Source organism: Apus apus, chromosome 16 (genome assembly GCF_020740795.1).
Source record: "Apus apus isolate bApuApu2 chromosome 16, bApuApu2.pri.cur, whole genome shotgun sequence".
NCBI lineage: Eukaryota > Metazoa > Chordata > Aves > Apodiformes > Apodidae > Apus > Apus apus.
This window is the reverse complement of record NC_067297.1, coordinates 13,285,828-13,808,539: the sequence shown is the minus strand read 5'-3', so window position 1 is coordinate 13,808,539 and position 522,712 is coordinate 13,285,828. Positions and strand designations below refer to the sequence as shown.

The following is a 522,712-nucleotide window of genomic DNA, read 5'->3' as shown; positions in this document are numbered from 1 at the left end:
GGCTGGCCCCGCCCCCTCCCGCCTGCCCCCCGCGCCCCGGGGACGCGGGGCTGGTGCGGGGACGCGGGGCTGGGTGCGGGGACGCGGGGCTGGGTGCGGGAACGCGGGGCTGGGTGCGGGGACACGGGGCTGGGTGCGGGGACGCGGGGCTGGGTGCGGGGACGCGGGGCTGGGTGCGGGCTCCGGTCGGAACTGCTCGTCCCCCCGCACCGGCCGCTCGCCGGGCCGAGGCCGCGCCCCTCCCTCCCCCCCGCAGGACGGCTCAGCCCTGCCCCCCCGCGCAGCCCCGCAGCCCCCCGGGCCTCCCGTCACCCCCGGCCGGGCTGGGTGAGGGGCTGCCTGGGCAGGCGTGGCCCTTCCGGGGGGGCTCGCTGCCACGGCGGGCCGGGCTCTCGCTTGGGGCGGCAGGGAGGGACCCCGAGAGCCCCCCGCCCCTCCTGCCCGGCAGCGGCCGCAGCCCTTGCCGGGCGCTCCCGGAGGTGCAGGAGCCCGCTCCGGGGAGCACATCTCAGGGAACATTTGTGCTCAGACCAGGGAGCGTTTTTCCTCGGGCCGGCGCCCCTCCCGAGTCCCTTCGCCTGCCCGCAGGCAGCTCGGTGGCCCCTCCAGGGCCGCGCGACGGTTGTCGCTGTTGAAATGCTCCCAGTGCTGCTTTTTGTCGTTACAAAGGTGTGGTTTGGTGCGACGGAGGAGTCCAAAGTCGGCTCCCGAGGCAGGGCAGCGGGGCTGGTGACTCAGGGCGGGCAGGAGCGGGCAGCTCCACAGCCTCCTCCCAGCTCCCAAGCGGACCTGGAAAGGTCAGGCAGCAGGTCCCGTGTCCCTGGGGAACACTTACTAATCTGCCATGAACCAGCCCTCAAGGGAGGGAATTGAAATCTCGCCTCCTCTGCAGGCGCCGGGGGTCCTGAGCAAAGCGGGGGGACGGGTCTCTGTGTGACCAGGGAGGTGACACGTCCTTGTCGTGCCGGAGCTGTCGGGGCGCGCAGCAGCAGCAGGTGCATGGATGGGGGCCAGCAGGGAGGTTTCAGCAGCAGAAGCATCCCGCTCTGCAACAGCTGCGGGAGTAAAAAGAGCGCTGCCCACCTCCTCCGGCCCCACCCTGCTGTGCACGCCCACATCCCATTCAAATTAAGATCCCTTTCCCACAGACCCCCTTGCTCCCCAAATCAGGATAATGTATGTTTTCCCTTAGCAATCCTTTTATCTTCACCACACAGGCAAACACAAAGGGAACCAAATATTCCATGCCTCATTTGCCTTTCTCTTTTCCAGACACCCAGACGTAACCCAGTCCCTCACCCACCTATGCCCCCCAGCACCCCTCCCTGGCAGCCTGGCAGCACTCCCCTCCCTGCCAGCACCCACCCAGCTGCTCAGGTTGTTGCTGGCAACTGATACCTTCCTGTATGGAAGATGATGATCCACAGCTCAGACCAGCACCTCTGCAAATAGGGTGTTACTGCTTCTTACATCTCTTTGAAGTGGTTCTGATTCCACCCATGGCTCGGGAACCCCTGCTCTAGCACATGGGGCTTTCAGCAACTAATGTGAAACAGTGAAATCATCTGATCAGTTATTCAGGTGCCACTGTAATGACAGCACCCTCCACAAAAACACCTGCGTGTGTCAACACAGCCAGAGAACTGGCCACACCAGGCTCCCCAGGCTCCCTGCCCTCGGGAGGCTGCATTCAAATGGACGAGTTCAAGAAGAGCAGACGAGTTCCCAAGAAGCTGCTGCCATTTCCCACTGTCTGAGGAGGAACCTCAGTGTGTGCCTTTGCAAATGCCCGGGGAGATGAGACCTGGGAGCTTCAAAGCAGCCCCGAAAGCTCGGGACGCTTCAAGCCCCAGCAGGCCAGGGGCGGCAGCTGCGCCCGCGGGGCCTGAGCTGCGGGGCGGGTCTCAACGAGCTCCTGCTGCAAAGCTCCAGGCCATATCCTCACCTTCACTCAGCCCTTGCTGCCCTGGGGACATCCCGACCGTGTGGGAAAGGGAATGGCTGCAATGCAGGCCCGGCACAGAGCTGGGAACCGTGGGACCTGCAGCGGGTACCTTCCCGACCATCACACTCAGCCCTTGCACCCCAGCTCTGGCCCTGGGCAGGAGAGCCACCACCCATCACCATCCCACCACGGCAGCTCCCCTGGGAAAGCACAGGACCCAACACGCAGCATGCAGCCCTGGCTCCAGGAATGATTTCTTCCCCTGTGCTCTCTCCTGAGACCCTGTGTGAACCTTCCTCCCACTGTGTTTATCAGCAAGTGTTGGACCAGAGTTAACTGCAATCTAGGGGCAGAGTTAAGTGCAGAGTCCTGTCCTATCACCCCTTGTATATAAATTAGAGCTGTAATTCCACCCTGCGGTGTGGATGGCAATAGCAAACAGACACTACCAGACCCAGCTCACACAGACATTTGAGCTTTGAACCTTTGGTTTATGATTTCACCACAACTATCAGCGTGATGATATGCAGGCACTATACAGTGGAGGAGTGCTGGTACTTGGAAAAAAATACAGGCTCCTTGTCCATGAGAAATTCCCATTTTAAAATCAGAAACATTCTTGGCCATCAAACCAACACAAGGCTCTGCCAGGCTGATGCACCAGTTTGACATCAGCTTCACTTGTTGGGTGGGTAATGCCACTCTTGCTCCTCTCTACAATTAACTTCCAGGGTGGGACCTTTCCAGAATTAAATTAAGAATTGCATAAACCAGTGACTAACAGCAAACGTTGCTCATACCAGCGGTGCTGCTCTGGTGATCTGGTTCCTCTCACAGTCTGTCAGTGCCCTATAGTGGAGAAATGGGTTAATTGCATATGCCACCTGCAGTGGCTGCCAGACCCGCTGCCTTCCGCTCCTGCAAACCCCGGGTCAGGCCACAGAAGCTGGTGGGGACATCCCAGGCAAACACCACTGCTGGCCTGCTGCCTCCGTGGGGACAAACTTCTGCTCCCACGTCACCTCTGCCCAACAAGTGCTCCCGTGGAAGCCAAAACTATTGGTGAAGGTTCAAGATCAGGCCCCAGGAGAAAGCGGCCAGGAGCTCCTCACACACCTCAGACACTAAGGACTGCAGGAAGGGGCTCCACTGCTGACTGCAGATAAGCTGCAAAAAGGAAAGCAGAAAAATGGTCCTCCTCCCCATCACAGGGGTCCTTAAAAGCTCCTCTCTGACCTCCTCGTGTTCATCCACCATAAAAATCAGTGCAGAGCTCCACAGAGAGCATCAAGTGCCTGGCTCAGAGTGCAGCAGAGGCTGCAGCCCCAGCACAGCCTTCCTGACAAAAGCCCACCTATCACTTCCTATCCCACTCCCAAGTTCCACTCCTGATTTGAATGGGAGGAGGGCTGGGAGAAGGAACACAGAAAAGAGAAGCCTGATGTAAGAGTCTGTAAACCACACAGTCCAATTTCAGCCAGCTCCTTTTGGCCATCATTGGTGCCTTTGCCAAGGCTGAGCTCTGCCAGGGCACCGAGCAGCTGCTGGAAAGGGCATCACCCCTCCAACGGGTGCTCAGTGCCAGCAGGATTATACCTTCATAATAAAACACTTCTTCCTCCAGAAAGGAGAAATTCAGCAAGGCACAGGTTGTGAGGCCTCAGCTGCTGAAAGCTGCAATAGCCAGAAATCCTTGACAAAAAAACAAGGATAATTGAGCATCAAATTTGTATGTATAATGCTCTCCAGTAGGAAGGAGTTGTTAGCTTGCACTGTACTGGAGGTTTTGTTGCATCAGAGTGAAAAATCAGTGGGTGTGGAATTTTTGTCAATTATATAATCTCTGGTGGTTTTGCCTTTGCTGTTTTGGGCGAAGACCCAGGATCCATCCCAGTTGGGGGGCCCACCCTGCACTATCAGCAACCCACACATGGTCAGACATGGGGGGGACTGTGGTGAGAACAAAGGAAAGCAGATTTCCTGGGAGTCTGTTTTTGTTTTCCCAAGCAGAAGAGTGACTCAGATTTCAGCTCGCACTCCTGTAACTCAGCCAACAACAACACATTCTTAGTCAAAGTGATAAAGGCGAATGTCTTTGTTCCATTTGCTGAACTAATAAAAGCTCAAATAAAGTTACCCACGCAAGAGCCAGGTCAGTCACTGAACCAGAGACCACGTGCTGAACCCCAAGCCCCAATCACAGTGACAACAGCATCTTGCTCCCAAACAGCCTCATTGAACTCCTGGAAGCTTCTTGGAAAACACATTTCTGCCTAAAGCAGCACAGATTATCTCAGTTTGTGCATTATCACAGCTGAGAGCTTTCTGATGTCATGAACACTTACACGTCATTCTACGCAGCTGCTCAGTGCTGCAGAGATGCCTTCACTTTCTGAGAAATCCTCCAGGAAAAGGCATTCTACTTCCTTGTGCTTAAGAACCAGCTTAAGACATGCCTGCTCTTTTGTCTCCTGCATCTGAGCTGGTTTTTCATGGCTGTGAGGCACAGCCACAGATCTTTGGAAATAGAACAGCACAGTGCACAAATCTAGCAAAAGGAGCCTCTGAACCCCAGGCTGGCAAAGCCCACAGAGCTCTGGCTCTCTGTGCTGCTGGGCTGGGCAGGGCCCCAAGGCTGCCAGCATGGTGCGTGCTGGTGCACCTCACCCTGGTGTCTGGGAAGGTTCATGGCTCCAGTGCAAACCGTGCTGAACTGGTGCGAAAGGGGGCTCCCCAAAGGCCTTGCCTGGTGCTGCAGCAGCGGGCTGAGCGAGCCCTTGGGCACTGCCTTGATCTGCCCCAGCACAGGGCACCGCGGGAATACGTGCTAGGGCACCTCTAGTGTAGCCAGAGGTGTTCCCAGGACAGGCCAGCCCTTGGCAGAAGCAGATGTTTAGACCAGAAGTACTTTCTTTGTGCTGAGATTTGACATGTTCGCTCATGCACGCTAACCAGGTGCTATAAATACACCTGGTCTCTCCCCGCCGCCGCGGCTGCCTTCGAGGTGCGGGCGCCGGGTGCCACAGGGACGGGGTGCTGGGACAAGTGCTGGCAGCACTGGGCTCACCAGGGCAGCCCCCCAGCTGTCCCCTGGGCCCCAGCAGACACAGACACCACCCGGGGCTGCCCTGGGTACCAGTCCCTCAGGACCGGTTTGTCAGCCGCAGTTGCTGCACGCACTGGCAGCCCCCGGGCTCAGGCTGCAGAGCGGCAAAACGCAGCAGGGAAAACCCACTGGGGCTGCCACCGCCTCTCCTGCCTCCCAGCACCGCAGGATGGAGGAGCAGCTCCCGCCGTGCCCTGTGTGCAGCCCGGGGCTCACCCTCGGAACGGCCCTTCCTCCTGCGGGGGCAGAAAGTTGCCACGTTCGGGAGCTGCGTTGCCCTTGTCCCCCCCCGCGCGGAGGTGGCGACCCTGCTGGAAGAGTCAGTGGCTGTACCGACAAGTGCGCTTCAAAGCACAGCCTCAGGGGATCTGCTTTTGTGAGGAGCTATCCCGAGTTAAAAATTAATGCAACTCACTTTTAGGATCATTTCCTCTCCTCCATCTCAGCAGCAGGATTTCTGCCAGTCTCTCTGCACCGAGAACGCAGAGCGTTTCTGCTTTAGTGCTTTGGGGACCTGGCCTCTAGCGATCAGATTGCTAATTAGTATCAGATAATTAACACATTCACCAGGGCTGGTTGAATCCCACCCTGATTTTGCAAACTATGTGTGTTTGGGGAGTGTCTTAGCCTTTTGAAGTTCTTAACCCTGGCAATCAATTCGCCTGCACTAGGAACTGGTTCTGTGCCATTAGAGCAAACATGCCCCAAGAAGCAAACGTATTAAGGATTAATTAAATATCAGGTTTTATTTAATTAAGCCTCTTCTCTTAAGTACGTAGAGGCAGGAATCTGGAGCTAGCATCCAATCTTGCTTTCACTCCTAACCCGTTTTTAGAAATGCATTTAAACTTGGTTGGTGCTGTTTAAAACATGACAGGCAGGCTGATGCAAATCTGCTCTGCCTCCCCAGGGCGAGTGCAGGAACCACAAGCACGACGTGTGAGAAGGTGGCTGGTGGCACCAAGCACCCCCAGGATCAGGTTCACTTCTTCCCCTCTCCCACGCATGACACCATTCCCTGCTGGAAGCCCCCACGAGCACCCAAAGACCTTGTGGAGTCTACAGGGGCGATGAGTGCCAGCCCTGAACCTGCCAGCAGCTCGTCCTCCGCCCTCCTCACATTTCTTCAGGAAACCTCACCACTCCCGTTGTCACCGTTTGATGCAGAAGGAAGCAGAAATCTGTCCCCAAAACAAGGATAAAAACAGCTGAGCATCCATCCCACTGTTCCCCCAGAGATGAAGCATTTCTGGGAGCAGCAGAGTTGCCTCCCAGTGCTGGCAGGGGAACATTGCTGAAGTGCTGCCTTTTTGGGGTGCTTCATGTTCACCCTCTGACCAGGGCCTGGGTGGCCTCAAAGAACAACTGAGATTTTTTTGATTTGAAAACACATTAACCATAGAGAATAGAGCTTTAATTTCTCTTTCTGAACAACAATAAGGAACAGTTTACATAAAAAACAAAAGCATGGATAAAACAATATAAAACAGATATTATACCACAGTGTGGAATTCAAATAATCTAAGAACATTAGCAGCACTTCTACAAATATATTAAAAGCTATAGTGCTCATTAAGCTCAGATAGAGCAACTCCCAGAGACCAAAATGGCATCCAACAAAGGAAAGCAGCAATTCAGTGTAGGGCAACATAAAAGTCTAATGTCAGGACATCAGATACATTCACAACCCCACTCTTGAGAGGTAATCCCTCATTCCACAGAGCCTTGGATGCTGTCATCTCCAAGATGGCTGCAGCAGGGTGGCAGCCCAGTGTCACCCTGCCACGCTCTCCAGAACACACCTTGGCACTAGGGAAGTGACAATCACGAGTCTAAGGTTACATCTGAGTTGGATTTTCAACACAGGTTTTCATTAATTCCGTACATGAAAAACAGCTCTCTCCTTCCCTGGCTGCAGGGAGTTACTCTCCAAGGAGAGACTGAATTTCTGAAGATTTAATTAGATCTTCTTACGTAGTTATGAAAGTGAAATTTTTAACAGCTCAGTCTCCAGTATTAGGATTTTCAATTCTTTATCTTCCCTAGCAGTGAAGCCACCCCAATTCCTAAAGCTTCCACCTGCTTTTTGAGATCTTGTGCATAGTTTAAATTCTAGCATTGATTTATTTAAAATAAATAATTTGTTTAAAAAGATAAATGGTGCTTTTTACGCTTTCCAAAAAACCTGATGAAAAGGGTCCTTCCTCCCACCACCTCCCACTTCAGCAGCACCCAGTGCCCATCCCTGAGCTCCTCAGCAGCTCTCACTCCCACCCACACTGAGGGCATGAGAAAAGGGGGGGCTTCTGTGGGGACCCCAGAGCCTCAGCAGACCCATCTGGTGGGGCAGAGGCTGGGACACAGCCCCCCTACTCCAGACACAGCTGTGCTCAGCTGCTGGAGCCCCGGGAGCAGGCAGAGCCCATGGGCCACAGATCCGCCATGTCCCAGCAGCTCCAGAGCCCTCACACCCAGCCCTGGAGCAGAGACTGTCACCTGAAACTAGAGACTTATCACTTGCAGCTCCACCTGTGGGCTCCCCACTCCGTCTCCATGTGCAAAATCAGTTTGAAAAAGGAAGTTATTAAACTACTGAACGGGAATTTACGGATCTAAAATCAGACACACATTACAAGACTGCTATGGCTGTTGCAACAAGGTACATTCTCCAGGAAAATTCAAGACTTGGACAAAGTTTATAGTGGAAATCCAAACACTCCAGGCTGTAGAAATGCACAGCTATGGCATCAAAACAACTGCAGGCAGCTGGGGACAATGACCTCGAGACATTGCCTGAAATAGCAGGCACCACTAAGTGGCATTTTATCTACTTCAGACTTCCTGAAAACTTTAATAAGAATTTCTGAAAACTGATTCTAGTCAGAATTACAAACCTTCCCCACTGCTAGAAAATTGTCACTTCATCTGTGAGTTGTGCTCTTTCACCATCAGTTTGTGCTCACGTGACAGTAAAATGCTGAAAATGTGCCAAGAACTGCCCAGTACTTGTGAAAATTCCCAAATGGAGAAAAAAAATATTTGACAGATAATTTGATGAAATGACAATAATTTTGGCCTCCTTGATGAATGGGCTCAGAGGTGACCATGAGCTGGACAGGAATGCCACAGTAGAAAGCAGCAATTTAAGATATTCTAACATATTTTTTAAAGCAAACTTACATGATGAGAATCTTGAAACTTGTCCCATACCTATTTTGAGGACACTTTGCCACAGTGGCTCCCAGGGCAGAGAATTCTCTAGCTACTCAAAGTAAACAGGAAAAGAAAGGAAAAATAGCCAGCCAGATTAAAATTAGTAAACAAATAAATAAAGAAGAAAGAATAAGATTAATGTCATCCTATAAATTGCTACTGGCCACAAGGCTTGTGTCTCCAAGGAGGGATTTAAGGATGGGCTCAGCCTGCCTGTGGGTGGGTTCCCAGCAGAACCACAATTCCAAGCTACCACATCAAGAACAGTCACTTCTTTTGATCCATTTGCTCAGTGACAATGGTTGCTGACACCTGCCCTCCCACTGCTGGCTCTAGGCACTATGAAAGGTGTATCTGGATGTGTTAAGGGATGTTCAAAACCTCAGAGGCTGGATGAGAGCAGAGCAGAGCAGCAGCAAGAACTTTTTCCCGTGCAAAAAGTCCTCTCAGCCTTCATGAAAGTGTTAATAGCTAAGCAGTTCAGAGACTCAATGCAGTAGGAGAGAAACTCCTACCAAAATCTCACATTCAGGAACAAAGACAATTTCTAAAAGTGTTTACATGAGTAGCACTAAAAGAGGTGGGTGCCCAGAGTTGTTTGGCAGGTGGCATCATCAGAAAGCTCAGATGCAGAACGAGAATCCTTCAGGAACTCCCTCGGGGCGCAGGGGCCAGGGCACCATCACTGGATGGAAACACGGGGAGCTGACCTGCGGGCTGAGCAGGGACACCCCCGGCCCCGGGGGGGCTCGGGGGGCGGTGGGAGCTGCACGGCTGGACCCTGCAGCCCGTCCTTCCCTCTGGAGGGGGAGCCAGGAGGGACGCAGCCCCCGCGGGCAGGAGCAGCCGGAGGCTGAGGATCCCCCCGGCTTCTGGAGCCAGTGCTCGGGATGGACTTCAGCTGCTGGGGTGAGACATTCCTCCCCCGCCAGGAGCGGGACGAGATGACTGTACATGGGCAAGTGTTCCCCCCGCGCGGCGCGGAGGCTGCGCAGCCCGGAGCGGGGCCGCCCGCGGGGACTCCCTGGGGCGGCCCCAGGATCCCGCGCTGATCTCAGGGCTGGGAAGGAGAAACCCAGGCAGGAGAAGGCCTACGGACAGCTAGACAACGCCAGCCTGTGCTTAAACTCTAGTCAAGAGTTTTAACCCTCCCACGGATCTCCAGCCCCAGCTCTGCAACTGCCCTTGCCCAAGATAATCCCAGGATGGGCACGAATCCCTGCACAGCTCCAGCAGAGCTCTGCTCCTGTGGGATCTGCTCAGCTCCAGATCTGCAACAAAGCTTATTTTGTTATTATTTTTTCCCCTTTTTTTTTTCCCCCCTTCTTTTCCAGTGTTACAGTCAGAACTGAAGCCAAGGCAAGCTGAGGTCCTGATGATGGTTCTGCTCTGAGCTTCCCCTTGCTGCCCCTGAGCAGCTCACACAGGGACAGTGACAGATTGGCACATCATGGAACAGGTGCTATAGAAACCACACAGTCCTTAGAAGCAAAAGATTTCTTCTTCCCTCCCTCAAAAAATAACCCACTTAATTAACATATTTCCTCTCTAGACTGCATATATATATATATTATATATAGACACAATTTTCTGGTAAACATTTACAAGATATTGTAAAGAACATTGAAAAGGTATAACTCCATTTGCATAACAACACACACTCACACACTTCAGTCTACAAGGACACACAGTAATGTACAGTCAATAAATAAATACTTTTCCCCCCAGAAGTTTTTCAAAAGCACTGCTAGCGAGCGGCCCAAAGACACTCTCAGTTAATGCAGACAGCAAATATTGTGCAGGATTTCTTGGCTGTTTTTGTTTAAAAAAAAACCAAGAAAAGAAAAACAGAAGCTTGAAAGATAAAGTGTCAGTGTTGTTGCTTGATAAGACCATGTTTAAGCTGATCTATTGGTACTTGTCCCTCAGAAAGGGGCACACAGAGCACTTCCCCTTTGGAGGAGCTGATACAGGTGGATTATTACCTGTCCCAGGACCTAGAGGGAACAGGAACAGCCTGGCAGGGAGGGCACAAGCTTCCCACTCTGCTTTGTGGAGCAATGAAAGATTCATATGTGAACTGTCAGATTTGAAGCTCAAATGCCTTTTTTTTCCCCGTGTTACTGCAGACCAAGCACACCTTGGAGACTTAACGCCAAAAAACACTTCAGAGAATTGCCTGGATTGTTGCTGCACATTTCCTTACTGGGATTATGAGCAATGAAAGGCCCCCCACTGCTCCCCTCTGCTGCAGCCCTCCTCCCCAAAGGGCTCAGGACACACCACTGGTCCCTGGCCTGTCCTGCTGCAGCCTCCTCTGTGTCCCAGCACTGCAGGAAAATGGGCTGATTTGCTCAGGAACTGCAAATGGCTTCACCACACTCTGCAGAACTTCCAAAGCAGCCCTCTTCTGCAGATTTACATCTGTCTTTTTTTCCCACAAGCAACATCTGACACATGCCACAAGTTAATACAACACAGAGTCAACACAGACAGATGTTCCACAGAAGAAGGGAAGGGCCCTTTTTCCCTTCTGGTGAGCAGCTCTCCAACAGCAAGAGAAGAGCAGAGCCTTCTCTGGCAGAGGGGAGGAGGAGGACACACACACAGCACACGTCACATGGAGGGGGAACACAAATTTTTGCAGCAAAACTCGAGAGAAATTACCCTCACAGAGAGCTACAACCCAGTGTCCTCCCTGCTGCTGAAAGCAGACATTCCTGGCAGCCTCCTGTGGCCATGACAAAGCCCTCCCTGGCTGAATGAGGCCTACCAACAACCTTCTCCTCCCCTTTGCCTTTATTGTTTTTACCTGAGTTGAAAAATGAACCCAAGCCCTGGGTAGTGCAGCCTTTGGGAGCCACAGCAGCCCAGCCCTCTGGCACTGCTGGAGAGGCACTTCATGCAGGGTGCTCCAGGGGCTGGAGAGCCACTGCAGGAGAAGCAGCCACAGAAGTGCATCTCCCAAAAGCAAAGACCACTCAGGGACCACAGGCTACTTTCCCCTTCACAGGCAGGTGAAAGAAGCTCACCAAGACCTAACTGGAGGCTTTCAGTGGGCTCAGGGGGCTTTGCAGCCAGCCCCAGAAGCACACAGGAAACCTGCAGGCACTGAGGGGGTTGTTTGCACTGCCTAGCTTTGAGCAGCTGGTCTTTAAGAAAAAAAGAGACTGGCACCTTCAGAGGGCAAGTCCCCAAAACTGAGAACTCTGACTTGCCTCCCAGGGAGCTCTCCCCTGACTGGGGTTGCAGAGGAAGGATGGGGAGACCAGACTCCTAACACATGCAGCTAGAATAAGGCAGGTATGGAAACCTCAAGCTAGAGTTCCCAGAGAGGTTAGGACCAGATTTTCCATTGTTCAGAGAGCATTACAGAGGCTGGACTTTGAAAGAAAAATCCAATGCTGAATTTAGAGCTCTTCTGAAAATCCACCCAGAGTTGAAACTCTTGTGTGCTCAGATATCGTAGTAGCAAAGAAAGCAAAATCCCAGGGAGAGAACAGAGCCCTAAGAAACAAAATACTACAGGGGATCTATGCATCGAGGGACAAGATCAAAAGAAGAGGAATTTCTGTGATCAAAGTCTCTCTCTGTTACTGGCAGAACCTCCCAACGTTACTGAGCAGCTGAGTGCTGGCAGCACCCCTGCCTTGCCCAGGCTTGCAGGGCTGGCTGCCTTCCTGTGCCACGGGGCAGCAGCTCCCCAAAGAAGCAGCTTCATTTCCTTGTCACAAAGGCTGCGTGGGCCCCAGGGAGGGCTGGCAGCTCCCCCAGGCCCCACCTCTGACCTGGGATGCTGGCCACTGCCCTGGCAGTTGTGGTGGTAACCACACGTGCCGCAGCAAGGCAAGGAAGAGACTGCCTGGGTCCTGCTCCCAAAGCGAGTCCTTAGGGGTGAAATGCAATTGTACAGATCTTTGGTCAAGTCACTGAAGAAGGCTGTGAAGATCTGAGCCAGGCCCCCTGGAGCTAACACTGAACACAGCACTTGGAGAGCTAAGGGGACTTCCAGTCTGGACAGCAGCATGTGTCCAACTACCTTGTTTCCATGGTGTGGCACTTTGAGAAGAGGAGGAAGGGGAGGAAGCATGAAAGGGGAGTCCCGGCTCTTTGTCTGGATGCCTCGTTTTTCCCATGTCCTTCATTTGTTCTCGATCAGAGTCTGGACTTTGTAGACAAGGTCCCGAGCCAGCTTCAGGATCTGTTTGGTGTTGTGCCTCTCAGCCATTTCTGGAACACAGAAGGAAGGCACAAGACAGGCTAGACCTGAGTAGCCCAGGTCTCCAGGAGCCCCCAGCCCCACAGCTCTGCTGCTCAGCCGAGCTCCAGGCAGGACCTGAAGCTGCAAATTCCTGCCCAAGTCCTCAGGCACCAGCCATCCCTCTAAGAGACACCTGACTCTGAAGAGCCATCATTAACCCGCTCTTTACCATCCTGTTCCAGTACCAGCATGGCACAACCACCCACTGCTCTGTTTGTTCTACACGTTCACCAGCACAGCCCAGACACGCCTGCCCGCAGACAGTGCTGCCTGCACCCCAACAGCTGCCACAGGTGGAGCCCAACAGAACCCGAGCTGTACCGTTGAAAAACTTGATGATGTCTGTAAAATCCATGTTGTTCTCCAAGATGATGTCCCGGTACATTTCCACCAAGGCCAGGGCTATGAAGAGCACATAGTGTGCAGAGGAGACATGTGCAGCTGCCCAGATGGTCTCCCAGACGGCGAACACGTCATCGTACACCAGCTCTGGTGAAAGAGGAGGAAGCCCAGAAGTTACTGCACCAGCCACGGGTTTACAGCCCTCCTGACTCACAGAGCTCACCACAGCACTGGGAAGACACGCTGGTGGTTCCTTCCCACAAGAACCTGTTCCAGTTGGAAGCAATAAGTCAGTCATTTGTAAAGACAAATATTCTGGCCTGCAGCAGGTAGCACAGGCTGCAGGACACAAATCTGGTGGGTAACCACCAGCAGCTCTGGAACAACAGGTCCTGCATCGAGACAGAAAAGTCAGCCACAAATGCACCAGAGGAAAGCATAACAGGAACACATGGGGAAAGTGCAGATGAGTGAAGCTGCAGAGTGTACTGGAAAGTGTGGAAGCACAGCACAGCACACATTCCCTCCCTCCCCGTTTGCTGGGCTCAGCTGCCTCCCTCCCAGCACACACCTCTCTTGAAGTCCAGGAGAAACCATCGGTAGCAGAAGTAGAAATGAGTGTAATCACCGTTCTGGTGCATCAGCTCAAAGAGCTCGGAGTCCAGAATCTGCCAAGAAGAGCAAAAGGACACTGAGCAGTGCACACCAGAGGCACCAGACATTCCTCTGCCTGCCTTCCTCCCTTCCCACTGCTCTCCGACCACACCATCTTCCACCCAGCCTCTCCCTCCTTTGCAGTCCTGACACACGTTACTCCAGGCTGTCTTTACAGCCCCCTGCTCTCCCTCCTGCTTCCCACTACTGAAAACTCCTCTCAGCCCCTCTGACACCCCCATCCCAGGCTTTCCCCCTCTGGTTTGAGAGGCTGCCAGCCCCTGTGCCAGGACCGTCCTACCTGGATCAGAGATCTCATGTTGGCAAAGTGGGTGTCCATGGCTCCCCCATGGGGGAAGTTCTGGTTCATCCTCTTCATCAGCTCGGTGAAACAGCTGAAAGCCAGAGCTTCTGTGCAGGGAACAGAGACAGTCACTGCTGCACCACAGCTGCACCTGCAGCAGGAACTCCCTAGGAACATCCTACCACCACCCCTCCAAGCATGGGACCTTCCAACTGCAAAGGGCCACCCCCAGCCCAGCAGATCCCTCCACACACTCCCACAAAGGTATGGGGACCAATAGACCAGAGCCACCCACTCACCATCATCCAGGATGACCAGGAGAGGAGCCAGAAGGTCACACATCCCCTGCACATACCCAATCTCAATGTGCTGCCAGATGTAGCTGCAGGAGAAGGAAGGAAAATGCAGCCCATGGGCCTTTCCTGTGCCACACAGGAGGAAGTGAATGCATGGCACAGCCCTGGATCAACACCCTGCCATGGCCATGACCGAGGCTGTGCCATGGCAGGGTGAGGGGTTGATCAATTTATCATCCTCTTGGCTCTCTCTGCCTGCTTCTCCTGCCTGGACCCAGTGTCCCAAGATGCAACCAGCCCTGCAGAGGTATCTTCCCATATTTGGTAGCAAGTGAAGAAACGTGTTCCAAAAGGACTTGGAACCACTGCTGGCATGAGGGAAGAATCTTTTCCATCCTACCCACTAGTTTTCCAAAATCTGCTGCGTTGTAGGTCATATCTCAGCAGAGATCTCCAGCTCTGGCTGTCAGATCAAGTGGCAGCTCTAACGAAACAGCAGCTTCTTCTCATATTTGCAAGATGGGTAATAATATTTTAGCTTTTGCTGCCCCTGAGGCAGCTGCAGCTGCTGAGCTGGAGCTGGTTTGAGTTGGTGAATGTCACACAGCAACCTCTTAGTCACAGGGACAGAGCCAAGAGGATCAGAAATGCCCCCAGGTGCTGCTGTCTCCTGGGCAGGCACTGAGCACCTCCGGCATTTCCTCATTAGTGCCACAGCTCTGCAGGCTCATCCTCATTAAAACATTTTTTCCTGGCATATTCCAGAGAGCAGGTGAGATGTGCTGGGTTCAGACCACAAGCCCTCTGCTCCAGCCAACAGCCCAGACACTCCCAGTCATGGGGCAGAGCAGCACAAGGCAGCACAGGGTCCACCAGGGACCAGGAGGTCCTTGGAGCTGTGGCCTCAGGTCTGGGATGAGGAGGGGATTTGGGGGAGGAAGGCAGTGGAACTCAGCAACCAGAGCAAAGTTTGAGGCTCCAGCCTTAGGGTGAATGGAGCACAGGCTGAGAGAGCTGGGATTGTTCAGCTCGGAGAGGAGGAGGCTCTGGGGAGCCCATATAGTGGCCTTCCAGTGCCTGAAGGGGCTCCAGGAAAGCTGGGGAGGGTCTGTTCACAAGGGCAGGGAGCGAGAGGAGGAGGGACAATGGTCTTGAACAAGAGCAGGGGAGATTTAGATTGGACATTAGGAGGAATTTCTTTACAATGAGGGTGGTGAAACACAGGAACAGGTTGCCCAGAGAGCTGGTGGAGGCCCCATCCCTGGAGACATTCAAGGTCAGGCTTGACCAGGCTCTGAGCAACCTAATCTAGTTAAAAATGTCCCTGTGACTGCAGGGGGCTGGGCTAGATCCCTTCCCAACCCCATACATTCTATGATGCTATGATTTAGGGAAACCAGCCACCAGCCTGAGGAGCCTGCTCCCGTGGCAGGGAGGGCTGGAACCCCCCTCTAGACCCCCGACCCCTCCCAGCCCCCCACCTGCACATGATGTTGCGGAGTTTCTCCAGGTTGGCTGGGGTGAAGTACCAGTAGTTGCGGTCACAGCGCTGCACGTCCTTCTCAATGCGGTGCAGGTTCACCGTGTACATGTCCAGGAGCTCTGGCTGCCCAAAACCAAAAATAGCAACGTTGGTTTGTTTTCAAGTAAAAATAAATCAATAAAAAAAGACCCCAAAGTTGCTAGGAAGTGACAGGGCAGGGGTGGGGGAGAAGGCAGGGGGCCCTGCACCCACAACTGCAGGATCAGCGGAGGGCAAAGGCTGAAAAACAGTGAGATACCCAGGAAGGAAGCAGTACAGGTTAGGGGGTGACCTGCTGGAAAGCAGCTCTGTGGAAAAAGACCTGGCAGTCCTGGTGGACAAGAAGCCACATGAGCTAACTAGCTTGGCTTGAGGCCAAGAGGGCCAGTGCTAGCCTGGGAGGCATTAAGAACAGGGTGGCGAGTAGGTCAGGGAGTTTCTTCTCCCCCTCTGCTGTGCCCTGGTGAGGCCTCATGTGGGGCATTGGGTGAAGTTCTGGGCTCCCCAGTTCAAGAAAGACTAGGAGCTACCGGAGAGAGCCCAACACAGGCCACTAAGATGATGAGGGACTGGAGCATCTGCCTGTGAGGAAAGGCTGGGAGAGCTGGGGCTGTTCAGCTCGAGCAAAGGAGGCTGAGGGGGGATCTGATCAATGCTGATCAATATCTACAGGGGGTGTCAGGAGGATGGGGCCAGACTCTGCTCAGGGGTGTCCAGGGACAGGACAAGGGGCAATGGGCACAAACTGGTACACAGGAAGTTCAGTCTGAAGATGAGAAAATACTTCTTTACTCTGAGGGTCCCAGAGCCCTGGGACAGACTGCCCAGAGAGGTGGTGGAGTCTCCTTCACTGGAGAGATCCCAAAGCCCTCCAGATGTGTTCCTGTGTAATCTGATCTAGGGGATCCTGCTCTAGCAGGTGGTTGGACTAGGTGATCTACAGAGGCCCCTTCCAACCCCCACCATTCTGTGATTCTGTGGAGAAACCAACCCAGCAACCAAGTACATACTTACAGAGTAGGTGACACCCGTTGAGGAGACAGCAGAGGCTCCACTGTTGGCCAGATCAGCTACAGCCAGAGAACCCAGCTGTGGGTACAAACTCTCCATCTCTGGCTCCTCAGAGAGGTTGTCTTCACTCTCCACCAAGCTTTGCTTTTCAGCCTCACTGTCTGCCCAGCTCTCTATCACAGTCAGGGCCACAGAGTCACCATCTTGCAGGGCTCCTGCCACACTCTCACCCATGGGAACAAAGTCCACGCTTCCATTGGTGGGAAATTCACCCTCCAAGCTGTCTTGGTCCTGCAGCTTCTCCTCCTGCCGGGCACTATCCAGGTCCTGTGGGGCTGACCCATCAGACCCACCAGCTTTTCCCTGAGAGCTTCCCGAGGATTTGTTGGTATCCAGGGCACTGTCCTCATTGCTGAAGCTGCGCTCTGAGAATCCTGATGTGATGGAGAAGTTCTGGGAAGAGGGGTGGCCAGAATCAGGGGAACACGTGCCGTTGGGGACCGTCCCATTAGGGATCTTGCTTTGCTTGCCATCTCCCAGCTGAGCATCTGCCTCAGTCTGTTCCACTTCATCAACAGACTCAAATACCTGCAAAGCATGAGTGGAGACACATCAGAGGGAGCCAAGGTGTGAAGGCCACAGGGGGGTTTGGTCCTCTGAGCCTGGGCAGAGTAGACTGAACATCAACCCAACCAAGCAGAGCCCAGTTCCAGCCTTAGTGGCTTCACAGGCAGGTTTGTGAGTCATTTACCTTTCCCAGCACCTTTTTGCCAGAAATGATGATGGTTATCAACCAGCCATCAGGTGCCTGAAAGCCACGTGCTGCTGGGTGGCCAGTGTCTGAACGAGCAAGAGGGCACCAAGCCCTGCCACCCACCTGCGTGCTGGAGCTGGAGTCGCTCTGCAGCCGGGCGTGATTCTGACGGCCAGAGCTGCAGCTCTGGGAGGACTGCAAAGAGAGAGGGAAAAGGGCAGTGAAAAGACAAAGAGCAGGGTGTGTGGAGCAGCCTCACCCCAGGCTGTCAGAGGTGGGTGCATCTGCCTGTGAGGAACAAGCAGAAAACGCATCCAATACATTGTCGTGTTGGACCCATGAGAGATGTTCACGTTGCACCAACTCTGCTGTGCAGATTTGTCACACCCCACAGCACCCTGCCTCAGCCCACCCCTGGCAGCTGCTGCTGGAGAGGATGACAAAAAACAAAGTCCCAGGCCAGCCCAGTTGTTCAAGCACTGCGTGTTTGGGTCTGGAAGGAACTGCTTTCCTCTGGCCCGTGGAGAGGTCACGCTGCCTCCCTGGATTGCAGATTTCTACAAATCTCTGCCCTAATTTGGCAGCAATGTGGCTCTCCCCGTCTCAGTTTACATAAACGATGAAGTCACAGGCTATAAAACAATCCCTCCAAGTATAATAATGGTTTTGCCTTTTCTTAAAGGCCAAATATCGATGTTTTAAGCCAGGCTCAGTCGAGGCAGCCCCTTGAAAAAAAAAACAACAAAACAACACAAAACCAAAAACATAAAAATCAACAGCACCCTTTTCAGGCTCCCAGCTGAGGTGCAGAGGGAAGCTTCAGGCTTTGCAGCCACCAGCCCAGTGCTCTGCCCCGGGGATTCCCTCTGGACAACCAACCCTCCCGACGGCCGAGTCCCCCGGGCCCGTCCCCGCGCCGGGAGCGGGATGCGGGAGCAATGAGCGCCCCGGGGGGTGAGGAGAACGGCCCTTGCAGAGCGGCAGCAGGAGCTGTCCCCACCCAGCGCCGCGGGTGTTCGCCGGGCAGGGCTCTGAGGGGGAGAGGAAGGGCGACAGTTTTCCTCCATTACCATGGGAACGTTTTATAACAGGAAATTTCAGGGTGAGATGGGAAAAGGGTGAACCTTTGCGTGTATTGACTCTGCCAGCTCCCCTCCCAAGGCAGGCAGATGTGGATATAAGGAAAGAAACCCAGCAGAGATGCTGTGGGGATGGGAATGACCCCCGGGGCTGCAGCAGCACCAGCTGCTGTCTCACCCTGCTCCTGCGCACAGACCCTGGGCAGAGCTCCCCACATCTCTCCCTCCCTGCAGCTCAGAGGACACCGGGGAAGCCTCCAGCTCTGCACCCACCAGGCCCTTTTTGGCTCAGCCTCCGCTTGCCCAGCTCTGATAGCCCAGCCCAGCCCTGCTCTGCCCTGCTGGGCTGCTCCCCTCCAAGGACCAAGCCCACGCGGAAATGCTCCTTGTTCTCTGTTCCCAGGACTCCCTTTCCTTTAAAAGGCTTTTCTCTCCCCACCCTTTGGCTTGGGCAGCTGATGGAAAAGGGAGACAAGAAACCCACTGACCTGTCTCACAGCCCCTCTGCCAGAAACATGGTCCTTCTTCTTCACCCTACTTCAGCACCAACTTCCACCGGGCTAATCCTGGTGGGCACCCAGAGTGCAAACCAGGTAATTGGGTCTCTCTTTTTCGCCAGAAATAGCCACAAGGAACATTTCACAGGACTGGGGAGAATGTCTGAATTTGGACACATGGCTCCACAAATGAGTTCTGGGGTCCCAGCTGACCTGCTGCCCTCTGTCAGGACCCCCTGCCCCCTCCCTGGCTCTCGGGCCCCCTGTGCCAGCATCCCCTGCAGGGTCACGGATGCAGAGCTGCTCAGTGTCCCTGCAGATACTGTGGCTGCAAGAACCAAAGCAAATTTGTAAGACCTCCAAATTATCACCAAAACCTCTCAGCCAGGGCAGTACCACACAGTACAGAAACTGGGGTCATGCTGCAGGGAGTGTCTGCTCCTCCTGCTGAACACTGGAGGAGCAGATGAAAGAAAACAGGTGCAAAAGCTCCAACCTGCAAAAAACACAGCGAGCGACAAGGCACAGAAGCAGGCAGAGGTCAGGGAAGGCGGGTGAGCAAGAACTGTGCTCCATCCCTGCCTGCAGCACACGGAGCCCCCTGACCTCATTGCTGATGGTCGAGTCCCTGTGCATCATCCTCTGGAGGTGGGAATCCAGGCTGGCCCCCGAGGAGCACTTGGCCAGAGCTGCCGCGTGCGACTCCTTCTCCCGCTGCCGGACGATGGCCTCGCAGCCCAGCCACTCTGCCATCGTGTGCTCGTAGCAGGAGCGGGTCTGCTCGTCAGCCTGCAGAGGTGAGGGACAGAGGGTCTTGGACACTGCCCCTGGGACAGCCCTCCTGCATCCCACAGACAGCCCTGCGCAGAGAAGTGCTCGTGTTAGCTACGGCTGGACGGGACATAAAGATGCTGGTCTCCCGCACAGCACCAGGCAGAACCTTGCAAAAATTAGGACAGAAAAACGAGCAACCATCTCCTTCCTGCCTTCCTGAGGTGTGCAGGGCACTGAATAGCAGCGGCTGCAGAGGGGAGTGCCCAGCTGGGTCCTATAAATTCCTGCTTATCTGAGTCTTTCTCCCACTTCCCGCCTACAGCCACAGTACAAAGGGGACACAACATCAGGGGCTCACAGGGTGGACAAGCTGTGAAGTACCCAGGCCACAGCAATGCCACACACCAGCACACCAACACCAACCTCCTTCCTTTCTGCCTCCGTCATCCCAAACTGATAATGGCCCAACAGGAAGGGCCAGACAGCCTTCCTGATCTCGTGCTGGATCCCACCGTAGTAGATCAGCCTCAGCAGCTCCTGGTCCTCGTAACTCTGTGGGAAGAGCTGGGAGTCAGGGCACACACAGCCCAGTGGGTGGCAGATGCAGCCCCAGCTTGGCTGTGCCACCTCCCAGCACCCCGGGTGCTGGGGACACCCAAGGGATGATCAGCACCAACTCCTGCCTGTCCACTGCAGTTGCTCTCTCTGGTCTCTGCTTGGGCTTAAGGACACCCCTGTGAGTGGACATTTTGGGAAAGACTGGACAGCCACAGCCAGGAAGTGCCCCACCAAATCACTCAAGGTCACTGCTGTGCCTCTGAGCTCTGCAGTAGGTCAGGAATATGGCACTGGTGGCAGCTCTCCTGCCCTGGCAGCGTGCTGGGACCCCCCTCAAGGACACAGTGCTCGGGGGGACAGACCATGCTGCAGGCAGCTTGGAACAGAAGCACACTCAGGAGAGCAGCCTTTATTCCCTGGCTTCCAGGAGTGCAGGATTAGGAGCCCTGGGCTCTGTGCAGCCTGGGGCAGGCTGCCTGACTTCTCTTCTGAGGGAACTTCTCAGTGTGCTTCACCTTACCGTGCCATAACTGCTTAAGCCGTGCTGCCCTGGACATCCCAAGCCCACCACAACTGGCGTGTCCCTACCGTGCTGTCCTGCAGGTATCTCTGCCATATGTCCACAGTCAGCCCCGAGCTGGCACTGCAGGGCACGTCGGGAGACACGATGTTGTGGTTGACCAGCGCAGAGAGGTGGGTGCGCACCGTGGAGAGGTGTCTGCAATAGGCCAGCCCTGTGCCAGGAGCAAACACTCAGCTGGGGAACTCGGGGAGACACGAGGGTGAAGAGCAGAAGAAAGCTCTGAGGAGTCTGGTCCCTGAAGGAGACTGTCTGAAGCCAAAAAAGCAGCCAAGCAGGGAGTCTGCTGGGACAGGTCAGTATCTCAGCACCACCACCAGCACTGCTGCTTGCTGGGCTGAAGTCCGAGGATCAGAGTTTGGATATTTGCTCCCAACCCCGAGCACATGCACGTGGGGTCCTGCTTGCAACACACTGGTCCCAGTACTCTTGGCCACTGCTACTGCCCCGCTGCCTCAGCACCACTCCTAGCCCCCAGCCCAGGACCTTCTCCCTTGCCCACCACACATCAAGGCATCATGGACGTGACAAGTACTCACAGCCATAGAAGGCCCGGGAGAGGATCTGGTACTTCATGTTGTCACACAGCAGCTTCAGTGGAGCCCTGACAACAAACACATGGGACATGAGGAGAGGAAACACCCCCAAGCTGCCCTCAGCCCCTGCTGTAATCTGACTACCCCAGCTCTGCCTTCAGAGGTGAACCACAGGACCTCTGCTCAGCTCGAGAGCAGCAGCTCTTGCTGCCAGGACGTGGCCACAGAGCAGCTGAGATGTCCCACAGCAGGGGACAAGCCTCACTTCAGCCTGGAGATGTCCCATTGGCCCCTGTGCAAATGCTCCATGGGCAACCAAGCCAAGTGTGAGGCTGGAGACACCATTGGGCTGTCACCTCTCAGCTGTGTTTTCCTCTCCCTGCAGCTCTCCAAGCAAGCAGCAGCAGGGCCCTCTTACCTCTCGTGGCTGCAGCCGTTGGGAGGCCCACTGTCAGAGGAGCCACTCTGAGAGCAGGAGGAGCAGGAGGACTTGCGGGTGCTGGGCTGCCACATGGGAGGCAGGCCAGGACCTGGCGTGTCCATCAGGTCCTGGGGCACTGCAAGAGGGTGGGGAGAGGAGCATCAGTGACTGCCTGGCACTGCCTGGAGCTGGGAGAGCCACAGGAGGCCACCAGAGAGGAGAGGTTTGATTAGCAGCATCCCACAGTCTTCCCAAGGAGACTCCAGCAGCCAAGTAGGACTCACACCAGGCAACCACAGCACCAGCACTGAGGAGCTCAGGAGAAAGGAAAGGAAACAAAGAGCATTGATGAGAGAGAGTGAGAGAAAACCATCTGCTAATTAATGACAGCACCTTCAGCAAGCTCATCTGCAACTGGTGATTGAGGCAGAAAACAAACACCCAACCCAGAGAGACCTGAGAAAAGGGGCTGCAACAGACTGTTCCACAGATGAGAAAAAACATGATTGGAATCAACTGTTGTCCCAGGACAAGTGGATCACTGGAAGGGAAAAGTTCCCAAGCACTAGGATCCCATCCAAGATTGAGGGAAAGGCAGGAGCATCCAAATCACAAGACAGGAGATAAAGGCTTGGAGGAAGATGTTGAGAGGGACAGCAGAAGCAAGTAGCTCTTCATGTTGTCACTTGCTAAATCCCTGCTTCAGCTCCCAAGGGCTGCTGCAAAGGCCTCAGGTCCTGCTCAGGAGCTGCCCTGCAGACCCAGCAGGGGCAGAGCCAGCCCAAGGGACATGCAGCCCCAGCCCAGCTGTCCCCAGACTGAGAGTGGGGCTGCTGGCCTGGAGCAGCCCCTGCCCCTCAGCCTTGGAAAAGATCATCATGATGGAGGTAACTGTGGGATGCAGAACAGGATTCATGAAAAGTAATCCCCTTTGCTCTTCCCTGGAAATTAAACTGTGGGAGGAATTCCAGGTTCCAGCTGGGAAAAGGCCTCCTCCCTTGCCCATGGCCACGCTGCCTCTCCCTGCTTGTGATACTGAATAACTGCTGCTAGCAAGAGAAAGGTGGAACTGTTCCTGTTTCCCTGGTGTTGAGCAGGTGCTGACGGGTCAGTGATGGTCAGCAGGGCCAGGGGACACCTCTGCAGGAACTGCCAAGTGACAACACAGGCGAGCAGAGGTACAGACACAGCAACAGCTGCGTGACACTGACACCGAGAGGCCCCCAGAGCAGCGAGGGGCGGTCGGGACGTGATAGGGAGACCTGGAAACCATTTAGGGATCACCACGATCTTGCTTGCAGCTGGAGGCCTCGGGGTCTTCCCTCTCACAGCAGGGATGGAGATCACAGACGCAAGGAACGGGTGAAAATTACCATTAATGGTAACTAGAGCACAGAGAGAGGACAAGGCCACAAATGAAAGGGGAGAAGGGAAGAATCTGTAGGGAAGAAAGAACTGGTGCAGTTCCACCCTCTCTGGGAAGGTCCACAGGAACCACACAGACTTTGATGATGCCATCTGAGGAGACCGCAGCAATTCCTTTCAGAGGAAATCTGCCCCCCAGCACAGAGTTTTAAGGGGTAGATCAAATGGAAGCTACAGAAAGGAGGGTCCCTCTCTGCTATTTTAGCCTATATTAGGTTCTTATCTGACTCACTGGGCTGTGTTAGTCACCTAAAGGCAGGGAGAGGGAAGTATCATCCTAACTGATGTTACAAAGGAGTCACAGGAGGTGGGATTACCCCCTTCCAGCCTCAGAAATAGAGAACTGAGGTTCTGATCACATTTCATGGCTCTTTAAAAACACTGCACAAGTCTTCTACTACACACTAAGTTTTCCCCCTTGTAAAGTCATTTGCCATGTTCCCAGAAATCAAAGAAATTGTTCTTGGTATCCTGCAGAAGAGGAAAGACAAACGTAGAGTCACTTCCAAGCACAATGTTCAGATGATTCACAACCAGACATTGAAGAGAGATTTCTGTTTTGGCGAATCCAGCAGCATCTTTCTGCCTGGCCCTGGGAGCCAGAAGGGGGCACAGGTGGGTGAGGGCAGGCAGCACAGGGCTGGGTGCTGCAGCCTCTCCTCTGCGCTGCAGCAGCAGCAGCACTGGAGGAACAGAGGAGCAGAGCTGGATTTAATGCAGCCCTCACTGGCTTGGTCTGGTGACAGCAAGAGAAGAATCAGTCCTGGAGGCCTGGGATGGTGAGAAGTGACCCCGGGGAACACCACCAAAGTGAACCTTGCTACCGGAATTACGTGCAAGAATTTGTTCTCCAACCATTCAGGCCACCACAGCCCATTGTGCAGCTGCAGAAACGAAGGTCTCAGGAGCAAGTGAGAGGTTAGAACAAAAAAAAAGACCTCCCCAACCCGTGCTTGATGTGGAATAAAGGGCAGCCCTGTCCTAAGCCAAGCCTGTTCCCCTGGAAGCGCTTCCTGGCAGGCGCTGCCGTGTGCCTGTGGGTGTGTGTGTCCCCTGCTCACACACCCCTGCACATCCACCCACCCAAGCACCCTCTGCCACCACACTCACCCAGCTCAGACTGGGCCCCGGGGTAGATGATCCTGAAAACATAATCTGTGGCTTCGTCATCTTCCTTGTCAGACGCAGACTCGGAGGAGCCCTGAGGACTTCTCTTCCTCAGCTTGGGGAACACCTTTCCCTGGGTGAACAAAACCTGCTCTCCAGGAGCTGCCCCACACCTGCTGCCAACCTCCTGCCCACCCAGAGCCCCTGCTTGGCCAGCCCAGGTGATGTTTTCTCCTTCTCCGGCTAGAGCAGCCCCTGGATTGAGCTTCCAACCCCACGGTGAAGACACAACCCTGTTTGTACACAGAGTGTGTGTGACCCGCAAAGCATGGCCAGGCCCAGGAGAACCAAACCCACCACCCCTCGTGGCCAGCACCCCCAAACCACCTCCCTTCAGAAGCTGATCAAGGCCATGAGCTAAACCACACTGCTGTATTTCAAGCCCACTTTCTTTCTTGGTTTTGGGAAGGGGGCTGTTGAAAATGCAGCAGCCCCTGACGTGAGGCAGAGATCTCCCCCTCTGAGACACTCCAGGGGGGAACACCAGCAGCAGCCCCCAGTGCCCTGGGCTCAGGAGCAAGCCCTGTTTTGGGGTCCCTACCTTTCCCCGCTGTGACCAGAGGGGTGGGTCCAGCTGCCCGTGGGGCAGGAGGCCGTTCTCCAGGCAGGACAGGAACTGCAGTAAGTGTCCTCCTCTGGGGAACCGCAGCGGGGGCCTCTGAATCCCATCCTGGCTCACCAAGACAACTGTTCCACCACTGTCTACTATTAGCAACAGTGACAGCAGAAAGAAGACACGGACATGAACAAGGGAAACACTGCCAGTCAAGAATGCAGAAAACAGGCAAGAAAGCTCAGGGAATTGTCTTTCTGGTATGGAAAAGAAATAATTAATTTCTTGTTTGGATTCCTAAAGTCCATGACGAGCCTGGAGCACCACCCAGAGCTCTGGACATCTGCCCTGGAGCTGGATCAAAACATCCCCACATAGGCACTCCTCAAAGATCTAATGATGCAAGTGTCAGGGCAGTCCCAGCCCCCAGCAGCCCCCTCTGGCCTTACCTTGCTGGTGACAGTGCAAGTAGACAATCTCCTCCAGGCGGATGGTCATGGCATAGTCCCAGTACACGCTGGAACAGAGGAACAGGAACTTGTGAGCTTCTGGGATGCAAGAGGCTCTGCTTCTGTTCACACCAGCTCCAGATCCTGCTGTGCTGGCACCAGGAGAAGCTACAGAAAGGATGAGGTCCCAGCAGCAGCGTGACTGCCACAAAGCCAGCCTGAGTGGGTGACAACACCCCTCCAGAACCAGTGACTGTCCCTGCCACTACAGCTCCACCAGGGCAAGCCCAGTCCCACCTACCTTGGGCTGTTTCTCTACCCTCACATCACTCCCAGACACAGACAACGTGCCCAGGGATCCTGGCAGTCACAGGGAGGGATGTGGAGCCCTGAAGAGCTGAGGACCCTCCTCTGGCCACCCTAGAAAGGACTTAGTGCCCTGCTGTGGTGCTGGGAGAACCCCAGGAACCTGCCAAGAGCATCCCCAGAGCCACAGGGGAAGGTGCGAGTGCAGTCTGAGCATGGGCTGCTGCTCTGCTGAGCTCCTGTCCCCAGGGCAGGGACAAACCAACCCTACCAATCAGTGGGGTTTTTTGAAGCCGAGAGTAGATTTGGTGCCCGTTGCTTCTGTTGGGGAGCTGCACTCCTTCAGCACAGGCACCTCCAGGTGACACCACGTCCAGAAAATGCTGCAGAGCTGCTGGTCCCCAGGCAGGGCAGAGCCAGAGAGACCAGGGGGAGCTGGGGAAGGGGATGTCTCCAGGAGACATGTGGCCTCAGGCAGGGTTTCACTTCTGTGGAGACCCCAGGAAGAGCTCTCTGAGGGTGTCAGCACCCAACAACATCTGCTCCTTTGTGACAGGAGCAAATTTCCAGATTCTGAGCAGCATTATCTGCCACTTCACAAAACCAGCACTTAAAATAAAGCCATTCTAAAATGGCTCATGAAGGCAGATGAGGACAGGAAGGGGTGAGGAGGAGTCTCTTCTTGTAGATTCATACTTACTTTGTCATCTGACTCCTCTCTTCCTTGGTCAAGTCTTGACACTGGGAATTTTTAGAGCTTAGGCTGATGCCCAAGTCAAGAACTCAGAAAAGTAGTGCAGAGACGAAAACAGCATTTTAGGAGCAGGGAACCAGGCATAACAGAATGGCCCAGGGGCCAAGAAGAGAGAGGAGATGGAAAGAATACAGGGAAACAAAACCAAAAAGCTACAATTGAGAATAAACAAAACTGAGAATAAGTTTTGCAGAAGTTGTTCATTAGCCCAGCTCAAAGAATCAGTGCCCTGAACACTCCAGCTCTCCTGGAGCATTTGCTGGTGGAAAGTGATTTTGTTTGCTGTGTTTTGTTTCTCGGGTTAATTGGGACCTGGCAGGATTGATTCTACAGCTCCTGCCCTGCTGTGGCTCTGTGACTGTGCAGTTTGCAAGGCTTGCAGCTTTCAGGAGAAATGCCACAGCCCGAAAGGCAGCCCCAGGGCACGGCAGACACCCCGGTGAGCAAACCCAGCAGACCTCAGCCCCCCTGGAGGACCAAGCTCCAGGGACCCCTCCAAGGGCCTTTGGATCCCTGCAGGCAGCAGCAGCTGCAGGCTGAGCCGGGCAGCGCCGCGAGGTGCCGCGCGCTGCTCCCGAGGGGCCGCTCCCTGCGAGCTGCTCCTGCTCCCTCTCTCGGCAGATGCTAAAACAACCACAATGAACCTGCAAGCACTGGGAAGTGCACGGAGAGGCCATTCTCCTGAGGAAATCCCTGAGGGCAAGAAAGGAAACCACTTGGTCTCTTCCAGAGCAAGCGTTCCCAGTTCCCTTGCTAAACACTTCCCAGCAGAGACGGACACCACTCCCCAGAGCTCACCTCTCCCACCACCTCAGGCCTTTTCCCTGTCCCTTCCCCTGTTCCAGACCCAAGGATGGGTGTTTTGCTCTGCAGTCAGTGGGAAAACTCACTGGTGGCCTTGGACACCAGATCCAACCTGCGAACCTGGGGGACATTTCCCTCCCCGCTGCCCGCGCCGGGGCGCCCTGGGAGCGTCACCTCTTCTCGTAGTCCAGGTCCCCCACAGAACCATTCATCAGCTGGTTGGGAGTCCACTTCAGAGCCATGATGTCAGCTGTCTGGTGAAGGGACAGATACCCTGGGATGGCCTCCATATCATCTCGCTTGAGAAAAGAAACAAAGGAGGAGAGGGAGCTGGTGAGAGCAGGCTGGAAGACACCAGAAGCATGAAGCACTACTCAGACAGCAGAGCTGCTCCATTCCATTGGGAGAATCCATATCACAAACACAGTCCAGTCACTGCCTTCCCTGATTAAAAATGAGCCTGTGCCTTTCTCCATCCAAGAGCAATTTGGGACAGAACTACCTAGCAGGGAGCAGAGCAGAATTTTACAGCCCCGATGCCCCAGGGGACTTACGGGCTGCACCAGGACGTTGTTCTTGCCGTAGAGGAGCGTGGCCCGGGAATTCTGGTGCAGGGACTCCACGTAGTCCCTGGCAGACAGCGATGGCCGGTCGTCCATACTGCCACTGGAATGCCTCTTCTGAATCTGGAAGAAATCCACCTTCACACGTGAGGTGAGCACAGAAGCCTCTTGCTTTCAAAAAGCTTTTCATGAAAGCCCACTGGCACACTTAAGTAAGTTACTATTAGAAATCTTTCCCTTTGTGTCCTCTAAGAGGATTCCTGGCTCTGGCCAAGCTCAATTCTGTACTTAGAGAAGCCCCGGGAGTGTGCTTGGTTTGCAAGAAACAGAGCAGACCTCAGCTGCCTTTGCTTTTCCCTCATACCCCACATTCCCAAGGGGCAGAGACCTCACACTGCAGCGCCGCCTTGGCCCAGCATGACCCCTGTTCCCAACACAACCCCTCTTCCCAGCACTTCTGCCTTGGAGACTTCAAGCAACTGCACTTTCCTACCTTCTCTCATCAGCGAGAGGTAAAACCAGAGGGAGCAATCCCAGAGCCCCCTGGGAGTGTCCCACCCCCCCGGGCCACCCCCACTCACGCAGAGCGCCGGGCGCTTGGTGGGCGAGTCCTGGCGGCAGTGGGAGCTGTGGATCCGGTGCCTCTGGACCAGCTCGTCAGCTGAGGGGTCTGTCCAGAAGTGGTCAGCAGTCTTCATCTTCGTGTACTCCAGAGCACAGGGCCCCACTGCACAGAGAACAACCTTAAGGCAGTTGGTGGTGTTCCAATGTCACGGTCACCTCTCAGAGCCCCCGAGCCCGGCACCTCCGCGCAGGGGCGGTGGGATGGCAGGCACCAAGTGCTCAGCACACGTTGCTGCATTGTGTAACAGCAGCCAGGAATTCAGAGGGGTCAGATGGCCCTGGCAGCCAACAAGGACCTGCTGCCTGAGTGGCCAGGTCCCTGCTGAGCCCGGTGCTGCAGGATGGAGCTGCTGCCCAGAGCCCAGCGCGGCAGCCTGGGCAAAGAAAGGAAGCCCCCAAGCTCAGCCTTGCATCTCCCATCTCTGTGCACTGCTCAGCAGCTCTGCATCCTGTGGTCCTCCTGAGTGCTCCACAGGGCTACCTGTCCCAGGCTATCCAGTTTTCTGAAGTTCTTGCTAGAAAACAACTGCATTTCACACCCCAGATGGCAGAACTGGGAACAAAGGGTTGGAAAGCAAGCTGTCACAGTAGGGTAAGAGGAAAGTGTTACCCAATAAAGATGCAAGAATTGGCCCATCCACAGGATCCATCAGGAGAGCTTCTTTCTCATAGTACTTACTAGAAGAAATGAGAGAGAGCAGAATGCTGTAGCATTTCAGCCCCCTGGGACTGCAAAATTACAGACTGTTGTTTTTAATCACTGTCATGCCCTTCTCTTTCTGCATCCCCCCTGATGGTGAGAGGGCAAGAAGCCCCTAACAGGCTGTTTCTGCTGGTCCTGAAATTCCTGGGGAACAGCCACCCTCCTGCACCACATCATGGGCATCACCACCTCCTAGAAACCCCCCCCCAGGACTGGAGCTGACACCTTCCAGGACAGGACACCACAGCATGCAGTTTGCAGAGGACAAGGACGACACTGTTTCCAAAAACCCAGCTGTCAGCAGAGCTGTCTTTATTACAGGGAGTGGACGGTGGCCACCAGCAGCAGGATCAGAGTCCCCATGCTGGGCAAAGAGCAAAACAACTGGCCTGCCTCATCCAGGGACTTCTCTGAGCCACATGCACACAGCTGAGCCAGCAACACCTCCAGCACCATGGGAAGGGGCAGCTGCTGGCGGTGGGTTGGGGTGGGCAGTTGGTTGGCCTGTGCCAGCACTCACCTGCTGTTTTCTACCAAGTAATGCACGATTTTATCCAAGACCTTTTCGAAGAGGGCCGTGCGGATCCAGAGGTGCTTGATGGCTTGAGGAGACAGGCTGGGCAGCTTCGGCATCTTGCGCACATTCTCGGGGATGCCCTGGACTTGATTTCGTCTTTAGCGGCACAAGGCAAAAGACAACAAGGTCACTGGCTCATCACTGAGCACTGCAGGAGCCCAAGGCACCCCAGGAACCTCGTGGGGCTGGGGGCTCCATGGGGCTGGCTGGGGGATGCCCAGGGTGGGGACAGGGCTCTAGAGACTGCTCCCTTCATCCCTTCCATCCTCTACTCCAGAAGGCCCACATCTGCATTTGAAAACTGACTTCATTAAATGTGTTTCCCACTGTAAAGTCACCCCAGGAACAAGCCTCTGCCTCAGCTCAGTCCTCCAACCCACACACCTTCTCCTCTGGTGCCCAAGGAGGGCAGTTCACAAGCAGAGCAGCTTATCTTAGGAGAGTGCAAAGATTCCTGCCCCCAGGTAGCTGCTCCATCCATCTCCCAGGTTCCTGTCCAGGGATGAGTAAGCCAGTCTCAAACAGCAGGTGAATTACTGCAGGCTCAAGCCCTGCAGATGGAGGCAGACCAAATTTGGTTCCAGCTGGCCAAGTGCACCATAAACCGTGGCAGTTCAGGAGCAAACATGCTCAGCTGTCCCTGATGCGTGAGACAAGGGGCAGAGGGAGCAAGAAGCTGGTCATTCTAGCTGAAACCACCACTCACAGCCTCCTGGAAGCACAACCAGTTTGCTCATTATACCAAGAGCCCAGGACAGGACTCAGCTCCACTGAGAAGAGAAGCTCCTCCTGCAGCAGCTCCAGCTGTGACCCACAGCCACCCCCAACCCACGCGGAAACACGAGTGACCTGTGGGACAGCAGCCAGGCTGCTGGTGCCTTACGCGTTCTCGATGAGCTGCTCCAGGTCTTGCACCTTCTTGCACAGCTCCTCTGCCAGGGGGAAGCTCTTGCCCACCTTCATGAAGAGAGCTGCTATCTTGTTGCTGCGCAGGAATCCCGCCGCCCGCCGCTTCAGGCCGAACAGGACACAGGCTTCCACGGCAGCTGCAAAAACCCTCAATGTTCACAAAACATTTGCCTGAAAAAAACCTGAAGGTACCAGACAACCTGGGGCTAAACTAGAAGTTTAATAAACCACAGGTGCTACCGGCCTGGCTTTGGAGACCCTCCCAGCTTGGTGATGGCTCCATTGGCTCTTGCAGCAGGTACAGGCAGCGAGGTCCTGGTGCAAAGCATTGCTGAACTCCCTGCAACAGGTTGTGGCTCTCACCAGGTCACAGAGAGAGCCCAGAGAGCCCCAGCTTTCTGCCCTCTCCTGCCAGGCTCCCTGCCTGGGAACTGGCCCTGCTGGTGAGGAGACAGCAATGACTCCACAGAAAGATGCACACTTGTACAGGATCCACCAGCAATCTGTTTGCCAGAGTCCCCTGGGAGGGCTCAGGATGGATGGCTTGTGTCAAACACAGACTTATTAAACAGGCTGATCAAAGCACTGGAAAATTACACAGACCCACAGTTCTGCAGGCTATTGATCTGGGCCTGACAAGCAGCTTTCTGGCCCACCAGCACCTCTCCTTCCCCAGGAACCCATCACTGCAGAGCCAGGGCCAGCCATGCTGAGCCTTCCCTGGGGCAGATGCTGCTTTGCCTCTTGTTTGGAAAGGCAGTTTTTCCTACAGCTGAACAACTCTGGAGACGTTTAAAAAGGCACTTGATGCAGACCTCTCAAGATCAGCTCCCAGGGCTGAGAGACGTGCTGATGATCTCTGCTCAGTGCTGTGCCCAGCTCAGGGCCAGGCAGGCAGGGCAGGCAGGGCAGGCAGCATCCAGGCACTGCCAGACACCTCCCGTGCTGCCAGCAGCAAAGCAGCACATTTGGACCAGCCAGCTCCTGCCCACCCAACGTCAGCCATTCAGAGCCACTGCTTGGATGCCTCGTTTCATGAACAAAGCCCTGCACAAACCCTCCTGAAGGCCTGACACGCTGCCATTAGCACAGTCCATGCACAGATGGGTCTTCCTACCTGTCCCAGAGGACTGTCAGCACAGATGGCTCTGTGGCTGTGGGACCCAATGCCAGAGCCAGCCCTCCCTCACACAGACTCACATCACCCCAGATCCCTTCCCAGGGACATGGGGCAGGGAGTCTGTGCAGCTGCACCCAGGCAAGGGGGAAATTTTGATCCTCAGCAAGAGACCACAGGTATTCCTGAGATCCTGAGCTCTGCCCTGGCCAATTCAAGCCACCCTGGAGCTGAGCACAAAGGCAGCCTCAGCACTGATGCGGACCAGCAGCCCCTCAGCTCACGCAGCCCCCAGCCCTCCATCACCCTCCCAGGGCAGCGTGAATTGACAGGTGCCAACTCGTGTTTGTCCACTTCAAACCCTTCCCTTGCAGGCACAACAGGGCAGGTGGGGGCAGCTGCCCTTTCCTGCCAGACCACTGGTTTCATCAGGGGGTTTGCGGTACACTGGTTACCAGAGGATGAGGAAGGCTTGATGAGGAGGGCTCTGCAAGGACAGCAGCTCTCCCCAGAGGAAAGGGCAGCTCTGCCTCAGCAGAGCCAGGCTTGCAGCACGCTCTGCTTGTCAGGGAAAGAGGTTATTTTTATAAGCTCACCCAGCTCATGGGGAGCCTCGACACTGAGGAAGGTGCACAGACCATTCAAATGAGAGAGCAGCAGCAGACAGACCAGAAGGTGTAGACAACAGAAGCCACTGAAAGTGCAGCAGCATCATTAAGCCAGAAGGAACCAAGGAGCCCTTCGTGCCTCACTCTGTGTTGCAGGAGGCTATAAATAATTCCAGGCTGCCTCGTGCTGCACAGAAAAGCAGAGAATGAGTCACACCTTGAAGTCTGTTCTGCTCTTTCGATGCCATTCGCTCCACAGCAGATAAAGGCACATGGACCTGAAACCAGCATCTACCAGGTCTTTTGTGTGAGGCCCTAGGAGGAAAGGAAGAAGGCAAAGCAGAAAAGGAGACCTCGCAGCTCCCTCCTCTTTCCATTTTTGTGCCCATGTCTGTGGATGCCACAGACTCATTCCATGGTGACAGCGCTGCACGAGCCTCCTCAGAGCAACCTCTTCAAAAGCTGGTTGTCATCAACTCTATTTCCCCCCAGCCTCCAAATTAGCAAGCTGACCTTCAGCTGTTTGTACCTGGAGGAGCTGCTGCCCCTGACACGCTGCCTGCAGCCCTGGAGGTGCAGCTGATGGCACCACAGCCACCAGCACGGGGGGCACTGCCTGCCCCCTTACCTGGGAGCTGGCTGCTGAGACCTGGCCCCAAACTCCTGACACATACCACCCGGATGTGTCTCCTGCTCCACCACTACCTCTGAGATACACAAACCTCCTCCTCTCCTTGGGATCTGGGCTCCATGGGCCTTGCCCTGAGCCCCCTGGCACGTATTGCAGCCAAAAGCCAACAGCTCTTCAGGGAGGTTTTTAGAAAATGCTTTGCCAACATTTTGACGGGTACACACTGAAACACGTCCACATCTACCAGGTTGTCACACCAGTAGAGAAAACAACAGAAGAAAAGAGCAGGTTAAATGAAAAGCACAGCTGCCAGAAAAGAAACCCCAAACCCACAGAGTGTCAGAGCATAAACTCCAGCCCCAGCCCATGTCAGCAGAGACTCACCACAGAAGGAGATGATGTGGCTGCTGTCCTCATGCACAAACTTCCTCGTCACCGCCTCCTCCATGATCTGCTTCACCTGTTGAACAGAGGGACAGGTAGAGAAAACACTGGATTTCAGCCACAGACCAGGGACAGGAGACCTGTGGTGGAGGGAGATGCTCTGCTTGCTTCATGTCTGTGAGGAAACCTTCTCTGCTCTCTGACTTTTCTAATCTCCTCTGACAGCACAGGAGGTCTCAGGGAGAAGGAAGGCAGCTTTGCCTGCTGAGCATCACCAGCTATTTCAAAAAGTCAGGTATAAAAACAAGGGCTGTTTCTGTTTTGAGGAACTTCAAAGTAGGAAAACCATGGGCAGAGGATTCAGTGCAGGAATCGAGCACCATTTCAATAGAAGCCACCTCAGCAAGGACAAACCAAATCTCACACTTACAGCTTTTGCAGTGCTGTTGTGCTCCTTCCTTTTGTGGGGATTTGACAAATTTTGTGTGCCACGGCTGTCCCAAATGACTGCAACTATCCCTCAGTGCTGGACTCGGGGACCACCAGTCCCCAGGGGTGGCCAGGAATGCTGTCTGCCCAGCAATGCCACCAGTGCTGTCCTGACACCACTTGACACTCACTTCAGGGCAATTAATCCAGGGGAAGCTGTTCTGTGGGTTGCACGTCAGGGGCGTGACTGAGGGAAGAAAATAAACAGCAACTCACATAAATGAGGAGCATCATTTCAGCAGCCAGAAGACAGGAGGTCCGAGCTGCCAGGCAGCTCCTGCAGCTCCTGCATCCCAGCTGTGCTCAGAGCAGCCACTCCAGGTGCAGGAACAGCCCCAGCTCAGGGGGCTCCACTTGCAGACACCTCCAGAAGAGCTCCCTCTGCTACCTCAGGGCTTTGTTGTGGCAAGTGGCCAAAACCTGCTGCTGTCCCTTGCTGGGACACCCTCTGCTGAGGCCAGGGGGGTCAGCAAGCCCTTCATTTCATTACGCTCCACTTACAGGTTTGTTTTCTGATTAAATTAGGAGTGTATTCAAATTAAAGCAGCACAGCCCAGTATTTCTCAGCCACCTTTCTGGCTGCTCTGATGCCAGCCCCACAGACACACCTACCCCAGGACAGCCATCGGTGGGGCAGGGTCCCTCTGGTCATCCTGTGAAGCCACCAGCACAGTGGGACACGGCTCTGGCTGGTCGTTGTGGTGCCAGCACCACACAAAAACCTGTGTTCTCCAGGCACAGAAAAAAACCTTCCAAGAGATGCAGTTTAGTGGAAAATTCCTCATTTAAAAAAAAAAAATGCACTGTATTGACCGAGGTTATCACACTAAACAGAATAAATCAAGGATATCTAAGGCAAGAGGAGAGGAAGGGCGTTGCAGCAAGGGCACTCACCTGAGAGGGGCTGGAGCAGAAGGGAGCAGCTGCACGACAAGCACAGAGCCCCAAGAGGCAGACGTGGTCTCGCAGCAGAAAACAAGTGTTAGACCCAGAGCTTTCAATCAAAACAATCTTCCATTCGCCCATGAAAGGACACAGCTGGCATCTGCAGGACAGCTCCAGAGAACCCCAAAACTCTTGGCAGGCCTCCTGTGCTGCTGTCTGCAGATCCCAAAGGACTCTCCCACCCAGATCCCAGCCCCTCCAGAACCAGCTGGGATCACCCAGGGCACAGCAGCCCCTGCCATGTGCCACGGTGCTGCCGGGTCCCCTCCTGTGGCACTGGGGGACAGAGAAGCCAGCGAAGCCCCTGCTTGGCTCAGTGCACAGAGGAGCCTTGAACGGCCTCTAACTCTGCTTCATTCCAGCATTTTAATGCTAATTGCCACATTGTAGCCAGAACAATCTCAACAAATGAAGCTGCCCACTCTTTACGGAAAGGCAGTCTGTGGAAAATGAGCTGTTTGCTCTTCTTTTCTTAGAAAGGAAATTAAAACAGCAACTAATAATTTAGCTGTAGGTAAACTTGAGAGCAATATGAAGTATTCCACAGCAATTCCTCCTGGCTCCAGCTGGGAGAACAGGACAAGTCACCCCCTGCTCAGGGAACAGGGGGGTCATGGGGACACCCCACAATAAGGTGTCCATGCAAACTCAACAGCATTAATTGCAGTTCCAATAATACAGCTCTACTCTCTGCATTACCATCTGAATCTCTGACTCATGAACTGGTGAGCTGGTCCCTCTGTGCCTCACGTGTCTGTCTGGATTACAAGGAAAACATTATTTTTCCCTCCTTGCTCCCTCTCCAAAACCAAGATCCAAGAGCCACAGGCACTGGGAAGGGACCCTGGGCTGTGGCATTCATCAGGGGCAGCAGGAATCCCAGCACAGCCACCTCAGGCCAGGAGTGTGAGCTTGCACCCCCAGACCTCCAGGGAGGCTCCTGGTCCCAGAGGTCTCAGCCTCTCCTCTGGTTCCCTGGGCCTGTCCAGCTCCATCACAGCTGGAACCTTGCTGCTGAAATGGAAACAAACGCTTCCCAACAGCTCCCAGGCCTCAGTGAGGGATGCAGGCTTAGTTCTCTCTTTTACAAAATTCCCAGGGTTATGCTTCATCCCAAAGCCCAGCTTTCCCACAACAGAGCTTCAGAAACCATTCCCAGTCCCAGTTGTCATTTACACTGGTGGAGCAAGCCAAATATTACAAACCAAATAACCACCATGACCAGGAGCAAACCAATAGCTCTGGGTTTAATTAGTTTAAGGCAATATTGACTCAAAACTCATTTTAACCAGCTGGATTTCTCCAGGCAAGTCACTGTACCATCTGTACTCTGGATTATTCCCTATGTTTACAGTCACACCTTTCCCTGCCAAGCTCCTTGCAGAGCTTTCTGCTGGTTATCAAGGCATGTGTGTTGAAGCACAGCATCTCCCACACCTTTGGCCATGCTCAGAACTCTGTGGAGCTGTTCAGGGCAAGCCAGATGCAAAGAGAGTCCCTGGCTTGGTCCTTTTCCTGTTCCCAGGTGACCCAGGGCACTGAGCTCTGGGCAAGGCTGTGGCCACGTTCCTTGTCTGCTGGACCCAACTGACAGGTCCTGGAGACAGGATCCTGGTGGCCTCTGGTGTGGAGCCACATGGACAACTGAGCAGCAAGACTCATGGAAACGTGCAGGGAAGCAAAGAGCACCCCAAGGAGCACCCAGCACAGCAGTGCTCAGGATCTGCAGCTGCTGCTTGTCCTTCCAGCCCCTTCACTAAATCTCAATGCATTTCTTCTCCTTGGACGTGTTTAATCTGCTCTTCTGTGTGTTTAAAAAAAAAAAAAAACAACAACAAAAAAAACCCAACACCTAAAAAACGTAACAGTGAAAAACCCAACAAAAAAAAACCAAAACAAACAAAAGCAATAAAAATAAAAATAAATAATAATAATTAAAAAAAAAAACCCACCAAACAGAATTTATAACACAGGCTTTAAACTCCATCTACTTTCATATGTTCACTTTTCAAGCTCTTTTATGAGCTGGTGTTTTCTCACCCTCATTGCAGCCTTTAAGTGCTGCTTTGATTATGTCTTTGGAAGTTAATTCTAGCACTTAAAAATCCCATTTTACTTGTCAGTTTTGGTGCTACAAGTCCACGTGGGCATTCCTTGATACACTCTGAGCATTTCTTTAATTGCTTTTCCAAAGGAAGGTCTCTCTCCAGGAACAAGCTCTGGTTAAGCTCCTCAAGAAACCCGTTCCCATTCGCTGTGCAGGACTTGTCCATGCAGCTCTATGGTGTCATCACTTCTCAGGTATTATAAAAAGCTAAAGGATCACTTAATTATTGTTTATAAACTTCACACTATCAAACTCAGTGTTGCAAGATACAGTTTCTTTTCTTTACAGCAACAAAACCCTGGTTATTCCAAAAGCAGGTACCAGACTTTTCCAGCACTACCATAAGTTGCAGCCAAGCTCTGTCACTTACCTAAGAGTTTACTCGCTGACCATTAAATAATTCCAATTAATTGTGCTTCAATCAGTTAAAATACTGCCAGCTTCAGGCTACATGCACTGTTTCCAGCCAGAGGCTTCAAGGACTCTGGCCAGACATTTTGATGGCCCACCAGAGAGCACAGAGCCCTCGTCCCACGGGAGGACAGCGCGGGGACAGCTCTACTGGCACCAGAACCTTTACATGCGCTTGCCCTTAAAGCTGCTTGGCAGCTGCATATTCCTGCTGCCAGAGAAACATTGATCACAGTCCTACCAACTGAGACCTTTGGCTTGTCTAAAAGTCTTACTTAATTATTTATCACCACTTACTAAATAAACCACAGCACTTTCTGCAGCCGGGGTATCACCCACGTGCTACACGTGGGATTTTCCAGCCAGGCAGCAGAGCCTCCCCAGGAACCACAGGTACCCACAGTGGGGAAGTGGGCTGAGCCTCCTTGGGGGGTAAGGAGGAGGAAGGTGTTAATGCACATTAACTCTGGATATTGGGTCAGTTTGCTGGAAAAGAAATCAAAAACACATTAAACGAGGGGTCCGTAATGCAGCGCTGCCTTCTGGGGGCAACAGGAGTGATCCCAGCAATACTGGCAGTGTTTTGCACCAGACTTGCTTCCTAGGACAGCAACTTTTGGCCCCAAATCCATCCATCCAACACTAATTTAAGATCACTTAGGATCACGTTATAGCTGGTTCTATTCCTGTAGTGCTTGTCAAACACAAATCCCTGTGCCATCTGCTGCCTCTGCTCTGAGATGCTCAATAAAGACGCTGCAACATTTTGGGAGAAACTTTAGTCATTTCTCTGTTTCCAATGCCTGATCTCCAAGCTTCACCCTGTTTTGTTCTGCACCCCTCACACCACAAAATCTTCTGTATTCCAAGGTGCTGAACATGATGCTGACAAGCGTTTTGGATTCAGTCAGCAAATGTGGCCGAGACTGACACTATTTGTATTGACACCAGGTACAACTTCCAGGCCTGAATTGCTCTGAAGTCCTGAATCCCTGCAAAAGCTGGGGTTTCCATGGCAATGGTCAGGACGCCACAAGTAGAAGAGGATGACATTTTGGCAGCAAGAGAGGAGAGGCTGGGAGGGAAGGAAGGAGGCTCCTCTGTCACACAGATCTTGTCTTCCTGAATGCAGAGAAGGGAGATGAAGCAAAGAGGAAAGCAGCACAAAACCTGTTCTGGGCATGAAAGATCAAGCCAGGGTTTCTGGAGTATGAGAGCACTTCTGCACACCACTGCTTTTATCTTCAAAAGGAGAGAAAATGGTCCCCAGTGATTAGTAATACTCTCTTCAGAGGAGATCGATGCAGGCAATTGAGAAATGCTGCATTAAAGCCATCTGTTTGCTTTTGATGCAGGAACATTTAAAAAAGGCTGACCTGGGTGCTTGAGAGACATCAGAAGGTCCCTCTGCAAACAGCAGCTTTCATTACAAACCTGCAGCTTATCATCCTCATCTTCATTTTGCCAGAACAGTTTTGACAGCTGCATCAAGGCCATTCCTCCCCCACCCCAAATTGGCCTTGAGAACATTCAAAGCCATCAACATTAATTTTTCAAATCCTAATAACAGCAAATTAATTTACAATTTTCTCCCAATCCAGAATGAAGAGCTGGTGTTGACACCCACGAGCTGATATTTTGGAACTACAGGCACACACAGAAAAACAAACCCAAGCTGCAAAAATGTTGTTGTTACCAGTCCCTCTGTTACTTAGGCACAAAGCAGACAACGTGGCTGTGGAGCAGGGGCACTTGGAGTGAGGGGTGGGAGGAGGAGAGAAGACTGACTGCTGTTCCTATGACATGATGGAATTAGTCAACAGCTACACAGTAACAAACATCCATGCTGTTAAAAAATTAACAATATATCTGATGGGAGCCTGTGGGACATCAGCAAGAGGAGGCTGAGGCCAATCCACAGCAGCTTTAAAGAAGATGTCTCAGAACAGGCAGCAAAATGTTCGCTCCAGGCACAGCAGTTGTCAATATTGACTAGTAAAAGACTTAAAGCTACTTGCTGAGTGGCAAGTTAAATATATACTAAGTTGCTGCAGAAGAATAAGCAAGACAACTGTTTGCCTTCCTATTCCATTCAGCTTTTCACACAACTCGTTTCTCAGGCACAGCACAGCCTGTATGTCACGGGCAACACCTGCCTCCCCACCTATTCCTGTATGCAGGGCAATTACCTGGAGATTGCCAAGACACACCACAGGACTCTCCTCTATTGAAAAATGAAACTTGCAGCAGCAGAAGAGAAGCATGGGTTGCACAAATAATATTTGTAGTCGAGAATCAAACACCCTTTTAAACGTGGATATTTCAGGCTCTGGATTTTCAAAGAAACATCATTGTATCTGATTAAAGCCCTTAAAAATCACAGAGGATTTGGTTGTTTCTTATCCTGCAGAACAGGAAATAGGATTCCTCAGAAAGTCATACTTCCACAGCCTGCTGACAAAAAGTCAATTTTGCAGCTTTCAGGATTAGTTTGATTTATTAAGACCATATGGGGGGAGGGGGGGGGGGGGGGGGGGGGGAAGAGATGGTGACAGCACAACTCATTTCAACCTGCAAATCTGCTGCAGAGCAGGACTTCTTATAAATAAAAATGCATTCCCCATGGCAACAACCAAATGTCGAAGTCCATTTGCTCACCGCTGTGCTTGGGGTAATTTCCATGGACTGTTTATCTACCTTCTCTAGTCAGATCTTGTCTTCCCAATATTTGATTCCTTCAGTTACGGCACTAGGGCAACAGATGTGTTGTGGCTTCCCCAGTGTGATCCATGGCTGTTCCCAGGCCCAGTGGATCTCACCTGCGCTCAAGGACCTTGGCAGGATACACAGAGCCACAGCTGAAGCAAAACCAGGCAGGGTCTAATGAAATTAGTGTATGCAGGTTTGTGAAAGGTAAAAATTCCAGGAGGGGGGGTCGAAAGGGATATTCTTGCATTTGGCCCTTTCTACTATTCCTTGCACAAGCCCCTGACTTTTCCTGAAGCCAGAGAGGAAATAAAAATGAAAGCATGATCAAAACAGGCCTAATGAGCAGGGAGCAGCAGGAAAAAGAATATTGCACCAGCTCCAGATTTCAGGGGTGTTGCTAGATAGTGAACTGCCTTACCTATGGGCTCGTTTCCCCAAGTTTTTTAAGCCCTAAGAGAGCAAAGCCCAGGTGGGGGGAGCACAGAGTGGAACTCCCCTCCCTGTGGCTGTGCAGCCAGCCCCACCTCCCCAGAGCACGGCCCCACAGGCACCGAGCTGGGAGAAACGTGCAACCACCTGGTTCCTAGGAGGCCAAGGATCCCACATCCACACCAACAGCCCAAGACACAGCCCAGAGCGATGGGTCCACCAGGAAAAAAAAAAAAAATCTCTGCTCTGCATCTGCCCTTTGCAAAGGGCTGCTGGAGAGATGCCCAAAGCACCCAGCACACTGTGACGTGCTGGCTGGTGGCATTTCACCAGGGCAGAAGGACTTGCCCCGTACACCACTCCTCTCCCTCAACGCACTCTTGATCTTCACTTGCATCCACCCAAACCCCCGTTCATCTCGCCCACGAGCCAGCGCAGGGGCAGGTCACAGCCCAGCTCCCCGCCCGCCGGCACACGCTGCTCGCCAGGCGCACAGCCCGGGGGGAAGAGCAGAGGGAGGGCAGCTGGATCCTGGAGGCCGGCACGGAAGATGCTCGTGCGCAGGGACAGCCCGCGGAGGCCAGGCCGGTCTCCGGCAGGAAGCTCCGGCCGCCCGAGCGCAGCCCCGGCTGCTGCCTCGCCTCTCGCCACCCGGGAGACCCGCAGGCAGGCGGTAGTAATGAGATGTCAGCTTCACCCCACCAGGCTAAATAAATGCCATGCCCTTTTTTCCTGGTGTAATAGCTGTTGCCAAGGCAACAAGTAGTATTCCTTACCACCACACCCGGCACAGGATTAAAGGTGGGAAGTGGTCTGGATGAACAGCCCAGCACACCGCCCTGTCACCCTCCCCAGGTCTGCCACCCGTGGGTCTCGTTCACCCTACATGCAGCAGGGATGTTCCACTTTCCAGAGCCCATAAGCTGGATATCAAGATGCTCGTAAGCCCAGCAACAAAATATCACACGTCACACACTTCAAAATCCCAGGGGAGGTGACCTGCGCGGACAGAGCACAGGCAGGAGATGACCCCAGCTCCTGGGTCCCATGACATTCAGCCTGGGTAGCCAGGGACAGGGGGGCTCGGATGGCCACGCTGGCCCACACAGTCCACCCCCACGCACCACCAACACAAACTACGTGGCAGAGCTGTTGGACTTTCAGCTCCCTGCCTAGATCTACCCTGTTAACGCTGCGAACCTCACAAACACTAAACTCCGCACAGACAGAAGGAGCTTGAGGCAGCTCAGCATCAAACAGTATAAAGTAACAGACAGTTAAAGATGCTCGAGAAAAGAAACCAGAGCAAGCCGGTGCAAGACGCCGGCGCCTGGCACTGGACACAGAAACACGTTCCCGTGTTCCTGCCGCACAGCCCCGCCGGTGCCGGGGTCTCCATCCCCCGCTGCTCCCCGCCCTGCCGAGGGGCTGACACGGCAGGGGGGAAGGTCGCCCCATCCCCAGGTGAGGAGCAGCAGCCGGAGCCCCCCCTTCTCCCCCCAAACCTTCTCCGCCACCCGTTTGCGGAAAATTACAACTCGTGAGAGCGGCTCCGCCACCAGCAAAAAGCGGTTTTGCTAATGATACCGGACGGGGGAGGACAAAATTCCGCGGTGCTGCAGAGACGTTCCCCCGGGGACCGGCAGCCACGCTCCGGCCGTCACCCTGCTCGGGGCTGGGGGGCGGTTTGGGGAGGAAACTGTTAAATTGGCTGCAGCGGCGGCAGCAGGAGCCGGAGGGATGCTGCGGGCTGGGGAGGCCGGGGCCGGTTCCGTCGCAGACGGGACAGGGGAGCGAGGAACGCGGGGCTGCTTCCGCGGGGACCCTCACCCACCTCCTTCTTGACGGTTCGCAGCAGCCGCTGCCGGGTCTCCAACTCTGTGAGGAGAAGGGGGAGAGGCCCGTTAGCGCGGCCCGGCCCGGCCCGGCCCCGCCGCCCTCCCTCCCTCCCGCCCGCCCTACCCGCCGGGGCCGCCGCCATGGCCGCGCTCCTGGGCTCCGCAGCGCCGGGGACTGGCGGGGCCGGGCCGATCCGATCCGCTCGGCTGCGGGGGCCGGGCCGGGCCAACCGGCCGCGCCCGCCGGGGTGGGGCCGCCGCCGCCGCCGCCAATCCGCGAGTCACCGGTACCCCCGGCAACGGGCGGGCCTCGGGGGGCGACCGGCAGAGGGCCCCGGCCCCGCGGCGGGGGGACCCCAGCTCCCCGGGGCTCACCCCCACCAGCCCCCCCCCCCGGCTGGGCCCCCCCCTCAAGGAGGCACCAGCACCCCCAGAGCTGGAGCTGAGGTGTCCCGAGGTGCGCGGGGACTCGGTGACACGGGGACGGGAAGAGCCCCCGCTGTGTCCCCGTGCTGGGGTGGGGACAGCGAGCGGTGCCCGGGGGTTTGGGAGCTCCGGGAGTTCCAGGGAGGTGCAAAGGGACAACGTCCTGGCAGCTCCCGGCCGCGATCCGTGGGCGCTGGGAAGGTGACAACGAGCCGAGAAGCCATTGACGGGAGCCCGCGGTGTCAAGATCCCACCCGCTCGGTCAAAGCCCTGCCCAGCAGCTCCCATTCACGGATCTGGTGTTTTTCTCTTCCCTCTGGTTTGCTGTTCCAGGACATTTCCATAGAAACAGGATCCCGGCTCCTCCGCACTCCAGTTTCCAATAACTACAAACCGCATTAAGCCCGGAGCCAGCGGCGCCGGCCGCGCTGCCGGCGTGGCCCTGGCTACCGGCAGGTGGCCCTGGCTACCGGTACGTGGCCTTGGCTACCGGTGCCTCCCCCGGCTGCGGGCGCTGGGGAAGGGACTCGGTCCCGCACGGAGGGCAGGGAAGGTGCTCCCAGCCCCGCAGCCCTCGGCGCGGCTCCTCCCCAGCACCCGCAGCCGGGCTGCGTCCTGCGCAGCAGCTCCTTGCTCGGTGCTGGAGCTCCGTGGCCCTGAAGATGGCAGGAACCAGCCGATGCCTCCTCTCTGCCACTCGGGCTGGGCGTTCGTCTGCCGGGAGAACAGGAGGGAGCTCTGGACTCAGGATTAGTCAGAATTCGGCCCCTTCTGTGATTTACCGCTAGCAGAGGGTGGCTGTGCCACAGTTGCTGAAGGGAAAACCTATTTCCTTGTACATTATTTGCTTTTCACTGTTTGTTTGCTAACTACCCTGCTAACAGACGTGGTGGCAGCACAAATGTTACTGAACTGCAGCAAGAGGTCTGGCTTGCGCGGGGGTCTGTGGCTGCTGATCCACATGCATTGCAAAACGACTGGGATCCTTGGGAAACCAGTTCCAGGTGCCACTGGTGAGGGTCCCAGCTCCCATCTGCAGTCATGGAATGTTGGCTGGATCCTCAAGATTCCAGCCTCAGCCTAGGGAGTCTCCCCTGCTTCAGGTTGGGCCCCCTGAGGGTGGCACAGGACATGCTGTGCCACCTCGGGGGGCTTGTGCCTGGTTTGTCCCTACAGCTGCAGCTCTGGCCCTGCTCCCTGTGACCACCCTCTGTGGACCCCTGGGGGCTGCCCAGCCTCACCAGCCAGAACTGCTGCATCCCTCTGGCCCAGAGGGGGGGTCTGCCCACCGAGAGCCCCGAGAGTGGGATCCCCGTCCCCCAAAAGGGGTGTGGGGTGAGAAGGGCAGCTGAGCCCCGCACAGCCGGTCAGCACGGGGCTGTGCTCCTGCCAGCCCACACAGCTCACACCCAGCTCTGCACACCCCCTGCCTGCCACTGACTGGCACCACGGGCCTGCAGTCCCAAACAGGCAATTAGAACAAGCTATTAAGCACTCATCATGAAGGCATCGCAGCCTCAGAAAACACGGTAGGAGCACCCTCAAATATCAACAGTGAATCCAGTTACCAAGGGCAGGGACAACCTCCTGGCTCCCCTGGGCTGTCCTGGGAGTGTTGAGCTGTGACGCCATGTACCTGTGGATGCTGGAAAAGAGCAGGTGCTGGGATCCCAAGGAGGAGGGCACAGCACAGACACGTCACCCACAGCACCTTGCACAGCTCTGGTCTCTGTAAAGTTTCTCCAGCCCAGGATGAGATTGTCTGACTTAAACCAACAGCATCTGACATCCAGAAGAGCCTGGGCTGCCTGACAGGGCTTTGAACTTAGCCTCAGACAAGCAGGCGAGTTTCTCCTGCCTGTTTCTCACTTTTGCTGTTTCTCCTGCCTGTTTCTCACTTTTGCTATTGGGAAAATAATGTTGGAGACACTGACCTGCCTCTGGGTTGGCAGGAACATCAGGAATTGTTTCGTTTAGCACCTCAATCAGGAAAACAAGCCTGTCGAAGCTGAGACAAAACAACTTCTAGGACTTCTCCCTGTAAACAAACTCTCCCACCCACCCCCTTATTTTAAGGGCCAAGATGAGCCTGAGCAATTTTTACAACACCCAGAACACCCTGGCAGTTCTGCTGGAGCGTTTGTGCTCTGGACAAGAGCTGCCTGGCTCCCCCCGTGCCAGTGCCAGCAGGATGTGGTTGAGGAGGGGATGCTGGGGATGCTGAGGCTGCCCAGGCTGCCACTGGGCTCTGCCGAGGGGCCACGAGCACCCGGGGGGCTCAGCTCAAGCTCACAGCAGAGGGAAGCCAGGAGAGCAGGAAGATGATTCCGATTCCTGCTAACAGAGCGTGCTGAGCTGTACAATCTCCAGTCCTGTCAATCTCTGCCGCGCTCCAGGCTGGGCAGGGGGTGGGCAGCGCCTGCACACCCAGCCCTCCCGGGGGGGCTCAGGGGGCTGGGGGCGCCAGCGCTCCCGTGGGACCCCATACCCAGTAAGGCAACACTTAGGGCACTTGAGAGGGACAAAAAGTGGTTTTCCTGGCTTCTTTATCCCCAGGAACAGCAGTGCTGTGCAGGGGTGGGAGCTGTTACTAAACTGTTACCCTTCGTTGGGGAGAAAGAAGCTGAAACAAGTGCAGCTCCCCGGAAGCCTTGCCAATTCCTTTTCCTTGGGAAATTCTGCTTCTCCTGGGTCGCAGGTAGGTGGGAGACAATTGGCCACTGTTTTTTGAAGTCTGGAGAGCTTAAATGAGAGCAGGTTGATCTATACTTAATGTGATTAAGTTACATCTGTGAGTATCATGCTAATTAAATTAAACTTCCCACTGCTGTCTCTGCAGCTTAAACAGGACAGTTGTTTTAGGACCACAATTCACTCCTCTGCATTTCATTGCACGGATGAGCAGGTAGGATAAAAGCAACCTGCTAATCAAATAATCATGCTGGTTAGAAACAGCTTCTAACTCGATGGACATTCACATGTAGATCCGATTTGAGCCAGATTTAAACTCTATATTTTAAGTCTAAGCTGATTTGTGCATTGAGTAAGGAAAGTAACAGGGAAGAAGCAAAAGCAAACTGATGAAGGGAGAGAACAGAGTACATCTGACTGTGATGTTGGAGGTATTTAGACAGCACCATGGCTGATGTGCAGAGATTGGACACTTTTGGAGTGTGGGTGGGAGTGAGAAAAAGCAGAGACCCCCCTGGCAGCTGCCCCTGCCCCTTCCCCATCACAGTCCACCATGAACACTCTCATTCAGCACCCCTGACTTCAGCCACGTGTTGCTTCAAATGCAGCACAGCCTCCACAAACCTCCTCTCTGAACTGCCTCTAATTGATGGACAAAACTGTGAGATAATAGACAAAAATAGTGGGCTGCAATTGACAAAAATAAAACATTTTACCCAGAAAACTCCCCCAACTGGTGTGTCAGTGATGAGCCCCCACCCCGCAACTGATGGTCTGTTGGGGCTGGGAGTCACTTAGAGTCCATCTGCTGAGGCTTTCTGAGCAGGGAGCAGGAAAGGGGTGCAGGAGGGTCCCCACACCCAGCACACTGAGCCATTGCAGGGAACCTACCTGGAGAACAGAGGGTCAGCTGCAGAGAAAGAGCAATTGTCTTTTTACAGTTGCTATGGAACCAGCTGTCTCTGTTTGGTCATTTAACTACTTAAGATGGTACTTGGTCTTGGGGATTAGACCCTCCTCCCCCCAACATGCTCCTCAGATGGATCACACCACCCAAGGGGATTTCTCAGCTCCACCCCTAAGCACAGGATCAGGGCAGCCCCTGCAGCTGAGCCCAGCCTTGCCTTTAATTCCCGAGGGCTGCGCCCACACCGGTGCTGGGGGAACTGCTCGTTAAAGTCACAGCTTTGCTGAGTCCCAGGAGTGACACAAATCCCGTAAAAAGCCACAGGAGATTAATTGTCCCTTACCTGAGTGCTGGGCCTTGGCTTGGGGCAGAGCTGCACCAGCAAAGCTGGGCAGGGCCACATGCAGGTGGGCTCACAGAAGGGGGCTCTGCCTGGCCACCATGGGACCTCCCAACCTCTGCTTGCTCCCACCCAGGGCAGGGACCCTTGACACTTTCCACACTGCTCTGAGGTGACAGCCTGGCAGCCAGTGCCAGGCACACACACACAAAAATCACATATGCTTTTCACTGGACATTTCTAACGAATCTCCACCATGTGCCTGAAGGATTAACAGTGTCCAGAGGTTTCCCATGGCGGGCAGACGCCGGGCGGCTGCATCACGTCGTCACAGCAACCTGCTAACCAAACCACCCCTCCTGGTTTGATCTTTTCTGTAGTTTGTTTTAATTACAGATGAGGGTGGCTGGAAAAGCTGGTGCTGGAGCACCCTGGGGCCCTGGGAACAGCTGGTGGCCCTGGCCGAAGTCTTGCTTGGCGACTGCCCCTGTGTCATGGCCAGGGATGAGCTGCAGGGACCTGCCTGGGCTGTAAAGCTCCACAGGAACAGCTCCTTTGCAATAAAATTTGCTGCTAAACTGTCAAACTGAAGACATCGATGGCTTTTGGTACCCTGCCACCCCCTCTCTGATTGCATCTGAGCTGCAAAAGTTATTTCACCTTTGAAAGAGAAATTTAAAGCAGTTTATTTTCAATAACTCCTGAGTGATAGAAAGACCCAGCAAGTCCAGGAGGACACCCAGGATGGCTCAAACCAGGCGGCTCCAGGTAAGTGGAACTGGCTCCAGCAGAACCTACAGCTGCCCCAGACCACTGGGGTCCAGTGGTCAAGGTGGTGCCCTGTGCTTGTCTCCTGGCCTGGGGACATTTCCAGGTCCCAATTGCTCTGCTGAGTTTACCGTACTAGAACAAGGAGGCATCTCCTTTGGTGGGTCTGGTGTCACCAAGCACAGAGCAGTAACTGCAAAATTCACCAAGGAGAAAGAAATAACTGTCAAGAGGAAGGAGAACCACCTCGGGGTGCAAACACGGCTTCATTTCACCTGCCCCACCCCAACCCCAAAATGCTCCTGCCCGGTGCAAGACAGGGAGCAGAGGGAACAGAAATCAGGCAGTGAGGCTGGTCCCAAACCCAGGGAATGAGGGTTTCTGAGCTCAGAAAGCTGCTCCCCCCCCTCCTGCCTTTGATCAGAGGATGGGTTTCTCCACCGGCTGCTCCGTGGGTTTCCAGCGGGAGGTGGGGAAGCACAGTCAGCCTGACCCTCCCCTCCTCAGATCTGTCATCAGCAACAGCAAGTTGCTCCAAGTTGCTCAGCCTGAATCCTGCAGGATTTGCCAGGGCAGCAGGATGGCAGAGCAGCCCTGCCCAGCCCCCTGCCCATGTTCCCTGGGGCCCCAAACCCACCCCAGGGACAAGTGGAGCAAAAAAATGGATTTTCTCCTCTCGGTCGTGGGATTCGCCGTCGATCTGGGCAACGTCTGGCGGTTCCCTTACATCTGCTACCAAAACGGAGGGGGTAAGGACACCACTGGGATTATTTAAGTTTTATTTTGGAGAAAATAAATCTGGTTTTCATCTTCCTGGTGCTGAAAAACTCACTCTTTCTTTTCCTTCTTTGTCTCTAGCAGCTTCTCTCTGGACAGGGAGGTTTAGAGACCAATACAACTTTCCCTGACATCTGTTTTTTGCTGTTTTGTGTCTTTCTTCCTTCATAATCCTTCTCCATTCCCTCCTGCTCGGTGTCATCCCCTCCCTCCCTGGCATGGTTAGATGTGTGTGAGCAACTCTAGGGTCACAAAGAGAAGTCTAGTGGGGTCCAAATGGCATCAAAGCATTAAACATCTGCAAATGTGGGGTGGGAGGTTTGTACCTTTTGTGATCCTGTGGATTTGTGAAAAGAACCCCTTCTGGTGGGTTGTGTTTTAAAATAATCCTCTTGAGCATCCCAACCACCCCCCACAGATCCTGGCTGTGCAGCCAGGACCCCAAGGAGCAGCTCTGGCTCCCCAGCACCAGGAGCTCGGGGGGGGGGGGTGAACAGAAAGTGAAGATACAAGAGCTTCATGAAGGAAAAAACCTGGAGTAAATGACACCTGAACAGACTGCTTTAAATAGAGCAGGGCAGAAAACCCCCTTGCATAGAAATTAAAAATGAGGAGTGAAAATGTTGTGCTGCTTGCAAGAGCAGAGTGGATTTAATTGCCAAAGTCGGCATCGGGTAACGTCACACTGGTAACATTCTACTGCTTGGGAAAACGAGCAGGAGATAATTAGTACCATACTCAAGGCTAAAGTGTGGATCCCAGGTGCCCACACTGAAGCAGAGTTACTCGTGATTTACTCCTACGGGAATGGAAGCAAATTTCAGCCACTCTTCCTTGCTGTGGTTCCTCACCCTGCCACCACACCGGAGGGTGAGGAGCCTCAACAGCAGCTCTGGGAAAGGAGAACTGTGGTCCTGGCAGAGCAGGAGCTGGTGGTGGGCTTACCTGTCTGCTGGGGATGTTCCTGGAAGAGAAATCCTCGAGGGGCTGAGGGAGAGCTCTTGGAGAGAGGAGCCGTGGGGGTTAAATTAACTAAACCCAACAGGGCTGCTCTGATGAGCACAGGGAGCCCCTTCACTTCCAGAACCTCCATGGGGTAGAAACACAGCCCTGCTAAAGATGACATTGTTATTAATAATGCAGATTACAGCATTAATTACTTGTCTCTTGGGGTGACCATACACATTTGGTGGGATTTTCTGCAAGGCTCTTCTAAAGCTGAGGGGTGCTTGGTGCCCCATCCTCAGTGCCCTGATGGGTTTTGTTGCTCTTTGTGCCATCCTGGCCAAATGACCCCTCCCTGGTGAAGGCTGAGACACCAGCGAGGACTGACACAGCAGCCCGGGGAGCTGGGGCACCAAACAGGATCGTCACATCCATCAGCTCCTCTGAACAGATAATTTCCAGAGCACCTAACAAACATGTGCCCAAACCCCTCAGCCGTGCTCCTCGTTGACCCATCCCTGCAGCCCTGGCAGGGGTGGTGATGCTGGTTCTCCACCTGTGCTGGCTGGCTGGTGGTCACCACCGCTCTGCTCCTTGCCCTGCAGGAGCCTTTCTCATTCCCTACACACTGATGGCTGTTTTTGGAGGGGTGCCCCTCTTCTACATGGAGCTGGCCCTGGGGCAGTTCCACAGGACAGGAGCCATTCCCATCTGGAAGCGCATCTGCCCCATCTTTAAAGGTAAGAGTTGGTGACCAGGGCCATGCAGGTCCCCACAGCAGCATCCTGGGAATGGGGAGAGGGCTGGACTGGCCCAGGCTCCTGACCCTGTGTCCCCCTTCCCCAGGCATTGGCTTTGCCATCTGCATCATCGGCCTCTACGTCTCATTCTACTACAACACCATCATTGCCTGGGCTCTCTATTACTTCTACTCGTCCTTCTCCAGCACGTTGCCCTGGGCAAGCTGTGACAACCCCTGGAACACACCCCACTGCACCAACTACTTTGGGAGGAACAATGTCACCTGGACCAACTTCTCCAGGTCCCCCACTGAAGAGTTTTATACGTAAGTGCATGTACATGGACAGTGTGTTTGAGCTGGGGCACATCCCCAAAGGAGGCACTTAGGTCTGGGTCCCTGGGAGCAGGTATGGCCCATGGTCTTCACGTGGGGATGATCCTGGGGAGCTCATGCCATGCTTCAGGGCAGAGGTTGAGCGTGGCCACAGTGCTGAGCTGAGACATCCTTTCTGGCCACAGGAGGAAGGTCCTGGAGATCCAGAAGTCCAGGGGTCTGTATGATGTGGGGGGGATCCGCTGGCAGCTGCTCTTCTGCCTCTTCCTCATCTTCACCATAGTCTACTTCAGCCTGTGGAAAGGGGTGAAAACCTCTGGGAAGGTAAGAGAGGGCTCTGACATCAGGCCTGCTCTGGTACAGATGTGACGGGGCCCTGGGCACACCAGGGCTCCCACCCAAGCACACAGTATCTCCCACATATCCAGGGTGAGGCAGGAGGGACCAAGCCCTGGTGTGGTCTTGCAGCCCACCTGGCTGCTTAAACCTGGGATATTGCTCCTCTCTGCACCCCTACCCCTCAGCCACCCTCCTCCCTGCACCCCCTGCCCACCCCAGGCAGCCTCAATGGAGCCTTGTGCCCAGCACGGGGGTCTGGGTGCGGGGTGGGGCAGCCCTGCTGGTGCTGCCAGCTGATGGCTGCCTCTCCCCAGGTGGTTTGGGTGACAGCCACACTGCCCTACATTGTCCTCCTCATCCTGCTGGTCCGGGGGGCCACCCTGCCCGGTGCCTGGAGAGGGGTTGTCTTCTACCTGCGCCCAGACTGGAGCAAGCTCCTGAGCACCACGGTGAGTGTGTGGTGGGACTCACTGCCCCCAGCTCTGGCTGCCCCCACCCAGATAACAGCACCCAGATACTCTCCCCAGGATGGCAGCACCCAGATGCCCTCTCTGGGACACACACACACCCCTGCCAGACCTTGTTCCCACAGAAACAAGATGCCCTGGACATGCTCTTGGAAGTGCAAATCTATAATTGAGTCACCCATCTCATTGCTGCTGGGTTTTGTTTGTGCCCTGTTCTCCCTCTGGCCTCACAATAGGCTTCCCATGGGTAATTACCAGGCAGCACTTGAGAATTCTCATTAAAGGTAATCTGGGCTGTGCTGCCTGCATTAAACCTGTCCAGGCAGGAGTGGGCACAGGGGTCTCGGGGCTCCCCTCAACTATGCCCCCCCTCCAGGCATGGGGGAGCACAGGTGCTGTTGCCTAATTCTGCTGCTGCAGGACCCCAGGGTGGAACTGAGCTCCCTCCATCCTGCAGCAGTTCCCTGGCTCCTGGGATATGTCATGGAGAAAACGGGCAGGCAAGAGGGGAGGACTGGCAGGAAGGATCCATCCCTGTTCCATGATGGGGCACCTCCTGTCCTGGTCCTGGGAACCCCCTGCCCATTCTCCATCCTGCCTGTTGCTTCTCCTGCCAGGTTTGGGTTGATGCTGCTGCGCAGATTTTCTTCTCCTTGGGCCCTGGCTTTGGTGTCCTCCTTGCCCTGGCCAGTTACAACCATTTCCACAACAACTGCTACCGGTGAGCTCCCGCTGTGGGATGTGGCCCAGGGTCCCTCGGGCATGGCTGCAGTGGAGCCACATCCCAGCAGCTCCTGTACCCCGTGGCCAGGGGCTGAGCAGCTTTTCCCCACTTCACTGATGGGTTTGGTGGGGGGGGCCGGGAGGGGGACCCGGCGGGGGTGCTCAGAGCTGGGCGAGAGGAGGGAGGTTTGTGCCTCGGGACTCATCTCTTCTTTCTGCTTCCCAGGGACGCGCTGGTCACCAGCACAGTGAACTGCCTCACCAGCTTCCTCTCGGGCTTTGTCATCTTCACCGTGCTGGGCTACATGGCTGAGATGAGGGACGTGGAGGTGGAGGATGTCGCTAGAGATAAAGGTTCACTTCCCTCCAGTGCGACTGCCCCGGCCCGGCCCCGCCATGCCCAGCAGCTCTGGCTGGGGGGATCTTCCCCACATCCATTCCCACCATGGCCAGCACCCAGGGCTGTGTCAGAGCAGTCAGGGAGCAGCAAACAGATCCTGTGTCCCCTCCTAGGGCCAAGCCTCCTTTTCATCACCTACCCTGAAGCCATTGCCAACATGGTGGGATCCACCTTCTTCGCCATCATCTTCTTCCTGATGATGATAACGCTGGGGCTGGACAGCACGGTAGGGATCTGCACCAAGAGGGACAGCACAGCTGGGGGCCATGTCCCCAGACCAGAGATGGCAGTGTCCCACGGAGAATTGCAGGGGGACAAGGAGAGCTATGGCTTGAGAAGGGAGAAACTGCCTGTCCAAGCCCTCTGAGCACATCCAGCATGGGGACAGAGGGAGGGGGCAGGGTGAGATGTCCCCACTCTGCTCACGGGCAGAGGGGGCCATGGGGGGAGCAAGTTTTTTCCAAGAATGGGACTGTCCCCACATCTCATTCTTCCACCCCACACTGGCACTACCTTTGCAGTTTGGGGGCTTGGAGGCCGTGATCACGGCCGTGATGGACGAGTACCCCCAGGTCCTGGCTGGGCGACGGGAGCTCTTCGTCCTCGGCCTCATCACGGTCTGTTTCCTGGGCTCCCTGAGCACCCTCACCTATGTGAGTACCGTGTCCCCTCCATGCACCTCCTTGCTTCTCCAACCAGTCCTGGTGCAGAACTTTGCTGCAGAGCTGCTGGGCACACCACATGGTCTGCAGCCGCCCTCCCTTGCACTGTTGCAGGGGGGAGCTTACGTGGTGAAGCTGCTGGAGGAGTTTGGTGCTGGCTGCTCCATCCTGGCTGTGGTGCTGCTGGAGACAATTGCTGTCTCCTGGTTTTATGGTAAGAAACTGTCCCCGATTCGAACCCCATCCTGCAGGCACCTGCACCTTCATGTTGAACCTTACACATGTGAGTAGATGCCAGGGGTTTGGGGGCAGAGGCTTGTGTGTGACTCCTGGCAGGGCTGGAATGGGGCACAAAGGGCATCGTGCCCATGTCCCAGTACCCACACCCTGGTACCCACATCCTCCACGGATCTCCAGAGCCATGACAGCTCTTCCCTTCGGCAGGAATCCAGCGGTTCTCCCACGATGTGAAAGCCATGCTGGGCTTCACCCCAGGGGTGTTCTGGAAGCTGTGCTGGGTGGCCATCAGCCCTGCCTTGCTGGCGGTGAGTGTCTGTGCCCAGAGCCAAAGAGCAGATGGTCTGGACACCCCACAGGAGAGCTGCTCTTCCCCTTGCTGGCTGGTGCTGCTGCCCAGCTCCTCGGGCATCCCTGCTCCTGGTTGTTCCCCTCTTGCTCCCATAGCGTGAACAAGCTGCTGGGAGGGTGGATCAGGGCCCTGGCGGGGGCTACAGGACACGGTGCCAGCCCTCCCTGTCCGGTCCCCAGGCTGCTGCTCAGGTCGCTGCCAATGACGAGCTGCCTGCAGCACCTGGGACAGCGGGTTTCGCCGGGAAAGGGAGCTGGGAGTGCATTTTCCAGCCTTTTCTGCAGCTCCTGGGCAAAGCTGGGAGTCGGCAGCTGGGTGCTCACACGGGTGGGAGTGCCACCTCGTTTCATCCCCCTGGTCCGTGGCATCCCGCGCAGGTGCTGGCATGGCCACGGCACTGCGGCGCTGTGCCCCGCGCCGGATCTGTCCCCTTTGGAATGGCAGCTCCCCCGGCACTTCAAAGGCTGTGGGAGACAGAGGGGTCTGATCTCACCGGATCTGCAGGAGAATAGGCCTTGTGAGGATTAATTAAAGCTCTAAGTTCTTTGCCCAGGTAGTTAAGAGAAGTATAACAATCAAAGCAGACAGCAAGTTATTTCATTTCAGCACAGGGATGTGCAGCACAGGCTGCAGCCTCAGTGGGGTTTGTTAGACAAAGACCTTCCAGCCCACCCCTAGCAAGGGGTGGCCCTCTGGGCAATGTCACTGCAACATCTGTCTGCACTGGCCTTTCCCAGGGAGGGGAGCAGCTCTGGCAGCAGGACATGGGAGGTGTTAACCCCTGGGATAAGCCAGGGCCAGGGGTATGTCACAGCTGCTCTGTGGGCAGCCAACAGGGCTCATTGCTGGGGATGCCTGGCCCTTCAAAAAGAGCTTTTCTGGTGGCCCTTGTGTGCTGCTTGTGACTAGCATGTCCTGCCATGGGCTGGCCCATCAGCAGCCTTCCCTAAGGATTGCTGCTCCCTTCATTCCAGTTCATAGTTATCAGCTCCCTCCTGGACCAGCCACCTCTGATGCTCTTTGACTACCAGTACCCTGAGTGGAGCATCTCAGTGGGATCCCTCATCGGAGCATCGTCCTTCATCTGCATCCCCTTCTACATGGTGTACAGGCTCGTCTGGACGCCGGGGTCTCTCAAGCAGGTGAGGAGCAGGGTGGGCAGTCCAGGAGGCTGGGGCAGGCAGGAACCCCAGCTCAGGACGGCCTGAGACTGGATCTGAGCAGAAGGGCTGGTGCCTCCTTAGTATCTTTGTACATGTGGCACCTAAATCCTGCCTGGAATAGTGCTTGGAAAATGGCTCAGAGGAGCCTGGCTCCCTGGCCTGATCATTTAAAATCACATTTTGGAAGCTGTGATTTTGGCTGGGCCAGAAGGCAGTGAGGCTACACCAGCACGGCCCTGGAGGCAGGGGATTGTCCCCAGTTGTGACCCCTCCTCTTAGCCCATTTTTGGGACACCTCCTGCCCACTGCTGTCTGCTGCAGGCTGGCGCAGCCCCAGCCCTGCAGTGAGCGAGATCCTAGGAAGGACAGCTTTAGCATCTCAGGGCCAGCTCTGACATCTCAGGGCTGGCTGTGGCACCTCAGGGCCAGCAGCCCTGCTCATGTCTCCCCAATGCGGGAAGGAAACCCAGGGCTGTGTCTCTTTCCCTGCTCACACCCTCCAGCGTCTCGCCCTCTGCATTCGGCCGGAGAAAACCACACGAGACCCCCAGGCAGACACAGTGCCCATGTCACCTGTCCTGTAGCCCTTCCCCAAAGGGCTGGAAGCCAAGGGCCAGACTCCTGCGGCTGGGAGGTGAACTGGAGTCCTGGTGGAGGCAGAGGCAGAGCTGGGAATGCTGCTGCCCAGAGGCTGCCACGATGAAACCAGCCGTGACGGCACCTTGCTCAGAGGTGCTCCCACCTTGTGTGCAAACCTGCTGGGCGTGAGCTGCACATGCCTTCAGCTGTGCCCTGGATGACCTGGAAAATAAAGCTGGTGTCAATTGTCAGGAGATCTGACAGGGAGAGGAGCTGGAGCTCGCCGTGCCAGGCTGGGGGACGTGGGGGGCAGCTGCTGTCCTGGTACCCAAATACCCCCTTCTGCTGCAAGGAGCAAAAGGTGGGTGGAGGGACTCCGTGGCCCCTTGGGTCACAGGAGGGTCGGCTGCGAGAGGAGGGGTGGCCTCCAGCATCTGAAGAAGAAAAGACCTTAATACATCTCGTTTTAAAAACAAACATTGAAGTCAGAGTGAAGCAGCCCTGGCGCTGGTGTGAACCAGCCACCTGCCTCTGGTCACCTCACCTCCAAGGCAGCCTCCCCGGCTCTCAGCAGTCACTGGGCCCCTTAAACGCTGCCCAGCACCCACGGTCACCACGGGAGGGGCGAGGCAGCCGCTCCCCACCGGCATCTCAGCGGCTCCAACGCGGTGATCCCCCCCCGTCCCCTCCCAGCAGCTCCCACTCTCCGTCGGGGTGACACAGAGCAGGGCACCGCAGCTCGGAGCTGGGGGTGGGCATGGGGCTGGGGGGCATGTGGGGCTGGGGGCGTCGTGGGGCTGCGGGGGATGCATGGGGGGTACAGGCACCCCCGGGGCGGGCACTCGGGTCCCCTCCGCGGACGGCGGGACGCGGCGGGCAGAGCACAACCCGGACCGGTCCCCGACCCGGTCCTGGCCCCGGTGCCCCCGGAAGGCCGGTCCCGGTGCCCGGCGGGGCGGGCCCTGCCCGGGGCGGGGCGGCAGGAAGAGGAAGGGCCGGGCCGGGCACACAAAGGCCGGTGTGTCGGTGGGGCTGGGCTGTCGGTGGGGCCGGCGATGGGGCTGGAGGCCGTGCGGGGCTGGGCACTGGCCGTGCTGGCCCTGCTGGCCCCGGGCGACCGCAGCCGGCCCTACGCCGTGCTGCAGAAACAGAACCCGGGTAAGCGGCGGGCGGGAAGGGGCGGGCTACACACGCACATTTTTTAAATTAAGCTAATTCTGGGGAGTGCCGGGGGGGGGGATATATGTGCATTCAAATCCTAACCCCTTGTCTTCCCTGCAGTGCTGCTGGGCAGCATCCTCAGCGCCCTGCTGCTCGCCATCATCCTCATGGCCATCTGCGTCTACAAGCCGGTCCGGCGGCGGTAGCGGAGCGGGGCCGGCCCGGGAAAACGCTGCCGGGGCCGCCCGGGTCTCCCGCCGCCTCTCCTGCCAGCGACAAGGGATGCCCTGATGCCGCGTGTGCTGCCCTTGGCCGCGCAGCATCATCGGGCCTTCACCCGCGCAGCATCGTTGTCCCTGGGCCCACGCAGCCTCGCGTGGCTCCGTCGTGACGCCCGGTGCTGGATCGCACCCCAGCCCCCGCCAACGGGCGGGGGAACACGATGTGCTCCAGAGCACCCCCGGCTGCCGGGGGCGTCCCGGGGGGCTGCGGGGGGCGCTACCGGCCACGGGTCGGTGCCAGGAACCGTCCGGGCTGGCACCAGAGCCTGGCCAGACCAACAGCGCTGACCACAGGCCCGTGCATTGGGTTACACCACAGCTTGTTTGACTTTCTGGTTCATTCCGTCCCTTGCTTGAACGCTAAGTCCTGGGGGTTTGCAGCGCAGCCTTCCAAACCGGTCCCAAAGCAGCCCGGCCGCTGCCTCCGAGCGGGAGCAGCCCCTGCTGTGACCCCGCAGCGACAGGCTCCTCCTGCCCGGCCTGATTTGCTCTAACTCCCCGCTGAAGACCCGCGGCAGCCGCGCTGAGCCCGGTACCGAGTGGGCAAAGGGTTCCAGCCCGTGCGGAACACTCGCCTCCTCCCGGGTGCGTTTGTGCTCCTGAGCAGGTCACTGGCCCGGAAAGTGGAGCTTCCGGAGGGCTGGAAGGCAGGCAGATGCTCCAGACTGCCGGGCTCTGCCTTGGAGCTCTGGCCAGACCTGTTCTAGGCATTTTTCAGTAATAAATTCAAGCGTTTACACTGAAATCCCACTTGCATATCAATGCTGCTACTGTGTGTTGCACTGCTGAGATAGTAACTGGATTTTGCTTATCAAGTATTACTTCGGTATTTAACACAGAAGTGGTTGGGCTAATAATTTATTTAGTGTTTTAAAACTTAACTTCCAGAATAATTTTGTTGGCCTCTTCCCTGAAGCCTTGTGCTGCACCCAATATGTCTTCTGTTCAGTCAGTTTTGGGGGGCACTGAGCACCCGGTGCACTTGGGGAGCTGCTTTGCTGCTGCTGTTAGTAAAGCTAGAATAGAGGCTGCCCTGGAGCAGATCTAGTTACTCATCTAAGACAAACACAAGTGAGGAAGCAAGGTAACACTGGGCTGCTGCTTTCTGATTGTTTTGTTGGTTGTTTTTTTTATCACCAAAGCCTGTGCCACTGATTTTTCTCAGTCCTTCATCTGGTGTAGAACTTGGCCTGTAGCTGGGTGCTGTTGGGGGGGTGGATGGCAGAGCTTGCAGCTACAACTCTGAGTTCCTGGGAGCAGCATTCTTGTTTGTGTTCATTCTTCACTCCCTGCTCTGTTTCTTTGTACAAATAAAGAGGCTAAGTAAACAATCCAGGACTTTTTTCTTTATTCATGGATGTTCTGTTTGCTATTAACTAGGCCATGTCTGTACCAAGGGAGGAGCAGTTCCCTTCCCAGCCCAATCATCTCCCAGTTCTTACCTTTCCAGGGGCAAGGGAACAGGCAGCAGTGACACCAGCAGCTGGGAGCAGCACCTGTTTTCAGGGATGTTTGTCAGCAAGGAAGTGTAAATGGGAGACTGAAAAGCTCGTCCTGTAAGGGTAGTGCAGTTACCTGCAGACATTGACAGGGAACGTCCAGGTAAAGGACTGGAAGCCACAGGCCAGCCCGAACTGCACAGAAAGGAGTTCCAAATAAAACACTTCATGAGTTCTTGTCCATTGAAACAAGAGTCCAAAAGCACCACAAAGTGTATACTCAACACTGCAGTTCCACCACCTCCCTGGCTTTCCTTGCCCTGGCACTGTACTGAGCTGTTTCCAAAACAGGAAGACCAAAACTTGGCTGAAAATGACAGAAAACAGTTTCCAGGGAGTTTGTGTCTGTTTCAGACTGAACCACAACTTCCTAGATGCCAGTGTCAACTGTAACTTACACAAAAGCAACAACAAGGCAGGTGAAGGCAATTAAGACAGACTTCACTTTACCATGTTAGAAAAAAACACTTGTGCAGTATCTTTGGTTTTTCTTCCAGCACTCACAGAGGCCTGGAGGATACTTTAAACCCAGACAGTGAGAGTTGTAAGCTGGGGTTTAAGAAAAGCAGCTCCTGTTGCAGGGAAGCAAGGCCTTCTGCTTCAGATGGAATGATGCAAGTGTCACAGAAAACAAACATACACTTTCTTTTTTTTACAAGCAGGAGCATAACAAAACTTGAACCAAAACAGCTCTGTATTCTTTAGCTTATAAGACAAAAAGCAGAGGTAAGTCAGCTTGAAAAAAATATATTCTCCCCCCTTGAAACCTTTGAAATGCTCAACAGAAACAAAGCCATGTCAGGCAGATGGTTTATCAAGGCAACAGCACTCTTTATTTCCACTGGAGGAAACAAACCAGTCTCATCTTCCACCTCCCAACTTGGCCAAGAGCTCAATGCAAGGCTTAGTCCCTTTTTTGCAGCTGTGAAAGTCACAGCAGTCCCCTTTTCAAAGAAAGATGCAATCCCAACACTGCCACTATGCAAGACAGCTGACATTCCTGCCAACCCCAGGGAAGCTGTTTGGGGCTGCAAGCTGTGTCACTTCACAGGAACAGTGCAGCTCTACCAGCTCTAGTGCACACTGAAGGAATTTTAATTATTTGCTATGTAAAACAATGGATTATTGGTTTAAAATAGGGTTCCAAGTTACCAGCCATCTCACTGGTTATGATCAAGTCCATTTTATAGTGATTTCACACTGGTTAACAGTTGGTCACATAGAACCACCCTGTTTTGCCCAAGGAACAAGTGCAGGATTAGGTAAGCAAGACCAGACCTCATGTACCATAGGTTCTGCACACTTCTGTCAGCCAGAACAGAGGAATACTGCTCACATTAAACTCCTGTAAGGCTTTCCTGGGGATGTACATCATGTACTTGTGGAGTGCACTTGAGAGTCACAGTGCAAGTACTGTAAACACTGGCAGAAGTGCAGATAAAACAGCTACAAATACATTGTATGACGAAAGACCTGAGGAAAGCTGGTTAAAAAAAACATACTTGTGAATTCTTACAATACCATTTTTATGAGTGTAGTCCTATTGGCTTGTTTTAAAATCAATAAAAATATTCAGATAAAAAAATATATGTACCCACGTGAAGGCTGAGCACTTGAATTTTAAAAAGCAACACACGATTCCCTTTCAGATGACAGAAATAAAACTCTTCCAATAAGTACACAGTAAAATTTCACCTGAATCCTCTTCTGTTTCAGTTTAGCACCCACACGCAGGCACACACTCATGCACACACACCAAGTGATGGCAAGAAGCACCTGTGACTATCACTCATTTTCTTGCTGCCCTCAGACTACTGGAACAAGCTGGTTTGGAATCACTGCAGAAACTGCCACTGTACTGGACAGATGGTCCCATTTTAGGATCTAAAATTTTACTGGCTACTTGTTTTGTCCTTTTTCAGAAAGCACTAGTTTAATCTTTAGCTTGGATTAGCTGTTCAAGTATAAAATTATCTCTCTTAAGCAGGAGCATGTGATAAAATCTCAGTAACTAGAGAAAATATAACAACATATAAGCAAAACTAAGAGAAAGCATCTGCCAGCATGAACAACTACCATACGTGTGATGGGGTGTGTATGCATCTAGACACTCCTCCTTGTCACAACTGGAAGAAACAGACAATGGCTTGGAATTACCTAGAAAAGACGAGTATTTCTTTGGTAAGTATGAAGTTTCCCTCCTGAACTCCCCCATAAATCAAGTTTTCTAGCTTTGCTGCAATCCTACATCCTGATGCTAAGCAAAATTTCCATCTGCTCCTCAATAAATATGTTTAGGTAAAGACTCTTCCTTCCAAACTAAGACTGTGTGGCTGGGGAGCCCAAAGCAGAGTCCTGTGATTTGAAACTCCTTTGAACAAAAATAAAGCAGCTTTTTGCAGCTCATGATGACAACTTAGAAAGCAGGTGAAATGTTTACTTAAGCAATCCAGGAGTGGTCTTCAGACTGAGAGCCCTGAAAACCTTCAGTTTAATGCAGATTTGGTCATCCTTGTTTCAGGAGATCACCCAGGAGTTACTTTTCCACAAGAGAGAGCTGCAAGGCCTGCTGAAGCTCTGCATCTTCCTCATCTTGCCGCTGCTTCTCCCGTTGCTCCTGCTCCCGGACAGACAACTCCATGGCCAGCTGCAGGTCCTTTTCAAAGCTGGAAGGTTCACTATGGGTGCTGCAGTGGGAGTTACCTGAGCTTGTTAGATAGCTCTCCTGCAGTGCCCTGAAAGAGAACTTCAAGTAGTAAGAGAGACAGAGCCTCTTTCACATTTTCTGCAATGATCCTCCCTAGCAACTGTTTTCTAACTGCAAACCTGAAAAATCTATCCCCAGAGGGCAAGAAACAGTGATCAGGATAACAGAGCAGTTGTTTTAACTTCCACAGAATTCCCAATGCAAAACCTGTTCTTTGAAGGTTCCTCAGAATCTTTCACACATACTATCAGTTCAGTTTTCAATCGGTTTCTAAAAGCATTCTCACTTAGTTTACAGGTGACACGATTTTCCATGTACTGAAGAGACAGGAGGATGCAATTCTGTGTGCACAAAGATTTCTTGGCACTTGGCTGCAGAAAGGCCCCACAGACACCGGAGAGGATTCTCAATGGTCCATTAAAGAAATGTTGCTAAGTTGTCAAGGGTTACATTATGATTTTGCAAAGCAAGAAGAGCTACCCTGGAGTGTGCAGCATCTAAAAAACAAACATTCAACCCAGGGGGACCAAATTCACAGTTTTAAGAGCAGAACTGAAGGACTGTTAATTTGTTGGGTGAAGAATCAATTATGTGCACAGGCCAGTTCCACAGCTGAGCTGAAGAGCTATCATAGAATCATAGAATCATAGAATCCTAGGGGTTGGAAGGGACCTCGAAAGATCATCTATGCTACATAAGCCAGGCAGGCCCAAGTCTGGAGTCCCTGCTTCTTGGAAATGTAAGTTAAAAGAAGCACAAGAAAGAGAGACCTTGAGTTCTGTGCATCCACTACTTACATACACAAAAAACTGCAAAATTGCTACATGCTACTGATAGAAGTGTTTTTACATGTTTTTACTCTGTTGCTGCATGGCTTGACATGAAAAAAAAATTAGTTACCTCTGATACTGGATATTGAAGTCCTGTGAATATGCAACTGCTCCATTGGAATGCACCCCCACTTCCTAGAAAGAGGGGAGGAAAGACAGTTCCACAGCAGTTAACAGACCTGCAGTACAACTCACTGGAAGGTAACTCTTAAATCACTCTTACTTCTTCTTTGTAGCACATCATTATATTTTTCTCTTGCAGGGTTCTCAAAAAAATAGGCCCCGAGTTGGTTTAATTTAGAGATGCAGCCATGGTGGCACAGTCCTTGTCAAACCTGCAGCTCTGCACTGCTCAGATGACAGCACACTTACTTTATTGCCACTGGATTCCAGCAAACTCTGCTGAATAGCAAACTGCATGATCTCATTATCTTCATCCTGCACATGGAGGTTCCTGCCATCATCCTGGACATGGTAAGATTTGGGGATCTCAAACACTGACTGGTCAACCTCGAAATTAGCACCTGTAGAAGCCAAACAGAGTTACAGACATAGCAGAGTATATATTTTACAAGTTGTGTCTTAAAAAAATTGATGAACACTTATGCATCATTAAGTTAACTACAAAAATTCAGATAAATCACCTGGCTAAATACACCAAGAGACTTTGAGAGACATCTGTGGCAAACAAGCACAGCAGAACACTGAGTCCTTCCTTAGGATGCTGGCAAGTCATACAAATAAAACCAGCATGCAGCAGAGAGCTAAGGTGGCTGAACTCTGACAGAACCAGAAAAAAACAGGTAGCAAAAGATAAACACTGCAGAGGCTCTTCTGAGGCTGTTCCTGACAAATGGCTCTGCAGCAGCTCTTTGGACAGAGTATCCCTGGATATGTGCAGTCAGGAGCATCCTACTCAAGTGTAATCCATTCTCTTCTGGAAGAGCACACAGACTGAGCTGCTGCTGACAGCAATTTTGTGTTCCACTTCCCCCAGCAGTAGCTTGCAATAGAATTTGGACCTCAGAACACTTGGAAAAGCTTGCTAGAGCTCAGCTCAGTCAGTTTGGCAGGCGTGGAAGGGCAGAATGGGGCAGTATGAACAGTACCACAGGCCCCAGGTCAGCTGTAAAGTGTTGCAGCTTCCTCTCACCTGTGGATCTTTCATTCTCTGCAGTTAACTCATCTCTCCTCTGTGCATTCCACTGACAGAAATGTAAGAAGATGTGATGGCTGCATCTTTCTACTTCTTACCTGGATCACACTGTGCACCTCCAACCATCTGTGATGATGTTTTGTCAGCTGTCCTGCAGCCATTGACATTTTCAAATGTAATTCGGGCATTCAGCACATGAAACAAGGGGATTTCTGTAAGAAAGCACACAGGATTTCTGTCAAAAGCAGAACTCTCTCATTCACTTCCACACGTGAAGCCCCATCAAAGACTTACATGTTTATTGAATATATTCCACAAGCAGCCTCCCATAATGACAGCATAAAGTAACTCACCTCATCAAGAAGTTGCCCTTAGTCATGCTCACTCTGTATCTAAATTTCTTATTTTACAATAAAATTTGCCAAATCTAAGGCATTGAAGCTAAGAGGAAAGGGCTTAGCAATGGCTACTTCTTACTGAAATACAATGTCTTTAATTCTACTTCTGTACTGGTCATTCAGAACTTGGATGCAGTGACGAACCTGACACTGTATGTCTAGTAAAAAACTAACACGGGTTTTCTAAATATATGCAGCAAAACCAATAGAAGGAATGGAAACAAAGAAGATGCTACAATAAAAGTTGCTAATTACCAATTTTTACAGGAAATCCTGGCGGAAATTCCAGAGTGATGAAATCCTTAAGTCTGGCAAAATGTGCACTAGTTCTGGCCATCAGATCGATGATCGGAGTGACTTGTTCCATGAGAGACAAGGGAAACTCTTCACTCATCCACAGGGTGGCTTTAAATCTGAAAGTTGCAAAAAAATATCCTAAGTTTATAGTTTAGGAAGAGATACAAAGCAAAATACACAGCATTGCCAGCTGCTCCACACATTTCAGAGTCAGAACAGTTCCTGCTCTGAGGAACTGAACCACATTCCCAGTCAGACCAGAGGCAAAGCACAAGAGGTTACTAACAAGTTGCAGCACTAGTGCAAATCTTTGACTTACTGGAAGAAGAATTAGACTAGAGCTGAATACTTCAAGGTCTCTCTTTTTGATTAATTTTGAAAGCTGGGGGATTTTTCTAAAAATGGTTCCCAGAGATGAGATGGCTGGGAAGAGACAAAGTAGAAATAGCTAAAACCTCGTTTCTCACTTCTGCGTTCGAATGGTCACTTCCTTCGGCCGTCCTACGTCCCTGCCCTTCAAATCAAACTCAGGGTCAAAGTATTCCTCCAGAGTAATAGCAGTAGGATTGTTACTTGCAGCATACTCTGTTGTCTTGGTCGTGCTCTGTAAGGAAAGAGAGAAGGGAAAAAAACAAACATAGAAGTATAGAACAAAAAGGCAGTGGTGACATAAAAATGTTAAGTTCTCCCTTGTGAAGTAACTCGTTGTCTCTATCAGGCACCAGGGACACAGAACCACAAAGCACACATGTTTAGACTGATTTCTACTGAGGTTAAAATCTCTAAGCATTTTAGAGGCAGGAAAATCTACTTAACTTCTTTAAAGCTAGAAACCTACCAGAAAAGCACACAAAAGCTCCAGTATTTCTAGGCTCCAAATCCTTTATTCAAGACATTCAAATATCTGATGGGATATTTTAAAGAAAAATCTCTAAACCCACTGAAGCTTTGCAACACCATCTTGACGGAGCCAGCAGCTGGCAAATCTATCATCTACTGTACACAAGCATTTACAGAAGCAAGGGGGTTTCTAAAGCCACACTGAAATCATTATCAGCACACTTCAGAAGAGCTCCTGCAGAGCACTGTGCCAGAATGTCACTGATCCCCTCATCCCACTGTTGCCTGATGATCCCCATGCTAGCACTGTGTCCCACCTGAGGCTCCTGCAGCAGCTTTGTGGACACATCTTCCCAGATGACTGGTGTGTGGCTGCTAAGATCTGTGCTTGCTCACATCACTGCCACTGCTCACCCCCCAGCTCTCGCTGTGCTAACGGACTCTTTTTCATAGGACTGTTCAGAAGGAGGTACCTGCTATTCATGCACAACATTTGAGGGCTTAAAACAAACAAAAACATCCTCAGGGAAAATGTAAAGCTCATGGTCTAAACTGCTGACAAACTAAGGAAACAAGAGGTGATCCCACACACCCAGAATTCCTATGGGCACAGATCTCTCTGCTGCAGGGACCTGTTGTGATGCCAGAGACACTCACCTGAGCACCATACTCATGCTCCACTGTGCCCAGAAATGATTCTAGGGGGTTCCTGTCAGCTTCAGAGAACAGGAGGGAAAAACAACAAAATCGATTAATTAGCAGTAAAATTTACATACACACCATGCTAACAAGCAAGGTTTTTAATTCAAAGTGAAGTAAACCATTCACATGCCCTGTAAGCTTTCCAGGCAAGCCAGGACCTAAAGCTGACAGGATTAAATGAGCACAACACCCAGGACAGGGGCAAAGATTTTCAGTTGTTTCTGTCTTTAGCAGATTCACAGTGTCTCCTCTCCTGGGCTCCAAGGTGGGCCAGTGAAGGGCAGTGTTTCCACAAAAGGTTACTGGTTGGTCACCCTTTACTAGTTTAAAAGCTAGAATAAATTAGTGGACCAAACCAAAAAGTCCAAGCAAACAAAGCCTACATGACTCTTAAAATCATGGCCAAAGCAAAGGAAAAGCATGAACACATTCCAGATCAGGAAAAAGCATGGAAAAAGGCACCCTCTTAAAATTTTAAATAAACTTTCAAAAGTTTTGAAGGGCTCTTCTCTCCTCTAAATACAACTAGGATAAGTCCTGGTTCATTTGTAGGTTAGCAGTCAAGTATCAAGACACCCAACTTGTCAAATTAATGCAGGGCAACATCACAAATAAAAGAATTTCCCTTGTTTATCTGCCCAGTTCTTCTGCCATCACACAGCGGACGCATCAGAGAGCCAAAAGGCTGTGCTTCCTTCCAGTTATCCTACAGGAAAACTACCTTTATATCTTTTCTTCTCCTCTTCTGTTAAGTGTTCCGTTCGGATTCTTGTGACCACATGCACATTGTTTGCTGTGTACACCTTTAAAAAACAGGAAGTACAAGGACAAAAAGCATCACAGGTTAAAAAAAAAAAAAGAAGAGTTGTCTCTAGTAAAACACCTGGCACACACATCTAAAGACAGAGTATAACAGCACGGATCTGTGTCTCATTGACAAGGATCTTAATCTGTAATGTACAGGTGATAAAAGGAAATGCTGCCCTGCGGTGTTTCTGTTGGCCTCTGTACGAAGGCAAGGGAGCACCACAGGAGGCACTGCAGACAGAGCCACCCCCAGGCTGACAGAACATGCCACCTGCTGGGCAAGCTGATAAAATCGGAAACCCTGCAAATCACACACCACAGCATCTCCAGACACCACTAGTCCTGCACACACCCTGTGCCCACAGAACAGCAAAGGAGTTTGGCTGTTGACTTCAATGGCAACAGAAGCCAACCTTTCCACCGAGCTCCTGGAAAGAAGATTGATGCACTTTCAAATATGCTTTTGTAACTAACTAAACCAACCCGAAAACTGGGCAGGCATTGCCAAGCTTGCAGGAAAGAATCCCCACCTGGGCAGAGATTCAGAGAGAGGAGGGAAGGAAAGTTCTGTTTCTAAACAGAGGTCAGTCATCAGACCTTCCAGATGAAAACTACTCATTGTTTAATTCTGCAAGAACACTAATGAATCCCAGTGTCCAACTGAACAGTCCTGCAGTCTTAGGAGAAAAACCTTAATGTAAATGTAGATTTACAAGTTATTCAGCATTTATCCCTTTGTTAAGTGAAATTACAAAACTTTACAAATTCCAAAACCTGGAAGAAAGTGCTGCTAGTGCTGCTAGGGAACACTCCAGGCACTTCACCAGCCTCACCTCATCTTTTAAGCAGTGAAATGACAACATTCAAGAATTAGTTCAATTCCAGTTTTTGGATGGAAGGGACCTCTAGTAGTTATGAAGAATCTTTTGCTCTTTTTTTCCTGAAATGCTTTGATCCTCCCACCCTCCTAAAGCCCCTGCTGATATTCCTGCATCCAGACGCCATCCCTCCTGCAAGCCTGGCAGCCTTGAAGTTCCTCACTCCTGCTGGCAATACAATAAAGCTCTTGATGGGAAGTTTTGGACCTGAAACATTCAGGAAATAAAGGCAAAACACAATCACACTTCAGGTAGCTGTAAGACCTCTTAATGATACAGGACGGGCTTTACCTTTGCTTCATAACCATTTACACCTTCTGCTTTTTCTGTCCTCCATACCCAGAATCCGGATGTGGTTCTGACAAAAAATTAAACACCACAAGTGTCTACAAAGTTGCATTTCTATGCAATCCCCAGCTCCTTTTTCTACAATTGATTTTAAGCACTGGATAGGCTATTTGATTATTAACCTCAGACAAAAGCTCAGGCCAGTCAGTCCTCACACACACATCCCAAGAGAGCTGGGAAGTCATGCTGTTCCTGTTCTCATCCAGCCCATGGCCAAAGCAGAAAGGCTCAGACAGATTACAGACTGAGACATGGATACCTGGAGCCACAGAGCAGGAGGACAGCCTAAGAACTTACTGAATCATTTTGTCTGACTCCAAAAGGACCTTCATAAAAAGGACTGAACTAAACTGGATAAACGTGTCATGAACAAGACAGACAAATGTGTGCCTGTGGAAATACACATGTATTTTTATTTAAAGTACTGATGTGAGATTTGACTGGCTCAGTTACCAGAGGCAGACTCTTGCCCATCACTTCCAGCACTATGTACATGGATTTGGGTGAAGTATTTGGAATGAGACATCAACACTGATCTCACTAGGGATAAACCAGAAGCTTTCTGCCCATCAGCTCTTTCAACTGGGAGCTTTTTGCCAAGCAACAGCAGCAAGCTGACCAAGCCCAATTTCTGTATCTAACGCTATGTGAAGTTCGAAGTAATTTCACATCTAGCCTCAGAAGTTTTTATGGAAAGCTTTGAACCTTACCTTTCAAAAGCAATGTTTTTTGTGTCAAGGCACGTGTTGATGATGGGAGATGTAAGGCGTCTTTCCACATCTTTTCTTTTTGGTGTCATAGATTCCAATGTCAAATGCTCCATATGTTGGGAAATCTCAAAACGCTCCGTTGTAACAAACTTCTCGTCATGATTTATCTCAATTAGTTCTGCCCAGCCTCCAGTATCTGTTGGAAATGGCACACCCCAACCAAAAAGCTCAGTATTCCACAGTGAAAGATCTAGATACTGAATCTCAAATCAGGGTAGATGCTCATTCACAGGATTTTGCACTTGGCTGAGATCCCACTTGGAGCAGTATCTAAAATATTTTTTTATTTTGGGGGCAGGAAAAAGTAAGGAAAAGACTGAAATAAAAATTCAGTTACCAAATTTTGACCTCAGATTTACAAGAAAGAAATTAAGCCATTATGTTAAACCACAAAACAGTATCTCTATGAGTCACTCACAGAATAAATGTATAAAACTTTTTTTAAAATTCCATATTTAGCCTCAGCAGCTCCTTTTGAGCAAAACTGGGGTTTCTCATGGTAGCTGACACAGCATGTGCAGAGACACTAAGGTATTTACCTTCTCCCCTGAAAATTAAGCTTCTCCTTCCTCTCTCCCAGCTCATATTCTCAAAGCCCAGCAGGGTGATGTCCACTCGCAGCTTGGCGCCGCTCTTCCAGATGCGGCAGACATCGCTTGGGCAGACTCTGGAAACCAGAGGGACTAGAAAGGAAAACCAGGAAAATGTAAGTAGAAAATACCCAGGAGACAAAGTACACAGAAGCCTGAACTCGGAAGCTATATCCCTGACACAGGATTGCTCAGTCCTGTACCATTATTCCAGAGGAGGTAAGATACTGATCCTCTTTAGCTGTGAAAACAATCAGCTTGGGGACAAAATCCATCAACTTTAAAGATGAACATGGAAAGGAAAATACATCAGTTCAGACTAAAAGATGTGAAATAAACCCCTATCAATCTCATCATTTGGCAAATTAAGTCAAAAGCCCAGTGCTCATTCCTTTAAAGGAAAAGCAGGTACTTCCCAAGTAGTCTGTGCCTCTCTATGAGACAAGTATCACTGTCTTAATCCTTGGTAGCCACAGGGAAGTAAACAAAACCCTGAGAAAAGTCTTCAGCAACTCTAACAATGGCTAAAGTCTCCATTCAAAACAAAACAAAAAAAAAACCAACAAACCATCCACATAAACAGAGAACAAAGAATAATTGTGCAACAAAAATACAAGAGATTATTGAGAAGTGAAAAGATAAATATTCTGGAGAGCAGACACTTCTCTGCAAATCTGTGATGCTTGTACATAAGCAAGTCCCTGGCTACAGATGAGAAGAGGTAACAATGACCAAGACTCTTACCCCAGCTAGTGAACTCCCATTTCATTTCCACGTAAAAGTCAGGGGTCTGCAAAGGGAAAATACTTCATGAGTACTTCAAGAAATAGTTTTAATCTAAAATGCAGTACAATATTTCTCATGAATGTTTTAGATAAAGGAAAACAGAACTCAAGATATGATAAATTAACATTAAAACCAATGAAATTGAAACTAACAAACATAAAAGACATTGCCTGGCCACTGAGGATGAGCTATTCTCTTCCTTATTTCACTATAGGAGCACTAACACCTTCAAGATTTAGGCTCTAATGCTGGAGTTCATGACTAAGGATTTCAAAGCAAAGTTAAGGGGAAAACCTCCATCTCCCACAGACTATGGAACATGCAAGTTGAAACAAAGAACACGATTGCCCATCTGGTAGGTCAGTTTACTTAACTTGAGTGAGAATTACAGTCTGGAGTAAGAGGTTGAAACTAAACAATTACCTCATTAATCTTTTGGAGTAGTTCAGGCACCCCTCCAAGTGTCATCGAGGCCTGCTGGTAGTCCCGGTGCTGCAGGATCATTTGGACCATCTCTGGGTCTCCTGTGCTGACAGCCTCGTGTAACACTGAAAGAAAACCCAGACCCCAGCTAGTTTGTTTGCTTTCTGAGCAGAATACACGGCCTAAAAACAGCCAAAATACAACTGAAAAGTAGTAACATACAACTTCTGTTTTCCAGGTCATCTTTACCTGTCCATCCCTGTGCATTCTCTTTGGTGACATCTGCCTTGTGCTGAAGGAGGACCTTGGCAGACTCTAAATAACCCAAGGAAACAGCCAGATGCAGCGGGGTCCGGCCTCGTGGGTCACGTTGATCAACATCCTGTTGAGTAGCCGAGAGAAAAACAATGCTGGAGCTGTCCTACCAAACACAACTAACCAGAGCACACTGAGAAGAGTTTATATGTAAAGAAAGCTTCTAAGTAGTAATCCAGGTGTCAATAGTCCCTAGTTATTCCCACGGATCAGCCTGTGGTGCACAGCCCTTCTGCACCCCGTACAGCCCAGTCTGACTTCCTCACTGAAACAAAGAGAAGCAGAAGCAGGCTGAGAGAGCCCACATAGTCAGAGCTGGTATCACTGCAAGACACGACTGAGTTCCTGTTGATGCTTCTCATTTCTTTCCCTGTCATTATTTCCCCTTCAGAAGGGGTCTCTTTGATGAGCAGACAGTTCTAATCTGTGTGCATTACACCATGGACAGTTAACAGCCTGAGCCCGACAGAGGGTTTAACTTTATACAACAGGAGCAGGGGAAAAGAAGAAAAAAAAACAAAACAAAACAGGGCATATAACACAAATTTTGTACAGTACTTTTTGAAAGTATCGAAGCAAATGGGATTTTACAAAGCATCCATTTGACTGACACACACAGCACAATGAAGGGCGAGTGCATTTTATACAAGTCACTAAACACAAAATTAAAAAAAAAAATCACACAGGCATGAATACCCAAAACATGCAAGCACAACATACTCATACCTTACATATTTTTCACTATTAGCTTAGAGATTTGAAACAGAAGAGCATCTATAACTAAAGGAAAAGGGGAAAGTCAATAGCAGAATAAGAAAGAAAAGTCATTATGCAAGTTAACACGGTTATCTGACAGCATTGAGTTGGAAGGATCACACACAGAGTAGGGAAAGCTTCATTTTAAAGCATTCTCTTTTCACTTCTGTGGTGAAATACTAATTAATTTGCTTCCCCGCTTCCTCCAATGCCCACTGCACTGACAGGCAAAGGACTCTAAGGTGTCCCACCCCATTTTTTCTACTGCTGTTAACTGGTAACCACACATCCTACTCGTTGGTTTGTTGTACCAAGTGCAGCTGGCAAGTGTCTTTTGATTCCTCACGTGCCCCTCCAACAGCAAGCTTAACCCAAGGAAGCAGGAGGAAACATATCTTTGGAACACTTAAATAAAAGAAGTAATTTACAAGCAGATAAAGGAAGTAAGAGACAAACATACTGCATCTGAACAAGTTGCTGGTTTCCTCACAGTGTGAAGTGTTGCAGGTAGACAGCAGCACCTCAGGTGTGGGGGTCACCCAGCTGCAGTCTCAGACTAACAAGCAGCAGAATGATCCTTATTTAATTACAGACTTTCTCAGGCAAGAACATTATTGAAACAGAAATATGCAGAAGCAAGTAAGCCTGAAGATGTTGTTAAGGAGTAATATTACACAAATTGGATACAAAAGTAACTGCATTCCAAAGATTCTCCTAAAGAGCAGGACAGGAGCATGCTCTGAGCAAGCATTAGTAAATTGTGGTGTTCTGTTAGAATTGCAGATGATAACCACTAGTCAGGAGGTGGCACAGCTGATCTTTGGCTCATCTGCTTGTGGTGTCAGGTAAAATGGAACTAACATGCTCTGCTTCTGGAAACTGTACTCCAAACTAGCTAATGTCAGAGCTTTCACAGCGCATCTCAGCAGGACGGATGTTTGCTGCTCCAGCTCTGCTGCAGCTTTTCAGGCCATTTCCTTACGTCATTACCATTTCTCTCTTAGGCCTCCCAGAGAGGGAACAGCTTTGTATTTTTCTGCTTTACAACATGACACAATGATCTTTTTTTTTTTTTTTTCTTTTTTTTTACCAGAGATGTTGAAAACATTCCAGCCAGTATAAAAACACTGCCCCCACTCTTGGCCAGCAATGAAGCCGTAAGAACTGCTGGTCCTCAGCAAACTAGAGGTTGGTTTAATCAGCAGTAGCAGCCACCTTTGCTGCATGTTGACTATCCATTAAGGTAAGCAGTATTCATTGCTTTTCTGGCACAAAAAATAAATATATGTATATATCATAGAATCATTAAGGTTGGAAGGGACCTTAAAGATCATCAAGTTCCAACCCCTCTGCCATGAACAGGGAATACATATATATATTTATACATATATATATATATATCTCCATCGTATCTGCTCTTCCTGATCAGTTTCAGTGTATCCTAATCCTTTCTATAGAGCTAATCTGCAAACTGTGCTCAAAGGCTCTGAACATAGCTGTTCAGGTATCAAGTCAACATTTCATATCTTATATAGCAAAAAGTACATTCCTACACTTTCTTACTTAATTTCCTCATCCATAAATAGGTAAAGAAGAAGCAGCACAGCAATCCCACAAGCCCAGCACACACACCTGGCAGTACCATTAAGGTTATTGCTCCCTAGAACGGCAGGAAGCAAGAGGCACCGGTCCCTACACCATGGCACAAGCTCTTTTGGGGCCACCAGCCCCAAAGCAGCCCCTCCACTGCCCAGGTGTCCTGGTTACCTTGTTATGCAGCTCCTTGTCCAGCTGCCTGTAGTCATTATTCCAGACCAGGACGTGCAGGGGAAACGTGCTGCTGGCCCTGCCAGGGGAACTCATCACGCCACGCACCTGCAGAGCGGGGGAAGCAGGGTGCCCACCCTCACTCTTCCCCTCCTCTTTGCTTTGGAGACCCCAGATCACTCAAGCCCAGATCCCTGAAGCTTCTCCTCTCTCCTGGCACTCACCTGCCCCAGGTGGTGGGGGGAAACACTGGGCCACAACCCCCTACGAGCCCTTCACCCACTCTAAGGGGTTCTCCATGCGAAACCCCGCTCCTTGTGGCCCTCAGCACCCGGGCACTCAGCCCCACCCTGCAGGGGGTCTCGCAGTCCTGGGGGCCTCCTGCTCCCCTCAGCCCCCCACCCCTGAGGGCCTCACCCGCTCCTCAGCCCACCCCCAGCTCCCCACGCACGGATGTTCCCTGCTCCCCTCAGCCCCACGCTCCTGCTCCCCCCACACCCGGCCGCCCCTCACCCCCGCGTCCCTCCTTCCCGTATCTCCAGGGCAGCGGCCGGGACACACCACAGCGCGGCCGCGGCGGGGAAGGTTCCCCTCGGTTCCCCTCGGTTCCCCTGGGCCCGCAGCCGCCGGCGAGCTGACGGAAGGAGGAACTTCCTGCTCCCGCCCACCGCAGCCCCTCCCGCGGGCAGGCGGGGGCAGGGCCCCGTGGCGGGGGCCGCCCCACCGCGCCACGCGGGGCGGGCGCTCCCGCAGCCGCTCCGAGCCGGCGGCTCCGTCCCCGTCCCAGCCTTGGTTTCACCCGCCCGCCCTGCCGCCATCTTGGGTGAGGGCAGGGCCGCCCGGGGAGCAGCCCGCCCCGCCAGCCCCGGCTGCCGAAACCTCGTGTGCCCCCCCCCCCTCCGCCTCTGCCCTAGTTGGGAGGGAGCAGCGAGCAGACTGGCTCAGCCCCTCACAGAAAGTCTCTAGGCTTCCCCGCGAAAGCCCAACGCCTCTGTGGAGCAGGGGTCTGCCAGGAACGAAGGCGCCGGGCTGCGCCGCGGCCCCAGCTGGTTTACCGCCCTCCTGCCCGGCGCCAACATGGCGGCGCGGAGCCGCCCCCGCTGGCCGCCGTTGGCCGGCAGGGCAGGCGGGCGGGCAGACGGGCGGGCGGGCCGGCAGCAGGCAGCGGGCACGCAGGCGGCGGGCGGGCACGCAGGCGGCGGGCGGGCCGGCAGCGCAGCCCGCTGGTGAAGAGCGCCGGGCGGCGGAGCGGGCGGGACCGCCGTGCGCCTGCGCGCTGCCGCCTCGGCTGGGCCGCCTGGCGGGGGCTGGCGCGGGGACCCGTTAGCGCGGCGGGAAGCGGGCGGCCCCGCCGCCGCCCCGCGCCATGGCCAAGCGCCTGAGGAGCAGCGAGGTCTGCGCCGACTGCAGCGCCCCGGGTAGGCAGCGGGGGCGGCCGGGGGCGCGGCGGAGGCGTCTCGGCGGCGGGGCGAGCCCATCCCCCTCTCCTCACAGCGGTGTTTCCCCGCTGCGGGCGCCGGGGGGGCCGGTGGCGGCCGTGAGGGGCGGGCAGCGCGGGGCTCGGCCGGGCCGGGCAGCGCGGGGCTCCTGCCGGAGCGGGGCGGGCGCTGCTCCCGGCGCTGCCCCGGGGGTGTCCCCGCCTCGCGGCGGCCGCGGGGTCTGCCGGCTTGGGGCGCGTTTCCAGCCGTTTTGTCCGTTGCCTGAAGGAGCCGTTCTCGTCCCGAGCGACGGGGCGCTGGGCTCGGCTCTCCTCAGGTGGCCGTGAGGGGAGTTCCCCAGCCCGCAGGTCGCGCTGTCACCCTCCGGCGGGCCGGGGCTGCCGAGAGGGGCCGGACCGCCGGGCTGGCCGGTGGAGAGCGGCCGGTGATCAGCGGCTCGGGAACTGCTCAGCTTCGAAAGGAGGAAGCTTGACCGAAAGGAGCCTTCCTTCCCGTCACGGAGCTAAAGGGCAGGAGGACGGCGTAGGTTTGTGTCACTGCAACAGCCGCTGAAAAGTGGCCAGTCCGGGGGGTGAAGATGCCTTTGGAGACATCCTGCTTCCGAGGGCCAGGGGGGAGGAAAACACGGGCTTGTTAAGTACGTAGGATGCCCCACGGCCAGAACTGAGTGTGAGTGTCCCAGACGCCCAAGGAAAGGGTGTTCTGAGGTGTCTGGTGGAGTCGGATTGGAGGTGTTCCATCAGTAACGAGCACTCTGTGTTGGCACCCACATAATCTTTACATTGCACACAAGTTTGGGACCTTACAGAAGCAAATCTTGTTTTTAAAAAGTCAGTTGCATCTCTGTTTCTCACCATCTGTAGTTTTGCTTTTCTAATATGTAAACTGTCCAGTTTATGGGGTTTTTTTAGCAACTGTGTATATCTGTTTTCATTCCTTCTCAGAGTTCTGCAGTTGTTTGTGTTCTGTGCTGGTTCTTACAAGATAGTTACTTATGTACATACTGAAATTAATTAAAGCTGTGTGATGCAGACAACATTTGACTGGCCAGAAGGTATGATGTGGGAGAGGGGCTAACAACTTTTGTTAAATGAGACTTCTGTTTAAGAACAATAAAATAATACAAATCCCAGATTAACTCCCAGGGAGTTACTCTTAATGGAATTTTGTTTTCACGATAAATAGAGGTTGCATCTCTGATGTAGGCAGCTGTCCCTACCTCATGCAAGGTATCATATCTAAGCTTTTAAACATCAGTGGTGTTAGGACACCGAGATAAAGTTGTTTTACAGTGTTTGTGTTTGTTAAGCTCGTCAGGACTATGCAGTCAGAATCACTACCAGGGTAATCCTATAAGCCAGCCTTTTGTTTTGTTGTGTTGTGACATTAGAGCCTTGTCAGATAGTTACTTGGTCTTGGTGAAGGATTTTGCTGTCTTATCCATATATACATGAAAAAATTGTAACTTAATCCTTTAAAAAAAAAAAATCAAACCCATCTTTTACTTAAATCAGAGGGAATTTGTCAGCAGGGTGTTTGGGAGCTGCTCCAGGTGTAGCTGTCAGGAGACCTGGGCACTGCAGCCCTCTCACCCGGGCCAGGTGGAGCAGGGGCAGGGTGCCTGACTGCTGCAGGGATTGGTACTTGCCCCTTGGACCTCACTGATGCTCTTTGTGAGGTATGACCAGCTCTATCACAGGAGGTGATTTGACGTGCACTTTTCTGGTGCACTTCCTACTCTCAGGCAGGAGTTTGCTGTTCACACTTGCAGCTCAGGCTTCTCTTCATCACATGCTTCCTGTTTTGAGTCAATGCTGAGTTCCTGAAAACAGACCTGACCTACCTTTCTACCTTCTCCCCTGATGTATTTTGGTATTGTCTTTGGCATAGTTTGACTGTGTCCATCATTTGATCTCTTCTAAAAGTGATTCAAATAAATTCCAGCAAAGACACTTCATTAAATTCAATTTAAACCTGAAATACCGTTTTTTTTCATAACCTGACAACTGTGTCTTCAGACCATGTAACACTGTTACTTCTCCATTTTCCATCCCATAGGATGGAAAACATGGACTCTTTCATCAATGGTATTCCTTTTAAGTAGCATGTATAAGCTGAAACTACAAGCAAGGCCTCAGGTTTTTTTCTTCAGAAGATTTTTAAAGCCCTGTTTCTGCTACAAAACACCCAAATAAACAACAGCTGACTTTATCATGGCTAAACAGTTGTTGTTTGGAGCTGGTTGAGTTAGAGATTGAGGTGGAGATAAAGAAAAAAACCTGCTGGTGACTGTTAGTCAAAGCAGTGAGACTCACCAGCAGCCTTTGACCAGTGACTGAAACAAGAAGGGTGGTGGCTTCCAGAAAAGCTCATTAGGCTATGAATGAGTGTGGAGAGGGTGTCAGTAATGAGAAGGGCTCATTAATCTGGAAGGATGCCTCTTAGGTTGTCAGGTTAGCACTAATCATGCACCTCCTTTCATTGTTAGTTTTTTTCATTCTTAGAAAGTAAAGTTGTTAAAATAATGGAATAATTAATAAGCAGGCTGCGTGCTTGTTATTCATTTGCTTTTGAAATTAGGTTAGAGTTTTTTTTGAAAACAAATGCTCTAATTTGTCTCTGGGCTGTGATGGGTGTCATCTGTGAAGAGATGCTCCCATCCCTCATGGCTTGGACAAGTTTGCCCATGTTGCCTCCAGCACACACACAACATCATCTCTGCTTAAAGACCACTACTGTGATCAGATCGCATGTTTCAGGGATTCAGTGACTTCATTGCATGGGTCAGAGAAGACTTTTTTATGATGGACAATTGCTTAGATGTATTCTGACAGGATGCTGAAGGTCTCTCAGAGACGAGGCTTGTGTTGCACTCAGTTATTTAGCCTCCAGTTCATCTCTGGATTTGAAATTAAGGATTTTCCGAAGTAGAAGAGATCTTGAGTTCCTTTTTCTTTCTCCTGGGATGTGCTGGATCTGAAGTCCTGTCTTGCTACTCAGTTACTACAGAGTTCTGGGTACACTGAGTTTCACATGTTACTGCCAGAAAACGAGTTTCTTCTGAAGACTGAGCCAAGAGCAGCAGCGGGACCTCCCTTCAATGTGCATATATTCAGTTTCAATCTAATGTAACATTCCTACTCATTTTTATACTTTTTGATGTGTGAAGATACGTAATGGCCAGTATATATTATTTATTACTTCTTCACCTTCCCTGAGCTGTCTTTCTGGTTTGCTTGTAAGGTGGCTTCAATTTGGGTCTGATCAGAGTTAATTTGCTTGACATTTTTTTACTTTACTGAGTCTTTAACTTGACGTGTATCCTGCTCTTTTTTTTTTTTTTTTTTTTTTTTTACTGTGACACTTTTGAATGTTTTTACTATTTAATGTGGAAACTAAAAATCGTTGTAATAATACAGAACTGAAGACTAGGTTGCTGTTACTTCCCCACCTGTACAAGCTCATTTGATGGCTGAGCAGCAATGCTAAGGTTAGGGAAAGGACTCCCCATTGGAGACTCTGAAGTATGAGGTCATGTTGCCTTTTGTGTTGTAACTCAGGAATTCTTTTCCAGATCCCTGTTGGGCGTCTATAAACCGTGGGATCCTGATCTGTGACGAGTGCTGCAGCGTCCACCGGAGCCTGGGCCGTCACATCTCTCAAGTGAGACATCTCAAGCACACACCATGGCCTCCAACACTGCTGCAGGTGAAACAGAGAGCTGTCTCTCCCATCATTAAAATGTGATATATTCATTTTTAAAACATGTTAAATTAAATTTCCATCACAAAGCCTTTGTTTGAGAGGGGCTGTCCTTTTAAGCTTTCTTTTTCTAAGTTAGTTTCCTTTTATTTCTCCTGTTTCACCATGATGGGCCACCAACATCAGAACTGTCTATGCCTTTTTAATTGGGTATCTTTGTTTTGGAAGGTCACCTTCAGCTTTTCTTTCAGACTTCTGCAATGCATCTGCCACAAACACAACAAATCTCTCTCTTCAGCAGGGCTGCAGTTTGGAAGCCTAGAGAATTTTGAGGGGGTTCTTATTACATTCCACATAAAAACCTCCTAGGTTTAGGCATGTGCCTGGTCCTGATAGCCCGGTGGGTTATGGATGCTGGCACACAGAACATGAATCTCTGTTGCCCTGCTGTCTGCTTGAAAATAATGATTAGTCAATAGTTAGATAACAATTAGAAAATAATGATTATTTGGTTAGTCAGTCTGTGCAGGTAGTAGCAACATTTCTTTACTGCCTCTTTGTGTATGGTTTGGATTTCAGATGGTTGAAACTCTGTACAATAATGGTGCTAACTCTATATGGGAACATTCCTTGCTGGACCCTGCCTCTGTTATGAGTGGAAGGCGCAAGGCGAGCCCACAGGATAAAGTGCAGTAAGTGGGAAATTACAGAGCTTTTATTCTTGTACAAGTGTGGTTATTTTATTCAGAAGTGACAGAGGCAGCAAAGTATCCGTGGGAACCTGTGGATATTTTGTTGCTGGAGGAGAACAGGAGGAAACTAGTTATTTGTTCACTCATTTTTATTTTACTTTTTAGTTGTCCAATGACTGATTTCAAAAAAATATGCAGAAATGGAAATGCATTGCTTGAATTCTCTGAACTATTGACTCCTGACCACTAGCTTAGAATAGTGAGGATCTTGTACTTGAATCAAAACACTTTTTGTTCTCATGCCATGGGCTTCAGTTAACTGAGTGGTGCTAATGAGCTTGGGTTTGGTTGATGAATTAAAAAAAACCTGAGAGATTTCTGTCACTCAATATGGTGCTTCATTAAAAAATGTTAATCACTGCATATTGCCAGTGTCAGTCTTAAGTTGGACTAATTTTAAATTCAATGTTTACTTCTAAGAAATACACACTACGCCCTAGAGTCTGCAGATATTTTAGTGGTTAACAAAAGCAGTTAGACAATCTGCACTGGGTTGTTTTTTTTCTTTAGTGAAAATATTTTTCTACTAGTAGCATGCAAAGATCTCATGCAGTCATCACTTGTCAATTTTCCTTTTTCTGGAGCATCTGTATTATTGTGAAAGCACTAATATTTATTTTCTATCCCTTCTGTTGCCTGGGTTTCTCTTTACAGCCCCAATAAGGCAGAATTCATTAGAGCTAAATACCAGATGTTGGCGTTTGTGCATCGCCTGCCGTGCCGTGAGGATGACAGTGTTACTGCCAAAGACCTCAGCAAGGTCAGTCTGCAGGGGCTGCATCTTGTGTGAGGCTGAAGTCAAACAGTTGCTTTTGGCTGGAGAGAACCGTTGCTGTTCTTCAGCACTGTGATGTAAAGGAGCACAGCCTGACTTCATCTTGAAGCCGCTTTTTTTTGGCAAAGGGTATGGGTGATGGGGGTGACCAGGGGGCATCAGTTCAGGTTGAGCTGGAGAAAGATGTTTACACAAAAGAGCTGTAGCAAGAATTCTTGCTTATCTGTTTCTAAAAGCATGGCTGAAAAACACCACGTGCTGAATCACAGTTATTGCTGCTGTATTTAGGACAATTCTGCTTCTTTTTCAGCAACTCCATTCCAGTGTCAGGACGGGGAACCTGGAGACCTGCCTGCGGCTGCTCTCCTTGGGAGCTCAGGCCAACTTCTTCCATCCCGTACGAGCACTTCTTTCCTTATTTTGATATACAGCCAGTCCTTACAGTTAGTAACATGCTGATTTCAGTGACACACATGGTATTTCAGTTTTCTGCTCTGGCCTGTTGATGGAGTAGCTGTTTTTCTCCATGACTTGCAGGAGAAAGGGAACACCCCACTCCACGTTGCTGCCAAGGCGGGACAGACTTTACAGGCGGAATTACTGGCGGTTTATGGTGCAGATCCTGGCACGCAGGATTCCAATGGGAAAACTCCAGTTGACTATGCAAGGTAGGAGACTGACATAAGTGATGCTCTTATATATTAACTGAAAATAATTTGCTGTTAAATACTATGAAGTACTTTTTTCCAGAAAGAGCGAGTGCAGAAAGAGGGTGAATAAGCATTGTCATCATTCCATAGCCTGTGTTCTCCCAGATGTTTGAGAGAGAGATTCTCATCCCAATGAAACAGGCTGTGCTGATCTAGCAGCTCAGGGAGAAGTCATCTGAGGAGAAGAGTTTCTGCAAGTTCAGCAAGCTGAGTAGACTCCAGGAGTGTGGATTAACTAGGGAATTGCTGTAGGAAAGGACTGCACAGATGGGTCTGGGATCAGGGGGTGCAGCCAGGCTTTTCCGTGACAGTGAACTGTTGGGAGCATCCAGTGCAGGGCTGCACCCTCAGGAAGGCCTGCCTTTAGAAAGGCTGCAGGCTTCCCAAGGGCAGACACTGCTTATGTCAAGAGAGATTAAACATGGATGTCTCTGCTGATCACTTGGGCAGTAGTGAGGCACTGCGAGACTTGCAGCACAGCGCTGAAGGTTTTCTTGGGTGTTTCTATGCAAAATGGGACATTAGTGGACAACTGGAAGCTGCACATATGTAAATAAAACACCCTCATTGCTTTGATGGCTTTTTGGGTGAGGCCATTCATGGAATCTGAAAACTGAGTAAGTTCACTTGGTTGCAGAGCACAACATACCAGAATATTTCTATTTCTCAATGCTATTAATCAAAGGTGAAGGTCAGTGAGTTTGTTGCATGAGCTCAGGAAATTGTTAAGAAAGTATTCCAAGTCACCTATAGAATCTGGGCTTTTTTCTACAGCAGAGGCAGGCAAAGGTTCAGAGTTTTCACTGACTCATTTTGGGGAGTTCATGCAAGTTTATCTATAGTTTTTGCCCACTGGAACGTATTGTTGAAAGTCCTGCTGTGAGTCTGTGCTCTGTTGATACACTCAGACGTGCAGTGTTGAACAGTAGTTTGTTCTAAATCTGTTTCTCTGGCCATTTCTTAATTTTTGTATGTCTCAAAATGAGTTACTAATGTAAGTGTGTGTGTGTCTGACCCAGACAAGGTGGGCACCATGAGCTGGCAGAGCGCCTGGTGGAAATTCAGTATGAACTCACAGACAGGCTGGCTTTCTATCTCTGTGGCAGGAAACCAGGTGAGTAGGACAAACCCATGCTCTGAGATCTTTCACTGTAACTGTAGGATGTTTCAATGTTTGGTCAGTGTCACTACACCTTTTATATGCATTTCAGATAGTTAACATTACATGAATCATCCAGGAAGAACTAAAGAGAGTATAAAATGGAAGATTAGCAATAACACATTTAAAATTCAGATAAAACTGCAGGATTTGAAGTATACCTGAATTAGCAATGAATTTCCTTTCTGTTTTTCCGCAAATATGTGTGGAAATGCCAGAAAGTGGGGAGAAACCTACATATAAGATAGCTGAGTATGGTTTAACTTCAGAGGGTGAATTGCAGGGACAATGCTGATCTTGTGAGTGTTGAATAGTCTGCAGGAGGTATTGTAGAAATTCTTGTAAGAAGTTTCTTCTCATTGAAATGCTAAAGCAGGGGAGTTTTCAATGAAGTGGGGACCTTTGGAACACAAGTACACTTTAAAATGTGTAGTCATTAGGTTTCATAAAGGCACCTCTGTTATAACTTAATTTTTTTAAATTGAGTTTTAATTTTAAATGGAAATTTAATTGGAACCTTTAATAACTGCAGGAAGTTGTGGGAGGAACCTTCTTTTAAGACTTACTATTTTCCTGTAATTGGAAATTGAGTAATTACATGCGAGATAAATTATTCTGTTTGCCTGTTGCATGTACTCTTGGGTTTCTCATTATTGTGTATTTTAGTAAGGCTGAACACCAGCTTTAAATCCTGACAGGGTTGAAAACCATAGTCAAGTAATAACCTACTAAAGTGCAGTTTGTTTTCAACTCTAGAGCATAAGAATGGGCAGCACTTTGTTATACCTCAGATGGCAGACAGGTAAGTTGCTGGTTCCATGGTATGTCTGAGAACATCAAAATAAAACCCTCTAATTATTAAGTTCACTTTCCTTTCTGTAACAGCTTTTGCACTTGTTGCAATTCTAACTTTTGAATGTGGGCCTTTGTTGATCTTGGAAGCTTTTTCTATTTTCTAGAAGAGATATTGACACTTAAAGTCAGAAAATGATAGAAGATTCCTCTATTTGTTGAAATGCAGGGGGAAGGTGAGACAGTCACATTGGGGGAACACAAGTGGGGATTCCTGGGAAACAGATTTTGTAAATAATGCTAGGACCTATTAAGTTAGTTTCCTGATGCAGCATTTTGAAACTAATATTTGCAAGAAAGCAACCTTTTTCTCTGAAAATATGTACTCTTTGGATGATGTGAGTGTTGTTAACTTTTGGTGACAACCCGTGAAATGGTATTTGTCTAAACCAGATCAAGTATTAATCATAAGTTCCTGTTTTTCTCTTGCTGCTCTACAATTGGGAATAAGACGGCTGTGAGTAAACTGTTGTTAACTTACTGCTTGCAAAATTCTATGGAAAACTAATACAAATTACAGAAACTATGTTGTTGTTGGTAAAATACTCAGTGTTAGCATTGGTAATGTTTTCAGACATGCTACGTGTAGCTTTTGGATAGAGGGCTGGTTGCACTACAGCTTGACTGCTCCTTGAGCTGAGCAAATGTGGGTATTCACATTCCAAAGAATTGTTGTGATTATTTTGTTTTAAATTCACTAGTGTTTAGAAAAGTTTAAGAGTGTAGCAATTGGTATATTAGCAATGTTAGTAAGATCAACGTGTTAAAAACTATATTAAAAATACTAAAATGTTAAGGAGTTTCAAATAAAAGTGACATTTTAATAATCAAATTATTAAAATGTAGAATTTGTGTTTAAACAAGCTATTAAATGCTGTAGATGTAATGATCACTTTTTTGTTTTCTTAGCAGTCTAGATATATCAGAACTTGCAAAAGCAGCTAAGAAGAAGCTTCAGTCTGTAAGTAAAATTTCCAGTGTGCTGTGTGGCACATCTTTGTCTGGATGAGGCAAACTCTGCACTTCATCTTTCAGGCTGGTTTCAGCTGCTGTTAATGCCTGCATAAATAAATGTCACCTCTGTAGCAAGTTAGAAGTCTGGGGAAAAACATGAAAATAGGCAGAAGTGGAGGAGCAGAGAAGGTGACAAACCCATGAGGGAGAAGAAATATTTGCTGGGGTTTTTTGGGGTGGTATCTCTAGGTCAGTCTCCCCAGTTCAGGTCCTTAAAATCCTGGGCTCTTGTGTTTCTGTGCTATAGAGGTCTTAGTAGTTTCGTGTGTTCTTAAGCGGTGATTTTCCTCTTCCTCCCTTAGCTGAGCAACCACTTGTTTGAAGAACTTGCCATGGATGTTTATGATGAAGTTGACAGAAGGGAAACAGATGCAGGTGAATGAGGCTTTCTGGAATCTGGATAAAATAAATTTGAGTTGTGACATTACACACAAGAGGCTCCTGCAAGCAGATGTTCTATTTAAAGTACTTTTGTCTTCAGTAATGACTGATAATGGTGGTTTCTTTGTCTGGAGGTGACGCTAATTGCAAAAATCTTGTAGTTTTTTCAAAGTAGAGAATCCTCTAGGGAAAGAAGCCTTCCTTTGAATGGATTGTGTTTGTCTTGGAAATTGTGGTCTTTTATTTTTTGACAAGAAACACTGTCAAGCAGTGTAAGAAGGTTATTCACTCTTTTTTTTTTCTTCCTTGATCAGTTTGGCTTGCTACTCAGAATCACAGCACACTGGTGACAGAGACCACAGTGGTCCCTTTTCTTCCTGTAAATCCTGAATATTCCTCAACCAGGAATCAGGTATGCAATCTCCTTAATACTGTACCACTATTTTTATTTAATAGGCCAGGTAATATTGCTTTACTGTTCTTCATTGCTGGAGGAGAGCTGCCTCCGCTTGTAAAGAGGTTAAAATAGTGTCACATTTTCGTTGCCCTGGAGTGTGAAGCTGGATAATTTAAATAATGCTTTTTGCAATAAATGTAATTGAACAATCAGCTTGCTGTAAGTGCTGTAGTTTTGCCTGGGAGCTCTGCTGTTCATCTGCATTATTCTGTAATTTAGGGAAGGCAGAAACTGGCTCGATTTAATGCCCATGAGTTCGCTACGCTCGTTATAGACATTTTAAGTGATGCCAAACGAAGACAACAGGGGAATCCTCTTGCTGGCTCAAAAGGTGAGTGTGCTTCTGGTTGTCAGCTCTTCTAGATGCAATTCTTCAGTAGTAACTTGATTACATTTTCCAGAATAGTGCAGTCCAGCTTCAGAGGCATGCTTGTTTTGATTGGCAGCTGAGATAACGGCAGTGGGTTAGATGCTGGCTCTCCTGGCTGCTCTGTACCTGCAGGGTTCTGCTGTGATTTAGATGCTCTTGAGATTATTGTCAATTTGACCTAAAATATTTGCTTTCTGTATTTCTTTAGCATCATAGGTAGCAAAGAATACAAACACCTCTGCCAACAACCATAGTTCTAACCATGATGGTATGAGACAACTGAACACTAGTTGTCCCTCTAGGAGAATACAAAAAATCTTTTGTAACTTCTATTTTTTGCCTTTATTTTTCATTTGAATGTTGACATCCATTTTTTTCAATGCAGTCTGTTTAGGGGGTTTTCCCTCATGTGAATACCATTAAGCTGCTAAAACATGAGTCTCCCCACTTACCTTAACTTACAAGAAACTAAAAGATAAAACCATAAAACTTTGATGTTTTGAACAGCAGTAATCTGTGTCTGTTGGGTGGATCTAAATTCAGTGTTTTGAACTGGTCAACTCAAAAGACACCTCATTATGGCAGGATGTGTATTGTCCCTTTGCACATCTTTTCTGATCTTTTTACAATTTAAATATGCTTTTCCATGTCTTCTCCAAACTTCTTAGTATGATCTTAAATGGTGTGTGTTGATCTACAGAAAATGTGGAACTGATACTCAAATCAATCAGCAATCAACATAGTAGTGAAAGTCAGGATAATGACCAGCCTGATTATGATAGTGTTGCTTCAGATGAAGATACAGATCTGGAAGCAATTGCAGCTAAATCAAACAGACAGAAGGTAGGTTTGAAATACTTAAATACACACAACATTTTATTCATAAAGGTGATTTGTAGTGGATCTTTCCCATCATGAGGGGGTTTAACAAGCATAAATTATCAGAAAAGGAATATTTTAATTAATTTTCAAATTCATTTCAGAATCATGCCTGTAAATAAAATGCACCTCTAGAAAAGTTTGTGCCCCTGTGCATGTCTAGAGTTAAGATCTAGATCTAGTTGCACAGATGAAATAATGGAATGTACCAAAACACTCTTGATCCATGATTCTGTGGTATTTCACAAACATTTAGTGCTTCCTACTGAAGAAATATTTACAGCAGACCAATAGTCACAGAGTGTTTTAATCCATTCCTGAAAATAATGGTAAAAAAGGGGCCATAAGCCTAGTAGTTGTAGTTTAATCCTCCCTCGTAACACATGCTCTGGATATTTATTATGTTTTTCCAGTTCTTTATTGGATATTATAAAAAAAATTCCATGTGGAGGTGTATTGTGTGACCAAAATGCTGAGATAAGTGGTTTTGTGCATAGAAGAGCTAGGAGTTGATTGACAGCATACTTCTTTTGTATTGTACTACATTTTTTTTAATGAATGGATCTTACTAATTTGAACCACAGTTCCTTTAAAGTAAGTACATGAAAAGCTGTCACAGTCTCTCTGTCTGGTTTGGCAGTCTGTTTCTCAGGGCTGCAAGTGTTGTTCTCTTGCTGTTTATAGAGCCTGGATTCAGACTTGTCAGATGGACCAGTGACAGCCCAAGAATATATGCAAGTTAAAAATGCCCTGGTGGCTTCTGAGGTAAAGATCCAGCAGTTAATGAAGGTGAACGTCAACCTGAGCGACGAGCTGAGGATCATGCAGAAAAAGGTAACAGGCACAAGAGTGAGACCTCCTCATTTCTTGATATGTTTTAAGTTGACCAGAATAAAACTGCTGAAACTGAAGATGAAATAACCCAATATTAGGATAGTAAGAAATCATATTTTAAAAGGGAGCTGCTTTGGAATCGGATGAGACTATTTTGTAAAATCCTGAATTTGAAGCTCCAAAACTCCAGTTTGGAAGCCAGACCTTTTAATTCTTATATAGACAAATAAACAATTTGCTGAATGCTTTGCCAGTGGTCTGGTAAATAGAGATTTTTGTGGGGTAAAGGAGAATTTGTATCTGTATGGAGTTCACTCTCCTGTCTGTCATGCTAGCCTAGAAAGGACTGGGTGCTTCCTCAAATTAATTCCTTTGACTAGTGTTAAAAATCCTGTTTTCCAAGGAATGACAGTGCTGCAAGGCTGGGAGCACGTACTGCAGGAAGGTCTCCCTGTAGAGAAGGGTATTCCAGCTATGCTCCTGCAGGGGGTAACTTGTGCCAAGAGCTTCTTCCCTGCTGTTTTGGGGCAAAGAGGCTGATGCTTTGGAGAGTGGTGGTAACTGTTGAGCCCTTTGCATCTGAGGCCAAACTGATTGAGCAGATACAGATATCTTTGTGTGCTCAGTTCCATCCTTCTGTCACAGCTGTCTTCAGCCTTTCATATCTGTTGGAACAGTGAATACTGAGAGGAACCTGAAAGATCTTGGGATGTTTCCTTGGTCTTCTAACAGCTTCTGCTGGTTAAGCATTTTTCTGCATCAATTGACTTGACTTTTCCTCTTATATTGAGTTTCTTTAAATAGATATAGTCTATTTAGGGTTAAAAAAATCTTTAGGCCTTATGAATTAATGAAGCTTCAGTATATTTATGTGGTGAAGAAGGAGAGAGATGGTGGCTATACTGCAATTGGACTTGTTTTGAAAGGTGGCATAGGCAGGGCTTGCTCCTTGGGGGAGGAGTTGCACTAACCTTGTGTCCTGAGGATGTATTTAGCTGAGGGGCTGCTTAAACTCAGTGCTCAGTGGCTCTGGGCTGGGGAGCAGTTCATACAGCTGTGGCACTGCAGAGTACAGAGGGGAGCAGGGGGCACCTGCTGTCCTAGCTCTGAGCCACTGGGAACATCAGGACAAGATGGGAATTCTCTGCTGGGTTATTTGGGGCAAGACACCACCAGATTCATGCTATTCCAGCAGTTCTCAAGCAAGAGTTGTCATTCAAGAGATCTTCTTTTATTGTTTGTTTCTTTTTGTTTGTTTTCTAAGCAAGGGCTTAGAATGTCATAAACAAATCAATCTGCTTTATTTATCACCTTGTTAGCCAGCTGTGTAGCTAATCTTTTGCATGGCAATTACTAAGCAAAAGATACTAATTAAAGATGAGGCAAAGCTGCATGTGATGAATGAGTAGATTCTTCCTGAATGAAAATAGTTCTGTTACTTTAAGGGGCATTCTAAAGGAAAAAAGTTATTTTTTATGCTTGTAGAATTTATTAGGTGTTTATAGGTGCTCATGAGTTTGGTCTGAGTTGTCATGAGCTGTGGATTAAAACTGCACCAAAGGCACATTTATAAGCTGTGGAATAAGTTGGGAAGAGAGAGGCTCTAAGTTGACCTATTTAATTGCCTCTAATGTCAAACTGTAAAGGTGTAGCTGGGCTCCTGGGTGATCAGCAGATCTTAAGACTCGATGCATCTTGCTGCAGAGAACACAGCATAAATGATCTTCATAGAAGTCTGCACATTCAATTTAGGGTTCTGGGAAGTGCTCCAGGCTGTTTTTTTCATAATGTTCTTGCAGGTTCCTATGATGCAAGTAGTAAATAAGCAATTTCTTGTTTAACAGGCCATCAGCTGTTTGAAATATTATACTCAATTATTATTAGAGAATTGCTGACATTGCGGTTTTTATATCTTTTCTTTATGATGTGTTAATATAGCAAACTTACTGCAAGTAACTCCACACAAAAAAAAAAAATCAGTCATTGCATTTTTACTCTCCATCAAACACATAATAATAAAAAGCTTTAAAATAATTTCTTGTTGGCTTCTTAGAAAGCAGTAGCTGATACTTGATTTTCACAAGCTAAACTCTCTCCTTGCTTTGCAGAGCAAGCTCTAGTTTCCTTTGCATTGCCTCTGGTGTCTGTGCTGTAGTTTTGGCATTTTCAGCACTCACAGGCCATAGGTTAAAATCCTCTTTCAAGGTCTCATATTGACTGCTGGAATGGGTGACACTGCCTGAAAACCTGTGTTGTTGGCAGTCCTCCCCCCACAGCCTCGCTCCAGTGCATGATCCATGTGCCAGCACAGCCAGGCTGGAAGAAAGGGATTGTGTGTTTGTGCCCACGGCCAATTTGAAGCTCTAATGTAGCTTCTGGCCCAGCAGACAGTCAAGAAACTGGCACATGAATATTTCCAGACCTGAAACATTGATGTTTTTATGCTTATACTAAGCAAGTCAAGTAGATTTGGAAAAGAAATCAACCCCCAGCTACTAGTAACTGGATTGGCTAGTATGGCTGACAAGCCTGTGATGTGCAGTCAGTTTGGTTTTGACACTTGCTGTTAGAAAAAAAAAAAAAGTCCCACTGCTAAACATTTCTTTCAGCTTCAAACGCTGCAGAGTGAAAATACCAACCTCAGAAGACAGGCCACAACCAATCTGTATCAGGTCCAAAGTGGTTCTGAATACACAGACCCTGCCAACAATTCTTCTTTAAAGCGGCGACCATCTGCACGGGGTAGCAGACCCATGTCCATGTATGAGACTGGATCAGGGCAGAAGCCCTACCTCCCCCTGGGAGAGGTCACATATCCAGAAGAAAGCATAACCAGGCTGCAGCCTTTCCCTGCACATGTAAGTAAAACTGCTGATGCTTCTGCTTTTCTTCTTGAGTTCAGCTTTTCTGTCTGTTCCCACTATGCTCATTTATCCAAGCTGCTCCACTCTCTGCTGCAGAGGGAATTGGAACTGAGAGAACTGTTCATGTTTGCTGTATTAACATGTCTGCAGGAGCTGGGTGTTTGGAAAAGTAAAAGCTACAACAACTTTGGAATATGTAAATTGGAGCTTTTGGCTTCCGCTCAGCTGTTTCTTTTAACCACAGTGTAAATACCAAGTATCAATGTATGGCTGTTTGAAAAATAGAAGGGGGGGGGGAAATAGTGTTCCAAGAAGGTAGGTAAAGTTCATGAATTTCTGTCTAGGCATGTGCCAGTTTGTGGAACTTCAGAACCACCCTTCAAAAATAAAATAAAATTGAAGGTAACTTTTTCATTAGGCCACCGGTTTCTTATTTCAGTTTGGAACTGGAGGCTGAAGATGGTTTAGATGTGTTAGTTGAACAAATTATTCATATTTAGTATTTTCCTGTAGGATGTGCTAGCAGGAGAGGCACTCCTGTGTTACCCACAAGGATTCTGCATGGATGTGTTCACACTTTAGATAAGTGACCCAACACACTCTAGTGCTTATTGAAGTAAACCAAAATCTTTTTAGATTGCCCTGTGGGCAGGAATACAGGGCAGTACTTTTTAGGTACATATTTAACATCTGTGGATTTGTTTCAATGTGTTTGCCTCCTGGTCCCACTACCTCATATTTTCTTCCAGGTAAACAGTTAAGTTCTTTAAAACATATTTGGAAGTTAATGTGTTTGGGGTTTTTTTTGCCTGGCATGAGGCAGGACAAATGTTCCATGCCCATTTCAAAGTAGACAGTTGAGTGCATTGGGAATCAGTGCAGAAATTTGAATTCTGGGTTTTTCTCTCACTTGAATTAAATCAATAAGAACTTCAGGCTATGAAGTCTGAATCATTTTCAGTTATATTGACATATGGACATACAGACAGTTCTGGCATTAAGAAATGTCAGAAATCTTTTGTACATAGTTGGCAAAATGTGACAGTGCTTTGGATAGATCCTTTGGTCGTTTGGCTTGAAGTTTGGGTAGAAGCAGCAGTTCTCAGGCATTAATCTGTTATATGGAGTTAATTTGGTGTGATGGTGAATGTATTTTGTTCTCTGTGGAATTTAGCACCTCTGCAATATCCATATTACAATTAACATGAAGTCAATTATATTTTGAGATAATTAAGTCCACTCAGGCCTAGTGAAATTCTCAAAATCATTCTTGCTTTATGTCATCTCCATGGTTTTAAGAATGTTCCTTTATTTCATTTAAGAATTTGTGTTTTGTTTTTTTTTGTTTTCCCGAGTGTTTTTCTCTTTCCCATTTTTAGATCGGGAGGAGTGCGTTTGTGACCTCCTCTTCATCTCTACCTTCCTTCCCCTCCACGCTTTCCTGGTCAAGGGATGAAAGCACACGAAGGGTTAAGTACCTTCCCACTTGGTCTTTTACCCAGAGGAGGTGGCCATCTCCCTGGAAGCCACTCTGCCTCTCTCTGCCCCCCCTCTGTGCTGATTCGCCTCATGCCTGCATGGAGCAGTATTCCATCACTCCGTCTCTTCTGCCACTTGCTGTGGATCCTTCCCTCTCTCTAACTTCACAACAGCTGGAATCTTTAGCATTTAACCCCATGCACAGTTACTCCAGATCACTTGTTCCACCTCCTAACACTGGGAACAGCCAGCAGACGAGTTGGTTGCTGTTTGGAAAGTAATTTGGCAGGAACTGGCTGATGTTTCCCAAGTCAATATATAACTCTTCCTACTGACTAAACGCACTGCATGAGGCCTGTGATGCTCACTGGTCCTGGCTTTTCAAGCCTGCTTTCTTTGGGGGCTGCCAGCTTGCACCAATCCACAGTGGTACTGATTGACCTGGTATCTTACAGATGTCCACGAGTTGGTTTGAAGGGGATTCTCTAGGACGCAAACAGGTAGCTGTGGCACCCCAGTACACCTCATGTCAGCTAGCCTGCTTTCTGCTGGCCCTGACAGACCAGAGATGGAATGGGCACAGGAATTGCTTTTAGCAAGAGGCCTTTCAGGGCAAGATTAAAGACACTGAAGGTGTATAAAGGAAGCTTAAACTGGTGATCCATCAGGAACTATAAAACTTTGTTCTCAGGGTTTTTGTTAGCTATAGTTCTGACTCCAGGAAAAAAAATGTGATAAGAAACATTAAATGGTTATACTCTGGCCTCTTATTGCCAGGATAAAGAACCTGCTTTTTAAATTCTTCTGTCCCCATTTTATTTGGCTGTACAGTGTTTGGACATATCAACTGAGAAAGTACTAGATTTGCAAGCAGAGCTGGATGATAAAACTTACAAGGGAAGACAGTGCTTAGTCCAAGGCAAATCTGGGTTTGCTGCAGCTGAAATCAGTTCTGTGTAGTACTAGAAACTTGCAGAGTTTTTGTTTGTTTTTTTATTTGACACTGATTCTGCTACTGTATTGTATTTCTGATTCCGTAATATCCTACCCTTGTAATTAATTATTGTCATTTGTGTATCTGATCATAGTGCAGAGCTTTGCCACTAATTGCACTGCTCTCCTGAGGGCAAAGGTCAGACCCTACATGTAACAGCTTAATATCTTCAAAATGTGTCACTTTTAGAATTGATCTTTACTCCCTATCCTGAGAGATAAGTGTTTTTTTTTTAAATGCTTGTTTTTCTTTCTGTGCAGAGTAACTTTGAAATGGCTGGGCAATATTCCTACTCAAGGGGCTTCAGCAGGAAGAGCTATTGGGTTGAGCATGAGATGAGTGCTTAACACACATACTGGTTTTAGTCAGTGGCAATGAATTCTTAGTCACATTTTTGGTCTGTTCTTGAGGTAGAAATAATATTTGCTAAGTGTATGGGTCAGGGATGGAAATCAAAGGTGCCCCTTACAGTCTGATACTTGAGAATCCCTCATCTTGATTTCAGAGCCTCCGTGAAGCTCCAAGGCTGGTTTGTCACTGGGGATTGCGAAGGACCCTGTGACATGAGTGGTGTCTGTGGCTGAGGCAGGAGCTGATGCAGAGGATGATCTGTATCCAGAGTGACACTGATGGACGTGCTGCAGGAGGCACTTGTGATGAGCTTTGCCATTTTTCAGACTAGATCAGGCGATGTGTGGTGATCCTGGGGCCTTGCTGAGGATGGGAATCTGCCTCAGGGGCTTCAGACTGCAAATTCATGTGCACCGCAGAGATTGGCCTGACAGCAGGTATCCATGGCATAAACCCCAGGGTGTTGAACTGCCTGGGCATAAGCTATCCAAGAAGGCTAAACCAGGTCAGAGAAGCAAGCTGAGCTCTCTTATCTCAAAGCCTGCTTTGAAACTTGCTGGCAGAGGGTACTGTAGGGAGAGCACTCTGGAGCTGTCATGGAACAAGTATGCTCACTTGTGCCTGCAGTCCTCCGAGAGGGGGGAAGAAATACTGAAAATCATCCTCACCTGTGGATTGGGTGCTTTACTGGGAGGTGCAGAACTGGTCTGTATGGGAGCAGAAAGTGGTGAGTGTTCTGCCATGGCACCTGGGAGGAAGCACCTGTGCTTGGAGGCAGGGAACAGGTGGCACTGCAGCTCCTGTTATTGACCTCACCTTCCTTGTGTGCCTCCCAACCTAGGCTTGGCCTCCTGCTCTGTGGTGGGCCTCCATCCTGAGGTCAGAGTCACAGGCTCAGTTCCTCCTCTGCTCCACTGAGTACCTCCCACTCAGCTGAAGGCCTTCACTCTGAGTTCAGCTTCTGCTGTGCATTTGGCATCCAAGCTCACGTTGGTATCCCACTCTTCGTTCATCCTTTACTCTGGGTTCAGCATCCCAGTTGCATCAGCCTCCTACTTCCCAGTGGGTCTCCCATGATTTGTCTAGTCTCTACTTTTTGTATCCTTACAACACTTGGTCCAGCCTCTACTTCCTTCTGTGCCCACAATACTTACACTGGCCTTCATTTCCCTGTGTGCCTCCTGCCCTCATTTCTGCCTCCACTTTGGAGCTGACCTCCCACCTTCCTTTTGACACCCCTTCTTCAGAGCCCTGCTACTCCTGGTGGTGAGGCCTCCCACCCTCGTTTCATCCCAGGCTCTGCTAGAGCCCACAACTCTCACTTATTTGGCCTCCTGACCTTGCATGGGTCTCAAGTGTTCAGTGGGCCTCAACTCTCCTTATTTTGGTCTCCCACCCCCAGTTCAGCCTCCAGCCTGCAATGGGCTCCAGGTCTTGTCAGCTCATCTTCACTATGTGCGCTTTGGTCTCCCACCGCCAGTTTGGCCTCTGCTGCACCGTGGGCCTCCCACCATCATTTCCATCTCTTGATTTTGACTTTCCTCAGCCTTTGTTTAGGTCTCCCACTCTGTGGTGGGCTTCCCACGCCTGGCTCAGCCTCTGCCCTGTGGTCAGACCCTCGTGCTTGATCTGGCCTCTGCTCTATCACGGGCCTCCCTCACTTGGTTCTCCCTCCCACGGTGCACGGGTGTGCTCGAGAACAAGCCCGTGTGTGGGAGGGATGTGGCACTGGCACAGCTTGGGGCTCTTCTTTCCTGCACAGCTTTGAAATAAATCTGGATTCATTGCAGGCCTCGAAGCTGGAGAAGCAGAGCAGCGTGTCCGAGAGTGACTACGATAACCCCACCACCCCCCTGGAGCTGGAGGAGACGGGGTAGGTGCCGTGAGCAGCACGGGGGGTGTGTGAGCAGCTGGTGCTGTCCCACAGGGCCAACCTCTGGCTTGTTCCTTCACAGGTCAGGCAGGAAGGGCAGGCAGAGGAGTGTCATTTGGCAGGGGGAGGGATCCATCCCTGAAGATGGTGACACAGCCCCCAGCTCCAGTTTGCCCAGTACGGAAGACGTCATCCGGAAAACTGAGCAGATCACCAAGAACATTCAGGAGCTGCTGCGAGCAGCACAAGAGAACAAGCATGACAGGTAAGATGTGAGTGCTGGAAAAGCTGTGGGGTTTGGGAGAAAACAAAGACACAATCCTTCAGGTGTTTGCAGAAGGACAGCCACCACCTCCCCCTGGGTCAAGACCTACCAAACATGTTGGTCCGTGGTGTTTCCTGGTGAGCGGGGATGTGTGACCCTGCCTGCCCTGCCCACAGCTGGCACACAGCAGTGGCAAGTCCTGCTGCACAAGGAGCATGGTTTCAGATGAACATCAGATGTGTGGGGCAGCTTAGCCTAAGTTTATCTTGGGTCTTCAGAGCTCCATGTCCTTTGGCAAGGACACCCTGCAGAAGTGTGACAGTGACACCGAGGCTGTTTTCAGGAAAAAATTGCAAAGGCAGGGAGAATTTGGCTTTCCTGCTGAAATATTAGTATAGAAAATGTACCAGCAAAAGCTATTTTGAACTCTTGGGTTTAGAGACAGACGTAGCTGAGCAGGCAGGGTCCTGTTCATCAGCACGTCAGGCAGTGCACAGCGTCAGCTCCCTCGGGGAACCTCTGCCCCAGCTGAACAATTAATTTTCAGAACAGCTGTGAGTGAATAGAAGTGATACTGCCCTTGACTGATCATCAGGTGGTGCTCCTGCACAGCTCTGCTGCAGACTGTAAACAGGAGTTACATCTTCCCGGGTAGGAACAGGTTTTTGGCTGGAACAGCTTTGCTCTCCAGCAAATCTGAGCTTGCAGACTGGCAGGGCCCTGGTTCTGCCTCCCATCCCGAGGTGTGTGCCCGTCTCTGCCTGTGAGGAGCAGCTGGTGATGTGTGCTAAGCCCTGGCTTCCTGCCTCGCTGAGAGAGGCACACAACAATGGGGCCACTTTTGTTCTGTGTTTTTTCCTTCTTGTACTTTTCTATTTTTAGAAGGGACAGCGTGTGGCTGCTCCTCTGGCTGAATGGCGGGTTCTCGCGTGTTTGCGCTGAGCTCGGCGCCCTTCTCTGTAACCTTTTCCACTGCAATCCCTTGTTGCTTGTTTCTCACTGAGAAGCAACAGTAAGAGAAAATTTAAATGAGTTTGGGTTTTATGTATATCATAGTTTACAGTATTTAAATTATAATATTTTTTTTAATTACTCGAAGACACAAGGTTTCATAGCTAGCTTTTGCTGTTCAATTGAGTATTTAAAGAACCTGTTATGTTCTTTTTTTGTTTTCTCTTCTGTACCATGCATGAGGTGGGGTGTTTGCCAGTACTTATCTTGCAAAACACTGACCTGTGAAGCTGCAGTTCTTTGTTTTCCTGTTCTTTGGCTTTGTCTCAGCTGGCTGAGAACAGCACAGCCCGGGGCACCCAGGAGGTGTGGAGGCTTGTTCCACCACTCTCTTCGTGCAGCAGGGGGATGATGCTTCCTTAGCAAAGTGTCAGGGATGTAATAATACATCTTCCAAGCTAGTGCTGGGAACGCTGTAGATCACACGCTGCATAGATAATCAGAGAGTAATTAAATGATGCAAGAATATAATATATTAATGAAACACCTTCTTCCTTTTTTTTTTTCCCCTCGCTGACTTCCGTTCCTCTCCTGCCCTCTCCTGGCCGAGCAGAGCGTTAGGGCCTGCGGGCTCGCTGGGGCTCGGGCACAGCCTGGGCTGCTTCAGCACGATGGCTCCCCTGCAGCCTCTGACCGTCCAGCAGCCTGGCCCTGCCTCCTGGTACTCTCGCCTCTGTCCCTGCCTCCCAGGCACAGTGTCCTTTCTCTTTCGCATTCTCTCTGCTGCCTCTTTCCCTCACACACCATCTGCACAGGGGTCGTTGAAGGCTCTGCATGAAATGCCTCAGATCAGAACTGCAGATAGAAGGAACCTGGGACTCTGCCCGCTCAGTCAAAGCTCCCAGTGTTGATTTCATAGGGAACAGAATCACAGCCTGGAACTCTCTCTAGTTTAAGAGATCCTCCTGTCTGTTCTGGTTATTGTCCATCCAGATAAATCATCACAACTAACAGCACAACATGTGGTCGCTGCTTCTGTGCTCTGGTGCACAAGTAGCAGGAGTTTCACAGTTCCTGACATACAACATCCACATCTGACATTCCAGGCCCTCCCCTGTTGATAGAGCTGGCTTGACAAGTGGGGCCATTTGTGACTTGAATCCATGAAAAAAATGTATGTTTATGTAGTATCTTCCAACCAGACCAAAATACTGTTTATTAATGACCTAAAACAAAAATAAAATGTGACCGAGGTGTTCTTTAAAGCAGCCATTCCCAAGTTCTAACCCCAAGTGTTACTGCCAGTGACAAATACCAGGGCTGGAGGGAGAGTTCCTGAGGGATTCTTTTTTCCAAGATGTCACCTCTGGAGTATCTTCCTGAGATCTCACTGCAGTGTGTGCAAACTCAACAAATGTGTCAGGGGGTCCCCGAGCTTACAGAGGTTATAAAATCAAGCTATTCCTCCAAGACACACTGCACACTTTGCAGCCAACTTAGAGAACATGCTATGAAGTGTGTGTCATTAGTCTTGGTCTTTTTCATACAAGTAATTCTTAGGGCTTTCTCCTTTTGTTAGTGAAGGGTTTAATCAGCAAACTGGCTTATTAATGAGATAAGGTGCTGTTCAGTGTGGCCTGCAGGGAGCAAATTAATTGTTAACTCAATAGCGGAGTGGGAATTACAGTGAGCTTGGAAGACTTTCCTCCACTTTTAGTTTATTTGGAAGAACTCATGTGACTAGAGACACACAGCAATACTCTTTTTAAAGCAACTTTCCTGCATTGCCAAAATGACCCCAGTGTGTTGCTTCTTTCTCAGTGCATTTGCAAGTGACCTGGTTTTGCACCTTTGGTATTTATTGCAAGGTGACTGCATAAATAATGACTGGGGAGTGGGGTTTTCTTGTCTGGTTTTGCTTGAAAGAGCCACAATCTACCATAATCTACAGATGCTGAGTTTTTTTTCTTGAATGCTGTTGCTCTATGATTTTGAGATTCTCCTGCTAAAGACTGAACCAGGTTGACTAACAACTCACACTGAAATTGAGTCCTTGAAGGATAAGTCTTTTGAAATTAGATTTTTGACAGACCACACTAACAGCACTTCAGAGCAGCTGATGGTAAATAGTTTTAAGGTCTATTTTGAACAGACCAGTTTTCATTTGGTAAATGAATCAGAAGTGAGATCTGTGAGGACTAGTGGAATCTGCCTTTGTTTTATCAGCTAACTCAATGGAATTACTGAGTATTTAGCCTAAAACTCACACATGGTGAAAGCAGTTGATAGGCTGGAGATGCATGTATCTGTAAGCTGCTGGTTGAAAATTGTGCCTTGTCTGTTGTGTGTGAATTAATCCAAGAAGGCATCTTGGCTTTCTGAAGTGACCTTTGTGTGATGTTTCACCTTTAGTTAAACTTGACCGAGAGAGCAAGGTAGGAATTCTGCACTGGAAGTTGGGCATATTCCCTTCTCTGGTGTCAAACCTCCCCGTTTGTGAAACAAAAAAGGGAGATAAGTGCCTAGTGCTGCACTCCTGGCTTAAGCTGATAATGAACTGATACAAGGAGGGAAATAAATCTGCTGGAATCAAGGTGTGTCCTCAGGTTGTGCCCGTGCAGCCTCCAGCCTGGCTGCTGGCCCAGAGCAGCATGTCTGTCTTTCTGAGGCTGCTCAGAGTAGCTGAGAACTGCAGGGTTAAGAGCTTATGGAGGTCAGGATTCAGGTCTCGCTGCCAAGGGTTTGAATAGTTCTTAAGGGATAACTCTGCTTTGGTAACTTCGGTACAAAGTGCTTTTTTAAAGGCTTCTACTTTGTAACTTACATGGAAAAGAAGCACAGGAAAATTGTTTTAGAGCTGATAGACAAAACAGTCCTATAAATATCAACACTTGACTGTTACAGTATTTCTAAGAGCTTGGATGGCCAGAATTCAAGTCTGAAACATAGAAACACCTTTGTTTTTATTTTTCTCCAGGGATTACTGGATATTTTGAGCTGCTTAGATCCTTAGTAGTTGTAACACTTTTCTTTTAGTAGGCTGGTTTGACAGTCCCTTGTGCAGAAAGAGCTCTTGCAAAACACAGAGATAGAGATTTCCCTAAAATGGCAGCAAGTTAAACTTACTGTGATCATCAACACTGCACTGAGGAGAAAAGTTCCTGTTTTCCAAAAGCACCAAGGTCTCACCAGATTGTATTTAAATATTTTCAGGCTGCAGAATCTTACTTGACTTTGTTGCTGAGTTACACAAACTAGTTTGCTTGGACATGTTCTTCTACATGTAACAACAGGATGTTGTGCTCATCCCAAACAGAACAAGCTGAGCAATTTTCTGTACCATTTGGAGACAAGTTCCAACATCTGAGTAGTTGGGTGGGGTGGGACTAAAACTGCAGGATGTGAATTAATGTGCAATTAATATTCATATACGTTTCCATAATTGCACACAAATTGAGACTTTTTCTGACAATGTTTGCTAGAATAGGCGTGGACAGTTATTCCTTTAATCAAACTGTGATCAAGGAGTAAGGAAAACTGAAGAAATAATTTTGAACTATTGGTTAAGTTCTTGTTTTTCCTGAAGGCCTGTAGTTATATACCAGCTTGTGCTGCAGGAGCACTGAGGAGACACGAAGTCACCATGTTGGGTGTTGCACACCCTACTTCACTTGCCTTCAGTGCAGCCTACAAAGATATTTTGAGAATACATAGAGGGGTTTTGCTACTCAGCTGCTTTTAGAATAATAGCCACTGGCCAGTGAAACTGAAGAGGAAAGGGAGTCTTTACAGCATGAGTAACACATGGCATCTTTTTGCAGCTATATACCATGCTCCGAGAGAATCCATGTGGCTGTAACGGAAATGGCAGCGCTGTTCCCAAAAGTAAGTACCTTTCAGCACTGCAGTGTTTTACTCTCATTCCTCATTGTTAGATTTCCCCTCAGTAAAAATGAAAACCAAAGACCAAAGGTAGGGAGAAGTGGCTTAGTTGTGAATCCAAGCCTTTAATTTTAGCCTTGAACTTACAACTCCAAGAATTGCCCACAGTTGCTCCAAAGCTGGAGGCTGTTTGCATCTGGCTTGAGGAGTCATGTGGCTATACAGGAATTTTGCTAGACTGCCCCTCCTCCCCTCAAGGTTCCAGTTGAATGCTGCTGCCTGGATTTCTTACTTGCAGGTATGTTTAGATCTGTTATCCATCTACCAAAATGATCTGTTTCTTCATAGCAAATTTCAGGGAGGGAGATCTCCATGATTAAGTTTTTGTAAAGTCTTTCCTACCTCTATAAAACTGCCAGGAATGGTGCTGTTGTGTGTGCCTGACTGGACAGTCTTGTACAGGCTGTACCCTCCTGCCAGACCGGGGAGCAGTGAACAGGCACTAGAAGGTGTGTATAAGTTCCTAAACCAGAAGATGAAGCAGTGCTCCCTGCCTGCTGCCTGGCAGCCCTTCAAAATGTCCCTGAGCTGAGAGAGGAGAAATTCTGGGAACTTGTTTCATCTGCCCCGAGCCCACCCTCTGCAGCAGGCAGGTTTTATAACCTCTCCTGCAGCACAGAGGAGTCCATGCAGAAAGCAGGGCCCTAGCAGCAGATGCCCTGCATCAAAGAGCACTTGTGAACCACGAGCAGCTAATTAAAAGTGATCCCGAAAGGCTTTTGTCCTTCTGTCAAGCTCAACTTGTGCTTTCCTTTCCCAGAAACCCAAATCTGAACTGGTCAGGACTTCTTTGCGCCTGCTGACCTCTAGTGCCTACAGACTCCAGTCCGAGTGCACAAAAGCCCTTCCCGTGGAGACCTGCCCCACCACAGACATCCAGCTGGTCACCCAGCAGGTCATCCAGTGCGCCTACGACATCGCCAAGGCTGCCAAGCAGCTGGTCACCATCACCACCAAAGAGAACAACAACTGAGTCACACTCGGCTTTTTAGTCTTGTTTTTTTGAAGGTTGGATTTCAAATAAAGGTGTGGAACTGTTCAAATTTTTATGAGAAAAACTAAAGGGGCAAGAAACTTTTTTTTTTAACTCAGTATTATTTTTGCATGTTTTCTAACAACTTTATGATTAATTTAACCCACTGCCTTATTTTGTGCCTGTGTTGCCAGTGTAGTTACAGATAATAGCATGTTGCAAATAGCTGTCGAGCCAGTATCCAGCTCTTGCTGGATGTTTCCCTGGGGCCACCTTCTGCTTTCAGATTTTGCTTGCAAACCTGCCCCTGAAGCCAGCAGCAGGGAGCAGAGGGCAGGGTCTGGCCTCTGCTCTCCCTGTCCTGGAGCCTCACGTGCTGTGATGCTGCTGGCTGGGAAACCTCCAGCAAAAGAGGCTCCCAGGGCTCCGGGACCAGAACTGCTCCCCAGCAGGAGGAAGGCTGTGATCCCAAGAACGGGGTACACACCCAGTGTTATCTGTTCCCATATCAACTGTTGTGCAATACTATGTTTTTAGTCTGCTAAAACAATAGTAGTTGTGGACATCCCAGCTTATTACATGTAACTATACAAGGTCTTTGTCACTTTATCCATTTTGGAAGGAATTTGAATCTTAATAGTTACTTCTTTTAGTTGTCACTATGCCATTAATATATATGTTTGATGTTACTTTAGGGCATTAGTGGTTAAAATATTATCCTTTGTTTCTGATTTAATAATTCATTCTTAAGTTTCCTGCAGAATTTTACTGTCACCTCCAAGGCACCATCTTGTTTGCAGCAGCTCAGAACCATCTTGTTTGCAGCTCAGAAACTCAAGATGCAATTTCACTCAAGATTTCTGTGATAATTAAAACAAACAAAAAAGGAAGTTAGAAGAGTGCCAGTGCAACTGCAGCTGTGTCTGCCATAGCACATAACCTCTGTACCTCAACATATCCAAATGTGAAATGATTTCTGATCTCTAGTAAGTTTTCTGCAAATCTTTCAAAGTTTTGTAAGTTCCATAGGGAGTAACCCATGCCAGGCTGCCTGTCAGAAGGTGGGTGGGTGACAAATGTCTGTCTGTGTTTCAGTTTTTGTCATTCATAACAGTTCACAAAACTTCTGAAAATGTGTCAGTCCATAGTTTCAAAAATGAGAGGGTTGGGAGAGTCTAAATTCTGTGGACGTAAAAAAAAAAAAAAATCCCTGATTTTTGCCTCTGCCTGGGTCCCATCTGGCATGTTGTCATTTTGAAGGAGCTGGCTGTGGTGTTTAATGTGTCATTAAGGGCAAGGGTTGTCACTGCAGAGCCTGTCACCAGGCACCAGCTGATGGGAACGTGGAGACAGTTTTCACAGAAACCCCTGAGTCAGGAATGATGATCTGTTCTTCCACAGCAGGGCTGCAGCATGTGGGCTGCCCAAACCACGAACTCTTCAAGGCTTTCTGGTGAAAATCTGCCATATTTAGGTGAACAAAAAAAGAACTAGAGTTCAGTGGCTGGTTCATTTTCAAATCAGAGTGTTTGTCTGTATATATGAACACCAAGTGCCATAATGTTGGATTCTTGTAGGTTGTCATTAGATCCCTTTTTAAAGCAGTGCAAGGTTGAAGGAGTAGATGACAACCCAGTATGTTAAATTAATGTTCTTCAGTGTGTTGGTTTTTTTTTTATTTCCTTTCTGCTCTTCTGACTTCCAGCACTGTCTCCAGGCTCACAAGAATGCAGGCAGGCTGGGATTAGAACTGCAAAGGACTTTTGTAAAACCTACTTGAGAATTATACTAGAACAGAGAACTGGCAATTAAATACATTGATCATCATCTAGGAACTTTTCCTTCGCTTGGATCACAGCAAGGCAGAAGATGGTATTTTTAAACCTCTCGGGACCCCATTGTGTGCATTTCTTTTACATATCCTGCCTGATCCCCAGGGTAACCCCCAGTTATGTGTCAGTTACCAGTTGTTTCAACTTGCCTCTGTGCCAGAACAGACACTTTGGTAACTGCAAACCCTTGGCCCAGTTACCTGAGCTCCAGATCCTCAAAAATCAATGATTTTACTGTAAAAACGTGGCCAAGCCACAACAGCTTTCCTGTTCTGTCACTGGAACAGTTACTGGCCAGTTCCCCCACCTCCCAACAAACGTTTGTTGCAGGTTGGTTGTGGTCACGCGGTGGCTGCGATGGAGGCCGGGCAGTTTGCTGACCCAGGGTGGAACTAAAGAGCAGCACCCAGACCAGCCCTCAGATCAGACAGCACTGCAGGCAGGAGAGCTCTAGTACCTGACATTACACAGGTAGCTGTTTGTTTTTTTTTTCCTTTTATGACTAGATCTCCTCTTTTTCCCCTCAAAACAAACTCGCTCTCTACAAAATGCTGCACAGGAAATGAACAGATTTTTTTTTGCTGTTTTCCAAAACTTGTATTTATCAGTGTCATTCTGTCTGTACAATATTTCAAATTAATCTTTTGTTTACAGTATTACTATAAAATGCTAAAACCCTTTCAGTGTGAGAAGTTATTTGGGCTGACAGGATCTGAACACACAGACTGGTTTTAAGCTGCGATTGGCAACACTAACATCAAGGAGTCAAGTGCAATAATCCACTAAAATTCCCTTCCTCTTGCAGCAGTTCGTTAAGGTAAAGAAACAAATGGTTGTTCAGGTTGCAATTACTCATTATTTATGAAATAAGTTTTAAAAAAAAAAAACCACAACCAAAAGCACTTAATGAAGTCTTTCAGCACCTTCTGGAGAGGAACTGGACACATTAAGGATTGCTGCTACAGCACATGGTATCTCTCCTACTGGTTTGCAGTGGGTTATGAACTAAAAGCTAGTTGGCCTCTGGGCAGGTCCTGCTTCTCCAAGGTAGGAGCAGGACACCTCGGCAGCAAACACAGCACGTTGTGGTTACAGTTCCTGCTCCATGGGAGGCACAGAGTCTCAGGGTGTGGATCCAAAGGGTCTGGTTATTTGCTGTGTTGCCCCAGTGCAGCGTGTACTTAAATACATCATCTGATGTATTTTACAGCTCTGAACTGGGAGCACTGAAGCAGTTCAGTCCTCCAGGGATGCTCACCCCCTCTGCCTTCAAAGGCAGTAGAAATTGGTTCTTGTGTTCAGCTGGGCCACAGCTCAGTGTTTTGAGCTGTACTGAGCCTCAGTGTCATTGTAGGCCATTCCAAAGCCACCACTATTCCAGGAGTTCTTTGATTCTTCCAAGTTTTCTTTCTGTAGTCTGCAGCTGCATGTAGTGCTTGTTCCTCAGGTGTGAAGGACAGAAACATTCAGGTCCAGGCTGCTCTGGGGTAACTGTAGAGCTAATGGTCAAAACAAACATAGTAACTATGGGCTCTAGAATCACCTTCCACAAACACATTGCTCAGTGTGCTGGGAAGGAGCTTCTGAAAGCACAGAATATCCTCCAAGAAAAGGCATCAGTAACGTTTTAAAGTTGATACTTTAAGCAGCAACCTCGTCTCTGACTTTAGTGGCTACTGTCCAATAAATGCCAGAGAGGAGTGACTCCAGACTAGCTCACAGTTCCAAATGAAGACTGTCTGCTGGGCAGGTGGTTTAGGCTGCCTTACTCAAATTGGGGTAGTTTTTAGAGCTAGGCAAAGCAGGACAGACATGGAAAGGCACTGAGCAGCTGAGATGCACAGTACCCACTGCCCTAGGTGGCTAATAATGCTGAAAATTACTAGAAAAAAGTTCTAGCAGCAGCAACAAGTCTGACTCAAAAACTGTTTTTCAAATTGGGACCTAAAGCATGGGTATCAGCAAGAGCCAAGCAGTTTGTAAGAACTATAGACCTCGGTTAGAAATAGCCCGGTGTCCGGGCTGTCCTACCCTGCCGCGCTGTCCCTGCCGCGCCAGCAGCGCCGCCTCCTGCCGCACCCGCGCGTCCCTGCGCTGCCGCGCCCCGCGCTCCGCCGCCTCCTCCTCCCGCCGCCGCTGCTGCTCCTCCCGCCGCCGCTCCCGGCGCTCCGTCAGCTGGGCACAGGGAAGACCGGGGTGTTACTGGAGATGGGACCCGGCTGGGCGCACCTCTGGGCTGGGTGCTGTACCTGCGCCTCCAGCTCCTGCCTGCGGGCTGCCTTCAGCTCCTCCTCCTGCTGCTTCTCCCGCCTCCTCAGTTCCTTTGCCTCTTCGAGCTCTTTAATCAGCTGCTCTCGGTACTTTATAGACTCCTCTTGGGCTCGTCTGTTTAACTCCATCTTCTCTTGGATCTGGCGCTGCCTGCCTGCAAGGACCTATGTGAAGTGAGAGGATGAAGGGAGATGAGCCAAGAAAGGGGGCTGGCTTAGAAGAGCTGGGGAAATCACAGTGCAGATGGTTACACAGTTCTCAGAAAATGTATCAGATAAGCAGAACACTTCTGCCTTGTAACCCTCTGAGGATGGTCATGGCTGACAAATGGCTTCGTTACACCACAACAGACACCTCATCCAAAAAGCTTGTCACCTCAGTCATCAGGCAATCTCTGGCCGCCTTCTCTCTTTCCCATTCTTCTTCTCTCTTCTCCCACACTTTTTTAGCTTCTTCTCTAAAGAAGAGAGGAAGAATTATCTCTAAGGTCACTACTTACAGTTAAACCCCTCCTCTATACTCCACAAGCATAGACTCTGTAGCAGGACTCCTTGGATGTGCCCACCTGCCCCAGGGACAGAGGCCTAGGGAGGCAGTTTGCCTCTGAATGAGGACACTGCCTCACACAGGGGGTGGGTAGCTGAAGCAGCTTTTATCTACAAGGTCTGAGATACAAAAGGAAACAAAATGCAGGTCTTTGGGGTCACTTAGACTAAACTCCTCTGACAAAGGGTCAGAGCTCACTTCTACTCCAGAGCTTCCAGAACGGCAAAGCCAACCGGACACCGCTTCCTAACGCCCACTTTCCAAGCTTACTTGACAAACATGAATTCCAGGCAGGCAGGAGCATTCAGCGCACACGGTCTTGAGAAATGATGCTCAGAGGTGGGCAGACTCACCTAAAAATAGTCTGCAGCTCAGCCTCCCTCTCCTTTTCTAACTGGAGCTGTTCCTCAATGACACGTTTCATCCAGGCGACGTCGGCGACGGCTCGTTCCCGCCGCGCGGACCGGAGGCTCTGATCCTCCTCCTCTTCCTCCAGGAGAGCTGACAGGATTTTCCGGTCTGCCTCCTTGGGAAAAAACACAGGATTAACAGCAAGCCTGCAGCCTATGCACAGGGCTACTCTCTACAAATTGCTGCTGACAGCCAAGGGTGTGCTCAGGGAGATGCTCAGTCTGCTGCCTTCCCCAGGGTTCTTCAGCAGCTGGAAGGGGCTTCCTAACTAATTATCTGTAGGCATCAGAGCCAGACACATAAACCAAACACAAAGAGCAAGTTTCTTCAGCACAGTGTCTGTAACATTTAAATCAAGGGGTACTTTCTCTCACCAGCTCCTCCTGTATCTGCTGGGCTCGTCTCTGCAGCTGGACATCACACTGATGCCTCAAAATGCGACTGAAGGAGAAAAAAAAACAGAAAATATTCAAACTGCCTCCAACCCCCCATGTCCCTGCACAGCAGCACTCACGAAGGTGCATCTGTGGCAACCTCACTGACAGGCAGCAGAGGGACCTGCTGCTGCTAACATGAACAAAAAGAACAACTGCATCAAATGCTCATTGGCTGTTCTGGGCACTTCCATCAAAAACCACACATGTACAACCCACCACTGCTCTCTGAAATATCTCCTCATGCCAGACACAGGAACAGATTCTATCCAAGCCCTGCTGAAACAAGCTACACTCCAGCTCATACCCAAGCTCTTTCTTCTTCCGTTGCTCTTCCATTTGTTTTCTTTCTTCCTCCAAGTTTTCCAGCTCCCACTGCTGCTTTAATAAATTCTCTTGTTCTTTTTTCAGCTTTGTTGCCTAAAAGGGAAAAACAACCACCAAGGAAGAGTAAACCAAGAGCTAGGACACCTCAGAAAGAGCCTTTGTACCCAAGTTTGTGCCCTGCTCTGCCCCTCTGCAAGCAGTCATAATCTTCACTGCAGCAAATACAGCACATCAATTTGTGGCTCGGTGGCTCACAGCTCAAGAGACACTGTGAGGAGCCCCAGCTGGCAAAGCTTTTGACCTGAACTTGTCACAAGCTTCTACAAACCTTTTTCTCATCTGATGCAGCACAAAGAAGTGCTCATATTTCAAGAAGAGCAAACAAAAGCTACTGGAATGCAGTTAATGTGCCAGTGTCCAGGGGAGAGGTCTACACTGCTGACAGAAATTCTGTCACAGGTAACTTTGTTTCAGACTTAATCTAGGGGAAAAGCCTGGAGGGGAGAGCTCAGGTCAGCCTTGCTGCATTCCCCAGTGAAACCAGGAATTTCCTTCTCAAATGAGGAGAAACTGAAGATTACCTCTGCCTCCTGTAATTTCAGTTCTTCTATTTGCTGAAGCAACACCTCTGCTTGCTTCTTCTCTTCCAGCCGGCGCTGCTCTTCCTCCTGCCTCATCCTTTCCAGCCCTTCCCTCCGGGCCACTTCAGACTCCTTTTCGTAACATTGTTTCTCTTCGAGTTCAGCTGCTTCTTGCTTTCCGAGCCAAAAGAAAACATAGCATTTGAGGTTAGGCTGAGGCAAAGAAACAGGCTTGGGAAGCCCACAAATCAAACTCCTGCAGGCTGACACGTACTGAGAAAATATGGTACAAATTCTGCTAGGAAAGAACAGGAGGACAAAGCCAACCTCCCTGGCCAGCAGGCTGAGAGCAGCCCTGTCTGCAGACATCCCCCCAGGACCCTGCACTGCCCTGAGGCACAGCACAAGTGGCCTCACAAGCACACTCAGATACAGGCTGGGTGAATAATGGATTGAAAACAGCCCAGAGAAGAAGGACATCAAAAGCACTGCATACCAGAGCTGCCCCAGCATACCTTGGCTTTTTGCAGTATCTGGTCACCCCAAGCCTCCACCACATGCTTCCTGTGCAGCTCTGACTCCACCTGTAGGCAACAACAGATGCCATCAGTGCCAGAGGCTGTCCTGCCCCCCAGGATCTACTGGATTCTCTAGAGCTCCAGCTCGCCCAGTTGTAGCCCTGAAGTCCCCTTTGCAGAGGTGGGCTCGTCTGGGTGTCCTCAGTGCCCACCAGGTCCCACACCAAGCATCAATGCCACGTGCCAGCTCAGGGAAACCCTACAGTGACACTGACCCCAGGGCTGCACCGGCCAGAACAGCAGCTCCGTGGGATAAAGAACAGGGAAGTGCCCTGGACACGGCAGGGAGAGCTTTAAAAAGCACCTGAGATATTTACATCCCAGGCACTGAAAATCTGCTCTGAGAACAGATTTCTGACTGGTTTTGAAAAAAATACCATCTCTGAGGGGAGTTGTACAGCGAAGCCATTTCACTTCTTTGCCTTTTGCTGATCAGAAGGCAGGACCTGCCGTGACTCAGGGCGAATGACAACAGCAGATACACCACGTGGAGCTAAAGGCTGGTGCAGGGCAGCAGGGACTCAAGAAGGTGACATCACCTCCCGCAGCTCAGGGGTGTTTCTCCTCCAGCGCTCGTACAGCAGCTGCTCCGCTACCTGGAAACGGGAGAGGCGGGTTATGTCGCGACACAGAAGGGTCCGGCCTTCCCAGGGCAGCCGTCAGTGAAGAGCCCCGCGGCCGTTCCCTCACCTTCCTCCTCCGCTCCTCCCGCCCGGCTCGAAGCTCCTCGCTCCGCTGCCGCATCCCGGCCAGCTCGGCCCCGCCGTCCCGCCGCAGCTCCCGCAGCTCCCGCAGCTCCGCCGCCAGCGCCTCCCGCTCCTCGCCCAGCAGCCGCCGCAGCCGCGCCCGCCGCTCCTCCAGCCGCGCCGCCGCCTCCTCCCGCCGCACGGCCGCGGGGCTGCCACACACCCGCTGCGTCAGGGGCAGCGGCCACCGCACCCCGGGCCCTTCCACCCGCATCCCCGCGCGGCCTTCCCACCCTGACCCCGGGGCCCGGCCCCTACCTGGGCCTCGGGAGGGCTCTGGGCTCGCTCCACCGCGCCTGCTGGGAGCAGCAAATGGCGTCCCGGGCGAAGGAGCGGCTGACCCGCTCCCACTGCTGCCGGCTGCGCGCCTCCAGCTCCCGCCGCCGCTCCGCGGCCCAGCGCTCCGGGGCCCAGCCCCGCGCCATCGCCCGCTGCCACGGCAACGCGACGGGCGCCGCCGAGGGACACGCCGCGCAGAGCTCCGCGCGACGGGAGGGGCGGGCTGGGCCGGGGTGAGCGCAGGCGCCGGGCGGGCCGGGTCATCGCTCCGGTGGTTGTTGCGCTGTCTCGGGCAGCTGCTGGGTCCTGCTTCCTGCCCGACCCGGCCGGGCGGGCACCGGCAGCCGGGGGGACACGGAGCCCCCGCCAGGGACACGGAGCCCCCGCCAGGGACACGGAGCCCCCGCCAGGGACACGCAGCCCCCGCCAGGGACACGCAGCCCCCGGCACGCTCGGCCGAGCCAGCGATCGGTATCGGCCCACGACCTGTTTTTCCAGAATAGCCAGTAAAAACACTGAGTTTGGGTCCCGCCCGAACGGGGCTGCTCCTCCCCCCGCTCCCTCTCCCCGGGCTGAGCTGACCCCGCGCCGTGTCACGTTCCCACCCTAGCCCCTTCCCACAGCTGCTAATTAATTGCTCCCGCCTCGGGGTTCAGGCCGCTTCATTTTCCTAGCCGAGGCAGCGAGGGACACGCCAACCCAACCAGCTGCTCCCTATCAAAAATTAATCTACCCTAAATAATTAACAACCACCGTCCAGGAACACCGCACGGGGGGGGTGCCCGGCGCCGCGGGGCCCGGGCGGCGCAAACAGCCGCGGCGGGGACGCTCCGGTGTCCTCCTGCTGCCGGGCCGCGGCGGGGGGTGCGCGGCAGGGCAGGGCCGGGCCGGGCCGGGCCGGGGTCCCGCGGCGCCCAGAGAAGCGCGGCCGGGCGGGGGAACCGGCCCCGGGGCTGCGGGGGCGCTGAGGGCCGCTGGCCCCGCCCCCGGGCCCGCCCCCACGCCCGCCTCCGCACTCCGATTGGCTGGCAGGCTGTGAGCGCTGCGCGGCCATTGGTGGGAGCGCGGGGGGGGCGGGGCGCGGGGGCCGCGCGCTGCCGGGTCGAGCCGCGGGGCAGTCCCGGTGCCGGGACCGGAGAGGAGCGGGCCGGGCCGGGCCGGGCCATGGCGCTGCTGCTGGAGCATGAGTTCAAGCCGCTGCCGGCGGACAAGCAGATCGAGACGCTGCCCTTCCTGGAGGCCGTGGCTCACCTGCCGCCCTTTTTCGGTGAGACCGGGTCGGACGTCGGCGGGGGCGGGAGCTGCGGCAGGGCCCGGCACGGAACCGGAACCGGCCCCGGCGTTGCGCCGGCTCTGGCCGTCTACGGACAGAGTGCCGGTCCAAATAACGCCTCCTCGGTCGCCCCTCCCCAAGTCCTGAGCGCTCGCTCCTGGGACTCCCCCGGTTCTGGGTCGTGCCCCCGGCGGGTGCCCACTCCCGGGCCCGGTTGTTCCTCGCCCCGAAGCCCCACGGGGAAGCAGCTTAGCAGGGCCGGGTTGCATCACGGTCCTGTCAAACCCGCTGAGCAGCTCCATTGGGAAACCTGCTGCCGTCCCCGGCGCCCACGCCCCGGCACAGCCGCCGCGGCCCGGGCGGAGGCGTCGGTCGGGGCAGGCAGCCCCGGCTGGCCCGGGGACTCACCCGCCGCCTCTTGCCACCCGTCGGGGCCGTGGGTGGGTGTCGGCATGGCCGCCCGCGTGTCACCGCAACCCACACTGTCCCACCACAATGTCGGCCTTTGTGTGACAGCCCCGCGGCCGGCACCGGCTGCTGCCGTGTGCGCCGGGCGCTGCTGGCGGGCAGGAAACCTCTTGGTTTCCTCTCAGGAGCTTGGGGTGTCTCTTGTGTCCCCTCTGCTTAACCATCCTCCCTCCGTGTTCCCACAGATTGCCTGGGGACTCCCATTGTCTACTCACCGGTCAAGGCAGACCTGAGTGGAAATATCAAGGTAGGAAGGGGTGCAGGAGGGCTCGGGGGGTGAACCCTCAGGCAGAGACACTGGGGTTGGAGAGAAAAGGCTGGAGCTGTTTAAAAGGGCTTTTCTCCCCCTGGGAGCTTTGGGACTGAGCAGTGGCTCCTCTCTGGTGCCCTCTGCCCGATGGCCCCCGGGAGCCAACCCCCCTTCTCTGCCCTCCCAGAAAATTCGGGCGGTTTATGACTCCAACCCCACCAAGTTCAAAACCCTGCAGAACATCCTGGAGGTGGAGAAGGAGATGCACGGCTCAGCTTGGCCCAAGACGGGCGCGACGCTGGCGCTGATGTGGCTGAAAAGGTGATTGATGGTGCTGGGGGGCTGCTCCAGGCTTGTCCCGGGACACAGGGAGACCAGGCCCTGGCTAGAGTTTGCTGCTGGAGTGATGGGTTTTGGTTGAGCCTGGATGTACCAGGTTCTGGGGGTGAGCCTGGAAAGCAGCCTCCCCTTCCCCACCCTGACATCTCTGCTGTCCTCACAGGGGCCTGAAGTTCATGCTGGTGTTGCTGCAGAGCATCTCCGACGGCGAGCGGGACGAGGAGCATCCCAACCTCATCCGGGTGAACGCCGTGAAGGCTTATGAGATTGCCCTGAAGAAGTACCACGGCTGGATGCTTCAGAAGCTCTTCATGGTGAGAGTTCCCATCTCTGGGGGTCCAGCCACCATCCTCCAGGGGACTCTGCTGGGTCTCCAGACACTGGCAGGCCCCCAGGAACAACCCAAACTGGGAACCTGCTTGTGGGAATTGGGTTTATGGGAGTCTCACGGTTTCTCTTCCTGTTTCATAGGGCTCAGTTTATGCTCTTCCCTACAAGTCAGACTTGCTGAAGGCATTAGAGAAGGGTAAAGAAGTCAAAGAGGAGGAGAGCCTAGAGAAGATTCATCAGTTTCTCTTGAAGGCCACCCCCATCCTGGATGCAATTTATGAGATGTACACAAAGATGAACGCTGAGCTGAGCTACAAAGCCTAAAGCTCACAGGGGACTAGCAGGGCTTAAAATAAGGTGTGACAGGTGCTACTGGCCTCTTCACCACTGAGGCAGCTCCTGGCTTCTGTCAGGTGGTGTTTGCTTCTCGGCTGGATCTGCAGTGGATAACCTGTTTTCTAAAAAAAGAACAAAACCAAACCCAGATAATAATAATTTTCTATTGAGAATTATGGCAATAAAACACTTGTACCCCACGTCATCGTAGGGTTGCCCAAGCTTTTGTACTAAAGAGGAAAAACAAGTGTTTCTAGTCCTAACCTCCTGGCTCCCGTGGCTCAGAGAATGAAGCGTGGCCGGTGGCGACGCTGCCCCGGCCCTGCCGTGACTCCTGGACCTCGGCTGCCCCCGGTGTCCACCCGGTGTCCCTTCACCCCGGCTGAGAAACCTCCCGAATGATGCCGGCGGTTCCTCCGGTGACTTCCCTGGGTGACCCCAATTCCTCCCGTGCCTGCGTGGGAACGAGCCCCCTCGGCCGGGGGGGCAGGAGCCGGGGGATTGTCCCGGTGCAGCCCTTGCGGGAGCAGGAGTTGCCTTTTGAACCGACTGCCTTACGGAGCTGCCGAGCCCTGCGGGGCGGGGAAGCGAACTTGAATAAAAACTCACGGTAACCTCAGCCTGGGTGGCAGCTTCATGGCTTGTTCGGGGGGGGATGTTTTGGGGAGGGTGTTTCGAGGCTTGTTCCTCAGGGGGAGGCTGATTCGGGAAGACTTTTGGGGGCTCTTTCTTGAGGCTGTTTCAGGGAAGTTTTTTCGGGGGGGCTTGTTTTGGGGAACGTGTTTTGGGGCTTGTTGCTGAGGTGGGAGCTGTTTTCAGGAGGGAGGCTCGAGGGGCTTTTCCTGAGGGGAGGCTGTTTTGGGGAGAGCTTTTGAAGCTGCTTCTTGTGGGGGCTGTTTCAGGGAGGTTGTTCTGGGGGGCCTGTTTTGGGGATTGTTTTTGGGGGGGTTCTTTCAAGGAGAGTGTTTTGGGGCTTGTTCCTGGAAGGGCTGTTTTGGGGAGGAAGACTTTGGGGCCTTTCTGGGAGAGGGATGCTGTTCTTGGAGCTGTTCCTTGTGGGGGCTGTATATGGGAGGTTGTTCTGGGAATTGCTGGGAGGAGGGAGAGCTGTTTCGGGGCTGTTCCTGGTAGGGGGCAGTTCGGGGGACGGTGTTTCTGGGCTGTTCCAGAGGGTGTTTTGGGAGGTAGTTCCTGGGGGCTCTTTTCGGGAAGGGTATTTTGGGGCTTAGTTTTGGAGGTTGTTCCGGGGGTGGGGTGGCTGTTTCGGGTGGGTGTTTCGGGGCGCTGTTCCTGGGGCTTCTGATTCTGGGGCTTGTCCTGGGGCTTCCCGCACCGTGTCGGTCCCGGCAGCAGCGGGTGGCGGGCGGAGACCTCTGGGCGGGCGGGTCCCGGGGCCGGGGAGGGGCCGCGCTCCGGGACCGGCCCCGCGGCGACTCGGTGGCGCCGGAGCTTGCGGGACCGTCTGCGGGACCTTCTGCGGGACGAGCCGTGGTACGGGCCGGGAGCGGGGCCGGGGGGGAGGCAGCGGGGTCCGGCAAGAACTGGGGGCGGCACGACCGTGGCGGTGGCCGGACCTGGAGGCAGGTACGGGGGTAGGACACGGGGACCGGGGCAGGAGATGGAGCTCCCGGACAGGACACAGGTACCGGAGCAGACGATGGAGCCCCTGGGCAGGATGCGGGGACCGTTGCAGGGTGCAGCCCCCGGGGTGAGGACAGGGCTGCGGGATGTGCTGGCACGGCAGGGCTCAGCCCCGCGGACTCCCCGAGCACTGTGGGATCCTGACCTGCTCAGACAGTTCGGGGGTTCAGCACTCCAAGGGTGAGGTGCCAGGTGTGTTCCCATGGGGTGCTTTGGGAAAGGGGTTACCAACGGCTTTGAAGCTCATCTGTTGGACCATGTCAGGTTTATGGCTCTCACCCAGGTGAGCCCAAGCCTGCAGGTGTGGTTTCTTTTGGAATCTGGCTGGCTCCCTCCGGATGAACGTTTCCACCTGAGCGTGATGTGGTTTCAGTGATTCACTCCTAACCAGAGCCCTTTCATGTGGCATGCTCCTGCGTGTGTCCCTGTGATGGGCTGGAGTTGGGGACTAGCCGAGGATTCTGGTCTGGCTGGGAGGTAACTTGTTGGAAAGCTGAGGAGAGGTGGGAGCGCAGGTGGGGGAGCGGGCGGGGGGGGTTTGTATTGGATGTGAGGGCTGGGGCTGTGCTGGCGCGCCTGGGCACAGAGAGCTGTGCCCTGACTCATTCCTTCCGTGGGGTGAGGAAGTCTGAAAAATAAAAAACCAAATAACTTAACGAGCCAAATAAAGCCCCGTTGACAGCACCTTTCCTGGCAGCAGCCGTGCCCATGGGAGCACTGGGGCTGACGGCACCGGCCGGCAAACCCATCGTTTCCGACATGAGCTTCCTGTCCTGCTTGCTGGGGGCAGCACTAGCTCCCTGCTCCACTTGTCCCCTCGCTTCTGCCCCACGTTTCCCTGGGCTTATGAGCATCCCTGGGGCCATCTGTCACCCAGCTGAGTCCCCAGCTACTTCCTGTAGGGAACAGTGTCCTGTGCCAGTGGCTCCCTGGCTCTGTCCTGGGCTCTGTGTGTGACAGCCCTGTGCCATGTCTGGGCTTTTCCCTAAAGCTGGACTTATCCCAGTACCACTGAGGAGTTGGGTACTCCATCCCTGTTCCCAGCCTGTGAGGTTTACATGCGTGACAACCCCCTCTACTCTGTTGCCCAAGGACAGATGGGCTGGGCAGGGGCCTGTGTTTGCCTGGGGGCAGAATGTGAGACCTGTGGGCTTTGGCAGGTGCTTGTGGAATTTCTTGCAGAGAGGGTGATGGCAGGAAAATCAGCAAGGGAGAGAAACCATGTTGGCTCTGCAGCTCACCCCACATCTCCCGGGGCTGCACTGTCCCTGCTGGGTGTCCCCAAAGGCAGCGAGGGGAAGGGACCACTGACCAAGGTCCCCTCCAATGAAGCAGGATTTGGGGGCTGTTTGCAGCCCTCGTCCCCTGTGTCAGTGGGAGCACCGTGGGCCCCCACTGTGGGACTGCCATGGGTGGCTGTGGGACACGCTGCCTGATTAGAAGCATGTTACCCAGCTGAGATCCTTGCCTGCCCCAGCAGGGCCCAGCCTGCCATTGTGGCTTGTACAAAGCTGCAGCCCAGCAGAAAATGATATGTTTCCCGGCTGCTTTTTCTGTCCTGGGACCCGCAGGGAGGGCTGGTTATCCCTGGGGGCAGGAGCTGGGCTGAGCTTTCATGTTGACGTGTCTCACGGGTGTGTTTTTGTGGAAAAGGAGGCTGAGGGACAACCCGGGGTGACTCACCTGCCTGCCCTGCCCACCCATGCCCCTGCCAGCGCTGCCTGCCTGGGTGGCTTGGCAGGCAGGGCACGGTGGTGCCTGTGGCATTGCTCAGTGCTTTGCTCTCCACGCTGGTAGCACAGCAATTCTGCAGCCCCATCTCTCTCTGGGCAACCTAAACCTGTAATTTCTTGTCCCAACCGCTGCTCCTGCCCTCCTGCGGGATGTCACCCCCCCGGTGCCGTGGCCCCCCCACTCCCAGTGCCCAGTGTGGCCATGCTGGCACCTCAGGCACCCAGTGCTAGATCCCACGAAGACCCCAGGGCTGGGGGAGTGGTGAGCACCAGTGACCAGCCCCAGTCCTGCTCCCAGCCCCGCTGCCGTGGCAGCTTCCCAGCGTTTCCCTGGGCGTGGGGTGTATCCCAGGAATGTTTTCTTTCCTTGGGCGGCAGATCGGAGTGCACAGGGTCTGCTCTGTGCCCTGTCCTGGGCTGCACCCAGGCTGACCACAGCAGGGAGAGGCAGTGGGGATGGGCTCATCCTCCCCTTTACTGACTTTGAAGCCAGTAACGCTGCAGCCCAGAGGGTCTCTGCAGAGGTGAGAGGTGGTGGGTGGCAAGGAGACCTGGGGCCGTGGAGGTCCTGCTGGCCCCAGCCACTGCTGGGCTCAGCACAGGACCTGCTGCCCCACAGGGACACATGCCCCAGTGAGAGAGGATTAGGGTCACAGAGGATTTTAGGGGCTGACTCTTGGTTTTCCTCTTCTAGGTCTGTACTGGGAAGGACCTGAGGGTCTCACCCACCCCTCTGGCTGGGACCATGGCAGACAATGAAGACCCCCTGTGTGGCGATGCCGGGGAGGGTCCAGGGGATGATGGGTCCCTCCAGAATGACTCCTTCCCACTCTCCTCTCTGGCCAACCTCTTTGAGAGCGAAGACACCTCGTCCCCTGCCGAGGCAGCCCGAGGTCCCCCTGGGGCAGGGGATGGAAAGCAAAACCTTCGCATGAAATTCCACGGGGCCTTCCGGAAAGGTGCTCCAAAGCCCATGGAGCTGCTGGAATCCACTATCTACGAGTCACCCGTGGTCCCCGCGCCCAAGAAAGCCCCCATGGATTCTCTCTTCGACTACGGCACCTACCGCCACCACCCCAGCGAGAACAAGCGCTGGCGCAGGAGGGTCGTGGAGTGAGTCCTGCCGAGCCCCCCGGTGCTGGTGGGGAGTGAGGGGCTGGGGGACACCTCGGGCGTGCTGGGTACAGCACTGTGGGTATGGGGGACACTAAGGGTATGGGGGTGCCGGGCAGCTGGGGATGGGGACAGGACATAGCTCTGCGAGTGGCACTTTGGGGGGCTTCGGGTGGGGGGTGCCCTGCCGTGGTGGGGGTCTGCGGTGCCACGGGGCCGGGAGCGTGGCCCCCCCTTCCCCCTTGCCGGCGGTGAAAGAGGCTCTGTGCGCCCGGCCGCTCCCCTGGCCGCGGCGGGCGTCTGGCTCCCGGCATGAAAGAGCTTTTCAGGACGGCCTCCGCCCTCCTCGCCAGGAAACCGGAGCCGGGGGGGCGCAGCCCACGGCCAGGCACACAATGCCCCTCTGTGCCGGACACCTGCGGTGGCCGCCGTGGCCCCCAGCCACTGTCCCCACCCGGGGGTGCAACCTGCAGCGGGGTCCCCTGGGTGGGCAGGGATGGGTGTGGGTGGAGGGAGCCGGGTGCTCTGTGTGCCCAGACATCCCTGGCAGGGGCAGCCACCGTCCCCCCTCCTCCCGGTGCCCGGAGCTGGCCGGTTGTCCCCAGCCTGTCCCGCTTCGGCGACTGCTCCGACCGGTCTGGCTTCACCCGTGGCGCTGGAGCATGACTGCGCCACTGGGGGCACGGCTGGCATCCCAAAATGCTGCAGCACCCAGCTGGGAGCTGGCAGGGCACCCACCAGCCTGTGGGCCATACTGGGAGGGGGGTGCTGGAAGCACTGGACAAGGCTGCCTCAGTCCCGTGAGTGACCCCAGCTGGGGGGTGCCCCCAGGTGCCCTTCAACAGCAGCTGAGCATCCTCCAGCTCAGTGCACAGGTGGGAAACTAAGGCAGTGGCTCCGGTCCCCAGTGTTGGTATTTCTCCCACAGGAAGCAGGCACCAGGTGTGAAGGGACCTGCTCCCAACCCGCCCCCTGTCCTCAAGGTCTTCAACAGACCCATCCTCTTCGACATTGTCTCCCGGGGGTCTCCAGCTGGCCTGGATGGGCTCCTCTCCTTCCTCCTTGCCCACAAGAAGCGTCTCACAGATGAGGAGTTTCGAGGTGAGCGCCACGGCTGCCTGCCCTGGGACCCCTTGTGGTACTGGGGCTGTGCTGGGCCAGTGGTGGTCCCCATGTCCTCACGGGGGTGGTGATGCACAGCCCCAGCGTGGGGGTCTGCACCATGTGGCACCCAGGAGGAGCTGAGGATTCAGCCATTGCAGGGGTGCAGGGCTGGGCTCCCTGATAGCCCCGGGGGCTCGCTCCAGCCCCCCTCAGCCCCTTCCACATCCAGAGCCCTCCACGGGGAAGACCTGCCTGCCCAAGGCGCTGCTCAACCTCAGCGGGGGCAGGAACGACACCATCCCCCTGCTCCTTGACATCGCTGAGAAAACGGGCAACATGAGGGAGTTCATCAACTCACCCTTCAGGGACGTCTACTACCGAGGTAGGGGGGCACGGGGGACCCTTGGGAGGTTTGGGGACCGGAGCAGCTATGACCTTGGGAAGGATGGAGGACCCTGGAAGGGTTTGGGGACCGGAGCAACGGGGACCCTGGGGAGGCTGGGGCTGCAAGGGACGTTGCGGGGTGAGGCAGGGGCTGAGTGGTGGCTGCGGCACAGGTCAGACAGCCCTGCACATCGCCATCGAGCGGCGCTGCAAGCACTACGTGGAGCTGCTGGTGGAGAAGGGAGCAGACGTGCACGCCCAGGCCCGCGGCCGCTTCTTCCAGCCGAAGGACGAGGGCGGCTACTTCTACTTCGGTAAGCGGGGAAGGTGCGGGGGGGGACACCTTGCTGCACCCTGGGGATGTCCCTGTGGTGTGATGAGGGTGATGAGGGCCCTGACATCGTGCTGTCCTGGCAGGAGAGCTGCCCCTGTCTCTGGCCGCCTGCACCAACCAGCCCCACATGGTGCACTACCTGACGGAGAACGGGCACAAGCAGGCGGACCTGCGGCGCCAGGACTCCCGCGGCAACACGGTGCTGCACGCCCTGGTCGCCATCGCCGACAACACCCGCGAGAACACCAAGTTTGTCACCAAGATGTACGACCTGCTCCTCGTCAAGTGCGCCAAGCTCTTCCCCGACACCAACCTGGAGGCCCTGCTCAACAACGACGGCCTCTCCCCCCTCATGATGGCGGCCAAGACTGGCAAGATCGGGGTACGGTGACCCCCCTTTCCCTAATTAACCCAGGCTCCCAGCACATCCCGTCCTGTCCCCTGAGTCGCCCTTGTCCTCGGGTGGTGTGGGCAGGGGAGTCTTTCACAATGCAAAAGCTGCAGCATCCTGGGGGCTGCCTGCTGCAGCAGTGTCCCTGCACCCCGGGGTGCCGGGGGGTTGGGATGTGTGGTGGCAGATGGGGATCTGCCTGGGGATCCTGGGAGGTGAGTGGGGTGTCCCGAGCAGGGAGGGGCCAGGTGCGGATCTGCCCCAGGTGAGCAGTCCTCCCTCTGGCAGATCTTCCAGCACATCATCCGGCGGGAGATCGTGGACGAGGACGCCCGGCACCTCTCGCGGAAGTTCAAGGATTGGGCGTATGGTCCTGTCTACTCCTCCCTCTATGACCTCTCCTCGCTGGACACCTGTGGGGAGGAGGTGTCTGTGCTGGAGATCCTCGTCTACAACAGCAAGATTGAGGTGCGCAGGGATTGGGGGGAACCAGGGGGCCCACAGGGTTGTGTCCCTGCTGATGGCACCCATGTCCCACCAGAACCGCCACGAGATGCTGGCTGTGGAGCCCATCAACGAGCTGCTGCGTGACAAGTGGCGCAAGTTCGGGGCCGTCTCCTTCTACATCAGCGTGGTCTCCTACCTTTGTGCCATGGTCATCTTCACCCTCGTCGCCTACTACCGCCCCATGGAAGGCCCGGTGAGTCCCATGGCACCACGGCACAGCCCTGGCTGGGGGGTTTGCTGGGTCTCTGGCCCAAGCAGCCCTGCCTGCCCTGGGGTGGTGAAGCAGCTCAGCTCTTTCCCTGCAGCCCCCCTACCCGTACACCTCCACCCTGGACTACCTGCGCCTGGCCGGGGAGATCATCACCCTTCTCACTGGTGTCCTCTTCTTCTTCACAAATGTCAGTACAGTGGAGGGTGGGGGTGGGGGGGGGGGGGGGCGGGTTCCTCCAGTGGGACAGCCAAGACCTTGGGGTCTCCACACAAGGAGCAACTTGAGGGTGACAGCCCCATGTCCTAGAGGCATCAGCTCCTGCCAGGATGACCTCTGGACACTGGGACCCTGCCAAGCAGGGCTTTGCTTCCCTGAGCCCCGCAGCCTCTCCCTTTCTTCCCTAGATCAAAGACCTGTTCATGAAGAAGTGCCCAGGGGTGAACTCCTTCTTCATAGATGGCTCCTTCCAGTTGCTCTAGTACGTGGGGGACCCCTGGGGTTGGAGCTGCAGTGGCTGGTGGTGACTGCTGGGGCATGGTCTGACACTGGTTCTCCTCCAGCTTCATCTACTCGGTGCTGGTGATCGTCACGGCGGGGCTGTACCTGGGTGGTGTTGAGGCTTACCTGGCTGTCATGGTCTTTGCACTGGTGCTGGGCTGGATGAATGCTCTGTACTTCACCCGGGGGCTCAAGCTGACGGGCACCTACAGCATCATGATCCAGAAGGTCTGATGGGGTTCAGGGGTCTTCTTCCCCAGCAGGGCTGGTCCTCCTATGCATTGCAACCCCAAAGGAGCGTCCTCTGTGCTTTCTTCCGGGTTTTTGTGGCTCACCAATGCCCTGCACTGGGCCCTGCTGCCCTTGTGACATGGCTTGGTGATGGTCACCCAGCACACAGCCAGGCACTGTGGTCCAGCACTTCTCACTCCCCTCTCCATCACTTGCAGATCCTCTTCAAAGACCTTTTCCGCTTCCTCCTGGTCTACTTGCTCTTCATGATTGGTTATGCATCAGGTAGGTGCCTGGCACGGGGAAGGACAAGCCCTGTGTCACGGCGTGGTAGACTCACCAGCCTTGTCCCTCCTCCCCCAGCGCTGGTGTCCCTCCTCAACCCATGTCCCAGCAGCGAGTCCTGCAGTGAGGAGCAGTCTAACTGCACCGTGCCCACCTACCCTTCCTGCCGGGACAGCCAGACCTTCAGCACCTTCCTGCTTGACCTCTTCAAGCTCACCATTGGCATGGGTGACCTGGAGATGCTCGAGAGCGCCAAGTACCCTGGTGTCTTCATCATCCTCCTCGTCACCTACATCATCCTCACCTTTGTGCTCCTCCTCAACATGCTTATTGCTCTGATGGGTGAGACCGTGGGCCAAGTCTCCAAGGAGAGCAAGCACATCTGGAAGCTGCAGGTACCACCCCGGGAGCTGCACTGCAGCACCCCAAGCTCCATCAAAGCAGCACCACCTGGGTGAAGGACCCTAAGCCCCTGTCCCCAAGTGGCTGAGGGTCCCTGTTGTCCCTGGCAGTGGGCCACCACCATCCTGGACATCGAGCGCTCCTTTCCTGTGTTCCTGCGGAGAGCCTTCCGCTCGGGGGAGATGGTCACCGTGGGGAAGGGCACTGATGGGACCCCCGACCGCCGCTGGTGCTTCAGGTAGAGGGGGATTCCCTTGGGACCCCTGGGGAGCTGGGGCCCGGGAGCAGCATTCCAGGGCACCGGCAGCGTGTGTGTTTGCTGGGTAGTTTGTGCTAATCTGGACCCGGGTTGGTGTTGCTGGTGGCAGGATGGTTCAGGGATGCAGGAGCTGCCACCTTGGCTCCCAGCCAGGTCTAATCTTCCCTGCAGGGTGGATGAGGTGAACTGGTCCCACTGGAACCAGAACCTGGGCATCATCAGCGAGGACCCAGGCAAGAGCGACACGTACCAGTACTACGGCTTCTCCCACACCGTGGGGCGGCTGCGGAGAGGTGAGGATGTCACCACGGGCTGGGAGCATCCCTTGGGATGCTGCTCACAGCCTCTGGTGTACCCCAGAACAGATCTGTGGGGCTGAGCGGGGAGTGGGGAGCAGCCCAAGGCTCCCTCCCAGCTCTGACAGGCTCCCACCATCCCCACAGATCGCTGGTCCACGGTGGTGCCACGTGTGGTGGAGCTGAACAAGAGCGGGCAGCCAGAGGAGGTGGTGGTGCCACTGGGGACCGCAGGGACAGCGCAGGAGAGGGTCGGGAGCTCCCCAGTCTAGCACGGCGGAGCCAGAGCTCAGGGACTCTGCCCCAGCACAGACAGTGGAATTGTGGACTGGGCTGGACGGTGCTTGTCTGCTCCTCAGGGATTTACGCAGCCCCTGTCCCTCCAGCAGCCGCTGTCCTGGCGTGTGTCCAGCCCGGACAGAGGGTCCTGGCCCTGTCCCACCGGTGCTGGGGTCTCCAGCTGGCACAGATGAGCTGCAGCGTCGCTGCTTCGCTTTGCCGAGCCGGAGCCACCGGCTGCCCCGTGCCGGGGAGCTCTGCGCGGGCAGGGGCGGGAGCACAGCCCTCCGAGCCCGCCGAGCCCGGGGGTTGTTGCCACATGTTTTTGCACAAGATTTATACGTCTATTTATTTAGTAATAAAGACTGACCTGCCGCCGCCTCCGCGCTTTGATTCCAGCCGGGAGAGCGTGGCTGCAGTGGGGATGGGGAAGGGAGGCATGAGCGACAGGGCACAGGGGATGGCCGCAGTACCTGGTGTGGCACGGTGGGGGGTTTATGACGGTGGTGCGGGGATGCGGTGCTCGGTGCTGGTGCGGGGATGCGGGGCCGGGCCGGGCCGCTCCTTCCCTGGACGGCTGCAGCCCCACCGGGGGGCAGCACAGCCCGCACGATGCCGGCTCCGGCAGCGGCAGCAGGACGAGCCGGGCGAGGGAGGGTGGGCAGCCCCGATGACCCGGTGACCCGGTGGCGAAGACCCTGCCCAGGACCCCGGAGGCGGCCCAGCTCGGTAAGCAAGTGAGGGAGCTGAAAAGCGGGCACTGGCGTTAGCTCTAACCGCGCTGCCCCCGGTTTTCTGGGATTTACAGCTATCGCTCCTGGTGTGGCTGGAGCGTTTTCCCGGGGAGGGAAGAAAAGGAATAAGGTTCATTATCAGCACTTGGGAGCAGCCGAGGATCCAGCTCCCGGCTCCCACCTGCTACCGGGATGAGGAGCCGGCTCAGCTCCTCCCGGCTGCTACTTAAAAATGATGAACTTGGCCTTGACCCAGCCGGGCCCACCAGGGTGGGGGGGATTTTCCAGAATAATTGGAAAGAAACCAATTTTTTTTGCCACCTCAAGCAAATCTTATGTCCTCAAGCTGAGGGACCACGTGCGAAGTGGGTGCAAAGCAGCAGGGATGCAGGAGGGGTGGATGTCACCATATCCCAGCACTCTGGGACACCACGATGGCTTGGTGGGGACGGGGACACCATGGCCATGAGGGTGACATCCTGGCACGGGATCCCTCTGCCACCATCAGGGCTGCAGGACTTGCCTCTTGGGCTCTTTCACCCCCCACAAAGCAAAGTCCCCTCCTGCCCCACCCCCCCGTGCCTCCCTGCCAGCAATGACAAACCCCACAGAGGGAAGAGAAAAGCACTTGTCAGCCAAGAATGTGGAGCGAGGAAGCAAATTTATTTTTAGATAAATCTAAAGCTTAATTTGTGAAGCTAATATCAATCAAAATGAGAGATGGGTTTTTTTTTAAGTCCTTCTGCAGCCATGCAGTTTATACTGCCTGTCTCTTCTCTTCACTCTCAAACAGCAAAGGCAGACAGTTGAATATCAGCCTCGTGCACTATTATTATTATTGTTACTGTTATTTTTATTGTTGTTGTTTTAACAGGAAGATACTTGCAGACCAGAAGCAGCATTGTTTCCCCTCATTGCTCCTGGGGTGCTGTGTCCCACTGGGAGGACTGAACTATGGGTGATGGTGTCTTCACCCTGGGTGCCAGGACACATCTTGGTGGGGGCCCTGCTCCATCTCCAGCTGGTATCCACACTCATTTCAGGTCTCCATGGACTCACCAGCTCCAGCTCCAGCAGCCCTGGCAGGAGGCAGGTGCCAGCCATTTATTTTCTTACAGGTTTGACGTCTCCTTGTGTGCGGTGACATCCCTCCCTGAGACGGAGCTCTGAGAGGAGACTTAACCTGCTCAATAATAAACCTCCCCAGCACCTCCTAATTAAATGGAATTACTCCAGCACCTGCAAGATGGATCTCGCTGTCGCTCCAGCAGCTCACCTGGATTGATGGCCACGTGGGAAAAGTGATGGATGCAGTGCCGAAGAATCCCCCTTCAGAGAGGAACAGGTAAGGGAACAAAGTTTCTCCTGGGCCCTTTCTGCCCCCCACAAAACCCCCTGGTGGGGCTCTGTGCAGCAGGGAGTCCTGGCCTGGGTAGGGCCCCCCTTTGGTAGGCCCCAGTGCCCATGGGCCAGCTGGCACAGAGGGACCCACCCCTTCAGCCCCACATTTCTTTCCATGTGGCACCAGTACAACGACAAAGATCTAAGGAAATATTTTGCTCCAGCTGGTCTAATTTTAACACGCAGGCAGGTGACTGCACCCTCCCCACGCCCCCCACTCCCCACTCCCCCCCTCCCAGTAACATTAACCTGTGTGAAAAATCCCTTTTGTCCCAATTTCTCTTTGTTCCCTGGCTCTGCTGTCACGCCGCTCGCTGCCGATGACGGAGCAGTCCCCTCCCGGCAGAGCCAGGCGCCCCGCAAAGGAGCAAAGGAGACAAATGGAACCGGTGCAGCCGTGGGCAGGGGGTGGCTCCGGGCAGGTGGCTGCCTGGCCTTGTCCCTGTTCCCATCGTCATCCCATCCCAAGCCCCATCCCCGTCCCCATCCCTGGCAGGGCTGAGGAAAGCAGCACCGGGCCCAAAAAATAAGATGGCCATGGGCAAGTTTGGGCAGGAAGTATTTTTAAAAAATTACCCCAATTCCACAGGTGGATAAGTGTGGAAATGAAAGCGCCCGCCCGCAGCCCCCTCCCCAGCCAGGATGACAACCTGCCATATGTCACCGCCGCGGGACGTGGGGACCGGGGAGATGTGCCGACAGCTATTTGGGATTTAATACTATTACCTTAATGCAACCTGCTTGTTGTTGGGGCTGGGAAGCTGCTGCTGGGGCAGGGCAGGGGGGTGGGCTGGGTTAGGGGAGAGCAGCCCCCCCCCTTAACATCCCACCCGGTTCCAGGAACCTTCTTGTTGGGACAGGAATTCGGTGGCAAGCCTGCCAGAGATGAGGGATGGCAGAGCAGAAGTGGCACTGCTGCAGATCCTGGGATAGGGATATGGTACCTGAGCCCCCCACGCCCATTACCCGGCCCTCAGGGCTGTGAGGGGCAGAGGACCCCGCAGGTGCACGTGGGGCTGCAGCCCCTAATCCCCCAGGATTTGGCCCACGTGCTCCCCCCTCTCGCAGCCATCCCTGGGGTGTGAGGAGGAGGCTGTGCCGGGGCTGGATTAATGGCTCAGGGTCGTTAACAGGTTATTTATAGGTGCTCCTCCCTGCCTTAAAAATCTGGGGGAGGAAAGGGGGGGTGGGACAGGGGGGGTCGCAGCTCAGGGGGAGGGAGGCCACAGCAAAGCAAAGAGACTCCAGAGCCCACATCCAGTGATATCCTGGTTTTACTTTGGGAAAAACACCATCCGGACACACAGCTTGAAGGTTTTGTGTTGGTTTTCTTTTTTTTTTTTTTTTTTTTTTTCTTTTTTTTTTTTCCTTTTTTTCCTTTTTTCCATTTGTTTTCTCTCATTTTTAAAACAATATAGTGCAGCCAGCACTTCTCACAGTAGAATATAATGGTCGATTTTAGTATAAAAAAAAAGAAAAACATTCTCAGAGATTTGTAAATGCACTTAGTGCTTGAACAGGCCTTTCAGGGATACAGTACCTCTTTTCTGAGCACAATCACCTTGGGTTTCATCAGGGTATTTTTCTTTTTTTTTTCCTTAAAACATCAAAACACTTTGTATTTTGTGTGTGAGCCGTTTTAAATGAATAAATCTATTAAACACATAATTACACGTAGTGAAGAATGGACCAGAATGGGCATTTTGGAACTGGTTTAAAAAAAAAAAAAAAAAGAGAAAAAAGGAGTTATGTGAGCACCCCAAGTACTGTGGGTGCCACTAACCCAGAACCAAGGTAGAACTGATAGGAAAGAGGGGGGGAAAAAAAAACAAACAGCCTGGAAATGTGAGAGCCAGGGGGTCCCTGGGGGGGGCTGGAGAGGGGCTGGGGGAGGTCCCAGCTCCCAGATGAGTGGGAATAGGAGCCAGTGGCCCATGCGGGGTGCTGGGTAAGAGGAGGAGGAGGAGGATGAGGAGGGAGAAGGAGACTCTGTAGCAGCCAACACGGAGATGTACAGCCTAGTAACTAAAAGAGAAAATAAAAATTAAAAAAGCCAAACCAAACGAAACAAAACAAACAAACAAAAAATCTGTTCAAGTTTTCAAGTGTTTTAAATAGCCTCCAGACTGTCCCCAATTATTAGCTTTAATCAAAGCAGTGCAAGTTACGGACTTCAGCTACAGGTCAGGCACAAGCTCCCTGCGCCCGTCCCGGCTCCGCGCCCCCGGCCGGGCCCGGGCTCTGCCCGCGCGGAGCCTCCTCGCCCTGGATAGCAGCAACTCGTAGCGATTCCCTGTTCACATTCGTGGAGATAAAAATGATTTCTGAGCTATATAGACAAGCAGTCCCTTCGTCCTCAGCTTCTGAGTGTATCCAGTCTGGGGACCCTGGGGAAATGCCAGTTGTCCCGGGAGCTGACCCCGTGTCCCCCTCCCCAGCCCCTCACTGCCACGGTCCGGTACCCGCGCGGTGCCGGAGGGGAGCACGAAAGTCCTCGCCTTGGGAAAAGCAGCATCGGTTCCTTATCTGTAGACGGGCAGGCGGATGTGGGCGTGCTGGTGGTCCAAGAGCCTTGGCACAGAGACGGTCTCGTAGCCCTTGCCTAGCATCTGCTCCTTGATGCAGGGCGGGTGGATGTCGTTGATGAGATACTCCAGGGACTGGAGGCTGCTGCTGAGGATGGAGGTATTGCAGAGGGTCTTGCTGGGCAGCCCCTCGGCTGGGGGCACCCCCAGCTCTCGGGCACCGGTCCCCAGCTCTGGTGGGTTGTAACAGTCACTGTTGGGGGTCACCAAGATGCTGTTCCAAGGAGGGGCGAAGTACTGCCCCACCGAGAAGTTGCCGTGCATGCAGTTCAAGGGGGACGAGCTCACCTTCTCGGCCGCCCCGGCCAGCCCGTAGGGACGCGAGGCGCCCGCGCAGGTCTCGGGGGACTTGCTGAGGGCCCCCCCGCCAGCGCTGCCCCCGCTGTACATTCGCAGGTGCTGCTGCTGCTGCTTCTGCTGCCACACCAGGTAGTCCATGCCCTCGGGGTAGACACTTGCCTTGGGTGCCAGGCCCGCCGCCGGGTTGGAGCCCAGCGCCAGCTCGGCGCCCTTGCGGCACTCCGGCAGGACGGTGCTGGCGTAGGCGGTGGTGCTGGGGAAGGCGCCGTGCTTGGCCGGGCTGGGGTCGGTGGCCACCACGGCCTGGCCACCCGGGGCCTGGCACTGCTGATTGATCTGGTAGATGATGCTCTGGATGGAGGGCAGGTTGGAGGGCGGCAGGGCCAGGCTCCGTCCCGCCAGCGGCAGCACCGAAGCAGCCACCGTCACGTTGGGGGGCACCGGACCCTCCAGCTGCTTCTGGCCGCCGTGGTAGCTCAGCTGCCCGGCACAGGAGGGACCTTGAGCTAAAGTGCTTGAGGCGGGGTAGGGAGCGGCACCGACCTGGGCAGGAGAGAGCTTAGTCCGCTTCCCCTCCGAGTTCTTCACCACGCTTTTGCCGGAGGCTTTGACGATGGCCAGGAGACCCTGGTAGCCGCTGGCGTGCAGGGGGTAGGGGCTGTAGCGCTGCCCCGTGGTGTCGTAGCCATTGACCGTCCGGTTAAGGTGCTTGTGCTGGGGGACCCTGATGTTGGTGGGGAAGATCTTGATGGTCAACGGGCTGTTGGCCACCTTCTGTGCGTAGGCGTCCAGCTCGGCGGGGCTGGGGTAGCGCGGGGAATGCATGGGTGCCACCGCCTCACCTGCGGGAAGAGAGCGAGGGGTGAATCCAGTGTCACCAGGAGATCAGGGACCCCATCACCCCATCATCACTCCCCCCCACACCCACCACCCGGCTCCCACCCACTCCCGGCAGAAACCAGGTCACGGCACCAACCTGTCCCCTCCCGCTGATGGAGTCACTTGTAAGTGGCCTAAAATAAACTCGGTGTGGAGAATGGAAATGTCACTTTACCCAACGGGGGAATCTTTCTCCGAGATTGGATTTAAACTACATTATACAAGCAATTTCATGGGTGCTTTGCGCTGCTACGAGAACCTCACCAAAAATGGAAAAGCACTGCATTTACCAGCCATAAATCAGCACTTCCTATAATGAGCACAAAAATGTCACTTTTATGCAATTTTACAGATGAACAAAACTGGTGAAATTAACTGTGGTAACCTACTGGAGTCAGCAAAAGCCACTGCAGAAAAAAAAAAATTATATATGTATATATTTTTGTTCCTTTCAAACACTTTCCTGAGGAAGTTTCTGCCATTCTGGTGTAAAAACTCATTTGTCGTACCCATTATACTTTCATTTGGAGTTTATCTTGAGTATCCAATGAGCCACCAACTGTGAAAATGATTAAATCTACAAAATCTATCTAATAGATGGAATAAATTAGGTGTTTAAAATCCCCACACACTCACACGCAGGTACACGCTGCCACACACGGGATCATGTTTGCTCCTGAATTGGTCCCAAACCCCCTCCCCGGCAGCATCCTGGGAATGCTGGACTCAGCACCTGCCTGCAGCTGTTTTTTTTGGAGCCATGCTCCAAATCCAGGCTCCAGGGGCAGGTTGGGGCAGTGGCTGCTGCGGGACCCCCTGTTCTTCCCTTTGACAGGGACGGCCAGGGAGCTGGAGCTGCAGGGCTGAAGCTGTGGCTGCTCTCCAGCCTCTCCAGCAGAGCAGAGCAGCAAGGATGTCCTGGGTAGGGTGAGTGGCGGAGCAGTTCCTCCTGCCCAGCTGCTGTCACGAGCTTTTCACAGGTGCCTGAAGCAGGCATTGTTATTAACGAGGATATTAAGCCAATTAAAACCGGCTTCTTTGAGGAGGATTTAAAGCAGCTGCCTGCAGACAGCAGGCATGGCACCAGCAGCTCCTGATGGCAGGACAGGTGCCGGCACGTGGTGTCACGAGCTGTGCCACCAGCACATCCAGCCTCCAGAAGGCTCCTGATCCCAGACACTGGACACCAGCAGCGGCCACGGGTGGCACAGGGGACACAGGCAGCCTGCAAGCTGGTGGGTGCAGGGGCTGTCAGCAGGACCTCATCTGCCCAGTGGCACAGGCATGGCACAGCACACTGCCCAGCATTGCCAGCCACGCACATCTGCATTCCCCTTCATGCCAGCACCGCTGTCCTTGGAGGTGGCAGCATCGTGAATACTCAATTAACATGACACTAATTAGCTCGTGACACTTGCGGAATCCCTAATGAGCTCGTTCCACCAAAATGCTCCTTTCCAAGCAAAAATACTGTAAGAAAAAAAAAGAGGCCATTGCTGGAGGGAGGGAGGCGGCATCGCCAGCGGGCACTGCGGCATCTTGCTGAGAGTCACCAAAACCCCGTCCCCAAGCGCCAGCTCTGCAGGTGACACCTTTGGGACGGCCCCACATAGCTCCCCTGGAGCTGCTCTCTGCTGGGGTGAGCCCAGCGTGGCCGAGGACACCCCAGGGGCCAGCCCGGCACGTGCCGGGGAGCACCGCAGCCGCCCACGGGGGAGCCGCCTCTGTTGCCTCCTCGCCCCAGCAGGGCTGGATGTGACAAGCCACCAATGGGGTGTGTTGTCACATATCAGGGTGACGTCCCGAACCCCCACCGGGAAAATGACAAGAGCGACCGATTTCGCGGCGGCTCCCGGCGCGCTGGCGGCTCCCGCGCTCCCCCTCGCCACGGTAATTACTGCTTTCTAACGGGCTGTAATTACTGCGAGATGCAAACTCTCCCAGCCACCGCCGTCACCCGTCAGGCGCAGGCAGCCCTGGCACTTGAACTTCAACTTCAACCATCAGAGCTGTCACACCAGGGGCCGGTGGGACGCGCCGTGGACCTCAGCCAGCCTGGTTTCCCTCTGCCGGGCTCCCTGCCACCAGCAGCCCCGGCTCTTCCCAGCCCAAAGCCAGACAACCAGCACCCATCAACAGCTGCTCCTCCCAGAAGATGCTTCACCAGCTCCCTCTCTGCATCCCACAGGATGCAGCCAACACAGCTCCAGCTCCGGGCTCCCCCTCCCTCCCTGACCTGCTCTATTTTTTCCAGCCTGCACTCAATAACAGCTAAATAATTGAATCTGCTCAGCAGCCAAAGATTTGTTTTGAATTTTATTGGAATTTTAAATTGTTTTGTTTCTTCAGTATTTTATTACTGTAAATGGAAAATGCATCGCCCGCAGTAATAATCCGATGGCTTTTCATATTACTCCCAGCTTCTGCTCAAAGCATTATTGGAAAGCTGGGCAGAAAGGAGAAGCCATTAGAATGGCAGCACCGGCTTATAAGATTACGCCTCCAGCTAAACAACTTTTTACTTTAGCAAATTGGCCACCAAACCTGGTTCCAGACACAGATGTAAAGCCCAGACCCCACCGGTGCCGCGACCCGGAATAAATCTTGGTTTCTGGGTCGGGGGAGCTCCGGCCCCACCGTGCCTGGAGCAGCCAGATCTGTGCAAAGTGTCCAACGGAGATAGGGGGGCAGGGGACAGGGGTGTCCCTCAGAAACCCCCCAGAAGTCTCCCCCAGCTTGTGGACCTGCTGCCAGCATCCTGCATATCCAGCCACCCCTCCTGCATCCCCCCACATCCCCACCTCTTGCATCCCATGCATCCCTCACTCCCCATCCCCATATCCCCCCCCATCCCTCACATTCCCAGTGTCCCCAGCATCCCTGGGGTCCCTCACACTGAGCCTGGCTGCAGCCACAGCCTGCAAGAGTCGGGGAAGAAGGAAAGATCAGGAGAAAGGAGGGGAGGGAATCCAGCCAAAGCCACCCCTGCAGCAGGAGAGACCAAGGCAAACCAAAGGCTGATGATCCAGGGCTTGTGCCGTGGCACAAACCCACAACAATCCCCAATTACCCCCGGCCCCAGCCCCGGCTCTGCTGGGACACAATGGGCCCTCCCAAGCCCAGCTGCCGGGCCCCTAATTAACCCCAATTTTAACTGCACACTTTTAAAGGCACTAAAGCAGTTACAAAGTGGAGAACAAGGCAGGGTTAATAGCGCAGACTTAAATTGCAGGCCCGCGGGGCCCGGGCCCCAGAGAAATAATAGACCTGTCTGGGCTGCTCAGCTGTCAGTCAGGGAACAATTCAGCACCCGAGGAGCTCGGTGACGGGCACGGGAGCGGCGGCACCGGGGCCCTGGCAATCACTGTCTGCTGGATTAAAGCAGCCGTGAGATCAAAACGGTGCCGGGAGAGATGCTCAGCAACCCAGCAAGGATGCTTGGTAATGGGAAGGATGCTCAGCACTGGGAAGGATGCTCGGTACTAGGAAAGATGTTCAGGACCAGCAAGGATGCTGGGGACCAGGAAGGATGCTCCATGTTGCTCCCACAGCCCAGCTGCCCCCCCAGGGTGTCCCCTGGGCCGCTGCCAGCAGCAGCAGCAGCCCTGGCTGGGCCACCTCCCCCCTGCAGGAGGGCGAGATCACGCCCTGGCAATTTATGGCTTTAATTTTCAGGGCACGACACGGCAGCACAGGCTGAGCTCCCCAGGCACCTGCCTGGCTCTGGCAGTCAAGGGGGGCGTGGGGGTGCACGGGGGGACATCCTGGGGATCAGCACCAGCAGAACCACAGTCCAGAGTGGGGTACAAACCCAGCAGGGACACAGCAGCAGCTCACAGCTCCTAACCAGTTAACGGCGGCATGGGAAACAGGCACTGCCTGCCAGAGCTCCCTCCCTGCCTCCATCCTCTGCCAGACAAGACGGGACAAACCTTATTTTGACACATCGAAAGCACTAAAATATTTTGCAACAAATGAAAGAAGTAATCGCGGCTGTAAATCTTCATAAAGCTGCTGAAAGCAAAGCTGTGGCTGGAAGGTCCCTGGCGTCTCACTCAGGCCTCACTTAACTGTGGCCATGTCCCTTAATCATGGGCATGTCCCTTAATCATGGGCACATCCTGGCTGCTCTGCTGTGGAGGGCAACCAGCAGACAGACCCCCAGTCCCAGGGATGACCCCATCCCCAGGAGGGTGAGGTGATGAGAGCCACCTAGGGGGACCAGCCTGGCTCTGGGGACACAGCCTGGCCATGCCAAGACCTTCAGAGCCTCATCCTCCCTCTCCATCCCCACCCTTTCTCCCCATCCTCACCCTCCCAGTCCTGCTCTGCCCCTGTTACAGGAAAGCACTGGTGTTCCCAGCACTGAGCTGGTGTTGTGTTTTAAAGGCAGGAATTTGGCTGGATATTTAATTTGCACAGGGGCAGGAGGGGGTGGGAAGGGGAGTGATGCTGTGAGCACCAGGCAGAGGCAGGAGGAGACGCTGGGGACTGGAGTGATTGACGTGCCAATGACTGATATTAAAAAATAGTAGTGCTGCAGCCTCCAAATGAATTAAACCCTGCAAGAGCTGAGCTCATCCCTCAGCTTTGGGACCAGGCTCCCTGTTCACCTCAGAGCTAGGAGATGTCAGTGTGTTCAAAGCTCCAAAAAGCATTAAAAAATTCCCCTTTTTTCTCTGCCTGCCACACAGAGAGCAGATTTGGAAGCACTAAAACCTAAATATTTGCAAAACACTTGGAAGAAACATCAATATTTGGAAAACACTGGAAGAAAACAAACAAAACCTGGTGTACTTTACAAATCAGTAAAGTCCTGGAAGTTTCAGATGGAGCCGCAGGTGCCAAAGTGTCCTGGGCAGGAACCCCTGTGGGGCTGAGGGCAGAGCTGGGGCCAGGGAGTGGGTGCTGGAGCTGGTGACCCCCTGCCAAAGCTCTGGCAAATCTCTGGGGGTCATGAGAGGATCCTGCCCAGACCCAGCATGATCCCTGGGTGGGACTGTGCAACCCCCAGCCCCTGGGAAAGCGGCTGCAGGAGTCAGCACGGGTCCCATGGGTGCCCTGAGTGTTTCAGGGTACAGAGGGGGCTGTGGGCAGTGTCCCCCCTTGCTCAGCACCAGGGCTGCTGTCACACTGCTCTGCTTCCCCAGCTGCCAAAGTGTGGCAGTTCCTGTGGTGACAGTGTCCCCAGGAGGGGTGGCACGGATGCGACGGGGGGCCCGTGGCGCCCCCAGCAGAGGGACAGCAGCCACCCAGCCCCAGCCCCCTCAGCTTCACCACGACCAGCCCCTCACAAGGCTGTGCTACCCCCCGCACAGCCCCCCGGGGTGAAGCTGGGCCAAGAGCACCCTCGGGCAGAGCATCCCAGAGCCCAGCAACCCCCCAGGCTCCAGAAATCCATCGGAACACAGGGAGGTGCCCAACCCCACCCAGCAGGAGCCGAAATCTGCAAAGACAACAAAATCCATGACAAAGCACAAAGGCAAGCGGCGGGCTCTGCCGCTCCCCAGATATTCATCCGTTAACACGTCCCCTTTTTAGGCTGACATGTCATTTCAGCCCGGCCTGTTTTCCCCCTGGCCCCCCCCCCCCCGGGCAGCTCTGCCGAGGCGGCAGCAGAATTGGATCACCCCGGGGCCAGCACTTTATTATCTGCAGTCAAAGCGTCACCGCAAATACCCGTCTACACACACACGTGTCACTTCCCATTTGTCTCCCCCAGCACGAGGTATCAGCACTGCCGCCGTGCACGGTGTCACCAGACTGTGTCAGTGCACTGTCATGCCACGGTGCCACCACACAGTGTCACCACACAGTGTCACCACACAGTGTCACCACGCACACGGGAGGGCAGCATCATGGCCATGGGGGATGGATGTCCCAGTGCCACCCTGATACCATCCCACCATGGGAGACCCTGGGACCAGGAGGGACCCCACCACAGCCAGCAGCCCAGCCCTTCCATTTGGTCATTGTCAATAAATTAATACTTGATTAATATTATGACACGGGCTTTGCACCCGCAGCACCAGGGGGAGCAGGATGGGCATCCCTGGGGCTGGTTGCATCCCTGGGTCTGCAGCCCTCCCCCCCCAGCCCCACCAGCACCCAGGAACCTGCTGCACAGCCCCTCTCCCAGAGCAATCCTGGCAAGTTTGGGACCCGCAGCCCCCTCCATGGCCTCGCTGGTTCTCAAGAACCTGCTCCACATCCCCTGGGAGGTTGACCACAAACCCACTGCCCTGTCCCAGGGTGCTCCCAGCAAAGCCCACCCAGGGCTCTGAGCTGGTGGGAGATGGTCCCAGGACGAGGCAGTTGGGCACCCAGCAGCCCCCTCACTCATCCATCTCCCCATCACCCACGTGACCGATCGAAAAGTGTTTTTGCAGTGTTTCCTGGCAGGGAAAGTGCAAGTCAACAGCACATTTTGGGCCCAGCAGTTAATTGAACTCCTTTTTATGGCACGTATATAAATACACAGAACCATCATTAACCGACCCCTTCCAGAAACTGAAAATGAAAGAATTAATCTTATTTCACTCATGTGTAACCCCTCATGAAATTAAAATGATATTTTATGGGTGTGTACAAAAGAAGAGCCTGGCTGCAGCTCTTTTAATGAAAATGCCCTTGGAATCAGTAGAATTGGGGAATGAGGAGCCATTAAACGGGGCTTTATCCCATCTGCAATTAAACAGTTTTATCACTGGTGAGAGTCCCCACGGGCAAGTGGGTGACCCTGCAGTTGGGTCCCCAATGCTCTGCTGCTCTCTGAGCCTCAGCCATCACCTCTAATTAGTGTTTTAATAACCCAGCCAGAGCCAACACAGCCTCACTCCACCCCCTAAGACCCATTTCTTACATCATCCCTGCCGGGTCCAGGTCCCCCAGGACCCCTGGGAAGAGGCCAGGCTCCAGCTCCGTGGTGAGAGCTGGTGGGTGATGCTGGCACAGTGAATCATGCTGTTGGCAGGGTGGGAGCTCAGGAAGCTCCCCAGAACTCCCAGCTCCATATGGATCCCACCTCCCAACAGGAGCACACACCCCCAGGCCCTCGTCCAAAGGAGGGCACACAGGAGGGAACAGTTAATTAAATATGAGCCTCTGCTACATTACTGCAGAGAGCCAGAGCAGCAAAGAGTTTGGCCGAGCCCAGAGTGGTATTATTTGATTTATAATTTAAATAAAGCTCAGGATTCCTGTAATGTGCTCAGAATAAAATCAAAAGGGACCAGGCTGCCGGAGTTAATTGGATGTGATATTTTCCTGAGGAAGCTGCTTCTCCACAGGCTCCTGCTCCTCGGCTGGAGATGGGCAGGTGCAGGCAGGGCTCTGGGTACCCTTCTGCCTCCTCCTCTAGGATGTAACTGCCCACGGCACAGCCCTGGAATTACTGGGAATGGCAAAATCACCTACAGCACCACCCGGGATAGATTTCATGGGATGCTGGGAGGCAGATCCAATGGTGCGTGGGGCATCAAGACAGGGGGACAATAATTAGCAGCAGAGAGAGTCATGGGGCAGAACTAGGGGGTGAAAGCACTGGGGCTGTCATCTCCCAGCACGGGCAGGAAAATTAGTCAGCTCACCTTTTACGTGAAATTAATACAAAAATTAATCAGCGGCGCGGGCGGGATAATAGGATTTCACAGCGGTGCCGGGCCAGACGGCCAACGCGCCGAGAGCCAGACTCATTTAGTATCGACAGAAACAATGCCAGAGGACAGAAATCAGACCCATAAAGATAATTACTGAGATACTCAGGAGCAAATTAAGTAATCAGAGGCACTTCTAAATCACGCCTGGTTTTAAGAGAACACGATCTTTGCCCATGACCCACGCAGGCGCTCGGGAGGCTCAGCCCCACGTCCCAGCTCCACACCAGTGCTTACCCCTGCTGCCATAAATAAAGAAGGGAAAATCATATCCCAAAGCCAACATGTGATCCTGGATATCAACCACGCGGGCAGGGATGATCTAAATAGCCCATGGCAACAAGGTGTGCCAGTCGCTGGGCCCCTGAACCAGCACAGGGCTGCTCAGGGGTGATGGGTTTGGAATCATTTTAAAAGAGTAACATCCATTTTCCTTCCCAACACTAATAAGAAAGGGGATCCAAGTGGCACCACGGGCTCCAGTGCACTGCAAGGACACGGGGACCACGGCACGTGCCTGGTCCCTCTGCACACTTGGTGAGACTCCCAAGAGCTGACCCCTCCGACGGGTGCTGAGGGGTAAATAATACCTCAGTGGGTGCTGGGAGGCAAACAGACCCCCAAGAGCTGGCACCCCAATGGTGTTTGAGGGTCAAACAGCCCCCTGAAAGTCAACACCCCAATGAGGTTTAGGTCAGCTGCGTCAGGGCACTCAGGCAAAAGGGAAAAAAAAACAAAACACATCCAGGAAAATAGAGATGATTAAACAAATGCCTGGGGGCTGTCCCAGAGTAACAAGCAGAGCTTCAGCAGCTGATTTGTCTTCAGCCTGCAATGTTGAAAAATCCAACCGAGACCAGCAGAAAAATATCCCCTCCCCTCTTTAAAACACACATTCATCACTTGAGAATCTTAATGCGCCTTTCCCAGCCGGGGAGGTCAAACACGCCTGCCTAAAGCAGGCTCATTAAATATACATTTAATCATGGTTCGGATTGGGAGACAAAGGCTGGGAGAGACAGGTGCTTTACTGGAGTGACCTTTTGGATCCCATTTTAATGTAACTAGTTTACAGCTTATCTGAAAGGGCAGCTCCTGGGGAAGGCAAGCCACAGCCAAACCAGGAAAGTAATTAGGGGGGAAAGGGCTGGGGAGGTTTGAGGGGCTGGGGAGCAGGCGATGGAGCGTCCTCCACTGCCGCCACACTTCCCAGACAGCTCTGCAACATTTCCTGAAGTTCCACTTATCAACCAGAGCAACTCAATTTAATTTGCTTATCTTGCCTCCTTCCTCCCCACCCCCACTCCTCCCTGTTTCTCCTGCTCTTTTTAATTATCGGTTAAATAAATGTCTTTTTCAATAAGTGAAGCAGCATCAAAGAGGGCGCGTGTGTCATTGCCCCCCCATGCTCCCCAGTCCCCCTGAGCACTTACACTTGCGTGGCTCCAGTGCCTTGGTGGGGCAGGGGAGGTGCTGGGCTGGGGGGTTCTGGGTCCTCTGCAGACAGGCCAGCATGGTCTGGGCTTCCTGGCGGGCAGCACCGCGCCTGCCACCCACCTGCGTCCTGCCAAGAAAGGGACACCGGGTCAGGAGAGCGGACCTGCCCACCCTGCTGCCCCCACCTCCCTCCGACCCGCTCCCCCAGGCACGCTGCTTGGGAGAGAAACAACTCTGAAAGCTTTAAACAAACAGAAATGTATGTAAAATAAAGATGAAGGTCTGTCTCTTTGCTTCCTACAAACCTTTCCGCCCTTCCTGCCAGGAACGGGGCAGAGCTGGAGCATCCAGCCTGGCACAGCACAATCCTGCCAGCTCTGGCCAGGGCTGGGGAAAGCCAGTGCTAAAATCCCACTTGGGGTCCTGGGATCTGTCACTTGCTCCCAGCTAGCATCAAAATCTGCTCAACAAAAGCTGGGCGAGTCAGGCCAAAGTCATCATCACCGCCACTCTGCTCACTGTACATCCCCTGAGCCGCTGTCGTCACCTGCCCCTGCTGACAGACACGTCCCCCTGCCCTGGCTGTTGGGCAGCAATATTCCCACTCGGAGAGGGCAGGAGCGGCAGGAAAGCAGGCAGCAGCGTCTGGCCTCCAGTGTTGCAGCTTGGCAGCCATCATTCTCCAGACTGAAGGTTCACTGATGGCTGGTGGCACAGCTGGTGGCATGGCTGGGGGTCACAGATGGGTGGCGTGGCTGGAGTCACATCTGGATGGCACAGCTGGCAGTTATGGATGAGTGTCACATCTGGGTGGCATGGCTGAGGGTCATGGCTGGGTTCCACAGCCAAGTGACATGCCTGGGTACATCACTTCTTGTGGGAGAACCATCTCCTCCTGCAGCCCTCTGGCAGTCAGGACATCTCCAACACACCATGGCATTGCCAAGCCGTGCTGGGGCAGAGCCTCTAATCATCAACCTCTGGGCAGCAGAGCATGGACTGTTGCTCCTGAGCTGTGCTTGGGGCTCTCCCAGCTCAAATATCACCCTTGGAAACACCTTCACAGCCACTACAGGTGCTCAGACAACCATCAGTACCCACACATTCCTGCCCCACATCCCCAACCTGGCACTGGGCTCCATCATGCTGCAGACCCAGGGAAGGATGAGACACAACAGGGAAAGGTGTGAAGAACAAGATGGGAAAAGGAAGACATCTAATACCAAGCAGGTGTCTGGAGAACCCAAATTGGGCTGTTTTCTCCTAATAATGAAGCATTCATGAGTAAAAGCCTTTTTCACTACTTTCTTAAGATACTAATTTCACAACAAGCGCCTTGTTACCATGCAATTATTCCAATCGTGCATTTCTCCCAGATTCCATCTGTCCTCGTGCTCTCTAAATGAAAGACAATCATGTAACCACCTTTCATTATTCACTATTTCACTCGCAGCAAAGGTACCCTGAAAGAAATGATTTCCTCTGAAAGGGACTTTTATTCAGTTTCAAAACCAATTTTCTCCTATTACTGTCTTAAAAAAAAAAAAAATAGGGGAAAAAAAAAAGAGGAGGGGGCAGGGAGGTGTTTTTATTTCATGCAGTATGTATCCTTTGTTAACGCAGCTCGCGGTAAAAGCAGCCGTATCCATTTTCTGGCTTCGATTTCTGGTAATTTTAAAATATGCCATTACAATCAGGCAGAAATTATACAGTTTGAAAAGAGAATGAAGTGCTGCTTATTCAGGGGCTGAGCGCGTGTGACTGCCAGGGAGCTCCTCTCTCCCCGCCAGGACTCGGGGTTTGCTCTGCAGCCCCGTTCCCACCGAACCTCAGCAGCAGGAGGCTGCACCCATGCACAGGGAGCTGCTGGGGACAGGGCTGGGGTGGCCCCGGGTTAGGGTGGCCCCAGGTCAGGACACCCACAGCCCCGCAGGGGATGGGTGCAGCAGCTCCTGCCCTACCTGAGCCTCACCCACGCAGTGACCCGGGGCCGGTGTCCCACCCGCTGTCACCATCTGGCCGATTAGCGGGCGGACGTCACCTCCTCCCCTGCCGCGAGGACAGCTCCTCGCCGGGATACTGCCCCGTGTCCCTGTCCCCACACCTGGGGCATGGATACTGCCCCGTGTCCCTGTGCCACACCTGGGGCATGGATGCTGCCCCGTGTCCCTGCCCACACACCCCTGGCACGGACACTGCTCCACTCCAGGGCTGAGCCCTCTGGAATGCGGGGATATTTTGGTGGTCAGAGCTGTGGTACACAGCTGGGAGTCGCTGGGGACACCCCCATGATGGCACAGGTGCTCTTCCCACCACACACAGCCCACCCCAGAGACATCCCCACCTCAGCCACGCAGTGCAGGCACATCAGCAGGGAAAGATGCCGGAGACACGTGCCAAAACCTCAGTGAAGCCACCGATCCGTCCAGCCCCCCCAGCTCTGTCACCAGCTCCCAGCATCATCCAGTGGGGATGACTGGCCCAACAGCCACGCTGTGCCTCACCCACCACTCCTGCCACCAACCACGAGGACCCCAGTGCTGCACGTGCCGTGACCCAGTCCCTCCATCCCCCCCTCAGCCCCCCTAAAACACCCATGGGCGAGCGGGTGGGTGGCCTGGCACAATGGGCATCTGTGCCGTGGTGGCATTTCGCTAATGCCGCTCAGAAAAGCCCCTGAATCAGCTGATGGGAATTGGGTGCTGGGCTGGCCCAACGCTCAGCACCGGCTTAGTTACCTCCATCTGCATTGGCACTAATTCCAATCAGCAGGATCCGATTTAGTTCAAGCCGTTCTGGCTCCTTCATGGCAGGGAAGGCAACAAACACTCAGCAGTTTTGCCAAACCACCCCAAGTCCTCAGCCCAGCCCGCCCTGACCCCACACAGCTGTCCCTCAGGGATGCCACGGGTGGGGTCCCTCAGGGATCCCCAGGGTGGGGACCCCTCAGGGATGCCAGGAGCGAGATCCCTCAGGGATGCCAAGAGCAGTGTCCACTGGGGACACCAGGAACAGGATCCCTCAGGGATGCCAGAAGCAGGATCCTGTGGGGACACCCAGCACAGGCTGCATTGGGGACACTCAAAACAGAGGTCCCCAGGAGCCCCAATCCCCTGGCACTGCTCCCCAACCCCATCATCATCCCTTTCCATCCTTCCCCAGGCCCTCTCCAACCGCTGCCCTTGGCCCTGGGCTGGCTCATTTCAAAGCCCCGTCCCTCCATCGCCCTGTTCATAAGCCCAAGGTCTTTGTGACTTTAATAAAGAAAAAGCCCATCCCCATTCTCTGCCTAAAGCCCCCATGACGGGAGGGTTTGGCACCTCCTCTGACATCAGCAGCTGATAAGTCGGGCTTATCTCCTCCAAGAGCCCCGCGAAGGTCCCTCCGGCGAGATAAGGCCGGCGCAGCTGTCGATAGAGGCTTTTGCAGGCAAGGATTTAGATAAAAGAAAATGTGACGGGAGGGAGGAAGAGAGGGAGAATGGGAGGGAGGGGTGAAAAAAGAAAAAAAAAAAAAGAAGGGAACTTTTAAAGTCTCAGCCTGACCTGGGTAGGTGTCCCTCCAGTTGGGCAGAAGCAGCTGCAAGCAAGGGCCAAGGTCTCAGTCACCGGTCGTGCTCCAGTGACATGTGAGCATCCTCCCCAGGGACTGTCATGGCTGCAAGCCCAGAAAATGGGAGGTTTTGGGGTCGGGAGAGGAAGGGGGGCAGGAAGGGGGATTCTGAGAAGCTGTTTGAGTCACCTTCCCTGGCTGTGAAAAGACAGTGCTGGGCTGGGCACAAGGACAGGAGGTGACTTTGTCACCCTGGGTAGGTAGGAGAGGCACAGGAGGCATCTGACAGCACCAGACAGCGTGGGAGCCAGGCCAAGGCTGCACCAGCCTGCACAAGGCACCAGCACTGATACATTGAGCAGAAGTTCAAAAGGTTCCTAGTCTTCCCAGTGTCACTCACTGCAGTGCCAGGGCTACCTGCCATGAGCAGGGATGTTCCCGACCCTCAGCACTGGGACGGAGGAGAAACCTCCCACCCCACTGCAGACCTTCCCCGGGGACATCTGTGTGACCTCCTGCAGCGCCAGCATGGCCAATGCCACCATCCCTGGTCCCCACAGACACCAGTTCCTCATCATTTGGCCTCCCTCCGGGGAGGGCAAGGAGGTGGGGGGGAGGAAGGCACAGGGGTGCCCATCCAACCCCTGGCGAGTGGGATCCCGGCTGGCACTGCAGCGCTGCCGTGCCACCTCGTGCCCGTCTCCACCCTGCAGCAGATTTACAGTCCCCTGGCTGAGTCGGTGGAGGGGACACAGAGCTCAGCAGCTCGGTCCTGGAAAGGTCACCCCACCATAAATCACGGGGAACACCCGATAAAATACAGCAGGGCAGTTCCCAGCGGCGCGGGGCCGCGGGCTGCAGCAAAGCACGGCGCTGCCGCCTCCCCCGCGCCCGGCCAGCGCTCCATCCCGCCCGGATAATCCGCTCCCCTCCGCCTGCTCCAGCCCCGGGCCTTTCAGGGGGCCCTGTTAATAATTAAATGTTAATTTAAAAAGCAATTTTAGCTGCAGTGCCGCAGATCTGGTTAGAGATTACATTAGCATGTAAGAGTCAAGGGTAATTTTCTCTAACCCCTCTTGTGATCTTTAAAACCCACGGATCTTAAAGCAACACCAGTTCCTCTGATTAAAATTGGAAGCCGGGTTTGCAACGGATAATGATGCTGGAAGTGATTATTTGGCTGCTCAGGATCTGGCTGGGGGAGCGGGGAGCAGCGGGGGGCTGGGGACCAAGCCATGCTGGCTGAGCTCAAAGGTCCAACCCCGGTGGCTGGACCCTGCTCTCAGCTGCACATCTAGGGGGTCCCTCACCCCCTAACTTCTCCATCACCCCCCAAGCTGGGAGATGGAGCTTGCAGGGAGAACCCCAGAGAGGAGAAGGTGCCCACCACCAAACCTCTCACATGTGCACCTTGCATGGGGACCAGACAGTCCTGTCCAGCACAGGGACAGCAGGAGGGACAAGGGCACACCGGAGGGACACGGGGAGGGATACAGTAGTGCCTGGCACTACCTGCACCCCCACCTCGTTACCCAGCTTGGGGGGTGGCTGCTGCTCCAACAGGCCAAGCATCCCTTCCCCACTGCCCAGAGCCTGCCTTCATTTACACAGGGAACATCTCGCTGCCCCACCACTAGTGGGACGGTGCATTTCTGGGGTGCTGCGACTCCAGGCCAACATGGAACCCCCCAGCACAGCACCAGGAAAGGCCCAGCACCCATGCAAGGCCCACACCAGCACCCAGACAGACCATCCCCTCATCACCAGTATCCTTCAACTAGGAAAGGTCTCTCCCAACCCACCCAGTGCCAAGTTTTCTGCTCACGGGATAGGTCTGAGGAGAAACCCCTGAAAATTCAGAAAATCAACATCAAAAATCCCACAAAATGCCCTTTCCCTGCCAGCAGAGCTGGGACAGGTGGAAAAGGGGCATGGCCACCACTGCCTGGAGCAGTGGACACAACAGATTGCTCCTGACTGGTCCAAACCACCTGATGGAAGAAATAAGGTATCAGATGTGTCTGTTAACGATGGAAGTAAAAAAACTGGATGGGAGTGGTGCTGAGCATTTGCAGACACCCTCGTGCAGGGCTCGGGCAGCCTGGGGAAATTTATGTGTCAGCTTTAAGGAGGCCTCTCATCAAATGAGCTATTTTGGGCAGAGATTAAAGATCTATTTTAGCTGCAAGCGGGAACAGCTCTCGAACAGGTTAATAATGATTCTGGAAACCCAAGTGCCTCCAGGGAAAGTCTCCAGGGCAGGTTAGCCAGAGCTCTGGGTCCCTGTCGGTCCCCAAGGTGAGAGACCCTGATGCACAGGGCCCCCCACACACCTGCTGCCATCCTGCCAGGGAGGAGGGGACCCCAGCGGGGCAGCAGGTGAGGAGGGGCTGCGGTGCTGGGCAGGGGAATTGGAAGTGGCAGAGGCTGGCACACCACTGCCACAGTCATTCCCTGGGACTGGGAATGGAATGTCAGGAGCCAGCAGGGGGGGAGCAGCTCCTCCCTAGCAAAGGTCAGGGCCCTGCTTGGGTCCCTTTGGTATTTTGGCAGAGCCTGGCCCTGGCTGCCTGTACCAGGGTCCCAGCAGGATCTGCTGAGGCAAATGGATCCCCTCTAATTTGGGGAGGGCATGCCCAGTGGTGGGAAGCAGAGACAAGCTACCCCGGGGGGCTTTACCAAGCCCCCCAAGCCCCCCAAGGCCAAACCTCACTCATCCAGCATGGTCATGCCCTGCCTCCATCCTGCATATGGATGGGGGGGCAAGAGGGGCTTGGGCAAAGGATGAGCCCCCCCAGTGCAGCCCACTGCCCCCAGCAGCAAGAGCAGGGTGCTCGGGGTGCTCACAGGCTTTTGGTCCCAGCCAGAGATCCACATCCCATAGCTACAAGATCAAACCAGCAGAAAAAAGCTGAGTGGCTCTAGGGAGACCTCCTGAGCAACAAATAAAAAACCCTGGACCCCGAGCTGGGAGCCCAGCACAGGCACCCTCTCCCTGGGCAGATGCAGCACCCATGTCCCCGCTGAGACCAGACAGACTCAACACTGCTGTGACCAAAGCTCTCCAGAGCCCTGCACAGCTCCTCCTGCCCCAGCCCGGGGGGTGATGGTGACCGGGGGCTCCCAGGGCTGGCACAGCAGCACAGTGGGGCCAGGGCCAGCCCGTTGCCCATCGGGCAGAGCCGTGCAGGGTGACCAGGCGCGCGCCGCGCCAGCAGTACAGCCCCCAGCACTGGAGCTGTGAAAGAATCTGATGAAGGAATCCAGGGTAGATCGCGCTGCTGAAATTACTATAATCAAAGGCTTTCACAAAGGCTTCGAATGCAACCAATTACCCTGAAAGGCGAGGCAAGAAAGAAAACAAATTACCGTGTTTGCACAGAGCCTCGGCAGCAGCGCACACATTGCCCCGGGCCACCCTCCACCCTGCTTGGCCACTGCTCCCCACCCTGCTACATGCCAATCCCCATCCCTGCATCCCACTCCTCATCCCTATTGTCACTCCCCATCTCTTCTTCCCATCCCAAAATCCTTCTCCCCATCCCTGCACGCCACTCTCCATCCCTGTATACCACTCCCCATCCCTTCTCCCCGTTCCTGCAACCCTTCCACATCCCCGACTACCACTCCCCATCCCCATCTCTTCTCACACACCCTGCTCTCTGCCCAGCTCCATCACCACTGCCCGGGCTGGCCTCGAGGTGCAGCTGCACACAAAGGGGCTCTGTGCCCATCGTCTCTCACCCCACGTGCGGGGCCGCTGCCCTGCTGGCAGACAAAAGCCCTGCCTGTGCCTGCAGCAGGGCCAGCGCAGGCTCCAGGGCTTGCCAGGGTGGCCCGGGAAAACCTCCCTCCCTCCTTCCTTCCTCCCACAGTTCTGGCTAGGGTCCTCAAAAGCACCCACTGAGCACAGCCCCGCATTGCCCCCCAGGCAGATGGGGAAGCTGTTCAGCAGTCGGGGGGGGGGGGGGAGGAAGGGCCAAAAAAAAAAAAAATCAACTAATTTCTTTTAATATTTAACGAGAGTCCATCACCCTAAGTCTATTTTGTAATACAAAGCTCAGGAGATTTAAACCCTTCTCACCCGGAGAGATGGAAATGAATGGTGCTCTTTAATGAGCTGGTTCAGCAGAAAAGATAGATTTCTAAGATTACTGTAGGAATTCTTATAATTGATGTGTACTTTTGTAACAAGGATTATACCACCATCCGGTCAAGCAATTCCAGCTCTTCCCCCCCCTCCTTCTCCTGAGCTGCCCTTCCTTTTGGGGTTCCCCAGGGGCACCTGCATGCCCGGGGGGAGAAAGCAACACGGGGGGGGGTGGAGGAGAAAGAAAGGGCAAAGAAAAATTACACAGGATTTTCCTACTTAGCCACAGACAACCTAACCCAGCCACCGGGTGGGAAAATCTCTCTCGAGATTGATATATTTCACAGAGCCCAACTTGCCCCCACCGGGGCCGGACGAGCCGCGAATGCCGAGCAATTAGAGGGAGCGGAGAACAATACCCGCGCGCGCCGAAGGACGCGGAGTTTCCCTGCGCACGGCGGTGCCATGGAAATGTGGGAGCCGGGATGGCAGGAGCCGCCGGCGGAGCAGCCGAGAGCGCGAGCCGGCTGCCTCCCCCGCCTGATTGGCATTAATTGTGCGCGTTTGCAAAGCAGAACGGAAAGTCTGACATTAGCTGCGAGCCAACACTTCTTTCTAATAGTCTTAATGATTACGACGAGAGCTGATGATCGTTGTGGGGCGTTAATAGTCCGGAGAGCGGCTCTGCGGCTGCTCCCGGGGGGGATGGGAGCAGGGATGTCCCCACCCCTGTCCCCATCAGCCCTGATGCTCCCCAGGGTGAGCTGGGGATAGAGTCGAGTGGTCCCATGTGCCCCTCTCGGGGCGGGGGGAACACTGCCCATCAACCTGTCAAACTCTGGCAAAAGCACATGAAGGACAGGGGAGGGGACAGCAGCCCCATGAGAAGGGTGGCTTCAGGGGGAGACAACAGGAAGGAGATTGTCCCCCAGCCTCAGACCCGTGCCCTGAGGGAAGGACTAGGCCATCCTGCTCCCACGGGTGCCCCAAATGCAGGCAGGTCCCCACCAGTTTCCACAGCCACATCCTCCCCAGGATGCCACAGGAGGAGCTGGCAGAGCTGCCCAGAGCAGGGAGAGCAGCCTGGAAACGACCCACCAAACCAGCAGACCCCATTATTAAAAGCTGATTAATGAAACCTGAGTTTTTGAGATTTTTACCAAGCCGATTTTTGTTGATGTCCTTGAGCTTCACCACTTGCACAGAGGTTGGAGGAAGGGTGGGTGGCTGGCTGCAGAGCACAGGATGCTCCAACCGTGGCTGAGCTGGAGCCAGACATGCACAAAAACCCTCACAGCCCCAACCCGTCCAGGTTTACAGGGGAGGAAAAATCAATGGCCATCGATCTGTGCTACAAACAGGAGCAGGGCGCTGGCAGGCAGCAGGCAGCTGCCATCTGACCCGTGCCGTGCAGGGGACACGGCTGGGGTCACCTCACTGGGGACCAGTCTGCCTGCTGGGGGGACAGGGCTCAGGGTCACCGGCATACCTGCCTGGGGACGTGGCTCAGGGTCACCTAGCTGGGGGACAGGGCTTGGGGCACAGCCAGGCTGCTGGCCACGCAGATCCACGTGCCACAAACCCTGGCGGCAGCCGTCAGGACACATCCACGGCGCGTGGGTGGCCCTTGGCTGTGTCCTTGCCAGCACCTGCTCAGCCTCCCTGCAGCCTGCCAGGACAGACAGACAGACAGACGCCCTCAGCCCAGCTCTGGGCTGTTTCAGCTTTTCATTTTTTATCATCTGTATTTACCAACATCTCACTCAGCTTTGGGCTTTCTCAGCTCACTAAGAACTGTTCCTGGATGAAAAGAAATAAAGACTCAGCCCTTCTCCTCCTTACCCCCCCTCTCCAAAAAAGAATCGGTAAAAGAGAGCTATAAAAACGGCTTGTTATCTCACCTAGCGAGGCTCAGGCTGTATGTTACTGCTAATTGGGTATAACATCCTTGTCTTGTTCTGCTCTCTGAAGCTAAATCAAGAAAGCACCACTGCTGCGAACTAATTATATCTCCGGACTGCAGACTCCAGCTTGTCTTCCCCTTTATTGAGTTAAAAAATGGTCACTAACCTTCATCTCTAATATTCCCAAGCATTAGGGCTGCTGAAAAACCACCACTTCCACCCGTATCTCAGCCTATACTGAGGAAGATGGAGCACATGGCCCAGCAAAGGCTTTGTGCTGCTCCAGGATGGTCCCACTAATGCCGGTGCTCCGGTTACCGGAGCAGCACGGCTGTTTGCCATGGCTTTGCTTCCATGGCATGGATCCCAGCAGCAGGACATCGTGGAAAGAGGAAGGATAACTGGAGCCCTGAAGGGCACTGAGAGGGGTGGTGGGGCTTCAGCACTGCAGCTGGTTGTGCAGGGTGGTCCCATCCCTCCCCATCCCAGCACTTCCCTCTGCACCAGCCACACGGAGTGAGACATCCCAGCAGAAACACAAGGCTGGGGTCAGAAACCAAAGAGCAGTGTCACTGAGCCCAGCTCTGTCCCCTGCCCCGGCACCTGCACAGATGGTGTTACTTTCCAAAGGGAAAGTCAAGCTTCAGTTCTCCTCACCAGCCAAGAGCATCCCTTAAAAAAATTGATACTTCTCTGACTATTAATTAACCTGAACTACTTAAAACCGCCTTCAATTTGTCAGGTTTAACTGCCAGCTCTCCTCAGTAAATCAAGCGTGGCGCAGACGGAGGCTCAGGGAGCCGCGGGGCACCCTGCACCCTCCTGCCCCCCGAGAGCCCCAGCAGCGACAGGCACACCCCACAATTAGCCAGGGCAAAACATTAAACACGACTGTAGGCAGAGCAGGCAGGAACAGAGGGGCTGTAAATCACCCCAGACCACAGAATTCTCATCTCCCCCATGTCACCTTTGGGCAACCAAGGCTGAATTCAAAAGCTCTGAGAACACTATCTCTGGCAGTGCAGTCTGGCTGCTGCAGGGCACCAGTGACACTCCGCCAGCTCGACTCCAGCCAGAAGCACAGCAGACCACCTACATGAGGCAGAGTGAAAGCTCTGGAGAGCCCTGAAGCCAGGATGTCCCTGGCTGGGGCAAGGAGGGAGCTGCATGCCCTGGTCCCACGCAGGGTGATGAGGAGAGGAGGTCAAGAGCTGGGTGTTCCCCCCCAAGCCTACCCTCCAACCCCTCCAAAACACCCCCACTACCACCTTGGGGCTGTCCCTCAGTCCCCCTGTGCTGCACAGCTCACTATTTTGGGTTAAAACGCCAATGTAATCTCTCTTTAGCAAAAGGAGTCCCAGGGGCTATAAAAATTCCCAGCAGGCTCCCGTCAGTCTCAGGTCATTAACTTTCTTTCATTGGGAGTTTGTTTACAGCCAGCCATAAATAACAGCGCCGGATGGGACGGGATGGGGCTGCCTGAGCAGGAGGGTGCAGCACCCCAGGGTGGGGGGGTGTAGGGCAGGAGGTCCATCACTTGCCCCCACTATATCAACTTTCCCCACGTCCCACATTTCCCACTTGCCTGACATGGCACAGCACAGTGCTGCCATTTTGCCAGCAAACCACCTCAGCCCAGCAAATTAATGGGGTCACCTCGCTTGTAGCTCAGCTGTGGTTTTTCCCAGAGGAGGAAGAAGGTGGTGGCAGCTGGCCCAAGATGCCCACAGTGTAACCTGTCCCCAGGACCTGCTCAGCACCCTTGCCCAGCCCAGCACTCTGCACCCATCACAAACACTAGCCTTGCATCAGCACCTTGTGTTTGGGAGATATCCCAGTCCTGGCACACGGAGGCCCGGGAGGGACCACAACACCCCTCATCTCACCACACCATCCACCCTGGCAATCCCTAGGACACCACGATGATTTACCAGCAGAGGTGGAAAACAGGCCAGCCAAGCACACCACCAGCACTGCACCGCGCTCCTGTCCGGCTGCTTTGCACACCCAGGATGGTCTCAGAGCACCTGCACCCCACTGCACACCCCAGAGATGCATCCCCCCCCCAGCACTGCTGATGTGCCCAACAGCAGGAGCACACCCCAAGGCCCATTCCCACCTTGGCAGGCTCTGATATGGCTCCGGTCGGGATCCTGCCGACTGCAGGTGCCCAGGGAGTCCGCAGGGCATCAGGAGCTTTATTTGCCATAAGCCAATGTGGTAGCTCCACGTGAACCCACCAGCTGCAGCTCCACAACAGCCAAAGGATCCAAGGACTCCCTGGAACCAAGGCTTGCCAGGAGCACTGGACACCAGTGGAACATTTACCCACCAGCCTAGTGAAGTACCCAGCACTCTTTGCACAGGGGGACAGCAGAGCCCCCCACCCCCCATCAAGCCCACGCTGGCACGGATGCCCAGAGCAGAGGCTTGGTGTCATGCTCCCCCCAAGCCCATCCCAGGCTGGGGAGGGTTGATCCTGGGGCCAAACAGCTGCAGCCAGGAGCCCACCTCTGGTTGTATTGTTGGGATGGCGACAGGCCCAGCTGAGCACGCCTAGGCTGGGAGATTAAAGCCCAAACTCACGCAGGGTGACTTCTGCTCTTCCACCAGTCCCTGGGAGAGACGGGACTGGCCAAAACCCCACAGCCTTGTCCCTCCTGCTCCCCCACGTCTAGGGAAATATCTGTATTTTAAACCATATACTCACACAACCTGTAATCAGAGCAACACAAATAGCCCCTACTTCCCATGGAAATTAAAAACACCCATTAGGCAGATTTCAAAAGATGTCAGTAGGCTTATAATTATACACGACATCCTTCCGAGATAAAAGCGATTACCGGGGATGCAAATCACTTAGCAACCAATCAGTGCCCCCAGAGTGCAAAGCACTGACCAGCCATCCATTTTCGCCTCGTCCTTTTATTCCCTGCATCGAGCAAATACAAACACAGATAAAGAGAGGCACAATAGCTCTTGACACGCAAATAGGTTAACATAATAAAGCCAGCTTTAGCCGGCTCACTCGAGGGAGAAAAGCAATTCTCAGGCAAGCAGGAGGTAATAAAACAGGGCTTTTGTGTTCCTGGCTCCCATTCTCACCCCTGCGCCAGCTTTGCTGCATTAGCTGATAGGCATCGCGGTTTGATTGAATTACCTTTCATGAATATTAGCTTTTTGAGGAATGCGCAGGCAGAAGAGAAAGAAGAAATGTCTTATTTTTGCATGCAGGCGCCCACTGCAGAGGGGGATGCGGCGGCTGGGAGCGGGGTCCCGGCAGGTGCAGCCCCCAGCCCACCCCGCCAGCTGCAGCAACCCACCCATGGGGGGGAGGGGGTCCCCCACTCCCAAGACCAGACACCACCAGCAAAGGACCTTATCCTGCCAGGAAGGGATATCCTGCCTCGTTCCCAGAAGGAGTCGCGGGGCCACGAGGCTCCTGCCACCAGCCCCGGCACCCACCACGCTCCGCGGTGGGACCCCCATCCCTGCCCTCGGTACCCCGAGAGCGGCGGGGGGCAAGGGCACAGGCTCCTGGTCCTGCAGGTGGCCCATGATCCGGCCGGAGAGGGGAGCGGGGCTCTCCGGCTTCACTGCAGCTTTTCCCTGCACAAGTTCAGGCTACACAAGGAAACCCGATTCAGGCAAATACTCCCTCAGCCGCCTGGCAGGGATGCAAACGCCCGGCACTGATCCCACAGGCACGGCGGGCACCGAGCCCCGGGCGCGGGGTGGACCCATCGCCTTGGGGTCGTGGGACCCGGGAGACCCTCGGCCCCGGGAGCCGCAGCCCTTCCCTGGCAAGGCAGCTGCCGGCGATGAAAAACCAGGAGGGAACCAGGCTCCTCCGCAGCCTGCTCAAGGAGAGGCACGTTTTTGAGGCTCAGATAACCAAAGGGGCTTAAATAATCAGGTGCTGTGGCCCCGCCGGAGGGGCTCAGCCACCCCATCTCCTCCCTCCCTGGGCTTCTCTGCTCCAGCCTGGGGGTAAATATTCACAGCGAGGTATTTAATTTTTAAGGATACGATAAGATGAAACGGGCCCACCTCGCCGCCGGCACAGAGAACGTGCCCCACCGGTACCGACACACCCAGCCAGAAGCAGAACCATTCCTAGAAGCTGGGAAAACAAGCCAGGCTCCCGCAGGCAGGGAGCAGCTTTAGCTTTCTCTCCCCCCTGCTCTGCACGCAAGGTCAGACGGCGGCAGCGCAGCCGTTCCCTCTCCTGCCACCACAGCTTCGAGGCAGCCTGACCCACGGCACCTGAAAAACCCAAGTTTTATGGATCCTTAGTAAGAAAAACCCCTTCCGAGGGGCCGGGACGCCGGGTGTCCTGTCCTAGGAATGTTTCCCACCACAGCCCCCAGTACCGGAGCCCACGTGCCGAGGCTTTTCCAGCCGGAGTGCTGCAGGCGTGCGTGGCCACCGGGCCAGCCGGCAGCGGCACATGCCCCGCACACCGGAGGGTAAAACCCCGCCGCCGCGGCACGGCAAGGGATAAAACTGCCAAATTCCACAAAATCATCCCGAGCGAGACGCAGGACGCTCCTTACCGAGAGAGGGCCCCCACGGCTCTGCCCCCCAGGGCCAGGCGTCCTTTAGCATTCTGCCCTCCACCGAAGCACGCTGCCCACCCAGGCGAGCTGCCCGCAGCCTCCGCACGGCAGCAGCCCCGGCGGGAGGATGCACACGCACACACGTATCTATGTATTAAAGAAACGCCTTACAGAGGCACCAGACGGAGCCGGGCGAGCCCCAGATGCCCGATGCCAAGCTAACACATCCCTCGGCAAACACCCAGCACGGCTGTAAAACTTTGCCGCTGCCCCTCCCGGGGAATAAACCCGCAGCGCCGGGGCCGAGCCGCGGTTTCCCCGCCGGTGCAGCCGTTCCCCCCCGCAGCGAGCCGTGCCGAGCCGTGTCGAGCCGAGCCGCCGGCTCCCTGCTCCCGACTCCCCAGCGTCCAGGCCCTGCCTCTCCAGCCATTACATGCCCACGGTCTCACCACGGCTCTTCCCGGAGCTGGATTCTCGGGCTGAGCCACCGGCACCGGGAATATCTTATTTTCCGCTGGGGACCGAGCCGGAGGGCTGGCACAAGCCGCTTGTCCCCACGGAGCTGTTGGCAGCCTCCTCAGCCGTCCTGCCCGGTGGCTTTTGGGGACCACGATGCCTCATCCCCCGCTGAATCGTATTCCCAGCCACGGTCCAGCCGATGCCACAGGGATGCTCCCTCCGCAGCACAGCGCTCCGGGAGGCGCGTTTCTCCGGCAGAGCCCCCGACACGGCGGGGATGGGCATTCAATAAACCATCGCCGGGTGGTTCCTTCTCTCCTTTGTGGTTATCCAGAGCAGCGCGGGGGCCATGGCGGGTGTCCTGCCTCTGCCACCATTCGCTCCGCCGTCCCCGCGGGGCTTCCCCGTCGCCTCCGCAGGAGAAAAAAAACCACGTTTGTTTGTTGTTTGGTTTTTTTTTCAGGCAAAAAGGAGCAGCGGGGAACCGGCTGAAAAAGCACCGGCGGCTGTTGAACGGCTGACGCTGGAAGTGTCTCAGTTTTCCTTCTGGAGGCACCCGGGGAGGTTTTATTTCCAATGACGAGTCAGGCGACCCAAAAAGCCATTAAAAATTATACACAAAAAATAAAGAAAAATTAAAAAAAGTTCCTCCGATTCTGCTCCGGTTCCTCTCGGTACGACGGGTGAGCCGGCCCTCAGCCGGCGGCTCCGCGCCTGCCGTGCCCTCCCGCAGCTGCGGAGAGCCGGGCGCTGCCGCCGGTGCTGCGGGGAGCCCCCCATTCCCCGCGGTGTGTCCCCCCGCGCCGGTAACCGCCCCCGCCACCCTCCCCGGTGCCCGTCACCGCTGCCATCTGCCCCCCCCGCCCCAGCCCCCCTCGTTACCGTCAGAGCTGGGTCCGAGCCGGCTCCGATGCGGGGCTCCCCGGGCCGTCCCCGCCGGGCCGCGCAGCAGCAGCGGCGGCGCCCGCCCGGCCCCGCGCCCCGCCGGCGGCCCGTTCCGCCCCGTGCGCGGCCAGCGTGCGGCGGCCCCCGGCGCTCTGCCCCGGGCCGGGCCCGGAGGGGGGAGGGGGGGACGGGGAGAGAGAGAGAGAGAAGGGAGGAAAAAGAAAAAAAAAAAAAAAATCCGGGGACAAAAAATAATTAAAACACCCCCCCCCCCCCGCGGGGATGGGCTCGGGGGCATCACACCGGGAGGCGCTCCGGTTCCTTTGTGCGGCGGCGCTCGGTGCCCGCTGGCCGGGAGCGCGGCGGGCGGGGGCGGCCGCGGCTCAGCGCTCCATGGCGGCGGGGCCGGGGGCACCGGGGGTCTCGGGGGTCTCGGGGCGCTGCTCCCGCCCGGCGCGCGGCGGCGGCGACACTGAAGTGCCCGGCGCGAGGCCCCGCCGGCCGCACGCGCGGCGCCGGCCCCGCCCCCCGGCGCGTTACCATGGCGACGCCGCCGCGCGTCCTGTGCGCGGGGGTGGGGCTCGGGGGGGGGGGGGGCTCGGGGCGGGGCCTCCCGGCACGCGCGCCCCGGCCGCGGGAAAATTTGGAAGAGGGCGGGCGGCGCGGAGCATGCTGGGAGTTGTAGTCCCGCCCCCCCCCCCCCCCCGGAGGGTCGGGGCGGCGGGAGGGGCCCGTTCACTCTTGCCCCTAATGATGCCGCTGAGCCACACAAACACGCAGCTCCCCGCCACCCGCCACCCCTGAAGCAGCCCGGCCTCTGCCCCCGCGGTTCCTGCCGTCCCACCCCCCTCCTCCCCTGATCCTGCCCTGCTGAGCTTTGAGGAGTTTCGGGGTGGTTTGGCTTCTTCTCAGCGCCTTTCCAGCTCCTCTGCCCCGGGCAGGCCCTGCGGCTCCCCCTCCACCCGGGGCCTCCGGTGTGTGGGAGCAGAGCTGCACCCCGGGACCCGTGCCGAGAGGCCGGGTACCCCCGGGCAGGGGCGGATGCTCCAGTCACCACAGCTGATCCAGAGAACACTGAAGGTTGAGAAATTAAAATAACAGCTAAATGTGCTTTCAGGAGAGCGATTCCTCTGCGTAATTACAATCTGTATTCTCATCCCTATGAAAATACATTATATTGAATAAATTCCCTCTTTGAGCAGGACTATTCACACTATTCATTTGGTTCAGTTCAAACATTTCTAGCTCATCTCTCTGGCAGGTTCTTGTGCAGGTTTGTGCCCTCCCTGCAGCTTATTTATCTGCTTTCTGTGCCGCAGTGGAGGCCGGCGATAAGAATAAACCCGTTATAGGTTTGTGAACAGCACTTAGATTTTTCAAAGATAATTTAATCAAGAGCTATTAGTACGTCAGGAAGAGAGATTGCTTTTTATTCGGCACACACACACACACACAAAAAGTGAAAGGAGCCCTCATTCTTCTCAGAAAATGTTTTAACCACCTGAAGTCGCTCTTACAAGGACTTGAAAGGGTGACAAGGTTTGTGCTGGGGAAAAGATCCGTCTTGAAAGATCCAACTTCAAAAGGTGGGTGTTTCGGCACTGCCTTCACAAGACGCTGTTAAGCAGCTCTGACCTCCCCATTCACACCCTTCTTCTTTTTTTTCTTTTAAGACTTTACAGAGGAGAAACACTTTTTTGTGATTCAGGGAACCCGTGAATACTTTGCTGGAACATAAATTTCACCCAGCAATGTTGGGAACACAAGGAGAGCCTTAATCTGCTAATGAATGAGCCCTGCAAAGTGAGACCAGCTCCGCTTCCACTTCCAGGGGGATTGAATTGCAAAAAGGAAGCGGGCAGCCCTCGCTGCGGCAGGGGAGAGAGGGGGGTTCTGAAAAGTCTTTCTGCTCTAGCACAAATAAATAATACATGGGTCAGATCCGGGGTGGCAGCAGGGAAATCCTTCCTCTGCAGCACCCGGGAGCCCACCCAAAAGTTTTCCAGCCCGGCTGCGGAGCTAGAGGGGCTGGGAACTGCTGCTCTTCCAGGCGACGGTGTCCCTTTAATTTAATATCATTATTTCTGAGCGGCGCGGGCAATCCGGAGCGCTGAGCGTTCCCATCTCTCATCCTGACAAATGCACGCCGTAATTCTTTGACCAAAATGTCAGTCTGCTCTGGCAATGACTGCCCCTCCGAATGAGAAAGATTTCCAGGGGATTAAAAACCGGGCCATTACTCTCCACTTTAAATGCATTCAAGGCTCTGAAAGCCGGAGCCGCTTTCGTTCCTTTTGTATGGAAAGTTATTGACTTATCAAGGTTAAAATACATTCCGTGTGGCCCAATAAAACAGGGATATCTCCGCATTCCTGCTGTCATTTGCAGGTCCGTTTTCATGGCAACAGGGCTCTTTTCTGCACATTAAACGGTTCAGTTGTGCAAAGTTCAGACGTTACATAAACAGAGAGGTAACAACCACCAAAAAAAAAGAAAAAAGGGGGGGAAAAAAATCGATGAGCTCATAGGCATGGAAAAAGGAGATAGCATTGATCACGGCTGGCATCGATAGCTGGGATCCCTGCCTCCTGCCCCTGCTCCTGGCCACCCGTGTCAGCAATGGGGACACAAAGAGATGCTGAAGGACAGGGTGGGTGACAGCACCTTTGTCCCACCCCAGCTCCTGCCGTCATTAATATGACTGGGGGCAAGGGGTGGAGGAGCTGCCCACCCCCAGGCTGGGGGTTTGTTGGTGTTAGGAAGGTTGGAGTGAACAGGTTTTTGCCTGATGACCCCTTTCCTCTTCCCATGGTAAATCTTGGAAGGTTTTCCCAGCTCCAAATGTGGAACCACTGGGATGGGAGTATGGAAAGGTGGCTCTTGGCAGGCAAGGACAGGGCACATGGGGGACAGGGACAGCACCAAGGGCTGTGACAATGCTCCTGGCACTTCCCTGGGGTACAGGATATTGGGGCGAGCAGCTCCAATGCCGATGGGAGGTGTTGAGCTTTTGGCTTCCCAGCCAAGGGGATGAGCAAGATCTCAGTGCTAAACACTCCTTAAAGGAGAGACACCAACATCTGTGGGGAAGGCAAATGGATAGCAGGAGCTGAGACAGCCCTGGGCAGCCAGGCATGAAGTGGGGGGAGGAGGAGGAAGAAGGGCAGGAGCAGGAGTCTATCCAAGTTGCTGCTGTGGCACAAAGGATCCACTGCCTCTCACCCACGACTGGACTTAGCTCTGGAACCCAAATCTCCCTATGGTGAGAGCAGAGTTTGCCCAGTGGGAATCCCAGGGTGTCAAACTTGTCCTGTATGGTCCCTTGCTGGGGTCCCCTGGGCCAGAAATGCCCCAAGTGCCCTGAGCTGGACGGGGAGACCCCAGAGCTGGGGGCACAGAGAGGGCTCCCGTGCTCCATGGCTGCTTGTTTTCTCCCCCCAGTTTATTTATAGATGCAGCAAGTTATTCAGCTGAAACAAATCTCAGTTGCAGTCAGGTCCTGCATTGTCTCCCAGGCAGCCACACATCAGGCAGCAGGATTTCCATGGGGACATCAGTGGCCCAGGACAAACAGCCCAGTGGCTGCAGGCTGAGAGAGTGTGCTGGGACAGGGAGAGGGACCCAGGGCACAGGTGGGGACATCCTAAACATGAGCTGGGACACAGCATCCATGCTGGGGGGAGAAGGGTGCAGGGCTCAGGGTGGGCTTGTGAGGGGTTGGGGACACTGTGCCCCCCAGCACAGCCCCCAGCCCCCCTGGCACTGATGCCAGCAGCGAGTGCTTGCTGTCAGCCCCAGTCTATTTTTATTCCCAGCTTAAAAATATCCCAGTCCGGGTCACTGGCACATGATGGATCATCACTCCTGCAACTTCCCCCGGGGTCTTCCCAGCTCTGAGAGGAGGAGCAGAGCCAGGTTTCTCATGAGAGCCCCCTGCCTCCCTGTGTCTGCCCTCTCTGCTGTCCCTGCACCCTGCCCCCTGCCAGTGATGGAGCAGATCCCGTTGCCTTTTTCTTTCCTCCCCATTTGTATTTTGTAGAAAAATTCAACCTTGGGCTGAAGCCCTTGTGAGCAGGGACAGGAGGGCAGGGAAGGGCAGGTTCCAGCCTGCGGTGCATTTTCCAACCCTATTAGTCACGAGTCTCTGATGCAGTGAGAGATACAGGCCTGAGTGACAGGTGATTTGGTTTTATCTCACCTGGGAATGTTTAATATCCTGCACGGGGCCGTTTTGCTGCCTCTTTGTGTGGGAGTGCTCAGCAGCATTGCCAGGCTAAGAGGGGGGGTCCCCACAGCTCCAGGCAGCACCCCAGCCATGGCAGAGAGGGACTGGCAGTCACAGCCACCTCCAGCTGGGTACTGTCCCCTCCTCCCACGGGCATCGTCTCTGCCCTGGTGGTTCCCAGGGCATCTTTCAGCCAGTAGCAAGCCCAGGGTGCCTCCACCTTTAAGATGGGGCTCAGGGCTCCATCACCAGCGATTCAGCAGCTCCTTGGCTGAAACCTTTTGGTTTTGTGAGCGACTGGTCCCTGGAAACGGGAGGTGATTTGGGTTGGGTGTGATGATGGGTCTGGGTTCAGTCCTGCCCCATCCCTCCCCTGCAATTTTCCATACCTCTTTCCTGCACCTAGTTTTTATTTTCTTCTCCCCCAAATGACTGCATTACACTCCTTAATTACATGTGCAGAAGGTGCTGGGCGGTGCTCCAAGCTTGGATTGCAGGCTGCTCTCTTCCCAGGGAGGAGGTGGTATCAGGGGGCAGCTGGGCTGGAAGCTAGGCTCTGGGAGCTGGAGATTCCCTGGAGATCTTCACCTTTAACTTATTTGCTTCTTTCCCCTCCAAATCTGCTGACATTTGGAAAAGGGGAATCGTAATTTGCTTGTTTCAGCAAGTTCCCCCTCTCCCCTGTGCTGCTCCTGGCTCTGCATGGCTCTGCCCACAGCCCCAGCAGGGTGAGGGCACCCACTGGGGGGAAGACAAAGGCAAAAGATCCCTGAGCCCACCACGGTAGTGGTGGTAGTACCCAGTGCTGGTAGTACTGGACAACGCCTGGTGGCCTCAGGTGATGCTGTGTGGTGGAACCGGAGCCCCAGTGTGCCCTGTGGGCACCTGGGAGAGCCAGTGTGGCTCCCCAGCAAGGGAGGCACCTGATTGCACCCTCCTGCCAGTCAAGAATGTCAAATGATTTATTAAAAATGTATACAGCCTGGTTGTTGGCAGTGCTGCTCTGACAAAAGCGTCATCTCCTGTGCGGGTGCCGTGGCGCTCAGCTCAAGTTTGTGTTCCCCTCCCGCTGTGGCACCTGCCTCAAGAGGAAAGGATTCCCCCCCTCTGCATATTAATTTTTGTCAGATTGCAGCAGGCAAACAAGCTCAGGCTCCAGGAGGCAATACAGTCCAGCTGGGACCCCCAAGAAGGCAGCACTGGGGTGGGTAGGAGCCCCCTGGTCATGGCACCACAGCCACCACAGCACCGGCTCTGCTTCCCCTGCCCCACCTCCCCCTGGCAGGGTTGTGGCCCCTTCTGCCTGTGGGGTGGGGGTTCCCTTCCCAAGGAGAGGGGCCCGATGACCCACAGTGCCCAGGGAAGATGAACGGAGTCATGTGGAGGGGACAAGCAGCTCTGTCCCTGCAGGATCTATGGCCCTAAATCCAGTTACGGTGGTTCAGCTGTAGAGCCAAGGATGGAGGGATGCAGGAACATCAGGGATGCAGGGCCACCAAGGACACAGGGCCACCAACTGCCCCAGCACGGCAGAGGTCAGTGGGGGCAGAGCAGGAGCAGCTGGAGCCAGGATTGATCTGTGGCCCTGAGGTCCCCCTGGATTTTCCCAATGATATTTATTAGGTGGCCCTTGCTCCCAGAAGGATTTATTAAAACGAAGCTGGAAACAAAGTGAAAGGAGTGAGAAACCTTCTTCCTGGGCTTAGAGCCCTTTGGAGAGCGTGGGAGGCTGTGGCCATGCTGGGGGGGTGTCCCCTGACCCACAGCCCCTTCCCCAGCCCCGGATCCCCAGCTTGTTTACCCAAAAACACTCCAGTTTGAACCATCAGAGTTTTGCCCCTGCTTTGTCACCGGCTCACCGGGTGCCAGGGACAACGTGACACGGATGCCAGGGGCACATCCCCTCACTGTGGGACGCTGCCAGGCCCAGCTTGGGGTCCCAGCAGGGTGAGGCAGGCACGAGGCTGCACAAGCCCCGGGGAGGTCCGGCCATAAAGATTGAAATCGATGTTTTTGCAGGAAAGAAACAAAAAGCCTCATCACGGCATCGGCTGGAACACTGGGGGGGGAAAAGTGAAATCAGACGCCGGGGCCACTGGGCTCTGATCCTTTGCCACTCCTGCTACCTGGCTCCAAAAGAGGCATCCAAGCCTGTTGCCTCAGGGGCAGAGAATTGATTTACACCAGGGCTTTTTTCTCCTCTTTTTTTTTTTTTTTTTTTCCCAAAGCCGTTTCCTCTCCAGCACCTCTGACAGCTCAGCCAGCAGCGCCGGTGTCCCAGCCCTGCCGCGATTGTCCCCCGGGACCGGCCCCACCACCTGAACCGCAGTGGTGCTGGGGAGGAGGAAGAGGAGCCACAGTGACCGAGCCAGAGCATCGGGCGCCTCCGGCACCACTTGGCCTTTGTGTGCCACCGAGAGGGTGCGAATCAGCTGCTGATTGCCCAGGAAATCCCTCCTGGAAAAGCCAGAGCCCTCATGGCCAGGAGTCCCGTTGTTCCGTGATAACTTGATGCAAGTTCACTGGAGCCGAGAGCCTGGCAGGGCTCCCAGCTGGGGGCTGGGATTGACAGGACCACCCCACTTCTGGCAGCACCCTGCTCCTGGCATCCTGCTCCTGGCATCCCACTCCTGGCACCCGACACCCAGCATCCCACTCCCAGCATCCTGCTCCCAGCATCCCGCTGCTGCAGCCAGTTGCATGCGGTGACAGGAGCCAGATCAGGACACCGGGGCACAGGGAGGATGCCGGGGACACGTGGGAACACTCACAACACTGATGGCCGGGACAGGGGACAGCAGAGCTCAGCTCCCATAGCATCCCCTGGCAGTGGGAACAGGGAGCAGGCAGCAAGGCTGGATGGTGCTGGGGGGCCGGGGGCTGCGCAGCATCACACATCCCTGGGATTCCTGAGTGCATCCCCCCTGCTGTGGGGCTTTCATCCCCACTGGGCGAGACCCAAGGCTTTTGTGCTCCGGGAGGCTTTGAAGTGTCCCAAAAAGGAGCAGGTGTGTGTGGGGGGCAACTGCTCCTTCCCTGCCAGCCCAGACCCCGCCCCCCCAGCCCAACTTTCCCTTTTGATTTCCTTGTTCCCCATCAAGAACCACCTCCGGCTCATGCAATAAAACACACAAACTCTCCTGGGGAGCCCAGCCGGGGGGCTGGGGATTGTGCCTGGGGGCCGAGGGCCGTGCTGGGGGCTGTGCCACACAGGACTCCCTGGCACACCCCCCCGCACCCTCCCTGGCCACAGTCACCCACTCCCACCAGCACAGGACCCCAGATTCAGGGGCAGCACCTTCCCCAGGAACCTCGCACCCTCGCTGGCTGACAGCAGCAGGTCCCTGCCGGGGCTCGTGACAGTAATTAGCTCTGTCCCTTAATTCTCAGCCAGTTTTATCTTTGCCCTTCCAAAAGCAGCAGAAAATAAAAACTCTTTTCCAACTCCCCCCCCCCCCCCTTTTCCTTTTTGGTGGCCTCGCTCAAGCCCCGGGAGGGGGAGCAGAGCCCAGCAGGGACGTGTGAGCCTGTGTTTTTGTGAGAAAAACGCGCATTGATCATTTCTGGGAATCAGACTGTGGTTTGTTTTTTTTTTTTTTTACTCTGAAGCATCCATTATCCGCAGCTGCTTAATTGAGGAGTGCTGCCGAGTCACCTCGGATGCTGGAGTAAAACAGCCTAAAAGCTCCCGCGCAGAGGAAGTCCTGGCTTTATACATTGATTCAGTGGGGGGGGGGAGGAAAAAAAAAAGCATTAATTACCGATGCTTCTGCGGGCACAGTTTTATGGCAGCGAGACCAGGATGTGGGCAATTCTCCTAAATGTGCTGATTAGACAGCACTTCATGTCTGGGAGCACATTAAATGGGCTCTGTAAAGCTATTAAAGATGCAGCACCACAGCGGATGGAGGGGCCCGGGGCTCCTGCCCAGCTCGGCACCAAGAAGTTACCAGCAAGGCTGGTTGGGGAACTGGGGACTGATGCTCCTTTCCAGGTCTCCAATCCCTGCTGACCCCACCTGAACCCCCCCCCCCAGGCCCTGCTCGGGTGCTGCCTGTGCCCCTCATGCAGTCCTGCAACTCCTTTCAGGTCCTGCCCTGCTCTGAGCCCACCAACTCCCTGCTCCAGGCAGCTCCTCTCCCCAGAAATCCACCTGGGACCTGGGTGGTCCCTGTCCTGGCATTGCAGGGACCCCAGCCCAGTGTTAGGGGTCTTGGGTGGGACTGGTGTTGCTCCAGCATCGCCTGAGCAAGGGGGAGGTGGGACCGCCTCTCCCTGACTCTGCCTTCTGTGGAGCTGTGAGGAAAGGGCAGGTTTGGAGAGGTTTGCTGCCAGCAAATGTCACCCAGGGGACAGCAGAGGTGCTGGATCACAGCCACCACCTGTCCTAGTGCCACTCTGAGCATCCCCATCCCTGCTGGGACTGACCCTGCTCATCCCACTCTTGGGCACAGATACTGAGCCTGGCTGCACCTCCCTGGTTCCCTCCAGGTCTCTCCTCCTGTGACCCAGTGGCACAGGAGCATCACGGCTGCTCTAGGTACTGAGAGCTCCTGGAGCATCCGTGGAGTGTCCCTGGAGCATCCCTGGATCCAGGATCCTTCCCCCTTCCTGGCATTCCCATGGTTGGAGACTCAAGCCCAGCTTCAGGGTGAAGCTGGGTGTTTTGGGTGCTGCTCTGCCTTCACCCACACTCTCTGGCCACCCCTGGAGCAGGAGCAAGGTGAGGAAGGAGCCGTTGGACCCTGTGGCTCCAGGATCAGCTCCCAGCTGGCTGGGGGGACCCCCCGGCGCGGGGCCGGCCGGGCGTGCCGTGTTAACACGGCCCCGCCGCGCCAAATCCATTTGTCAGGAGCAGCTCAGCAATTAGTGCTCGCTGGGATTATTACTCATTTGTGCACTGCAGGTTTCAGGGAATTAATCAGGGACTCGCCGGATCGCCGGGACAGGCGGGGCGGGAAGGGCAATGCTGGGATCCGGCACAGCCTGGCATGGCCAGTGGTGCCTGGAGAGGAATTTGACCCATCGCTGGGCAACCCCTCTCTGGGATGAGTCTCGGGGTGCCCTGGGGTGCCCTGGGGTGCCAGCAGTCCCTTCTGCCAGCACGCAGCCCCCAGGACATGGGCATGGTGACGGGGGTAGGGATGGGCGCACTCATGGGGAGCCCCAGCATGGCTCAAGGTTGGCACCAGCAATGGAAAGCTGGGATTTGCATGCAGCAGGTGACTCCATCTAATGACAGGTTTGAGAGAAAAATGGTCAGGGAGAGGATCTCTTGCAAAATCAGGGCACGGCCGAGGAGCGAGAGCCCAGCTCGGCTCTGGGGGTTGCTGGTCTTAACCTGGCTGGCTGAGCCATTGCTGCTGCACATCTGGAGGTGACATGTCTGGGGATGGCAAGTGTGGAGATAACACCCCAGGGATGGCACATCCGGGGACAGTGGATCTGGGGCTGGCACATCTGGGGACAGCAGAACTGGAGGTGACACATGCGGGTGGCCCCAAGGGGCTGGACTATCAGGTCAGGGAGTCCCGAAGGGCACAGGATGACCCTCAGCCCTCAGGGGGCTCCTTGGAGGGTGCCCAGTGCCCCCAAAACCCAGGCCCCAGCGTGTGGTCAGACAGGGCACCCCAGCTTTGGGTGACCTCTGACCTACCCACCAACACCCCCCCCGACAAAAAAAATATATCAAATTTTTTTTTTTAAAAAAAAAAAGGTCCCAAAGGCCAGGGTGCTGAATTGATTCATTTAATTTTCCCTTCTCATTTGATCAAGAGCAGGGTGACATTTGGCAAAAGTTGCTGATGAGGGATTGAATGATTAATTGTCATGACAACCGTTCCTGGTTAATGACAGGGACCGGATTGTGCCGGCGGAGAAGCCGGCGAGTGGCCTCGCGTGCGGCGCGGCTGCAGCACCCGGCACGTCAGTGTTTGTGCTTTTGGTAAAAACGTGGCCGTGCGTTTCTAATGAGAGGTTAACTGTGTCCCCAAAGTAATTACAACTGATTGAAGAGGTAGTTAGTAATTAGAAGATTAACTGTAATGAGTCTCACCTGCAGCCGTTGCCATAGTTACAGTGTTTTAGATGATGGGAGTTAAAATAGGACGGAGGTGCGGGGAGAGGAGGATCACCCCCCAGAGGGGGGGTCTTAGGGTGCTCTCCCCCTGCAACCACCACCCTGTGGCACAAGGTGCCCCATGGCCAGACACCCCTGCCACTTTGGTGTGTGTGGATCCAGGGGGGATGGTTGGCAGGGAACCCCACAAAGTCTCCAGGATTCCTGGAGCAGACCAGCACTTGCTGGTCCGTGGCACCCTGAGCTGTGCCATGGAGCCCTGAGGGTGGGAAAATCCTGGGAAAAGCTTCCATCTACAAGTTCCCAACAGTGCGAGCTTGCTGCCTCCAGGAGCCAGGACCATGGGAGGGAATGGGTACCTCCCCACAGCCACCACCAGTGGTGACATCCCCTGACCGAGGTTGTTCCAACTCTCCTTACCACCCTGCTTCCCCACCTGATGGTTTCCAGGCCCATGTAAAACCTTCACATCCAGTGTCGTTAATTATTCCATCCATAAATGATCAGCCCCATTCGTTTCAGGGCTCTCATTACAAATTTATACCCCTGTTTAATGTGCTCACTAACATCAGACATCCCACAGCTCACAGAGAAATATTGGATAATCCTTTCTGGAAGAGTCGAGCAGATACCTCTGTAACTATTTCAGATCTGGGAAGAGAGAGGGGCAAAGTGGAGAGTTATTGGATTTTAAAATGAAGAGTCAACTCCCCTCTCCGGGGGAGGCAGAGGGGTCAGGGCTGGGGATGGCTCCTGGGACTCAAAGTTTTAAATTGGGATGTTTCCCAGGTGGAATTCGGCCACTTTATTTTTTAATATTTTTTTTTTCCCCTGGATTTGCCAATGGTGGTAAATGAACCTAATTTTCGTACAAGTGTAAAAATAGAGCTTCCTATTTGTGTGTGTCTGTGTATCTATCTATAGCTACAGCTACGGGAAGGCTTTTGCAAAAGCTTCACTTGAAAAATAAAAGGAAATCCCCAACTCTGGTGTTTCACAGCACCATTGTCCTGTCCCCAGGCTGCCATGAGGGACCAGAGATGGCACTGAAGCCTCCAATGTGCCCTCACAGGGTCACAACTCGGTGGCACCTTGGCCCTGGAATACGTCTTGAGTGTGCTGGGGCTCAGCCCAGGTCTGCTCAGCCATGAGGCACAGGAGGAGCTGCAGCAGATTTGGTGGGTAAAGCAGCAACATGGGGTGGAAATCCACCCATCTGGTGGGCCTTGGCCTCAGCAGGTGGGGTAGCTGCCCACCAGTAAAGTTGTAATGCCATCCCACCCCTGGTGCAAGCTCCTCAGCTGAAAGGTGGCTTTTATGACTCAGAAAATCTATTCTTGCCACTCGCTGCAGTCCCCGGGTCAGTGGTCAGTGGCGTGGTGGGGACTGGTGCCACCAGGAATGTCTTCTCCTCTGCCGTCCCTCTGCTGGAGGTGATGCCCAGCAATGAAACAATGAGGGGACCCATCAGCCCCCCATCACAGTCAGACTGGTGGAGTTGGCTGAGCTTTGGGCAGCAAGGTGCTGCTGGGCCTGAGGAGAAACACACCCTGTCCACTGCAAAGGGACAGGAACCCCCCACATTTCAAACAATTAATGGCAATATTTGCACTCAGGTCTTGGAGGTTTTTGCAAGTCTTCTATTTAGGGGCAGATATTACCTGCCAGGGCTCCTTTAAAGAGGAATTAACAGGACCTGTGGCAATTGCTGATGAGGAGTTGCCTTCTGTCAGAGATAAGCTTCTAATGAGCTGTCGTTGCTGGACAGCTTTAGGGCATTAACACCTAAGTTAATAAACACTATCATGGGGTGTCCCCTCCCCAGGGAGGTGCTGCTGGCCCCTCTGGTGAAGCTCTGTCAGGGCTGCTGGCAGCAGCTGGCTTGGCACCCAGCACCCAGTTAATTAATGTGCAGCTGGGGCTCTGCAAGGTGACCCTTCTGGTCAGAAGATGATACAAGGCAAATAACTCTAAATTTCCCAGCTCTGCCCCCTGCTCGAGCCCAAAAGTCAGACTGGGCTGCCAGGAAGGTTTGAAATGCCAGAGAATTGTTGCTGGTGAATGTGGCTGCTGGGCCACCTGGCTGTGGGTTGTTAGCCCCTGGGCTGGTGGCAGGCCAAGGAGAGGGTCCGGAGGGGATGCTCACAAGGTGGGATATTCCCTGGATGGGATGGCACCTGGATGTGATGCTTGATGGGTGGGATGATGCCTGGATGCAAGGCTCAGCAGAAAGGATGCTCACCAGATGAGATGTCCCCCAGATGTGGTGCTCACCAGGCAGGATGATTGTGGATGGGATGTTCTCCAGACAGACAGGCACTGGATGTGATGCTCCCTGGATGCAACAGATGGGCTGCTTGTTGGGCACTGGCAGGAGCTTGACCTGCCCAGCTCCCAGCTCTGCCCCAAGCTCCTCTACCTGAACATCCAGCACGCCAAGAGGGTCCCGATCAGATTAGCAATAGTTTTCATTAAAATTAAACATATAATTCAGGAAAGCCCTTCTGCTGGAGCTGGGCTCGCTAAACACTCCCTGCTCCCTCCCCCTCCTTTTATTAAAATCTAAACTGTGAAGCTAAACTGCTTGACAGAGTCCTTTAAATATGTGCAAATATATATTTGCACTCTTTTTTTTTTTTTTTTTTTTTCCCGGAGGCTCTTCCATTAGGTAATATTTGTTGCCAACATTAATTTCATTAGATTTTCATGGCATTTTAATAGGAGCCCCAGTGTTTTTTTGCATACATTAGCATGCACAAGGAAGCAAAGATCGACAAATTATAGTAAAATAAAAACCTGGTTTAGAGGCAGTAAAGGGAACTTCTCCGGAGCGAGGGGGGGGCAGTGGTGCCCCGTCCTGCTGGGGCCTTTTGGGGCTCCCTGAGCTTGGGCTCCCAGACCCGGCAGCCGCTTAATGAAGATATTTCCAAGCTGATTGTCAAGCCGCGCGCGGCGCCTGATTGCAGCCCGGGACCCGCGTGGAAGAGCTTGCAAATTAAATACGTGTTGATTATGCAAACTTGATCTGGTGTTTATTTCTCATAAATAAGGTATGAGGTTCTGCTCTCCCGTGCCACGCTTCCGAGGGCGATATTTATTGTATGCAAATGGGGCGCGGGGCTGGGAGGAGAAGTCATCAACTGGTTATCAGGTGGTGAACGCCAGCAGCCCGGGAGTAATCACCGGGGAAGGGTTTTACATAGATGGTGACGAGATTATGTGGTCATCACCTTGAATTCCCGGCCGGAGGGTGTGCAGGCAACAGGAGTGGCTGCTGGTGGGCGACACCTCCCCCCCCCCATGCCGGATGGGCCCAGGGTCTGGCAACGATCCAGGGGGGTTGGGGTATTTTACTCTGCAGAGGGAGATTTTATTCTCCACAGGGGTATTCCGGGCTGCATAGGTGTGTCTTGCTCTACACGGGAATATTGTACTCTGCGTAGGGATATTCTACTCGGCATAGGGATATTTTACTGTGCAGAAGGGCATTTTACTCTCCACAGGGGTATTTTCCCATGCCCAGGGGTACTTGAGTGGGTGCCATGGGATTCCCGGGGCCAGGGAGGAGGGCTGGGAGCCGGGATCCGGAGCGTCCTGCGCCTCCTGGCTCCTCATGAGCTCCCAGCAGGATGAAAAATGGCATTTAAAGTTTTTAGAGCAACGCGCCCTGGCAGCCTGTGTGGTCCTGCCTGGCGGTGCCACGTCGGGGAAGCTTTGGGAAGGAACCTGCAGCGATGATAGATGCATCCAGGGTGATTTTTTTTTTTTCTTGCCCCCGTGTCATTTTATAGGAAATACATGTTGGAAATGAAATTGAAATGAAAATGAATAAATATTTCATAGAATACAATTACCGTGGCTCAGGCCGGAGCCAACTGCAGCAGCTCCCACTGCACACAGAGCCTGAGCAATTCAGCAGCACAGAAATCGCTCTCTTGGCTTTTAATCTGCTTTTTTGCTATCACTAATAATCTCCCCAGCAGGGAGGTGCCCGTGGGGTGGGCTGGATCCAGTCATCACCCATCACCCCAGGAGCACCAGCTGCAGTCAGGCTGGTTCACCACCAGGTTTAAAAAAACCCATCAAGTAGAATCCAATTATTTTCCATAAAAGTGAGAAAGGGAGAAAAACAAGGTGGGAAAGAGCTGGAATTCAATAAAAGGTGACTTACTGTCCAGCAGTTCCCTAATGCCACTGCTCTGGCTCCACAGGGTGGGGACAAATGTCCCCACCAGCTCTGGGACAAAGTGGTTTCCAGATACTGCTGGTCAGTGGGGATGAAAAAAAAAAAAAGGCAGCTGGGAAAGGAAGGTTTCTGGGGAGCAACTTGGTGGCCAGAGTTTATTTTGTTTGCTTTTTGACTGGGGAGGGGTGAGACCCTGGGCAGTGACAGCAGCTGGGTCTGGGGGGCTGTGATCGCTGGAGTCCCCAGGGGACCTTTTGGGTTCCCCACATAGTAGTGAGTGTGACACGAGCAAGTGTCACCTGTGGGTGCCCAAATCAGAGCTGGTCAACACCCTGCAGCTCCTGAAATGGCATCCTCCTCTTCCCTCTCTCCTGGGATGCAGGAGAGATGCTGGGCGTTGTGTCCCAGCACGGACACCCGGCTCACATGTTCCCCATGTCCCTCCCATCACCAGCCTCCAAACCCAGGGGACCCCCAGAGCCCCCTGCCCATGTCCCTGTCAGGGTGTGCCCGGAAGGGGACAGTGCCAGTGATCCCAGTGGGATGCAGTCCAGTGATGAGAGCACTTTGAACAAGCATGACAGGGAAAGCTCAACAAAATGGCCCAGCCGCAGCGTCGCGGCAGCGCCGCCGTTTCCCAGGGCAGGGATAAAACAGCGGCACAGACAGAGCTTTGCAAACAGTTTAATTTGCCTGATGCTTTGATACAGAGCAGGACGCGGCGCGGCAGGCGCGGGGAGAGATGAAAAGCACCATGGGCTGCGGGGGGGTGTCTGTGGTGTGTGGTGTGTGGTTTGTGGCGCGTGGCGAGGCAGAGCTCAGCGTGGAATGTGCCGGCGTGTGGTGTGGGATGTGCTGGTGTCTCATGTGTGGTGTGTGTTGTGCTGCTGCACGGCGTGTGACATGTTGGTGGTGTGACATGCTGGTGTGCGACCTGCCAGTGAGCGCCGTGCTGGCGCCCAGTTGGCCGGTGCCCAGTTGGCCGGGGTGCACCGTGCAGCGCAAGGTGGGGACCCCCAGCCCGGCACCAGGGCACTGCTGGCATCACCCCAAGCTCCTTCAGGCTGGGGGCTGAGCCTGGCTGCACCTCAGGGCCATGAGCATCACACGCCGGTGTCACCGACCCCTCTCCAGAGCCACTTGTAGACCCCATCCGTGTCCCCCCGGGGGAACGGGGCTGTGGGACCCCTCCTCCCCCAGTCCCCGGAGCTGCGGGGCCGGGCGGGCGGGCGGCGCGGCTGTCAGATGTGGGGCGCGCTGAAATATTAATGGAACTAACATTTCAATTACCTTTTATCTGGAGAGGCTCAGGCTGCTGTGAGGGGGCTGGGGCAGCCCCCTCCCCACCCCCCCGCGTGCTGTCACCCAGACATTCATGCTGTGCTGGTTCTTTTTATTGGTTTTCATCACTTTTGACATTGCCAACAATGAACCTTGAAGTAAATTTTCAGTAGTGACTGTGTCAGTGGAAAACTGTCGCCCCGTCATTTTTCTAAATTAGGCGATGATTCGAGTCCTTGGGGCTGGAGGGGGAGGAGAAGGGATGGGGCTGAAGGGGGGGCAAAGAGGGGCTGTGGGGAGCCTCTTCCTGCCCCACCCCCCTCGAACCCTGTCCCCAGTGGGACAAGGGGCTGTCACCTCCCTGCCATCACCCCCCATCCTCCGCACAGCTGGAAGAGAGGCAGATGTGTGCAGTGCTGCACCATCTGCCCTGAGCACCTCTCATATGTGCCCCAGTGCCACATGTGCCTGGGTGTCCAGATGTGACCCAACTAGATACACCCCAGTGTCCAGGTGTGCCCCATCTCCCAGGTGTGCCCCACTGGGCAACCTGGCCCTGGCTCCCCCATGGAATCTGGGGATGCCCAGCATGGCATTGCCAGGAGGACCCCCTGGACGTCTGTGATCCTGTGCCCCTCCCAGCACCCAGCACCCTGCTCCAGCCCATGACCCTCCTGGCCACGCCCCTCTCTTGGTGCTCAATGGTCCCGGGAGCCTCCAGTGCTGGGGACCAAGGTCCCCCCTATCCATCCCCACCCATGTCCTGGTGACACTGGGATCCTTCCAGTGTGGCAGAAACTCCTCCTGTTTCAGCGCACGGAGCCGGCACGTGTGCGCACCTCAGCCCAACCGAGGCTCCTTGCCCGGGGGGGCTAAGCAGGAATTTAATTTTAATGTTCATTGAGCATGTAAAGGGGTGGGGGGGAAATCAATGTACTGAGGTCTGCTCACAGCCAGCGCCTGGAGGTGGCTGGAGAGCTCGGGAAACGCTTTTGTGCTGCTCTTCATCGCGGGGTGGGGGTAAACGGAGCCGAAAGCAGGAGCAGCAGGAACAGCACCAGGACTGAGCCCTGCTGCCCCTGCCCCGGCCCGGAGATGCGGCGGTGTGTGGGTGCCGTGGTGGTTTCCCCTCCTCCTTGGTGCCGCCCAGATGTGCTGCTGGGTTTTATCAATGATAACGAGTTGGGGTGACAACAGTCTAACATCTCAGTAACCCCCTCATGTGCTGGCTCTGCTGGTTCCGTGTAATCCCTGCAGCACATTCCTGCCCCCCCCCCCCACCCCCCTATTAATGCCGCTTTCAGCGCCCCCGGCACCGGCACCGCCCGCCCCGAGCCCACGGGAACAACTGTTTGTGATCGGCTTTTGATTCTGTTCCTTTTTATCTTGACATTTCAATATCGTTACAAATCCGTGCGTTATTCAAATGACATCAATTATTCAATCCCCGCCGCAGGGGTGGCTGAGCAGCACCCACCCGCCCCCTTGGAGGGAGGCACAGTTCCCATGGGATCCCTTTGAGCCCCGTTAACCTGCTCTTTTGGCTTCTGTGAAACGCAGGAATTGCTCCAGAGCCGCTTTCAAGTCCATTCCCAGAGACAATTCGCGGTGGGAATGATTTGAACAAACTTTCCGTTGACTTTGATGGCAGTTTTTCCAGCCATCTTGCTCTCCTGCTCTGCAGTCCCATCCCTCCCCGGCTGGGATCCAGCCCCAGCGCTCCAGTCATCCCCCTTCCAACGGGAAAACCCAGCTCCCACCTCCAGCACCCCCCGAGGTTCGGCCCCGGGGTGCTGCCGGCACAGGGGCTGCCGCCCCCGGCCCCGTTCCTGCCCCGGCAGCTCAGCGCGGGTGACACGCAGATGGATGGTCCCTGTCATCGCCCCCCGTCCTGCCCCGCCGCGGTGTCACCGTGATTTATGGCACTATCTGCGGCAGCCGCGCGGCGCCGCGGGGGACGTCGCCGGGACGGGGACCCTGCCCAGGCACCGCTTGTCCCCGGGGTCGGGTCTGGAGGCACGGGTGTTGTCCCCACGGGTGTTGTCCCCACGGGTGTTGCCAGCTCTTCCCATGGGATGCCGGGGCCAAGATCCCGCTGAGGGGTGGTAAATAAATCCCGTTTCTTGGGGGAGCAAAATATGGGGGGTCAGCCCTCCTCATGGCTTCTCTGGTGGCTGTTACAGGGCTGAGCCCGCGGCAGCTGCCCCTGGCGAGAGGGACAGTCCCTGTCCTCCATGCAGCCCCATCTCACCAGCCTTCTCAGGGCTGAGGTTCCCTGAGAATGGGGGAGGAATGTCCCAGGGAGCTGTCAGCTGCGGGGACTGCCCAAAGGACCTGCAGAGGCTGAATTGTCCCCGTGACTGATCCCGGGTTCTCACCCACTGCTGCTCCACACGCCTCCAGTTTTGTTTTCTTTCCTGGCTAAAGCCAGGAGCAGGCTTTGCCCACCATCACCCGTACTGGATCTTTCCCACTGGGAGAATGTTTTGACTAAAATCCAAGAGAAAGGGCTGCACTGCCAGCCCCAGCCCCAGGGCAGCTCAGTGAGTGCCTCGGTTAAATGAAATCGAAATAAAATCAGGGACGTGTTTGACATGCAAAGGTGAGTGGGGGTCCTTTCTGGCCCCTTCCCTCCCTACTCCATCCTGATGGATGCCGGGGGGGGGGGAAAGCCCAACCCCACTCCCCTCGCCTGCCACCTTCCCTTCCCCCTCAAAGTGGGGGCCCAGATTTCTTTGCTTTCAGTGATTTTTTGCCAGGCACAAGGATGATTAACACATCAAAAGGCTGTTTTGCTTTGCTTAACAATATTATATGCTTAACTGCTTCATTAATTGAATCATGGCAGTGTTTGTTTGTTCAGGTTGGGTTCATTGTAACAAGTCTATTTTATTTTGACTACTTTTGTCTTTTATGAGTATTTTTTAATTCCAGCTCTGCAGCAGGGCAGCGGCGCTGGGCAGGGGAAGCAGCTGCTGTTGGACACGGCTCAGCTTTCCAGCTATGAAATCCCAGCTCCTGGGTTTGCTTGGGCACCCACGGGTGGCACTGGCAGGGACAGGGCCATGGGTGCAGGCAGAGCCTGCCAGCATGCTGCCCACACCCACGTCAGCCTCCACACATGGTGACATCCCTCCTGTCCAGCAAATTGCCAGGGGAGAGCTCCAGCCTCAGGTGTCCTTGAGCATCTCACTGCTCTGGGCACCCCTGAGCATTTCCAAACATCCCACTGGCCTCATTGTCTCCAAGCATGCCCGGGCATCCCAGAGGATCCCGCTGCCCTGGGTATCTGAGCGTCCCTGGGGCCTGTCGCATTCCTGCATTCCCTGAGCTGCATGAAAGGAGATTAAGGGCAGGAGAAAAAGCCCCGGGCAGGAATAAACACGGCAGGAGAGGGTCGGGGCTGCCGGCAAGAAGGAAGAGTCCCGGGAGTAGGAGCAGAGCTGACTCACCCCCATGTTCCCCACCCGTGGGGATCCCGTCCGTGCCAGGCAGCGCGGGGACACAAGGACAAACGCACAGAAGATGCGTGTTCCCGTGTGGCTGAGCCATTTCCGGAGGGTTTCGGGGCCCTCCTGCTCGTGGAAGAAGCTGACAAGACCTTGCAAGAACGATGAAGACGGGGGCACATCCCTCCGTGGGGACATGTCCCGGCCCTGGGGAGGGCAGCTGGGGACACAGCGCGGGGACAGGGACCCCGGGGCAGGACACAGCCGGCGGGGTCACGTCCTCCCGCCGTGGCAAAGCGCTGCGGGCCGATGCTTCATCCATCTCGCTGCAACGTTTTGTCCTTGCTCTGGTTTTCCTCCCGGTTTCAGCCGAGCTGGGGCTGGGGACAGGCTGGGACCAGGAGCCTGGCCAGACTGGACCATGCTGGGAGGCCGGGGGGAGCCCCAGCCCCGGGAGGAGGAGACGGGATCGCTGGAGAATCCAGACAGCAAATAATCTGGATATGAAAAGAGCTGCTGATGCCTCATTAGCAACTTTGAAAAGCATCCGGTGTAAAAACCGCTCTGCCCTTGTATTGGGGGTTCTCTGCTCATTCCTCCTCTTGTCCCTGAATAATAAGGACATTTGCATGTAAATTGGCTCCTGGCTCCTTCCCATCCGGCTCCTGTCTGGCCGCACCTGAATCTCCCCAGTCTGCCCCCACTGCCCTGAAGGGCTGGGTGTCTGGGGCACGGCGCGACACGGCACGACATGGGGCATCGAGCTGGGGCCTGTATCTCACCTTTGCTCGGCAACCCTTGAGCCACCAACGTCTGCAGGGCCGGGACATGTGGCAGAGACACGGGACGCGGACATGGGATGGTCATGAGACAGGGACACCGGGCGGGGTGGTGGGGCAGGGACACAGAGAAGGGACAGCGAGCACGGAGACAGGGCAAGGATAAGGAGCTGGGACAGGGAGCTGGGACACGGGGCAGCAGTCATCCTGGCTCCGCGCCGCTCATTACGGCACAAAGGAGGTGACAATCGTCTGAAAGTCCCCGCTCGGCGCCTGCGCTCCCCCAGGGCCGTATTTTCAAACCTAGAGCATTTGCTGAGGGCGGGTGGCAAAGCACCGGGCAATCCCCCCCACCTGCGGGATGGCGCGTTCCCACGGCTTGTCGCTTTCGAAGGTAACATTTTGTTAATGGAAAACGTTTTGAGGCTCTTCCCCCTCCTCTTTCCCAGCCTCTGGGGATGAGGGGTGGGGCAGGGGACTGGCCGTGTGTCAATGAGGCTGCCCGTGGTGCAACCTCTGCCACTGTCCTCCTGACCCAGCCTCAGGGATTCTGCTCCACCTGGGTGCTGTGAAGGCAAAGCCAAACACTCGAGAAACCGCGGAGCCCACGGCAGTGGTGACAACACACCCCGGAGGTACTTCCACATCTCAGAACTCACCGGAGGAGCAGGGACACGCAGGGCCGGGCAGAGCGACAAGGGCCCCTGAAGCCATATGGCCTTGGTCACATCACTTAGCCTCGGTCCCCACGCCGGTGTCACCACCCCTCGTCCTGCTTGCCCCCCAGATCCCTGGAGGCTGATGGCTGCCAAAGAGCTGGGCTGGGTGGGGCGGTTGGGCCGCGGGGGTGATGCCGGCGTGAGCCCCCGGTTGTGTCGTTCCCAACCTGCCACCAGGAATCAAAGGAGCTGCCACGCACGCCGCAGCCCTTTCTTCTCATATCACTCACACCACTTCCACGCTCCATTGTGACAACGGGGTGTAATTAAGGTGTCAGCATTTCATTTAGCCTTTTCAATATAAAACCGGGAGACAGGCTGGGAAATCTGCAGTCGTCTCTAATGAGGAATGCAGGGGGGAAAAAAATAGGAGGAGAAGAGGAGAGAGCAGCTTGGCATGGGAGAGACAAAAGGCCCCACCAAGGCTTGGGGCTTTGGGACCATGTGTGCTGCCAGATCCTGTCAGTGCAGCCCCAGGTTGGGTGGGAGCTGGATCCACCCTGTTGCCAACACTTTGCACATCAGCCATCCCGGCCCTGATAATATTTTTCCCAAGCCCCAGCAGCCAACTCCCAGCAGTTGAGGCTGGCTGCATGACTGTGCTGAAAGAAGGGCGTCCTGGTTCCCCTGCACTGGGGGACAGTCACAATTCTGAGGGCAAGGAGGAGTTCAAGGCCATCCATAATCCCATGACGGGAGAAGAAAGTGCCTTCCCAAGGAATAAATTCTTGCAGCATCAAAAGGAAGCTGCAAATCAAGGAGTGTGTCTCCCGTTCCTGACGCTGGGAACTCATCTGACTCCAGTGGGAAGCATAGGGGGGAACGTGGGGCCAGGGCTGTTCCTCCCCGACCTGGACCATCAGCCCCCCTAAACTGGGACTAAAATTAATGATGGGGTGACAGGAGAGCAGCAGGAGCAGCCCTGGCCGGCACCGTGGCCACACGGCTGTGCCAGCCCTTGGAGCAGGACGTGGCTGCAAACACCTCACCCTGCTGCCAGCTGGAGCTGGGGGTGACTGGGGATTTATTTTTATTTATATTTCTTTTATAAAGATCCCTCTCAACTTTCCAAGGGGGTGCCTGCCTGGCCGCAGTTGGAGGCAGAGCCCTGTCCCCGCGGTGCCGCTTTCCCGGCCTTTGTCTGTGCCGGCTCCGGCTTTCCGGGCAGTTTGGGTGAGATGGATGCTCGGCCCTGCCGAGGCAGACGTGTTCCAGGCCAGATCCTGGGAAGAGGTTTCCTTAGCAACAATAATGAAGTGTGAAGTGAGAGAAAAGCTCTCCTGGCTCCACTGCCTCCTCCGGGACTCCTGAGTGGGTTTGGGTACCTCTGATCCCGGAGTACATCCCTGAGTGCCAGAATGGGAGCTGAGCCACCACCGCCAGCTCCGGCAGCAGGATCTGGGCTTTGCTGCTGGTGCTGGGGGAGCTGGGCAGCCAAACCCTGTGCTGGAGTGGTGGCCCTACCATGGCCTGAGCATCCCTCTGGCATGGAGCACCTCTTGCTTCCCAAATCTCGGAGCTGGAGGATGGAGATGTTCCATGTGCAGGGTCAGCAGGAGCCACTGTGACAGGGACCCTGTCCCCTGGCAAGGCACAGCAGCACGACCCACCTGGCAGCTCCCAGTGGGATGCTTGGGGAAGGGGCAGGTGCTGGAACATCCTCCAACTCAGGGGCTCCAAGCAGTCCCCACCAGTGGCCACCAGCACAGGACAAGCAGGTGTTGGGCCAGTTACCACCAGGATCCTGCTGTAACTCCTCTATCACCCCCCCTGCTGCCAACCCCTGCAGCACCCTCCCCAGCTTTTGGGGAAAAACCCAACCAATTTGAGTTCTTGTTCAATTTGGCATGGCCAGGACAGTCTCCATCCTCTGGGAAACAGAGAGGGAGTGGCTCTGCGGGGACAGCCCCTGCCCTGTGTCCCAGCTCCGGTGGGATCCCCCTGCCCCCCCCAGGAGCCATCCCCCTTCTCAGCTGCAGCAGTTTTCCAGCCTCGCCGGGAGCGCCGGCCCAGGCTGACGGCCAGGCGATGGCACTGTGCCTCGAATGACAATGACAGTAAATAAATCCTATTAGAAGGACTTTTACTGCCGCATGCGCCTCATTACGATCTGCCCAAACCCCTGGCTCCCGGGAGCGCCCTCGTAATGAGGCCGGGATGGATGGATGGATGCTGGGAAATTAATGCTTATCCAAGTTAATTTGTTTTTATTAGCACGCGTCGGCTGGCAGAGGGAATGGAGGGGGAGGGGGGGGGGCACCCCACCAGAGTGGCACAGAGATGGGAACACCCCAGGGGCTGTCCCTGTGGGAGCAGCATCTGGGCAGAGAGCTGGACTGCAGTGTGCCATCACCCCCCTAGCCAGCACCACTGTGTGCCATCACCCCTCTAGCCAGCACCACTGTGTGTCATCACCCCCCCAGCCAGCACCACTGTGTGTGATCACCCCCCCAAGCCAGCACCACTGTGTGCCATCACCCCCCTAGCCAGCACCACTGTGTGCCATCACCCCCCCAGCCACGGCCCCTCTGCCCTTGGGGACATCCCTATCCCACGCCAGGCCAGGCCAGGCATCCTCCTGGCAGATGGTGGCAAGGAAGCCAAACACCGGACGAGGTCATGTCTCATTAATAAAGGCTAATTAAGGGGAAATCATCAAAAAGAGGGGATGGAGCCACACTAAATAATCCAGGCCAGCACTAACTAATTAACTCGTTAGAGCTGTGATGGCTCCTGTGGCTGGTGCAGCACTGAGGGGTCACTGGGACCATCCGTGTCCCCTGGCCCACCCCAGGGGCACAGCGACAGCCCTACCTGCAGGGACAGCCAGGCAGGGAAATACAGATCACACTGTTAATAATACATACATTTATTAAAATCAAACTGCCAGCAGATATTACATCCCGCAGCACTAAATTATGGATGGGCCCATCCCCAACCTTTGTTTTTAATTAAAAAGCCCCTTCCCGTAATTCCATTACAGCAGCAGCTTATGTTTTCTTTCTCTTCCCCTCTCAGCCGCGCGATCCGGCAGCGTTTGGGTTGTGCTGATGAAAACGTCTTTGAAGTTTCATGAATTGCTGATGTAATTGAATAAAAATAATATTAAGGGGAGAGAGAGAGAAAAAAGAGACTTTTCTCTAAACCTAAATCCTAATGAAATCACCTTCCTGGGCCACGCGGAGTGACAGCGCAACGCTGGATTTTGTGCATATTCCCATAATCCTAAACCCATTAGCCCCGCGGCTCCATGCGAACCACATGTTGCAGCTCACAGCTGGGAAAAAGGCTCCAACAAAAACCTGAACCTCCCTTAATTCCTGCGGGGAGGAGCAAAGATGCGGGACCCTCCGACAGCAGGAGATACCCTGAGTGCACAGGGGCTCCGAGCACTGGGCCTCCCACCTTGCCCTGCTAATGAGCCCCTGGCAGACCCTTCGTTAGCGCTTCGTTAGCAGGCGGCCCCAGATGAAGCTGGAGGGCTTTGCCAATTGTTTCCCTGCGTGCCATTGTTAATGGAAATATTAATTTTGCGTAAGTGTCTCTTTCCACCCCTTTTAAAAACACTAAATAAGGCAGCTCATGTTCAAAGCAGCTGGAGGTGCCAGGGGTGGCTGCCTGGGGACCAGCACTGGGCTGCCCTCCTGCACCTGCTTAACACCAGTGGATCTCAGAGCTCGTGGGACTGGGAGGTCCAACTCACCTTTCCTTTCCTCTCTCTCCCTCCTAATTTCTTCCATCCCAATTTAAACTCCTCTCCAGGATAATGCAATAAAGACACGAAGCACCTAATTTTCATTGGGGGACAACAGAGGCAATGGTGTATTTACCCAGTCATACCATTATGAAATCCTACAATTAAGGCTTCAATCAGATAAATGCAATTACATAATACGATCTTATACGATATAATTAAAAACATCTGCAATCAAACTGAAGCCAATGGTACAGTAAATCCTTAATCAGAAATTACCCACCAGCAGCTCCACTGGAGAGGCTCCATCCTAGAATCCAGTAGGATGTGGTGGCAGCATCCCTGTCCTCCTTGCCAGGGGAGGATGAGTGGCCATGGGCAACCATGAGCAGCTGATGGGAGCCTTCAGCCCAGCCTGCCCCACCCCAGCCCCACTGTGCCCCAGAAGTCATTCCCAGCTCCTCTTTAATCCCATGAGCCGAGAGCCACGAGGGCTCCATATTCCCCACTCCCCAGCTCAGACCTGAAGTGAAATCCCACCAGTTTTGGCACAGGGACACTGGGACGTGGAAGCAGCAGGACCTGTGGCACAGAGTCCCTCCTGCCCTGCTGGGGTGTCCTGCAAAGCGACTGGGAATGGTCCCTGTGATGCACACACGGAAATGGGCCAGGAATCATTGGCTGGGTTTGGCTGTACTGGTCACACCAGCATCCTGGTGTCGGTGCTGGGATGGGCTGAGCTGTGCTGGGAGCAGTGCCCGTTCCAGTGCCGCGTGCTCTCGGCTGGCACCAAATGAAGACAAATGTGCTGGGTGACACATCAGCATCCATTAACAGCAGTGCCAGAGACATGCCAGGAGCAGCAGCAGCTCCTGGTGTGTGGAGCACCACAGCTCTGGGTCTGGCACACCCTCCACATGGTCCAGGTGTGCTGGGGGTCCCGGAGCAGCCTTGGGGGGTCCTGGCACTAACACCTCAGCTCTGCATGCAGCCAGAGACTGCTGGGGCTGTTGGTGAGGGCAGGAGCTGGAGCGGTCCAGCCTGGCATGGGGTCACATCCCCCCACATCCCCTTGGTGCTGGCCATGGGCAGTGGATATTCAGCTGCTGCCACAGACAGCCAGGGAGGGTAGGGGGGGACATGGGGAGAGGCGGGAGCACCGACCCTGCCAACCTTTTCCACCTCCTGACCTTTCCGGAGCCCCTCTTGGAAATGCCACGGAGCTCCTCGCCCAGCCGGATGAAATGTCAGGGAAGGTGCATTGAATATTTCCAACCACTGCACAGGATGGGCTTCCCTGGTGCTGTGGGCACCTCCAATGGGTCCAGGGGCTACATCCAGCCTTTCCCCTAACCCCGTGCTATTCTGGTGCGGGACTGAGCCGGACGTGATGCCAGGACGATCCGTGCTTGGCTGGCTGCAAGTATTTAACCAGAATTGAGTGTGTGTTCAGGCACTTTCAAACACAAGTAATCTTCATCTGGGAGACGGAAAGTGAAATATGTTATTGCCGGGCGCAGTAAATTACCCGTGCCAGCCCTCGCCTATAAAGCACGGCGGCTGCTGGGCAGCGCACTCACTCACCCGCGCCGGGCTGCCTGCCGGCCTCGTCACTTACAAAACAAACGGCTGGTGGTCAGCCCTGGCGTGGGGCTGGGGCTTGCCTGGCCACCCCGGCACCAGCACCAGCACCGACCCCAGCACCGACCCCAGCACCAGCCCCAGCACCAACCCCAGCACCGGCTCCTGCACTGTGCAGGTCCCACCAGGGCAGGCAGGATCCCCCCTTGAATGCACCGGGTCCTGCCAGTGAGGCCAGTGGGAGCCGGGGAGTGGGCTCCCACTCCCCGACACCCACATGCCCGTGGTCCTTCTGCTCCCTGGGAACAGCCCCCGCAGGGTCCCACCTCGGGGCCTCCCACGGTGCTGTGTGTGCTGTGTCTGTGCCAGCTTCGTCAAGGCTAACGAGCTGCGGCAGAAGAGCCCCAGGAAGGCCGGGAGAGAGCACACAGCTCCTGCTCATTTTATTTTCCAGGAAAGGCTTTTGGAAAGCCAAAGCCAAACCTCTAAAATAAATAAAATAAATTCCTGCAACTTTAACAATCATTGTGTTGGATTTGGGAGATGTTATTCCTCGTGACAGACAAGGGCAATTATCTGCTATCCGCCAGCAGTTTTAGCCTAATTTCATTACTGCTGTGCAATCCTTCCCGAGCCGCTAGTCTATCACTGTCTCACAGAAAGGATTAGCCGGCACTTTCTTCATCTTCAAATGAATTTTAGCTGTCATGCCCTTGATGAATAGGAGAGGGGGGACTGGGAACCCAGGCGAGCTGGCCTGGCAGCCCCTGCTCAGCGACCAGCAGCCCGAGCCGGGCACGCTGGAGTCGCTGGGAGCCGGCAGAGTGGGACGGTGCTGGCACACGGTGGGGAACAGGGATCTCCTCTGTGGGCAGGAGGAATCAGACGTGGGTTGTCCTTTGGAAACTACATGTGGAAAGCGGGCAGGGCTCCAAGCTGGAGCCTGGGTGCAGCTTCTCTCCCGGCATCCAGGCAGGATTAAAACAGCAGCATCTGTAACACAGGGAATAGCAAGCACGCCATCTTTTTCCATCTCCAGAAGAGGCTTTTCTGTCAGTCTGGGACACTGAGAAATGGAGAAGCAATTTCAACTTGAGAGCTGAGACTGCAGAAGATGCTGCATGGAGAGGTGTCCAGCGGACAGTGTCCTGAGGGGATCCAGCATGGCCCTGGAGCCAGTGGGGAAATTCCTGCTTCGCTCTCCTGGCCAAGCTGGATGAAGGTGTCCAGAGCCTGGCTTGATGGCTCCACACTCACATGGCAGGGGGGCACCTGCACCAGGGGCTCTCACCCCCACCACAGCCCCCTCCCCAGGTAACAGGGAAAGGGCTTGGCTGAGCATGGAGAGCCTGGATGCACCCCGGGATGGCTGGGGCAGGATGGCAGGAGCAGGTCCCTGGGGCCACACTGGGATGTGGGACATCACTTTGTGTGACTGAGAAACTCCAAGTGCCAGGGGCTGGCAGCAGCCCAGGGGCTCCCTTATTTTTATAAATGTTAATTCCCAACCAGCACATCGTCCCCGTGGAATATTTTAGCACCTTTAATGCAATTTCCTCCTCTCTCTGAGATATCATTTTAATACAAGCCAGCCGCACCGTGTACCTGCTCCCTAATAAACCTCTGCGACTTTAATGAACTAAATAGCAAATTACTTTTTTATTCAAGAATGAAATTTCATCATATTCATAATTCATATTTTATTTCAGACATCTGCTGCTGATTACATTACATTTAACTAAAATTAGATGATGCTCAGAATGTAATTAAGCCCCTGCCAAATTCTCTGGCCCACCAATACCAGCCTCGCTCAGCGGGGGCCGCTTGGAACCTAATATGTAATTAGGAGCTATTTTCTAGCTGTTTTTAAAGTCTGAAAATTAGCTGCCTTTATTAATCACACAGACAAATATAAAGCGGAGCCAACGCTTGCTGAAATTTCTAAAAAGGATTTTTTTTTTAATTATACACCACATAGCGCTGAGACTCATTTTGAATGTTGATTTGTTGTGCACTGACATTTTGACAACTAGTTCTCAATTTGTCTGTCGTAGTTAGGCAACAACAAAGCAGACGGTAATACTTAACTTTCAAAACCTTCAGCGTGGCGGGAGGGGAGAGGGGAGGGAGGGAAGGGGGGGCCAGGCTCCCCCAGGGGTGCAGTGGGACACCCTGGATGGTTGGTGCTGGATTACAGGAAGGTGGGAGCCCCGAAAGCCCCCGCACAGGGGCACATGCAAGATCTGCAAAGTGCCCTTGAAATGGCACCTGGCGGGGGGGGGTCCCGGCTCACCTGGGAGCCCCTGGTCCTGCTGGGGGTGTGGGGCAGCCCCAGCAGGGACCCCAGGAGTGGAGGGGAGCCCTGAGGGTTCTCAGCAGCCCCCCTGTTCCTGAGCGCTGACATTTCCACTCTCTCACCGACCCTTTTTCTGTTCTCTCTGTTATCTCAAATAATGTCACTGCCTCTTTAGCATCTATTCACCGGAGCAGAAGGAAGCCACTGCTGACATGGATTTAAAATAATAATAATAATACCATCTGTGCTTGGCAGGGGACAGGCAGCACCCAGCCAGGCCCCACAGCAGGGACTCAGGTCAGGGGAGGCCCCATTGGGTGGGGGAGAAGAGCCCCCAAAACCACCCCCAAGCTGCTGCCACCACAGTGGTGCTGCTGCCCCATGTGCTGGCAGCACCCCCAGGCAGTGAAGGAAAATAAAAATTTCAAAAGGTTGGGTTTTTTTTATATACAAAGTGTTTCCCTTTTTGCTGACATTTCATGCCAGCAGCCCCCAGCTCTCCCTGGGTCCCACAGCACAGGAAAGCCCCCCTGGCCAGGCCCCCTTCACCCCTGGGGCAGTTCCTCAGTGCATCCTTTTTTTGCAGAAGGCTGGAGCATGGCTTCCCCCTCCCACACTGGCTATTAGATGCAAACCCAGGATCGTTAGTCTTTCTGCAAAGCTCATAATGTGAAAAATGAAGCTCTAGAAAAATTAGCCAAATTACCAGGCTAATCCTTCAGCAGCGAGTGCTGCTCTGCTGCACATCCTAACAGGAGGCTGGGAAGAGCAGACGGGGCAGCACGGAGGGAAAAAGCACTCGTGTGGTGGTGGGGTGGCTGGGGGAGAGGAGGGGATGAGTCCACAGGGAGAACACACTCACTAGGCTTAATTCCCGCATTCATTTTGCTCCCCAAGCAGTGAACTGCAGGGAGTGCCAGGGCTGTGCCTCCTGCACCCACTATGCTCCCCTGGGGAATGGGAGTCCTGTGGGAGCAGCTGCTCCAGCTGCCCACGGCACAGGGATGAGGTCCTCTACATCCACAGGGCTAACCAGGCATGCAAAGCTCAAGGAATTGCAGGAGGTGGCTGGAAGTTGGTGCAACCAAAGAGGTGATTCCCATGCCAAAGTTGGGGTCAGGTACATGCCAAAAGCCCCCCCCCCCAGTTATCAGGGTGCTCACAGCAACACCCCTGCAAGGGAGAACACAAGGAGGAGGGAGTGGGCACTTCCGGGCTCCCAGATGGATGCAAAATCACTGCTGACAAACTGGGACTGGCTCCAGCTGCTGACTCTGGCAGTTCTGGTCCCCATCGCACAGGGGAGGCAGAGCCAGGCTTGGACAAAGCCCCTGGGCTGGGGGCAGTGTAGGGCCCACCCCCAGCCACATCCCACAGAGCCCAGCCCAGGTCACCCTCCTGTGCCACGATGAGGCAGTCACTGCCACAAACCCTCACCCAGCCTGGGAACTGGCAGGGAGCAGAGCAGGACAAAGGGAGGAACCTTCCTAGGAAGTGGAGATTCCAAAGAAAGCAACTAATGAGGAAAAGCACTGAATAAAAATGTTGATTATTTCTTTTCAAGCCCAGACATGTTGTTTTGAAGTGAAGTTTCTTCGCACTGAATTTGGCATTTCTTTGTGCTAACCAGGAGAAACTACAGACACATTTAAGTGGTTGTAGTCAACACACTTCCAGCTCCTCACATTGATTACACTGTATTAGAAAATGGTAAATTATTTATCAGGCTTTCTGACTTGTGATTAGCGTAAAGCCGCTCTCGGATGCAAATTGTAATTGTAATTAGACATGTAGAAACCCAGCATCTGAAACCTGTTTGTATTGAAGCAGTGTAAGGGGTTTTTTCCCTTTTGTATCCAGCATAATTATCAAAGAACGCTTTGCACATAAAACCCCACCAATTTATTAAAAGCAGAGACAGTTTTACACCTGATCAGTGAACTAAAGCTGGTCATCACAACGCTGGGATTTCAGAGCTAGTACAGCTCAACTTCTCCTATTTTTTTATGCCTGCACTGGAAGAGGAAGGTAACTTCCCACTCCCCTGAACATCTATTACCCAGCTTTGAATTAAGCACTTTTGAACAGAGCTACCCTTAAAAAACCCCAGACAAACAGCACAATGATAAAATCTCTCTGGCAGGTGAAGACGGCACCCCAGCCACTGAGAGTCAGCTTATTCCTTCAGGATCCTCTGGCTTCAGCCACTTACCTACCAATTCCCTTTAGTTCTGTGGTTCAACTCATTAAAATTTCAACACTAAAAACTGCATTTACATTTGTGTAATGAGTTTAAATGCATTTAGGTTTCACAGTTTGCCAGTTGCAAGCTATGGTCAGCTTTTAAGGAGGTGGTTGGTGGTTTGTTTTTTTTTTTTCCTATTTAAAACGAACTACTTCAAACCAAACCAAATCCATGTTGCTCTGTCCTGACCCCCCTCCATCACAGCCTCCCCTCGTGGCACGTTTTACACTCTCAACAGGACAGGCAGGGGAATTGAAGTTGGTTGAAGGCTGAAGTGTGAGAGAACCCAGAACAGCCATGGCAAGGGGAACGTTCAGATTTCCTTGCCTTCAGCCACCCTCCTCACACGTGACAGTTTGAACCAGACCTTCAACACGTGAGCAGGAACCAGAGCCTGGTCACAGGACCCTGTTTATCAGCCCAGGCAGAGATTGCAGGAAAGAGCAGAAACAGTGATAGTTTCATTAGAAATGTGTTTTCTCAGTTTAATACCCAATTCATAATTAGCAGCAGGTAGGAGGCATATTTAAAAGTTTCCTCTCCCCCCTGAATTGCAATCCAAGAGAAACAGAGACCTGAGTGTCAAGCCCTGAGCTGCCAAGATGCTTTTCACCCAAAAATGTCAGAGCACTCTGCACATCCACCTCACATGCTGTGCTGCCCGCCCCGCGGGACACCGGAGAGAAGGGAAGATACACCACATGCATCCTAAGCAACAGAACCAAGCAAAGTGTCATTATCCATGCTGGAATCCAGCCAAGCCCCTCTCTCACCTGCCCTTCAGGATTAGCACAGCAGTTCAGTAAATTTAAAACAAGATTTTGAGAGCCTGGGTCAAACCTCGCACCCAGCCCAAGCAGTTGCTCCCAGGTTCCCACAGCAGCCACTGCTCCCAGGGACACCAGGCCCAACATTGGCTCTGTGTCTAGAAGCCCTCGGCCACCCAGACAGAAGTTTCCAGACAGCAGAGCAGGCACAGCTGCCCCCTGAGGACATGCTGCCAGGAGCCCAGCCTTGCCAGAGGCAGCAGCTCAGCTCTGGGAGAGTGCACGCAGCACCGGGGCCGTCAGCGAGGAGGGGGAGTGCAGGGTCACGCCGGGGCCCCCGATATTGGTCTCCCAGCACTCGAATCCACAGGCACTTAAGTCTTGCTTGGCTGCTTCCACGGCCAGTGGGGAGGTGTCTGCCAAGAGGAAGGCAAGAGCAGGCAGTTAGTCAGCTGGGCCACTGCAGGGAGACCAAAAGGGGCCACGGCACGTTGGAACACAAGCTCCCTGGAGCAGGGCCCTGCAGACCTGACACACAAGCAAAAGCACTGGATGGCCCTGCTGTGGAAAACTGCACCCCATGCTGTCAGGGGGCTCTGCCAGACACCATCCCATGCTCCCAACATGGCTTCACGTCCCCCCCATCCCGCAGGGGCTAGGCTTGTGTCCCTCTGCTTCTGCACTGGACTGGCAGGGCCAGGTGGAACAGGGGGAGGATGCCCAGAGGGTCACTGACCTGGTCTCAGCAGGGTGATGCCGCAGCCGCCCCCGCCAGCCCCGGTCAGCTTGCTGTGCAGGCCGTGGGACCTTGTCACCTGGCACAGCCTGTCCAGGGAGGGATGGCCGACACCCATCACGTTTAGGTGGTGCTGGTTTATATCAAAGAGCTCCTAAAAGCAACCATACAGACATGAGATGAGCACATGTGGTGACAGGGGCTCTTCACAGCCACGGGTCCCTCCCTCCGCAGTGAGGCAGGGGGAGCTGCCCTGCCTCCCCAGCCAACTCATGTCTGCAGGGAGTTCAGCAAGGTTGAGGCCACAGGCTGAGCCCTGGGCTGTTCATCTGTCACTGTCCCCTGCATGACCTGTGCTGCTGCTGCCCACCACAGTGACAGTGGTACAGCAGCTTCTGGACCTCCTTGCTGAGGGAGGACAGAGAAAACCCTGATCATCTCAAGCTGCCAGGAGGCATTTATTTCAGGTGCTAAATTGGAGCTCCCCAACACCTCCTGACTGCTCCACCACTCCCCTGTCACACCAGTGTTGAGCAGGAGGCTGTGTAAGCCCCCTCATTGCCCATGGGAAGGGCACCAAGCCAGCATCTCTCATTCCTGGCTGTCACCCTGCCCTGCAATCCATCCAGCATAACTAAATCCAGGGGACTTCTGACACAGCCAAGTCCTGATGGGCACTGCTGGAGAGGGGACATGGAGCCACCTCCCTTGCTTTGCTCTGTGCAGCTTCTCTCTCCTCGTGGGCAGGGCCAGGGCTGGGAGCCAAGGAGGCTCTCTCCAGCACCATGCTGGGAATCAGGGACAAGCAGGGGTCAGGGGACCCTCCCTTTGGGGAGGGGCAGCACAAGCCACTCTCCAAGCAAGGCTGCCCTCCAGGCAAAGCTGCCCAGCTCTGGTGAGCTGCAAGTGCATCTCTGCCACGCTGCCCCAAGCAGCCAGACACGCCCTGCTCCTGGAGAAAGCTGCCACAGCAGCCAAGTCCAAACGGCCCAAGTGGATAACACCACCCAGAGGTGGGAGTTACAGCTTCTCTCTTCCCTGTAGTAGAGGTGAGGAATTAAAGGATAGATGGGCTTGGCCTGCACTGGGAGCAGGTCTGGAATGGGGCAAGCAACTGACAGCAGGGCCCCAGGCACCACAGTGACCTCCCAGCTCAGCACCATCAGTGGAAGAAGCTCCTCCTCAGCAACCATGGTCTGATACCCCAACTCAATCACCTCCCTGGCATGTGGCCACTGTTCCCATTGCTGTCCCAGCAGGTGTCACAGGCCAGGAGCCAGCTGAGACAGGACCAGACCCAGACAGGCTCCCCACAGCAGCCCTGTGCCCTGCTCTCCAGCCAGTGCCACCAAGCATTTCCCAGCCTGCTGCTCCCAGTAAGCCGGGGTGAGATGCTGAGCACAGGGAGCAGGGGGAGCCATGCTGCAGCCTGGCAGATGTCAGTCACAACACCCTCCCTCAGCTCCACATGGGTCTCCTGCCAACACCACAGAGGAGGGGACAATGCAGAAATAATCCCTCTCCATCCCCCCCAGAGCATTTCTGTACTGCACTTGCACACAGTGCAGGGAGATGAATTAGCCAGAGGCATGCAGAGTGCATCCACCCCCAGTCCTGTGCTGGGATGGACAGACATCCATCCAGTGGCCTTTTTATATGCCTGAGTGAGGGCACAGCACCACCTATGATGATCCAAGACACCTGTCATCTCGTGATCCAAAATCTGTCAGGAATCAGATGACAGCTTATGACACAGTAGACTAGTTCTGTGGTTCAAACAGGGCTGTCCAGAGCTGCACATCTCAGAAACAGCCAAATACATAGAGATATATGCTGCATATCATCAGCTGTGCTTCTGTGGGCAACCCAAGCACCAGACAACACAACAGATTCCAGACAGGAACTGCCCACTGCAGTGCTGCTTCCCAGGCTGCATACAAGGCTGTTTCCAAGTGAGGACCTCAAAGCACACTTGCATTAGTCCTCCTCTTCCCTGTTCCCCAGTGCTTCCAGCAGCCTTAGCCATACTGCATTAGGGTACAACTGTCTGAAGCTGAGCTGCAAACTGACTCCAGATCTCCCCCAGCTCAGCCCACCTTGATGGGTACTGAAACCCTCTTGATGCAAAGGGAGAAGAAGGACTTTGCTGTGACTCCCACAGGACACCCCTCCACGCTTGCTGCAGTGCCAGCAGCTCAGCCACCTGCACAGAGGTGCAACACAGCCTGAAGCAAAAAGGAGAAGGTTGCACCAACCATCTGCTAACAGAGCAGCTCTACACTGCTGCCACAGGTCCAGCTGGGACAGCAGCTCTGTGTCCCACCCCAGACCCCTCTCCAGCACCTCCAGAGCACAGTCCCAGCTGGGGAGGGGACAACCTGCCAGCAAGAGCAAGGACAAGCAGAGGTCCTCACAGGAGAGCCAAGGGGAGGGATCCAGATGCCACCAAGGAAATGCACCACTGGTACCAAATGGCTCTGGACCGTCCAAGTCACTTGGCACCCAAGGCCAAGCCAGGTTTGCCTCAGCTGGGACACTGCTACACATCCTTACCCCACAGCTGCATGAACCAGTGCTCCAGCACACTCAGCATTGCAAAAAACTTCCTCCATTTGGAAGCGTGTTTCCCCCCCACCTTAGTAGCCTCTTCTACTCTGAACAAAGCCAAGACAAACACAGATCTTTGCATGCACCTCATGCATCAACGTCAGGTCAGCTCTGGGCATAGCTCTGTTTGTTAGTCTCCTGAGCCAGGAGGAGTGCAGAGCACTGGGAGCTGGCTGGTAACCAGTCCATCACAAACCAGTGGCTGCTGGGCTCTCTGCTCTTCACTCCAGCCCTGGCAGTGACAAAGCAGTTGCTTCACAGGCAGTGACTGCCAGCAGGAGTGTGGCTGGCCTGTGGAGCCAGCATCTCGGCCTCAACTCTCTCCACATTTCTCAGCAGAGGGAAACAAAACCTCCAGAGCTGCAGGTCCACAAAGCACTGGTCCCAACCACACCCTCCCCATGCACTGCTGTGGAGAGCAGCAGCACTTTCTGTCCCTTGGCTCCAGGAAGGGCATCAAAAGCAGCACACGCAGACTATGGCTTCACTCAGAACTGAACATTTCCTGCCATCAAATTTTTTCTTAGACCTAATGTTCTTTAAATGACATTTTGATGTTCAACAGTAACAGTGTCTAAAAATACTGGCGAGCGAGCCCCTTACCTCCAGCACAGGGTAATACTCTGGTGATGGATTTGCAGGCATTGCTTCCAGAACACTTTGGCACTCCTGAGAAATTGCATCAATGGACTCCAGCACCGGGTTCATTATAGCAGGGAACTGAGAAAGGTGAAGGCAAGACGTAAGAAGAGTGCTCACCAGTCTTCTGACACTACCGTGGCAAAACCAGCCCCAGGCCCTTGGAGCTGGACAATTCCTCAGCCCACTCAGGGCTACTCATTCACAGACACTCCCCTGCAGACCAGGGCAATGGTCAGTTGCTCCCACCTGCAGGAACTAGAAGAAGAGAGAGAAAGAGGCTGGGGAAGGAACTGTTGATTTTTGTGGCAGGGCCTTAGTGCTGGAGAGAGACACAAGAAGAGCTGAACCCCCATTCCGAGCTAGCAGCAGTGACCACAGGAGGAATGTCCCAAGAGATCCCCATGAGACAGGCAGTCCCACATGAGATCCGAGCTCCTGAGGGTTATCCCCCCACCCTGCCCCACCACACATCTGCATCCCCATGACCACGCAGGTGCTGCACCTTCAGCATCTTCTCTTTGACACCAGCGACCAGGACCTTGGTGCTTCGAGGGACTTTAGTGTTTGTCAGCAAGATCCTCAGTGTTGGCACCCTGGAAGCAACAAGACACCTCCTTGCCTCTCTCCTTCACAGTCCCCCAGCAGCTCCAGTGGCCCAGACAACTACAATTCCTTCTGCCTCTAAAGGCCTGTTTGAGCAAGACACCCAAGATAATGAGTCCCATTAGTTTTAAAAAAAGTTAAGCAGGTGCTTTATTGCTGGCTGAGTTCAGGCTTGCTCCAGTTAGATACCAGGAACAACTATACTAGTGCTATAAATAGGACTATAACGTATTTGAAATCCATGTTTTTCAAGCAAAATTTTTCCTTTGAAATATGCTCTGTGAGACTAGCCAGCAGTGGCCATTAACTGCTAATAGAGCAATTTCATGCACTGTGAAAGATTTTAATGGAGTCAGATTATACTTGGTTGGCAGGAGGCAGAGGGGACAGGCAGGACCTGGGCTTGTCTCTGCAGCTCAGTTCTCCCAGCCCTACCACCAGGTAAGCAGAAGCTCCCCCTCCCCACCACCTCGGCTGCTGCCAGGAGCAGATCCATTCCTGCTGCCCATAATGCCATGAAATTAATATTGATCCTTTGTGCTGTGTTCATTTAGTGTCAGATAATGACCAAACATTTCATTGTTCCCAACCACCCTAACCCAAAACAACCCTCAAGCCACCCCTACCCACGGCCAGATCTGGCTACAGAGCCCCTTGGCCTCACTGCCAGCCACCTCCCAACCACCCCACACCCTACCAGACCCACCCAAGGCCCCTTTGACACATTCCACCCACCGTACCCAAGTGTTATTTTTAAACTCAAATATTACCTCTTTAATGGTGTGATTTTTCCTGATTGGTATCTCAGGGCTCCACCTAAAGCAAAACCCATGCATTGTCTCAGCCCACAGTGAGCAGAGATAACGGTGTGGTAAGAGGCAGCAGGTCTTTCATCTTTAGAACCTCACCCAGAGCATATGACAGTAATTGCAAGAAACACCAGCTAAATGAACCATGTTCCCAGACAGCATGAATCTGCCTAACCCTGCTGACTTAATGAGAGGCTCTGGTCAGACATTGTTAACCCAGTGCCTTTCCCTTTGCTCTCCTCTACTTGGGGATCACATGAAATATGTTTTAAAAGGCAAAGAGTTCGGGCAGCATTAAATCTGTACTGAAAAAAAAAAAAAAGAAGAATCAAGCAGTGATTCCCTGGGGCAGAGCAAGCACAAAGGTTTCAAACTGGACTGAACATGTGCATTCATGTCAGCAGCTGTCCTTCAGCATGGAGTTTCATTGTCCAGAAGGAATGTCTCACTTGGCTCCTACTTTTACACAGGCTTTGCCATTAGGTCTCATTAGAAAGATTATTAGAAGTCTCCAAGGACACTTCCAAAACACTTGGAAGTCTCTGCTAATTGAAACTAAATGACAGCTGTCCAACTGCATTTTCTACTGCATTATCCCTGGGACAGGATTAAGTTTCTTTGTTCACCCCAGAATGTTTAAATATCAGTTATTTGCAACAAGGTCTCTGCCCCAGGCACTTGCCTGGGGGCTGCAGATCCCTGGTGTTGATGCAGCCAGGCCAGCAGCCCAGCTGGCTCCAGTCCCAGCTTACAAATGGGGAAGGATTCCCTCCACTCAAGTCAAAACGGGGACCTGAATTTGGGAGCTGCTGGTCCCTCTGCTGTACCTCAGTGCAGTGAGGCACCCTGCTCCATCCATCCCTGCAGCCATCCCAACAAAGCCCTATTGTTTGCAGAAATGCAACTTGTGGCATCTGCTCAGAACCACCCTGCAGCTGGGGCACAATCTGCTGTAGAGAGCAGAGACATGCTATCCTGCCACCCCCAACAGTCCCTCCTCAGCAGCCCCAGGAAGCAGCAAACACACACGTACCCCAGGTCCCAACAGCATTATCCACACCCGAGGGATTGCCGTGGATCACCCGCTCCCCCTGGAAGGCCCAGCTGTTAATCAAAGTCAGCTCTTCTTCTGTCCACCTGAAAGGCAAGAAAATGATCCAATGCACAACTGAAACCAGCACAGGCTGAGTGACAGAGGAGCCACAGGAGACAGAAAGCATCAGGAACCACACAAGGCAGCAGTTGCTGTGGGAAGCCCCAGAGCTGTGGATCCCCTCTGTACCCCACATTGTTCCAGCAGGGAGGGGACATCACTGTTCACAGCACCTGACTGGCAGCACGTAGAAGCCCCCCCAGGGAACTGGTGCTACTCCAAGAGAGCCAGCCCAAAGGGCACGACCACAGTGCTCCTGCTGCAGGCCAGGGGCACAGCAGCTTCAGGGAGCAGATCCCAGCCCTGGCTGAGCAAAGAGCAAATTTAAACGAGCACAAGTCCAGACCCACCCCCACCCCCCGAGGCTGCTGTTACCACACCTCTTGGCCAGAGATCCTGTTCACCACGGTGTGAGAAAACAGCAAAAGTTGCATTTCACATGTGTGACTCCAGCCTCTAATTCCCAGCTGCTCAGCTGCAGAAGCCTCACAAACTGGGCCAAAAGGTGCAGTTAGAACTGAACTACTATTCCCAGCAAAGACTTTGATTTTTAGGGATTAACTCCTAACACTTCAATCCAGCACTGGGTGCACAGAAGGGAACCAAACGCAGGCCCAGAAGGTGTTATGCTAAACCCACAAAACCAGGTCTTTCTGTTGTCTTAAAAGCAGTCATACAAACTGGTAAGTGCTTCGAGAGTTTAAACACTGGCAGAGAGTCTGGTGCTGGGTCAGACCCAGCAAGGATCAAGGCCCCTGTCTGAACATACTAATTAATGGGCTGTAGCAATTCAAAAAGCAGCCGTGGAGCTGCCAGTTAGAGAGGAACTGCCAGCTGCAACTTTCACCACATCTCTCTCCACCACAGGGATTTCTCCTCCAGTGCCTCTCAAAACCCCACTGCTTTGGGCCTGTTCCCAGAAAGATTTATTTAAAAAAATATTTCCACACACCCACTCCCAGAACTCACCAGACTATTTCAAATCCACCCACTCTCCAGGCTGAAGGACTGTCCCAAACCCAGGCACCCTAAGGGAAGCCTGATGCCCACAGGAAGCCTCCAGCCCTCCTGCTGCAACACACTCAGACTCACACAGGCACACAAACACCCACCTCTGACCCCCCTGGAACGTGCCTTCAACAGGTTTTTAGAGCATGGGGCCAGAACAAGTAATACATGATGGAGGAAAGGCACAAACAAGGATCTTTGATAAGCATCACAGTCTTACATGAAATAACTAGACCAGTGATGGCTGGGAAGGCAAGGCAGGAATGTTGAGAGCCACTGGCTGTCTGGAAGCCACTCCCTTTAACTCCCCACTTCCCTGGGCCTCTGCTGAATGTCTTCATCCATCCCTACACACCTTTCATTTCCCTTGCCAATATTTAATCCATGAAGTACTCAGGAACACAGCTCACACCACTGCTACTCAAAATAGAAGCCCAGTTTGCTGTAAACCACTTGTTTCTAATCCTCTTTGAGAGGCTGTGATTCTTCTCTACACAGGAGTCATTAAATCATGCTGTTCTTTTCTTGTGACGTTAAGCAAAAACCTTCTGAAGTGTGACACCCCCATCTCTCACTCACTCTTCTGCATGCCAGCTGGAAGAAAAAAACTACACTGTATTCAAGCTGCAGCTAAGATGTCTGAGGAGGGAATGAAGACATCCTCACTGCCTGGGCTGGAACCAGCCTTTCAAGCCTCATGCTGTGTGACTGCTTGGGTGATGTGCCCGAGCCCCCCGCACAAACTGCTCTGCTCCAGGAAGGTGTTTCTGGGTCAGGCTGCAAGCTCTGGCTCTGCAACAGAACCAGCCACCCCCTCCTGCTGCCTCAGTCACGCAGAGTCTACAGAAGCCAAGCAGCAAAGGCTGCACCTGGATCCAGGCTCACCACGGAGGCTTCTGCTGCTCCAGCTGCCTCCTTAGACATGGAGACGCAGCAGAGCAGGCCAGGATTCCAAGACTGAACTCCCAAGGGAAGGCAACCCAAGGGCAGGAGGAAAGAAACTTTCACCAGCCACTAATAAAGTGAAAACTCAGGCTGGAGATCAGAAGGAAATGTACCACGTACAGGAAAAAAATTATCAGGCTAAATGACTAGAAAAACTAGACAAAAAATTACTAGAAAAACTAGAAAGGATCCTTGATTCCTGAGGACTCAAAGGAAAACCTGGAAGATGCTCAGTGAGGAAAGAGGTTAAAGTCTATGACATTTAAGTGTGTGTTTTATTCACTTGGAAAACAAAGAGGTTTCTCTTGTGTGGTTTTTTTTCAGTGTGTGTATTTTGCACTAGACAAGGGAAACGGTGCCATTTTTACCAAGTCTCTGCCTCCAGCTGCTTTATCAGGAGAAGCAAATTGTAAACATGACTCACAGGTCAGAGCCCTGGGACAGGGCAGGTCTCTGCTGTTGGGAACACTGGGCAGCAACAGAAGGGGAAGGAGTAAGGCTGAGGGTAACACTGCCGGGACCACAGCCCAGGGGAGTGGCCAGAGAGACCACGAGAGGCGCCAGAAGGTGCGGGTGAAAGGAAAGAGGAGGACAGAGAGGATCCAAAGCAGGGAGGCTTCCCCAGAGCGTTACCTGCCGGCGGGCTGTCCCTCCTCCAGCGGGCAGGAGATGGCTCCGCAGGCCGCCAGCAGCGCCGCGGCCAGGCAGACGGCGTAGGCAGCGCTGGAGCCCAGCCCCGCTCCCGTGGGCAGCTCGGACCACACCAGCACCTCCACGCTGGGCACATCTCTGGAACACAGACAGGAAAAGATGTAAGGCGACCACCTTGGACAACGTTTCAAAAGGAAAAAGGCACCAATTAGGAGCGATGGCAGGAAAAGCTGGGTGAGAACCAGAACGTCAGCACGTGTGTCCAACACAGGCTGGATCTGGGAGGGCTCCTCAGCACAGCTGAGCAGCTTCCTGAGCCATGGAAGGAGAACCAAGCCTCAGCTGGGTCTGTGATTAATTAGCACAGCTTGTCAAGCTGCTAGCAGGGGCACTCAATAACTAAATCCTTGAGTATCACCACAAAGAGACCCTTCAAAGGTTGCTGTAAGCACAATTTTGAACATATTTCTAAAGAAAGTCTTTATATCCCAAGCCTGTAACTGTAGTTACATCCAAAAGGAGTCACAAGCTGATGGGGGAGGTGAAACACACACAGATCTGTGCCCACAGGACCCTCAGCTCCTCTGAGCACGTCCAGTTTGTGTTACAGACCCAAATACCAAACCCAGGAGCTTTTCACTGTCTGGTGAGTGATGTGAACTATGAGCTGATGGCTCCAGAGCAGGCTGGTGACAGGGCTATGACCCAGCAACCTGGAGGCTGGGCAGCAGAGCAGGATGCAGTTACACATCACCACTCTTTAACCTTTATTCCTTTGCTACAAATACTGACGTCAGGTTCTGACTTGGTTTAAAATAGCAAGTGCTGCTGTCCCAGACACTGCCCTGAGCACCCACCCAGTGGGTCAGGACCACCAACAGAGTTGGTTAAGTTCAGAAACTGGATCAGCTCAGAGCTGCAGCTACCCCAAGTTCTCCTGTTTTTAGGGAGACTCACGAGGGGGTTCAGACTCAGCTCACACAACAAACTCACAGCTCATTCCTGCAGCAGCTTCTAGCATGAAATGAGCTGCCTGATGTCTCTGCTGCTGTTGGTGGTGCAGGAAGGGTGGCATGAACTGCTCTGACTCGAGCTTCTCAAAGCTTGATGCCTAAAGGACAGCAGATGATTCCAGCCCACTTGCCTGGGCACCCCACCCACCACCCAGCTCAGCTCTGAGGTGTCTCCCCAGGCACTCAGTAACATTCTTTGTGACTTCTTATTTTGCCTCAGATCTGGTTCCTCCCTGTGACCTTGTAGCAGCAAGTACTGGTGACCAACACTCCCCAGAGCACGTTTGTGTTGGGGCAGGAAGATTGCCTTACCCATACTTAGCTGAAATAGCCAGGCACAGATAAAGAAAGGCAAGAGTAGCCAGGCTCTCGGGAGCTGAGGCTCCAGCAGCAATTCCAGCAAACTCCCTCAGTGTGTCCAGCTGTTCCAAGCTGGGGGGCTTTGATTCATCGAAGTCAGCTATGGAAGCAAGCAGGGAGAATGCAAACACTTAGAAACCAGGGAACTGTTAAGCTTCAAAGCAATGTTTACAAGAACAACAATATCCTGTTATAGTCAGCAGAAACAGATAGAGCCCATCTCAGATTTCACCTACCAGCTTCCTGAGGATTTATGACAAAATAAGAGCAAAATCTCCACCACCCAACCTGAAACCCCAGTTTTCCCATCCCACACCTGTGCTGTGTTACACTACATAGAACGTGGCAAGTCACACTCTTTACTGAAGAGCATGGGCATTCTGATGCACTTCACTCAAGCCCAGATTCCAAAGCAGCAGGAGCAGGCATCCCTGTTAGAGAGCTTTGGGTCAGTGCTGAGTGGAGTTACCAACCCCCTGCCTCAGCAGGCTTTGCCCTGCCTTCTGCCAAGGAATCTGTGCTGCTGAGGATCACAGAAGATGATGCCAGGTCCTACAGAGGGAAATAGCACAACTGCCAGTCAGGGGCTGCACCCAATACCAGATGCTGCAGAAACTCCAGTGAGGGCTGGCTTGGAGCAGAGAGAGAGGAAAACAGGACCCATAACTGCCCTCCCAAAGAGCTCTCAACTCAAACCAGCTGCAGAGACTCCTTTTGGCCCCCCTACCAGCAGTACACCTGGGCATGGTCCCTGGCTGGCTCCTCTATGTGTTACAGCCCTGCCTGAGCCACAGCAGCAACAGAAGAAGCCCCTGGGAACCCGAATCAGGAGGACATGCCCATGACAAGGGCCTCTCCCAGATACAAGAGCACCAGGCAGGTGACAAGAAGCACACAGGGAGAGTGAGGGGGCCCAAACTGGTGGTGTGCAGGGATGTGTAAGCTAAACACACACTGAGCACGGTTAGAGACAGCAAGGCCCAGCCACACTCAGCAGGGCAGCCACCTCAGAACGGGTCACCCCACAAGGCTGTCCCAGCACGGGTCACCCAGCCCCAAGCAGGCCCAAGGGCCCCAGACGGGGCCTGCACGGCGGTTCCCTCCCGCCAGCACTTGCCTGCGAAGCTCCCCCGCAGGGCGCGGAGGCGGGGGGTGTCCCAGCTCCTCACCACGCCGACACCGGGCAGGCGGACGCACACCCGGCTCTCGGGGCAGGGCCTCAGCCGCAGGAAGGTGCGCAGGTCCAGAGCCACGGCCAAGGCCACCTGCGGGCGGGGAGCGGGGGCTCAGGGAGGGGCCCAGGGGAGGGGGGCCGGGCCGGAGCCCCCGGAGCCCCGGCTCCTTACCTTGCCGTGCACCACGGCGTGCTCCCCGTGCAGGATCACCTTCCCGGGGGCGGACAGCACCAGGCCCCGCTCCCACATCCCGCGGCGGGACGCGGCCCCTCAGCGCTCCCGCACGGCCTCGGCCGCCCGGCGCGGACTGACAGCCCCGCTGGCCAATAGGAGCCGCGCCTCGCCCCGCCCCCCCGGCTCCTCAGCCAATAGCAGGGAGAAGCCGGGAGGCGGGACTTCGGGAGGACCAATGGGAAGGCGGCGGTGCGGGGTGGTGCGGCGCTGAGGTGAGGGGACAGGGCAGGGCGGCGGCTACGGCGGCCGGGAGGGATGCGGGCGCGGGCGCTGGCGGGGCTGGCGCGGCGGGGCGCGGCGGGGCGGCGGGGCCGGGCTGGGCCGGGCAGGTGAGTGCGGGGCCGGGGCGGGGCGGGCAGGTGAGCGCGGGGCCGGGGCGGGGCGGGAAGGGCCCGGGTTCACCCCCCTGACGTGGCCGTTGTCTCCGCAGCTCTGACAGCGGCCCCGCCGACACCGGCCCCCGCGGCGACCGGACCCCCAAGATCTACACGAGGACGGGGGACGCAGGTAGTGCCCGGGGCTGGGGCGGGTGGTACCGAGAGCCCGGCCCGACCCCCGCGGCTGCGCTGGCTCGGGCCCGGCCTCTGAGCGGCTCCCCCGGGGCCGTTTCCACAGGCTTCTCCAGCACCTTCACCGGGGAGCGGAGGCCCAAGGGCGACCGGATCTTCCAGGCCCTGGGAGCCACGGACGAGCTGAGCTCGGCCATCGGGTAACCCCCTGCCCCGGGGCCCCTCCTGCTGCCGGGCCCGGAGCTCCTGCCAGGGTGGCCGTGTGCTCGGGGAGCTCTGGGCCTGGACGGGCTGAACCTGGGCCCTCTGCAGGGTTAGGGTTAGGGGGTCTGTTCATTCAGATCTGCTTTTATGGCCCATAACCAGCCCTGCTGCCCTCTGGGGGGGGTTCTGGGCATCCTCTGCCTTTAAGAGCTGCTCTGCCAGGCCCACCACCCAGCAGGAGGGAAGGGATACCCTATGGACCAAACTTCTCTGGAGGGTTTCATTGAGAAACACCCAGGAGCATTTTTCCTATGGAAAATGGTAATATAATGAAAATGGCTTCATTTCTAGCTAACTCGTAGTGTTGTGGTGGTTTTTTTTTTTTACCTAGGCTTGCTGGTGAATTTAGCAGTGAAAATGGCCACACATTTGTTGAACAACTTCACAAAGTGAGTATTAATTATGGTCTTCACCCAGTGCAGTCACTTCATCTGTGCTACTGAAACGTATTCTTAAGCTCTTTTAGTCACAGTGCTCCCATTGCCACACAAGAAGGTAATAAATTTAGTATTAAAACACTTAAGAATCTGACCCTTGATTACTTTTGAAGAAACAGGTTTCTTCAAGAAGGAGGCTGGCAGGTGGAGTGAGGAGCTGCAGGCAGATGAACAGAGCTCTAGGTTTATTCAGACCTGTCACTGTACACGGTCCTGGACAACAAGTCTTGTTGTCACTTGGTCTCAGGTTTGAAATGGGGACAAAGTGACCATGTGGGCACACTGGTGGGACTGTGGGTTGTGCTAATTAGCATTTCTGTGCACAAGAATGCAGGAGGAGCTCACCAGAGACTTCAGAAAGCTTCACCAGGCTGCTCCCCAAGTATCCCGGGCTGCTGAGAGGTGCCCCTCTTGGAAGGGGAGGTGACACCAAGCCAGCTCTGTCTGCAGCTGTGTGTCACTGCCTTTCTCCCAGGGGTTACTGGGTGTCCTCCCAGCAAGGGATTACGTGAGCACTCCCCAGTCTGCTTTCTGCAGAGTCAGCCAGGGTGGTTTAATGGGCCAGTGAAAACAAGTCCATGTGCTAATCTGGCTTCTCATAAAGCAATTAGGGAGCACTTATCTGATCCCCCTTGCCAGCAGGCTGGGGGCTGGTGAACAGCAAGGGTAGGATCTTCTTTAATCAGCACAACCAGCTGTCGCTCCCAGAGCTCTGCTGCAGGGGAACTGCAGCATCAAAGGCTGGGGAATGAAAGCAGTGCTTGGTTTTGTCCTGATCCCACATCCAGGTGCAGTGCATGCTGCAGGACGTGGGCTCCAACATCGCCACGCCGCTCTCCTCGGCCAGGGAGGCTCACCTGAGTAAGCTCCACTGTGCTTTTCCTGGGATAACAGTTCTGGACTCCCTGCTGTCCCTCTGGATGGGTGCTGGGGAGGCTGTTGAGGTGTGCAGGAGTTGGAGCTGGCCCAGGGCTGCCCCACAGGACCTGCCTGGGTGCTGGGTGGGGTCACACACTGTCCCACGAGTGTCTGTGTGGCTCCAGTGACACCCACCTGTGAGTGCTGGACAAGAACCAGCCCTGCTCTAGGAGGAGGGTTGCTTTGGGGTGTTCTTACTGGTCAGAGAGATGTGAAAGTTGAGCTCTCTCTGCAGACTGGGTCACTCCTGCCTTTTTTCACTTTTCTGTAGGACGAACATCGTTCAGTGAGAAGCCAGTTCTGGAGCTGGAGCAGTGGATTGACAGTTACTCAGAGCAGCTTCCTCCACTCCGAGCTTTTATCCTGCCAGTAGGTACTGCTGGTGCCTTTCACTGAGTGGAAGAGCCTCCCTTCCTGAGGGGACACCTGCTCTGCCCTTTGCTGGGGGAAATCAGGGTGTGAGGCTGTTATTTGTGTGGACAAAACCCAAAAGAACAGCAGAGGGCAGGACCCAGTTGAGTTCCATCTCCACATCCTGCAGCATCCAGATCTCTCTCCCCAGTTGCCAGCCCCAACACGGGGTTCAGCTGCACGTCTGGGGGGTTGATAAGCTCTGCTGCAGCTACATGGTGAGGGATGGTGGCTCTGCCTGGTGGCAGCAGGCACTGATGGGCTGTTCCATTGTTGTTTCAGTCAGGAGGTAAAAGCAGTGCTGCTCTCCACCTGTCCCGGGCTGTCTGCCGCAGAGCTGAGAGGTGGTGAGTGTGGGGTGAAATGGATACAAGGTGACCACGGGTACAGCAAATCCTCACGGTTGGAGTAATCAAGGCCAGCTGTGTCAGGGGGGGAGCTGGAGTCAAGTTTGTGTTAGTCAGAGTCCCAGGAGAGCAATCAGCAAAACGCGAGGCTCTTCCCTCCCCTGAACTGGGTCACCAGAGCCAAGATCTTCAGAAGGAACAGATCCATGCTGAGATGCACCTCTGGGCTCAGCTCGGGTTTGCAGATGGATTTTGGAGGCTGGCACAGGTGGAAGGCAGGCACTGGCAGGTGTGGGATCCAGGGACGCTTGAGGAAGCAAGGAACAGCTCTGTTCCCTCAACAAACCAAGGGGCCCAGTTTACCTGCAGAAACGAATAATGATCCTTCAGGTGTTAATCACCTGCAAACCGCTCCCATTGTCCCGTGACAGCCGCTGAGGAGCAGCCTTTGGAGCAGTTCCAGAAATGAGCTGCATTCCAGGATAGTCCCGGGGAAGTACCAGCCTTCACACTGTGCTGTGGGGAGTCCAGGAGCTCCGGGGGGTGGCTGGGTGTGAAGGGTTGGGCTCCAAAAAAATCTCAGTTATCTTTAAGAGCATTCAGAGCTAGAAGATTAAATACAAGTTTCTTTCTCTCCTTCCAGCGTGGTTCCTTTGGTACAAGCAGGGGAAGCAGATCCCAATGTGGCCAAATACTTAAACAGGTACAAAAAAAATTTAAAATCCCAAACCTTTACTCAGTACTAAGTGTGCCCCGTGTTGGTTTTGAGTCTTGAGATCAAACCGGGGGTTTTCCCTCTCAAAAAGCTTCCCTTCTAGAAGATGATCTCTGAAGTTTCCAGCAGCAGCTTGTCAAGGATTGGCTGCAAGGCTGCAAAGTGTGTTTGCAGGCACGGCAGGGGTGCTGGGAGAGCCCTTCCTTCACCTTCTGCCTGCAGTTTTGGGAATCCCTCTGGTGTGGTGTCTCTCTGCCTTCTTGTGCTGTTAATCCAGTGCCCTGTGCTGTGCAGGTGTGTGCTGCTGGGTACAAACACCTGGTGCAGGGAGGGGTTTCACTGCTTTTCCCTTGGCTTCCAGGCTGAGCGACTACCTCTTCGTGTTGGCACGTTACGCTGCAATGAAGGAAGGGAAGGAAGAAAAAATATACATAAAGCCTGAACCATAACTGGGAGCTGGAGTGTTTGTTTCCTTCATCATGGGAAGCTAAATCCAGCACTCTGTTCTGCCCCATCAAGGAAGGAAAAGAGAACAAGCCTGGATGGGAAATCTGAGCTGCCAAGAACTTCCAATTTAATAGACTAGGACCTTGTTCCCACGTGCTGCAGGGAGCACAGCTGCCCTGCTCACATGTCCCTGCTCTAGCACTGCAGAGGTGGCATCAGAGCTGCTGTCTGCCCTGGGTTAGAGCTGAGGCAGGAGCCTTCAAAGGACTGCAGCTGATGTCTAGGGGTGTCTGAATTTCCCTGGGCAGCAGCAGGTGCTATGAAAGGCCTTGACAGAACTCGGAGGGATGAGAAAACCAATCAGCTTCTCTTTGTAAGCCATGATGTACAGAGCAGCAGCTGTGCAGGGAGTGGGGAACTCTGTCCACAAGCTTGGAAATAATAAATGTGATTTACTTGTACCAAAGGGTCCTTAACTGTCATGCTGTAACACTGAGCCCAGTGTGCTTTTCTTTTTTAAGTTGCTTTGAAGCCATCAGCCCTGGCTGAAGCGAGATGTGCAGATTTACAGGAATGCACTAGGAATTCTTTGTTCCTGGTTGCCTTTTTCTGTGCACATGAAGAATGTCTCTGTGCTGGCAATCCAGTGCATCCTCTGCCAGGAATAGGGCTCATGCAGGATAGAGGGATTAAAGGAGGAAGGGCCAAATTCTACTGGTCAGGTAAGACGGTTCTGTGACTAACCTTTGTTTTGGCAGCTGGAGGGTAGCTCCGTGTGGACCTGCTCCTCCAAGTGTAGTCACAGCATCCCCCTCTGGCTGCAGGTGCCAGCTGAAGGAGTGGGGCCTTCTTTGGGTTATCAATCTCCTGGGGACCACCTGAGTCACAAACTTCAGAGGAAAAGGGGTTGTGATGAGTTGCAGGGACTTGGAGCTGTCTTGGCTGACAGAGCTGGGGGACAGGCCAACACCTGGAGGGGTTTAGGTCTCACCTGATGTATGTATTAACCTCAGGAGCATCACTGCCATGGAGCCCCCAGCAGGGTAGACTAGAGCATGTCCCAGAGCTTGGAGAACCTGGGCACAAAGATCACACTAGCAAATCGTGGTGCTTTCACAGGAAAGATGTCCTCTTCCAGCTTCCTAATGGACTGAAATCTGCCCAACCCATCCTGTATGAGTAACCCAGTGCCTCACAGCCAGCTGAGTGAGCAGACACCTCCCACCTGTGCTGCACAGAATGCTGACAGGCACAGCTTTATGGTTCAGTCCAAGCCACCTACAGCCTGGAAATAAAATAGGGAAGAACACGTGTCAGATGGGGGGGTTAAGTCTTCCTCTCCCCACAGGCAGGAGCATCACTGGGAGGTGGGGACACACACCAGGAGGGCTTGTCCTGCACTCAGGCTGCCACTCCAACCAGCAGGAGCTTTTCAGTCAGTCACAGATTCCTCTCTTCAATTATTTAAGTAGAAACAACCTTAAACTTGCTTCTCAAAGGAGTCTCTGGCTTTTGTGTGAACTTTTTAATCAGAGCAGGGGTCAGAGTGAAGAATGCCCAACACTCATGGATACCACTGTCTCATTATTCACCTCTTTCCTTTATTTAACAGATATTTCATGGCTATTGTTAATGCACATTTTTCACAGAGTAATTTTCTGAGCCTTGGCCTGTAACACATCCCAGTGACAAATGCTCTTGATTTGGACTGTACTATCAGCTGCAATGTCACTGCAGACATCTCCTCAGTGCCTGCTCCAGACAGGCCATCCAGCTTTATGATAGCTCTGTCTTAGTGATCACTATTGGACCTTAGGAATCTAGAGGCTTTTCAAGTTTAATTGAATAAAATTCTTTGCCATATAAATTCTTCATGAATGCAATATAAATCAGCTCTGGAATGGATTTATAGTTTGTTTTTTTTTTTTTTCCAGCTGGGGGGAAGAAATCTCACTGCTGTTTTGGGACCAAAGCTAGTATTGCTTTGATTACAAGGAGAAATAAATTTAGCTGCTACACTTTAACATGATGCAGGGATTGAATTTACTGGGGTGCACTCAGCTTCCAGCTGCCCCTCCTCTCTACCCAAAGATGTTGGTGGAGCTGGATGCAGACAGAAGCTGGTGGCTGGAGTGACCCCCTTGTCCCAGTTAAGCTGGAACACTGGGCCAGGGCTTGAATTTAGGGGTGAGCAGAGATCAGGCCCAGGGGTCAGCAGAACTCTGCAGGGGCCACGCTGGGCCCTTTGAGAGCTCTGTCCTCTGGTTCATCACCTCCTGTACAGCTCTGGGCTGTCTAAAGGGGACCTTTCTGTCCTGATGCTGTCCCTGAGGTTCACAGGCCAGTAAGTTGCAGCAAGACCCAGGTCCTGGGACTCCAGTGCACCCTCTCCAATGGGCTGGGAGCAGAGGCCAGGGACAAGGGGACACAGGGGCTGAAGAAAGGACCTTGTGTGCCCAGTTCAGGGAAGTTCCAGCATGGTCAAGCTGGCATCTGCTGCTGATCAGGGAGCAGGACACAGCAATGCACAGGAGCCTGGCGAGACAGCAGGCAGGGGGGAAGTGTCAGGGGAATGAAATACAGGCTGGAAAACAAATACAGCTCCATTGCTCTGCGCTAGCATTTGTTTTTCCAAGTCCTTTGTCCCCACCCAGCAACTCCAGCCATACAGCACAGGGATTCCAGTGCCTGCACCTCATTAATATAATGGGAGGAAGGCAGATGCTTTGTCCATACTGCCCGTGTGCAGAGCCCAGACACATTCCTGCCTAGCAGGGTTCCTTATTTATGATTACGTTGGAGCTGCCAGCACAGACATATGTTGCTAAGGGTCGTTTATTCTTGTTTGTAAAATGTATGGCTGCTCCTAGCTTACACACTGTCAAAACTAGAAGAACTGGCCCCAAAATCTCTTGCTGCATGATTGGATCAGATGCCTGTACATCTGTTAACACTGTAGGAGCTGTAAAAGGAAATAAGTTTCACTATAACTCAAGCACCTCTATTACTGCTACAATGTGTAAGCAGCAGAGCAGGCTGCTGCTCTTGCAGAAATGACACAAACATACATTTTGCCAAGTCCTGTGAAAATTTATACAAGGCAGAGTTTGCTCATGCACAGGAGGACTAGTCCATGCATGCTCCCATCTCACCAGGGCTTGGGGTGGTGCTGCATCTGAAGGATGAGTTTTGGGGTGCCTGGCCCTGGCAATGGGGGCCAGCAGCAATCCTGGACTCCTCCTCTCCAGCTGCAGGACCAGAAGGGCCCACATCTGCCATGGGGTCAAGTCCCCTGCAGTCACAGGCCCATCAAATACCCTCTTTGCCTGGAAGGCATCAAAGAAAACCCCTCCCTGCTCCCAACAGCCCATGCAACACCAAGGTTAGACCTGGCTCAGACAGGGCAGGTGTGCAGCTGGGGTACCCCAGGGCAGGAGCAACAGTCCCTGCACGGGACAGGAGCAGATTTGGCCCATTTGTGTGCAGGAAAGGGCTGTCCTGGTCCCTCAGCTCTGCCTCTGCTGCAGCCTGGCAGAGGGCCCCCACCTCTGCGCCCATCCCAGAGTGCCACAGCTAGTGCTCAAACCACCCTGGGGGAAGGTGAAGCTGCATAGGGCCAGTATTAAAGAACTTGAACTTGGAAATAGCCAGAAAGGCACATTCTGGAGCAGTGCCAGTGCCACTCACCCGGGAGGCGATGGTCCCAAGCCACTGCCACAGGTCTGTCACCTGGTCAGGTCACTGATGTGCTGCAGGAGCTGCTACAGGTCTCTGTAAATGTGAGCAAACACAAAAATAAGCTGCAGGAACATCTCATCTGCTCAGGGATGGGGAGACCAGAGCTCATCACACTCTCCTCCTGCTCCATCCAAACCAGCAACCAGTCCTGGCATGGAGCACAGGCTGGGAAGGTGCAAAGCAGTGGGATCAAATGGAGGGAAGACCAGTTGGTGGCATAAAACAGGGGCTTTGAGCAGCAGCAAGAAGAGCAGTCTGCTCCCGAGCCCCTCCCTGTGCCTGCACCACGGCCCAAGTGCCTCAGCCAGGGTGGGACTCCCCGTGGGTCGGGCGAGGAGCGGGGCAGGGCGGCAGGCAGCAGGCGTTCCGAGGCCCGGCTGTTGGCTGCCAGCTTTCTGCCTTGGCAGCATCTGCTGAGGGGTTTCTTTTTGCTGTTTCTGACGGCACCATATGCCTGCGTGTCAAAACAATGGCGCTTGCACACTGACTGGGAGCCCTCTCCCTTGCTGCCACCCAGCTCCCTCTCCCCAGCGAGCGCCTGCGGGGCAGGCACCCAGCACCCCACTCCTGGGCAGGGTGAGATGGGGCAGGGAGGGCTGCAGCCAGGCTCTGGAGCCAGGGAGTGAGGGGCTATGTTGCCTTGCACCAAACCTGAACTCAGGGGGCAGCTGGAGCAGCAGGCACAGCTCCTCATTCCACAGGGATGCTCCCAGAGCCAGGCAAGAAACACGATGCCTGGATTATTATAACAACATTGGTAACAACAACCCCCATGTTGGCTCCAGTACCTGGTCCTTAGGGTAGCTTCCAAAACACAAAGGACAGACTTGCCCCACAAACCCACATCTCTCCTCTCCCTCCCTAATCCAAGAGGTGTCAGATCCCTCAGTGTGAAGATCCAGCCCCACCACCCACCCAACCCCAGCGCCTGCAGCAGAACCTGTGGGGGAGGCAGCTCCGCCACCAGCCTCCAGCTCCTGCCTGCAGCAGAGCTCCTGGAAAGAAGCATTTGGGATCTGCAGTGAGCACGTGAGGACATGCACAGTCCCACAGTCCCACACTGGAGGATCTGGCCTGGCTTTCCAGCCCTGCTCCCTCTCCAGCGGTGGCCCCAGCTGCCCCGGGCTGTGCACAGAGCTCAGCTGGGCCCAGCCAGGCTCACCACCCCCACCATCCACCTTTGCTCTCATGAAGGTACCAGAGTGAAGCCACAGCATCCTGTAGGACCAAGCAGCAATTTCCCAAGCACATTCCAAAACACAAGAACAAATCCTGCTTCAAAACACAGCTGCCAGGTCCCTCCAGGCTCAGAGGCACTCTCACCACCCCAAAGAGCCCATCCCTCAGGGCCACCTCAGCACATGCCCCAGGAACTAGTGTGACAAAGGCATTGCTGAGCACCCAGAAGCCTCCTTCCCTGCCTCATCCCTCCCAGTTGAGGTACCAGCACCCAAAGCTCCACCCTCTCCTCTACCCCCCCACTCTGTGCAGAAGCATTACACCCAGTGAAAGGAAGAGGAGACATCCAACCATCTTACTCACACCAGGTTTATTTTTCACTTCCCTGCATTTCTGTCAACAAGGGATGTTACCATGGTCTCCCCAGCAGCAAGTCATCTATAGAAAAAATAGTCATTAATCTCCCCCAGCAAACCCATCCCTGCCCTACAAAGAACAGGGGCACAGAACACAGCAGTGCAGGGGGACCCAGGCACAGCCACCACCTTCTGCTCAGCTAAAAACATATCAAAGCCTCCCAGACCTACAGAAATCAGCTACCAAAAGAAGTTACAGCCACCAGGGCCATTACTAGACAATCATGTTTTATAGGCTAGCTACAAAATTGGATGTAGAGTCTCATAGTGCAATATTTCCAGGTTTGGAGAGCTAAGTCCGCAGTAAGAACTTTTCCAGGAATTGTACTCCTGAGGAATGAAGGAAAAAAAGGGAGCAAAGATTTTATTTCACTGTGTTCAGTAACTCACTGCATCAAACAATCTTTGTGCTCTATTTAGACACTGCATTTCCCTAGAAGAAAAAAGTTCTCGTGTGGTATTTTCAACTACAATTGGTACAAGTCAGTGCCTAAACCTCTCAAATGCACATTCAACAACTGGTTAATACTGAAACACTCTATGTAAAAATAAAATAATAAAAAATGAATATTATCTTTTTCTCTGGACTCTTTGTCCAGCATCTTGAATGCTCTGAATGCAGACATTCCTGTCCTTACTAACACTGCCCATCATTCCTATTTAATATTACTGAGTTGACATAGAAAAACAGATCCTGGCATTGCTTTCCAGATGCATTTCCAAGCATTCGTTCCAAAAAAAGGGTTACTTCTCTGGAAACCAGCTGAGGCAAGACAGAAGAGAAAGATGAAGCAAAGGCTGTCTCTGTATTCTTGGTTGAATGGTGCCAAGTCTGGGCTGGTTGTCTGAAATGTGCAACAGATCGTGGTTACAAGGGTCTTCCAAGGAGCCCAGGGAGACTTCTCCATACTAGATACCTGTGCTAGATGGGATGTGAAACCCTGTGAGCTGGACCAGGGCAAGGCAGAGGGTGAGGTAGGGAGCACGAGTGGCTGCTGCAAGTCCCCGTGTGCAGCAAGGGCAGAGGGAGCAGGACAAGGGGCACCCGTAGCACAGGATGGGCAGGAGAGGAAAGGAACACAGGGGAGATACTTGCAGCCTCTGTGGGAGCTTGTTTTACTAGTAAGCAGCAACAGGGGAGGGGGAGAAAGTGACTGGTTTTTAACCCTGTCCCCACCAGGAGAAGGTACATGGCTTTCCTTTGTGCCAGAAGCCCAGAGCAGCCCCCGGGGCAGCAGACTGTGCTCTCACCCAGCCCGGGCCAAGGCAGAACTTGGAGCAGCACGTGGGACCGAGGCTGGGAAGCTGCAGAGACACTTTACAGAACAGATTCTGGACTTCATTAGAAATGGCAGGAAGAGTTTACACCTTCCCAAGACACACAGGCACCCCCCCCACTCACACCCTCACTTTCAGGACCTGAAAAAGCTGCCTCCTACAGGCAAACATCAACTGTCAAAAATAAGGCCAGAAAGAAACAAAGCGACCAAAATAAACAGTTTGGCAACAAAGCAAAGGTGGCTGTCACATAGAGGCCAAGTCCTGGCCCAAAGCAGCACATCTTCCTAACAAAGGAGCCAGCAAAAAGTGAAACTTTTCTCCAAGTTAAGAGGAGTTTTGCCAGCAGAGGTTTCCAGAGGGCTCTCAGCAGCTCGACGCGTTCCCCACCCAGAGAGCTCAAGGGGCACTTGCCCCACTTGAGCACCATGCTGGGGAGCAAGGGTTGCCTGAGCTGTGTGCCAGCTCCTGTCCCCTGGAAATTAAATACAATTAAACCTTTTCTGCTCCTGAGCAAATCCAGACAAGAAACCCTTTCGTCCAAAGCACAGGCTCTGGCAAGAGCTTGGCAGAGGCACAGCTGGCTCAGCACACTGACCTCCATGCCTGCTGCTCAAGCTCTTAACCTGCAGCACTCCAAAACCTTCCTGAGAGTAGCAGGGTCCATCTGCCTGCATTTAACCTGCTGCTTCTCAAGTCTGGGCAAGTGGTTCATCCTCTGAGAGAAACACAGGGGCCTGAGGAAGCCCCCGTGCAGTACCTGTCCTGAGTTAACAGTGCCCATCTGTGGCACGTCCAACGCTGCCGCCTCGAGCTCGTCTCCCTGGGGGCTCTGTCATGGTTCTGCCTTTGTGCAGCTTCCCAGAGACTGACTTCCGCCCAGTAAGAAACTGGATCATGTCCTGGGAAAGGAAAAAGAAACACTCCCACAGCAGCAGCTGCCCAGACTGCAGAGCCTGCTGGGGGTACTATGGTCACTAATCTGACTGGCACTTGCAGCGTTCCTTTTGTGCTCCCCCGGGGTTTGCTTTTAAAGACAATTTACGTGGGTGTCAAATGAAGTGTATTGGGTCAGGCCCATCACCTCCCTCATCCTGGAGAAGTGCCCAAGAAGAGCCAGCTCTGTCTGGCCCAGCAGCTCTTCCCTGTAAACCCTTATTATCAGCTGGATCTCTCCAGCCCTCGAGTGAGCAGTCATCTCCCGTGGAGCTGATACACGCCCTGTGTGTGGAGGCCTCCACCTCCAGCAGCAGCCAGCAGCTCTGAGCCCAGGGCAACTAGGAGAGCTCAAAGCCAGTGTTCATGCTGATGGCGTAGCGCAGCTTCTCCCGCAGGATGCTCTTCTTGCTGTAGTTGGGAAGCTTGAGGAGGTTGAAGCAGGTGGAGGAGGTTGGGAGCCGCCCACCCGGCTCCTTCTTGCGGATGGTGAAGAAGCCCCGCAGGACACTGCCCAGCGTGTCCCCCGTGTCCTGCAATGGGACAGACATCAGCCCTGCAGCCTCTGCTCCTCCTGCCAAGCTGGGTGGAGGTGCTAATAGAAAACTCGTCTGCTAGGAACAGGGAGAGTCGCTCCTCAAAGCTCTGTCCCCCACCACAGCTTCTCCTGTAACTGCAACTGCCACCACACGTGCAGGTCCCTTCAGAGGGGGCACAGGGAAATGGGATCAGCAGCACAGGGAGGTTCAAAGGGGAAACACAAGCCTGGAGACAGGCAGAAGGAGCCCAAGTGCTGCTGTGTGTGGGAGGAGGCAGGTGCAGCCACATACATCCCGTTAGTGTAAGGTTGTATCTTCATGTCTTAGAGCTCCCTGGTCAGCCAGAGCTGAGAAAGCTGGGCAGGGCAGGAGGCTGCCAGCAGCCTGGCAGGGAATGCACCAGGCACGAGCCAGCAGGGCACTGCATACCTGATCATCAGAGACTTCCACGCAGCGGATGGAAAAAGGAGGCTTGAGGTAGGCAAAGCCCAAGAGTGGAGGCCTGGAGCAACTGGTAACAAACTGGAAAAGTGACAGACAGTGAAAGAGAGCAGCAGTGAGAGCAGCCTGGCTCAAAGGCAGCCCCAGCAGACAGCTGCTTGGACTGGCATTCCAGCACCCCACAGTACACTGATGAGATTTAGTGCACAGCTCTGCTGGCCTTTGAGAACAGGCCTTTTCATGGTGACACAAGAGCATTTATAGAACTCTGCTTCCATGGCTGCCCCTCTGCAGGGGAGCAGGATGTTGGGTTTTAGGGCATCAAGCATTCTGACACTCCTCCTACCAGTGCAGAAAGCACCCAGCTAACAGGAACAGAACAGTACTGACCCAGCCACCCCAAACAGGTCAGGCTGAAGGGGCTGGATTTACCTTGAGGAACATGGCTCTCTCCTCAGGGCTGAAGTCATTGGCCAAGATGTCCCACAGCCAGATAATGACTCGGTGACTCCCATGGAAGCCCCCATAGTACACCGTGTGCTTTCTGGGGAGAGAAGGGTTGTTACAGGCTTTTGTCCCACAACAGAAGGAGGGTTGCAGCTGCCAGGAGCCAGTGGAGCACAAGACCCTTTCAGTTCATTAGTACTTTGTCCAAATTAGCTATAAGGAACACATTCCTGAGTTTCAATCATTTCTGTCTGCTCCTCAAATGCCAGTTAAGAGGACTAGAAAGGTATGGAAGAATCAGTCTCCTGCAAACCCCCCAACAGCTCTGTAATAAACCAGCTTGGTTTGCTGAGCTAAAAGACCAGCAGACCAAGTTGCTCACTTACTTTAAGTCCTCGAGGTCAATCTCAGCATTGTCACCAGAGATCAGCCTCTGCAGCTCCGGTGCAGAGAACATCCGAATCCACTCAGGCTTGATGATGGACCTGAACCCACTGATGAGAGCTGCTGTCTGGCTCTTGATCTGTGTGTGCATCCGGAAGTGAGCCATGAGGTGGATGTAGCTGATCCTGTGTGTGACAGGGAAGGTGGCAGTGAGGGAGCTGGAACAGCGAGACCATCACCTCAGTGGGGCAGGAGCAAGGCTGCTGACCTGTCTCTCTAGCCTCAAAGGGGGCAACACTGCCTGGAAACTCATTATACTTTCCCTTCCTGGGCCCTGCTCTCTAGTTCAGCAGAAAGAGCTGTTCTTCTGCCCAGACTTTGCCGCCCACCTCCTGCCTCTAGAACTGTCTGCTCATTTCTTAGAACTTCATCCCAAAGCAGGGACTACCTGGCTCTAACAATCACTTGATCAACCTTGGCCAGACAGCAGCTCACAGAGGGAATGCATCCAGCTCCTCTTTTAAGGGATCTGATCCACAATCACAGGCACTTCTGTAGGTTTGAAAAACAACTGTCTGGGCTCTGATGCCACCTGCAGCTAAACCCACAGCAGGAGAATCAACACACCAAAAAACACTTGGGAGATTTCCACCTTCACACCAGGAGGATGGAAGAGCTGCACTGTTGGGCTTCCTCTTCTTACCAACAGTCAAAGCAACCCAGCTTGTGGATTCCTCTCCATCAGCTCCTAGGCAGACACCACCACAATCACATGGACTGGGTGTTCAGTAGGTAACCTCACTCCACCATTATCAGGCAGAACTGTTTCCAGATTGCCTCCCTGTACAATGCTTCTCCTGCTCCCTCCCAAGTACCAACCTGTGTGCACAGCTGCACAAAAGCTTCAGAGCAGAGCAACATACAGGACTTTCAGCTTTCTCCCTGAGCTGACTTCTGACAAGCCAAAGAAAGATCCTTTCAGATGCAAACTCCCTGGTCAGAGCTCAGGAAGGGAAGACTGGGCACATCAGATTGCAAAGCACGACTAACAAAGACAAATCCTCAGGTAGGATCCAGCTTTCACTTGCCATTAAAGAGAACAGCCCCCAGATTACCAGTTCAAACACACATCTGCTTAATAGATATTTTATCCTGCTTTTATGAGCACTGAAGGGTATACAGAGAAGAAAAAAAAAATAAAAAATGAAGGGAACAAAAAGGTGGGTTTGGTTTCCAGGCTCCAGAGTTGACATTTACGATAACTATCTAGAAGCCAGTTATCTGTGAAAATAGCTACAGGGCTCGGTGTCTCCTCTGATTTCCTGTGTCTAAAGTACCACTGTCGACTGCATTTGAATTCAGCACTGTCTCTTCTGAAGAGCAGTGCTTTATACAACTGCCACATGTTATCATTCTGAGAAGATCTGTCTGCTCCAAGGTGTCTTTGAGCATCTGTGCCCTCTATGTTCACGACTGTGTGCCTGAATTGCTTTGAATCCATCTGTCTGTATCCATCACCGTCATTAAACCCTGCAGAATCTCACAGGCTGTGTGCCTTTGACCTCAGAAGTGCTGTTTCAAGAAGTAAATTGTCAATTTTTATTTTGCAAATCGAATTTAATACAATTTCTGCCGATGAACTGTAACCAGTAAATTCTATTAAGATATTTATGTGCTCCTTCTACTCCAATCTATCTCAATTCATTCCAGATGCAAGCCCAAGGAACTAGAATAAAGTATTTTGCAGTGCTGACCTTAAAAATCTAATTGCTGTACTTACTTATTTTCATTGGTAACAGGAATGGTCTTCCCTCCAGGAACAAGTTCATGGCAAACAAGCTGAGGGAAGAAATGATTGTATTGCTAATTACTGCCTGGAACCACAATGGGAAGAAACACTGTGCTAAGCTGAGACCTTCCCATAAAACATTCATTTTTACAGTAGAACAGTAGGATTTAAAATTTAAGTAATAATCCTGATTCTGCCTTGAACCAGTTTCACTGAACTATTAACATGGTAATTGAACAGTAGGGAGCTCTGACTCTGCCACTGGAGGAGCCAGCCCTTCCTGGAGGAAGCCTCCTCTGAAGTGTGATCCATCACTGCTGAACCACTCACAAATCAATCCCAGGAGCCCCAGGGGACTGTCACAAGCCCAGAATCCAGAGGCCGAACGAGCTCATAGCTCAGTCTAACAGCACAATCCAAAGCTGTCTGCTCCACAGGTCTCATTTGGGCCACCTGAGTGACAGCTCCCTGGAGCTCCCTGTCCCTCCAGCTGGGCACTCCAGGCATGATCAGGAAGTGAGCCAGGTGGGAAGCATCTCCTCCCTGCCCTGCCAGGCCCAGCTGCTCAGCCCCCAGCACAGCTCAGAGACAGCAGCAGGGACCCTCTGGGTGCTTGTTACTGCAACAGAGTCATAACTCATCTTTGCCCCAACATTAAGAGGCAGAAAGTCATTATTCACATACTACAGTGGCCTCTGTACTTCAGTTCCAGGTGACTTCCAAGGTCAGAGAGGAGCCCAGCAGAGGGAATGAGCTCAGCTCCCTGTGCCCAGCAAGGGCTGCACCTAGTGGAGATGCACAAGTTCATTTGGGATCCAGTGACCTCATCTGGCTGCTTCAGCCTGGCCAAGACACCCAGCAAACAGGAGTACCCTGCTTTATTTTGAGGATTTGAGTGCTGCAGTCTCTCATGTCTTCCTGCTGGGCTCTCCTATGCTGTTTCCCACCTTAATTTTTAAGGTGAAAAAAACCTCAAAGCTGGATCCTCAGCAACCCTGAGGCAGCAGCAAGGTGCTGAGCTCACTGTGCAGCGGGTGCAACCTCTCCCCGGTGTGGAGCAGGGCTGAGCCCACACTCAGCTCCCTTCCCATTCCCCTGGCAGCTTTGCAGGTGCATGTCCTCTGCCACGGCTGCTCCCAGCCCTGTGCAAGCCAGGTCCAAAGCAGCCAGCTTAAGAATAAGAAGCACACAAAGCTCTCAAGGATGAGCTGCCCCAGATACAGTGGTCTCTGAGCTCTGTGCCTCTGGATCCAGACTGCCAAGAGCGCCCAGGCTCAGGGCTGGCTGGGGCCTCCTCACAGAATCTACAGCAGCAACAGCACACACAGACAGCAAAGGCATTTTTATCTTTTCTCTCCTTATCTTCCAGCTATGCACACAAATCATCACAGGACCCAAAGCACAAGAGCAACCAAGAACCTTCAAGCCTTCACAAGGGACTGACAAACAGCCTTTTCCTCTCAAGACCAAGAGGCCTCCTGACACACTTCAAGTTTCTCTGGTGGAAATGGCTGTGTTTAGAGAAAAGGAAATTCTCCTTACACAGACCTTTTTCCTGGCGCTAGAGAAATTATGGGTCAGAAGGCAATTTTTTTGTGGAAAAAGCTGTTCTCTGCCCACAGCCAAATAGTGAACAAAGCTGCAGAATCCTACAGCTGAGTTCAGCAAACCTCTGAAGCTGAGCCAGCCTTTTGTGCAGGGAGAGCAGAGCTAAGCCCCAACCACCATCACAGCCAAGGTCATTGATGAGGCAGTCCCCCCAGGATTCTTGCTCAGAGGGGGCAAACAGAGCATCCACCTAACACATTCAAAAACACAAGTACCAGAGTAGAAAGCACTCAGTGCAGCCTGAGCTTGGACAGACTGCCTGACCTGGAGATGCTCAACACCAGCTCTCAGAATGCTCAGCAGGGAATAGTGGCTGTCTTCTGCTGGCAAGTCAGACTGCAAATGTTTCTCTGCTCTAAGGACACCTCTGCTAAGGAGTACAACCCAGTTCTGCCCCCAGCTGTTTATATGATCCTCAGGATCACTGAGTGCTTCAAAGGCTCTTCCTGGTAGCATCAATGAGACAAGCAAGGGAGATGCTCCTGTGGGAACAGCTCAGATCTAACTGGGAGAAATGGGGATGAGCCAGGGTTGTGGTCTCTGACTATCAGTGCTCAGAGCTCTGTTGTCACCAACTGGCATGAGGAGGGTATTTGGAACAAAGCTGAGACAAGGTTCAACAGAGTCACTGAATAAAACCTACCTGACCCATCACATCTTCATCGTAGGAGAGCGTCAAGCCCAAGTCACTGATATCACCATCATAACGCTGGAGGGACAGGGAAAGGGAGAGAGGGTCAGTGCTTGGCAGCAGGAACAGCAGCTCTGCCTTTCTGCAGTGCTCTTCTACTAAGTGGTCCCCAGCAGGCATGAGGCACCAAAGCACAACAACTCCACGAGTTTCTCTAGGTCATGGGGAGACTGCACAAGAGCTGAGGCTAAAGCTTGGCACTTCCCAACGGCCACTTCCAGGTTTACACCTTCAGGCTCCATTTTCCTCCCTGCTTGCCCTGGTAAAAGTACAGGACAGCCACCTGCCAACCTGCCTCAGAACCACCCATCCCTTCCAGGATGTTTTAAAAAAACATCAGTACCCCAAAGGCATTTGCAATTCTAGTATTTCCAGCAGCAGTCAGTGATAACAGAAAGGAAATGCTCAAACCTTAATTGAAGTGAGATTTTTATAGAACTCAGAGTCCAAGGAGGGAAGTTCATCTACAGAGCTGTAGAAGACACTGTGGTGGTGCCCCAGTAGCTGACTCAAAAAGAAGGAAGCAAATGGCACATCCACAACTATTCCCTACAGACAAGAATGAATAGGTAAGGTTTACCACATACACGTTACATGCAACATCTTTGGTTACCTGAGGCCTGCAGGCAGCTCAGGTGTTGGGGAACAGGAGTTGACAATATCCAGTGACAATTTTGGCTCACCTCATATACAGCCTTCCCAAGCATCTTCCCCACAAACTCAAAGAGCTGTAGGTAGTTCTCATGGATGTAGGATGTTGGGGATGGATACAGCCTCTCGTCACCACTGGTTGTCTGCACACAAACAGACAACAGCCCAGTGAGCCAGTCTGTTTCCCCTGCAACAGGTCACCCCAGCCAGCACCTGCAGCCCCGAGTCACACCTTGAACAAGTTGAGTGCAGGGTCAAACACCTTCTTTATTATCTCTTCCAGAAACTCTTTGAAGACACCATCTTGGTCAATACCAGCCTCATCAACTCCTAGATCGTTCACAAACTTCACTCTGATCACTCCCTTCATGGCATTCTGGGAAAGCTGCCGTAGCTGCTCATACCCATCCTACACAGACCAGAAGAGGACAATCAGCCAGGAGGACATGTGAAACACCCATGCAGAGATGCAGCAGAGAGAAGAGATAGATATGTCACAGATATCTACATTTGTGATTGAATTTTGGGTCGAAAAAAGACCAGTTTTTTTGCTAGTCAAAACACCAGCTTCGTAGCAGTCTTAACTGAACTAAGGTCCAGCATTTTCCTGTAGCATCAAGCAGACAGAACTGGCACTGGGTCCCTCAGCACCCACAGAGAAGATAAAACCATATTCACACTCCATTCTCATCAGGTCAATTACTGTCCTGTTGGGTGGCTCCTGCAATCACTCACCTCCAACATGCGGGAGCGGCGGATCGTGATGTGCGTGACGTGAGGTGATGCAGAGCTGGTTTCAACCAGCCCCAGCTTCTCCTTCTCCTTTGTAACCATATTTCGGAAAAGCAGCACCCTCTTAAAAAGAAAACAAATAAGATTCTTCACCCACAAGGACTCTCATCGTTCAGTATAGTTGGGTGTTCAGAGGCTCCTGATGCACACCCAGAACAAGCTCTTGGTTGTCCTGTTCCCAGCCAGGGACACGTGTCAGGATGGATATCCCTTCCCTCCCAGACCACTGGCTTTGCAGCCTCCATTCTCTGCCCTCACTCACATTCTTGTGGGGAATGACATGTGGGATGTACTGCAGGAGCAGCTGGGCTCGTTTCTTGTCCTTGTCCAGCTCCTGGAAGAGCACGCTGGGCTTGAGGTCCCTGACAAAGAAAGGCAGAGATTCAGAGATCCCTGAGAAACACTCAGGTGCAGAAATAGCTGGGGGTGGGAGAGAAAATGCAATGATTCCAAAGATGACTTCAGCACTCAGGAGTACACAGCTAAGAAGGCCAGGGACACTCAAGCTGTTTGGTGCCGAGTCAGCTTTCAAAGCATCCCCTGCCCCAAGCAGCAGCTAATCCACAGAGCACCAACACACTAGGAGGGGTATCCTTAAACAGCTCTGGCCTTGATCCCACAGGCAGAACAAGAGGCTCTCCGTTGAAAGGCAGGGATCCCCCAGGGGAGCTGCCCTGCAGGGCAAGTCAGGCACTCCCCACCCTGGCACTCACTTGCGCAGCCAATGGTCCTCGGGGGCAAAGCGCCGGCGACAGTCCCGCTCGTACAGCACCATCAGCCAGCCATGCACAGAATGGAACAGCTCCAGGGTCTCCCCTCTGGCATTCTCTGAGCAAAAGGAAGAAAGCACCCATGTCCAGGCACCCCAGGTAACAGGAACATCTGACAGTAACATATTGAGCCCCACAGGAAGAGGGGATGGGTGTATTTCTAACCTCCACTGCCTTCAGAGGGAAGAGAGAGGCCTGGGGCCTCCCAGAAGACTGTCTTGTCTTGGACCAAAGAGGAAAAGCCACATGAAAGCCAGCTCCAGCTGAGCCACCACAACAGAAGTGGACAACCTCATTTCATTGAGCTGTACCCAAATTACACCAGCATCTAGATCTACACCAGGTGTCCAGAGAGGCCGTGGCAACCCTGCTCTGCTTTGTCAAGGTACTATGGAATGTTCACATCCAATGCATGACCCAGTTCTGCTAAACTCAGTCTCTGGCAAAAGCCAAAAAGACAAATTCTTACTGGAAACAGGAAAAAGTGCACTGAACTTGGTGCAAAGCACAACACTGGCATCTGGACAGTGACATTAGGAGATATTCTCATGCCACACAACGTAGTGTGGGTCTTTGTCCAAACCAGTAATTAGCAGAAGCTTCAAATTCCAAAATCAATTCCATTTGTTGCTCTAATACTAACTTCAACTCAAGATACTGAAAGCACTTACCTACAATTCCATCCCAGATCATCTTAAACACAAAGGAATTCAGAAAAGATGAGATGGTAACAAGCTCCTCCAGTTTGAATGAAATCTGCTCTTCATAGACCTCAATGTCATCAAGAATCCTACCAGGGAACACAGATGCAAATGCACAAGGGTAAATTTAATTCCCTTCTGAAATTTTCATAAAGGCACATTATCCTTTAGCAGCAGCTCTTATTTCTATGACAACTGACACCCATGAGGACCTGTAGTCATAAACAAGTAAACCTTGTTTATTGATTCTGATTGATATCTGATCCTAGCAGGAGGCAGTGTCAGAGGTCTGAGACACAAGCAAAGCTGGTTTCTTGTAGTTAAAAGGACTTTGCACCCCCCCCCCCAGGAAAATGTTTGCAACATTCAAGCTAAGAAAACAGTCTCTACTAAGACAACTTCCTACTCCTTCTCCCATCCTTTGTGTCATGTAAGTCTATGAGGGAGACAGCAAAAGGTTTTAAACAGAAGCACATAACCTGGGGAGCTTCTGTGTTCCTCAGAGCTCATCTGGACTCACCAAAGTGTGTTTTGGACTGACACGACTGTTGCCCATAAGCAGGAGGAAAGTTTCCTCCCCAGGCAGGGCTGTAATTCTCTGTTACCAGTTCAGCCAACTGTACATGCCTGAAGCAGCACCAGGCTGAGAGGAAAAGTCCTTTTGAAGCTCATTATTTCTCAGGACTATCTGAAAAGCTTGCTGCTTTCTTCTGCCTCATTATCCTCATGCAAAGGCAGCAACACCTGCACTATACCTCTCAAAGCTTGAGGAACACAACAGCTTCACCTCACAAACCCAGAGAGCACCCTCCGCCTGCTACCTACGTGATGAGGTGGCGGGAACAGTCACAGAAGAGCATCAGCATGGCCAGCAGCCTCTTGGATTCCTCCGTGTCGTTATTCAGGCACTCCAAGAAGAGTTTTAGCCCACCCTGTGGCCCCAGCTCACAGATAAAAGCCCATAATTTGGGCAACAGATCATCCAGGTAAGTGAGGCCTAGCAATGGAAACAACAAAGCACACTCAAAGCTCGCCCTGCCTGTTGGTTCATGGGGGTTCACGACTTGGAGCTGAAAGATGCTTCTGCAAAGCAACACTTCACTTGAAGGGAACACAAACATCATACTTGGCTCCCCAGGCTGTCCACATTAACAGGAGATGTCCAATCACCAGGAAAGCAGAAAAAAAAAAGCTTTTAATGAGTCATTGTTTGCACACCTGAAGCCCTTTCTCACTAATTATTTTTCAACTTTAGAAAAGAATTAATTCCTGGGATCCAATCACCACTACAGCCTTAGAGCTAAGAACATGAAGAAGGGAGTTGTGCCTGTGGTCACCATTAAAGCCACAAACAAAGCACCCAAGGCCCTAGACCAATTGCTCTAGCCACCAGACCAAAACAGTGCTTATCTCCCCCTTCATCCATTCCTAAGACAGGCAATTTGTTCTTAAGACCTATGAAAGCATTCAGTGTTTGCACCAGAGGGAGATGAATGCTGCAAGGCTTCTCAAAAACACTGACTCAGGTTTGATAGGGACTAAGCAAGGTTTCATTATAGGAAAACTTGCTTCATTTTGTATTCTGGAGGGTTAATGCTTGATAAAGAAGTGATGAATGTTATTGATCAGATGTATGGTTCAGGATGGAACAAGCCTTCCACCCAGCCAGTCGATAAACTGTTGTCAGTAATAAAACTACCAACAAGTCAACAGAATTTAATAAGAAAAATCTATTATTTTTTTTTCTCCCCACTTGAAGTGATTTGGAAAGCAGAGAAGTGCCCTGACCTGTGAGGATCTGCAGACGGATCTGTGTGAGGGTGGTGAGTGTGGTCTGGTAGAGGACACAGATGCTGCAGACCTTCTGCACCTCTGCTGAGTCCACCCGCTTGCCCCCCACAGGCTTGAGGATGTTGCGGACAGACGCAGACTTCTGGAAAGCTCTCTTGAACAGATCTGGGGACAGAGAAGTATGTGAGATGTTGCCTCAGAAGTGCTATTCCAAACCAGCTCTTATTCTCAGCCACGTGATCAAGAGGACTTTAAGCAGATTAAGCCACCCTACAGACAGTAGGCTTTGGTGGACTTTTCTGGCAGGACCTGTCCAGCTGCTAACAACAGAGAACTTCAGTGGGGGCTTTTCTCTGAGGCTTAAAACCTCACCAGAACTTCAGTAACTAATGACCACAGGACCCAGTGCTGTGGCAGCAGCTAGAAAAGAGCTCATTACAGCTGTCTTGTTCCAAATACTCTTCTGCAAAACCACCATGTACCACAGCCCCATGAGCCAGCTCCACCCTGCTCTTCTGGTGAAGATGGCCTCCTGTCTTGCCTTGGGAAGTACTAAGTTATGCAGTAAGCACTTTAATGGCTGGAGAAACAATGAAAAAAAAACCTGCTAAAATAAGCAAGTATTTCCACAGCACTGAAGTAAGAGACTTGCCCCAGGTCACAGAGGCATCCTAAGCAGGAATTACACACAGAAGACACCATATCTCCACCTAAGCAGCAGCAGGTGCTGCCAGGTATTACTCAAAGCTTCAAAGCCCTGTGAGTGTGGGAGAAAGACACGTGTACACACACACCCCCCCCACAAAGCAACCCTCCAGGACTCACTCTTCATGGGAAGGCTGTTCTGAGGGGAAACTGGCTGTGCTGCCAGCTGAGCTGTTTCCTGATTCTCCAGCAATTTCTTGCTGAGCACATCACTGAAGAGGATGCGGATCATATGAACTCCCCAGAGATGCTGCAGTTGCTTGGTCAGCAGAGGCATGGACTCATTCAATCTAAGAGACAAGTCAGGGAGACACTTTAGAAGGTAGGCTGGAATAAAACACCAGGCAGTGACACTTTGATACATTCAGCTTATAGGCAAAATGGAGCAAGATCCCAGCCTGCAGATGGTCCTCAGAGGAAGAGCTGATATACAGGCTCACACCAAGTGTACCAGTATGGCCACTGCTTACCAGTCTGACTATCCTAAATTAGTTTCCTCATGAAACAGTCTGAATATGAATGCAGCGGTTTATATTGTGCAGATACAACCTGAAATGTCTGAGGAGTTGTTCTGAATAGGCTCACACTGTTCATTGCAAAACATAAAGCACATTGCAACATTAAAAAAGAGACTTAGTGACTTGTCACCACATGGTTCTCCCCACTTACCCATAATCAACAGTTTGAGAAAACCAGCCCAGAACAGGATGCCAGTGGGTGAGGTTGGATTTCTTCTGTGAAACATACTTCTGGCAGTAGGAGAGCATGTGGATGAGCACACCCACAAAATGAGCTGTCTCTTCCTCCAGGACTTTATCATTCAAGGAGCCCAAGTACACCAGGTTCCCTGGGGAAGGAGCAGCACAGCAAGACTTACAAGAGGAGCAGATGCTGCAGGACAGTGGTTACAGACAGAACAGACAAAATGAGCTCACTCCCCTCTTCCAGGTCAGGAGAGGATTTCTGTGAGGAATGGCTACCAGAGGCTGCCCTGCAGCTAGCCATTTCCAGCATACATCAGCCTCTCAGGTGCCCTGTCACTCTGGCCACCTTCTCATCTGTGTCCCACAACACCTCCAACACAACACTACATCCATGGGTATTCCCAAGTTCCAACTGTTCCTTATTACTTTTACAGTAATGTGAACTTCAGCTGCCCCTATGGTTAGGGAAGCTGGATTCCAGTCTGCTACACTGCAGGACTTCCTCAGAGCCTAAGTGAAAAGCCAGCAGAGATAATGCTTCCCAGTTTAGGCATGATTACATGTATACAAGTGCAAGTATCTGACCCTTCCTCCATCTGCAAGGGCCTCAAACCATGTTTGCAATATCCCACAATGTATCTCAGCTGTTATTTAGAAACTATTTTAATAAGAACAACAACAACAACAAAAAGATGAGTTGGAGGCAGCTTTTACCTGTGAGAAAAGATCTGACCCAAAACCCTGTTGAAGCACAGTAAAAAAGTTACAGGCACTTACCCAACAGACAAAGAGTGTGACTCCCTTCTAGGCACATGCAGACATCTCTGCACTGTGTTTCACGGCTTAAAAACAGGATGAACTTGCGGAAAAGATCCTGAGATTCTATCACTGCCAGACGCTGAAAGACACAATTGAGCTGCCAGTGAGAAGCACCACATAGAGCAGCCACACCTGATCAGCCACAGCACTTTTCTCTCCAAATAAAGCAGCACGTTGAGGCTGTTGCACTGAAGAGATAAAGTGTTTGACAGGACGCTGGTCTAGGAAATAAAATTCACCTGGCAGGTGAATAGGCCACATTCTGGTTATAGACAGAGCTTCACAACTGTCTGTAAGGACACAGAAGGCTAATTTGGCACAAAACCACACAGAGGAGCAGGAAGATTGAATTGGACCAGTCAGGACAGCCTAGAGTTCCCATCACAGATCCTCTGCCATGCAAAGGTCTGGTTTGGTTTGGCTTGGTCTGTGGTTACACAAAGGGTAGAATAAGGACATGCAAAAATTCAAGCTGTGTGTCACTATGCTGTGTTCTGATTTTATTTACTTTTTTGAGGGCAGTTCAGCCCATCATCCCACTGGTGTTAATAACATCTGTGGTAATAAAAGCCCAGAGTATCTGGGGGGTGTAAGGATGAAGCACTTGCACAACACAGAGTTGAAACTGGCCAAGAGAGAAATGCCAGTGCTCTGTTCCAAGAGCTGATAAAATGGAATAACAAGTGGCCTTATGTGATATTTAGCAGATTTTTGGCACTGTTACCTCACCCACTCACCTCAGGTGTTAGAGTAGCAAGATGAGTCATTATAGCAGGCACAGACATGACATGGATCAGGAACGACCTCAACAGATTGTCTGAGAACTGCGCAGCAACCACGGGGCTGCAGAGAGAGCAAAGCTTCAGTGCAAGAAACTTGGTTGCCTAAAGCAGCTTCTTTCACCAGGGTGACACTCTTAAGGGCACAGAGAGACTGGCAGGGTTAGAGGTCTTCAAAACCAGAGAGAAAACCATCCCCAGCAGCTGTGGTGCCTTACCGCAGCGCCAGGGAGAAGATGGCGGTTAGAGAGCCTTTGGACAGGGAGGGTCTGGACCTTGCCAAGCCATTAGTGAGCAGAATCTGGAAGAAACATCCCGAAATAAGATACCAAAACCCTGCAGTACTCAGAAAAAGATGACAACTAATCCAATGAAATAAACACAAAGACATTGTGTTCGTTTTCAGAGCAGAGAAAAAGCTCAACACCAAAGAAACCGAAACCCCAGTTCCTGGGAGCAACTTGGCAGAACCAAAAGGGCTTCAGGTTAAAAATGGTACCCCTGAGGAACTGCAGCCAAACCAGTTACTCCACAGGACTCATTTCTCTAGGATCTGCACTCAGAGGCTTCCAGGCCTTTCAAAATTAGCAGGCTCTTTGCTGCCTGGTAATATAAGTCTAATTTAAAAGATTAAGAAAAATTACACCAGTTCCTTCCCCCAGCAGAAGAGTCAACAAACCAAATCCATACAAAAGGGCAGCAGCAAAGCTTGGAAAAATAGCCAGGAGTCCTTCCTGCCCCTCTCATTATGAGATGATTAAATAGGATATAGATTCAGCAGTGCTGACCAAAAGGACATGGTGCACTGGGTCTTAAGTGCTTTGAAGAAAAACAAGTTAACGTGCAAATCATCAGTGCCCCACAACCTGCCTCCCCAGCACCAGCACAGGGACCACAAAAGCTGCCTCAGAACAAGGACCACCAGCAGGAGACAGAACTGTACCAGCCTGAGACTGACCTGCAACACAGAATAGAAGCCCTTCTGGTTGAGATGTCCCATGATATTTGCACAGATGTGGTTCATGGCAGGCCTCAGGGTCTCACCTTGGGAGTTAAAACAGGGATGTTACTGACACAGCCTCACAGCCCCCCCTTTTCTTCCTGCAGAACAGCTTCTCACTTCACCAGCCCTTCCTGCACAAGGACCTTGCCCTTCTATGCAGCATTTCACATCAAGTCTTGTTTAAGCTATGAGAGTTACCTTTCCTTCCCAACACTTGCCTACCTTTTCTCTATGTATTTCCTACAAAAACCCAGAGCTAAATCCACATCCCATCATCCTCTAAACACTTCTTATATGAGAGATTTTGGAAAAACATGGGAACTGTTGCTGTTCTAAGGGAAACAGCTCATCTGATCTCTAGGGAATGCTTGCTGCCCAGTCTGTGCTTTTTGCAAGCAAAGAGGCAGAGCAAATCTTTCTGGGGAGAAGAAAAGGTGCAGAAACATCCAGTAGTTTTTAATGGTAAATCCCAGATCAGTGGCTTAAATTGGATGCACCAACCTTTTCCCCGAAGGATTTTCCAGGTGGAAGTGTCTGTGAAGGTGACAAGCATTGTGAGGTGCAGATTGACCAGCCTGGAGTCTTGCAGGATGTCAGGCTGCAATATCAAACACCGAGGTTAATAAACCAAAGAGCTCTGTGACACACTGCAGACCTGTGAAAGGCAGGGAGACAAAGCACAAGGAGAATATTTACCTTAAGCTGCTTGAGAAATTCACAGCAAAACCACAAGATGTCTTTGATCTGTTTGATCCATAGGAGTGTGAGATCCTTGGAGAGAGCCAGTGACACATACCACACCTGGGGAGGCAGGAACAAAGGGGAGCAGGGGTTATTTGTGCTGCTAGCTGGCAGAAGACCTCACCAGGAAGCTTTGTAACAAAACGACTTCCTCAGTGCCCTACTCAACCAGCAAGTAATTTCTCTCCTCAAAATTCCCTGGTCAAAGCCACCCACCTCAGAAAGAAATTGCCCTTCAACTCCTATAGCTGTACACAGAGTAAAAATACCAGAGGAATACTAAAGAACTTCTCCAGTCTTTCACCATGGACTCTCAACAGTTCTCAGGAGCTTTTGATAGCTAAAAATTCAAGTATCACCCACCTAAATCTCCAGATGTAGAATTAAAAAACCCAGACAAGTCCCCCACCCCCAAACAAAACACTCTCCTGCTGACCTTGGGCTCATTCTCCACATCCATGCTATTCAGAACACACCGGCACAGCTTTTCAAATCTCTGGAGGGGGAAAAACATTATAAAAAAATGGCATTAGTTGTAAGTAGAGGAAGAGCTATTCTGAAAAAGCAGTAGGAACAGCTCAGCAGAGGGAGCAAGATACCTCCACATCAAACCAACACAGACAGCACCAAGGGCTCCAGCCTGGAGGGCGTGTCTGCCCCTCACACCACAGCTCTGCAGGAGTTCCCTCCCTGAGCCCAGGACAGGGATTCCTCAGCCTTTCCTGCTAAACACCTCCCTCAGCAGCACGGGCTGATGCCAGGAAAAGCACCTTCCTGTTGGAGCTCAGCTAGAAGAGCTTAGTGCTGCTGAGTGCAGCAGTGTGTTCCCAGCCCACAGCTCCTTAATTATTATTTCAGTCCAGTTCCATGTGCCACGTGCCAGTTCCAAAGCCATTCTGAGCTGCAGAACTGGCTGCTGAGGTTATCCTAACTGGGGAGAAATGAGTGGAAATGATCACAGCCTCATCCTTGGCCCAGCAAGGGACTGACTTGCTGATGGAAGGGGAAGGAGAAGAGGAAGCAGAATTGATGTATTTCAGCCAGGTGCCCAGTCACTGAACTGCAGGACCCCAAATGGATGCCAGGCACCCCAAAAATCTGTGTAATACACACTTTTTTTTTTTTGATGCTGTAAATACAGAAGATTGCATTTGCAGGACTTGCACCACCATCAACAGAAGACAAGTTCAAAAGAACAGAGATTAAAAAAAAAAAGTCACCCACTGCTGCTGTAATTGGAACTGAAATACAGCTTTTCATTTTCCAGTTGTTTCCCTTATAAACAGCCCTCAGATTCCTGGGGCAAATACCATCATTTTACAGGCACTACAGCAAAAGGCTTCACTCTGAAACCACCAACTCAGGGTATGGGCAGCAGAGCAGCACTGATCCAAACAGCCCAGAAAGGCTCTCTGGGGAGCTTGGCACAAAGGACCTGCCTGGGGCACTGAGCAGCTGACCCAGCTCATAGGCACTGCTCCACCCCTGAGGCTGGCAAAGCCACCAGGAAACACTGTCCTTAAGCCACCTCCTGAATATGGAACTGCTACTAAAAAATTCAAAGGTTCTTCTGTTTCATTCTTACAGGCCCATCTCTCCAAGAAGGCCTGGGGAGACAGAGGTCACGTTTCTGAAGCCAAAAGACACTGCAGGAATAACATAATAATAGGTAACTAATTAGACTTGTTAAGATATGTACTGGAAATGAAGAAAAGCACATCAGAGTGGCAGCCTTACCTCTTTGTCCTCCTTCTGATTAAACACAAACAGCAGCTTCCTGGCAATTCTGAAGATGGAAAGAGCACTCCTCTTGCTTGAGCCAGACTCATCGGCCCCTAAGAAATCATCCACTTCCCTCCTAGGAAAAACGGGAGAAGGGGCATCGGTAGTTAAAAACCCAGCGGACCCAAGCGGGGAGGAGCAGAGGGTGAAATCCCACACACCTGATCTCCTTCTGCAGGCGGCAGCGACAGAGGAACCTCCTGACCAGCGCCTGGAGCTGCAGCGCCGCGCGCTCCCGCTCCTTCAGCTCCCGCCGCTCCTCCCGCGCCTGCCGGGCCTTGTCCAGGAACTGCGCCCTGGAGGACTGGCCGGCACCGAACATGGTAACGCCTGCCGCGAGGGACAATGAAGGGAACGAAGGATCGTTGCAGCAAACACCCGACAGAACACGGAGGGAGGAGGAACTCTTCTGAACGGGGGAAGGAGAGCACAGCCCAGGAAGGGAAGCACCTGGGAAATACAGGCTGGGAAAAGCCACAGGTGCTTGTGAATGGGGCTGCAATTAGAACACACACACCCCGATATGGGGAGCGTTCCAGAAAAGCCTGAAAACTAATGCAGGGAAATGGATTTCAAGAGGGGGAAAAAAAAACCCGTGTGCCGTGACCGTGTCCCCTCCCTGTGCTGCAGCTCCCCTCTCCAGCTCATCCTCTCGTCTACACAGCATGAAAACAATCACACAGGCCAGGACGGGAGGGAAAGGGCATAAAGGACACTCAGAAACTAATTTATTGCCACCCAACAAGTCACAATGAAGAGTGAACAACAGCTTTACAGACACCTGGCAAGGAACTCACCCCAGGGCTCCCTGGCACCGCCGGGGCTCGCCTCCCGGCCTCGGGCGGCTCCTGCGCGGAGAAGCACCTGCGGACCCCAGGGCTTTGCTCCCTGCCCCGGCAGTTCCAGGCCCTGGGCAGACCCGCCTCCCTTCACCGGGTGCGTGACCCAAGCCACACGCGCCCCAGCCCAGCAGCGGCCGCCCCGCAGCGAGACCCCGCGGCGGGGACAGCGGGACAGCAGCCACCGCGGGAGCCGCCCAGGCCGCTCTCAGCAGCCAGCGAGACCCCCACGTCGCCACAAGACCCCTCAGGCCTGATGTTCGCCTCGGAGCCCCCACAGCCCCCCTCCCCGGGCACCAAGCCCCTGGCCCACCGCCCCCCCTCGGGCCCCAGGCGCTGCCCCCGGCCCGCGGGCCCTCACCCCGCTGTCAGGCCGGGCCGGGCGGCCCCGGGCCCGCTCCGCCGCCTCCTGCCCCGTGCTCCGGCCGGCAACCAGCCCCGCCGCTGCCGTTCCGCCCGCTCGCCCACCCTCGGGGCTCCGCTCTGCGCGGGGCGGGCGGCCGGCTCCGGGTGCCGCCGCTGCCGGGAAGGCCAGGTGGGGCCGAGGCAGGCTGGGCAGAGCTCGGGAGGCCGCGGCGGGCAGCGCGGCACCGCCCGGAGAGAGCGGGGGGAACTCCGGACGGGTTTGTGGGCGCGCCCGGGGCGGCGGCGGAAGGCAGCGCGAGGGGCGGAAGTGCCCCCGCCCGGCGCTGCCGCTCGCTCGGTCTGAGGGGCCGCGCTCGCCGTTCATGGTGAGGGCAGCGGGGCCGGGGCTCGGGGGAGCGGGGAGCGGGCCGGGCCGGCCTGCGGGGCTGCTCAACCGCGGCCGGGCTGCGCTGCTGGGCGTTCCTCCCGCGGGAGCTGGGAGGGCGCCGGGCCGGGGGGTCGGGGGCCGGGCTGAGGTAAAACGTGGGGACTCGGCCCCCGGGGGGTGCGCGGGGAGTGGGCTGGGGCCGGTGCGGGGCTTGGGGGGGTTCCAGGAGCCAGATGCTGGGAAGCGGGGCGGCTTGCGGGGAGTGCGTGTGGGGTTCAGCTCCAGAGGTTGGGGTGTTTGGAGAGCGAGGTCCCCTTCCAAAACCTGGGGTGCCCGCGGTCTGGTTTCCATCGGTGTCGGGAGGGCCCCCCGGGGCCGGCCCCTGGCCGGAGGCTGGCGTGGTGCGGGGAGGGCGGGCCTGGGGGGCTCGGGCCGCAGCCCCCAGCTCTGTGCTGGGCGGCGGCCGCACCGCAGCACAGGATCCCCTGCTGCAACCCCCGGCACAGCTCCTGCCCCAGCCCTGGGCAGCTTCAGCTGCTGGAGGGGGGCTGAGCTGGGGCTGGGGCTGCCCTGTGGAGAGCCCTGGGCAGGCTTGTGACAGAGGGGACAGTCCCCTGAGGGCATCTCTGCCCGGCCTGCTCCCTCACCTGGTGAAAAGCGACGTGGACACGTAACCACAGCTCTGCTCAGATTTGCTGCCTGATAGTTCTGCTTAGGGTGACAGCAGAGCTGACCCAGTGCAGAGCCAGACAGGGTGCTGAGGGTGTTGTAGGAGCTGGGTCTGCCTGGGATGGCTGCTCCTCATCCTGTCCCGTTGTGAGGCAGAACAGTGAAACACGGGGATGCAGCTTGATGAAGGGTTTCTCGTTAGTGGCTCTCAGAGCATTTGTGGTGCTAAGCTAAGGTGCTCCTGTTTGAGGCGCTGACCTTGGGAGCTGACCAGAGTCCACTGTGTCTGGGGACTGTGAGCAGGGAAGATGCTGGATGCTGGGTTCTGTGGTGCCAAGGGATCTGGGAGCGCAGGGAAGGGAGTGGGAAGCTTGTGTGAGCTCCCTGGGGAGCTGTGTGTGCTGCAGGGAAAACAATCTGGAGAAAGTCTGTGGAGAGCTGGCATTTTAGCAGACGGGAATTTGCTCAGGGAATTGCCCAGTTGCATACCAGATCATGGGTGATGTAAGAGCTTAAGCTTTAGAAGTTGTGAAAGAAATGGACACGGTTTTGTGGGAAGGCTCTGACTTCTGCAGCATGAAATGCTGCTCAGCTTTCACAGCCTGCCTTGTGTTATGTGCTGTGGCTGGTTCCTATCACCACCACAAAGAAGACAAATGTCTACAACATTGGAGAACTCTGCAAAGAGGCAGAGAGGAGCCCAGGCTGAGGGTGCCCAGCACACCTCTGGCTGTGTCTGTGGGAACAGCTGGTCGAATAGCAGGCTGGGCATCCTGTGGTGGGAACAGCAGGCTGGGTGTCCTGTGGTAGGAACACCAGGCTGTGTGTCCTGTGGTGGGGCTGCAGGTGTGACAGGGGACTCCTTGCTTGCAGGAAGAGATGTCAGGAGAAAGCGTGGTGAGCTCAGCGGTGCCAGCAGCGGCCACTCGCACCACCTCCTTCAAGGGGACCAGCCCCAGCTCCAAGTATGTCAAGCTGAACATCGGGGGGGCCCTCTACTACACCACCATGCAGACACTGACCAAGCAGGACACCATGCTCAAGGCCATGTTCAGTGGCAGGATGGAAGTGCTGACGGACAGTGAAGGTAAGAGGCTGCTCCCATGGCCCTCCTGCTGGCTTCCCTGCTGCTCTGTGCAAATAGGATGGAAGGGGTCAGAGAAAAATATGGGAGAGCAAAGAGGAACATCTGAGCTGCAGGCCCGGGCATTTCCAGGTTTGATTGGTGTTAACACTTGTGTCTTAGAAAAGATGTGGAGCAGAAAACGTGGATGACTTGAATCGTTGTGTGAACAAAAGGATGGTGAGGACTCCTGAGATTCCTGTCAGGCCCAGATAACACAGGCTTTTTCTTTTGAAATACCAACACTAAAGCCCTTCAGTGTCTGGAAAATGGTGGGGACAGTGAGTAAGAATCTGTGAGTCAGGACTCGTGTGTTTACTCTGAAGCACAGAAGGCAGTTCCCTGCCTGTTCCCTTCCCTCAAACACGAGTATAAAGGGTGCTCTGAACATCGGGGATTTTATGAGCTAAAAGATGAGGGTTTGGAATAAAACTGGTTCCCTGTGAGAGTATTGATGGTTGGCTTTGCTAAACAACCAGCTGCAAATTGCTCAGGAAATTTGCTCCAGGATCCCTGACAGGAAAGGGCAAGAGCTGGAAATGGGTCTGTCTGGAGAGAAGGAACCTGCAGTGTGTCCAACTGCACTCTGCTGAGGGAGCAGTGCTCAGATACTTCATTTCTGTAAGAGATACCTTGATTTTCTCTTCTGCTGAGATTCTTTCAAACATTTAAATTAATAATATGGCTAAAATGTGTTTGTGGCAACCGATCCTGGTGACGTAGCTTGGAGTCAGTATCCCCACATGGTGGGAGTGTCAGAGGGTTGAATTGGAGGCACAGCTTTCTATTTGTGCCCAGACTTTTTGCCCATTATTATGTTTATGGCCTTGTTTACCTTGTCGTTAAAAAGAGCTGCTGCATTGCTGAGCCTGGAGGTTCAAAACACCTTTCTTGTGACTGGTTAATTACTTGACATTTCTGTCTGAACTTGCTGAGAGCACCCAGGGTGCAGGGTGTGCTCAGGGCAGCAGGGCTGAGCTGTATGTGCTTCAGAGTAGGCTGTGTTTGGAGGTCATGTGGATGGATTTAGTCTGGCTCTTGTGATAAGCTTTCTGGAGATAGGAGGAAGTGGATTTGGAGGAAAAAATGCTAAAAAGTAGAACCTAATTATGCAAATATTCTGCAAGGTTCCAGGTGTGGTCTCATGGCCTTGGCTGTGAAGCAGGAACATTGGTGCTGTGGGGTGTGGGCTCTGGGCTGCCTCACTGGTCTGTGCAGGTTGCATAAAAGAGCTGGCCAGTGGGGCAGATAGGAAGTATCCCATGTGAAATGGGAATTGGCACCTTACTGGGAGGACTGGAGAGGGACTCCAGTGGGAAGGGTGGGAACTGGTTCATTGACGGCCTCTAAACTTGCTGCTTCAGGCAGTGCCAAAAGTCTCCTCCTGTCCCTCACTAAAGCTGCCCTGCCTGTCACAAAATGGGACAGTTTGAGACTTCCCAAGTCCTTCAGTTTGGAAATGGATCAGAGATTCCAAATTAATTCTGGAAGCCCACCCTGGTGTGGGCTCAGCCCTTCCTCCAGGCATCCTGGTGCCACAGGAGGAACGTGGTGCTCCCGAGGCTCGGGGCTGTGCCAGTGAGGCACTTTCTGCTGGAAAGCAGCTGATGTTACTGCTAATGGGAGGGTAACTGGAGGCTAATCTGCTAAAATATCGTGCTTGAGATGTTGCATTGCAAGTTGATTTTGCTGTGAATCCCACAGTGTCTGTGTGGGATTGTTCCCTTTAGCCACTTCAATAGGAATTTGATACTTCCTGCATGTTGTAACTGAGACATTCCCATCCAGCAGCTCCTGCTTTATCTCCCCTGGCCTGGCCTGGTGCTGGCAACAGGGACAATAGCATTAGAGCTGTTAAAGGAAACTCTTTTTATCTGAAATTCTTCAAAATTTCTCCTAATTGGTCACACCCAAAATCTGTCGCAGAACAAAATGTTTCTTAGGAGAAGAAGCCAGAGAAGCTGGAAGGGGTAAAGTTTGGAAACAGCCCATGGGATGTGTCACTCGGGGCCTTCCTCTGTGCTCAGGCACATTCTTCTGACCCCAGCCCCAGCTCTTCCCCAAAGCTCAGCAATTGCAACATGCTGCACTCAGGCCGTAGGAGAAAAGGTGGGAATTCTCTGGTGGTGGATGGTTATTTTTGGCTTGAAAATTGTTCATGAGCTGTAGCAAATCAGCATATTTTGAAAATGTTATTTTTCTGGTGATGAGAAGGATGTCTGTTTCCCAGGTGCATCCATCTGTTCCCCATTTTCTTTTCTGCAGTGTGATTTATTTTTTTCCTCACTCCCCACTGCTGTTAACCAGCTGATGGAGGTGCCTGGTTTTTGTTCAGCTGCAGGTCAGGTTCTGGAGCACCAGGCAGCTCCCAGTGTCAGGCTGCTAGTTCAGCTGTCAGGGCTTGGTCAGAAGATGTCACCTGGTTTAGCAGGAGGGTTTGGATGTTGTCCCTGAGACTTGTAAAACAAAAGGTTATTTTCCTAAGAGTAATGTGTGCACGTGCAGTCCATGGATCACACATTGCTGCCTCAGTCAGTGGATCCCAGGGCATTTTTGTAGCCATTCTCCACACACTGCAATTAAATGGCTTTAAAAGTCTGTAACTGACACGAGTTGTCAGGCTCTGCAGCACCCTGGCTGAGTGGCAGGAGGGTCACTCCTGGGCTGCCTGCCTGGCTCTTTGCTTACAGCAGGCTTTCTGAAGGCTGTTTTAACAGTCACTTGGATTTTGCAATGCTGCTCCAAATACTTTCTCACCCCCCCGGCACATGAAGATGAGCAGTCCTGCTTTGGGTTCACCATCTGCAAACATGGAATTGCAGGAGATTTTTGCAGCCTACAGAAGGAATCAGTCACAGTTGAGATGGTGACAAAGAGGTCTGGGGATCATAGTTCTGCTCTCAGCCTGCCCTTGACCTCCCTGCGTGCTGCTGTACTCTGGTAATCTGACAACAGCTGCATTTGTGGGCTGTGGATGCCTGTGCTTGTTACCATGTCTTGTGCTCCCTCTTTAAAGTGGGGGATCTTCCTTTAGATACCTCTGCCCTGACACACAGCCCTGATCCTGGCTGCTTGGAGACCTACACTGTGTTCGTTAGCCTGGAGCAGTTCTGTGGTTTCTCTGTCTCTGGTTCTGCTTCCAGCTTCTCATTTGCTATCACAGTCTGTGCAGTGACAGTTGTGAGCACACACAGTGTTCTGTGTAGGCAGCAGGGCAGTGAGGGAGATGGGGAGGCCTGAAGTGAAGGGCTGGAGAGTGTCTGAGTTTTCCACAGAACAGCTCGGACAGGCTGTGTTCACTTTCCAAATTGAACCAAATGTTCAGACTTTACTAGTCATTCCATTCATGCAGAACACACAGGGTCTGCTTTAACCTACTTTCCTTATTTGTCCAAAATATGACTCCTTCCCACAAGTGTTTCCTCGCTGCATTCCTGCCTGCAGCCCATCAGAGTGGCCAGCTGTTCATTTATGGAAACCGGAGCCTCGGCGCTGCCTGACATTCCTTGGGGTCCAGCAGGAGGGGGAGCCCAGATCCTCTCATCCCCAGCAAACTGGGAAGATGTTGGTTGTCCCTTCACACCTCTGTCAGTGCTGGGCAGGCCCAGGGCAGGGGCTGGACCTGCTGCTCTGCCTACACCTGCAGTAGCATCACGTCTTTCAGCAGTTCCATGGCCACTTTGTTCTACCAAATTTATGCACTTTGGGAATACAGAGACTGAAGCAGTGTCTGCCAGGACACTGCCAGGTCTGTGCTGCCTTTCTCTTGCCCACCTTTTTGCACATCTGGAGCAGGGTGGGTCCCCGTGTTGTGTTCAGGTGCACCTGTAGATGGTCAAGTCTGGGTGGCTCTGGTCGGTTGTCAGAAACAGCCACACGTGTGTGACAGGACCTTGAGGTAGAGGACAAAAAAATATGTCGGGGCTTTGGGAAGAGAGGGAGAACAGAGCTGGGGGGTGTGAGAATGAAAAGTATTCTTCCATTTCAGTTACTAATTTGTCAATAACTGGGGAACTATGAGAAACAAGTGAGCTTCCTCCCCTGGTCCCCACATTCTCTGCACTTGAAATGCAGGAAAAGACAATAAATTCCAGGTGCTTTCTGCTGCTCTGCTCACCAGCTGCTGGAGTTAGTCTCTCTGGGCAGGAACCTGCTTGGTGCACCAGTCCCAGGCTGGTGTCAAGGCCTTTTGCCACCTTTGCCACTGCTTCTTCTGTACCGTGGTGTTCCTCTGTCCCCAGGCTGGATCCTGATCGACCGCTGTGGGAAGCACTTTGGGACAATCCTGAACTACCTGCGGGACGGGGCTGTGCCGCTCCCCGAGAGCCGCAGGGAGATCGAGGAGCTGTTGGCTGAAGCCAAGTACTACCTGGTGCAGGGGCTGGTGGACGAGTGCCAGGCAGCCTTGCAGGTAGGTCACAGAGCTGAGGAGGGGCTGGGTCACTCTAGCTGCAATGAGGGGGCAGAAAGAGGAGGCTGCTCTGGGTGGGAAGCAGCATCTGGGCAGAGCAAGATTCTCTGCTGGCCTTGACTTGGTGCCTTTTTGAGGCTGGGATGAAATTTCAATACTTGATCTACTGGAGTCTGGTCACATCCAGGAAAAGGTAGTGAGTTATTCCCAACATTTAGAGCTACCCAGTTACAGTGAGGGATGAAGAGTTGCTCTCTTTCCCTCTGCTGACTCGTGGCAGCATGTGGAACTCCTCTGCAGCATTATCCTCTGCCATCAGGGTCTTACAGAGGGAAATGATCCATCATCAGCATGAGATCTGTGCAGAAGTTAATATTTCCAGTATTGTCCAGACAGGGACAGGTCCTTTGGCTGGACCAGAGCAGCTGTTTATAGGGAGTCCCGTTTTGTTCTTTGTTTTCCTGTAGAGGTGCCCAGCTTTGGTTTGAAGTCATTGTTACTGGTGTCCTGTTGGAATGAAGCCATATTCCAGAATCCTGCCCTTTAAATTGGTAGATAACATTGTGTCCCAGTGTTTGCAGAGTGGTAAAGAGCAGGAATGAGCATCTCAGGTGGTCACCCAGGAGTGCCAGCCTGGATCAAAGCATGGACCAGAGACAGTTGCTCCTTAAGGCTGGGCTGCAGCCTGAGCCTGGATCTCTTCAGTCGGGGTTAGTGTCCCAAGGCCTCTTGACCTTCAGCCACTGTTTGGTTCTTGTTCCAGCAGAACAAAGATGCGTACGAGCCCTTCTGCAAGGTGCCAGTCATCACCTCTTCCAAAGAGGAGCAGAAGCTTATTGCCACTTCCAACAAGGTGAGGGGCTGGGTGGTGGGAGAGGTGAGGGTTGCTGCCTGCTGCCCTGGGCCTGCCTGGGGCCTTGCCCAGGTGTACTTTGGAAAATGGTCTTTACTGGCAGTGCTGGGCTCACCCAAAACACACACCAGCAGTAACAAAATCCCACTGGGCTTGGGCTGTGCAGCTCCTCTGCTGTGGGGTCTTGGCGTGAGCTGAGACTCCAGATCTCACTGTGCTTCCTGTGACTGATCTGGGGTTTGTGTTTTACAGCCAGCAGTGAAGTTGCTGTATAACAGAAGCAACAACAAATATTCCTACACCAGGTAAGTGACTTTTGCTGCACTTAGAGGTTTTTCATCAACTAAAATCCCTGATGAGCATTTGCTCTTTCTGCACTCAGAACCAGTGACAGATTGGTGCTGGCAGGCACTCAGTCTTTTCCCAATTAGTTTCAAACTTGAATTAGAAGGGAGCTGCTGCCACCAGTGGAAGGCTGAGCATGTGCTGTCCCTGTGCCAGAGGATTTGTCTGATCTCAGGTGCAGCTGGCAGAGGCCCCATGCCAACTGCTGGCCCACCTTCCCCATGGGCACCTTAGCTGAATGCAGGAAGCCTCCCCTGCTCATGCCCAGGGGGGTTGGAACTGCATGATCCCTTCCAAACCAAACCTTTCTGTGATGATATGGTGCAGTATTCTCAATAAGTGGTAGAATTATCAGGCCTGGGCCCTTGTCTCTTTTCCCTTATGTCTGTGTTTTGTGACATAACACTGTTCCCATCCAGCTGGTGCTGAGCTTAGCAATGGTTTCTTTTGGGTGGTAGAGTTTTGTACAAAAAAGAAGGGCCATGGACACATTCCTAGGACTGCTGATGCCATATTACTGCTTTGGCAGCAGGTTTTCCTCCTGGTACTAGTCAAATGAGTTACCTAATGCAGTCCTGGGTACCAACCAGCACTGCCTTGGTAAGGATGGAGTAAGTCAAAGGAGCCTGAGTGTCAGGGCCTGCGAGTGCTCTGCCTGAGCCCCTGCCTGCACTACCCCAACATGAGCCCTGCCTTCCTCTCACAGCAACTCTGATGACAACATGCTGAAGAACATCGAGCTCTTTGACAAGCTGTCCCTGAGGTTCAATGGCAGAGTGCTCTTCATCAAAGATGTGATTGGGGACGAGATCTGCTGCTGGTCCTTCTACGGGCAGGGGCGGAAGATCGCCGAGGTCTGCTGCACCTCCATTGTTTATGCTACTGAGAAGAAGCAGACAAAGGTAGGAGCAAAGCCCTGACTGCTGCCAGCTGTGGGCTGAGCTGCTCTCAGCCTGGCATCCTGACATCTGTTTTCTTTTGAACACTCCTGTCATTGTTGAGCATCTCTGTAGAATAATCAGTGCCTTTCAAAGCAGGAGCAGCCCAGCAGAGCTCAGGCTGTGGGTTCCCGAGGGTGGGGGCGCTTCACACAGCACCATTGTCATCTTCCATAACACAGGTTCAGTCCAGTTCTTCATCTTCAGACAAACTCACTCACTTAACAAAGTCTGCTTTGTATCCCTGTGTAGAAGCAGATCCTGGGGAGCCATGGCACACCTTCCCTGTGCTGGCCTTCCCTTCCCAGGGGGAATCTGCCCGAGTCTGCCCAGCGGGTAGGCCTGTTCTGAGAAAACAAACCCAGCCTGGTTGCTGGGCCTTACAAGCTGAAAGGAAATAATAGAACAGGAACAATAGTGCTAGGAAGGATTTGTGTGGCTGGAGTGCAAAGCAAAAATTTTAAACCCTGAGAGGTGTCAGGAATTTCAAAGAGGTGACCCGCAGGCAGCGGGTGAGTCACCTTCTCTCTCTGGTGACAGGTGGAGTTCCCAGAAGCCCGCATCTACGAGGAGACACTGAACATCCTGCTGTACGAGTCCCAGGATGGGAGGGGACCTGACAACGCGCTCCTGGAGGCCACTGGAGGGGCAGCAGGTCGGTCCCACCACCTGGAGGAGGATGAGGAGCGGGAGCGCATCGAGCGCGTGCGCAGGATCCACATCAAGCGCCCGGATGACAGAGCCCACCTGCACCAGTGAGCTGCCCTTCCCCCAGGGGGGGCTGCCCTTCCTCTGACCCAGGACCTGCAGCAGAGCACCAGGTGGTTTAACTTCTGCTCAGCAAAGTCTGTAAATTACTTTTGTAACAAACTAGATGATTTGGGGTATTTAAATGCAGTAGTTCTAGGGCAAGAATAAGTGAGGTTGCTGGGCATACGATGGGTACTGTGAGGACCTGTTGAGCACCTGGAGAAATGCCCTGAATTGTTAGCACTCATTGTCTTTGCTATTTTGTGGCTAGGGAGGAAGAGGCTTCCTTTGGATTAGTAGTTATCCTGCACTTTAAAAAAAAAAACAACAAAAGAACAAACCACCACCAAGGAAAGGTCAGTCAGCTGTGCACCCCCCTCAGGGCACCCACTGCCCTTGCCTCCTCCTGGGCGTTCTGCCATGGGAGAAATGCAGGTCTGATCACACCAGAGCTGCTGCAGAGCTCCCTTTCTCCCAGGGTGGTGGCTCAGGAGAGCCTCACCATGATGCCCAGGAGAAGGGCTCCATGCTGACCTGTTCCTGTAGTGCTGGGGGAGCAGGGAGGCTGCTTGGGCTGTGGCTCTGGCTCCCTGCAGCTCATGGGACCTGCTCCTCCAAGGGCTCAGTGGAGCTGCTGCAGCCCTGAGCTGGGAGCCCCACCTGCTGTAGCCAAGGGGTTTGGTTGCAATTCCTCCAAAAGGAGAACGAGGAGCAAATTCTCTGATTGCTTTTCCTGAGGGTGGTGGGGCTGCCTGTTAGTGCTTAGAACTTCTGTCTGGCCCCAGATCTCAGCTGGGGGGTTGGTTCCATGGGACCACAGGGCCCTGAGCTCATTGTGGGCAGCCCCCCTGCCAGTCCAGCCCTGCTTGGTTCTGTGACCCCCACAGGAGCACTGCCTTGCTCAGAGCCAGGGCAGCAGCAGTGCTGTGGGGAGAAGCAGTCACCAGTGGCCTAGAGGTGGTTATTCCTTGTTTGACTTTCCCTGAGCATATTCCAAGTCCTTTCAGAAATGGCAGCTGTGTGTGGAAGGGTAGAGCTAAAATGTTTTGCAGAGAAGACCTATGTAGTCTAGTTTCTAAGAGTACTTGTCTATTATAATGAATATTTTATCTACCTCCTAGTCTCTTGTTGCCTGTTGTGGAGTCAAGTATCAATTACAGCAGGAGATGGTGTGTTATTCCATAGGGCTGGATAGCACAGGATAATGAACAGAGCCACAGCTGGGATGGGTAATGTCACAAATCCTGAGAGGGAGAGAAACCCAAGGTAGGAAGTCTTATCCTCACCATCAGGCTGGCACCTTGGCAGACACCAGAGAACTTTGGCCTTTTCTAGAGGTTTTTGACCCTTCAGCTGGAGTGTCTTGCACTGGCCTTGCTGGCCAGACCTCTCACACAGGGCAGCAGCTCCATGTTCCTGTTCCTCAGCCAGGGGGGTGTTTGGTTTTTCCCAACTTCCTGCTGCAGGGATTCCTGCTCGTGGTCAGAGCTGCTAATGCCATGTTAAGGCTGTTGAAACCAAAGTTGTGAGCATCACCAGCCATGTTACCCCAGTGTTGCTGTTCCAAACAGCAGCTACAGCCCAGCCCAGGTGTAGCTTGTCTGTGGAGGATAAAATAAAGCACCAAGTGTTTTTGCTCAGTGATCAGATTCTGAATCATCAGGTAAAGCTAAAAAGATGTCAAAGTTAGGCTGAGGTCATCATTTTACTAACCAAAGAGTTCTCTAAGTTACAGACAGCTCTGGCAGGTGTGTTGGGGTGGTTGTACCTGTCTCCTCTAGTCTTTCTTCTGCAGCTACTCATTGATTGGCAAGAGCTTAGCAGGGACAGATGTGTCAGTTATTCTGTATTTCAGCAGCTTTGGTCACATTGTGGCAGTTGAGGCTGCTCTTTCATCTCTGCTTGCACATGTCTGCAGCATCCCTCAGGTCTGTACAAGCCCACAGTGCAGACTGGGGGGTGCAGGGCCCAGGGCCTCTCCCTGCTTCCCTTCCTGGTGTGATAAGCTCAGGGTGGATGGGAAGTCCCCTGCCCTGCTGTGTCCCCAGCACTGTGCACTCTGACACTCAGGAGGGGGCTTTGGAGAGTGGGGAGGTCCTGAGCAGCTCTAACAGCCCTGCTGCCCTCCCAGCTGTGCTCTGGAAAGCCCTGCAGCCTGACAGCCCCTCCGTGCTCCTGGAAAAGGAAACACCAGCCCATTACTGTAGAACATGCTGACAGTCCTGCAGCCACCCCTGCTCACTTCATTAATGCTAACGAGCTGGCTCTGTCCCCAGGCAGCTGTACCCTCCCTGCTGCACTGCCCCTGTCCCCCCTCAGTGCCAGGGAGGCTCCAGCCCCCCAGCAGTGGTGCAGTCCTGTCCTGTGTTGCAGGAGCAGGTTCAGCTCCAGGAGGTGACAGGTGTTGACTCCAGTGCTAAGCACCTGACAGGTCACATCTATGTGATTAACTTCTCTGTAAATAGGTTCTTAACTGGCTCCAGGATTTCCTTTCACATTTTGCAAACTGGGTTTGTAGAAACCAGGGGGATGGTTCTTTTTAATCTTTGTACAACAGTTTGTAGCCCTTTGGGGTTGGTGAGTCACTCCAGGAGAGTTTAAGTTTCAGTTTTGTTATTGCATTTCTGGGCAGACTCTGCCTTAACACACTCCTGACTTAACCTTGTGTGTGCTGAAGATGTTCTGCTGTTGTGTGACCGTCCTTTACCTGCTGGCCACTTGTCCATGGTCTGTGGAGAGAGACTTTGTTAATGCCATTGCACAAAATCTCTTGAGCATTGTTACTGTAAATGGTTTTGCCTCTGCAGCTTTGGGTGAAGATAGGGAGCAGGGCAGCTGGCCTGGGCACCAGCAGCTCTTCAGGTTACCTAGTGCTGCCTCCTGGTAATGGGCAGTTAACAATGGTCATGTCTGCTCTGGTTCTCCAGCACCCACAGCAGACTCTGGTGGTGACAGTACAGCAGAGTAGAGCAGACTAGAAACCTTACTTGTGGAAGTGATTTTTGTCCATCAGCAAAATGCAGAAAAGCTGGAGTGCACTCTGCAGGTGCCACAAGTGGAGGCAAGAGCTGCCCACCAGCCCCTGTGCTGCTGCAGGACCACCCAGTGAGGGGGGCTCCAGCCTCACCTTGGAGCAAAGGGGAGGCAGAACTTGTCAGTCCTGGTGGAGTTGTTCCTTTCTGTGGACAAGAGCAGCACATCTGTCTGTTCTGTACAATCATTCCCTCCCACCTTCTACTTCTGTACAAAAAAGCTTAAGCTGGATTTCAGTGTATGGTTGATGTTTGCAATATATACTTTTTTTAAACTATAACACAATAAATTAGAAGATATTTCATATTTACATTCGAGTCCCTTTAGTACTTGTTTGGAGCACGTCATCCTTGTGGGCCATGGAGCTGGAGGAACTTTCAGGAAGAAATACCAGACCTCATCCTCCTGCCTGTTGTTAGTTCTAACTCCTGGCACTGCTCAGGGCAAAGGCACCAGGGATCAGCCTCTGAGGATGTTGCAGAGCCCAGGATTCAAAGGTAACAAGTCAAGGATCTTCAGGCTATAGTTCCAGCCTAACCCAGGGAAGCTGGAGCAGGAGCTACATGAATTTGCCTCAACATGAGGCAACAGAGTGAGTGCCATGAGCACAGAGCTGCAGGGAGCAGAGTCATGTCCTGAGAAGTCCTGTTTTCCAGCCCTTCCCCTTGCAGCTGCCCCAGCACACCTCGAGGGAACAGCAGTGCCCACCACATTCTTCAGCTCTGTGCATGGAGATAAAGGTTCTTCAGCAGAAGGTGGGGTTCTTCTGAACTAGGTTTCACTGAGCCAGCATGTCCCTTTCTAGCAGGAGACATTTGGTCATTTAAGGTTTTGCACAGCTGGTATGTGGGGAGGACCAGGACAGTGTTACTCTAAAAGGAAAAATCCCCCTGTCAGAGTAGACAAGAAAGCAGCTTACTGAGGTTCCAGACAAGCAGCTTCACAAGCTGATCCACCAACAAAAACACCAGCTGCATTTCACTGTTTCTCCCCAAAGGAGTAGTTGCTGGTTTTGAAGGTGTTTTCAGACCAGAGTCACGTTCATTGAGCTGCACTTGATGCAATTCTGGTGAGCTGACACTCCAAGTGCAGCTAGAGAAGCCTTTTTGCTGCAATCTCAATCCTTTCTGATGGGTCAGAGCTCTCAGCTCTTCCCAAGTGCACAGAGAAGGACATTTGATGAGTGGAACTGCAACTTTGGGCTGTAACATCTCTCTGTCACAGTGTAACGAGCATCTATGCTCACTGGAATGTTACAGCAAGATAATGGAACTTACTTAGCTATAGTTGAATAGTTTCAAGCTATTAAAAAAAGAGCCTAAAAGATGCAAACTCTCAAATCACAGCAGCCCTGTGGCATCAAAGATTCCAGGGCAGGCGTGAGGGCTGGTTGATCCTACAGGTTCCTTCCCGTGACCAGGAACTGTTACTCTTCAAGACTTTGCCTATGTTGACACCTGGGATGAGAAAAGGGCAGAGTAATTAAATCAGGTACCAATGTTTTGAGTCCTGGCTGTGGGAAAAGGGGTTGTGTTGTTTCTGTTTCACAGTTGGCATATCCAGACAGGTCCCTTCCCCTCCAGGCTGCGAGGACAACTGACCAAGCTAACCAGTGCCCAGGGGCTCCTCCACAGCATGTGGCTCTGCCTGGAGCTGCCAGTACCCACCACACCAAGCTCTCCAGGGCAGCAGCAGAGACCCATGCCCTCTGTGTTCCTCCAGCCACACTCACCACATGTTGCCTGGCAGCCCTGAGCTGTGCAGGCAGGTTTAGCTCTACCTGCTGTAGCAGACACTGACTGATTGTGGCCTCCTGCACCTCTCTGCTCTGGAAGGGGAATCAAGTCCTGAACTCACACAAAAGGCCTGTGCTAGAGCTTAACTGGACTTTCCACAGGGGCTGAGCACTAAGGGAGAAAGCACAGGTCACGTCCCCAGTGCTCCCATGAGGTCTTACCACTGTTAGTTGTCCATTTTTGGCTCTGAAGACCTGAGGCTCCTGCCCAACAGCAAACACCATCGTCCCTTCCTTCCCAGAGCCAATCCGAAACTGAAGGCTGCAAACACAGACAGAATTCCTCATCAGATGTTTTCCCTCAATAGGCTTTACTCTAAGCCCCCTTCATTTCTGTTCCCTTGGCAAATCTTGTTAGATTAGAAGATTAGAGCCCTCCAGCTTAGGTAAATTTCCTCAACAATTGCATTATACTGCACAACCCAGAAGGGTCTGATGAATGGAACTTGCCTGCCTGGTCCAGGCATTTGAGTTTTCCTGGTGCAATTAAGCACTAGAAGATAAGCAGATCTGACCTGGAGAAAACCACTGAACACACAGAATCTAATTACAATTGAAATGCAAAGGCCAGAGAGAAAAGCTGGAGCAGAAGTGCAGGTTTCATGGTGCCACTTCCAATTTATGCAGAGATTTGAGAGACAGACTGCATCCACCTGCCATGGGTTGGTTGCACGGCTGGAAGGTTCCTGTGCTCAACAATCACATTTCAGGCCCTTCCCAATCATTTAGGGAGAGGAACATCTATCCTGAAGTGACCCACAGGCTCAGCCTGGCAGGCTTTTCTCAGAGCTGCTGCTAATGAGATCTGGCATGAAACCACTAAGCCCACCACCTCACACCCAGGTCACAGCAGAAGCCTGAAAATGTGTTTTTAAAGAAAAGTCAATGTAGAGGTTTGTAACAAGGTTGGGTTTTAGGCAGAGAGGTCACAGGCAGGTCTCAGAGCAGAGCAGCACACCCAACAAGGTGCAACTACATCCAATGTGGAAGAAAGCTTCGTTAGTGTGGGAAAGAGCTTGTAATGGTTTTAAATATCTTTTCTCATTCCCATGTGCCCTCTCATTGTCCCTATGCCTGGGAACAGAAGCCACAAAAATAACCATGCTCCTGCTATGGACCTCATCAGCTCAGGGCACTGTCTGCTGGGGCCACCTCCATAGCTCTGGCCTGGGAAGTCTGGCCCTGAGAGTTTTTGAAGCAGGTTGTTCCATCAATGCAGCCTGCACAGCACCCCCCACTCACCCCCTTCCTTACCTTCCCTGCACGACTTTAACCAGGTGCTGCTTATTGGCCAACATGCAGAGCTTGGTGACTGTCTCGAAGATGTGCTCACACTGAAGTATCACATCTCCCTGGAAACACACACAAAAAAGGGGCATGATGTCCCCTGGATCACCCCAGCCATGGCAGCCCCACCCTGGCACACAGGGGTCACAAGCTGGGTCTGTTGAACACCTTTCCAGGGGCTATTTAGGATTTAGGGTGACTTCAACTCTACAAAAAGGAAAGGGAAAGTTTTGAGTGCAGACAGCAGGAATGTAAAGGTCACAGGATCAGCAAACATCAGTAGCTGTAATCCCAGTGTTCCATAGGAAAATGTCACAAGTGTCAGCTTGTTTCCAACCACAAGCTCACAGGAGCCACTTCACAACTTCCTACCTTCTGTTTGTTGTCCTCAGGAACATGAATGACCACAATCCCATCCCTCAGGTTACTGGTGGAAATACCTTAAAAAGAAAGCCAAGAATTAGAGGAAAAACTGCCAAAGACAGTTCCCCCACACCACCATCACCTTCCCACTTCCCAAGCACTTTCTGTTGGTCTCTCTCTGTCCTGCTCTGGTCCATAACACATTTCCAACAGTGGTTATTGGAACACTATGGATTAGTTGTTTGCTCCATGCCTTTCCATCCTATCTTTGTTTTGGTAAGGGAGGAGGGAGAAAGTCTGTATCCTACCCCCAGACTGGAGCCCAGACAATGACAGAATTAAAAATACCTACAAAAGGAGGTAGGAAAGGGGTTCTTTCCCCCTCCCCTCTATTTCAGCAGCAATACTCCCCTGCATGGGAGTATTTCAAAGAACATGACCTCTGACACCTAATTTATACTTTGAGAACTGCACACAGAAACACAGACCCCTTGTCTATCCCCCAGGAAAAATTGTTCCCAAGTAGATAATTGCTTCAAATATCTTTGAAAGCCCAAGTTTCCAAAGCTCCCCCCTCCAGCCCCAGAGACACAGGCAGAGGGGGCAGCCCCACACTGACCACCCATTACCTCTCAGAGTGGCATAGTCTATTTTCTGCTTGATCTTGGCCATTTCCACCACATAGGCCGAGGACTGGGTCAGAACAAGCAGCCTCTCTCGTGCTTTGAAGCCGTTTCTGTCATATTTTATCACCGGGGTCACATACTGAAAGCAAGGAGGAGGGGTCAGCGCTTCTCCCGGCCGCAGGGGGAGGCAGCGCCGCCCGGAGCGGCCCCGACCCGGGAGCTGCAGGTCCCAGCTCACAGCAGCTGCTGCCAACCTCTGCTGATCCTCAGCTGGGTCATCCTTGGCAATTCAGGTGGCACCATCGTGTTTTGAGATGGTTCATCTGTGCCCTCTATGCCTTAACCACGGGGAGAGCAGCACACACACCTCTCCTGCCCATTTCAGCCAGAGCGGGTTGGTGAAGCTTTTTAAAGCTTTTTATTAAAAAGAGCCATAAAGAATTTTTCTCTAGGTGCATTTTAAGACCTGTCTCCAATTTATAAAGAACTGCTCCCTCCACTGCCCTGCCATGTTGGCATGGCTGTGAGGCAGCCTCCAGGGCCATGGATCACCCATCCTGTGGGACCTGCCAGCTCCAGGACTCCAGCACAGCTGGTGCAAGGGCTGCCCAGCTCCTGCCCTTCCCTTACCTTGATCTTCTCACCCTGGATCAGCTGCAGTACTTTGGGGTTTATATCATTCTCTTCTGAGGAGCAAAGCAGAAAGACAAGCTGAGTGCAGGTGACAGATGGCCACCACTCCCACAGCAAAACACCAAAGAACTGCTTTAATTGTCTTCACCCCATTAGTCCTTGTCCCCTTGGTGCCCTCCCCTCTAAACTGAGGGTGTACATTTCCCAGCACTGCCACCACACCTTTCCCAGTCTCCCAGATCCCTCCTTCTGCCAGTGCACAGGTCTTTCTTCTGCCTTTTATGTGCTTAACATTGACCATGTGGATTCCCAAGATTCACATCTCACCTTCCCAGCAGCTCCAGTCCTCAGGACTGGAGCCCTGCAGCTGGTGATGCTGCACAGCAACATCCCTGCTCAGCCTCCCTGCTCCACCCAGCACAGCAAGGGGGAGTCCCAATCCACCCCAGCCCACCAGGAATTTTGGCTCAGGTTTATGGCCACCCCAAGAGGGATTCCAGGCACCCTCAGGCTGAGACCAAAAGTCCAGCAAATGAACCTGTGTGGTGTTACTAGGGATGACAGAGGAAGGGAGCTCAAATAGTAGGGCCCAAACACAGCCAGTGGTGCTGCCTCTGTCCTGTGGGAATTTCTCTTAGAAACTGGCCCTGTGCTGTCAAACAGAATTTTCCTGAGCAAGGAGCACATGGCCAAGTCCTTCAGGGTTTGTGGTGTACTCACTTAGCCGGGTGTCCAGGAAAGGCTGGTTTAGGCTCTGCAGGTAACCCTCCTTCTTCCCTCTGAACACAGCACTTGCTACCACTTTTTGCTGTAACTGTTTTGAGGAGGAACAGCCTTTACCCTCTTGGAGTTTCTCCATCAGCACTATCAGCAGTTGGAACACATGCACGGCACATCATCCTTTTACTCATGCAACATCCACCTGACTTCATGCTGTGTTTCTGTCAACATCCTGAGGCTGTTGTTTTACAGCAAGCAAAGGGGTAGCAGGGACTAACCAGCCCTGGGGATCATTTATCATTAGGAGAGATCCATAAATAAGAAGTGCAGTTTTACTGCCATGAAATTAAGCCCCCCATGTCTGTAGGACACTGGACATTACAAGTGTCACTGAAAAACACCAGCTCCAGGCTGGGGAACATGTGCTCAGCAGAAGGAGCAGTGGCTGTTTCAGGCAGTTCACAGACAGCAGGTACCACACAAGCACAGGCTGAACATTTACATTCCACACATTAGTTACCTGCACTTTCCTCTCAGCAGTGACTCCTCGGCAGTATTTCCTTACTAGGTTCCTAATGCAGATTTTCTGTAGCATCTCTGATGTCTACAGTAAGGAAAAAAAGTAGTGAAGTTGTGCAAACTACTCCTGCTGCAGTCTTGACAGTGCCTTGCCCTGGACAAGTTGGTTTTAACATCTAGTCACAACTCATTTGAGCTGCCCCAGTCCAGAGACCCACCAACCAAAGAGCTTTGCCAGAGTAATGCCCAGCAGAGCTGAAGGACAAAGGGCACCGAGTGCCTGGGTCATCACCAGAGGTGCTAAAGGCAGCAAACCCCACCTGTCAGCCCCAGGTGGTGTGCCATCAGCCTGGCTCTTCACCTTCCCCCTGAACTTTCTGATTTCCCAGGGCCACCTCACCTAGCAACCTGCTCTGGGCAGGATCAGAGGGGCTATAACAAACACCAGCAGCTCTCCTGAATGAGGGTTCTGCTGGAGACAGCTAGAGCTTGTCCAATCCATGCACCGAGGCAACCTGTCCTGCCAAAGCTCAAACAAGATGAAAGGTCTGTCTGTGCTGCAGGCTTAAAGCACTGGGGGGTTATTTTTGTCTTTAATGGGGTTACGAGCTCACTCTTCCATCAGTGCATCTTCCTTTTTATTGTTTAGAACAGAAGCACAGAGCTCACCCCTTTCCTGTGGAAATATAAACACCAGCACCATTCCTCCCACTCCCATTCTCCCCAAATAAGACCCCAGGGTCTCCCAGAGGCTCTGCCATCAGGCCTGACACAGGACAAGCCATCAGGAGACCACCACTCTTTTCCTACATGAAGCATGCTCAGGACAGAAGCCACCTTCCCTGCTCCCCAAGCCTGCAGCAACCCTCACCTCTTCCAGGATGGAAGGAGGTTGGAGCCAGCTCTTGTCCAAGACGTTTTTTGGAATGTGGTCTCTGAGCTTCATCAAGTATTTGTACTGTACCAGCCTCACAAACTCCATGTTCTCAGGGCAAAGGGGTTTCTTCCGGTTGATGAAGCCATTTATGAATCTACAGAACATCCCAAACAGAACTCATGTTACCTTCAGAGACTGGTGGAGATGAAAGGCAGGTCACAGAAGGCACATGACAGGCTCACAGATCAACAGCATTAACTCAGGTACTGTCACCTGCATCCCAGCAACTGAAATCTGAACCTTGCTAATGCCCTGCTGATTACAGCTTAGAAATGGATGTGAAGGAGATAGTTTTCATTCACTCAGCTGTCAGTCTCTGGACTCATTGTTCAGAGACCATCACCAGGCTGTCACCCACCACCCACAACCCTCCCCATGACACCACACAGGGATAGTTACTTCCTGATTTTCTGAACCGCCCACGTCCTCCTCTTGGCTGCCCTCCGTGCCAGCGCTCCCCGCCAACAGGACTCCAGCTTGATTGCTGCAAGAATCAATCAGGCCCTGGGGTTGGTATCAGGGACCCTGAGCCAAACCACTGGTTACGTTCACACAGCAGGGGTCACAACGGGCTCTTTTGCAGCTCTTCCCATCAGCTGATCCTTAGAGTAAGGAGTTTAGAGCATTTTCTTTTCTGTAACAACTGATCCGGCAGTACCTGGGGTGCAGAGCTCCCCAGGGAGCAGAGCTGGGCTGCACAGAACCTGCAGCTCCTGCCCCAGGCTCCTGGGCATTGCTGGGCAGCCTGGCCCTGGGTGAGGGGGTTTGTTTCCCGGCGGCTGAGGCGGGATCCCTCTGTCCCCCGGGACATCCCCACACGCACAGCAGAGGGTGCTGCCGCTGCACCGCGCTGCTCCGCGGCTGGTGCTTGCGTGACCCCAGGTGCCGGGAGGAGCTAAACGGGACCAAAGGGACCTCCGTGACCGCTCTTCGTACGACTGGCACCTGCATCTCACCCCGACACCCACAGCGCTGCGGGGACGCTGCCAGGGCTGTCCTGCTGCGGCGCGGATGCCTGACCCCCCGAAGCTGCAGCAGCAGCCACTGGAAAGCTCAGCCCTAAGAAGGGAATCCTCAATTCCAGAGCCCTACCTGCTTCCCTCTTCTTCAAATACGCTCTCTTCCCAAGGAATCCTTTGTATTTGGCCTGTAGTCTTGAAACTGGCAAAAAAAAAAAAAAGAAAAAAAAGAAAAAAAAAAAAGAGCAGTGACATTGCTTGTATCTCCAGGAGCAGAGTGCTCACTGGCTGTGCCCCCAGCAACCAGACCCCACCTGCCAAGGCACAGGAGGGTCTGCACCATCACCAAGGAGCAAAGGTGCCAAAACACCAGCAGAACCAGAAGTAGCTCTGTGGGTAACTGTGCCCTTAGGCAGCCCCTGCATTTATCCAGCAGGTACAAACAGGTGACAGCAGGATGATGGCCACAGCCCCAGGAGAAGGATGCTTAGTGCACCCAGGCATGGACCAGCAGTCACCAGCAGACCTGAGGAGCTCTGAACTCAAATAATATAACCAGGGATTTCTCCCCACCCTGGAGAAAGATTACTAAGCTTCCCTTGGACCAGGGGTCTCAGCTCTCACCAGCTGCTGCATGAACTGGATGGAGCCCAGGAGCACAGCTCCCCCAGGCTCTGGGGCTTAGTCTACATACAGATAGAGGAGACTGGAACCATACTCAGCAGGTGCTTCCTGAACTCAAAGGCATCCTCAGTGGCAAACAGGGTCCTTGGGAACCGAATGAATATTTTGGTTCTGCAAAAGAGACCACAAACAGGTTACTCACAGTGAGCCATGATTTCAGCTGCCCTAACCAGGCTCAGTCCCCCAGCTGGTGCAATGCTGACAAGTAACATCTCCTTCCATGACCTCCCTCCTTTTGACTAGCTGGCACATCCTGAAGGATACAAAGGGTGGCAGGGAGAGGGGAGGAAGGAAAACTGCACAAGGTGCCAGGTTCCCATGCCTGGTATCCAGCAGGGAGGACAAGGTTGTGGTTCAGGAATGGCTGCAAAAGGCAGCTGGGAAAAGAACCCAAGCTTAGGACAGACAAGTTGCCTAGAGCTGCCCAAGCACGCAGGGGAACTTGAAGCTAAAGAAGGCATCCCCTCTCCCCTGACTTGGAGATGGAAGAAATTCAGCTGGATTCAAGCTGGAAATGGCAAGACAAAAATAAAGGGGAAATTTATGCATCTGGACTTTTTGTCTCCTTGCTCCTATGCACTGTATTCCTCTGGGGTGAGATTACTTTGGCCTGTTTTAAAGAAGTCACTAATTGGAAGCCATCAGGCATGCAGACCCAGGCAGGTCAGCCCAGTTCACATGGTCAGGCAACAGCCAAGCTAAGGGATCTATTCACACCACTACATCTTGCAGCTCACCAGGAAGGGCCACATGGTGGCTTGCAGTGACAAGACAGGACAAAGGGTCAAACATAGCAGGCACCGTGCTGCTGGGATCACAGCCAGAGAAAGGACATTTACCTTCCTAATTTGTATTCTTCAGGCTTGTAACCAATGTGCTTGATGAGTCTCTCCACACCCTCAGCTGCTGGCCCATGCCAGTGTGGCCAGGTAGCTGGACACAGGCACTTGTACCTGAAAGATCAGCAAGACATCAACACACGATTGAGGCTTGAGGAACCCCTTCCTGAAACTCCTCAACCCCCAATGCCTACTGCTTGAATTCAAGGCAGAAGATGCCAAAGCTGATTAAAGCACACCTGTCTGCCAAGCACCTCCACATCTCCCATGGCTGGGACATTTAACCAGCCTTGCTGAGGGCAGGTTTGGCTGGGCACGCAGCTCACTCACCGCTGCAGGAAGAGCTCGTACTTGCGCCGGTAGGCGAAGCCGGCGCGTCGCACCCGCAGGTGCTCCATCAGCCCCAGGTACTTCACCTGGTGCCGGATCAGGTAGTCATCAAACTTCCCTGCAGGAAGAACACACCTGCACTGGTGAACACTGTCTGTGGGAGCTCCCTCACTTGTCCGTGTGTTGGGACAAATAATAAGTGAGTCAAATCCACAGTTACCCCAGGTGATGGTTTTGCCATTTAGCTTAATGAAGAAATATATCTATGTAATATATAATCTATCTACATATAAACACTTATTTTATCTAAATAAATAGATAACTATATAATCTATCTACAGATATAAAGATATATTTTCGTGCTGTATCTAGTTACCAGCTAATGTCTCCTTCACTTCACAGAAAGGTTTGGGTTGGAAGGGACCTTAAGGATCATCCAGTCCCACCCCCTGCATGGGCAGGGACACCTCCCACCAGCCCAGGTTGCTCCAAGCCCCATTCAGCCTGCCCTTCAACACTGCCAGGGATGGGGCTTCCAAAACTTTCCTGGGCAGTCTGTTCCAGCGTCTCACCACCCTCACACTGAGGAATTTCTTCCTGATGTCTAACTTAAATCACCCCTCCTCCAGTTTTGATCAAAAGCCCTTGAAAAAAGTCCCTCCCCAGCTTTCCTGTCCCCCTTCAGGTACTGGAAGACCACTGTGAAGTCCCACAAGAGCTTTCTCTTCTCCAGTTTCTCAACTCTGCCATCAGCCCAGTGTCTTACCAGGCTCCTTGTTCTCATTTGGTTTAATACAGCGGACATAGGAGGGCTCCTTGGACATCAGGATTTCTATCAGGCTCGTCAGGCTGTTTTTGAACTGGGTTGCAACCTAAAATGACATTGAAAGAACATTATTAGCTGTGGAGCCCATCACTGCAGTGACTGAAACCGCCCCATTCCCTGCTGCCACCTCAAAGCTGTCAGTGTGAGGCTGACACAGGCATCAGCCCCAGAGATGTTCTGAGACAGAGTCAACCAACCATCAGTCACCAGCACAGAGTGCTCAGCTGGAACATCTGAGCTCTGCAGCTGGACATGCAAGGCAGCCCTTCAGAAACTAACTGCACTTGGATGAGGGCACAGGGCTCCTTTCAGAAGGATGCAGTGGTAACAACATTAAGGCATGTCACTTTGCCAGCTGCTGGCTCAGCAATGTCACTGCTCAGCTAGCAGGGAGCTTGCAGGGATGTGACACCAGCTAACAAACTCTGAGTCCAGGACTAAGGAGTGGATCAGGGTTCAATCAAGACTTGGCGAGTTGTGTTTATGTTAAGACTCAAGATGAAACTCACAGTCTCTGGTCTCCTCCTGTTGTCAAGCTCTGGCAGTAAGAAGCAGTCTCTGATGATGCTGTTTTTGGAGTTGCACAGCACCTGGAAGGGGAGCAGTGAAAAGCTGCCACCTTCAGCAGCTGTGCTGCTCTGCTGGGAGGCTGGAGCAGCTGGGAGGAGGTGCATGCAGGCACCTGAGCACTGCTAGGGAGGAATTCAGGTTCTTGTTTGCTACAGAGACTAAATACTCTTATTTCTGCTTCAAACGAGGTAACTTTAGAGCACCCTTTTTATGTTCTTACCTCTTTCAGGTTTCTGTACAGTAGGTCATTATTCTTCTCCAAAAATCCTAAAGGAAAAAAAAAAAAGGGAAGATTTAATCCTTTTGGAGGCTACACTCCTCAGCAGAGTCCAGACATTTATATCCTCAACGTTCTCACTGCATTCATGTTTAAAACTTCCCAGCAACAGTAACTTCAGAGGACAGAGATTTTATGTTTCATCTTCATGTCAAGTTATCATCTACCATGTTGGCTTAAAACCCAAGGTAAGTTCCAGGCTGGCACTCTGCTCCCACTCACCAACAGCACAGTAAGTGACTTCTCCCGCGTAGTGGAGCAGGCGGAAATCCACCCAGTCAATGGATTTTCGTGTCCTCTGGTCTGCCAGCTTGCGGCTGCGGGAGAAGGCAAGAAACACCAGGAGAAAGAGAAGCAAACAGCTTTCCTCAGCTTGCAGAAAGTCACCCACACCAAAAGCAGCTGTAGGAGAGCTGGGAGTCTATTTCACGTCTGTCCTGACTGTTACAGTTACGGCCCATAATCAAATCACCAACTCCCTGGTCATTCTGAACAGCTCACAGCAAAATTCAGGGCTGCAGGATGGAAACCAGCTGCCAAACACTCCTCAGAATCCCTGTGACCTGCCCATTGTGTCATTTGGCAATGCTCACCCTCCCCAGGGGTGTGAAGATTTCTCCCCAGAACATTCATTTAAATACATTCTCTTTGCCTACATGAGAAGAAGGTCACCAGTTTCCCCAGTTTCAATATTAAAACCCTGGGGATGAATTTTTTAATATATTTTGCCCTAGAACAAGAACTCAAACATAGAGAGGGAATCAAAGTTTTGAAGTATAGAAGAAAAATTTTAGAAAAAAAGGTTCCTAGAGGGAAGAAAAAAAAAAAGAAAAAGAAAAAAAAGGGCAATTTAACAGTTTAAGTTTCAGCTTTGTAAGCAGTCACTAACAGCAGAGTTGTGTGTCACAACAGCACATTAGTACATCAAAATTCCCTTCCAGGAGTATCACTGAGTACAGATCCCATTTAAGCAGCTCTAGCACTTCTATTTAAAGCTTTTAATCAGGCAGAACAGCATTAAGGCACGTGGTGGTGACAAGGAAGTTGGCTACAAATTTTCCACTTGGCTGCGACGAACTTCAGAGATGTAGAAATGGTGACAATTCAGCAGCGTGGCTGGGAGCTTGTCAAAGCCTCTGGGTGGGCTCCTGCTGGGAGCTGCCAGAGCAGCCCAGAGCCAGCACATTCATCTGCCACCAAAATCGAATCAAAAAATACTACAAACTGAGTATTAACCCAAACACCACTCATCTGGGAGCTCTGAGCATGTTTCTTTCCTCTTCCTACTCAAAGCTCACACATCTCAAGATGAGCTTTAATATTTATGTACCCCTCACAGCTTGGGGCATCAGGCTCCTCTTTGCAGTGCCTTCAGCATTCCCTGGAGTCAGTGGGGGACAAAACCATCTATGGCCAAAGACATCTAGTTTTCATGGGCCAAAGCTACCTAACCTTTAGTCCCTAACTGGGCCATGGGATGCTTCAAAGATCAGCGTCACACCAGTAAAGAGACAGGAATCCCCCCCCCCCACATCCCCAGCACCCCAGGTCACATTCCACCAGCACAGCACACAGCAACATTAGACAGTGGAGAAGCTGCTTGAATTTCTTTGGCTCTAAGCAAAAACTGTTCCCTCCCCAATACTCTGCTACAGGGAAGAGATGGGAAGAGCTTCCTCTGCAGCAGGACACGGAGCATAAGTGCGTACGTCACGAAGTGGGGATGATCTCCTACTTTCTCTTCCAGCTTTTCCAAGAAGCTCAAATCAGTGGCTTCACCAGGTCTTAAGCATTCCTCATCCTGGAACAGCAGGCACCCAATCAAACGTGGTTCTGAACAGACTACTCTCTTTAGTACAACTTTTGTTACAACAACAAAACCACAGAGCTTGGTTACAATTTGAGATGAGTTCTAGTTTACACAAGCAATTTCCTAGTTAAATTCAGAGCTTCATTCATCTGTTTTAAATAGAATTGTCAAGATAAATCATGTTAAATAAAATGTCTACCTCTGTCTTCCAATTTTGGCAAGTCTCCACCTCATCCTTTATTATTTGTAGCTCATTTAGACAAAACCAGTGAGAAAGATGACATTGTTAGGCACCAAAACCAGGAGGACCTGCAGGACTCTCAAGTCTGGACAAATCTTGGGTCCCATCCTACAGGCAGGGGGGGCACTGCAGGAGCCTTCCTGCTGTGCCTCAGTGCCTCCAGGTGAACAGTGGAGGGAAAGGCCTGGGTCTGCCTCCTGAGCACCCAGAGTTGCTGTGCAAGCAGCACATTCCCTTTAAAACCCACAGCTCTCAAGCAAACAGATCCTCTGCCTTAGTCTTCTGGGTCTTTACTTACAAGCTCTGTTTGTTTACACTCTGAATAATGCAACTGTATCACATAATTAGGGGAAACATTATGATTATGGACCACACAGAAGGCACAGGGAGGCATTTTAATTTAAGTAGCACAAACTCTGTTCCTACCAGAATGGAGATTATTCCTTTATGCTTCTGCTCAACCAAGTCACAGATGATCTTGTTGTTAAAGTATGGAATTGGTTCCCACTTGAAGAGGGAAAAAAAAAAAAAGAACAATTTTAGAGGAAGATTTTTTTCTTTGCCATTTTTAAGTTCTTAGAAGCCAGGCTCCAATTCCACTAAAGATCAGAGTGGTAAGTTAAGACCAACTGAGCTGCTGGGGAGGGAGTGACAGCCCAGGGATCTATTATCCCACACCAATCTTCCTGCTTTCAGCAGCCCAGACCATCATCTTATTCCCTACATTAACAGCCTCCATCTTCCAGTGTCTACACTGTTGGAGCTCCTCATTTCTACAGGGACAATATCCTTGCTGACCTTCTGAGTTTTGGGGAAGGTCCTGCTCCTTTCTTAAATCATGTAAGCTAAGCCTAGGCTAAATTACACTGCAGAAGGGTTACAGAATGAGACCTATGGCTGTCTTATACTCGAGCCATGTGAGCAATGCAAGCTGGAGAAAGAAAAAAGCAGGGAGCCTTCTTCACTGATGATCAACAGCACCCCCTGTGATAGCAGTTCAGAGACAAAAGGGAGTGGAGATATAAGGAGTTACCTCTATTCCTTCCAGTTCATATTCCTCCTGCTCTGCTTTCAAGGTCATCTCAATCAGCAGCTGCTGGAGCTTCTCATTGCAGTAATTAATGCAGAACTGCTCAAAGCTTCAAAGTGGTTAAATAAGCATTAGTTTTTTACGTATTTCAGGGACAGTTTTAATTCTCCCACCATCACCTACCCTTTTCCTGCCAGCCAGCTCACTTCTCTACAGACCAAACCCCCACACCCCTCCCACACTGCTGCACTGGAAGTCCAAGCTGGAGCTTTCACCAGGGGTTCAGCTGACCCACCACAGTCAGGTTTGGCAGTCAGCTGTAGCTTGCCTTGCTGGGATATGAGTGCACACAACAAGCCAAGTAGGACTTCAGGACATGCCCCCACCAGCATGAGGATAGACCATCCCAAGCCTCAGGAGCAGCTGTTACCTGTTTGTGTCCAGCACTTCAAAACCATAGATATCCAGCAGGCCAATCACTGTTTTCCGTGTGGAATCCTGTAAAGACACCACTGCTCTGTCATTGCTGCTTCAGCTGATGCTTCTTCCCTGCACATTTCATATTGTTTTTTCTCCTAGGTTTAAACCTTTTTCTTTGAGAGCTTTGTGTCATGTGTCAACAGAGTAGCTACTTAAAGGCAGGTAATGAATTACTCAAACCCTTTAGCATTGCACCTTCCCCACCCAACTGAACAGCTCTCCAGCCCAGTGCTGTGGGGTGCCCCTACATCAATTATCAAGCATCTAAGATATTTGGTGAAGCATCCTGCAGGGCCTCACCAGAGAAACTCTGCTCAGCCTGTCTAAGAGGACACCAGACAAGAAACCAACCTGGTTGGCCAGAGAGCTGTTGATTTTGTTGACCAGCCAAGTGAACATTCGCCCATAAATGGCCTTGGCTACCGCATCCCGCGCGTAGAAAGCCAGGTCCACGTTCAGTGGGCTTAGGACCTGAAAATACAGACATGCCAGAGATGATCAGAGCAAACTTCTGCAAAGACAGTGCACTCATGTGGCTTGGAGAACCAGCCCTGTTGCCTTACAGCCCAGCCCTGAGTGCTTGATTTGCCTCCAGTCTGGTGTAGCCACAAGCCAGCAGGATGGGGACACTACATTGTGGAGAGGACAGATTTAGACAAGTGGGGAAAGTATTCTGTCTTCCTTTTAGGAAACTTGGTACAAAATGCTCAAAGAGCCATTTTAACCAGTGCTTTCCTCTGTTTATGCAGCCAGTTTCCCAGGAAGCACTCCTGGGCTGAGCAAAAGGGAAATGTTTGGCCCAAACTTGGGCTCCCTCCAAGCCCCTTTTCCTACCTTTTTTTTGTAGTTACTGCCTTGTTCAGCAGTAAAATTCCAATATTGAGAATATATTCTAGTTTAACATCTCAGGCTAGAATAGGAAGGTGATATGGAGGAGGAGAGAGACAATCAAAGTTATCACATCCCTGGAAGTGTTCAAGGGCAGGTTGGATGCAGCTTGGAGCAACCTGGTCTAGTGGGAGGCATCCCATGGCAGGGCAGTTGGGAATGAATGATCTTTAAGGTCCCTCCAACCCAAACCAGTCTGGGATTCCGTGATCTGTTTTTACTGCCACACTGCTAAGAATAGAGCACCTCATCTGTCACCACCACTAGGTGGGACAGCTCCCAGCTGCCTGGGTTCCACAGGACTGCTCCATACCTCTTCAGACCTGGCTTCGATCTTCCGATTGGTGAGGGCTTCCTGCAGGATGGACAAGTGCACACCCAGCAGCTGCAGAGGAAGAAACACCTGCACTCAGAGCATGGCCAGCAGGGGACTGTTTAAAAAAGCAGTTTGGTGTGATCAGTGGGGCATAACCCCCCAGTCCTTTCCCAGCTAAACTCATCTTTGAGAAACAAAACTGAGGGAGCTTCAGAGAGATGAACTACAGAGAAGGCAGGCCCTGCCATTCAAGATGGTTTATAACAAGAGCTGAGTATTTCTGTAGCAATCCTTCTACTTTTGGGAATGGATGTTTTTGTCCTTAAGAGAAAAGCACAACCAGGTTAAGGCTTTCTTCACATGTAATAGTGGCACTATCTCAGAAGAGATACCTTAGAGATCCACTTGATCTGCGTGCCGTCGCGGATGATGGCGTGGCCGTTGCTGTCTTCTTCAAACTGGATGTTCCCCAGGTGTAGCACACTGGCAACAATTCCAAAGAGATGCTAAGAACAAGAGATACCCCGTTAGAAAACGGGCACCCAGAGCAAACTGGGTGGCACTGGTCTTTCCTACACACAGTAATAAACAGAATATTAGCAGGGCTGAAAGAGGCAAGTCAGACAAACCCCAGAGATGCGCTGCCACCAGTGTCCATCACACTGTGCCAAGGGATAGAGCTCTTCACCCATTCCCCCCCAGATATGTCCAATTCCATTCTTAACACCTCCTCCAAACAGGACTGCTTCCATGAGTTTCAAGCAAGGGTAGCACTGCCATCTTTCCTTAAGTTCCCCTTGATAGGCTCAGTCCCTGTTATCACAGAATCCTAGAATGGTTTGGGTTGGAAGGGACCTTCAAGATCATCTAGATCCAAGTGCCCTGCCATGAGACATGGTATCCAACATTCATACCTCTGTATCCTTTTCAGTGAAGTCAATGATAGAAAAAGCTTTGCGAACAATTTTCCAGTCGTTCTTGTCATTAATAGAAAACACTTTGGCACATCGACCCTGTGGAGTAAGAAAAAGACTAATTAGTACAATTAATTGGCAAAGCAATTTTACTTTCAGCAACAGAGCATACTACTGGGCATACTGCTTTCATTTCCACTTCCCTCAGCCTGTACAGATGCAGTCTGGAACTAGCTGGCACATTTATTTCACTCCTGCTGATCCTGAAAGTGGCTCATAAGATCAGGTCTTGTAGCTTCAGTCAGCTGAAAGCTCTGGGCTGAGGTACAGATTACCATCAAAGGGCTAAATCTTGGGAAGAGCTTTACAAGCCATCTTCCATTTTTATGATGATGATATCTTCTGCCAAAGTGTTCTTCACTACCAAAGAAGAAAGGAGGCTGAGAGCACTGCCACAAAGTGAGCTGTGCCCTGCATAACCATACCTATGGGTGGCACTTCAGAGGAGGTACATATATCTCAAGAAACTCCCTTCATACTGTTAAAGCTCTCCCAGCAGCAGCAAGCTGTTCCCCACACACAAGAACATGGGGGATACCCAATTTAATGAGACCTGGTGAAAGTAACTTTTTAAAACTCCTGATGGCCTTGCTGTCACTGGGTCATGCTGCCCAAAAGCTTGTTTCTGTGCCCACAATATCACCTGGTTAAATATGAGATATTACCCCTTATGAGCCACTTACCACATGCATCCTTAGGCCACCACAGTGGGACAGTTCCTGCTACAAAAACACCCAGGGTAGAACAGTGTCCCACAACCCCACAGCAGATATTTGTGCAACCAGCCTGCCTGCCAGTGTCCCTGTAATGTGACAGTGGGTCTGGCAGCAGCTCAGCCATGCACTTGGCATGTGAGAAGCTGCCTTGGCAACCCCTGGAGGTAGATGCAGGACACAGGGAGAGGGCCCAGCTCTCACCCACCTGGATGAGATACCCATACTTCTGGGGGTTGCGCTCCAGCCCCAGCCAGCAAAGAAGATCCTTTTCTCCACCCTCTAATAACTGGTAGAAAATATGGAAATTCCTTTCTCCGTGGTTTTGATGGACAACTCGGGATTTCTCAATGAGGTAACTGAGGATGTGCCCTCCCACTGGAGCTCCCTGGCAGAAAAAAGCAGTCAGATCAACACCAATAATACACATAACATCACTGTGAGGGCTGCTCCTCCACACCCAGGAACAAGGAGCAATGTCAGGACAGGTTTCTGCTGTTACTCACCTGCCATCTTGTGTTTGAGACCAAGCATCCAACACCAGTGCAAGCTCTACCTAAAGAGTTTGCTTTCTTCCTAGTGCAACTTGTACTTTACAACCATTTATAGTAACTTTTCCCAGCATTGCCAGTAACACAGGAAGCTTCAGGGTATATAACTAGTCACTTTACTCACAAAATGCAAAGCCTGTAAAAACAGGGTCAAAAGTCTGCACTGTGAGTCTTCATAAATCCTGTGCTGCCTGGTAAGTGTCCAAGAAGTTCACTGACACAGCTCAGTTTAATAATGGTTCATTAAGTTTGTTCTCACCTTAAAATCAAATTGGATATCCATGTATTTCCCAAATCTGCTGGAGTTGTCATTACGCAGAGTTTTTGCATTTCCAAAAGCCTGTGGAAGAACAGACAGATTAAGTCACTTCTCATCTCACTGAGAACCTGACACCCTTGGTAGGGCAAAGCTCCAGAAATTGCTGCATCAGCTGAGCCCTGCTACTGAATTTAGTGAGATTAAAGAAATACAAACTTGGCAGTGTTAGAGGTCTGCAGCTGGACTTGATTTTAAAGGTCTTTTGTAACCTAAATGATTCTGTGATTCTAAACTAACAATGCGTTTCCTCACCTTTAATGTGGAATTCAACTAGAAATATTATCCCCCTTTCTTGTTTGACCTATAACTGCAACCAGGAGGAACTGCTATATGCTGTACAGTTCTCTTGTACTCCCAGGCTTCAGCTCTCCTCCAGTATAAAACCCAAGTGCAAATTTCTGAAGATCAAGTGATATTAAATCCCAGCCACTCTCTGAGGCTGTGCTGCCAAGGGGCCCAATTATAACATACATTATTTATGTTATGTATGCAGGCACAAAACCATGTAAACCAGGAGGCCATTCCTGGGTGCAGGTGTGCAGACTTGCATCAAAGCCTGGTGGAGTTGTGGCTATAAACATCAGCTCTTCTGCCTTTTGTGCCTTTGTTCAGTTTTACCTCCAGCACAGGGTTGGAAAGCAGCAGCCGGTCGCGGACGATCTGCAGCTGCTCCGTGGTTGGGCAGGTGACTGCGTAGTACTGCAAGATCTTCTTGGAGGCTTCTGTCTTCCCAGCCCCACTCTCCCCCGAGATGAGGATGAAGTGGTTGTTGTACTCACTGCACATCACCCTGTAGGCATTGTCAGCTATGGCATATCTGAGCAGGACCACAAGAAACGTTCAGAGGAGAAGGATCTGTTAGTAACGGCAACTGGAGGCAGAGAATCAAAGGCTTTTCAGAGCTGCCAACTCCTCATCTAACATGACCAGCATTGTACACAATGAGAAAGCACAGCCCAAAACCTGGGTCTGACTCAAGGTCTCACAGTAGAAACTCAGTCTGTATCTGAGGGATGGGCAGGGCCTGGTGTTTCCCCCCCATCACTGTAGGATCTGTACAGCCTGCATGTATTCCTGGGGAACACAGTTCATACACAGCAGGGACTCCCTTTCCAATGCAGAGGAGCCAGTTTTGCTGCCAGTAAAGGGCAAATCTTGACTTCTGCTGGTAGAGACAGATATGAAGATAACCAGTAGTGGAGCCTTCCCCAGTATAACACTTAAGGAAGGAAAAGAAAAGAACAACAACACAAAACAAAAAACCCACAAAACAAACCTATTCAGCAAATGACCCAACACTTCCCAGTGTTGACTTGTACACAGATAGTCAGGCAGTGGTCTGACTAGGCCATGTGTAGTAAGGAGGTCACACTGAGCACCAGTCTGGACAATTATCTTCCAGGTAACTCTTCCCCTATATCACTTCTACAGTCCTTTTGTTCCCCTTGTATTCTCACAGTCATCCAGAAAAACACATCCTTACCTACAGGCAGGCGTGAATACCAGCATTCACCAGACCTAGTGGCTGTGGACACACATCCTTGTTGCTGATACACAGCAGTACAGAGAAAACCTGAGGTTTTGATAGGAACTGAAATCCCAAGGGTTCTACTTACAGATGTGGTGGCAGTTCAAAAAAGTTTACCCCTCGATAAAGGCGCATCTGTGTCAGGGTGTAGATATCCAGCTCCTTGTAAGGGTTGACAGACACAAGAAGAGTTCCAATGTATGTCTGCAGGGAGGAAAGAAGGCACATGGGTGGGAAACCCTCACAGCTCCCAGAGGGACCAAGGGCATCAGGACATTGTGCCAGAACAACAGGACTGTGAACTTATCTTACTCTGCACCATGAAGTGCTCAGCACCTCTCCTATGAGTCAGGCACAGGCTCAGCACTGCCTTGCCTCCCAAGGCAGAAGGGAACAGGACAGTGAAATGCTCTCTGCTGCAGGCTGTTGGGATCTTGGAAAGCAGCTCAGAGCAGCCCCGGGCCATTATTTTCATTAGCTGAAGTGGTCACTGCTGGGTGATCTCTCTGCTGAGTACTATTAACATCTAACAAGGTTCTTGTCTCAGAGCAGAGTGAAACCAAAGCCGGGAGAGTTTTCTCTGTATTGGTTGGGCCTCCTGCCCCTGCAGGTTTAGTTTGCATCCCATTCAGATGGACAACATTCATATATATACACATGCCACACTCAGAGACACTTCACCTGCTATAGGCTACAGAAGCCCCCATGACCCACACTTACATAGATGAGGTTCTCCTGGTACCTCTTGCGCAGGTTGTTCATGAAAGCATTCTCACTGGTGTAGGAGTCCAGAAGCACAAAGTCCTGCACCCCAACTCTGTCCCGGGCTATCAGAGCCCCTTCCATGTTTGCATCAGTGTTATCTTCCACTTCTTCCTTCTGCAGCTCAAAGTTGCATGAAGCAGATTTAGGAGAGGGCAGACAGGGACCCTAAGTTCTTCCCCATAACCCAGAGCCAAACCAACCTTGCACAGATAATGACAAAAGGCTGTCACACAAGCTGTCATTAGCACCTTCCCAAAGGTGGGAATTTCATACCATGTGAGTTTGCACCCAAATTCTTTATACAGTCAGAACATCCAAGACTCATTCCAGAGAGGGAGACTCAGGTTTCCAGGCAGCCCTCGCTTATGGAGCAGTGGTTTGAGACAGACCTCACCCCAGAGATGCAGTTACAATCTGGGACACTCCATCAAGCTGCTGCAAGCACAGAGTGTGAAGCTAACAGTGGAAGATACCAGGCAATCTGTTGGTTCCTAAGGCTGCCTGCAACTGCTTCATACGGTTTTGCAACTGCAAAAATATTCTCCAGAAAAGGCTGCATTTGGCCTGACTTTTAGGGAAAAAAGATTAACCCTACAGTAATAGTTTGCACAAGATTGCTTCATTACTCCTCATGCCTCCCATGAGCAGATCAGGATCAGCTTCCAGACCTGGGCAGCAAGTATCTCCCCGTGCCAGTGAGAGCCCTGAGCAAGGAGCGGCGAGGCCACCAGGATGACAAAACCAACCCAACAGTGATTTGGAGAAACAGTTAAACCCTTCCTAGCACACACACCCTGGGCTTTGCAAGCTTGGGGAGAGAAAGTGGCTGAGCAGCCACAAGCTGGAGACACAGCAGCTCCTGGGCCCAGGGCTGTGCACACAAGCCCAGCACTCACTGTTCTCACGCTGCCCTTCACAACATTGGGGATTTTACAGTTTGCTGCTCCACTGCTCAAGAAGATTGTGCAGCTGTGTGTAAGTTGTTGAACAAGCATTTCAGGGACAGTGATGGTCTCTTTATACAGGGCCGCATCATATTTTGTTCTATTTTTATTTTTTTAAGCAGAAAGTTTGCAAATTGTAAATAGGCCCAACAGGAGGTGTTGCTGCTAAGTCTTGGCAAACCCTGGCTCTGGAGGAAGGCTTTTGGGACCAGCCTGCATAGCACTGGCAGAAGCAAAGAACACTTTGGACACTGAGGTTTGGTGGCTTTAGAAGCAGGGTTTCACTAAAATGAAGTGCAAAGGACCCAAGTGCACGATACTCTCTATGGTTCAGGGAATCTCAGAAGAGTCAGCTCTTCTCCAGGAATCCTAACGTCAGGCTCATTTTTAGTACAGCCTGTTCTTTACACCCATCTGTGTCTCACTGAGTGATCTGAGCTCTGAGGTTCATATTCAGCAGTAACATCACCACAGCACTCCAGAGACAAAGATATGCTGAGAGCACACAATTTAAACCCATCATAGTTTAAAAATAAATTCATCATACCTGCACTAACTTCACATGCGAGTAATTACTTTTCTGCCTTTTATATCCACTGCCTCCAGCTGCCTGTGGCTTATGGCATATGAAGCCTCCTTTCTTTCTCAACTGTTTTCTTTCAGCTGTCAGTTATTTCAAGTAGTTTCTGACAGTCTGAGTAAGAAATCACTTGGATTTTTTCCCAGGGTAAAACAGGTGGATATTTATAAATTACTAAAAGAGAATATATGAGCAGCTTCACTTTCAAGACACACACACAGAATTAATTTTAAAAAAACATCCTGAAACCCACCTTGCTCTACACATACCCTGGACCAGGGCAAACAGAGCATTTAAACCAAAAACTTTGAATTGAGATTGACCAAAGGCAGGACAGAACTCCGACCCTATCACAGTGTGAACTGTTGCCCCTTGTTTTTCTCCCCAAACCAGCTGATACTAATTTTTTCCAGTCCAGTTTGGTCACCACGGTGGCTGACAAAGTTAGTCTGTTATTGTTCTAGAAGACAGGGTATAAACAACCTCAGCTAGGTTTGTCCTCCTGAACAAGCACTCAGGACAAGATGGATGAAAAACTTTTGCCTTCTCTTCAAGCTAACAAGCATGAAAGAATAAGCCTGAGAGCACAGTGGCCAGCCACCTGATCAGGTTTCCTTAACCTAATTCTCTCACTCACATGTTAATTGGTAAATGACACTTTTCACTGTCAGACAAAAATCCCAGACTCTTTTTCTGGGCTACTTTGGACTCAGATTCTCTCAGTATTTTGCTGTTGCTGAGGGCAGGTACTTTATCCCTACAGGGCCACTCACTGCTCTGTCCCCAGCCCTGTTTCTGGGAGATTACTAGAAGTTTTGTGCATACCTGCCATCACTATCAGTAAGAGATACCCCCCCTGACTCACCAGGGCACATTACCCCAGCAAGAAGCTGCTCTTTTTAAAGGATTCTTTTCCTTTTCTCATCACTTAGGAGTCAGGAGATTTCTTTCTTGCCTACTGAGATGCATGCTCCATCAGAAGAATCTCTCCCTGGCTACAATGAGAGCTTTTTCTTTCCCACAGGGATTTGTCTATCAATGTTGAAACTACAAGGAGCTGCTGTGGATCACAACACAAAGTCATGAGATGTGCAGCTCCCAAAGAATGGCCAAAATCAGGTCAGGAGCAACAGATCAGTTTCTTTAACAAAGTTTGTACCAGTTTGTAACAAACAAAGCTTGGCAAGGAACAGTTAGAAAGCAATTTTTCTTTTTAAGAAAAACAAACCCAAAACTTTGTAAAATTATTACTTATCTTTGCCAGGGGCTCAGAGCTTCATTTTTTCATCAGGCTCCAAAGTTAATTGCAGCTGTTTCTTTGGTTTAACACCATAGAATAGAGGAGATGAATGTACAGAGAAGGATCAGCTTCAATACCACTATTTTTGACAGCACTAGAAAAACCCGAACCAAGCACAGTACACACGCAAATACAGACCCAGGCTGAGAGCCTCAGGTGGGCACCATCTGCCCAGGTTACCTTTCAAGCAGCTCCTTACCCACCCGCTCAGGCCAGCACCCTTCTCTATAGCAAAATACCATGCAAGCCACCAGATGTGGTGGGTCCACAGTAAAGCCAATTCCCCAGCAAGAAAATTAGTCTTCCCAGGGATCCTCCACTCACCTCCAAACCATCCCAGCCTGCCAGAGATGCTGGGTTTCCTTGCCACCACCCTACAGATTCGGAAGTGTTTTTATTTCACACACACACACACCCCCCTCCTGCTTTAGCTTCATCCCCAGCTCTGTGCCACCTCCCGGCAGCTCCTCCTTCCATGAAGAGTTAACAGGGCTGAAGATAAGGCCCACTGACACCAAGTATCATGTGTCGGGCTGTTTGCTGCCTGCCTCCTTGGGCAGAGATGCTCACATCCTCCTCCTTTAATGAATTATCCAACACGCTGTCAGCACCCGCCTGCCGTGCGGTTTGTGCCCGCAGCGCCGCTCGGGGGGATTTTAAGGTCTCACTGAAGGACCCAGGTCTGAGTCTGAAGACCAAGCCACTGACTCGGACTTTCTGATGGGTAATTTGAGCAAATCCAAGCACAAAAATCCATCACCCCCGCCCCGCAGCTGCAGGCGGGCTCCCCACTAGAGGTCACTGCAAAACCCGCTTTAATTCACAGGTTGAAGTTGCCACAGTTTATCCCTCTTTTCATACGGAACAGCCAGTTTCTCCCCAGAAAAGCTACTATTCAGGTTGGACTCTGACGGCTGCCAGCTCCCACACCATGCCAGCTCTGCTCCCCCGCCCCTGGCTGCCAAACACATCAACAAGTATTTTCCCATTATTGTTTCTCTGCATAAACAATTGCCAACAGAATAACCCCCCATTTTGGGGAGCTGGGGCACCACCCACAGCACTAACAGCCCCCAGATGATGCTTTCAATCCTGTAAAGAAGCTTCCCACCCAAGCCCAACCTTGGTGACTAACGAAGGTGTTCTCCTAAAGCAAGATCAGGGTGTACAGAAGTGGAAGAACACTTCTTGCACCACAACATGTCTTTGCCTGGGCTTTCAGCAGCATTAAGCAGGTAAGATTCTTACTTCATGGCTCAATCTCATTGAGGAAAACAGGCAAATAGTACCATCCAGGAAGGTGATTTGGGCAGAGGCACTTCTGACTTATCCTCAGCTAATAAATACTGGTTATGAAGAACACTCAAAAGTTACAATTAAAAAGTATGAATAATTTATACCTCTATAGAGGAGCAGAAACACCTGTTTAACAGACAATTTATTTAGAACCACCTGTTTCCCCAACAGAATCAATGTTTGGTAAAGGAAAGATAATTCTTACCAAAAAGAGCACGTTTGGGTTATGATCTCTGCATAAAAGCTTCCCATTCCCACCCTCTCCAACACCCAGAGCCTTCTCTAAGGCTGGACACAGGGATCCTAAAGCACAGTTCAGTCTCTTTGCTCAGCTCTGTCTCCAGCATCCCAGGAAATTTGCAGTGATCACAAACATTTATGGCCTTTTGGCTTGTTCTTCTGTTGAGACACCCCTGAGATGAAAGCAAATAAAACTCGTGGCCAGGGCATGGAGCAGAGAGCTCCAGAGACATCTGATTTTAAACAGACTGGAGATTTAAAGCAGACATGAGAGTCTCAGGCTCTCTCAGGACAGATGGGTTTGGAGCAAGGCTGCTAATGCAGATCCCTTTAGAAACGTCAGGGCTCTTGTTTTGGAAATACTGGTTTTCTGCCAGAGGCAGCGCCCCCTGACCCAGCCCTGCACCCCGTGTGTGCTGCAGGAATTTGCTCATTAAGAGCCCTGAAAACCAGCCAGCAGCACTGCAGGAACACACCAGGGAAAGCCCTTGGGCTCTGCTCCACATGAGGCTCTTGAAAGGAGTTGCCCAAAAGGGCAGTGAGAGCACTTGACCATCCAAAGCCATCAAGAACAATGTTCCGCAAGAGCCTGCTTGGCAGGAGAGCACAGAAGGGTCCCAGCAATCATGTCTCTTCCTTCAACTCTGGCAGGGACCTCAAGGTCAAGATTACAGCATGCTGTAGAGCTGCTGGAAGGGGCTGCAGGCAGCTGCCCACACCACAGCTGCTCCAGGAGGAGCAGGACCCCATCCCCTCATTCCCAACGAGAATCCAGACCATGGAACAGCTTTATGCTTGGCAATAGGACTTTGGAGCAATACGTCACCACCCAAGAACAGCAGTGAGCCCAGGGTGGCAGGGAAACACTTTCCACCTCCTGTAGAATCTTTAGTGTGGCTTGTAAGAATTCATCTGCTTGGAGGAAATCTTCAGATAAACTAGAGCCATGCATCAATCAGATTAAATCAGACCAAATCTCCTCAAGTGGCCAAGTTACAGTCGTCCAATTGCAGCAAAGGCAACAGAGAGACAAGATGATTTTTAGACATTTTCAGCCAGACTGGCCCCCCTGTCTCTGCAAAACTCTTCCACACTCAGAGTGAAACTGCAGCACAGTGACTGGGTTTGGAAACACAGCAGCAGCTCTGCAGAAAAGTGATGTCTTGGGTCTTTAACAAGGAACTTGGGCCATCTTGCTGTACCTTAGGCACTTTGCAAGGCAAGAGAATTCATAAATACAATTACAGTGCAGAAAAATTTACACATTGTAACCTAATTTCTTTTCAAAAGAATACAGAATAAGAGGGTTTTAAGGTTAATCAAGAGCCTAGGGAAACGCCAACAGTTCTTAAGGCCTCTTGTCTGTCTCCAGGGCATAGTCTGCTATAGACTTGTTAAAGGGTGACTGTCTGTCTTTCTCAATAGAGGAGAGGTCGAGGTGAACCACTTCACTTTCATAAATCAAAAGAAAGAAAAAAAAGTGAGAAAATCTCCAGAGTTCAAACATTTCTTTAAAACCCAAACTTTAAATACTAAATGGGCTTCATGGCTGCCATTTTGAAAAACATTAGTTTGCCAAAGGACCCTTTTGATTTCTATTTGAAATGCGAGCACTCACAGATAATCCATTGAGAATCAAACCCCCACAAAAGGCTTCCTGAAACAATCGCGGCGCTGGTGAAGGACAACATTTTTGTGCCCAAAATAAAACATTTTAATGCGCTACAATCCATTACACATATATTCCTGCATTTCCTTTCAGTAATTATTCATTAGAAAACATTTAACGTCACTGCAGATTTCACACTGGGCAGTCTGCACACAAAGGAGAAGAGTTGGCCCATTTATAAGGGGCTGAGGCCGCCTTTTCTCATCCCAGAAGCCGGGAGGGGGGGGGTGGTGCTGCCGGACACAACGGGCAGGCTAAATTGTGCGGTTAACGGTCAAAGCCCCCCTGCCTACTTTGACACTCATTTAAAGATGACGGGGAACAATAGAGATTTGTTCTTAGCAACTCTTTCTTGTTAGGCGGGGTCTCCCCTCGGCTGCGCCGGGCGAGGCACGAAACCGGTGCCGATGTTGGGTCCCACCTGCCACCCCTCGCCCTGCTCGCTCCCCTCAGCTTCCCCCTCTCCCCACTTTAACACAATCAGACAGGTAAAGAATATCATTAAAGAGAGTCCCATTCAGCACGTCAGCTTTAATAAAACAATTGCCTGTCAGGTTCATATGAGCAGCTCAAATTTGGGGTTGGTGCCAGCAGTCCTGCTCCTCGGGGCCAGGTTAGCATAAACAGCCCTTCTTGCCCCAAAATTCCCAGTTCACCTCCAGGATTCCAGTTTGCACCAGTGCTCCCAAGTTACAGGGAGCTGTCAGCAGGCACCGATGCGTTCAGGCACCTGACCTAAAGCGTAAACCACTTATTTTTAGCCTTATAATTGACAGAACAGTGGCAACGGCTAGAAAGGGTCCTCCTGCTTTCCTAGCTAGGTTTGGCCCCAGCAGAGCTGCTGCCTGACCCCCACATTCATCCCTGCACCCCAAACACACTGGCCTGACAAGCAAGGGCAGCAATTGCACCTCGTTCAGAAGTTTAAGACTATAAAATCAAGCTGCAAATGCTGCCAGGCCAGAACACACTGAACTGTTCTCCCCCTCAGTCATTGCTTTTTAGATATAAATGCCAGAGTTTAATTCAGCACTGACGTGCTTGGATTTACTGCTGCTGGACCAGAGGCAGCTCCCTAGTGACTCCTGAATCTGTATTAATTGCAAAACAGGACACCTTATGGGAAAGCATAAATTGCTGATAAGCTGCATCACATGTATTCCTGAGCTAAGAGCACAGGACTTCCAGCTGGAAATACAACATTCAGAGTTAGAGCTTCTAGAAAGAAAGGAGAGCAGATTTATCCAACTTGTAGGAAAGGGAAGGGCAGTCCTGTACTATGTGACCATCCATACATTAAGGGGAGAACATCAAACACCAGTAAGTTGATGTATTCAAAAGTCTTGCAGATGAACAGAAAGAGATGCCTTGCTCAGATGCTTTCTGAATCAGCCAGAGCTTGATTTTGCTCCAAAATCTAGGAAACCAACCTTTCACACTTCATGAAAACCCAAGTGTTCAATCACAAATCTTCATTATTATGCCAAAATTCCAGATGAAAACCAAAAATCCACAACAAAGCCCCACCTCATGACCCCTTCCCACAGTGCTACGCTTTATTGAAACAGAAGAGAACACATGCATTTTACATCTTCAAGACAGTCAGAAGAGAGAACTAGAAGAAAATTGGGTCCAAACACACCCTTCTGGACACAGTAAGGCCACAGATAAAACACTGATTGGTGACACAGCTCCCAGAGAAGTGTTCCAACACAAGCCCTGATGATGAAGTCCTTTGGCCATCAGAAAGCACAGAGAAGCTGGCCTGTGTGATCACTGCTCTGGAGGGAGGTGACAAGTCAGTGTTAAAACTGAAAGCAGACAAGGTGAACAACACCCAGGCCAATGAATTGCAGCCCAAACCAAGATTAGAAGTCAAGCTCTCATACCAGAAGTCAGTCTTTATCCCTGTAACAGAGCCCCCAAAAAACAGGGGCTGCTTTGATAACAACTATGAAGCAGTAACTGGCAGAGGCTGCAGTGCCAGGTCTAATTCTCATGAGTTACAGCAAAGATCACTCAAATGCTCCCCTTGCTTTAGAACCTGCCCTTGCTGTGGGGCTGCTGGTCAGGCTTGGCCTGGCACCAGGTGCTGAGAGTGCAGCTTTGCAGGCAGGTAGGAGGAACTCAGAGGGTGCAACCCCAGAGGCTGCCAGCACAGACTCATTATCCAGTTGAAAATTTGCTGGCAAGAGCAAATACTTCAACAGAGCCTGGAAAGGCAGCCCCAATGGAGCAGGGAACATTTTTGTGAATAAATAACAAACCTCCTCCAAATTGTTCCTGAAGACTTCTTTATCAGACTTTCTATGTTGTTTGAGTTTTTGTGGACTCCCTTGCACACAAAGCACTTTGTTAACAAGCTTTTAAATTCAAAAGTCAAGCACAGAGACACATCATCAATAGGCCACATAATTGCTTCATTCTGGAAAGTACCACCTGAATCCACAGCAGAGCCTTTGGCACTTCCACCCACCAGACAGAGGGTTCACAGACCAGGTCTGCTCTGCAGGCCCCTCCAGCATTAAGCCACAAACAGTCCAGTGAGAATTAATACTGGAGGATATTGTATGAAGGAAAGACAGGGCGTCTCCTGCAGAAGAAATCCCACTACTAACCCTCACCATGTTTTGCAGAACACAAGAACTATTTTTGAGGGTAAGAAGGGGCTGGTCATGGTGCCCAGGAGGGTCTCCCATCACTGCCTGCAGCTCTGCAACCAAGTGAAAGGAAAGGTGAGCCTGTGGCTCATTGCAGAGATGAGGAGGGAGAAAAAGGAAGAGGAAGAAGCCCAGTGATCCCCCTTAGATCACCTAAGTTTTTTTTTACTCCATAGCAAGTACAAGAGGTGGTGGTGGGGTCTCCAGCACTCTGTGTGCAGCAGGACCCACCCATCAGGGTCACCAAAGGGCAGTTATTCTACTTTTGTTTTTTTTTACATCAGGCTCAAGGCTCCTCAAGCAGTCATATACACATCCCCAGGTGTTCTGCTGGGCAAGTTCCAAATCTCCTTTCCACTGAATGGAAAAACATCCCTCTCCAAGCTGGTGAAAGTCAACTCCTTTCCTTCTTCTTTGGTCACAACATTCTCTCCAAAACACCCCAGAAACCATTCTACCTCTTCTTCCTTTGAGAAGAAAGACAAATCTTTGCTACCTACACAATAGCAATCAGGCACCTGCCCCCCCAGGACAGTTGTCTCTCCCCACTTAGCCAGAAATTCTCATTTCAAAGTACACATTAACACAAAAACTTACAAAGAGCTCTGTACTTACCCCCAGTCCTTCTGTGTTGCTACAAAAAGGGAGCCTAGAGCAAACCAAGCACAATAGAAAAAGAAAAAAACCCTTCCTCACCTTCTGCAACACAAACCTACCCCCCTGTATGTGAAATATTGCCAGGACAGAGCAGGCAGAGATGACTCAGCTGTTTGCTCTTATGGCTAAAAGGCTACTGAAGGGCTGACACAGGGAGATGTAATCATCCAAAATGGGGAAAACCTGGTAAAACAAGTAAGTGAGGAGGCAAGTTTTAAAGGAGCAATGAAGAGTGAATCAATTTAAGGCCTTAATCCTTAACAAAATAACCACTGTGGTGTAGCTGCCATAAAATCACTTTCTTTTTTCCTCTCATGTGAAAGAAAAAGGAGTTTTGGTTTAATATACTAGCAGTACTTAAGAATGAAGCATGACATTTTCAATGTGAAACTATATTATTAGTGTTTAACAAAGATAAAAGAGGAAAGAATATATGGAAATTTCTATTCTGCTACAAGCTGATTTGTTTTACGTAATGTTTGATTTTTTAAAAAAATAAACCCTCATCAAGTAGTGTAAGTAACTGGTGTCAGAAGTGAGATGGTAACAGAACTGCAGGCTAACAAATGTAAGACAAACACATCAGCAGGGGCTGGTGTGTTTCACTGTAATGCCTGTTAGGAGAGTATATTAAACTCTTGGATGAAGGTGCATGTTAGAATCACAGTCACTATTCAAGTATATACTCCTCATCTTGAAAGTTATGTGCAATTTACAACTTTCTTTTAAAGAGTTTCATACAAGGCCATAAGTATCTGCTCTCTTGGATTTTGTACCGAAAGCTGAATGTTTTTGTGGAAGTAGAAACAACGACAGTGATTTCCAAGTAAATGCTTTACATATAAACAATAAAACAGGGGGGATTGGAGGAAACGAACGTGTCACCTTCATGAACCTGCAAGTCTTTCCTGCAAGAGCTCCCCTTCTCACAGAGGACTATTTACAGGGGATGAAAATTATGCCAGCAATCAAACGGAGTGTTTCCTCGCAGGCAGGTGGAAGAAAAGCAGCAGCAGTGGGAGAGCAGAGAGGCCGGGCAGGGCTCAGGCTTTCCCTGCAGCCCTGGCTGCGTTCAGAGCTGTGTTCAGGGCTCGGCTGGCCCAGCCTCGGAGGAAACGACCGTAATTATCACAGTAATGAGTGTGCTCAGCCCGTTTGCTGTAATTCTGCCTCGTGTCATTAATACAGTAAATAACCACACAGGGAGCCCTGTCTTAAGGGTAAAAATAAAGGCTGTGCCAAGCCCGAACCATATGTAGGTTGCTGTTTGCTTCTCAGCAGCTCACTTTGTAGATAATGTTTTCTTTGTTTTGCCTTTCATTATGTTTGTAAAATCTCCGTTTCCAGGGCAGATGCCCAGGTCTCCCCCCGAGGAGCCTCGTGTTGCCCCAGCCCCGCCGCTTCCAGACTGACAGGAAGGGAAGCTGGATCTTAGGGAAAAATTCCTCCAGCCCTTGCAGCTCTTTTGCTAATCAAGAATTCAAGGTTTAGCAAATAGGAGGATGTTGCTTCTGTCTCCAGCAGATTATGACCAGTTAATAAACTGTCCTATGAACAAAGAACCAGTGGTGTCCCAGAGGGCTTGGGGACACCCCAGCACTGTCACACCAGAGCTCTGGAGCTGGTGAAACACAGGGTGAGGATACACAAAGGCTACTGCCTGAGGAATTACTCAGGGATCCTATTGGGATTACTGGGCTGATTTCATGGCCTTTAATGCTGACCTTCAAAAGAACAAACTGAGGAGAAGGAGCAGGGTAATGCTGCTCTGGGTGTTCTGAAATGAGAAATGTGGGTCCCAGCTGGCTTTTCCTGGGAGGACAAATGAAGAAGGAGCAGGTTTAACATCAGGAGGGCCAAAGAAGCTGCATGGGCCTCTTTGACAAGCAAATGAGTCTTTCTTTGAGCATTGGGGTTTAGTTGTTTTTTTGTTTGTTTTGGTTTGTTTTGGTTGTTTGGGTTTTTTTTGTCTGATGGCTGTAATTTATTTCAAATATTTGTCATGTAGTACAGCAGTGGAAAGGAAAACTTTCACAGACAAGTTGCAAAAGCCCCTGGCTGCTAAAAGCTGATAGTTAGCCTGGATATGTTAAAAAAATAATAATAATAAAGTACATTAAAAGGGAAAGGTAAGACTTAAATCTTTTTTAAATTGGTTAAAATAAATTTGTTTTTCTTCTTTTCTTCTTCTTAATTCTTTTCAAGCCTTACACAACTATTACTGAAAGAAACTCTCATTCCCGTATCAGTTTAAAGCCTCAGTGGAAAGGCATCTATCACATCCCATGGATTATTCTTACGTTTCTCCTTAAGTTTGGATCACTGAACCAGGAGCTCTGATGCAGCCAGACCACACACTGTTGAGCAGCAGCCCTGAGCATTGCATGCAAGCTAAAAACCCTTCCGTGCAATAATTAACACTCCCGTAGATGTAGCGGGAGCGTTGTGCAGCAGACACACACACCCCAGCTCCCAGCTCAGCAGTCGGTACCTCAGCTCACCAAAACACTCCCCTTTATCTCCCTCTCTGGTGCTGTGACACATCGAAACAAAACCACTATTAATTCCTTTCCCTGTCTTCTCACCAGACATAAGATGTGGAAGGAATTAATTATGACCGATTAAAAATTAAATCCCCTGCCTTGCCTGTGGTCACTGTATTTCTCTGACTCAGAATGTGCAGCTCAAATGCTCAGTTACCTTCTGCCTCTGTCACCTTTCATCTGGGGAGAACTGGCTTATTTCTCCTGGGCTTCAGCCTCCAGCTCTGGCATCTGGTCTGCGCGGTGCCGGCTGAGAGCTCCAGCCCAGCTCCCACCTCCGCTCTGCTGCTCCGCGCTGCCCACCTCTGCCTCAGCACCTCTCCTGTCCCTCCTTCCTCACCCCTCAGCCACCAAGGGCCTCCCTCTCCTCACGTGCCCAGCTGACTCTCTCCAGCCCCATCACCCCACCGAGCAGGTCCCTGTGAAGCTTTTCACCCGCGGCTCCTGCAGGGACAGCACCTCAACCCACCTTCAGGAGATGCACTGCGAGTGGGAACTCTGCTGTCCCTGCCAAACACAGGCAAGGATTTTCTGCGGGGAAGAGAGGCACAAAGACCTCTCCCTTCAGCAGGGAGCTCAGTAAATAAGGGGAGGATTAAGCAAGTTATTTTGCAGCAAGTGGAATGTTTGCCAAGGGGATCACAGAACTTCACCCTGGCATTCGTCTACCTACAAGTCAGCTCTGCATCATGAATGTCAAGGTTACCCAGATGTCTGTCCTACGAAAACCACCAGCAGGTTTTGGGATGAGATCTGACGGAGGTTACCGGAGGCAGAGTGGCACACCAGGGCTGGGAGCAGTGCCCACCAGGCCAGCTGCACAGCTCCCTGAGCATTCCCAGACTGACCTGGGCTGTTCCAGAAAGCAGCCTGTGTTGGTGACGCAGCACTGTTGTCAAGTCTTACAGAATTCCCCCTGGAATTTTTGCTACAGGCCATGGCAAGAGAAAGTCACCAGAGGACACTGAGAAACCTGCACCTTACCTGCAAGAGCTGTTATAAACCTTTAATCTTAATATTTTGTTGGAAAAAAAATAGCTAGTTTGATCCTGGAGTTCCATGTGTCATCAAGACTTCATTAGCATGCAAGTGAGATGTCAGCCCAGCCACAGCTTCCAAGAAATGTCTTTGTTAAAGTCCACTAAATTAAATTAGCCAGGAGAAAAGTGAACAGCTTTGAAGACAGAGGTACCAAGGATAGGAGCCCTCCCCCTGCTGCAGGCACACTGCCCCAGGGAAACAGCATGTTCTGCACCATGAAGATTCTGAAATGCATCTATATATTTGTGACTGAATTATATCAGTTGTGTGCTTTATAAAATCAGTATTTCAAAATCATTATACCATTATCCAGCCTATAGAAATATGCCATTCAAGTATTTACTAATGCAGTTAACAGAAATGCCATATGGATCTACATCTCCAGCTAGCTGCAAGACATCTATCACTACAGCCACTAACAATTAAAGTTACCTGGGTTTCCATCTCGAATGCTGTTCAAGTCAGCTGTTAACAATTATTCCAGCTAAACCATTCAAAAAGGGCTTTGAACTTGTGTAAGGTCCTTCAGAACACTGTGCAGCCAGACTAGGTCCTCACCCAAATAGAACACTATGAATAATTTACTGGGAGTCAGGAACTTTGTCCAATGGTACCTGCATATACTTAGTGGCCACTTTTCCAAGATAAGAACTAGAAACTGTATCTTCCTGGAGATTACATTGCAGGCACCAGTGATCTTTGATGAGTTGGTATAAGCACTATATGTTAATTACCAACTACTGAAATAAGTGGGCACCTCCACCTGCTGTTTTAAAACTGCCCTGGAATCAGCTCCATCCAGGATGGGGCCAGTGGTGCAGACAGGGTGATGGGTGCTCATCTGCTTGTTCAGAAACTGGAGTCTTAGAGGCTGCAGGACCTGACTCAAGCTGGAAGCTTTAAGGTTAATAATGTATAATGGTTATAGTATCTCTCTTCCCAGGCTGAGGCTAAGACATGCTTAAAAATTAAAAGTGCAGATATCCTACAAAGGAGGAGCAGATGCTAGGACTACACATTAATCTTTAATGTGATTCCAACTCACACACAGAATTTTACTAATTCCCCTGCATTGCTGCAGCCTCCCCGATCGTGTCACCCCCCCGTGCAACGGGCCAGTCACTGCCACAGGGCACAGAGGTGGGGACAGCCCTGCCCTGAGGAAAACAAGCTCAGAATGGTGTTAGAATGAACGAGTGCTCAGCTCCCACACTCACATGTTGTATTCTCCCTTTTTCTGCAGGGTCCTGACGTGTTGTAACCAGATCTAAGGAGAGGCAGTCCTACCTCTGCTGGCGTGCTCCCTGCACTGTCCTCACACACAGCCCCGCACATCAGCTGGTGAAAAATTAGGCCTCCAGCTTCGAGCCATTTCCACAGCTGCCTAAATAAAGGTGGAGACAACATTTGTTGAATTCTTCCAGGTTTACCTTGCAATTCATTCCCCAGGACATGCTGGGTGGTGCAGCTAAGTGTGTGTGTGTATTTCTGCAGGCGTCTCTGCACACAGCAAGGCAGCAGAGTGCACCCGAGAGGGATGGGTGTTTCCATCAGAAACTGAGCAGTGATGAAGGCTCAGGCTGCCAGTCCCTTCTGCACCTTCTGTGTGCACTGGCATCATAGGAAATGCTGATAGACATTGCAAAGCCACTCGGTTTAGATGTTCAGGCACCTTCCAGGAAAGGGACAGGAAAATCTAAAAATAAATAAATAGTATGACACAGTGTAAGACAAAGATGAAAAACATATATTGATATTGACTTCAGCCACAGAGGAAAATTCCTTAGTTCCTGCTGGACTAGCCATCGGGGTGGAGCTGAGTGTCAAGAGATGGAAAAACAAAATATGCTCATGCCCAGCCAAACTCTGGGAAAGAAACACTGTATCAGTCCCTCACAATCACTTATTTTGTGCCCATCCTCATCCCAAAGTCTCTGCCTGGTTGCACAGACCAGGCACTGATCAGTAAACTGGCCTGGGCTGTTTGATGTACGATGGTGCTGCTGCCTCGAGCACAAAAGCAGTTACTCCTTCAGACAGGTCGAAGCTGCCACCAGACAAAATACCAAACAGACCTTTCCATGCCATCCACTCTCTGTTGGGAATGCTGAGGAATTGTCTTGCACAGTGTAGGAAACAACAAGCATGGAATAAAAAGAAAATCATGTTCTTTGCTGACAAATGCAAAGTGACAATGTTGTACACGGGGTCAAGGTGCTGTGACAGACAGGTACAAATGGGGCTCCTCAAGCAGTCTTTGCAACTTGGGCTTGAAAATTTAACCCAGAATCCTGCTTCACCTCAGTGCCCACTTTAATAAAAGCAGGGATGAAAACCCTCACTGCATTCCCATCTGCACAGCAGAGCAGTAAATCTATTTCTACAGCCAGTTCAGGGAGATGTCTCACCCAGGAAATCATTTTAATGTGTCCTGCTTGTCCCAGACGTACTGCAGGCACAGCACGTGGGTACCAGCCCTAATTACAGGAGGAATATTTTAGCAGTTGGAAGTGGCTTCATGCAGCAGTACCTTTGTGCAGAGAGATCACCTTTAGCCACTATTTATTTCAGGAGTTCAGATTCCTGCCTTCCAGTGACATGATGAATGACTTTTAAGTAACATAATATCTGGTTTCCTCCTCTTCCACACACCCATTTCATTGCCAGTTGTCTTCAGTGACCAGATCTGAAAGGATTGTTTGCAGTCAAAAGGGAAGGAGAAATTCTTTACCTCGTGCTCAGCCTCCTCTTGTTCATATTTAATTGAATTCTTGCTTGTGTTAAAATGGTTATCAATTATTCACCCCTGAGCTCATTAATTCCAAACAGCCCAAGTAATAAATAGAACTGCTGTACTGCTCTGTTAAAAATCCTGAAATACTTTTGTTTTCCTTTTTAATCTGTTCTGCAAGGAAGTCAGTCAATTATATGGGGCTTTCCTGGATATATTATTTAAATCAGAAAGCAGGTGACCAGGCAAGGCACAATAGTGGTGCTGTGTCAGGAGGCAGGTTGGGGTAGATTCATCAGCTCAGGACCCGAGTCTCTCCTGTCACTGCTGGGGCTGGTGGTGGCTAAAGAACATAGAGAAAAAGTCCTTTCCTTTCAAACCAGCAGCTCAGATCTCTCTTTCAGCCTCAGTTTTACCATCTGAAAAGAGCATTTTTTAAATATTTTTTTTTACTAGCTAAATTAAATCCTTGACATCTTTTGTCACCCACATTCTTTCTCAAGTCAGTTGAGAGGAAGCAAACAACACAGACAAAAAAAGCAAACACAACCTCCATTAAAAAAAAACCAACAACAACCACCAAAAAAACCAACCCAAATCAGGAACTGCTCTGTGCCGGATCATAGAATCCCAGACTGGTTTGGGTTGGAAAGGACCTTAAAGCTCATCCAGTCCCAACCCTCTGCATGGGCAGGGACACCTCCCAGCAGCCCAGGCTGCTCCAAGCCCCATCCAACCTGCCCTTCAACACTGCCAGGGATGGGGCAGCCACAGCTTCTCTGGGCAACCTGGGCCAGGGTCTCATCATCCTCACACTCTAGAATTTCCTTCTCATGTCCAACCTAAATGTCTCCTCTTCCAGTTTTGATCCCTGGCACCTGCTGAGGGATTTAAGGTGCAAGACAGAGTTTCTTGATGACAGAAACCAAACCAGGTGGCTCAAACACACCAGTAAGATTTGATTTGTCAAGCATGTTCTGATAATAACTGCAAATGATAAATCCATTTATTATGATTTAATAAATTAAACTGTAATTCATTCATCTAGGAAGCTTATGTCTGCACAGCTAGAGGACAGATATGGCAGGTCAGGATTTGTGGCACCTGGATGCAGCTCTCTGCTTGCCCACAAAGCCTCTGGTGTGAATTTACCCAGAAAATGCTTACTGCACATGGGACAACACTGAACAAAACAAGGATGTGCATAAAAAACCTAGAAACAAGCCTTTCCAGGATCCAAGCCATTCAAGTCTGCCTCATCTCAATCTTCCCACAGCATTGCACTCAATCACAGAAATCCCCCTTCAAAGCTCCAGTTCCACCTCTGGGAAATGTGACTGACCAGCCCTGCTCCCCTTGCCCCATTGCTGGGAATAATCAGACATGAACCCTCTGCAGTGCCCAAATGCTAATGTACAAGAAAGTCATTAAAAATCCCAGCCATGGGTTTCCAGGGGCTTGGAAACCTGTAATAAATCTATTTCAATCTCACTTCTCATGCAGGTCACTAAATCTGTGCCTATAATATTAGGAGTGTGCTGGCTAACTGGCCACAAGTTTTACAAAAGCCTTTTCTCTCCAAGTTCAATCAAAAGGACAACAGCACATGACAGACCCCTTGTATCTTTTGGCATTTTAGCCTGTCACAGCAGGGACCTCCTGCAGGGCTTGGAAAAGAGGGTTTTTCTGCTGGCCAAGCCAGAGCTAACAAAAATACCTAATGAGTAGAAGAGCTGAGAAGCTCATGCATTTAGCTATGTCTAAAGTAACATGTGCAGAGTGAGTGTGGGCATGAAAAATTTATTCCAGAGACACTATCAGGTGTGCCTTGAGTGACTGGAGAGACTAAAAAAAGAAAAAATACTATTTTTGGTAACTACTTTTACTTCAATTAAAAATATTTGGGGCAGAAATGATACCATTCCCCCACATTCCATTTTATGTCTAGAACAGGGAAAGCAAACTGTGTCCTACAGGCTGAACATTGTCACTGACTTGTGTCCTGCAAGCTTTTGGTCTGACTCTTCCCTTCCTGCCTCTAGCACTGGTTCCTCTCCCTGCTCACCTCCATCCCTCTCAATCATCCCACAGTTTCCCACCCGTCTGAGCTGCTCCCCCTCTGGCTTCCCATCTCCAACCCCCAATTCACAAGGGAGGAAGATGGGGAGGTTGGAGGAGCAATGTGGCTACAGCTCTGGAGAAGGATGCAGTGAGTTGCAGAAGCCCTGTCCTGGGAGAGGAGGAACTGAACATACTGGGAATGCACACGGGGACAAGGGACATTAGGACACAGCATATGGGGGGGCTGGGAATGCCATGTGTGGCACTGGAGTGGAGCAGCATTCCCAGGAGAGCTGCACATGGGGTCACACCAACATTACCTGATATTCCTGTGAGACATTCAGCATGGAAATTGTTCCCTACTGCTGTTCTAAAACATGAAGTACATCCCTGCAAATTAATACATTGAAAAAAAACAAATTATTAAAATGTCAAATGGTACCTACCAGCTGCAAGGGATGGGCACAGCCCATAGGAAGAGCTGAGGTGGAGCAGACCTCTCACCTCTGATGGCATCTTGGTTCAGAAAAAGCCATGCAGGGAGAAAAGCTGGAGATTCAGTCCAGTGTGCCAAACAACACAGGTGTCAGCTGGATGTCACCCCATGCTGTGGGTGTAGCACACTTCAGGAGACACTTCAGAGGCAGCTGGGAGAAGCCAGGTAGAGCTGGGGGTGGGTCTGGAGCAGATGACTACACATGAGCCAAGGCAAGCAGTTAGAAGGACAGAGGGACTGTGTAAACACTGGGTAATCCTTGTTCTTTCTCTCCAGGACAATCCTAGCCTCTAGGCTTGATAGCATATAATTTGCATGATTAAGTATCTGTTAATTAAACACATAATATCTGATTACTAAATGCAAGCAGTTAGAGCTCTTAAGAAGTCTAGAGGTCTTGCCATTCCAAATGTAGGATACTCATCTTGGATTCCTACTTTGATACATTTGGTGACAAAATGTCCAGATGATTGTGTGTCACATCTCACTGGAGAAGTGGTGCAGTTTATTTATTTGTCCTTCAAGCAAAGGTGAAGAGGGAGCTACAGCAAATACAAAGATATTGAAGGAAACGTCTTTTGGAAGAAGCACCTGTTAACCTGGGTAAAGGGAAACTTGCATCAGAAAATCCAATATTTAATCAAAGCCTTCTGTAAGCAGGAAACTCAGTTCCATGATCTCCAGTCCAAGGAGGGGCATCACTGATGGATTAGCTGCTTCAGTAACTGGGGCAGAGATAAAGATTTGGAAAAACGGACTTTGTCTTGCAGCCCACTGCTGATTCACTACATGCTGCAAAGAAAGAGCACAGAGAATGATCCTACAAACTCTTGTACAGCTGAAGATCACAAGAGTGAGGCTGCTGAGACGGGCTCCTCCATCAGCTGGGGCTGGTGTGTGGCTTCCCAAGGAAAATTCTGTCCAAGAACTTCCATAATATTTAGAGCAAAAGGCACCTGTGTAACAGGATGGTTCAATTCCTTCTTTTTTCAGGGGTGTCTTTACAAAGAAGCACCACCTGACAGTGTTTGCTTCCTGACAGTGTTTGCTTCCTGACAGAACCAGGCCAGCTGCTTTTTTCCTCAGCAGCGCAACTGTCTTGTTGAGATACACAGAGGGATCTTGATTTTTAAATTCAGAATAAAAATTCCATTCAGGGGTTTTGGGAAAACTTTCAGGAATTTCTTACATTTAATATGACTAGTGACTGCAACTCTGCTTAAAGCTACCTTAACCATTGCATGTGAATCTATCACACAGACTCTGAGCTTGTTAGAGAATCCAGAGCTCTTGGTCACCACCTTATGTCTACTTTCTGATTTTCAGTATAAAAGAGAAAAGGTTCAACAGGTGCACAATCAGGTCAGAGTCTAATTAATGTGTGTGTCATCACCCATGGGCAAGTTTTGAATAATGCAGAGCTCAGTGCAGTAAAACTATGTAAAAGCAAAGCCTGGAAACAAAAACTGTTTTTTCATTAAACTTAAAATACAATTTGACTCTGTCATACCAATGTATATGAGCTATCTGCATTAAATTGTGTTTAATTTAACTCTAGAACTATAGGGCCCAATTAAAAATAATGAGGCCTGTCTCCAACTGTCAGGCTTAATTAGAGATAATGGGAACTGATAGCTCCTGGAATAGATTCATTTTTGTCTGATAGACGAACTGGGGCAGGGGTCTTGGCAGGGGTCATTGGAATAGACCTGGCAACAAAACATGGGTCATTCAAGCTCAAGGAGTCTTAAGGAACCTGGTTATTAAATAAGGAAGTAGGAAGTAAATCAAATCCAAAAGCACGTGAATAACCCCAACAGATTCTTTTTTTTTCCTGTTACATGCCCATATATTGCAATTCATCTCATCATTAAACTGCCCATTCTAAACCAACAAAATATATTTTGCTTAAAGGTTTTAAACCTGTTTGACAAGACAAAAGAAAAACCAGAAAATGAAGTGCCCAATTTCATATTCCAGTGCCAATTTTCAGTTTAGGAGGATGGATATTTTTCTTAGGTAATGCTCCAAAGATCTTAGCAAAGTCGCTGAGCTTTTATTTTAGGGAAGTGCTACAAAAAATAAACCCAGGAAAGATAATTGGAATTTATTAAGAAACCTAGCTGTCCTGGGAGACCTGCCACGTGACAAACAGATCACTTCCTATTCAGCCTCAGTGATAAAAATAGGAAAAATTAGTCAGCTTTTGCTAAGCACTTTCCAAGATGTAATTGACCAGCCAGCCAGACTCAGCAACACACCAGAGGAAGGGAAACATTTGTCCCAAAGAGCCACGGCCGGGCCGCACGGCGCCCCAGCGCTCTTAGGCACTAGACAGTAGCTGTCATGTCAGATGAGTAATTAATCTTGAACGGGCCAGAAGCTGCAGAGCCCAGTGCACTGGTTATTCTGCTGGGCTGACAGGCAGTGTCTGCTCTCAGCACTGGGACCCTGCCTGGGGCTGGAAACCTCTCCAGGCCCAGCCTGCCCATGCATCTATTGTCCCCGGCGGTGACGGGGGAGCTGGCGCTGGGCAGCCCTGACACGCCGTGCCTCGTCTTTTGTTTCTGTGGGAAGACCCTGTTTTAATCTAATGATATCTTTCTCAATGTCTGGCGCTGCTGGTGCAACGTGCTGCTGGTGGCACTGCATCCTCTGCTCCCCTCCCCCCCACCGACAGGCCTGCAGAGCCTGGCTCTGCATTTTAAATCTGCTCTCTGGGACGTCTGAGGAAAGAAAGGAGGAGCAGTTGAGCACTGGAGCTGCTCCCCAGCGTGACTTAGTCTGAAAGGATGTGAACATGTATGATTTGGCTCATTATTTTTCATCGTGTATCCCTTCTTGTACATAAGGAACCTCCCGAGGGCACTCTCTGTGGCCACCTGAGAACAACACCCACATGTCATTGCTACAACACAACGTAGGGTTTCTAGCAATACAAAGGACCAACGTTGCTCCCTTCCTCCAGTGTCTTCTCGTGGCTGAGCACAGCCAGAGGAGTCACCCCAGGCTCTGGGTGACAACCTACTTGACTTGACCCACACATCTGCTCACTACTCAAAGGCTACACTCAGATGGGAACCAACACAGGCAGGGAGATCTTTGGAGCCTGAGCCGTGACCACCACTGCAGCAGCTGGCAGAACAGGGCACAGATTTCAGTCACAGTCCTTTGCAATGACGGGTTTTTAAAATAATGAGGAGAAAAAAAGAAAAGAAGTATATATTTCTACTAGTCTGCAGTACAACCAGCTCAAGTCACTCACAGTAAAAGATTGTCACATTTCCTAGACAACTGGTCTGGAAGAGGTTGCTCACAGTTGCATTTCTGCAACTTTTCAAAGTCAGAGCCTGTTTTTCTGAACAGCAAACATTAGGATTCATGGGACGGGGCCAAGTTAAAGACATCTTTTTCTGTGAGGAAATTTATAATATTTTTTTTTTCCTTCATTGCAACAGCAAACAGTGAGGATGTTTCTGCATTTCTACCACCTCTTCCACCAAAGTGTCTGAAAGTTTTAGAAAAACTGATGAATGAAGCCCTAGCACAGCAACAGAGAGGGTCACTATCTGCTGCCCAGAAGAGTTAACCCAGGCACAGACAAATAGATGATGGCATGACCTGTTGAGCAGAATTCACCTCATCAGTCATTTCAATGATAAATTCCAGATAGGAAATATCTAAGGAATGGAAGTTTACATTTTCAACACCAGGCAGTACATCGAGCTGTTTCCCATTTGGATGTCTAGCACAGCTCAGGGCTGGGTGTTCAGCATTCCTTGCAACACTCTGGAAAGCTGAGTTATGAGCTTACTTAGCAAAGACCTCCAGCATTAGCAAATACTTCTGAAAATGTGGAAATCTGCACTGTGCAAGAGCACACACATGGTCTAAGATGCTCCTAGGAAAGGAGAGATTAGTTCCCAACCAGCAGCTTAGACCCATGCCCGGTATTCCCTACACCTTGCTATGTCACTTGCAAACATTTAAATAAGATTTTTACTTGTGTTTCCAGCGATATTCTTGCTCTTTATTCAACTGATCGTTTCCTTTCCCAGTGACCAGCTTCCCTCAGCATTCCAGAGCTCCCCCAGCAGCAGCTTCCCGGGCAGTGCAGTAGCCGAGAACCAGCAACAGGGGATGTTGCTGCTCCCCGGAGACCGGAGCCTCATTATAGCCCAAATTCTTCGAAATGGCTTTTCCCACACAGGGCATAAAAACCGGGAGAAAGAACCAATTATCCAATCCCCTCAGCTGCTCAAAAATGACCCTCTGCTCTATGTATTTGGGGGGAATAAGAACCTTTGGCATCAGTTCTCAGTATTAAAGGGAAGCAATGAAAAAAAAAAAAGAAAGCTGATGAGAAAAGGCATTTGGACTGGATTTCTTTTTTTTAAATCGTTTTGAAAGGAAGGCAATGGAAGTCTAATATGACACACTAGTCACATCCTGCAAACACTGTGAAACTTCTTTGTTTTTAACGTTAAAACTAGTCAGGTTAAAGAAGTCTAATGTATGCTCCTATATTCATGGGTAAAATGTAGCAACATACCTTGTAACCAGAGCCCTGTGTAACAAACTGAACTCCTTCAGACAATAACACACACTGTGATCAATAAAACCTGAACCAAAGATATAGATGCATACTCAAAATGATGCTTAAGCAAACCCTCCTGATTACTTCATAAATTAAAACTTCAAGTTTGGAGCATCACACAGGATCAGCTGAGGTGTTTTAAACTGTACTACAGACAGTTACAAGCATGAAGCAACAACTCTGGCCACACTTGACAAAGTGCTAAGGGTGTGACAGAATTACAAAAGCCAGAAAAACTAGGTCTGATGTAGGAACTTCAGGTTCACATGACACTGAACTGCTTGCATTTCACCCACGGGCACAGTGCCACAGCTGAGAACTGCCTGGTGTTTCAAATCAGCTTCACAGAAGGGCACACAGCATCCAAAACCACATGTAGAAACGTGCTGAAATCATCCACACAACTGGCAACCAGTAGAGAGGAGAAGGAAAACATCAAATGCCCACTGGCCAAGTTGGAGAGACATTACAGGAAAGAAAACACATTCACTTCTCCCTGCAGCTTGCAAAGTGGTGCTACAGTCCTGACAATACAGCTTTGAAGTAAAAGCAAAGAGCTGAATGCCAACTGCTGGGTTTCAATTTCCATGTATCAAAACCTACAGAAGATATTTTCTTTATGGCTAATTCTGCTTCCCGCATGAAACCAGAGATTCTTTTGACTTCAATGGCCAGGACTAGACCCTTGGTTTCTTTTCAATTTCACAATAAAATCAGCTCACAGTAGCTTGATGGTGTAATCTCTCTCACAGGGCTCAGAAGGGGCATTCCTGCTCTTCTTCAGCAGGTGCATCTCCTCAATTCATTACCACAGCTCCACAGAATGCCCTGGATTTGGAATAAAAAGTGAGATGCTGCTATCACTTAAATCTGAAGACTGTCACCACAAGAAGGATCAGATGTTTCTCTTACACTGCCATTTGAAGAGAATTTGAAATACAAAGAAACTCAGCAGGCAATCAATGAATTCCCCCTGGCCCCCTCTTAAAAAACAACCCACCACCTTATGGAAAGAAGAGAAAGAAACACATAATTCATCTTGAAGATACCAGATATATATATATATGTTTTTCCCCCTTGTTGAGTGGCTCTAGTTTGGAGCAGGCTGTGCTGGAGCACATGGTAGCACTGGGGGCACATCCCAGCACTCAGTTGGGAATTACTGCTCTGTACTGTAGCAGTAACTGCCAAGCAATCCGTTTCTCCTCTTGTGACAGTAACCCAGGGAACAAATCTATGATGACACTGCTACATGCATTCATGAACTTCGTGGCCTCAGAGGTCACTGGACAAATCTCTCCAAACTGAACTGTTGACAGTTCTTTGCAGGGTTCCCCACAGGAAGCCGAAGGTTAATTGACCATTCTTTCAAACCATGAAATGCTTTTGAAAATGTTAGTTTTAAGTCTCATAGCCTAAAATCTGATGCACAGGCATGGCTGTTCTGTGGTGTCTTCTAATTAATGAAATGAAGAATTTTGGTCAGGGAAGGTGCAGAAATGGTTTAATTAGATTTCTGTGTCATGTAAATGGGAAACAACTCATGTAATTGTGATATTGTTTAGAGCAGAAATGCTGAGGTAGCAGGATACCTGCTAGAATAATGAAACTGACTACTTCTTGATTATGTTAATTTGGTGATGGCCTTATTAAGAGAAGGGATCTTTAACTTCCAGCCTTAGATCCTTAGAAAAATAGGCACATGTTAATCGTTGCTCATGGGGATAGTCCCACTGACCTGGAAAGAATTATCCCAGTGCTGGTTTCTGCAGAACTCTTCCATCTCTGAAGTTCTAGTTACACAAATAGGCAGGAAAGTAGATTTGCTCGTATGAAGTATAACACATGGTAAAACTAGTAACATGTTCACTTAAGACTCACAGAATCTGGGAAGAAAACAGAAATAAATTGTTCTGTCACACATCATGAAAGTCCTTTATCACGTTGTGTTAGGGCTTCACACATTTCGAGTATTACCCTGACAGCCTATGGGTGAACACATTGCAGAAACAGAAACCAAGAAATAAGTGTGCATTTGTTATTAATATTTTTCTCCAGGATCAGTTTCAGTGTCACTGGGCTGTGACCTTCAGATGAGGCCTGTCTCTCTGTGCATGTCTCCCAGTAACATACTGGGCAAACTGAATTCCACCCTGGCCAGGTCAGACCTTTCAGCAGCCTTGCTGGGATGCAAGGTGGACACTGACCAGTTCTGCTCCAGGTGTGAAGCAACAAACCTGCAGGGGCTGAAGATTCAGCTGCCGCCCCAGCCAAAGCAACAAATGATCTCTCAGAGGCAAATTTCCCCAGGCCCATAAGAACTCAACATTCTTCGCTTCTATGACAAAAAGCTGTATATTCACCCAAAGCTGAAAGCAGGTTGCTGGAAATTTTTTTTTTTTTTTTTTCTTCTTTCCTAACTTTTCATCTACGAAGAGAACAGACCTCCTGTGAGCACAGGTACAGATAGAGGCAGTCATTGTCATTCCCTGCACAACACAATCAGAACTGCTATTTTAGGAAAAGTTCGTTGTTATGGTGAAGAAATAGGTGGGACCTACATGGGGTTCTCTGCAGCTGTAAATAAAGCACACTCTAGAAAAGAGCAATAAAGGGTTAAAACCTGACAATTTAATCTGCAGCATGTGCTGCTGCTGAAGTAGTCTTCTTCTCTGACAAACTAGATTGTAAATGTTATCCCCTAGCCAGCAGCATGTTGATTTCCTTCTATACTTGGGAAAAAAACCAAAACAAAACAAAACCAAACCAAACAAACAAAAAAACCCCAACACCGCAATTTAAAATATATAAATTTTATCTTAAATGCAAAATAAAAGCATTAGCACTATGCACACATAGTACAGGGATTTGTTCTGATGTCACTGTCTAAATTCAGGACACAAAAATTCAGGGTGACAGGAAGTTTTTATCCCAACCTTTTACACCTAAACATGTTTTGAGAAGGGAACGTGGCCTCCTGCACATGCTGGTACTGATTGTCATACATGGCACAGTATCTACAGACAGTGGGATGGTTCAGGGAAGCAACCTGAGCTCCAGTCCCTGCTTTTCTTGTTTCTACCACCTCGTATCAGGCTCTTGACTTTTGAAAGTAACTATTTAGCTGGAGGCCAAGTCAAAATACACCTAAACTACGTTTCTGAGATCACTTTCTCATTAATGAAATTTTGAGGCTTAAAATCTGCTAGCAGCCTGTGTGATAAGAGCAATTATGTTGGGCAGCTGAAGTGGTAGAAAACATGCCAGCCAACCAGGATCCTCTTGTCACAACACTTGCTTCATAATATTGCATGTAATAACCATTGCACTGCACAATTACATTATCTATAAACAATTATTTGCCCCCAAATAGACATTTATCAAGGGAAAATATTCTTGTAGCCCACTCACAGAGATCAAATTGTGCTACACTTAGGTTTAAGTGGTTAAATTACAAGCAGATTGTCAGGCTTTGTGTGTCCTAGTGGGTCTGGCTTTGGGGTTGTGCCAGCTCTTAAAGCCCATATAAACCAGCCCTCTATTCTTCCTGTTAGAGGGGCATTGAGAAGCCCCAGGCCCATTGTTCCAGGTGTTCTGGAAACATACTGTAGTGAGATGGTTTCAGCCCCAAAACAAATTACATATTAAATGCATAGTTTTGTATTTTAGAGAAATTCTGAGACACAGATGAGTATCATGAGAACAGCTGAGGTAAACAGAGCAGCTGTCCCCAGCTAATTTGTTTTTTTCCTAAACTTCAGAGCTATTCAGTAACACTGCATTCTAAAAACTACATCTTAAACGCAGCAAAATTAAGCTGGGAAACCAGCAAAGCAGCTTCTCCTGCTGACACATCTCACCCTGCTGAGCCTGGACACAGCACAGGACACCACACAGAAGGGTGGATTTTGCTCCTAAGTTTGAACAGTTTTACACAAAAATCAGCGAGCAGGTCAGATGGCAGCTTTAACTTCCTGGTTACCCAGGACAGCTAGATCATCCTCCTGAGAATGAAGATGAATTTCTTCCAGACCAGGCTACCAGCACTTCACAGACAGCAGGGCAGCTTCCTCCCTACTGAGCAGAGACCAGCAGGCACTAGTTTTAGTAGGGAGGACAGTGATAGAATCATAGAATGGTTAAAATTGGAAGGGACCTTAAAGATCATCCAGTTCCAACCCCCCTGCATGGGCAGGGAGACCTCCCACCAGCCCAGGTTGCTCCAAGCCCCATCCAACCTGGCCTTGAACACTGCCAGGGATGGGGCAACCACAACATCCTTGGGCAACCTGTTCCAGTGCCTTCCTGCCCTCATGGTGAAGAAATTCTTCCTGATGTCTCACCTGAATCTCCCTTCTTCCAGGTTTAATCCACTCTCCCTTGTAGTCTCCCTGCCCTCGTAAAAAGCCCCTCCCCATCTTTCCTGGAGCCTCTTCAGGCACTGGAAGGTGCTCTAAGGTCTCCCTGGAGCCTTTTCTTCTCCAGGCTGAACACCCCAACTCTCCCAGCCTGTCTTCTTCATAAACTGCCAAACTCTTCTTAAAGGAATCACTGTGTGTTTGTTGCCTAAAGACACAATAAAACAAAACAACAACAGGAGTAAGAAAAGTAGCAATTGACTTTGAAAGGGAATTGAAAGTAAAAATGGGATCCTAAGGCGAGTAAAAAGCAGGTTTCCCTTTGCTTGGGATACATGTTCTGAAGCTTTTCAGCAGTAAAGGCATTTTAAAATGCAGCTTTTCCTGCCCCAGGCAGGCACTAGGACCTCCAGGGGACCTTCCTCACCTTAGCCGGGGGGAAGGCCTTTTTTGTCCGTTACATCCATGCATGTAATCACTGACTGTGCCTTTTGTAACCCTCAGATTGGCCATCTGCATGCTCCCGAGGGGCTGGGGGAGTGCTGCAGCCCCATCCCCGGGGGATTAATCTGCAATTTCACACTAAACGATTTTTAAGCACAGCTTGTTAGGATACAGTATTCCAAAATAACAAACGGTCGGTGCTTCTGCATTGTACTAGAAGGGGGAAGCTTGTCAAGTTCCCCGTGTTTGAAACGGGCTGGAGGGAATGCACGGGAGTTTCCTGCCGAAATGAATGCCCCTGTCTCAGGGAGAGAACCTGTAGGTAATAGAAATAACTGCTTTTTATTTCTCAGGGAAAGAACTGAAACCTGCACTTGGAATCCATACCCTGGCAGGGGAATGAAGTACAATGTCCTTTCCCATCTTGCGCAGGGACTGAGAAGTTGCACAATCAATTTGCAGTTGAAAATGTAAACAGAATGTTTCAATTTTTACTGAGGGGAATGAAGGGGGGAATTGAAAAGGCAGTGGGTAAAAAAAAAAGGAGGAGCTAAAGAATCCACTCTTGCACATAAAACAAAGCTGGCTTGAAGTGTGCAAGGAAATTATTCCTTTTTAAAAAGCACTAACTGCTTTTAGGAGCACCCTGTCTCACAAATCTCCATTCCCATCATTATTTTCTCCATACATTTTAAATAAAAAGAAGGATCAAAACTAAAATCAGAAAACATACCAAGTGAGGAGTAAGGAGATGGGGGTCAGGACTGGCTGGTGTCCTTTTACAGAAAAAGCTGAGGGGAAAACAGGGAGCTGCTCTTCAGCTGTGCTGGGTTCAACACAGAAACCCCAAGTCCTGGTCCAAATTAGTCTGAGGTGAGAGAAATATTTTGATTTTACAGCCTGGCTAGATGGAACCCAGAGGTCAGGCTCTTCATAGAGTTCTCATAAAGCTCTAGTTTTGAGTATTCCTCAAATCTCCCTTATTTTATTTTTTACTTACTTCCTGAACCACACTTCAGAGCAGGAAAAATAAAGCAAAGCTGTTTTATGATGACCTCAGCTGGTAGCAAAACGAATTCAGCTCAGCACCCAAAAGCTACTACAGCCTGAATGACAGCCTGTAGAAATTTGAGCTACATTTAGGAGAAATTCACACACAAGGAAAACTTGCACACTGTAAAAATAACTTCAGCTGTGTCAGGTGAACTCTTGCCCTGTTCCTTAACTAAGACAAGACTGTCAATTAAAACAACAATTATCCATGGTTTTGTGTTCTCTCATTTTGAATCACGTAAAGGAACCCAGCTGATGTATGTTATAAAACACACACCAATATTCATTTTTTGTGCTGTTTTCATGCTGTTCTCTTGGACAGCACGATGCCTCCAGGGTCACACTAACTGGATGAGAAAACACCTTCAGAAAAAAAAAACAATTTAAAAAGGAAAAATTGGTTACAGTCAATCCCCATGAAGCCAATCATCAACTTGCAGTTTACCTGCCTTCAAACTGCTGACAGGCCACAGCCCAGGAAAAATGAAAACATTCCTGAAAAGATACGTGGAAGTAACACAAACAAAGTCACAAAGTAGCCAAGAAGGAATCAACAAACTACCAAAGCTACAAGGTAGCAAAGCAACAAATTAGCGAGGTGACAAAGTAAACAAAGTGCCACTAACAAAAACATTGATGGTAACTCCCGGGGCCAGCTGCTCGCTGAGGAAACTCTGCTTTTAGATCTGTTTGGTAAATGTTAACAGCTCTCAGCTGGGGGCTGGCAGGCTGCACCACCTGCCCGGCCTAACAGCCAAGAAAGCCCCAGCGCAGACCTCCCTGTGCCTGAGTCCCACGGAGCAAGAGGTGCCACTGCTGTGGGGTCCCCGAGCAGTCCAGGTTGGCAGGGACCTCCCAGGGGCTCTGCTCCAAGCAGGGCCAGAGCAGATCTCTCTGCTCCATCCAGTTAAATGCTGGGTAGCTCCAAAGGAAAAAACTCATCATCCCTCCGTGCCCCCTTGCAACGTTGGATTGCCCTTACTTGGAAAGTTTCCTTGTAATATTTAACCAGAGCTTTCCTTGTTGCAACTTGCCACTTATTCTAAGTGTTTGGAGAACTAAGCTCTTTATTCCTCTGGTCTCAGTTTAAGCTCCCCCAGGGAGCAAGACGGGCAGCAGCCACCCTTGCACCCCTTGCCTGTTATAACCTGGCCCTTCCAAGCAGGTTAAGCAAATCCCTGAAGGAGGGAAACCAACCTGAGCCCTGGATGTGCTGCTACGGGGAAACCAGCCCGGCAAAAGGCTCCACACGATGGCCCCAGTAGATTCTGGGAAAGAGTAATAGAAATTGTGTGCTTCATCTTTGCTCCTCCTGCAAATATAAAGCTACAGGAATGCATAAAAAAACCAACATAGAAAACAAAGGGGGGAAAAGTGGTTTTTAAGTTACAAGGTAAGCATGTAACAACTGTAAATTGACCTTGTAATAAGTTACAAAATGGCACAATGTATTACTGTAATTAAGGGAACACTTGCTAGTGTGTAAACGCTGCACCTTGGGCTCTAGCAGTGATATTAATTTTTCTTTTATTCTGCTTTTTGTTTCTGCAGATATGCCTGGTATAGGCCTCGATGCTGAGAAGTATTGATTACTCTCCATTTCTGTTTATCATTTGATGCTCAAAGTGAACAGGTTCTCATTAAGAACAGATGAAAAGATCTCTCCTGTCTTCACCTTCCATCCCCTCTACGCTGTGTGGTAAATTGTCAAGGAAAGCACAAGGGAATTATTTTATCCTGAGCTCTCGGTTCAGCCCCTTCCCTCCCACCCCGCGGTGCGCGGAGGTGACGCGGCCCCCAGCCCCACACCTCCCTGTCTCAAAGGCCTCTGGTAAAAGCAGCAGCAGCAGCTTGTGGCTCAGGGTGAATTCTTCCATCTCCCGCTCACTTTTTAAAACGGATTCATGTCGGCAAATGAGGGCGCCCGCACCTCCCACCCCTGCGGCCTGTCCCACCCACACCCCCCTGGCGCCCGCAGCCCCCGGGCCCCTTCCCGCCCCTTCGGGCCCAGCAGCGCGTCCCCTCAGCGGCCGCGGCCCCTCTGCCCCCGGGGCAGGCCCCGCTCCCCGCCCGGGGAAGCCATCCCGGGCCCCCCGCGGCATCCCCCGCCGGGCCCCCCGCCTCACCCCGCGCTGAGGGGGCGGCGGGACCCGCGGCGGGGGCTGCCCGGCCCGCCCGAGGAAGGGCTGCCCGCCGCTCCCGGGCACCTGCCCGCCCAGGGGCCGGGGCGGGAGGGAGGGAGGCCGGTCCCGGTGCCGCGGGGAGAGGCAGCCCCGGGCGGGGAGAGGCGGCCCCGGGCGCAGCCTCCTCAGCCCTTCCCGCCGCGGCCGCGCGGAGCCCGCGCGCACCAGCCGGGGCTGCGCCGTCCGACCCCGCTGCCCCCGCACGGCTGCATCCTCGCCCCGTTACATCCTCGCCCCGTTACATCCTCGCCCCGTTCTCCACCCCCTCACGCCGTTCTCCCCTCACACCTTCATCCCCTGGCGCCTTTCTCCCCGCCCAACCCGCCGGTGCCCGGGTGGGTCCCCCCCCCTCCCCCTGCCGTCGAGTTCCCATAAGTTACGCCGCTGGGTTTGGCTGTTGCGCTTCGGTGTTGTTTCCTTTTATCACTGCTCTTGCTGCCGTTCGCTGCCCTGCCCTGCCCTGCCCAGCCCCGCTCGCCCTCCCCAGGGCCGGTCCCGGGGGCGGGGGCCGGGAACGCGGTTCTGCCCCGGGCCTGACCCCGCGGCGGCCCCGCCGCGCATGCTCGGGCTGGACAGCTCCGGGAGGGAAATTTAAACCGGCCCCGCCGCCGGCCCCGGCCCCTCCTCACAGGGAGACCCCGCCGCGCCGGGCCGGGCCGCACCCGCGCAGCTCCGGCCGGGCCCAGCCCCGGCCCCGGCCCGCCAGGTTGGTGCGGGGAGCGAGCGGCGGGGCGGGCTGCGGGACCAGCCCTCCCGGGGAGCTCCGGGGGTCCCCGCGGCTGCCCCGCTCCCCGGCAGCTCTCGGGCCGCTGCCCGCTGAGGCTCCGCGGGCTCTTCCCGGGACACCCGGGGACATTTCCCGGCTGATCCCGGTGCCGGCACCGGCCCCCGAGCCTCCCCCCCCCCGCCCCTTCCACCGGAGCAACGACCCCACTTTGAGCTTTTCTTTTGCCTTTTTTTTTTTTTTGCCTTTTTTTTTTTGCCTTTTTTTTTTTTTTTTTTTTTCCCCGCCCCATGAAAAACTTCGCTGCGTTTCCCGGCCCGAACGCAACCGGTGCGCCCGGCGGGGCCAGCGGAGCCGGCGGCCCGGGCCGGGGCGGGTTGCGGGGCGGGTTGCGGGGCGGCTGGGCGGGCGGGGCGGCTGCTGAAGTGCTGGATAGCTACTGCGGGCTCTGCTCCGCCCGGCCCCGCGGCCCCGCCGGGATGCCTGCAACCCTTAGGAACTCAGGGCAAAGCCACCACCCGCCACAGGAGTACAGGTGAGGCGTCTACCCCTTGAAATAATAGTACTTAAAAAAAAAAAAATCCTGAAAAAGATCCTTTTGCATATAGAAATCCCCTCTTTTTCCTTAAAAAAAAATGCTAACTGCATTATTTCTCCTCTCTAAATTACATTTCTAAGCTGGTGACTGGTTACAATGCCTTATGTACTTGGAAGCATTCTTGTTTAAAGTATTTTGGTGCTAAACTATGCCTGACGTTTCAAAGCCATGGGTTGACCTTCTAGTAAACTCTCTCTGCTGTATGAATGTTGCCAGGGAAGGATGTTGTTGTTAAGTACTACTTCAGTGAAGGTTCCCTTCCAGAACACGTTTTGCACTGCTATGAGACTGTCACAGAGGGACTGAATCAAGTGTGACAGGCACTGGGAGAGGTTTTCATTAAACGTGTGGTGTTTGCATCTGACTTCAGCCAGAGATCTTCTAGTATCAGTGGGGACACACCTGGGTTTGTCAGCAGCCTTGGATAAGTTCCCTGTACCAGGACGTGCGGATTTATAAAAGCCCTGTTAGAAGTCCTGGGGCAGCTCTGCATCCATTGCAGAGCACTGGGTTAACTTGGGTTACATCTCGTCACATGATGCCAAGTCCCAAGAAGCACAGAACAGCAGAACATCACCCAGCTCCCCCAGTACCTCAGCACCAGTAACAAACCCCAAACTATTTTCTTGATTTACAACGAGAAGCGAGAGACTCCCTCCTTCCCCCCAGCCCGAGGGAGGGTTCCCCCCTTTCTGCGGGTGACAGGGCTCAGCTGCAGGTACCCCTGGCTCAGCTTCTCTCCGGTCACAATGCAGACACTGCCCTGCAGCCTCTTGCAGCTCAACAAGCCATTTGTTTTCCCTTCTGGAGCCACTGTGGAAAAAAAGGTTTGTGGAATTCTGCTTTGCTGTTTGTTAAAGCAGCGCTTGCTCTGGGAGGTTTTTGTTGGTGGTGTAAATATTTGTAAAGAAATTATTCAGTATTTAACGAGGGGTGTGTGAGGGACACTTGTGGGCACTTCTGTTTGAGCCTGTATCTTCAGTGCCCTGAAGAACACACCACCTTAACAAAGACCATTTTTATGGATAGAACTGCTCTTTAACTCATGGCTGAAAAAAAAATAAAATAAAATAATAAAAAAAAAATCACTATTTTTAGGGGAAGAAAGATAGGATTTCTCTTAGGAAATGTAAGAGTTCCTTCATCTATTCAGAAGTCGGTTGCTTTTAAAAATTACATTGAATTCTCTGTTAAACATTTTGAAGCCAAAGATCCCAGTTCTCCCAAGTTTTCAACCCACTTGCAATTTCTTTAACACAGCTTTAAAGTGAATCATTTGCCCTCCTTTAATAGTGGCAAGTCCTGATAAAGATGCATAAAATCTAAACTACACCATAAATGCAGAGCAGTATTTGTCCTACTTCATGAGAAAACACTTTGGATTATGTAAAAGAAAATCTTTTAGACTGAATGATTTTAAGAAAAGAATAGACCTGTCAAATTCTATCAGCTCTGTTTACTCTCCTGCTGTCACCACAGTCCTAGACTGGAACCCACAGTCCCGAGTTCTCCATGGGGGAGCATCAAGGCTCCACAAAATGGGGAATGGCCTCCAATTAGTGAGTGGGAGGCTGGGGCTGTGCTGAGAATACTCCTCTGTCTCACTTGGAATCTTTCAATGGGACAGTTGGACTTGCAGGAGAGCAGGCTTTCCTGCGGGAGGACAGGCTGAAAAGGGAGGGCGTGCGAGCAGGGGGGCAACCAGCAGACACCGACCAGGGTCTGTGCAGCTCCAGCTTGCAGTTTGAAACCAGGGGATCTTTTTCTAATGGTTGAGGGAAAATAAAACCCCTGCTTTTAGCAGATGTCTGAATTCTGTGGATCCAAAGCACCTGTAGTAAATTTGTGGCAGCAGCGGTGAGGATGAGGCTGCCGTGTTGACCCAGAGACTGTTTGCACCACAGTAAAGTGATTTTTAGGCAGATATCTGTGTCACTGACAGAGCTGGGGGGTATAAACCATCCTGCTCTCCAGGAATGACTAATGGCCATCATATCTGCTCCAATGTCCAAGTCTTTATGGCACGGTCACTGCCTGGCTACCAGTGCAAAGGAGTGCTCTGTGTTCCCAGATGCCTCTCGCTCTCCCAAAGAAAACACCCCTACCTTCCACCCTTTCACCAGAGGCAAATATTTCTAATGAGTTCATTTCACGTTTTGGGGGACAAAAACACAGAAATGTAACACACTGGGATTTTTTTAATCCTTGACACAGTTTTTGTTAATTATAATTCATAATCTATCATGATATTTCAGTGTAAATATTTGGGTGTTTAAATCAAAGCAACAGGCAAGATGCAAGATGAAAGGGAGCACTGGTGGTTGTTTCAGCACAAAGTTATGTACATTTAGAGGAGCCAACTCCAAGGCTGCTCTATTAGTGGAGGGCTCCTGTGGTCTTCAGTGGGCTTGGAGCTGGTCTTTGAGAGACAAGGGTCTTCAGCTCATGAATGCTGTGGTCCTCAAGCAATAGTCTTAACTGAAATCTGCAAGCTCTCCTTTTGCAGTCTAGTTTGATTTAATGCACATAACCAGTGCAAGAGGAGTAAAAGGTCTACCATAATGTACCAAAGTGCAGAGTGACATTTAATGTGTAGCAGAAGCCTCAGGGAGGCAGAGGAGAGGCCGAGGTGGCCTAGGCTAAAGCTGCACTCACAGAGCTGTAAGTTCTGTCCCAAAGAAAGCCCAACATTATCCTAACTCATCATTCTTGGTTTTCAAGTGCAGCAGCAAGCTCATTTTCCTTGGGGACATCCCACTCCCAAACTAGGTCCAGCTGTGTGGTTTATTACACATCATGTAATAAACCATGAGATGAAACACAGGCTGTTGGAAGGGAGGCAAAGAGTAATTTGCTATTGATTCTTTGACATATGTGAAAACCCAAATTTAAGGAATCAAATAATCACTCTGGGTAAAGATGTGGCATCTACATTTTGAAAGAAATAACTGAAATGTATCATTCCATGTAAAGAAATAACATGGCTCGAGCTGTGAGGCCAACCCTAGATCCACAAGATAAATGAGCTTCATGTTTTGCAGCTCAGTAGTTTGTGTAAGGACCATGTTTCTATTTTTAAATTTTTTTTATTACTACATATTTCCAGTTGATAAAAGCCTGATGTAGCATTTTGAAGATCTTGCAATGCATTTTCTATCCATGTTAAACTGGAATTAAGTCTTAAATAGATATCTTTTCGACCAAGAAATGTTACTCAACTGTTAATCATTCACTGTATTAGTGAAGTATATCCTCCTTTGCCCCATTTTCATTGTCATTTAGTTTGTTAAAAATAGGTTTGTATTCATTAACTCATTAGTTTGACTAATTTTTTGTTGTAATAATTACTTCATTCTAGCATAGTTTAGCATAAAATCATAGTAAGAAACAAAGACACACAAATACACTACTGCTGTGTTCCACACATTCCAGATGTGAGTGTGCTACAGTGGTGGAACAGGTGAAAAGTCTTTCTCTCAATGGCCCAGGGGACATTTTATCTCTCCTCAGTGGGACTCTCTTACCTGGTGTTGCACTTAGGCTTCTGGAAAGCAAACTGCAGCTGGGGACTCCTGGCTGTCCCCACTGGGGATGGATGGAAGCAGCCTGGGAGTTGGCTTGAAGGAAATTTCTGTGGACAAAAGGTTACAAATGCAGAACTAACGAAACTGTAATTGTTCCTGAAGAAAATGTCAGTGTCCATTCCCTTGACACCATGTGTGTCTGACAGGGAGGGAGATAATGACTCCAAGTGTCGGAGGAATTTCATCACAGTAGCTGATTCATTCTTTCAAAAAAATGTGAGAAACCTCCTAGGAATCAGTCAAACTTGGGCCAGTGTGGATTGATTTAAGTGGATTAGCTCAGCTGTTTCCTATGTGGTTACTGAAACGTGCTGATCTGTATTCCAAAAAAAATTGTGGCCCATGCTCCTCAAAATTTCTTGCTGCTCCAGACAGAGATGAGGACTGGTTTGTACCCAGACCTCCTGCAGGCTCCTCAGGCTCTTCTGCCTCTAGCAAAACCAGGACAGATTTCATATCATACCTCACAGATAGTGCTTGATCTTCTGCTCGAAACAAGGAAGCTGAAAAGGGACTTGGAGTTTTCAGCTTTCCTGGGAGATCCCAGGTGCTCGTGGCACCTCACGCTGATTTTACCTAGTTCAAAAATCTCCTCTATGTGGGAAGCAGAATTGCTGCATGAGCACAGCAACCTGGGCCAGGTTCTTACAACAGCGGGAACAACAGGTGGTGGATTTTATATTCCCTTTGCACCAGAGTAAATAACTACAGGAGATCCCAAGCAGACAGGTCAGCTCAGGGGCAATAAAGAGCAGCTGAAGCAACAGTAAAGGAAAAGTTGTTTTCCCAGGTAGAAAATGCTCCTGGTTTTAACAAAAAACATTCCTGTAGGGCCAGGTACTTCAACACATTTTTACATGGAGGAGAAGTTTATTTTGACCTTAGTCAAAAGTTTGGGTTTTGTTGGTCTTTAAACAAAACAAATTGCAGAGTCAGATCCCGGCTGCACTTGGCAAACCCGCCCCTTGGGAGGGACCTGTGGGCAAAGCACAGCAGGGAGTGAGGGGCTGGGAGCTGACACTGCTCCTGGCTTCCTCTTGGGCTTCAGCAAATCGCGCAGGTCACTTGTATTTCGGTTTCCATTCATCCCATACCACAATGATGTAATGAGGGTTGTGAAACTGGGAGCTGAAGTATATAAAAGTCTCCAGGAGCACGTCTGGAGACTGCTCTGTTAGTGCTAAGTACCTTTGCAGGAGGTTTTTGGAGAATCATCTTCTCTTCTGAACCATGGTGTAAGAAAAGGAGAACAGCAACACCTGACAGGGTAATCATGTTATTTGCTTTTTCCTCACTAGTTTTGGTTCCTGTAATCCAAAGTTTCATGGGCTGTAGCTGAGGAGGGACTTTCTGGTTGTTCCTGGAAAGCTGCCTAATTTCTGTTCTGATTTCCTGCAAGGCCAGAAATTGCTCAAAGAACTTGAAGACAGGGAGGAGAAAGATGGGCAGGTGGTTTGGAACTGGATGGGTGGTGTGCCTTCAAGAGGCAAAGAGGAGCCACAAAGCAAAAGCAGGAGAGGAGCTGGTGCAGAAACAGGGAGGAGAGACTTGGGTGGTTGTGGGAAGCAGAACCCAGTGTGGAGGTCTGTGAGGGAGAAAGGTGGGAAGAGAAGTACGTGGAGAGAAGGAGCAGAGCAGGGGAATGAGAAGCAAGAGGAGATGGTGAGGTTGACTCCTCCTCTAAAACAGACAATACTTCTCACATGAAGACAGCTGAAGAGTCACACAATATAAATATTTTCCTTGTGTTGTTTTACATGTGAGAAATTCTAGTGCTTGTTCTGAGGACCTTACGTGAACCCAAACAAAAGAAAACGGTTTCTCATCACCACTTCAAGGGGAGGTTTTCTTGGGACTCTTCCTGTTGGGGTGTCACTCACACTGGATAAACCCTTGCAAAAAGCTAATTAAGAATCCGTCACCCCTGATTGCTCCTACCTGTTGAACAGTTGTGTTACTTAAACATAGGCAGAAAGCTCAGGTGTCAGTGTTGGCAATGGTGATAAAAATTGTCCGAGTGAGAGGGATTTTAACTCTATGGTTGAAGCTGGAAATGCCAAGTGCAGCTGCAGTGTTCTGGTCTGACTTGGCCCAGAAGGGCAGCGATGAGGAGCTGCACAAGCACTGAGCCCTCAGGGAGGACCTGGAGCATTAGATTCACCCTGCAACACCAACCAGCTGCAGTGCTTCCTGTCTTGTAGGGACAGACTCTAGAACAAACAGGCAGACAGGGTCCTCTAAAATGGGGATGGTGCAACATGCACAGGAATGTGTAACTTCACACCACACCATAACCTGAAGCACCTTGTTATTGGCTAAACTATCTGGAGATAAGTATCCTAAGGTGTGCTTGTCATTGCTCAGCTTTCCTTTAGCCTTAACAAGCTTCTATGAAGCTGCTGTAGAGATGGTCCCCACAGTCTCCAGTGCCAAGTCCACCATACTATGGTGTCTGCAGGTGTTGAAGTGGGTAGTTCACCTTGATAGTGGATTCTGTGGGGAGGAACCACCTTAGATCCAGCTTGTCAGATGAGTCTGGTGTGAGGGAAGTGGTCACGTCAGATCTGTGGATGCAGGCACAAATCCAACTGTGATGTTAGCTGCAGATCCCCACAGGTTTATGCCAGGAGTGAGTTTAATCCTGTCCAGCCAGCTGTTGTGCCAGCAGGATGTATGTGATGGGGGGAAAAAAAGCAGAGGTGTCTCTAGGTACATCTGATCGATGATTCTAACTCTGGTGAGCTTGGTCAGGTCTACAGCCAAGGCAGGAGTCCCATTTCTCCATGCCTGCAGGCAAGGAGGTCTGGAGCTCAGTGCTGGGAGATCTGGAAAGGGGTTTCATTCCAAGGAGTATTTTTCCTGATTCCAGAAAAGTAAACTGCCTGGGCTGGCTGGTGGCCAAGATCTATTGCCCTGTTCAGCTAAATATTTTGGGCAGAGCAGACAGCAACACATCCACAGCACCCAGGGGTTCTCACTAAGGCAGGTGCCTTTCCTGGACAGAAACACCTGGAAAGAGGAGAGTGTTTTCCTGCTTGAAAGGAGAGGGGTAAAACGGGAGTCGCATCATTCCACCACACCTTCAAAAATGATAGCATGTTTGCAACACGTTTGGCATGACTGTAACCTTTTCTTCACAGGGGTTTAGTAGTTCAGCCCTGGGGAATGTGCAGCTGGGGACACTTTCAGCGGTGTGCATTAATTACAGCCTATCACTATTTATCTCATTTACATGCTTTGAAAGGAAATGGCTGCTTTTCCTACAGTGCCCCATTGTGCCAGGGGTTGTGAACACCCATCTCAAGGCTCTGACTCCTGAAGTTTACCCTCAAATGTGAGAGGAAAAGGTGGTGCAGGGGGACAGAACCAAACTACACCGATATTACAGCGTGTACCTACATTTTTGTAGCTGGCTTGGCACGGGGGATTTTTCAGGTCAGGAAGATTGAACCCTGTGAGATTAAAATGTCAGGTACTGCTGTGCACAGCTCGCTTCCAGAGGCAGCTAGATTGGTGTCTGCTCACTAAAGGCAGGAAACACATCGAGCCTGTGTGGTGTGAGATAAGCTGATTTTATGCTGCAGAATGCATCTGGGCAGTTAGAACTCCTCAGTGGGCCAGAGGTGGGCACACTGCAGGCTGTTTCACCTCCTTTAAGACATATGACATTTTGTCATTGGTTTTGAGGACAACCTGAAGAATGATCCTTAAGTGTGAAGTATTTTATTCTGGTTAAATAGGATCCCAGACTGGTTTGGGTTGGAAGGGACCTAAAAGATCACCCAGTCCCAACCCCCCTGCATGGGCAGGGACCCCTCTCACCAGCCCAGGCTGCTCCAAGCCCCATCCAACCTGCCCTTCAACACTGCCAGGGATGGGGCAGCCACAGCTTCTCTGGGCAACCTGGGCCAGGGTCTCACCACCCTCATAGTGAGGAATTTCTTCCTAATGTCTCACCTAAACCTCTCCTCTTCCAGTTTAAAGCCCTCCCCCCTTGTCCTATCACTCCCTGCCCTTGTAAAAAGCCCCTCCCCAGCTTTCCTGGAGCCTCTTCAGGACTGGAAGGTGCTCCAAGGTCTCGACAGAGCCCCTGCTTCCCGGGAAGCTGGAGCTGGGCAGGCTGCTGCTCCCCCCCGAGCCTCCCGGGCTGGACCCGCTGGTCCCGTGCGGAGGAGCCGAGGGCAGGGGGGGCTCAGGGCCTGCCAGGAGGCGTGTGCGGTGCGCGCTGACCCCGCCGCCCAGCTGACCCCGCCGTTTGTCGGAGGAGCTGACTTGTCTGGGAGGGCTGGCAGGGCCGGGGTGGCAGATGGCATGTGGATGTGCGCTGCCTGTCGCCTGTCACTCAGCCAGATTCATCTGGGGTTTGTGAAAAGGAGGAGGAGGAGGCTCGGAGGAGGGGGGGGGGGGGAAGACAATTAAGCAAGAATCCCCAAAAACAATGGGGGCCACGTGCCGCCGGGCAGTCGTTGGCGGCACAATGGGTTCTCGGCTTCCCGTGAATGGGCCCAACTGTTGCAAACGACATGAGCCTGCCCGGTTTTCGAATCATTTAATGCTCTTGTTTACTTCCAATCCAGCCAATCTGCGGGCCGGGAGAGCTGTCACCTGATGGTCTTTTGATGTATTTAAGTCCCAGGCCTCACAAAATAACTGAACAGCCGTAACCATGGCAATGCTAATTATTGCACTGTAACTACAGTAGGAAAAAAGAAAACAGGGCAGGATGGGAGAGAGATTTGAAGATGTTTTTTCAGCTAGGATTTGAGCTTTTGGCTCCTGGTCATGTGTTGGGTTCTTGAGTTCTCTTTTCTTCCTTTTCAAAATCTTTTTACAAACAAATTATATTCTGCTTTAAGGATCTCTTGGATAATAGCTTAGGGAACTTTGGTATGTGTTTCTGGAAATCATGAATGAAGGAGCTGCCTGGGCAGCCAGGCACTAGAGTTCTGCCTTGTTCTTTTAAGCTGATTTGGGATAACGTAAGAGATGCTTCAGCAAGAGACTACATTTATCAAAAATGTAATGCATTTCATGCAAAATTGTCAGGTCAAAAGTCCTGGCAGGTTTCTTCTATATCAAGGCCAAACAAGCACAAATATTTCTGACAAATCTGAAAACAATGAATTAGCTTTGGTTTCATTTCTGGACAGTTTCTCTTCTGTGTCCTTATGCCTTCTTCCCCTGGCAGCAGTGCACAGGAAGTTGGCTTCACCAGAACGTTTCCAGCTGCAGGAAGGCAGCTGTGATGAGGTACAGGGCAGCAGGAACCAGCCAGCAGTGAAACCAAAGGTTGTATCTGAACCCTACAAAGGGAACTCCAGCCTGACACATTTTCCCTACTGTCCTACAGGAGCTTTGGCATCCCAGTCATCTCCCCTCTTACCAGGGACAGTGCAGCAGCACCTCTGCTAACCTTTTGTGCTATTTTGCAGACTCTTAGCTTCTGATCCCTCCCAGCTGAGGGAAGATGACCTTCCCAGTGACTTGCAGTCCTTGTCGTGGCTGACATCTGTTGATGTTCCTCGGTTACAACAGATGGCCAGTGGAAGGATGGATTTCAGCCTTGGTGCCCAGAACGCGATGCTACAACAGACAGGTAAACTGGCAGGATGTTAAACAACTGCTCTTTAAATAACACAGCCTGCTGCTGCCCTGCTTCCCCCACAGACTAGCTCTCCTATTAGTAGATTCCTATTCAGTCCATTGCATTTTGCTTCCTCTCAGAAGACCTGGAGCCTGTTGTCTTCTGATAAAGCTCTTGCTGATCCATTTCCTCTGCAGGAGGCAGAGCCCCAGCTGAGACCCCAACATCCCTTTGCCCTTTCTGTTCCCTGTAGTGGTTGCTGCCTTGTTGTGTGAACTTGGGCCAGGGTATTTAAGGCTTGCATTTCAGAGGTTTTCAACAGCTATGACATTAGCTAACTAGCCTTTCTGGTTTGTTTCAACATTGACAAAATAAAGAGTACCTGGTTTACCCCATTCCCATTTGCTTCACACAGCCTTGCAGCAGGTGTTCATTGAACATCTTTCCTTTGTGACCATCCTTTGGGTAAACACACTTGTTCCCTGAGGCATCCTGCTGGGAGTGCTCAGCATATCATCCTGCCTGCTTTGGAGCAGAAATCCTGATGGAGTAGAGATAGTGCCAAATATGTTGGGGTTTTCTTTTCTAAGACTGTCTGTAGCTGCTCTGAGGACTGTTCAGCAGCTGCCATCCTTCACTCCCTGCCTAGCAAGCTTTAGGAGCAGCTGATGCCATCTTAGCAATTTGTGAAATGCTCTGGGTTCTTTTGGGATGGAAAACCACTGAGGGCTGTGATTATCCACTCCCAAGCTCAGCTGCATTCATCTGTGTCTATTAAAACCAAATGTCAGCTCTCTTTTCTGCAGTGTCCTTTCATGGCAACATCCGTTGCCTCTGCTTTCTCCAAACAGGTCCCATGGCAAGCAGTATGCACTCCACAGGAGCACCTGGAGCAATGATTCATGTCCAGGCCAGCCTGCCACAGGGGATCCTGGGACTGAATTCAATTTCAACACATGGAGCAAATGTAAGAGCAGGTCTCCGTGGCTTATTACTGCAACACTCCTTAGCAAAAGGTGTTGGTAACTTTGAGACTGATATGTCTGATGTCTTTCTCTCAGCAGATGAGCCCATATGCTGTGGGTGGGCAGCCATCTCCTGGTTTACAAACACAGCAACAGCTCTTCCCTCCTCCTCATTCACAGCAAGTGTTTGCCCTAGCACAGAACACACAACAGGTACTGGTAATTGCTTGTGGTGCCCAGATCATATCTAGAACTCTTAAGAAAGAAAAACAATAAAATAGCCCTAAACCTACATCCCCATGGATATTTTGCATCTGACACATTCCTTCTTTTCCCTCTGCATACAGTGTAACCCAGCAGCAATCTACAATACATCCTATGGGACCCAGCCACACTATCCTCAGCCACGCCTGGCTCCTCACTCTGCCCAGGAACTGCATCCAAAGCATTATCCCAAGCCCATCTATTCATATAGGTGAGTATGGAGCAGGACAGCATCTTGCCTACAGCCTGCATTGGGATAACTGTAATGCTGAAGGTGGGGTAGCATAAGAGTGTCTGACTCCTTGTGAAGGAAACAAAAATCCCATCATCTGCCCAGCAGTACTGTGGAAGCTGCCTCTGAGAGGCAGCAGGAATGAACAAGCATTCCTGGGCATGGGTGTAAAGGCAGAGCAACAGCAGGGAGGAGTAAAACCTGCAGGATCCCAGGGTGACTTCTTAAGAGATGGATCCAAGGTTGCTAGACCTGAGGAAGGCGTGTGGTGGCTGAGCTCATGCCACCTGCTGTTGTCACTCCCGTGTTCCCCTGCCCTGCAGCTGCTTGATCGCAATGGCGCTGAAGAACAGCAAGACGGGCAGCCTGCCGGTGAGCGAGATCTACAGCTTCATGAAGGAGCACTTCCCCTACTTCAAGGTATGCCAGCCCTAGGACCACAACACCACAAATGCTTTGCTCAGGGTTTATTTCACTAATGGCCTCCTGCCCCTTCCAGACAGCCCCTGATGGCTGGAAAAACTCCGTGCGCCACAACCTGTCCCTGAATAAGTGTTTTGAGAAGGTGGAGAACAAGGTGAGCGGCACCTCTCGCAAGGGCTGCCTGTGGGCTCTCAACCCTGCCAAGATTGACAAGATGGAGGAGGAGATGCAGAAGTGGAAGAGGAAGGACTTGGCTGCCATTCACAGGAGCATGGCCAACCCAGGTAGCACTCACCTTCTGCTTTTGCTATGAGAGGCAAGGGGGGAAATGGCCATTTATCCAGGAACACACAAAGCTTAGGAGATAAGAGACACGGCTCAGAGCTGGCTAGTGCAGAACTCACATCCCTGGCCACAGCCACCACCCCTGAGTTGCAATCCCCCATGCTCAGTGCTGGATCAGGTCCCTGCTGCTGCCCGAGATGGTCCGGCAGGGAGATACGGCACAGCAGGAGGAGGGAAGGGAGCCCACAGCTCCTCCTGAGGGCCCTCAGTGCCAGTCAGTCCCCAGCTTCAGAACAGATTGTCTTTTTCCCCCATGCCGACTTACCCAGCACATCCTTCTGAGGAGTTCTGCTGCCTCCAGTGTTAGTATTTATAGCGCCACATTTTAATGCTGTTTTTAACTTCGCAAAACTCTCTTTTTACTAAAGCTTCCTCATTTATAAAGACACATTATTGAGTCTTTCACAGTAGCAAAATCTTTCACATTGGCAAAATCAACTGGAGTTTTTTTCTGCAAAATCTGTAACGTACAATCAATGAGAAATGATTCTATGATTCTCCTTTGTTTAAAAACAGAAGTGCCAATGAAGCTGTCAAGAGTCTGTGTGACTATTTTTTTTTGAGATAGGAGGAAAATTCAGAGTACTCCTGTGAGCATGAGACCTACTGGGGCTGCTTAGTTCTGTGTCTGTGGGTTAGCTGCCCCTGGTGGTGACTTGTTTGCTGTGTGTCTCGTGTGGGCATTTCTTTAGCTCAGTTAGGGGACACCTAACACACTCAAGGCTTATCTGCTGTCCTGCACCTCATCTGGTGACAGCCACTGCCTGTCCAGTTCAATGGCAGAAGCGTGTGGCTGAGCTCACTTGTGAAATGCTCTGGCCAGGCTCTACTTGAGCAAAGGGGTTAAACTGTCTCTTTTCTTCCTTGGGAATGGGGATGGCTTGTGCAGAAGAGCTAGACAAGCTGATCACTGACAGACCTGAGAGCTGCAGGCAGCCCAGCAAACAGGCAGAGCCCGAGGTCTCCACCCTGAGCCACCTGGCAGCCCACGGCCGGATCTCCATGGCCCAGCTGCAGCCCCAGCCCATCGTGACGCTCTCGCTGCAGCCCCTGCCCCTCCACCACCAGATCCAGGCCCAGGCTCGAATCGCCCCGGACTCCCCAGCACCCGCCCAGACGCCTCCTCTGCACACCCTGCCTGACATGAGGCACAGCCCCCTGCCCCACCACTCCCTGGGACGAGCCCCGCCGGACTTCCTGAACATGACGGCAGACATGAACACCGAGGTGGATGCTCTTGACCCAAGCATCATGGATTTTGCATTGCAAGGTATGGGAGAAGGAAGCTGAGCAGGGGAGGGTGTGGTTTATGTCATGACTGAATATACAAAACCAGGGCCCTCAGCAGGATGCTGAGGGGGAGGTTTAGATTGGATAGTAGGAAAAAATTTTCCACTGAAAGGGTTGTCAGGCTCTGGCACAGGCTGTTCAGGGCAGTGGTGGAGTCACCATCCCTGGAGGGATTTAAAAGCCATGTAGCTGTAGTGCTGAGGGACACGGTTGAGTGGTGGCCATGGCAGGGCTGGGTTAATGGTTGGTTAAAGGTCTTTCCCAGCTAAAACGATTCTGTGATGCTGTGCTCTGAAGTGGGATGTAACTGAGCTAAACATTTGTGCTGGGTGCTGGTTTCTGCAGCCTGACTTCCTGGCCCTTCCTCAGTGCACTCCCAACCCCTGCTAGATGGGACAGCAAAGGAGAACCTCCCCTGCTTATGGTGATGGCCAGCATGGCCCCTGGGTTTCTGGTTAGTGTGTGGTAGATAGATGATGCCTGGGAAGGTCTGGACTCCTGCTGGAGCCAGGGGATTGGAGGGAACAGACACCCTTGCTGCCTCTGCCCTACAAAGGGCACCACGGGCAGGTGAAGGTGAAGCCCTTCAGCTATGGACTGATCCCTCCTCCAGTGCCCGGGTGGGTTGGATGTGTTGCTGTGACCAGAATTTAATCTTTTAAAGGTAACATATGGGAGGACATGAAAGACGACAGCTTCAGCCTGGACACCCTGGGTGCCTTCAGCAACTCCCCCCTCCACCTCTCAGACTGTGAGCTGGGCACCCCCGGCCTCACCCCGGCCTCCAGCGGCAGCGACCACTCCTGCTCAGACCTGCAGGTCACCGGCCTTTACACCACCTACACAGCACTGGACAACGTGGCAGCAGCTCAGTACATGAACCCCCAAGGCAACAAACCCATCCCTCTGCTCTAAGTTTTGCACCATCCCACAGACCTCTCCCCCAGGGAACAGCTCCTCCCAGCCATTACAATCCGACCTGGAAGCAACTAAAGGTGCTCCTCCTGCAGACACTCGGAGGGTGGTGGCTATTCACGGGGACACAGCATGTGATGCCAAAATAAAGCAAACTGTTAGTGGTAGAACCACTTTCACCCATGGCAAAACTGAGGAAGGGGCATGGACACTTGTGTCACAGGACTGGTGAGCTCTCCAAAAGGACCTGGAAGGCATCAGTCAGCAGGAACTTTCACCAGAAGGTAACTGAGCCAAGAATAGTCCCACTAAGGTCAAAACATTGAATAGAAACTGTGACCTGGACTGAAATGTGGACAAGTCTTGGTCACCACCTACACAGAAGCCAGCACAGGTCAAGAGGCTGGTCAGCACCAAGCTGGAGTCCAGCACAGCTGATCATGTACTGTGCACATCTTGTTTTCTTAATTTGCCAACTAACTATTGCTGTTAAACAAAGACTACACAGTTTCTGGAGGCACTTGCACCACTAACACTTTTCTGACCTAACTCCTGTTAATTTATTGTTATAAGGTCAGAAAAAAAAGGAGCAAAAATACTTAAAAGGAAAGATCAAACCCACAGCAGACAACTGTTACATCTAGGTTTAAAAACAAAGTCCTTGCCCCACCATGAAGGAAGTGGTACTCCTGGGTTATTAAACTGATCACTGGCTAGAAGACTTTAGGAATTATGTCTATTTTTAGGATTTTTTAAAAAAAATATTAGAGTTGTTTATAGTCTCGTGTTTTGTGCTTCTGTCTATTCTTGTGCTAGGCAGTATTACTGTTTTTAAATTTATTTATATTTATTGTTATGAAGATGAAAGAAATTATGTAAACTGAGCACTGTTCAATTTTTTAAATGCTGCAGTAACTTGTTGTACATCCACTAAGTTATTCATAATCAAGAATGCAACCCTTCTAGTCACTGTTGTTACACTACATTTACTTTAAATAAGCACTTTTGATACTGTGAAACTCATGTTTTAAAAAAATAATTCAGAGACCAAATATTGTAAGTGTACTCTATAGATTCAGAACAATTTTCATTCCTAATTAACCAAGTGAAACTCATGCTAACGTAGCCAGGGTTTTTTAAAGTGTTCAAACCCTGCTTTGTACTTGGTAACATATGTTGCGAAAAGTGGGATGAAACATCTGAAAATCTAAACAAACTGTAACTGAGCATTTCATCTACTTACACTTCTGTGACCTTGAAGTGATATTTATCTCTCGCGTTCTGGCTGTTCCTCTGCATTAGCAGCACGTCCCAGCCTGTCAGTGCCTGGTATTGTATCCTCGTGCTCACGGGCTCCTTTTTCCCTCACTGCTCCATGTTCCAGTGACTGGAGGGTGCTGGATGCTGGAGCCACCCCGGTGTGGCACCTCCTTGCTTGCAAACCACTGCTGCGAGGATCAGGGGCTGGAAAATGCCCATGCCTGGATCTTCCCCAGCGTGTATATCCACGGCAACCTCTTCCAAAAGGGCACGATGCTCCACGTCATAATTTATTATTCAAGAACAAATGTGATGAATGATCATTTGCTGTGACTGGCGTTATCTACGATGTCTTCATTTTTTAAAATAAATATTTCTTAGCACTAAGCCTGGCTCATTCTAGACGTGCTGCACCAGAACTGCTCGAGCGCTGCGGCCCGGAGTTACACCGGCATTCCCAGGGATCTGCTGCTGGAAATCCAACCCAGCCAGGAAGGAGTTTCACACAACTTACAGATGGATAAAGCTCAGCCACGTTTGGCTTCAGCCACAGTGTCCCAGTGTGCTGAGGAGCAGGCCCTTCTCTTCAATCTAAAACTCGTATGTTTACAGGCCACCACTAACAGAAAAGCACAAAGCATTGGTGCACAAAGTATTTGTAGGACTTAGCTCTAAAACAGCAGCTTTCCCAGGCTTCATCGCCCTTACAGACCATACTATGTCCAAGGCAAGGGTTTGTCCCTGGCTTAAATCCTCCAGGGGAATAAGAGTTTGATGGTATTTACTGTATGAACTCTTTCATCTATGCTGTCAACCTATACCTGAAAGTCTCTGCAGGTAAATGGGTGGAAAAGCTCCAGTTCAGGGACAGGTGCTGGTGGGAGGGGTGCTGAGAGCTGCTCTGCACTGGGACAGGTTCTGTGCTGCCAAGACACTGGACCATGCTCAGATCTGCTGTGTTCATGCAATGACACAAGAGAGAGAGGTCAGGAAAACTCCCTGGAGAGCTGAACTCCCTTTACTAGCAGTGGTTTGGCTCCAGTACAGCCAGCATCCACAGCCCTTCCCTGACAGAGACACCTTTCAAACCAGAAAGCATCTCGCAATACTCCTTCCACCCCCAGGACAAGGAGACAATCCCTCCCCGCAGCCCCTGGTGGGATTCCCCAGTCCAGGCATGACCAGGGAGGTGTCCAACAGCTCCACTCCACGGCAAGACCAGCACTGCACTCCAACCAGGCGTTCCCCCTTCCATCACCTCCATCTTTGCAAGCCAAAACTAAACCTGTGCTGGAGAAATGACAAGCCCACACAGCCGGTGGCTCTGGAGAGCCCAGAGCCCAGCTTCCTTTCTATTAACCAAGCTGATTAAAAGCCACCCAATAAGCCAGGTCTGGGTCTGAGCAGATGGAGAGCTCACCCTGACTCCTGTGCTTCAGCAGAGGAACTGGGTTACTGAGGCAGGAGCACCCAGAGCTGTGTCCTCCCTCCTCTCCATCCTCTGCAGGATGGCCAGAGAGGGCACGAGATGGGCAAGAGAAACAGTTGGGTCAGTCAAACCATGGTGAATCCATTGATGCTCCTGCTGCAGCAGCTCCCAGAACAGCTCACTGGCATCTCTTCTGGACCATCAGCTACTCATAGTCACATCTGCTGATCACTGGCCAACGAGGGAAAGGATGAGACAAACTGCTCCTCACAGTTCTTGAATTTATTTTAAAACATCAGTCTGAGACTGTGTCTTCAGCAGGGTTACACTTCCTCATGCTGGTGCCTGATCAGTCTCAGCACAGCTGTACAGATACAACCTCCTCCTTCATCCTGCTTCCTGGTGGTGCCTGGGTCAGTCTCTTTCCAGCTCCATCCAGTCTCGTGAGACGTGTCTGACACTGGTGCTGGTTTCAAAGACTAAGGCCAGGGCTTGCAACTACAACACAGCAACAGACTTTAGATTCTTTTAAAAATGAAGTTCTGCAACAGATCCAGACTTGGCTCAGGACAGGTTAATCTTTGGCCAAGCCACCCCTCTGATGAACAGCCCCAGTGCCAGAGGGAACAATGCATGGATGGCAAGACCATCTTCATGGCTTAAAATACAAACACTGGCATCCTTTATTTAGGAACATGAGTAAGAGTGCAAGGCCTCAGTTAAAGGGCTGAGGAACCAGGTGGGAAGGTGAGGTCTGGCCTCTGAGCAGCAGTATGTCCTGGTGCCCCTCCTGCCCTGCATGCTGCTGGCCAGCAGCTCAAGGTGGGCTGTCATCATCTACTGTTGAAAGGAGATGGGCGATCTGGGCCTTCTGAGCCCGGGTGATGTGCTGAGTCATCTGGATGATGCAGTCCATGGCCATCTCTGGATTGGCTTGGATCAAACTGCAAGGCAGAGGGAAGAGGGCAGCTGCCTTGGAGGCTGAAGCACAAACCACCTCATCTCCTCCACCTGCTGTCCCCAACCCAGGGGACAGCATTGCCTGCCACATCCTGGCTCCTGTGGCCACTCACCCCTGGACATGCTTGAGCATGTAGTCCCTCTTCAGGTACTTGATGTTCTCCCGGATGGCTGACCGGGTGTCATTGTCCTCTCGCATGTGTTTCTCCAGCCACTCCACCACCACCTGGTTGTTGTCCCAGAGGTAGCCCTGGAGAGAGCAGCACCATGGGCAGGGGCTCCCACACCTGCACAGTCTGAGACCCCCTTTCTCCTCTGTCCTCAGGTTTGTTCCTCCCTTGGCAAAAGAGCTGTGACAGCCCTGGAGAGCTCCTGGCTGCAGGAACTCTTTGGGAAGCTGGGGTTGAGGGTACCTTCTCAGCTCCTTCTGTCTCCATGAACCAGCGCCGCAGCATGGACTGGATGTGGATGTGGCTCAGCTCACTGTTGGCCTTCAGCACCTCTGCCTTCACCATCTCCTCCAGCAGCAGCCTCCGCAGCCGCCAGTAAAGGAAGGAGCGGGCGTTCTTCCACTCCAGGATGTCCTGCAGAAATGGAGACACAGCCCAAGATTGCCTTTGCAGAGAGAAGAGGAGCTGGGGGGCAGTGACTGCTCACTGGCAGGTGTGAAGGCAGCTCTGCTGGGCTGGAGCAGAGAGCAGCACCCAGGGCAGGAAGGACACCTTTTGCTGCAGCCCAGACCCCCAGGGGAAGACTTAGCCTCTCACCTTCACACCACTGCAAACCCCCCTGCTCCAAGCCCCTGCCCACTGCTGCAAACCCCTGAGCAGCCCCTGCCCACTGCTGCAAACCCCTGAGCAGCCCCTGCCCACGGCTCTGCTGCCCACTCACAGTGATGACGCCCTTCTCCTGCATGCAGCCTGGGGTGTCGTGCAGGTCAGCGAAGCGCACGGCCACCTGGTAGTACACGGGCAGGAGCAGCTCCTCACGGGCCTTCAGCTGCTTCTCCAGCTCCCTGTGCTGTTCCTTGGGCAGCTCAGGGTTCCCTGTAGAACAGGCTGTGCTGAGCAGTCCACCCACCAACCCTGTGACAGGGTCCACAGGCCACCACTGGGGTTGGGCTCCGCTCAGTGCTCCCACATCAGTCACCCCCACCAGGAAACTGGGCTCCTATGTCAGGTCCCTTTGCTTTGGTACAGTTAGACCCCTGCCTCGAGCCCAGGGCCACAAAGGGGACACTCTGTGCTCAGTGCCTGCTGCAAGAAAGGTGGGAGGTGGCATTTGCAAGGACTTTGTGGGACCGTGCTTTAGCAGGGTGGAGGGGCTTGAGGGCAAGGACCTCCCAACACAGCTCCACCACCCACTGCAGGCAAGAGCTGGTCACAGGGTGAAAGGAGACTCAGTGCATCAGAGACAACTTCTGCACGGCTCCAGAATGGCTGTGTGTTGTCTCAGTAGGTACTGATCCAGCATGACCATTGCCATTCTTCATCTCAAATCATGGCAGAAAAGTCCAGCATCATTCAGGGAGCCCCCAGGAGACACAGGTGTTTTAAGGTACCACCACATCCTCTTGGCAGGCTTCACCATCAGAAAAGCCATGAAGACTTTTCACAGAGGAGCACTAAAGGATTTTCTGGTGGTTGCCACCATGGTGTTTGAGCCTCATGTTTTAACTTACTGCTGCCAACGCTCACAAGCTGAAACACTCTTACCCAGCTGTTCAACAAGTTTGGCATAGACTGTATCGATCCTTCTCATGGTCTTCACCAAATCTTTCTTTCTGAACTTGATCTCCACTGTTCCTCCAGGCTCCAAAATGCCTCCCCTGGAAGGAAATTTTGGTAAGGCAGGGACTGGTCTGCATAGGAGAATAAATCCTGGGATAAGAGGTCCCAGCAACTGTCTGTTCCAAGAATTATGGAGAAATAAAAAAGCTAAAAGGGGTTTGTTTCCAGTCTGAGATTCTTGTCTGTCCTCCCACACCTTACAGCTTGCTCCAATGTGCATACATTCAGGTTAGAGAAAAGGACTCCTGGCCCATAGAACCCTGTTTTATTTGTCCACAGCCTTCACTGGATGCAGGAGGATATCCCCAAGGAGATAGTCACCACACTGCTCTGGAACATCTAGCTCTTGGCTCTGATTAACTCAAGGGTAAAAAAATACACATCTCCAGTGAGCAGAGGTCTCTGCCAGTGTGACCATGACGCTGCAGACCTCATGCAGCTCTCATTTCTCTGCACATGGGGCACGGAGGATGAAGATGTGTTTCAGACACTGACCTGCTCTCCTTGTCTGCATAGAGCTCCACGTGCAGGGGGTTGATGGTGGAGTCAATGACCACCCAGGAGCCTCCCCGCAGCTCCGCATGTGGTGGGATGTAGACCAGGACAGGCTGCTTGAAGTCCCGGAGGCTGTCGACAATGAAGGCACCGAACTTCAGCATTTGGTCGTACATGTCTGAAAGCCAAAGGGACTCAGTGGCCAAGTGCCCCACCTGCTGTGGGCCAGGATATTGCCCCTTGCCTCCTCCTAGCAGTCCAAAGCCACCTTCTCCATTGGAGACACTAAAAAAGCACCCACAAAACAGCTCAACAGGAAGCTATCAAGCCCTGGGACCTGGGTCCTGGTGATGTCCCATCACCTCCCCAGCCCAACCAACCCCACATCCCAGAGTAGTGTGGGTAGGATCCTGGCAGGCTGGGTCATCCCAGAATCTGAGGGGTGGCAGGAGTGCTGGCAGCAAGGTATGACACAGGGAGCTGGGCACCTCAAGTGTGGATACCTTTCATTCCACTGGAGAAGCCTCGCCAGTTGGCAAAGATCATCAGCGGGAGATGCTCCCGGTTGAAGTCCCGAATGGCCTGGGCTGTTTTAAAAGCAGAGTCTGGAAACCAGACCTGCCCAGCCTGCTGGACTATCTGGAAAAGACAGGGAGCAGCAGTGCTGAGATCAGTGCTGGTGCTTCCCAGCACACTGTGCTGGCAGCTCGGCAGCACACAGTGTGAAAGGGCTGAAAGAAAACTGACTGAGCACATTTGATTTAGTCACTCTTCAAGGAAAGTATTTCAAAGGACAACAAGGGATATTTCAAAGGACAACACTCAGCTTTTCCCCTGCTGTCCCCCCCAGCCTCCTCCTGGCTGCCACTCGGCCACACTAAGGTCTCCCCACTTACCTTTGCCTCTGACTCTGGGTTGGCAGGGTCTGCAGGGATTGCCACCTCCACGGTGCGGGTCTCGACAGCGATGACACCTACTGGGAGACCTCCCAGCCTGCAGCAAGGCAGGATGGCCTCAGCAGAGACCAGCTCCCCTCCATGCTGCGCTCCAGCCCAACCAGAGAGGTGTTTCCCCTCCGCCTCCCAAAAGCAGTGCCACAGAGCTCAAGAGCCCTTGGCCACGCATGCAGGCTCCCAGCATTGCTCTCTGCCCTGGGCCTACAACCCTTGCTCCTGGTAGTACCTTGCTCTGCCGACCACAACTGTCTGAGCCCATGGTCTCATAATCTCCAAGAAGCTGCCCTGGTCGAAGAAGCCACTCTGCCAGGTCCCCTTGTGAGCTGCAAAGCACAGGGAAAAGTGAAGCTCTGCAACAGTGTTGAAGGGCACCAACCCACAGCAAAAAGCACCTTCTGCACCAGGGTGGGGAGAGTTGCAGCCACAAGACATTTGGGAGTGTTGCTACAGAGGTCTCAGGCTGCCCTCACTTACTCGGATGGGGTCTTCCTGCCAGCATCCACCTGGGGTCATAGGGGACTTTGGAAGGGACAAATTCGATTTCTCTTTCAATGGGGTCAGTTATGGCAGTGATGGGCACTGGGCTCTTGTTATCCTGCAGGGCAGAGCCCCAGAGAGCAGATTACCAACCTGTCACAGGCAACAGCCCACAGCTGTGGCTTGCAGCACCCTCATACCTTGGGTATGTATGAGAGCCACTGCAGGATGGTGTAGACCCCCTCAAAGTCATCCGGGACAGTGACGTGGGAAACTCCGTTATTGTGCATGATCTGCACACCTCCCAGCTGGTTATTGGATGTGTAAACTTCCCGGCCCAACACCTAACCAGAATTGTTAACAGAAAGACATGTCACTCTCTGCTAACACAGGAGCTGCTCCTCCTTGTTCTGTCAAACCTCCATACAGGCACGTTCCCTCTGGTTTGAGGCTGAATTTCCACCCCCACCTACCAGGCTGATGCTAAAGCAAAGGGATCCTGCTTCAGCCAAGTGCACAGGTTTAGGTAAGCAGGTTTCCCATCAGCTCAAACCAGTGCCATTCTGTCCAGGAGGGACAGACACACGCCAGGGGAGACACGTGGCTGGAGTGTGGTACCTTATTGAGAGCAGCGACACCAGTGAGGATGATGTGGGAGTTCTCCACCTGGATGACACGCTGGCCCAGTCTCACCAGGTAGGCACCAATCCCAATGGCACGACAGGTCACCTGGGCACACACACAGAGACCCAAGGGGTTACTGAGGAGAAAGGGCTGCAGCAGAGTCTGTGAGCACCAGGAGAATGATGCTCCCTGGCTCTGCAGGAGTTACACCAGGTCACTTGCTGCATCCTGTTATTCCCCCAAGGTGACCTTGAAAACAAGTAGGAGAGAGGGAAGGAGCCGAGCAGGGGAGGGACCCATGGCTGTACCATGCTGATGGTCACTATTTCATCGTAAGCATGAGAGGACTCCCCAGCAATGGTGCCAGCAGCTCTCAGGTTTTCCACCCCAAATCCATTCTCCTTCCCAATGATGTCCAGCAGAACGTACCTGCAGGAAAGCAGAGCCATGGTGGCATGGGCAGGACAGGGGGATGTACTTGCTTGCATGATGTGTCTGGCAGGACACTGAGACTGGATTTGGGAGCTGCATCTAGCAGGGATGCCAGGCAAGGCTCAGGCTGTGGGAGAGTGGGGCTAACCTGGACTCGCCCCCTTCCTCCACATGCTCACAGTGCACCGAGTTCATGGCACTGAACCTTGTGTAGTCCTGGGGAGTCAGGTACAGGTACTTGAACCCCTGGAAATAAAGAGGAGGAGGAGTTGTGGAGCCTCCTGTGCACACTCACACATGGGACATGCCCCTCTCCAAATCCAACCCAAACTCAGCCTATACATCAACGGTGGCTCATGGACCAGGTCTGGACAGAGCAGCCATGCCAGCACTGGCACCTTTACCCTCACCATGCTGGGGAAAGCAGAGGAAACCAACCCATAGCAGCAGGCGCAGCTGTGAGCTCACCCCCCAGCACTGATCCCACAGTTTTCTCCCCTGGTTTAGCTCTGATCCTTCCTTCCCCAAACAACCCATCTGCTGTTTCCTGTGACAGCAGGAGGGGATGTGCCCACACACCTTGTAGGGCTCTGCAGGCTCCTCCCAGGCCACCTGGAACTTGTGCTTTATCTCCTCAGCGAAGCCGATGCGGGCGCCGCTGTTGGCAGCGATGTAGACACGGGGGATGCCCTCGGCCCGCGCCAGCTGCGAGGCCCTCAGGAACACCAGGTCCTCCTCTGGCCCGAAGGACCCGATCTTGTGGGTAATGTCGTTGCAGATGAGCACGATGTCCCGGCCTTCCGGATACTCGGGGGTCTTCAGCTTCATTTTGAAAGCAACCATCCCCACCTGCCCCAGAACAGCACGAGGTCACAGCGCTGGCGCCTCCAGAGAAATGGGGCAGAAGCTGCAGAGTGCATTCACCAACAGGCAAAATGCTTGCTTGAGGAGCATCTCCCAGGCTTTCAACACAGCCAGACCAGGGAAGCCACCAGCCATTGCCACCTGCTGCAGCACAGCTTCCCCCTCACCCCCCTCTCTCTCTTTTCCCCCATTCCCAAATCATTCTCTACTACCTCATTCCCTCCAGGCACCCTGTTCATCTGCACGAGGTTCCCCTGTGAGTCCAGCACCAGCTCAGTGTACGTCAGGACGTCCTTGGGATACAGGTCTGAGGAGCCCCATAGCTTGAAGAGAGCCTGCAGAGACATGAATGGGTCTTTTCCCCAGAAGGGAGTAACTGGGGAGGGTGGGGGAAGAAAAGCAAATGCAGAGATTTGGAGCCTCTTTTTGCTTAGCCAGACTCACCTGCCTGATCAGCTCTGGGAAATCATACACATAGGTGGTGCCCAAGGACTGTGCCTGGAACCGCTTTGCCTGAAGCAGGTCCTTGGTGACATAGGGAGTGTTGATGAGCATCCCGTGCTGTGGCCCTTGCTTGTTCCCAAATGACTGAAACATGATCTGGAGAGAAGAGCAGAGTGTAGCTGTGTTATCTTGGCCAGGTGAGGCCCCTCTGCAACACTAGGGTGCAAGAGTCCCACAGGGCTGCTGAGATTTGCCTGGCCATAGTGCTCATGCCCATGGCTCAGCTCAGCAGAAACCTATGACTTTCCACCACACTCTTTGCTATTGAGGGGACAGAGCACAACAGTGCTGTGCTGCAAGTACCAGTAATACTCTAACATTGACCTTCACCTCCCAGACCAAAAACTGCCTGACTCTGCACCAGCAACACTCTTGGGGCTCAGCACTATTTTGGAGCAAAGCGTCACCCTGAGATGCCCAACTGGATGCAGCACAGGGGGGACTGAAACTGGGCCAGCCCTGGGAATGCGGCTGCACAGTCCTGGGGGCTCTAAGACAGACCAGCACTGCAGGAGCATGAGGATTTTTGCAGAAGCCACCCTAAAATTGTGCCATAGCTGACAGCTCCTCCAGCAGCCATGGCTGGGTTCCCGTTTGCAGGTGCTGGCTGCGGTTACTCACGCTGCCAGTGCTGAGGTCCCTCACTTCCTTGTAGAGGCTGATGTCCAGGTAGTAGCCAGACTCATTGGTGATGAAGAGGCGGATGGCGATGGCGGGGGCAGAGGGTGTCAGGCGGATGTTGATCTTCACCTCAGCCTGCAGGACCCGCAGCTTCCAGAGGCGGCTGCCATAGCGCATCACCATGGACCTCACCGACTCCTCGATCTGGGCACAGGACAGCACACAGATGGGTCTGTGGCCCCAGGGACAGCACTGTCCCCAGTGCCAAGGCTGGAGCATCCTTATTACATCTCCATCCCCAACAGTCATTTCAGATTTGCTTTGGGCAAGCCCCTTCCCTCCCTCCATCCCTGGGGGCTGATGCTGCCATCTGGACTATCCACTGTGGAAAGGGGAAGATGGTGCCCCACAGCCTCCTGAAGGGACACAGCCCCAACTCATTCAGACCACACATTGCCTGAGGGAAGAGCCTGCCACCTGTCTTCATGCCCTCCAGCAAACTGCCTGCTTCTCCAAGTCTGTACAAAAATGCCCTGATCATTGCAAAGTGTGAAACCTCAGCACCTCCCAGCAAGCAGCCCACAGTGAGGATCTGACACAGAAATTAAGCTGCAGGAGTCTCTGGGGCAGCCAAATCCACCCCCCTTCTAGGGTCATGTACGCTTCTAGGGAAGCAGAACACTGAGAAATGCACCTTGGAAGGGTCCATGACAACCTTTGGGACAAAGTTCAGGAAGATGTGGTTACAGTCGGTGCGGACGGTGGTGTTGTTGAAGGCCACCTCCAGCTCATCCATCGCCTCCAGCAGCAGCCGCTCACTCTCATTCTGCAGGTACTCAAAGGAAGCCTCCTGCAGTGCACCGGGCCATCAGGGCTGGCCAGAACAACCCAAAAATACACCCACCACCTCTGCCCGCGCAGCCAGGGGACCCGGCACCGCCTTGCCTTGGTGATGAGGTCCGAGTGGCGCACGATGGCTCGGATGAAGAAGCGGTAGTCGGTGGCCTCGGCACCCGCTTGCACCTTGGCAGCCCCCAGGTAGAGGTGCATCTTGTGGTTGGCACAGGGGATGGCCGTCAGGTCGAAGTTGCGCATGCGGCTCAGCTCCAGCTGGAAGGCCAGCGCCGGCTCCAGGTGCCGGTAGATGCGGTCCTCTGCAAACTGGGGCCGTGCCGGGGGGTGAGCGAGCGGCCGCCAGCCAGCACCAGCCAGACCCTGCTCTCACCACAGCTCCTACCTCATCCCTGGCTCTGAAGGTGAAAAACTTCGGGAATTCTCTCTAGAGTGAAAGGGAGAGGAAGCTCAGTGTCAGCACTCCTGGCATGCGGAGGGCTTTGCCAGTTTTCAGTGAAACTGTTGAAAGGGAAAAGCTTGTGGGTTTCCTCCTCCCACCAAGGGAGCAATCAATGCCTTTGAGAGGCACCATAAACCATGTAGTGGCCACGCAGGAACCGCACGATACTGGGGACGTTAGCAGCATAAAGGATAATACAGGAGGTAAATAACTCATTGAATCCCTCATTAATTGATTCTCAGCTCTTGTGCAATAGTTATGTCCATCAAGCAATGCCATGTCTGCAAGGTATTTATAGATATTTCTAGGGGTTCTAGGCAGGTGGAAGCACAATGTGTCTGAGGTCACTCTGCTGGTCAGCAGCTCAGTCTGCACTCACCTGCTGGGCAATCAGAAATGTGATTCTTCGGAGACCACAGTCAACAAGGATGTTTTTCTACATGGAAACAGAAGAAACCATCAGCCATGAGAGCGTAAACATATCCACCAAGGCAGCAAACAAAACCCTAGTGGCTTCCATAAGGTGCAGTGTTTTGGGAAACGCTGCATGGGGATGAGGTAGCACCTTGGGATACGGTGCCCTGGCTTGCAGGTCTGCAAAAAAGGGGTTCCAGCCCCAGAAACAGACCTTGGACTGGGCAAAGGCTCTAAAGATGGGCACCAGCTTCTCATCCTCTGCATATTCGGCGCAGTGGAGTGCTATGTTGAGGATGTGGATCGGCTCCTCGCGGACGCTCTGGTAACAAAACCCCCCAGTTAGCCCTGACCAGCAGCACCACTGCCATCCCAGCACCACCTGGGCGGGCAGCAATGGCCTCATGCTCACCTTGGCATCCTCCTCCTCATAGACGGTGGCTCGTGCCTCGCTGAAGAGCGCGCTCTCTGAAGGTGGGTTAGCAAAACACGAGATCACTTCATCGAAGTTCCTGCCCAAACAGTGGGGATGGGATGACAAGTCAGCAGGTTGTGCCAACCCCTGCCTGAGGGAACGGCACCAGGGACTTGCTGTGGAAGGGATGCAGGTGCCAGCATGGTGGCCTGCGTGGCATACTCTGGCTCAGCAGAACTCCACCAGCCCATGGCAAAGCCACAGCTTGTGAAATGCAGCTCTGCTGGGTTAATGTGCAGAGATGCTTAGCCTACCCAGGCTCCACACGTCCCCAAATTACATGTCATGTCCTCACCACTCAACTGTTGTACTGAAAATACCACTCGTTCCCAAGCTCTGGCTGCAGGTGGAAGAGGAGCTGCCCCAAGCACTGCCCAGCTGCCATCAGTTTTGGATCTTCCACACACTTTTGCTCTTTAATGACCACAGTGGTACCCAAGGTACACATGCAGGACCAGCCAGGCACATGCCCGCCTCCTCACCTTGTGAAGTCCTCAAATTTGTTGAAGGCCACCATGGCTCCCATCCGCTGGCTCAGGGGAGAAAAGCCACTGTCCATGAAGAGCTCAGTGCTGTGCCTGGCTAGGTCAGGGTTGGAGATGCTGACAGGGACAGACAACCTGTGCAGGGGAGCAAAGTAACCATCAACCATGGGTGGTGGCTCCTGGGTCCAACAGGGACCAAGCAGGACCCTGACCCAGAGAGGGCTCATCCTGCTCCCCTGGCAAAGGGAGAGTGCAGGGTGCAGTTCCCTCTGAGAGTCCCTGCGTTTAGTGTGGAGGAGAAGGCACAAACCAAACAGCTTTGCAAAAAAATGACCATGTCCAGGGGAGCAGGCCAGGTGTGCAGGGCCCTGCATACCTGTTGGGGTGGGAGGAGGGCAGTATGAACTGGAACTCCACCAGGCAGGTGCCATCCGAGAGCTGCCGGTGCTGCAGGCTGTTCAGCTCATAGGCAATGTAACCACGCCGCACGTACACCTGGGAGGGGCACGGCAGGAGGTACCACCACGTCCCTGCTCCCACTGCACCCACCCATGCCACCCCCAGGGCTCGTGTGCCCCCACAGCCCCCCCCCGCCCTCACCTCCAGCGCTGCCATGCGCACCACCTGATTGGTGTGGTAGAAAAAGGTGGGGAGCACGTCAAAGATGCTGGTTTCTGAGAGGATCAGTTTCTGGGGAAAGAAAGCAAAATGTAGGGTATGGATGAAGTGAGACCCCCTTGCCTCACCACAGGATAGAGGAAGCATGTTCCAGAGGGGTCCCTCAATGTGGGGCTATGCCACACCAGCACCAGGGTGCTATGGGACACTCAGCCCACTGTGGGGACGCTGCCAGACCCAGAGGTGGGTCCACACACCAGTTCCCTGACAAATGGGGTGAGGCGCAAGGGACAGACAGCAATGAGATGCACCCCCTCCACTGCTCTTCGCAGGTACTGACACTGCAGCAAGGCTTTGCTTTTTAGCTGGTTTTAATGCTAAACCACTTTCAGCCAGCGCTCCTCACCAGAGCCACCCCAAAGCCAAATTCTCTCTGCAGAAAATCACACGATTCCCAACCTTCAGGTTTTCAGGGCAGAACTCGTGTCCATACATGTCGATAACAGAGAGGAAGATGGACTCCACCTGGTTGTGCCGCAGCTCGTAGGAGGGCAGGTGAGAGGCAATGAGCACCTGCAAGGGGACAGGTGGCTGGGAGCACAGGGGACAGGGACAGAGACAGGGATGGGGACAGCACAGTGCTTGCTGACCTGCCGGGCTCTCAGCGCCACTTTGGAGTGCTCGGTCTTGCTGAGCTGGGTCAGCTCATTGAGGATGGCTGTCAGCTCGTCTGTCAGCGTGGGGTCACGGCCACAGAGCTGTTCCTGCAATGCACCCACCACCACGGCTCAGCTCAGGCCCTTCGCTGCAGGATGGCTTCATCCCACACCCCCAGCCCCATCTGGGCAAAGGGAGCAAGAGCCAAGGTGCTAAAATAGGCAAAATTCTGCTCTTTGAAAGCAAGAGCAGCAATGCAACCCTACAGAGGGGAGGTAAGGTCTCCCCAAAGAAGGAGGGATGGACACCTGAAAGCCAAACCCAAAATGAGGAGCAGAATAGCAGTTCCTCAGGTGACTGACCACTTTCAAGGGGAAAGCACAGGACTGTGACAGCCACCTGCAGCCACATCCCATCCCTCAGTGTTACAAAACCTGCATTGGCTTATGGGATGTTCCCTGCCAGCAGCCTCTACCTCTGGTGTTTCAGGGCACAGGCTGTACTCACAATTAACATGATCACCAGCAGGTTCTTCTTTGCCACCTGGGCGTGAGAGAAGATGCTCTCCAGCACAGGTGTCATGTCGGGTTTGCACTGCTCCCGCAGGCTGATAACACACTTGTCATAGTGAGCTGTGGGGCAAAGCAAGGTGAGCCCTGCAGACCTCTAGAGGGTCCTGCACAACCCCCAGAAAACCCCCAACCCCTCACCATGCTGGAACTGTGTCTCCACTTGCAGGTAGCGTCTCAGCAGATCCAACACCACCGTTTTCATGTAGCCCCGGATGCCGCTGCGGTACCTGGGGAGCAGAAAAGCCCAGAGTGCTGGGAGGAGGTGACAGTAGTGGGAGGACCACAGGGGGTCACGTGCAGTGCAGAGCTCACCTCTGCACCAGCTGCACCACGCTCTGTGTGTTCATGAAGAAGACCTCCCGCTCAGACTTCCTTTGCAGGGTGGCTGCGTGGGTGTCCAGCACGTTGGCAATCTGCAGAGAGAGGGCACAGGATCCAGGGGAGCTCAGAGCCAGAGTGGGAGCAGGGCTGCCAGCTCCCTGGCTGGCCTGGGGACAGGGCTGCTGCACCCAAAGCCTTTCCTTGATGTTTTCCACCCCCGCCCGCCCAAGAGAAAAATGCAAGGGAACAAATAAATACAGAAACACAAATATGAAAACAGAAACAAAAAAAACCAAACAAAGAATAAAATTACAAACAAAAACCCACAAATGTTGCCCTCACTCATTTAACTTTTTTATTATATCCCTTGGCAGGACAAATTTAGGCAGAACCTTCTAACTAACTCTAAAAAGGAAGGGAAGGGCAGGCTGGGGAGCACAGCCCCAGCACTGCTCACCTGCTGGCTGGGGAAGCGGCAGAGCACCGAGGTGATGTTGCTGGCGTACTGCGCCATCACCTTCCGGATCGACTTCTCCACGGAGAGTGGGATTCTTCCTGAAATGCTTGTCATGATCTCCTGCAGCTCCAGGAGGGGCAGGGAGGGGTCCCGCAGGGTCTTCATCAGCTGTGCCACCCATTCCTTTACCTGCAGGGAGCAGAAGCTGGTGCTGCCTGCACTCACCAACACTGCCTGTCTTGCCATCATGGCAAACATGAGGCAATGGAGCAGGGCACCTGGAACACCCTTGGTGCAGCACCCACCTTAGTGCTGAAGTAGGGCTCAGGCAGGCAGTACCCATTCATGATGTTGGTGAGATTGTCCAGCACATTGCGAAGAACCTGGTGCTGCTTGTCACCAGTGATGGGGAGGGTCTGCTGGGCTGGCAACCCCCCCAAGAATGGCTGTGCCTGGAGAGAGAAGGGGGAGGTGGGCTGACCCAGGTCCTTGCTGACATGGCATGGAGCACCCTAAGAGCTGCAGCTGCCCCAGAGAAGCCAGCACAACCCCTGCAGTGTCTGCTTTTGGTTAGATACAGAGGAGGCACCTAATGCTCAGCTTTGTGTCTCTGCCAGTGTCACACTGTGAAAACAATACAGAAACACTGGAGGTGTAGACAGAGTCCTGTCAATACACTGACCATTTGATGTGAGATTCTGCACACTATGTGTGTGTGTGATGCTTACAAAGAGCAACACCATGGCACATGGAGAAGCAACCCAAGCCCCAGCACAGGTGGGATATGACACAGCCATACAAATGTCACCTTGTGCCAGCATGGGGACAAATCCCTGCTGATGTCCCAGTCAGGGCAGCTCCTCCATTTTGTTCCCCCACAAGCATTCACAGCCCTCCCTGGGGTGCCATTTGTGAGAGGATGAGAGGAGACAGCAGCACAGGCAGCCCCCAGCAGACTCACAGGTTTCACTTTGGTGGGATCATCCAACTCAAGCCGGGCTATGACACAGCCCGCCTCCAGCAGCGCGCCCGGCCGCTTGATGTAGTGCAGCCGCCCCGCCTCCTCCACTGTCAGTGTCATGATGATCTTCATCACCTGGGCAAGGGTGGGTGAAACCATCACTGAGCAAGCAGCACCCACATGTTGCAGAGAGTCCCGAGCATCAGGGCAGCATCGGTGGGTTTCCTCTTTGCCGCCCGCCAGCATCACAGGAAAACCGATCCTCCAGGCTCTTCTGCAAAACTCACCTCAATCTCTGCAAAAACACTCCCCTCAGCCACGTGTCCACCATCATCCACCGTGTACTGCAGCAGCTTCCCTGCGGAGGGCGAGCGCAGCACCGTCGGGTCCTTCTCCTTCTCGAAGTCACAGGTTTTGTTACCAATGGTGATCCGGTATCTTAAAGAGAGGGAAAGGCCTCACCAACTGATCAGCAGGGAGGCCCAGCGGGGGTCCAGCGAGGAGGTACCTGTCGATCTCCTCCTTCATGTAGGTGGTGTAGCTGTTGCCATGGTAGGAGAGCAGCAGCCCGCCGTCGTTCAGGCGGTGCACGTCGATCTCAAGGTGGGTGCAGTTCATGATGATGACATAAGTGGTCAGGGACTGGCGGGCAACCTGCGGGCAGCAGCCAGGGACAGCCCTCAGTGCAACCCCCAAAACGTGTGCAATGGCCTTTGGGGGGCGGTGGGAATGGCTGGGGGTAAGGAGCATCTCCCCAAGCTTGGTGCAAGGGCTAGTGCAGGAGCAGCATGATGCCACGGGACAGGCTGTGCTGGGGAGGGCAGGAGGCAGCAACCTCATGCTGCACCCAGGAGCTGGTTAACTCGTGGCTCACCTGCTGCTTTCATCGTGAGTAGGGAGTTTTTGCATGAAGTTCAACTAATTGAGTTTAAAAGCAAGAAAAGGAGGTTCTTTGTCAACCTCAGGGCAACAGGATGTATGAAAATGCCTCTCTCGCTGACATTAATCTCATTTTTATGTTGCACGTTTTTAAAGGACAACCTCACATTTATTGCGTCTTTCTCCTTCAGGACAAGACCACATGTTCCTGTCCCTGTAAGAAGCACTGTGGCCAGTTCAGCAGGAGCACAGCACAGCCCTCACCTGGAGAATGTACTTCACGCCCTCATAGATGAGCTCCACGTCGACGATGTTCAGCAAGGAGGCTGCTGGCAGCACCTGCCCCCTGAAACACAACAGACGGATCAGGCAACACAAAAGTTGCTGGCCTGGCGCGCCCGCGGGGAGCCAAGTGTGCGAGATGTCAGCTGGCATCGCCCCCTGCGGGCTCCGAGCTGGCCGCGGCGGGGCGCGAAGGTGACCGCAGGGGACAAGCATCTGCTTTAAACGACCCACGTGAGCGCCTGGTAAAAATGCATCTGGAGGCAGGCCAGCCGCTGGCAAAACACGCTCGGATACGGGCGTGGGGGAGAGCCCCAGGCGTCCTCCAAGGCTGGAGGAATAACCTTGACATTCAAGTGTAGAAAGAAAAGCAAGCCTCATTCAGGCAAGCCACTTTCCTTGACAGCTGTTTTCCCAACCCCCTGAAACTTTTTCCCGTCTCCAGATAAAGCAGTAGGTGAAAATCTGAAGCTCAGAGTCACAGCAGATATCCCTGCTTCCCAGGCTGTTGCAGTGCCATGGGTACTGCCTCTGGATTTGCAAAGCTTTTGCAGCAAGAATAGGAAGGAAGATGTCTCAGGGAGAGAAGAGCTCAGGTCTCCATGCTTGCAGGAGCCCCATGGGCTGCCCAAGCTGCCCTGCAGGACATGCACTCCCTGTGCCCCATGGCACAGCCAAGCCCCTGGTGGGCAGTCCCTGCTCCTCACCTCTCCAGCGAGTGCAGGAAGTCGGTCATGCAGGTCCTGAAGGCAGCATCTGCCACGTTCAGGGCACCACAGACAACACCCAGCATCGTGTCTGGCTTCTCTGCCTGTGGGAGGCAAAAATAACGGGGAGTGGGTCTTGCACCACAGGGGAAGAGGTGACCCCATGGGGACCAGTCTCCCCCACCTGCACTTTCTCGGCAATCAGATGGTCCAGCCAGCCGGTGTCTATCTCGTTGTTCTGGAAGCTCTCTGTCTCCAGCAGCTTAACCAGATACTCCACTGTGGTCCGGAAATCCCCACGGATAGACAGCTCTTTCAGGGCAACCACCATGTTCCTTTTAGGGAGCAAAACCCTCCATTAGCAAACAACAAGGAGGTGTTTGGCTTCAGCAGAGAAAACAGGGAACCACAGGGACTGGGGTGATGAGCCTCCAAGCTCTGGGCACCCTCATGGCTGGATGAAACAGGTCCTCTGAGATAAAAGCCACTTTTCCAGGCTCATGCAGCAATTGCAAGTCTTCCCAAGGACACCCACTTTCCACCCCATCTTGCCACACTCACGAGATGGCCTCCTCCCGATTCTCTCCCCACGAGAAGCAGTGCCCAAACTGGGAATCAGCAAACTCGTGCAGTCCCCCAGCTGCTGCCACGCTGAAATACCCCCAGACGTTCTTGCTGCTGCGGAAGTTCAGCTCCTGCACTGTCCCCGAGCTAGGCTTGAAGCCCTGAGTGAAGGCAGAGCAGAAGACACAGAAACCAGGCTTGAGACTCATACAGCACAAACATAGGGGAGCTCCTGTGTCATGTATCAGCCTGCACCTGGATGTCACCAGTCCCATGGGTTTAACGCCCATGAGCATTTCCCAGCTGGGAAAGACCATGCCCAGCTCAGCCCCACAGTGGCAGGGTCCCTCCGTCCCCACACACGAGGCCAGTGCTCAAGAGCCTGTCCCTGTCCCCTCAGTGCCCTCAGCTCACCTCCTCGGGGTTCTCGCTGGTGATGCGGGCGGCGATGACGTGTCCCCGGGGCACAGGGGGGTTGGTGGGGCTGTGGAAGCAGATGGGAGTATCGCCCCAGGGGCTCTCCCCGTACAGCACCCGGATGTCTTTGATCCTGTGCAAGGGGATGCCCATTGCAATCTGCACATGTAACAACAAGGATTTAGCCGCCGGAACAAGACTTTAGTATCCAGATTACAACCAGGACACATCGATAGATTATCTAAATTAAGAGTGAGGGGAAGAGGAGCTATGCTGCAAGCAGCTGCTCCAAGCAGGGAGCCAAAGGTAAGGAGGGATGCTACATTGCTTCTGTCTGCACCCTACCTGCTGGCAGGTGGGACAGCTTCCCTCTGCCAGGCTCCAGCCTAGCTCTCCTCCCTGAGTTGCAAAACTGCTTCATCTAACACTCACAAAGTCTCCCATGTGCACTCAGGTACCTGCAGCTGGGCAGCGGGGAGGTTCACATCGGCGATCATCTCTGTGCACGGGTGCTCCACCTGCAGGCGCGGGTTCAGCTCCAGGAAGTGGAAGCTCCCGTCCTCACTGTAGAGATACTCGACGGTGCCTGTGCTCACGTAGCCAACCATCTGAGCCAGGCGGACAGCGCACTGCAGGAGAGGGGGACATCACCACGGGGGGTAACAATCCTTGCACAGATCCAAGGAGAGGAGCAGGGCTGGAGCTCCCCAGTTGTCTTTAGGGGTCCCTCCCTTCCCTTCAGAGCCTCAGGTGTCAAAAATCACAATAAACCCTGCACAAAATTCACCACTTTCTCACTAGAATCCTGTTGAAAGACCAGGGCCACCCACCTTCTCCATCACCTCGATGACAGAGGGAGCTGCAATGGTGGTGGGTGCCTCCTCGATGATCTTCTGGTGCCGGCGCTGGATGGAGCAGTCGCGGCCGAAGAGGGAGATGGCGTTGCCGTACTCATCAGCCAGCACCTGCACCTCCAGGTGCCGCGCGTGCTGCGCCAGCTTCATCAGGAAGATGGGGGACCCGGGGGCCTCTGCCTGCACCTGTGGTAAGGGACAGGGTCATGGTCTGGCATCACCCCCCAAAACACCCCAGGATGGAGGCAGGTCCTGCAGCGAAGGGTGGGAAGCACAGGACACCCAGGGTGGGAGCAGGTCCCAGCTGCATGCCTCAGGATAGCACAGGGATCAGGATGGGGATTCTGGGCACCCCTCACCTGCCGGAAGCTGGTGCCAAATTCCTCTGCTACCTCCACTTTTCGGATGCCTTTTCCCCCACCACCTTCTGCTGCCTTGATCATCAGTGGGTAGCCGATCCTCTTGGCTATCTGAGGGGGCAGAACGACCAGCATGACTGAAGTTCTTTGGACCCAAACACATCACCCCAACAGCCCACCCTGTCCCAGCCCTGAGCTGCATCTGTGCAGAGGGCAGAACTACTGTCACACGCAGTGGGAGCCCAAAAGGGCTCCAAAGAGAACTGTAATGGTGGACAAGAGACAGAGGGAGGTTCACAGGCTCAGCTTTACCTCCAGGCCTTCTTCCACATCCTTCACACAGCCTCGTGCGTATGTCTCAAGGGGAATGCTGATCATCTGCTGATCCTTCTGTTCCTCCTCAGACCACTGGGCCACCAGACCTGCAGGCATGGCCAGGGCTGTGTTTACCACCAGAGTGGCATGGCTGGGGTGGCAGGCTCCTTGTGTCCAAGAGAGCTGGGGACTCCATGGTGGCACACACCATTTCCCCTCTTCTCATGCACCCCATCCCTAAAAATCCCTCTGCCTGAACCAGCAGTCAGTGCACAGCAGTAAAGTCCCCAGCATCTGCAGCCACCCTGTGATGGAGTCCTCATCTCTGGTTGCTTTGGGGGAGAAGGGGAGACAGGAAGGAGAGACGTGGGGGAGCAGGGATGGTGTGTGGGGCAGGGGAGGAGGTGCTTACCACTCCCACTCCACAGTAGCGTGGGGATCTGGACTGTCTGAGCCACGATGGTGGAGGCAACTTTGTCCCCTAGAGCCCACATGGCATCACTGGGGGGACCTTCAAACAAGGAGAGAAGGGGTGAGCTGGACCAGCATGGCTAGCCAGCCCAGCCCCATCACACGGATGCTGCAGAAAGCTGCTCCCCACTGAGCCAGCACCACCTGCCCTTCTGCAAAAAGTGGGCATGTGGGGAAACCCCCCAAACCCACTGCCCTGCTCAAGTTTGAGCTCTACCTTTCTCCAAGGGGAGAGCTGAGGCTGCCCCCTGGCTGGGCAGCACACAAGGTCTGCTCATAAGCATGAGCATTACAGGGAAAAAATCCAGAAAAGAGTGGGATTCCTGGAACAGCTCCAAGAAACCAGCCTGGGGGCTGCCACATGCAGGGGAGACATGCCAGACCCACCAAATGGGCGTTGGTTCCTGGGAAGCAAGCCTGCATGCACACGTTAGCCCGCTGCTGCCTCTGGCTCAGAGAAGGCAGCCAGACCTTACCTAGGAAAGCTATCCCATTTTTCTGCAGCAGCTCTGGCAGCTTGGGGTTTTCTGAGGCGTGTCCCCAGCCAGCCCACACCGCCTGGCACAAGAGAAGGAGCAGCACAAGCTGTTACCTCCCCTCGCCCACAGCATCACACCCAGCTCCTCCACACAGAGGGATGTCACCCCCTTCCTGAGTGCTCCTTCTTTCCCACCCACTTCCCTTGGAAAAGAGGAGGGAGGCCTGCAAGTGGCTGCTACCTGCACTGGGATCCGTTTGGAAATGTCCACGATTAGCTCCACGTTGGCATAGTTGTTATTGTTGGCTCCCCCAGGGACAGGCACGTAGTGATCTGCCATTTTGATGTACTCTGAAAGACAGTACATGGCAGTCCCTGCACCAGCCCCCAAAACCCTCCATCCCGGGGAGGCTGGAGGGGGGGGGAAATTATTTATTCCTGGATCTGGCTGTGCAGGAGAAAACTGTGTAACCCTGAGCTGTGCAGAGCCCTGTCCCAGGCAGCACTGCAGGGAGAAGGAAATGGCTGCCCCAACTCAGCTCCAGGGTGAGGAACATCCCTTGCTGGGATGTATTCAGGAATTACCAGCATTAGCCTTGAGGTCCTCAGGGGTGACCATGACCACGAAGCGGATGGCGCGCTCGTTCCGGAACATCTCGTAGGCCCAGCGGCGGATGGAGCGCATGCACTTCACCGCGGCGATGCCGTTGTTGGCGATGAGCACCTGGGCAGGAGGGAGACACGGGGCTTAAGGCTGGAACCTCTCCTTGCTGCTGGGCTGGACACGCAGCCCCAAGGGGCAGCAGCGTAGAGGCGTGGGGTGGACACTTCGCAACAGCTGGTTGTATGCAGCAGTGGCTCCTTAACAGCAGCTTTGTTACCTGGCACCGGGGTTAACAAAGGACAGTACTTTGGCCTCTATTTGTGCCAGCCATGCAGAGCTGCTGTGAGCAGCTGCCATGCAAGGGCGGCACTGGGAGGGTTACCCCCTCCCAGCCCACAAGGGTGGGTGAAGCCAGAGGACAAACAGCTCTGGGCTGTCCCAGATTGTCATCAGTCCGAGGCTGGTGGGCTCAGGAGCCTTGGGCAACACTTGAATGAAAATAACCAACCCACCACCCGGGCAAAGAAAGGCAGGGGGAGGAGAAAGACCTTCTCGATGACGCGGGTGCCCCCGAAGCGGGTGACAAACTCTGCCGGCGAGGCGACGGTGAAGTCCCGCTGCAGTTCCATCTTCCTGTGCTCCCGGCCCTTCTTCGCCAGGTTCAGCCCGGACATGCTGGGCCTGCAGTGGGACGGGGTGGCCATCAGTGAGACCACGGTCACCCGGGTCAACCCTCACCAGGCACCACCTGTGCTGCCACTGGCTGGGGCTCTCGTGGGGGCTGGAGCTGCAGAGAGCCCAGCAGCCCTGCAGCAGCAGGCACTGGAGACCAGACTTTGCCCCCTCTGTGGTTTCTTCCGAGGAAAGCAATAAAACCTTCACCCTGCTGATACATGCAGCCAGCATTGGGATTCACCTTCCTCACTACCAGCTCTCTGTCATGCACCGGGATCTCTCCAGAGGCATTTAAAAACCACTGCAACATGCAGAGGGAATCTTTTTGGGTGAGTTATATGTGGGCAAGAAATTTAGTGGGGACAGAGTGCAATTAAAAGACCCCCTCAGCAGCTGTGGGTCCACATTGATTCAAACAGATTTGCAGCCTCAGGGACTGGCCCAAGACCCTGCTGTACCACACCAAAGCCCCAGGGTTTGCATTTCAAGGAGGAGAGGGCTGCTCAGGGATTTTGGAAGCATGCTTGTGTCATAGAATCACAGAACCATTCAGGCTGGAAGAGACCCCTGGGATCACCAACCATCAGTGTCTAGAACACTGCAACTGCCACAGCACAGCCATGCCTGCTTCTGCACTGCTGAAAGTGCCACGCTCTGCTCCAAGGGTCAGGGAACAGCGAGACTTCCAAGGGACCAAAACACAGCACACTCCCTCCCTCCCACCGCTAGGATGTTACATGCACAAGTGCCCCTTTGCAGTGGCTGAGATGTACTGAACAGCCCCTGCAGTTTCTGGTTTGCACCAAAACCCTTTCCCAAGCTCACCACACTGCCAGCAAGACTAGCCCCTACCATGGTTTTCCACTGAAGGCATCCCACACCTTCCAGAGTCTCTGCTCCTTTGTTCACAGCCCATCGTGCATCCCCGAAGTGAGCAGGTGGGGCAGGCTGAGCTGGTGGCCAGACCAGCCTCTCTGCAGGGGCCTGGCCCCAGCAGGGCTATAAGGGAGCCCCTCCCACCTCCTGGCACCATAGCAGCCAGTGCTGGGGGCTCTGGCAGTGTTGGAAGCCCATTGCAGGCAGGGACCTCTCTGGCAGCCAGGCATGTGTCTTGCTGTGATTCTGCCCAGAGTTTTAAACAACTTTCTGTTTTAATTAGCAGATTCACATTCCTCCCTCATCGCTCAGCCAGATTTTGAACTGTTGTTATTCCATGGATGAGCTACAAATGGTTAAAGGAAGAAGCTCCAGCCCCCACCTCCAAGAATGAACAGGTTTTGCACAAGTAGCACTTGGCACATTTATTTTGAGGGGAAATGTATTGAAATCCCCCAGGATGTTGGGAAATGTCCCAACCTTTCCATGCCCTGAGTATTTTCCAAGGAGCTGGAGCACTGCACCAAACACGGCTGGGTTTATCACACTCTGGCACATTTCCTGCCCCGCTCAGCAGCTCTGCCAGGGCCAGCTGTGCTGCCCCTTTCCCAGACCCCACCACAAAGCCCGTGCCAGCACACCTATCCCATCCTGCAAACGGCTCCAACCACATCTGCAAGGTGACTCAGGCAGCAACACAAGGAAACTCCTCCTGCCTTGGAACGCAGACAAACAGTGATACCCGGCGGGCAGCGCCGTGTGAAACCACCCAAAACCCAGCTGGGCAAGAAAACACCGTTGGGCTGTCAAGTTTCATAACACGTGTCTGCAGCCAAAGGTCTGCTATTTTTAACCACGGCGGGAGTGGAGGGGCCGGGAGGAGCTGAGCAGCAGGACTTTGTTTCCAGCTCTTTATGATGGCCATGAGCACAGGAACCCCCCCTGCTCAAGGCAGCGGGCAGCAATGAGCTTCCCCACAGGGAAAAAGTCTCTGTAAAGCTACCCCCGGAGCAAAGCTCATCCACTTTTCATCAACTCATTACAAAACCACTTTGAATAATTTCTCTGCAATAGTTGCAAGAGCAGAGGAAGGGCAGGAGAGGCACAGGAGCAAACCACAAACCCCCATCCTCCTGGGATGGTGTTTCCCCAGAGGCAATGCCAGGAGCATGCCAGTGTCCCTGCAATAGCACAAGGAAAGTACACATGGCAGCAGGAGACCACCCCAACCCTGGGGCCACAGGGCAGCATCTGCAAGTTCAAGCACCCTGTCAGAACGCTCAGCTCGGCTCCCAGGTTTCCACACACCCCATGAGATGCCCCTTGCAACACTCATGCACAAAACATGCACCCAGAAAGATGGCAAGCACAAGGCAAACCCTGTCCCCACACTCACCACCACAACCGATCCCAGTATCATCTTGCCACACAAGAAAATCCCTGCTCCCTGATGCACCCCCCTGCTGTGCCCACCACAGCTGTGGCCAGTGCATCAGCCTGGCCTTTCCCAGCACCAGGAGATGGTGCAGGGACAGAGAGAAGCAGTAAAATGAGAAAGGAAGCTGAGAAAAAACAGCAGCAACTTGGCAATCTGGCCACAGCACTAGGATTGCGTGGGAAGGAGCACCATGCACTTTACACCCTGTTCCCTGACATCCCAAATCACTGTAATGAAGCAACCCCTGCTCCAGTCCCCACTGTGCACGTGGTGCTGCTGTCACACAGAGCGCTTGGACACAACTGCTCTTCCCAGGGTGCTGCCACTAACCTTATGATCAGGGTTTTTCATGTAGCACCAAGTCAAAGCAGGCAGGATGGGAGCATTGATTTGGGGCTCCAAGAAGCACATGCACACAACCCCCCAGTTTTAGCAACAGCAACCCAGAGAAACACAGCCACAAAAAGCACCTGCCTGCTCCAAATCTGTGTCCCACCACCAATCTCGACCCCATGTGTTGTACCTCATGCCAGTGGCCGGCTCCTGGGGGGTGGTCACAGCCAGGGGCTCAGCACTGGTCCCCCCTATCCCAACCAGGCTGCTGCGCCGGCTGCCCACCCTGAAGGCCGTGGTCACCAGCTCATCGTCGGAGGAGTTGTCCTCAAAGGAACCCAGCACAAATTTGGCCAGGGTCGGCCGGCGAAGAGCAGCAGGGTTGTACACCACAATCTGCTCCTTGTCCCCTGCCGCAGCCTTGCCGGCCCTCGGTGGCGAGCTGGGGGCCAGGGGGGTGGGCGACACTGGGGGCTTGGCTACGGTGTGAGCCGCTGGCTGCTCTGCTGGGATCTGCTCCGGCTTCTCCTCCTCCCCAGGTTGAGGGTTGGACATTTTGGCCCAGACAAACAGCACCAGCGCTAGCAGGAGCAGGGCAGCCAGCAGCATTCACCTGCCTTGGGGAGAGACATGGAGACACCCCATCAGGGCAGACCCCCATCAACCAGTTTGGGGAGGGGGGGCAGCAGCAGAACCCCAAAACAATGAGGCCCCTTGCCCAATGCTCCCCACAGCAACCCCCCAGGCTCTCCTCCAGCTCAGCCAGGCTGCCTGCAGGCTCAGGCGGAGCTATTTTTACTCCCCAAAACAGGAGCAGCTGACAGGGGGCACGGCAGGGAACACAGCTCCGCTCTGCCTCCAGCTGGGGGCTGAAATGGCCTCCCAGCTCCCCAGCTGCTCACACCAGCCTAAGGATGGTGGTGAGGCTGCCCTGCCAACCCCAGCCCCTCAGAGATAGGGGGGGGGCCCCTACAAACCCAACCCCCAAATCTTTACAAGCAGTTAAAGCTGGGGAGGGTTGTGACAGAAAACCCCCACAGGCCCACCGTGCTACCCCAGCACCACCCAGCTCCCCTCACAGAACCATTCCAGTTGGAAAAGACCTTTTAAGATCGTCAAGCCCAATTTTTTAACCTAATTCAACTGAGCCTAGCACTAAACCCTCAGCCCTGCCACCCTCCCCTCAGCCCTGCTGTGCTCCCCTCACAAGCCCCTCACCAGGCTCCCCCCAACCCCATGCCGGGGGTCACGTCCCCACTCACCATGGGTGCAGAGCCCTTTCAGTTCCCCTTCCCCGCCGCGAAGGGCAGACACCAGCTGTGCCTGCCCACCCCAGGGCTGCCACCAGCCCCTGTCTGTGCCGGTCGGTGCGTGGACGCGGGGCCAGGAGCCGGGGCAGAGAGAGCTGCGGCCTCCCCCGTCCCGGCTGCCCCAGCGCAGTGAAGCTGCCTCCTCACACGTGACAGCAACGTCAAGCTGAAATATTTCCCCACTAAACACGCCTGGAAAACTTCTGGAGGCGAGGGTGGAAAGCTGGGGGGGGGGGAGCTTGGCATGGCAGGCCAGGGACACCCGATCCTTGGGGGACAAAGGGGCCCTGGCCCCAGGCCCGGTCATGGGGACACGGAGAAGCTCCAGCACCTGCGGCTTTGCCTGCCCCGGGGAAGCAGGGGGGAATTCCCAGGGGGAAGCAGGGACCTAAAAGCTAAAACCCCCCCACAAGCCAGCACCCACTGCAGAGCCTGGGCTGCCCACCGTCCTCCCAGGCTGTTCCTACCCGTGTAAGAGCACACCACAATGTAAACAAACTCGTTTTTATTAAAAAAAAACAAAACAAAACAAACTGGGCACGGAAAACAAATTGAGGGAAAAACAAACAGACAAAAAAATACGACACAGCCACAGAAAGTATAAACTTGACCTGCACTAGTGTTACCCATCAGAGCAAATAACAACGAAAGGTTTACAGGGGTATCCCACAAAAGCAGATTCAATTTTTCAACAAAGAAGGCACTTGGCTTCCATTGAAGGAATTACAATGTCTAAGATGGACCAGAAACTGAAACTTTTCTCCATCCTGGAAGTCCCAACAGTTACTTTCAAGAGGGGTTAGAAACCTCAATTTGATCCCATGAAAGCAAAGTACAATAATTCCTGTGTTTTAAGATCTTAAATGATCTTTAATCTGCAACCCATCGATTGACAGATCTTGAAGAACAAACCTTTGCTGCTGCCACCAGTAGGAACCACAAAGTTTATGGTCAGCACAGCTCACCTGTCATCCAAGTGATTAACACACCCAGCAAGAATCTAAACATTGAAGTTTTCCTCTCTAAATGCCAACAGAACCCCCAGAGCACGACCTGAGCCTTGGTCACAGTCTCCTCTCAGCTGCTGGGGGATTAACCATGAAACCTGGAGAGTACAGACACACTAAAGTAACACAGTATCTGGTCTTTACAGTGCCAAGAGGCTGTATTTCTAACAAATCTTGCAATCTGTAGCAAAAAGCTAAAACCAAAAGCATCTGCCTTTTCTCCTGTGGAGTCAGCTCCACACCTGCAAGGTGAAACCTGGGTTTGTACAGCAGGAGGCAAAGGAAGGGGAGGAGGTGCAGCAGGGTATTTACAAAAGCTGAGCAGCTTCACCTGTAAGAATCAACATCCCTCCACAAGAGCCTGAAAATATATTCCCCTGACAACAAACACAAATTAATATAGACCTTTTTTTTTTTCTTTCCTTCAAACTAGACTGAGACCTGTTCAAACAGCAGAGGAGTTGCCCATGTAGCACTCCAATCTGCTCTTTAAAACAACAGTTAAAAAAAATACAACCTCTCTGAAAGTTTGGTTGGCTATTCCTTGAGCAACAACTGAAGAGTAATTCTCAGGTTAGCAGATGTTTTTCAGAAATGACACAACCCCTTGAAGCAAGGGCTGCTTCCAAACCATCAGCCCAGCTCAGAGCGCTCGCCAGTCAATGGGCTTCTTGCCAGATTTCTTGAGCAACTCGTTTGTCTTGGAGAAATGTCGACAGCCAAAAAAACCCCTGTTGACTGAGAGAGGGGAGGGATGAACCGTCTGCAGGACGTGGTGGCGCTTCTGTAAAGCAGGAAAGGAAACAGCTCGTTAGATTTGCATCTCTCAGCTCCCTGCACAAGGCTGGCTGCTTCTGCCCCCACCAAGGCAGGTGGGATTTCCTCTCTGCTCCTCCTCACCCACCAGCCTGAGGGCCCAAAGGACTGGCCATGAGAGACTTCTGTCCCACTGAGCAGAGGAGGGTGGACTACACAAAGCAGCAGTAACACCCTGGCCACGTCTCAACTGCTGTAATCCTAGCAGCAAATTTTATTCATGAGCCTTCTCCTAGAAAAGAACAGTTCTGTCCTCAACATGAGGCTTGTCCAACAACAGAAGATTACACTTGCTCCAATTTTGTTGCTTAATTCTGGCAAAGGCTAAGCAGGAAAAGCAGGGCAACTAAATTTGACAGCAGAGAGAAAACCCCAACTCTGCAAGGGAAGTGCCCTCCAGGGTCCACCTATCTGAAAGAGAAAACAGTGAGAGGGAAGAGCTGAGGAACCCATACCCTGTCAATGGAGCTGCCTTTCTTCTGGGCATAGGCTCCCCACAGCATGAAGACAACCCCGTGTAAATTCTTGTTGAGCCAGGACACCACAGCATCCGTGAACTGCTCCCAGCCCCTCTCCTTGTGGGAAGTGGCCTGGTGAGCCCGCACCGTGAGGACAGCGTTGAGCAGCAGCACACCTGGCAGAGACAGCAGACACACTGAGGGTGACACCCAAATCGAGCTTCTTCCTGCTTCCCCTGAGAGATAACAACATCCTAAGGTACCTGACAGGCACTCAGAATTTATTTTCTCTTTTACAGATGAAATGTTTCCAACCAGGGGTCTGCATTCTAAACAGGACACGCTCCTACAGGATCTGTTAACTCACCTTGCTTGGCCCAGCCAGTCAGATCACCATGACCAGGATGAGTGAAGTCCTCAATATCCGTAGATAACTCTTTGTAAATATTTTCTAAGCTGCAAACAAAACACATCAGAAGTTTGTGGGGTTTTTTTTAATATGCATGTTTAAAAATAGGAGCAAACAGCACCACTTACTGCCCTTACATTAGGTAAAAAGGGTCTTGATTTTAACCTTGTAACTCAAGATAAAAAAGCCATTTTTAGAAGCAGGGCAGTAAGGATGCCCCTTGGTGTGCCTGGCTGGAAACTTAGTGAGAAGGTCATTACTGAAAATACCAATTTATAACCAGCATGCTCTTGAGAACACCACTAAACTACACAGTTTGCAGTGATGTTTGTTCTAGGCAATGCACCCTCCTCACCCACCTGCCTCACAGCCATGAGTGACCCAGGACAGAAATAGTTTGTAAACAAAAAGGATTTTTGCAAATGGAGTCCTGCTTTACCTGGGGGGAGGTGGAACAGGCTTCTGGACACTGAAACAGAGCCCATGAGCTTGATTAGGTCCATGGTACGGATCCTGTCCCAAAATGACAACCTTAACCTGAAAGCAGACCTGTGTTAGCTCTGAATTATAAGCAGTATTATTAACAAAAGAGTGAAGGGGGGTGGAAAAAAAAGCATATCAATGACCCCAAAACAAACACACAAAAAGACTGTCAGGAACAGAAGTTAAATTACAGGCCTCTGGTTATAAACAAGTTGAAGAACACCATTCCAAGGACTAACATCACCACAGCTTTGCTGCTCAGATTATGAAGATACTTGGGAGTGGAGAAAACCAACATCTTGAAAGAGCCAAAACAAAACACCCAATGAAGGTGCTCTTCAAGTAAATTTCCTCCCATTTTAGTTTTATTGCAAACTTCTGTGATATTTTTGACACAGCTTTGTGGCAACAGCATGAAAACACTGCCTTTTTTTATTATAGCTCATTACAGATTGATGAAATAAACAAGAGATGCACAAAATCCAATAATAAAGCACTACAACTAGTTGGTAACACTAAAAACAAAGGTGAAAAATCCAACTGCAAGGAAACTCTGCAGCCAGGGAGGGTAATAAAGCAATAAAATCACATTTCAGTATCAGAGATGAAAGAGAAGCCGGGATTTATGTGAGAAAAACAACAGCATCCACCTCTTATGGGCTTGACCAAACACCTAACGAACGTGTTTGTGCATCCAGCCCTGGGTTTTCACCCCTGCAAAGGCCCCAGCAGCTGAAGCGTTGCCCACACCCCCCTGCAGCAGCTCTGCTCACCTCCCTGATGTCGCACATCTGCGTCCAGGTGAAGACTTGCTCGGGGGGCGGATAGACCGTGTAGCGTTTCCTTTCCTCTGCTACAAACGCCATCAGCTGAGAGAGGAGAGGGACGGGGAGTCAGCCCGGGGACCGGGACTGGGGGGGTTCAGCTCCCGCGGCCGCCCCGCTCACCTCCATGAAGTAGGGCTTGGAGAACTCCCCGGCCAGCTGCCGCCGCCAGCTCTCCCCGAAGCCCAGAGGCACATTCCGCTCGGCCAGTCGCTGCAAGGCCGCCTCCTTATTCTTCCGGATCCGCTGCAGCTGCTCCGGGCTGAGCGGCGAGGCCGCCCCCGCCTCACCTGCCCCCGCCTCACCTGCCCCCGCCTTCGCCTTCTTGGCTTCGCCGAGCTGGGAACAGCGAACGAAGAAGCGGCTGCAGAGCGGGCGGGGTGCTCGGCCCAGCCGCAGACCCAGCAGCGGGACCCGAACGGCCGCCATGGCCGCCCCCGCCCCGCCCCCCGGGGGGCGGCCCCGCCGCTGTTTTGCCGCGAAACTGCCGCACGCGGGGGTTTCGCGGCAAAACAGCGGCGGGGCCGCCCCCATTGACAACAGCGCCGGGCGGGGGCCGCCCCAATGCGCCGGTCTAGACCTCCGCTCCCTATTGGCCAACGAGAAACGGCACGCTCCTTCCTATTGGCTAGCCGCAGCTGGCGAGGAGCCGCTCACCCCAGCAACCGTGACGCACCGGCGGCCCTCGGCTCCCATTGGGCAGCGGTGGAGAGCGGCCTCGATTGACAGCTCATTCATGCGTGCCAGGAGCGCGGGCTTTTTAGAAGAGGCGAGTGGTCTCCCCAACAAACCCCCCCAGCAAAACCCCTCAACGCCGCCAGTCCCCCCCGCCCTCCGCAGCCACCAGACCCCCCTCCGCAGCCACCAGACCCCCGGCCGCAGCCACCAGACCCCCGGCCGCAGCCGGCAGCCCCCCGGCCGGCAGCCCCCGCAGCGCCCGCTCCCTCCTCCGGCCCCGCCTGGTACCTCAGCCCCGCCGCCCGGCTCCGGGGAGCGGGCGCGCTTCTTGGCGGGCGCGGCGCTGAAGAAGGAGTGCAGCGTCTTCTGCCCGATCATGGCGGCGGCGGAGCGGGCGAGGGGCAGCTCGGAGGGGGCAGCGGCCGAGCAGGCGGGCGGGGCGGGGCTCTGGGAGATGGGGGGAGCAGAGCCCGCCCGGGCGCATGCGCAGCCAGCCCCGCACCGCGCTCCCCGCCCCGCACCGCAGCGGGGACTCGCGATGCCGCCCATGGACAGGTTCGTGGTTAAACGCCCCGCCCGAGGGGCGGGGGGCGGCGGGGAGAAGAGGCCGCGGGCAGCGGAGCCCGCCCCGGGGCAGCCCCCCTGGCGGGAGATCCGGGCGGAGGGGCTGTGCTGTGATTACCGGCTCCTCTTCGGCAAGGCCGAGGCTGACGAGATTTTCCAGCAGCTGGAAGAGGAGGTGAAGTACTTCGAAGGTAAAGGCCGGAGGAGGAGCGGGCCTCCAGCTCCTGCCCTGCTCGGCCTGCCCGGGGTGGGTCCCGGGACGGTCCCGAGGCCCGGGCAGGGCTGCCGGGCGGGAAGAGGCTTCTGCCGGCACCGGGGTTCGCCCGGCGCTGCCGCCTGATCCTGCAGGGTTCGCTTGGCTGAGCGCGAAGCATCTGCCGGTCGGAATGTTGGCAGGAGCTTGTCGGTGGGTGTGGTGTGTGAGATCCCCCAGCCACGGTTAGCTCGGGGACAGAGCACGGGGCTGCGCATCCCCTTCATCACATCCGAGGGCGACGGTAAAGCAGAGGCAGACCTGAGCACTGAGTGCTTCGTGGGGACGGAGGCACGAGAAGGCAGGTGGCAGCTTTTGGGCTGCCACGGGTACCCTCATTTCTGTTGTGCCACTTGAGCTTCACAGAGGCTCCAAATCGAGGAGAATGTTGGAAGTGTGAACTGCAGAGGTAGCGCGGGGTTGGTTTTGATCCTTCTCATTTCTTCTTTAAACAGGTGAAATGACAAAATTGCACGTGTTTGGCAAGTGGCATGACATTCCAAGGAAGCAGGTGACTTATGGAGAGCCCGAGTTAACATACACTTACTCGGGTGTTACCTTCTCTCCTAAGCCATGGATCCCAGTTCTCCTGCGGATCAGAGACCGCGTCGCTTTGGAGACGGGACATACTTTCAATTTTGTTCTTATTAACCGGTACGTCTGGTTTCCAGCTGCACCAAGCAACCTGCTAAAGTGACAGGTTGCTCGTGCAACACTATTGAGAGACCACTGAGGAGATGTTTAGACTTCATTTGATTGTATGGATAGAAGAACTAACTGATCTGTTCTGCGTACAGGTACAAGGATGGTGAGGACCACATAGGGGAGCATCGAGACGACGAGAGAGAACTGGTTCCACACAGTCCTATCGCATCTGTGTCCTTCGGAGCTTGCAGGGACTTTGTTTTCAGGCACTGTGATTCCAGAGGGAAGAATGCCAGGCGCCACATCGAGCCCATCAAGCTGCAGCTGGCCCACGGCAGCCTGCTGATGATGAGGTACCCCACCAACCTGTACTGGTACCACAGCCTGCCCACCCGCAAGAGAGTGCTGGCCCCGAGGATCAACCTCACCTTTCGGAAAGTGAGGACTGTAGCCAAGAAGTGAAGTGTTCAGCAATCCAGCACCTGCTCTTTTGACTCTGAAAATAGCAGCTTTCTTCCCTGACATAACTCTGTTTCTTATTCAAACACTGTCTCAGATGATCCAAGGGACCAGATGAGCAAATTAAACCAAGAGAGGAGATAGTGTACTTGGTGACTTGCTAATAAAGACTGCAACTGCTTTTTCTCCCTGAAGTGTTGCTGTAGTCCTGCTGGTACATACTTATAAGGAGTAATGCTCTTGTTCTGCTCAGGAGGAAGTTTCTCCTCAACTGATCCTAACCTAGCCAGTTTCCAGAAAGATCAAAATACTCTGTATCCTTGAGAGAGCAGTGCAAGTTTTTAAATACTATAAAATACTGTACAGGGAGACAGCTGCCTCTTCCTTTCATCCTTCACCTGTGCAGAAAGCAGGGAGCATAAAGTGACTTTTTAGGGAAAGACTGGATTGGGCCATTTCCATGACAAACACAGCATGAAAGGCTTTAACTTGTGTCTGTTTTCCTAAACAATTGTCCCTAGGGATCCCACTCTGACTACCTGAAAGCCATCACCTTCTGTGCTGGGAGTGAGTCCTGCTGAAATGAGGAAGGACCATTCACAGTCACCAACAGGTCTTGTGGAATCACACAGTGGTGAGTGTTGAGCCAGAATATGAAGTGAGCCCCATGTAGCCAGGCTACAAGCACCTGAGCTAGTGGTGGGCTCTGTCCCTCAGTGCTAGGTCCATTAGGGCTATAGAACCAATGTCTGTTTAGACAGTTTGGGGTTGGTACTTCCCACCCTCTGCCACTACCAGAAAATGCTCTTTGTAGTGAGAGGAGCTCCTGCATCAATGTCTTATGAAGAGAATGTGAGGAGCTGCTTCTATCAGATACACCAAACATGGTTTGGCTTATAGCTTGGTCTTTGTTTCAAGACATTACCACATGGGAACAGGTCCTTTTTCTTTTAAGTCTGTTCATTTATTGCTACTGTACAGTTACAAAAATGCCCTGAAGTGAAAACACAACTTCAAATAGCAGTGCAGTCGTTTGACTGGAGTATCTTACACTTTTAAATAATCCACAAAATAAGACAAGGACAATCCAAACACAGAGATGTCATCTTGGAGGTCTTATCTGATGTTTTTTAACCTTTGACATTTTATTAACACCTCCTCCAGCACAGCAGCTTGTGAACAACAAACAAGAGCGTTAGATAAGCCTCACGTGGCTGCACAGCACCCAGGGACTCCAGGAGGTGAGGGTGGGGTGGCAGACTTCTGCAGAGGCCTTTCCTGCTCACAGTAGGCTGGGAATATCCAGCACAGCTCAGAACCAGGACTGAGGTGCTGATACTTGCTTCCTTCCTCACAATGAGGGCTAAACCAAGACTGTCTACTCCATCCTACCAGGGAAAGCTAGAACCAACACGGACTATTTAACCTTTGCTTTTACAGCCCTTGAGGAAGCAGTCAGAGTCAATGCAGCTGAGTGAAAGGGAACAGTTTATCAGTGCTGTGCAGCAACTGTGCTTTCATTCCCATCAAACTCACCCCTGTTGGAAAGCAGCTCAAATGCAACAGGTAAATAGTTTAAACAAGCAAGTTTGCAGCGTGTGGCTTCATGTCCCTGTTACAAGCTGATGAGCTTCAGACTCAGCCCGCTGTGCGCGTGTGTTCTGGCCCATATCCAGCATTGCTGCTTACTGAACAAAGTGGCCTGTTCAGATGAACTTCACAAAAATTCAGAGATAAAAAACTCTCAACAGACCCCGCTGAGAACAGGTATTGCAGAATAGACACTGCTGGCAGTGGGAATGGTTTGGAGTTCTGAGGTGCCAGTGGCAGACCTGCTGGGGCTGGATGCTTTGCATGATTTTTTTCCCTAGGTGACAGCCAGCACTGCTTTACAGAGCTCCTGCTGCCCAGAATGGAGGGCTTTCTCCTCTTACCTTCTGCAAGTCTGCTAGGTCTTAGTTCAACAGCCAGAACGTTTTGGCATTTTGCATCCTCACAGGCTTTTTTGGTTTTCTTCTTGTTTTTCCATAACTTAAAACAGGAAGGTGAAAACCATGCTACTGCTAGCCCAGACAGGGAGACTTCTCAGGAACTAGTACATCTGTGGATTTATAAAGACTATTTGATATACTATGAGCATTACTTGGAGCAGGAATTACAATCCATACCCTGGAATGATGCGTTGTGTAAATAGTTTTTCACATCCATCCATCAGCACTCCTGTTTTGGCTGGTTTTGAGCCTCCCATTAAGGAACTCAGCACCTGTGAGGTTTGTGCAGCAATAGAAATAGATGAAAGTCACCCTAAAAAACTATTACAAGAGATATTACCATTTGAAAATTTGGTTGCTGTTTTACTCTGCAACAGCTCATCGGATGAATTAGTCTTTATTTTCCTCCAAGCCTACAAGGATAGAAAAGAGCTAAAAATAGCCTACGTACTTTATTCCTGGTAATTTAAAAGCAGTCAGAAGGGTAACTTCTGCTGCTTCTTCCTCCCTTTGTTTGGGATTTCTTTTATTTTGGACACCAAACAATCTAAAGCAGCAAAGTGCACCTTCCTTGCATGGCAATCTGTGTATCCAGTGCAGTGACACTGGTCTTGTCCCAGTTCTGTGTGGCTTCTCAGGACAAGCGTGTGCCCAGCAGCCCAGACTCCCTGGTGTGTCCCCCACCTTCCTCAGGTGTTGGGTTGCTGCACATCTCTGCTCACAGCCACCACCTACACGAGGACTGAAGCCTGATGGTGTGTTATCTGAATGCTTGATGAGAAATGGCAGTTTTCAGCATTAAACAGGAAGGGCAAGTCTAGAACATCAATTACAGCAGCCTTGAAATCACAGCATTAAAAGTTGTAGTCGATGCTACAAGCAACCGTATTCAACAGTTGATAGTGATGAAGGAAATGACAACAGTGTTTGCTGGCAAACACCCCTGACTCCCCATTCCAGCCACATTCCAAAGGAACAGAGCAACAAATCGGAGTCTTGGCTCTTAATGGACAAAAAAATTACGTTTTCCCCTAGAAAAAGGAAGCTGCACTTTGAATCAGCAGAAATACTTCCATGATGTGTAAAGAACTTAAATATTAGGAAAATGACACAAACAGGGAAGTAGTTTTTGGATGTTGCAGGTTATGTAGGGATGCTCTGCTGTGCTGATCAGCTGGGAGATCAGGAAACACTTGATCTGTTAGCAGTTCATCCCATCATCTGGAAGCATTTACTAGAATACAACGGACATGCAGCAGACTCAGACAATGGTAATGTTGCTGTTCAAATAAGCTGAAGGCACTTTGTTTCTGCAATCATTGCCTTTGATGGCAGCAGCTTCCCATCAGCTGCTCCTGGGGCTCCCCTGCTCAGAAACGTCTGCGCTGAAATGTCTGGGATTAAAGCATCTCCCTTTGAAATGTACATTCCTGTCAGAAGATGGAACACAGCCTGAGGAAGTCTGTTTGAAATGTTTCAGAGCTCTGATGTTGTCAAAATTACTACCTAACAGAATAAATGCTTCTCTAGCACGGACCTTGGGCAGCACAGCGTCAGCAAGACCACCTTTGGGTGGTGACACTTTGGTACAAACACAACTCCCAGCAGGAGCCAGCCACTGCCACGGGGTGGGGGGGTGGGAGTTAAAGGGCCTGTGGTGGGTTATTTGCATAACAGACAGGAGGTGCAACGTGATCTCACGCGAGGAATTGTGTCAGGTTTTGTCCTTCTCTCTCCATCACTCTTCAGCCCTCGGCTCGGCGCTGTGGGGCTGCGCCCTCGAGTGAACGCGCTCGTAGAACAGCAAGTAAGCGCTGGCAGAAAGGACCTCCTGCAGGCTGGCTCTGCGCACCGTGTCATCCGACACCCACAGCCACTGGCTGCTGACCGGGAGGGGGCTCCTGGGGGGCGGCGGGGAGCGGCGGTAAGTCACAAAGTGTCCCGAGTGCATGTCTCCGTGATGGACCACCACCGCCATCAGGCGGTACAGGTACACGGGGGAACTGCGGACAGGAGAGAGGAGGGGGTCAGCAACACACACCAGGAGCTGGGCTTGCACCACCAAGGGCAGCAGCAGCAGAGATCAAGAAGTCATCATCCTGCCCTACTCGGCGCCGGTCAGACCTGGAGTGTTGCCTTCAGTTCTGGGTCCTGCTCTACAAAAAGGATGGGACAGGCTGGAGAGGGTCCAGAGAAGGGCCACAAGGATGATCAGGGGACTGGAGGACCTGCCATGTGAGGAGAGGCTGAGAAAACTGGGTTTGTTCAGCCTGGAGAAAAGAAGGTGTCAGGGAGACCTTATCACCATGTTCCAGTACTTAAAGGTGGGCTGCCAAGAAGATGGAGACTCCCTATTGACAAGGAGTCACAGGGAAAAGACCAGGAGCAACAGGCACAAGTTGCTCCTGAGGAGATTCCAATTGGACATGAGGTAAATTGAAGGGACAGAAATGACAAGACAGGGTACAAATCCCTAACTTACCTGCATTCAGGGAATGCAGCAAATGGAAATGTTCCCGAGGGCATTAAAAATGAAGAGGAGCAGGCACCGTTCCTGAAGAGGGGTTTAGTGCCAGGTGGCTGGTCTGCATCTGCAGGAGGAAGCAGCCAGCCATGAACTGAGATGCTAGTTAGGATTGCTAACCACCCTGCTGCTGTTCTGCCACACCTCCCAGCACAGAACATGAAACTGCTTTACTTGTTTTGATTCATGACATAGCACAGTCCCTTAGGAGATGCAGAGGAGTATCAGATCATATCCCAGCACAGTGGTCACTGTTTGTACATGACAGAAATATGAAAATAACCATATTTACCCAACCCCATCTGAACAGTTGAGCTGCCTAAAGGAGAGACCTCCTACAGTAAGATTTTGATTGGTTTTTAAGAAACCACCATTCCCAGCATTCTTTCTATGCTTGTCCTGAAGCCTGAGATGACTAACAAAATAATCCCTGGGACTTCCAAATTCAACATTCCTTCATCCCTTGTACATAAAACATGTGACTTCTAGACTAACTGGGATTTTTTTGCTTGTTTGTAAGTTTTTTTAGTATTTAGTAAGATCAAATTAAATTCTCAAAACTGATCTGTAACTTTGGAGCAGGGAACCCCAATGCTTGGTGGGAAAGGGATTTCTACTTGTCTTTGCACGGATCCAAACCAAGATACTGCTCCTACATTCATTCTGCAGCCTAGAATGTTTTATCACTGATATGTAGAAATACCTGATTTTATTTTCAAAATAAGTACCTGAAGAAGGTTTCACTGCTATTCCATCCTTTGTTCCAGGTGCTGTCTCTTCAGAGTTTTTCTGGTTCAGCTCATTCTGGCTTGATTTATGAACAGGAATGTGGTATTTGTAGATGTCCATGATGAGGAACTCATTGAACTGCACGTGTTCATGTCGTTTCAGAGGAGTGCCTTGGTTGGACCAGCTCAGCCTTTGCAGGTGGATGCACAAACACTGAGGGAGCTTCAGCAATATTCCATGGAAAAGGAGAGTCAAAAAACATTTTAAATTAAGAGAAACAGCTGTTCAAGGTAAAAGCACACTAACCAAACTGGTAAGTCCAGTGGATGGGGAAATACATCACTGACCTGTGCCCTTATTTGTTGCTCTATCTGCCTGTAAGCTCATTGGCAATACTGCCCCCAAGACAGGACACTAACTCCCAACTCTCTTGCAATTCCTGCTAATGCCACTACTGCTCACTCACGGGACAGCAGGATAGAGAGCTCATGTTCCATGTTTTCCTCAAATGGCAGTAAAATCAGTTAAAATAAACGCATGTTCCTGAGAAGCACACCTGTCAGTCTCACTGAGCTTGTTGATCTGTGAGGCAGAAACGAGGAGTCTGTTGCAGGGAGTTGTTGTAAGTCATTTGCTGATACTCAGTAAGTCATTGCTTTGCACAGAGAGAGTACCAGGGGGAAAAAAAAAAGGTCAAGGGGTTATAAATATCTGACATTCAGAGTTATAAATATCTGACATTCAGAGTCATGCCAGGATTAACCTCTATCAATAAATACATATTATTATTAATGGCACCTGAGGCTCTTACCTGCAGACCTGTGCCCTGTTGTCCTCTGCATTATATGATTGCAGAGCAAAAAATAAGAAAAGCTTCCAATATAAACTACACCTGATATTCAGCATCCTTTTCCCTTCTTTAAACCAGCTGTATCCAGAACATTTTAATGTATTTGGAAGGTGCAGTTGCTAAACATCCCAGTGTGCACACAAACCACCTCACTTACCGAGGGCGTCGAGCATTAACCTAAGACACATGAACTGCCTCTGAGCCAAGGTCACCCTTCAGTGTTTTGCTGAGTAACACTAGAATATTCACATTCTTTAAGCTACAGAATTGGACATTTTGCTCAGTTGAGGCCTCTATGCCTACAAATTTGACAAATCAGCTAACTTTTTAAAGTAAAACATTCTAATACAAAGAAGTGGACATCAAGCAAAGAGATCAAAAAATGAAACTATGTATAGTAGGATTTAAAAACAGATTTGGAGGGTAGCTTGCCTCACCTTTCCTAACTTTAACTGCTTAACAAATGTTGTTCTCTGGTTTTCTATGCTCTGTCCCTTCAGAGTCCCTTCTGCTTGAATCTGAAATCAAAGGGGAAAAAAAATGAAGCCATTGGATTATCAGACTGCACCCAAGAGTGCAGGTCTGCACACAAAAGCCATTGTCCACCTAGAACTATTCCCAGTACATTAATTACACCTGAAGTTTTCTAGGAACTTTCTTAAGTTGGCCTATCCCAATGGATCAGAATTCTAAACCCAAATCAAGCAGAAATGAGCATTTACAGAACAAGCCCAGTCCCCAGGTTTATGAGTAGCCACCTCACTGGTGCTGGGTTTCAGACAAGCCACTTGGGCTCTGTGCTACCACCAACTCACAGGCAACTGGACAACACTGTTCAAAACAGCAGAACAAAAAAAATTATCCCAAATATTATCTAAATAATTCCTGGTAATTACACAACAGAGTACTGTAATCCTAGTAATAAATAAAGCATTAAGATATTCTGTGGAATAAGAACTTCATTTTTAATAAGAAGAAATCCCAGGCAGGCCAAGGAGTAGAACAAAAGGAGAACACTGAAGGCACAGCTCTCTCAGCAGGCTTCACACTGAGCTGGAAGGTTATAAAAATAAAAATGACATACTTTAGTGCAGTTGTCACACACAACATCCTTCACAGATTCAGAGGAGATGAAGTGATGGAGGCAGTGGTCCAGTGTCATAGGACGACCCTTAGTACAAAAATCACAATTATGAGCAGTAATTTTAGGGTACCTGCCACTTCATTTTGTGAAAGGACTTCAGGAACTAGAGAATTGCAGACTTATTTCTTGAGAAAACTGACTAAATGACTTTGAGTACAGAACACTGATAATGTCATTATGGGGGTTCATCCACAGCCTGGATTAAACATGGAAAACATCACAGCCTGTAGGTAAGAACAAAGGCCATGACTCCCCATGCAGCTCCTTTAGTGGGGGTTTAAACTGCAGATTCCTGCCCTGTTCCTGTTTTTCTCTAAAGTTCCTACACTTCATGCACTCTGACCCTATACATAGGAAAAATAGAGCATTTAATTGAATTTAGGCACTCCTTCCTATGCATCCTTGCAGGCTGTACACAGTGCCAAGTCTGAAGGGCATAATTGCAGAATCACAGACTGGTTTGGTTTGGAAGGGACTTTAAGGATCATCAGGATCCAAATCCCCTGCATGGGCAGGGACACCTCCCACTAGCCCAGGTTGCTCCAAACCCCATCCAACCTGCCCTTCAACACTTAATAATCTTCAATGATAGTATAAAATAAAACACCAAAAGCAAAAGCTGTGTCCAAATCCCAATCCTAGGTGTCCCAAGTGCATTCCTTAAGAACGAGTCAGAGTTTCCAGGAATGCAAGTAGTTGCTACTTGTCTGGAAAGACAAATCACCAGCAGACATTAAGAAAGGCAACGTTATAGTTCAAAAATATCCTGCGTATTTTGCCCCCAAAATCTACAATGTTTTGTCATTCCAAGTTTTTCAGAGAGCCAAAAAGAAAAGGAAACAGCTTCCAGTTGAAATCACTTAATCCAGAAGCCTGTATTGGGTAACTCCTGTGCAATCAGCAGTTAGGAAAAGCACCCAAAGGTCCCCTTCCAAGACTGCCAGAAAGCCCTTGGGGTATGATCTGGTCTCTTCAAATTACACAGAAAGGACAAAATACTCCACTAGGAGAAACAGAAAGCTCTACTGGTGTCAACAAAGCCTTGCTTGCTGCCCTCACTGGTGATTTGTACCAACACGTGAGTAATAAGGAACTGTAGTAGCACAACAGGAGCTTTTATAAAAAGGCAATAAACTGCAGTTACTGGTTTACACTTGGGCTGTAGCATCTTGAAAAGGCAGCAGTGAAGAGGAAGCTGTGGGACAAGGCAGACTGCCAGGCAGGGCTACATACCCACACAGCTGCTGGGATGCTCAGGGAGAGACTGTCAAAGGTATCATACCTCACAGGGCTCTGCAAGAGAATATTCCACACACACCCGGTGAGCTACAACTTGTGACAGCCCAAAAAAACCCCACACCCCGGCCTCCCACGAGGTGAACATTCGCCCTCTGCTGTCCACAAGCATCTGGGGGGAAAGGCTCAAAACACAAGCCCACCAGGAACCAGGTGCTGCTTAGCCTGCTTCTGCCACTTCCATTTGGTTGCAAGGTTTTGAAATGTAAAAGTAGGAATTGTGCTCTTACAGTTTGATCTACAAATGAGATTTACTTTGTATTTTTTTTTTCTTTCTCCAGGTTTCCTTCATCTCCTGACTCTGGATAAGTGGGCTGCCCCTGAATCTGGCTCTGCCTGGGCAGTCTCAGTGCTGTGTGCTGGCTGAACAGCTCGCCCTGACACACGACCCACGTGAGTGGCTGTTCAGTGTGGGCTGGCTGTGGCACTGCACACTGACACCACAGCTGCTGTTCTGCCTGAAAAGACAGCTGTTATCCCCACACACTTCATTGTACACACACTTTCTCATACCTGGTGCTCACAGTGTTTGCAAACCATGTTGCTGGTCAGCCTTCCATGAAAGGGATGCTGAGATTTCCAGTGGTTTGACACGGGGGGCAGAGACCCTGAAACAGAACCTTGAAATTGCCCTTTTATTTTCAATACATCTGTGTTCATCACTACAATCCCACATTTTTGTCCCCCAGTCACAAAAGTAACTGTAAAAAACCTCTTCTCTCCCACTGACAGAAGTAACTGTAAAACATGTTCTGTCCCACTGACAAATAATTAATTTTCTTTTGCAGCTGAAGAGCTCTATTTCAGTCCAATACTGACAAAGATTAATTAATACTATCCCCTTAATAAACAAAGCAACATCAGTATTAATATTCATATTGCAGAATGGAAAAAAGCTTACCTCTTGTCCTGCAGATTATTTGCTTTTGGGTTATTTCTGGCTGCTGCAGATAAAAAGAAAAGATGTCATTAACCCTACCTCAGAAAGCATTAAGTATTTATTAAATATGTACCTATTTCATCCCTAATATCCTTCTCTGACATTAGAGCTGTTGTGGGAGTTTTAGTGTCTCTTTATGTCTGAGGAAGGCCAAAAAAAAAGGGTACACAACAAATTTATAATTGACAAAAAGAACACTTCTAATAAAATGAACAATTAATCTGCAAATTCTTTGCCACAGAGTACTAAATAAAAGTGTAACAGATTTTATAAACATATATTTTAGACAAAGAGAAACTTTCCATCTGCCACTAAACTGGAGGATAAGATAAATTTCACCTCCAAACAGGTTATTCCATAAATGTCCATTCTGCAGTTTTCAAACTTCTTTCATGTGTCAACTCTTATGGACCAACTCTTATGGACAAGAGTAACTGCTTAGATGGAGTGCTGTTCCATGCTAGTATTTCAGTGCCAATATTCCATGGATTCAGGAATGCAAAAGCCCTCACCAGAGTGGGATCTCTGGGAATTAAAATACATTTGCTTACTAAAACGATTTTTCTCTTCTTTAGGTTGCCTGGCCCATTGATCCATTTCTCTCAGAGTACTAAAGAGCAGCTTTGTAAACATAATGAAAGTATCTTCAGTTTCTGAATAGCCCCTTTATACTTGACCCACTCAGGGCTGCAGGCAGACCATGGAACTTGGGAAAAGGCCATGACTTGGGTAAAGAAGTCACCTCCAGCGAGTGCACGTCGAACAAATGGGTCTCACGGGGCTGCTGGTCCCGCTCATCTTCCAGTGAAGAGGTAAGGACATGGAAGAGTTCATGAGCATCCTGTTCAACAGAGGCATAAGACTTTGAGGAAGCAAAGCCAAAAGAGATCCAAACATATGCCAGGACTGGCACCTATATGACTGTATCATCGCAGGGGGGCAATTAAAGGGAAAATCACTGCTTAGAGCCCAGCTGATGTGTTAATGGTTAAATAGATCATTTGTGCATCCACTGCAGTTTGGCCAAAAAGCTTTTTCTATAAAGCTGAATTTCAAAACAGCACACAGTACTGAAAATATTCTGGGCCATATAAACTCCAAAGAGACTAAAATACTTGGAGAGAAAAAGGAAAATGGATGCACAAATGCCTGCTCTCCTTGATTTCAGCAACGTGTGGTTGTAATCTCTGCTGTTTGCTCTGGCTCTGAAATATAAAAGATAGAACCATGTTTTATGAGTGAGATAATTGTTTGAGTTTGTCAGCCAGCTGCACTTCAGAGCTGAAAATAGTGAATCAAGAATTAGCAATCCTGTGTGTTACCTGTAACTAACAGTCCCTCCCTCAGAGCAGCCTGGCACATTAGCACAGACCATCATCACAGCACAGCCAGGGCTCTGGCTCTTCTGTTTTAATACTACTGGCTCTGTTGTACCAAATCTGAAGGTAATTAAGTACAAGGTTTTGAAGCAGCCAGGGTCTCATAAACGAGTATCTAAGCCAACTGCAAACACCATTAACCCATCACAAGTTTTTTTCCCTTCACTTTTTAAAGCAAACTTTCCACTACAGCAAAGACTCAGGTCTGACACTCAGGGCTCTTAGTACCACATCTTCCAGTTTCTGCTCTTCCACACCCAGGTGCTGAGGTAGGTGTGTAGCAGGCAGCCTAACTCCAATTCCATAATCACCTGCTCTTCAAACGAGGAGATCTGCCACCTGTACATCCGTAGCACTTCCAGCAGGCAGCTTGCATCCAGGACATCATCTTCTGTCACCTCTTGGCAGGACAGAGCTGGAGGCATTGCATTTAAAAACGTCAGAAGGAGCCAGACAGTTAGGACACAAATACTTTTAGTTTAGATTTTACATTCTTTAAACATCATATAATTGATTACAGCAGTGTTATTCTTGATTAAGACAGTGGCAATCAAACTAGTACTTATTAATTACCAGTCTCATCTGACTCAGGCTGATTTGACTGCACACATCCTGCTCATCTAGTACATCTGCCAAGAGACATGTTTCTCAGTTGATACTGACAAAATAAATAACAACACTGTCTGGAAAGACATTTTTTTTACTGGTGGACTGGGTAAAAACTGGTACTTTACATGTGACAATATCAGTGCCCCACCATCCTTACATCAGGGAAAGGATGTGCTTCCCTGGCACCATTTTAGCATGAACAACACCCTGAGACAGGAACATACCCAGTGGATTTACTTGAAAACACAGCCCTGTGAGGAAAGCCAGGGAGAGCCAAGAGCAGGCTCTTTTAGCATGGGGAGTGCTGAAAGAGGGTGTCACTGATACATTAATTCAGCACAGGGGCAAGTCTGAAAGGGGCTAAAAATTGGGCTTAGAGGCATTCACATTTTTATCCATCATCATGCAAAGTGTCTCACTTCATAGACCATGTTTTTGGTAAAACAGTAAGCTTGGGGGAAAAATGCTTCTATTCCTTTATAAGGCATTAATTTTCTTTTTTGTAGAATTCTTGAGTGCCCATCAAATTGTGGTAACATCTTCCTATTTCCTTCAGTTTTACTGAGTGGATTTTCACGCTCTTTTAGCTGTTAATACTCTGTGCCCAGCAAATGTGCCAAACCCTGTGGCAATGGGTCCCACAGCCACACTTTCAGAGCCCTTTTGCCCTCGATTTGCCCGACCTGCTGGCAAGCAGGAGCAGTGTGCAGCACGCTGGGGTGGCTGCTTCTCCATTGCCAGGCCAGTCACACAAGGCCTGAAACCCTTCAGCTGCTGGCCAAGAAACCAACAGCTCTGGGCACACGTGTGGCTGGGACTTGTATTGTTCAGTAATTAATGACAGGTTGGGTCTCTGCTCCTCTGCGAAAGTCAGTTGAACTTGGTCAAGGAGCTTAAAATTAATAGGGGGAAATGAAAAAAGAACACCAGACCACACCTCCTGCCTTTAGAAAAGATCTAGAAATGCTAACATTTATGTTAAATAAATGTGTCTGAGTTTATGGTGACATGAAAATGTTGCAGTACCTCTGAGGAGATGCAGCAGAGTGACCGACAAGTATCGATGCTCAGTGGGCTGGTTCTGCTCCCTCTTGTACTTGGCTGTGAACTCCTCCAGCCACTTGATGAAAGAGGGACAGGAGGACAAGCCCTGCAGCAGGGAGTTCAGGAAGCAGGTGTTCCCTAAGTTGAGAAGGCCTGGTACAAGCCCTACAAACAGAAATGCAAGAGTTTACACCATGAAGTCCATGAAAACATTACTATTTTCAGTAGCAAATGGTGTGCTGGATATTATATTATTTTGGTTGGGTTGGTACTTGCCCCCCATGAAAACTAGAAGTCCTAGGGGAGATTTAGGTTGGACATTAGGAAGAAATTATTCACTATGAGGGTGGTGAGAGCCTGGCCCAGGCTGCCCAGGGAAGCTGTGGCTGCCCCATCCCTGGCAGTGTTGAAGGGCAGGTTGGATGGGGCTTGGAGCAGCCTGGGCTGGTGGGAGGGGTCCCTGCCCATGCAGGGGGTAGGACTGGGTGGGCTTTAAGGTCCCTTCCAACCCAAACCAGTCTGGGATGCCGTGTGACATACAACAACAAACTATCAGCTGCTCTGTGCCCGGGGATCTCTGAGCCTCGCGCCGCTCTGAAGCGTTTTAAATCGAACATGAAAAATCCTGGATCTTTCCCGGCTGGGGCGGGGGGGGCAGGTTTCTAACCGCAGGGCTAAGGGCTGGGCTATCCGTGAGCTGCTGCACCAACCGCAAAACTCCCGGTTCCGAGCCCTGCTGCAGCAGCCCAGGGGCTCACACGGCGTCTCAGCGGGCTCGGGGCAGCTCCCCCTTTTTCCCCAGCCCGGGGACAGGGTGACGGGCACCCCCGTTCTGCCCGGGAGGAACAAGCAGCACCAGGGATGAAGGAGATTATTCCCGTCCCGCTCCCCTCCGCCGCTGGGCACCGGGCGGCTCCGCAGCCCCCCGGGATGCCGAGCCCGAGGGGCCCGGCCCGGCCGCTCCTACCTCTGCGGCGCCTCCCGCCGCGGCCCGGCCCCCACAGCACGTACAGCCCCGCGGCCAGCGCCGCCGCCGCGCCCCCCAGCGCGCCCCAGCTCTGCATCGCCCTGCACCTGCGGCGGGAACAGAAATAAAGCCGTTCGTTAAATAAACCGAGGGGGAGGGGGCAGGAGGCTCCCGGCGGGAGCGTCCCCGGTGTCAGCCCAGCCCAGCCCCGCTCCCGGCGGGTCCCCCCGCTGACCTGCCCGCCGCCCCGGCCCGCAGCGCCCGCCGCCCCGCCTGGGCCGCCCCGCCGGGCATCCCGGAACCAGCGCCGGGCCGGGCGGCGGCGGCGCCGGAAGTGGCGCGCGGGGCGGGCGGGGCCCCGGGCGGGGCGGAGCGTGGGGCGCGGGGCGGTGCGGGGCGGAGCGGGGCCCGGGGCGGGCGGGGCGCGGGGCGGAGCGGGGTCCCGGGCGGGCCGCGGGGCCGGGCAGCCCTCCCCAGCCCCCGGGGGGCGCTCAGAGCTGAGGGGAGGAGCTGGGGCAGGAGTCCCGGGCGCTCGGGCTGCGGCGGGGAGGGCGAGGCCCGGTGCTGGGGCGGGTCTCCTCGCGGAAAGGGGTGTCAGGCCCAGGGGCGCAGCCGCCATCCCGGGAGGGGTTCGCAAGCCCTGGAGGTGGTGCTGAGGGACACGGGGCAGGGGTGGCCCGGGCAGGGCTGGACTGGGTGGTCTTCACGCTCCTTTCTAACGTCAGGCTTGTTACGACGCAGCCTGAACCCCGCGGCGGCGGCGGCTGCCCCTGAGCCCGAGCCCGCTCCCTGAGCCCCGCTCCCTGAGCCCCCCTCCCTGAGCCCCCTCCCTGAGCCCCCCTCCCTGAGCCCCCCTCCCTGAGCCCCGCTCCCTGAGCCCCGCTCCCCGAGCCCCCCTCCCTGAGCCCCGCTCCCTGAGCCCCGCTCCCTGAGCCCCCCCTCCCTGAGCCCCCGCTCCCTGAGCCCCGCTCCCCGAGCCCCGCTCCGTGCCCGCCTCCTGCTGCTGCCCTTCGCGGGCTCTAACCGGGGCGCGCCGGGGATTGTTTGGAAAAGCAAGTGCCTGGTGCGGGTGCCCAGGGGCGGAGGCATCAGGACGGCTGGAACGAGCAGCTTCTGAGGGCACCTGGAGGTGGCAGCTGCTGATGGAGCTGCCGGCCTGGCAGGTCCCAGCCTCCCTCCTCGCCCCTCCCGGGTGACTTCCAACCACCTTCCTTAGCAAAGTGTCTGGTACAGCCTGCGTGTCTGTCTGGCCGAGCCCCTGTTTGCCTGGCACTGCTGCCCGTGGGCCAGAAGGCTCAGAAGGCTGTTGGTGAGAGGAGAGCAGCCTGGAGAGGAGGGGAGAGGCTGAGAGGAACAGGGGAACCAGGGAAGAGAAGGAGGTTGTGGAGGGATGAAGCCGTCCTGGCAGCTGCAGTGTGTGTGTGCAGTGAGCCAGCCTCATGCACCTCGAATGTGTGAGACAGAAGAACCAGCCTGCTTCGTGGCCCAACCTCACACCTTTCGTCCACCAGAAAATTTGACCTTGTTTCATAGAACAGTAATTGAGCTGCTGTATTCTGAAAAGAAGGTTGTTGTAATAACGTGTAAGCTAAAACGCTGCTTGAAAGATGCCATTTCCTAGCAAGTTTTGGGGAGAAACAACCTGAAGTCTCTATGAACTCATGTCTGGTGGATAAATTTCACCCTAGAACTCCTTTGGGCTGCTCTGCTGAGGCTGCTCTGCTCTGGGAGCTTCAGCTCACTGAGTCCTCCCATTGCCCTGACTTTATCTGCAGATCTTTGCCCAGTGAAACAAAGCAGACTTCTTGGATCATGTAAACCACTGAACTGCAGTCTCTTTAACCCACATTGTCTGGAGAGGAAACATAAACCTTGCATATCAGGAAGGTGTTGGTAGGCGAGTTTTGTCTGCTGAGGCCTTTGTAATTCTGAGGGGCCATTCCAAATGAACTGCTGAGCTCCTGGTGGGAGCAGATAGCTGGAACCACGATGTTCTCCAGCCCCAGCCCATCAGCACCCAATGCAAAAATAAGTCAAAAGGGTGAATGACTGAAGAGCCAGGTTGTTTATGGAGATCTGGGAAGGAGAAGCAGAAAATTTACAGAGGTGAGAAAAGAGGGAGAGCAGAAGGAGGAACCAAACGCACCTGGAAAAAGTTCTCAAAGCTTGTTATCTGAACAAAGCCTTTTTTCAAATGTTTTTGAGAATATATTACAGAAAATGCATGTGCTTCATGCAACTAAAATTGTTTTTTATCACTCTTTTAGAGTAGTACTCAGATATCTAAGCACATGCACCTTGATCCATGTGAGAGAGCCCGAAGGTACCTGAGGTATCTGCATGGTCCTGTGGGATCCACTACACAGTCCTGGGCCAAATCCACTGCTGGAGGCCACAGGAGATGCACGGTTACCTCACATGGAGCCAGTGTCCTCATGTAGGCATCTGGATTCCACTCCTAGCCACAAATACTTTATTAATTATTCTCACTCTTTGTAAGGCAGCTGAAACCCTCTCTAGATCAACTGCAAGTCCTCTCATACATACTAAAACCTGCTGACATTTCCACTACTTCGTGTCACAAACCATAATGAAGCACGTTTGGTTTGTCCAAGCCCAAGCCTCCTGCATCACCCATTGCTCCCTGAACTGAACTTGTACAACTGAATTCTTCTTCCTCACTGTAGCAGGTGAGACCTGTCCTCACGGGATGTTGTTGTGTTGATTTCAGGCCATTTCTCTGCTCTGTCACGTGTATTTTATGTTCTAATGACATTGCATGCCTCCTGGTCATGATTTCCTCCGTGTTTTGTCCCACAGGCCTTTCTGTGCACAGGATTCTTCTGTGTGCCCGGACGAGCTGTCTCTTCCAACAGGAGGAGGAGGCCAACAGGGATGGAGGTGCCAGGGGGACTGTTCCTCCAGGTAAGCGCCTGAGATTTGTACAAACTGATCTCACCCTGCACCCCAGGAGCACAGGCTGGGCCGCCCTGCCCGGAGCTCCCCCACAGGGGCTGTCCTTGGCTTCCTGGGCACGCAAGAGTCCATCTGCTGTCAAGCCCCTCCGCAAAGCCGGGCGGTTCTGCCGCCCCGAGGGGCCGTGCTCCCCGGGGACCCTGGCTGCCCTCCAGCCCAGCCCGCCTTCCCTTGCGGTACCTCCATCCGCCCCGCTTCCTCCCAGCCCGTGACACTCCCCGAGGCTGCACCGTGCCCGGGGACACCCGCGGGGGCTCAGCCGAGCCGAGCCGAGCCGAGCTCAGCCGAGCCGTTCTCGCCGCCGGAACTGTCCAGCCCGCAGCATCAGCCTCCCCGCAGCTCTTTCCAGCCCTCCCCGCAGCTCTTTCCAGCCCTCCCCGCAGCTCTTTCCAGCCCTCCCCGCAGCTCCAGCCTTCCCCGCCATGCGAGAGCGATGAGAGCAGCTCCTGCAGACGCAGCCCGGCAATGGAGGATGATTTATTCCAGCTGAGACAGCTGCCGTGAGTAGCCCTGCCAGGGGAGCCGGGATGCGCAGGATTCCTTCTCCATCGGCATATTCTGAATCCTAGGGATTTTTAAAGGGAATCATTTCTAGGAAGTGCCTTAGGCCCCGGGAAGCAGGCCGTTTTACTTGCATAGCTGCCTGGGTTCAGCATCCTGGAGCACCCAGGGATCCATTTGTTATGTAAATTCACTCCATTCTTAATTAATTTATTTTTTTCATGAACTGGACGGTGGCAGAAATAAAGAGGGGTGGAATTAAGCCGTGGAAGTGCCCAAAGATTTTTTTTATTATTATTCTTTTGGGTTTGGGTTTTTTTGAGAGGAAACATTTACTGTTGCCTTTGCAAGGTGGGTTGCATCTGTCAGGAAGGTTGTGGCAGGGAAAGCTGCTGCCTCGGCTGCCTCCTTCCTGCCACGAACCGATTGCAGATCAGAACCTTCCCTGCAAGGCTGTGCTGGCAGGGAGTGCCACTGGCATCTCCTAACTCTGCATCCTGGAGAAGCAAACCTTGCTGCACGGGGAAAAGGCTGTTACTTGTGAGGGCATCCTTGCTGTTGGGATGTGGTTGCTGGGTCTCTGCAAGGAGGTGATAAAAGCATTGCTGCCTTTTAGCACCACTACTTCCTTTCCTTTTCCTGAATGCAAAATGTTGTCTCTAAAAACCAGTGCTTTCCTCCTAAAGCTCTATTATCAGGTGCTTTGAAACATGTTTCTGTATATAAATCATGGACTCTGCAAGGCAGGAAATAAATGCTTGAAGTTTATTTTCAATATTAATGAGCTCATGTCAATGACAGACCAATCTGTCCCACAACATTTCTAATAAGTTGGGCACAAGCTCCAGTTATTTTAAAACCTAGTTCAGATGTGTTCAGCTTGTGGGTAGGAAGGGTAAGACATTATTTCATTAGGCCATTTTTCCTAATTTTTCAATTCTTTTTTAAAAGAAAACAGAGCACAGAAAAATGTTCCAAAGTATCTTTCAATATAGGTGTAATAAAACTTGCTCAGTGCTGTGAGATCTTGGAAACAAATGCAGCTCTCTCAGATGCCTCAGCTCCCAAGAATTTTGCAATTATGGAACAGTCTGGTTTTTTCTTCATTTGTTTCATAGGCTCCTAAGTGATAAGCACATTTTTTATATGCTGTGATGAGGAGTGTGGCCAGATAGCTCTCTGCTCAGATTGCCATTAAGGTATTTACAATTCTCAGATCAGTCACTGCCTTTCAATCAGCATCTGGAACCATCATCTCCAAAATGGTCAGTTCTGAAAGTCTTCTCCAACCAATATTACAGAATAAGAAGCAGTTATAAAGGGGGTTTGTGATCACATACTCTCAAATCCAGAGGTTTTTATTAGCATGTTTGTTTTGCCCGTGGCTTAGTAGGACACTGAACCAGCATAGGTCGTATGAAGGATTTTCAATCACAATCCCATGGATAATGGCACTTTAGACTTCTTGAAATCTGGGGGAAAAGTGTCCATATATTTCAGTGAACTTTGCCCTCTGCATTGAGGCTGCTGAATTTATCCTAATAATCTTCCTTTAAAAAAGATGCAAATATAGAAGTTTCCTTCCTGTGTAGTTAAACCAAGTGCTTGTAAAGCTTTTACAGTTAAGATATGAATGGTGTTTTGATATTAATTGCCCTTTGTAATAAAAAAGGTCATCACCTGGCCATACAAATTTCAGTGTCTTTTTGCAAAGAGCTTGTATTTTGTAGGTTATATGAGGATTATATCTTCAGTGACAATTTTAACACGAGTAATAATTACTTGTGTTTGCCCTACAGGGTCAGCAAAAGAAAATTAAAACCAAGGCAGTGGCAATGAGGTTAAAAAAGCAATCAAAGGAAGGAAATTTAAAATTGAGTTTCTCACTGGGACTAAAGATGAACCTGAATTCAGACAGGTTTAATTGTTTTGTTTGTCTTTTCTTATAACTGCATGCCCCAAATCAAGGCTGAGATAAACTCAAGTTTCACAGCAGTCAGGGTAGTTTTCTTGCTCATTTCTACGAAGCCTGGGCTTTTGTTCTGTGTTCTTATGTTAAGATCTTCAAATTTCACCTTAGCAAACAAAATTGGTGACTATTGTTTTTCTGCCAAGACATAAAGGCCAGAGAAAAGCTTCCAGGTTCCTGCTGCAGATAAGAGCATTACTAAAGTAGCACAAGGAATACTTGCCCCATACAGATCCTGGAATAATCTGTTTGCCTGAAAAAATCAGCCCTAAACATCTCAACAGCCTGCAGAGCTTGACTCAGATGTTCATTTCTCTGTCCTCTTGTCCACCACTGGACCAAAATCCACTTCCAGGAGCTGTGAAGGTTGCCCATCACTTTGCCCTTATGGCAAGCCTTTATTATGTCACTTGTAAGAGGAAGGAAGAGTTGAGGTCTTGCCAAATATGAGAAGTCTTTCAAATCACCTTTGGAAACGCCATGCACATGTCAGGCTGCTGCTGCACTGGGCAAGGACACTGCTAGTTTAGTTTTGCTAACCCTTAAACCAAAGGATTAAACTGAAGTTCAAGAGACTCTGGTAATCTTTAGTGTAGAACGAAGGTGTTCAGGCATTGGAAGTCAGAAGAGGCAGTAGCACAACTAATGGAATCAATTTCCAAAAAATGCTATTTAACTGAAATCCAAGGAACTGTCAGTTGCCAAGATGAAAAGAATTCCCTGGTGGTGCAGGTAAAGTGAGGAATCTCATCTAAAATGTGGCAGGGCTGTTTCCAAGTCTTCGTTTGGTCACAGGAAGCTGGAAGTGGAAAATGGATCTCCTCTGTGCATGACCTGTAGCACAACACCACTCCAACCACAACGTGGAAGTTGTGTCAGTTTAGCAGAGTTGTGGTTTCATCTGTTATTCTCTCAGTGGCCTTGCTGCAGAGATTGGACCATTATCTCTCAGCTAGTGTTGGAAATTATATCAAGTGCAGAGTTGTGAGCAAGATGCTCACGTGACAACCACCACCTCGTGTGCCAGGGCTGCACCTGGCAGGCAGGTACACTCCTAGTCCTGACTTGGACTAAATGAAAGAAGAAGGATCCTCTGATTCACTGTCCTATTCTGTCCCACCTCCTTAACTAAGAGATGCAAAAAAAGCACAGATAAACCAAGGGTTGGAAAGAAAGGATTCTTAAAATCCAGGTATTTAATTAATAACATAATATTAAGGATTTTGATTTAAGACAAGAGATGAAAAAATCCTATTTATAGTCACAGAGTCATCACCATAATGGAAAAAACATCAGTCAGTTCATTGAACTATCAGAGCTTTGACCTGGGAAAGACCCTCCAGAGCATTAATCCTTGTTCCTGTGTCCTTAGGGTGGTCAAGTTTCGCCGCACGGGGGAAAGTTCAAGGTCAGATGAGGATGTCATTTCAGGAGAGCATGAAATCCAGATTGAGGGTGTTCGGACAGAGCTAGAGCCTGTTGAGCTAGAGGATGGAGCTGCAGTGCCTAAAGAATTTGCCAACCCAACTGATGGTGAGTAGGTTTCTTTTCTTGTAAGGAGAACAGGGTGGCCTCTTCATCTCAGTCATGTTGCAAGCGGGCTGAGTATGTTGGAGGAGTTAAAGATCCTCAGATAAAAGAAGGAAACAACAACACAGGGAAATTATGTTACACCTGAAAATCACGATTTAGCAACCTTGTTCTCTGAGGGCTGCTTTACGTGTTTGGTTTCTTATTACCAGTAATATAGGCCCTTTCTAAGAGCTGTGTATCCACACAAGAAACAAGAGAAGTCATAATTTTTAACAGAAGCGTGTTTTAAGATGTAGGTGACTCGGACAAGTTCTTGATTCAAATAATTACAGTTTGGCTCTCCAGGCAATAAAATACTCTTCTGCCCTTTCCATCTGTTGCACACTACTGCTGTGTGCTGTTGAGCAGCTCATGCCCTTCCCACCAGAGGCAGCTGCAATTCAGTGGCTGAGGGGGTCACTCCCAGGAGGAGGAGGCTGAACACATGCTGGAGTCATTGGGCTGTGTTGATTTACTTCTCTGTGAATAAAATATTCTAGGAATATTTAGAATTATTATTCCTGAAGAGCACAGAGACTTTGCTGAGTAGAAACTGTATAAAAGTTAAGTAGGTCTCTGTAATAAATTTTAGATCTCAGTAGATTACCCAGTTAATCAGTAACTGCAGTCAAGAAAATGCTGACTGGAAGGATGGCTCTTGGAAGGGAAGGGATACACTTCTGCTCTAGAACTGTTCTCTTTCCAGATACTTTCCTGGTGGAAGATGCGGTGGAAGCCATTGGATTTGGCAAGTTCCAGTGGAAGCTCTCAGTTATTACTGGATTAGCATGGGCAAGTAATTGTTATCGAGGTCAATTTACAGAGTCTCAATGATTTCAAATAATGTAGCCATTCCCTGTCAACAAAAAGTCTCCAGACAGATAACTGTGCAATAAAGAAGGAATTTTACTTGAAATTCTGAAATGACAGTTGAACACAAACTTGTTGTGTGGAGGCAAGAATAATCTGAAGTTTTTATAAATCAGGGTTTGAAAACTCATTTTGATTCTCTACTTCAAAGGCTTGTTTCAAATGGGAAGGGCACTGGGCTGTTCCCACAGAAGCAGATTTCAGTTTTCATACAGTGATTTTGCCACATTCAGCCCATGAGCTGCACTCCCTGTTTTCTGTATTGGTTGGCATCACTGTAATCACCATCTCAGGTGAACAGCAACCCAGAGCAACCCAGTTCTAACTTCTAGTTTTAACCTTGATATCAAGAGCAGAAAGACAGGCTTTGTTTTCGCTTTTCTGCTGGTTCTCTGTATGTTCCATCAACTGTGGGATATTTTAAAGTAATGGTATCTGGAGCCTGTGTTTAGCAGCTATTATCTACAGTCTGCCACGGTTTAGATCTTAAATCAGCAGTGAAGTTTGGCCTACAGGTGATCTCCCAATATATTTGATACAAATCCAGAAGTGTATGAGGGAGAAAGGGAGCAAGTTACAAGGTAATGAACAGTTCTGACTGGATCTTTGTGTGAAGGAGCTGAAAGCTCATCCCTGTAACATGGGATATGGAAACGAATGAGCCTGGGTGACTGACCAGATGAGCCTCCTCGAAATCACCCACCCATAACTTTTGTTCTGGCTCTTTGAATCCTCTCTGCCTGCGTTACTAAACATTGTGACAATCAGAAATCAGTTTAACAGGGCAACTGCTGGTTTTTCTCTACACTCTGTACATCCCTGGGCCTTGAAACAGAACTGGTTTGTTGCCCTACAGAGTGGGAAGGGCACCAGCAAAACCAAGATTAATTTCAAGGAGGTGTTTTATTGACTCTTGTGTCAGTCTGATTTTCAGGCAGTTATTTACTGTTGTTTCTTTTCTACCTTTCTAGATGGCAGATGCTATGGAAATGATGATTTTAAGTATCCTAGCTCCTCAGCTTCATTGTGAGTGGCGATTACCAAGCTGGCAGGTTGCATTGCTCACCTCGGTAGGAAAAATAACTGACAGCTCCTGTGTTCTGTAAGGGTTTCCCACTCCTTGTTATGCAGACATTATGCTTTATATCCCAAAGTTAGAGCCAGAAGTTTTTCTAGTTTCACTGTGAATTTGTGTTCTCTTTGTTGTCATAGGGAAATGTTCACTTCTTGTTAAGGGAAAGCTCTTTTTCTGGTGTTTCACAGGTGGTGTTTGTGGGAATGATGTCCAGCTCCACCCTCTGGGGAAACATTTCAGACCAGTATGGGAGAAAAACAGTAAGTCTGCAGCTTCTGCTGGAATATATTCTAATATTTCCATAGTGTGTATGTTTCAGTGCATGATGTTCACAAATGTCAGAGTCCACGTGTATGAAGCAGAATGAAGCAGAGCCAGAATTCACCTCCTATGGAATATAAGGATATTGAGGCTCTGCTTTACATTTTGTCCATTTGCGTTGCAGCAGAGATGTCCTTTGCCTCACACTTGTTTGTTAAACACAGGGCCTAAAGATCAGTGTGTTATGGACACTCTACTATGGGATCCTCAGTGGTTTTGCCCCAGTCTACAGCTGGATCTTGGTGCTGAGGGGCCTGGTGGGCTTTGGGATTGGAGGAGTGCCTCAGTCGTAAGTAAATACAAGTCCAAACCTTCTCTTCTCTCTATTTAAAAAAAAATGCTTCTGTCAAATTGAAGACCTGTCTGTTCTCTTGTCCCAAACCCATTTTTTCTAAGTATTTGGAACTAATTTATTAAACTCTGAGAAGGCTTTGACCATACCTACCACATCACTGAGGCGAGTTTAACCCAGCCAGAAGTGGGTAGGACACAACAGACATTCTGTAGCTGTGCCTCAACTCTGCATTCCCAGCTTGGGTTGGTGGAGTCCATAAGGGATGGTCCTGGGACAAGATAGACCACGACCTAAACTTTGGCATTTAGAGTAGAGCTGAGCCCCAACTCCTGACTGTAGAAATGCAGGTTATTGTTCAGTCAGAGCCTGAACTGCCACATCTGAACCTGAGTTGGAATTCCCAAACCAAACAGCCCAAACCTGGAGCACTGAAGATACCTTGATGGCTCAGGCACGTTCCTAATGAGAAGGCAGCATCAGGACATTTCTCCATTGCTCTGTCATTCCATTCACTGAAGAGGAGGGTCTCTACATTTTCCACCTGGAATAAATAACTCTGCTCTAGGCTTTTAATTATAAATGTAAAGGGAAGAGTATGGCCATTTGTTCTCTGTAGTCTTTATCCTTATTAATAATTGATGGTTTGCCCCATGGAGGTGCTATTTTGGAGTAGTCCGAGTCTAACTTTGATTAATGGCTCAGAGACTTCTTCACAAAGCAAGTCAATATCCTGTCTTTTCTGTTGCTATTCCCAGATAAAAGATTCAGAGCTGAGATGGAACATCACACTGTCATTAATTTTCTTTCACTGCTCTCCTGCCCACCTTGAGAAGCTGCACAAAAGCCTAAGGTGTGTGTTGAATAGAAAGGTCCTTGGCCTGCTGGGTGTTGCCCAATGGTGAGGCAGTTTCTGCCCTGCAGTCCCAGCTGAGCACAACTGGAGTGAGGCAGGAGGGCAAGAAAGACAAAGCCCAAGAGTTAACAGTGCCTTGTAGAGCAAAGACATACTGATGGTGTTCCTCAGGGCCCCTGTGGAACAGCTACAGCACAGCCAGGGCTGCTTGACAGGGGCAGGAACACACAAGGACTGCCTGGCTTAATGAGAGACAAAGAAGAGCCAGTTCCAGAACTCAGAGTGGATTCCACTGCTGCTGAGTCTGTTTCTCATTCTAATTATCATCTTGGATTCCTTTGACAGAGGAGTAGGTAGTTATGAAGCAGGGAAAGTCATTCCTGCCTAGTACCCTTGGGTAGCCTGTGTGGCTTTGGATGTGAATGCTGAACTGCAATGGAATGACAGGGGTAACTTTATAAAGGTACATTCTATCACAGGCAGGAGAGGGAGGGGTTTGTGAAAGGTGCAATTAAAAAGCAAACACCCAGCAATACCAAATTACCTGTGGCAGATATTCCTCTGTCTGTACGTATGCAGGAGCTGCACCTGAGGAGCTGTGCCCTCTGGGAATTTTCTGTGAGATATTATCTCACTCAGGGTATGACTATTCATTCCCAGTGCCAACAACATCCTGGCTTGCAAAGATATGCAGGGTTCTCTTAAGAAAACAGTTCTGTACAGGGCACCTCTCCACATCACTGCATTAAGTGATTTTACCTCCTTCTCCTCTTAACCACTGATTTAATATCATGTTGTCTGCAACTTTGTACTTTGGTGAACTGAGTCCTGGGAAGCTACTCAGAGATCACTCCACTGTTTGTCAGGTTAGTAGGAGTTTTGTCACAAACATCAAAGGAAGCCTAGGGAGTTTAGAAGGAGAAACAGGATGAGTCAATGGAATGCAAACAGAGTAGGAGCAAAGAACGACAAGTCTTACCAGATGGTTTGAAGAAGACAAGGGAGCCTTGACTGGCTGCTGGCTCTTGCTTTTAACCTCAGGAAATACTCACAGAGAAGCTGCACCATTACTCCTTGGCACAGTCATGAAACAAAGACTCTGCAGAGTGAGATGATTTCTTTTTGAATTCCCACAATAAAAGAATGCAAATGATTTCATAGCAGTAACAGGATCAGCCCTTGAAAGTAATCACCTCCTGGAGAATGGAAAGCTGGCAGAGGAGACTGATGTGAGCTTCTCTGAGCCAGCTGTAAAGCCCTGAAGAAATACTTTACCCAGCAAGAGTCTGTGTTGAATGCTGATGGACCACACTGAAAATAATGCCTGTCCCAGAGCAGGGTTCTGAAAATATGGGCATCAGGAACTGCTGCTTTTACCTCACAACTTCAGGGTTACCAGATCATGCCAAGAGAGCAAATTCTGCCCTTCACTGCAGTGATGAACTAAAGGGGGTTTGTTCTGATGCAGAAAAGAGATTCTGAACCAGTGTCCACAGTCTTGCTGGCTCTGAGGGCTGGGAAGGGTTTTGCTTTTCCATTAAGGGTTTGGTAGTTCTAATAAGATGCTTGAACCTCTCTCTTGTGCTAACTAGGCATTTTCCTCAATGTGCTAACATGACATTTCTCTCAATGTTCACTCTACAGGGTAACCTTATATGCTGAATTCCTTCCAATGAAAGCCAGAGCAAAATGCATTTTATTAATCGAGGTGAGCAGTGAAGCTGTGCCTGCTGGTCCCCAGGGGCACAAATTCTGCTGTTGGCTACATCCACTCAGTCCTACTGACTAGAAGTCTCACCCATAGCTGTCAAATCTGGATTGTCCAGGTTAGCCTGGAGCTCAGGTCAGAAAGCAGCAGGAAACATTCATCTGACACCCCCTCTTCTTGTTGATTGACTCTGCCTTTGGAAATGAACTTGTGCCCAGGGCTGCCTACATTCCTACTGTGAGCACAGGGGGGGACATTTGGGTGGCACCTCAGTTCATGGTGAAATTAATCTTCAGCTCAGTAATGATAGTGGAGAACTGCCTGTTCAGTAAGTGCAGGGCTAAATTCAGCTTCCCATATTCAATCCAATGTATCAAAGTCACAGAGAGTGGAACTTTGCCCCATAAATACTTCAAGGTGAAATTCACACCCTTCAATGGCTGGTTGAAGGGTCAGAGAACAGTGCTACTATTTGTCTGCATCAGTCAACCTGGTCTAGTTGGAGGTGTCTCTGCCCATGCAGGGGTTTGGATCTAGGTGATCTTTAAGGTCCCTTGCAACCCAAACCATGCTATGATTCTATGATCATCCTTGTGGAAAACCTCACTAAGCAAACAGCTTCTCAGAGCAAAACCAGTCTTCTAAGATACCTGCTGGTTAGTCCTGCATTCAGTTGATTACTCTTTCATAAATAGAGTTCAGTAGATGAATTATTTCATCCTGTGCCACTTCTGTTCTGCCACAGTTTGGCTGCCTCTGAGCAACCCTGTGTTAGAAACATATTCTGAGATTTCATAATGAGCTAAGTGGATTAATAATCTAAAGGAGAATGATCCTGCATGGGCAGGATATGCAAGAGGATGCCAGCTCTGTTATTTGCTAAGAAGGGATCAGTTCCTTCTTCCATCTACAGGACAAACTCTGGCTTTGGTAGCTTGGTTCTGGTAAAGAAGTCAAAGACTATAAATCTCATGGTGGTAGCAGGGACAGTTAATGAGACAGGCCCATTAATAGTCATTTTGCTTAAGAACACCATGTGATGAGTCTGTTCCTTAGGAGAAGTTACCTGCAGTTAATGAGGAGTTTCTAGAGAAAGCCAGTGCTAGGGTTTCAGAAATGAACATTTTGGCTTCTGCAACATTTAAACAAACCCCCTCAAAATGCCTGGACTCAGTTTCCATGCATGGTGTGCAGCTGCAATGTCTCTGGCATTCCTGTCTCCTGCTGTCCCTGGAGAGCACGCCTTGGAATGGTACAGAGGAGGCCTGAGGAGCACTCTCATTCTCCCTTGTGACTGTTTCTTTTCCATTTGGCAGGTTTTCTGGGCCATTGGGACTGTGTTTGAAGTCCTTCTGGCAGTGGTGGTGATGCCCACCCTTGGCTGGCGGTGGCTCCTCATTCTTTCTGCCCTCCCACTTCTGCTCTTCGCTGTCCTGTGCTTTGTAGGTATCCTTTGAAAGACAAACCTATGTTCTATCAACCTCCCACTTCTCTACCTTATTCTGTAACCTGACTGGAGGAAATCGTGGCAGCTTTGTGCTCTCTGTTGGTGGCTCCTTTGAAACATCTGAAACCGTGACAAAAATGCTGTTGTTTCACCAGGGTGCTAGTAAAAACATTCCAGGGAGAGCTGTGTTTGTGTGACTGAAATTGCTGGAGGACAATGGTGGGCTGGAATTTTGTGAAACCAAATCAGGCCTGGAAACCTCTCCAATTTAATGACCTTGTTTCAACTAAGTTCAATGGAATCAACATTTTATTAAAAGCTGTTGCTATTTCTCTCATTTCTCTTTAAATTATTAAATTATGTTGTCAAAATTGTAACTTTTATAATTACTTGCCACTTAAAAAATCTGCCCAAATCAGGGGTAAAATCTGCATAGTGCAGGTCAGATTCTAAACTAAGATGTCTGGGAGTTGAACCTGAGCTTCTGTGCACTGTTAGGTGTTATATTTGCCAGTCACTCAGGCTTCTCAAAGAAGTATGTCCTTCCAGGCTGTTTAGCAGCTCTTTCTATTCCTTGGTCACCTTGTTTTTCAGAGCTACCCCCAGTCACACAGGTGCTAACATGCTTGTTCTTAAGGGGAGCATAAAATGCAAAGTTTGAAATGCCTGAAGCATCTTGTTACCTGCCCTGGCTGCTCTGCCTTCCCTACTGGGAAGGTATAGTGGAAAGAACCTGCAAAAATGCCTGACATTTCTCAAGAATAAAACCAAGGGGGAGATTTTAGACTGGAGGTCTGTCCTTATGGTGGAAGTGGGGTTTTACAGGTTCCTAAACCCTAATTTGGCTGGAAGATGGTTCTCTGAACCGTTCAAGAGTAGTTCTGCAATCCTTTCTCATGGGAGGAATCTGCTGGAGTCCCTGAGATTTCCCCCTTGGAGGCCACAAAGAAGATCCCCAGTTTGCTTATTGCAGTTTGCTTATTATTTTTGACATCACTGTGTGTGTGTGATCTGCTTTGCTCTCTTAGTGGCTGCCAGAAAGTGCCAGGTATGATGTATTATCTGGAAATCAAGAAAAAGCAATTGCCACTTTGAAGAGGATAGCAACAGAAAATGGAGCTCCTATGCCTTTGGGAAAACTAATTATTTCCAGACAGGTAAGTACAGGTAACAGGCACATTAAGAACGTGGGATACAGTGTAACTGGGCTACATTCACATGTATTTTTATAAGCAAATAATCAATGTGAAGTTTCATTTTAATGTCTCAACCAGGAATAAAAAATGAGAGATTCTATCTGCCTCTTTCACAGTGAGGAAGAGTTAGTTTCTCCATTTTATTTACATGGAAATCCCGAAGGTGAAAAGGACCTTTAAAGTGGGCATTAGTGTTATGAAACCTCACTCTGAGACCCTGTTACTAAAGACAATCAAATCTTGTGGCTACCAAAGATCTCAGATCAGAATCCCCAGGTCTCAACTCATGAGACAAGGTGGGAATGGACTCTTTAGCTGTACCACATTTTTAATCTAATCCAGATTTTCTGGAGTGGGAAAGCTGCAGAGTCCTGTTCAGTCCTGATGCAGGGAGCAAGCCAGGGAGGTGCCTCTGAGCTGCATGTGACTGGGTCAATTCAGTGGATTTATTTTCATTTCAGCTCTACAGGGCCAACTTTTCAGCACCCCTGTCAACATATGAAACAGCATTTACAGGACAAAGAACAGACTTCTATAAGTAAAGCAAGTTAGAAAGTTGGCCAGCAGGGAAGGACAGCAGAGGGAGGCCTGCAGATCTGAACAAGAGCAAAACTGTAAAGCTGGGCAGGGGCCTGTTGGGAATGACAGTGTCCTACTGGTCAGAGATGGAGGCTTGATCCTCCAAGGCCTGGAGCAGGGAGGATTTGGGCTTCTGTGCCTTTCAGAGCTGCCTGGTTCAGTCACAGTAGTTTGGATGGGTTGTGCAGGAATGCTCTCCCAAGTTTGGATGGTTTTGCTTTCAGGGTGGGGTGGGAAAGTATTTTTCCTTAACCACAAGCTCATGGGCTGAGCCCTCCTCTCTCTAAGAACCTCGCCGTCTAACGGGGTCTGCCTGCAGGAGGGCAGCTCAGAGCTCAGTACCTCACCCCGGATCAGAAGCCCCGAGGGGCTGCTCTGACAGCCAGGAGCTGGCTGTGGGCCACACGGACCATATGCCACCCATGGGTGGGCAAAGGTCTGCCCCTCTTCCCATCCCCTCCTTGTTCTGACAGTTCCTCACCTCCCTTGTGGAGGAGCAGTGTGCCCTGGGCACGAACTGCTTTTCACACCCTTGTGATCCTAGAGAATTCCCTGTGGCAGAGGAATTCTTTACTTGGATCCCAGCTCCAGGGTGGCTCCTACAACCTGAAGAGCCCTCAGCTGAAGCCAAGCACTCATCCTGAGATACAGTTCTGTGTATTGTATTGTCCTCCAGCCCAGGAGCAGTGTCTGCCCTCACCATCTGACTTCTGCTTGTTTTCAACAGGAAGACAGAGGAAAAATGAGGGACCTTTTTACACCCCATTTTAGGTGGACCACGTTGTTACTCTGGTTTATATGGTAAGAGGAAATACAAATGGCTCAGTGCCAGCACAATTCTAAATGGTTTTTAATGGAGGTATTTTAAGGTGTCACTAAAATGCAGCAACTTCCCCCTCAAAAACAAACAAACAACAAACCAACCCAATCTATATTGATTTGTAATTTATTTAACCACCCAATCCCTAGCATTCTCAATCAAATTGCCCTTTTATTTCTAAATGCTGCTAGGAAACAGCTCTGAGGTACCACTCAGTGGAAGTCCTCAGGCAGTGGGTTCAGTTTTGATTCATGTTGTTTATTGTAGGTTTGACCAGCTGAGATTTCCTCTCTGATTTTCTTCCTTGCAGGTTTTCCAATGCTTTTTCATACTATGGGTTAGTTTTATTAACTACAGAGTTCTTCCAAGCAGGAGATGTCTGCAGCAGTGAGTACTAGTCCATCTCTTCTTTAAATACGTCTCATTAAGTGGTGGAATATCTTTTATTAGATCACCTTCTGCTCTTAGTGTGGAAAGGACTGCAGCTGCCAGCCTGAATGTTAAGGGATCCACTTAAGGGGTTGTTGCTTTTAAACATTTGGACAGACTGTTCCTTGTTTCCTGCAAAATGCAGAGAAGTCCTGTAGTGTCTCTGAGCCCAAAATGTAAAGCAGCAAGACAAGGTTCAAGGGAGACCTGTTAGAAAAAGCATCTGTTCCTTTTGAGGAAAAAAAAATAAATTGAAAATGATTGAATAAATGTAAATTTCCAGATTTGACAGGCCTGATTAGTTCTGAGAAGGAGATAACTGCTGCTGCTGTGGAGCTCCTGGGTTCTCAAGATGTGAAGACCTGCTGAGAAAAAAGATAATGATGGGAAACCATCACCTTCTTATTGCAGAATTCTTTGTGTAAAAAAGAAAAAAAAAAAAGTGCTTTGATCACATTAAGAAGAATCTTGAAAAGCTTTATTCCCCAGGGGAGGAATGATTGTAGGCAGAACACTTGTAGTTAATGAAAACTGTCTGATAGTTGGAAAATTAGATTTAAAAGTATGGGTAGTATTAGGAGAAGGCAAAGATCCCAGGTTTGTATGCAGGGAGTAGCTGTTGGAGAGGCCTGACTCTGGTTATCCTCCACAAAGGAGCTCACACCCCTTGAAAATGCTGGTTGTTACAAAGACGTGGCATTCTTCAGTCTTCTCAAAGTACAGATGAGATGTTCATATCCCAATTTATGTCAAGAGAAACTGAATTGTTGATGTTAATTCTGGTCACTGTCATGAGCCCTGGACTGAAAAATAACTAAGCTTTTGTAGCTGACAAGGAAGTGTAAGGTTTTATTCTGATAGGGGTGGTTGCAGAGGTAGGACATCCTGCCACAAATAAGTTTATAAACAGTTCAGTTCCAGCTGCATCTTCCAGGTGGAACATCCCTGCTGTGCAGCAGAGGCTTTTCAGTACATCCCTGCCATCAGCTCCAGCAGTAAGAGTGATAAGGGTATGGCAGGAGTGCAGGAAGGTAAGCAGAGATTACTTCAAATTCATGACATGTTAGGGTTTTTTCTTCTTCCTCCCACAGTATCCAGCAGAAGGAAAGAAGTTAAAGCAAAGTGCAGCCTGGCCTGTGAGTATCTGACAGAGGAAGACTACACTGACCTACTCTGGACAACCCTGTCAGAATTTCCTGGTAAGTGGCAGTCAGGAGCACCAGTTCTTCACTGCTCAGGGTGATTGAAGGGGCTCTGGTACAGGTGAAATGGAGCTCCTTGCTTGGAGCACTTGGTGGATGCAGAGCACCCAGTGGCTGTAGCTCCCTTCACTCCCCATGCAGATAAAATCACTGGTGATTGCTTTGTGCAGCTCTAATGGCCCATCTGACCATGGATTCTATCCAAGCAACATCTTAGGCATTCAGAGGAAGAGTAACAATTAAATCAAGAGGGGAAATCACTTGAACTTTTATCCATAAATGACTTTCCAGAACTATTTTAAAAGGATTGTGGGCGAATCAATGGAGAACTTGCTCTCTCCAGCTGTGTCAGCCCCAGCCATGATTTCCAGTCCATTTCAGTGGATTTCAATGAACAGTTGGACACCAGACAAGCACTAGAGTGAGTGTGTCATAGCCATGGGCTCTTTCCTTTACCAGAGAGCAGGTGAGAAGTAATTTGATGGCAGCATATAAATAACTCAATGGGAAGAAAATAGTAAGTTCTAAGGAGCCCTTCAGTCTCACAGAGGGAGATGAGCAGGGAGCAAGGTCAGAAGTTGAACAAAAGGGGGACGTGGAGCAAGACCCACCAGCTGGGACACAGAGCTGCTGTTTTCCTGGGGCACCCCTGGTTGGGGCAACCCCTCCCTGATGCCAGTATTTTAAAGAAAGAGAGAATAACATTTAAAACCTAAATAACCCAGCCTATGTTAAGAGCAAGCTGCTGCAGCCTCCACCTTTGCTTAATGCCCAAGAGGTCACTTCTGTCCTTCTGCAGGAGTGTTAGTGACACTGTGGATCATTGATCGGATCGGCCGCAAGAAAACCATGGCCCTCTCCTTTCTTGTCTTCTCCTTTTGCAGTCTTCTGCTGTTCCTCTGTGTTGGAAGGTAAGAAAAACACAGTGGGCAACTGGTGTATCTGATTCATCCATGATCCCTCTTGGTTATGGCTGGAGAGCTGGAAGTTGTGGTTGGAGAAGCCATGAGATGGTCGTGCTCAAGCGGAGAAGGGGTTAAGGATCGTGTTGGGTTTTCTCCTCAGAGTTTGGAAGGAAACTCAGATAAGCAGGAGACTATAGTCTTGTAACTTGAGCAATCCAAAGGGGAAAATAAGAGCTTATGTCTGAGTAAGAGGTACCCATTGGGAAATTTTTAAATCAGATGTGATGCCATGAGCCTTCGTAGCTGGTTGCTGCCCTGCTCTCTGCCCTTCATTACCTGTTTCCCCAGACTGACTAGTGCTTACCAGGGCAGTGCTCCCCAGCCAAGCCTGCTCCCTGACTCCCATTCTGCTCTGATTGTTCCCTCCCAGGGCCCACTGGAGTGCTCGGTGCCATGACACAGGTACAGGAGAAGCCAGACACGGACTGGCACAACCCCCACGTTGTGCCCACCATGGCTGGGGGGCTCCACGTTGGCACTGGAGATACAGGGGGCCTGGCTCCCTAAAGGCCAAGGATGTTTTTGTGTTGTTCAGGATCTGTCCTTCATACAGATTTCCCAAATCTCCATTGGCAGCTCTGCCCTTGAGTCTTGATGGTACCAAATTCCCAGCTGAGCTCTGAGAGTCTGGAAGTTCTTCTTCCTCTGACTGCATTTGGCCTTCATGCCACACTCCTGGAACCATGTCTGTCCCTTGGGGCTGACCAATAAGGAGTGACCTGCCAGCCAGAGGAGAGCTCTCTGAACTTAAACCTTTGCAGGCACTAGACAAAACCTGGTAGGACAGAAACCTTGTAGTAAGAAACCTTACAAAGTTGCAGATCTCCAGGTGGTACGTAGGTTCATATCCCAAAAAGAGGAAAGCTGCCCTCTCCTTGCCTTCCCATGTGTGTCAGTCCTTTTGTTAGCACCATTCATAGCATGGAATATGTTTTTCTTATTTAGATAAACTCAGGCATTTGCTGCTCAATTCAATAGGCCACAGCTGTCACTTGGAATGAATCCCCTCAGAAAACTGATGTGAATGTGGGAATGCAGGTTGTTTGGCATCATTGTTGTATTAAAGGTCCAGAAAAAATACAAAGGGTTCATTAAAAACCAAAAGGAATTGTTCTAACAAATGTAGCATTTTTATTGCACTTGCCTCCAAGTTAAACAAACAGATTGTGCAGAACAATCCCAAACACTGCTCTCCTTTTTATTCTCACAGAAATGTTCTTACTGTGCTGCTCTTCATTGCAAGAGCTTTTATTTCAGGAGGATTTCAGGCTGCTTATGTTTACACTCCTGAGGTAAGGAGGTTGTTTTTGTCATGAGAATATTTAAGGGGAGTGAGAACATGGTGGGAAAGTCACTTTTATGACCTCTTCACAATGGACCTTACCCCAGATATGAGTTGATCACCTCATTGTCATTGTCTAGCAGAACTTGCTGTTGTACCACTTATTAATTTCCATTAATTGAGGAGACTGGAGGGAAGAGAACTTCCAGTAGTGTTACTGAGCTGGTGCTTTCTTCACAGGTTTATCCAACAGCCACGCGGGCTTTGGGCCTGGGGACGTGCAGTGGAATGGCCAGAGTGGGAGCCCTCATAACCCCCTTCATTGCACAGGTAAAACTCCTTCTTCTTCTGAGGCTGAGGGCACAGGAAGGTGCTGGAGAACCTGCTTTTCTGATGTAAAGGCCAAACCAAGGGTGATCTGTGCATGAGGTGTTGAAGGGTTGTTGGTGCCAGTTCCTTGAGGAGCATTCAGGCTCATCTCTGAATTTACCTCTTGCTCCAGGATGTGTTGGGGGATAAATAACCAAGCAGCAGGCTGCTGGATGGATATGGGGACACCTTGGAAGCCACCACCTGGAGATGGGATTCGTGGGAGGCAGGGAGTTTCTGTGTGTGCTGCAGTGCCACCTTTCTCATGAGAGCCCAGACTGAGGTCCTGGGGGCTACAGAACTTCAGGATGTGTGGAAAGAACAGGACAGGGGGGTTGGGGGAGCCAGCATCCTCAGGGACAGGACTCAGAAGGCTGAGTTAGAAGCAGTGGCCCTGCAGGGGTCTGGATAGGAAATGTGTGACTTGCTCAAGTCCTGTCTAATGCATCAAGGCAGCAGCAGCTCATGGCACTTGTAATCCAGGCTGTTTTGTCAGTGTTTGACAGGTGAGTACAATAACTGAGGGCAGACAGCATGCAGCAGTGCATATTAAACACTTTTTCCAATACTGCAATTAAAATTTCTACCACTACATTAGTATTTCCTTCTGTGATAAGGCTGAGGGGCACTGATTTGTATTTTCTGCCTTTTTCCTGCAGGTGATGTTGGAATCTTCAGTCTACTTAACTCTGGTGGTTTACAGTGGGTGCTGCCTGCTGGCTGCTGTGGCTTCCTGCTTCTTGCCCATTGAGACAAAAGGTCGTGGCTTACAGGAGTCCAGCCACAGGGAATGGGGACAGGAGATGGTTGGGAGAGGATCCCACTCCCCGGGGGTCACCAGGTCAAACTCTGGATCACAGGAATGATGGGACATGAAGATCTGCTGAAGGAATGGATGAAACAATCAAGATCTCTTTCACAAAAAATCCAACCCTGGAGCATAGGAAGCTGGCCATACTGTCACTGCCAATGTCATGTGTCAAACTGCAGGAACTCTTGGGTTGAGCCTAAGCAAATTGTGTCTCTGCTGTTCTTTGCTCACACTCTTAAAATTTCTGTATTGAGAGGCATTTGATCCAGACACCATTGGAAGTGTAGCAGGAGGGGCTTTTCCTAAGTCTGTTGTGCTTGCATGGTTGGCTCTTCAGCTTAAAATGTCCCGTGTCAAGCAAATAGCAAACTGAATGCACCTCAGTATAAGCTGTAATTAAAATAATGTACTCTTGATGCCTCCAAACAACAGATTACTATTTTTTGTGTACCTGGCACAGCACACAGTGGATTCCATGCACTACAGAATAGGTTTTATGAATTAGATGCCTGCCTTGCACTTTTTAGCCATCAACAACAACAACAAGCTGTGACAACAGCAAACCAACCCCTGCTTTCTAGCTCCCTCACTTATGGGGTCTGTTCCTCAAGGATTAACAGGCACTGCCTGCTTGGGAACCATTTTCTGAGTGTTTCTCCCATCCAAGGCAGGTAGTTTGAGGCAGTGAGGAGTGGAATTTACTGCGGAGATGGAACCTTGTGTAAGAACTGGAAACCCTGATGGTTTGGAGCAGAATTTGACTTCTCTGACTTTGCCTGAAAAATTGGGCCCTCTCTCTGTGGCTTGGGGAAGTCTCTTCAGCTCCACTGGTGTCCCTTTGTGTGTGAAGATGCACGCTGTGGCTTTCTGCATGGTCCAGGTGTGTTTCTGCTCCATTTGCCTGTCTGCTCTCGTGGTGGGAGGGCCAGGCCCTTTGATAACAATGCCTTGGTCTGAACAGCTGTGTGTAGCAGAGTGGATGGAGCTGCTCTGCAGTGTCTCCCAACAGAAACTGTCCTGACAGATGGGCAGAACTTTCTGAGAGCTGCTGATTGTACATGGACTGCAACGTCAAGCTGGTGACAAAGGAATGTAGCTGGCACCATGTCAGAGAGGAGCAAAAGTCATGGGAAGAGCTCAACTGCCATCATCCTTCAGGAACTGCAGGTGTTGCTCCTTGAGGCTGATGATCCTGCTCTCCTCAGAGAATGTAACAGGGTTCAGGTGGGGAGAAGCTTATCTCATTTGTCTGAAGTGCAAGGAGTCAGGCTGCAGGCCTGTGGATTTGCAGGAATTCAAACTGCAGGTCTGTGGATTTGCAGCCAGGAGACTCATAAGGGAGCTGAGCCACATCTCATCCATGTCTCAGCTCATTTTCAGGATTCCAGACTATGGATCACACAACCAAATGTAAGTGAGATGGGCTCAGTGCTATTCCTGGGCTGTGGGAAGCAATATGTTTTATAGTGTGTGTGCTCAGTTGTCTCATGTAAACATGGGTGAGTGTGCAACACATTTTTGCACAGTAGAATGTTTTAAGTGTTCTGGGACCCAGGCCCCTTTTCTGTGGGGTGAAAATAGGTGACTGAGTCCATGTTTGGGTGCAATCCAAATGGACACAGTGGGGTTCAGCTTTCACTGTGGTGCAGTATAATGCTCCCAGCTATGTTAGGCTGTTTGTTTCTAGCACTGAAGGAAAGCTAGACGTGGATAATTCCTTAAAGAAACTGAGGAAATTCAGACTAATAACAAAAAAAAAAAAAGGCCAAAGAGGTTATTTATGTTCTGTGTGTGGGCATCTTCTGCTGAGAAAAGCTGAAGTGTAAGAAGGCCCCAAAATGTGTCTGTTAGTTAATTTGCCACTTGGGATGGTGACTGCAGGGAGAGAATCCAGGAGGGTTTGGTCTAAATGGGAAAAATCTCCTTTTCACAATAATATGAAGATGCAGAACTGCCCCCAGGGGATCCCATGTTACATGTGGCTGGTGGCACAGAAGCTCCCTCTGTTCAGTGGCTGTTGCTGGGTGCTGGTTTGGGTGTCTCTGTATCCTGTGTGCTCAGTCTCCAGCAAGCTCCAGTCCCAGCTGATCCCAGCAGCCAGACAGGGCTCTCCCAGTGCTGACAACTAGTGTGGGTCATTTGTTTTTCCCTCCTCCTGCCAGGCTGCAGTTGAAGAATTCTCCCGAATGCCCTGTGCAGCTGGGCCAGCTCAGGGTGCCTCAGAGACACAGGGACTTGTCCCTTGGACTGTCCCTCCAATGTGTGAGGGATGGGCAGGACACGGCAGTGAGGGAGTAGGTTTTTGATAGGTTTGGATCAGGTATTGGACCAGACGTGTGAGCTGGAAAACCTGCTTTGCCTTTGCCTAGGATGGTCTGCCCACCCTTTAATGGCAGTCCTGTCACCCATCTTCCTGGTGAGGGCTCTTGGGACCATGCCAGCCCATCCCAGACATGGGGGCACATCCAGACACTTCTGTGTCTCTCCCCACCTGGGTTTGCCATTGGTGGGCTTTGCACAGCCCAAGCAGGGAGGATTGCATGGGGTTCAAGGCTGTGTTAGAGGGGAGGAGGAATGTGAATATGACATCCCTGGCTGGAGGGACTGCCAGCTGGCAGCCTTGCTGGGGGTTGGTTGGTGTGTCTTATTAAGCACCTTGAGTTACAATTTTGCATTCCCAGTGTTAATGTTCACAGATGATTTGGTTGGGTCAATGTTCAAGGGTTGCACAGGGCTGGGTTGCACTGGCCTTCAAAGTGCCCGTTCCTAGAGGTTTAGGTGAAGTACAGATAGCTCAGAAGTTGGCACAAATGTCTACTTCAGATCAAATGTTTCCCAGGGAAAGGTTTGTAGGTCATGTGAAACCTTTTGCTGTTGCTGAGTAGTTCAGTTTTGCCCTCTCACGTTTGCAGTGTTAGCAGAAAAACAGAATTGAAGGCATTTTTGCTTTTCAGTTGTTATGAATTGTGCATTGGGAATATATCTGATGATCTAAATGCCAAAATTGGTCCATACTTTGGGTCTTTGATTTAAAGACAGTGATGCTTAAATAATGATCCAAAGCTCTCTAAAGCCTGGGAGAATCTCCCATGGATGTCCACAGGCTTTGGATCAGCTGGATAGAAACAAGGCAGGAACTCCCACAGCTGATCCCACCTTATGGAAACCAGTAGGAGCCTGTTGGGGACTGAAGAGGCTGAAGTGCAGGTTTTGCAGGTCCTTGCAGATTATTAATAATGGAAGGACATTTTAGATGTTTCACTGGAAAACTGGAGAATGTTTGGGTTGATACACAATAGCCCATAAATAATCACAGGTCATATTTTGTGAACATGGCACCACCACTGATGTCCATGATGAGCTTCCAAAGATTGTTTTGCACACTGTCGAGTGTTTTTCACTGATGAAGGAGTTAATATAGCTTGTTCATTTAAAACTAGAAAGTGAGATAATTTTGAATTAAAATCAAGAGCAAACAGAACTGTGGGATTCAGAGATTTGCCAACTATCCAATATATCAATGTGCAAAGCTGTTGTGGGAAAATAATTCTCCAAGTGTGCTTTGATGGAATGATTTATGGTTCCTAAATGCTTGCTGAAAGAACATTGAATGTTTCCCTGTGTTTGAATGTACAGTTTCTAAGCTGGACACATTTTAATGTTTAAAAACTTGGTGTATATCAAGCTTGTTGTAAAATCCTCCTTTTGTTCCTCTGTTCCTGATGCAACATTGGATAGTTCAGTTCCACACTAGGTATTTTATGTTAAACAAATAAATAGTTTTTTCAGTAAAATATGTTTTTTGGCTGTTCTGTGGGACTTTGACCAAAGGTCAGTAGCATTTTTTGTTTGTCTGGAGGGACTTGAGATAGGAGCTGCTGTGTGGGCTCAGCTGGGTGTGCAGGGGCTCAGCTGGGTGTGCAGGGGCTCAGCACGTTGCAGCCCTGACTCTCTGAGGTTCTGTGCATGAGGACACACAGAAGGGTCACACTGCTCACATCACAGGCAACCTCACAGGGAACTACAGCTCGATATATAAAAAATTGTTCTAAGATCTTTAGTTGATTTTTTTAAATTTAGTTCAGTCTGGACTATGAAAACCAGACAGTTTTGCTTCTTGCATACAGGTGATTTCTAGCAATGCCTGAAATGGGTGGTGGGAGGTCAGAGGGGAGTTGGGTGGAAGGGGCTCAGCCTGTGTCTGCACCCAGAGCAGGGAGGGTTCCTTCTCTTTATTTGCTTCTTAGTGTCAACTTTTCTTTTACCTGTCTTGTTTTTATAAGACACAGCAAGTGCACAGCCCTGCCTGTGCCCCCTGCCTGTTCAGTGACACCCTTGTTTTGCTGTCAGGTGAGGGACAACCAGGAGGCTCCTCAGCTCTGAGTCACACAGACTGACGAGCTGCACACACTTTACCTGCTCACCCACTGATCTGCCCAGCACAGCCACTGGGATCAGGAGTCTGATTTCTGGGAAGGGCTGGGAACTACAGGAGGGTTTGTACCACAGGAACAATGTTCATTCCTCAGTGTTTTCTGTGAACTTTTTGGCACCCTCAGGCATTTCGAAAGCTCATTCTGTTTTCCAGAATGCCAGAGCTGCTGTTTGCTTACAGAGGATAACTCTGCTGATACTTGATGTGTTTCCAGCTTTGTTCTGTGTCACAGGCCATCGTGGTTGGGAACTCTGAGCTTGTAGAATGTGCTGATGCTGCTGGAGATGGTGCTTTGTGCTGGCCCAGGCAGCAGGAGCTGGAGCAGACATCCCACCTGCTCCTTCGTACCTGCCACAAAAGGGACATTCAGTCTCATGTCCCTCTGTCCCACCCGTGGCTGCCAACAGTGCCAAACACCTTCCCTTGCTCTGGTCTCAAAGTGGAGGGAGCAGCTGAGCTTGCCCCAGAGTGTCCCAGGTTTCTGTACAGGGGGTGCTGGGAACAGCACGCAGGCACCCAGGGGATTTCACAGGGTGGATTCCAGGTGCTTTTGTCTACTCAGAGTCTGAAACAACAGCTCTTCCTCCTGCAGGATGGAACGTGGGAAAAATGTGTGGGGATACATGGACTAATGATCTACTGGGAAGTTTCTGTGGCATGAGCATTTGAGGCCCTGCTGTTAAGAGGGGAAAGCATCATGCAGGAGATAGGTGAAAATTACCTTTATTGTGCACACACATTAAATTGTGGCCTTTTAGAAAGTAAATTCAGACTGCAAATAAAATCACACCTCTCATCATTTCTGCTGTGTCAGACCTCAGGACAGCTGCTCCTACAGCCTCTAAGACCAGAAGAATCAGCTGCTTAGTGCAAGCAGCACCATGACTTGCTACAGCCCTGCAAGTCCAGCCTGGCTCTTGGGAAATCTTCTGAAATCAGGGTTGGATCCACAGCAGTGATGTGGTCCTTAATATCTTGAACCTGGAGTAGGTGAAATTGAGTGGGCACTGCCATCACCTCCTGGGGCCTCTCCCCACTCCTCCAGGATGCACAACCTGCCCAGTCAGCTGCTCAGAGCTGCTGCTCCAGCCACATCTCAAGCCTGGGAGACATGAGGAGCTGAAGTGCCCGTGGGAGTTTTAGGGATGAGAACTGCTGCTCTCTGCTATATATAGAGCCTGGCAAGCACACAGGGCTAGGACATGTTGCTTTTGTTGCTAAAAACATCATTTGGAAAGCCCATTTTAGGCAACTGCTGCTATTGCCAGATACACTAACCAGGTGCTGGAGACCAGTGCTCTGTCCTGGCATGAACGTAAGAAAAGCTATTGTAGCTGAAGCACGTGCTTTTGGAGCAGTTGTTACTTCCCTGGGAGCTTCAGAGCTTCTTCCTAGTAAGGAGCTTCTGCCTCCTGGGGGAATCTTGCAAATCTGATGACACACTGGGGGTCGGAGCAGTCAGGAAGACCTCAGGTGGCACTGGCTCAGTTTTGGTCTTGTCCCATCATACAGATAAACTGCAGGATGGTCGAGATTTCAGCTGAGCCCTGCCTGCCCTTTGCAGACTGGTCCCCAGGACAGAAGTGCACTTTGTCAGAGACAACTAGTCCATGTTTTGAAGCGGTTCCTTCAGGCAGGTTGTGCAAGGCCAGGGTGGAGGGAGCTCGGCTATGAGCCAGAGGGAGACGCTGTGACACTATGAGCCAGGGCTGGGGCTGGCGGGAGGGCTGAGCAGCCCCCGTGTGTCACGGTGTTGCCCACACCTCTCTGCTGTGGTTTCTGAGCTGCTGTTGGCAGCAGAGCCCGGGCTGAGCAGGCGGCTCACAAGCGGGGCAGCGCTGGGCTGCCTGGCTGCTTCTCCTGCAGGATGTTCCCAAAGAGCCTGGCTGCCTCCATGGCACAGCCCCAGTGGATGGTGATCCCGAACCCGCCGTGGCCGTAGTTGTGTATCACCTGGGGGAGGAGAGAAGGGATCAGTGCTGGGAATGCTGGGCTGGAGCCCTCTGGGGCTGAGGGCAGCAAGGGGCTGTGAGAGCAGCTGGGAATGTCCTTCATGTCTTCAGATGTGACCTGGGAGCTCCCTGTGCACAGCTCAGTGACCCATTGCTCTTGCCCTGCTTCCAAAAGCCACTGAAGAGACAGGAGAAACTCTGTGTGGTTCAGAGAGACCCTGGAGCATCCTCTGCACCCACTGCTCCAGCTGCCCCAAAGGGCAGCAGTGCTGCTCACAGCCTCAGAGCACAGCATGTTCCACCCTCGCTGGTGCTGGTTCCTGCCAAGGTAAATCCCTTTCCTTCAGCAGGAGCCCTGGCTCGTGGCTGGGATCAATAGCTGCACCTCCCCTGTGCCAGGGCAGATCTGATGTGCTGATAAGGGAACAGAGTGATGCATAAATTAATTAAAACACAGCACTGCTCTGCACCGTGCTCTGGACTGCACCTAAATACGCTGGTTTCTGTCCAGGACTCTCCAGCTAAAAATTGAATATATTTTAATTACATTTAATTACATTTTGCAGTTGCCATCCCCTTTGGAGCTTTAATCTCTGCTTCCAAGCTGCTCAGAGACACATGCACCCCGTGGACTCAAGGATTCCCTCTGCAGGTTTGCTGGAGTGCTCAGGCTGCTGCCCTAAGGAGCGGTGTGGTTGGAGGTGGAAGGTGCTGTGCTGAGGGGCCAGGAGCAGATGGCACATGGAAACTCCTGCCAGCCCTGCTCTCCTTTCTCTTCAAGGATAGATTAGCCATGCAAGGCAATTTAAAGAGCCATTACCCTCAGGTATTCTTACACTGCACACCCAGCTTTCCCTACAGAGAGGCAGCTGAATTTTTCAGAGCCCCAAGGCACAGACAGCCCCACCAGTGTCCCTCTGTGCCTTCTCCATGGTTCATTTCATGCTGCTGCTCAGCTGCAAACTGGAAGAAATCTCAAGGAGTCCAGTCTTTGGCACCAACAACCCGGTGTCAGTGCTGGGGGCCCTGAGCAGTTTATTAAAAGCTGCACGTTGGGTTGGATGAACCAGAGACATGAAGTTCCCTGGCACGAGGGCTGTGCACCTGAAGGCTCCCAGCAGAAAACCACACTGCTGGAAATGCTGACACCAAAACGTGGTTCCCATGTGCCTCGTGTCATTCTGGGACCAGCAGAGTGTTTTTCCCATATGGATTTTGTGTGTGTGTGTGTCTCTTAAGAACTAATCTCCAGCTGCAGGTTTTCCCGAGCCAGGAGCACTCCCTGCCCACGCTGCCTATAAAACCCATCAAAACTCCATGTCTTTGATACTTCTCTCTGGCGCTGGGCTGAGCCTGGCTGGGGAATTCCCTCCGGATCAGAGGGATGGAGGCAGCACGGGCGGTGCTGCCCTGCCGAGCTGGCGGTGCCGCAATTAGCGCGGGTTAATGACTCCCGGCACACCCGGTACCTCTGCCGGGCACTGCCCGGGGCCGCGGGTCTCCCGCTCCAAGCGGACGCGGGGCCGGGCGGGTCTCAGGCCGCTCCATTCCCCCACGATCTTCGTGTTCTGAAAGCAAGAGGAGTCAGCGCCGGCTCCGCATCCCTGCCCCGCATCCCTCCCCGCATCCCTGCCCCGCATCCCTCCCCGCCAGCAGCCGAACACGCTGCGGGGCTCCCCCGTCCCGGCTGCTGCCCCGGCTCCCCTGGTGCTGCCAGAGGGAGCCGGGCGGAACCGTTTGTGTCCCAGCAGCAGGGACAGAGGGCTCTGCCGAAGCCCCCGCGGCCGCTCCTGCCCGCCCGGGGCAGCACAAACCCCCTCCCCGCACACCCGCAGCAGCAGCACAAGGCGCTGCGGGACACGCATCGCGACCTTCCAAAGCTCCTGTTCTAGCTTCTTACCGACTACAAGAGCAATTTTTTTATATTTTTTTTTTTCCTGCAAACCTTGTCTCAGAAATAAGGGCAGCCCCTGCCCCTCCCTCAGCCGGGATGTGCCCGATGAGCACCGAGCTGCTCCCCCTGCCGTCACTCACCCTCCCACCCACGTGCTGACCTTGGGGTGCACACCAAAGGCCCGGGGTTCCTCTCTGTGCACACCCCACCCTCGCTGGCCTGTCCCTCAGCACAGTGGCTGGCACTGCACCAGCCATGGTCACTCTGCAGAAGCCCCCCCAGCTCTCCTGGCCTGCTGGCGACCAAGGCACAGCCTGGGATCAAGGTTCAGATGCTGTGGTTTGTCCTCAGTGCCTGTCCCTGTGGCCTCACCCGGGCTCTCCGTGCCCCCTCCCCAACTCCCAGCAGTGGGCACTGGGTCAGGATCACCCACCTGGAGTGCAGGGAGCAGCCTGCAGCAGTTCTCCCAGATGGTTTTGTGATCCTGGGCACTGTTTTCCTCGCTCCAGTTGCCGTGCTGATAGATGCCTCCCAAGACTGTGAACTCACTCCTGCACCAAAAGCCAAAGGAGATACATGGTGGTGAGTGTCTCCAACCACCCCTTGCTGGGCCACCATGCAGAGGGACTCTGGCTGTCTGTGTGATGTAGAGATCCTGTTGCTTCCTGGGCCTGCAACATATTCCTGGTGGAAATGTCTTGGGAAGCAGGCAAGAGAGCAGTGCCTGCATGTCTGCTCCTGAGCAAGTCGTTCATTAACTGCTATCAGCACTCCAAAGGCCCTTGCTTGGGCAAACCAAACAGCTGATTTCATGCTCTAGCAAACAGGTTCTGCTCCTGCCTGGCTGAGGAAGTGAGCTGGAAGGAGCAGGATGCCTGCAGTGGGGAACACAAAGATGCAGGTTTCTGTTGCTGCCACCCCAAAACTTCTGTGGCTTAACAGAGGACAAGAGACAGGTTAGGCTGGATAAAGCTAGGGGAGCAGGGGATGTGTGTAACTGCTGGACCCTTCTCAAACCTTGCTTTGAGCACAAAGACAAAAGGGCTGAAAGCCAAGGTGTGCAGGAAGGGAGTCTTGGGACCAGGGTCTCCAGCATGGAAGAGGTGTCCTCCATGCCTGGGTGCTGCACCCACTGCCTCCTGTGGGAGCCAGCCTGGTGCCCAGCCATGTCAGCTCAGGCTAAAATAAACACAGGGAGAGGAATTCACATGTAGCTGAGACTGAAGTCAGAAATCCCTTGGAATACTTTGCCTGGGGGCTGTGATCATTCAAAGTTCCTGTTTACTTAATGGCTTGTTGCCTAATCCTGCAATACCAGCACAATGGGAAGTGCCAGAAATGCAGCACTCGAATTACAGCTCGAAAATCCCTCTCCTTTGCCAAAGCAGGGTAGATCGCTGCTCTCAGGAGGAAGCACAGGCAGGATGAACAGCAGACATGTATTTATTTATCCTGCAATTTAGCTCCCTGGGTACCTGCATCCGCTGCTGTCTCAGATAGATCCCAGCCTCTCCTTGGAAAGCTGCTGGTGGGAAGCAGGTGGAAAGTGCCAGAGGAGTGCTAGGAGCTGGGCTCTGCTTGGGCTCAGCCACTGGCTGAGCTTGGGAGATGATGCTTTTGAGGCCAGGCCCCTCATTTCAGCCCTCCTTACCTCTATGGGGACACAGAAATAAGGCTTTTCCCCTGTGGTTCCTCCTCTCTTCCTGCAGGGAGGTGCCAGGGAGCCCTGTGTGGGTGCTGAACTGCATGGGATGCCCTCAGGAGATGTCTCCCCAACAGCCACAGGCACAGCTCAGGGTAAGGCTGAGCTTTTATGCTTTCATTAAAGTATCAAGGATTCCTGCCACCGCTTGTAATGAGAGCATGACTCAGGAGAGCCTTTCCTCACCATGAGCTGCTGTCAGCACCATTGACAGCAGAACTGGGGATAAAGGAGAAAAACAAAAGATCTCTCCCAGAATGCTTGCCCCACTCTCAGTGTTTGGCTTTGTTGAGGACCTGGCCAGGACTGGTGTTCTGTTTCAACGGGGCTTGCTCCTTGGAAAAGGACAGGACCAGGGATATTGGAGCCCTGATCTGAGAGCCCAGGACCAGCCCAGGCACTGAGCCAGGGTCTGTGCAGGGAGCTTGTGCTCAGGGAGCTTGTCCCTGTGGTGCTTTAGGGGTGCTGGCAGCAGAGCACCACTCACCCCAGCTCTCCCCTGCCGCCTACCCCGGTATGATGTACGGCGAGTTGTAGATACCAGACTTGATGTCATGGGTGATGATGAAATGCTTCACCCAGGGGGCCTGGACCTGGGAGACAAAGGGGAGGGGGTCAGGGAGAGCCAGAGAGAGGGATCCCTGGCTCGGGGAGGCAGCGGGAGGGATGTGGGCAGCTCAGCAAACAGGGATGCTGGGATCTGCACTAGGTGCCCTCCCTTCTGCTCAGGCTCCATGTCCATGGTGGTGCTGGCTTCCCTGAGCTGCTGTGGGAGACAGGGAGATGGGAGGGCAGGTAGGCAAGCACAGGAGCTTCCTACCTGGTGTGAGTCTGTGTTTCCCCAGATAATTATCCTCTTCTCCCAAGGATTTCATGTCTTTTCATTATTAGCATTTATGCCTCTGGGCTCCTTCCCCCCACAGCTTCTCATGATGAAAAAACAGGCTGGACACTTGGGGTGTCCCCACAGCTGAACCAGGAATAGGATCCAGGTTTTCTGCTCTGGTGGCCACACATGAGGGTTTTACACTACCAACCATTTGCCTGGGAATCAGGAACTGATCCCAGTGTGGATCTGGGCCACAAGCCTGCAACTTGCCCCGGAGTGTGTATCTGATGAGGTGGCTGTTGAATGGCTCCCTCAGAAAAAAAGAGGGGGACAGAAGCCCCACACCCACCTTTATGACCTGTCCTCGGCCGGGCTGTAGCTCCGGGTCAGGCTGCAGGTGCCCAGCACGCATCCCTGTGCAGTTAATGACAACCTCCACACCCTGGGCAAACAGCTGGGGAGACAGACACAGGGTGAGCAGCACAGAGACCTGCTGCCCAGGGGCACCAGGTTCCTGCATCCAAGCCAAGCCAAGGACTCCGTCCAACAATCTGGTAGTGAATAAACCACCAGAGCTGGATCCAGGGCACAGCTTGACCCTGTGTGTGCAGGCAAGGACAGTTGCTGTGCAGGGACAGACCTTACTGCCTGTGCTTGGCTGCATCTTCCCTCAGTGCCAGCAAAAACACAGCTACCCCGTCCCCCCTCAGCCACCTTGTGGTGCCCAGGAGCCTTTATCCTTGCTAGCAGGATTTGTTTCCTAGATCTTGGCATATTCTAGCTGCTGCCCATCACTCAAGGGACATCCTGGAGCAGCACATCCCTCTGGATGCTACTTCTCCATGCCTGCTGCCCTGCCCCAGCCTGAGGTAGCCACTCACCTCCTGGAAAGATTCAACCTTCTTGTGGAAAAACTTCACTCCTCTCTCGGTTAACCTGGCAAGAACGAGTTCATTTGTTACCAGTGAATTATAAGCAAATGCACCATTCAAATTAGTGCCTGTAACTGATACCCAGAGTAGGTTCAGCTTGTTGCTCCTTGTAATAAACAGCCATGGACTTCTCGGGGGTTCCTAACAGTCTCCAGCCAGTAGCTCATTTCCCTGATGTCCCAGAGCTGCTGAGGGCGATGGATCCTGCTCAGCCCTGTCTCTGAGCCCTGCTGGGAATGGGGCACCCACCCCACATTGGGGATGACAAGAGCAAAACCAGGCCCCAAATACTGCCACAGCTAAAAGCCACAGAGTCCTCACATGCAGCTTTAAGTATCCCATTAATTTTTATGATGCAAAAATGCACTCCTGGGAAAAGTGTAGAAGTGGGGAGCCTGTTACCCCACAAATTCCAGATCCTTTTTGCTGCTTTCCAGGGATGCATCTCTGCTTCCTCCTTCTCCTTTGGCTCATCTCAGCATGCCTTCACCCCTGCACTGCTGCAGGGCACAGGGTGAGGGCTGTGAGGGCAGGGCAGGATGCTCAGGTCCCCTGTGGCTGCTGTCACCTTGAAGCCACCAGCACCAGCATTTCCCAGCGGAGCAGCTCCGAGGTGCAGCAGGACGCAGGGCAGCTGCCTAAAATCACTGCTGTCTGAACTCAGCCACCAGCTTGGCAGGAGAGAAGGATCTGGGGCAACCCCTGGTGTGCAGGATAAAAGCCACACCTGCTCCCACGTCCTGCTGGCCAGAAATCAGCGCAGCAGCAGCTCTCCAGCCCCAGCACAACCCCGCCCAGCGCCTGGCTCAGCACTCACCTGTCGGTGAGCCAAGGCAGGTAACTCCTGCCCTCCAGCATCAGCGCCGTGTTGAACCACCCGTAGCTGAAAGCAGACCAGGAGAGGAACCCGTGAGGACTCACAGCAGCTTTACACCAGCAGCCACCTCCTGCCCCGGCCCTCCCTATGGTCTCTGCAGCTCTGGGACTCCAATTTCCCCCTGCATAACAAGTGCATGATTTTTTCCCCTCTGCTTACGGCATAAAACACCATCTGCTGATTTTCTTTCCCCAGTTCTACCATATCTGGTGAAGGAAGAAAGGAGCTGGAATGGTTTCCATGCTGGGCTGCCACTTTTTTGGATTGTTTGAGGTGCTTCCTACTTACTTTAAGGGAAGCAGCTGTAATGAAGCAAGACCACTTTTATGCCCACAGTTTCTTGTCCTTGCAGCCCCTTGACAGGGGGGTGTCTGGGACCATCCAGTCATACCTGTCCTGCCTCAGGGAAAGCACACCAGTGACCCTCTGGAAAATGGACTGAAAAATACCTGTAGCCGGGGAAGAGTTCAAGCTCTTTTGGTGTTAAGTTCCTGAATCCCAGGACAATGTTCTTCCAAGATGGGTCCTGCAATGGTGGAAAAGGTCTAAGCTCATTAACAAACCTAAATAATCATAACGAACCGGCCATGGTACCCTGGGAGAGAGGCCATGGGGGACAGATCCGACCCCAGAGGAGCAGGAGGCTCTGCCAGCCCCCACGCTCAGAGCACTCAGCCCTCTGAGCCTTGTCTTCATACCAATATTGCATCAGGGGATCAGGAAAACACTGGGTCCCTGGCAAACTGTCACAAGACAGACTTGGAAGGATTGGGAAGCATTCAGAGTATCGCTTGGGAAGAAGCACAACCCTGCCCACCCCGGGCAGCCTCTGAGCTGGAGCCCTTCCCAGCCCTGGCTGTGACTTGCTCCTCACCGGCACGGGCTGCGTGAACAAGTTGTAGCCAGAAATGAGGAAAAGTCCCATTTCCCTCGCTGCTGGTGAGCCCAGGTGCCTCAGGAGGTAATCAAACGTCTCTTTGTTCCAGAGCCTGCCATGAAAAGAGGAGAGTGGTGGCTTTGCCAGCCCTGTGGACCTGTGCCGGGTTCCAACCCCTCCTGCAGACCAGGGGGGACAAGACACCAGCCCCCTCCTCACTTACGTCTCCTGCAGGTTGCCCTGGTCGCTCAGGTAGGGCTGCCACAAGCCAGCTGCCCCATCACTGGTGGTGTGGGGAGTGTAGTGGTCTGCATAGACCTCCATGTCCAGGGAGGGCACCAGGCTGTGGAACTGCTGGTGGATGCACAGGGCGGTGGAGAGGCCAATCACCCCGGCCCCGATGACAGCCACGCGCATGGCTCCGGCTCCCTGCAAGGGGGGAATGCTTGGAGGGCAGTGCCAGGGGCAAGGACCTGCTGGGACAAGCTGGGGCTGCTCAAGAGGGAGCATCAGCTCATGTAGGATCTGACCTGGCCTCAGCTCTGCCGCTGGAGCAGAGCTGGGCTGCAGGGAAGGGGCTGAGCTGCCCTTGGTGCATTTGTGTGCATTTCTTGTGAAAATCACAGATGGAGGAGGGTGTAGTTTGCCGTGGTGGCAGGGGAAAGTCCCTCCACTGGTTGCAGGCCTTGTACTCGGAGCAGCATCCCTGACACTGTAGCTGAGCTCTGAACATCTGAACTCTGTAGCTGCTGGTGAGCTGACAATCTCATGGCATGAGCCCTCCAGGAGCACAGCGACCCAGCCCAGCCCCAGGCAGTCCTGAGTTCTCCTCAGCCCCTGGCACAGGCTGGAGATAAAAGAGGTGGGCACAGAGGAAAGAAAGGGGAAACACTGGGTGTTTTCCAGGGAGCGATGCCAGGTCCTGTAGATGCAAGGGTGTCACCTCAGGGCTGCAGGTGAGGGCTGTGCCACCACTCCAAACACTTTGTGGCACCGGCTGGGAAAGCTGCTGTTTGTAAATGCCAGCTCCAAAGAGGGTCTGCAGCCCCCCTTGGTCCCCTGACTCTTCTGTCTTGCCTGAACTTTCCTGCCTTGCAGCCTGGAAAGAGCCCTGGAGGCACCTTCTGGGCAGAGAGCAGCCAAGGACCGAGTCAAGGAAGGGCTGAGGGTACAACGGGGCAGATCACCTCAGTCACATCCCTGGATGCTCAGCTGCCAGCCTGTGGGTAGGAGGAGGGGTGCCAGCAGCACCCAGACCCGGTTCTGGGCAGCTTGGGTAAATTCTAGCCCGGAGTTTTATTTGGACAAGGTGAAGTGCAGCATCTCTGCTGTGAAAGGCAGCCTGCAGCGGGGCTGGCATTTGCTGGGATGGAGGGATGAGTCATTGGGATGGTGGAGCCGGGATGGCAGCGGAGAGCCAAGCTGCTTCCCATCTGCTGTGGTTTTATAACCCACAGCCAGCAAGATCCGGGGCCATCTCCTCTACCTGCAACCACAGGGACCTGCCCCGGGCTGCCCCTGCAACACCAGCCAAGGAGGCATTCACCTCGCTGGTCAATAAATAATGGAAGCACATTTTCCAGCAGCTTACCTGCAGAGTGTGCGGTCTCCGGGACAGCCACCGCGGTTTTCAGAGACCTCGGCAGAGCCCCCGTCTCGGCGTGGCTTGTTTACAGCCCAGCAGCCCGCCTGCGGGGCAAGGTCTACGCGGCCAGGGCAGCAGGGCTGCAGCCTGTCCCCCACCCGCGGGGACAAAGTCTGTCCTCTGGCCCCGGGGAGGTGGAGCCCCCCACGCCAGCCCCCCTGCACGGCCGGCAGCCGCCCCGGGGTCACTTCTCTGAAAGGAAAACGGAGTCAGCAGGATCCGCGGCAAAAAGCCATCGCTGACACTTGTCACCATGGTGACTGCCCTGGCCGGCCCTGGACGATGGGGACACGGGGATGGGACTCCTCAGCCACCGGCTTTCTGCGGGATCTGGGGAAAGCAGGTGCCCCGGTCCCAGTTTTCCTGTGGTGAGAGAGAAACGGCATCGCCTGCCTCCCGATGGACCCCAGGAGCTGCCCTGCCCAGCTCCCCCCTCTCAGGAGTCAGATGGCTTCGTTTCTCACTTCTAAGCCTCCTCTCCCTTCACAAAACCAACAGTTTTGGGTTTGGGGCTGAGAAGTCAGGTTTCTGTTGGTGGGGATATCATCAACAGCAGAGGCAGCTCTGGGAGCACATGTGGTGTCTGGGCAGGGCTGCTCCAATTAGGGATTCTACCAAGCCTAAAGCTTTATAAGAGAGGCAATAGGGATAGAAGAAATGGGAACTAATCTCCTGCCCAGCCAGGCTGCAGACACGTCTCTGGAGTGCAGGGCCAACGGTTTCAGCCCGGGAGCATCACCCAGCGCCGGCGACAGGAGCTCGGTGCCACAAAGGGCAGAGGGAGGACACGGGCGGGCAGATGTAGCCGCAGCAGCGGGAGGTTGGATGGTGCAGGCGGGTGAAGTGTGAGGGTCAGAGGGCTCAGACACCTTGAACGCTCTGGGGAGCAGAGCAATGCTCACATTTCCGACCCGAGCACCGTTGTGGGGTGCGAGGGACCGAGCCCACCCCGCTGCCCGGGCGGCTCCGGCGCAGCCACAGCGGGGATCGCGCTGCGGGCGGAGGGAGGAGGCTGGTCCTGCCCGCCGGCTGCCCCGGGAAGGACCCGCCGGAGCAGACTGCGCAAAACCTCGGCCCCCGGGGCACAGCTCCCCCGGGCAGGGCAGCGGGCTGCGGGGGGAAAGGCAGTCACCAGCGGCCTGAGTTACTCAGGGCTTTGCATGCAACCAGCAAAACCTCTTACACCGATTACCCCATGGCTCGTCTGCCTCCTGCTTTTGGCACCGCTGACCCCTCGCACTTTCTTCTCTCCGGTTTGAAGGGGCCCTCTGGCTGCCGCCCCCCGAAGCCCTTCCAGAAGCTCAGGCCCCACCAACGTCCCTCCTGGGCCGTTTCGGGGCGCGGGCCCCGCGATCCCCCCGGTACCCAGGGCTGCGGGAGGCGGGGCCGCGGCCACCCGGCTCAGCCCAGCCCCAGGGCGGGGGTCCCGCAGCGCAGAACAAACCCGTCCCGGCGGGGCCCGAGGGCCTCCCCGCCCCGGGGCCGCCCCCGCAGCCCTCGCTCCTCCCCGCGGGGCCGGGCGGGCTGCGCAGCCGCCGGGGCGGTGGAGGCGGCCGGGGCCCCGCAGCCGCTGCCGCCGCCCGCCGCCCGGGCCGGGCCCCGCCGCCATGGCGCTGGTCACCCTGCAGCGCTCGCCGACCCCCAGCGCCGCCTCCTCGGCCAGCACCAGCGAGGTGAGCCGGGACGGGCCGCGGGGGACGGGGAGCGGGGCGGGACGCGGCCCCTCCGCATCTCGGCTGGGCCCCGCGCATCGGCCGCGCCCCCGGGGCCCCCCTGCAGCCCCCCGGGCCCCCCCTGCAACCCCCCGGGCCCCCCCTGCAGCCCCTCGGGCCCCCCTGCAGCCCCCGGCCCTCCCCTGCAGCCCCCAGGCCCCCCCTTGCAGCCCCCCCCTCCTGCAGCCTCCCGCCCCCCCCCCCCTGCAGCCCCCCGGTCCCCTCTGCAGCCCCCAGCCCCATGGTGCTGCCAGGCTGACTCAGCCCCAGGACCACCCGGCCCTCTCCCCACACTGGCTGTCTGCCCCCCCTCGCAGCCCCCTTTCCGCCCTGGCTGCCCCCCCACTCCGGTCCTCGCCCGGCATGAGCCCGGGGTGCTCGCCCGCCCCCCCCGCACACCCCAGCGCTGCCGCCTCCTCCCGCCCGGGGATGCTGCGTCCCCCGCAGTTGCGGGCTGCGGGGTCACTGCCCTGCCCCGCTCTGGCTGCAGCTCCTGCCCCACGGAGAGCTCACGCCAGCCCATCCCCGAGGTAGCCGTGGTCGGTTCCCTGCCTCCGGAGCCGCTCCCGTCCCGCTCCGCCCCGTCCCTGCGCAGGTCCCCGTGCCCTGCACACCCCTGGCCGCGGCACAGCCTGCGCCGTTGCCCTGGGTTGAGCTGCTGCCCTCCCCTCCCTGCTCTGCTGCTCCGGGGACACGAACAGGCCCTGTCACCCTCTGCTCCGCGGGTCCTGCCCTGCCAGGACGGGCACCTGGTGTGTCCCAGCTCTGCTCCGCACCTGCTTCACTCACCTGCCCCAGAAACGCCTCCTCCTGCCTGTGCCAGGCCTTAGGCTTCTGTCTTCCCTCACTGCAGCTCCCGCACCCCATCCAAACAGTGCTGCACCCTCCCATTACTTTTTCTTCTTTCCTGTGCAAATCTTTTCCCTCCTAATCCCTCTCTTTTGTGACCCTCAAAAACGGGCCTGGTGGATCCCTGCGTATCCTCCCCATGCATCCCTCTCTCCCCTCCCTTTGGTGCTCACTGCCCTTGGCTTCGCTCTGTCCCTGCTCCCGCCAGGGGAACAATCCTATTTGTCACCTGTCAGGTCCCTGTGACTCCCCTGATTAGCTATCTGAGAGGGGGGAGGCAGGAAGGGGCAGTGCCACAAGGCTCACAGGTTCTTCCTCTCCCAGAGGGGCCTGGGGTTCCCTTTTCTGGGAATTCCCTTCCCCTGGACCTCCTGGAGACCTGACTCATCCCGACTGTTTTGCCATAGATCCTTGTCCTGTGGTTTGGGCTCCAGGGACCTGGTGTTTGGACCATGTTGAGAAGCTTGGAGATGGGACTTGTGCTTTTCTGAGGATTTTTCAGGAGGAATTTTCTGGGTTCTGGTTTAGAGAGTGTCCTAAATGGGAGGTAGTGGCCAGCTGATCTACACAGATATAAATGAGCTGTAACCCTGTTGCAGGCAGTGGAATTAGACTGGATTTAACGGGTGCAGGTGGCAGAGGAGTCAAAGCAGTATGTGTGCCTCTCACCTTGCTGTGTACATCTGTGTTAGGATGTGTGTAGGAGCTCTGTGTTCATTGTGATTTTTTTTCCTGTGGTTTGACCGTAGGAGTCTCCCTTTCCTTCTGGAAGATGTTGCCCCAGACTTGTCACCTGGTTTTGTTCATGCCAGGGCACTTCTGCCACTGATGTCTGTGGCTCCCAAACATCAGCTGCTGTTCTGTTTGAATGGTCCCTTCTGCCATGAAATACCATAGAGCTATAAATCCTCACGAAATACCGTAGGACTATAAACCCTCCTTTTCCAAATTCAGCACATTGCTTTTACAAAATTAATTTCAGAGGAGAATCCCATCAAAAAGTACCAGTGTGATCCTTGGTCTTTTGTGATTTTCCCTGCAAGGAAAATCGGGACTGAATGGGGCTTTTAGCCTATGCAAATAATTATTAGAAGAGTGTCTTTTTAATGGAAGACGATGACCAAACACCCTTGCTAACTGTGGGGATGCTGCTGCAGCCTCTCTTAACTCGTGAGCCTGCAGGAGCTTATAAAATGGATGCTGCTGCCTTGACAAGAGACTTGCTGCTGTCTTCACGTAGCACCTGGTGAATTCTTAGGAGGAGAGAGGAATTCGTACACACTTGCTAAACTTGCATACACTGGTTAGCTCCACTGCCATCTCCCTTCCACACCCCCTCCTGCTCCATGCCAGGCCCTTCAGCCCAGGTTCTCTCTCCACTGACCCCAGGGAGGGATGGGGATGTGGCTGGTGGAGGCCTGGCCATGATCTCCATGCCATGGTGGGGTCCGTGGCATCATGTGCATGGTGCACCATACAGCCTGCCAGCTCGGCCTTGTTGTGCCCTGCCACACCGAGTGCCTTGTTTTGGGTTTACTGAAGCTTTTAAATAGAAAATACAGGGAGAGTCGACTTTGGAACTTCTGCAAAAGATGAGCCTGGAGCAGATTCAGGGGCCGGCTCTGCTGCGGAGCCGCAGCTGACGACACTCATGACTTCACAGTCACGTTTGTTTAAAAAGAAGCAAAGTTAGTCTCCCCTCTGTTGCTACGTGACAGCCCCAAACAAGCAGCCTCGACCTCACAAAAGGCCAAAAACCTGCCAGACCTTCCCAGGGCTGGGGGGATCTGGTGGGGGGGGGTGGGTGCTCGGGGTGTTCCCAGAGCTCTGCCTGCTGCCCCGGCTCAGGGCTGCTGCTGCACAGTGTAAACAGACTAAAAATAGCAGTGGTATGTTTCTTGCCCTCAGCTGCAGGGCTTTTGGACGGGCTCTATCTCCTCCAAATGGCCATATTTCTGATATCCGGCCTGTGCGGCTGCACTTGGGGTTTTTTCCTGGTGTTCCTTGGTTCTTGCAGAGTGTGAACTGAGCAGCTCCCATGTCCTCTGGCCTCCAGAGCCGTCCCTTGGAGGGGTGGGGAGCAGCCCAGGTCCTGCACACATGCAAAACTTCGAGCTTGAATGTTTTACATGAAACTATGTGCCTGTTTTTTGCTTCTACAAAACCACCTGGAAACAAGTAAAGCTTAGGCTGGCCCTTATGTCTGTTTTAAGTGTTGTTGTAGTAAATAACAAAATGTTCCCTCAGTGTTGGCACTCATGGAGCACAGTTTGTTTGAGGCTCGTGTCCCTCCAGCTTCATCACACTCTGGAGTCTGTTGTGTTGCAAGTTCTTCCTGGTGCAGGGTGATTCCCTGAGGTCCCTTCCTTACTGTGTGGGTCTGAACCACCACCCCAGTGCATCCCAAGGGGCTGGTCCTGTCCCTTTCTTCTTGTCTACTTACACAGGACCAAAGGAGGAGAATTGTCTTTGAGCATTTCCCCCCCCCCATCACTTCTGGATGCAATTAGCCCCAACTCTCTTTTTCTTTAATATGGAATTTTGTCCAGAGCCTAATAGAGGAGTGGAAGGGGGAGGCTGGAAAGCATGGCTATGTGAGAATGTTTCTCTCTAGAAGCAGGCTCAGGTCAGCTCACACACTAGTGTTGTAAGGAGAGTGGAGTGTAAGGGCCAGTATTGTCACCGGAGGAGCCAGGTTTGCTTCCAGGGGGTCTTTCCACCAGTGCCAGGGGGAAAAGTGGCCGTTGCGATACATGCCTGCCATCCAAGCAGTGTGTTTATCAGGAAGGCAGCAGACACAGGACTTGTTGATAACTGGACATAGTCTGAGCCCCAGGACATGTCTGTGTCAGCATCCAGGTGGAGGTGGCAGCTGAGAGACCATGGAGGGGTCCCACTCATGTGGGTACATCAGTGCCAGGCTTCAGGTGCTGGAGGCTGGGGCTGTCCCAGCTGGGCAGTTTTGGCTGTATCCACTGGAGGGTGTTTGTCCTGTCGCTTCACCCCCCGAATGGCAGCACTAATTAGTGCCCAGCCCTTCGTTAGCAGGCCTCTCTGGGGCCAGGCTGTGCCCTCACGTGGGGCAGTGTGTGTGCTCCCGGTGACGTGGAGGTTGGCGATCTCCAAACTGATCTGTGCTCCAGGACTAGCGTGCAGGATTAGGACCTAAGAGCTTTACAATCCCCGTGAGCCCCTTTGTCACCCGGCACCGGGTGCTGATGGCATCTATGGCCAGGGAGTCTCACTTAACCCCGGAGAAAAACCCTGCTAAAAGCCACCCCCCCCCCAAAACCTGTTGTCACAGGGGTGTTTTTTTCAAAAGAGTGGGGACTGTTAGAAAGTTGTGGTGTGGAAACAACCAGCATTGTAACTTTCTCTGTATCTTTCTTTTCTCCCCTCAGCTGGAGGTTGCCAGTGATGAAGAACGTAAATTAAATGTGAGGTAAGCAGAGCTCTTTGGCTCTAAACATCATTTCCACCCTTGTTAATTGTTTGCCATGTAGCTGGGTCCTGGTCCCACACTGGAGCGTGTGCACTTGCTGGGAGGGGACTGCAGGGCCTGCAGAGAGCTGAACACTGGGGATGCTCTCCCCCATATCAGTTTAGTTTGGAGATGAACATTTAATGAACTGAAAGCATAAAACAGGGTTTGTGTTTGTTTTCTTTTCCTGGTGGGAAGAAACTGGAAAATTGCTCATCAGCACTTGACTGTTGTTGCAGCATCTCTGCTGCTCTGGGGTTGGGGCTCTGTGTTGGGAGGGGGGTATGATCCTGAGGTGGGTGGGGGACAGTTCTGCTCACTCCTGGTTATTAGCCATCAGGAATTGGACTCTTTTGACATTGGGGTTGTGTGGAGCTGCTTTCTTCACACAAAGGGGAGGAGAAAGCTGAGGTATCTTGCTGGAGAAGAGGCAGGCTCTTACTGACACTGTGCAGAGGTCAGCAGTGGTGGTGGTTTGATGGGACCCTGGCTCTGGGTAATGCTGGGGGCTGTTCACTCCAAACCTGGCTGTTACAGACAGCTCTTACCCTCTAACCTGGGAACCACAATCTGAGAGATAAAGTGTGAAAACACAGCAGTGCTTCAGTGGGCTTGGTCTCCTCTTTACTGCTTCCTACTTTAATTATCCTGGTTTCAGATAAAAGCCAAGCCCCTCATTCTGCTGCCTGGAGTTCAGTCATTTGGTTTCCATCCTTTTTTATGCTTTGGCACCTACTGTTGCAGGGATACAAAGCTGAGCCACTGGTGGCAGTGGGTTTTCTGTCACAGTGATGGACTGAGACTAGGACAAAGTAGTAACCTCGTGGGTTTGGGAGCAGCAAGTGGAGGTTGGGGTAGGGACTATCTTTACCCTGCAGGTGCAGACAGAGAGCAGAAAAGCAAAGTTGCTTCTTTACAGAGTAGGAAAGTTCCAGGCCTTCCCATTTCTGTGTCCCAGGAATAGTTGTGGCTGCAGCCCAACTGGGAGTCTGGCATTTGGTGGCTCTCCTGCTTGCATGCACGTGGGTCAGAAACATTTTGTGTTTGGTTACTGGATGGTTTCCCTTTTGTAATGTCACTTGTTAGCTTATTTCCTGGAGAATGTATTTTGTGTCAGTTAAATTCAGTATTCCTGGTTCTGCTTTCAGCTGGATCATGGGCTTATTGTGCAATTCAGTCAGGAATAGCAGAGCATCCTTAACTCTTGTGACTTTCTTGTATTAAATAGTAACAACCAAGAGGATGGTCTCTTCTTTTGTCTGCTTGGTTCTTGGGCTGAAAGAAGAAAAACAACACTATTCCTTGTCCTTACAAATTAACTCAATGTCAACATACAGATAAGCTGCTGGGAAATTGTTGCTTTTGTGGCTGCCTTAGGTCTGTCTGCCCTTTTTGCAAGCCAGGCAGGTGCATCCATCACTGGTCAGAGCAATTGTGGGGGGGGATGGAGTGAGGCTGGGCTTAAAGGCTGGTACTTTTCTGCTGGCTGTTGAAAAATGATCCTGTAGATAGTGAGATCCTGAGAGCTTCCTCTGTCCTTCAGCCTCGTGGGGCTGCTCTTCCATATACTATTTTCAGGATAAGAATCTGGTAATTAAATCACTAGCTAGACCGTGTGAGTCGGATGGCTCTGGTGCAGGGAGCCTGGAAACACTGCCAAGGACCGAGGGAGATGTGTGGCCCTGGGGTGGACACAGGGTGGCTGATAAACAAAGCTCCTCTGGCAGGGAGGTGGGTCCATCCTGTCCCCTTTGGCAGCTGCTCCAGATCAATTCTGTGAGACTTTGCCCGGTGCCCATAGGGTGGCAGAATTGTTCAACTTAATTGTGCTGCTTCTCGAGTTCAGGGCAAAAAACCGCAGGAACCGGCTATGATGATATTTGTGAGTCTTTAAATCCTGGTCTAGCCTTGGTGGAGACGTGGGTGACAGCTGTGCTTTGTCACACGTGCCCTGAGCTCAGGGGTCAGCAGTCCAGTGCCCCACTTTGCAGACCTCCAGGATCCTGATGGTTGGAAAAAGGAAGGCTTGTTGGAAAGAAGACCCTGTCCTGCTGCCAGCTCAGACTGTTTCATCCACACAGGCTGAATGTGCTGTGACACATTTATGACATGACTTACTCATCTGCTTGCTGAACAGATTATTTTCATTCATTCATTTAAAAAAAATAAATAAATCCCAGGATTTTAGTTTGATCTGGTTAAATTAACAATCTGATTTATATTCTGGGAGGAATGGGTCTGTATCATGGTTTTAGAACCAGGTGCATGTTTTGCTGCTCTCTGGTCTCAGAGCAGCAGACCCTCCTTATTGTTTCTGTTGTTCCAAAATTCTTTTATTTCTGTTTTCTCCCTGAAACAGCTTTTATCCTAAAATAGAACAAGGGGTTGTGTTCTAGGTTCAGCTTTTCTTTCTAAGATTTTGTTGCCATCCTCATTTTCTTAAATGGTAAGGTGCTTTAAAGTCCCCTTTGGATTGCTTTCCCAACACTTTGCAGAAGCCCTGATGAGGAGACATCCACACTGTTTCCAGCAGGCAGCCAGGAGCCAAATTTGTTCCCCAGTAAGAAAAACTAAGAGCCTAGGCTCAAATCCAAGCCTAGTGGTGCTGGTGGTGCAGACAACAGTGGCATGTTGGATTCTCTGTGTTACCTGTGCCTGCTGCAACATTCCCAAATGCCAGCCAGCCATGGGATGTTGTGGCATGATCCCTAATGATGCTGCTCACCTGCAGGGCCTTGAGACACCTCACCTAAATCTTAATAAAACTGCTGGTGTGGTTGAGTCCAGGGGAGTACGTGTTAGCTTAGAGTTAAGCACAGATTTAAGTTTTACAGGATCAGGGACCCCCAAGTTCCACGCGAGGCTCGTGTGGCAGCGCCTGGCCCTGCAGCCACGTCTGGCTCTTGGGGCTCACAGCAACTCCGAGAGGATGGGATCCAGGGCAGAGCTGAGCTCTTTTCAGGCAGGCTGCTCTGGGGCAGTGTGGGACGTGCAGTGTTTCCTACGCTGCTTTTTGGTGCCAGCCGGGTGAGCTCCAGCTCTGCCCGCCGGCCGGTTCTCCCGCACCGGGTCGGAGCAGACGTTTCTCACAGCCAGTCGTGTTGTGAGTGTTGGCTGTTCCTCAGATGTGCTTGGCAACTGCAGCGAGATAATCACTGGTTTTAATTACAAACACGAGTAAGTTTATTTAGCCAGTCATTCTGTAATCTTTGCTGTTATTGGCTTTCCAGCCTGATCTGAACATAGTCAGGAACAGGGCCTGGGGAGTGTTTGCAGGCACCTTCTGTGGGGAGGTGAAGGTTGAATTACTGCAGAAGGGCCTGGGAGTGGGTTGCCTTCAGCTTCTGATCAAGTCTGAAGATCATTATGGAAAGAACTGGTCTTTTTGGTATCACTAAGCCCAGCTTTAAGAGCTGGCAAGAGCAGCTGTGAAAGATAAAGGTTTTCAGGGTTGGGCTTGAATGCATTTATGAAGTGTTTTCCCTGTGCACGCTGCTCTGCTGCCTCTGTGCTGCATGGCACAGCTGAGCGTGGAGGTGAGAGAGCTGCCTGGAGCATCCAGGGTCCTGCTGAGCAGAGAAGTGCTAGAGGAAGAAGAGGTGACTGGGATCTTCCTCTCTTTGCTGCCATCCTCTTTACCTTGCTAAGTTACTTAAAGTTCCCGAGCCTCCATCTCCCACCTGCAGCCTGGCAGATCACTGTCAGCTCATCTTCTGAAACATTCACAGTCAAGTGTTAGGTCTGCCTGGTTTTATTCACCATTAAAACTTTTCAGTAGTTAGTTGGAGCCCTCCGGTTGATGAAAGCTTCTTTGCAGCTCAGTGATCAACAGGAGGAGAAATTGCTGCAGAAAAACTCCTTACAGAGCATCATCCAGCTGGCACATGTCAGAGGCCTCATGGTAAGGGGGCTGTTTGGTTAAAATCCCTGTAATCAGCCAGCTTCCTCACTGGTTCTGTGGCCAACCTCCCCAGTATGGAAACTGGAAGGGTGGATGCAGTTCCAGCCCAGTGTCCAGGCTCTTCTCCATGCAGCCATGACTGCTCTGCCCAGCTCTCCTGTGATGGTTGTACTTTTTACTTTATTGTGATAAAAGTGATTTATTAATACCTTGATCTGTAACGTTTTTAGGGATTTATGAGCACACTTTGTTAGAGGCAGCACTGAGTGAGCAGCTTGTGTTCCCCTTTGTGTGGTGCAGGGGGTGGGGTACCCCGGGGCAGCTGGCTGGAGTATTTATTTGTGGGGACAGCAGCTCAATGACAAGTCCTGCTCTCTGCAGAATTAATTGTCTCCCACTTATTTGGTGGGAGATCTTGGGGCAGAAGTTGCTGACTTTATGGGCTGTTCAAAACAGGACGCTGAATCACATCCTGGCCAGGCTGCAGCATCCTGCCTTAGCGTGCTCCCCACAATGGGGAGGCAAATTCACAGGCTCGTGACCCTCAGTCACTTTCTGGCCCGTGGGTGTGGCCCTGGAAGCTGGTGGAGATATAATTAGGTCTTTACATTCCGTGGTGGGTTGTGTGGGGACGTTCAAAGCTGGCGGGGCTGAGGAAGCGTGGACTTACTTGACACTTAATTGAAGATCTGGCCTTTCCAGGAAAATGTTGCTGACTTGAAGGTGAGCAAGAGAAGGAGCTTACTTGGATGTAGGTAGAGTAACAGCAACAGGCCTGCCAGCCTGACAACGTGATCAGACCCTTTTTGGAATTGGATGTAAATATCTTTTAAATTTTCCGTGAAACCTCAGCAGTTTGGCAAAAAACCCCACTGGCCTTGTTATCAAAGGTGCTGGCTTTGCACTGAAGGTGGTTGTTTTTTCTCTAAAAGGCCAGTGTGGTTGCTGTTTGTTTAGGTGTTAAAGAGCCGGGTCAGAAAAATATTTTGGTTCCAAATGCCTCTGGATTTTAAATACCTTAATCTTTGCTAATCACTTGCCAAGTTCTGTGAGTCAGGGATTTCTCATACAAATTAGAGCTGTGGTCTGCCTGACAAGTGCTCCTAAGATGTTTTTGGATGGTGTGAAGTGAACAGGATGCCTTCATGGGCATGGCCTTGCTTTTAATGAGGAGAGTGTGGAGGGTTTTTTTAATCCCCAAACATTTATGCATCCCCCTGCTGCATCCGAGTTCCTGATGCAGAATCACTTGACTGCTGCACAAAAAAATCAGAGAGCAAAATAAGCTGAAAATAAGCCCAGCTTCAAATGGATGGGGATGCAAACTGCACTCATTAGTTGTTGAGGTGTATCTCAGATCAGAAGGACTCTCCTCTGCAGAGCTTGCCTTCCCTCTCTGAAGGCTTTGGAGTTGCAGTCCAGGTGGAATTCAGTGGGGCTGAGCTTCTGCAGCCCAGACAGATGCACATCAGGTGCCCAGAACATAAGGTGTGAATGTGCATTTCCATGTGGGTCACATTTGTTGTGCAGAGGGTCTGGCCAAACGGGCAGACCTGCCAGACCCAGCCCAGCTCACCCCTGGTTCTGGAAGAACTCCTTGCTGCAGGAATGGCTGGTGAAGGCAGCTGGGGGGAACCTGTGGCAGGGCAGTGCTGACTGCTGGGCACAATCATACAGTCATCACAGAATCATCATAGAATGGTTTGGGCTGGAAGGGGCCTTAAAGATCATCTAGATCCAACCCCTCTGCACGGGCAGGGACACCTCCCACTAGACAAGATTGCTCAGAGCCCCATCCAACCTGCTTTTGAACACTTCCAGGGATGGGGCAGCCACAGCTTCTCTGGGCAACCTGGGCCAGTGTCTCACCACCCTTACTAAGTAATTTCTTCCTAATGTCTCACCTAAATCTCCCCTCTTTCAGCTTAAAACCCTCATCCCTTGTCCTACCACTACACACCCTCCCCAGCTTTCCTGTAGCCCCTTCAGGTACTGGAAGGCACCCTTGGAGTCTTCTCTTCTCCAGGCTGAACAGCCTCAACTCTCTTAGCCTGTGAAAAAAGCCCTGGGGCTTAGCATCAGGAGCCAAGGTGTCCAGAAAGGCAGGGAACAGGACTAAATGTCCCTTTCAGATTTTCCAGAAAGCTGCCAGGTTGCTTGTTTTCCCTGTCTGCCTTCCAAATGGTCACATCCAACACTCATGGCCCTGCAGAGCCTGCTGCATGTGGGCATCTCCCTCCCAGCCCGGGAAGGCTGCTTGGGCTGCAGATGCCTGCTTCTCTCTGCAGCACTGCTTGGAGAAGATGAGTTTGGAGTGGAGGGGAAAAAGAAGGTGATCCAGAGGCTTTTACCAACACTTTCCTGTCCTGGGGCAGCTTTGCCCCAGCTGGCTGGCTCCTGACTTCTGGGGTGCACCTCCTCCCTGTGGGGTGCAGGCTGCCTGCCCCTGGGGTCCAGCTGAACACTAGAGGAGGTGTCAGGGCTGAGCTAGAACTTTTCTCTCTCTGCTTTTACCCCACGTGATCCCTCTAGATTTATTTTCTTTTATTTTTACATGTTAGCAACGTGTCAAGTGCTGCCTGGGATCTGCTGCCTTTTTTGGAGTCCTTCTGAAACGCAGCAGCTAAGCTATTTTTTGAGTTGCTGGGCCACTGCTGCCTGGAGAGTTCTCAGTCGTGCTTCTTATGCTGCTGTCTGTGTCCTGGCTGACCTTCGTGCACATCACTTGGAAGCTGCTCTCTTCATCCTTGAAACTATTATTCACCTTCCTTTTCTTTTCCAGTGGCGCCATTGGAGAGTTTCCACTTGTTTCTCTGGCCTGTCACCGGGAGACGCTGCGGAGTGGGTGAACTGGGGTGACTTCATAAAATAGTTCAAAGGATTAAGACAATGAGTTGTTGGGAGGAATGCGGGAGGATCGGCCAAGGTGCCGACAGCTGGGCTGGGCAGCAGGACAGGAGCAGGATCAGCTCCTGCCTGGCACTGTAGAAGGGAGGCTCTGCCTTTGGTGTTCCCTTCATGGCAGGAGCCTGGAGGCCTCATCCCACCACTCCTTTAGCTTGGACCATGGCTCCAAGATGCCTCCCTGACACTCCTGGGCTTATGGTCTATCCTCCTCTCTAGCTGTAGTCACAGAACAACCATGGCAACAACAGGATCCCAAAAAGTGACTTGTAGGAGAACACAGGGTGTCTTTGGGGGCTTTTAGTGTGGAGGAAGAAGAGAGGCAGTGTTTTGGGAATTGCTGGTTTCCCTTGGAACAACAGCGTGCTGCAGGGGAGTAGGTTCACTAGGCTAGAAAATCATGTTGTTGCTCATGCTGGGACTTCTGTGTGTGCCTCTGAGCTTCCCTATGCTGGCTGCTGCCTTCCCTTGGACTCCCTGAGTCTGGGCAAGCAGGAGCTGCTCCGTGGAGCTGTGTGGAGAAGCCTTGCTCAGCCCTGGAGCAGGGTGGGCTGCCAGAGGGGGCTGGGGTCAGTCCCCAGGCACACGCAGGGGATACAGGTGTCAGGGTCACTGTAGGGTTGACGCTCCTCTCCTAAGACCAAGAGAGATGTTTCTTCATAGCAGCTGAACGGGCAGGCTGAGGTCCAGAGGGGATCTGGCCCTGTTCTCCCGGGACAGTGACCATCACACCAATGACATCATGTTTTGGTAGGAATCTCAGAAATGCTCCTTGGGATTCAGAGCATCAGCTCCAAGCACGTCGCCTCGCTGGGGCACCAGGGATCAGCCTCGTGCCTTTTTGAACTCTGCAATTAACAGGATGAGCAAAAAGGGTTTCTTTTTCCTTGTGAAACAATCTCTTGTTTTATTTGGCTTTTCACCATCCAAGTACTAGAGATTCCTAGAATTTTCTCTTTCCCAGCCATATGGGAGCTGTTCCGCTGACTTGTTGTGCACAAGCCTGCTGGAACGGGGATCCATCCTGCTCATTTGTTTGCTTCCCTCTTCCTGCCCTTTCCCTTGGATGGTTTCTCCTGCCTTGCCTGTGGGCACAGCCTGGGTCGTGCCACCCCAGCGTGGGGTGGTGGCTGCCCCAGCACTGTGCATCCCTCACTGCCCCGGTGCCCAGGAGCAGCTGGAGCCACATCAGACCAGGCTGTTCATGTTAGGAAATCAGCTTTTCTGGGCTTCATGATTGATTCAGGTTTTTTTCTTCCCCCTCTTTGTGCTCAAGGTTTGTATCTGGGGCTGTGAGTGGCCTGCCATGTCTCAAGCCCTCTCAGCATTCTTGCTCTGGGGATGAGGGCCTTCCAGCCCAACCAGACCTGCTCGGACTCCCCTTTTGGTGCCTTGCTGCTGAAACACCAGAGCGAAGCCTGCGGGTCTCCCTGCCTGCCTGACCATCCCCATCTCCCCTGAAACAGATGAAGTGTTTGTCCCTGTGGGCAGGCATGACAAGATCCCCCCTCAGCAGGATCTGCTGCCTGGAACCCTTGGAGGAAACTTGTTGCCTTTGCATGGTGGTGCCTCAGCTGCCTGTGAGGAAGGGGAGATGTTCTGTGTGTCTGGAGGAATGTCAGAACTTGCTGTGGTTCACAGCTCATGTTTTGGTTTTCTTCTTGGGTGACTTGTTTCCAGCTCAGGAAGTCTGAGAAGCAATGACTTTTTATAACCTATCGAAGTTGAGCTGCATATTTTTTTTTTGTAATAAATGAGTATTTCAGAAGACACCTTTCCAAAAATTGCCCTGGAGGTATCTGCCTCCACTTGAGGTGCATCCCGGAGGTTTTGGCAGAGCACCACAATCCGAGTGATCTGGCAGCTCTTGCTGACTTTAGCGGGTGTGCTGGGTTCCTGCAGTTGGGATCACAGGTCAGTTACCAGCGTGTCTCAAAGCCTCTGTGTCTGCAGTAGCACTTTGGCTTAAAACAGAGCTGCATGTGTTGAGGTCAGGTCTTTCCTGGCCCTGCTGGGTGAGGGACACTCTGTTCATCCCTCGGCTCAGCAGCCTGCTCCGGATTGCGGGGAGCAGGGGCAGTCGTGGCAATTCTATCAGCTGTGCTTGTAAAGGTGATTCCTTTGAGTTTCATTTCACTTTTCTGTGGCGCCAGACCCTGCGTGACCGGTGTGTGGCACAGAGCAAAGGCCGCTTGGAAACACACAAAGTACTTTCAGAACAAGCAGGAGCAATGACCTGCTGCTGCTGCTGAAGGCTCCCGGGGCTGTTGCTCAGGCTGGACAGTAGCATGTGAGCGAGTGGCTTTGAAGTTCATTTTTCCCTGGCGCTGTTTTGTGCGGCTCCCACCCTTTCCAAAGGCCCCTTTCCTGGTCAGGAAGTGTCCTCTGATGTGCCTCCTCCTGCCAGGCAAAGCAACGGGTCTGTGTGCCTGAACTGCTGGCCTGGCTGGGACCCAGGGGCCCTGCAGCTGCCGCCACCTCTTCCTGCTCTTTCTCTCCCCACATCTCCCTTTCTGCTTGACGTGCTGGGTTCCACTTGGTGTTTCGAGTGTGACTGTGATACGGTTCCCCACACCAGTGCCCTGCCTTGAAATCCACCCTCTGGCACACGGAGGGGCTGGCCAGGCTGTGGGAGCATCCCAAGGGGCTGCTTTGGTCCCCGAGCAGCGGGGAGGTGCCCTGGGGAGCCCCTCTCCAGGGATGTGGTTCTGTTCTTGCTTAGTTGCCCTGAGATGCTTCTCCCAGAGCAGAAAATAGGGGGAAAGAAAAGGGGAAAAAACCAACAATCAGTTCTCTTCCTCATTCTCAAAGGGGCTGTGGAAGAGGGCAGCGTGGTTACTTTTGTGGAGCTTGGGAGGCCTGTTTTTTCCTCACCTTGTCAGTCTGGAAACGTTTTTGAGCAGAAGATGCCATAAAACCCAAGAAACCAGGAGGCACTGCCATGTTCATGTGTGTTTAAAGTGTGACCAGTCTTGAGAGAAGTGACTATTGCTCTTTTCTGTGTGTCTAACACATGGACCTGGTTGCAGGAGGGCAGCTCCTCGGGGCATGGGGAGAGGTTTGCATGTGGTGGGTAGGAAGGGCAGAACAAGGTGCCTGGTCTGACCACGGCAGTGGTGGGTGCTCAGATGAGGGGAAGGTCATGCTCTGGTGCAGCAGTCTGGGCAGCCTGCTGTCAGATGAGCCCTGAGGCCATTGCTGTCCCTTGGGTGCTCTGACTCAGCCCTGATGGACAGATGACCTTCTCTGCCCCTGCACCATGCATGTGTTTTGTTCCATTCATGAGGAGGAAAATGAGAAACTTAATTTGACAGAGATTTAGTGCCTGGAGAGTATGATGGTGGCCCTGTGCCTGGGCGAGGTTTCATGGCAGAGCTTCTCTGGAACGTGGAGCTCTGTGCCTGAGCTGCACAAGCACATGGCAGGTCAACAGGGTGAGAGCTGCTCAAGATGAAAGGTTAAACAGAAACAGAGAAAGCTTCAGGTGAGGGCAGATACCTTGAAAGGACAGAATCATAGAATGGTTTGGGTTGAAAGGGACCTTTAAAGGTCAGCTAGTCCAACCTCCTTTCAGTGAGCAGGGACATCTTCAACCTGATCAGGTTGCTCAAAGTCCTGTCCAACCTGACCTTGAACGTTTCCAGGGATGGGCCACCTGCCACCTCTCTGGGCAGCCTGGGCCAGTGTTTCACATCTGGGACATGATCTTTTTGGGAGAGGAGGTTATAACTTCCATGTAATGGCCGTGCAGGGGTGAGCTCTGAAGGTTAGCTGAAGCAAGCTTTGAGACCCATCAGGAGCAGTGCCTTGTCCTGTCGTGGTGCTGGGCTGCTCCTGAGGACAGCCTGTGCCCTGGGTGTGAGGAGCTGCTCCCCTCTCTGCTGTCTGCCCTGGACCTGCCTCTGGCTGGAGGCTGTTGGAGGGGTGGGGTGAACCCGGCTCCTGGGGCATCCCATGCACCGAGCAGTCCTGAGGCACTCCTGGGAGCAGCAGGGATTCCCAGCCAGACAGACACAGACTCTGCTGTTTCTGTGTTCTGCCTCTTCTCGCTAGATACTATTTTTGAATCCTTAGACCAGCAAGAGACTGCTGAATCAGCCTCAGGCTGGGCTGTGTCTTCCCAGGGAAAATGGTTTTCTCTTTGCTAACTTCTTTGTGCGGATAGTTATTTTGAGATGAGTTATGTAGCTACAAGATGTATTAACTGAATGTTTTCTTGTATCCCGCAAGAGTTCCCATTAAAACGGGGATCTGGAACCCCCGAGGCTCAGGGGGTTCCTAGCTGGGACACAGCACAGCCTGAGCTGCAATGGCAAAGCAAGCCGAGCTGCTGCGGGAGAGTTGTTCTGCCACGGGCAGTTGTTTCCAGCTCGCTCTGTCTGTCCAGCAACACCAGCAGCTCTGCCTCTCCTTCCCAAACCCAGGAGTTTTAGCAGATTGTTCCTGGCCTTTGTGGGCCCGGGGGCGGCTCTTTGTAACGATGAAAGGCCCTGCCCGTTGTGTTCTTAAGCAGCTGGAAATGTCACTGATGGGTGTTGCAGCCACGCTCTTCTGGAGCTTTCCCAAAGGGGAAGAAATGTTTCCTTGGCAAGTTGAGCAGCACGGAGCCAGTGGATGGAGCAAGGGACAGTGAAGCAAGAGGCCCTGGAGCTTGCTCTCAACCACTAAGCACCTTCTCCTTGCCAGCCCCTTGGTGCCAGCCCTCTGGGTGCAGAAGGGCCCCTGCTTTGCAGAATCACAACCTTCCTTCTGGCACTTCTGGCATTTCCCAGGTGCTCATAACCCTGGGTTTTTACCTCCCCTGGGGGGTTAATGCATCTAGTTTGGTCAGCTGAGGTTATGGAAGGAAAGGAGGACTGGTCTGCAGCTGTGCTGGAGCACCAGGGTCCTGGGGCTGGGACCAAACTGGGTTTTGCATTTATTTGAGAGCCTGACATGACTCCCATGAAGCAGCTGTGCTGGTCAGGATTCCTGGAAGGGCATCCAGGGAATGGGTGGGTTCTGTTGGGCATGCCAGTGGGCCAGGTGACAATGGAACAGAAAGCTGCTTCTCCCCCTGCTCAGGCTCATGGTACTGGTGAAACACAAGCATGTCATTATGGTTTGTGCCTCGAGAAGGAATTAGGGGTCTATAAGAAGCAAGTTTTCAGTGAATTTGGTTGTAGCCAACCACAGAAATAAATACCAAACCACCTGAAAGAGTTTTTTGTTCTGTAGTAGCTCAGTGACTCGCAAGTCACTCTTGAAAAATCCAGCCCTGGTAGCTGTACAGTAAGTAAAGAAGCATTTTCATGTGACAGCTAATGCTTTTGTCATGCCTGTGTTACAGTGGTGGCTGGCAGCTTTTTAATTGTAAAGAAGCAAACAGGTATTAGTTGATATGATGCTTTTCATCTAGTCCTGTCCCAGGGAATCTGGACTTCCCATGGCGAGGGGCGAAGGTCCAGGGTGGCTGGTCGATGCTGCGTTCCTTTCGGAGCAGGCGGGAGGAAGCAAACAAACAAACAAGTCTGGAGGAGGGAAATGATTAGACGAGCCTCAGCTGGTTTTTCCCCCTCCTGAATGGCCCTCTTTCATCAGGATATGTTAGGACAAGTGTTTTTTCAAGCCAGGATATCAGTGGAAGACACAGTGTTCTGTAAAAGTCATCCAGTTCCTGGGTAGCATCAACAGACACGATTTCTCTGCTCCGCTCAGAATCTACGGTCAACTTTTTCCTCCTTTTTTTTTTATGGGTTTAGAAGCAAAAGGATGTGAGTTTTACAGCTAGTTATGAATCTTTTCGAATTTACTGACTTCTGTCTGACTCTTGGGCCAGCACAATGCTTCTGCTGTTCAAAGAAAACCCATCCAAACTAGTATGTATAAACCCCTCGTTTTTCTGCTGCTAACAAATGCTGCTTACTGGGGCATTCATCTCAGCTGCTGAGGGTCAAAAGTTGGGGACGTTCTGTAATGATGGGATCTTTCTGTTCTTTGGGAGACTTTTGGGAGAGGCAGGAGTGTTAGTTGTCTGCTAGAACTGCAGGATTTAAAAGGGCTTTTTAAAACTGGGTTGGAATATTGTGCCTGGGCTTTTTCTCACTTTTATTTTGTTAGCTGTCTTCTGGAGCAGTTGTGTGAAGTGGCTGAGAGCAAAAAGTGTTCCCAGAGCAGGGGTCAGGGGTGGTCTCAGGTGATGTTGCTGTTCAACATGGTGTGAAGCAGGAGCCTTTTGCAGAGAGGGCTGTGCTGGGCGTGTGGAAACGGGAGTTTCTGTGGGAATTGGGGAGCACGGGGAGCGGTGGGAAGGGAGGGAGGGGTGCTCAGGGTCACAGCGAGCTGTGCTGCGGGAGCTTCGTGCACAGTGCAGGGAACAAACATCTAAATGAAGACAAGAAACCTTGCTCTCCACAGGTTCCTTGGCTTCGCTTTCCAGTTTTGTGCAACCTGGTCTGGTGGTAGGGTTCCCTGCTCACGGTAGGGCTCCCTGCTCATGGCAAGGGGCAGTTGGAACTTGATCTTTAAGGTCCTTTCCAACCTTTATGATTCATTTCCACACAGATGAATACATGGGGAGAAAAGTTTTGTTGTGTGGGCTGTCCCTTCCCTGCAGCCCCTTTCTGCTCCTGCAGCACAGCTTGCTCATTTGCCTGCAACTGGGAATGTCCTGCTTTATTGGGAAAGATTTCCAGACTGCAGGAGAGGAGAACGTCCGGGGAACCCTCAGAGCAGGAGTTACCAATGCCTTTGGGAAGGAGCTCTGACTCTTCCAGGGTTTTTCCTGCTGTAGAAATCCCAGTCAGTACTTTATTAGGGATAAAAGAATATCCTGCAGGGATATTTTTTCCCTGTCCCCAAGAAATATTTCCCAAAATTCTTGGGAAAGGAATACTGTGTATCGTTTCCTTGGGCATTATCTAACCCTTCCCTTCTCTTGCTGAAACACCGGCGGAGTGTGTGTGAGGCTGGTATCCAGCTGAATATCCTACCCCATGTGTTGGTGCGACAGCTTTTGTGTAACTTCTGGCCTTTTTTAACACTTTCCTGTGAGATCTGGGGTGTGAAGGAAACCAGACTCTTCCTGGCTCCCTTCTGGAATGAACTAAATTCCTGCTGTTAGCGTGTGTGCCGGCAGAACGGAGCCGGCCTTTGGGACCCCAGGCAAGCTCCACGCGGCTCCTGGTCCCACACAACTTGCTGGAGAAGTGAGTGGGGAGAGCTGCAATACTGTGGGAGTGTAAATGGAGAAAAGCTTGGGCTTATTAGAGTGCTGTTGTTCTGCTGGCATTTTATTCATCTGATATGTTACTTGTGGAGGCTGGAACTTAGGCAAAAATTTTAGTTCGGTTTCTAAAAGCAGCTGAAAAATCAAATTTAAAACTCATGCAGATTTTTCTGGGACATTTGCACCGTGAAGACTCAGTTGAAAAATGAGGGAGCTTTGCCTGGGAAGCTTGGCTGTGTTCTCAGAGAAGGGAAAATCTGAACTTGAATTGAAAGCTGAAAAGACATGAAATTCGTGTCTGTCTTCCCAAAACCACTAAGGTAGAATGGAGCACTGAGGCTCACTTCTGCCCAAAGGCAAAGACCCCAGATAAAGTACAGAACAGATGACTTCTGGGAGGAGCAACTCCTGTGGGACCACTTTCTGTAGCATAAGTAACTCCCATGTAGCACAATCTCATAATGGAGCATTTATATATAGTAGATAGCAGACAGTAATTAACGATGATCTATGTTGGGAAGCGTAGGGCGGCACAAAATTGGGCTTTGAGGCAAGGGATGTCTCTGGTGCTGTTGTGAGTGGTGTGGGAAGTGCAGTGTAAGCAGTTACTGTGGCAACTAAAAGGCAGCAGCTTGGGAGATGTTGATTTTCAGCCTTGTTGGGAGATGGAAACTTCACCACTTAAGTCCAAGCCTGTTTCTGCAACGCTCGCCAGTGCGTCACGGTACATTGTAATTGGGCTTGTGCTGCTGCTTACTGTAACTACTGGTTTTGTTCAGACTTATCTTCAGTTCTCTTCTGAGGCCTGAGTGTCATCTGACTGTGGAAAAACCCCCTGTCTTTGTACACACTGTCACCTGCCTTCCTAGCAGCCGTATTTTCCAGGCCAGCAGTTTCTAGCCAGAGCAAACTCTGCTTTTGTGTCGGTTGTTTTCTCCCCTGAGGTTTCAGTGCAGTTTCCTTTCTCTTGTGATGTGCAGGTTTCATCTGCCCTCCCTTTCTCTTGACATCTACAGACGGTTCATGGTTGCCTGTTCTTGTTTTTGCATTCCAGAGTCTCAAGAATTGAAATTAGCAGGGACTGATTGACTTGGAACCTGATCTTTACAGGTCTAAGCCTGTAAAGAGTCATACCCTCTACTGGTTTTAAGTTACAGAATTTGATAATCAAATGTTAAAGTAATTTCAGCCCATGACAGCTCAGGCAAGTATCTCCTGCAATGACCAAGTAGTAAAATGTTGGTGGAAAATGACATGTGAATAATCCATGAATAATCCTGGAGTCACGCCGTGCAAGTGGCAGGATCACACTGTGGGAACAGCTTCTCAGGGCAAAATCCTGCTACTTTTTAGTGAGAGGAAGCCCTTCTTTCCCTGGGCCTACAGACCTGAGCATGCCTCTTGCTGATGTTCCCTTTCAGCTGACCTCCTCTGTCGTTTGTTTTCCAGCCTCAGCGAGAGCTTTTTCATGGTGAAAGGTGCAGCCCTTTTCTTGCAGCAAGGAAACAGCGCCCAGGGCCAGAGAAGTCTCCAGCATCCTCACAAACATGCAGGTAGTGGATTAAATCACCTCCTGAGATTGTTTTTCCCTCTTGCTTTGCTGCTCATCCTGCCTTGTGGGCAGGCCAGCAGCACGCGTGGGTGGGTGACCCCTCTAATTGTCATTAGTGTCTTGTACAACCTGCTGAGTAAAAGCAGGTTTCCAGCCCACTGGATTTGAATGGGAATGTGGGATTATTGAGTCTTTGTTGAAACCTTTGTCATTTTCTCAGAACTGTAGCTGGAGTAGGAACTGATTCTCTGCAGACATGATGGCATGCAGGGTGGCACTCCTTGGGCAGGGCAGCCTGCTGAGCCTGAGGGTCTCTGCTGAATGTGTCCCTGTGCCCCACAGCTGCAGATGGAGAAACGTCACTTGTGCTTCAGTGATTTGTCTTGGCTTCCCCCTGTGGGGAGGAAAATTGGATGGGTTGAGTCACAGGGCTCTTGGCACCTCCTCTGTAGTTACCAAGGCCCTGATTTCAGCACAGTGGGGACATTTCTCCCAGTGCTCTCCCAGCCTCCAGTAATCTGAAGCTTGGGACTTGTGGTGCCAGCTGACACCATTTGTTCTTTTGGAACTACCTGTTTCTTGTTCCATTTGATGTTGCTGGGAAGAGTGAGGAGCATTTTAATGTCCTTTGGGTCTCTGGATAAACATAGGTTTCTTAGCTCTTTATGTCCCCTTTCCTGGTTTCAGGAAAATCCCCTATTCAGTTACCTCATGACAATCTGGCCTGTGAGATCTAACCATGGTTTAAGAGCAGACTGTCCTTGTTCCCCCAGTCCCATCCAGTATCCCAGACTGGTGGGAAGAAATGGTAGGGAGGTGTTGGGCAAAGATACATAAGAACTGATAAGCAGGTAGGGGGTTCAGGAAGGTGGATTCTACTCACCCAGTGTTTCCACACCTTCTGTCTTGGACAGTTTTAGAATAATTGATCACTGGGAAAGGAGAAATAAGCTCATGGGGCATTTTGAGAGCAGGAGCATGTGGGAAAGGCACAGTGTGGTACTGTGTGGCTGCTGCTTAGTAAACACTCCAAGCACAAAGAGGGTATTTGAATGCCAAGCTTGGCTTTGGGTTTCTTTAATTGTCAGCAATTCCATATACCCGGCAAGCATCCTACGGAAGGAATTTTATCTTGTATGGAAAGTTATGAGCACATTACCCAGTTATTAGATGTGAACTTGTCTCGTTTTCTTGTAGACTCTGTGTTCCTTTCGCTTACTTTCCCCTGACAGAAATGTACCCACTGCTCTAGACCCTAAGGGACTTGTTGGATGAGCAGCACTTTGAGATAGGAGGGATCCATCACCCAAACTGAGCCTTTCCTGCAGCCCTTCCTTGGGAGTTTCTCATGTTCAGACACACCTCCTTAAGGCCAGGGGGCCTGGTCCCACAATCCTGTCTGTGTTTCACAAGTCAGAGTTATTTTTCTCCTTTGTTTCTTTTTTTTTTTTTTGATCAGTTTTTCTTCCTGCCTCCTCTTCCCCTGCCCTCAGTGCCCATGTCCTTCTGTCTTCTCTAAGAGGCTGTAACAGGAAGAATATCATCCTGTGTGCCAGTCACAGTTGGTTTCAGTACATTTGGTAGCTTCCAAATACCATCTGGTCAAGCTCTCACACAGATAATGCTGATCCAAGAAGCTCACTTCTGTCAGTACTCTGGGGCAATAAAGTTAATTTGCCTCCCATAAATGGTATTTTTTTTACTTAGAAACATCCAGTTTCATTAAAGGTCAGGACTCTGCTGACTTGTAGTGCAGCAAGTGAGAGACCTTTTCTGATTTTTTTTCCTCTGCTTTCCCTGCAGGTGATTTGCCCCAACACCTCCAGGTGATGATCAACCTCCTTCGCTGTGAGGACAGGATCAAACTGGTAAGAAAAGAGACATTTTCCTGCTCTCCTTCCTATTGGAGGCATTAAAAACAGACCTGTGGAGGTTCACAGAAAGCACTGGCACATCCTAGGTTTCAGAATCAGCTGAACTCTGTGCTCCCAGCCCTACTGCCTTTCCACTCCTTTTGCCCTGGTCCTTACATCTAGGTCATGAGTTGAGTGAAAAAACTGACCTGCCTGAAGTGTGTTTGTTTTGTTAAGTTAAATTTTCCAGTCAGCTGACAAACACTGATATAGGAGAAGAGGCAGGAGCTTGCTGATGCTAGTGGACACTCTTAAGTCAGTCTTGAAACTGCATCCAAGCGGGGCTGGGCTTTCTTTTAGAGGAACCTGCAGAGGCTACCGAAGTGGCTGCAGAACAGTTGGTGTCAGTGATCCCTCCAGCATGCCTGGCTGATTTCAGTGGAAGAATCCCTTGAACTTGCCTCCGTTTTCAGTTCAGTGCATGACCAATATTTTTACCAACTTTCTAGTCACACCTCTTTAGAACAAATCTTCAAGTAGCATTTTGCAGGATTTCTCCAAACTGGGGCAGGTAGTCTGGGCTCATCAGCTCCCCACCCCGCGCCAAGTCAAGCTGGCGCCCAGCCCTGCTGGACCGACTCTCCCTGTGTCTTTCATACTCAGTGAAGCTTTTGAGCACGATTGCACCTTGAAAAGATTATTAGGCAGCAGTGGAAGTAGTCGTTATCCGAAAGCTGGGGTGCAAAGCTTGGTGACCCTTTCCTAGGCTGTCCGTTTGGAAAGTGTGTGGACAGACCGAGTGCGGTACATGGTGGTGGTGTACAGCAGCGGCCGGCAGGACACGGAGGAGAACATTCTGCTGGGGGTGGATTTCTCCAGCAAGGAGAGGTATGTCTGAGGCAAGGCTGAGCTTGGAAACGGGGCAGGCTGGCTTCTCTGGGAAGCCTGTCGACACCAGACTGTCCCCAAGCAGTTACGTTACACATATCTGCAAATTCTAGCAAGGGAAGGGACGTGTGTTGGGTTTTGTGCCCGGTTGAGAGGGTGGGTTTTTTTGTTCCAGAAAGCTTTTGGTCTCCTTGGAGCCTCTGGGGAGTTGTGGGTGAAGTGATCACATGGGATCCATCTGTAGGGCTGTTCATCTACCTTGGCAGTGGTAGTTTGCTGTCTGCTCACTACAAAATGCTCTTACAGACACATTTGCAGAACTGGAACTTATTTAATCTGTGCACCAGACTTCAAGCCTGTGGATGGTATGATGCAATGGGGCTGGTTTTTTGGGGGGGTAGCTTAGTTGCCTAATAACATCAAAACAATATACTGCAAAAGTGCCTCCAAAACCAACAAACAAATGTGTCAGTAATGAGCTGTTTCTTTTGTCTAACTGATAAGAGCACATAGTGTTTGGAAAGGCAAACAAAATATTTTGTTATCACAAACCCTCTCACATTATTCCCGTTCTAGGTGAGTAAACCAAGGCAGAAAAGCTCTTGGCTCAGAGAGAGAAGGCTGGTTTGGCAGAGCTGGAGTTAGAAGTCAGAGCTTCCAGGCTGTTATTTCTGTTCTCCCCTGGTTTAGCAAGCTGCCCTGTCGTGCTGGTGCAGCCAGTGGGACTTTGGTTTTCTTTTTGGAAAACCTTAGTGGTTGTTTCCATTACTGTCAGTGGAACGGGGAAGCTTCTGCAGTGAGAGCTGCAGGGAAACTCCCAGCTGTGCCTTCCTCATAAGCTGATTGTCATTGGCTTTGATGCTGCCTCTTGTATCTGCTGTTAAATCACTTACTCTTGGTGTTAGGGAGGAAACTAATGCAGCATCTCCCCGTGGCACACTCGTGTGCAACAGCAGTGAATGTTTGTGTGCTGTGTCCTCTTCAAACCTGAAGCAATAATATGCTCCTGGTGACTGGTGGTGGGAGATGAGAGGGAAGGTGGAAAAGTTATGACAGATCCATCCTGACTGTAGAGTGAGCTGCTGTTTCAGCCACTGTCCCCTGAAGGCCAAAGGTTTTGTTGGTTAGGGTGAGTTTCATGCATAAAGAAGTCAGTTGGCATCCGTGGCTTCATGGGGTGACTCTGTGGCTCTGTGCTGGGGCTCAGCTGTCAGTGCTGAGCTGGAAGTGTTCTGGCTCTGACAGCTTGATCAGTCAGGCACTTTGCTGCATTTTATTCCTTTTACATCTGTTTAATAAAAACCATTTTTTCTCACCAGGCTCTAAAGTGCACATTGGCCACATGTGTGTTCAAACTGGCCTGTCAGATGCTTTCATCTGTTGCAGAAAGCAGCTGGAGGCTGAAAAAGGAAAGGGAAAGAACAAAAAACCTGAGTTCTTTGCTAACTGGCTATTGCTGAATGCATCCCAATGTCCTTTCAAACTTTAATATTGCAGTAGCTTAATTATTTACTGCTTGAAAGTCACTGTCCCCCATTATGGCACAGTTTTCTTGCCAGATTGCATCTCTGCAATGAAAGTGTTCTTCTGGGTTAGGTAAACTCATAAAATCTGTTTTTGTCTTCCCCACCAGCCAGAGTGATGAAGTGCAAATGGAACACACAGCCCTTTGGAGGGCCCCTGGGGTCCCCCTGGGGAAGGGCAGTGGCAGCTCTGCCACCTCCCAGGCCTTGCTCTCTGCTTCCCTCCAGGGAGCTGAACCTCTGCAGCCAGACCCCTGCCAGCTGCTTCTGGGTCCTGGTGGGGACCTGCCCTGCATGGAGCTCCTGGAGAGAGCAGGAGAGATGTGGGGCAAATCCTGCAGTGCTTCCTGGAGGGGAGGGAGGAGCTGGGAGTCTTGACTCCTGCTTCTCTGACCTTTCTCCAGCCCCATGGAGCAGGCAGCATGCTAATGCCAGGGTAGACCTTCTGACTTCAGCTCCTGGTCTCCTTGTGTGTCAGGCATTTGATGGCCTAAGATATTACTAGGAATTACTAGAGCAAGCCTTGAGGATTTTAAAAATTAAAGGGTATTAATAATTTAGGATATTGGCATGACTGCACTGTGGCCTATATTTAACATCCTGTGTAACAACCTCTCTTCCAGTAAAAGCTGCACTATAGGAATGGTTCTTCGCCTGTGGAGTGATACTAAAATCCATCTTGATGGTGATGGGTAAGAAACCACATTAAAAGGATAAATGTGAGTGTCCTTCCCTACTTGGGGGCTGTTCTAGGAGAGATTCTCCATCGCCTTGCAAATGAAGTTCCAATTTTGGATTCACAGCTGCAGTCTTCTTGCTCAGACAGGGAGTTTTGTCTTGCTGCCCTCAAACTGCTGAGTGGAACCTGGGATACCCAGTGACCATTCTCTGAAATTCCCCTCCAGGGGTGCAGCTCCCATTCCTTGCACCGGGAAGGGTGCCCACTCACCCTTCTTATTTGCAAGGATGTTGGACAATCAGTGATAGAAAATCTCATCCCTGTTTGTTTTGGTCTGTGAGTGCTCCTGGAGCTGCCTGGCAGTACCTGTTTGTAGCTCGTGATGCAGAGAAGAGCAGTTTCTGACTGTGGGTGTTTTTTTCCCTTTCTCTCAGTGGCTTCAGCGTGAGCACTGCAGGGAGGATGCACATCTTCAAGCCAGTGTCAGTGCAAGCCATGTGGTATGTGTGTTAATTAGCTCTCTTGAGAAAGAGGCTGTCATTTCTGTGAGCAAATTAAAAACAAATGAACAAACTGCATTTTAGCATTCTCCATAATTGGTGCTTAGTGAGCTGCAGCAGTGATGCTGTCCTGTGTCAGCAGGTAGTGGTGCTGTAAAGGGACTGGGAGAATACTGAGCCCAGAACAGGACCAGAGGGTGGTTTCTGGTCTGAAAACAGGACCTTCTGCCTCTGCTCAGAGCAGCAATGTCCTCTTCAGTATAAGGGAAAAGGGCACCAGTGAGCTGAATAACCATGAAAGACCAACTTGGATTCATCAGGCTGCACACCCAGTCTTTCTTCTCTCCACATATTTTTCCAACTGGCAGAGGGAGGAGCCTGGGGACCCACTGCCAATCCAGTGGCATTCCCAGTGGCATTCCCTGTGTTCTGCCTCGTTACTGGGGCCAACCTGGGGTTCCTGCTGCCGAAACTCCCCTGCTGCCCCGGGTGCCTGTTCACCTTTCAGCTCCTGTCACCCCTCCCATGTGCAGGGATTCCAAAACACTGAAGCAGAGGTGGCTGAATCAGCAGGAGCTGTGCCAGCAAATTCCTCCTTGGAAGAGTCTGCTACCCGGCCCTACAGAGAACAAATGCATCTCTTTTGGCCTGGGCAGCTTGTTGGCTCCTGTTGGAGCCTCGAGAGATCCCTGTCCTTGCAGCATCTGATGGGGAAAAGATATAGATGTGGAGAAGGATGTTGTGCTGGGGATGGTTTGGTACAGGAACAAATGGAACTCTTGTTCTTGTCATTTTTTAACTCGGCCCCTCCTGTTGGCAGCCTCAGATGTGGTTAATGCCTTCAGTGCAATGACATCTTCAGAGCAGAGTCTTGAAAAAAGAAAAAAAAAAAAAAAAAAAAGGAAAAATGTGGGGGGAAGGAAGGAAAAAGTAATGCTAGAATTTGCAAAAACAAATGACCCAATCTGGGCCTTGTCCCTGGAGCATGTCAGGGGCCAAGAATGCTGGTAAATAGGCTTTTGACTCCTTGCTGAAGGTGGTTTGAAAATTGTCCATGTTCTTTATTTTTCTTTGGTCTGGCTTTACGAGTTAGCTAATGATTAGATCCCAGAGCAACTTGTGCCTTGTGCTTGCATGTTAATCAGGAGAAGATTTCAGCCCCTGCTTTGGGCCAGCTCTTGAGAAGGCCTCCAAGGTGCATTTGTGCCCTCTCTGAACTCAGGTACAATAAACCTACAGCTCAGAAAACAACCTGCAACAAACAATGCTGAAAATCTTTTTCTTTTTTTTTTTTTTTTTTCTTTCTTCTTTTTTCCCCCTGAAAATCTCTCTGATCCTGCTCTGCCAGTCCCTGCTGCTCATGTCTGCACACATTTCTTCTCCAAACTTGCAGGTCTGCTTTACAGATCCTCCATAAAGCCTGCGAAGTTGCCAGAAGGTACAACTACTTCCCTGGTGGGATGGCCTTGGTCTGGGCCACCTACTATGAGAGCTGCATCAGCTCTGACCAGAGCTGCATCAACGAGTGGAATGCCATGCAGGACCTGGAGTCCACCCGCCCCGACTCTCCAGCCCTCTTTGTTGACAAGTCAGTCCTGAATTTTATTAAAAAAAGTTGTCTTGGCTCACGAGAGAAATCTCCCCTTCTCCCTTTTGTTCCTCCGGTGGCTCATTTCCTTTCTTTGCATAAATGTCTTCAGATGTTGTGTTGTTTTTTTTTTTTTCTTCCTTTATTCTCATAAAAATTGCTTTTAAGTTGAGTCTCTGCCACCACTCCTCTGCACAGTGTGAGCTGCTCTGTCTGTTCCCTGCCAGCCTGGGGACACCCCCTCCTCTCCCTTTCCAGGCCAACTGAGCGGGAACGGACAGAGCGGCTCATTAAAGCCAAGCTCCGGAGCATCATGATGAGCAAAGACCTGGAAAATGTGACTTCCAAGGAGGTAAATAGAAAATTTCCTGCAGTCATCTTCTTCCCGCTGGACTCCATTTCCAGAGAGTGCTGCACTCAGGAGGAGACACCCTGTGACTGGGTATCCTTGGCTTTGCAGCGTGTTTCCAACGGTTCCCGGGAGACTCTGCTCTCTGGCTTTGCTCTGCATCCCCAGCAGGAAAATCAGGGTAACACCAACACCCCAGTGTGTTTTTCAAACCCTAAGAACAAGTATGTGACTTTCAAATGCCAAGTACCTGGTTCTTGGCCAACAGAGTGGCAGCAGAGGAGGCACCTGCCTCACAAGTTGGTTGCAGCACGTGTAGGTTTGTCCAAGCAATGAATTTGCAGCCACTCATTCCTGGGTGCAGCCCTGGGAGGTGCACAAGCAAAGGAGCACTCTCAAAAGCTGCAGTTGGTGGCTTGAGGCCTCGCAGTGGGGTTAGAGGAGTGTCCTGATCTTCATTTGCTCATGGACAGAGCAGAGCAAAGTGTTGGCTTTCCTTTCTCCTTGTCAGCTCTATTGGGAGGTTTTGTTTTCTTTGTTCCTGAACAAATGTCAGAGGGACTTGCAGACAAAGTTTTGCTTGTGAGTTTATGGATGGAAAATCCCAAGTCAAGGCTAAAGCTCGTGTGGATCTGTCCTGCTGGCTGGTGTAAGTAGGTCCAGCCACAGTGCAGGGATACTCAGAGCAAATGGAAATCATTCTTTTTGGTTGGGTGCTTGTGTGGTTTTTGAGGGAGGCTGTTAATGTGCAGGGCTTTCCTTCCTACAGCTGAGAACTCTGGCTGTGTTGGAGCTCTGAGCCCTGGGTGCTCTCAGGATGCTTGTGTTTTGCTGCAGCCATTTTCTGTGGTGGCTTGAACCAAGCTGTGGTGCTTTGCCCTGCACCTCCTGCAGCTGAGGTGCAGTGGGAGGACTGTTTGTGCCAGAGCATTTTAAAGAGGGGAGAGTACTGGAAATGAAGCTGAAAGAGGGGAGATTTAGGTGAGACTTTAAGAAGAAATTCTTTGCTGTGAGGGTGGTGAGATCCTGGCCCAGGTTGCCCAGGGAAGCTGTGGCTGCCCCATCCCTGGCAGTGTTGAAGGGCAGGTTGGATGGGGCTTGGAGCAGCCTGGAATGGTGGGAGGTGTCCCTGCCCATGCAGGGGGGCTGGATCTAGATGATCTTTTCAGGTCCCTTCCAACCCAAATCATTCTATGATTCTTGTGAAATCTCTCTCTTCACCAGCACTGCTGCTGTTACTCCTTGTTCCTGTTGGATTTCACAGTTTTTAGTTATCTGCTCTCTAAGGTCTTGTGTTTGTTTTTTTCCTCTGGAATTATTTTTTAAGAAGCAGATACCCCAGATATATATATTTTTTTGTACTCAGATATTTATCTGAAGCTTCATTTACAGATCTTCAGTTTGGGGGCCTGGGATACTTGGAGAGATGCCACACAGTGAGATTCCTTGTCTCCAACAGATCAAATCCCTTGTGCTGTTTTTAATGAACTACAGCAAAAGTGTTTTGCAGAGGAGTGCCAACAAATGTTTCTGTTGAGCAGCCATGATTCTAGGTGGCATCCTTTGTTTTCTTCTCTGCAGATACGAAATGAGCTGGAGAAGCACATGAATTGCAACTTGAAGGAATTCAAGGAATTTATAGACAATGAAATGCTGCTTATCCTGGGTCAGATGGACAAACCATCTCTGATTTTTGATCATTTATATCTGGTAAGTTGCCGTGTGAGGAGCTCCACAGTAGCAGGAGGCTCAGTGGGAGTGACCTGACAGGTCACTGGGCTCAGGGGAAGCTGGATTTTGTGTCAAGGCTGGTTCCTGCAGCCTGAGCAGGAGCTACAGCCCTGCTCTCCCACCCTCTGTGCACACTTTCCTCCAGCACAGATGCTGCCTGGAGAAGCCCACAGTAGAGAAGCCTTTTCCTCTGGCTCTGCTCTTGTTTCTGGCCCTTGATATACTGGTTCTTCCCTGGCAGGTTGATCTGTTTCAGGACATACCATGGCATAGCTCAAGTTCTCTCTCTGCATGCTCATTTTCTATTTCTAGCAGTGATTTTCTTTTAAGGCAAACAAGGGCTGTGGCAGGAGCTGTCTGCTCTGTGGCTCTGCTGAGGGGCACTGTGTTGCTTTTCTGGGCTGAGCCCATGAAGCTCTGTAGGCCTGGCCAGAGCTGCCTCCAGAATTAGCCTGAAGGTGATGGATGATGGGCTGCTCAGCTTGAGCAGAAGCAGGGAACAGTCTGTGTTTCCTCCAGTCTTTTGCCACTAGATGGTACTCCAAGCAAAACCAGGCACTGCCATCTGGAACAAAGGCCTGCTGGAGATGAACACATTTGTGCCCGTTATTCTTTGGTCTGTTTTGTTTTGTTCTGGAGAGGGTCAGAGGAACTGCTCATGTTCAAGGGCAAAACCTGCTTTTTAAACCCTTTTTAGCTTCCTGTTCTGCAGGTGTGGGGGGATCAAAGGTGTAACCACCCCCATAGTGTTCAGGTTTTGCCTCACATCTCATAGGCCTGTGATCCCAGTCCTGCTGCATGTAGTCATTTTCTTTCCCTGCACTATTGATCTCGGTGGCTAAAAACCCAGAGTGGCCTGGGCAGTGATTTGGGAGGTGCTCAGTCACACGCTGGCCTAAAACTAACACCTTAGGTGAGGACATAATGCCCCTGTCCCCTCCTTCAGGAGGTCCCTGCCCATTCAGGAAGGACGTGTCTGTGCTGAGCTGCACTGGTGCCTTGTTGCTGTTTCAGAGGCTGTTACCAGCATCTCAGTGAGGCTAGGGGGGGACTGCAGGACCTTAGGAAAGAGGGAGGATCTCAGGCTCCTTCAAAACGTGTGTTCTGTGGCTGTTGCAGGGGTCTGAGTGGAATGCCTCCAACCTCGAGGAGCTGCAGGGCTCGGGGTGAGTATCTCGCCTTTCCAGCACTGAAATCTCCAGTTGTTTGCCTTGAATTTATATTCAGGTCTCTTGGGATGACACGTGATGTCTGTAGACTGCAGGGATGAGTTTGGGCCCATTCCCGGTGAAGTGGTTCACTTGCCACCAGGACCGTGGTTGAGCAATTTTTCCTTCTTTGTTTCTATCAATCAACATTGTAGAGTGGAAACAACAAAACTTCTCGTTTGTGAACTACACCGAGATCTCCAGACCCCCCTGGTGTGTAGCAGCTGAGTGTGAAGTGGCCATAGATTGTTGTTGTGTCAGGAGTGAATTCCTGCAGGCTGCAGAACAGCAAATACTACAGTGCTGAGTTTGGGGGGGGGGGAAACAACAAACAAAACAAAACAACCCACAAAACTCTTTCTAAATGGAGCAGATGAGCAATCTCCACCTCACCTGCCCAGACAGGCAGCTGCAGGGCTGTCTTTCACCACTCTCTCATCACACACCACTTCTTGGCTCCATTTATTTTCACGCTTTTTGGACGAGTGAGAGTTCTGCATATAAATATTTGCTACTTGCCCAAGGCACACACCAGCCCTGCTGCGAGGAGCTGAAAAATATTGCTCAACAGCATGACTACAAGTGTTTAATTTGGAGTCCTCAGAAACAGATGTCTGAACATCTTTGAACAAGTCAATCAGCCAGCACATCAGTGCTTTTGATCTACGGGGAAGGCATCTTGACATGCAGTGTCTGAAAGACAAAGCTGGACAGATTCTGAAAGAAATATCCTGTGTCCTTGATTCGTCTGAGTGATATGAGGTGATAAATGGAGATGGGCATTCGTTCTCCCCGGGCACATTGTAATCCCTGCTGAAAGATTTGGCAGGAGCCAAGAGATACCGTGTGACTCTCACTTAAGACTTTTGGTCAGAAAGAAGAGAAAAAAGGTGGTTCTGCAGCTGAAAATAGTGATTCCTGGTTCCCATCCCTTGTCCAAAGGAGTCACTTGCAGCCACTGCTCTTCTCTCGGGACCCCAGAAGCCATGAGGCACCGAGAGGAGGTTCTGATGAGGTTACACAGGATAAGCTTCTCCCTGCTGTGCCCAGGGTCCTGATGCTTGGAATGGGATCTGCCAGTGGGGAAAGGGCAGGTCTGGCACACCAGGTGCGTGAGCCGTGGCTGTCCCAGGGGATTGGGATTAGGGCTGGAGATGAAACCTTACAGTTCATGTTGTGTCAGATCTCACAGGCTTCCCAGTGTGTGTCTGTTCCCTTTCATGACCCTGGCAGTTGAGCTGTACCCCTCTCTCTCTCTCCTCAGCATCGACTACATTCTGAACGTCACCCGGGAAATCGACAACTTCTTCCCCGGGCTGTTCGCCTACCACAACATCCGGGTGTATGACGAGGAGACCACGGACCTGCTGGCCCACTGGAACGAGGCTTACCACTTCATCAACAAGGCCAAGTGAGTGGGCTGCGGGCTGCGACCGAGCCCACCGAGCCGGGGCTCTGACACCTGCGGATCCAGCCTGGAGCTGGGGCCTCCCTGGAGACACCTGCTCCCACCAGGAGCTTGTGTCCCTGGAACGTCCCCATACCTTGTCTCTCCCTGTACGGACAGTGACCTCTTCCTACCCTGTGATACTTTTTATCATGACTTTGTTTTGTTTCCAAAAGGAAATGAGGACATTTCCTCTTCTCAAAGAGTTCTGGAGGTACTCCAGCACGTGGCCATGTTGGACTAGCCCCCCCAGCTGTCTCTGCAGACAAGAGATGGTGACAGAGCCGAAGCTCTGCTGGGCTTTTACACTCGGGTTGTTCCTGCTTATCCCTGTATCCAAAGCCTTGGGCAGGCAGGAGGCTTCATGGTGGGCTCTGAAACAGCAGCATGGTGGAGCTGCCCTCAGGGTAGGTTTAGGCTGGGCATTAGGAAAAATTCTTTTCTCTGAAAGGGTTGTCAGGCACCGGAAGGCGCTGCCCAGAGACGTGGCTGAGTCACCGTCCCAGGATGTGTTTAAAAGGCGTAGAGATGTGGTGCTCGGGGATGTGGTTTAGTGGTGAACATGGTACAGTGGGGTTAAAGGTTGGGTATGACGATCTTGAAGGTCTTTTCCAACCTCAATGATGCTGTGATTCCTCTGACTCCCAGCTTCTCTGGAGAAAGATCATTCTCACGGCCCGCTTAATCCGAAGCATTTTTCACCTACTGAGCTGAGGTTAGGGGTGGTCAGGGGGACAAAACACCGTCCCCTCCACCACGTAAAATGGTAACAACCGGCACCGTAGCCGGAATGACCAGACATGTTTTCCTCTTTGTCCTCCTGCAGGAAGAATCACTCCAAGTGCCTGGTGCACTGCAAGATGGGCGTGAGCCGCTCGGCCTCCACGGTGATCGCCTACGCCATGAAGGAGTTTGGCTGGTCCCTGGAGAAGGCCTATGGTTACGTGAAGCAGAAGCGCAGCATTGCGAGGCCCAACGCAGGCTTCATGAGGCAGCTGCTGGAGTATGAAGGCATTTTAGATGCCAGGTGAAGCAGCGGGGTGTGAAGGGAAAGGTGACTTGCAGGGAATGGAGGAGCTGATTGCAGGCGACTTCTCCTGGGGTTGTGTCGCAGAATGTGGCTCGGGCTGCGTGAGTCCTGTGTTCAGTTTTGGGCCTCTTGCTACAGAAAGGACACTGAGCTGGCTAGTGTGTCCAAAGGAGGGCAGCAAAGCTGATGAAGGGTTTGGAGCACGTGTCTTACAAGGAGCCACTGAGGGAGCTGGGGGTGTTCAGCCTGGAGAAAAGGAGGCTGAGGGGAGACCTTCTCACTCTCAACAACTCCCTGAAAGGAGGTTGTAAAGAGGTGGGGATGGGGCTGTTTAGTGAAGTTACAAGCGATAGAACAAGAGGTAATGGCCTTAAGTTGTGGCAAGGGAGGTTTAGATTGGATGTTAGGAAGAATTTCTTCACTGGAAGGGTTATCCGGCACTGGAACAGGCTGCCCAGGGCAGTGGAGTCACCATCCCTTGAGGGATTTAAGAGTCCTACAGACATAGTACTTAGGGCTATGGTTTAGTTGAGGGCTTCCCAGCGTTAGGTTGATGGTTGAACTCAGTGATCTTTAAGGTCTTTTCCGACCAAGGTAATTCTGTGATTCTGAGTTCTGCTCAGGCAAGATGTTCTCCTGAGGTCTTGCACACAGACGTGTCATGCTCCAAGACACTGGCAGAGTGTGCATGGTGCTGTGGTCTTCAGGGTCCTCTTCAGAAGGGCAGGTGCAGAAGCTTGGGCTCATTGTGTTTTTGCAAACCTTCTCCAGGCTAGGCCTCCCTGGATGGAAATTAGCTGTCTTCTAGGGAGATCTGCTCTAGTTTAATTCAGTGAGGGCTTCTTGGTGTTTGGAGCATGTTCGTGTTTCTCAGCAGCCAGTTACTGCTCAGCAAAACATTGTTCTTGCTTTATGAGGCAGAACTGGGCAGTGTTGGAGGCAAATCACAGCTCTGGGCGACCATGCCAATCACAAGTCTTTGTCACTGTGAGCACTGGAGTATCTAATAAGGGTTTCTGCATGCTCTGCTTGGCCTCTGCTCTGCTGGGTGAAGGGAGGGTTATGTTTCACTCTGGTTCAGCAGGAACAGTGCCATGAGACGTGCAGAGATGTTGGTTTGGAGTGTGTTTTGCTCTGACAGAAGGTCCTACACCCCTCCACCTTGAGGAGCTCCTCCTGAGGGCTCTTCCCATCATGGCTGCAGTGCAGGGCACTGCTGTGACTCTGCTGGGCCAGGGACACTCTGGAGTGGGCAGGCGGGAGGGACAAAGTCCAGATGCTAGAGATGGTTTTGCCCAGGTGGGACTGCCAGCTCAGACCCAACAGCCAACCTTCCAGTTCCCCGCCGTGGAGAGAGATGAGTGTTGCTGGAACTGAGCATCCTGCAGCTCAGCAGGGGTGACTTGTGTCTCTCTTTCCCCCCCCAGCAAGCAGCGCCACAACAAGCTCTGGAAGCAGCAGGCAGAGAGCAACCTGCCCCAGCACGCTGACGGCACCGCGGGGTCGGGCAGCTTTTTGCTGGAGAGCTTGGATATCGACCTGGAAAACCGGCTGGCAGAGCTGGAGGCGCCCGCGCCGCCCGCCTACCTGGACAACCGCGGCACGGCGGGGCCCGTGGGCTTCAACTACTGCTTCCGCCGCCTCTCGGACACGCTGCTGGAGAACAAGATCCCCAGGGACAGGGAGAGCTTTTTCCACGTGGAGGAGCTGGAGCGGGATGCCCTGGAGGAGCGCGCCGCCTCGCTGGTGGGACAGCCTGCCCAGGGGAGGCTGCTGGAGACGGCCAAGGCCCTGGAGATGGCAGAGCCGCTGGAGGAGCTGAGCAGCTTCACCGAGAAGGAGGTGAAGAAGAAACTGGACTTCAGCCCCAGGAAGGGAAGGATAGTGCTGGGCCCCGGGGAGCCAGGGGAGGAGGGTGTCAGGGAGGAACATCCGATGGAGAAGTGGAAGCGGCGCTTGTCCGTGCACAAGGAGGAGAGCAGGCTTAATAGAGAGAACTTGAATAACAACAACAGCAAAAGGAGTTGCCCAGAGGATTTTGAGGTGCGTATGGAGGTGAAATGTAGGTGATTAGCATGGCTGACTCTACTGCAAGTGAAACTGCTCTTCTCATCTTCATAGCACAGTTTCATTTGACTTGGATAAAGCCTTTCATTCCATGATGAGCTTCTTCCTTTTCGAAGTGCTTCTGAACATGGCTTTGCTTGCCCAAGCTATGGATTTAGATGCCAGAGGGAGAGCGCACACATGTGAGTGCCCTATAAGCTGCTTTGGGCAACTTGCTTGCATGACCATCGCTCAAAACGGTAGGTATTCTTCTGTGGAAGGTTCTGGTTGCTGAGAAAGTACGTGGCTTTTGTCCCTGCTGCAGGGCCTTAAGAGAGGTGGAAATGGGCTTTGTTTCAAATCCCTGTGGCTGTAAATATACCCTGTGTTCTGTGCCTCTCTCTCTGCTGCTTGCTGGGGTCCTCTTCTGCGCTCCTTTATCTGTTCCTGTTTTCTCTCTTGCAGCACGATGCCGTGTTTGGGATCCTCAGTAAGGTCAAGCCCCCCTACCAGTCCTGCACTGACTGCATGTACTCCTCAGCCAGTTTGTCTCCCGACTCCTTCGGGGAGCAGTGTGAAAAGCTGAACCCCGGCGCGGCACGGCGGGCGACCACCATCTGCACCCAGCCAGCCCTCCTCTCCCACATCAACTCCGCCTTGGGGGACCACCTGCCCAGCAAGGGGCTGGCAGAGGAAGCAATCAGAACTCAGAGCAACGAGGCTCCCCTTCCTCCGCTGGCAGGACCAGCTTTGGAGGCCAGTGCTTGCAAACCGCTCGATCAACACTGTGGCCTTTTGAAGAAAGGAAAAGATGCACCAAAAACCCCGGTCAAAACTCTGCTGCCCAGGAGCAACTCGCACTGTGACAAGAGCCTCCTTAATGCAGAAGTGGTAAAAGAAGAGTCTCTAGCCAGAAAAGACAGCAAACCGACCAAGGATCTGAAGTACTTGTTCAGCAAAGACTTGGAAAAGCCGAGTGCAAACAGTTACCTGATGCAGCACCAGGAGTCCCTCCTTCAGCTGCAGAAAGCAGGCTTGGTTAGGAAACACACCAAGGAGCTGGAGCGGTTGAAAAGCCTGCCCTCAGACCCCTCCGCACTGTTCAGAGAGAGCCCGTTGAGCAGGGTGGACTCCAGCATTGTGGAGGAGAATGAGGATCTGATTGCACCCCACGGCCTGGTGCCTCTCCTGGGACCAGTGCCCTTGATACCTGAAGGCGCTGAAAACGTGGAGAAGTTAGAGGTGAAGCGCGTCCTGGAGGGGATCGCTCAGAAAACCTCCACCCCTGTCGTGTGTCGGTTGGAGCACACAAGCAGTTTCACCAAGGACTTTCTGAAGACCATCTGCTACACCCCCTCCTCCTCCCGCAGCTCCAACCTGACGCGCAGCTCCAGCAGTGACAGCATCCACAGCGTGCGGGGCAAGCCCGGCCTGGTGAAGCAGAGGACTCAGGAGATCGAGACCAGGCTGCGGCTGGCTGGCCTGACTGTGTCCTCTCCTCTGAAAAGGTCCAATTCTCTCGCCAAGCTCGGGTGTCTTAACTTGTCCTCTGAGGATTTATCCAGTGACATGGATGTGTCCACCATAACGGACTCAAAAGAGGCCGTTTCAAGTGAGTCTTCCGTGCTCTGTGAGCCACAAGCCACGCTGAGGAGTGCAGATGTCACCTCCAAGCTGGCAGCCAAGCCAGCCCTCGGAAACTTGAAGAACACACTTTGGATGGGCAAAAGTTGATGCCATCTGGGGGTGGGTCGGGGGGTTTGGGGGATTTTTATGGCATTTATTCATTGCACCAGTGCAGTTTTATCATCTGACTCACAGTAGTTGATCTGATGCCACCTCTTCGTCCCCTCCTTGTCCTCTGAAGCAGGGAGAAAAAAAAGACCATCATGGGTCATGATGGATGACACAAGGGAAAATAAAATGTGTTGCATGGCTTAGAAGAGGACTTTGTGTGTGACTTGCCTGTTGTCCTGCAGGATGCTACTTTTAGTACTGTTTGCCAAGTATAATAATGTGGGTTTGTTTGTGTGTATATATAGATAGATGTTTGTATCTGCTGATCTATCTATATATATGAAATGCTGAAATGCTCCATTTCAAAGACTCAACAAAATAATTAGTCATGACCTTTTTGTTTTTACAGAACAAACACAAGTCTCTCCTTAGAACGGGGCACTTGTGGAAAAAATCCTTAAAATGGTGACATGAACACTACCTCTGTTCTTGCTGACTTTCAGTCTTGGTTTGTTGTTGGGTTTTGTGTTTGGTTGTTGTTTTTTTTTTTTTTAAAAAAAAGGCTCTTCCCACAATATTTAACTGTTGCTTGGAGGTTATTCCCTTAATGTAAAGGCCTGGAGGAGTGTGGAGCTGGAGGCTTTCCTGCATGGAGTGACCTAGCTGTGACGTGAGGAGTGTTGAACTGTGTTTGTGTTGACTCCATGACCTGCTGGCTCAGTCTGTCTTTGCTGTGTGACCCGCTGGTTGTCCCAGTCCCGTGTTGGTGCTCGAGTGACACACAGAACATGTCACTGTCACAGGCTCCTGGGAAGAGGTGTCTTGTTCTGTGGCTGTTTGTCCTGTTGTCGTGGTTTGTGATGTCCCCTGATGATGAGCCAGTGAGTGACCGTGGGCCCTTGTGAAGCTTTGTCTGAGGGTGGTTCTGTGTTCTGGACCCTGTGGTGGGGACCCTGCTCCACTGGTGGTGGCCACCCTGCCCAGGAGGGACAGCTCTCCTGGTGTCCCAGCCTTCCAAATCCCCGTAGGCAGTAGGTGAATGTGCATCTTTTCTGGTCGTTGCTGTTGGGTTTGGTAGAATGGTTCCTGTGTCCTTGGCTTCCTGGCAGCCTGGGAAGCTGCTGGTGAGGCCCAGGGGGTTATTTATGCTGGGCGTCAGGAGGCTGGTGGCTGCAGGGTGTGGGGAACTGGGGTGTACGTTTCCCAGCTCTCGCAGGGCTGCACCAGCCTCTGCCAGCACTGACAGAGGCGTAAATTCTGCTCTGGGGCTGCAGCCTCCAGGGTGAGCAAGTCAGAGAGAATTACAGGCTCACTCCAAAGAGAGAGCGATGGGGAAGGTGTGGGTGGGCTCCCCCTCGGGAGGGGGAGGCTGGTGTGACCCGCAGGGAGGAAGCCCATCCCTTCCCACATGGGAGGCCGGCTCTCCAGGGCGGGTCTCAGCTCCTCCTCTTCCTGCCCTGCTGTGGGAGATGCTTGAAACGCAGCAGTTCACCCAGGCTATGTGACATGCACATTTTCTTAAGATATTTTGTGCAGCCAGCCAGGTCAAGAACTGCTCTGGGTGAGATGCACTGACCAAGTCAGGAAGAGCTTGAGAAGGGTGTAGGGGACTTGCTCCAAACCTTGGTGCCCTCCCAGCTGACACTGTGCTGGCTGCTTGTGCCTTTGGGGACATGTTTTGAAGCAGGTTTGGGGTCAAAATGGACCTCAGGGGTCAGTGATGGCAAAGGGCTGGATCTGCTCAGTTAGCAGCTGGGCTGAGTGTGGGCTTTCCATGTTTTAAGGTCACCATCAAAGCCACTCTTAAAAATCCTCTCCTTGAGGTGGGGGAGAGAGCAGGGCTGCAGCAGTTGTTCTTGGTCTGCATGAACCAAAACCCACTGTCTTGAGAAAGGGAGCCACGTGTTTTACTGTCCTAAATGACCAGAATTAACCTTTTTTTTCCTTAAGCATCAGAGCCCACCTTTTCCTACGAAGTGTCAGGCACTGTAGGGACTGGCAATCAGTAGCTAAATGTCCCTCCTTTGGGACTCTCCCGTTTGCTGCACGCTGTTGATGGAAGGCAAAGCCTCCTGCTTCGCCCGGCAGAGCAGGTTTGAGGCAAAACCTGCGTGGCGTGAGGGGACCCTGGAAAACGTGCACAAGCTTTTGCTTTTTGGGGCTGAGCAGGCGCTGGGCTGCGCTCAGGGCAGGACTGAAACGCCCCGCGGGGGCCAGTCCGGAGCTGCAATGAGCTTCCTGTACAGAAAAACTCCGTTACCTGATGCAAGCGAACGTCTCCGTTTCCTTCCTGTTTTCTCGAGTGCCTGCCGAGCTCTGCTGGGCACAAACCCCTGCTCTCCCGGCCGCCTTCCCCTCCTGCCCCTCCCCGCGACTCGGCTCTCCCGGACCAACCCCGCCGGGCTCAGGGCTCCGTTGTCGTGACACTGTCGGGACAGAGGTGTGGTTTAGTGGGAGCTGGTCTCAAAGCCAACAACCTGTGCTAGAAGCACAGCTGTGCCATTTCCAAGGGTTTTGTAGCCAAACCTCTGATGCTTGCAGACTTGGTTAGATTTGTTGCATGAGACAGTAGATGTGTTTGTTCTCTCCCACGTATGGTAATTGTTCTTTTACAACTGAGTGCCTTAAGAATAGTTTACAAATACTGTGTATTTATGCTGAGCTGTTAAACTCTGCTGGTTGCTGTTCATTTATTATCTATTTTTGGGTGCTTTTGGTGTTTCTGGTGGCAGTGAGACCATTGTTACTTCTGTGTGTCGCCCTCCTGGCCCTGCTGGCTGCAGCGCCACGAGCCCCTTCCCTCTGCTCTGGCTATGGCAAAACCAAAGGGCTGTGTCAACACCCTGGTGGCAGCTCCTGGTGCCTTTTCCAGTGCCATTCCCAGTGCCCCCCATTATCTCTGCATGGCTGCAGGAAGGGGCACCCAGGCAGCCAGCCTGCCAGCAGCCAGCCTGGCATCGCTCAGGGGATTGCTGGATGCAAATCTAAACCCAGTCTCACTCTGCCAGAAAACCCAAAATGCACCAAACTGGCACCTTATTTCCAGTCCAGGGGTTGTCGGTCTGTGTGACAGCAGTAGGTGTCCTCCTGGGTGTCCTTCCCATGAAGGTGGCACTGGGCTCAGTCGGGTCCTTCTGTCCCCTGCTCTGGGAGGTGAAGACCATCCTGGTGAGACTGTGAGCACAGCCCCAGAGAGGGGGGGTGGGTGAGTTAAGGTGTGGCTGTTCCCCTGCATCACTGTGCTCTGTGATAACCACCTTCCTTTGATTTCATGGTATTTCTTACTTCTGGTTTTGTATTTAAACCTGCAGTATCTTTTGTACTGTACCTGCGCGGTGGGGGACGCATCATGCACTTTTTTTTTTTTACTTTTGTTTGTAAAAATGTACTGTATATTTTATGTGCTTCTTGTGAGAAAAATAAACTTTGTTTTCCATTTACAAATGAGCTTCGCAGCGTTTTTGGAGGTGAGGAAGGATCAGCCTGGCCATGAGGAGGGGCTGGAAAGGAGGGGACGGGTGCGGGGCATTGGAGCAGCAGCCGCCGGGCTCCCGTGGTCCCTTGCCCCGTGTTATCCCTTCCCATCTGTCCTGGCTGCATTCCCCTTTTTTGGGGTCCTGGCTGTTTTCTGCCACCCCTGAAGGCCACTTCAGGAGATGCTGTTGCCCCTCTTGGTTGTGTCCTTGCAGCACTGGGCGTGTTCCAGCCCCCCTGCAGAAGCGCAGCCCGGCCGCAGCACGGGCTCGCTCGCAGGTGGGTTTTTTAAGAGGAAAAAAGGAAGGAAGTCGAAATACGCTTAATTCCTGGAGGCAGGAGTAGAGCTGAGATCTGTAATTCTCTGCCTAACCTCTTCCGAGCCCCCGGGCTGAGTCTGAGGAGCAGCTGTTGGTGTCTGGGCACAGCAGATGCCGGGAGCGGTGCCGCGCGTGGAAGCGGCTCCAGCCCCGAGCGGAGCCCGCCCCGCGTGGAACCGCGCTCCTTGGCAGAGGGGCTCGGTGCCACCACGGCCACCTGGGCTCTCTAACGCCCACAGACCCGTCCTGCCGTCTCCTCCGAAGAGCAAATCCCCCGGGTGAAAGCCGAGGAGCTAAATCGCGGGATGCGGCTCCTGCTGCCTCCCCGCCATCCCCCCGCGGCGGGACCAGCCCTTCCCGGCACTCACCAAATTTTGCCTTTAAAGGCAAAGGGCGAGCGCCTGGCTGTGCCTGCCAGGGGGCTGGTTACTGCCTGGGGTTGTTCTCGCTCTCCAAGCTGCTTCAGGGAGGAACATGTCAGTGTTTACCTTGGCAGGGCAGCAAAGCGCAGGCTGGGGGTGCTCTCCAGCCTTGGCACACTCGCTAATTGCCTCGAAGAGTCGTTAACCCCCAGCAGAAATACTTGCTTTTTAGGGTTTGGGGAGGGGGGTTGTGGGTTGATGTGGCTCAGAGCTGGCAGTTCCGTGTCGGCCACCAGTCGCGGGCAGCAACGGGTGGTTTCCTGCCTGTCCCCGGGAACTGGAATCCTCTCACTGGGTCCAGTTGGAGGTGGGCAGGAACCAGCACCTGCCACTGACCTGGTGATGCCAACTCCTGCACATGGAGCTCAGGCCACCAGCTCCTTGGGGTGAATTAAGTGACTTTAACTCCTACTGCAGCCTCAGCAGAGCCTGGGGTTGATTCCGGTGTGCTAAGGGTGCAGCAACATGCTGTGTGAGAGCAAGGGGCTGGGGAGCATCTTCCTGTCACCTTGCAGCCAAGTGTCACCCTGCAGCCACATGTGGCACGTGCTGGCTGATGCCACTACATGTCACCAGCACGTTTCTGGGCTGCACTTGTGGCTTTGCAGGGACTCCCATGGGCAGCAGTTCACCAGCTGGGAAAATAATCCGCTGTGATGGAGGACAGAGGCATGAGCTCCCTGGGGTGGGTTTGTGGGGGGTTTGGTCTCCTTACATCTCAGAGCATCTCTGGTGGAATTGTGGCTCTTCCCCCAGGTGCAGGAGCTGGGTGCTCAGCTGGTCTGCTGCCACCTGGGCAGGTACCCCCTGTGGGAGCTGGAACCTGCATCTGACTCTGTCCTGAATGAGGACAGAGACCCTGGGCTGAGTCCCCCTGGCACACAGCACTTGGCTTTGTGTCAAGGCCTTCCCAGAGTTGCCCAGGCACACTTTGTGTGATGACATGTGAAGGAAAACAGTGGGAGTGAGAGGGTGTGTGTGTGCAGCTTTTACACCCTGGGGTTAACTCTCTCCAGTGCTGAGGCACTGCAGGGCTGGGAGCTCCACGCTGGGCTGGGAGCCCCAGAGGCTCCACTTCAGGGAGACTTTCTCCTTGTAGCCTGTTTTTGAGGTCCTTGGGGCAGAGCCTGTCCCTCAGCCAACCCCAGTTTGGGGTCAGATGTTTGTAGTTGGCTCAGTTCATTCACCTTCCCGTGGCTGATTCACAAGACAACGCTCCCTGCTCACCTCAGCTTCCCAAAGATGGACATCTCCCGATCCCACTGGAGCTGGTTGAAGGTTTGCAACTTGGAAGCTGCATGTAAGAGGTTACATGTTGGAGAGACACCCCGGGACAGGACTGTGGGATGGCCAGAGGGTGCCCTGTGACTGCTGGTGAGTTTGTGTCTCTTTTTTTGCTCGTGTTATGATGGAAGTTGGTTCTTTGCAGAGCGGTTCTTGTTATGGCCAAATGTTACATCCTGTTGTGATGTTGCTATGGCAAAGCCAGGAGCAACATCTGGAGCAACACAAGTTTTCCCTTGGTGACTGGTGGAGGGTTTATTTATAGCCTTACTGGCAAAAGGAGATGCCTGAGCACAAAGCCTCTGGGGGCAGGTGATGGCCAGAGCAGCCTGGCACTGGGTGCCCTCCTGGGTGGGACCTGGGGTGGTGGGAAGATTCGAAGTCTGGCCTGGCTCCTAGCCTGCCTGGTGGAGGAGCAGCACCAAGCAGCAACCAGAAAGGAGCAGATCTCCTCCAGGACCCTCTGACTCCATTCTTGGCCCCTGATGGGAGGAGGATGGTTCCCTACCAGTGTGTCCCAGTTTCATGTTGAGGTTGGGTGACCACAGCAGTAATTATGTTATTGGGGGGAAAAAAAGATACAGTTTGGCAGGTGAGGTTGTTTCTTGTGAACAAAGTGATGCTCGGGGAGAAGCAGCAGGAAGGATGCAAACCTTGGTGCTCTTGGCAGGGAAGAGGAGAAGCTGCTGCTCCAACAGCAGGGCTCCTGCAACCCCAGGGTGATGCCCCTGTTCACACTGGGTCACTGCAGGATGCCCACACCAGCCTCTACAGAGATAGAAATACAAATATTTTGGTAAGCGGAAGGTGAGGTTGGGCAGTGCTGATGTGAGATGAGCTGGTTCCTGCCATGGCTGCAGGGGATGGAGGAGCTGCCAGCCACTCTGCCCTGTCCCTGGGCTCCATCTCCATCCAGCCTTCAGAAACCTGCTGCTGCTTGGAGACCCTACACGGGCAAGTTCCTCTGCACGCGCGCACACACACACACACACACTCGTGTGTTTCATGTTGCCAGTAGCAGCTCTGCTGCCTGGGCCAAGGCAGCAGCTGATGAGCTGGTGGGCTCTGCTCCAGCCTCAGCCCTTGCCCTGGGTGTTGCATATTCCCTAAAAGTCTCCTCCTCTCTGGTTTGAAAGATGGGGCAGCAGCGACGTTGCTGCAGCTGCCATTTCCTTTTATGCAGACAGTGCGGGAGCAGGAGCCTCCTTTGCTCCTGTGTCAGACCTTCCCGAGTGCTTCATAAGCAGCTCGCAGGATGGCAGGGCAAGAGGCTGCAGGGCAGGGCAGCCCAGCCCAGGTGCTTCTTGTCTTCTTCTGGGCTTAACCACAGGGCTTTTTGCCCCTCAGTGTCCTGCTGGCAGAGCTGGAGAGCAGCACTGGGCATTTGGCCAGGTGCTTGTTTCCCTCCTTTGGGGCTGGAGGTGACACCCATCCCTTTTCCCAATGACAAACAGAGCCAAGTGATGCTGACCACACTTCTACACCTGCCCTTCTACAGTGCCCACAAAGGGGAAGCCAAAATAACCAAGCTGGTATCTCCAAATCATGATGGTCTGTGAGAAACCCAGAATGTATTTGGCTTTGGCATGAGAGAGCAGGGTGTTGGCTCAAGGGGGAGAACCCCAAATTATTGATGAGGACATCATGCCAACGTCAAGCATGCCCAAGTCTGGTGAGTTTATCCTACAGGGAGGTGACTTGGCTTTAATGTTTGTCACTTGTGCAACTGTCATCAAATCTCACTGCAGCATTTCACCACCTGGTGGGATTGGTGCTGTGAGGTTCCCCCAGTCGTTGGTGTCACCAGGAGCATCACTGGCCCTGGTCCTGCTGGGCAGCAGTTGTGTTTGTTTTGAGCAGCTTTGGGAGGGGTTTAAAACTGCCAGTGGTAACAAATGGTGTTTTGTCTTGCTCAGAACAGCTCTGCAACACACATTGATAAAATACCAGCCCTGTGAGGGGCCTGGCTGGGTCCTGGGCTGTTAAGAGCCGGGTTAACCGTTGTCCCTTGCTCCTTCCCCTCGATGGTGGCCAGGACAGGCTCCTGAGCCAGCTCATGGAGCAGGGGACAAGGTGGTGGCATCATGGCAGACCATGGTCCAGGCATGCCGGCATCTCTGGGGGCTCAGGATGAGGCCCTGGCAGGAATTTCCAGCCCTGAGCAGTGTCAGTGGGATGCAGTTATCCCAGTGCCAGCGGGCAGGTCGCTGGGGACCGTTTTCAAACTCCTCGGGCATCCCGGCCTCGTCGGGAAGCGCCTCCCGGCCCCGCGGAGGTGCCTGCGCAGCCTGTGCCGCTGCCTTGTGTCTCTTCAGGAGCCACCGAGGTGTTTTCCTGCATCCTGCCTCGGGATGCTTCCCTGGGTCGGGCTCGGGCAGCCGGCACCTCGTGCACCATAAAAGGCAACGCGCTGGGGAAGAGCTGCTGGGTGGGAGCTGCCGTGCCAGCCACCCCGGCTGGCGGCTGCCAGCTCTGCCGCTCCCCCTCCTTCCCCAGAGCTCACAGAAGCCCGTTCGGCAGAGGGATTATCCAAAGGGAGGAACTTTCTGCTCAAACTGTTGTCTAGAGAAATGCCCAGAGCATTAATAGGTGGTTTTTTTGATCAGTTACATCTGGGAGTCCCCTCGGGGGAGCTCGTTTCTGAGGCTGCTGTGGGGCTTCCCTGTTTAACTCGGGTAGATTTTTTTCTGAATGTCACGGCAATCCCCTTAAGCAATAACGTGTTCCCGCAGATCATTCCAGCCGACCCTGCGCTGTGTGCGGGAGGCATCTCTCCCCAAGCCCTGGGACGCGCCCAGGGCTGCGCGGCGCTTCCAAGGAAGGAGCGCTGGGACCGCCGCTCCGCGCGGGGCAGGGAGGCAGGGCAGGGGGCCAGGGGCACGGACGCGGCTTTCCAGACTCTCCAGAGCTTGGAAACCCACGGAGGAGCTGACGGAGGTGATCCTGCCCAGACGAGCCGCAGCAGATGACCTGGCAGTAAATCACTCTGGAAGCAGCGAGATCGGAGGGAAGCCAGGGAGGATCGCGGCATGAGACTGTAGGGAATTATTGCTGGAGAAGGTTGGGGAGAAGAGACGGGTCCCTGAAGGAAGATGCAGGTGGGCAGCAAGTCCTGCCTGTAAAGTGCCGAGGACCAGCAGGCTAGAAGCTGCAGGCTGCTTTTACAGTCATCCAGGTGGGATATATTTGGGCAGGGAGCAGCGTAGCATCAACTCTGACAGCTGTTGTGTTAGGAGAGAGGCTCCTGCCCTGCCGCAGAGGATGGGCTCCATCCTGCCAACGTGCCTTTTCATCCCTGCTGGCCATGAGGCTAAAAACCGCCGGTTCACATGACCCAGGCACCGAGGCTTCCAAGCTGCCTCCGGCTCTCCCAGTAGCGGGGGAAGGAGAAGGCGGTGCCGAGTCTGCCGAGACCCAAGGTGGGGAGAAATCTTGGCTGGCCAGTTGCAGAGCTTTCGGACCAGGAATTACTGAGCTGCCGGCCATGGAAGCCTCCACCTGGCAGTGCTATGGATATTTACGGGATGACACAAGTAAGGCGAGGGGCAGAGACTGCACGACATCCCGGGGAGCCTCTGCAGGGATCTGTGAGGATCATACTCTGCTGCAGGAGGGCCTGGGGCACCGGCTGGAGAGGGGGGACCTTCCCCACCCTGGAAACGAGGCAAAAGCCCCCGCCAGGAAGTCAGAGATGAGCAGCAGCAGGCAGAGAGGGCAGTGGAGGCCAGCAGAGGACCTGTGCTTGGAAGACCACCCCGAATCAAAAGGGTGCAGGAGGGAAGAGGAGGGAGAAGCCCCTCCAAAAGTGTACGAGATGGAGGTTGGGCACGGGCGGGCAGGCAGGGGCAGGACGGTGAGGCCGGTGGTGTACAGGCTGGAGGAGAGCGAGTACAGGCGCCTGATCCAAGAGGCAGAAGCAGAAGGTGAGGAGGAATGGGAAGTGATGGAGCAGAAGGCACCTGTGATTCAGGAGAGCTCCCCAGGGAATGGGAAAGCAGCAAGTCCAAGCCTCAACAGGCTCAACACCTTCCAAGGGGTCCTGAGGAGGCAGCTGAGCCGTTCGGACTCTGAAAGCAGCGTGGAGAGTCGGCAGGTGAACAAACTGAGCCTGAACTCGCCCTCGGAGGGAAATAAGCCAAGCGTCCCCATCAGGTCGGACAGCTTCGAGAGGAACGCCATGCTCATGGATTACATTTTGCAAAGCAAACAGGAGGCAACAACATCTCTTCCCTACGTCCCCAGAGAAAGCAGCAAGGCAGCTGAAAGCTTCAGGCAGGTGCTGAGCTTTGCCCCCCAGCCTGACAATGCTCCAGAGCTTTGCCAGAATGGCCAGAGCAGCGAGGAGGATCTGGCCAGGAAGCCCGAGCCAGACACGCAGGTAATGAAGAGCCTGGAGAGAATGGTCTCTGCAGTTCCAAATTACACCTCGGTGGCTAAAGACACTGAAAAGCTTTCGAGGCAGAGCAGCATCCAGCTCCTTGAGGGCAGGGACCTGCTGGGAGGTGAAGCAGATGCAGGGATATTCGATTCGTACAGCCCGAAAAAAACCCCACCGGCCCCTCCTGTCAGGACCCACAGCAAGGAGAGCCTGGCCCTGAGCATGAGCAGGACGGTGGCACTGACGGAGGCGCTGCTGGAGCCCCGCGCAGCCCCCGGCAGGGAGCAGGGGGCAGCTGCGGGACAGGAGCAGCTCGCTGGAGGCTGGGCTGCAGGAGGAGGGGGCTCGGAGGAGCCGGAGCGGAAGGGGAGGAAGAGTCAGGAGGATGAGAACGTGCTTAAAGTTGCCGACGCCAAGAAAACCTTTGAAAAGTCCAAGCCGGCGGAAGGGAAGGCAGCGCCGGCAGCTCCCAGCGTGGCCAGGAAAGGTGAGGTGTGAGGGGCCAGGGGCATCCAGAGACACCCCGTCCCTGGGTGGGGGGAGCCCAGTGCGGCAAGGGTTGGGTGGTGAGGGGTGGTGGGGCACGGCGGGTGGGAGGCTGCTTGGAAATACCTGCCTGGTCAGAGCAGCAGCAGATGGGACATGCTCAGGGCACGTGAAAAATCTGTGGTTGGAACGGGGCAGGACGAGGACCAGGCACGGGTTCATGTCTGCTCCCTGGTTGGTAAAAATACTGCTTGCAGTGGAGCTGCTTCAAGAAAAAGGGGCTTGCTTTGTAAGACTTATATCAAGTATATTATCCAGTAATCCCATACTGCTTTCCATGAACAGATCCAGCTCAGAAGTGCCCATAAGATACTTGCTTGCACTGTCAGGTGGGATTATTTGCCACTGGGTGAGCCAACATTATTTGATTTAGCTATGGCATAAAAAGGAGGCACTATTTTCCTTCAGTTCTCTTTCTCCTGCACTGTGACTGAGCTTGAATAAGGCTTTCAGGAGGATGACAGTAACTTGGAAACCCTTTTTACTGAAAAAAATATGGATAAATGGACTTTGACATTTTACTAGTAGAACAGCAGTGATGCAGAAATAGGGAGAGATTGAAAATGAGTGTTTGTTTGAGAGTCTGGATCCTGCAAGGACACATTGAACCCATGCTGGTTAACTTGCATCTTCTGTTTATTGACAATCTGTGATTGTGGATTTCCTTATAAGGGAAAATAAATGTGTTAAGGCACAGGAAATGTATGCTAGCTTTGAGCTGAACACTGTGTTTACTTAAAAAATAGGTGCAATTATCCCACGGGGCTCGGTGCAGTGTGCTGTCAGTTACTCCTGCTCCCAGAAGTCCCAAAGCCAAGTCAGAATATGAACATTGACACAGAGTTTGTGTGTGAGTCAGGGATAACAAAAAGCCTACAGTGATGAAAAATAGATCCTGTCCTCTCAGGAAGCATCTGAAGACACATTATCATTCTCACGATGTAAAGAAACAGGGCTGTGAAATATCTGTCACTGGGAATGATCTGGCACCTGACAGACCTGGGCTCTGTGCATGAGGCAGTGCTAGTGCTGGCTGTGACAGGGAGTCTGGAGCCACACAGACCTCTCCCCTCTTTCTTCTCCCCTCTCTCCCCTGTCTGATGCAGCCTGTTGTCACCACCCAGCTCAGATGGAGGGATGTTGTCCCCAGCAGTGAGGCACATGTCTTTGAGGGAACAGGAGGAGCAGGTGGATCAGTAGGTGATGGTACAGAGGGAGGGGGTGAGGAGAGACTGCAAGAAATCATGCTCTGGCCCTGCAGCAACGCTGGCTGCAGCTAAACCACCCCTGGCAGATGTTTATCTCCTGGTTCATCACAAGAAATAGGGAGGGAGGTCAAGACAGCCCATGTCAGTGCTGTACTGAAGAAGAGCAGGAATAGTTTCTCATGTTGCTGTATCTGTGGAACAGCCTGTTTGGGTTTTACTTAAATCTGCTTCTGAACATGTATCTTCCTACATCTCACCCTGCCTCACTGAGCACAACACATCTCGCTTCTATTTACCATTTTATTATTCCTTTCTTATACCTCTGATTTTTCCAGCACTTTTGACCCAACTTGATCCTAGACAGCAGGGAGAGAAACAGAACAAGATGGCAAAAGGATTCAAAACGGGTTGAATAATGAGGACAAGACTAGGATATGTGCTAAGTGTAACCTGGAGTGCGAGAGGACTCCCAGTACCAAGCCTCACCTTACTGCTCCCTGCTCAAAGCCCCTGCTCCTTCGTGGTGTCTGCCTGATTTTTTCCCCCTGCTATTCAGAATGATAGGAAGTGTCAATCCCAGGATCTTCACGTTGTAAATAAAATACACCTTGCTATTTTTTTTTTTTCTTTTTCTCTCTGTGTTCTGCTTTCTTGTCTCTCTCTTCCTAGTTAATCATCTGGCATAGTGGAGGTAGCAACAAAGAAAATCCCATCTGTTGCAACTAATTGCTTCCTTTTTGTTTGCTGTCCCAACATTTTAATTAGGTATTGGGATCCCCTCCCCTTTATGGCAAAAATGGAAAGAAAAACCTGTTTTGCAATCCTGTACAGTGATGGAGGAGAAAAATAAAAGAGGAAATAGACTAGTTCAAAATTAAATAGATATTTCACTGTAAAAACAGTGAGTGGCAAGTATTTTTGTGCCTTTCCTACAGCTGAGGTGCTATGTGTGTGGCATCTGCATTACTGCATGTAACATGCCTGGGAGTGTGTATATGGAGTAATAAATGTGCTTTGCAGAATGGATTTTAAATCATTAATAACAAAAGCATAAATTATTAATACCCATGCTGACCTAATGTTCCCTTCTAATGACTTCTCACTCTCCAGCCCCTTCCACCCGTGCCGAGCAGCACAGCCCCTGGCCCTGCAAGTTCACTGCTCCCTCCCTCGTCCTTGTTTTAAAAATCTGATTGAACACATTGCTCTCCTTATCTTCATTCCATAATTCTACAGCTCCCCTTTCTGGCCAAGGATTGAATAAGGCCAAACCAAATGGATTTTGCTCTCTCCCTCTCTCTCCAGACAAACTCTTTGCTGGATCTGGGGAGCAGATCAACACGGGGCAGATGGAATCCTGTCCAAGAGACAGAATTGATTAGCCCTAATCAAGGGCTGTTCCGTGGTGGCTGTTAATACAATTTTGTCTTGGCAGTTGCTCAACCTTTGATGATCACTGAAATGTCTCTTAAAAATTAGGCTTGTAAGCAGTTTCATAAAGCTGCCCTTGCTATTTGATATGTGCCCAGCAGACAGCAAGAAAACAAGGCAGAGAGAGTGAGTCTAATGTTACTCCAGGCACAGAAAAAGGCTGGGGTTTGTTTTGGTTTTAAATCATTGCAGTCACTTCAGATTTCCCTGCATTAAAAAAAAAAAATCTCTACAATCTGGTCATGTGAAGTGAAATGTAAGATGCCAGCACCAACTCCAACCAGTTCTCAATGCTGCTGAATTTGGCCTCGTGTAGAAATCACGGGAGCCAGAGAAAAAGAAATAGAATATATACAACTTTCTGGTGGGAGCACTCTCCCCGTGAAGTTATTTAAGTGTAATAACACACTAAAAGGTCTCAAGAAATAAATAGTGGGCATAAATATCCTTGCAAAGTTGTGTGACTGGGATGTCTGCAGACCCGAGGTCTGAAATACAACCTGACACGTATGGTGTATTTCGTGTGACTTAGAAGTTAAGCTGCAAAATAACAGGACTTCAAATTGCTCATCTCTCTAAAACCCCCTAAGCCTTCTCCCTTCATTCAGAGTATATTTAGCAATGAGGATTTAAGCAAATTGAAATGTTTGAGATAAATTCAGCCCCCGAGTGACTTGATTGGTTCTGAAGGATGATGGGGTTTTCTGCCCATCCCAGCTCGCTCCCAGACTCCAAACCAAACGGTGCAATATCAGCTGGAGGCCAAAGAAGCCAACAACATTTCTCCCGGAAAAAAAGTGCCTCAGGTATTTATGTTTCCTCACCTTTTCTAACTAGTCCCACAGCACTGGCAGGGCAGGCTGTGGGGCAGCCTGAGGGCGTTGCTTCCAAGATACGTCAAGATCCTGATAGGAACAAACCAGAGTGATTTATTGCAGTGATGGGCTTGATGCTTATTTGCAAGGAAGTTATATTTAGCTGCTGACATCAGTTTGAGAGGAGGTGGAGCCTGTAGACACGGGCCTGTTTCCGTATAAAGGCTGTGAGATGGACTGCTCACTGCAGCAGAGGGTGGGTAAAAACAGGGAAATGTATCTTTTAGTAAGTTCTGAGTCTCTTCTGCAAAATTCGATCATTGAGTGTGTTGGTGCTGGTAGAATAGAAGGGAAAACATTGTTGTGTGGTTCCTGGTAGCTGATGGAATTTGGTAATAGGGTATTCTCCTTTACAAAAGCTGGAATTTGTGACACATTTTGACAAGCTGTTTGGCTTACATGGCTTGGGCTACAATTTAAGTGCTGTTTGTTGGAATGGTTTTGCTCAGCTGCAGTGATGATAATTACTGCTCATGTGGAACCAAAGGGCACCTGTAAAACTTTAACTGTTCCTTCTGTTGTTGAAGACTTCAGCCTGAAATCCATCTCATTCCTTTCTCACCTTGTACAGTGAGCTGTAGGGATCTAAATGGCTCATTAACACAGGTCAGGATCTGGGTGATCTTTGGAGCATTTCCATCCGAGTGTTCAAGGAAGTGCCAGCAAAAATTCCACAGGGATTGTTTCCTTCCAAGTCCATCCTTAGGGACTCTTCCAATGCCAGGTGCTGCAGGACTATCCATGCCTGCAGTGACAATGTGAACCAGGAACCAACCGTTCCCATAGCAGTTTTTGGGAGGAGTAGGTTTCAACCAGATTTTCCAGGGCCTTTTCACTTTGTCTCCTCTCTGCATCACTGTCCTTCTAGATGGATGCCAGAAATCTTCCTTGGTTTCTCTTCCAAGCTGTTGGGCAGGGCTGGGTTTTGCTGCCTTGCCTGTTTTTCAGTCCAAGGTAAAGCATCTCCAGGTACATGATTAAAATATCTTTTCAAGCTTGCCCGCTGCTTTGAGCAAGGAGCTGTACATGTGTGTTTATAAGTGCCATTTTATATACCTGTATTAATAGGGTTTTTATACAATTTTAAGCCACATGCACAGTCTCAAGACTCCTAATAAATTGCTGGCTGTGGGACTGGCACTCAAGACACTTGGCTCTGTCTCTGACTCATTGTGTGACCTTAGCAAGCCACGTACCTACCTGGAAAGTATGAATCACCATCTGAACATACTAAACTGCAGATTACCTGCAGCTCTGCTGCAAGGCTGCCAAACTGCTTTTGTTTTCTTCTTTTTTTTTAGCTTTAAAGAGATTGTTTGAGGGAAGAGGGTGGAGAGTGAGTGTGCTGGGCTGGCTTTCAGGAGGGAAGTATTAACTTCCCAGCAGACGGTGCCGCGGGGAGCGCGTGGCAGGGGTGCAGGCTGGCAGCTCTGGTTGGGGGTGTATGATTTTTTGCTTATCAAGGTGTTGCTCAGGACGTAAAGAGAGACCTTCCTGCCTCTTGGATCAGTGGTTAAACTGGTGTCGAAGTTTAACAAACGCTGGATAACATTTGTTTATTTAAGCTGTAGCTACTGTGGCATCTGATGTTCCCATCAGCTGTCATCAGAGCAGCAAGACCATGGCAAATGCGTCTCGGTGAGGCTTTCTGCGTGTTTTAGCACCCAGCTATCACTGAGAGGGGGTAGCTCACGGCTCTGGTGCAGCTCCGTGGGGGAAGAGGAGGATTCTCAGCTCAGCTTGTCACGACGCATCTATTTCTCCAAACCCTGAAGGATTACAGGGGGAGCTACAGGTGTGCCGCTCCCCTGAAAGATTAGACCCCTTAAGCACCTAACCGCGTGCAAACGAATTTGCAAATATTGGCCAAAACGTACGAGGAAGCAAGACTAGCTTTTGGTTTTGGCCATGTATGGTAAACACTGCGACGTGGGCACCGATCTAGCGCCGTTCATCCGCTCTGCGGGTTCCTGGCGGGACAGAAACACGCGGGCTGGGAGCAGGGTGCTGCCCTGCGGGTTCCTGGCGGGACAGAAACACGCAGGCTGGGAGCAGGGTGCTGCCCTGCGGGTTCCTGGCGGGACAGAAACACGCGGGCTGGGAGCAGGGTGCTGCCCTGCGGGTTCCTGGCGGGACAGAAACACGCGGGCTGGGAGCAGGGTGCTGCCCTGCCCGCCCCGGGGTGCGAGCCACCCGGGCACGCACCGTCCTGCTGCTCGCGAGTCACCACGAACCGCTTAGTTCAACAGCAGGGGCGAAAAGCCCTCCTACCAACCACAGGAGCCAGCGTCCCCCAGAGCAGCTTTACTCCTCAGGGCAATGGGGAGACTCTCCAGCTCCTCTCCTGTGCTTTGCCTTCAGGTGTGACCTGTAGCAGGGGCTGCAGCTCTCCTTTTGCCCCCCTCCCACGGCAGCTACAGCCCCAGCAAGGCAGCCTGGCAGAAAGGGGCAGATGTTTCTTTCTGTCGGAACTGTTGCTTCTTTTCAGCTTTTGCTGACAGCAGCCTTAGCTGTGCCCTGCGCGGCCAAGGAGCCGCACCCGCCCGGCTCGTGCCTCACTGAGCTTATTTTTTAAATTGTTTGTTTGTTTGTTTTGCGGGGGTAGCGCCCCAAGCCCCTTCTGCTTCTCCCAGAGCCATCCCATGCGGAGGGGCAGCCGGGCCGGTGGGGGAGAGGCAGGAGGCGGCGGGGGAGCTGCGGGACAGCGGCCCGGGCGGGGCCGTGCGGGGAGCCCAGCGCGCGGGGCGCCGAATGCCGCGTCGCCATTGGCTGAGCGAGCCGCCACTCACCGCCACGCCCCGCCCCCCCACCGAGCCGGGAGGGAGGGGAAGGCGCGGCAGTGGGCGGGGCCTGGGCTGAGGGGCGGGGCCGGCAGGGGGCGGGGCCGGGCCCGGCGCTGCCCGTCCCGGCAGGCGGGCGGGCGGGCAGTCGGGCGGCGGCGGCGGCGGAGGCGGCGGCTCCGCCGGGCTGAGGAGCGGACGCGGGGAGGCGGCTCGGGAACGCGCTGCGGGAACGCGGTGCGGAGGGGAGCCGGGGCGCGGGCGGCAGCGGGACGGCGACCTGCGGCGCGGCGGGTGGGAGGGAAGGAGGGAAGGAGGGCGGCAGGCGGCCCGGCGCGGGAGGCGGCAGTGCCCGCCGTGGGGCGGCGGCGGGCGCCGGGCAGGGCGGGGGTCCGGCCGGGCGGGCTCTTCCTGCGCGGGGCCGGCGCTGCTGCCGCCGAGCCCTTCCAGAGGCGGCGGCTGCTGTCAGTGCCGGGGCCTGCGGGGGGAACCCGCCCTGCCCGGCCGCGCTCGCCCGGGGCTTCTCCCCCGCTCTCCTCCTTATTAGGCAGCGGAGCCGCGCGGGGTCCCGCGGGTCCCGCATCCGGCCGCAGCTCGCAGGCTGCCGCCGGGGCAGGGTGGCCCGTGCGGGGCCCCCCGGGCCGCACACCTGATGCCCGCCGCCAGCCCCGCTGCCTCCTGCGAGGAGAGGACCAGGGACGGTCTTTCTTTTGTTCGGAAAAGGTTTTCTTCCCTTTTTCCCCCCTCCCCTCTGCTTTCCGTGGCGATGCGGCATCTCGCTGGCACCGGCATGTGTGCCTGTCGCCCCCGAGCGCCATGTCCCCGCTGCCCCCCGGAACGTCTCGGAGGACAAAAGATGACTTGGGGGGAGGGGGGGGGTTAGTTTTGGGTTTTTTTCCTTACACGCGTGTTGAGCGGGTGCGTGTCACGCCATTATGAACGGCCCTTCTGAGTCTGTTCAGGAGATGCGTGAAGTCCTGGTTGGCATGACATGTTCCTGGGCTTTGTTTTTCTATGCAGAAAGCCGCATTGTTTGAATAGCAATGTGTCAAAGGCCGGAATGTAAGGGTTAGCACTTCTCCGTGCTTTGTGAAATTAGCTGCTCCTCTGCTCACGACACACGGAAAAGCCTCTGACATGCAACCGTGCACAGGTCCAGCTCTGTGCCCTGCTCTAGACAATGTGATGCTGCGACTGCACAGGTCTGGAAAAAAAACACAACAAAAAAGGAGGGGGGGGGGAACTGAAAGCTGGCTGGAAACAAAAGTAAAACTGATTGGTGCAGTTTTATTGTTAAAGATAAGTGATACACGTTTGTGTCGTGGGTTTTTTTTTTTTTTAAATAGCTGTGTTTTCAGCCCTGTCCACGTTGGTGTGAGCACGTCTGTTCCGCCCGTTCACGCAGCTGTGCCTGTGGATGAGCATGGGCAAGACCGAGGATGTTGGCAACGTGAGAGTGACGTGCTGGATGGACGAGGCTGTGGCTGGCTTTTCAGTTTTGCTGATAGCGAATCTGGTTTAATTTTAGGCCAGGCTGCACCCAAATTACCTGCCACTAACCCCTTCTCTTCATGTGGCTCTGTATGCACATGCCGGAGGGGAGCTCTGTGCCGGCTGGAAGTGTGGGGGGATGTTGTGAACGGGCACAGTCCAGCCTGCAAGAAACGTGTTCCTATGTGTGATGGCTGGAGGAAAAAGTGGGTATCTGGTGCGTGAGGCAGGAGAGGATATATTTGATTTTCATTTGAATAACAAGAATTGAATCATCTTTTCAGCTGAGGGGGGGAAACAGATGGCTGTGCGCTCACCGAGATGTTTTATTGCAGTTAATATTCGTGTTTGCTAAAGACTGTGTACACAAAGGTAGAAGATCAAATACTGTTGTGATAAAGTCAGTGCATGTTTGGTTTGTGTATGTGTTTTTCTGAGTATTTTCAGTAGCCATAGTAAGGCCTGACACACTCAGGTACGAGTCAGGGAGAGTTTGCTTTGTGTTTGTTTTAATACAGCACTTAATCATAGTAATTTTTCAGTGGTCACTCGTAGCCTTTTATACAGATTGCTTTAATCAGCATTTGGGTGTCTCTCTTTATGTTCTCTGTTGGCATTACTCAGTCTTCTAGTGAGCTGCCTTTTCAAACATCATTGGATTTTTACAAGTTAAATCTTCATGCTTATTGCATCTGTCACTTCTGGGATTCGCTCCAAGCAAAAGGCAGAGATTCAGTTTAATGGCAATGAGGAGGAATGCACAGAAGGGTAAAATATCAGCTTTCCTGAGTGATGCAGCTAGGGAGGCTGAGAGATCTGCCCTCAGCAACCCTTCCATGCATCATGTCCAAGTTCAGTATTAGCCTTTAATGACTGCTTCATAAAATGGCTCATTAAAGCACAACATTGCGTTTCGACCATACGAGAATTTATGTTATTTGGTTTAATTTGATGATCAATTCCGAGGAATATGCCTTGGATGCCAGCTTCCTATTTGGAAGACATGAGCAGAACGCTTCCTGGCCTGGGTTTGCAGCTTGGTGAGGTCATCAGTGCACCACTCCCTGGACTAGGAATGTCCTTTTAGGCAAACTCACAGGCACATTTTCTCTTGATTTTCAAAGTACGGGGTTGGTTTGTTTTGATTTTGTTTTACTGAAGCTTTTGTGATAATCTCAGTCCTTCTCTAAGGATGTGTTGGAACAGAAACTCACTGAGGATTTGAAGTGCCCCAGTTTAAGCATTTACAGGGCATATGAACAGGAATTAAACCTCTGTGTTCTCTTCTAGCTCTTTCCCTGTAGCCTCCCCCACCTAGTATTTTTGGTCTGCTATATTCTGGTTGTTAACTCTGAAATTAGTCTGATTAGAAACTGCTTACAGCTTCAGTTTACAGACACCCTGGTTATGTAGCCACATGTGAAAGACTCAAATTGTTGGTGGCTTTGAGTTGACAGGATGTGAGCTGGTGGGGTTTTTTGTCACCATATGCACAAATGCAGGTGGTGGTGGGGTTGCTGGGGTGAACACCATGGCAAAACTAAGGCAAAAAGGTTCAGTTGAGCCGAAGTGACTCGTGAAAGCTGATTATTCTGGATGTGTTGAATATACCAGTATAGTTGGGAACTGGCTGCTGGGCCCTTCCTTTGCTCAAACGTTGCTTTGTTCTGTTTTTCCTCCTCTGGGTAATGATACTAAAAATGGATTATTTGTTTCACTTTGAGGATATGACCATTAAGTACATGACTTTATGTGTGGTTTTAGGTAGGTGTTGGACATGTAAAATACCAGGTGTGACACTAGAATTTCTCCTCGGCAGAGCAGTGACATGCTCCAGAGGTCCCACCAGCAGGTCTGGCTGGAGGACTTGCTGATGCTGAGGCTCCTGCTGGTCCTCAGAGGAGCAAACTGTCTGGAAAGGCTCCTCATGGGATACACCAGCCATTAGTTGCATTACCAGCCATTAGTTGTGTGTGTGCCTCTATGGGTTTGCATCTGATCAGCATTAATGGCTGGCTGGGAATGGAGGTAAAGATGTAGCAGAAAGTAGAAGGTTTGGGCCCTGTTCTGGATAATTTTACTTTACACCTCTGCCATGCAGTTCTTCATGCCAGTAAGGCAGATGTAATCTCTTTAAAACAGGCCATCTTCATAACAAGTCACAAAGTCCTCCTGAAATGGAAGAGGCTTTTGTGATGGAATAGCATAAAAGCTTTAAAATCCTGCTCTGTGAGTCAGGATCTTGACAGAGAAATAATGAAAATGGTGTCTGCTGCTTACTTCCTCCTGAGGGGAAGGAAACCCAGTTGTTCTTTCAAAGGCTGCCAGCCTGCTGATGTTCTTGTGCTGCTCATTCATAGAAGAGGTCTCCTTGGTTTAGAGGTGGAAGAGACAGACACGGGCTCTTTGGCCATTTTTCCTCTTTCCTTTTCTCCTTTGTTAAGGAGGTAGATGTGGAGGTAGAATCACTTGCACTGGAGAAAGGACAATCACATTTCTTCAACATTATCACTTCACTTCTGCTACGTTATTTGTCTTATCTCAATTTAATTGATGATAACAATATATGAAATATGCTTTTTGCTACGAGTGCGTAATGTCTTCTGAGGTCTGGCTCTCCCTGGGAGAAGCTGCATGTGGCTAGATCAGTTAGAGTGACTCTCTGACATTGAGCTGGGCCTCTTAATCCATCATAATTAGTGTTCTCCTGTTTTCCCTTTTAATAATTTAATTTGAAAAAAAGCAATGGAAATAAAATTAAAACAGTGGTGGGGTTTGACTTAAAGTGATTAAGGTCCAGCCTGGTGGGTTGGGTGTGCTGAGAGGAGCTCACAGCTTTCATCTGGGCCACTGCTGAGCTACCCCTGAGGCCAAGGGTTCCTTTTTAGGAGGGATCATGGTTGCCCTGTGGCTCTCCAGATCTTTGCTGGCTATGGCATCTTTGTCTGTAACCTATGAATGTACAAGCACCCATGTAATGATCTACAATTGTTCTTCGCTGCGTATGAAGGCGACCATTTCTGCAGGCGTATCAAGTGCACCTGAGCAGGATTTCATAACACTGAGCAGGGATGGTGTGCCTGAAACTGCACCTTGTTTGCCTCCAGGTGTGAACCTCAGCAGTACATCTCACCTGCAGCTCCTGGTGTAAGCAGTCCCAGGAAAATGGGGTTCAGATCACTCTGGTCACAGTATTTAGAAATGTGGAAACTTCCCCTCCATCCCCCTGGTTCTGCATATAGTTGCCATAGAGACTGTGCTCTGAAGTCCTTGAAAATCCATTGTTTATCTCTCATAAATGTATAAACCTGCTGTATTAGAACACCCCATTTTGAAGCATCCTTTTCCCCTGCAAATCTGATAGGGACTTGACATCCTGTGGTGCTGCAGCTTTGGATATTGGACATGGTCAGGCACAGTCAGACAAACTGATAATGGGTATAATTAGCACCACATGGGATTAGCAGGCAGTAACAAATTCAAGCCATAGTAAGCACTGGGTCCCTCAGGAGCTGGGCAGACTGGCAGCACTGGGCAGATAATCACTTGATATGGGAGATAGTCATCAGCAAAGGCTCCATGCTGAGGGCCTCAGCTCAGCACTAGTGTTACCTCTTGAAATTGCTGCTTTTTCTTTTTTTTTTTTTCTCCTTTACATACACAGAAACCTCAAGGTTTGTTACTTCACACTGGAATCTTGAACACCCAACTGACTGGGGGTACCTGCCTGGCATTTACTTGGCATTTTTCCTCATGGGCTGGGCAATCAGCCTTACACTTGTTTCTCGCAGTTGCTCAGGTGAAACAGATTGATACCCTTGTTTCCAAATTGGAAATGTGAGGTTAAGTGGTTTTGCTCAGGGTCTTGGAGGTGCTTGCCTGCTTCCAGCATGTGATACTGAGTGTACATGTTGTTTTGTACATGTGGTTCATCTACCTGCACCAGCATGTGTGGCATGATGTGTGTGTGTGTGGATAAATGGCTGTTCCTGCACCCAGCTTTTCAGCTGCTAATTTCTTACTGCAGTACTTACATTAATTATACTGTATCTTGGAGCCTGGAGTAAACAGGCACAAAGCTGTCTTGTTCAGAACAGAAGGTGGATTACATTTTTTTAATTTATTTTGAGTTTTCAGGGTTTTGGGTGTGTGTTTTTTGTTTTTTGTTTTTTTAAGGTTTATTTTCATTTTTGGATCTGCTGAGATCAGTTTGCAGCACAGGAAAAAATCCTGAGCCAGCTTAGACAAACGGGAGTTGCCAGACACACTTCAGCAATATAGACTTCTGCTTTAGCACAGCATGAAGTGTGGGCACCAGACACTTGTAGCTGAGTGTCATCGTGCCTTCCAGCATCTCCTTCCTGCCACTGCTGCTTTCTGCAGCAATCTGGTCAAGTTCTGTGTGGTGTTTTAAGGTGGGCTACCCTGGTTTGGCCTCCTGTTTCTGAGGCACGTGTGTTACCTCTGTACTCTTCACTTTGCTTCCTGATGTTTCTTCAGGGGGAAGGGTTTTTTGTTCTTTTCCTGTAGCGGTTGCCACACTGATCTTCTGGTCTACTAGGTGAATTCTTAAGCACTATGAAAGATCCCATAGAAACAAGCTGGGGCTTATCTTGGCGTAATACTGCCTGTTGTTTTGGCTGGACTCCTCCAGAACTGCTGCAAATTCCACGAGGGCTCTCAAAGGGCTGGAAGTGTGGGCTGCACGTGCAGTAACATGACTGTCAAGCCAACAGGTAAGTAAAGCTTAAAGGTCATCAGATGCAGGCTGGAATTCTTCATGTCTCTTACTGAAAACAAGTTTCCCAGCTGCAAGCAGCCAGCTGCAGGTCACTTCCCCAAGTCAGCCTTGACCCAGCCATGTCAGGGTGTGATTCTCCCTGTCAGGTGGGCAGAGAGCTGCCCTGGGCGTGCTGGGGGCATCAGGGACAGCAGGTACCTCTCTCACCCTCACCGCAGGCAGCCTGTTGGGGCAGGAAGGTGTTCTTCCTTCTTGCACCTGAAATAGTTCTTCACAGTGTAGCAGGGATGTTCATTAAAGCTGCTTACTAAACTAAATATGCTTTTCCTAAGTGTCAATTTTTTTTTTTCTTGCCTGTCTAGAGAGGTGAGAAAGGTGCTCTGTGTGGCACCTGTGGTTTGACACCAGTTTGCCCAGGTTCCCTCACAGTCATGGTGTGCAGCAGCCTTGGCCTGAAACAGATCAGTGACAGAGAACATCTGTAGGACAGAGGAAATGTGTTTGAACTTGGAACCCTTTGCTAAAGCAGATGTTTGAGGGGCTGTAATTGGTACCACAAGACAGGGATTTAAAATCACGTTAGCAGATTGAACTATCTGGATTTGAGTTTCAGCCTCCTCTGGTCCCTTCCTCCCTCCTCTGGTCCCTTCCTCCCTCCCCCAGCCCTGATTTCAAATTGCATGTTACGGAAACAGGACAGAATGACAATGGTACTCTTTGAATTACAGGCTTCTTGGCCAGAAGAGCTGGCAGGACAGCAAATGGAAATCTGGACAAATACAAGCCAGTTCCAACTGTGAGAATTGAGATGCATTTTGCAGCTTATTTGTACAGCATTAAAATCTGAAGCGCGTTTGCATTGTCCAGCCTGAGCCTCCTCTTCTGTGCTGAGGATATTGTCCTTGACGATTAACCATTTTTGGTTTTATTTGGAGAACGTCAGAAGTTCCATGTGAGTGCCTCACCTGCTGGATGGGTGTGAGTGGCTTGAGAAGTGAAGGTTGCTGCACTGGACTCTGATGTAGCTAACATTTGGATGGAGGTGTTTCTTGGGGTATGCCACCTAAGTCCATTCATACTTTTTGGAGTAGTGTCTCCCTTCCATATTGCAGTGTGATGGGCCACACAGATCTGTGCTGTAATTCCAATCTAACCATGACGTTTTCCAGCTCTCTGGCCCATCACATTTCTCATGACAGGGCTGGAAACAAACTTCAGACACCACCACAACAGTGTATGGCTGCACTGCTGGTCCCAGAGGCGCTGCCATGACTCTTGGCCTTCCTGCTCCTCTTGGATTGCATCCCCCAGGGCAGCACTGTCCTCTTGGCAGGCTCCTGGCAGGTCTGGGTGTTGTGCTCCATCCCACAGACCAGCGGAGCCTTTGTGGTCAGGCAGGGCCATCTGGAGAACGTGGCATCCTCGTTGGTCAGTCTGAGTCACACTTGGCCGGTCTGTCTGCGAGCCGGTTGCACTGATCAGTTCTTTCTGCTTTCTTTCTAAGTTGGGAGGAATTTGTGTCCTGGCTAACTGGTGTTTTTGGCAGAGGGCTTTCTTTCTGCTGCTCTTGGTTTCCTGATGGTGGTTCTCAGGCTGTGGTGCTACCATGCTCATGAAGAACTGGGACCTGGGACCTTTTATCTATGAGACCATTTATCCCCTTAAAACATCTGTAATGGTTGTAGGTGCTTCCTGTGGTTACCATGGCACGTTGTAATTGAGGAGGAATAGAAAAGAGTTTATCAAGATTTCTCTTTTTGATAAATCTTCTTGTAATTTTTTTAAGGAATGGCCCCGTTAACTGCATGCAAGAAGCAGTGTAATGTTTCCAATAATGTCTTAAAGCCACTGGAGTTTAACAAGACATGTTTTTACCTTACAAAATGCTGCGTTAAGCAAATTACCTTTGTGTCTGCACCTCTTCTTGACTTCTGCAGGATGGGAGATCCTGCAAATGTTCTTTCTGTGCTTTAGGCTCCTGGCAGCTGGGCACTGCTGTCTGCTTGACTTCTAGCTTATGTTCACCATTGAAGAGGACAGACTGTGTCCTGTATCAGGAGTTGAGTTTCATGTCTAGTGGCTCCTGGTGAGCTCCTATGTGCCTCAGGATTATGGTCTGGAAGAAGCTTGCATGTAACCTTCAAGAGAGCAGAAGAATTCAACAAATTGGAGGAGCAGCTCTGAGCAGATTGATACTTCCTTGCTAGCTCTGTTGCACTGATAAGAGAAGTAGGTCAGTTCTGTGGAGAAAGCATTTTATCTGCATACTTCTCTTAACTGGAATCCTGGCACTCGGCTGCTGTAGCAGGCTTGCTGACTTGCAGCTCTGCATGGGGGGCTGTGCTCTCCAGCTCGTGTTTTCCTCAGGGTCAGAGTGTGGTCTGCAGCCCTGTTGCTTTCCTCTCCATGGCATGTGCTGCTTTTACTGTGGGGGTGATGCAGTCAGTCCCCAGGGGTGCAAGTAGCATCTTCCATCCTGCTGGTGTCATGTCTCTGGCTGAAGTTCACAGGGCTGTGTTCCTCCCTGGAAGCACATGGCTCTGTTTCTTGGCAGTGGATAAGGATACAATGTGCAAAGAAGCATCTCTGGTGTTTGTTCCAGTGGAGAAGGCTCTTGGAGAGGAGCACGTGAAAGACTTTGGCCTTCTGTGGTGAGCTGCTGGAGCAGCAGGGTCTTAAGGTGGGAGTCTGTCTGCCTTAGTGTGAGGTTTCCCTTTCCTTGCCCAGCACAGCTTTTTTGGTGCCCACCAACTGTGTCAGTCTGTCTCCAGTGGCAGCAAAAGTGGCAACTGAAATGTGGAGAAGCACTCGGGCATCTGGGATGTTTAATCACAGGTACCCCAGTCCTCTTTTCCCCATCTATTTACTTGCCTCTGTGAGGTTTTGTCCTGGGTTTCAATGCCTGTCTTCTGTTTTCATTTTCTTGGGCTTTTTTGCCCAGTGTGTGTGAAATTGCTGTCATCCAAGTGTCCACAAATACATCTCGCATCACTGCCTGTGAGGTTGGCAGCTTTGGTGCCAGCTGACAGAAGATACCCTGAAAGAAGTAAGCCCAAAAGAGGAGGTTAGTTTGGACGTGTTGCTCTGGCACCCGTTCCTGCTCCTTGCTGAGATCCAGGGGTGGGGTAACTGCTGCAGTGTTTCTCTCTGCTGGTGACCCGTCCCACTATGGCCTCATCATACATTATTTTGGGCAATGATTTCTGCTGGCACACATTGCTCCAGCTTTACAGGAGGTGGCACAGATTAAATGAAGCCGGGCAATGCTCTCTGTTCGGGGTAATGACTTGCAACTGCAGTGTCCTTTTGTCACTGTAAATTATGGTAAATGATGGCATGTTAGACCCAGAAGACACAAGCTATGAAGTGGTGTGAGTAGTAGGATCCCCCAAGAGGCTGAACTGCATACCTGGAAATCTTTAAAGGGAAAATATCCGTTGCATTCCTGTGTGCATGTGGAGGGGGAGTCAGCCACAGCATGACAGAGGTGCAGGTGAGACAAGCACACCCAGGTGAACACTTGGGAAATCACACGTGCTCTTGATGATGCCTGGAAGGATGCAGCATTATAGGCACTTGTGAGGTAGAGTTCTTGATGTTGGAGCAGTCTTGCTGTCATTGTGTCAGGGTACAGCTCTGAAAAACAGAACCGTATCAAGTATTTCACAAGTTAGAACCAACACCTTGCATTTGGTCCAGAATAGCAATTTCAGCCTATTTTCAGTTTGGGTTGTGTTACATTCTTGAATGTGCTGGGCTCCCCAGTTGAGATATAATCGAACTCTCTGGTAGTTTGTGGTTTGGGTTCCCATCCCAAAATAGAATCTTGCCAGTGGTGTTGCAGCTGGAAATTTCAGTATTAAGTTCATATTCCAGCTTTTTGTCTTTAAAATGAAGTGAAATCAGATGGCAGGGTCTTGCTCAACCTAGACTGAAGTAACCAAAGACTGAAAATAATCTGTGCACAAATATGATGTAGTTTGGAATTGTCACCATCTGTAGTAGTGTTCACCCTTGGTTTAAATAACTCTGAACATCTGAAAACAAAAATTCTGTCAGCAATGGATTTAATATGAATTGATTTGAAATGGCATAGCATAGAGGGAACAGCATTATGTTTAAAAGTAGAGGTCTGCACCAAGGTACTCATGGCTGTTCCTTTTTTCTGCCAGAGGTTTCCTGTGAAGTTGCAGGGTGAGCTGAAATTTTTGTGGCAACGTGATGCGTTTGTGTTTTTTTTTTTCCCCACTTCCTCCCTTGTTCAAATATTGCAAGACTTAACTGCCACCAGACTGAGTTCACTGATTCCCTTGATACTTGGAGAGGGAGATGAAGTCCTCCTTCAGCCTTGCTGGAGGCATACTGGTTCACCATGTGCCTGGTGGCAATTTACTGCTCTTGTGGTCTAATGCCAGTTGTGACCCTGAGCTCACTGTAGGACACATGCTCTCCTTGGTTGCCCGTGGGGGTCAGCCTGCTCCTTTGGGGCTTGTCAATTTGTGCTCATTTGGTTTCAAAGCTTGGATGGTCTTTACTGTCCCTGCTCCCTGCAGGGCTCAGCTGGTGGAGCCGGCAGCAAACTGGTTTGCCTCCCCCATGGATCTGTCTTGCTTTCCTTCCTCTGCCAAAGGTGTGCTGAAGAATGCTGTCCTTAAAACGATCCACCAGACTTTCCTTCTGGAGGAGGGAGTCTTCTGAGCTGTTTGCAAGACCCTGTCCTGTGCAGTATGTGTGTGTGCAACCAGACTAGGCCCAAGGCAGCGTGTGTCCAACACGCTGTGCACACGCACGGGTTACAAGCCACAGAGGTTGCACAACCAAGCGCTCTGAAGTTAAGAAACACCAGAAATGAATGATTAGGAAATAACCTGGGTAATATTTGTTCCCTTTTCCACATGCGGGGGGGTAAGGCTGTGAGCTCAGTGCCTGCTCCCCTGGCCCCTTGCTCTGCTGGGCACGCAGCGCTGGCTGCGGCGGTGGCACAGGGTCCTGTATGGATGGCATGTTCTCTTTATGGCTTTAAAACCTCTGAAAGCTTATACCTTCTGTTCCACATGTGGCTCTGTACCTTATCTACCATATGATGTTCAAAGCGCTCTGGAGTGTGAGTTACTAGATTCCTTGTGGGCTTTTCTCTGGTGCTTATCTCGGTGATGGCCAACTGCTCCGCAGATGTGGCTCAGCCTTGCTGCGCCTCAGGTTGAAACATCCATGGCCTGATTATTGGCTTAGGATTGTAACATGCTTTCTATTTATTTTATTTTTTTAAATAGGTTTCAGCTCTGAGGGCTCATTGCTTTTGCAGATGAGGCCCAAGCATCTCAGCCCAGGTATTCAGAAAGACCTTGTGCTGCACAGTTGATGTGTTGCTCCTCTGGGCTTCCCTACATTGGGGGTTGCTGTTTCACCCATGGGAGTGTCCCCTCTCCCTGCTGGCCCCAGCACCCTGCCCAACCTGTAACATACGTGGCAGGTGCCTCTGGTATTAATCATCATTCATAATTGGTGCTGGTGGCACTGCCTGTAAGGTATCTTGATTTATTTCTTTCTCCTTATCTGCTGCTGATTTGTTAATAGTTATCTGAGGCTGTATGTTTATTCCAAAGCTGTCACTGAAGTGGATGCAGCCTCTTCAAGGAGGCTCCAGTTCTGAGTGTGGGGGCTCACCATCTACAGCTGCAACTTATCTTGACACTTTCCACTTAAGGAAGAGCCTTTCCAGTCCCAAGTACCAACCTTTTGATAAGTGCCGTTCTCCCTACCCAGTGTGTCTGTATCTCCTCACCCCCCTTCCACAGTAGCCTCCGGCTGCCTGTGACTTCAACTGGCCTTTTATTTCAAATGTCTCCCGTTCCAGAAGGGATCACAATCACATGGGCTGAGCAGGATTTTGCCATTAGTGGGGGGTTTTCCTGTCAGTGTTCCCTAGCAGGATGCATTTCCTCTTGCATAAGCAGGCCGAAAACCCTCCGAAGCCACAGAAATACATCTGTTGGATTCTTGAGACAGATAAATCCTTTATAAACAGGAAAATGGGCAAACTCATGGTAACTCTTGTGACACATCATGATGGGAGATCAGAAAGAAGTGGAATGAAAAGTATCACTGTGCAAGCAGGGATGACAGCATCCCACATTTCTAAGGTCCTTTTCAATGCTGGCACACAGGCCAGCGGCCAGGCGGGCACAGGCAGCAGGAGGCAGAGTTAAATGTTTGGTAAAATACAGCTGGAAGTCACTTGGCATTTGGGAGGAGGGGAAGAAGAGTTTTGAAGGCTCTTTCTTTCCTCTTCCCCCCCCCCCCCCCCCCCAGGCCATGTAAGGTGCTGTGTGTGGCCAGCGGGATGCAGGAGCTCAGCACGGCCACAGGTCTGTCAGCACTTCTATTGTCGTGGTCTTTGCAGGGTGTCTGACACTTCTGGCTTAATTTTGCTGAGGGCTGTAACTCTGGCAAAATTTGAACTCCTTTCAGCTCCTAGTCGGGAGGTTTTAAATCCTCCCAATTTGTTCTTTACAGAAAAAAATTAAGTATTTCCTGTCTAGCAAGCGTGTGGAGATCATTCCAGCTCTTTAGTGATTTTTAATAGTAGAGACAATGATGTAATTAACTTCCTTTCATAAAGTTCTTGCTTCACGTCCACTTCCTACGAGCAGATCCCTTGCACAGCCCTGTTGACCATGGATGTGTGTTCCTGCCCACTGGGGTATTTCCAAGGCTCCCAGGTGACACTTTGAATGTGTGACAGAGGCTGAGTCAGCCTTTCCTTATGGTGAATCATCTCAGATGTTGGTGTTTCACCTGGTATTCCTACAAGTGGGAGCTGGGAGCTCCTGCCTGCACTGATGGCCATGCTGAGAGAACCTGTGGCGACCAAATTCAGCAGTGGTTTTCTTGCAGATGGTGGAGGAGGAGATCCTTTGCACTGCAGTATTGACAAGCACATGAGGATACTAAATGCCCTCCACCGTTTAACAAGAGGCTGGAGTGGGGAGAAGACGGCATTTTTTGGTGCTCAGGATCAAGCCCAACCCTGTTTGTTTTTCACCTGCTCTCTTTCTGTGCTGTGCTGAAAGATCCACAGCCCCTGCTCTTTATAACCACAGCCTGCACATTTTCCTTCCCCCCCCTCTCCTTCTCCTTGGAGAGCAGCCAGATCAAAATGGCTGTGATCCAACGCCAAGAATCACTCCCTTTGCTATGGAAATGAGGACTTGGAGGCTGCTCACCATGTGTTCATCAGAGAGTTCCTGCTAAGGATGATGAGCTGTAGGTGGGGAAGAGGGCAGCGAAGGTGTGCTTGAACAAATCTGCTTGGAACAAATAAGGATATTTTTGGACACATCTGACTCTTTGCATTTTTAAAAGTCATTTATAGAAAATAACTTTAAAAAATACCCTTTCCATCAAATGGTAGAAATGAGGGAAATAAAGTAGTAGAATTTCCCTGTGGGATTAAGGGCGTTTCTGTTCCGTTGGAGCGGGCAGGGTGGCAGACCTCCCAGTATCTGATATTTGAGATCAGCATTTATGGGTGGTGTTTTGCTATTGATCAAGCGAAGGAAAGATATACTTATCCAAGCAATACAAATTAATCCTTCTCCTTAGCTATCATATACACATTCCCAGCATTAAAGCAGGCAAATTGCAAAAGCCCTGGGTATGGGATGCACTGACATGGGGCCACTGGCTGCGCGTTAGCTCAGCAAGGCAGGTTTAAACCATCTTCTAAACCATCAGATTTTAATCTCTATGAACAGTGGGATGGGAACATTGCCAGGGGGTGAACAGTCATGAAATCTGACTGTGTGCAAAAAGCAGGGGACTTTTCTCTTCTCCTAGATGAGTTACACTCATCCTGGGCAGGTGGGTGAGTAGGGTTTTGCTGCGAGGTGTGTTTTCAAGGGGGAAGGGGCTGTGGCTGTTTGCAGGCTTCCCATGGTGTTGCAACACGTTGGGTTTTTGCAAAAACATTTCTGCTTCTTCAGGGTGGCCTGGTGTCACCTCGGGTGCCAGTGAGGGATGGAAGTGGCTGGGATGGAGGGAGGAAGGGTGTGATGCTGCTTCTGCAGGACTTGGCAGCATGGAATGGAAGCAAAGGTCTGGGCAGCACCCAACAGGGCACGGCTGGGAGGAGCCCTCTCAGGTTGAAAATGTCCAACAGGTCTCTGAGCCTACACAGTAAATTAGTAACTGGGTGTGGAACTGCATTTTTTAATGATGTATCTTAATTGGGCCTTGGGCAGGTTGATAGAGTTGAGTGTGCTTCTTGTCATTTGGGGATCTGTGAGCTGAAATTCACCTTTTTTTCATGTGTGATTCAGTGGGGCTGGGGCTCGTGCTCTGGATCCACCCAGGGAAGGAGGCTGGTGCTCCAGGATGGAGCTGTGTCCTGCCTCAGCCACCCACACTGGGCACAGCCACACCAGCCTCCCGGGGAGCCCACCGAGCCACTGGTGCTGGCACCACTCCACCTGGAGCCACGACACGCCATCTGCTTCAGCAGAGCTTCCTCCATCCATTTTGGATCACTTCCTCTGCCTGAAAACAAAGCAAAAACCCACCTCGCACTGTGAGCTCAGCAGTCATATTTCCCCCCTCCAAAGGGGTGCACTTCCCTGCCAGGTGATTAATGATCTGTCCTGCGTGTGTGTAATGGTGTGCTCTTAATATTTCATAGTCCTGTGGCATGAAAGGCACTGCCCTGTGGCTGCAGCTGGACGTGGGCTTGGGTCTCCTCGTGCATTATGAGAGTAAAATGAAAGGGGTGGGTGGTTGTTGCACCTTTTCCTGCTGGCTGGGGCTGGGGAGCAGCCCCTGGTTGGTGACTTCCCGTTGCACTTCTCCGTCACGGGGTGTGTCCAATATGGAACAGGCCCTTTATTCCTTCTGGAAGTTGAAATAGTTGGCAGAAAACGTAGCGTGCCGTCCTATTAACTGATGTTAAGCAGGGAGGAAGCCCAAGTTCATCTGGAATATGATAGTAATCCTCAAGAATTTATAGATAGCTCTCTGCACAGGGACATCTTGCACACCCCAGTCATTCACAGAATTTTGCATTTAAAAATTATACCTGTTTTGTGTGTTTAATTTGTGTGTGTTTGTTTGTTTTTTTCTTAAACTGCGCAAGTTCGTAATAAAGTGCCGATTGTGGCACTTCTGTAGCTCTGAAATGACCAAGTTAACTGGGTAGATTTCACAGGCCACCAGCACAGAACTGGTGCCATGAGAAAGGCTGCAGGGAAAGCCCAGCTTCTCTGGATGGCTGGGAGTAAAAGCAGAGCCACTCACACCCGTGTCACCAGGTCGGTGGTGGCCAAAAGCCATTGCCAGCTGCATGGCCTGTGTGAAGGGGCTTGGTGGCCTTCACCTCACATCTGGGGACAGCTGTTTCCATCACAAACCCATCCTGTAATTGGTGCATTTATTATCCGTGCCAGCAGAGAAGCTGGTTTTTCCCCCCAGGGAGTGACTCGCTGTGACCCTCGGTTGGGGCTTTGCCCTTTCCATGACACTGGTGACACTGATGGCACTTGCACCCTGACAGCAGGTCTGTGCTGGCAGCAGCTGCCCAGATGGATGTGGAGATGGCCAGTGCCAATTCCCACAGGCTTCAAGATGGACATGGTCAGGAGTAGCTGGTGGAAAACAAATCCTCTGATTATTTTTTCTTATCTATGTGGAAACCCGAGCAGTTGCCTCCACAGCTGTCTGATATGTTAATTGTAACGTTTTTCTCCTCTTCAGACATACTACATGACTGCTTATTTCCCAGCTCTGATGAGTTCTCTCCTCTAGTTATTCAGCTTGTTTGTAGCTGTTGATTTATTTTTCTAAAAAAGCCTGGGAGACTACAGAACAGCTCTCCTTCTGAAGTCTGTTTTTGCCCCTACGCTTTCACACGAAGCTTTTCCAGTTTGAGACAAAATGTCCAACCTTTTATCATTTTTGCTGCAGACAAGTCGAGCTGGAGCCACAGTCAGAGTCTCTCACTCAACAGCATCAGGCTGGTGGCTCTGGAACAAGAAGCTCCTGAAGCTTGGAACAATTTTTCCCAGCCTCCATACGTGCTTGGGGACCTACTGGGAAGCAAGATAGGAGGTGGACTCTGCTTATTTTTAATTTTTTAGGATTTTTTTTTTTTTTGCTTTCCCCAGGGGCTGGAGCAGAGATATTTTTCTCATATGTAAAAGCAGGATGCTGTATGGAGGCTCCTTGTTCTCCTGCAAGGAAAAATCTTGGTACAATGGGAAAAGCCCTTTGTGACTGTCCTGCCCTCCACGTATCCAACCTTATGGAGCCCTCGCAGAGGGCAGGACAGTCACTTGCTTCCAGGGTGGGTGTTTGCATCCAGTTTCATGCCCATGTCTTCTTCCAGGCCTCGGATGCTGGAATTTTCCTCACCAGTCCCTTTCCCTCTATTCTAACTCGAGCCTTCTTGAAAATTCTTTCTCTGAAGCGCTACAGACACACAAAGTTAATTTGAGTCATTAGCTTGTTTCCATTACTCCTGTCTGCCTAGGAGACTTATTTTTTTTATTTTATTTTTATTTTTTTTTCCCTTTAGTGAGATTTTGGAGTTAGAAGAAAGAAATGGAAGCTAGGGAACATGTGGAACCACTTCACAGGAACACCGGATTTTGAGAGCTTGCATTTTTATTTACATCTTCGGGTCCCTGTCTGACTTGAAAGTAAACAAGTTCAATCTGAGTCTGGATTTATCCCTGAAAATATGTGGAGACTTGTCTAAAAAACTGCTTTTAGGATTAGGAACTTCCTTTACTGCAGTAAGAGCATACATGTACAACGGGAAAACTGGTGCTCAACTGGCAAATTCTTTGTGTGAAGCACCCTTGGAAATGCAGTTCAGTTGTGTTTGGTAGAAAACAGCCTGAAACTTGTGTTTTCTCTAATTAAAAAAAAAAAAAGAAAAAAGGGAAATTAGATGATAACTTAGCAGGTCTCGGGCAAGGTGCAGGAACAATGAGTGAAACTGTGTTTCTGCATTGCTGGAAGTGGGGTGATGGTGCAGATGAGAGGGTCCTGTGGAGGTCCTTGGGCAAAACCAGGAGGTCCTTGGGCAAACAGGAGGTCCCTGCGCCCGTAACTGATCTCCTTCTCTTGACGTTCCTCTTCCCTGCAGACACAATGAGGCGAGTGGTACGACAGAGCAAATTTCGGCACGTGTTTGGCCAAGCGGTGAAAAACGATCAGTGTTACGACGACATCCGCGTGTCCCGCGTTACTTGGGATAGCTCCTTTTGTGCCGTAAACCCCCGGTTTGTTGCAATAATTGTAGATGCTAGCGGTGGCGGAGCCTTCCTGGTGCTGCCCTTGCACAAGGTAAGTGCTTTTTGAAAGTTTCTCGTTCTGACATGCTCAGCTTTGTTGTCGTTTCGGCTCCTGTCTGTGAGTTACGTGAAGGCTGGGAAGTCTCTGCTGTGTTGTGACAAGGGTTGCTCAGTCGTGCCATGTAAGAACCCATTTCGTGTCCCTGTAATCAGTGTGATGCTTCCTGGACATTAAACACGGTAAATAAGTGGTTTGCTTGACTAATCTGAGCCAGTTCTTTATGGCAGAAGTTTCTGTGTAAGAATCATACTCCTAATGAAGCCTCTTTATTAACGATTGCAGCGGTCAGGTTTTTCCACTGTCAGGGTTCAGCCTTTTGAGCTCTGAGAGTACCACTTAATGCAGGAATGCACCTGAACCAAACTGCTCCTTGCAGCCCAAGTAAGACAAGAATGATCTGGGTAAGCAAAGAGCTCCTCCAAGTACCATTGCAGCTGTCCTAGACCACAGGGCTGCTTTATGGTACTCCAGCCAGATGCTATTATCCCCTGATACCTGACATCCCAAGGAGAGGGTGTCATCTCATCTTGGGCAGGGCAACGCCCCCTAACATTCTCTACTGTGCAAAATGCTGCTAAGTCTACAATAAATAATCTTTCAGTGAGCCCAAATGCACACTCTGCTTTTTTCCCTTCTCCTTTGAATTTATTTGTAGAGCCCCAGGGGTGTGCTTTGCAAAACACACAGAGAAGTTGGGTTCCTGTCCATCAGCCATGAGAATGGCTGGATCAAAGGTTTGGCAGGAGGCTGAAAACTTGGGTGCTGAAGCCTCCATGGCAGTTTCTTACCATGCTGTGCTACAAAGCACACAAATGAGCAGGAGCAGTGTCTTGGACTGAAAGAAATTCCTGTTTTCTCAATACTGCATGGAAAAAAAATCTCAGAGCATCTTTTTTTCCACCCTTGCTGGAGAGTGGTGCTCTCATCTTCCTTTCAGCAAATTCTCATGATGAAAGCCTTCTTCTGCAGCATTTTCTTTGTGACCCTCAAGCTTCTCTTAACTATACACTTAAAATGTCCTCAGTCTGTCATCAGTCCTGTCCTTTTTTCCTAGCCCCGTCTGCAGATCTGCCCTGTTTATATATAGAAAGAGTGGCCAGGATTGAATATAGCTTCCCACACGGCGAGTGCATTACAGGAGAGAGTGTTCACTTATGCCTCGGTTGCGTGAAGCGAAGCAAAGCCAAACCCCAACCCTCCTGAAATAGCTCTCCCTTTTCCTCATCTTATTAGACAGCCCTTCTTTGCAAGAATTCTGCTCTCTGCTCATCCCGGGGCCGCGTGTCCTGCTCTTGCCCAAGCCACGCGGGGTGGCACTGATCTCCATCAGGAATCTCTTGCTCAACCCAGCCCGCGGTTGCATCACGGCACCCCCAGACGCCGATGGCAGAGCACACGCACCCCTCTTTTTCTCTCACTTCCCAGCATTTCCTCAGCTCCCGGCAGAAAATCCTGCTAATTCTGAGTGATGGAGCCTTTTGCATTTTCAAGTGCCATCTTGTTTTGTTTTTCACATTCACTTGGCTGTTCTTCCTGCCTTCCTCTCTCATTGCCTTTTTGCCTTCCACAGTGTTCCTGTCTTGTCTTATACTGCCTAATATTGTTGAAATTATACTTAATATTTGCATATGAGGTTTCACGCAGAGCTGGAGGAACTCTGTTCTTAAACCCCCAAGCCTGACACGTTCTTTTGCAGTGCAACACGTTGCTGCTTTTACTCTGACCAGTTCCTGTGTTCCTTATTTTTGTAGCCTCAGCTGATGAAATTGCTGCTTCAACACCCCAACATTTTGATGTGAGGGAAGCAGAGGTGTTCACTGCGTTCCCACAGCCAGGGCCTTGCTGTTACATTCTGGGGGGCAGGGAGGAAGGGTAAATTTTAAACCATGCTTTTGGTATGACTTTAAAACTGAGCTGCAATAATGCAGTTGCACTTCAGAGCTTTCAGGGGGCTGCCAGAGTCTGCAGGGAAAATGGTCCTTCTAGAACTTAATGGCATCACGTCCAGTCACCCCAAATTACTTCTGCAGCCTGACCTTCCGCGAGGGGCGAACTCGGCCACACAACGGCAGAAAGGGCGTTTTTTTCCCCTCATGTTAAATGCCTTTTTTTCCTTCCCGAGTTTCTGCAGTATTATGGGTGGGTTTGTGTTGCGGTGGTGGGAGGTTTTTTTTTGCAACCAGGCGGGTGGCTCCCCGGCTGTGAGCAGGGTCTGGGGGTGGGTTTGTTGGGTTTTTTTTTTTGGAGGGATCAGCGCTTTGAGCCCTCCTGCACTCCTGTCCTGAGGAGCAGGCTCTGGGCTCCCGGGCTCTGGGCTCCCCATCCCAAGGAGCGGGCTCTGGGCTCCCGGGGCTCTGGGCTCCCGGGGCTCTGGGCTCCCGGGGCTCAGGGCTCCCCATCCCAAGGAGCGGGCTCTGGGCTCCCGGGGCTCAGGGCTCCCCATCCCGAGGAGCGGGCTCTGGGCTCCCGGGGCTCAGGGCTCCCGGGGCTCAGGGCTCCCCATCCCGGGGCTCCGGGCTCTGCGCTCCCCGGGCTCCCCCGCCCCCCCCCCGCTCGCGCGCTGCGGCACTGCGGCGGCCGCTGCTTTTTACCATATATGGTCACGGCGGCCGCCGGCAGCCGCCGCGCTGATTGGCTGGGGCGCGGCGCGCGGCAAGTGCGGCGCCATTAACCCCTGCGCGGCCGCCGCGTCCCTCGGGTGCGGGGTGTGCCGAGACCCCCCGGGGGCTGCCGCCTTCGTTCCCTCCCTACAGCCCCCCCGGGGCGCCCCGGCGGCCGGTGCAGCGGAGGCGGGTTTGCATTTGCTGGCTGTAGCAGCGCTTTGTCTGAACTTCCTGTTTCCCTGCGCGCACGTGTGGCGGGGCCGTGCCCGCAGCTCGGCATTCCCGGGCTCGGCATTCCCAGGCTCGGCATTCCCGGGCTCGCCATTCCCGGGCTCGCCATTCCCGGGCTCTAGCAGCTCGGCATTCCCGGGCTCGGCATTCCCGGGCTCGGCATTCCCGGGCTGCGGCAGCTCGGCATTCCCAGGCTCGGCATTCCCGGGCTTCGGGAGCTCGCCATTCCCAGGCTCGCCATTCCCGGGCTCCGGCAGCTCGCCATTCCCGGGCTCTAGCAGCTCGGCATTCCCGGGCTCGCCATTCCCGGGCTCTAGCAGCTCGGCATTCCCGGGCTCGCCATTCCCAGGCTCGGCATTCCCGGGCTTCGGGAGCTCGCCATTACCAGGCTCGCCATTCCCAGGCTCGCCATTCCCGGGCTCCGGCAGCTCGCCATTCCCGGGCTCGCCATTCCCGGGCTGCAGCTCGCCCTGGCTGGGCGGCGGGCAGCTGCAGTTCCCGCAGGGCGATGGCCTCCGTTGCAACCAGCTGCTTTTTGCCTTGTTTTCCGAAGCCGCGGCCGGCGGGTGTGGGTGGCGGGAGTCGCGCTGATCGCTGCACGCCCTGGAAACTCGCCCGCTTGTCTCCGGCGGCGGGTGGTGGCCCCGGGCAAAGGGCTGGTGCAGAAGGTCGCCATGAAACTGGAAGCCTGCAGGCTCTTCGGGTGGATTTTATTGGAGCCCTGTCCCAGGTGGGATGGTGCTCAGGGAGGGAGCCCCGGGATGCAGCTCTTCCATCCAGGAGTGTGGGGCTCAGCCTTGGCTTGCTGGTGGCAGGTGCTGCGGGGTGAGATGGAGCTCTGGGCACTTAGGGAATTGAGGGAGAGCCAGGCAGGTGAGGGAAGAAGCAATTCTCCTGCTGGCATCCCCAGGGGATCACCAGGGGATGGGATGAGGGTGTGGAGCTGCCACGGTGACTCCCAGTGCCCAGCTCAGCTGCAGGTCTGGTGCTTTCACAACAGCCTTGTGCAAGGACCAGGAGTTGGTTCTGCCTTCCTCCTGCAGCCCTCCCATGCTCAGGCCAGGCAGGTTGCTTAGTGGCGGGCTTGTCATCTTCTGGGCATCCTTCCCAGCAGCAGGACCCCAGGTTATCTTCTGGAATGCTGCTGGGAAGGGCTGTGCTGTGTTTGGTGGGCTCATCTCCCTTCAGATGACAACGGAATCAGCAGGATGGAGATCTTCCTGCCTCTGCTGTCCAAGGAGAGGGGTCGTGGGGATGATTCTCACCCAACCCAATGAGTGATCCCTGTTTTACAGCCCAGATTAACATTTCATGGGTTTCTTGATGTGCTGGGGAAGTGACTTAGAAACACCTGGGTTTAGTGCATGATGCTGGTACTGGCTGTACATGACAGTGAAACTGGTTACAATATCCCCCTCCCTCCCCACAAAAAACCTTTACCGTTTGTATCTGCAAAGAAAAAAGCTGCTGCAGAGGGTTGCTCTTTGATGCAGTTCTAAGAAAAATCCCGTCAGCTGAAAGTCATGTTATGTAAGGCCTTTAGAAGAGCCTTATTCAGTCCCCTTTGGATATATCTTTTATTAGATTTTCCACTTGTGTGCCTGACTTCTCCCTGCACTCCCTTTGCACAGGCAGCATTCCTGCAGAAGCTGGGATCAGATGGGTGCCCTGAGAGGCAATTAGCATGTGGGTGGGTGAGTGCACACCTCGGGAATGATCTTCTGGAAGGAATATGTTGTTCTGCAAGTGATGCCTTAGTGTTCAGCCATGGCATATGTAAGTTGTTAATCAGCTGTTCCTGATCCTCCTTCCTCCAGGAAGGACTGGGGAAAGAAAGAGAAAAAAAAAAATCCTTCTCTGATCTGTGTGTAAAATAAAATTAGGAGCTTGTGCTCTGATGGGTTCCTGGAGACCCTCCAGCAATTTTAGGTGAAATGTGGATGGAAGGGTATGAATTAAAGTGAGTTACTGTCTTCCTGACTTAGGCTGCTGTGGAGCCCCTGTCAGGACTGGGTCTGTTAGGTCTTTTTCATGGCTGTGAGTTTTGTGCAAGGTTGAAGATCACAAAGGGAGTCTTTTTTCCCCAAAGCTTTGCTTGGATTGCCATGCAGCTCTGAGTGGTTTCGCACCTTGGGCAGAGAAGATTAAAATTCAAGACAGTTCTGCATCAGCTGAATAAAAAAGCAAGACATTGGTGGTTTTTAAAGGTCTTAAGTTATCTTGTGACCAGTGGAACTGCTGAAACCTGGTTTCTTGCAGATTTTTCCTTCATCTGCTCTACACAGAGCAGTTGTTTCCCAGGTCTCTTACACATCATTTCTCTATTGGCCCATCAGCACCCATGGGTGCTCACTGGCCCAGCCAGGGTGCCTGTGCTGCTGAGGAGGGATGTGGGCTTGAGTTGAAACTCCACCTCCCTCAGCACAAATTTATTTCTTTTCTTGCACCTCGATTTTTTTTTTTCTTGAAAGCTGCTTTTTTATTAAAAAAAAAGGTGGAGGTATTTATCACTGTCACTTTGATTGCAATGGCTCATCAGGTCCTAGTGTACCAGGGAGGAGAGGGCAGCAGCGTGGCTAATAAATCTCATTTCTCTAGGAAAGCAAGCAGCAAATACTGTCCCTGTGTCTTACAGTCAACCAGTGGTTTGTACAAATATTGCTGCAGTTTGGAGGCCTTGTCCAATTTCTGGGTTGTTGTCCCCATGTCACTGGTTTATGTAGGATACAAAGGTGTCTGTGCAAACCGTCCAGACAGGCACACTCAGAGCAGGGCTGCAGGTGGCCTGAAGTGGAGGGTAAAATCCTGGGTTAGATCTTTAAAACCTTGGAAGCCCAGGGACAAAATGAGTTCAACAAAAATGGTTGGAATGGAATGGCTTCTTTCCTGGGATCTGTCTGGACTTTTCTTCTGTCTCCTCCTTCCTTGCTGCACTTTTACTGCTCCCAGTTTGTTTCACCGTGGCTGATGTCCTGGTTTGGGTGACATGAGGCTCTTGTTCCCCATGGATCCTTTCTCCTGCCTCCTTGCTTATCTTGTTAATTATAATTTGTGGGCAACAAGTCTCTTTGTTTTGAGTCTGCATCTTCTGCTTGAAGGCCTTCCTCAGATACCAGCTGGATAAAAGTTAGCTGAGGCTGGCACTTCGTTTTGAAGTGTGTGCAGGGCTTTTCTGCAGAGGGAGGGACATGAGCTGGAATGTCTGAGCTGTGCTGTGCACCCGGCTCTGAGGGACAGGAGTTGTGTTGGCTTCTGGGGAGGTTGTTTCTATGGCTTTTTTCCTTTTTTAAAGCCAGCATGTGAATATCTGATTGTTGCAACTCATTCTGTGAAGGATCCTAACTAACATCCCATTTTCCAGGGTGCAGGATCCTGCAGTTACCACCAGCTCTTACCTCTCTCTCTGCAGACCATGAAGTTCCCTGGCTGGTGCAGCTCCTCTCCCAGCAGCATGAAACTCTTCCCTCCTCATTCTGCATCCATTTAGGTCTGGGCACTTGGGAACAAGGACCTTTGTCTCCACTCTCTCGCAGCCTGTCATGTCACAGCCCTGCAGCTGTCAAGGTGATAAAGCGAGAACAGAAGCACTGCTGAGGAATTCTTGGAGGACACAAGCAGTATTTGCAGTGCTCTGGTTAGAAAGCAGTGTGTGGTTATGAATCCTCTTGTTGCATGCCATTGCAGTAGACCTTTCGGGAGTAACACTTTTCATAAGCTTCCAAATTAGTTATGGATGCCTTGATTGGTTTGCTGGGTGACTAATGTCTATTTGTCATGGTCAGGAGAGAGCAGTGCATGTTCATGGCATCCTGCTGCAGTGTTTTCCCCCAGCTGCCTCCTGCATGATCAGCTGCTGCAGCCAGAGGTGAAGGTTTGGTGGCCAGAGCACATTCAAGCTTTACTCAAGTGGACTCTGTGAAACTTGAGGTTCTCCTAGGGAAAATACACAATAAAGGGAAGAAAAAAAGGAGTATTTTCTCAAACAGAGAGAAGGTACCACTGGGTTTGTATTTCAGACTTTGCAGTTGTGACCTGATTTCCTTCCTCAAACTTCTGCAAGCTCGGGGGGAGGAATTGCTTGTGCTTGTGCAACTTGATGCCACTTCCCTATTCTAAATGGTGATCTTCACATGAGCAGAACCATGGGCTGGGGGAAGCAGCTGTTCTCCTTGATATTTTTACCATAATCCATGAGCTGTTTCCTGCAACCAATTGTCCTTTTCTGGCAGAGAAGCGGTCGCGAGACAGTCAAATTAATTCATAAATCTACCACTCCTACAAGCCATTTCCCTGTGTCACTTACTTGCCCCTTCTGGATTCAATAACAATTTTTCTTCTCATCTTTAATTTTTCTCTGATCTGGGATATGTGAAAGCACTAAATGAATTAATTTGGCAAGGTCAGCTTACTGCCCGTGGAAGGAGCTGAGTAACGAGTGTGCTTCTAGTCAGTGTCATCCAGCATATTAATACTAATCCTCAGATTCACCTTTTTGGCTAACTTTTTATAAAATACAACTCTTGACTTTCAAAAGTTGTTACTGTGATGTGTTGCTCCACCAGAGTCTGAGTGGATTATGAGAAGGATTTAATGTCTTGAAGTTGTACTCAGTTAATTTTAAGCTGTGTATCAGCACTTGAGATTTATTTTAAATCCTCAACTGATTAAAAGATTACCTTTTAAAAAAGAAATTAAAAAGTCTCCAAACCTGGGAGTATTATGGTAGCACGAAAATGAGCCCACTTGGCAGAGGAGTTGCAAACCTCATGGTGTTCTTGTGGCAGAGGAATCTCTTTTAAAAGGAACTGTGTTTAGAAATGTTGAATTTGGTAATTTTACAGGCTGGTGGTTTGTTTTTTTAATACCCTACTGCAGGCTTCCTGGTCTTTCCCTTTTGGCAAAGCCCCCCCAAATATTGTTTAAAGCTCTTCTGTGTCATGATGCCAGGAATGGGGATCCCCTGCTGCGCAGAGGGGAACGCTGCTGGGAGGAGGAAGCCTGCAGTGCAGCCTGCACTGATGGTCTTTGCAAAACTGGCTCAGAGAGGTGATAACACATCTGAGTCAAAACCAGCTCGTTTCTCAGCATGCCGGGTGGCTGAGGGGAAGGTGTGTGCTGGGTCAGGCCCGGGGGTGTTCACACAGATGAGTGGCCTTTGGCAGCCCCCTCTGCTCCCCTTGGAAGGATCACGCTTTCTAATAAAAGTTGTTGGGTGTTTTTTCAGAGGGGAGCAGATGACGAGGCCTTGCTGAGGAGAGCTCTTGCTCTGTTGTGTGTTCAGGAAATCACCGTGGTTTCCTCTGCCCTGCAAAGGGGTTGGTGTCTCTGACCACAAGTCAGTAGCTTCTCTAGAGCGGTTGGGCTTCTCACCGCGCTGCAGCTCCGGGCAGTGCTGCAGCCTCCTACAGTCACCTCTTCTGACCCTCTGCGTCCTCATTTCTTCTCACTTTGCTGTTTTGACACTTCTTTGAGGACCCTGGGTTGGTCCTCCTGTGCAGTAGTGCCCTGCCCAAGTGTAGAGGTTGATGCTTCTGGGCCATCCATCTCCCTGGCATTGTCTGTCTCTGCCAGACCCTGGGGAGCTGCTGTGTTTGCAGGCAGCCTGACATCTCCTCCTCCAGTTTGTACTCTGCTTGCTCAGTTTTATACATTTTTTGTGAACAAATATGCTCGAGGTTGCTTGAAGTTAGTGCATCTCCCACGCTGCTTCTAAAGAACATCTCATTTTCCCCATCCTTGCTCTGTCTGTTCCCTTGTTAGGAATGATTTTGTATGTCACTGTCCCCACCCAGGCAGGAGAAAGATGTGCTTTGCAGATCAGGCAGATAAGCCCCTGTTCATCTGTAACATGGTGCAAAGATATTTCTGCTCCCCTTGGTTTCACTTCCCCTTCATGCATCTGCTGTTTCTTCTTGATCCTGTTGACTCTGGCCTGAGAAATGTTGCTGTCCTTGTCCAAAACAGCCTCTGCATCCATCTCCAGTTCCTCAGCTTGATGACAAGACTCAGTTTTACTGTAGCTTGGTGACAGGACTGAGCTCTGCTGAGGGAAGGGGGAAGCCCATGGCTGCCCTGTTCTACTTTCAGGCATCAGGAGCTCCCTCTTGCTCAGACAGAACCTCCATCATCTCGTTTTCTTGCTGCCCTCGGAGCACTGCCATGCAGTGAGCTAATGGAGGTCCCAGATAACTGGTTTTAAAAAATTATCTCCATTTTAGGTGATCAAAAGCAGGTGGTGGGGCTGCCTGGTCCCAGCACTCAGCTGCCTGCGGCAGGCACTTGGCTGCTGCTGCTCCTGCTGTTCAGGTTCATTGTGATCAAAACTGAGAGGTGAAGTTTGGGGTTTAATTGGTTCAAATTGAATTATTTTTTTTCCCTCCCTCCAGTCATAAATTACTGTAAAAACTAAACTAAGCTGACAAGCACTCGTGCAGCCTGCAAATAATTATCATAGGCTCCTCTTAGAGGATTGCTCTGAGCCCTGCCTGGCTGCAAGAATGGGTGGTCACTGAGGTCTTGCAGTATTAGTTGTATTTTTTCTTTTGGTTTAGGTCTGGTTTTGTATTTAGCCTGTAATGTGACTTCTGGAAAATGTTCATGCATGTATGCTCTGTATGGTTCTTTTTTAATTAGAGGAATTTAAATGGGTGGGCTGTACATGTCAGTTGGATGTATTAATTTTTTTAATCCTATTTCACATTATGGCATCCAAGAGGGATTACACAGACTTTAATTTTTGAATGTCTGGTTTATGGCTTTTCATCTACAGCACTTTCACTTTTAATAATTTCAAAAATTATTGGAATCACTGAGACAGTGATTTGAAACCTGAAATTAGCCATTGAGGAAATAGTGGTGGGTTTGTGTCTGTAACTTAGTCTGTTTGGATCTATGTCTTGTGTTGTTGCTAGTTGAAGTCTTCAGGTCAGTAGTCTTCAAAAGCCAGTATCCATCATTATTCTGGTGTTTTGTACATAAGGCAGTGTTGAATAGGAGCAGCCTTCCTCATGGAGATGGGGAGGAGGAGGATGTATTGTGAGATGTAACCTCCAAGGTTAGGGAATGTCATCACCCAGTGGCAGAAGGGAAATACCACCCAATTCTTCTGCATGTTTAAACATGAAAGGAGGTGACCCTGTCCCAGACCCCTCCCTCCTGCCTCTCCCATTGCCCATAAAAAGGCCATCACAGCATTCCCTGGAAACAAAAGGTGGGACCTGGATTCTGGCCCTGGAAGTACCAGGAGCCTCCTGATCACCCTGGTGCTACCATCGTGTGTCTTCAGTATTTTAAATCTTGCTTCCCATGTGGGTAAGACTTGACCAAGAGAGATAATGATGATTAGCTTGAGTTATGCTAATTTCCTCTCTCAGGGGGGAAGCTGAGGTGCTCGGTGTGTCAGCAGGTTGGGGGTGGTCAGGATATGAAGGGGCTCCATCAGCACAAGAGCTGTGTTGGTATCACTGGATTTGTCTCAGTTCAAATCAGAACATCTTGCTAGCTCATTTTCTTGTGAAATTTGTCTGTGTAGTGAGCTCAGCTTTGGCAGGATGGTGGTGGCCTCTGTCCTCTGCTGTGGAGAGGCAGGTATGGATCAGGGCTGGGTGGCCCTGGCAGTCTGTGTCAGCAATATTTATTCCTGAAAAAAGTGTTTCACTCTGCACAGCTGTGTCCTAAAAGCTTTCAAGTTGAGTAAAATACTTCTATGATGAGAACAAGCAGACTGGGTAAATGCAATTAAAACCCCAGCTTGGCCATCTCCAGCTGTCCCTGGGCACTGCTGTGAGGCACAGACACAAGCAGAGCTTCACCCTGTGGGCAGGGCTCACTGCCCGGAAAGCTGGGGATGGACAGAGGGATGAGACAGCAGCAAGTGCTGAGGTAGGGACAGCAAAGCATCCCTGCATCCGTGGGGGGAGCAAAGCCCTCCTGTGCTGAACCTCCCAACCCTGGTCTTGCACCAGCAGCAGTGTCCAGCTAGTCAGTGCTGGAGAAGAGTCACTGGTTTATTTCCTCTCCTGATACGTGAGTTGATTTAAATGTCATAGAATTGTGAATACTGAAAGGGTTAGTGGAGGCTTAGGAAGCACCTTCCTCCACTCTGAGACATGCCCTGTGCTGTCCATGTATTACAGCTCTCTTCCTTGTTTCTCTCCATCAGACAGGCAGAATTGACAAGTCCTACCCGACAGTGTGTGGCCACACGGGACCGGTGCTGGACATTGACTGGTGTCCTCACAACGACCAGGTCATCGCCAGTGGCTCTGAGGACTGCACTGTGATGGTGAGTGTGGGGTTAGGGTGTCTTGTGAGCTGGTGTTTGCTTCATGCTCAAAGTGCTGCTGTCAGTGACACTCGTCACTTCTCAAATGCCTTGGACTGGTGCTGAGGGCAGAGTTCTTCTTGATGATGCTATGCCAGAGAAGGTGCAACCTCAGGCTTCTGAGAAGAATTTCTTCAGCCCTGAGATGGCACTCTGAGTGACAGGCTTGGCCTGTGTCTTCCTGGCTTTGTCTTTAGTTGGTCTTCCATTTTTGCTTCCCCTGGGGATTTGTCTGATGTTAGGGAAGAGGAGGGCAAAGGAAGAGTGGCAGTCAGGGGTGAGGTGTTTTGCCTGTAGTGCTTTTCAGAAGACTGATCTGGCTCCTTACCTCAAATACCCTGGTGGATGTGGTGGTGTGTGTTGGGAAGAGGTGGAGACTGGAGGGGAACACCCCCCTCAGGTTTCAGAATTGCTTCAACCCTTGATTTAAGGGTGAAACTTCCACTTTTTCCCAATATCTACAGGTTGTAAGTAGGTGTCAGAAGGCACTTTTTAATAAATAAAAAATAATCCAAATTCTGCACCTGCCAACCTTGGTCCTGAGACCTATTTTACCTCAGTCAGAGCCCACTGAACAATAGATGACCTTGCTCCATGATGGATGTGGAATCCTGTGTATGCAAACACAGCAGAAAAAGTGAAAGAAAATCCTTGTAAGATGAAATGATGCCAAATAACTTCAGTGATCTTTGGCCATATTTAGAAATGCTGTAGGCTGAATGTTATATTGAAATCTTATTATAGATCATGTCGGATAAATTCCTTTGCTTCTGTTCATGGTTAAAATGTTTGGGAGGGGATTCGTCCCCCAGAGGCTTATCCTGGGACAGCTCTTGCCTCTGATCTCTCAGTCTTGGAAGCTGAAGCATGTTAACAAAATGTACTATATTTAATATTCAGCAAAACAGCAAGCTTCTGTGCTTGTAACGCTCACTGCTGGGCTTGAACTAAACTTTGAAGGATCCAGGAATGTTCCTCCAGAAACCAGGATCCAGAAGGTCTGTGAGTCGGAAGGAACGGTCTCGGAAACACGAGCATCAACAGAAGCAGGCAGAGCTGAGGTCTGTAGCTGCCTTCTTGGAGGCAAAATAAGTCTCTAATCCAAGTGCAATGAGAAGCATGTTGTGAGGCTCCAGAGGGATTGAATTATGCTGAAAAACCAACAGTGTTTGATTACAAGTTGTCCAAATGCTCCTAATGTAGACACAAACTGTCTGCAAGAAGCTGAGCCTCCAACTGCGCCAGCAAGCTCCGTGGGGCTTGGGGTGGTGGGGGGGTTGTTGCTCAGTGGCTGCTGCTCATCTGTAGTGAGGGGTGGGCTTCCTCCCCCCAGCCCTGGGGGCAACACGCATGGACAGACACTGGTGTTGGTGTGTGGTACCCGTGAGTGTGTCCGTGTCTGGAGTGGCTGGGAAGGTGAAAGCAGTGGGTCTGTGCTGCGTGGAGGAGGCAGCACGTGCAGCTGGTTGTTTGGAAGGGGTCAGGGTGTGTTAGCTGGAGGTTCACATGCCAGCAGCAGTGAGGAGGAGAGCAAAGAGGACTGAAGACCTAAGTTGAATCTCCTTTGAAGTATCACAGGACTTCCCGTGGGAAATGATGTATCCCAAATCATTGGGACAGTTGTTGAGTGGGCAGCACAGAGCTAGAGTAGGTAAAGAACATCCCTGGCCTGGACTGTTTGGAAACAAACTGGGTGTGCTAAGGAGCCTTCTCTATTTTAATGGCTTTTCTGTCCTGACACAGGTAATTTAGTAATTTATTATCCTGTTTTCTCTGCTTTTCTTTAATCAAGGAGTCCTGCTTCTTCAACAGCCTGTCACTGCATAAACCCACCTTACTTTAAAGGATATGTGGTTGTTCATCAGTTCTGAACTTAAATGAGAAGTGATGTGGTAGCAGGAATCGTGGGTTTCTGCAGAAGTGCCAGCTGCTTTTCAAAAACTCCCATATGTTTTTTGAAGAGCCTCTGTCCCTTGGCACTAGGGGGTTTAGGATCTTAGGCTCTGCCACAACAGGTCTCTTCAGCATCAGCTGGACACGTGTTGAGGGAGAGAACAAGGCTTTGAGGTGCTGTGCAACCAATTTCTCGAGGATGAAGAGGGCTGGTTCCCTGCAGCCATGACTCTGAACTGTCTGCAGACTTGGTGTTCCACAAGGAAGGTTAACTTGGCCCTTTCAAAAGCTAGAGACATTTTGATATAAATAAAAACTCAGTCCTTTAGAAGGTGGAAATACTCTGTGAGCTGCATGTGAGCCTTGAATAGGTATGGTACTGGAGAACCTTAGGCTAGGGGTGGAAGTGACCAGGAAGGAAGACCTCTTTTTCTGATGCTGCTGGGCTTTGTGGCTTGGACTGCTTTAGGAGTGTAACTCTGGAGCTGCATCGAGACCTGTCTGATGAAAGACACTTGATAGGTGTGATCTGATGGTGTCAGATCATACAGTCATTACTTCTGTTGTCACATTTGGTGCATTCAGAAATTATTTGGAGGCAGAGAAGAAAAAGATGGGGGGGGGGGGGGCAACACTTGGGACAGCTGACCAACCCTTGCAAGACCACCTTTGTGGCAGTGGGTATAAGCACATCTCTGTCGGATCCCAGCAGAGGGAAGAGTAGAATGGACCTCTCCCAAACACCACCTCTTTCCTCCCTGTGGAGCATAAGCCTGTGAAGGAGCAAGTGCTCTTCCTCCATCCCACTCCGGGTATTCCTCAGGGCACACTTGGCCTCTGTCCCCTCCTGCCCTTGCCAGCATGAGCACGAAGCCAGCAGATTCCTTTTGAGTTGGCAGATACAACTGGCTTGAAGTGGTTCAAGATAGAATGAAATACTTGCAGTCTGCAAGAGCTGAAGTATTTCCTCTCTACGCCTTGTTCTCAGGTCCCCAGAATGCAGGAGCCCTCAGCACTGCAGGTGATGGCTGTGGCCTCTCTGCCCCCTTGGCTGGTTTCTGGATGAATTTCTCTGGTTTTTTGCCGGAGAGTGGACAGAAAATCCCCATCTCCTCCACTCTGTTGCTCTCAGAAAGACTTCCTTTAAAACACATGCAGATACCTTCTGTGGCCTCTTCTGGTGTTCTCTCTGAAGAATGGTTTTCTTGTGCCAACAAATGAGGAATTACTTAAATACTCATGCTTGATATTCTGCTGAGTGACTGTAATGTACTGCGGGGTTTTTAATTCAGCTGGAAAATATTAGATTATATAAAGGCCTGTAGATGGAATCAGGTGGCCTTCTCAGATGCGGAAAATTTGCTTCGTCAAAAGCTGCATATTAATGCGTTTGCGTGTAATGGCCAGAGTAGAGTTTGTTTGATTGAGCAAATTGTTTTAAAAATCTAACCAGAGCCTGAGACATCAACCTGGTTGCAGGCAGTGAAGCCCTGGCAGCAGGACCAGCTGGCTGTGGAGAAGGTCTTGCAGCTACAAGAAGTGGATGCACCAAGTGCCTTTTCCTGCAGCCGTACGAGAGCAGGGACGCAGATAAAACCCAGGGCTCGAACTCACTAGCTTCCTCATGCCCTGTGGATGTAGGAATTGGTGTTTCTAGAGATTGACTTCATCTTCTCTGCAGGCTGGTGCAGAGCCAGAAGAGACGGGTTTTGATTCTCTTTAAAGGGTGTGAAAAAGTGCTGAAAAAGTTTGTTTTCCTTCTCACGTGCTGTTTGTGCAAAACCTTTCCCCCTCCTGCTCTTCCTCTGAGACCCAAACCTCTCCACAGCACCCTGGTGTGACTTCACTTCCTTGATCACAAACAAACCAGCCAAGTGAACTTCAAAAAACCCCAACAACCCCAAAACCCCCACAAGTGAGAGAGCTGACAAACCGTTAGTGATTTCGAGTTAATTTTGCAAAATGTGAAGTTTTCCTTGGTGTAGTCACCTGGACTCCTCTCCTGCAGCAGGGTGAGTCCTGCATCCAAAGTGAAAGTTCCTTCATTTGCCTGGTGAATCCAACTCCATCCCACGCTGAAGACAGGCACCCCACCCTGAGCAGGAATGAGTGGGCCAGCTCACTTGGGAGCCTTCCCTGACCTTTCACACTCTCAGCTTTTTTGTGCAATACCAAGCAGGATCATTAGGTCAATAGTTTGTGTAATCTGCAGAGGATTACACTGGTCTGCAGCTGCTGTAAACTACAGGGGCTTTCCCTGAAAGAAAAAAAATAAATCTGTCATCCAGAGGCTTTTTAAAAAATCCTTTTCATTGGTATTTTGCCTCCAATACCTCCTTTTCCTCTCCCAGCCTCTGCACTCACTGGCTTAAACTTGGTCCTGGAGTTTTGTGGCACACAAGTTACTCTGCTATGAAGTTGTGCTTGCACAGAGGGATCCCTGCACCATTCCTGGCTGAGACAGCACAGGGCAGAAAGGTGGATCTCTGGGACCTGGTGCCTTTGCTCTGACTGCCCCTTGGCAGGGGGCTGGGTGGGCTGCAGCTGTAGAAGCTGCTGCTGTCCATGTGTGGCTTGTCTGCAGGTCACACTTGGCCCAGAGGCTCATGCTCCTCCAGGTCTTTTTGAGAATAAATTTGATTTTCCAAGCTTCCCCCACCAAAAGAGTGAGGCTGAGTGAGCTGGGGCAGCCTGCTTGATTTCTCAGGGGAAGAAGTGCCTCTGTTCATCAAGGCTTGTCATTTTGAAAGGCTCCTCAAGACTCTGGGATAATTAGATGTCTGGCTTCCTGCTGAAGCTCTCGTGTTCACTTTACAGCTTTCCCACTGGTTTAGGTAATGCCTGTTTACAGTGGTCAGGAGTTTGGAGGTGGTTCATCTGGGAGACCTGCTTACAGGTGTGAGCTGAAGTGCAGGTACCAGTTTTAGCAGATTGATGTTACAGATCCTGTGTCAGCAGACACATTTTAAACTGTTGCTGCTGTCAAGTTGTTCTGAGTGGCGTGAAGAAACCTGCTTCTATCAAAATTGACAGGTTGTAACCCAGTTCTGTTGTGTAATGGGCAGGTGAAATGATTTGGTGCAGTTCATGAATTGTGTGGTGTCTGAGCACAGTCCTCGGGGTGCAGTGGCTGCAGAGCTGGGCTGGAAGTGGGCAGAAGGCATCAGGCTGAACAGCTCCAGTTTGCAACCCAATTTTAAAAACATGACTGCTGGTGAAAGCCTGGCCTTATGGCATCTTGTTTGGCCCTGCTGCACCAGGCAGGAAGAGCAAGGGATTTTCAACCCTTGCAAAGAAATTCTCTGCTCAGGTTGGGTGCCCACCACGTGTCATTCCTCCTGGGATGCTGAGGGTGCTGAGAGCTGTGAGGGTGAAAAGTGAAACAATTGTAGGGTTGCTTAGAGGTGAGCTGAGAATTTTTTGCACCTCAATGGGTTTTATTTAAGCAGCAGCCATCCCTGTGAGAGGGAGAAACTGGGATTAGCCCAGAACTCCGTGTCGCCCTCATGCAGGTCTGCCTGCCTCCCTTCCCAAAATCTGCTCCCTGGCATCTGCTGGTGCCAACAGCTTGCTTGGGCATCCTGGGCAGGGTCTGGCCAGCCCTGTTCTCCAACTCCAGAAAAATCAAACAATAGAAGGCAAAGCAAATGTGCTCTAATGCTGCCATCTATCTCTAGAAGCAGCTATAGCTGCTCACTGGTGGGCGTTATTTAATTGTTTAATGCACTAGATGTAGGTCAAATTCAGTTCAAATATGATTGTCCAGTGCTGAATTGCAGGAATAGTTTTGGTAGGGCTGATGCTGCCTTGGGGCACAGGGTGATGAGTTTTGTCCCTCCCTCCCCGGTCCCTGCTGCTTGCAGAAGCTGCCTCCATTGGTGCATAAACCTGCTGTGACTCCACAGCTGGAATTCCAGTGCTTGGGGGTCTGTTCCTCCTCCTGGTGCCACTTTCCTGAAGGTGCTGGCAGCAGGAGGTTGTGTAGCCAGGCAGCAGACAGGCAGTTTGCAGCATTCAGAGGTGGTTTCTGCAATGCTGACTTGGGCTCCTTTACCTTTTGCCAGGACCAAATCTGAAAGGAGGCTCTGGGCATAACGTGGAAACTAATTGCCAGCCTTCCCGAAGAAATAAAAAGTTGGCACCAGGGTAGCTGCTGTATCATCCCTCGGAGGCAGAAGCACAGCTGGAAAGGGGAGCAGCTTGTTTGTGTGGAATGGGAGCTGAGCTGCAAAGCAGATTTTCCTGAGTCCTTCCCATGCAGCACCCGAGGTGGATGGGTCTCTGGATAACAGGGTGTTTGCTGGTTAGGTGCTAGCAGTGTGAGCTGGGAAGGGTGTTACACAGGAACCAGCTGGAGGTTTATTGGTGGCTGGGAACAATTCCCTCCCCAATTCCTTCTTCCTGTTTCTACTGAGCAGTGACAGCTCGGACTCCTGCCGTGGCACGGTGCTCTTCAGAGGGGATGACCCTTGGCTAACCATCTTTTCTTTCCCTTTCCCAGGTGTGGCAGATTCCCGAGAACGGACTCACCCTGTCCCTGACAGAGCCAGTGGTGGTGTTAGAAGGGCATTCCAAGAGAGTGGGGATCGTGGCCTGGCACCCGACAGCACGCAACGTGCTGCTCAGTGCAGGTACAGTGTGTCAGGGCTGGGGGGCCAACAGGCATCTCTCCCTCCTGTCTGGCTGGCACACCAGGTGTTTTGGAGAAGGGCTTGTTGACTCCTTTTCCTCCTTTCCTCTCTAAGGATCAGTGAATCACAGGAGTAATGGCAGTGTCTGGGAACACGGAACACGTGGCCCACAGCTCCCCTCCTTATCTTGGCCTTTTATTATCTCCAGTTTACAGGGACAAGAACCAGGAAATTGTCTGGAGGAATGAATTACAGTATTTAAATTGTTCCAGACTTTATTTGATCTGCAGATTTCAGATAACTGATAACTATTTACATCTGCACTCTCCTCAACCCTCTTTTCATATACTTAAAGGCCCAACTGTTTCTCCTTTTCACTGATCCCTGCAAGGTATCCCAGAGTCTGGTGATTCCCTCCACAAGCTTCCATCTTCAGTGTTTTCCAAATTGTCTCCTTGACTGGTACAGTCTATGCAAAGAGGTTCTTTTGACAACTGGAAAACAGTCACATCATTATGGAAGTGAAGTGGATAAGTCATTATCCATTAGCATGGTCTGAGGCTGCCACAGCATGACCTTTAGCTTGGAGGCCAGTGAAAGAAGCCAGTCCTTTCAGCTGGGCTGTCAGATGAGCTTTGTGTTTTCTGGGGATGTAAATGCCTTCTGAGGTACCAGGTTAGTTTTGATCTAGTTTCCTGAAAAATGCTTGGAGTTGCAGACTTTGTGGGAGTCAGTGTAATGAAACTCAGTGTGAGAACACACAAAAGGAGGAGATTTTTCTTAGGTAGCTTCCTCAGACTCCTGTACTCAGGGGCAGCAATATGTGTGTCCAGGCAGTCCATCCAGGATTACTCTTAAGAAACAGAGAGAAGGGATGCTGTCAGGTCATTGCAGTCTCCAGGGTTCCTCCTGGTGACAGCAAACTGATTTTGGGTGTCCTTCCTGCCCTTTGGGAGTTCAGAGCAATTATCTTTTGCCTGGTTACATGTGTTTCCCCTTACGGAGCCTCAGGAGAAATTGCTCAGTCACACACTGTGCTTTCCTGCCCCTACCTGGTCCTCCAGTCCTGTTCTATATTTTGCTGTCATCTTATCTTGGGCTTTATTCTTCGTCTTCTTGCTGTCTGGTCCTGGACCAAAAACCACCCGCCTGATGGTTGTAGTCCTTGGGAAAACTGCTGACCTCAGCTTCTGCTGCCTGCTAAGCTTTTCTCCCTTTGTTCTGCTGTTTCTCCTGCTGTCTCTTCCCTGCTTTCCATCCCTGCTGCTCTGACTCTTTCTGCCACAAATCTCCCTGACCTGAGAAGGCAGGGACTGACTGCAGCAGGGTTTATTCCTTCTTCCCTGCTCCATATTCTTTCGTGTTTACGCCAGTATTGTGACTTGAGTTGTTCCTCTCTCTTTTAGGTTGTGATAATGCAATCATCATCTGGAATGTGGGAACAGGTGAAGCCCTCATAAACCTGGATGACATGCACGTGGATATGATTTACAATGTGAGCTGGAATCGCAATGGCAGCCTCATCTGTACAGCTTCCAAAGACAAAAAAGTTCGAGTTATCGACCCCAGGAAACAAGAAATTGTTGCTGTAAGTTTGCATGAGAGTTAGCAAGAGGATACAGAGAGGGAACCTTCTTGATTGGTATATATCCCATGTTGGATCAGGTTTTTCAAAGTGAGGAAAAAAATGACAGGAGGGATGGCAGCGGTTGGAGGATTTGTCTGGGTTTATTTGGATTAGTGTTTGAACTAGGATTTTAGGGCTCCGCTGTAAAACCTGCCCGAGTGTAATTCCACATCTAATCCTTTTGTATAATTACAGCTCCAAAGTTGTGTGTGCAAAGCAGAGATTTAGCAGTCTGCAAATGTCTTGTAGCTTGCAAAGAAGTCTTCCTTCAGCTTTGCAAGAGTCTGGCAGGCAAAGCTGAGATGGGCCAGGAAGGACCAGTGCTTTTGCAGTTCAGTAGCTGGTTTCTCCCCCCAGCACCGGGCAGAGATGGATGTTGCTCCAGGGAGTCAGCATCCTGCCTGGAGGACCAGTGCGTCCTGCCAGGGATTCTGTGCAGCCAAAAGTGAAGCCACCACCAGGTGGGCTTTTCAGTTCCTTGCCGGGGGCTGATCTGTGAATCTCTTGCAGGAGAAAGAGAAGACCCACGAGGGAGCCCGGCCCATGCGCGCCATTTTCCTGGCCGACGGAAACATCTTCACAACTGGCTTCAGCCGCATGAGCGAACGGCAGCTGGCCCTGTGGAATCCTGTAGGTCCCTGTCCCACCACTCCTTGGTCGCTGTCATGTCCTCTGGGTCACTAACCCAGACCTGCAGTCGCCCACTACATCTATAGTTCATCTGTTTAAGCATATTCCCTCTTCCACCTCCGGCCTGTTCCTGCTCAGGCTTCCTGTGCCAGGCGGTGTTGCTGTTCTGGAGGCAGGATGTTCCCTCAGGGAAAGAAGTGAGGTCTCCTGCTCCCCAGGGGCAGTGGTGAAGCTGGCAGCTGCACTTTGAGGATGTACACAGGGAGCCTGTGTGGGGGCTGCTTCATTCTATGCCTTGTATGTGCAGAGCAGGACAGCAGCAGTCCCAGCACACTGGAACAGGAACCTTACTAGCATGACTGTCACATCTCTCCCTTTAGGAATTCTGTTTGGTGCTGTTTTATTGCATTTTGTGGTTAAAATGTCCTTGGGGAACAAATGAGCTTGTGAACATTTACAGCATTTGTTACTGTACCACACTGAGCCTTCTTTGCTGCTGCAAAGAACCGTTAATAATTTAGATCCTGCGTTAACATGAACTTTTCCTTTCCTCATTAACATCACTGTCATTTTTTATTTCCAGAAAAACATGGAGGAGCCAATAGCTCTTCATGAGATGGACACAAGCAATGGGGTCCTGCTGCCATTCTACGACCCAGACACCAACATTATTTACTTATGTGGCAAGGTAAAGAGAAGCTTTTGGTGTGACTGAGCTTGTCTAGAGGAATCAGTCATCCTGTTCTGTGAATGATGCCTGTGAAATGTTTTCCAACTGTCTCAGCTGAGAAAGGTAGAACCCAAAGCTTGTGCTGCAGCACTGGTCAGGGCTGCAGACAAATCAGGCTGCTCTGAAGTGGGTTTGATCCTCACTCCGCAGGATTGTTCAGAGCCTGTGAAGTCTGGCATGCAACTGGGTGTTTCTTTTGGATGGATTTGCTTAGGCAAAGCTGCTCTTCATGCAACAAGTCAGATACTGTCATCAAAGCATCTCTTGTTGGTGTTGAGCTGATTGTCCCTATGTGTGGGAGGTTTGTACGTTTTAGATGTTATCCTTGTGCTTGGAGATGATGGAGCATGTAGCAACACTCACTGTAATTTTGTGGGGTTAAATAAGAGAAAATAGAATCGTGCTCATTTCTGAAAGCAATTTGTAGGCATTAAGTGCTCTAAAGTGCCCACTTCTGAGTGCTGCAGCTTGGGAATTCCTACAAATAGGAGCCAAGGACAAGACAAGATGAACAAGTAATTAGAAGGGAGGATCCATACAAGTACATTCAAGAGTCCCATCCTTGTAAACAGCTAATGAGAAATAACTGATTTTCTGTCTCTGCTTCCTCTTCTGCTGGTTCAGAAATGCTAGTGGAATCAAAAAGAGAAGCTGGTTTATAGCCTTTCTGCCTGACTGTGGCACAGAGGTTAACTTTTCCACCAGGGGAAATGAGGAAATGTGACAACAACCTTATTCTTGAAGCAGGAGCTCGGGTCACTGTGTCACACTGTTGTGAAGAACAGCATTTCTCACTGAGGAAAACTGTTCAGCTCCTGTACTGGGACTACAGAGGGGTCTGCTTTGTGGGGGTTCTGCCGATGCCAAGTGGGTAACAAGAGCACTTTGTGTGCTGCCTGGTAGTGACTGCTGAGAGCAGCCTGAGGTGAGAGACACTCAGCTGGCAAGCAAGGGAGGTTTTAGTCTGAAAAATACCAGCTGTGAGCTGTGTTGCTCTGTGGTGGTGTTCCTGGAAGGAAAGGCTGTTGGGTGGGATGGGTGGCTGCCCAGCCCAGCAGGGAGCAGGCGAGGGGCCACGGGGAGCACTGCCCCTTCCAGCCCCCCAGAGTCATCCCTCCTGGTGTCCTGCAGGGTGACAGCAGCATTCGCTACTTTGAGATCACGGACGAGTCCCCCTACGTTCACTACCTCAACACCTTCAGCAGCAAGGAGCCGCAGAGGGGCATGGGGTTCATGCCCAAGAGGGGCCTGGATGTCAACAAGTGTGAGATTGCCAGGTGAGGACAGAAGATGTCAGAGCTTCAGAGCTGCCTTAGCAACAACCCCCTCTCGCCAGCTCAGCCCCTCAGGGCTGCCAGGTCCTGCTGCTGGTGTAGGACCCTCTGTCACACTCAGTTTTTTCTGTGACATGAAGTGGCATTTGTGCTGGGCGTGAGGTGCTGTAGCCCCAAAACGTGCTGTGGCTGGCTCAGGCTTTTGTAAGTGTCTGAGTGGTATCGTGCAGAATACATTGTCTGCAGGAAATGGAGCATCAGCTGGGGTGCAGCCTGTGGTGTCAGCACAGCAGTGATAAACTTTTGGTGCCTAAGGCTGGTATGAGTGTCCAGCTTGTAGATGGCAAGTGGGTTGGAAGCTGGTTTGGGGAATTTAGAGAGTGTCCAGAGTGCGGCCGTGGTTCAGGAAACATGGCAAAGTATGAAAATACTCCAGGAGAGCAGGTGTGTGTCACTGCAGGGGCCCCTGGCACACTGCTGGTGGGGAGCATGCTGGATGTTGCCCCTGGTGACGCTCCTTTGGTTATTAACCAAAGCAGGAGCCCCTGAAAGGGAGCAGGGCCTGCACTTGCCTGGAGCATGGGAATATTTCAGCAGCAGGGGCCAGGCTGAGGACGTTGGAGTTTATGGCACTGGCACCTTTTCTTTTCCTTTGAAAGGTTCTTCAAGCTTCACGAGAGGAAGTGTGAGCCCATCATCATGACAGTTCCTCGCAAGGTGAGCACGAGCTCCTGGGTGGGTGGGTTGGAGCCACCTCCTGCCTTCCAGCCCCAAATACTTGACCAATCCATCTCTTCTGGCTTGCAGTCGGACCTCTTCCAGGATGACCTGTACCCTGATACGGCTGGCCCAGAAGCTGCTCTGGAAGCAGAGGAGTGGTTTGAGGGGAAGAATGCAGATCCCCTTCTCATCTCCTTGAAGCACGGGTACATTCCAGGCAAGAACAGGGATCTCAAGGTGGTCAAGAAGAACATACTGGACAACAAGCCTGCCGCGAACAAGAAAAGTGATCTCATAAATGCTCCAAAGAAAGCAGCTGATGCCTCAAACTCTGTGAGTAAAATCCACAGGCTTTTAGGGATGGTGGCCCCCGATGTGATTCCCAGGGTGCTGCAACTTCAGAAGCAGCTATGGCAAAGCTCAGGCACGTACGATTCCAGTACGCTGGGATTTGGGTGACCTGGACTTGAGGTGGTACCTGAGTTGTGGCATTCCAGGTGAGGTTCCTGCAGCTGTGGAAGTTTACAGGGAATTATGACCCAAAGGAAAGCTTGGCTGCTTGTTCCAGCCACCCACCTGCGTAGGTCAGCTTCTGTGCACCTCTTTTTTGTGTAAAACCCAGTGCAGACAGTGGGACAAAAGAACCTCAGATCATGGAGGCCCAGAAGGAGGTGGTACAGCTTCATAATCAGGAGTTGTAGCTAAGATGTGGTAATAGAGAATCCCAGGCTGGTTTGGGTTGGAAGGGACCTCAAAGCTCATCTAGATCCAACCCCCTGCACGGGCAGGGACACCTCCCACCAGACCAGGCAGCTTCAAGCCCCATCCAACCTGCCCTTTAACTGAAATATAGAGATGTGCAAGTGACAGCTGTCAGTCAGGTAGGTCCATAAATACTTTTAAAGAGTAGATACTGGTCCAGGATGCTCTTGAAGCTGCCACTGGGAATGCCAGTCCATGCCCTGAGCATCCCGGGTGCCAGGCAGGCAGAGCTCGCACAAAGCCGCTCAGGGGAGACCCTGGGCTTCGAAAACCCACGTCCCACCCCCTCTCCTCACCACTACGTGTCTTGTCTTGCCTTCCAGCAAAACGAAGCCAAATTGGATGAGATTTTGAAAGAGCTGAAATCTATAAAAGACACGATCACCAACCAAGACGAGCGCATTTCCAAGCTGGAGCAGCAGATGGCAAAGATCGCGGACTGAGCGGGGCGAGCGGCGCTGGCCCCGCCGGCCCAGGCACATTCCAGTTCCCAGTTTGGCCAGCAGCAGCCTGCAGCATTCCAGTACTGAGCTTTCCTGTTCTCCTAAATTCCACATCAACGAGAGCCTGATGATTAAAAGCCAAGCTTTTTAGTGAAAGATTTTTTTTTCTCCCCCCTCCGATGTTTTATTGAATTGATGTGACTGTGTCAACCAAGTCAGAAAGAATAAGTGCTACTTTTACAGGCTTCTTTTTCCCCAGATGTTACAAATTCTTGAAAACAAATCCATTCTGACTTTCAGTGTTGTGCCCAAATATCTTTTCGAGATGTAGGGACCAATGCCACATTGTTCTTAACCTTTTTTTTTTTTAAAGTTGCCAAAAAAACCCCACAAAACAAAACAAGTTGCTTTTTATTTTTCTTATTTGCCACTTTTGCAGTATTTGTGTGTTCAGCTGAAAGGGACAGCACTGGGTGTGTGTGGGTGTGTGTGGGTGCTGGGTGTCTGTACAGTTCAGAGGACAAAACTGAAGCTATTTTGTGTCAGTCTTCAAATTTGAACAATCAGGTTGGTTTCCTTTGTGGCCGAGGCTGCTGCTGAGACCTCTCAGAGATGGTTCAGGCTGCCTTTCCTTCCTCCCTCACATGTCCCCATCATGTTTAAGGAAAAAAAAAAAGCAGCTGTGGAGGGAGGTGATTCATGCCACAAAATGCCTCTTCTCCTTTTTACACCCTGCACGACTTTTAAACTAGCCTCATGCTGACCTTTTTAAAGTCATCCCATGGTTTTGCTTCCTCTGCCCATGTCCGAAAGGACATGTTTTATCTGACAGGTTTTGTTTTTTTCCTTTGAGGCAGAAGTTTCTTTCATGCAGGAAACGTTTTTGGGTTTCCTCCCTGGAGTGGAGTGGCAAGAGTGCCCTGGGAGAGGGGAGCCGTGGGACATGGCAGTCCCCAGGTGCTCTGTGGTGTCCATTGGGCTGTTCTGCCTGGCTGTAAATATTGTTGACTGCACCACCACGCTCTTCAGCTCCTTGACTTCCAGAAGCTTTCAGAACCCTGCAACCTTGCACTTCTCTGGCCCCCCCACCTTAGTGCTGATGGTAGAAATTTAGGCTCTGCTTCCAAAACAGCATTAGCAGTAGTTAGGTGACTTTACCATGATGGGTCTCCAGAAACAAAATGCCTCTGCTCTTTTTTTATCATTATTTTTTCTCTCTCTCCATCATTCCTGCCTCACCACCCCACCATGCTGTAAAACTTTGCAGGAAAATCTTTGTTCCCAGAGGAGATAAGTGACCCCCAGACCCCCTGTGCTCCCAGGCCTTTGGAGTGGAAGCAACTGGGGAGGGTGGTTTTGATCCCAGTTTGGAGAGCTGGTTTCTCACATGGTCCTTTGAGGTCCTCGAGGGAGAGTCCCCATGAGCACACCAGGCCTGCAAGCTCCTCCTGGGATTTCTTGGATGCCCCAGCTCAGCAGAGCTCTGCTCAGGTGGGGTCTCCCCTGCGAGGGGGGCTGCCTGGGATGGGGATGACGTGGGTCTGGGGTGCTGAGAGGGATCTGCTGAGGAACCTCAACAGCTGTCCCAGCCCGGGATGGATCCCAGGATCCCTGAAGGAGCTCACCACATTCCCAGCCTGTGTGCTCGTGTGTGTGCTTGGGAGCCACCACTCCAGAGCAGTGTCCCTGCCCGGCCATCCCGGTGGCTGTCCTTTCATCCAGGCTGAAGTGATCTTTTTTAATTTTTTTTTCCCTTAGGTTAGCTAGAAATCCTCAAATTCTCATTTATTTTTTTTTTTTCCCCAGTGTTTGGATGTTCAGAACTTACAGGTTAGGGATTCTCTGTTCTAGAGGGATGTCTGAGTGTGTTGGGATGGCGTGGGTGATGTAGCTGGAGAGACTGGAGGACGGGATGCCAGGAGACAGAGGATGTGATGTCATTGCAGAGCATGAAAGCTTCAGAAAAGTGGATTTTTGTTAAGTGACGAGGACAACAGGAGGGACGAGCCTGTCCCCTGCCCTGCCTGGGCACTGGTGCTGGATTCACAGTTCAGACACTCCGGGTTCTATTGGATGTTTGGTGCCGTTGTTGTGTTGCAGTACATGGCTGAGCTGATGTGTAGTTTTCTTTTTCTTTCGTTTTGGAGAACAAAGCCAAACGTCGTGCTCCCCCAAACGGTGATCTCGGTGTCCATTTGTACCTGTGACTTCAGGGTTGTGTGCTCGGGGACCTTTTGTGTTTTGTTTTGGTTTTTTTTTTTCTAATTGGAGGGAAATAAGTTTTCAGAGACGCTGGATTGAAATGCCCAGAGGAGGTGGGTGTGTGGAGGGCGGAGGAAAGGCCCGCCCTGGTTTTTTAGTGAATTGCTTGTGTTTTATTTAAATGAACTGATGCCTAGCCAGGCTCAACCGGAGTCAGTGCCTGAAGCTTTTTGTAGCCGTGATATCCCAGAAGAGAACCAGCCAAGTCCGGAGAGTTGCGCTCTTATAGAGCGGCCATAGTACCTGTCCAAATATTTGCTTCCATTTTCAAAAGATAAAAAAGTCGTTGATTATAAAACTTCCTCTGGTTTGCCTTTTCCTTTTGATTCTCTTGCGTCCTGCACCCGCTGCCCCTCAGCACCAGGTTATTAGTAACCAGGTTATTAAGTGGTGGTGCTACCTTTAACCACAGCCTGGGGGGTCTGTCCCCTGAGTCCCCTCTGCTGGCTCCTGCCCCAGGGTGGTGATTTCCCTGTAGGTGAATCCAAGAACTTGGCTGGATGTGGGACTTGATGGCACAGCCTTGCTGGGGGCTCTTTGGGTGGTGGAGACTGGGGTGCCATGGTCCCAGGAAGGAATGGCAGCAGCTGGGGGCTGTGCTGGAGATGGGGGGGGGAGCTCATTCTGCTCTTCCCCAGCTGAAACCTGCTCTGAGAGTGCAGGAAACCCTGCAAAGCCCAGGCTGGAAACCGCATGGCTGAGCTGGAGAGCCTGCCCCAGCCCTGCTGCCTCTCACCCCGTTTCACAACCGCCTTCAGCCTCGCAGCCTGCGCAGCCCTGCAGCTGCCCCTGGTGCACCCTGACCCTGGGGATGGGACAGGGATGCTCCTGGAGCAGCAATGCTCCTTGGCCACCCACCCACACCCTGCACTCATCCTGGAGGACCCTCATCCCTTTGCTCCTGCAGACCTGAACCCCTTTTTCTGTGTGTCTTTTCCCACAAGTCGCCCAGAGCCAGCAGGAACTGGGACTCTCTTCCAGTCCCCGTGGCCTTTGTGTCCTCCTCCTGCTGCCAGGAAATTAGCTCTGATTTGTGTTGGTTTTTAGGAACTGGCCACGTTTACTGAGTGCAGTGTACAGTTCTGGTGCCCTCAGCACAAGAAAGGTATAGACCTGTTGGAGAGGGTCCGGGAAAGGGCCACCAAGATTACAAAGGCCTGGAGCAGCTCTGCTATGAAGACAGGCTGAGAGAGTTGGGGTGTTCAGCCTAGAGAAGAGAAGGCTCTGGGGAGACCTTATAGCACCTTCCAGTGCCTGAAGGGGCTACAGGAAAGCTGGGGAGGGGCTTTTCATCAGAGAAGATAGTGATAGAACAAGAGGTAATGGTTTTAAACTGAGAGAGGGGAGATTTAAGTTAGATATTAGGAAGAAATTCTTCACTCTAAGGGTGTTGAGGAACTGGGATGGGTTGCCCAGGGAGGTGTTTGATGCCCCATCCCTGGAGGTTTTTAAGGCCAGGTTGGACAAGGTTTTGTGCAACCTGATCTAGTGGCAGGGTCCCTGCTCATGGCAGGTGATCTTTAAAGTCCCTTCCAACCTTAATGATTCCATGATTCGAGGTGTTGAGAAGGGCTGGGCTGATCTGGGGGTGCTGCGGGGGTCGAGCAGAGGCGTGGGGCTGTTGACAGCTGCGGATGTGTCTTGCAGCATCCTTCCTGCAGCGGCACCTCCCGCTGCCGGTGCCTGCGGTCGGGGCGGGGTGCTGGGCAGCCCCCGTCCTGGGGACGTCGGTGCCAGGTCGAGACCCTGCTGTGAGAGCTCTGCAGACGCACGTAGCTAGCCCCTTGCCCTCCTCCATCCTGCGTGTGGAGGCTGTTTCCCGGGACTGGGGGCACCTTCACGTCCTATTTTGGGCCACCATGACAAGCCCCACCAACCACACCACTCCCCCCAAGCTGGTTTGTGCCCACACGGTGTCCGGGGGGAAGGGGGAGGCTGGCAGTCCCTGGCACCACATTTGCCCTCACTTCTGCTTTCAGGGGGCTGCGAGCCCCAGCACACAGCTGGCCCGAGGGGGCTCCTAAAACAGGAATCCTCCCTGTTTGGGGTGCACCTCACATCCCGGACACCCTTGCTGGCAGGTGCCCCCGGCCCGCCGTGGCCCCTCTCCCAGCGTCACGTCCTTCCCCCGCCAGGCTCTCTGAAACCACAGCCGCTCTTCCGTGCCCGCCTTCCCCTCCCCGCCCGGGCGGAGGGCGGCCCGTGACACCCCTCAGGTTTAAGCATCACCCGCCCTGGGGCTGCCCTGGTGCCCCCCGGCCCTCCTGGTGCTGCCGCCCGGCGCTGCAGCTCGGGGTCCAGCCCCGTCCCCCGGCACAGGTGAGCTTTGGCGGGGGGGGGGGCTGGATCCAGGGGGGCTGTGGGTGCAAAGGGAACGCTCGGAGTCCCCCCTTGGGACATGCGTGGGTCTCTGAGGGACCCTCCACGCAGTGCTGGTCCCTGGGCTTTTTAGGAGGCAGGTGGGGATGCGGGAACCTCCTGGGAACGCTGGGTCTGGGGAGAGCGTTGATCTGTGTTGGATGCTGCTGGGCGTGGGGACACAGGAACCTGGGTGGTCTCCACCCACCAGGGCCTCTGGGGGGCTGTCAGTGTAAGGAGGGGGAGATTTGGGGTGGCTTTGGGGTGGATTTTTCTCTCCTCCCGCTCCAGAGCAGATGCACAGGCACACGGTGGCCTCGGCACAGGAGCCCCACACCGGCCCGGCCGGCGGAGGGGGAGGACAGACACCCTGGGGGGTTTGATGGAAGCGTGTGCGACGTCCCTGTGGTTTCATTTCTGCCCAGGGAGTCATCCTGCAACCGCCCATCCCGCAGCAGCCATCTCCATCGTGGCCCCTTCCCCATTTCCAGACACCAACTTCCTTTTCAAAACTTTCCTCTCAGGCGGAGCCGGCGGGGCTGAGTTCCCGCAGGTGGAGGCAGCTCAGCTCTGCTGCCCCAGCTGGGGGAGCTCGGTGGTCGCATCCTTCAGCCCTCACCCCCCTCTCTGGGAGGGAAGGAGGATGCTTGGCTCAAGTGCAGTCCCTCCTTGGGGCCATTTCCAGCCACAACAATGGAGCTCAGCATCCTCTCAGGACCCCAACGTCACCTGCCCCCTCTGTCCCCCCCACAGGTCCCATGGCGCCAGGCCAGGCCGTGCTGGAAATGCTGGTGCTGGTGCTGAGCACCCTGCAGATGTGCTGGGCTGTGCCACCCCAGGAGCCAGGGCAGCACCTCGGGGAGCTGTGGGTCTGGGGGGCAGCAGAGCAGGCACGGGCTGAGCCCCCACCCCTGTCCCGCAGGAAGAGGGATGGCAGTGGGCAGCAGCCTGGTGTCACTGCTGCCACCACGATGCCCAGCAGCTTTGATGATTCCCCTGAGCCCGACCCATTGCTGGGGTCTGCACCACCACCAGCTCCTGGCACCAACAGCAGCCTGCACCGGGCACTCGTGGTGCCAACTAGAGATGCTCCCTGGGATGAGACTGATTCCCCAGATCCTGACCTGCTGCTGAGCCCTTCCTCACCACCAGCTCCTGGCACCAACAGCAGCCTGCACCAAGCACTTGTGGTGCCAACTAAAGATGCTCCCTGGGATGAGACGGATTCCCCGGATCCTGACCTGCTGCTGAGCCCTTCCTCACCACCAGCACCCACCAACGCCAGCCTGCACCAGGCACTTGCAGCAGCAAACACAGCGGGTCCCCAGGATGAGACTGATTCCCCAGATCCTGACCTCCTGCTGAGCTCTGCGCCATCGGCAGCACCTGGCACACGGACACCCCCCCAAACCAGCACCACCACCCTCAGCTGGCTCACGTCGCTCGGCGAGGAGGGGACGGCGACCAGTGACACGGACAGCAGCTCGGCGACCCCCCCAGGCCCCATCCCCACCACCACAGGCTACAAGAATGTCAGGAAAGCCGGAGGCTCCACCACGCCGACTCGTTCATCCCCTTGGGACACGAAGGCCGGAGGGACGGCCGTGCCGCTCCCCTGGGACCCGGGCAGGGTGATGAGCAAGTGCCTGCTGGCCATCCTGCTGCTGGCCCTGGTGGCTGCCACCTTCATGGTGTGCACGGGGGTGCTGGGGGCCCTGCTGTGGCGGCGGGCGCGCTCGGCTCGCCGCAGGCTGGGCCCCACCGAGATGGTCTGCATCTCCTCCCTGCTGCAGGACGGGGTGACGGCCACCAGCGGCCCCCGGCCCCTCCCCGCCCGGCGCCACAAGCTGCTGCTGGACGGCGGCCCCGAGGCTGACGGGGACAACCTGACCCTCAGCAGCTTCCTGCCCGAGCAGCCCTGAGCCGGGGGTCCTGCAGCCCTGAGCATCGGGGAGGGGGGGGGGAACAGTGACCGGTCCCCAGCGCTGCCACACGCGGAGCAGTGGGCAGGGGACCCCCTGTCCCCTCGGGATCATGTTGTGATTTGGACTGGCATGACAGGGGGGGAGAGGGGTTGCTGCTTTGCTTTCCCCTGGAGTGAGCTCAGCCCTGGAGGCCGACCCCATTAAAGCGTTACCTGGACATGGTGGTCTCTGCCTGGTCCCCCTCCCCACTCCACCACCCACCTACATCCCCCTGCCAAAATTCTGCTTCTCCATCCTCCTCCCCCAGCAGCAGCCCCAGGGTGGGGGGAGCAGAAATGAAACCCTTGGCCAGCCCTTGCTGGGCAGGGGCCAGATTCCAGGGGTTTGGACCCCCTCGTGGGGATGGGGGTGCACGTCCCTGCTCCACGGTGTGGGAGCGGAAGGGTGGTGGTGCCGGGGCGGATGTGCCGGGGTGGGGGGGACAGGGATGGGTGTGCTCGTGGTGTAACGTGTTCCTGCCCTGTGGTTGCCTGCAGCGAGGCAGGGAGATGCCTCCGGAACTGTCACTGCCCGTGGGGGTGGTCCCAGAGCTTGTCCCCCACCCCTGTGAGCAGATGGTGGTTGCAGGCTCTGGGCTTTGTAGGGTGGCATTGGCACAGCTGTCCTGCCTGGTTGTGGCTGGGGAGAGCAAAGCCATGAGCTGCCACCAAGGGTCCCATTGAGGGTCCCACCAGTTTGCCTGTACTTGGGGGCTCAGGTTTGCCCCCAGGTGCCACTTTCCCCCTGTTTGTCAGTCACCCCTTGAGCCATCAACCTAACCCCTCCCTGGGGGAGCCACCCAAGGGAGCAGAAATGGCCCAGGACTGTCCCTGCCCTGCCAGGATCAGTGTCCCCATGTTCCCATCACTGCCCCAGCAAGGCTCAGTATCCCTAGCCCTCCATCCGCATCCCTGAACTTCATCCCCATATCCCCGAGCTGAGCCCTCGGTGCCCCATTGCCTCAAAAGCTGCTTTGGGGGGGGTGACCATCTCACTGTCCTGCGGGGGGTTCACCTGCACCCCGGCCCCCCTGGCCCCTCTGCCTGTTTACATTCACACTGTGCTTCGGATATTTTCCATCTGGGGCTGAGCAGCTTCCCTGGCCCCACTCCCACTGCAAATGTAAATGTTTATGGGTGAGTCACTGCAGGAGAAGGGATCTGCAGCTGGTGGTGGTGTCTGGGCACCGTATGGGACACCCCTGGGTGATGCCACCCTGCTCTGTCCCCATCATCTCCTGATGCATGTGCCATCCTGCTGTGCCAAAAGGGAGCAGCCGGAGTTAGTGTCTCAGCTGTGTTCTGTGCCCCTGTGTCAGGGCCAGGCTGGGAAAAGGTCAGAGGGATCACTGTCACCCCCAGCCCCTCCAGCCCCTTCTCCTGGAGGTGAAGGGATGCTCCCATCCCCTGGCTTCACCCCACAGCAGCTCATCCAGCCTCTGTGCCTGGTCCAGGCACGATGAGGCTGGCAGATGGGTGCAGGCTGGGGGGATCGTTCCAGCTCTTGCCCAGTGCCTGCTGCTCCAGAGCAGGAGCCCAGCGAGGATAAACTTTCCTCCACCGCCAGGAGCCAGGAATCGCCCTATTTGGCATAGTCAGCAGGTCCTGTCGGGCTGCCATCTCCCAGCTCACGGCAGAGGAATCTGCAGGAAGCCGGAGCGGTGTCACAGCAGGATCTTCTGTGCCCGGCCTGGAGGGCAGCGTGTGGCACGGGGCTGGGCAGGCTGGTGGCACGCTGGCGGTGTGAGTGCTGGTGACATGACGCTGTGCACGATGGTGACAGGAGGCTGTGCAGGGTGCTGTGCTGGTGGTGCAGCTCTGCAGGATCACTCCCCCCCGGCCCATCCCCGGGTATTTTCGCTGGCACAGCAGAGCTCAGCCCAGAGAAGCAAATTACAAGCCGAGCAGGGCCGAAATGTCTCAAATTGCAGGTTGCCCCGGGCGGGCTGTGCCGAGGAGCCGAGCCCTGCGGGTCCCTTGCCTTCCAGCTGTCCCCAAATTACACAGCGGGGCCCGGCCCTGCCCAGCGCCGAGGGGCCCAACCCGCCCCACCGCAGGCAAAAACGGCAGCGTAATGGGCGGTGGGCGCTGGCACCGGGACTGCCCCGGGAGGAGCCGGGGATGGGGAACCCGGGGAGGGGTGCTGGGGAGAGCGGCTGGAAGGGTGGAGACCGTGGGCAGAGAGGGGTGGGGACCCTCGATTACAGTTGGGGACCTTGAATGAGAGTTGGGGACCCGGGACAAGGAGGGATGGGAACCCTGGACAAAGAGGGACAGGGGCCCTGGATGAAGAGCTATGGGGACCCTGGACAAGGAGGCTCAGCCCGACCCCAACATCTCTGGGTGCACGGGGGGCAAGGACAGCCCTGTCCCCAGCTGCCGGAGCGAGCCGGGATGCCCCTGGCGCTCCTCCAGGCCAGCTCCCCCCTTCCACTCCAAGATTCCAGCCCTGATCACTTAAGGCCGGGAAAAGCCGCCCCAGCAGCTGCGCGGAGCCTCCGGCTCAGCCAGACGGCAGGACCCGTTATTTCTGGGAGCCGCGATTACGTTTCCGACGCCGGGACAAACCCAAACGGCGCCGGTTCCCCTCCAGCTTCCCGGTGCCAGTAGCAGTGGGGACAGGCACCGTCGCCCCCAGCCCCGTGGTTGCCGCCGTCCCTGGGTGCTGGCGCTGGCTTTTTTGGGGGGGATCTGGTGGGTCCCTGGGGAGGCAAATAGCAAGAGGATGAGGTCACCCGCGGCGGCTGCAGCCTCTTGAGCAACTTCATCCCGGGCGGAGGGGACGGGGGTGGGGGGGTGGGCAGGAGGATGGTGGGCGGGGGAGGCCAGGAAATGCCCCCTAACCCCCAACCCAGAGTCTGTCCTGGGGAGCTGCACTGGCCTGGGGAACCACGGGGGTGGTTTTCTGCACCGCTGCCTGCACCCCAAGGTTTGTATTTGAGCATTTCCAAGGCTGGCACAACTAGGAAATTGTCTCCTGAAATCGGGGGGGGGGTCCCAAGTACTGCTTGCCCCGTGCCGTGCTGCCTGCGCCCAGTGACTCTCCCTGTCCCCTTTGGTTCCTGGGTGTTGCGTGGCCTTGGTGGCCTTGGTGGCCGTGCCCCACCAGCTCATGCCTGCACCCTGACGTGGCAGCAGGGTTTGGATTCTCAGGGTTGGGCACCGAGGCAGGATCTGGCCGAGGGCTGGTGCCCAGGCACATAAAGGCAGCTGGGTGGGGGCCATGCCCACTTGTTTTGGGGGTGCCAGCACCCCCCTGTGTCCCTCCATGATGGCTCATTCACGTGGCTAGGGGATGAGGTTTTACCTCTGTCCTCATGGGTAAAAAAACAACAACTCTGCAACAAACCTCCCTTGGGACCCCCTTCCCCGTGTGCACCCCAAAAAGTGGTTCTGTCCAGCAGCACTGCTGGGGGGATGGAAGTTACTGGGGCTCCCCCCTTGGCTGGGTTTGGGCTGGGAGGGGTCTGGGGGCTGCTTGCCCCTCACTGGCCTCCCACTCCCTCCCCAAACCAGCCCTAATGAGAACAAGCTGGTCCCGGGCTGCAGAGCAGGAGGAGAAGGAGGAGGAGAAGGAGGAGGAGAAGGAGGAGGCTCCATCCCAGCAGGCAGCAGAAAGGGGAGCGAAGGGTGCAGGACAGATCCCGTCCTCCTGGCTCCCTCCCACCGGCACAGCGAGGTGAGGATCCCACTGGCAATGCCAACCTGCCCCCCCTCCCTCCCAAATTTTGGGGTGGCTGCTGAGAGGGGCTCAGGCTGCCCCCTGGGCAGGGGTGCCCCGGTGAGGGCTGGACGCAGTCCTCACGGAGGGACACGACTGGGCACACTCCAGAGGATGCTGTGCCTAGACAATGGGAAATTGTGACTTTCCCAAGCATTTGGGGAGGGTTTGGGGGGAGGAGGGGAGTTCACCTGCATCTGGCGAAGTCAGAGCTGGGACATACTACGGGTCTGGGGGACAGGATGGGGGTGGCCATGGGAACGGGCCCTGCTCCTGGCATGGATTTGGGATTCCCTCGGCCCCTCCGTTGTTGCAGCTGCTCCTCAGCTCCGCCTGCTAACAGAGAATTGAAGCCTTTGCCTTCCCCGGGTCCCATCTCCCTGTCACAGCTGGGGTTCCCCTCTCTGCAGCAAAGGTGGGGGTGGATGAAAGGGCTCATCCCAGTCCTCCAAAACCGCTTGTCCTGGCTGTGCTGCGTTACAGCAGGGACCCCAGAGCCCACAGCAGGGGCGATGCTGAGCGGGGAGGGCCGGGGTCTGGGGGTTTCCTCCCACCTCTGCCACCATTTGTTTGCTCTGGTTTAATGCAAACCAGATTGTGCAGCTGGGAAGGAGCCTGAAAGCCAAGTCCCACTGCTGGAGCCTGTTCTGGTTTGTAGTGCTGCTGGGTTGGGTTTGGTTGGGGGTGAAAAGGGGGGGGGGGGCGGTGTGCAGGTTAGGATTTGGGGTGCTCAAGGATGAAGGAATTGTCCCAGAGGGTCCTGGCCAATGGATCTGGGGAGCTGGTTCATGAAAGCTCCTCTGGGTCTGTGCGGAAGGAAGAGCCCTGGGACTGGCTGGATGGTGAGACCAAAATGAGCTGCCCCCCCCGCCCCAGGGACACGCTGGGGACACCCCACCCTGCTGCCAGACCCCGGGGGGCTCACTCCGGCCCCTCATTTCCAGCCATGTGCCAGGATGGGGAACACTCATCCCATGTCCTGCAATACCCTGCAGGATGTGGATGCTGGCGCGGGGGAGATCCGGCCCCATCCAGCACAGAGGAGTGCAGCACGGTGAGGAGACAGACCTGACCCTCCCCGGGTGCTGAGACCCCCAGGATCCCACCATTCACTGCACCCCAGCTCCGGGGCTGCCCCTTTGCAAAGGCTCTGGGATGAAATCCCGTCACCAACCCTATTTTTAGCCGCCTTCAAGCTGGGAATCTTTTGCAACGGTCGGCGGCGGGACGAGCGGTTGGGAAACGCAGCGTCGCCTGTGTCAGAGTTTCCACTGGAAACCTCAATTTTTCAGGAATTTTCTAATCAGCCAAATGACCGTTGTCTGATGCCGGCTCTTGGCGGTGGCCCCGCTCCTCTTGCCATGCACGCAGCGTCCCCCAGGCTTGAGCAATTCGATCCAGCTGGTTTCCATCTCTTTTTTTATTTTGTTTAATTTTTATATATATTTTTTTTTCAGCGTCTGGTTGCAAAACAAACACAGCCCCTGGCTCAGCACCGGGGGGGCGGGGGGGAAGCTGGGGAAACCAGAGCTGCGCTGTGCTTTTTGTGAGGGAATTAGCCGGGGTGAAGAAGCGAGTGCCTGAGCTGAACATCGGCAGCTCGAGGCTTGGGCTCGTCCCTCTGTGCTGGAGCTGCCCGGGGGGGCTCTGGGTGGGCATCTCGGGGGATGGGGTTTTGCTTGGGGCAGGGCTCGGGGGTCTCGCTCCATCGGGGTGTTAATATCTCTGCATCCCGCAGGAGCCGCGCGCCAGCCCCAGGGGACATGGCGGTGCGGATGGCGATGGGGACCTGGCTGCTGCTGCTGCTGCTGCTGCTGCTGGTGTCCCCGGCACTCTCGGCAGCCCCTCGACATGTGGCCGTGCTGCCCGACGACGGGGGCAGCGGGGACGGCGAGGAGGTTTCGGCCGTGCCGCCCGTCCGCCGTGTGACACCGGGCACCGGCCCGACGGTGGGGGACGCGGTGGGGACAACGGTCACCAACAGCTCGGCACCGGGGGGCGTGCTGGATGGGCTGGTGGACTTCTTCAAGGAGTACATGCTGCTGGTGGTGGTGGTGGGCTCGCTGGCCTTCGTCCTCCTCTTCATCGTCTGCACTGCCGTCATTGTCCGGCAGAAGCACAAGGCGTCTGCCTACTACCCCTCCTCCTTCCCCAAGAAAAAGTACGTGGACCAGCAGGACAAGGTGGGGGGGGGCAAGGATTTCACCGAGGTGCCCGAAAAAGCCCCCGACCCTGATGCTGAGGAGACCCTGAACTGCAACCAGCAGCTGAAGGCAGACATCCTCGCCGCCGCCCAGAACCTCAAATCGCCCCCCAAAGCCAATGGGGCCCGGGAGGAGCAGAAACCACCCCCCGAGGAAGACAAAGAGGAAGGAAGCAAAAAGTTAGGGGAAGAGCAACCCGCCGAGCCCCCTCCCCAAAATCCTGGCACCAAGGAAGTGTCAGGTACAACCGGAGCAGGGGGCGAGGGGACCCCCAGCGCAGCCCATGACAGCCCCCCTGGACCCCCTGGCATCTAGGGCAGGGATTGGGTCCCATGTGAGCCCCAAGGAGCTGCCAGCTCGGGGGAACACCCTGTGGACATGTGATGGACGTGGCGGTTTGTTGCTCCATGTGTACGTGGTGGCTCAAGGAAGCCCTGATGAAGCCCCTCTCTGCTCCCCCCCACACCCTTGCAGGACACTGTGGCCAAGCCAGGGGGGTGTTTGGGCAGCTGGTGGTTTGGGGCAGCCCTAGAGTCCCAGCAGCCCCACGGCTCCTGCTGTCCAAGGGGGCTTTTCCCATCCCCAGGCACTGTGTGGGCACAGCCCCCCGGCTCCAGCTCTGCCCCCCACCCCCGGTGCTGTGACCCCCTCCCCCTCTGCCCCACACCGCCAGCTTGCTCCCAGATGTAATTGTACTAATTAGCCCATGGTGGCCCCTGGTGGGGGGGGGGGACAGGGCACCACGGCCAGGGCTGTGCGGCGGGACAGGACGTGACCACGGGCTGGCTCTGCTGACTGCTGTGACACCGGGGACTCGAGGACGGGACAACCTTGGCTATCCTGGCCCAGCCCAGAGGAGAAGGGAAGAGCATTTAGGGGCCAGGACCCTCCTTTCGTTTTTCTTCCCCCCAGGCCATGACCCACAGCCCAGCTGGACTTTTTCCTGATTTTCTTACCCCCTTCAGCTAACAATAAAGACATTTCCCACACAGATCTCCTGTGTGTTCCTGCAGCTCCCCAGAGGCACAGTCCCCAGATCTCTTTGCTCCTTCAGGTCCCCTCTGGGCATCACCCTGGTGTTGGGGTGCGGCCAGTTTTGGCTCCAGCCCCGCGGGGTCCACGCGCGCTGGGGTGCGGGGTGGGGGGTGCAGCCCCGGAGCTGCGCTTATCGCTCCCCAAACCCGCGCCCGGAGCCGCCGCTTCTGGGAAACTCTTATCTGGTGGCCGCAGCCCGGGGCGGGGGGGTTTGGTGCTGCCCCCCGCCTCGGCACCGGGACGCGGCTGTGCCCGCGGGGACGGCAGCCGGACCTGGATGGCAACACATCCCTGCCCCCGCGCATTCCCGCGTCCCTGCGCCTGCACATCCTCAAATCCCTGCGTCCTCACACCCCTGCGGGTGTGTCCCAGCCTTGGGACAGGCAGGGCTGTGTCCCCACAACCCTGCATCGGGACAACCTTTCCCCTTGGAAGAAGAGTGCTCTGGCTTTTATCTCTCTCCCCCGAGCCTTTATGCCCCAAGATATATGGGGGCATCCGAATTATCCCTGATGTTTCTTTTTTTAAGCCGGGAAGCCGCGGGGCAGTTCCCAGGGGCTGGGGCGGTGCCGAGCCCCGGGACACAAGAGCCACCGTGAGTGACAAACCGCAGCGGCGACAGCACGTGGCCGGGGCTGCCTTAAAATCATGGGGAAAAAAAAACACACACACACCAACAACAAAAAAGCTGCGGAGGGAGCTGTCAGAGCAAGGCACTTATAAACGCGGTTTTTAATGTGGGTTTTTTTTTAAATGGGGTTTTGGACCCGCTGCCGTGTGAGCCGGGCCGCCCTGGGGAGGGGCGGCGAGGGGCTCGTTTGGGGGGCTTTGCAGAGCCGGGAGAGCAACGAGCCTGCGCGGGGACCCGCGGCTTGGGGGCGGGATGCGTGGGCGGGATGCGGGGGCGGGATGCGGGGGCGGGGCCGGCCGCGCTAAAACCGGCGGGCATCCCTGGCCGGGAAAGGCTGCCCGGGAGGGTGGGCGACCAGGGCGCTGCGGCGGGTTGTGCGGCTGCTGTTTGCGGGGCAGTCGGTTGTTTGCGCGGGCAGGCCGCTGTCTCTCGGGCAGGCAGCGCTGGTGTCCAGCCGGCAGGATGTCCTGGTGCCCCCCGGGACCGATGCAGCTCCCCGCGGGGGTCTCGCTGCCGCCCGGGAGGTGTGTGTGCCCAGCACAGGGGCTCCCCTGCTCGGCGCGGGGGCTCCGCGCAGGGGTGAGCAGGGTAAGGAGCAGCAGGGGTTTGGGGGCGAGGCAGAGCGTTGGCTCCACGGGAACAGGTCCAAGCACCACGCCAGGCGGATGGCCCGGGGGGGTTGCCTGTCCTCCCTGCACCAGGGGGATGAGCAGGCGGGGCCACACCTCGGGCCCTGGGGTCAGCTTCGGGTACGGTACAGGAACGACATGGAGGGGCTGGAGCTGGTCCAAAAGAAGGCAACGGAGCTGAGGAAGGGTCTGGAAAACAAACCTTATGAGGAGCAGCTGAGGGAACTTGGTAAGTTTAGTCTGGATAAAAGGAGGCTGAGGGGAGAGCTCCTCTCTCTTCAACTGCCTGCAAGGGGGTTGGAGCCGGGGGGGGGGGTGGGGTGTCAGTTTCTCCTCTCCAGGAACTAGTAATAGAGAACAGGAGGATATGGCCTCAAGTTACAGCAGGGGAGGTTTAGGTTGGATGTTGGGAAAAACTCCACAGAAAGGGCTGTGAAGCACCCTTCTCTGCCCAGGGAGGTGGCTGAATCAGCATCCCTGGAGGTGATCAGAAATCATCTATATCCAGAGCTCAGGGTTTAGCAGGGGGCTGGTGGAGCTGGGTTAGTTGAGTCAGGTTAAAGGTTGGACTGGATGATCTTGCAGGTCTTTTTCAATCTGAGTGATTCTGTGTTTTAAAAACACCCTCGGTACGAAAAGAGGTGAGTGAGGTTTCTTGGGGTTAAAATCTTAGGAGCAGGAACAGCTTTAAAAATGTGTTTTCTGCTTGTTTTGGGAATCTGTGGAAGTGCTCCATGGGAAAAGAACAGCCAGCAGAGAGCACGAGGGCCCAGGGTGGAAGGCAAGCTGTGCCAGGTCACCACCAACCACTGAACCTGTCAGAAATCCCGAGGTGAACATCACCCAGGCTCTCTCTGCTTCTCTGGCAAAGCTCAGCTGAGCCCCATCCCATGGGATGCTGAGGCATTGCCCCCAGAGGCACAGCCCAACCCCTGCTCACTGCGACCTTCCCCTTGGCACTCCCACCTACATGATTCCCCACCTGCATTTAAACCCCAGGGTGTATTTTTCTCTTTTAGCAGAGAACTTGGCCAGTCCAAAGGCTAAATTCTTACAGACTCCAAAATGAAGATTCTTCCTCTAAGGGGAGCTTAAAAAACAAGAAGTGTTGGATGTGACAGGACACGAGGAGAAGCTGAGGGAGGGGAGCAGCACCCAGCACCCCCTCAGTGCCATCCAGCACCCACTGGAGCATCCCCAAGCCTGGGAAGGAGGAACTGGCTCCCAGGTTTTGAAATGAGCCTCAGACACAGCTGCAGTTTGTGGGCAGACACTGCCCTGCCTTGTGTACTGCACTGACACACAGACCAAGGCAACGATTCCCACTCAATTCTGGAAATTATTAGGCAAAACGATACAGCTTCCCAAAAAATAAAAGTACAGCCCTTCCAGTACCAGACCAGCAGGATTTTCTCTCCCAAGAGAAGCTACCAAGTTCTCTGCAGTTGAGCAGTCTTCACTCTTAACATTTCCAACAGAGTCATGACAGGATTCCAGCTGCTGGAACACCCCCATCCCAGCTGTGGCAGCACAGGAGCAGCTGCACACACCTGGGGAGTGACACATTGTGCGTAAGTTGTGCGTATCTTACAGCTTCATTGAGTTGTGCACAGGATCCTACTAACAGCTACAATAATCGCACTGCAAACGGAGGTGGAATGAGGACAAGCTGTGCAGTTCAGGCATTGTTTGCTTGCTTTGAGGACTCCTCTTTGTTTGGATCCTGCTTCAACTTGTAATCAGCCAAGGCAGCCTTGATGGCGTCTTCAGCCAACACTGCAAACCAGACAAGGACAAAAAAAGCAGTTTGGAACAAAAGATCCCATCAAAACAGGACGAGTCTGCTGAGCAATGGAGTCCAGGGATATGAAAACTCTTAAAACAACCCCAGAATCTGGACATGTGTGCTTATCTTGTGGGCCAAGCTCAGCTGTGCCTCACACGTAAACTCTGTTGGGAAAATGAAGCATCTGTGCTATTCCCAGGAGCCTCCCCCTCGAATCCAAGCTTGTGTTTGAAGTCCCCCCTCCCGTTCAGCCCTGTACTTACTGGAGCAGTGCAGTTTGACAGGGGGAAGGCAGAGCTCTTTGGCAATGTCTGTGTTCTTGATCTTCAACGCTTCATCAACCTGAAACACAGGGAGCAGGGGGTCCCTGAGGGACAGCACAGCCCACAGAGGCATTTCACCAAGTGCTTTAATGCCCCTGAGCCAAAACAACCCACACAGAAGAACATCTCAACTGCCAGAGGCAGGTACAGGTGCTGGAATTAAGGAATGTCTGAGAGTGTATTTTTCTGTTAGTGCCTAAGACACAAGATACTTCCCTGCAAGTTAATGGAGGTCCCTGGGAAAGGCAACTATTGCCCTAGAAGTCAGGCCCCTGACAGGGCTGCTGTCTCAGCCACAGGACTGCCCTGCACAGAGCCAGCACTGCGATTCCTTGGCCACCCTTTCCACCGCGGTCCCAGCAGGGAAGCTGTGAAGGCTCCCTGTGGTGCCACCTCCGGGGGGGCCCTTACCGTCTTCCCTTTCACCCACTCCGTTGCCAAGGAACTGGAGGCGATTGCTGAGCCGCAGCCGAACGTTTTGAAACGGGCGTCGACGATCCTCCCGTTCTCATCCACCTCCACCTAAGAAAGCGTCGATGGCACCTCAGGCGACGCAGAGCCGCCCTCTGAGGCCCAGGCAAGGCCCCGGCTCCTGCCGTGCCCTCGGGAGCGCGGCAAGGCCGGCCCGTGCCCCGGGGGGCGCCTGGGGGAGGGGATCGAGAGGAGGAAAAGCCGCCGGGCAGCCCTGAGGGGAACCGGAGGGGGTTGGGCCCTGCAGCAGCTCCCGACACCCCCCCCCGCCCACTGCCCGCGGGTCCCCAAGGTCACCTGCAGCTTCATGACGTCGCCGCAGGCCGGGGCCCCCACCAGGCCGGTGCCCACGTTCTTGGCGTTGCGGTCGAGGGAGCCGACGTTGCGCGGGTTCTCGTAGTGATCCACCACCTGCCAAGGGCACCGCGTTACCCACCGCGCCCCCCCCGGGGGCATGTCCCGGCCTCCCCTTTCCCCCCCTCCCCGCCCCCCGGGCCCTCACCTTCTTGTGGTAGGCCGCCCGGGCCCGCGGCGCCCCGCGCCCGCCCCGCAGCAGCGCCCGCCCCGCCCGCAGCGCCGCCATCTTCTGCGGCCCGGCCGCGCCGCCGCCGCCTTTATCACCTCGGCCGGGGAGGCCCCGCCCCCCCCGCAGGCCCCGCCCCTCAGGCCGCGCGCCGCCGGGAAGGGGCCTCGTGCGCGGCGGCGGGGGCGGCCGGTGGCGGCGGCCGGCGGGGAGCGCCGGCGGTTCGCGCCGCCGCTAACGAGACGGAGAGACGCTGTTTCAAATCACGAGAGGGCTGTTATGGCGGGACGGGACGCGGCGGCCACGCTCAATATGGCGGGCGGGAGGCACCGCGCACGCCTCGGACCTCCCTCGGAGGCCCCCTGAGCGCCAGGCCCCGAGGTGTCCGGAGCAGCGCCTGCGCCTCGGGGGAGAGGACGAGGGGCCCGGCCGCGATGGCGCTCAGCGTAGCGGGGTCTCGGTGGGCAGCGGAGCGCGCGGTGCTGCGAGCGGCGGCTCTCCCCTCTCCTCACGGGCGTCGCGCGGTGGCAGCGCGCGGTGGCGGGGCAGGCGCGGCGGGGACAGCCCCGGCGGCCGGCGGAGCGCGGCGGGCTGCGGAGGGAGCTGCATAAGATGGCGGCGGCGGGAGCCGGGGCGGCGGGAGCGGCGGTGGCGGAGGAGGAGAAGGAGAAGAAGCGGCTGCCGGAGGGCGACCCCGAGTCGGGGGGCGACTCGGAGGATGAAGGAGACTCAGACTCGTCTGGTGACGGCGAAGACGAGGAGAAGGAGAACGAGGCCGAGATCCAGCGGCTGGAGGAGCAGGTGGGGCGCGGCGGGGCGGGCCGGGCCCGGCGCGGGGGACCCCCCCGTGGCGGTGTGAGGGGCCTGCCCGGCCCGGGCGGCGGGGAAGGCTTGTCCCGGAGAACCGAGGCCTCTCCTCGTGGAAGGGTCGGCGCGGGGCGGGAGCCGGTCCCGGCGGGCTCTGCCTTCTCGTGGCTGCGGCGCGTGGAAAAAAAAATCTGTGGTTGCTCGAGTGGTTTGATCCTAGGAACTGTCGAGACGTGAGCGTGTAAAGTCTGGAGTGGAAACTAAAGGGTTTGGGTTTTGTTTGAGAGGGAAATGGGAGAGGAGAGCCCTAGTGGACTGGTTGTACTCATTGAAAAAAACACAGCTTAGCTGCCTGGGGCTTTTCGTTGTCTTTGAAGAAATTAAACCACGTTTGGCCCTGTTGAAAAAGGTGTTCTTCATTTTTGCACTCTTGGGTCTGTTTTTGCAGCTGGTGGTGCTGTACTGCTGCTGCTGGCATTTGCACTGCTGAGCATTAACCTTGAGAGCTTAGAGCCACGAGCTAAGCTCTGGGCTTAAATCTAAAGCTCTGTTAAACTTGGGAGTGTGTTTTTATACCTGTCTGCCTGTGACCTGAAGGCGTGTTGCAAACAGAAGTGCAGTTTGGAAGTGCAGTTTGGTGCAATTCTGTGCAGGAAGGCAGGGCTTGTCCTGGGTGCATGTGCACGAGGAGATTTGTGTGCCTCAGAACAGCGTGGGTTTGTCTTTTGCTAAATATGTTCTGACTTCTTAGTGTCCATCACTCAACAGTGCTTTTTAAAAAAGTAATTTATGTTTTTTAAAGCTTTCCATCAATGCTTTTGACTATAACTGCCACCTGGATCTGATAAAGCTGCTGCGCCAGGAGGGAGAGCTGGTCAAGCTCAGAAGAGCTCGTCAGAAGATGAGTGAACTCTTCCCACTTACTGAAGGTAGGGAGCATCTTCTGCTCTGGTTGCAGCAGATGCAGCTTGAATATCATCCATGTAAGATGCTGTTGTTTTAGTAGAGAAAGATTGTGGTTGTGCCAGGCTTCAACAACGTTGCTTCAGTCCCAAGAAACATCAAGGACAGATCTGGGACTCTCTAAGCTGTGGATGCTGGTGGTAATGGCCAGCATGGAGCTGGTCCTCTGGCACACACAGGGTAGTGAGCCTGCAGCAGAAAATCTGAATTTTTGGAGCTTCCAGCTGTGCTGTCCTGCCCTGTCCTCTGTCAGAGGCTGCTGTGGTGGCGTGGAGCTGATGTGGGGGGGTGTTTGTGTGTGCCCAGCTACTCCAGTCACTGGTCTGTCTGTCTGACCTGCTGCAGCCCAGGGATGGGCCTGTATTTGCTTATGCTGCCTTTGCTGTGGGGCTGGTGACATCCAGCTGTGGGGTGGTGGCACTGCTGCCACTCGGTGCCCTTGTTTAGTACGAGACTGAAAAGATCTCTCCTAAACTTCTTTTAATTAATTATGAGAAGTTGTGGAGGTTGGAATTGCCTTTTTCTCCCCCTTGGTGCTTTCCCATTTTTTAAATCTGATACTAGAAATTCCCATGAAAAATCCAACCAGCTGATTTAACTTACTCTTTCTCAACGTTTTTGATGTCTTCTAAACTTTCTCCCTTTCAGAAATTTGGTTGGACTGGTTGAAGGATGAGATAAAAATGGCTTCTGAGAGCTCTGAGCGAGAGAAGGTTTATGAGCTGTTTGAGAGAGCTGTGAAGGATTACATCTGTAAGTTGTTCATATGTGCTATAAAATGTGCTGCATTCAGGGTGTGGGTTTCTTTTTCTTCTGTTTAATGCAGAAATGGGCTCAAAAACATTAGTGTGAAGTGGTGCTCAGTTTTCCTGAAGTGTGTGGCCATCCAAAGGCAAGACTTCCAGTACTGTTGCAGTCCTGAAGGCCTTAAAAGTTTCAGCCTCTAGAAGCAGCAGCTGTTGCCTTCACTTAGGGAATGCTTCTGAAACAGGTTGGGTGGTCTCTGCTGGGGACCCTGCGCCTTGTTTGCTGTGAGACTGGTGTTGGTGGGAGAGGTGCCAGGCAGTGATCCCTGCTCCAGCAAACCCTCCTCCCCCATCGTCGCGCTGCTCGAGGAGCTGCTGCACAGGCACGTGCAGGAGTCTGAAGGAGAAAAAGGACCTACTTTAACCTGGGTTACTGAATTAGTTTGTTTGGAAAAGACCTTAAAGATCATAGAGTCCAATCATCAACCTAACACTGACAAGTCCTTAACCGTATCCCTAAGTAGAATGTTTAAATCCCTCCAGGGATGGTGACTCCACCGCTGCCCTGGGCAGCCTGTACAGGCTGATAACCCTGCGATGTGACAGCTCTGGGGTCCCAGCTCAGCACACGTGCTCCAGAGACGTCAGGTTGATGTTAGGGGGAACTTGATGTATCTGATGCAGCTTGTGTCCCAGAGTCCCATGCAGGAGTCAGTCCATGTGGGTAACAACCACAAGTGGCTGCTTTCAGAGGCAGCTGTAGCAGCTGGTACTGAACCAGCAGCACAGAATAAAACGTTTTGATTTGTCTTGGCTACACGGAATGGGAAAGAAACTTGTCACGTGCTGGTCTGTTTGTGGCTGTTTGGGGAGCAGAGAGATCCCCCCACTATTTTTTTTTTTTTTTTTGAGGGCATTAGCTCATCTCTTTCTCACAACTTTGTTCAGGTCCTGAAATCTGGCTGGAGTATGCCCAGTATTCCATCGGGGGCATTGGTCAGGCAGGGGGGATTGAGAGAGTTCGCTCCATCTTCGAGAGAGCCTTGACTGCTGTGGGGCTGCACGTGACCAAAGGGACAGCTCTGTGGGAAGCCTACCGGGAGTTTGAGAATGCCATCCTGGAGACAGCACAGGTAAGGCCAGTCCCTGGGCTCTCCTGGGAAATCTGGGCAGCTTCTGGAGTCAGTTTGTGCCATTCCCTCTGAGGAAGGAGGCTGGCATGTCACAGCGGTTTCTTTTCAGCCGTAGGAACTGACCCTTTGGTCTGGGAAAAGCCTTCTGTGTGTTTTGTTGAAGTAGTTATGGAATTTTGTTTAAATAAGAGGATAAAATCTAATGCCCGGGAGCAGTTTCACTCTGCTCCTTTCACTTGAGCTGACAAGAAGAGCTTTACATTGAGGAGCTTTGGTATGAAGCAGTGTTCTTTTCCAGCAAATATTTTCACACATAGTCAATTGTGTTTGGATTTCTAGGCTGTTTTCTGCTTCAGCTTTTAAATAATTCATTATTTCACCCTTTTGGTGACTTTTGGTTGATAGTATTTTATCCCTGGAACATACTGTTTGACATCTGCAAAAGCTGGCCCAAATGTGGGTATTTCTGTTGTCATTTGTGGCATAAAATACGAAGTTAAAGATGCACGATGTCCCTTCCCATAAGGGGGGTTGGCACTAGATGATCTTGAAATGTCCCTTCCAATCCAAACTGTTCTATGAAATGCTCTAACAAAGGGTAATGGGAGAAGACCCTTTTGTTCACAAACAGAAGGGAAGTTGGAAGCTGTAGATCATCTGTGCCCACACCAGGAATTTACTGGAAAGCTGTTTGGCAGCTCAGTTGGTCTGTGAAATGAGGTGATGGGATGTGGCTCCCTGGAACCAGGTTATCCTTTCCCCCTACTTTCGGTGAGGAATGCTTTCCACATCCATCCAGCTTCTGTGTCTAGCAATTCCCAGATGTCAGCTTTCCCAGCAGCCACCCGAAATGCAAGTTGGCTGTGTCTGTCCTTCATGGATCATGGAGTCATTTGGAGCCCAGCCCCCCAACAGTCTCCCGTGGTGTTCCTCAGCTCTGGTTGGAGGGACCTGATCACATCTTGGTGCTTCTGCTTGCAGCCAGCTCCTGGCAGTGTTCCATCCCCAGAGCAGCAGCAGATGCTCTGCAGCCAGCTCGAGAAGATCCACACGCTGTTCAGGCGCCAGCTGGGGATCCCACTCTTAGGTGAGAGCCAGTGTCCTTGGAGGGGGGGCTGAATGAGCTGTGGCACAGCCAGCCAGGCATCAGCAACCATTATTCTATCTCTGGAACCACACAAGCTGCAGCACTTGTGTGTTCTGAAATCAACCACCTTTGCCTGCCTTTAGGGCCTTTGGAGTGGTGCACAGATCCCTTTTGTTCAGAAGTATTCGTTGAAACATGGTTTGTGTTTCCTCAGTATGTAATTTGAGGGTATTTAAAGTACAAGTAATGAGTCCAAAACATGACCTTGGGGAACAGGAGTTGAGCTGTGATGCTCACTAGGTAGGAGCTTTGGTTGGTAGGGAGCAGTGCATGCTGAGACCTGGGTGGTTAGAATCCTGCCATCTCTGCTTCATTTGTAAGCTCTTAAGAGTCTGTTTTCTTGCTGCTTTGCTTACAGGAGAAAGTTCAGTGCAGTTCTTTGTCTTCATTAGCATATTGAAAGAATTTGGGGTTTTCTTTTTTTTTAAAGCCTTGAGAAAATCTTGCCCCTTTGGTTTTCTATATCCAAATGAGCAGCTTTACTGTAACCTGCCCTGAGTTTGTGTTCTAGTGCACTGTGTAAAGTGAAGTGTCAGAACTCTTCAAGCATACAGTAGAGTGAAGGTTAAGATACATAAGTGTAAACAGAAAAAAAATGTCCTATAACCAAATACAGGTTGAATTCTGTTTATTTAGTCCAATGAGTTGGTTATTGATGGGGTTTCATGTCTGTTTTGATAGATATGGAAGCTTCATATGCTGAGTATGAGGAGTGGTCAGAAGATCCAATTCCAGAAACAATAATAAAGAACTACAAAAAAGCTCTCCAGCAACTGGAGAAGTGTAAACCATACGAAGAGGCACTGGTAATGCTGTTACTCACACCTTCCTTTAAAACTAAGAGCGAAGTGCTTTAGACTCCCCTCCCCATTTTATAATTTTTTCCAGTCACAGAGATAAAGCAGCTGTGTATTGGTAGGTGACTCCTTCAGCTGTGAGCAGAGTGAGGGAATGACCTCACCAGTGGTTATACTGGAAGCTGTGGTACCTGTGGGCTGTCAGGCCACCCTGAGGTGCTTACTGTCTCCTCCAGGATTGAGGAGCATGCTGGGCTGGAGGGGGCAAAAATGGGGATCTGAAGGGCTTCAGAACCAAGGTGGTATTCAGAGATACTTGAAAATCAAAAGCTGCTGATATTTAAAGTCCAAGCCCTTGTCTGCAATTTGGCGTGACACCTACTCTGAGGAACAGCTGAACTGTTGGGATCACGCGTTGTTTAGGAGACGTTAATTATTTGTATCCCTGTTGGTTTTACAGCTGGGTGCTGAAACACCAAAGCTGGCAGAATATCAGGCTTACATCGACTTTGAAATGAAAGCAGGTGATCCAGCTCGAATTCAGTTGATCTACGAGAGGGCTCTGGCTGAGAACTGCCTTGTGCCAGATCTCTGGGCGCGCTACAACCAGTACCTGGTAAGGAAAAAAAAAAATCCCAGTGTTTGTGGTTCTACCTTCCTGGTTTTGTGGTTTTTTATCTTAGTGGCCGATACATGAAGTTTTACCTCAATCCTGTCTTGAAATTCCTCGGAAACTGCTGTGCTGTTGGCTCTTTCTAAAGCTGGGATTTGTCTGGGAGAGGCTCTCTGGCTGACAGGACCTTCACACTCTGTCTGATTATTCCAGGACCGGCAGCTGAAGGTGAAGGAGTTGGTCTTGGCCGCTCACGACCGCGCGGTTCGGAACTGCCCCTGGACTGTGGGGCTGTGGATCCGGTACCTCTTGGCCATGGAGAGGCATCGAGTGGATCATGGCATTATTTCTGGTAAAGACCTTCTCAGCAAGACTTCTTCACTGCGTGCTGCCCTCAGAACAACGTGTGACAAACGTAGGACTTGTTGTCATCCTGCTGCAAGGGTCTGAAAGCTTCTGAAATATCTCTAAAGAGATCTAAAGCCACTGCCAGTCTCTTTCCAGTGGTGCCTGTGATAGGACGAGGGGAAACAGCACCAAGATACAAGTTCCACCTCAACATGAGAAAGAACTTACTTACTGTGAGGGTGACAAAGCCCTGGGACAGGCTGCCCAGAGAGGTTGTGGAGTCTCCTTCTCTGGAGACTTTCAAGACCCATCTGGACACGTTCCTTTGTGACCTGCCCTGGGTGTTCCTGCTGCAGCAGGGGGCTTGGACTTGACCTTCAGAGGTCCCTTCCAAACCCCTATGATTCTATGAAATGAGCAGCAGGGACAAAAGTTGCAGACAGTCCTTTGTGCTGTGCACTGTAGCTTGCTGATTTTGTCAGTGTTTGAAAAGGAAATATATTTGTGTGGTGTTTTCCCCATTTCTTTCAGAAATGTTTGAAAAAGCTCTGACTGCAGGTTTCATCCAAGCAACGGACTACGTAGAGATCTGGCAGGCATACCTTGATTACCTGAGAAGAAGGGTTGATTTTACACAAGGTGTGTGTGATATAGGTGTGAATAAATCCTTAACCTGCTTTCTGTGTACCTCTCTGAAGTGGTGTTGCTATTTAAAAAATTGAGCAGCAGTTTCATGTCTCACAAAAATTACTTTCTGGCCAGTTAGTGTCTATAAAAATACATAAACCAAGTTGGTTCCAAGCAGCTCCTTGCTGACAAAATGGATGTGCTGTTGCAAAAATGCCCTGGCTTTTATTTTAGGTGCTTCATAGTTTTTTATTATGCATGTAGTGAGTTTTACTGAAGTAAGGCATTTTGACTGCTTTTTTTTTTTTTTTTTTACTCTCCCCACCCCCAGTGAAATGGTTGTGGGTGGTAGGGCAGAGATTTTGGTGCATAGGAGATGAAAATTAAATTGTTATTTGAAGGCAATTCTTTGTTTTTTCCTGAAGACTCAAGTAAGGAGCTAGAAGAGCTGCGCGCTGCGTTTGCACGGGCTGTGGAGTATTTGAAACAAGAAGTAGAAGAGCGTAAGTTCCATCTCCCAATATATATTTTCTTCAAAATAATTGTTAGAAGACGAGCTCTCCACACTGTTTAACTTGTCCTCAAGTGTCTCAGACATTTTAAGAAAGCTGCAGATAAACATTTCATCTACGATGTAGAACTTGTTTAGCAAACACTTTTGTTTCCAAGAGCCATTCACCAACAGTACTTATTCTTATTCCCAGGATTCAGTGAAAGTGGAGATCCATCCTGCACCATCATGCAGAACTGGGCACGAGTTGAGGTGATGTTTCTATCTGCTGTATTTAATTTGCTGAACTAGAGGAAAATGATCATTTTAACATTCCAAGCAGAGTGTTGAACCCTCCTGCACTTTGGCACATCGTCTGGGTAACTCCAGTGGGTAATGCTGTGTCTGAACTGGTCGGTTCATAGTAGAGCTTCAGGCTTGAAGGATGACATCCCAGGAAGGGAGCAGCATTCCCCTGGAGACAGCAGTCAGGATGTGTTTATGCTGCTGTGACTGCAGTGTGGTGCAGAGATGTGGGAGTAACTCGGTTCACAGGCCAGCCATGGTGCCTTGGAACTGAACACTAAACTGCCTCCAGTCCTGCCTAACCTAGTGTTGCCTAAGCTAACTAGTTCCAGACTAGCCCAGGTATCAGTGTGCTGATGCAGTCCCTGGTGTCTCAACCCATTTCCCCTACTCCCCCAGTCCAAGAGGCTTAGGGAACTGACAGCTGAAGCATTTCTCTTTGAGGACTGGGTTTAAGTGCTCTATTGGGTACGTCAATGAATAATGAAAAAAGGAAAAATGTAGAAACAGCTAATTATTTTTTATAATGACCAAAATGAAACGTGTGTGGGAGCCAGCAACCCAGATTGATGTAGTGAGTGGGCAGGGGATTACTCAGCAGCAGGACTGCTTTAGGTGTTCACTGTGAGCACTGAAGGAGCAGCTGTATCTTCCTGGGTTGGGGTGCAGCATCTGTGTTTTCTTGTTGGGGGGCTTGATGGTATTGGACAAATGATCTAGATGATCTTTAGGGCCCCTTCCAACCCAAACCATCCCAGATGATGCTGAGTGCTGTGGGTGTTCTTTCAGGCCCGCTTGTGTAACAACATGCAGAAGGCCAGAGAGCTCTGGGACAACATCATGACTAAAGGGAATGCCAAATATGCCAACATGTGGCTGGAGTATTATAACCTGGAAAGGTAAGAGCTTGGCTGGTGGGAAATGTTAATTAACTTTTAGATTTCCTCATCTGTGTGAGACCAGTTGCACCAGGACAGGTTTAGGTTAGATATTAAAAGAAATTTTGTAACTGAAAGGGTAATTAAACACTGGAGCAAGCTGCCCAGGGAGGTGGTGGAATCACTATCCCTGGGGATGTTTAGGAGATGTGTAGATGTGGTGCTTAGGAATATCGTTTAAGCACTGGAACTGGTAGAGTTAAGTTAATGGTTGGTAGAGTTGGGTTATGGTTGGAGTCGATCTTAAAAGGCCCTTTCCAACCAGAATGGTTCTGCAGTTCAGTAACAGGACTTGGGCACTTAGCATGTTTCCTTCATGTGGGTTTGTAGTGGGTTTTAATGTTCGCACAGCAGCTTTGCAGTGTATTTCAGAAGTATTAGAGCAACAGCTCCACATTTGCTGGAGAAGGAAGGGAAGGTATTTGTATCAAATGTAGTTAACTGTCCTGCCTGTGATCCTGCTGTGGGGGATTGGCTCCTCACTGTCCTGCTTTCCCTCTGCAGAGCTCATGGGGACACCCAGCACTGCAGGAAGGCCTTGCACCGAGCTGTGCAGTGCACCAGTGACTACCCAGAGCATGTCTGTGAGGTGCTGCTCACCCTGGAGAGGATAGAAGGTACCTAACTGCACAGCATCTCCTTTTACCTAGTCTGGAGATAAGGACACAGAGTGAATTTTGATCTGGTGTTTGTGTTCTGGCAAAGGTTCATTTCCTTTTCACTACTGCATATATGTAAGCAGCTCTTTTTCCTTCTTCTTTTCTGGCCTGATTTGGAGCCTGCTGAAACTGATTGGGTTTTTCCATGCCTTTTTGGAGTGTTGTATTATAAATGAGAGGTTTCTGCTCTGGTTTTGTTTTCTTTGTCTTTGAAAGCTACTTATTATATTTAGTATTTTTATATGTAATGGTTAAGAGTAAGTTCCATGAACTCATTGGCTCTTATTTTTCTAGAATTGTATTTTGAAATTATGGGAAAGCTAAATACAAGGTTGGTTGTGGTGTTTTTTTTATCCTTTAGGGACGTTGGAAGACTGGGATGCAGCTGTTCAAAAAACAGAAAACAGATTAGCTCGAGTTAATGAACAAAGAGCAAAGGTCAGAATTTTGAACTTCCTCAGCAGTTTATAAAATACCTGCATTCAGGTCATGCTTGGCTGGATGTCAGATTTCTAATGTTGGTTCCCACAGAGAAGCCTGAATTGTCTAAAAGCCTCAGAACTATTGATTTTGATTTAAAACTATGTTCAGTGTCTTCTGATCTTTCACCTTTGGGTGGATACAAGAGTAAGATACACTCCAGGAAAGCTTATTAGAGCAACAGTTGAGATGTGCTTTAAATGATGATCCTATTAGCTCTGTTTCATGGAGTTTTGCAGAAAACCCTCCAGGTTCAGCACTGTGGAAAAGAGCATGTAGGAATGCTCTGCAATCTGCAGTCACTGGGCGGGGGGGGGGGAGAAAAAAAAAATATAATCTGTATTTTTTAGGCTGCTGAGAAGGAAGCTGCTCTGGCAAAGCTGGAAGAGGAGAAAGCTGAACAAAGGAAGCAGGCCCGGGCAGAAAAGAAAGCTTCTAAAAAGGCTAAAAAAACCAGGATTGGAGAGAAGCGCAAAGCAGAGGATGATGATGATGAATGGGGACAAGAAGAAGAAGGTAAATAAAACTGAAACTCCAGACCTCTGGCAACAGGACTATTGGTTGCCTCCCTTCAGGCAGAGGCAGATGGGGAAGTGCCATTACCAGGGTCTGTTTCTCCTAGGACGTCTTTGTGGTAGTGGAATGAAAGCAATACTAAATGGGTTTTCATTAACCTAAGAATATGCTTATAAGAACTTGTGTAGGGTGGGTTTTTTTAGGGTTTTCTTCTCTCAGAGAGGTACTGATATTTTTTCCTCCCCTCTTTGTTTAAAAGTCATTTTCCTGACTCATCAAATGGCGTTGAGGCGTGTGTCTAAATTGGGTTATTCAGTCCTGTAGCTGTCTCTTGGAAGGTGGTAACAGAAGATTTTAACAGATTGCAGCCCCTAGGAGTTGGAGAGCTTTTACCTTTTTGTGTTTCTTCCTTTGAAGGAAAAAAACAAAGAGAACATGAATCAGTAGTCGTAACTGACAGAAAAAGGGTAAAATATCCCTGTTGCTTTCATCAAAATACTTGCTGGTATGGTTCAAGAATCTGTTGTTTCTCATTCTTAAAAACCTGAAGGAGATTTTTATTGTGTGTCTTTAAGACCTGTCATTGTATTGGTGCCATTTCCCAGCTCCATAGTGGTAGTGGAGGGCAGCTTAACTTCAGTGGTGAGTGAAAGTGTTTTGATTTGCATTGATCAGCAGAGCAGCCCAGCAAGAGGCACAAAGGAGCTGGTGATGCTGTCCCTCTGGAAGAAGACATGGAGGTAGAAACGGGGCTGTTTGGGAGAAGTGGACCTGAAAAGCCAGATGGCCCAGCAAGGCAAAAGGAAAAGGCATCTACCAGTCGGAAAGACATCCCCAAAGTGCTACATGACAGCAGTAAAGATCATGTCACTGTCTTTGTCAGCAACCTTTCCTACAACATGGCAGATCCTGAAGTGAAACTGAAAGAGCTCTTTGAGAGCTGTGGGGAGGTGGCAGAAATCCGTCCAGTGTTCAGCAACAACGGGACTTTCCGGGGCTATTGCTACGTAGAATTCAAGGAAGAAAAATCTGCTCACCAAGCTCTTGGCTTGGATCGTAAGGTTGTGGAGGGAAGACCCATGTTTGTTTCTCCATGTGTTGACAAGAACAAGAATCCAGACTTTAAGGTAAACTTTTATGCTTTCCAGTAATAGGTTGAAGAGTGGGGGGCTGCATAGGAAAGCTGGCTGAGTGTGTTGCTTCCAGAGGGCTTGCATCCAGGGAATTCCTGTTGTGCTGGTTTGGAAGTGTCAAGTGATGTCTTAGCTGTCAAACTGTTTCCTGGGAGTTCTTGCATCTTCTGTTGCTTTGCCATAAACCAGGACTGACATGAGCTTACTCAGGATGTGCAGGAATCTCTTCATCTGGGCAGCTTCTTAAAGGTGTGAGGGCCCTGATTCCTGCTTGGGCACCTCTAATCTGGGAAGGGCTTTTTTGGTATAGTCTCTAAAGCTGTGGGTGTGTGTTACACAACCCATGGGGTTCTTGCTGATGGTCTGTACTAGAGGTCAGCTGTGTCATCAGTGGGTTTCTGCATTATGGAGTTACAGGAAAACTTAATGTTTGGGTGGTGACAACTAAGCAAGAAGACATTATCAGTGGCTGTCCTCTTTGTGAAGGAGACACAGATGTTTAGAAGCATTTACTTGCAAGACCTTTGCCTGTGTTACATGCAAGTATCTTTCAAGATAACTTCTGGGGTAGCTTTGGATCACAGGTATAAAGTACCCTGGTAACATTTTGGGAATGTAATCGATTGCAGTCCTTGGAGACTCTTGACTGGCTTGGTGTCTTAACAGCCTTTTCATCCCTTCAGGTGTTCAGGTATAGCACTACACTGGAGAAACATAAACTGTTTATATCTGGTTTGCCATATTCCTGCACCAAGGAAGAGCTGGAAGATCTGTGTAAAGCACATGGGAATGTGAAAGACATTCGGCTGGTCACCAACAGAGCTGGAAAACCCAAGGTAGGAATCTTTAATGCACTCTGCATTTTAAGGAATCATTCAAAAAGAAGCTCTTCATGAAGTTTGGATACAAATACTAGGGTTTATATTTTAAAAGCTGCCAGTGTGGCTTTGCATTAAAATTTGCAGAAATGCTTGAATTTGAAATGCTTGGATTTATACAGCCCAGTGGGCTGTTGTGCCAGCAAGTAAGAATTGGGAGGGGAAGAGGAATTTTTCCAAAATGCTTTTTAAATTGCACAGGGAGAATGTGTCATATAAATGGGATGGAGGGGAAGATGTTGGCAGCACTTTAAGAATAGTAAAAACAGGCATTAGTAAGTCTGCAAAGAATATTTGTTTTTCAAGTAACTGGCTAGATAGGGCTCACCTGCTGTAACAGGTTCCTCCCTTCCCTCAGTCTCCTGAGGCTGTTGTTCATGACACCTGCTGCATTCATACATCTGCCAGTGAGAAAGGAGCCTCCTCTCTCTGGCAGGGCTCATTATTTCCACCCTGGAATAAATGGGTCCTTGTTAAATACGAGACACTAAACCAGCTGCTGCTCTGCCAGAATTCCACCTGATACTTCAGCCATGTTGGGCACTTGTGACAGGTGCTATCCTGGAGATGGTGTGCATGTATTTTTAAAATGTATTCTTTTCTAGCTTTTGGCAATATGTCAAGTACAGCTCCTGGTGCATGTGTGCTCTGGTGCCTACCCCAAGCCTTGCAGGCTGTGTTCTCAGCTGAGTTTGAGCTGGGGTTCTGTCTAAGCCACAAATAAATGTGCTTTGAGTGTTATATAAAATCTGATATGTTTCCTGTGAAATGGGATAATCCAAAAATACAGCTGAAAGGTTTGGATGTCATTTAGAAGAATAACAATAATGGCAGGGGGAGGTGATGCCTCCCAGCCTGTGTCCTGGCTGCAGGAGCCCCTGGGTCTGTTGGCTGGAAACAAGAGCCCAGAGGGGAGGTGCACCAGCAGGGACTGGTTACTGGTGTGGCTGGCAGCTATTGCTCATGAAGTCAGCACCAGTTCATGTTCTGCAAAGACCTCTTTTGTTGCCAGTCCCTGTTTCAGAGGTGTGGTGCCTGTCAGTCCTGTTGAGCTGCTCAAGATGGGCTCTACTGCCCTTGAAACCAAGATGGCCACGATAGCCCCATGTTAGTGGCCTTGATGCCTTAGGTACAAGCTGTGGCTTAGTGAAGAGTCACAGGACAGTTTGAGTAGATCCTTCTGTTCTAGCTCCATAGATTGAGTAGATCCTTCTGTTCTAGCTCCATAGATTGAGTTACCTTTTCTTCTACTATGAATCCAAATCTGTCCAGTGCCAGATTCAACCTGGATGTTTGTATAATAAACGTTTAGAGCTGAAGACTTGCCACTGATGCAGCACTTCATTATATTTAGTGGGATCTTGGGTTTCTTTCTGTTTATTCATGCTTACGCCTCTTTTACAAATCAGGGCGTTGTGAATGGGAGTCAAGAAATGCAGGTTGTAGATTTGTGTAGGTAAGAACTTCTTTTAGGTAAAGAATACTGGGACTGTTAGGTCTGCCTTCTGTACAGTTTTCTTACCAGCTGGTTGAACCATTAGCAAAAGCTGCCCGGCTGAGAAGGACGCACTCAAGCTGATGTGGGTTTCCCCTCTTCCTTATTTAGGGCCTGGCCTATGTGGAATATGAAAATGAGGCTCAGGCCTCGCAGGCTGTGCTGAAGATGGACAGGCTGACAGTGAAGGAACATGTCATCAAGGTGGCCATCAGCAACCCCCCCCTGCGCAGGCCCCCCGAGAGGCCTGAGGCGGGCAGGGCCGCCCCGGGCGCCGGGCCCCGGCCCCTCTACGGAGCGTAAGTGTTGGCTGGGAATGCTGGGCTTCTTCATGTGCTGCCGTGTCAGGAATGTTAGCTAGAGGATGTCTAAAGAGTGCTGAACCATCAACATTTGGGTTGCTGGATTGATGAGGAAAAGTAGGGTGGTTTTTCTTGTCAGAGGAGGGTGTGAAGATCACAGGGCTTGGAGCCCCTCTCCTATGGAGACAGGGTGGGAGAGTTGGGGTGTTCAGCCTGGAGAAGAGAAGGCTCCAGGGAGACCTCATAGCGGGCTTTTGGTGCCTGAAGGGGCTACAGGAAAGCTGGGGAGAGGCTTTTTACTAGAGTGTGTAGCAAGAGGACAAGGGGTAATGGGTTAAAGCTGGAAGAGGGGAGGTTAGGTTAGACATCAGGAGGAAATTCTTTAGTGTGAGGGTGGTGAGACACTGAAACAGATTGCCCAGGGAAGCTGTGGCTGCCCCATCCCTGGCAGTGTTGAAGGGCAGGTTGGATGGGGCTTGAAGCAACCTGGTCTGGTGGGAGGTGTCCCTGCCCATGCAGGGGGGTTGGAACTGGATGATCTTTAAGCTCACTTCCAACCCAAACCACTCTGTGATTCTCTGATCAATAAAAGCATCCCTGTTGGATCTGATCTTAGCGCTTCAGTGCTTATAATTTCCCCATCCTCTGGCTCTGGAGGACCAGCTGTTTCTCACGGCAAGCACTGAGGTTGCTCTGTCAGCTTTTAGGAGTGCTCCTGCTGCTCAGTGTTGGACTAAGAGCGTGTTGGATGCGCCCTGTGCCCCGTGGGTAACCACAGAGCTGCAGCTCCTGCTGGGCAGGGTTTGCTGCCGGGACTCGCACCGTTCCACAGGGCGCTCGCTGAAGGCTTTGTGCTGCTTATTACTGACACAAATGGCAGCAGTAATACTCAAATGAGGGTTCCTTAAAACGAACGAAGCCCTTTTTGTTTCCCCAAGCTAAAAGAGTATGTTCGAGGAGCACTGGCATATCTTTAAATGTCCCTTTTCCTTCTCCAGGCGAGGGAAGGGGAGGACACAGCTTTCAATGATGCCCCGGGCCTTGCAGCGCCAGAGCCATCCTGTGGCTAAGGCTGAGAATGGGATGGTCCAGAACTCACCAGCAACTTCCTCCAAAGTCCCTGAGGAGCCTAAAATGATGTCCAATGCTGATTTTGCCAAGATGCTACTGAAAAAGTGAGCAAAAAGTCTGCAGTCAGCGGGTCTGGTAAAATGTGAAATGCCTTTATGGAAGCCATGTTGTGTCCTTACCCTAGCGAGGAGAGAATTGTGTGTAAATACTCCTCTGGACTGCTGCATTCATTGGCATCAGTGTAGGATGGTACCAATCCAGATTTTCCTCTGTTTCTAAGAGAAAGAGTTATACTGTGTTCTGGTCAAATGGCATTATATGATTCCTCATATTGAGGGCAACAAGGGGGAGATACTTCCCTACAGGTTGGATGCCACATTGAGTTTTATGAATACTTTACAAATCTTTCTCTTTCATTCACAAATGAGATGCAGGTGACAGCCTGGTGATGACCTTGTCAAGCTCCACTGGTCAGTTCCAATTGTGATTGCTGTTGTTCTGACAACAAACCCCTCTTACACCCAAACACACACACAGGGACATTCATTTCCTTCCATTACAAGTTAAATAGCAGATGCTAGTAACCTCACCACTATGGCCTATTTTAGTATGAGAGTTTCTATACTTAAGTGTGTATATGTATATACATAGATACGTATTCAGTTAATGTTCTGTTCAAGTTGACCTGTTTTTTATATTGTGTATTTGTAAAAGACATTCAAATTATGATTTTTAATTGTTATGAGGCAATACTTAGCTCTGGTAATCTTTGTTTCCCATAAAAGCTGTACATGCTCTTGCTGAGGACCATTAATTTTTTTTTTTTGGTTGTTTTTACTAGCTAGTTCATATGTCTTTTGCAGGTGGTTTCTCTATGTTTTTGTACAAATGTGAAGTGCAAGCTGATGTTTCTTGGTTTATTAAATTCAAGTTCTCAAAGGTTTTCTATAAATACTGTTGCTTTTGTTTAAATGTGGATGTTGGAATTGCACTTATCCTCTGGCAGCTGGGTAATCCTGATGTACCTCACCTCTCAGGTGCACTGAGATATGGTGTCACTGACCTTTCAGTAGCTCCTTACATCTAGAATGAATATCCTGGAAACCCTTCAGTAACCACCTCAGACTTTAAAATAATCTGGTACGTGATCTTGGGTAGAAATACTCTGCTTGTCAACTAAAACTGCTGCTAACTCTGCAGGTCAGCACATGTGGGGCTGAATGTGAGCGGGGGGGGGGCGGTAACTCTGGTACCAAGTTCACTTGTACAACACAAGCACTGCTGCAAATAAACTGGATTTTCAGTGCTCACGTGCTGCTTTGACTTGGCTTTCCTTGGGAGCGACGAGGCTGCCTCGCAGCTCGGAACCGCGGCACAGCGGTCGTGGTAATCACCTTAGCTTTCCAAACAAAGACTTTCATATTAAAATAGTTTATTAATCTGTTACTAAAATAACATGTATTTTTTTTCCCGGAGCTCTAAAGTGCAGATTTTATTTATACTCTCCTTGCACTACAAAAATAAGCATGCTTTGTAAGGGCAGAACAACCTTCCTCCTTTATTGTTGGCTTCCCCTGCCAGGAGGAAGTGGGATGGGAGCACGGAGTGGTGCTGTGGTACCTGGATAACTCCCCTCTTGTCCTGAAGTCTGCTTGTGTAAGATGTGTCCTAGCTGCCTGGCAGGTAAGACAGTTAGAAGGGAAGAAACTTAACACTGGGCTGGGACAATCTTAACAACTTCTGCTGTTGTGCAACAGCACTTGAAACTGGATTGAATCATCTAACCTTGGTGTTGGGATCAATTGCACAGCTGGCTGGGAGCTACTCTTCAGGGTTAGGCTGCAGGTGCTTTTACTTTAAAAGCAAAGAAAAGCTGCTTTGACTTGCACAGAAGCTTCCAGGTGCTACACTAACTGCCCCTGCAGCACCAAGAGGCCTTGTGTGATTTGTGACACCTTGTGTCACTGCAATAATGTCACCTCATAATTAACTGAAAAGTTCCCTTGCGTAGATTGAAGAAACTTCATTTTTTGGCACAGTTGCTATCCACACTCTTACCAAACTGGCACAATGGCTAAAGGTTGTCTCACCACTGTGTGTCATAACCTCTTCTGCCCACAGCTCTGCAGAAGCAAGCCAGCTTTTTCCAAACCCCCCAACTGAAATGTGTGAGGACAGCTGCAGTTTCCCAGGGATCCTGCTGGATGAGGTGGTTCTGAGGCATGGCCTCAGCTCTGGCCAACCCTTCTGTCAGCAAAAGCAGCTTGGTGATGTCAGTCTGAGAGCAATTCTCCTGTTTCAGTGACAATCTGTAACCTTAAACCAGGTACTTCCCACTTGTACAAAACTCACCCTAGGAAAGGCCACAAAGTAAACGCGCAAAGTGCTCCTGAAAAGAGAACGGAGAGGAGAGAGATGCTTTTGCTGAACTGGAGTTTGTTCTTCCTGATCACTGCTGTCAAACCTGATGGCTGATGGGAAAGAGCCTGATTAATGCAGCTGGGAGACCACTCACTGCAAGGTTGGTTTTTCTGAGGATTTTTTTAACATGGGGAAAGAGGTAACACAAAAAGAACAACTCAGTTAAGACCCTGTCTTGCCTCGCTGCTCTGTGGCAAGGTAAGACAATGCAGGTGCCTGACCAGGCGAAGGGCTGTAATTGAAGCAGCTTCTCAAAGCTTAATTTTAAAGAGAAGTTAAAGTCAGAGGGGCTTGTTGAGCCCCTGTGACACCTGCCTACCTCCTTCCAGTAGCACAAGCAAGTTATAGTGCACAGTCAACATCAACAGTTCACATTTCAGCTCAGCGAAACGTATATAAATAAATTAACTTAACTGAATTTAAGACACTTTAAATAAATGAAATGCTAGAGAGTGACCCCTCCTGTCGAGTTACTTCCCAGCAGGAATTCTGAGTGGCTTGGTGTCCTGTTCTCCCACGTGTTCATCAGCTCCTGAATGGCCCCAGCCCTCAGGTCTTGACAGGGATGGTGGGGTTGCAGCCAGCCGCGCTGCCGTCGGCGCCAGGTAAGCCCACGGAGTGCTCGGTGGTGGCGATGAGCAGCATGTCCAGGGTTGTCTCGGTGCACTTGGCAATGAAGCGTATGAAGGGCCTGACATCCCCCTCGTTGGCTACTTCCAAGACATGGTAGTACTCAGCCCGCTGCTCCTTGCGGATGGTGATGGGGGGGTAGCCTGCCTGCATCAGGATGAGGTTCATCAGCAGGCGCGAGGTCCTCCCGTTGCCATCCACGAAGGGGTGGATGTAAACCAGCTTGTAGTGGGCTAGGGCAGCGAACTCCACCGGGTGCAAGCTCATGGCATCTTCCGAGTTCATCCACTGCACAAACTCCTGCATCTGCTTCTCCACGTCCTGGGGGTGCGGGGGGATGTGATGTCCTACAAACACCTGGGTGGCCCTGAACCTCCCCGCCTCCAGCGGGTCGGCGTAGCCCAGCACTCTGCGGTGGATCTCCAGGATGTCGCTGATGGTGACGGAGCCGATCCGGGACACCAGGGTGGTGTTGACATACTTGAGAGCAGCGTGCATGCCAATCACCTCGTTCTGCTCCACCAGGCTCTTGCCAGGCACGGCGTACCTGGTCTCGATGATGTGCCGGATCTCGGAGAGGGTCAGCGTGTTCCCTTCGATGGCCACTGTGTGGTAGATGTGGTGGTAGTAGGACTCCTCCATCACGCGGCGCAGGGCAGAGTTGCCCTTGGGGATGGCCATCACCTTCTTAACCTTGCTGTCAATAATGCTGAAATACCTCTGGTCTATCTCTTCAACCAACGGCAGCGTCCGGTCCCGATTGATCAAGGCCTTCTCATTGCAGGGGGAGATGGTCAGTGCTTTGGAGTACAAATAGTCAGCTTGGAGAATGTCTTTCTCCTCTTCAGAAAAGATGCCAAATTCGTTCAGGGCATCCACGTAGTCAGGGTCCATTTTGAGGGCGTACAGGAAGAGCTTGTGGGCTTTCTCCCGCTTCCCCTGGCGCTTCATCTCCAGGGCTTGGTTGAGAGCTGCTTTGGCTTCTAACTTCACTTCTGAAACGGAGCAAGAACAGCCAGATAACAGGGGCGTGAGTTGTACTGAAAACAGCCTCTCACTGTTCACAATACAAACATGAACTGAAGCTAATCTGGGAGGACTGTAACGAGGGACAACCCCTGCCTGGCTGCGGGCACTGGGGCTGGTGCCACGTTTACACTGGCTGTTCCTGGTGAGGCAGGAGCTGTGGGCAGCGTGGCTCGAGCTGCCTGCAGGCTTGTAGCCATCCTGGCACAACACACTTTGGCCACCCAGCTGCTGCGTGGGAGGACAGAGCCTTCAATACTTGCTTTTGGCAGTAATGCCAGCTCTCTTGCTAGGAGCACAGCCCCCAGCTGCATGAACCATCTCTATCCTGTTTTTCACTGAGCTACCAAACATTTTCCCAGCAGTAACAGCTGTACTGCAAACAAAAAAGTGCTGGAATCCTAATGATTCCTTTGAATGTTTTCTGAATTAATGTTCTGGCTAATAAAGGCAAGGACCACAGCCTGTCTCTGCCAGAAAGGCTGTTCTCTGACAGCCAGGACTGGGGGAGTAATGCTGCACATCCCAAGGGTTAGTGTGCATTAAAACACCTCTCTGTTCCAGTCACCTTAACAGAATTTACTGGAACAGAAAGCGTGAGGAACAACTTCTGAGAGACAAAGCAGCTCTGAGAGAACACCAGCACAGGGTGCTGGAATGCAGCTGGGCTGGCCTTGGCATGTCTGAGCTCTGGGTCAGGGTTAATTTGCAGCTGGGCAGTGAGAGTTCATTAACATAATGGTGTCCAGGAGATGATCAGGTGGGAGGAAGAGATCCCTAGATGCCCCTGGTTACTATGCAGGGGCCCAGCTGTTCCCCCGTGCCCCCCTGGGGACCCCCTCACCTGGGGAGGCTTTGCCTTTCAGCACCAGCAGCTGCAGCCCCCTGGAGGTCACGCTCAGGCCGGTGGTTTGTCCTGTGTATCTGGTGACCCCCGAGGAGCCTGCTCCCAGTTTACTTTTCAGGAAGGAGAGTCCCTGGAGCAGGGCATGGCACTGGTCCTCCACAGCAGCCAGCGGGAGCAGCAGCACGGCCAGGGAGCCCAGCAGGAGCCCCAGCACGGCCGCCCAGCGGAGGCGGCTCCACAGGCTCATCCATTTCAGCGCGGGAGCTGCCCCCATCGGCACCAGGTTCATCCTGCTTCCAGCACAGGCACGAGGAACATCTCTCTTCCTGCTGCTCACACCTGGAAACAGAAACAGCGTCAGCCGGAGCTCTGTGGGGCGGTGCTGGTGAGTGGTACTTGTGCTCTAGGTCTCTGTCACAGCTGGAGGGGTCATCCCAAGCCCCCCCCTTTCCCTGCCACCTCTCGGCAGGTCGGGGCGCGGCACAAACCCGCCTGGGATCTGCCCCACGCGCACCAGCAGCACCCGGAGCAGACGCTGCTGCCCACGAGCATCCCTGGGCAGGGACGGAGGAGCTCTGTCCCAGCCCCCTGCCCTCCCCCAGCCCGTCCTGCTCTGGAAATCCCTCTCCAGACCCCCACCTTCCCCCGCCCTGCTCCTCTCCCTCAGCCGCTGCTCCTCCCCAGGTCTCCTTGCCCCAGCCTGCCCTCCCTCATTCCCGCTTCCCCTCCCTGCCTGCCCCGCCTCCCGCTCCCCCCGGGCCGGGGTCCCTGGTCCGCAGTGCCCCCCGGGCCGGGTCCCCCCTCACCGCCTTTGCCGCCTCCCGCAGTCGCCAGACGCCGGCTGCAGTAGCCCCGCCCCCCGGGGTCTCCGCGCCCTGCCATTGGCTGAACCGGCCCCCGTCTCCTTTCCTATTGGCCCTCACGGCGGAACCTTCTCCCTCGCCTTCCGCTCCCTCTCCCTGCCCTCGGCTTCCTGCGGCGTCTTCCTGGTGGCGCCACGCCCCCCGCGCGGCAGCGGCTCGTGGAGGGCGACCACTGGTGAGCGCTGGCGTCAATCAAAGCGGAGCAGCCAATGGGAAGGGAGGAGGAGGCGGGCCCACCTGCTCTATAAAGCCGGGAGCCCGCCCCCCCGGGTTGCTAGGCGACGGCGGCGGCGCGGGCCGGGCCGTGTCCCGGGGCCGGGGAGGCCGCAGCGCTCACAGCTGGTCCCTTGGCGTGGTTAAACCCCCTCTGTGCTCGGAAGAAGCCTTCTTGCCGCCTCCCCCTGACCGTTCTGGAAAAATACTCCCTTTTTTTTTTTTCTTTTTTTTTCTTTTCCTCAGATGGTGTCAGCCGGGGAC

At 51.9% G+C, this 522,712-nt stretch overlaps 28 protein-coding genes across 71 annotated transcripts; 15 read left to right on the top strand and 13 right to left on the bottom strand.

Annotated features, from left to right (window-relative positions):
- Nucleotides 1–6,443: 6,443 nt before the first annotated feature.
- On the bottom strand, nucleotides 6,444–42,558 carry SGSM1 (small G protein signaling modulator 1). Of its 6 annotated transcripts, XM_051634067.1 has the most exons (26): nucleotides 42,480–42,558; nucleotides 42,352–42,395; nucleotides 33,428–33,503; nucleotides 30,662–30,824; nucleotides 29,722–29,874; nucleotides 29,109–29,176; nucleotides 28,456–28,601; nucleotides 27,866–27,997; nucleotides 27,486–27,610; nucleotides 25,448–25,515; nucleotides 24,987–25,150; nucleotides 24,389–24,518; nucleotides 23,059–23,238; nucleotides 21,851–21,989; nucleotides 21,436–21,500; nucleotides 20,905–21,050; nucleotides 20,182–20,310; nucleotides 19,591–19,773; nucleotides 17,532–17,603; nucleotides 16,658–17,242; nucleotides 15,603–15,727; nucleotides 14,125–14,207; nucleotides 13,823–13,932; nucleotides 13,439–13,535; nucleotides 12,847–13,014; nucleotides 6,444–12,494 (listed from the first exon to the last, which is right to left on the bottom strand). In XM_051634067.1, the coding sequence occupies exons 1-26, from the start codon at nucleotides 42,496–42,498 to the stop codon at nucleotides 12,406–12,408; spliced, it is 3,459 nt and encodes a 1,152-aa protein (XP_051490027.1). In that variant the 5' UTR covers nucleotides 42,499–42,558; the 3' UTR covers nucleotides 6,444–12,405. The 6 variants fall into 6 exon arrangements, with proteins under 6 accessions (XP_051490027.1, XP_051490022.1, XP_051490023.1 ...); XM_051634062.1 differs by lacking the exon at nucleotides 23,059–23,238; XM_051634063.1 differs by lacking the exon at nucleotides 23,059–23,238 and having other exon boundaries at nucleotides 24,987–25,147.
- Nucleotides 42,559–44,411: 1,853 nt separating this feature from the next.
- On the top strand, nucleotides 44,412–55,211 carry LOC127391500 (sodium-dependent serotonin transporter-like). The gene is made up of 14 exons (XM_051634323.1): nucleotides 44,412–44,440; nucleotides 48,130–48,236; nucleotides 49,815–49,949; nucleotides 50,056–50,275; nucleotides 50,470–50,608; nucleotides 50,938–51,072; nucleotides 51,708–51,811; nucleotides 52,040–52,167; nucleotides 52,327–52,439; nucleotides 52,735–52,866; nucleotides 52,990–53,089; nucleotides 53,320–53,420; nucleotides 54,439–54,606; nucleotides 55,131–55,211. The coding sequence occupies exons 1-14, from the start codon at nucleotides 44,412–44,414 to the stop codon at nucleotides 55,209–55,211; spliced, it is 1,692 nt and encodes a 563-aa protein (XP_051490283.1).
- A 1,000-nt stretch (nucleotides 55,212–56,211) lies between these two features.
- On the top strand, nucleotides 56,212–57,979 carry C16H12orf76 (chromosome 16 C12orf76 homolog). The gene is made up of 2 exons (XM_051634093.1): nucleotides 56,212–56,364; nucleotides 56,488–57,979. Exons 1-2 carry the CDS (start codon nucleotides 56,262–56,264, stop codon nucleotides 56,571–56,573), a joined length of 189 nt encoding a protein of 62 aa, XP_051490053.1. The 5' UTR covers nucleotides 56,212–56,261; the 3' UTR covers nucleotides 56,574–57,979.
- A 798-nt stretch (nucleotides 57,980–58,777) lies between these two features.
- Nucleotides 58,778–73,574, bottom strand: ANKRD13A (ankyrin repeat domain 13A). Of its 4 annotated transcripts, none has more exons than XM_051634091.1 (16): nucleotides 73,471–73,574; nucleotides 72,518–72,625; nucleotides 69,929–70,061; nucleotides 69,680–69,804; nucleotides 69,215–69,260; nucleotides 68,420–68,563; nucleotides 67,821–68,016; nucleotides 67,054–67,120; nucleotides 65,799–65,880; nucleotides 65,033–65,091; nucleotides 64,003–64,139; nucleotides 63,494–63,651; nucleotides 62,939–63,052; nucleotides 62,057–62,208; nucleotides 61,755–61,819; nucleotides 58,778–60,882 (listed from the first exon to the last, which is right to left on the bottom strand). In XM_051634091.1, exons 2-16 carry the CDS (start codon nucleotides 72,611–72,613, stop codon nucleotides 60,684–60,686), a joined length of 1,773 nt encoding a protein of 590 aa, XP_051490051.1. In that variant the 5' UTR covers nucleotides 72,614–72,625; nucleotides 73,471–73,574; the 3' UTR covers nucleotides 58,778–60,683. The 4 variants fall into 4 exon arrangements, with proteins under 4 accessions (XP_051490051.1, XP_051490048.1, XP_051490049.1 ...); XM_051634088.1 differs by lacking the exon at nucleotides 73,471–73,574 and adding an exon at nucleotides 73,031–73,275; XM_051634089.1 differs by lacking the exon at nucleotides 73,471–73,574 and adding an exon at nucleotides 73,079–73,275.
- A 220-nt stretch (nucleotides 73,575–73,794) lies between these two features.
- GIT2 (GIT ArfGAP 2) lies at nucleotides 73,795–102,048 on the top strand. 12 transcript variants are annotated; one of them, XR_007891022.1, is made up of 22 exons: nucleotides 73,795–73,935; nucleotides 77,531–77,664; nucleotides 78,238–78,350; nucleotides 79,065–79,170; nucleotides 79,496–79,582; nucleotides 79,723–79,853; nucleotides 80,915–81,009; nucleotides 81,811–81,856; nucleotides 82,816–82,867; nucleotides 83,223–83,295; nucleotides 83,616–83,713; nucleotides 83,978–84,089; nucleotides 84,829–84,971; nucleotides 85,692–85,841; nucleotides 88,451–88,699; nucleotides 90,085–90,174; nucleotides 93,320–93,402; nucleotides 93,485–93,667; nucleotides 95,232–95,339; nucleotides 98,440–98,503; nucleotides 99,321–100,519; nucleotides 101,239–102,048. XR_007891022.1 is itself a non-coding variant. In XM_051633739.1 (21 exons), the coding sequence occupies exons 1-21, from the start codon at nucleotides 73,884–73,886 to the stop codon at nucleotides 99,531–99,533; spliced, it is 2,379 nt and encodes a 792-aa protein (XP_051489699.1). In that variant the 5' UTR covers nucleotides 73,795–73,883; the 3' UTR covers nucleotides 99,534–102,048. The 12 variants fall into 12 exon arrangements, 11 of the variants coding, with proteins under 11 accessions (XP_051489699.1, XP_051489698.1, XP_051489703.1 ...); XM_051633739.1 differs by having other exon boundaries at nucleotides 82,819–82,867; nucleotides 99,321–102,048; XM_051633738.1 differs by having other exon boundaries at nucleotides 99,321–102,048.
- Nucleotides 100,335–107,907, bottom strand: TCHP (trichoplein keratin filament binding). Of its 2 annotated transcripts, XM_051633750.1 has the most exons (12): nucleotides 107,518–107,736; nucleotides 107,204–107,411; nucleotides 107,053–107,109; nucleotides 106,451–106,519; nucleotides 105,936–106,109; nucleotides 105,335–105,447; nucleotides 104,968–105,034; nucleotides 104,536–104,708; nucleotides 104,012–104,093; nucleotides 103,615–103,800; nucleotides 103,397–103,540; nucleotides 100,335–102,864 (listed from the first exon to the last, which is right to left on the bottom strand). In XM_051633750.1, the coding sequence occupies exons 1-12, from the start codon at nucleotides 107,682–107,684 to the stop codon at nucleotides 102,832–102,834; spliced, it is 1,473 nt and encodes a 490-aa protein (XP_051489710.1). In that variant the 5' UTR covers nucleotides 107,685–107,736; the 3' UTR covers nucleotides 100,335–102,831. The 2 variants fall into 2 exon arrangements, with proteins under 2 accessions (XP_051489710.1, XP_051489711.1); XM_051633751.1 differs by lacking the exon at nucleotides 107,204–107,411 and having other exon boundaries at nucleotides 107,518–107,907.
- A 720-nt stretch (nucleotides 107,908–108,627) lies between these two features.
- Nucleotides 108,628–111,153, top strand: GLTP (glycolipid transfer protein). Its single transcript, XM_051634112.1, has 5 exons — nucleotides 108,628–108,805; nucleotides 109,465–109,526; nucleotides 109,717–109,850; nucleotides 110,032–110,182; nucleotides 110,340–111,153. The coding sequence occupies exons 1-5, from the start codon at nucleotides 108,703–108,705 to the stop codon at nucleotides 110,520–110,522; spliced, it is 633 nt and encodes a 210-aa protein (XP_051490072.1). The 5' UTR covers nucleotides 108,628–108,702; the 3' UTR covers nucleotides 110,523–111,153.
- An 840-nt stretch (nucleotides 111,154–111,993) lies between these two features.
- Nucleotides 111,994–120,288, top strand: TRPV4 (transient receptor potential cation channel subfamily V member 4). Its single transcript, XM_051634109.1, has 16 exons — nucleotides 111,994–112,025; nucleotides 114,603–115,021; nucleotides 115,950–116,122; nucleotides 116,355–116,507; nucleotides 116,683–116,823; nucleotides 116,927–117,225; nucleotides 117,523–117,702; nucleotides 117,776–117,934; nucleotides 118,047–118,139; nucleotides 118,357–118,430; nucleotides 118,513–118,678; nucleotides 118,900–118,966; nucleotides 119,045–119,361; nucleotides 119,479–119,606; nucleotides 119,799–119,920; nucleotides 120,071–120,288. The coding sequence occupies exons 2-16, from the start codon at nucleotides 114,654–114,656 to the stop codon at nucleotides 120,193–120,195; spliced, it is 2,565 nt and encodes an 854-aa protein (XP_051490069.1). The 5' UTR covers nucleotides 111,994–112,025; nucleotides 114,603–114,653; the 3' UTR covers nucleotides 120,196–120,288.
- Nucleotides 120,289–123,603: 3,315 nt separating this feature from the next.
- Nucleotides 123,604–150,713, bottom strand: FAM222A (family with sequence similarity 222 member A). 2 transcript variants are annotated; one of them, XM_051634110.1, is made up of 3 exons: nucleotides 150,640–150,713; nucleotides 135,190–135,320; nucleotides 123,604–126,064 (listed from the first exon to the last, which is right to left on the bottom strand). In XM_051634110.1, exons 2-3 carry the CDS (start codon nucleotides 135,269–135,271, stop codon nucleotides 124,860–124,862), a joined length of 1,287 nt encoding a protein of 428 aa, XP_051490070.1. In that variant the 5' UTR covers nucleotides 135,272–135,320; nucleotides 150,640–150,713; the 3' UTR covers nucleotides 123,604–124,859. The 2 variants fall into 2 exon arrangements, with proteins under 2 accessions (XP_051490070.1, XP_051490071.1); XM_051634111.1 differs by lacking the exon at nucleotides 150,640–150,713 and adding an exon at nucleotides 149,748–149,874.
- Nucleotides 150,714–180,464: 29,751 nt separating this feature from the next.
- Nucleotides 180,465–193,947, bottom strand: MVK (mevalonate kinase). Its single transcript, XM_051633940.1, has 10 exons — nucleotides 193,817–193,947; nucleotides 193,588–193,735; nucleotides 192,423–192,570; nucleotides 191,080–191,235; nucleotides 188,374–188,477; nucleotides 187,302–187,347; nucleotides 186,431–186,521; nucleotides 185,890–186,006; nucleotides 182,680–182,833; nucleotides 180,465–182,359 (listed from the first exon to the last, which is right to left on the bottom strand). Exons 1-10 carry the CDS (start codon nucleotides 193,892–193,894, stop codon nucleotides 182,208–182,210), a joined length of 1,194 nt encoding a protein of 397 aa, XP_051489900.1. The 5' UTR covers nucleotides 193,895–193,947; the 3' UTR covers nucleotides 180,465–182,207.
- A 168-nt stretch (nucleotides 193,948–194,115) lies between these two features.
- On the top strand, nucleotides 194,116–198,393 carry MMAB (metabolism of cobalamin associated B). The gene is made up of 9 exons (XM_051633801.1): nucleotides 194,116–194,208; nucleotides 194,310–194,386; nucleotides 194,495–194,588; nucleotides 194,984–195,041; nucleotides 195,878–195,950; nucleotides 196,279–196,376; nucleotides 196,701–196,765; nucleotides 197,409–197,468; nucleotides 197,842–198,393. The coding sequence occupies exons 1-9, from the start codon at nucleotides 194,135–194,137 to the stop codon at nucleotides 197,927–197,929; spliced, it is 687 nt and encodes a 228-aa protein (XP_051489761.1). The 5' UTR covers nucleotides 194,116–194,134; the 3' UTR covers nucleotides 197,930–198,393.
- A 282-nt stretch (nucleotides 198,394–198,675) lies between these two features.
- On the bottom strand, nucleotides 198,676–223,860 carry UBE3B (ubiquitin protein ligase E3B). 3 transcript variants are annotated; one of them, XR_007891024.1, is made up of 29 exons: nucleotides 222,773–223,386; nucleotides 222,567–222,687; nucleotides 221,266–221,325; nucleotides 220,785–220,889; nucleotides 220,590–220,686; nucleotides 220,044–220,129; nucleotides 219,304–219,386; nucleotides 219,044–219,149; nucleotides 218,265–218,385; nucleotides 217,453–217,630; nucleotides 216,904–217,073; nucleotides 216,076–216,243; nucleotides 215,113–215,284; nucleotides 214,258–214,376; nucleotides 213,530–213,644; nucleotides 213,079–213,178; nucleotides 212,760–212,879; nucleotides 212,257–212,433; nucleotides 212,057–212,167; nucleotides 211,785–211,922; nucleotides 211,326–211,391; nucleotides 209,066–209,124; nucleotides 207,288–207,470; nucleotides 206,887–206,998; nucleotides 206,443–206,535; nucleotides 205,299–206,007; nucleotides 201,615–201,698; nucleotides 198,919–199,212; nucleotides 198,676–198,817 (listed from the first exon to the last, which is right to left on the bottom strand). XR_007891024.1 is itself a non-coding variant. In XM_051633799.1 (27 exons), exons 2-27 carry the CDS (start codon nucleotides 222,931–222,933, stop codon nucleotides 205,816–205,818), a joined length of 3,213 nt encoding a protein of 1,070 aa, XP_051489759.1. In that variant the 5' UTR covers nucleotides 222,934–222,941; nucleotides 223,812–223,860; the 3' UTR covers nucleotides 203,599–205,815. The 3 variants fall into 3 exon arrangements, 2 of the variants coding, with proteins under 2 accessions (XP_051489759.1, XP_051489760.1); XM_051633799.1 differs by lacking the exons at nucleotides 198,676–198,817; nucleotides 198,919–199,212; nucleotides 201,615–201,698 and adding an exon at nucleotides 223,812–223,860 and having other exon boundaries at nucleotides 203,599–206,007; nucleotides 222,773–222,941; XM_051633800.1 differs by lacking the exons at nucleotides 198,676–198,817; nucleotides 198,919–199,212; nucleotides 201,615–201,698 and adding an exon at nucleotides 223,409–223,456 and having other exon boundaries at nucleotides 203,599–206,007; nucleotides 222,773–222,941.
- Nucleotides 223,861–224,121: 261 nt separating this feature from the next.
- On the top strand, nucleotides 224,122–236,607 carry KCTD10 (potassium channel tetramerization domain containing 10). Of its 2 annotated transcripts, none has more exons than XM_051633918.1 (7): nucleotides 224,122–224,181; nucleotides 225,726–225,939; nucleotides 230,217–230,386; nucleotides 231,153–231,239; nucleotides 231,492–231,544; nucleotides 232,291–232,486; nucleotides 233,063–236,607. In XM_051633918.1, exons 1-7 carry the CDS (start codon nucleotides 224,179–224,181, stop codon nucleotides 233,279–233,281), a joined length of 942 nt encoding a protein of 313 aa, XP_051489878.1. In that variant the 5' UTR covers nucleotides 224,122–224,178; the 3' UTR covers nucleotides 233,282–236,607. The 2 variants fall into 2 exon arrangements, with proteins under 2 accessions (XP_051489878.1, XP_051489877.1); XM_051633917.1 differs by having other exon boundaries at nucleotides 224,123–224,181; nucleotides 231,150–231,239.
- Nucleotide 236,608: 1 nt separating this feature from the next.
- MYO1H (myosin IH) lies at nucleotides 236,609–288,588 on the bottom strand. 4 transcript variants are annotated; one of them, XM_051633913.1, is made up of 36 exons: nucleotides 288,519–288,588; nucleotides 287,153–287,223; nucleotides 284,444–284,666; nucleotides 281,839–281,986; nucleotides 280,823–280,928; nucleotides 257,241–257,399; nucleotides 256,609–256,724; nucleotides 255,611–255,809; nucleotides 254,933–255,013; nucleotides 254,331–254,510; nucleotides 253,350–253,448; nucleotides 252,828–252,941; nucleotides 252,433–252,504; nucleotides 251,583–251,702; nucleotides 251,182–251,249; nucleotides 250,755–250,860; nucleotides 250,148–250,228; nucleotides 249,380–249,471; nucleotides 247,893–247,987; nucleotides 247,614–247,660; nucleotides 247,333–247,413; nucleotides 246,764–246,869; nucleotides 245,998–246,115; nucleotides 245,668–245,781; nucleotides 244,863–244,939; nucleotides 244,278–244,346; nucleotides 243,585–243,669; nucleotides 243,120–243,279; nucleotides 242,250–242,333; nucleotides 241,730–241,823; nucleotides 241,007–241,062; nucleotides 240,380–240,515; nucleotides 239,760–239,827; nucleotides 239,355–239,452; nucleotides 238,263–238,362; nucleotides 236,609–237,762 (listed from the first exon to the last, which is right to left on the bottom strand). In XM_051633913.1, exons 6-36 carry the CDS (start codon nucleotides 257,364–257,366, stop codon nucleotides 237,751–237,753), a joined length of 3,054 nt encoding a protein of 1,017 aa, XP_051489873.1. In that variant the 5' UTR covers nucleotides 257,367–257,399; nucleotides 280,823–280,928; nucleotides 281,839–281,986; nucleotides 284,444–284,666; nucleotides 287,153–287,223; nucleotides 288,519–288,588; the 3' UTR covers nucleotides 236,609–237,750. The 4 variants fall into 4 exon arrangements, with proteins under 4 accessions (XP_051489873.1, XP_051489874.1, XP_051489875.1 ...); XM_051633914.1 differs by lacking the exon at nucleotides 288,519–288,588 and adding an exon at nucleotides 288,427–288,450 and having other exon boundaries at nucleotides 287,153–287,267; XM_051633915.1 differs by lacking the exon at nucleotides 288,519–288,588 and adding an exon at nucleotides 288,082–288,165.
- A 65-nt stretch (nucleotides 288,589–288,653) lies between these two features.
- Nucleotides 288,654–485,653, top strand: CORO1C (coronin 1C). Of its 6 annotated transcripts, none has more exons than XM_051633875.1 (11): nucleotides 288,654–288,657; nucleotides 459,018–459,217; nucleotides 470,222–470,344; nucleotides 476,778–476,907; nucleotides 478,314–478,495; nucleotides 479,045–479,164; nucleotides 479,748–479,852; nucleotides 481,026–481,171; nucleotides 481,828–481,885; nucleotides 481,976–482,221; nucleotides 482,974–485,653. In XM_051633875.1, the coding sequence occupies exons 2-11, from the start codon at nucleotides 459,023–459,025 to the stop codon at nucleotides 483,091–483,093; spliced, it is 1,425 nt and encodes a 474-aa protein (XP_051489835.1). In that variant the 5' UTR covers nucleotides 288,654–288,657; nucleotides 459,018–459,022; the 3' UTR covers nucleotides 483,094–485,653. The 6 variants fall into 6 exon arrangements, with proteins under 6 accessions (XP_051489835.1, XP_051489837.1, XP_051489833.1 ...); XM_051633877.1 differs by lacking the exon at nucleotides 288,654–288,657 and adding an exon at nucleotides 435,275–435,292; XM_051633873.1 differs by lacking the exon at nucleotides 288,654–288,657 and adding an exon at nucleotides 441,803–441,882.
- On the top strand, nucleotides 298,458–305,936 carry FOXN4 (forkhead box N4). Its single transcript, XM_051633886.1, has 8 exons — nucleotides 298,458–298,640; nucleotides 299,480–299,595; nucleotides 299,693–299,806; nucleotides 299,941–300,068; nucleotides 300,413–300,509; nucleotides 300,589–300,796; nucleotides 301,747–302,127; nucleotides 302,812–305,936. Exons 1-8 carry the CDS (start codon nucleotides 298,580–298,582, stop codon nucleotides 303,060–303,062), a joined length of 1,356 nt encoding a protein of 451 aa, XP_051489846.1. The 5' UTR covers nucleotides 298,458–298,579; the 3' UTR covers nucleotides 303,063–305,936.
- On the bottom strand, nucleotides 306,019–330,427 carry ACACB (acetyl-CoA carboxylase beta). Its single transcript, XM_051633862.1, has 53 exons — nucleotides 330,243–330,427; nucleotides 329,171–329,597; nucleotides 326,207–326,339; nucleotides 325,640–325,778; nucleotides 325,296–325,405; nucleotides 325,053–325,134; nucleotides 324,518–324,616; nucleotides 324,103–324,212; nucleotides 323,791–323,901; nucleotides 323,408–323,617; nucleotides 323,036–323,206; nucleotides 322,575–322,736; nucleotides 322,158–322,321; nucleotides 321,781–321,931; nucleotides 321,597–321,700; nucleotides 320,872–320,953; nucleotides 320,237–320,382; nucleotides 320,016–320,166; nucleotides 319,729–319,863; nucleotides 319,073–319,219; nucleotides 318,768–318,956; nucleotides 318,302–318,402; nucleotides 318,128–318,216; nucleotides 317,925–318,049; nucleotides 317,411–317,524; nucleotides 317,220–317,333; nucleotides 316,743–316,832; nucleotides 316,519–316,637; nucleotides 316,140–316,277; nucleotides 315,595–315,694; nucleotides 315,397–315,504; nucleotides 315,148–315,204; nucleotides 314,712–314,753; nucleotides 314,420–314,635; nucleotides 314,169–314,324; nucleotides 313,475–313,678; nucleotides 312,794–312,949; nucleotides 312,562–312,684; nucleotides 312,065–312,334; nucleotides 311,634–311,731; nucleotides 311,362–311,482; nucleotides 311,048–311,158; nucleotides 310,630–310,773; nucleotides 310,427–310,547; nucleotides 310,179–310,275; nucleotides 309,893–309,989; nucleotides 309,500–309,635; nucleotides 308,997–309,174; nucleotides 308,427–308,539; nucleotides 307,603–307,757; nucleotides 307,125–307,295; nucleotides 306,825–306,961; nucleotides 306,019–306,695 (listed from the first exon to the last, which is right to left on the bottom strand). The coding sequence occupies exons 2-53, from the start codon at nucleotides 329,587–329,589 to the stop codon at nucleotides 306,569–306,571; spliced, it is 7,143 nt and encodes a 2,380-aa protein (XP_051489822.1). The 5' UTR covers nucleotides 329,590–329,597; nucleotides 330,243–330,427; the 3' UTR covers nucleotides 306,019–306,568.
- On the bottom strand, nucleotides 330,781–334,722 carry UNG (uracil DNA glycosylase). Its single transcript, XM_051633883.1, has 6 exons — nucleotides 334,411–334,722; nucleotides 334,237–334,332; nucleotides 333,420–333,517; nucleotides 332,939–333,027; nucleotides 332,569–332,747; nucleotides 330,781–332,081 (listed from the first exon to the last, which is right to left on the bottom strand). Exons 1-6 carry the CDS (start codon nucleotides 334,714–334,716, stop codon nucleotides 331,941–331,943), a joined length of 909 nt encoding a protein of 302 aa, XP_051489843.1. The 5' UTR covers nucleotides 334,717–334,722; the 3' UTR covers nucleotides 330,781–331,940.
- On the top strand, nucleotides 335,480–337,080 carry ALKBH2 (alkB homolog 2, alpha-ketoglutarate dependent dioxygenase). Its single transcript, XM_051633884.1, has 3 exons — nucleotides 335,480–335,720; nucleotides 336,238–336,436; nucleotides 336,580–337,080. The coding sequence occupies exons 1-3, from the start codon at nucleotides 335,504–335,506 to the stop codon at nucleotides 336,887–336,889; spliced, it is 726 nt and encodes a 241-aa protein (XP_051489844.1). The 5' UTR covers nucleotides 335,480–335,503; the 3' UTR covers nucleotides 336,890–337,080.
- On the bottom strand, nucleotides 339,259–350,675 carry USP30 (ubiquitin specific peptidase 30). Of its 3 annotated transcripts, none has more exons than XM_051633870.1 (13): nucleotides 350,595–350,675; nucleotides 350,360–350,466; nucleotides 349,375–349,557; nucleotides 348,051–348,154; nucleotides 347,103–347,201; nucleotides 346,322–346,364; nucleotides 345,934–346,040; nucleotides 345,358–345,417; nucleotides 344,065–344,151; nucleotides 343,418–343,498; nucleotides 342,130–342,352; nucleotides 341,360–341,468; nucleotides 339,259–340,880 (listed from the first exon to the last, which is right to left on the bottom strand). In XM_051633870.1, the coding sequence occupies exons 1-13, from the start codon at nucleotides 350,651–350,653 to the stop codon at nucleotides 340,616–340,618; spliced, it is 1,527 nt and encodes a 508-aa protein (XP_051489830.1). In that variant the 5' UTR covers nucleotides 350,654–350,675; the 3' UTR covers nucleotides 339,259–340,615. The 3 variants fall into 3 exon arrangements, with proteins under 3 accessions (XP_051489830.1, XP_051489832.1, XP_051489831.1); XM_051633872.1 differs by having other exon boundaries at nucleotides 345,934–346,028; XM_051633871.1 differs by having other exon boundaries at nucleotides 346,322–346,361.
- On the top strand, nucleotides 353,603–372,020 carry SVOP (SV2 related protein). The gene is made up of 16 exons (XM_051633885.1): nucleotides 353,603–353,835; nucleotides 357,178–357,338; nucleotides 358,084–358,169; nucleotides 359,219–359,317; nucleotides 359,511–359,582; nucleotides 359,808–359,932; nucleotides 362,436–362,499; nucleotides 363,816–363,941; nucleotides 364,975–365,103; nucleotides 366,449–366,522; nucleotides 366,852–366,928; nucleotides 368,062–368,169; nucleotides 368,972–369,083; nucleotides 370,348–370,429; nucleotides 370,660–370,749; nucleotides 371,448–372,020. Exons 1-16 carry the CDS (start codon nucleotides 353,801–353,803, stop codon nucleotides 371,652–371,654), a joined length of 1,647 nt encoding a protein of 548 aa, XP_051489845.1. The 5' UTR covers nucleotides 353,603–353,800; the 3' UTR covers nucleotides 371,655–372,020.
- Nucleotides 376,742–388,200, bottom strand: DAO (D-amino acid oxidase). Of its 3 annotated transcripts, none has more exons than XM_051633880.1 (11): nucleotides 387,935–388,200; nucleotides 386,689–386,934; nucleotides 385,095–385,209; nucleotides 384,670–384,746; nucleotides 384,161–384,226; nucleotides 383,293–383,347; nucleotides 382,761–382,865; nucleotides 382,093–382,175; nucleotides 380,314–380,431; nucleotides 379,456–379,554; nucleotides 376,742–377,987 (listed from the first exon to the last, which is right to left on the bottom strand). In XM_051633880.1, exons 1-11 carry the CDS (start codon nucleotides 387,937–387,939, stop codon nucleotides 377,856–377,858), a joined length of 1,101 nt encoding a protein of 366 aa, XP_051489840.1. In that variant the 5' UTR covers nucleotides 387,940–388,200; the 3' UTR covers nucleotides 376,742–377,855. The 3 variants fall into 3 exon arrangements, with proteins under 3 accessions (XP_051489840.1, XP_051489841.1, XP_051489842.1); XM_051633881.1 differs by lacking the exon at nucleotides 387,935–388,200 and adding an exon at nucleotides 385,321–385,526 and having other exon boundaries at nucleotides 386,689–386,778; XM_051633882.1 differs by lacking the exon at nucleotides 379,456–379,554.
- Nucleotides 388,280–428,371, top strand: SSH1 (slingshot protein phosphatase 1). 6 transcript variants are annotated; one of them, XM_051633863.1, is made up of 15 exons: nucleotides 388,280–388,415; nucleotides 392,705–392,745; nucleotides 408,246–408,349; nucleotides 410,152–410,216; nucleotides 410,968–411,089; nucleotides 413,236–413,304; nucleotides 413,726–413,791; nucleotides 415,185–415,379; nucleotides 415,638–415,731; nucleotides 417,310–417,438; nucleotides 418,579–418,625; nucleotides 419,932–420,078; nucleotides 420,941–421,141; nucleotides 422,572–423,187; nucleotides 423,656–428,371. In XM_051633863.1, the coding sequence occupies exons 1-15, from the start codon at nucleotides 388,350–388,352 to the stop codon at nucleotides 424,922–424,924; spliced, it is 3,231 nt and encodes a 1,076-aa protein (XP_051489823.1). In that variant the 5' UTR covers nucleotides 388,280–388,349; the 3' UTR covers nucleotides 424,925–428,371. The 6 variants fall into 6 exon arrangements, with proteins under 6 accessions (XP_051489823.1, XP_051489827.1, XP_051489829.1 ...); XM_051633867.1 differs by having other exon boundaries at nucleotides 423,271–423,706; XM_051633869.1 differs by having other exon boundaries at nucleotides 423,266–423,706.
- Nucleotides 485,654–488,684: 3,031 nt separating the features above from the next.
- Nucleotides 488,685–489,653, top strand: SELPLG (selectin P ligand). Its single transcript, XM_051634322.1, has one exon. The coding sequence runs from the start codon at nucleotides 488,685–488,687 to the stop codon at nucleotides 489,633–489,635; it is 951 nt and encodes a 316-aa protein (XP_051490282.1). The 3' UTR covers nucleotides 489,636–489,653.
- Nucleotides 489,654–493,271: 3,618 nt separating this feature from the next.
- On the top strand, nucleotides 493,272–496,590 carry TMEM119 (transmembrane protein 119). Its single transcript, XM_051633827.1, has 2 exons — nucleotides 493,272–493,355; nucleotides 495,136–496,590. Exon 2 carries the CDS (start codon nucleotides 495,161–495,163, stop codon nucleotides 495,914–495,916), a length of 756 nt encoding a protein of 251 aa, XP_051489787.1. The 5' UTR covers nucleotides 493,272–493,355; nucleotides 495,136–495,160; the 3' UTR covers nucleotides 495,917–496,590.
- Nucleotides 496,591–499,215: 2,625 nt separating this feature from the next.
- On the bottom strand, nucleotides 499,216–501,081 carry ISCU (iron-sulfur cluster assembly enzyme). The gene is made up of 5 exons (XM_051633826.1): nucleotides 500,979–501,081; nucleotides 500,774–500,887; nucleotides 500,417–500,527; nucleotides 499,946–500,024; nucleotides 499,216–499,672 (listed from the first exon to the last, which is right to left on the bottom strand). The coding sequence occupies exons 1-5, from the start codon at nucleotides 501,057–501,059 to the stop codon at nucleotides 499,575–499,577; spliced, it is 483 nt and encodes a 160-aa protein (XP_051489786.1). The 5' UTR covers nucleotides 501,060–501,081; the 3' UTR covers nucleotides 499,216–499,574.
- Nucleotides 501,082–501,578: 497 nt separating this feature from the next.
- On the top strand, nucleotides 501,579–517,400 carry SART3 (spliceosome associated factor 3, U4/U6 recycling protein). 3 transcript variants are annotated; one of them, XM_051633823.1, is made up of 19 exons: nucleotides 501,579–501,800; nucleotides 502,609–502,735; nucleotides 503,418–503,522; nucleotides 504,464–504,648; nucleotides 505,630–505,735; nucleotides 506,477–506,601; nucleotides 507,053–507,208; nucleotides 507,419–507,557; nucleotides 508,085–508,192; nucleotides 508,606–508,683; nucleotides 508,885–508,943; nucleotides 509,766–509,875; nucleotides 510,419–510,531; nucleotides 510,935–511,011; nucleotides 511,404–511,569; nucleotides 512,248–512,696; nucleotides 513,386–513,538; nucleotides 515,187–515,374; nucleotides 516,376–517,400. In XM_051633823.1, exons 1-19 carry the CDS (start codon nucleotides 501,612–501,614, stop codon nucleotides 516,554–516,556), a joined length of 2,814 nt encoding a protein of 937 aa, XP_051489783.1. In that variant the 5' UTR covers nucleotides 501,579–501,611; the 3' UTR covers nucleotides 516,557–517,400. The 3 variants fall into 3 exon arrangements, with proteins under 3 accessions (XP_051489783.1, XP_051489782.1, XP_051489785.1); XM_051633822.1 differs by having other exon boundaries at nucleotides 512,245–512,696; XM_051633825.1 differs by lacking the exon at nucleotides 515,187–515,374 and having other exon boundaries at nucleotides 512,245–512,696; nucleotides 516,376–516,547.
- Nucleotides 517,401–517,863: 463 nt separating this feature from the next.
- FICD (FIC domain protein adenylyltransferase) lies at nucleotides 517,864–522,220 on the bottom strand. The gene is made up of 3 exons (XM_051634368.1): nucleotides 522,179–522,220; nucleotides 521,370–521,711; nucleotides 517,864–520,494 (listed from the first exon to the last, which is right to left on the bottom strand). The coding sequence occupies exons 2-3, from the start codon at nucleotides 521,659–521,661 to the stop codon at nucleotides 519,419–519,421; spliced, it is 1,368 nt and encodes a 455-aa protein (XP_051490328.1). The 5' UTR covers nucleotides 521,662–521,711; nucleotides 522,179–522,220; the 3' UTR covers nucleotides 517,864–519,418.
- Nucleotides 522,221–522,712: the final 492 nt, after the last annotated feature.

What these genes read in the sequence shown, in the direction of transcription:
- SGSM1 (XM_051634067.1), bottom strand. An exon ending in CTCCCGGGCCTTCTATGGCT is followed by an intron (nt 21,051 to 21,435) that starts GTGAGTACTTGT and finishes CTCCTGGCACAG; the next exon opens with GGCTGGCCTATTGCAGACAC. An exon ending in CGGAGGCAGAAAGGAAGGAG is followed by an intron (nt 19,774 to 20,181) that starts GTTGGTGTTGGT and finishes TCACCTCTGCAG; the next exon opens with GCTGACGAGCAGACCCGCTC.
- LOC127391500 (XM_051634323.1), top strand. Translation starts at nt 44,412, where the DNA reads ATGTACCTGTGGATGCTGGAAAAGAGCAG. An exon ending in GGGTGAAAACCTCTGGGAAG is followed by an intron (nt 50,609 to 50,937) that starts GTAAGAGAGGGC and finishes GCCTCTCCCCAG; the next exon opens with GTGGTTTGGGTGACAGCCAC. An exon ending in GCAAGCTCCTGAGCACCACG is followed by an intron (nt 51,073 to 51,707) that starts GTGAGTGTGTGG and finishes TTCTCCTGCCAG; the next exon opens with GTTTGGGTTGATGCTGCTGC.
- C16H12orf76 (XM_051634093.1), top strand. Translation starts at nt 56,262, where the DNA reads ATGGGGCTGGAGGCCGTGCGGGGCTGGGCACTGGCCGTGCTGGCCCTG. An exon ending in GCTGCAGAAACAGAACCCGG is followed by an intron (nt 56,365 to 56,487) that starts GTAAGCGGCGGG and finishes TCTTCCCTGCAG; the next exon opens with TGCTGCTGGGCAGCATCCTC.
- ANKRD13A (XM_051634091.1), bottom strand. Translation starts at nt 72,613, where the DNA reads ATGAGTTCCCCTGGCAGGGCCAGCAGCACGTTTCCCCTGCACGTCCTG. An exon ending in GAATGCACAGGGATGGACAG is followed by an intron (nt 69,805 to 69,928) that starts GTAAAGATGACC and finishes GTTTTCTTTCAG; the next exon opens with TGTTACACGAGGCTGTCAGC. An exon ending in TAAATGGTTATGAAGCAAAG is followed by an intron (nt 65,881 to 67,053) that starts GTAAAGCCCGTC and finishes TGTTTTTTAAAG; the next exon opens with GTGTACACAGCAAACAATGT.
- GIT2 (XM_051633738.1), top strand. Translation starts at nt 73,884, where the DNA reads ATGGCCAAGCGCCTGAGGAGCAGCGAGGTCTGCGCCGACTGCAGCGCC. An exon ending in AGGCCAACTTCTTCCATCCC is followed by an intron (nt 79,583 to 79,722) that starts GTACGAGCACTT and finishes CATGACTTGCAG; the next exon opens with GAGAAAGGGAACACCCCACT. An exon ending in TCTCTGTGGCAGGAAACCAG is followed by an intron (nt 81,010 to 81,810) that starts GTGAGTAGGACA and finishes TTTCAACTCTAG; the next exon opens with AGCATAAGAATGGGCAGCAC.
- TCHP (XM_051633750.1), bottom strand. Translation starts at nt 107,684, where the DNA reads ATGGCGCGGGGCTGGGCCCCGGAGCGCTGGGCCGCGGAGCGGCGGCGG. An exon ending in AGAGCCCTCCCGAGGCCCAG is followed by an intron (nt 107,412 to 107,517) that starts GTAGGGGCCGGG and finishes GGTGTGTGGCAG; the next exon opens with CCCCGCGGCCGTGCGGCGGG. An exon ending in AGATACTGCAAAAAGCCAAG is followed by an intron (nt 106,110 to 106,450) that starts GTATGCTGGGGC and finishes TGGCTCGGAAAG; the next exon opens with CAAGAAGCAGCTGAACTCGA.
- GLTP (XM_051634112.1), top strand. Translation starts at nt 108,703, where the DNA reads ATGGCGCTGCTGCTGGAGCATGAGTTCAAGCCGCTGCCGGCGGACAAG. An exon ending in GCGCTGATGTGGCTGAAAAG is followed by an intron (nt 109,851 to 110,031) that starts GTGATTGATGGT and finishes CTGTCCTCACAG; the next exon opens with GGGCCTGAAGTTCATGCTGG. An exon ending in TGCTTCAGAAGCTCTTCATG is followed by an intron (nt 110,183 to 110,339) that starts GTGAGAGTTCCC and finishes CCTGTTTCATAG; the next exon opens with GGCTCAGTTTATGCTCTTCC.
- TRPV4 (XM_051634109.1), top strand. Translation starts at nt 114,654, where the DNA reads ATGGCAGACAATGAAGACCCCCTGTGTGGCGATGCCGGGGAGGGTCCA. An exon ending in CACAGATGAGGAGTTTCGAG is followed by an intron (nt 116,123 to 116,354) that starts GTGAGCGCCACG and finishes TTCCACATCCAG; the next exon opens with AGCCCTCCACGGGGAAGACC. An exon ending in GGGCGGCTACTTCTACTTCG is followed by an intron (nt 116,824 to 116,926) that starts GTAAGCGGGGAA and finishes CTGTCCTGGCAG; the next exon opens with GAGAGCTGCCCCTGTCTCTG.
- FAM222A (XM_051634110.1), bottom strand. Translation starts at nt 135,271, where the DNA reads ATGCTGGCCTGTCTGCAGAGGACCCAGAACCCCCCAGCCCAGCACCTC. An exon ending in GGCACTGGAGCCACGCAAGT is followed by an intron (nt 126,065 to 135,189) that starts GTAAGTGCTCAG and finishes CTCTTCCCGCAG; the next exon opens with GTGAGGCGGTGGCACCCATG.
- MVK (XM_051633940.1), bottom strand. Translation starts at nt 193,894, where the DNA reads ATGTGGGAGCGGGGCCTGGTGCTGTCCGCCCCCGGGAAGGTGATCCTG. An exon ending in GCTATTTCAGCTAAGTATGG is followed by an intron (nt 191,236 to 192,422) that starts GTAAGGCAATCT and finishes TCTGTGTTCCAG; the next exon opens with AGATGTGCCCAGCGTGGAGG. An exon ending in CATCACCCTGCTGAGACCAG is followed by an intron (nt 182,360 to 182,679) that starts GTCAGTGACCCT and finishes TCCTCTTGGCAG; the next exon opens with ACACCTCCCCACTGGCCGTG.
- MMAB (XM_051633801.1), top strand. Translation starts at nt 194,135, where the DNA reads ATGCGGGCGCGGGCGCTGGCGGGGCTGGCGCGGCGGGGCGCGGCGGGG. An exon ending in GGCCGGGCTGGGCCGGGCAG is followed by an intron (nt 194,209 to 194,309) that starts GTGAGTGCGGGG and finishes TTGTCTCCGCAG; the next exon opens with CTCTGACAGCGGCCCCGCCG. An exon ending in GAGCTGAGCTCGGCCATCGG is followed by an intron (nt 194,589 to 194,983) that starts GTAACCCCCTGC and finishes TTTTTTACCTAG; the next exon opens with GCTTGCTGGTGAATTTAGCA.
- UBE3B (XM_051633799.1), bottom strand. Translation starts at nt 222,933, where the DNA reads ATGTTCGGTGCCGGCCAGTCCTCCAGGGCGCAGTTCCTGGACAAGGCC. An exon ending in GCTTCTATTCTGTGTTGCAG is followed by an intron (nt 219,387 to 220,043) that starts GTCAGTCTCAGG and finishes TGTTTCTTCCAG; the next exon opens with ATTCTGCTCACTAATGGCTT. An exon ending in AGAGAGCCATGTTCCTCAAG is followed by an intron (nt 206,536 to 206,886) that starts GTAAATCCAGCC and finishes TCACTTTTCCAG; the next exon opens with TTTGTTACCAGTTGCTCCAG.
- KCTD10 (XM_051633917.1), top strand. An exon ending in AACAAATATTCCTACACCAG is followed by an intron (nt 231,545 to 232,290) that starts GTAAGTGACTTT and finishes TTCCTCTCACAG; the next exon opens with CAACTCTGATGACAACATGC. An exon ending in CTGAGAAGAAGCAGACAAAG is followed by an intron (nt 232,487 to 233,062) that starts GTAGGAGCAAAG and finishes CTCTGGTGACAG; the next exon opens with GTGGAGTTCCCAGAAGCCCG.
- MYO1H (XM_051633913.1), bottom strand. Translation starts at nt 257,366, where the DNA reads ATGGAAGGGGCTCTGATAGCCCGGGACAGAGTTGGGGTGCAGGACTTT. An exon ending in AAGGAATAATCTCCATTCTG is followed by an intron (nt 249,472 to 250,147) that starts GTAGGAACAGAG and finishes CTGCTGTTCCAG; the next exon opens with GATGAGGAATGCTTAAGACC. An exon ending in GTTAAAGTCGTGCAGGGAAG is followed by an intron (nt 238,363 to 239,354) that starts GTAAGGAAGGGG and finishes CTGTGTTTGCAG; the next exon opens with CCTTCAGTTTCGGATTGGCT.
- FOXN4 (XM_051633886.1), top strand. Translation starts at nt 298,580, where the DNA reads ATGGCCAGTGGAAGGATGGATTTCAGCCTTGGTGCCCAGAACGCGATG. An exon ending in TAGCACAGAACACACAACAG is followed by an intron (nt 299,807 to 299,940) that starts GTACTGGTAATT and finishes CTCTGCATACAG; the next exon opens with TGTAACCCAGCAGCAATCTA. An exon ending in AGCACTTCCCCTACTTCAAG is followed by an intron (nt 300,510 to 300,588) that starts GTATGCCAGCCC and finishes TGCCCCTTCCAG; the next exon opens with ACAGCCCCTGATGGCTGGAA.
- ACACB (XM_051633862.1), bottom strand. Translation starts at nt 329,589, where the DNA reads ATGCTGCTGGCTGCCCTGCTCCTGCTAGCGCTGGTGCTGTTTGTCTGG. An exon ending in GAGCCTTTGCCCAGTCCAAG is followed by an intron (nt 315,205 to 315,396) that starts GTCTGTTTCTGG and finishes GTTTCCATGTAG; the next exon opens with AAAAACATCCTTGTTGACTG. An exon ending in AGCCTGCAGAGCCCTACAAG is followed by an intron (nt 311,732 to 312,064) that starts GTGTGTGGGCAC and finishes CTTTATTTCCAG; the next exon opens with GGGTTCAAGTACCTGTACCT.
- UNG (XM_051633883.1), bottom strand. Translation starts at nt 334,716, where the DNA reads ATGGCGGCCGTTCGGGTCCCGCTGCTGGGTCTGCGGCTGGGCCGAGCA. An exon ending in AGATGTGCGACATCAGGGAG is followed by an intron (nt 333,518 to 334,236) that starts GTGAGCAGAGCT and finishes GTCTGCTTTCAG; the next exon opens with GTTAAGGTTGTCATTTTGGG. An exon ending in AAGGCAGCTCCATTGACAGG is followed by an intron (nt 332,082 to 332,568) that starts GTATGGGTTCCT and finishes CCTGCTTTACAG; the next exon opens with AAGCGCCACCACGTCCTGCA.
- ALKBH2 (XM_051633884.1), top strand. Translation starts at nt 335,504, where the DNA reads ATGCCGCCCATGGACAGGTTCGTGGTTAAACGCCCCGCCCGAGGGGCG. An exon ending in GGAGGTGAAGTACTTCGAAG is followed by an intron (nt 335,721 to 336,237) that starts GTAAAGGCCGGA and finishes TTCTTTAAACAG; the next exon opens with GTGAAATGACAAAATTGCAC. An exon ending in AATTTTGTTCTTATTAACCG is followed by an intron (nt 336,437 to 336,579) that starts GTACGTCTGGTT and finishes TTCTGCGTACAG; the next exon opens with GTACAAGGATGGTGAGGACC.
- USP30 (XM_051633870.1), bottom strand. Translation starts at nt 350,653, where the DNA reads ATGCCCGGCGGGGCGGCCCAGGCGGGGCGGCGGGCGCTGCGGGCCGGG. An exon ending in TCTGCTGCATCTCCTCAGAG is followed by an intron (nt 348,155 to 349,374) that starts GTACTGCAACAT and finishes CAATGCCTCCAG; the next exon opens with CTCTGTCCTGCCAAGAGGTG. An exon ending in GCATCCCAGCAGCTGTGTGG is followed by an intron (nt 344,152 to 345,357) that starts GTATGTAGCCCT and finishes TTTTGTACTAAG; the next exon opens with GGTCGTCCTATGACACTGGA.
- SVOP (XM_051633885.1), top strand. Translation starts at nt 353,801, where the DNA reads ATGGAGGATGATTTATTCCAGCTGAGACAGCTGCC. An exon ending in ATTGGAGGAGTGCCTCAGTC is followed by an intron (nt 359,933 to 362,435) that starts GTAAGTAAATAC and finishes TTCACTCTACAG; the next exon opens with GGTAACCTTATATGCTGAAT. An exon ending in TCTTCGCTGTCCTGTGCTTT is followed by an intron (nt 363,942 to 364,974) that starts GTAGGTATCCTT and finishes TTGCTCTCTTAG; the next exon opens with TGGCTGCCAGAAAGTGCCAG.
- DAO (XM_051633880.1), bottom strand. An exon ending in GAACTCTTCCCCGGCTACAG is followed by an intron (nt 384,227 to 384,669) that starts GTATTTTTCAGT and finishes GTCTGCTTTCAG; the next exon opens with CTACGGGTGGTTCAACACGG. An exon ending in AGGTTGAATCTTTCCAGGAG is followed by an intron (nt 382,866 to 383,292) that starts GTGAGTGGCTAC and finishes CTGTCTCCCCAG; the next exon opens with CTGTTTGCCCAGGGTGTGGA.
- SSH1 (XM_051633863.1), top strand. Translation starts at nt 388,350, where the DNA reads ATGGCGCTGGTCACCCTGCAGCGCTCGCCGACCCCCAGCGCCGCCTCC. An exon ending in AAAATGTGACTTCCAAGGAG is followed by an intron (nt 415,732 to 417,309) that starts GTAAATAGAAAA and finishes TCTTCTCTGCAG; the next exon opens with ATACGAAATGAGCTGGAGAA. An exon ending in GAAGGCATTTTAGATGCCAG is followed by an intron (nt 421,142 to 422,571) that starts GTGAAGCAGCGG and finishes TTCCCCCCCCAG; the next exon opens with CAAGCAGCGCCACAACAAGC.
- CORO1C (XM_051633875.1), top strand. Translation starts at nt 459,023, where the DNA reads ATGAGGCGAGTGGTACGACAGAGCAAATTTCGGCACGTGTTTGGCCAA. An exon ending in CTGAGGACTGCACTGTGATG is followed by an intron (nt 470,345 to 476,777) that starts GTGAGTGTGGGG and finishes TCCCTTTCCCAG; the next exon opens with GTGTGGCAGATTCCCGAGAA. An exon ending in AGCTGGCCCTGTGGAATCCT is followed by an intron (nt 479,165 to 479,747) that starts GTAGGTCCCTGT and finishes TTTTATTTCCAG; the next exon opens with AAAAACATGGAGGAGCCAAT.
- SELPLG (XM_051634322.1), top strand. Translation starts at nt 488,685, where the DNA reads ATGCCCAGCAGCTTTGATGATTCCCCTGAGCCCGACCCATTGCTGGGG.
- TMEM119 (XM_051633827.1), top strand. Translation starts at nt 495,161, where the DNA reads ATGGCGGTGCGGATGGCGATGGGGACCTGGCTGCTGCTGCTGCTGCTG.
- ISCU (XM_051633826.1), bottom strand. Translation starts at nt 501,059, where the DNA reads ATGGCGGCGCTGCGGGCGGGGCGGGCGCTGCTGCGGGGCGGGCGCGGG. An exon ending in GGGCGGCCTACCACAAGAAG is followed by an intron (nt 500,888 to 500,978) that starts GTGAGGGCCCGG and finishes TGCCCTTGGCAG; the next exon opens with GTGGTGGATCACTACGAGAA. An exon ending in GCGACGTCATGAAGCTGCAG is followed by an intron (nt 500,528 to 500,773) that starts GTGACCTTGGGG and finishes ACGCTTTCTTAG; the next exon opens with GTGGAGGTGGATGAGAACGG.
- SART3 (XM_051633822.1), top strand. Translation starts at nt 501,612, where the DNA reads ATGGCGGCGGCGGGAGCCGGGGCGGCGGGAGCGGCGGTGGCGGAGGAG. An exon ending in ACTCTTCCCACTTACTGAAG is followed by an intron (nt 502,736 to 503,417) that starts GTAGGGAGCATC and finishes TCTCCCTTTCAG; the next exon opens with AAATTTGGTTGGACTGGTTG. An exon ending in GAGTATTATAACCTGGAAAG is followed by an intron (nt 509,876 to 510,418) that starts GTAAGAGCTTGG and finishes TTCCCTCTGCAG; the next exon opens with AGCTCATGGGGACACCCAGC.
- FICD (XM_051634368.1), bottom strand. Translation starts at nt 521,661, where the DNA reads ATGAACCTGGTGCCGATGGGGGCAGCTCCCGCGCTGAAATGGATGAGC. An exon ending in GAAAGGCAAAGCCTCCCCAG is followed by an intron (nt 520,495 to 521,369) that starts GTGAGGGGGTCC and finishes GCTCCGTTTCAG; the next exon opens with AAGTGAAGTTAGAAGCCAAA.